At 42.4% G+C, this 571239-nt stretch overlaps 27 protein-coding genes, 4 long non-coding RNA genes and 1 pseudogene across 52 annotated transcripts in view; 15 read left to right on the top strand and 17 right to left on the bottom strand.

Annotated features, from left to right (window-relative positions):
• Positions 1 to 42663, bottom strand: part of ext1b (exostosin glycosyltransferase 1b) — an 87263-nt gene extending 44600 nt beyond the window's left edge. Inside the window, exon 1 of the mRNA XM_088404428.1 lies at positions 40891 to 42663. Within this exon, the coding sequence (XP_088260554.1) occupies positions 40891 to 41831 (941 nt within the window). The 5' untranslated portion in view covers positions 41832 to 42663. The remainder of the gene's footprint in view (positions 1 to 40890) is intronic.
• Positions 42664 to 66235: 23572 nt separating this feature from the next.
• On the top strand, positions 66236 to 67192 carry LOC148406114 (uncharacterized). Its single transcript, XR_015864021.1, has 2 exons — positions 66236 to 66716; positions 66855 to 67192. It is a non-coding gene; the product is annotated as an uncharacterized LOC148406114 (long non-coding RNA).
• A 7240-nt stretch (positions 67193 to 74432) lies between these two features.
• On the bottom strand, positions 74433 to 135365 carry samd12 (sterile alpha motif domain containing 12). 2 transcript variants are annotated; one of them, XM_088404183.1, is made up of 5 exons: positions 135205 to 135365; positions 122849 to 123057; positions 116452 to 116581; positions 111735 to 111875; positions 74433 to 76473 (listed from the first exon to the last, which is right to left on the bottom strand). In XM_088404183.1, exons 1-5 carry the CDS (start codon positions 135215 to 135217, stop codon positions 76442 to 76444), a joined length of 525 nt encoding a protein of 174 aa, XP_088260309.1. In that variant the 5' UTR covers positions 135218 to 135365; the 3' UTR covers positions 74433 to 76441. The 2 variants fall into 2 exon arrangements, with proteins under 2 accessions (XP_088260309.1, XP_088260308.1); XM_088404182.1 differs by lacking the exon at positions 135205 to 135365 and adding an exon at positions 134536 to 135171.
• Positions 135366 to 136056: 691 nt separating this feature from the next.
• LOC148406112 (zymogen granule membrane protein 16-like) lies at positions 136057 to 138472 on the bottom strand. Its single transcript, XM_088404941.1, has 5 exons — positions 138275 to 138472; positions 138131 to 138174; positions 137963 to 138024; positions 137172 to 137298; positions 136057 to 137084 (listed from the first exon to the last, which is right to left on the bottom strand). Exons 3-5 carry the CDS (start codon positions 138021 to 138023, stop codon positions 136772 to 136774), a joined length of 501 nt encoding a protein of 166 aa, XP_088261067.1. The 5' UTR covers position 138024; positions 138131 to 138174; positions 138275 to 138472; the 3' UTR covers positions 136057 to 136771.
• Positions 138473 to 140012: 1540 nt separating this feature from the next.
• Positions 140013 to 143033, bottom strand: LOC148406111 (zymogen granule membrane protein 16-like). Its single transcript, XM_088404940.1, has 4 exons — positions 141821 to 143033; positions 141690 to 141742; positions 141446 to 141578; positions 140013 to 140375 (listed from the first exon to the last, which is right to left on the bottom strand). Exons 2-4 carry the CDS (start codon positions 141739 to 141741, stop codon positions 140048 to 140050), a joined length of 513 nt encoding a protein of 170 aa, XP_088261066.1. The 5' UTR covers position 141742; positions 141821 to 143033; the 3' UTR covers positions 140013 to 140047.
• Positions 143034 to 143159: 126 nt separating this feature from the next.
• Positions 143160 to 145341, bottom strand: LOC148406110 (zymogen granule membrane protein 16-like). The gene is made up of 4 exons (XM_088404939.1): positions 145209 to 145341; positions 145081 to 145133; positions 144834 to 144960; positions 143160 to 143732 (listed from the first exon to the last, which is right to left on the bottom strand). The coding sequence occupies exons 2-4, from the start codon at positions 145130 to 145132 to the stop codon at positions 143387 to 143389; spliced, it is 525 nt and encodes a 174-aa protein (XP_088261065.1). The 5' UTR covers position 145133; positions 145209 to 145341; the 3' UTR covers positions 143160 to 143386.
• Positions 145342 to 146933: 1592 nt separating this feature from the next.
• abrab (actin binding Rho activating protein b) lies at positions 146934 to 149123 on the bottom strand. The gene is made up of 3 exons (XM_088405328.1): positions 148511 to 149123; positions 147724 to 147853; positions 146934 to 147417 (listed from the first exon to the last, which is right to left on the bottom strand). The coding sequence occupies exons 1-3, from the start codon at positions 149109 to 149111 to the stop codon at positions 146934 to 146936; spliced, it is 1215 nt and encodes a 404-aa protein (XP_088261454.1). The 5' UTR covers positions 149112 to 149123.
• A 5807-nt stretch (positions 149124 to 154930) lies between these two features.
• angpt1 (angiopoietin 1) lies at positions 154931 to 192932 on the bottom strand. Its single transcript, XM_088405683.1, has 9 exons — positions 192169 to 192932; positions 177905 to 178060; positions 177659 to 177780; positions 177036 to 177268; positions 171063 to 171178; positions 170109 to 170210; positions 167342 to 167508; positions 161566 to 161696; positions 154931 to 157028 (listed from the first exon to the last, which is right to left on the bottom strand). The coding sequence occupies exons 1-9, from the start codon at positions 192517 to 192519 to the stop codon at positions 156865 to 156867; spliced, it is 1542 nt and encodes a 513-aa protein (XP_088261809.1). The 5' UTR covers positions 192520 to 192932; the 3' UTR covers positions 154931 to 156864.
• Positions 192933 to 258218: 65286 nt separating this feature from the next.
• Positions 258219 to 295091, bottom strand: sdc2 (syndecan 2). The gene is made up of 5 exons (XM_088404967.1): positions 294724 to 295091; positions 266706 to 266820; positions 265847 to 266019; positions 263369 to 263498; positions 258219 to 259850 (listed from the first exon to the last, which is right to left on the bottom strand). Exons 1-5 carry the CDS (start codon positions 294781 to 294783, stop codon positions 259687 to 259689), a joined length of 642 nt encoding a protein of 213 aa, XP_088261093.1. The 5' UTR covers positions 294784 to 295091; the 3' UTR covers positions 258219 to 259686.
• Positions 295092 to 298659: 3568 nt separating this feature from the next.
• Positions 298660 to 301257, top strand: LOC148406106 (uncharacterized). 2 transcript variants are annotated; one of them, XR_015863990.1, is made up of 4 exons: positions 298660 to 298829; positions 299721 to 299905; positions 300015 to 300188; positions 301118 to 301257. It is a non-coding gene; the product is annotated as an uncharacterized LOC148406106 (long non-coding RNA). The 2 variants fall into 2 exon arrangements; XR_015863991.1 differs by having other exon boundaries at positions 299717 to 299905.
• On the bottom strand, positions 299225 to 307558 carry cfap69 (cilia and flagella associated protein 69). Its single transcript, XM_088404966.1, has 23 exons — positions 307002 to 307558; positions 306827 to 306886; positions 306657 to 306722; positions 306440 to 306549; positions 306285 to 306361; positions 305853 to 305960; positions 305618 to 305770; positions 305267 to 305444; positions 305078 to 305201; positions 304585 to 304633; positions 304387 to 304508; positions 304074 to 304305; positions 303434 to 303598; positions 302529 to 302644; positions 302337 to 302455; positions 301767 to 301848; positions 301453 to 301645; positions 301246 to 301383; positions 301065 to 301141; positions 299960 to 300157; positions 299790 to 299876; positions 299626 to 299709; positions 299225 to 299500 (listed from the first exon to the last, which is right to left on the bottom strand). The coding sequence occupies exons 1-23, from the start codon at positions 307080 to 307082 to the stop codon at positions 299342 to 299344; spliced, it is 2778 nt and encodes a 925-aa protein (XP_088261092.1). The 5' UTR covers positions 307083 to 307558; the 3' UTR covers positions 299225 to 299341.
• Positions 307559 to 307791: 233 nt separating this feature from the next.
• Positions 307792 to 314985, top strand: kdm1b (lysine demethylase 1B). Of its 2 annotated transcripts, XM_088405687.1 has the most exons (21): positions 307792 to 307974; positions 308248 to 308390; positions 308637 to 308758; positions 309247 to 309336; positions 309524 to 309635; positions 309713 to 309826; positions 309906 to 309944; positions 310666 to 310858; positions 310928 to 311112; positions 311309 to 311479; positions 311559 to 311633; positions 311777 to 311911; positions 312115 to 312286; positions 312357 to 312484; positions 312645 to 312776; positions 312861 to 312935; positions 313141 to 313257; positions 313327 to 313452; positions 313541 to 313663; positions 313975 to 314127; positions 314240 to 314985. In XM_088405687.1, exons 1-21 carry the CDS (start codon positions 307959 to 307961, stop codon positions 314321 to 314323), a joined length of 2505 nt encoding a protein of 834 aa, XP_088261813.1. In that variant the 5' UTR covers positions 307792 to 307958; the 3' UTR covers positions 314324 to 314985. The 2 variants fall into 2 exon arrangements, with proteins under 2 accessions (XP_088261813.1, XP_088261812.1); XM_088405686.1 differs by having other exon boundaries at positions 310666 to 311112.
• Positions 314986 to 315538: 553 nt separating this feature from the next.
• Positions 315539 to 320083, top strand: LOC148406103 (uncharacterized). 2 transcript variants are annotated; one of them, XM_088405025.1, is made up of 11 exons: positions 315539 to 315858; positions 316548 to 316667; positions 316732 to 316815; positions 316888 to 316995; positions 317595 to 317732; positions 318085 to 318234; positions 318363 to 318512; positions 318576 to 318710; positions 318909 to 319064; positions 319741 to 319863; positions 319935 to 320083. In XM_088405025.1, exons 1-11 carry the CDS (start codon positions 315825 to 315827, stop codon positions 319985 to 319987), a joined length of 1251 nt encoding a protein of 416 aa, XP_088261151.1. In that variant the 5' UTR covers positions 315539 to 315824; the 3' UTR covers positions 319988 to 320083. The 2 variants fall into 2 exon arrangements, with proteins under 2 accessions (XP_088261151.1, XP_088261150.1); XM_088405024.1 differs by having other exon boundaries at positions 316885 to 316995.
• A 594-nt stretch (positions 320084 to 320677) lies between these two features.
• On the top strand, positions 320678 to 326755 carry LOC148406102 (putative C-mannosyltransferase DPY19L4). Of its 3 annotated transcripts, none has more exons than XM_088405725.1 (19): positions 320678 to 321018; positions 321098 to 321220; positions 321516 to 321640; positions 322203 to 322293; positions 322382 to 322503; positions 323073 to 323167; positions 323237 to 323360; positions 323566 to 323700; positions 323760 to 323891; positions 324000 to 324101; positions 324190 to 324263; positions 324388 to 324546; positions 324606 to 324728; positions 324807 to 324927; positions 325081 to 325137; positions 325213 to 325295; positions 325365 to 325497; positions 325740 to 325898; positions 325965 to 326755. In XM_088405725.1, the coding sequence occupies exons 1-19, from the start codon at positions 320943 to 320945 to the stop codon at positions 326127 to 326129; spliced, it is 2199 nt and encodes a 732-aa protein (XP_088261851.1). In that variant the 5' UTR covers positions 320678 to 320942; the 3' UTR covers positions 326130 to 326755. The 3 variants fall into 3 exon arrangements, with proteins under 3 accessions (XP_088261851.1, XP_088261850.1, XP_088261849.1); XM_088405724.1 differs by having other exon boundaries at positions 323022 to 323167; XM_088405723.1 differs by having other exon boundaries at positions 323022 to 323167; positions 325740 to 326755.
• Positions 326756 to 327240: 485 nt separating this feature from the next.
• Positions 327241 to 335410, top strand: ints8 (integrator complex subunit 8). 2 transcript variants are annotated; one of them, XM_088405620.1, is made up of 28 exons: positions 327241 to 327362; positions 327769 to 327904; positions 327983 to 328157; positions 328308 to 328448; positions 328512 to 328583; positions 328671 to 328722; positions 328979 to 329161; positions 329232 to 329339; positions 329403 to 329555; positions 329624 to 329724; positions 329799 to 329940; positions 330255 to 330325; positions 330403 to 330578; positions 330644 to 330774; positions 330846 to 330956; positions 331308 to 331512; positions 331587 to 331708; positions 331867 to 332051; positions 332134 to 332167; positions 332230 to 332289; positions 332380 to 332441; positions 332937 to 333055; positions 333115 to 333218; positions 333286 to 333336; positions 333459 to 333532; positions 333602 to 333666; positions 333737 to 333780; positions 334016 to 335410. In XM_088405620.1, the coding sequence occupies exons 2-28, from the start codon at positions 327772 to 327774 to the stop codon at positions 334130 to 334132; spliced, it is 2991 nt and encodes a 996-aa protein (XP_088261746.1). In that variant the 5' UTR covers positions 327241 to 327362; positions 327769 to 327771; the 3' UTR covers positions 334133 to 335410. The 2 variants fall into 2 exon arrangements, with proteins under 2 accessions (XP_088261746.1, XP_088261744.1); XM_088405618.1 differs by having other exon boundaries at positions 327766 to 327904.
• Positions 335411 to 341613: 6203 nt separating this feature from the next.
• On the bottom strand, positions 341614 to 344777 carry gdf6b (growth differentiation factor 6b). The gene is made up of 2 exons (XM_088404204.1): positions 343950 to 344777; positions 341614 to 343059 (listed from the first exon to the last, which is right to left on the bottom strand). Exons 1-2 carry the CDS (start codon positions 344299 to 344301, stop codon positions 342203 to 342205), a joined length of 1209 nt encoding a protein of 402 aa, XP_088260330.1. The 5' UTR covers positions 344302 to 344777; the 3' UTR covers positions 341614 to 342202.
• Positions 344778 to 344924: 147 nt separating this feature from the next.
• Positions 344925 to 372569, bottom strand: LOC148406099 (fibrocystin-L-like). Its single transcript, XM_088404203.1, has 73 exons — positions 372511 to 372569; positions 371684 to 371761; positions 371440 to 371584; positions 371039 to 371147; positions 370900 to 370957; positions 370726 to 370819; positions 370258 to 370311; positions 370076 to 370149; positions 369886 to 369928; positions 369543 to 369613; positions 369361 to 369471; positions 368873 to 368974; positions 368164 to 368429; positions 367989 to 368080; positions 367557 to 367716; positions 367332 to 367467; positions 367046 to 367189; positions 366802 to 366956; positions 366617 to 366724; positions 366392 to 366532; positions 366201 to 366319; positions 365966 to 366129; positions 365697 to 365869; positions 365453 to 365585; positions 364907 to 365184; positions 364642 to 364747; positions 364364 to 364471; positions 364128 to 364292; positions 363919 to 364040; positions 363266 to 363395; positions 362785 to 362977; positions 362480 to 362622; positions 362303 to 362407; positions 361732 to 361920; positions 361250 to 361423; positions 360625 to 360818; positions 359540 to 360512; positions 359211 to 359459; positions 358989 to 359138; positions 358169 to 358343; positions 357795 to 357951; positions 357446 to 357602; positions 356979 to 357188; positions 356732 to 356861; positions 356391 to 356632; positions 356175 to 356311; positions 355024 to 356050; positions 354652 to 354843; positions 354146 to 354270; positions 353909 to 354062; positions 353515 to 353677; positions 353365 to 353453; positions 353077 to 353225; positions 352745 to 352993; positions 352547 to 352676; positions 352224 to 352394; positions 351965 to 352071; positions 351778 to 351898; positions 351601 to 351680; positions 351352 to 351442; positions 351133 to 351281; positions 350854 to 350976; positions 350664 to 350766; positions 350347 to 350457; positions 350108 to 350273; positions 349634 to 349866; positions 349356 to 349520; positions 347270 to 347427; positions 347063 to 347198; positions 346240 to 346581; positions 346006 to 346157; positions 345794 to 345940; positions 344925 to 345702 (listed from the first exon to the last, which is right to left on the bottom strand). Exons 1-73 carry the CDS (start codon positions 372557 to 372559, stop codon positions 345301 to 345303), a joined length of 12501 nt encoding a protein of 4166 aa, XP_088260329.1. The 5' UTR covers positions 372560 to 372569; the 3' UTR covers positions 344925 to 345300.
• Positions 361781 to 372877, top strand: LOC148406098 (uncharacterized). The gene is made up of 3 exons (XR_015863916.1): positions 361781 to 361941; positions 362772 to 362961; positions 372513 to 372877. It is a non-coding gene; the product is annotated as an uncharacterized LOC148406098 (long non-coding RNA).
• A 1123-nt stretch (positions 372878 to 374000) lies between these two features.
• Positions 374001 to 399273, bottom strand: pkhd1l1.1 (PKHD1 like 1, tandem duplicate 1). Its single transcript, XM_088405514.1, has 74 exons — positions 399237 to 399273; positions 399111 to 399168; positions 398607 to 398684; positions 398367 to 398511; positions 397978 to 398086; positions 397842 to 397899; positions 397669 to 397762; positions 397239 to 397292; positions 397063 to 397136; positions 396909 to 396951; positions 396759 to 396829; positions 396577 to 396687; positions 396020 to 396121; positions 395251 to 395516; positions 395076 to 395167; positions 394658 to 394817; positions 394430 to 394565; positions 394147 to 394290; positions 393903 to 394057; positions 393715 to 393825; positions 393488 to 393631; positions 393285 to 393406; positions 393047 to 393210; positions 392782 to 392954; positions 392531 to 392663; positions 392017 to 392294; positions 391752 to 391857; positions 391507 to 391614; positions 391271 to 391435; positions 391063 to 391184; positions 390781 to 390913; positions 390128 to 390320; positions 389836 to 389978; positions 389598 to 389702; positions 388908 to 389096; positions 388409 to 388582; positions 387795 to 387988; positions 386710 to 387682; positions 386386 to 386634; positions 386164 to 386313; positions 385326 to 385500; positions 384968 to 385124; positions 384629 to 384785; positions 384250 to 384459; positions 384004 to 384133; positions 383662 to 383903; positions 383446 to 383582; positions 382301 to 383330; positions 381951 to 382142; positions 381709 to 381860; positions 381476 to 381629; positions 381236 to 381398; positions 381081 to 381169; positions 380675 to 380838; positions 380342 to 380590; positions 380134 to 380263; positions 379813 to 379986; positions 379516 to 379619; positions 379312 to 379432; positions 379106 to 379227; positions 378853 to 378943; positions 378632 to 378780; positions 378378 to 378500; positions 378174 to 378285; positions 377580 to 377696; positions 377341 to 377506; positions 376881 to 377113; positions 376603 to 376767; positions 376178 to 376335; positions 375972 to 376107; positions 375308 to 375649; positions 375053 to 375204; positions 374841 to 374987; positions 374001 to 374750 (listed from the first exon to the last, which is right to left on the bottom strand). Exons 2-74 carry the CDS (start codon positions 399157 to 399159, stop codon positions 374355 to 374357), a joined length of 12609 nt encoding a protein of 4202 aa, XP_088261640.1. The 5' UTR covers positions 399160 to 399168; positions 399237 to 399273; the 3' UTR covers positions 374001 to 374354.
• Positions 395243 to 418761, top strand: nudcd1 (NudC domain containing 1). Of its 6 annotated transcripts, none has more exons than XM_088405524.1 (15): positions 395243 to 396726; positions 397516 to 397606; positions 399113 to 399203; positions 399314 to 399418; positions 403317 to 403471; positions 404695 to 404880; positions 404968 to 405151; positions 405451 to 405645; positions 408438 to 408645; positions 408702 to 408846; positions 409516 to 409641; positions 412765 to 412924; positions 413542 to 417404; positions 417817 to 418037; positions 418107 to 418760. In XM_088405524.1, the coding sequence occupies exons 4-13, from the start codon at positions 399397 to 399399 to the stop codon at positions 413829 to 413831; spliced, it is 1671 nt and encodes a 556-aa protein (XP_088261650.1). In that variant the 5' UTR covers positions 395243 to 396726; positions 397516 to 397606; positions 399113 to 399203; positions 399314 to 399396; the 3' UTR covers positions 413832 to 417404; positions 417817 to 418037; positions 418107 to 418760. The 6 variants fall into 6 exon arrangements, with proteins under 6 accessions (XP_088261650.1, XP_088261653.1, XP_088261654.1 ...); XM_088405527.1 differs by having other exon boundaries at positions 395244 to 396726; positions 399314 to 399379; XM_088405528.1 differs by lacking the exon at positions 399314 to 399418 and having other exon boundaries at positions 395244 to 396726.
• On the bottom strand, positions 400138 to 402212 carry eny2 (ENY2 transcription and export complex 2 subunit). The gene is made up of 5 exons (XM_088405532.1): positions 402028 to 402212; positions 401868 to 401938; positions 401530 to 401600; positions 401385 to 401459; positions 400138 to 400420 (listed from the first exon to the last, which is right to left on the bottom strand). Exons 2-5 carry the CDS (start codon positions 401933 to 401935, stop codon positions 400344 to 400346), a joined length of 291 nt encoding a protein of 96 aa, XP_088261658.1. The 5' UTR covers positions 401936 to 401938; positions 402028 to 402212; the 3' UTR covers positions 400138 to 400343.
• On the bottom strand, positions 415633 to 419422 carry LOC148406094 (thyrotropin-releasing hormone receptor-like). 2 transcript variants are annotated; one of them, XM_088405531.1, is made up of 3 exons: positions 418829 to 419422; positions 417825 to 418724; positions 415633 to 417341 (listed from the first exon to the last, which is right to left on the bottom strand). In XM_088405531.1, exons 2-3 carry the CDS (start codon positions 418584 to 418586, stop codon positions 416910 to 416912), a joined length of 1194 nt encoding a protein of 397 aa, XP_088261657.1. In that variant the 5' UTR covers positions 418587 to 418724; positions 418829 to 419422; the 3' UTR covers positions 415633 to 416909. The 2 variants fall into 2 exon arrangements, with proteins under 2 accessions (XP_088261657.1, XP_088261656.1); XM_088405530.1 differs by having other exon boundaries at positions 417825 to 419422.
• Positions 418895 to 424409, top strand: LOC148406093 (transmembrane protein 74-like; annotated as a pseudogene). Its single transcript, XR_015864057.1, has 2 exons — positions 418895 to 419633; positions 422082 to 424409. The product of XR_015864057.1 is annotated as a transmembrane protein 74-like (transcript).
• Positions 424410 to 430292: 5883 nt separating this feature from the next.
• Positions 430293 to 434968, top strand: eif3eb (eukaryotic translation initiation factor 3, subunit E, b). Its single transcript, XM_088405529.1, has 13 exons — positions 430293 to 430449; positions 431025 to 431142; positions 431225 to 431342; positions 431425 to 431467; positions 431553 to 431657; positions 432168 to 432293; positions 432372 to 432496; positions 433016 to 433142; positions 433237 to 433338; positions 433806 to 433915; positions 434177 to 434279; positions 434351 to 434485; positions 434751 to 434968. The coding sequence occupies exons 1-13, from the start codon at positions 430360 to 430362 to the stop codon at positions 434787 to 434789; spliced, it is 1341 nt and encodes a 446-aa protein (XP_088261655.1). The 5' UTR covers positions 430293 to 430359; the 3' UTR covers positions 434790 to 434968.
• Positions 434969 to 435923: 955 nt separating this feature from the next.
• Positions 435924 to 499547, top strand: pleca (plectin a). The gene is made up of 42 exons (XM_088405533.1): positions 435924 to 436080; positions 436755 to 436792; positions 437188 to 437664; positions 438007 to 438037; positions 438080 to 438381; positions 438709 to 438777; positions 439030 to 439098; positions 439189 to 439326; positions 441773 to 441992; positions 471874 to 471935; positions 473021 to 473035; positions 474030 to 474119; positions 475272 to 475349; positions 475430 to 475522; positions 477345 to 477511; positions 478762 to 478877; positions 478948 to 479054; positions 479797 to 479916; positions 480005 to 480100; positions 480776 to 480903; positions 481296 to 481389; positions 481787 to 481941; positions 482145 to 482511; positions 482584 to 482661; positions 482751 to 482912; positions 483138 to 483242; positions 483318 to 483413; positions 483877 to 484002; positions 484078 to 484230; positions 484426 to 484580; positions 484649 to 484775; positions 484869 to 485052; positions 485208 to 485228; positions 485674 to 485831; positions 485903 to 486081; positions 486151 to 486289; positions 486367 to 486723; positions 487316 to 487399; positions 487462 to 487566; positions 487649 to 487747; positions 488648 to 491995; positions 492070 to 499547. Exons 1-42 carry the CDS (start codon positions 435924 to 435926, stop codon positions 498253 to 498255), a joined length of 15051 nt encoding a protein of 5016 aa, XP_088261659.1. The 3' UTR covers positions 498256 to 499547.
• On the bottom strand, positions 459403 to 461744 carry LOC148406091 (uncharacterized). Its single transcript, XR_015864036.1, has 3 exons — positions 461693 to 461744; positions 460183 to 460221; positions 459403 to 460117 (listed from the first exon to the last, which is right to left on the bottom strand). It is a non-coding gene; the product is annotated as an uncharacterized LOC148406091 (long non-coding RNA).
• Positions 499548 to 508480: 8933 nt separating the features above from the next.
• Positions 508481 to 519276, top strand: eppk1 (epiplakin 1). The gene has a single exon (XM_088405515.1). The coding sequence runs from the start codon at positions 508496 to 508498 to the stop codon at positions 519074 to 519076; it is 10581 nt and encodes a 3526-aa protein (XP_088261641.1). The 5' UTR covers positions 508481 to 508495; the 3' UTR covers positions 519077 to 519276.
• A 215-nt stretch (positions 519277 to 519491) lies between these two features.
• Positions 519492 to 523596, bottom strand: fbxl6 (F-box and leucine-rich repeat protein 6). Of its 6 annotated transcripts, none has more exons than XM_088405521.1 (10): positions 523574 to 523596; positions 522462 to 522992; positions 522060 to 522218; positions 521926 to 521989; positions 521687 to 521818; positions 521188 to 521295; positions 521007 to 521120; positions 520633 to 520864; positions 519853 to 520096; positions 519492 to 519761 (listed from the first exon to the last, which is right to left on the bottom strand). In XM_088405521.1, the coding sequence occupies exons 2-10, from the start codon at positions 522980 to 522982 to the stop codon at positions 519632 to 519634; spliced, it is 1704 nt and encodes a 567-aa protein (XP_088261647.1). In that variant the 5' UTR covers positions 522983 to 522992; positions 523574 to 523596; the 3' UTR covers positions 519492 to 519631. The 6 variants fall into 6 exon arrangements, with proteins under 6 accessions (XP_088261647.1, XP_088261642.1, XP_088261643.1 ...); XM_088405516.1 differs by having other exon boundaries at positions 522462 to 522996; positions 523241 to 523574; XM_088405517.1 differs by having other exon boundaries at positions 523241 to 523574.
• Positions 523597 to 523882: 286 nt separating this feature from the next.
• Positions 523883 to 527599, top strand: LOC148406087 (uncharacterized). 2 transcript variants are annotated; one of them, XM_088404990.1, is made up of 3 exons: positions 523883 to 523924; positions 524218 to 524288; positions 524406 to 527599. In XM_088404990.1, the coding sequence occupies exons 2-3, from the start codon at positions 524228 to 524230 to the stop codon at positions 526862 to 526864; spliced, it is 2520 nt and encodes an 839-aa protein (XP_088261116.1). In that variant the 5' UTR covers positions 523883 to 523924; positions 524218 to 524227; the 3' UTR covers positions 526865 to 527599. The 2 variants fall into 2 exon arrangements, with proteins under 2 accessions (XP_088261116.1, XP_088261118.1); XM_088404992.1 differs by having other exon boundaries at positions 523887 to 523924; positions 524222 to 524288.
• Positions 527600 to 528208: 609 nt separating this feature from the next.
• Positions 528209 to 532419, top strand: LOC148406086 (solute carrier family 52, riboflavin transporter, member 2-like). Of its 2 annotated transcripts, XM_088405306.1 has the most exons (6): positions 528209 to 528476; positions 529742 to 529983; positions 530068 to 530326; positions 530847 to 531156; positions 531282 to 531405; positions 531960 to 532419. In XM_088405306.1, the coding sequence occupies exons 1-6, from the start codon at positions 528347 to 528349 to the stop codon at positions 532167 to 532169; spliced, it is 1275 nt and encodes a 424-aa protein (XP_088261432.1). In that variant the 5' UTR covers positions 528209 to 528346; the 3' UTR covers positions 532170 to 532419. The 2 variants fall into 2 exon arrangements, with proteins under 2 accessions (XP_088261432.1, XP_088261431.1); XM_088405305.1 differs by having other exon boundaries at positions 529742 to 530326.
• Positions 532417 to 537707, top strand: slc52a3-2a (solute carrier family 52 member 3-2a). Its single transcript, XM_088405307.1, has 4 exons — positions 532417 to 534290; positions 534838 to 536074; positions 536398 to 536521; positions 537244 to 537707. The coding sequence occupies exons 2-4, from the start codon at positions 535101 to 535103 to the stop codon at positions 537451 to 537453; spliced, it is 1308 nt and encodes a 435-aa protein (XP_088261433.1). The 5' UTR covers positions 532417 to 534290; positions 534838 to 535100; the 3' UTR covers positions 537454 to 537707.
• Positions 537708 to 541966: 4259 nt separating this feature from the next.
• On the bottom strand, positions 541967 to 568239 carry nfatc1 (nuclear factor of activated T cells 1). Its single transcript, XM_088405640.1, has 10 exons — positions 567841 to 568239; positions 564412 to 565426; positions 564189 to 564348; positions 558681 to 558883; positions 556487 to 556659; positions 555387 to 555527; positions 549080 to 549135; positions 547367 to 547499; positions 546611 to 546943; positions 541967 to 542770 (listed from the first exon to the last, which is right to left on the bottom strand). Exons 1-10 carry the CDS (start codon positions 567860 to 567862, stop codon positions 542715 to 542717), a joined length of 2292 nt encoding a protein of 763 aa, XP_088261766.1. The 5' UTR covers positions 567863 to 568239; the 3' UTR covers positions 541967 to 542714.
• Between the last annotated feature and the right edge of the window lie 3000 nt (positions 568240 to 571239).

Genomic DNA, 571239 nt, shown 5'->3' with positions numbered 1-571239 from the left:
AGGATTTTTGCTGCTAATCACGAAATTAAAATGTAACGATCACTGACTCGAATAATGTGTTTATTTACATCACACAGTTGTCTACTGTTTACAGTTGGGCTCAAGATTTTAATTATCAATTAATCCGTCAATTAGATCTGATTGAAAAACATTAAAAATTGCAATTGCTTTTCAAATTGACAAGGCGTTTTTTTCGTTATATGTGATTGAAAAATGTTGATTATCATCAAGTAAAAGCAGATGCTTGTATATGTTTGATTTTGAGTAAAAATCATCCTGCTTTCATAAAGGATTTGCTCTGATAACATTTGCAGTTGAGTGCCTGGACATTTGAGTATTTGGGCAATTTTAGGTCTCGAAACAACCAACTACCAAAAACAATTTGATTAATTGTTGCACACGGAGTCTACAGAGCAAATGTTCTCAAGCATTTTTTGCATCCTTGTCATTCCCCAAGGTAAGGAAGAAGAAAATATTGAATATGATCTTAAACCAAAAGCAGTCTCGCTTCAAATTCAAGGCAAGGGCCACGTGATTCGAGCGTATTGTCATGTGTGGTCGAGGACATTTACACAACAGAGCAAAAATCTGACAGCCATTGTCCCTGAGGGTATCCAATCCTGAGTCGATGACTGAATAATAGAGCCATAAAAAGCATGAAAGTGACTGCTTCAGTGCCAATGACAATGTATATAGTGCATCTATAGAAACGATCCAGGCGATCGTTTCCTTCTTTATACGCCGGCATTGTTCAAAACATAAGATGAAACATTCCGAAAAGGGATGAAAGGTGCAAAAACACGCATTAGGTTGCTTACGGTGAATTGATTTGAAAAGAAAACATCGAATAAAAGAAAGCTGATCAAGGTCTGTTTGTTTCCGTAAACTATTTTTGCATCTATTTTCTTCATCCGAGAAACGCTAGTTGTAAATGGATGAAAATACTGTATAATAGGTGATCAAGGCACAGTATTAACTACAAAACAGCTTAGAAATAAGGTCTTATTGTTCTTCAAGGGTTTAAAAAGAAAGCCGGGTCAAAAACTTCCTTTAGAATCAAACGCTCTTAGTATCTACCATGTATGTTTTTTTTGGGGGAATGCGCGATGAAACAAAAGTGGCCGGAGAAAACCGGCGTGGGCAAACTCTACACAGAAAAGGCCGGAGCCGGAATCGAACCTGTGACCTCTTCGCTGCGAGGCTAACGTAAGTGGCAGACAGTCATGTGCTGCCTAGCTCATATTCCACAAATGCAATACTTTTCAGAATTATTGGGGCCCATGGACAATATTATTATAAAGAGTATTTTTGACTTGGCTTATCCCACTTCAGAATGCGGAACGCCTTCGTTGTCACTATTCAGCAGGTGGACAACGAAATCAAGAATTTCAAGACCCTGCACCCGTGCGCGTGGCCATCTTGTTGGTCCATAAACAATCCAACACAATAAAATACCATAATTAAGACGGTGGGCCGAAAATGCGTACATACGGCCACTTGACCATTCCCATTAAGAAAAAGCCGAAACATACAGTAGCACTACCTTAAAACGGCACGAACAAATCCCCGAACATTTGCCAAATTGCATGTTCCGGTACGTCTAAATTGAATGAGATTTGTGGAGTAAACAAGCGATTTTCTCCAGGGGATCGTGAGCCTTCACGACCGGCCTGCAGTCAAATGAGAAAACGAAGTAGCGTGTCAGGAACGGTGCTGCGGCCTAAATGCTGATAAACACAAAAACAAAACAAAAACAAACACCAAAAAAAAAAAAAAACGCAACGGGAGAGCGGAGAGCCAATGGTGTAACGTTAAGATGGCAAGAGCAGGGGAGGTGTGTAAGCGCGTTGCCGTAAAAAGGCCTGCCGCGGTTTCTGCTACAACCTCCAACCACTTTGTCTGACTGATGAGTTCAAAAGGGACATAGTAATAGCCTGTCTCCCTTGTTTCTCTAACCATAAATCTCTCGGCATGAAAAATGGGGACGCAATCAGGTGGGAAGAGGGGTTTAAAAAAAAAAAAAATCTGATGCTGGTTTGATGCTACAACTCCTTGGGCGGCCATCTTAATTGTACCAGTTTTGTGCATTTGATTGCCGTACAAACAGTTGCCTTGGTAACCAAGTCTCCGGTCAATAATTAGCTCCGCGGGGTTCATTGGTGTACATCGTCTTTAAAGGACAGGCTACGACCTTATTCGGGTTTTTTTTTTTGACGGGGCGACTCACGGAGCTTATACATTCTACGCGCACTGCAGTCCAAAAGAAAAAGGACGCTGAAGTACTAAAGCGGTTAAACAGAGCACGTTATTGTACAGTGGCTTTTGACGGGCAGCTCAACTTGGAGAGTCTTCAAAGATTAAAGGATTTGCAATGAAAGGCAGAGCGTAAGAGGGAAAATGGAAAAAGAGCGGGAGGCTCCCTGGCCAGTGACAGATGTGTTTATGCATTCTGCCAGGATGTCAGGCAGCCTGTCTTTGACCCTTCAACTCTCTACGATGGGCGAAAAAAAAAAAAAATCTCCACAGCTGTAATAATACTGGCGTCCAGGAGCCGCGTCACGCCAATGACAGCGTGCCAGTTCACCCATTTCACTCATATGGTAAAATTAACATACCATAGCAGAAATGTGTTAATATCGTATACTTTTTGGGGGAAATATTTACAACAAAAGCCACCGTTCGAGTTTGTAATTTCATTTTCCCATCTGCCTTTTTTCTACAAGCGGATGTGCCAAATTATCATCGTACTAGCATAACATTATTGAGAACGGTGATAGAATTCAAAGAAATCTGACGGTCATGTACAAGAAAAAAATTGAACACTTTCTGCCTTTGGAACTAGATTTATAGTGGTATATTTTGGTGTATCCTACTCAACAACTGTTTTATTTCCAGCTTGCGTGCCGTTAAATCGAATCAATAATGACAATAGGCATCCATATAAAACTCAACAAAATAAGGGCGTGGAACATTTTGCAGCAAAATTACACAGAAAGATCCATTTAATTTGCTCTTAATTTGAAAACTAACCTGCTCCTGCGGATACCTGCTCCCCCTAATTATCAATGATGGAATTTGGCACAACTCAAGCTACGGAGGATGGTGAAATATTATCAAGACGGTCCCTCAAAACAGTCTGAAGTCAGCAGGGCCTAAGGGAGAGGGCGAACAATGCACTTCACCTTGATCCTCGGAGCGTTCTTAAAATCCAATGCGGACACAAAATGACCTCGCTATCAGCATTGTATACACACGCACGTTGACACGCATGCACACACTTGTGTGACTAAGATGCAGGGCCTCAGCAAAAGCACAAAGCTGCCAGTATGCTCGCCGCGCCGCATTCAACCATCGGGGCGGTCGGGGTCTGCCAAACAGCTTGCTGTGGCAAATGATGTTGGAGCCCGCTGAGGAAAAGGGGGTGGGAGGATGCTTGTTGGGGGAGAATAACAGTGTAAGAGGGAGATAAAGAATGTGAGGAAAGTTCATTATTCACTGTGGAGAAAGGGGAAGGGAGGGCAAGCGGAGAACGGGACTCTCTTGATAGACCGCTACGACGACCGGCCGAGGGTCGGATGATCGATGAAGGTAGCCGGGCTAGCTCCGAGCTAATGGGCCAATGACTCACCGCAAGACTGTAGGGTTGGCGAAATCCCGGCGCCATCTTACCTAAACTCAACTGAGTCGGCCTGCGCGTGGCGTATGCTGGATATTGTATCTTATTATGTGGAAGTTCTGCTTCCAAAAGGGGCGGACGCCGCAAGCTTGTCACAAAATAATGACTTTGCTGAACGCTGTGTTGATGCATACTGTGTGCTTTCTACGCCGTCACTCAGACTAAGTGGAGCGAAGCCGCAAACCCCAGCAGTAGCAAACAGGACCGGCTGACCACTACATACTGCAGCATTAAACCACTTAAACCGACTCTGGGGCTAAGGAATAAATGTGCTCCCTGCAGCAAAATTGAAAGCCCCCTTGGAGGCCAAGAGTGAAGCAATTTCAAGTGCTTCAAATAAGTGTTTGGAGCCACGAAATTCCTAACAATAATTGTCTCCATTAAAAAACGCAAATTCTACAATAAAAGAAGAAATTACTGATGGCCTCTACCTGCAATAATATGAAATTTGCAAGACATTTGTGAATACCTCTAGGCAAGATCTTGTACGGTTCAAGTCACACGTCTTTTACTGCGAAAGGGCAAAAAAAATATCAAAGCTCAGTTGAAAATTGCTTCCTTAAAAATGCAGAGAAAAAGCATGTACCCAGTGATCTAACTTTTGCAGTCTAAGCCATTTTGGTATCGCAAGTGCTTGAGAGGTAATGTATAAGAAAGGTACCTTGGAAATTGAACAATAATTTTTGAGATTGTAAAACAATTGTGAATAATAGACTGTTGAAGCGAAAAAGTATTTTTCACAAGCTTCGGGCCAACATTTTTTGCTGCCTTAACAATTGTGTCTGCATGTTTGTCCTAACTTAAATGTAGAAGCGTAAAGATGCAGATATATTTTATATCGACCAAGTTGGGTAAGTCGGCTTTATTAACCTCAAGCCTTTGTCGCAGTGCAAGGGAGAAAAACTCCCCCAAAATACCGAGGATATGAGACGTTGGGATTGTCTTTCAAATCAAAAGAGCGATAAAAATAATCTAATATTGAATTGTTTCAAAGTGCAACTGTACTGTCTTAACATGCGGCTTTTAGTGTTTTTGCACCACCTAGTGTCCGAATGGCCGATGTAAATTGTATGCTTAAAAACACGTACTGATTGAAAAGTTGTGAACTTCCCCGCCAAAAAATAATGGGGGCTGTATTCAGGAATATAATGTCACTAAAAATAATTTACAGTATAGTGGCTCGGTTTTCAGTGTTCACATTTTAATCAGTAGGGGGCGGTAAGGGCACAAATTGAGTTCCCTCTGTTCGTCAAGAAGAAGAACAAGACAAGACAAAGAACAGCAGGAAGTTATCGACCTCAAAGCAGCTAATCGGCAGCTCCGCTCACAAGACCATCCCCGCTGCGGGGCAGCGACACCGGCTTGATTACTTGATTATTCGACGGAATAATCAATAGAAACTAAATAGAAATAGGTACAAAAAAATCCCAACTTGAAATTACTAGCATGTCCTCCAACTTCAGGGGTCATGACATCCCTGCAGCAGCCAAAACAGCCCATGCGAGGACCACGTTTTCAGGAAACACAAGACAGACACTTGAGTGGCCTTGGAAGCTTTTGTTTATCTGAAAATAGTCTGCTGAGATCCAAGCAAACAATCTACCCCCCCCCCCCCCCCCCACAATGTTTTAAAACAATGTTTTAATATTTGCCGTGCTATTAAAAAAAAAAAACAATAGCTCAAACCAACGCGCGGCGTGAGGAATGACGGACTTGGAGGAGGGTGAACTTCAATTTCGGTTCTAATCAAGATGAAACAATTAGAGAAATATTTTTCATGTTGAATTGAGCTGCGCGTCAAAAGCTGGAATGAAAGAAAGAGGTGAAGGCTATTTATCGCGGTTAGCCTTTAGACGCCGCTTGCTTTCTTTCTTCTCTGCGCCTGAGCAGATAATCTTGCATTTTGGCAGCGGGAGAAAATACTTATTCGTGTGTCTCCTTTCAATGCCTTCCTTTTATTTATTGGCTTGTGTGTCTATTTGAGCATCGTTGCTATGCGGCGCGCGTACGCGTCGCCGGCGTGCCGGTTCTCACGCCCGAGCCTGCCATGCAACATATTTGCATGTCACAAACTCACGTGACAAAAAAAAGATTAAAAAAAAAAAAAAAAACACACTAAAATAGTCAATTTGCCTCAATTTTTTTCTCGCAGTTTGAGCCCTGCGGTTTATAGTCCAGTGTGACTTACCAGCAGTTTTTTGTTTTACGAGCCACCAGTTGTGTTCTGTTTCTGTTCAAGGTTTTAATTTATAGAACCAGGAAATAAGAGTGAAAAGTCGTAAATCAATGGCCGTGCTCAAAAAGTTTTGAAAACATGGTATGAAAAATATAAAAAATATTTAGAAATTGAAAAGGATCTTGTATAAAAGTAAGTCTATATACATTTATAGTTTGATAAATATTGATTTTGAGTTTGAACTGCTTTTTACTCGACATTTTTGCTGCTGCACCTTATACTGCGTACCAGTGTCCGAAATTTACGGTAAATTTACGGTACTATGCCTGAAATTGTCAGTTTTTCCTGTAAATTTGGAGAAAAAAAAAAGTGTAAAACTATGCCGTATCATTTTTTGTGTGCAATCAGCAGTGGGCGATGTGCTGTAGTCCGCCTTTCACCCAAAGTCGGCTGAGATCAACTCCGGCTGCGGAAAATGTTGATGGACGGTTGTTATGACGATGCGACCTTGCCCATTAAAAAGCCACGATTCAAACAACTTCAACAGTTGCAGTCAAACAAGCAAAACGACACCATCTTGCCTTTGCTTGTGCCCCGGCGAAAAAAAACATTAAAACCATAACTGTCACAGCAAAAGGTAAAAAGGAAGTCGTTCTTACCTAGATGGTGTAGATCACAGCAGGTGACGAGCAGAGGCATCGCAGCGAGCAAATGCATGGCGGGGAGAAAAAGAGAAAAAAAAAGTCTTGATGAGTATGCATGTTCAGTTTAATGTTCAGTCATCGGAATAACCAAATTCATCTACAACTAATCGCATAACAAATGAATTGATAAATATTTTGATAATTAACTCAGCAGACCTAAAACTCCTAAAAATTTCCGCTTCTCAACTGAATTTTTTCCACATTTTTTAGTCCTCGATGAATGCAGACTACGCATTGTGATGAACCAAATGAGACATTTGCAAACCTCTATTTTTACTTGCGGAATGATCAACAATTTTGACGATTTTTGACACAACTAGCATCCAAATTTATTTGTGTAATTCTGTATCATTACAGGTAATCAGTTATGCCTTTATGAGTTTTTTAGTACTAAAGTATATGATCAATTTTGTACATAATCAGCATTTTAGTACCTTAAGTAATGATTACTTTAATACTTAATAATCCAAAATAATTGATTATCGATTACTTCTCCACTAGGTAATGAAGTACTAATGGATAACTTTAGGTATTTAAGCACCAAAATACTCAATTACCTAAATACTGTACTAAAGGAATCAATTTCATTATCTAAAGCAGCGGTCCTCAACCCCCGGCCCGCGGACTGGTACTGGTCCGTGGATCAACTGGGCCACGTGGGCTGCACCCGAAATAATGTTTTGGAAATGATTTAGTTTTATAGTTCATACATTTGTGCTTGATCTTTGTTTATTTTTGGCGCCGCTTCTGGCCGCTTTTGATATTACCGACATAGTGAGTAGGATGATGTGGTGTCGGCAGATAAGAAAAGCTTCAGGTGAGAGCCGCACCGAACTAAAGGCGCCACGTTATTTCCCCTCAGTGTTAAAGCAATTTCCCAGTCAGTTGTATCCTGAGAGAGTGTTACATACACTACAGCAATCAAAACTAATTCGCCGTTTCCGCACTGAAGCCCATGTGAAAAACATCCACGCCCGGGTTCCCTTTACAATTTAAAGGATTAAAGTACCTTGTCAGATTTCTGAAAGCAATCGCTTTTATATTACTGCCCATAATCTGATTTCTTCTGGCTTGGCTATAGATCAAAATTACTTTTAATAATTAGTGTAAGGAGTACTAAAGTATCGTATTTTCTTGCACTATAAGCCGCACCTAAAAGCCTTAATTTTTTGAAAAAGCTGATGGTGCGCCTTATAACCGGGTGCGCCTTATGTATGGATCAATATTGAGATTGGGAATGAAGTAATAAAGTAAGCTTTACCTGTTTCTTTTGTGTGTTTACACTTGAACAAGGTTGCTCATATTGAGTTATGCTATCGAGAGTTAGAGTTATTGAGTTATTATTGTTATTACTTTGAGCATTACTATATTGTGATTGAAAAAGTTTTAAAACATGCCATTAATTGAGGGTGCGCCTTATAATCCGGTGCGCCTTATATATGGAAAAAGTTTTAAAATATGCCATTAATCGGGGGTGCGCCTTATAATCCGGTGCACCGTATAGCGCGGAAAATACGGTAATCGTTTTCTGTAAAACGAGAAGGAATCGATCCGTTGACAGTGTGACGACAGGTTTTTCTTCGAGAAAGTCTAAAATGTGCAGTGAGCGTCCCCTTTGTTTATGAGGATAATTACGGTCATATTTTATTGATTTAAGGATGTTATACGGAGCAGCTTAAACACTTAAAGCTCTTCGGGGACATTTTAGGGTTCTCTCACTCTGTTACTTTCCCCAAATTCCCTAGAAGAGCAATCGTCTGGCTGTAAATATTCCTAAATGTCTTTTTGAGGCACTGTGTTGGCTATGACAACTTTTTTTTTCCTTTTTTTTTTCTGCAGGCACCCTGAGACTACCAATTACACCAAGATGAGGACATTTAGCAGAAGCCTGAGGTCTGAAAGTCTCTTTTAAGTTAACCAGGCAACCGTTCAAACATTGGGCGAGTAAGGGGAGCCTGCGGCCTGGGGGAATGTTTCCTTGATTGAAACAAAAAGAAGGGGTAAAGAGTTGGAGCGGCCTACTGATGTATCGGACAATTTTATAGAGAAATCAATCAAATTCATGCAATTCATTGGTCATTTCAAAAATGATTACGCAAGCTATGATGTTAGAAAAATGGTTTAAAATCCCTATATATTATTGTGAGAATTATTGTTCATGGTACATGAAAAGAGGAGTAATGCAATCCGTAGAAATGACGGAAAACATATCACAGTCACTGGCATACAGTATATGAATGAATAAATCGATGACACATGGATGACCGAATGAAGGTCGGACGGAAGGGAGGGTGGTGAAATTATGAATGGTTGGATGAATACATGGAAGGCTGTTAAATTGCATGGAATGATGAAAGCATGCACAGAAGAAAGACAGGATAAGAGGATGCGGGTTGAATAGAAAGAAGGGAGGTGAGAAAGCAGAGAGTGTGTCAAGGAAGAAAGAAAATGAACGCTAAAGCAGAAAAATCTTGATATTGTGCGCGCTCAACAATTTACGATTCCACCTTTAACTGTTTTCACATGCTAAAATTCTCTCACTCTAAAATCCGTTTTTTTTTTTTTTTTGCGGCAATAAACAAATTTGAACACTCCCAACTATTTCGGGCATCTCTTGACAGCAACACAACTCAAACCGCACATTCCCGCAGTGACTGATTTACACAAAACAGAGGAACTCTTGAATTAGACGTCCCATAAATCTTTAGAGTTTGGAACATCTGCACCGAGCGTTGACGGATGAGCCCGAGTCAATCGTTCGCCTTGCAGGCAATGCTAAACGCCGCACCAAATGCAGCTCTGCCAGACAAGGAATTCATGCCTCCAAAAATCACCCGTTGTCGCCCATTAACATGTATTAGAAGGAACAAAGCCCGAGGGAGCCTTAATGGGATCCTTGATAGCCTTGCTCTTTAGAAATATGTGCTTGCCGTGTTTATTATTCCAGTGGTCCTCACCCTTTTTTCATTGACGTAACCTCAGCCGTGCCCTCTAACCGGTGCAGAGCAATTGAAAAAAAAAAAAAAAAAAACTAAACTGCATTTGTTCAGCAACTCCAGAAAAAAAGCTCACGTGACATCGTCTTTTTTATTCGTACCCCGTCGGCCAAAAAATTGTGCCGCTAATGATAACGCGCATCTGTAGAAACAAAAACAAAGATATACAAAGGCGTCATGGTAACACAACCTAGCAGAAAATGGATTCATGTTCCTCTTAATTTGCTCTTAATTTGAAAAGAAAATAACAATGGCGTTAAAAAGCGTTAGATTCGCTGATTCTGCAGGAAACCAGTTAAAAACCCCTTAATTCACACAAAAACAAAGACATACAAAGGCGTCACGGTAACACAACCTGGCAGTAAATGGATTCATGTTCCTCTTAATTTGCTCTTGATTTGAAAAGAAAATAACACCGGCGTTAAAAAGCGTTAGATTCGCTGACTCTGCAGGAAACCAGTTAAAAACCAGTTAATTCAATCTGTAGATTTTTCCTTTATTTATTTCTATTTTATTTTGGACATTTTATACCGATCGTGACTTATACAAAGAAGAATTTGACTTCATAATTTTTGGCAGCCCTCAACAGAACAAATACATCATTTGGATGACTAAAAGGCAAGGTGCCGCATTTTTTGAAAAGGTTACACGGTCATCAGCGCCAATGTTTCCAACCGTTTTTAGTGTGTTGAAGCACAGGTTGACGGTCATCAGGTGCAGACGCGGCCTCGGTCCACCCCCCTCAGGTGTTCTGACATTTACGGCGAATTTAAGCGCGGCAGTTCTCGGCTGCCGCCCGATACCTCGGCGGGCTCTGCGCCCGCAGCAGCACCTGCGGTTGTCTCCTCAAACCAACCCTGACATTTTGTCTTCACGGTGCGAAACCGGCGTGTTCTTTCCGTGCGCGCGCGCCTCGGCGTGTCTGTTGAAGAAGCGGCGCGCCGCCGCTTCCTTCCACCCACGACTTTCTTTAGATCACGTAACGCGTGGAAGCGGCGCGCACACACAGGTGTCGAACCGCGGAGGAACGTCTGTGTGGGCTGAAGGGGAGCGAACGAGGCGAGATGGAAGCGGGATCCTCCTCGGCGTACCAGCCGGCGCTCAAGGAACGAAGCCGCCGATGCTGTGCTGAAGAACGCCCACGGATGATTCAAAGTTCAAATTACTGTTTGACCAACAGAGAAACTCTTTGTGCGCACGTGACGAAGCATCTCGGCGCCAGATGCTCGCAAAAACGCCTCGGTGGCGTTCCGGGCATCGAACGTGCATTTGGGGTTTTTGGGAAAATATTTCATCTTGTTATTTACTTGTAATAAGACCTTAGCGGAGATCTCTAGAAGGTCCCCAATTAAAGGTGTCCACCACTGATTTTTAAAGTGCAGATTAAGCCCAGTCTTAACGGATGGGATGAAATCACAGCACGGCTGTTGCTTTCATGCTGAATCCTTATCTTGTTAAGCAGCGTGTAAACCACTTAATCACTTCCAGATATGTACAGTAGTTGTACACATTAACCTTGTTGGCTGAAGCCATTATTGTTGAGCTAAAGTAACGATAACACCGCAGGGTCATCTAATGTGGAATACTGGAAATCTTGTGGCTAGGTCATGACACTATTGGCTGTCCACAAGCTTCAAAAATATTTCCATAATTAAGAAGTCATTCGCATTTCTCTGCTTAGTATCCAGCCCTTAATTTATCCAACAAAAATAATCTGTAATGTAAATGTGCATCTCTTTGAGTTTGAAATGTAACCAGAAAAAGTACGTATTACAATAAAACCCAACAAATCAGGATTAGAAAACAGCACAGTCAATAGCCAGCAAATTATGTGTTTCAAATTGGCGCAACAACTTTTCGTATGCATCACGGAAGCATACGAAACTCACTCGAAGCGCAACGATACCTTGACAAGTAGTTGTGCGGAAACACTGCCATCCAATGGTCACAGTTATCACTACACTGCTCAATTGCCTTATATTAGATAAGCATAAATCAAGGGTGTCAGCTACACTCCATAAAAGACGAGAATTGTATTAATTATTATTGTTATTACTATTCTAAAAGACGGGAATTCTCGTCCGTGGCACTGAAAGAGTTAGTATCCTAGGTCTAACTTATATTCAGCAACATCTGCGATGAATCAAAACGCACATGCGCTTTCACGCACTCACGGTGCCTTTCTGTTGGCTTGCGCCACGCTGTGCAAGCTGGACTTTTATCGCGTATTTTATATCTACAGAATGGCAACATCGGGTTAACTGCGAACTCTTCGTGGATGCCTTCATCCATCCTTCCGTGCTTCTTTACCACTTTGGAGAACAATAGTTCACGCAAACAGGAAGTGATGTTGGGTATTTCCTGTGGGTTATCCGATCAGACGCTTCCCTTGCACTTTCCTGCCAACATAAGCGTGTATTTTTCTCTTATTACGACTGCGTGGCTCGGGGAAGTACCGAGGGGCTTCCGTGTTTTATAAACGCTACATAGCAGCGGCATAGTGACATCATGGGGGATGAGAAGAATTCTCCAGTAAGCGGGCAAGGAATCAAAACTTCCCAAAGTCACGCTGAGTAAACACATGTCGGTCCCTCCTATATGACCCCAGGCTCTGTATTTTTTTTTTCGAGTAAAGATGAGTTCATATGACATTATGAATGCGCTGTTGTGTCCTGTGGGTTGTACAAAACATATAGAAGTGCAACTGTCTCTTCAATTTACAATGTCTTTGCACTGTGTGTGTGTGCAGGTGTGTGTGCTTGTGTTGTGTGTAAGCTTACGTACCAAAGGGCTGGGGGGCTGATATTAATGAAGCGTTTCTCTCAGCTGAGCTCCTTCAGTAAAACAAGCCCCTGACGTGATTACCGCTTCCCTTTTGAGACTGTGCGTGTATACGTATTGTCGTGAGTGCTTGCGCGCGGGTATTAAATCTCTTATTAGGGCGTGACTGACTTTTTGCCTGATATGATACTAGCTTATTCTTACTGTGTTGACGGATTAGCTAATGCGGACTTCTTTCCGGTGTTTTCTCGTTTCTTCGTCACAAAAAGCTTCCGCGGCTTTGTTTTAAACCCCGGCACAAGGCACTAGAAACAGCACACCGCAGGTGTCGCTTTCCAGTCCTTGAGGGCAGGTATCCTGCTTTTTTCTAACCCTCACCCTCAAACACACCCGATTCAAACGATTAGGATCACTTTCGAAATCCTGCCGAGATTGCTGATAAGCTAATCATCAGGTGTGCTGTGGAGAGAGAACCGGAAAACATGCAGGATACCGGCCCTCGAGGACTGGAGTTTGACACAGTGCCCGAAACTTTCTCAAACTTTCTGTACTTGATTTTGCCAGTAAAAAAAACAAAAAACAATGATCAGCAAAGACATATAAAGCGGAGTCAGCGCATTCCAGTCCTTGAGGGCAGGTATCCTGCTTTTTTTCTAACCCTCACCCTCAAACACACCCGATTCAAACGATTAGGATCACTTTCGAGATCCTGCCGAGATTGCTGATAAGCTAATCATCAGGTGTGCTGTGGAGAGAGAACATGCAGGATACCGGCCCTCGAGGACTGGAGTTTGACACAGTGCCCGATACTTTCTCAAACTTTCTGTACTTGATTTTGCCAGTAAAAAAAAACAAAAAACAATGATCAGCAAAGACATATAAAGCGGAGTCAGCGCATTCCAGTCCTTGAGGGCAGGTATCCTGCTTTTTTTCTAACCCTCACCCTCAAACACACCCGATTCAAACGATTAGGATCACTTTCGAGATCCTGCCGAGATTGCTGATAAGCTAATCATCAGGTGTGCTGTGGAGAGAGAACATGCAGGATACCGGCCCTCGAGGACTGGAGTTTGACACAGTGCCCGATACTTTCTCAAACTTTCTGTACTTGATTTTGCCAGTAAAACAAAACAAAAAACAATGATCAGCAAAGATATATAAAGCGGAGTCAGCACAGTCCAGCAGAAAGGAGGTTTTGCAATTCAGAACTTGACTCTGTTGATCCCTGGAAGGAGGAATCTGATCGAGTGCCAAACAAACACTTAGAGGATGAATTAGTGAAAGTAACAGGAAATAAGATCTCCATTGGCATCTGCAGCGCGTCTGTACGAACTGATTTAACCACAACATCGTCTTTCTGATTGGTATCTCTTGGTCCTTTTATTTTGACTCCCTAATGCTACTAATTTCTCCTCCTGTTTCGTTTACGGTTAAAAAAAAATCAGCCTGGCGCTTGTCCCCGAATGCACGGAGATGTTTTCTCTACGTGCGCGCTCACGCAACCTTTTAGAAACGGCAAAGTCGACATTCATACAAGGAGTACATTAGCGCTTCCTGTTTATGGCTCCGTGCAGCTGCCCGTCTAATAAGCATCATATCAGCGCTGTATTTTCTCGACAGGGCGCCGCAACACTTAAAGCTTCAAGCTGTTGTAGAAGCAAATGCTTTAGTGCGAGCACGAGCAATGGAACAAAGCTCAGTGCATCCATTTTACTTGACAAGTAAGACAAGGCGCAGTAAGGTTTATAAAACGCTCTTGCGCATTGCATAATATGTGTAAAGCAAGTAGGAGGCTGTTGCCGGTGCATGCGTGCGCCCACATTATCTCCTAAGCTTCTCGCAGTGCTGCTTAGCAAAGCACTCGTCGTTCATCTTCATTTCCCAAGGTGCCACTTTCCGCGCGCGTGTTGAGTTGCGAGACGGAGGACATGAGATTCCGACAAGGATCAATTTGTTTGGGACCGTCCACAAATGCAAAAAGAAAAAAAATAAATAATACGCGCGATGGCCGATTGTATTACTGCACCATCGTTTTCCATAGAGATGAAAAACGGCATTCAACAGCCGAGCGGTCTGATGCACTTAATTCAAAGAACCGTTACCCAGTAAATTAACTCCTTCTGACATCAAAAACGCCTTTGAGCCATCATATTAGCAAGCAACATAGCAACATCATGGACTCTATCGGTGTGATCAGATTCTGCCTGAGGGAAAACACACGAAAAACCCAAACGCCTGCCAATGGCAGTAAAATTACATGAACGGGAACAAAGTACCACATCAGTCGGTTCTCTTTCCGTTCTCTCGGCCGTAGATTGCAGATGCCTGGCAACATGCTAGCCACGTTTCATCCATTTTATACCGCTTTACTAAGAAATGCATTGTCTGAGGATTGACCATTTTTTAAATACCGTAATCGGAGCAAACATCAAATCTCTTTTACACTTCAGGACAAAGATCATTAAAGTCTGATATATATTTTTTGATTTTGTGTTGGCTTTCAAATGTGTATGTAAAAAAAGGGGAGAATGCAATTTGTTCTAAGAGAGACGGGTAAATTCTTCATCTCTTTTTGATTTTGAATCGATATATTACATGAGCAATAATATTTAAAATCAATACGTGTAGTGTTAAAGTAGCATTTTACCGTAAATAAATCATGCTAGCGATGACATTAACCTGTGTAGCAGCGCTAATACCACTTTTGCATTGCTAGTACTTTTTTTTTTTTTAAACTGGACTTTAAGTGACTTCTTATTTGCCACGTTTGAGAATCAAACTCACCCAAAATAATGAGCCAATCGTTTTCTAAACTGGATTTTAAATGGCCAAGTTTCCTGCAGTGCAAACGCCTTTTAGTTGGAAGCACTCTGCGATCCTTTTTATGAGCATTAAAAGGTAGCTTGCATTTAAGATACTGTATGTCTGCTAATAGGAGCTTATCAAGTCCATCTGATATAGAAAGTACTTAGGCTAGTGAGTCAGCAAGAAAATTAAAAGCTTACTTGTATGCTATTCATCACTACAAGGGATTGGAGCAAATGTGGAAAGTGTCCATTATACGGTTAATTTGGTTTATTGGTCACGTACTAGTGAAATGAGAACCACACATAAAATCCAACGCTCGCCATCCAGAAAAAAAAAAGGCGGCGGTCTGTTTAATCAATTATAAAAAAAGTCATTCCCATATGGTGCCAGGTTCTCTCCGCGTTCCTGCAATCCTCCTACAGCTATCCATGCATTACGTCAGCATGCGCATGAAAAACAGATCAAGCAACATGTTAAATCTTTTAAAATGCCCCACTCTTATTATTTTAAAGTCTAGGCTCTGAAATAACCTCTTTGGTGGAGGAGCAAACCAATTCATGAGATCATATCAGAGCATCTTCTATGAGGGCTGATGCTGTACAAATATTGTACGTATTATTATTTCAGGAGTGTACCTCAACAAAATTTCAGGAAAGGACACAGTCCAACTTTATCAACGTAAAAAATTCGCCTTTATGAAGAAAAAAAATCATTTTAAGCGTTACATTTGAAACGGGAACTGATGGTACCCAGCAGGGGGGCCACAACCTACTTTAAGGCAAAACAAAAAACGAGATGCACACTTCCCTTGTTCTCATTTTGACTTCACGACTTCCTCTATTATCTTCTCTACTGGCTCGGACAAGGTCTGATTATCACTGGGCGCCTAAGCATAATTCCTCCTTGAAATTCCAACCAAGGCTTTTTTTTTCTAAACCTTTGTTGATATTATTAGGAAAACTATTATTTTGGTTGACATCTCTTGGCATAGGGTAACGAAAACATCCTTGGATCATAATATCTATTTAACTTTGCAATGCATCGGTTAGTCAGAAGACTTCACATCGAAGAACGCAATCTGAGATTTTGTCGCCTTTTCTCCAGTGGTGGTCACCCGATATTTAAATAACATCGTCGCCTATTGATGTCTGGGGCGAGGCTGCCTTGACTCCAATTTAGACTGCGCAAGAATGCTGGAATGTTTCCTGACCAGACCTTTGACCTGTGCCACTGCAAAAAAAAAAAGGAAAAAAAAATAGCCTCGGATTTAAGTTGGGGGGAGGTGAGCCGGCTCACCAGACGCTCGCCTCGGCATGCACGTTTATGGACCGCAATATTCGACGGGTCCGACTCGGGCCGCAAACACGTGCGTGGCAGCATATGGACGGTGGTCACGGGTAAACACACAAGCGAAAGGTTGACCACACAGTCAAAACACACAGCGGCGGCCTCCAGCGTGTACATAAATACACATAGCCCTAGAAAAGGCTCTATTAGTATGCGGGATAAAAGCCTCTTAAAACAAACCCTATATCTTTTATATATGCAAGATGATATACTGTACTTTACTCATTTTAAAAGGCAATTAGAAGAACTATCATCGAGGACGACTCAGAAGCCCATAAGCGCGGCTTAATGTGAAGCCTAAAAGCTTGCTGATGGTCTCTGTGTTCTTTCTCCGCATTCGTGACCTACTGTATGTAATTACAAAGAATGGACGCGGGAAAAATGGGCATCATCAGGACTGTGCTAACCTAAGCCATGGGCACAAAGGGCCCAAAGCACCAATGCAGGGGGAATACAAAAGCTTTTTTTTTTTGGTAAAATAAATAAATAAACGAAAGTGAAGCAGGCAAACGCAAAATGACGAATCGGAGTGTGGGGTCACACTAAGCAGTTTGGAGAAAAAAAAAAAACTGCAAGCAATTTTACTGAGAAGACCTTTGTGGCTTGTCCACCGATACAAAATGTGTAGCGTAGGACGGAGATGTCCTCATTGGTTTATCGAACAATCATATTTCATAGAAGCGCATATGAATTGATAAAAAATTCTTTAACATCAAAAATAGGCTAATAACGGTAATGGAAAACTTGATGGCTAGGCTTGAGAAGGTCCAAGGGCTAACTCAGTAAAACCGTGGTTGGTCTTGAGCCGAACAAACCGTGACGTCATTTTCCCTCGGCAGCAAGTGGTAAAATGGCCATCACACAATATGGATGTATATAGAATGTCATGTTTCGACTAGTTGGGCCCTATAAAACATTGTAAACAAAATTTCTGACTTCCACTTGAATCTGTTAAACATTGATTTGTATTAAAGCAATACAGTCTTATCATTACAGCGTACAGTATGAAGTGAATAACTACACTGTATGTAGGGCTGCAAAATTAATCGAATTTTAATCGCAATTACGATATTGGCTGCCGCACTGAATTAAGCTGATCTTCTGCGATATTAACATTTAAAACGTAAGCACTTTTTTTTTTAAATTACAAGTCTGATCAGGCACTTTTCCATCCTACCACCAGGAAGCGTTGTTTCCCGACTGTCAATTGAGAATCATTTTGAAAAATTCGAGTGGCAAAAATTTGGAATAAATTCAGTTTGAAATGACGGAAAATGACATTTTGACTGCTAATGGATTAAAATTTGCTTAAAAGTAAATAAGCTTGGTTCTACATAGGCTTATTTTTTTCATTGGTTTGCACCCAGCAATGAAGTTAGCTGTGTTGACCTGTGATTATTATTATTATTATCAAAACTTGAAGCCTTGTTTATATACCGCTTGTTTAAGAAATAAATAGACATGTTGTCAATATTGACCAAAATAATCACGGTTATTATTTTGACCATAATCCTGCCGCCCTAACTGTATGTGTGTGAAAGGCAACAGTACACGAATGCAGATAAATATAGAGAAAGCGCGCTCCGGTGCTGAGACTTGAGGGTAATTTGAGAAGATGGCGGGGGTTACTTTCTTAAGTCCAGTTCTGCTACTTCCATTAGAGACCCACACGGCGTGCGTAAAACCCTGCGATACGGGTTTAAGTTCGATTGGGTATGGTTGTTTGCGAACCATCTGAAAAAAAAATTAAAAAACATAAAAAAAAGCAACACACCGGAAAATAAAAACATAAAAACAGGGCATTCCCTCTCCGCCCCGGATTCAAGTTCTTTCAACAGATGGAAACAGAGGAAGTGTAAAAGGAAAAAAAAAGTGCAAGCGGGGGGGAAATTATAGATCTCTCCGTCACTGTCTGCTTATGTCATGAAAACTGTCCGACCACAGAGTGTTACCCGAGACGGTTCAGCGCGCTCAGACACTGAGACATGGTATTAACAACATGTGAGAGGTCGCGCGCGGTTACGTCATCGCGTAAAAAGCCGGAAAATGGAAAAAGACTAAAAACGGAGTCGCCCGAGCTTCGACGTGCGCCGCTGCGGCGCGATGACTTAAAAGAAGGAAACGCGGGGAAGGAGACTTCCCCCGGGATGACGGCGTGGTCTTTGGGTGTCTCGACTGTGCGGCCACTCTCACCAAGGATCAAAGGCGGCCAAGTGGCGTGGCTCTCAGCAGCATTAAGTCAACTTAAGCCTTGACAGAGGCTATACGCATGCTCACGCAAAGAAAGCTGGCTGAGATTAGACTGACAATGGCCCACGGGATTTCAGACAAGGTCGGACCGCAGACGTAGGGAGAAAGCACGCACGGAATTAAAAAAAAAAAAAAGATACCTGACCGAGGCTCGGCCACGGTTGATTGAATTTATGGTGTTGAAAAAAAGTATTTTAAAAGTCAGCTACTTAGCTCAGTTGCTATTCAAGCATATGGCAAGTAGCTGCGGGCTTCAAATAATTTCATCGGTTTTCTTCAGCCCAGAGTGCAGCTATCACCTGTTTTCCTTGAAACTGCATTTCATCCACACAGGTTTATGCCTCGGGGGGGGCATATTGTTCTGCAGTGACCATCTCGTAGTGAACGGTGGTATTTAGTTATGCTCGGAAGTTGAGAATGATCACATCATTAATCATTCGTCACATCATTTATCATAGCTTTCATTCTAACCATAGCAAGATGAGTCTTTACAAACATCATTTTAAAAGTACAAAAAAGGAAAAATAATTACCGTATTTTCCACACTATAAGGCGCACCTAAAAGCCTTATTTTTTTTAAAAGCGCCTTATAGTAGGGTGCGCCTTATATATGGATCAATATTGAGATTCGTAAATGGGGAATAAACTGAATAAAGTAAGAATGGAGTAAGCTTTTTCTGTTTCATTTGTGTGTTTACAGTTGAACAAAGTTGATCATTTTGACTGAGTTATTATGCAATGGAGAGTTTAAAGTTATTATTTGACTTATTATTGTTATTACTTTGAGTATTACTACAATGTAATTGAAAAGGTTTTGAAATATGTCATTAATTGAGGGTGCGCCTTATAATCCGGTGCGCCTTATATGTGGAAAAAAGGTTTTAAAATATGTCATTAATTGAGGGTGCGCCTTATAGTGCGGAAAATGCGGTACTTCCAAAGCTGCAGTGAAAATCGAATCATTAGTTGGTGAGAGATTCCCACCACAGCTAACCAATCTACCACCGTAGCGCCTGTGGGGAAAGCTTTGCTTGGGCAAAAAAAATATCTTTTTCAGTGCCTGCCATTTAAGGTTTCGAATGAGAAGCGCGCTGGCAAACACGCCAGAACTCAGATGGAATTCAAAGTTAAATTATTAAAACCGGTGAGTCATCTGACCGTTGCCAATGAAGCCGGCACCTCAGTCGGCAGGACGACGCTAACTCGAAATGAACGGATCCTTCCACGCCACTCGTAGCAAGTTGACAAGCCCCGGGTCTGATTATGCCCAATTAGAAGAGCTGGGCTTTCACTAATTATAACTCTGAAAACATAATCCGCACTTGCGAAGGAAAAAAGGGAAAGAACACCAGCGTGATTTCTGAGCTAATCAACACCCAACCATGTGTCGTAGAGAACAATGACGTTCCATAAGGTACTCAAACAACTTTCCTTTTGCTGTCATGAAATCACAAGTCCATAATGTATAATTGCCAAACATTCTCTCTCTAAAACGCAGAGGGTATAAAAGCGGAATATGAAAAGAAGCGGGATTCTTTCTCCCTGCAAGGGCTGGCGCAGCGGTGAGCGCAAAATTATGAAATAACCTTCATTTGAGGGGAAAATCATGGATGATTTCTGTTCGAATCAGGAAATAATTGAACTTGATGGGGTCAAAATTGAGAACGTTTGCGCACTGACCATAAATGTGACTTACACGGTGGACTGCGCCTAGCGTTAACATTGTAGCAAATGTCAAGCGCATAACAAGTGTAAAAGGCTCTGCGGTCTATTTTTTGCTTCTTCTTCTTTCGCATTGTCCCACAAGGCTGTTAAAAAAAAATTTTTACAGTGCGCAGCGGATGTTCATCATTTTATTCTTTCCTGAAAAAAGTTCCTATCTTCCGCTTCTTTCTCAGCTACATATCTTCACATCCTGCTAAGCCACCTCCACTACCACCTGCCTTTGCCGCCTCCTTCTCCTGGCAAGCGCAATGCCTAATGAGGCTCTGTGGGAACGCTCTCCGACCCACCTCCCCCAAGACATACCTCGCCGTGTGCTCTGCTATTTCCAAGACCAATCGCTCGCCTCGCGTATCACGTGTGTCAACTGCCCGAGCGGCAAACGCCAAACCAAGCCGTTGGAATACGTCAATCTATTTGCGCAAACGTTCGGTTAGGGGGCACGGGGACAGTACGCAGTACACGTTTGCAAATTCAGTGCACATTCTATTGTCATGTGTACAATGATAACAAATTACAAGCAAGTACTACAAAATACTATGTAATATATGCCCCTGTGTATCATACACTCAACCTCAAATCACCCTTTAAAAGCATTTTTTTCATTCTTCGTTGCTGCTAAAAGCTAATGTTGTAGCGGCTAACCCCCGCAGTCGCAATATTATATATATATATATGATTTGGGTTAATTTGGGATTATTAGATATGAAAAAAAGTGTCATTTACATTTACTTACTGTCAGCGTGTTTATTTCAGGGCATTTAAGATGTACGGGAGATGCGGCATGTGGCCTAGCTCTTCCAGATGAGATGCAACAATTTGCCTCTTTTACTTCCATCTTTTATTCAATTAAATGAGTCATTAAGCAAGATTAGTCGTGGCAGGTGGAGTTAATAATATTTCTGCGGCTGCAACTATTCCTTAAGGCCATGGGCGTATCTACAGTAAATCCTCAGCAACTCAATACTTGAGTATTGCCTCACTCGATTTAAATGGAAATTGTCTCCTTACGGAGGCCCGGTAAAAGGATAAGATACTTACACCAGATACATCATAGTGAAATAAGGATGCTGTCTCTGTGTTTTTATCATTAGGAAAAGTCTGGCTGATTATTTTACCAGTCGCGGGTAGGGAATGCATTACAACGCCGGAGATTGGATCTGTTTTGCTTTGTACATCCTTTCGCTACCTCTTTGTTTTCTCCGCTATTTCTTCGCTTTCTCTTGCACGCTCGCTCGCTGGCGCTGAGTCATACATTTAGCACCAAGATTGTTTTGTTCAGATCTATTTCCGGCCGCTTGATAATGGAGAAAAATGACATTCCGAACATAAACGGAGCAAAGTGAGCAAAAAAGTGCTCCGAGATGCTAACGTTTTGTTTTTAATGGTAATATGCGCTTGCAAGGTTTCGAAAGCATCCGCGACATTCATTTTCGCACTCATTTTCGCAAACGCTCATTTTCGCGTCATACTCCCGTCCTCAGTTGTTTGCATCTCAATCAATAACTGAACTCGATTGAACAAAATAAGCTTTTTCAAACGTTTAAACAAATAAGGCAAGAGATTCAAGTTCTACTTCTCAATAAGTGCATATTTTAATCTGCGTCCTCTTGTTTTAGTCGGCGCTCACGTTTTCATTTTTATCGAAACTTTTAAGGCCACTCCACCTCAACTCTTGTCAATTGTTTTGGGAAATCTCAAAAAAACTGCTTTTTGAAAAGCATTTTATTCAAAACGCAAATTCATTCCTTATAGACGACTGCAAAAGCGCATCCCGTTTTCATTTTACCTTCTGCTGACATTTAAAACTTTTCTTGAAAGTCCCGCAACAGTTTGATGGAAACACTGAGCCAGAGGGGAAAAGGGCACAATGTCTATTTTTAGTAGATTGCTGGCAAAAAAAAAACAATAAAACACGGAAAAAGTTATCAAAAGTTGGATGTAACTTTTACTGGCGTTTTGCCCAATTTCTTCGAAGCAAAAAAGCAGTCAAACTAAACAGTCATGGAAATGTTTCCTCCCTTCTTTCTCGCTTATTGTAATCTCCAAATTTAAGACATGCGATGTTTTAAAATAAACGACCTGTTTTGGACTTCGATCCAAACCCCGCTACCTTCAAGGAACGCAAACATTCAGCACGGGCGATTCTCGTCTCTTCGCTTCTTATCCACATTCCATTTCGTCTTATGCCCGAGGGGTCAAGGTAAGTTCAGTTGATTCGGAGTGATCCTATTCAAGCTAATCCCATTTTGGTCCCTTATAGCGGTCCATCATCCCAACGTACTAGGATGAGAACTAAACTGGGTCGGGGGCGGCTTTCTTTAAAACGTTTTCTATAAAGGAAAAATAAAACCCAGATGTATTTTTCCCTCACGGACAAACGGTCGCGGCATTTTTCGAGCCGCACGGCAGGTCTCTGCAGATCAGCCAAAGAATGTGACTTCTCACACGGTGGCTGGGCTGAGCTTTGAGCTTTGATCCCCCGCTGAAGAGATTCGGATTTTCCGGAGCAGTGAGTGACGGGTCAACGAAAGGGGTTGGCACGGGGGAAAGCTGGGTGGTTACTAAGGCAAAAAAAAAGGGGGGGGGGGGGGGGGGGTTGGGGGGGGGGAAATTAGTTGGAGGCTTGCGGTGGGGAGGGGGTCCACCACACATTCTTATTTTTCAATTCCTTTCTCTCTTGGAAGCTGCCAACTTCACTCAATGAGACGGCGGGGATGTGGGGCAATAAGACTCGTCTGTAGTTTCGGGAGGTATTTCGCCGCCGGAGATGTGACGAGACGGATCCTGAACAACGGTGGTGACGCGCATGTCTAATTAAAATGAGAGAGCTGTGACTCGGTCTCGGGGTCGGAGCTCTTGATGCGGCGGGTCCGGCCTCTGCCGAGCGATTCCGCACTCCGGCTGCCTGCTCACGCCATCCCTCCACGCCCTTCATTTCCTTTCCCAGCGGACATCCTTTGAAATGGCCAACAATAAGGCCAAAGTCCACACCTCGCTTTTCCTCTCAAACTAATTTTTCCCTGGCGCTGGTTCATCAGGCTATACGCTCCCGGGGAGTTTGTGCTGATTAGGGACAAAAATGCCTAGCGTCTCCTAAGTAGGGTGGTTGAAACCATAAATCATGATTCTGTTATTATAAATAGCAAAAGCCAATGAAATATCGGACTTTAGTTTATCTTTAAAAAAAAAAAAAAACTACTGGGATCCATGTAGAAAGTTGCGAGGCAGATGCAAGCGCCGAAAACAATGTTGCAACAATGAAATGATTTGAATTTTCAATGTTTTACTTTTGACACAGCTGAATATCAAATTGTCTAAAAGCCCTAAAATTCATCATCACTATCAAAAACGCCCAACAGCTTTTCCTATTTCAATGTATGGACATAACTCCCAGATGTACTCTTTTTCTCCCACGTCATCTGTTTAAACACCTTCGTTATTGTTGCTTATCATCTTACTTGGGATATTCTCCCAAGCTTTCTTTACTCAAGTAACGACTGTGGTGAGATCAGAGCGTGGAAGCTTGCCCTTTGCTGTGTTTCTTTAATATGGCGGTTGAAAATGAGGGGGGAAAAACTTAGGCCTTGCCTACTTGTAGCCGAATTCTTGCAAACTGGCTGTTTTTTTTATTTATTTTTTTTATTTTTTCATAAATATCATTGCATCATCGTGCTACTCTTTTTCCCGCCAAAGACGCAGATACTGGTGACGTCAGAGACGGGGGTTCTTTCTGATTGGACAGAATTTGGCGACACGACTGCCGCCTAGGCAATTAGCATGCTTGTAAGTGGAAGAAACCGTACTGTGCCAGTTAAATGTAGACAAGGCGGTCAAGATATACGCTAACAGTTAGCGGCTAACTGATTATCAAACAGTTGTATATTTGCCAATAATTCATTACGTTTTGCAGTTTTATCGACTCCAATGTTTTGTTTTTCGTTTTGATCTAATGCCGTAGATTAAACGGGGGATTGCTGTTCTTCAGCAACATCCTGTTAAAGCAAGACTACTAACCCTCGCGGTCAATCCCCGGATTCTGTGGGAAAGCAAACAAATGTACAGTGCGTGCCCTCTTAACTAATCCCCTCAGGAAATGCGCAAAAACAAAAAGGGGCTGTGATGCATGAGTGACATTTTAAGATGATACAGCTGGGTTGTTCCTTCAACATTTTCAGCCAGTCTCTTTATTGAGGACCTTCTCGTTAAGCTTGATTGTCCATGAGAATCGCCGCATTAACGGTCTGTTTATGACACCATCCCCTTTCCAGATAAGGGAAATCCTTCCGCGTCAAAGTGACATGTAGGAGTTTTAAAAAAAATGCCCAGACTGAAAATCTAGCATAGAATGACTTCTGGAAACAAACAGCGGTCGGTGCTGACCACATTGGCTACAGCAGATGTTAGCCTGTGCTATGCTGCGGCTTTAAACAAACACAATCACACACGTGTACTGTACATATATAGTACATGCATATTAATATGCCCACTCAGACCCGCCTGTTTTTATGTTCTGCTCATGAGCGAAAAAGGTCTTGGTGGGTCCACAAATGCATCTTCGCTGTCCATGTAAAGCTCCTCCGGTTTCATACCAAGGGTCAAACGTTGTCCCTTTGTCTCTTGACTTGACTGTTTATGTTTGGGGTCTCAGTTCTAACCGCGGTTTGGTGTTTTTTACAGTGTGAGGCGGTTTTGTGAGTCCAACACTGACTTTGTCACACTGTGGCCCCAACTCGCTTTGTCACCCTGTTAATTTCTCCTTTCCACAATCTCCCCTTGTCTCCCTCTCTGTGTCTGCCTCCCCGACCCTGCTGTGTCTCATTTTGTGCTCTATTGTTGGAAGCGAGCGAGTTTACGGCGGAGCCGGTCAGCCCCAAAACACAAGAAGGGGTCGGCGCGGTCGCAGCCGTGCGTGACAGATACAATAACCCCTACAGCGGAAGCACCCATGTGCTAAATTGCTGCCACAAATGTTCTTCCATCAGGTCACCGCAAGACCATAAGAGCCATTCAGCTATTTCAAACCATGACGTACTTTCTTTTCCCGTTACATAATTGCACTTCGCCGATGTCCATCAAACTCTGTTAAAAGTGGGTGATTGATGAGGAGATGATACTGTGGACCTGGGGTGTCCGAATCCGGTCCTCGAGGGCCGGTAACCTGCGTGTTTTTTAGGTTTCCTTCCCAGACACGCCTGATTCAAACGACCGGGTCATCAGCAAGAACCTCATGATGATCCTGATCATTTGAATCAGGTGCGTCAGGGAAAGAAACCCGGAAAGGATGCAGGACAGCGGCCCTCGAGGAGCGACTTTGAAGTCAAATCGTAATAAACGCTACGAGCCCAAAGCTCGAAAAACAAAACTACGATTGTATGATTTAAACAAACTGCAGCATTTTTACCAAGTTACTGAGATTGCCATTGTTTACTTTTCACCAAACGTTGACTCACATGGCGTGCCAACTCACACTCCAAGAATACACTCATTATTGTTTGTGTGGGAACTTGAATGATGGATATTGCGCTTGTAAAGACATAAAACCAACTGCCAGCGGAAAGTTGCTCAAGTGTCAAGATATTTCCCGCGAATAGCTTGTATTTCGAGATAGCATGTTTGGGCAAATGATAAAACAGCCAGCGAGGATTTTGACATTTATCTGCAAGAACAAAATGAATGGCGTTATTCCGTTGAGTTAAAAGCTTTCGGTGAAAGTTCATAGACACGACGCGGAGACGATCGGCACCGCCTCACAGAGTTCCTAAAATTCATGACAAAAACCTACCTATTGTGATGTTGAACTGCATGAATTTCCACAGGCTAATAAACGTGGCTACGACTGAGAGGAGGAAGATGTAAACACATCTGCAAACTGTTGTGGGTGGCCGCCAGTATTCCGCAGGCCAAAACGGAGCAGCTGTGTAATATAAGACCTTTGCAGTCAAGGTTTCCCCTTTCTGTGCCATACTAGCTTTCTATGTATTTGTGTAAATACCCTTCCATGCAATAACAGACTGATAAAGAGTGACAGTGTGACACATATGGCCTTGATAAGGTCATGTGGGCTAACGTTAGAAGACAATTATTAACCGTGGCTTCCGCGTAAGTCAGACTCTGAGTGTCTTACACTTCAGGGTAAAAAACGAAGAATGCTTCAGTATGTCAATGATACATTTATTTGTTAGGTGGAGATGTATTAGTTGTAATACAACTCGGATTCTGTCCTGAACACATCGAAACATTGATACCGAAATCTTTCTTCTACAATGGAGCTTAACAAGGAATATCTAAGCAACTGCAAGCGAAAGTGGAAAATATGAGCTGTTTCCATTCACTAGGGAAAATGTTGGACAGGAATTTGTAATATGTCTGTGGGAGTATTTTTCCATTCGTGTGTGCGGTCAGAGGTCAGTGATGTTCGGCGGAAGTGCCAACAATTTGAATTCTCAGGCAGTCATGCATGGTCATTCTTTGGCAGTGTTGAGAGTAATGCATTACGAAATTAATGTAATCACTGTCATGCGTTACTTTTTGCTGTAACGCGGTAGTGTAATATACGACACACAAAAAAAAGTAAAATTTTACTTGTTACAAATGAGAGTAATGAAATGTATTTCAATGCATTTTTAGCCTGAAAGTGGTGGATTTTTCCCCCCCAAATTCGCCAACAACACCGCAGGAAAAACAGAGCGAGGTGGATTTGAACTCGGGCCCCTGAAAACTGCGAGGAGGACGTGCTAACCGCTGCTCCACCGAGCCGCCCACTTTTTTGGGGGGTTCTACATTCATATTGCTAATTTCGACGACACAACATGAATCAAAGCATGGAATTTCGGGCATGTATCAAATTCAAATCATAAATATGAAAAGGATTAAGATGGTATTTCTGTGACTGGAGAAGTTGTGATTTATTTAAAGTATAATGATATAAAATGGAATAAGCAAAGCACACGAAGCAACTTCTGTGATGCTCCAGCAGAGTCCATGGCGACAGTTCTCAGATCTCCTTGCATTAGCTTTTTTTTTTTTTTTTTTTTTTTTTAAGAAATATAGTCTGTGTGTTGCCTTTCCCAAAAGCCGTCCTCTAAAAAGATTATCAGCATCCAGAGAGTGACGCCGCCGGCTTTGAGACTCATTTGGCCTCACTACAAACTTCACATTAAATGCAATTTAATGAATAATGAATCTCCTCAGCTCCGCACATGAGTAAATTCATTCAGTCGTCAAATCAAAACAGACCCCTTAAGGTAGCTAGCTGAGGCTGGAAAAAGATTCAAATGAGATGTTCTCCATGTCACAGACAGAAAAAAAAAAAAATCTGATGCGTTCATGGTGAGGAGCAAAAATATTAGTTAAAGCTAGCACGCTGCCTATTTCACCCACCATAGAAGCACCGCTCTAGGGTTGCATGGCTAATGTCTGTGTGGAAAAGCTGCCTAATATGAGTAACCCCCCCCCCCCCCCCCCCCCCCGAAAAAAAATACATATATATAAATGAATAAGAACTCTGCATGCTAATACATTATTCATGTTCTGTTTCTTCTTCAAATGAGTAGCCACACTTACAGCCATGACCAGTTTTTTGACTAGTCGAGACTGCCGAGTATACCGGAAGGAAGACGTGTGTTGCGTGTTGATAGTGAGGAAGACTCCGAGTAGTAAGGTTGCCCGAAGCCTTAAAAAAGGAAAACACTGATAGGAGAACAAGGAAAAAAAAAATACAAAAAGTACTGAATGGGTCCTTCTTTGTTATAAAGGACAGACACTGGCCTCGCACCATGCAAACTCACACACACACACACTTGCACAGACGGCAGAGTAAACCTAACACACACGTGTCTAGATTTCTGTCTGTCCTACTGCCGGGTGCAGTGTAAACATTTGTCTGAAGAGTTTGCACGACAAACTAAATCTCTACAATTCACAACTAAAGCTAAAACACTAGCCAATCGCGCGCATAACTGAAAGTTAGGAGCAAAAGCTTTGCGTATTCCCCACAAAAATCTTCAATCCCAGGAGAATATAAGCGTGTTTCGAGACAGCGAACTATGTAGCTGCGAGCAAATACTCCCAAGTTACCAGATACCCTCGAAACCGCAGCGCGGCAAACAGAAGCGCTTCCTTTTACAGGTGCGCACATACACATCCGAAAAATCTCTGGAGAATTTGACCTCTTACCTCAATATAAAGGGAATGACGCTGAACAATGTAGTAAACCGTATAACCACCCAAAAAAAAAATCCCGTGACACACTGTAAGGGACATTCTTTAAACCATAATGTAGATGAAAAGCCATTGCACTCATCTATCTAACCATCGTAGTCGGTTGAAAACGTACTTTCCTTTTTAAAATGAAAATGATAATGTCAACAATAACAAGGCTGTCCTTCACGGTCACAGTTATGTCTTAATATGAGGAAAATCAGCGCATTTTGCATATAAGCAGTCGTTTCCACCAGGGCGCTCGTTTTTTGGGGATTTGCCTGTTTTTGCTACAACTGGATTTCAAGTTAGGAGGAACTGAAGGTGCTTTTACAGCCAAGAGTGATGGAAAAGTGAGGTCACTGGAGACTTGACGATTGCTGACTCGTTCAAATGCTGAACTCGTTGAAATACCCAATCAAGTAAGCTGATTTTTTTTTGAACTAAAATGAAATGGTCGCAAACAAAAACAAATAATGCAGCGAGTTTCCATAGTCAACGGCGACCCTAAAGAATAAACTGCAAATTTGAACAAAGAGGTTTACATTGATATTTAAAAAAGGCCGATACCAATATTGCCGATAATCGGTTTACTCCTAGTTGAGAAATTCTACGTATAATACGCAGGAAGATAAACTGTACCGCCGGAACGTTTCAACATCCCTCTTCAAAAGTAATAGCGTTCTGTGATGACGGGAATTTATCCCTGACAAGTTTGACGACGACCGGAGAATGGTGGGTGGCGCCGATAAGGAAAACGTTGATTCGGCGGAAGCCCGGCGGAAAATCCTCGGCCCGCGGATTCCCGTCAAAGGGGAAAAGCATTGCATTGGAATTTATTGCGGCTTTCCATATGAACACATCAAACATTGTTTGTAATCTCATTCACAATCCCACCTTTTCAGACGCTCGCTGTGGCGGCGGTTTGATGAAGGGGGGGCTTTTCTCGGCCTGATTTATTTGAACATCTCTGTGATCTGAACATGTGGGCCAATGATTTCACGTCACCGTCTGTGTGTTTAGACAATACGACGTGTCCTTATGATCGACGCAACAAAGGAAGTCACTTTTGGATCAACAAAGTGCATCTTTTCTCCCCCTTCTGGGTGCCACTCTACGCCGTGTCAAAGAGAAGATGCAGACTCTCTGATAACAAAGCGATCTTGTGTCACTATCTGGGGATATAAGCGCCCACATGAACATAAAAATAAACTAGAAGAATGGCGCTCTGCGGAGCAAAGGCCCCCGTCGAGATCAAATAACGGCAAACGCGCTGAGATTATTGAATGTCATTCCTGCAGGTGATAAAAATGCACAATACAAGGTAAATGCCGCAAAAAAATTCAATGTCAGCAACATCGTGGGAACATATACACCAATTATGGGGTAGTACGGGCCACGTTTAGCCCATATCGACCGAAAGCGCCCACTGTTTTGTTAGATTTGTACAACAAAAGATGCATGTTGTCTAAACTTTCGCAAAAAAATAGGATAACTTTCATATGTGAAAAGCTGTTGAGTAAAAATATGCTTAAAGACATTACAACAAAGCCTTTTTTCTTATTTAAATTGACACCAATATTGTCTTTTTCTGAAAAAAAAAAAGTTTCCAGGCGATCATCACATACATACACACACACATATATATATATATATTATATATATATATATATATATATATATATATATATATATATATATATATATATATACACACTTTTAAGAAAGCAGTAACCTTATGACCTTTTCTAGCAACATTTTCTGTGCTTTGACGACAGGAAAGTGTTCACACACACGCTAGCAGTTTTTTTGGGAATGGGGAGACCGACAGGAACAAGTAAATGGACGCATTAAAGATGGACTAACCAGTGGGAAAAAAAAAATGCCGACAAATATCAAACCGCAGTGGAAATGACTCATACGCTGAAAAATGTTTCCATCTGTGATGTCATGAAATCATGCAGACGCTCTGTTTAAAAGAAAAAAAAAATCTAGGTCCTGAGAAGCTTTTCATGAGACTTTTTTTTTTTACTTCTATGCAATATTAAGAACTTGTTTATGCGTGGGCTTTTAGACTGTGGGAGCGTGATGATGAAGTAAAAATGCGAGCTGAGAAAACAGACGAGCGGAATTAACTCATGATGAGTGTGGGTGTTAATTTATAATATCCAGCATCACCACCGGTGGCGACACCAAGCCGAAAATTTGCAGATATTCCTCCTGCGCCTTCTTAAAAGGACGCCCGTCCAACTCATGAATAAATATCATGAAAGTGAAGCGGCACGCAAGCTGCCAAGGCAACTGGGAAAACCCTGATAAAGCAAAATGATGACTTCCTTCCTCTTTAAGGTCAATCACGCACCCATGCTCTCTGTGATGCGTTCCTCCAGCCAAACTCATTCCCCCTCCCTTGTTTATTTTGACTCATCCGTTGATCGGCGAGGTGCGATGGAATCCGCCGAACGAGAGCCCCCGCCGGCCGTCGGAGCCAAAAAGAAAATGGCGGCCAAAGTCTCGGACGGGGAGGCCTAAAACACGAGCCGGCGACAAGAGGCCCATATGGCGAGGGCTGCGATGTCAACAAGGCACAAGTGTTTCCTCGGGAAGAGAGTAAACTTGAGCACAAAAGGCCCCCGTTGCAACGTTTACACCCGGGGAGCGGAAGTCAAACGGAGTCATAAAGCACCGAGGACCAGACGGGGAAAACGCAGCCCTTCCATCAGCCTAGCAGGCAGCCAGATCCGTCCCAACAAAACACTCTTTCTCCGCTTCAAGCCTCGGCCCCTTAAACAGTGAGCTGTGCACACATTCTTCAGTGACATAATGCTTTTTTAAGCTATTGCCCTCTTCAACTCCGAGCCTCCGCCGCCCCCTTCCCGTCGTCGTCACCTTGACTCAGATTACCCCCTTCTCCCAATTACTATTTGAATATGAATACCAGCAGAGGGGGAAACGCGTTTGTTTCCGCTCTCGAGGCGGCGAGAAGTGAGAGGGGGGAAGGTCAACGTGCGAACCGACGGCGAGGATCCGTCGCCATTGATGTGCCTGTCGGTAAATGTATGCCAAACGGCCTCCCCGGGGCCATAAAAGCTGCCATTTTGCGGGGTTGTAAAAAGCCACCCCGCCCCCATTTTTCCCCCAGTGGTGGTTACGACGCCCAGAGGGACAAAGTTGCTCAAAAGAGGGACAGGTCGGGTGTCTTATTTTGTAGGAGTTTTGAGATCTGGCGCCTGTGGCAAGCCATATTAAATGTAGGCCATCTTTTCTGCCCAATGCCCCCTTTGATGAGATAAATCTGGTCAAGTGGGCCACAGTGGCAGTCGCTCAAGAGGAGCGAGCAACCCCTGGGAGCAGTTGGAGAAATGGTGACCCCTCACTTCCTCTCACTCGGCTAACCTTCTCATGCAGTAAACGCAACAGGTCAGACGGATAAAATCAAATGTTTACGTGAGGTATGAGAATAATGGAATTCGTTCAAAAACAATATTTTACTGTCTGAGATCACAAAATTCGTCAGCTTCGGTTTAGGGTCAGGAGATTTTCTGTCCTAGTAGAGTAGAGCAGAAGGTGAACTACATCCTACACTGACCACCTGACTGACAGCAGAATCGATATGAATCAAACTGAGTGAGAATTAGAGCTGAATGATTTTGAATGACGATTTGTATGTGCTAGCCGGTCGCCAAAACGATTTTTTGCAAAATGACTCGAAAAGTTCCAAAACAATTGAATCACCTGTGGCACAGAAAATAGCTTAACATTGCATTTTATTCCCGAAAAAAGGTTGCATTCGTTTAAACGACTACCCAGCCTGCACGGGAACCGAAAATAACAAAAGACGCGTAGAAATTAAGAGACACAAAGCAGACTGCCTGAGAGAAAGTTATTTGAAGTCCTTAAAAACAAAGAAACATTTTATTTAACGTGCCACAAACTTGTTTGATTTTAACACGGGCTACTCGGGAAGAACGATAGCATTGATCCCGGTGACTGAGAGCATTTTGGATTGACAGTAAAGAGGATATGCGCACAAAGCTGTGTTGCCCCTTCTCAGCATGCCCTACTCTGCATTGGAAAACCAGAGACAATTTAATACGTTTCTAAAAGAAGAAAAAAAAAGACACACGGTATAAGTCAGAGCTCATTTTGCTCACTAACCACGCAGACGGGAGCCGTGTCTTTTAATCCTTTTCCGAGAGAGATTTTAATGGGGAGCCGATCACCTGTCTCTTCTGATCATCGCTTTTCGCTCACCCGTCTTCTTTTCTGCACCGTCCCAAAAAGGAAACCGCAAATCTTGTGCCGGTTTTCTAAAATGTATCAGCCTGATCTAAAGGACGATACAAAAAGTAGACATCTTCATCTGTCGCTTATGAGTTAATTCTTTTGACGAGTTTCCAGACGATCATCACACATATATATATATATATATATATATATATATATATATATATATATATATATATATATATATATATATATATTCCTCAAGTTCCTCAAACTAGTTGAAATGGACTTGGCATCCACCCGAAAATTATTTCCCACTCTTACCCCCCACAACATGGCCGCAAGCACCTTAAAGGCCAGAGGCGGCTTGGCTGCACTGGTAATCCCTCAATGAATGTGGGTCACCGAGTGGGGCTTTGCCTTCCTCGCTAAGCAAGGGGACAGACAGCGGGGTCGTGACCCCAGTCTTCCAGGGTGCACTCGCACACACATGCTCCTGTTCGCACGGCCATTTTAGCAGGACAAAGACCCAAACGGGGATGTGCACGTACGACAGATGGGGAACATGTCACAGACGACAAAAAAAAAAAAACAAAAAAAAAAACATTGATGCAAACATTGAAGACAAGTGAAAAATATAGCCGAATTTCTTCCAGGGTTAACAGATTAGTCAACCGTGCATAAAAACTGAAAAAAAAAAAAGACCGTAACAACTATTTTACCTAAACTTCAGCTATTAGATTTTGATGTTAGACTTGACAGACACGGAACTCAAGCGTTTCCAACACTTGCTAACGCCGTCCTTAAACCACATAGCATCTACTGTCTCGTATTATGTTAATTTATGCAATTCACATTCACTTTTAAATACTATATATTAACACCAAGGGCAAATATTGATTAATGCCACAGGCTCTTTTGATTTGATTGCATCATTTATTTCACTTTTAAATACTCAATATTAGCACCGACGGCAATGATTCCAGTGGAAAAACGAGTTCTGACAAATTGGCAGGTGGACCCAGGCGACATTCTTCAAATAACTCTGAAATTTTACTCCAAAATGGTAAACTAGCGCGCAGCTTATTTCATAGCCTTTGGCTCCCGTATTTCTTACGCAAACACACACACCCAAATATCAAAGGGTTCCAATTAGGCCGCGTGCGACATGCTCAAACTAATTATATGGTGCATCATTAACATTCCCCGTCACAAGGTGATGCGTTATCTAAGGGAGACCAGGCGATCATGAAATATTCATGATTTATTCATCTGACAGCGAGAAAGACAAACACGGGGAACCCAAACAGAGTGACGCCCGCTTTTGCCACGGAGAACAGGAGCAACACGATTGTGTGCTTCTGGCTCGTCGTTCCGCATCTCCAAGAAGGAGTCCTCTATCAGACGACGGCGTGCTGCAAAATTCCCGCTCAAAGCCGTGTTTTAGTGAGATAACGCCGAAGGGAAGTGTCGCTTCCTTCGCTTTCCTTCACTTGGCCCACCTGAATTCCCGCCTCTCCACTCGTTTCCTGTCGTGTCACCAAAATGTCACCTCGTTTGGAAACGCGTGCGAGTGCGGCGAGAAGCCACGGCGGGCCCAACCGAACGCGTTTTCGCCATTGTTTCGACAGACAGGAAAAAAAGCGCCGAGGTGAGAGCGATGGAGGTGAGGGCGAGTACAACAGAGAAACGAGCAACACTATTGTGTGCTTCTGGCTCGTCATTCCGCATCTCCAAGAAGGAGTCCTCTATCAGACGACGGCGTGCTGCAAAATTCCCGCTCAAAGCCGTGTTTTAGTGAGATAACGCCGAAGGGAAGTGTCGCTTCCTTCGCTTTCCTTCACTTGGCCCACCTGAATTCCCGCCTCTCCACTCGTTTCCTGTCGTGTCACCAAAATGTCACCTCGTTTGGAAACGCGTGCGAGTGTGGCGAGAAGCCACGGCGGGCCCAACCGAACGTGTTTTCGCCATTGTTTCGACAAAGACCGGAAAAAAAAAAGCGCCGAGGTGAGGGCGAGTACAACAGAGAAACGAGCATCGCAAAAGCACTTTAGAGAGGATTTCCCCCGAGCAAGAACAATTTTTGCTGATGAAACCGCTGTAATAAAACAAGCGGTGTTCAGTTTGTGCTCCTGTCATTGCCACCTAATGGGAAGAAATTCAAAGCGCTATTTTCTGGGCCAAGCTTTTTTATTGCCGCGCACGCGAGCCACTCCGACGACGCGCAGCCAAAAGTATCAGTCATATCTCACTCGCTTCTACAAATTTCCTCTCGACATTTCCATTCCTGAAATGCCTCCGTTTTATTCACTTCCCATGGCCTCCGTGCGACCTTGATGGCGGCAGCCGTTGTAGTAGCACAAAGATAACTCAATCTCGAAATGCTTGTAAAGCAATTAGAAATGCAATACTGGTTTTACTTTGCGTATGGGTTGAAGAGATTAGCGCTGTGAGTAATGATTATTTTAAAAATAGGTTCATTTCTAATAGGTGAATTCGATGTAAACGTGAAAAAAAGTTTTAACTCCCATCCCAGTCTTTTTTCCCCAAAAAAGTATAGTGTAGAAAATGCACTAATATTGATTATGTCTCTGATAACGTCACTAAATAGGCAAAAATGTTGCACATATTTTTCGTGAATACAAGCCGGTATTTGTAAATGTTTCATTTTGATGCAGGCTGCAGCACAATGATAATCAATCTCACTCAATAAGATAAGACATTTTGAAGGTCTCTGAGTGATTAAATGAAATCATTTTTGATTAATTAGATTATCGACTTGTTGATATTGAAATCAAGCCGAATACTGTCCAAAAGCACATTTTAACGATGACTTAATCTGTTGATTATTTTGTTGTTTGATCAACGAATCCAAAATTAAAACATGTTTAAATTTCCATCTCTTTATTATAGGACTTATTTTCTAAGTAACACTGCAAGTGCAAATCCTTTATATTTTTGTTCGTCGTCAAAACTGTAAAACGTTTTCCAGTTGCAAATGTTGATTTGATCCAACAGAACAATAATATTTGAAAAAAAAAAAAAGTGAAATTATTTTACTCATTTTAATTTGCTAAATGATTGATTAATTAACTACCATAAATAGTTATAGGTTAATTTAGTAATTAATTAGTTTAGTAATTAATTAATCGATTATAGTCAGTGCAGCTTTAAAAAAAACAACAAAAATTTCTCGAAAATGGCATATGTTCACCATGTACTGCATGAAATACTTTTTTTAGAGTAACAACAACACGTTTACTGACATTTTAACGCGCGACGGAATATGTTCCTAACCCTCATCACAATTCCCGCCTAAATGCAGCCTGCGCTTCCCTTGTGACCGTGATTCCATTACAGCAAGCGCTTGGGTCGTCTCATTCACAGACATTGAAACGGCGCCGTTTCTACATCCGCCGCCATTAATTAGCGCAACTTTTACAAATCTTTCCGTTTTCGGGCGGCGAGGCGCAACAGAGGTGAAGCATTCCCAAAACAGCTGCGTACAAGGGACTAGTCATTAATGTAGGCCAATATGTCCTATAAGAAATAAGCACACATGCCTTAGTATGAAGAATAATGAGCACGTGTAGACACATAATTACCGTCTAACCCTCTAGACATTTTAAAGGGAAAGGGCTGAATTTAATCACCGTTTCTGGAGGCAGATAATAATTGTAACGCTACGCTGATGCAGCAGATGCAAGTCGGAACAGACGCGCTGCGTAATCCGCGACTTGAAAGCGCTTCAAGTGAGAACATTTTTCGCATTCTTTCGCCACGTTAGTAGATTTCCCGCGCGGTGGCACTTGAAATGTTTTGATGGTAAGCCGCCCGTCGTTAATGAACTATTTCCTCACCGTCTGCATGGCTTTACAAGCACCTGTTGGATTGCTAGCTTGTTTGAAACCGATAGCGGGCTCGATCATCAGGAGGTGCGTTGAGATTATTTGTGACCAAAATTGCTTTTGCATCCATCCGGGGCGAATGCGGTGCGTCACACCGACGTTGGCCGGTTTCTTTTGCTTAGCGCCGTTCCTTCGCGCGGCAAAAAAAGTTCAAAGGTCAGCGGGTGTAGAGCCCGTCTGATCCCGCGTGCGCTGTTTCCGTGGATGGAAACCATCAAATTTAAAGCATGTGTTCCACCGCGTCTGTGTCAGCGATAGCCGCGCTCAAATATATAGACGCATATATATTCCGAGCTCGCAGAATCAACAACTAACAGCTGTTTGGACACGTGAGCGCATTCCTGAGTCGGCCTCCTCACCCGCGGCCTGTTGGATGCACTCAAAATCAATTTAACTAAGAGGGCTGCGTCAGGCTTTCTGCAACCAAACGACTTTACATTCAATCAAAATGGAAAGCATGAGTTGATTGCGTTCGAACGAAGGAAGGGAATACGCCCGATAAACCGAGACAAAAGTATCGGGTCGCCCGGCGACCGCATCTGAAATGCATCAAGCTTACACGTGGCCGTTGCTCTTCTCGGCGCATGGAATCGAGCAACTCAAAGATTCCTGAAAGGAGTGCGGAAAATCACACGACCGCAACAAAAGCAAAGAAAAGCGCGCGGTACAAACTGTAAACGCAAAGGTGGATTATTTCCGTTTAAGCAGAAGGCGGAATTTAAATACTGCAGGCTGACTCTCTAAATGAAACCCACTATGAGTTGGAACATGAAAACCTTGTCAAATTCAGATTCATTCAACCACCTAAACACTCATCCAACTTCATTCATACCCAATCAGGTGATATACAAGTAGAATGCCAAGCAACTTTTTTTGTTTGTGTTTTGAAAGACAGAGAAGCTGAGGATGTGATGATTTGAGAATCGCGTATGAAATGACAAGTGCTCGCTTGTATGGTTTGTTTTTGGAGCGCTTCCTGATGCATGTCAGATTGGGCTGTGAAGAATGGGACATTTTGGAGTTCACGTCAAGTTCAACAAGTCGCCTACGCCACATTTCTTCCAACGGAGCACTTCAGTTTGCATTGTATATGTTCGACGCTTAAATTTTCCAAGTATGCGCGGGCGACGAGTTTTGTTAGCTATGTAAAGTGGGGCTATTGCTAATTGCGATCAACCACTCGTAGATTGACACTCAGCCGACATGCAAAAAAACATGGTGGATTGTCATGCACCCGACAAGAAAAAAAGAAAAAAAAAACACAGGTGCAAGCAATGGGGATAAAATATGTGTGAATTGATTGAAGTGATGCCAGTCGCATAATTATTTCCACTTCAATTAAAATAATTTCTTAATTTGATCAATTAAAAATACTTTTAACTGTAGGCAACATCAAAATACAGGAAGAAGCAAAAATCATTACGCAATATAGTAACACACCAGTGAGAACGATTGACATCATTTAAATAAAAAGTTCACGCGTCTGTAATATTAATGAATGAAGAAAATGCTCAATAAAGTCTCAAAAGAAATAAGTATACATTATGGAAGAAGGGGAGCTCTGGCGTTAAACAGAGAAATGCATTCTGGGAGAATTTCAATTAAAATTCATGTGAGCGACATCATAGCGTTTTCATGATGCATCCAAATACAGTCCGTATTTTGAGATTTTATCCGTTACAAACAGAAATATTAAGCTTTCTTAAACAGTCAACTGTTATATAATTAGCTTTAATAACACAGTCGATTAAGAGAAAAAAAAAAAACAACAATTGCAGGGCATTATGTGACAGCAGGAAGTCCCCAAATTGAATTCTTAAATTTACAAAAAATAGATTTTAAATGATTACGTTTGCCAATGCAACATTGGTAGTTCAATATGTCAAGCGACTGTCAGCGTGTCACAGCATTGTGCTGATTGATGACATTATCATAAAGGATATATGTACTAAATAATATATAGATATAAATGTACTGTATGTCATGACAATTACATTTTTTATAGGCTGAAAGGACGTCAAAAGGGTTCTTGATATTGCATTCATTTTAAGCTTTTTTTTAAAAAACATAGTTGTACAAACAGACTTTTAGATTTTGTAATATGTATAGTTCATATTTGATTATTTTGTTTTAATTGGGTTAGTTATAATTAGTTTTGAGAGTGTTTTTTTTTCTGATTAGTCTATTATTTGAATCACTTTGGGGGGTTTTTATTTCAAAGAGAATGTGTTATTAATATCTAGTGTTCAACCTTTCTTCACGTATATGCCTGCACGGTATGGAAATAAATGCATTTAAAACAACTTCCAAAAGGTCATGCATCATATTAAATTGAAAGACGAAATTATATTTGCATGAATAACTATAAAGTTCCTTTCAATGACCTATCTTTCTTCAAGTATTCCTATTTGTTTCATTTAATGAACAACGGGGTTTTTTTTCTATTCTTAGCTGCTCTAATTATATTTTATTTAGTTTTAATTAACCGCAATGACGTGAGTATGCTTATGTGCATTTGCACATTATTAAATCCATTCGTATTATGCAAGACTGCTATAGTGTACTGTCTTTTCATTCTGACTGTATTTACAAAAGCAGATATTATGATAAACACCGACTTCACAGACACGTCGATTGCACGCTCAAGTTCAAACGCAATAATTTTGACGAATGCTCACCGCAAGTATCAAAATATTTCATTATCATGAAAAATAATTTCGCATTCCGCGCACAGCTCAATCGTATTCTTCAGACGGATAGTCGATCTGAATTTATGGCGGCGGAGCATCCAAGTGCCTCGGTGTAACGCGACTATATGGAAAAGGCAACAAGGCGCAACTAATTATCTTCAGCATATTTAATGGTGGGGTTGGCCAGGGGGGCGGCCGCCGCACAGCTCCGCCCCGTAGTTCTTCTTCTTGACCAATCAGCGAACACCGATGAGTCTCGCGCTAACCTAACCTTTACTGTGCCACGCTGGGCGGTAGGGTGGCCATTATTATGATTCTGACATGGGAAACTCGCCTCGGTGTCGGGAACGTGACTCAACGCTTTCTAGTCCGACATGCACGGACAGGATTTGCTCTTTCTGCTCACTTGCCATGCGAACGCAGAGATCCTACAAGACCGCCATAACCGTGGTGCCAGCATTGTGCCACTTTGTGTGTTTACACAGAGAGGAAAAAAAAAAAAAAAACAACTCCTGGTATGTCTTGATGCTGTTTTGGTGTGCCGCAAAGGTTTCTCACAACCACAATCATGTATTGAGTAACAACGTCAAAGCATTTGGGCTGTCCCTTTATGAAAAATGCGACTCTGGCTCACTTGCCTGGCCCCCCCCAGAAAGGAAATGTCAAGCTCATTACTTCACATTCATTCGAAAGTCGTCGGCCATATTTTTTTCGGACTGAAAATATGCGGAGTCTTTTTTTTCCGACGTTTTCTCAAATTTCCCCTTCACCTTGACGGGGCATGTGCGTGCACAGGTGCACACCTACGCCCACGAGGCATGACGTGGACGAGCGCTGTTATCACACGCCCGAGCCCCTCCGGGTTTTAAAGGGCGGACCGTCCCCGGTTTGACCGACGCGGATGAAACGGAGGTCTCACAGGCGAGGGGAGCTCGACACCAGCGCGCCTTTTGGATGAAAGCGCGCCGAGCAGCTGCGGGAAATCATTATCACCTAGACAAATATGAAACCTTCAAAATTAGGGGTAGTCGACTAACCCCCGGGGCTCGGATGGAAACGATGACACAATCTTGGTAAAAACTAAAGCATTGCGACTGATTTATTTGCACTAAATATCTTTCTGGCTGAGCCTAACGTGTGAACGCACACCGCAGACAACTTCAGCCTCAGAGGGATGCTGATTCTGAGCTGAGGGGAGAAAAGGGGCGTGAGAGCTAATTAAGTTGGAAGAGATGTTTTACTGTGTTTCATATTTAAGAGGAAATGAGGTGCTATTACCTGCAGTAGGTGAGAATTACAACTCCCCAATTTGTTTCTGTTTAGACTGGTTTGTAACGACCGGGCGTTAAGGAGGAAAAAAAAAATCAAATTGTACACGCGACACAAGCTATTGAGTGACATACCTGTCATACTCGGCGTTGTCCTTGTCACATCGTGCGTCCTTGTGCTTCTGCCAGTCTTTGCCGTGCTTGCAGGTGGTGAGCAGCACCACGTCCTCGGCGTTGTGGACGTGATATAAGGCATTCCTGGTGTCCGAACCGATACCGGTCAGGTAGCGCTTCCCCTTGAAGACCAGCATGTACTTTCGCGAAGGAGGGATGTTGTTATATTTCAGGAAGCCCCTCTCCCCGCCGGTCCTCGGGTGTTCCTTGGGGTAAAGGGGGATGGAGACGTCGAAGTCGGGTCTGAAGTTCTCCGTGCTGATGCTGGCCTTGGCGAGCATCGCCTGACCGATGTCGAAGCCCAGATCTTCCGTGTAGTCCGGCCAAGTCCCAGAGTATAAGTTAAATATGAGATGGTTCCTGCCATCGTTCCACAGAGGCAAGTTCTGGATCTTGGTCTTCAGATTGTGGACGTACTGCGGAGACAGCTGGTCCCGGTCCAGGGTGTCCAAGCTCAGCACGAACAAACACGCCTGACCTGGGTCCGAGGTGTAAAACCTGGACCCCTCGATAGTGGACAAAATGTTCTGATAGCTCTCTGAGATCTTCTCCCCCTTCTGCTGCGGGTAAACATAAACTTTGAATCCATTCTTTTTACACATGGAAAAGTCAAAGCATGACTCCATTCGGCACCGTTTGCCTTTGTAAACACTCGTGTTCACGTCCCGGTCATGCTTGGCAGATGTGTGCACGTTATACTCCTCGGTGTCAGTCTGATCCCAGGGCACGAATGGTTGTAAACGGTCGGAGAAGTGAGGCCAAGGGGTATTGAGTCGGTACCCGCGGCGTCTGCTCTCATGCCGTCGCCCGCTCGCCGTTTGCAGCGGAACGGCTCCGAGGTAGAGAAGCGCCAGGCAAGCACCGGCCGACAGCAGGATCAGGTAGCGTTTTTTGGCCTGCATGTGTCCGGAGAACAAACGCGACTCGCTTCGGAATAAGAACAGCAAAGTGGCCCCGAGTCAGGCTCTCAGCAACACCGCTTACACGGCTCCATCCTCCGGCTGCCTCCTCCAAGGATCCCCAACCCCCCTTCTGCGTATTCGGTTCCCAAATCCAGCGATTGATCCAGCGCATGTGGGCGATTTTAAAAGTGGCTTCCCTTTCTCTCGCGTCTGAAGAGTTCCGGCATGTCCGAGGGTCTTGGCCGCACCGAGAAAGACGAGTGCCGCCCGAACCCCGAGCTCTTGCGCGGCGCTTCTCCCCACTCTCATTCAGAGCTTTGCAAACGGAAAAGTGCCCGTGTGGGATGCCGCTCCCTCCGGGTAAACAGCAGCGGGGGTCCCACTGGGTCCCCTCGGTGGAAAGCTCGCCCGCTCAACTCGATCTAACACATTCAGCGAGAACGTAGGAGCGTAGTCCGCGCCGCAGCCGTGCTCCGTCCCGAACCGCTCGGCGTGATTCGACGCTGGCTTTCCCTTTCCCCCCCGATCACTCCATGCTTCTCCGTGAAGGTAAACGCGAGAAGCGGCGACGAGGAGCGGAGCGATCAGTTCAGCTGCACCGGCATAACCTGACGAATCCCGGCATTGCTCTTATCTCCAACTAGCTCCACAATCGGCCGAGATGCGCTGATAGAAAATGGAGCTCGGCGGCGGCGCTTTAAGTTCTCTCCTCGACCTAAAAAAAAAAAAAAAAAAAAAGGCTGACGTCGCACTACGCCGATGCTCGGAAACGTTCCAAAACAATAAAAGGTGGAATTCCTCAGTCCGAGTGACCCCTTCTCGACTGCTCAGTTGTTCCGTTTGTTCCTCGCTAACATTCCAATCGCGACACGACTGCAACTGTCTTGACGTCCCATCCGCGCTCAGCTCCGCGGATGATTGGTCCGCTGCAAAGCGGAAAAGGCGGGACTTCGAGCCATGCACCCATTCATAACCGGTGCGTTCCGCATGTGCAAATCATCTCATTGTAAAGCTTGGAGGTTGTTTGGAGAGGTGCCAGGGGGCATGACACCCTCCAATGAAACCACAAGTTGCAGTCAGATATGACTCAGTAATGTCTGCGCTCCTGACCGGATCAAACGGTTTTTTTTCATATTTGTTCATCACGCTTTGTCCTCATGCGCGGTAACGAGAAAGAAAACAAATAATACCATTATAGTATTCTATAATTATTATTGCGAATTATTGCGTCCTCCCTTTTTTCGATGCATTTTACTCTTTTAGCGACATACACTTCTAGTCAAAAGTTTGAGAACGCCGAATTCTATTTCAGGATGTTTGTTTATGTGCTTTTATTTTTTGAACTTTTGAGAAAAAATTTTAATATTCGGGGGGAAAACTAAAAATCGTAACACTGATGGCAGATAAACAAATAGAACGCGCTTATGAAATCCAATTTCTTGGGGTAATTTTGGGACATAAACTCGACTGCAAATGTCATGTAAATCGCGTCACAAATCTATCCAAGTGTGTTGCATTATCGGAGAAAGCAAAACATCTTCTAGACTGTTGACCATTAAAAAAAATCTTGAATTGCACAATAATGCTTAACTCATCAACATTATAAAGAAATATTGATGGACTTCAAACACAAAAAATGTTTTTTCAAATACAACGTTTGATCATTTAGATTATTTCTAAATAATCAGATTATTTCTGCATGAGGCTTGGGAAGAAAGCGGTTTCATGTTTGACAATAAATCCTCTAAAGGTGTTTCTTTTGAACGATATTATGCAACAACATGAGGTGGACTTTTCTGAAGAAAACTTCATTTTCATTGAAGAATCAAAAACTGAAGAGTACGCAGCTGCCTAAGGTAAAACTTTGGACTTTAATATTTCAAAGATTGAGCGTACATGCTTGTATACAGATTGATCTTTTATTTTTAGATGTTTTCTGCTTTCATTTCATCTACTGGTAAAAACAATTTGTACTCAGCGTTTTACAACTTTTGCTAAATCATGTGGACTTGTTACTATTTGCAACCTCACATGATGGCGCCACGAAAAACAATGAGCGGTAAAGTCAGCGGGGACAGCAGCAACGTGATGGAGTGTGAACCACCAAAGGATAATGACAATCCTGCAACCTGTACAAAGAAGCAAGATATTTTCATTCGTGACTATTTACATTTATTGTATGTGGTTGGATCCAAAACTAGTTTGTGGAGAATTAGTTGTGTCTCCTGTGTAAAACAATTCTTCTGGTGAAGCCTAAAATATCCCTCGAAAGGACGCATACCTGGTCTATTGTAATATTTTTTCATTTGCTAATTTAATCTTTTTTTCTTAGTTCACAATTAACGCATGCTCTTTTGCGGCGCCAAGTTTTTTTTTTTTCTTTTTTAGCATAAGCACGATGTAAGATTATATTTCTGGATACTTATATTTAGTTAATTTGCAGCCAAATAAATATAATCAAACATCATCTTTCGTGCCTTCCTCACTCACTCCAACACATGTAGTTTTGAGTCTAGTTTGCCAAAAAAAAAACTTTGCTATGGCTCTTTACATTAGCTGTGACTGCAATCACAGCTTGGTGTTTTGCATTTATGTGATAGGCTAAACATGAGCTTCAAAATGTGATTAATGCGGTTAACAAAATAACGCCTTGACCACGGTTGTATTTAATTGATCGCAAATAAGCTGTTTTTATGACATCCCTAATTTAAACTTGGGTAAGTATGTGAGTTTAAGCATTACTTCTGAATTGATCGGTCTCTCAAATAATTGTACGATTTGTACTCATTTACTGCAAGAAAATCATGTGGCTGTGGTTGTTTTGCGTACAGTACAATATGTACTACATGCACAATGTCTTAATTCCAACACCGGAGCTGTATGAACAAAGATAATAGCTATTAAATAAACAACACGTTTTATTATTGTGCTTGAAAATTGCAGCGGTGCACCGAAACACGTGAGACATGCCCGATTCATTGTTACCTTTGCCTCATTTTGCCACATCAGAGAGTCAAAAATATTATTCACGTGATGTTTCTCCCCTCCTGGGTGTGGCATACTTGTATTTCTCGTGCCCAAATAGGTCCTTTCCTGCTGATCCAGCTTACTCGCACATGACCAAAAACATGCACGGCAGGTACAGCGTGTTGAAAAATCCGAACTGTACTCGGGTGTGTTTTGAGGGTAATATAAAAGTAATGCAATAGCAACGTAATGCCTTACATTTCACATACAGCAGTATTGTCATCTAACTACCGTATTTTCCGCACTATAAGGCGCACCCTCAATTAATGACATATTTTAAAAAAATTTCAAATCGAAATATAGTAATACTCAAAGTACTGTATTTTCTGCGCATCTAAAAGCCTTAATTTATTGAAATAGCTGATGGTGCGCCTTACAATCGGGTGCGCCTTATATATGGATCAATTTTGAGATTGGGATTCGTAGATGGGGAAGGAACTGATAAAGTAAGCTTTAACTGTTTCTTTTGTGTGTTTACAGTTGAACAAGGTTGGTCATATTGACTGAATTTAGAGTTATTATTTGAGTTATTATAGTTATTACTTTGAGTATTACTATATTGTGATTGAAAAAGTTTAAAATATGTCATTAATTCAGGGGTCGCCTTATAATCCGCTGCGCCTTATGTATGGAAAAGGTTTCAAAATATGTCATTAGTTGAGGGTGCGCCTTGTAATCCGGTGCACCTTATAGTGCGGAAAATACGGTGATAACAATAATAACTCTCAATAGCATAATAACTCAATGTCAACATGAGCAACCTTGTTCAACTGTAAACACAGAAAAGAAACAGGTAAAGCTTACTTTATCTGTTCATTCCCCATCTACCAATCCCAATGTCAGTATTGATCCATATATAAGGCGCGCCTGATTAGAAGGCGCACCATCAGCTTTGTAAAAAAATGAAGGCTTTTAGGTGCGGAAAATACGCTACTTTGAAATAACAGTAATAAGAAATAAATAATACACTGCAGTTTTGAAGTAACTCGAATCAAAGGTAGAATATATTGAATAAATGCATTTCACTTTAAAAGTTGAATCCGTTCCACTACCAAAATTTCAAGGCAGAGGCGATCCTTCTGACAAAGAAATTAATAGCAGAGGAGTGCTTCTGGCAGAGTGTCATCATGCTTCATAAAGCCACATAATCCTCCTCGCCGCTATTTGGTGGCACAATGCTCAGACAGGGTGAAGAGGCCATCCCCGTTTTTTATCGGCCAATTAGCTCAGAAGAGGGTCACTAATTAGCGGGGCTGGCCGGGAGGCAAGCCAGGATCCCGTGACTGGCCGGAGCTCATCATCGGAATATGTTGGTGACGAAAAAAGCTTGGGGTGCTTTTCCAAAGGGCTGTTTTTTTTTCTTTTTTTTTTTTTTTTCAGTTCTTGGCTGGCCAGGCTTGCTCCACTCATCCACAAAGAAAGACTTTTAGTTGAATGGAAAATGTGAGGTCTGTGTGATTTAAGAAAAAAAAAATCTCTGACAGGTTTTCTGTAAGAGGTTTACCAAGTTTTATCGTTGTTTTTGAAAGTTGAAATTGACAATGTGAAATAGGCTGGCAAACTTACTCCAACTGAATCTTGACAGGCTTATGACATTGCTGAAACTTTCCTTCTATAACGCATTGAAAACTATATTTCCAAGTGCTTTTAGGAACAACAAAAACACTGTCTCGGAAAAAGATTGGATTGTCTTATTGTTTGTTTTTTCTTTAGGTTTTTTTTTTGTTTTTGTTCCAAAGCAGTAAGACACCACTGGTGTCCCAATACTTATGTCTGACTGATTTGCTGATTGCAAAAAAACAAAATAAATAGATTTGAAACACGGGATACAACATTAAAACACAATTAAATCATATTTAATAATTCAAATGTAAATTTCCGTGTAATTGCGTCATCACGATTATTACATAATTACATTTTTGCCCAACATTTCCCTCTTAGTTCGAAATATTTTCGATTGCAATTTTTTTTACCTCAAACGATATTAATATCTTCCTTCCTGTGTAGTTGTACCAGGCTGTTGAGACAGCATCCTACATAAACTTCCCCGCGATAATTAGAATTTGGTTTGGGATAATTAGAAGAATATATTCAGAGGAGCACAAACATAAATGAAGAGTTGATTATGCTCCATTAATTACAGGATGTAAAGCCAGTCTAAAAAAAAAAAAACAACAAAAAAATCTCAATTGCAGGCACTCATCCGCCATCTTGTTGGCTACGGAACTAAACGACTCTTCTTACAGAATATAAATAAAGTATTTAAAATGTTGAATCATGAAAAAAAAAAAAATGGAACCTCAACTCAACAACTTCCTTTATCTTCACTTCAAAATAAGACTCATTCCTTGCGCGAACAAGTATAAAAAGCCTTCGCAACCTTTTAGGAACATCGAATGTCTCGATGGGATTTTTCATGAGTTATGTGGAAGATTTGAAACTGGGATTCATGCCAGTGAGCCAGTTAAGCCTTCATCTGTTTTAGTGCTAATATTGCCATCCCAGAAAATTCCCCCTTTTTGGTCCCACATTGCTCTCATATCTCGAGTTGGAGATTTGAAGATGAGTCAACACAACCATCTGTGCTATCTTGTTAAGGGGACCCCTCCAATAGCCAATATGGGCGGGAAGAATATGGAAACAAACAAGAGGGTCCTTGTGTTGATGATTTTATTTTTTTTTAGGAAATATCTGACTGGGTTACGATAACACGCAAAATTTGGGTTGCCATAAAATGAGGGACATAAAAAATGACACATACTACATGAAGGCGCGTTGGTTAATTTCCTGATCCAAACTTATGTTCATGTTCAATGTAATGAGAGTGAATTTGGAAGTTTTATTTCCAGGCACTTGAAAAACATCATCTAAACTTTTTATATTCTCACATAATCGTGTTAAGTCAATCGTGTTATGTCATTGCTTCTTATTTCAACATCGTATTTCGCACTCATTTGTTTTCCGCTGATCAGTAACGAAACCATAGAATTAAAGGCCTTTATAAATCTATATAAATGAGAAAAATACACTGATCCAAATCAACCGAATTTAAGCTCAGTAGAAATTTATGTGTAGGCCAATTCATCTGTCAGGGGCGATTTTTTTTTTCTGTTAAATCAATGTTGGGCGTAAGTTATAATTACGCTAATTAAAAAGGTTGCTGTGGCCACGTAATAAATGGTTTGCGTCTTGAATCTTATTTCCTAGCAAGGCCAAGTGCTGGCATAGTCCCAATGACTCAAACAATAAAATGAATCAAAAGAAACGTGATCAGTGGCACCAAAATAACTTATCTACTGTTAAAAATAAGATGCGAATATCGTGGCTAACAAAAGCCTCTCCGGATGCATAGTGTTTGCGCATCACAGTGTTTGGCACATCCTCATTTCTTACTTTGATTTGCCATGGAGCTGCTTAACTTTGCATTATGAGTGATGTATTTACAACAATATTGGAAGGTCAAATTTGTCCGGTTCCCTCAAGCGCATCAACGAGTTGGGGATCATCTTTTGAGGGCGTTTAAAGTCGATGTTATTTCCTTATTTCCCCGACGTTGAAAATGGAAGCTAACATCCGGTTTGAAAAAGACAAAAACCCAGCTTGTTAGCGAAAAATGGACCCTTCCGCCTTCTAACGTGAGAGAGTCCGTCGGAATAATCCCCCTGCGCTAAATCCGCCTTTTCCTGCACCTTCTATTCAATGCCCTACGCTTTGAAAGTTTGCAGTGAGCTGTTCAGGCATTCCACAAATAGAAAAGGACTGTAGCATAATGCTGCAAAGATACCTTTAAAAAAACGGATAAGGAAGATTGGTGTACTTATTACCGGTAGTTGAGCCAAATACCATTTAAACCAAGCGATAAGACTCTAACTGCTATCTGAGTCTGATAACAGAATTTATTTAACCGACGACGTGGCCAGAATATAGCGGGACGAAAAATCCGGCCCGAATATAATACCGTTTTATAAAAGTGGATTCTCTCTGTGACGTCAAAAAGCCGTGATGAAATCTTGCATATTCAACTCGCGGTAAACACATTCCCGAGGCTGGGAGCTAATCTGATGGTCCAGCGGGTTTCAGGCAAAGGGGAAGACAAAACAGTCTTTGAGAGGGCGCAGAATGCTGCCGATTGGTTGCGGATAAACTCTCCTCATCATGATGTCACAAATCGGGCTGCATGCCAAAATGACAAAGGGCGCGAGGGAATGCTTGCAAGCGGGTTCATGAAATTTTACAATTGTTCCAATTCATCTGCTATTAATTTGAAAAGAAAACTGCACTGTCATGACATTAAAAAAGATTCCATTATATTTTCAGTGCCGCCGGTTTTCTCGCAAACTCCAAAAACATGCACGGCAGGTGCAAAATTGCCCTTGATCAAGTTTTAACACCTTGAACTTTTTTTACCCAATGTTTGAGACCATTCGAAGATGTTTTTAAACTTTTAACTGGTGCTGTATAACTGAGCTTGTTTTATTCTTCGCTCTGCGTACACATTCTGAACAGTTCCAACAATGTAGCGTGTAATCGGAGACCGCCGCGGTCGGCTCTCACAGTGCAACATTTATTAGATGGACTTTGAAAGTAGCAAGATGAATTTATATTGAAGATTTGGTATTTCGGGAGTTTTTCGGGTTCCGATTTTCTGAAAAAGAGGGCCAAAAACCCCCAAAACAAGCAAAAAACGATTCCATGCGTTGTCACCTGTGAGAGCTGACAAACGGGCGAGAAGTTTAGTGAAAAAGTGCAACGTGACAAATGTGGCCGTGACAAGTGAATGGCAGTCAGGATTTGGTATTTCAGGTGTTTTTCGGGTTCCGATTTTCTGAAAAAGAGGCCCAAAAACCCCCAAAACAAGCAAAAAACGATTCCATACGCAGTCACCTGTGAGAGCTGACAATCGGGCGAGAAGTTTAGTGAAAAAGTGCAACGTGACAAATGTGGCCGCGACAAGCGAACGGCAGTCAATCTGGACGATCCGCCAGTCTCACGGATGGCTTCGGGTTACAGAATGCTAAATGGTGCAGTCTCGGCTATCTACACATAGCGCTGCTCCGCTCTGCGAGTGGGATGCCGAGTGATCTCCGCATTCTTTATTTATTTGAAGTGACCTTTCGGCCCCTGAGCCGAGATTGCTACGGGCAAACGGAGCTGCGTTTAAATGTTTGGAGGAGTGGGAGGGAGGCTGTCGTTTGTTGCCAGGGCCCTGAATGAGCCGCTCCGAAACTCTGCAGTTTTAACCCCGAAATCCTTCTGGGAGGTGCCGGCTGGCAGCCGGCAGCAAATGAAGCGTTTTAGGTAAGATGTAGCGATAGGTTTTTATCCTCATTAAAAAGGAAAAACCCTACCACTATCTCATTAGTATTCAACCGCAAATCCACTCGAGGTGGATTTCGATTGGAGAAATTTCGCTGATATGAGGCCACCCAAGCCGAGCGGAGAATAATGGATCTTGTCATTTCGCCTTCGCGCGCGGTCTTCAAATGCAACGTTACATATGCAGGGGGATATGCTTGAGTGCGATCGTTTACTGGCTTACGTTTTTCTGGCTTACGTTTTTCTGGCTTTTGGTTTGGTTTGAACTCCAGATGTCCAAAATGAATATAAAATCACTTATTACAGCACTACCTTTAGAAAGAAGTGACTTACATAACATTTGATATGTTACATAACATGTAAAAACACAAATTCCAACAAAATACAGAAACAAAATTGATATATAATGGTTTAGTAAAATTGTATCTTATATGTATCTAATCCACATGTTCTCTATGAAAAAAATATCCAGTAATTGAATCCAGTATGTTAATTATTATATATATATATATATAGTAGATAGCAAAAATAAAGGCCAAATATGAAAAAAAATAAAATATATATATATATATATATATATATATATATATATATATATATATATATATATATATATATATATATATATATATATATATATATATATATATATATATATTTTTTTTTTTTTTTAACCTCTTTTTAAACATAGCAGGGGATTCACACCTTCTCAATTCTATCTCATAAATGCTCCATAAAATACAATTTTTTACTAAATTTATACTTACTTTATGTTTATTCTTGTCAGTGACACCTTTGCCGCTTACGCCGTAACAACCTTTCCTAATTTCAAACAGCTTTTGGACACTGTGCCAATGTTTTGTATATAAAATGTGCTGTTTTCAATTCAACAAATGAGTCAGATTGAAGAGTTTTTAGCTTGGGTTCGGTTCTGTATAATTAGAGCGGTTACTAATTTGTATAGCATTTTAACTTAGTTTTAAAATCGAGGGTGTGTATTTTAAAAGTATATATATGATTGTTGATGGGTGTTTATTTTTAATGCACAAAAAGCACAGGTTAAAAGGGGGCATACTTTCTTTTCTAGAAAATGGTCAATTTCCAAATTGAACCAAGTTAGAGGCATTGATGGGTTATGCTGAATTTGCTTTTTAACTTTGTTATTCTAATCTATTTTATGTTCCAATAAACACACACTTCAGCACACTTTCTGCTGAATGTGCCAATCACTTTGAATTGTCGTCCTCACTGGAGAGCTGCGCCGGGGTCATTAAATCTACCGAGCTGATCAAATCAGCGCCATTCAAAAGAGCTCATGCTGGTATCATGAATTCCGAAAGTGCTGATGATGTTGCCGTACCCGCTGCCTACATCTAGTGGGTTGGGATTTTGCATCCATTCAGAGATTCCTTAATTCCCCTTTGGACTATTCCGCGCAGTAATCCACTTAATTTACAATTACGTATGCGAGCCCCTCTCATACGGATTGACGAACGCACTCAAGTAATCCCGTTGATAGCAAGGGAACATGGAAATCGGGACCTATAGCCTATATGGTCTATTTTCCATCTACCGTTTACGGTACAAATTAACGACGGCGAATTTAGCGACACGAGCGTCAACACGTGCGCATATTTATCCATAAAGCACCAACACCCACGGCGACTGTCGCCCCTCATTTGGCATTCTGCGTGAACCTCGGCTGTCTCGCGCAATATGCAGGGGCCAAGCTCATCTGTGCATTGTGAATGATAATGTCTTTCCTCCCTTGCAGCGTCCACTCTCTTAGGTGACTTAAACTCTAACCCGTCTCCGCTCAATCGACCCGTTTTTCACACTGCGTTCACCGGCTATTTGGAGAGATTTATTTGCGGTGTCGTGAGATCGTCAAATATGACCAATTTTTTTCTCCTGTGTGATATGAAGAATACACAATGTTAGCGCGATCTACTGCAGAAGCATAAAAGGACAGCTGGCTAAAGGTAAAAAGATCCGACCATAGGCGGTACGTCCAACAAGGAAAAAAGGCTGCATGAGATTTCCGAACATCAGTGAAAAAGATGAACCGATCCTCATGTGAGAAATTTAGATCACACCAGAGCGCTATTATTGGATGCTGCGTACGTTTTACGAATTATGTGTGACATCATTTCTATAGTACGTAAGGGGTTGGCTACAATCATTAAAATGTGTACATATTTTCATCAAAATAACCCAATTAGTTTTGTTTTGGTGGAGCAGCAGTTTCATTCAAGGACCCGTGTTCAAATCCGCTTGGCTCCGCCCTTCCTGTGTGGAGTTTGCATGTTCTCCCCAAGCCCGCGTGGGTTCCCTCTGGAAGTTTGTCTTGCTGAAAATAAACCTGTTAAAGATTATGTCAATTATGTCTTGATTATCACGGGTGAGCCTCAATTCTAAAAAATAAAGTGAAGCTTTGTACATTTTTGGTACCATTGGTATTTTATAATAATAATACTAATAATAATATAAATGTGCTTCACCAAACTCCCACAATACGTCGTAATCAGTATAATCCATAGTAACACACATACGTAGCACATATTTTCATTAGTAGGATTCCCTTTTCAAAATCTCAACCTATTTTTTTTTTTATAGTTTTCATTTTTTTGGACCAAAAAGATGAACCGCAGTTTGGAGCGCACTGGAAAAAAAGATGGCCGATGACATCAAATGAGCATTTTTTCATTTAAGCTTCCACTCTCATCAAACAAAAACAAAGAGAATACGCGTATAAAATGTGAATTTCCCCTCTCTCTCCGTATGGGCTAGTATGGATTTTGCGACGTGTCCTCAGAGGCGACCTCCTTCTTCTGCCAACCTCCCAACAGCAAAAAAAGCGGATAGATGATTTGACAACTGAGAAGGATGGAGGGAAAGGTTTGGAATGACATGCGCGGACATGTTTTGAGTGCTGCCTTAACTTGACAGTGCGGGGTTAATTATGGATGGCCCTCTTAGTGTTGGCGAGGACTCAACACTAAGTCGAAGAGACGACTCAAGTCTCGGCTGCCTCCTGGCTATGCTTCTCTTATGTTTTATTACTGCGAAAGGTTACAACGGGTGGCGGGGTTCCACACTTAGGATTTCAGACAAGCTCACTGACATAAGAAGTTAATCACCTTCTCAGTTCATATCTCACGGCCGATCCCTTTGTCGAAACGTAATTGTCGCATAGTTTATTTTGAAAAACTTTTCAGAGGAACCCAAACTTTTTTTTTTTTTTTTTCAAGTAGCTTAACCCTATAAACGCCTCTGCAACCGCCTGTCGTTGGATGTTTGGAATTGTGTGAAAAAGCGAATGTCATTGAAACTGCACTAATGTTTACAGGCGATTAAATCCACAGATTATTTAGGGCAGTGGTGTGGAACTCCAGTCCTGGAGGGCCGGCATTCTGCATGTTTTCCGGTTTTCTTTCCCCAACACACCTGATTCAAATGATTAGCACATTAGCAAGCTCTGCGGGAGCTTCGAAATGATCCCAATCATTTGAATCAGGTGTTTTTGAGGGAAAAGGTTTGAAAACATGTAGGATACCGGCCCTCGAGGACTGGAGTTCGACACCTGTGATTTAGGGCGATGCTTCAAGTCACGTGTCTCGAGTCGGAGAGAAGTTCGAATTAATGAGTTCAATTTTTGCAACGTGTAGATGACATCATCACAGTCACACAGGTTTCGAATATATTTATACATACCGTATTTTTCGGACGATAAACCACCACTTTTTTCTCATGGTTTGAGCCCTGCGGCTTATAGTCCGGTGCGGTTTATCTGTGTTTGGGCTGAGTTGGAAATATTTTGTTTCTGCAATACGTGACTGTGACTTTGACTGGAGCGTTTGGAAATGTGAAGATTTATTGCATCTAAGTGTGTGTCCGAACAATCTGTTACATTATCATGTACGCCCCGCGAAGGCACGTCAGAGCTCCTATGTACTGCAATTATCTTGCCGTGGTCTCATTTTGCGGCTACGTGTTTTTTCAAGCGGTCTTTATGTATGAAAGCTACATACAATGGAAGGCCACCACAGCAATACCCACTTTGTTTTCCTTGACAATTTTGAGGCAAGTGCAGAGATTGCAGGTTGCAGAAAAGTACATTGTAGTTATTTTGCCAGATTGTAATTAGGTTGTCAACGGGAGTCACAAAGTGACATTTGAAAGTTAGCCGTTCCGCTTGTCATTTTCTCATTTGACTGTTTTCATAGGCACTTTTATGTAGGATAAATGACTTGTTTTGCTTCGTGGGTTAGAGAGTGTGCGATGACTGATGTAAATGAGGCTCCGGTTGTCACTACAGATTTTAAATGATGTAATCACCAATCGAATACAAGCAGAAAATAGTCACTTTGTCTTCAGAAAAGACTGCACGTGTCCAATGATTGACTGCTCACGTGTGCTCTTTCTTTTTGTCGATGCTCGAGCTCACTTGGAAATGAACTGATATCTTGTTTTTTCAGGACTGATACTGATTATGATCTTCTTTTTCAATAAAAAGTAAAATATTGGAGTAAAACAAACGAAAAGATCATTAAAATGACACATTCTAACTTTTAACTTTTTTACTATTGAATGTCTATTAAGATTTTAATGTTTTTTTTTGATTGATTTTCTTTTTCAATCTTTCAAAGTTCCCAGTGTCATCTGCATGTCTTCCTAGGTAACAATGAAAACCAGTAACTTCTCCCTAAACTATTCTAAAGTAAATACAATATCACAGCATTGCTATAATTTGTATCAAATATATTTAAAATGAGAACAAAAGATGCAGACTTTGCCCTGGATTAGCAGATTCTCCAATAAAGTTAACTGAAAACTTAAATTAAAATTTCCCCGAATTTAAGGCAGTATATATATATATATATATATATATATATATATATATATATATATATATATATATATATATATATATATCAAGCCTCACAACAATTAGTTTCTCATTCACATGCAAACTAAAGCACGCCCAAAATAAGAACATTATTGTTAATAAATAACTCTCTGATAGTGTTAATCAAAGGTAAACATTGCACGGTATCTTCTAAATATATCTTGTTCTCTTGGGTCTCATTAAAATGTAGAGGCGCAGTTATTGACGTGTCTGCTATTACACTGTAACTAACAGAAATGAGCTTTTTAATGACCGTACATTTTTGTATCTGTTTAAAAAATTGCACAGAGACTCAGCAAACAAGATACGTTGATGTATGCAGGGCTAGAAAATCAGGCACACGGATCAAACCTTCCATATCAATTTCCTGTGTCCAGCATGAGCTCTGTTGAGATGGATGATCCGCGATTTCCAATTTCCAGCTTTTCCATCCCTGCTACGAGAGCGTAAAGAGATTCTTTCCACTGGAGATCCTGTGGCCAAGGTCATCCAAATACCTTTGTGACATGGGGACACCTGGGTTTCGCTTGCAATTCTCTCTGAAAAAGGAAATGGAATAAAACCCTGAATGAGAAACAGGAGTGGACTCTGATACAAATTGTCGTCCCCACAACTAATGTTCCAAGGACCACAAATGTTTGCGGGAATAAAATTTCGGTTTACGAGATGAATCCGTTCCGCGGTTGGGATCGTAACGCGAATTGGCCTGTGGCGGGCAATCCAAACAATTAGCTAATGCGTGTATAAACCCAGGTAAAAACATCAAAATTGTATATACATAACAAAAATTGGTATCAAATTAATATACTAAATGCTACGTATATGTAATATACATTTATACAATTAAATAACATAATGAATAAAGAATATAAAAAGGATGTGTTTACCTTTGAGCGACGTGACGACCTTGTTATGGCCATATTCCCGAGTGAGGGTAGCCTAGGCTAGGCTAGCTTAGCCATCTTCGCAGTTCTTGATCAGCTTCCATATAAATCATCTTCTCTCTTTAACATCACTTGCAATCTTGGGACCAATGGCTGACCGATTCAAATTTGAATTAAGCACGACAATGCGCAATAAATATATTGAAAGCACTCTCAACGAGATCACGGCTTTAGGCAGCCATCTTTGTGACCCCGTGTGTCGACCAATAGCAGACCAGCATCTTCATGACCCTGTGACAGCATCTTAGGCGTCGTGACGCTGACCAATAGCAGATCAGCATTGTAGTGATGTATGTGGTGATGCGTTTATAGACGTATGAGTGCACACTGACCGCCATGTTGGATGTGTCGCGCTCACCGACTGCCATGCTAGATGTGTCGTAATGCGAAAGAAATGACGTAAGGAGGGGACAAAAAAAACGTGGCGGTCCGGTGAAAAAAACGTAAGGCAGGGACGTCGTAAACCGAGGGTCCACTGTAATAAATATCACCGCATCGACTCCAAAAGATGGCGGCACAGCGAGTATCTGCCATGTATGCCAGATGGCCAGTCCAGCCCCGGTTGAGGGTACTCCTCCCCTTTATCTCATAAATGTCCTCATTTGATTCTTTCCGGTTGATCTTATGTTTCTTTCATCGAAAAATAAACCCACAAGTCAAGTTGCTGCGGATAAAGAAGGAAATGAAAGGCTCTCCAGCTACTTTTAAGGGATGTGGAGAGAACATCTTTTTGCTCATGAATGTACATGAGAAGAAAGAAAATACAAAACCGACACAAAAGGCCAAGAGGGAGTATTAAAAAATGGCCGATGTTTAAAAGCCCATACAGGAGGTGCATACAGAAAATCCCCGTTGGAGGGTGGACAATTCTCCAAAAGGAAATTAATTCTTGAGATGAGGACAAAACCGTGACAGATGTTTAGAAAAATTCACCGATTGGGTCAAACATGGTGTGATTATGATTTTATGAGCAATATATGTGAGCGCGCAATTCCATTGCTGCTCCTTGATGATTTATTTTTGGGAAGTAGACAATAGATGACGAATAGACTCAACAGGACCGCATTGATGTCAAGCTCAAAATGCCACCCAGCGAGACATCTAAAGAGACACCAAAGTGATGACTTGACACACCAGCAAAGAAATCCGTCATTTGGGCCCTAACGCAGGCAAGATGAGACAGACCGTAAACGAGCTCCATCTTTGATGCTAAAAGCAAAACTCCCCACATGACAACATGGCGGATGCATCGTTTAACTTTTGGACAGTGACACAGGGTCTTGTGTTTCATTATTTATGTTCAAAAGTTTTAATGAGCATGTACTTGGAATTACTTTGCTCCACGTGTCTGGAGCAAGTAGACCATTTTGGGTCGATTCCATCATCCTGCTTTTGCTCACACTAAGTTAAAGTAGACTCCTGCATACTCCAGCTTGTGCAACAGAATGGGGAATTGGGGACAGCGTAACCTACATACAGTAAATAGAGCGGTCCCTTGTACCTGAAATTAATCAGCCTCAGCCTCAACAAAGTAGGAGTTTAATATATATATATATATATATATATATATATATATATATATATATATATATAGACGCCCTCACAGCCAATCGGTGTCCACTTCCGGGTGTGATCGACCTTTGTGATCGACCTTCGCTTTTCGATCACAATTTGTGATGTCATCGTAATTCGACGGCAAGCAGTTTTAAGGTCCGCTTGTGGAAGGGGAACCAGTTTGGCTGGTTCCTCTGCCACCCATGGAGGATTGCAAACCACATAATGACACTTGTTGATCACGTCATTGGCAGGGAAAACTTCACGTAGGGTCGTCGTGTTTATTTTCACCACTGGGGCGGGGCCGCAGAAAAATGTTCAAAAACAGGCAAATAGCGAGACGCTACATGCCGATTTAAAGTTGGCGCGTGTGCCCAGGAACTCCGAAAACCCCCTAAAATGTCTTTTTCCCGTCCCATCGGAGGGACTCCAGTTTGTTGATTTAAAGATGAATTTGCAATTGTTCCTTGGCGCAAATGTTGTCACAGTGCCAGAGTTCTTCACACTGAATATGTGGGTGGCTGTGTAAAAATTGAACGCCCTCATGAATCTACGATACGTACGAATGTCATCGCGTTTGAGCGCGCGTGATCAAGAGAGCAAATGTAACCTCGCGGCCCAGCTGTTTTGATTCCATATTCAGTAGAGTTTAATATTGAGGGACTCTGAGCTGTCAAAACATATCAGGGTGATAACACGCGTTGCAGTTATAATGCGCCGGGCTTCCCGCTGAGCTACATTTTTCCACGGTAGATATGGCGGCGGTAATGTTTTTGAGTCTGCGAGCATTGCTGAAGGATCTATAGGTCTCCGCCTATCTCACAGCTGAGCCGGTTGATTACTTGTTTCCCGAGCTCCTGTTTATCTTATTTAGCTGGCGTCTCGGCGCGGAAGTAATGCGGCATTATTTTAACTTTAAGGCTGCCGTAATGTACGATTGAAATGAAAATTTCTGCTTGTAGCTACTTAGCGATGGCTTTTTTTTATAATTACAAATCACATTAATGTCCCATGCAAATGGTAATAGGCATATAGGGTGCTTCCGTTGATTCGAGAATGTTTTTCTCCGTGGTGCTTTCAAGAATATCGTGTTCACCGGCGCCTACTTTGCAAAAATAATCCCAGATATTGTTTGTAACCCGGCAATAAAATACTGTAGCTCGTTTCCTTCCTACAGTGCTAATCTGTCAAAAAGTTTATACCTCACTTGCCTATATTCATCATCCATAATATTGCAGGGGTGTTAAACTCATTTTAGCTCAGGGGTCACATGGGGGAAAATCTATTTTCAAGTGAACTCGACTGGTAAAATTATGGATATAAATAACTGGACTCAATGATCTTTTATTTTTCCGTTTGATCTTAAAATACAAACCGTAATTCCCCAAATGTAAGAAATACCCGTGTATAGGACGCTTAATTTTGGGGGGTAAAATTCTGGTATTTTCTATATTTACCATAATTTTGGCCACAGTGTAAAAACAATAGCAAAACAGAATAAATATCTTTTGTAAACGTTTTATATTTTCTTGTTTTCAACAGTTTTAATCAGCCCCTGGTGTCAAAATGTTCATCATACTTCAGAATTATTTGACTTTTGTCACAACGGCCCTCTGACAGAAACTACAAAGAGGGCCATGATAAAAATGAGTTTGACATCTCTGATTCACCGTATCCCTGCGTGCATGTGTGTGTCACATGGTCGGCAAAAAGCTGACAAAAGACTCAATGCGAGTGCAAGAATAGCACAAAAAAAACAAAAACAAAAGACAATACTGAAACCATCAGGAACACTATGAAGATTACATCAGTCAGATGAGAAAACATGTCTGCACACGGTTGCTGCCAAAAACAGGAACCCCTTCCAAAATTGATGACAGGAAGGGAACAATACATATAAAGGCGGCCTCCGGTAAATACTGAAAACTATACTGTTATGTTTCTTATTGAAACAAACCAGGAACTTGTATAATAACATCTCAATTCTTTATTGTTATTCATAGACTGAAGTACACGCCCTTCCCATTTTGGCCGTGCCTTTCGGTTTATGTCATATACAACACTTAGTAACACATCTCACGCACTTCTCAATTTTTAAACCCCTTATGACTTTTCCTCTTGAAATTGTGTTTATTTCGTCAATACCCCACCAAACAGTGACTATTTTTCGCTGAGTCGACAATTTTTTCCTTTTTTTATATAATCTCATGAGCCCTTCATCACACGCAGAACTTAATAACTTTTGTATTTTTAATAACTTTTGTATTTTTTTTTCAATACACAAAAACTAAATACAAATCTAGCCAATTTTCTGTGAAGAACGTGAAATTACAGTCCACGTTTTCTATGTTTGTAATCCAGAGTGGCAAATCATCAATGTTGTTCGCTAATAATCAACAAAGACAACGCTGCGTAAAGAGAACTGGTACGGTGTTAGCTTTAGCCTAGCTAACAACCGTCTGTGTTAGCCTAGCTAACAACTGTCTGTGTTTTCCCTGCTTTTATTCATCGTCTTTATTCACTTTTTGCACTCCATTGATATAAAAGTCAAGCTGTTCCGCTCGGTCCAATTGTTGCCGCGTTTAAAGTCCGTTTTAGCTAATTTTTGTGACTTGTTTTTAATCGTGACGTTGTTGTTAGTATTATTCCTCCGTCCTGTAATGCCACAGGGAATTTTGCGTATACTTCAGCAAGATATTTTGAATTTGTACCTCTCATGTTTAATGTTCCATTTCGGTACAAAATGGTCTTAAAACTTGCAAATTAGCACCTCCGAGAATACATCTTCAAACTAAATATCGTTAAATATAAACGATGGATCCTTAGGACATGCTTATTGTTCTCTTAACTGTACCATCTCACGCGACAAAACATTTTTGACGTAGCAGCTCACATTTTCTAGAATCTTTGATTGTATTCACATTTATTCTAAAGCGTACACTCCCAAAATAATAAAATAATAGAGGCTATTCTTTCCTTTGTGCTTGACTGAAAACAATTGCAGTTGATTTGACCACACTCTCTTTTCATGAGTAAAACATTTGGAATATGTGATTGTCATGTGTATTTTGTTGCCCGGGCGCTAAATGTCTGCTCAGTTTCAGGTTTACCTGCAGAAAGACTACAATGATATTATTTAGAAGTGCATCCAGCATAAAAAACTCAAAGCTGCCTAAGAAATTTTGAAGCTGAGAGGATTATAGATAATACTATACATCGATGCAAAAAAGAAAACGAAAAAAAAACGCTTATATTTCACAGGAACTTCTCATTTGGCAACAGGTGTTGTGGTCTACTTTCTAGTTTCGTTTTTTTTTTCATTAAAGATGTCGATTTTTTTAAATCTTCTCCCCCCGAAAAATAATAAAGACAGATCACTTATTTCCCTGAAGCATTTTTCTTAAAATTTCATTGGATTATTCCCCATTTCTTGTCAAAAAATTAACCTCTCGTTTTACATTGTAAACTGATATTAGTACAGGCTGCCATTGTTTGACTCAAGGCCGAGTATCGATACTTAGCACCGATACTCGCACGGTCCTCTTTTTCGGTGCAATTAAAATCAACGTTTCAAAATAACCCCCTGCGCGCTTGAAACAAAATCCGAGTCACTCTGACCTCATGTTCTCTTGAATGCCTCGGAAATGTGCAAACATTGACGTGAGTTCTGGGAAGAATTGATTACATTTTCGCGGTCAAGGGTAAAGGTCGCTTGTGCGATGGAAGTTTCACTTGGCACGATTAGCTCTTCAGGTTTGTGAGTTAGAAAATCATGACAAATCTCTTGTTACGTGAAATGAAACATATTTGATCTGATATTAACAATCTTAAATTTTAAGGGGGGGATAATTTCGTGATCATTTTCCGTCCAATAATCTGCGGCCTCTCACAGTGTAGCCATATTTGTAAATGCGTAATATGCCTCTGTGCATTTGTGAATTCTGCGCCTTGCTTGGCACTTGGTCCCCAGCTGTCGCGGTGAAAAAAATGTGCCAAGTTTGACACCACTGAGTACACTGGAAGCAGGGGCTGCCAGATGGAACCGGCAGCTCCCCAACTCCAAGATGACAGAAATTCGCAAAGACGCTCACACACATGACCCACAAACTTCTTCATTGACACACACTTGGCAGGCTTGCTATAGCGGAGCTTAACGGGGAGTGTCAACAACATCACGCCGTTCCAGCGTAATCTTTCTCATCCCTCAGAGAGGACAGCGCGGAAAGACAAAGTCGGTCAATATACGATACCTGCCGCCTCAGTCGATAGGGCAAACGAGGCAAAGCGCGGAAGTCGTTCCCGGAAAACTTTTGGTTTGAACGTTTGTGTTACATTCGCGAAACCTGAAATCTTATGTCAACATTTGACGATTAGCATTTAAGGGCCACAAGTGTCATATTTACAATACAGATGTGCCCGTAAAACATTCCGTCTCAAACAGTAAGTACCGTAAAACAGTCCCTCCTCCCCCTCGGAGGTAGACCACAGGGGGAAAAACAGTAAAATAAAGATCTTTCTTTTACAGCCAATTTGATGCTTTTGGTAATTTGCTTTCAGATTTAGACTTAACTGTAATTTCTACAATAAAAAAGTAGTTAACAGTTGTTGAAAGTTGATTTATATTGCCTTTTTTTATTATTGCTAAATGCGGTTGATGCAATTTTAGGTATATAGTATATAGTTTTAGGTTAAAGATAGCTATATCTTTTATAGTCGGAGCGATAATTGGCAAGGGGGTGCGAAAGGTTTTCTGTTTCCAAAATATAATTGAGAAGTACTGCCTTGAAGTCACTTATAGACAAAACCTCAACAATATTCCATAAGTAAACTCAAATGGAGCCGCTTTGTAGCAAGAATTTGTCTTACTAGTACTACTACATCTCAATGAGCAGACTGGGAAAATTTCATGCTTGACTGTTCCCTTCTGGTGTAAATTTTAACACCTAAAACCATTATAGATTGTCTTTAGTACCAGACTATACTTTTAGAATACAGCCCTCATTTTTTGGGGGAATATTCAAGTAATAATAATATTGTCTTTGATGAAAACCGAGAAATAGTAAACACATGAAAGGAAGCCGTATGTCAAGATGGTCTTTGCATATGCAAAACGGATTATTTTCACCACCGGAAGTGATCCCAACATCCTGGCATCTGCATTTTATGAGGGAGTCTTTCTTCCTTGCCACAATTACAAAACTGCTTGCGTTTTCTTCTTGCGTTTTTTTAATTCTACGTCAGATTAGACTTGAACTAAGCCACCATGACCTGACCTTCTTGACCATGACCTTCTTCTGCACTGAGCAGAATAAGGCTCCGCAGTCCATATTCCTGGCATTCAATCCATCTTCTGGTGACTCCTATTAGCGAGCACTAACGATAAAAGAACCCTAACTTCCAATTTTGGTATTAGAGCTCATAATATCAAACACAGAATGGAACATAAAGGGAAGTGACTCTGTTAGTTTCGTAATGAGTCTTGCCTGACCGGTGTGGAGATTACAATCATTGCCAAGAGATGAAAATCATTAGCTACCACCTGACACAGCTACTGTGTCCTTACGCAAGACACCCACACCCTGAAACGCTAGCCGAGCACTTAAACAAGACTCTGCTCTGGTGGCTGCAACTCATAGTGTGCGTTAACTGTGATAGGTCGAGCGCAGAGGTCAAATTTTGTGTGTTCTAGACGGAAAAAAGTGGATTTTTTTTTTCTTTATCTAGAAGCGTTGCTTGGAACTGATGCCATTTTGTTGTTGCACGCAAAAGGATAAAATTCCAGTTTTTCTCCTGATAAACGCAATCTCACATCTGTGGTGCCTCCATGTTCAGGTGCAAACGTTCAAGTATGCATACATGATGGAAAGATAGATCCAAAAAAAACAACAAAAAAAAACAAGTCAAATCAAATACCCACGCAAAAGCATTTCGAAAAAATTATTCCCCATGATTGTACGCCCAGAGGTGTGGTACTCCAGTCCTCGAGGGCCGGTATCCTGCAGGTTTTGTGGTTTTCTCCCCTAAACACACCTGATTGAAATGATTAGGATCATTTTCAAGCTCCCCCAGAGCTAATCATTTTAATCAGGTGCGTTGCGGAGAGAAAACCGCAAAACCTGCAGGATACCGGCCCTCGAGGACTGGAGTTGGACACCTATGCTGTACGCCATACATGAAACAATAAATTCTGCGTTTTTCTGTTACCATATTTCCCTTTTGTAATTTCTCGAATATAGCTACAAGAAGAACAATTTAGTTGTGTCAAATGGAAAATACCAAAGAGCTTATTTTTCTGATGCTATTGACTACTAATGACTTTTTTGGTGGATTTCTCGGTACATTTGGATTCTTTTAACAAACGGTCATTGTAAGGTGTGAAAGCAACATACAGAGACAACACCCTGGCACCTCCTGTCCATGCTGCTCACCAGGCTGGCGACACGGCTGTAGCAAGCGTTGCACAGCTCAAAGAGGAGCGCTTTGGAAGTCGCAACCAAAATGAGATCGGTCACTCCAGCAGGAGCGACATTTTGCTTCAGCTCACGACGGACCGTGCGCCAAATGTAAGACATAGTCGAGGTGAAGTGAGTTCAGACAGAACTTCAATCACCATTTTTGTATGTACACCTTTGCTCAGAGTCAAGAGGAGTCAGCCAAATATTTCCCACCAGGTGTAAAGAGGAACGCGGCGGTATTTCCACATGCAGTTTATGACCATACGCCACAATGGAAGGAACTGTTTGGAAGTCACATAGACCGTACAAGTACAATGACTCTTTGTTTTTGTTCCCTTTGGTTTCAACACTTTGTCTTCTACTGAGTAGCAAACGAGAAAATGAAATGCTGCAGATGTACCGTATTATCCGCACTATAAGGCGCACCTAAAAGCCTCAATCTTTTTAAAAAGCCGATGGTGCGCCTTATAATCAGGTGCGCCTTATATATGGATCAATATTGAGCTTGGGATCTGTAGATGGGGAATGAACTGATAAGGTAAGCTTTACCTGTTTACAGTTGAACAAGGTTGCTCATATTGACATTGAGTTATTATGCTTTTGAGAGTTTACATTTATTATTTGAGTTATTACTTTGAGTATTACTATATTGTGATTGAAAACGTTTGAAAATATGTCATTAATTGAGGGTGCGCCTTATTATCCGGTGCGCCTTATATATGGAGAACGTTATAAAATATGTCATTAATTGAGGGTGCGCCTTATAATCCGGTGCGCCTTATAGTGTGGAAAATATGGTAAATGTAATATAAACATAGTTCGAGAAGGCACCATCATGCGATTCAAAAATTGTCGTCTTACCATCTAAGTAAATTGCTATTGAAATCAACTATAAGGTCAACTGAGATGGTTCATGTATTTGGTCATATATATATATATATATATATATATATATATATATATATATATGATTTGAGTGGTGCAATTACTAGATGTCACATCAGCAAGTCGGTCACGTGATTTGTTTGACAGTAACTATTTCATTACTGTCAAACAAACGTCATGAGTGAATTGCTGTTGTGACATCTAATTGCACATATCAAAGCGACTCTTCTTTGTCCGACTTCTTTTTTTCTTCCCCGTGCAATTAGGTTGGGTAATTTTGACATGTTCTCACATTTATCTGGGTGGTGTGTAAGATTTAGATTGTTTTTCATTAAAAACAAATAAATTAAAAGATTGTACATTTCAAAAACTTGCAAATTAACGTGTTTAATGACCAATAGTATGTTTTAAATAAAACCATAGGTCTAGTTATCATGAAATGATATTACATGGGGGGGTGGCACTTCTCCGGCGGCGGCCATGTTTTTTATAACTACGGACAATGGTAAATGCAGCACCTGCAGCGCCTCCTGCTGTCTGTAATGAAAAATGATCTGAATCTTACACACTGTCCCTTTAAGTTTCATATCTTTCAGCTGTATTATAGTTCATGCTTAGTTGTCAAGATGTTTTTTAGTTTTACATCATTTCATTCCTTACATTAGTCACAGGGAGAGAGTTGCATTAAGTACACTAGAGCCTCTAGAAAAATAACACCAGGAAATCTACTATTATAAATAAGTATAACTATAGGAAAAGAAACTTAGTGCCACGACTACTGCTCAGACACTGAAGAGTTATTTCAGCACTGATGATGGACACAAGAGTCAGGCACTGCAGGAACGGTGATTTTTCATTTAAAAATTGAAGACTACTTGAAAATTTCCTATTTTAGTCTACTTAGCATTTCGCGGGCCACATAAAAGTATGCGGCGGGGACAGATCTGATCCCCGGGCCTTGAGTTTGACACCCGAGGCTTATTTTGTCTTTAAAACCATTAATTGGTCCCTACGGACAAAATTTGGACATTAATATTAACCGTTTGCCCGGACGCTGGAAATACCCTCAACTCAAACGCAACCGACAGTTTCCAAATGAGAATCGACTCAACGTTTGAAAGGCGTCAAAAAAACGTGTCCTTTGAACCCTTGGGAAAGGACCAGTGCCACGTTTCACTGCCCTTCCTCCGCGAGCAACATAAAACAAGATTAATCAATTTCTCCCAAAGGCTGCGTGTTACATCATTTCCCCCGTTCCGTAGTTTTTCCCCCCAACATGGGATCAATCCAGATTAAAGCCATAAAAGCAGTCACTCAGAGCTGACAGATCAAGGCCCAGCAGAGTGAAATGTTTCTGCTATTTTGGCTCTTTCAGAACTGGCGGCATGCAGAGAAACTGCTCATTAGAAGGCAAGTGTGACAGAACCTCTCTCCCCCACAGCCCACCACTCCCCTAGAACTCAACCAAACAGAGGGGAAGCAGCGAGGAGGAGGAGAGAGGCAGATGGTGGCGAAAAAAAAGGAAAACAAGAAAATCCGAGGCGAGGAAAAAAAAAAAAAGCATGGGCAGAAGGAATGCTGGAGGTGGAGATGGAGAGCGAGCCATACAGCTGCGGAAGGAGAGGGAGGCCGACCCGGACCGAGAGAGGAAACGCGCCGGTGGACGTCATTAGCCTCGGACCAAAGGCTGTTTAACGAGCGCGCTCGCAGCGCCGCTCCGTTGTCAGGGGCGCCCGCGGGCTTTACGCCTTCAAGTTCCGCTCCGGTCCGTTCCGTCAGGCTTGAACGTTCGGGGGTTAGTTGTCTTCTCGACTGACCTACCTGTGGAGAAATCGGGGCAAACACGTGCACGGGCGTGCGACAACTATTTATTGTTTTAAAGAAAGTGACTGAAAATTTGAACTGACCTCGCTTTCTACTTTGGAACTACCAGGGTGGCAGGTTTGCTGGCGCCTATCCCAGTCGTCCTCGGGCAGTAGGCGGGGTAACGTCCGGATTTAGCCGCCAGCCAATCGCACAGAGGACACAGCTAAGGACAATTTCGAGTGTCCAATACAAAAGCAATACACGCATCTGTAAAATAACCCGTATGCCATGCAGGTGTACTGTCGGAGGAACGGGAAATAACCCGCGCGGGCTCGGGGAGAACATGCAAACCAAACAGGAAGGCCTGAGCGAGCTGGATTTGAACTCGGGACTCCAAACTGTGAGGCAAACCGGCAAAACACTCGAATTTTTAGAACAATAAAGAGCTGGAATTATCAGACATAATCGTGGTTAACTCGTTCAATGTCAGTGCCATATTTCACTTTTTTTTTTTAAGAGTCCAAACATTAAATCCCAGATACTTAACTATCAATAATAATAAGTATCAATTTAATACTTAAGTATGTAAGATTGAATGTCCCCCTTAACACTCAGCAAACGTGAAAATACGTCCCTGGCATTGAATGAATTGATAATACTCTGGATGTTCTAACGATACAATGATCTATATACACAAAGACATACTGTAAAGCAACACTACCGTCCCCATGGCAACCTGGAGCAGACAATACTTTCCTATTAACAGTTCAAGAGGCTGCCGGGAAAAGTCAGAAGGACGGCTGAGCGTTATCCTCCGCAGTGCTGACACTGGTTGCGGCAAAGCTGGCAAGATTAAACCTCCCTGAAAAGTATCTGTTGGAGATGAGCAGCTGGCAGAGGGAAGGGACCGGGAGTTCACAGGCGGCTGGATGTCAGCTCCATCTATACACAATCAACATGCGCTGAAGAAGCCCGATAAGGCGGCTTAAGTTCCTCGCTTGGAGGAGACGCTCTCCTGATGCCCGCTTACTTGTGTGCAAAGTTCTGACAAGATAGCTCTACTCGTATAATATATATATATATATATATATATTAGTATTTTATGCCCCTGGTCATAACATCAGATATTTATGCAAAAAGATGGTGAATGAAAGTTTTATTAAAAAAATAATAATAAAAAAAAAAAAAATATATATATATATATATATATATATATATATATATATATATATATATATATTAGTATTTTATGCCCCTGGTCATAACATCAGATATTTATGCAAAAAGATGGTGAATGAAAGTTTTATTAAAAAAAAAAAAAAAAAAAAAAAAATATATATATATATATATATATATATATATATATATATATAAAAAAAAATAATATATATATATATATATATATATATACACACACATATATTTTTACTGCAGAATGAAATAGCAGTTCAAACTTGAAATCGACACTTTGATAGCATTTTGTCTTCCATTGTTTCATTGATAAATTAATTTAGTGAACATTGCACACACACATAATATATACAATCATAATTTTATCAATACAATCCTATATACTGTGTACCGTATATGTCATACATGTCACAAACTTTTATACAAGATCTTAATCATTTTAGACATTTAAAAAAAATATTTTTAATATATTTTAACATTCTAATATTTTTATATTCTTTCAAATCATGAAGAAAAAGCTTGTTTATAATCCCCAAAATATGGTGTGTATATATATATATATATATATATATATATATATATATATATATATATCAGGGCACATTGCCGCCTCCAGACGCAGAAGCCGACACGCGTCAAGATAATGATACACGCAGCGACATGGACACGCACACCCCACCGGGAAACGAGCGGATGCCTGCCAAAATAAGCAGCATCCGCCGCCCCGGAAAAGGAGTCGTCTTTACAGACATATTGAAGGGATCAGTGAGAAGTAGGATAAAAGGGAGATGCAAAAGTAGAGGATGGAGATGAAAGACAAACAGCGGGACAAAAAGCAAAGAGATCACTAACCCAAAGATGAAAGTATGCTAAAATGGCAAAGGGTGAGGTGAGGCAAAAAAACAATTGCGGGGAATCAAACAAGAAAGGGTTGAGACCACGCCGGCGAGGTTGACAAATGCATAAACATCAACTTTCTTTTTCCCAGATTCTTAAGAACATAAAGGAACACGCACCATAACCTTCGTTCTGCTCGACACTCTTGGATGTTTAATTCATATAGACGTCTGCTTGCGTTTGACAGAAAGGCTTCAGAGCCAGGACGGATGCGTCGGATGGCGATGCGCAACTTGAAGTTGCTACGCCTGCTCGTCGCGGAAAAAGCAAAACGTACCGACAAGCAAAAGTATTTTTAGAGTCCTCCTCTTTCAATTTAAGCTAACAAATGGCATCTGGTTTAATGTAGCAAGAAGATTACAACAATTGAACTCATTCCATCCCGCAAGCATATTTTTCTACAATTTTCTGGGTTCAGGTGCTAAAATTATTTATATAAATATTTAATTTTATTTTTTTATAATTATTAAAAAAAATATATAAGTATTTTTTTATAAATTTTTATTTTTTTTATAATTATTTTTATATTTTTTTCAGGTTTTTTTCCCCAAGTGATCGGAAATGCCTGGTGCTAAATTCATGAACTTAAATATTCAATAACCTTATGTACCGTATAAGTCCACCTCGCTTATAAGTCAACCCCCCCTCCCCCGCCCCCCCTTTTTTTTTTACTTCAATTTCCGTGAATTTTACAAACAACACAAAACTAACGCCGCAACAATGAAATAATTTGGTTTCAATGCTTCAGTTTTTTACAAAGCTGATTTGTCGAAAAGCCCTAAAAGTCATCATCATGATAAAACTAGTATAGCATCCGTGTAGCAACAATTATGCTTTTGATGCATTATGAAAAGAACACATTGTGTAGTTTTTTTAGTGACTTAACAGTCATTTAAACTGCAACAACTTTAAAATATCTAACAGTAATGGTAAAATCTGTGCAAAAGACTGACCTGGAACAAAAAAATTTTGTTTTTTTGAAGACAACTTGTAAGTTCCGTATTTTAGCCTTTAACATGTCGTGGGCCGCATAAAGTAATGTCGCGGGCCAGATCTGGCCCCCTGGCCTTGAGTTTGACAGCATTTTTGTAGACCCGAAAGCAGGGGTGCCAAACTCATTTTTATGGCGGCCGCTTTGTCGTTATTGTTTCTGTCAGAGGGCCTGAAAAAAATTAGTGTGTTTGTCACACACTTACCTTGATTTGAAGTCAAAGGCTGGTGAAAACTGTTCATCTGGGAACCAAAAAATTGTTGGGTTTTTGAAAACAGCTCACAATTTCGGTATTTTAGCCAAGTCAAATCAGCATTTTGCGGGCCACGTAAAATGAGATGGGGTCCCCGATCTGGCCCCCGGGCCTCGGGTTTGACACCTGCGGTATAACCAAGGAGAATGAGACAAATATTGATTTGGCACTGGATATGGAATGAGTGACGGATCAAATAAAAAAAAAAAAAAAAAGAGCAAACGGGTGAATTGAGAGGAGGGAAATTTCCCACATGCATGCAAGGACAAAAAGGAAACATGGAAAGGAAAGTGTTGAAAGTATGTGTTGCACGTCTCCAGAGAGGAAAGCGGGCAGGGGGACTGAACGGTAGCGATTTTCTGTCATATCTCGCTTTCTCTTCATCCCTCACATTTCTCACACGCTGTGGGCTCCAAAACAGCCGCACCCCCGCATGTATTCAATCTCTTAATCGAATATTCCTTTCATTTCAGGATTAATCGCGCCATCTTTTCTGTTAGGTATCGTCTGAAAATGAATAGAAATGACATTAGCGTCAAGGCCCAATTTATTCGCTCTGTAAATTTAGACGTTTCAAAACTATAAACGTGAATCCGCCCTGAGTAAAAAAGCATAGTTTAATGAAATGGAAGTAAATACAAAGCAGCTCAGGAAATCAACTCCATTTGTTAACATATATTGTAATTCTCCAAATATAAGACACGCTTTTTTTTCTTCCAAAAATGAAGGCCAAGAGTGTGGGTGTGTCCTATAAATGGTAAAAATGAACTGAGCTTTCTTATTTCTTTTTTATTTGACACCGTTCGAGCCACATAAACTTTTGATTTTTATATCGGTTGCATTCTTACTAACAATTATTCCCGTAATGGGACGAACTAGAGAACAGACGTCAGTTGGCTGATGTCAGTGGCTAGCAGCTCACCTTAGCTGAGGTTGTTAGGGCATTATTTTCAGTAAAAGAAGCGAGCAGACCGAACCAACGTACGAGTCCATCCTTGTTTGCGCATGGGAATATTACTCAAACGGAGGGGATCGTGTAAAGGTTGATTTAATTAAGAGGTGTGAGCATCGCTTAGAGCACACAGAAAGGTATTCCTGCTGTAAAATACAATTTCAATAAAACTGTTTGAATTACTTGTGTCCGCTCGTACAGTAATACCAAAATGAATACATCGAAACAAACCATCGAAGCTCATTTACGAAATCATTGGAAAAAAAGTCATGCTTTCAATACGTTAGTTTTACTTCATTTTCATAAACAAATGTAGTTTAGTCTGTTACTTTCAAAACACTCTCGTTGTCATTTTTCTCCAGTGTTTAAATTTGACTTATAATAGTAATCTTTAATACCCTTGAATGTGTTAACAGATTGCAATCTTTTCCCCATTTTAAATCTTGAAATCATTGTCATTAAAATGATTGATTCAAACAAGCTATAAGCAGTTAATCATTTTTCGTCTGTACGCTACTCGCTAGCTAAACTGACATGAAGAACAAACCAACCTTCCAGTTAGTTCGACAAAGCCGCGCTATAATGCCCCGTGCTATTATTCATACATGATAATCACAGTTTTGAGTACTATAAAAAGCTTCAATCCAGTATCTTAATGACGCATCTATTACTGTTGTAGCCTTCCTATTGTATTGCTATAGCTGCTGGATCTCTACTTTGTTCAAATAATTATGATGATGTACATTTCAATTTAGCCGTACGATTGTGTTGTGGATAGCTGAATATATTCCATTGATGAAAAATAATTACCTATTTGGACAATTGTATGCTTCAAGTTCCAGTCTCTTTCTCCTCCCAATACTGTCGCTTGAATGCAATCCCTGCAACCTTTTTGAAAAACTATAAGACGGGTTGTGAGTCAGCCATGTTCTCAAGTCCAACGTCAACAACTCAATATTTGACGTTTTGCTGTGCCAATACTTCTGTAGATTAATAATTCCATGCTGTTTCTGCCTAAAGCATAAAAAATGCATCACTATGCTATGACACTAATATATATATATATATATATATATATATATATATATATATAAAAAGGTTTAAGGTACAATACAGATGAAACAATTTGTACAGTTTATAAAAATCTGGGCACCGCATGATCATAATGAAACGACCTTAGAAATATGCACATTCAACTGTTGAAATGCACCTGCATGTGCAACCATGTTGATCTACATTCCCGTGTCCGCGATGAATTTAATCTCATCTAAATTTCATTATAAGTCACAATTGGCGCGTTACGATGAGAAGCGGTATTTCCAGTTATTGAATGTCCAGTCATAATTATCCGGAAGCATCTGACAAATAGTTATTGAGGTAAAGGCTTTATCAGCATGTCAGATGGTTAACGCCAGCGTTAAAACATGCTATCAATGTATAAAATGTGGATTTGCTTGTCCACAAGTGTTTATGACCTTTTACCGCTTTGCTGTCCATGCGTACCGTCATTGTGCGTGTGTGTGTGTGTGTGTGTGTGTGTGTGTGTGTGTGTGTGTGTGTGCAGGAGTTCACGTTGCACAAGATTAGTTGTGAAACGTGGTACTATTAGCATCCATGCCAAAATCCTCACAGGTGTTAAAACACTGAGCAACATTGTGCCAGTTTTCAGCACGATGAACATATTATGCCATTAGCAAAGACTTTGCACTTTTTGTTTTTTAATAACCCGAATTATTTCGTTCCCCACTTTGAGAACCGCTGCCGTGATCTACTCAAGTCCAACCATTTACAGCAGTTGTGTACAAGTAGCATTAGCGTTATTATTTGTGACACAAATCCATACCATAACTTCGTCGCCTTAAATATGCTGCGGACCTGTCGATTAAAGCAAAGTAAATGCATTTTTTTCAATGATTAGTTGAATACAAGCAAGTTGTGCAAAGAATTGAGATGGCTAGGAGGTCATACGCTACCTAAAGTCATGTTTCTGGTTAAAATAATAATAATAGACAATATAAAAAACAATCATAAAATTCACAGCGTGTTTAAAAACTGCTTCTTTAATATTTATAATTTACTTTTTGCTCTCTGCTTTTTCAGTTGTGTTAGTGTGTGTTAGGAATGCATGTTGAATGAACACAGTGTTATGAAATATGCTAAAACAATAAAGTTGTCTTCAGTAATAAGTAATAAATAATGCATTATAGTTTTGAGGCTATTTCCCCAACACAGTTAACGGATGACTGAATTCCGCGACATTGGGATTCTGTTGACGGTGTTATAGGTGGGCTACATAATGCGCCTAGCATAAATTAGCTGCTAACCATAGCTAGCAGCACTCAAATGCTAGCATGATAGACAGGACTGGGACCTTTGGGCTAATAAATTTGCTGTTCCGTAATTGTTGCGCCTAGCATAAATTAGCTGCTAACTATAGCTAGCAGCACTCAAGTGCTAGCATGATAGACATGACTCTGCGACCTTTGCTCTAATAAAGTTGCTGTTCCGTAATTGTTGCGCCTAGCATAAATTAGCTGCTAACCATAGCTAGCAGCACTCAAATGCTAGCATGATGTACATAAATGACTCGCAAACTTTGCTCTGATAAAGTGTCGTTCCTCCTGGTCATATTTGAACGAATCGTTGCCTTTCGTCTAGCATACGCTAGTTGCTAGCTAACGAGAAGCCCCGAGGTGTTCCGTAGGGTGCGATGGAGGTAAATCCCTCTGCACACTTTGACGCTAACAGTCTGACGCAAAATTCGAAGATTCCACAGCCGCATCCCTAATTATCAGATATTCTAAAGTCAGACTCCAGCCATCGGTCCTTTGCGTGTATGAAACCGCTTTTTTTTACGTGAAAAGCAATTTCAAGTCGACATCATTCAGTGCAAAATCCCAAACGTAATACAACTCTGAAACCCGTCCTCACGAGACATCTCCGTCCGACCATGAAATAGTCTGCGAATATTTTCATTCACCCGAGGGAATTGAATCGATTCAAAGTGGACATCCCTCCCCTCATCCAGACTTCATCCGTTTCCATGCGAGATCTGCCGACTCCAACCTTGTCAAATACCCGCCGCAAACAACGCATTAGCCGCTCGCGTTTTAGCCAAAACAAAGCAATCCACCGCCGTGCCACGCGAGCACATCCGCACACACACCGTAGGCTTTTGTAATCCTCGAGGACCGTATGTCCCGGAGCCCTGATCGATACTGTTCAATTAGCTAGCAGGCCTTCGCCGTATTAGGCCGAGACCGCTATATCCCGACAACGAATGACCGGACACAGAGGAACCCGTCGGCAAATGGAATCCCGTTAAAGCGCGATCGCTCTCGTGGGCGCCGCTTTTCACGTTCTATCGACAGCTCGGATTGAAGAGAGGAAATGTTAACACAGCCGTCATCCTTTTTTTTTTTTTTTTTAATAGAAACATCATTCCAGTACATCAATATTTGCGATTGCTATTTAGAAGTTGTTACACTGTTTGCTACGTATAATGAATGTACACTCATGAGCAGAGAAGACACAGCCGTTTGGTTCGATGACGGACGTGCTTTTGGGGTAAGTAGAGACGATGCGATATTATATAACAGCGAGTGGCCATCATTCACGTAGACGTGAGAGATTCTCTTCATATGAATATGACAAAACAGACATTTGGATGACAGACGCAGCTGTCACAGCTCCTTTCCCGTCTTCGCTATTTTCAATATAGATCACCTAAAAATAGTTGGAGAAGAGAAGCTGACAAAACAATAAATAAAGCCGAGCCATACAGAGACGTGTCAGGAAAAAAGGGAGATCTGCGATGCCTTTTGTCTTTCTCGCACCTCGTTAACGGCGGAGAGGCGCGAGTCAGACAATTTTTTCGAATAGAGTTTGGATTTAGTTGCCAGAGACGTTTACCGGCTCGGACGGGGATTTGGGGCACATCTCGGAGGTTTCCATCTCATGGGTCATCTTTTTTTTTCCCATCAGGTTTCGTTCATGTTTTTACAATGACAAGTGGTCATTTATATTAAACTGTGGTAATTTGCTTCACTTTATTTACTTGTATGGCTGTTAGTGTTAGCCATGTCATTTATTACAATGTTTCCTAATATATATTTTGACACGTATTAACATACCGTATTTTCCGCAATATAAGGCGCACCGGATTATAAGGCGCACCTTCAATTAATGACATATTTTCAAACTTTTTCCATATATAGGGCGCACCGGATTATAAGGCGCACCCTCAATTAATGACATTTTAAAACGTTTTCAATCACAATATTGTGATATTCAAAGTAATAATAATAACTCTAAACTCTCAATAGCATTAGAACTCAATGTCATTATGAGCAACCTTGTTCAACTGTAAACACAGAAAAGAAACAGGTAAAGCTTACTTTATCACTTCATTCCCCATCTACGAATCCCAATCTCAATATTGATCCATATATAAGGCGCACCTGATTATAAGGCGCACCATCAGCTTTTTAAAAAAAAATAAGGCTTTAAGTGCGCCTTATAGTGCGGAAAATACAGTAGTTAGGTTGGAAGCAGTTTGGAACCAATAATTGCATGTTAACGTGTATGTTGTGGATTGATACTGTAGTTTTGAAACTTGGAAGCAAACCGGCTTCATGAAGATCTATTTTTACGTTTTTTTTCCCCATAAAATAACTACTGAAAAATGAACGTCGGGCAAGGCCAAACACTGCATTTACTGTATGTACAGATAGAGAGGGAGTTTTGAGAGACTTAAGACACACGGACAAGATTGTGTAAAGTGCATCTCCTTTTTGTGGTTATTAGGATATAATTGCAAGAAGAATGGAGGATTTATGAGCAGTAATTGTCTTGCCACTTCAGAAAAGCCCTAAGTTGGATTAAGACCAGCCTTCCCATGGGGGAACATAAACCTTCAAGTGCTACTGTGAAGTTTGATTGACAGTTTGAAGGAGTAGCTTAATAGTGTTACTGTTAGGGTAAAATAGCCTTTTGGAATGAGTTATAGCCAGTCACAATATAATAAGTGTCATATTATTGTGAGGGATGCAACACTGCAGAAAATGACTTTTCATTATTTTAGCCTTCATTGCTTGGCTGTGGACGGGGGGGGGGGGGGATTTCCGATGATTTAGCAGAACCATCAAGAGGTGTAATAAACCGATTGATGTCATAGGAATTTGTCATATTCCAGAACACTGGCACAAAATGTTTGGTTTCCCCTCAAAAAAAAAGATCAGGTTGGGACATGTGGGAGGATTTTCAGGAGTGGCCGTGAAGAATGTGTGAAATTGTTTCCAAGATTCCCTTGAATTGACACAAAGAGCTGTACAAAGTCCAGGAAGAGGTCCAGGGATCACGTACAGGTGGTCTGGTTTTAGGTTGCCGAGGCGATGGTCATTTGCGTACCTCTGCGCGTGCTCGATCAGATTATGGTGAAGGAGGGGCGCATTCCAAGGAGCCTGCGAATGAAAAGACAAAAAAAGTGTTATGGCACTAAAAACATGATGAAAACAAAAACCGAGAGGAAAAAAAAAAAGAGACGTGGTGACAAGCATCGAGGGAAAGCGCGAGCGAGGAGTGGAAGTGAAACTGAGAACGTGATGTAGATGAGAGAGGAAATTTGGAATTTGAGATCAAACGAGCAAAAAAGAAGGGGCTCCAGATAATAAGCACGGGCACGCCGAGGCATAAAAATGGATCACGGGGATGGAATTAGAAAACTAGAAGAGAAAGCAGAGAGATAAGAGAAATAGGATCAAAGAAAGGAAGAGCGAATAAAAAGCAAGGGGACATAATTATAAAATGGCACTCGGTAAATCAATGCGGCCAGCGTCTTTGTGCTTGGAGGCCCTGCAGTGAGAGCAGCAGTTTGTCCATGAAAACACAAAGACACAAGCGCTTGACAAGTCTTTCAAATGGAACCACTGGACGAGTGAATCAAACGGTTTGGAAGTAGGTGGCGTTATTTCAAACTCGGCGACGAGAAACGAATCTTCTTCGCGATGCTATCTCAAGGGCGTTCCTTAAAATCAGCAGAAAAGGAAAACTCGGTGGTGCCTGAGAGACAATATTAGCAATTATTAACTCGTTCCATTCCATCAATTCCATTGCAGGTTTTCCAGGAGATCGGATGTCCAATCCCAGGTACTGTGCTTATATTTTTAACATTTTTTTTTTTTCTATGTCAAAGGGAAATACCTGGCAACATACAAGGCAGCACGATGTAACATGCTAACATTCGTTAGCATTTATCCACAATCACAAATTGCTGGAACAAACTCATTTGGGACATATTAATATAAATGACAATATTCTTACAAAGAAAGTACAAGTAACTCGTGAGCCAGATTTCACAAAGAAACTGAACAGTGAATACGTTCAACTCAAGCCGCACCATCCTTCCTCACTACAAAATGTAATATCAAGAGCGGCCAGAGGCGGCGCCAAAAAACAATCAAACCAAACAAAGCACAAACGAATGAACTGTTAAAGGATAAACTAAATCACTTTCAAAACTTTATTGTTTCAGGTGCGGCCCGGTAGCAGTGGGCCGCGGACCGGTGGTTGGGGACTAAGTACTAATTTGACACGAGGTGCTAAAGTGAAGGAATTGATTACTTTATCGTTAGGCATCATTTAATCCAGGTACTCACAAACCAAAAGTAATCACTAAAGAACTAAAGTAATTGATTTTTTTTTTGTACCTGTCGGTTTAAACTAATCAGTTACTTTAGTACTTAATTATCTAATGTAAGTACCTGAAACCATCCTTTAGTTATTTGAGCTTAATTCCTTAAGTACCACCCATTTTCAGACCTTTCTTAAGTCGAACACTTAAAAAGTAAACAAACAAACAAATACATAAAAAGTACTCGTGAATGACTGTCGGGTCTCTTAATAAATTAAAACGAGTTGTACATAGGTTAAACTAGTTGAGGCTTGCTGTTAAACTGAAAAAATAATCCTAGACTTGCCTTGGAGAAATCTGTTTAGCTTAATGCTAACATTGCTAGCATTTCTCTTTTAGTAGCGCTAAATATTGAACACAACGCATGAAGACAATGCCTGGATTGATGGATGTTTATCAGGGTGGACTGTGCGACAGTTTCTTTACGTATTCTTTGTCTCCACTCTGACTCGCATTTGTGTTAAGTCTTTCCCGCACAAACTGACAGGCCACCATTTGGGCTGTCGGCATGTCAACCTTAATAATACAACTCCCGTTTGTTGCAATGGCACACAATGTCACAATGCCATCTGCAGTGGGATCGCTGCGGCATCACCACTTGGACAAACCACATTGTCACTGAAGACGCGGATTTCTTGGATCATAACCATTACAAAAAAGCACTTTTCTCCACAATCTGCACCAAACCACCAATCGAAACCTCTACGCTACAGCTAGCGTAAATGAACAACATCAGAAGCTTTCTCATCAACATTATTCATGTTAATTATTATAGCACAGATGATGAATATCCATAATTAGATGCAATTACATATTTTAATATGAATGTATATTAACACCAGAATCATTAAAAACAGCAAATTCATTTTTTAAAGGTTTCTGAAATGCAGCATGAACTTCTACAGATCTACAATCCAAAGTGTCCTCTCCACCTCCATCACAGTCTGGTACGGCAACTGCGTGATCAAGACCTCACAGCGTATCTGTGAAGAAGCCATCCTCTCGGTGCAGCGCATTTACCACACCGGGATTCTGCGGAGGACACACAACCTCATCGGGGACAAGACTCACCCACAACACAACCCATTTGAACTGCTGCCATCTGTTTACAGTTGACTGTTTACAGTTCTCAATGTCCACAGCTAAAATTGATCCCTAAATGTTTGTCCCTTACTTTGAGAAATCTTTGAGAAAAATTTTGAAGCCGTTAGTTTGAAGTGCTAAGTGCAAGCTTGATTTTTTTTAAACTCCGCCAAGAACGGCGGCTCCTCATCACGCGGCTACTCGATTTTGTTTTGCTAAATCATAATTTCATTTGCAACGAAAGCGCAATTGAAAACGGGGGAACATTGCCTCAAGCTTTTCTTGTCTACATCTTCATTTCAGGGGAGGTTTGCTTTGTCAGCTGCGGAGCGAAGAGGCCATACATTTACACTCTTCTCCAAACAGTAAGTAGTGTGATCTGAATCTCAATTTAGTAGTTTGTTTGCATTCTCACACACACACACCCACATGTGTACACACATTATTCTGCTCTGGCGGCGAACAAGAACAAGCAATATTTCTTATCAATGTCAGCTTTGCGACGTTTCTCTCGGTTTCCACCGCGCGCGCACACCTACACACTTCTGCAACCGTTCCTCATACACGCTCTGCATATAAATATCGAGGGAAGCCTGCAGTTAGTATATGCATGAATGCGGGGATATGTTATGAGAGATTATAGCTGTTGTAAAAGTTGACGTTTTCACAACAATCATGTTATATAGCGCAACGCAAAAAAGGGCATATTATTTTGCTAAACTGTCAAATACTCTGTTGCTGTTTATTACCGCTGGCGATATTTTACATAATAACGACGATCTGCCGGATAAACTGGAACAGACGAACGTATCAATAACGTCCTGACGGAATTCCGTGAATTTAAAACGCATGAAAATCTCAGCAGATGAAAGAACGCAATTTCATTTCAATATTGACTCGTTTTGACTCATTGTTGTTAAAAAGGCATGCCAGAGGAAGAAGTCTTGGTAACAGTTATTAGAACACAGGTGTGGAACTCCAGTCCTGGAGGGCCGGTATCCTACATGTTTTCAAACCTTTTCCCTCAAAAACACCCGATTCAAATGATTGGGATCATTTCGAAGGTCCCGCAGAGCTTGCTAATGAGCTAAATATTTGAATCAGGTGCGTTGGGGAAAGAAAACCGGAAAACATGCAGGATGCCGGCCCTCGAGGACTGGAGTTCGACAGCTATGTATTAGAACATCGGAGATCCGACTTGCATAGGATGTGTTGGCTTTGTTCACACCCACAATGGCGCAAACGCCTGTTTCTAACAAAGTGGGTCAGTGAAACTATCAAAATTTCCATCCCGGTCTCTAGACTTGCACTGGGCACAAATAAAGGGCTCTAAGTCTTATAATTCGAACCTACGGAAACTTTTAGCAACACACTCACAATCTCCTCGCCAGCTTAACCCAGAAAGTGCAAAAATAAGTCCAAATCTATGCAAAGCGAAAGCCTGATATATGCTGGGTCTGGCGTGCATTTTGAGATTTCCATTTCAGTCAAGTTCCTCGCTTACTTTTTTTCAGCGGCATAAGCACAAACGCGCATGCATACGCACGCACGCACACAAACGCGCGCGCACGCATGCACGACATTGTTGCTTCCATATTTTTCTGCTTTTAGTTGCACAGCAGGGGAACTGGCACACACACCTCAGTAGCATTCCTTAACCGTGCTGCACTATTATACACTATAGCTCTCTTGACAGTGCAATCGTGTCCTTCGGGGCTAACAGAGCAAAAACTGGAACATTAAAAACATGCCCGGTTTATTACAGAGCATGTGCGCTGGTATTTTTGCTGGTATATTCCCATTTGCTTCTACGTCTATGTGAATGAAGGAACGTGTGCATAAGATGACGTTTTGGATCGATTTGCATTTGCAAAATCGAGACGTGGCAGCTTGCTAATGCTAATAAACATTTATGATTGAATTGGACTGTCCCCCGCATACTTTCCAATTTGACACTAAAATGTGAATCATCATTCATCTACTCTTGGACTGAACACAATTTTTGACTACTTCGTCCGCCATGTTTGGTTTGATCTCACGCAAAAAGGAACCTTAATCCAGAAAAAAAACAAAACACTGCCAGGTTAAATAAATGCTGCTCACGCCATAAACTTTATGGAATAATAATGATCAAGTAGACAACTGGATCGTTGCCACCACCATGCTTCCGGAAGTAACTTCAAAATAAAATCGTACTAATGCAATTTATTTCATACTTTACTTTGATGTCCTACGTTTTATTCAGCTGGGGCATATGCTGCATATATATATATATATATATATATATATATATATATATATATATATATATATATATATATATATATATATATATATATGCAATTCCTTCATTCTGTACAAATGAACAGAATTAAAACAAGCCTGCTGATTAAAGCACTTCCAGATTCTCAAGTAACTTTGCAGAGCACATTAGATGGCGTTTAACTTGAAAAAAAAAAAAGTTAAAATTTCTTATTTGAGTTTGCGTGCAACATAATGACCGCTTGTTGTGTGCCGATACCGCCATCCCTCCTGGATTTCTTTAAAGGTGTGTTATTGTTTATCACAACAGAGTCAATATAGTCCCTAAAGAGGACTCGGGGATAAGCAATACACCGGGAAACCCAAACAGAGGCTTTTACCATTTCAAAGGCGAAGAGAGGAAAGAAGGATGGAAATGAAAAAAAAAAGCAGGAGAAAGAAAATATAGAGATGTGGGATGAGGAGGGCGCGTGTCCTAAAAGAGCGGGGACGACGGAGAGAGAAAATGCGGTCGGGGAAAGAGACTTTCACGACGACGTAACCGTATTCCCCAAGTAGCTTCTGTCTTGTTGGCTCTTTGCAGCTCCAGCTCTCAGGATTACCGCATTTACACTTCTGCTTAAAAATAGCTCCCGTGATAATTTATTTAGCTCCAGTATGCCATCCACGATTGTGTTCCCCGAGAGTACAGCTACACTACATATACATATAAATATATATTTCTACCCTTTCCCCCCAAATCAGGATTCTTCCGCTCTTGAAATGTTACTCACGTTGTGACATTACATTTCCATTCTCTTCCTGCTCAAATTCAAAACCGTAAACTGTTTAAATGCTTACCCGAACATCTCAGGAAATTCCTTTGAATTGTAATTTTTACACCTACTTGCAAGAACAACCAAAAATTCAGCACTAAATACTATAATATAATAATAAACAATCGTTGGCGTACGCATTCCGTCAGCTGTACCTTTCGGAGGACGGAAATACAAGCTAGCTGTTTTACATCTTGATCTTATCTGAAAACGTTAATGATCCCTCAAGCTAAGAAGTTCACTGGATCCTGGGCCGGTTCTCTGGAATGCCCGACCTTGAGAAGTTGGCACAGCCAGAAATCTTGAAATCTCCACTAAAACCACATTTTTAAACCCCTGCCATTGAGTTAAAAGCTCCGTTTGCCTGCAGCTTTCTTCTTTTCTTCCCTGTCTGTCCGCCTATGTTTGAATTCTGCCCACCTGTTTCGTATTTTTCCCGCAAGTGCAAGGACTTTGTTTCCAGATACCATAGAAAATGAATGGACTTAGAACAATTCCATGAGGAACTCCACTCTTCAAAAAAAAGGCTTTAAAAAAGGTAAATCTATGTAATATATATATATATATATATTATATATATATATATATATATATATATGTGGCTGAGCGATGAAGATTAGCATGATGGCGCCCATCGTAGCTGCCGTCGTCTGTTTGCCGAGTTAAACAGAGTAATAATTTGACTTTTGTGCTATCCATGTGACAATAATTCTCAACAATCTACAATTTCTTCCATTTGATGGAAGAATTAGATCATGTGACCAAACATAAGGTCTTGGTGAAGAGTGTAACCACACCTCTTCTGTTTCAAGGACATGCTTTGAAGCCAAAGTGAGATTCTCAGTTCAGGAAAGAAAAAAAAAAAAGCAATCTGTTACTTGTGATATCCATTTTGCCCTTGGGATACATCTATCGAGTGTCTTTTGAGCGTACTTGAAGGAAAAGATATTGAACAGGGCACGTTCAAAGTTGATCACGCTTAAACATAAGCTATGAGTGGCCTTCAAAGGCCCGAGACAAAAAGGCTCGAAGAAGGAGAAGCGCTTCAGTCGCTGAGGTTAAAAGGCGGCCGTCGGTCTTTGGAGCACGACCAATCAAATTTTCCGCACATATGTGATGACCGGGGCTTCGGCGGATGAAGGTGACGGGAGCGGAGGAGAAGGCTTCCGTACCAGGAAGCGACTGCGGCAAATTCCGACTGCTTTTCACTTGGCCGTTTGGCTTTTGTCGAACTTGCTCGGGGTTTCCGAGATACGGACGCTGCCGGCAACCGATGACCTTGCCTCCGTGCCTCGGAAACCCCACCAACTCTTATTCCCCTTTATTCCATAATGGAATTGTATTGTTCCCGCTCACATTTGCGCTCTCCTACGGACAGTGAGCATTTCTATGGCGAGGAGGCGGCACTGCGCTCTCTTTTTTTTTTTTTTTTCTCTCATTCACACTTCCAAATTATTCATTACACAGGAGAAGCCTATGCGATGGTAATTGATTTATGAGGCCCGCCTAAATTATCTATGATCAGTAGAAGGTAGTCTTCACACTCCAGCACAGTTCCTTCTAATAGCTTTTAGGATTAGCGTAGCAGGTAGAAACGTTGATTAAAATTCAACCTGGAAGCACACCAAATAAGCCTTCTTTTAATCATCTCTGCAGGTTTGAGATTTAAATCATTAGCAGTGCAAGAACGACAACAAAAAAACAACAACAAAAAACATCCTGGATCACAAATTTTTGTCAGGGATTTACTGTATTTTTGGGACTATAAGCCGTGACTTTTTCCTCATGTTTTGAGCCCTGCGGCTTATAGTGCAGTGCGGCTTATCTGTGGTTTTTTGTTGTTGTTGTTTTTGTTTTTTTATGCTAGCCATCAGCAAGCAAGTGTGTGTATATGTTTGAGGTTTCAATTTATGGAACAACTATGAAATAGAACTGAAAAGATGTAAATCAATGGCTGTGTATAATATATTAAAAAAAATCTATATACATCTAAATTTAATAAGAGAATGTGTACAATTTTGGGTAAATTTTATACACAGTACACAGTATATGTGATTTTATTTTTGTATTCAGGATTGTATATGAATTATGTAGAATATGTTCTCTGAAATAAACTATCAAACAAAGGGAGACAAAAATGAAGGAAGTTTTAAGGAATCATGAAAAAATTAAGGTATCATGAAAAAAAATATGAACTGACATTTCCAAGAAATACCTTCCCTCAGGTCTTGATTTTCATTTTTCAGTATGCATATGTTATTTTCTCAATATTTCATGCGGGAAAGAAATCCAAAACACGATAAAGCCTTTACAATTCTCAATGGAAAAACACGGTAAATTATGCAAATAAATGACGGTGAAGTGAAATCAAGGCTTCATCCTTACAAAAGATAAAAGGAAAAATATTTTTTTTGCTCTATTCAAAACTCTTAGAAAAAGTTTAATTTCTTTTGAGTGTCACTATTACTCGGGGAGTCTAAATTAATGTGCTTGTCTGGTAATTAAATAAGCGATGAAGCTGTTTGGGAGTGTGACATTGAGTATTTTCATGAGTGGGCAAGTGCATCTGCGCAAGACAAAATTAAGTGTTAGTTCTTTAGGTGTAATGACAAAGATTTCCTGTCTCACTCGCCAATCTAATGGCAAACCTGTAACTGTGCATTCAATTTGTTTGAAAGTAGAGACTTCCTGCCGTGAGCACGGAATAGCTCTATCTATCTATCTATCTATCTATCTATCTATCTATCTATCTATCCATCTATCTATCCATCCATCCATCCATCCATCGATAGTCATCTTCAGACTCGTCCAATTTGTTGATGATTTGCTCATCATCTTACTTGGGTTATTATCTAAATCTTTACCCAAATGATGACTGTTGTGAGATCACAGCATAATTCTATCCATCCATCCATCTATCCATCCATTCATCTATCCATCTGTCTATCCATCCATCTATCCATCCATCTTAGCCAGTCTTTACCATTGAGATACAATGAAGGGCACGCTAATCCCATTTTTTTGCAGAAAAAAAAAACTGATGCAGATGAATCAGACCATTATTTGAAGACCTATAACGAATAAAATTGCCTTCATTTCCCTTCCAATGCATTTCTATACAGGTGTCAATTATATGCAGATTTTCATTTTTCACAGGCCGACTTGGTACACTTTCTCCTATAATAGCAGGGGTCACAAAGTGTTTAAAAAATCCTTTTTGGTTCACAAAATGCCCTGTGGGGCTCATTGAATGAAGTTAAAACGACTAGAATTCTTGTCATTTTTGTTTGTCTTACCAGCAGATGGCTGTCTTATTTCTGTTTATTTTACAGTTATGCTTAATTTGTTTCACACTATGGACATCATAATTTCAACCAAAACTGTAACTTTTGGTTGTGTGTAAAGACCGAGAACGACCGGTCTGCGGAAGCACAGGATGCGGGGACATGCTGAATATCCAATCACAGAGCACATGCATTCCACGTTCAACTTGAGGCTTTCTAGCTGGCCTTACTGTCGCCACTTGATAATCTGATTGGCTATTGCAACTGTCTATTAACTCTATGCGCCCGTCCACTGACAGTTCTCACAGTCGCCTGAAACTATAAAGAAAAAACAACCAATTAGAATTAAAACAATCTTTTTTTACGCATTATAGAATAGAAATATAGTATACTGCAGTGAAAAAATGCAGATTCCGTCCACACACCTTCGCAGCGACTCACCGCCCAGTGATTGATAGTGTATGCCGTATGTGCTGCGTGCCCCCGCTGACTCGGTGGCGTTAAACGTGCATTAACCAGCTGGGGGTCTGAATATGCAACTGAGCTCCTGCTTTCCCACGGGGATCAAACCTGGCGCCGTTACGTGGCATCGCCCTTGAGCTGCGCACCTTAACCTTAGCACCCTTAAGTATGCATTGTACCAAGCCGGCTGCGTGTAAATGTATGTCGTTTTACTGTCAGGGTGTGTAGGTCCCTGTGAGCACAGAAGAGGGCACCTGGAGGGGTGGAGGAGCTACGCAATGAATATTAATCACTCTGCGAGCGCCGGTCCGGGGAGGGACTCGAGGGATTTCTGTGAAGTATTACCTTGGGGGATTTCTACCACGCACATTTATTAAGCGTCGGGCGTGAGGCTGAAACGGGGCCCTATGTCCCTGCATGCCCTCCGGGATGGACGCGGTCTGCTTTGTGTGCGCGTGTGTGTTGGGATTACACAATCGCTGGGCTGCAACGGCAAACTGCGCAGTATACCTTCACGCTGCATACTCGTCGGTGGTAAACATTCACACCGGCACCTAGCGGTAGTTTCATAATACATCTGGGTCAACAGACGTTGGGAAATCGGGGGGAGGCTAATGGAATCAATTAGTTCATCTGCTTCGCTGCTGAGAATCAGGAGCGTTGTTTCAAAACGGCATTAGATACAGTCAGAAATATACATTTAGAAATGATTCAGAGATCTTCGCCAAGTGTATTTATGAAAATATAAAAACCTACATCGTGAGCATCAAAAGTATTATCTAGAAAAATGGAAAATATTACACCAGGGGTGTCGTGTGTGTCGGGATGTTGGCGTGCACTTGTTCAGAATTTTTAATATGGGACGATAATGCCAAGAATAATCAATTCTGTTGTGTCTGGGGAGCTGGAGATAATTGTTACAATTAATGAACCGTATGTAGTATGACGTGAGTGTGAGTGCATTTAATATTCAGGAACATATACATACATGAAGGTAATTTATTCATTTATGTGCAATAGCTGGCACACTAAATACATCGACGTTCCCTGATGTAAAAATATACATTTGTTATCTCATTCCAGCACTTATAATCAGTACAGTATTTGCTCAAAGATTTGGAATGTCGGGGAGACTGCAGCTTGAGAAATAAATAAAAGGAAGTTCTCTTCCTGGCGATTTATTCTGAAAACCCTTCTGAAAAAAAGACATCTTTTTACTCAGGTTGTGTTCTTTTTTACAGTCTCTCTTATGGATAACTGTGAGAAATTCCCCTGAGTTGTTTTCATGAACGTTGTTACATTTAAAATATATTTTTTTATTCTGTGGTGGCATCGTGATAGTCTCTTTCTATTTTATTACGTGCTTAAGGTACAATATGTCTTTGTCCCCAAAAAAACGTCTTTATTCTGCCGCAGAGATTCCATGGCACCTATCTCCATATATCCATCAAGTTCAACTTTTTTCCATGTGGCACGTTTGTTAATAAAACACCTATGTCATATAATGCAATTTTGAACAAAGCCCAATGCTAGACCAAGACGAGTGGCTTAAGGAAGCGAAAGCGAAGACCAGGAACGTTTGCGCAAATGATGAGTAATTGTTCAAAAGCCTGCAAGCACGACCCACAAATAAACCTGTCACCTATTTTCACCGCCTACTTGACACTGAGTAATTACAGCAAAGAGAATATTCTTTCGTGTTCCTGGATGGCAAAGTTACCTCTTACGTTCATATCTGTCAAATTGTTCGTAGCGCTATAGGAAATAGAGAAGAATGCTTCCTGTGCGCGCGTGTTGTTGTGCAAACAAGTAAACACGTCTGAACCGCAGATCAGATCTAAAAAAAATCGCCTGTCTTTAGGGATAATCGAATAAAACCTTGTGACTATGAACCATACGATGATACGAGGTGTAAGTAGGAGAAAGAGGACATATTGTAGATAATGACTATGCTCTGGGGAGAAAACGACATCAGGACAAAGAAAGTGTACAGTGACGAGACAGATGGAAGGCACAGAGAAAAGCAAACCCACCGGAGAAGGACCAAAGTATTGAGAGACCGACCGTAGTGGGAGGAATTTAAAAACGAGACAATGGATGAATATTGAAGAAGAAAAAAAAAAGCTTAGACTTGTTATAATAGAGCAGACCGTTTTAGTAACAGTGAATAGAACATCAGAGAAAATCAAGGAACATCTTAAAAGCAGAAATTTCAGTACGCTTCAGGGTTTCGCCAGGTATGGAAGCGTGCAGCTACCGTGCAAACTTTTCACTGTTAAACTCATTCGAACGTACTTGCAAGTACATTCAAATGTATTTCAATACATTCAGATGTGTTTAAGCTTTGTGTGTATGTGACTCCAAAATGTTGACTCCATTTTGGCTGTGATTTAAAATCAACAAGTCATTTACAAATATTATTTGAAGTATGTTTTTTTTTTTTCATCCCCTTTTTATGGTATTTTCCCAGTTTTGCGACAAAAACAACTGTCATGACCCTAGGGGCTAGGCTGTATTTGTGTTGTTTCGTCTGCATCAGCCGTTTTTAGGTAATTACACTCATTTTCAGTTGCTGTCACACTTGCCTCCCTGCAACGCGTCACTACAATGCTGGTCTGCTATTGGTGGGCCTCACTCGTTTCAAAATGGCGGAATGGTAAAGCTTTGTTTGATTGTTAGTGGTTACAAAATCGTATTTATAGTGCATTTTACTGCTTAATTCAAATTTGAAAGGGTTAGCCATAGTTGCCAAGATTGCTAGTGAGGTTAAAAAGAGAAGAAGATGATTTATATGGAAACGATAATGGAGATAATCAAGAAATACGAAGCTAGCGTAGCCAGGGCGAATATGGGGCATAAGAAGCGCCACTCAAAGGTAAATAAATCCTTTCTATATTTTTTATTTATGATGTTTTTTGATTGTATACATGTATATTTTAAATACGTAGCACTTACTATACTATTTTAGTACCAATTTTTAATGTGTATGTACAATTTTGATGTTTTTACCCGGTGTTCTAAACGCATTAGCTATTCAAAATAGTTTCGCATTGGCCGCCGTACGGCGAATTCGCCTTACGAGCCCAACCGCGGAACGGATGAATCTCGTAACACGGGGGGCCACTGTATATTCCCGTCTGGGAAGAGCATTTAACGCGGCAAACTGTCTGAATGCCTCTTTAGCTAAATGACTTGTCTAGCTGAGTGAGCACATGGCACTTAAACAAAATTTACTTGACCTTTTTCCGCTCGCAGACATGAGTACAAACAATCGTGTGCTAAATTCAGCACCATTAAACCAAAGCGTTTCATTGTTCATTACCAGCGGAGGAGAAAATGAATTTGTCTTCATGGATCACTGCTCGCAAGGCGAGCAGGTTGTACACAAACCAATCCCGCCACTTACTCTGACAACCAAACAACTAGCAATCAAACCAAAGGCCATTATTCCTACACCCAACAACATGACCACCGCTGGCAAGTATATTGCGACTCTCGTTCGCCAGCTGGAGACAGTTGACGGACAAATAAGAATTACAGCGCTCGCCTCTTTATCTTCCTGTTTGACTTACTACTGCGCTCGTCTGATTGATGGCTGAATGCAGGCCGCGGCGTGTAGGAGATGAAGAGACAGGAGCCCACAAAAAGGGAACAAAACGAAAAGAAAAAAAAAACAACATAAAAAAGACAAGAGGAATTGAAAAGATAGTGAATAGACATTGTTAGTCTCGGAAGGGATGAGCTGCCATTTATTCGGGAGAATACCGCCGTCTGCTTCAATACAACACGCGTGTTCTTTGGAAGTTGTACAATCGTCAAAGTTTTGCATATTTGCGGTATTTGAATAATGACGGCTCACAACTCTGCGGATGACCCAGTTCCTCGGCAGCTTTATTCGCGGCCGTTAAAACCGCCGCCAAAATCAGCACTCTGAACCAACACTGATTTGTTCATGAGCGCGCCAAGGCTAATAAACAATATGAATCGAATTACTCAAGATTTGTCCGTGCAAAAACTGAGCGCTAACTCAGACCTGTGATAATTCACATTTTCGTTCCCAATATGTTTTGGAAAGAGGAAAGAACTGGTGGACTTCTTTGGAACCAATGTATGGGCATTGCTATATATATATATATATATATATATATATATATATATATATACATATACACACATATATATATATATACATATATATACACACATATATACACACATATATATACACACATATATACACACATATATATATATATATATATATATATATATATATATATATATATACATATACACACATATATATATACATATATATACATATATACACACACACATATATATACATATATACACACACATATATATACATATATACACACACATTATAGATATATATATATATATATATATATATATATATATATATACATACATATATATACACACATATATATATATACATTTTATATATATAATATAATATTACTGCATTGACTCATTTGATAGGACTCCCTCATTATTTGAAGACCAAGCTGTCAATCAATGTGCGTTTACTAGCTCTGATTGGCTGAGGTTAAAGGTTAACAAGGGTTAAGGCTTAATCCATCTCGCTATAGAATATAAAGAGCACTTTCTCGCGAGTCTACGTATGTGAGCTGCGAACTGTAACGGCGAAAAGATCCCAGCTGTGAAAAACACCTTCAAAAAAACTGCACAATTATGTCAGAGCACTTCACTTAATTTTTGCCGAGAAGGTAATTTGAATTTTTGATAGGTGAGCTTTCTTTGTGTCGGTAAGAAGTCTTAAATAGGCACACACAATCGCAAACCCTCCGAGCCGACTCTTAATTACAGAAGCAGCCACTTCAAGGCAATATGAAAGCAGACGTGATAAACTAAGGTGTTTACATCATCAAAAAGCAGCTGTGCTTGCAGGAAAATGGAAGAAATTAGCACCGTTCATCACACGCCAGAGCGTGAAGGGCTGACAACTCAAATTCAAGTTTTAACTATGTTGTCTCATGTAAAAAGAGTGGAAAAAAAATGCTGCATGAAAAAGCCACAGCCATTCTGTTCCGTCTCACTTTTGGATCTTCATCACCTAGAAGTTACAACAGGCAGCCGACCTAATGATGATGTCGCCAAGCGCCATGCTGCTATCTATCACTTGACTAAAACTTTATTTACACCTCTTGGCAAATGATGCGGAAGGTACCACATCTCCATTAGACGCTACGTTTTGAAACATGAAAGCTTGAAGCAATGTACCATATTTTCCGCACTATAAGGCGCACCTAAAAGCCTTAAATTTTTGATGGTGCGCCTTATAATCAGGTGCGCCTTATATATGGATCAATATTGAGATTTGGATTTGTAGATGGGGAATGAAGTGATAAAGTTAGCTTTACCTGGTTCTTTTGTGTGTTTACACTTGAACAAGGTTGCTCATATTGACATTGAGTTATTATGCTATGAGAGTTTAGCGTTATTATTGGAGTTATGATTGTTATTACTTTGAGTATTACTATATTGTGATTGAAAAGGTTTTAAAATATGTCATTAATTGAGGGTGCGCCTTATAATCCAGTGCGCCTTATATATGGAAACGTTTTAAAATATGTCATTAATTGAGGGTGCACCTTATAGTGTGGGAAATACGGTAGATGACATGGAAGTAAAAAGCAGAAAATCCTCTTCATTGCTGCTATGATGAACCCCGCCCCGCCTACCTCGCCCTCCAAATTCCAGGAATTTTGCAGAAAAACAGCATCGAAATATTTTAGTCATGGTAGAAGCCAAGAAGAAGGACTTTGTGGGACAGGGGTGTCTAAACTCTGTTCTTGAGGGCAAGTATCCTCCATGTTTTCCAGGTTTCTACATGTTTCCCCCAGACACCTGATTCAAATCATCAGGATAGTCATCAGGCTTCTGCTCAGCTTGCTGATGAGCTGAAGAAACAGGTTTAGAATTTAAATCCACTTGGTGAGTCAGGCAGCTTCAGCGACAAGAGAAAGACAATGAGTTTGAGTTTTCTCAAAGTAAGGCCAATTAATATGCACATTATGACAGATGGTTGTTTATGCTTAAAACCCCATGCAATTTACAATATGTCTAAGAACGGCACGGCGTAGAAGGTGTGATTTACACGTCTGCCTCACGATCAAAAGTATCGATATTTGAAAAGTGGCTCAGAGCTTTCTTGGTGGAATTTGATCCTGGTGCTTGTTGGCCTAATTGAAGATTGGCCATGGCTTCCCACCTTCTCGGCAGATTAATCTAGAGCAGATGTCCCCAACCGCAGGTTCATGTCCCGGTGGATCAACTAGTACAGGACCAAATGGGCCGCACCCGAAAAAATGATGTGAAATAATACTCCATTTATTTGTTCCTTGTTCGGCTTGATATTTGTTTTTTGGCGCCGCCTCTGGCCGCTGTTGATATTACATTTTGTAGTGAGGAAGGACGGTGTAGCTTCACTTGAGGGCAGTTTGCACATGTGGTTAATTTTTCTGTATACTTTTTGTAAGAACATTGCCATTTATGATAAGTGTTTGTTTATTGATCCAACAACTTGTGACTGAATAACATGCTAGCGAATGTTCCGCCCAACCGCGGAACGGATTAATCTCCTAACACCGTGTACCCCAAAATGATTCGCAGTTGATTCTAGAGAGTCGATAGCCATGCAAAACGACACATTTTGAAGTTTGTTATCCGCGCATGGATGCACGCGGGTGTTTCCAACCGTGCGCCTCTTTCCCAATTTTCCATCAGGCCGAGCGCCGTCATTGGTGTTGTATAGCGTGGAGCCGTTCCATCAGTCTCCGGGAATAGCGAGCACGGTGCGCGGCCACCGCTTCTCCTCCCAGGGGCCACTTCCCTTTAATCGAAACTCAACTGAAACACAAGCCTGCAAAGCACAGAGGCGTCCCTGCCTCACATTGCAGCCACCGACAGCTTGTGGCCTTCAGACCGAAAGCGCCCCCCCCCCCCCCCCGCTCCGACCGATATGAGATGACGACCTCGGGCTTGAGCGCGCGATGGAAGAGGCCAAAACACAATCCCGTATCACGAGTGCGAGAGAATGCAGATGGTGGTCAAGCAAGATCGATGAAATGAGAATGATGAAAATGAAAGACAAAGGATGCTTTGCCACAGGATAAGAGAGGTAAAAAAAAAGAAGAAAAAATGATGTTAAGGAGGGTAGAGGTAAATTGAAAGTCAAGCATGGACAGAAAATGAAGAGTTGGTGTGTGTCTGTGATTGCTCGTTTGAACTGGGTTAAGGCTGTAGGCTATGCGGTAATCACTCTTTAAGTCTGTTAACTGTGGAGGCATGACCAAGTGATTTCTTACACACTTCGGATAATGAAATCAAATTGAGCCCAGTACTAATAAATTATTGCTACAAACCTGCTGCTTTATAATGTGTGTGCATTACCAACTTCTGCTTGACAATAAGTTTTCAGTTCAGGTAAAAAAAATAAATAAATACTTCAGACAACACACAGGAGGACAATATTTTAGGGAAACACTGCAATACTACTACTACTACTACTATGACTACTACTACGACTACTACTACTACTAATAATAATAATAATGAATGCGCAGGAGTATAATAATATAGACACACTGTAAAAATGATGATATAATGATAATAATAATGAATACACAGGAGTATAATAATATAGACACACTGTAAAAAATAAAATAATAATAATAATAATAATAATAAAAATAGGAATGCACCCAACATTTCCCTGTGTTCCTTTTACACAACAGTTTTGGATATTATTGAAAGCAAATAAAAATGACATTTGGAAAGTCATTCACATAATGATAATAATAATTATTATTAATACACAGGAGTATAATAATATAGACACACAGTAAAAAAAAAAATATAATTAATAATAATAATAATAATAATAATAATAATAATAATAATAGGAATACACCCAAAATTTCGCTGTGTCCCTTTTACATAACAGCTCTGGATATTATTGAAAGCAAATAAAAGTGACATTTGGAAACAATCATTCTTTTATAAAGTAATTGTTATGGAAAGAGCTTCTCCGCCACCCGCAATCCAATTAAAATCAAATTCAATTAAAAACAAGGGTGCAATTCAAAGCACACAAAAGCAGCATTGAGTCAAAACAACTCATTATATCACACAACTAAGTCAAATAAAATACATAGCTGGTATATGGTAATTAGGAATTTAAAATTCAGTGCCATTTTGCTGACTGCAATGACTTATTATTCACGGTCGATCAAAAAAACGCAGAGGTCCAGTACACCAAAAAAGGTCGAGAACCGGCGCTTTAGATGACCTCAACGGCGTGCGCCACTTTATGATACCGCATATGGCAACGATATTTCCAACAAAAAGACTATTTTTCCTAGCTTTCATGAATTTGATTGAGTTGCTTTCTTACATATAGTGTGAAAATGTCAATTGTGTCAGTAACGGGGAGCCAATGCAAGAAAATATTGCCTTCCGTGATTAATTTTGATCCATAATGTCAAGAAAAGCAGATCAGTGTCAAAGCGCTGACATTTCGAAATACGGTATAACTGTTAAGTTTTGCGCATGTCAAAATGGCTACAATACACCCACCGCTGTGCAAAAAAAATGGGGATTTTTGATATTTTGTCATTTAGTTTAGTAGTTGAAAATCATAACTAGATTTCATTAATGTAAGCCCATTTTTTGTACGTCTATTCACCGGATAAAAATATGTACAGCGTATTTATTCTGACAATATGTTGTATTGGCATGATTCCGAAATGATCCTCACAAGCATCTGTCACGTTTAAAATTTTCATATCACGCTTGTTGTTGCTGTAGAAAATGCCTCAGAACAGATGACATTTCTTTTAAAAGTTGACATTTTTAGAAATTTATATTGCTATATTTCTCAAAAGTAGTATGCTGACCTACAAGTTGAATTGATTGAAATGAATGAAATCTATATTCTCCATAGAAATTCCTATATTTCATTGAAAGCCCTGAGCCAGGGGTGTCAAACTCTTTTATTTATTTATTTATTTTTTTATTGTGGGGCACATTGTTGTCATAGTTTCTGTCTGTGACAGACAGTGAAGTCAAAAAAATGATAAGTGCGTTCGTCACGTACTTAGCTAGTTTTGAAATCACAGGCTGATAAAAACTGTTCAAAAGAGAAATTCGAAATGAAAAAAAAAATAATCTTGTTTATTCCCTCCAAAGTTTAATAGTTATAATGTTATAACGATGAACGTTATAATGATGTGTTTATTTCTTGTCTGGATTAGCATGCTTTGCTATCCATCTATGCAACCTATGCAGTGTACAATTGCTAGTAAAATATCGTGACTCCAGTCCTGGAGGGCCGGCATCCTGCATGTTTTCCAGTTTTCTTTCCCCAACGCACCTGATTCAAATGATTAGCTCATTAGCAGGCTGTGCAAGAGCTTTAAAATGATCCCAATCATTTGAATCAGGTGTTTTTGAGGGAAAGGGTTTGAAAACATGTAGGATACCGGCCCTCGAGGACTGGATTTTGACACCCATGTCTAATCCATCTTCCGTCAAGCTAAAACCGACCCACTGACCTATCACTTATCAATTAACTTCCAAACCATTTCCCTTCTCCCGCCCCGTCATCGGAAATCGGACACGCCAAGGTCACATGGTACCGAGCGGCGGTAATACGCTGACAAGTTCCCTTCTAACCTTCCCGCCATTAACAAGGCGAGAGAAGGACACCGCTTAGCATGCAGTCAACACCTGTCTTGCCCGCGGTCCTGTTTTCCCGCCGCTTCATCGTCAGCGTCTCTTACTGAGATGGGCGCAGCGTTCAAGAGCGAGGCTCTTTGTATTCCGCTAATCCTCCCGTACGGTTGCGAAGGGTAATGGGGGTTAACAAGAGCTTCGCTTACACGCACGCTGACTGACTTCCTCGGAGGCCGGTGGGAGAAGTACATATTTTGCATGCTATATAGCAGTGGTCCCTAACCTTTGATCGCCACGGATTGGTCAACGCCTTACGTTTATATCGTGGACCTGGGGGCGGTTACTTTAAAAGCGACATCATCCTTGGCACTATGTATGTAATATATGAAATATCAACGGGCCTGGAGACGCTTTTGGTGCTTACGTCGCGTGCGAAATGGAATTTCCCTCGCAGATTTTGCGTTTTGTGTCACGTTCTGCCTGAGTTACGTTCTGCTACGGGTTTTGTTGTAGAGATTTGGGGTTGTTTCTTTAGCCGTTTAGTTTGTATCGTTTCTTCCCCGCGTCTGCCTCACCTTTCCGTCCATTAGTTTTATCTTGTCCACCTGTCGCCTGTGCGTTCCTGCCCTTCCGTGTCACCCAATCAGCTTCCCCTGCCTGTTGTCTCTCCCAGCTGTTTGGCGTTGTCTTGTTAGTAGCCTCGCGTATTTAAGTTGCAGCCTTTTTTATGTTAGTCGTCGGATTATTGTACCTCGTCAATTCGCGTTCCCTGTGCCTGTGTACTCGCCCTCCATTCTTCCCATTAAGTCTCGTAAGTTATATTCCAATCCTCATTTATTTTGCTACAAGTTTTTGTCTTCTGCTTTTCCTGCCTTGTTTTATTATTAAAAGAGCATTTTTGTTTGAGCAAACCCTCTCCGTCCTCCTGCGTTTTTGAGTCCCTTACCCTCCACCGCCTCACGTCGCCATGCCACCACGTGACATTTTGTTGCGTACTCTGAGAAGCTCAAAATTTGGCTACTTGAATGCTGCACCTTACTGATGTTTGTTGCGTCAAATTCAAATAAACAACTGCAACGGTTTTAATCTTATATATCGTACGTAAAAGCGGGTTTCCGATTCCTTTTCTCACACATTTACACTCGTGGGTCAACCATTTAAGAGATCAGATGAGCCTTTAAAAATATAATTGACCACTTGAATCATCTCCTAGAAGTCTTGTCCCAACCTCATGGGAGGATTTCAGCATAGATCATTTCAATAAGTCTGGGTTAATAAAATGTGTGGACTTTTACATAAATTCTGCGTTTGGGCTGGTCATAGCACACATCTCTAGAACTAGCAGGGGAACTCTGCTCAATATCTCTGTCACATACAATTGTAATTGTGTGGGGCAATGGTGGCAGGGCCACAGCATCTGTGTTTGGATATTGCTGGGCTAGATTTCCCCAGAGTGTGGAAGAGCATAAAAAAGTCTCTTCAAGTCCTTCTGCCTTCTCAAGATTCGTCCCGCTGACTTGTTCTCGTTGTCGCACCTTTTGGGGCTGTGGCAAGATGCCAAATCTCATTTCCCACTCTAATGCAACAGATGGATTATTTGAAAAGAAAGACAATGCGTGTAGTACTGGATATATAATATCCCTGGAGGAAGATTTGAAGAAGCTTAACTCATTCACGGCCAGCCCAGGAAACACGGATCTCCGACATCCATACTGGCTGCGAATGAGTTTAAGGGACAGTGTGTGAGATTTAGACTGTTTTTCATTCAAAAGAAATAGATTAGATGATTGTAAATTTCAAAAATGTGCAAATAACTGTGTTCCTAATGACCAACAGTATGTTTTAAATATAATCATAGGTCGAGTTGTCATTAAATTATATCACACTTCTCCGGAGGCGGCCATGATTGTTATAGCTACGGACAATGGTAAATGCAGCACCTGCAGCCCCTCCTGCTGTCCGTAATGAAAAAAAAATCTTACACACTGTCCCTTTAAGGCTAGGTGTTGAATTTGCTGTTTAATTGCCATCATTTTTTTGCAGTCATAGTTACGGTGTTATGTTTTTAATCACATTAATCGCATTTGTATCTCTCATTTTGCGCTTTCTGTAATATATCCGTGATTATCAGGTGTCGGAATGCGGGAGGACGCCGGATGCCCGGAGATAACCCACACAGGCATGGGGAGAGCATGCAAACTCCACATAGGAAGCCGTTGGTTCAGTCTGTCGGCTTCTTTTATTAAAAATAATGCTGTAATAACATCAGCTAACTGCTGTTAGCTGCAACAGGCACTTGATGGTGTTTGTATGACTGGGAATGAAAAGGGGCTAAGCATCTATTTAACGAAAGGCAGCTAATAAAGTCATATTGCCTTATTTCTAATTTCTCATGCTCTCCATCTATTTTCAGTTGCATGACACGCATTCGCACGTTCATTTGAACACATCCTTGTGAAGAGGGACCATCATTAGCTCCAACTCTTTAGCATATCGACACGGCGGTGCAAAAGCAGTCAATGCTAATATCCTATCCCACTCCAGTAATTATAAAAACATTAAGTCTGACACTGCAGATTTTAATTTTGAATAACAATAAACCTTTGTCCAAGTTTCACCTTCTAATAACCTGGCAAATTATGACTGAGAGAATCATAATCAGCTCCTCGGTTCAATTGCTTAATTACACCGGCTGCGCTTTTCCATCATCTGTTAGACGCCCCCTCCCCGATTGGATGACAACACACAAGAGGGAAAATTAAGTCAGCGACAAGATGGGATTCAGCTGGTCCGTTCCAAGCGGCGCCGATGTAAAACGCAGCCAATTGCGGCCGCTCCGTTAGATGCGAGTGCCATAAAACTTAAGTATTCCCATAAATGAATTCATCGTTGGCTGTGTCCGTGCAATTTGGGGAAAATGATACCTGTTATATTCCCTTTTGACAAAGCCGTGTCTCGCCACATTAATGCACTGTCAATCAAAATCCAAAACGGAACGACATTTGGACACACCAAGATTTTCTGTTCCCATTAATCAAAAATAGGTAATCAACTATCATAAGCTTGATTAGTTCCAATTGTGATATATTATTTAATAAATACATTTACTCTAATCACAATAAAAAGGGTAACAGGCTCGCAAATCTGTCCTAATGTTAGCTTTTAACAGAGTAGAAGCTATGTTGTTTAGCTAGCTTTTATTGCTGACCAAGAGGAAAGAAAATAAGAAGGGTCGATATGAAGTATGTATTATTTGAAATGTTCTGTTTATTAAAGGGATAGTGTGTGAGATTTGGACCGTTTTTCTTCACGGCCAGCAGGAGGTGCTGCAGGTGCTGAATTGAGCTATGACCCTTTAAAACAAAAGTTCCCACAGTTGCAAGAGACAGCAATGAAACAATGATACCAAATAAAATAAACTTAAAGTCCGATTTTTATTTGAAATTTTATTTGATGAGAGAAAAATGCCATTTTAGGGGGTGCATCAGACTTATCTACTATATTTAAAACTATTTCCAAGCAATCTTTCTTAGCTTTATATGTTTTTTCGTTTATATTTAGTCAAGTGTTTTATTATTTTGTACGTGGATTATTTCATATTGGATGGCTGGGATATAAAATGTCATCTAATTCTAGAATTACTCACAATATATCCAAATAATACATGCGCAGTAATGTAATAGTTTTTCCCTCTCCGGGCAGCCAAAAAGTTTAAATTGTATTTCCGTATGAAAAAGGTGATTAGTCAACCTCAGACTTTGTACACTAGCGATGTTGGTAAAGATGCTAATGCTAACAATGCTAACTATACATAAAACGGAGGGCCCTGGCATTTAATTTTGGAGTTCCTCTTCGAAACGTCTCGCTAAGAAAAATAGCCCATCATAAAAGACCCAACGATGCTCCCCACAATTTGGTTATAAAATTGCAAAAAAGCTAAAGCGACAACCAAGCATAAATAAAGTCATAAAAGATCAGAGACGCGCGCGAGCGGGTTAAACGTCAATCTGCGCTTTGCTCGTCAAAGTCAAAGGCACTCAAAAGGTGAACTTCATCCAACTCCTTGCGATAATTGGCCAATAAAATAAAACACTAACAAAAGCTTTTTCTGGCCCCGAGGGGGTAATTAAATACATGAAGGAGAGTTCCAATCTCTTCTGACTGATGATATGAAGGGTACATAATGAAGACTAATATGTCGTTTATAAATAGCTGGTGGGTGGATTGGATGTCATCCGACCTGAGTGTGCAGTGTAGCGTGGCGTCGACGTGCCAGGCTAGTAAATGTCTGCCGTAGCAGGATAGTTGCATCATTTGTTCATAGGATATTCTAGACCTTTTTTTTTTATTTCATAACTGACGTCTCTACGCCTGACATGCTATCAAAAAACTGGAAGATGACAGTAAGGTGTATAAAATACGGAAAGAAAACTAAGCACAAGAACGCGTGTGTGCCTTGATGTGGATTATACACGACTTTTGATTCCAAATGTCTTTTTGTTATTAGTCCGGACCAAAAGCGAGGCAAATGATAATATATGGAACTAACAGTCAAGCGCGGGGAATGAAAGAGGGCTTCAAATTAAAGTGATGCTTCTTCTGCGCGTAATTCTTTTCCAGCCCCATAATTACCGTTTGTGTACTTTCAGCGGTCACGAGAGCTTGACTTTCTTCGGTCAAGGTCGGAAACCCCAACGGTGAATCTCGTGTTAATATGCAAACTGGGAGCTGTATCAATTGCAAAAGGGCTCTTGTGTAAATGGCAATGAGAAAATGTGAGGCGGATGAAATATCCACAAATACGTTTGGCTAAATGTACATAGTGAGTGTTTAAATGAACATACTGATCTCGTGCGTTTGTGTGGGTTTCGTATGTAAGTATATGTTGTGTTTCTGAACAGTTATTTCCAATAAAAGAAGCGAGCAGACTGAACCAACGTGCGAGTCCATCCATATTCACGCACAGGTGTATTAGAGAATACGGAGGGTATTCCATTTGACTTGTTTATTAATGACGGTCTTTTGGCACTTGGTGAAACACGGATGCTGCTCAACTTCGGGTTGCTTATGGTACAATGAACTCGAACCGCGTGGCGAGGGAATGAAAAAAACAATTGATTTGGGCCCAATCAACACTGGCGAGGTGTTCACTGTCTGCTCACAATGTAGGAAATCTGAAACGCTTAACGCGCAGCAAATATATAACTGAACGGATATGAACACAAGAAAATATGAAGAGGTGTTTATGATGTTTCCAAAGTTTTGGTGCGTCTTATACACCGAAACACAGAAAGTACCAGAATTTGACCCCCAAATTAAGGGGGTGTCTTCTACACCGGTGCGTCTTATATTTGGGGAGTTACAACTGTCATTTGGTAAAATATTATAAAACAAAATGTTCTGAATATTTATTCCAACAGTATTTGTTCTCATATTTCCCTAAAAATGGGTGAAAATATCATTATTGAGATGTTTAAGAACATTCAAATCAGACCTTTACTGTAATGGTCGATTGCCTGAAAATAAAAACAAAACATGCTGTTAAATAACAAAACATGCCATTAAATAACTAATAAATAAGTTTAACCTTTGATTTTGTGAAATGTCTTGACTTTGTCTCCTTGTTTGCTCGTTGACAATATTGCAACAACTTTTTTAAAAAACAAATATGAGTTGTTCAACATTTTTTTTACTAATGTGGACGCCGATACAGTGCGACGATAAATACCCTAGCTAATTGTAATATCTGCACTCCAAACCATAATGCACCAAAAACACTTTACCAACTGGCAGTAAACAAATTACTTGAAGAAAAAAAAAAGTTTCAAGGTGACTTCAGAGAACAGATCGAAGATCCACCACTAGGGAGATCTCCATGGACTGTTGTCCGGTCTGTCAGGGACCGCAAAGGAAAAAAAAACAAACAAAAAAAACATAAACAAAAGCGTAGCTGCCAAGATGCCCAATTTTTGTTGGATTTTCATCCTTCATACCGACATTAAACTAAACTAAAACCCAATCGTAACTAATGAGACACGTTCCACCCCTGATGAATCCTTTCTCAGTCAGAACTTTCTCAACCAGGTCTTGGATATGATCCCGGTAGATTTTAATGTTGTCCTCTTAATAACGTGAGTGTCTCTCCATTAACGCCGATGTCCAAAAATCCATTTGGCATTCTTCCCTTCAGTGTGACAGATTTATGAAGAGTAATTCCGCAAGTGAAACTGCAGTAAAGCAATTTCCCCATGAGTGATGGCATACCTTCTACTGCTACAACGCAACGCACTTTCATTAATTCACACTGCCATTTAGGCATTGGCGTGCCAAAGAAGCGCGCGCACGTACAGTAGGTCCATTAGTTTTCTGGTTCATTATTTTCTGTTTTCTAATTTACAGGAGTGCGGTTGAAACCGAAGCGAACGCGATATAAAGGATTTATCCTGTGGTAACAAACGCTAGGCGTCCCTCATTAGCTGTGTCAGCAATAGGTGGCTGCTGGCATGGTTGCGGGGCCGGGCCGTCCGAGGGTCGGACTGGAGGATAATCAAAAGATATAATGACACAAGGAATGTCCCTGAAGCGCAGTCGCTGATGGGGGGGAAAAGGAGCGCTGCTCGCTATCACATGCAGAACAGGGAGGACATACGGATATAGACACGGGAAAACAGGAGAGGAAAATGCCCCTCGGGCAATTCGGCAACGAGAGCGGGAGTTGAGCGGCTGGAGAAGACGGCGAGGCTGGTCAATAAAGTGATAAAACACAAGGAAAAAGTGTGAAGGAAAACATCAAAGGAATATATCACGCTCATGTCTGCTGTGCGAATGCTTGCCGGGAGTTTGATCAGGAATCATGAATGGCTCACTCCAGAGAATTACAGTTCCTTCCTGACAAAATGGATGCCGATTTTTCAAAGTACTACCTTACATTCCGCACTTTAAGGCGCGCCGCATTATAAGGCGCACCTACAACGAATGGTCTACTTTTTTATTTCGTATATAAGGCGCGCAGGATTATAAGGCGCACCTCAATAAACGACCCCCCTTCAACGAATGGCCTATTTTTTCATTTCGTATATAAGGTGGACCAGATACATACCGTGCATGTGGAATTTGCTTTTTGTATTATGAAAGGCAGAGACAGAAAATGGACCAAAGCCAGCAACGACCAAGGGCTATCAGATCAAATCTGATTAGATACGTATTGTTATGTTGAGGGTACAACAGATGTGCAAACAAAGTTAATGTCTCGTCACCTCACTAGACCACTGAACAATAGATAACGGCCTCAATTTCCATTTGTCTCATTTGTCGATCTCATATTTGTTTGTTTCAAACCGCACCGTGGAGGTTATTCTCCACCGGGGACGAGCACATTCGGAATGAATGATAATCATGCTGGAAAGCAGCTTTGAATTATTTGGGTTTTGCTCGTCAGCATTCACTGATGATTGGCTTTGTAATGCAGAGAATCTTTTCCCGCTATTCTAATAGAAAAAGGAGAAATTGGCATTTAATTTTGGTAAGGGTAAAATGGTAACGGTAAAAGGTAAAGAACGGCAAAATCTTGCATGAAATCACCGTCATGCAAATCATCTCACAGAATAGAATAAGGTGGTAAAATTTGGAGTAGGATTGTTGTCAAAAAGACGTGTTTTAACAATCCATATGATGATCCTAATTTGGGTTGACCTTGACTCGTTTTCGTATGAGTACGACTGGAAATTGAGCTGATTTTACGAATTGAAACCTTGCAAGGTATTTTGAATATGTTGATTGAACCGCAACAATAAATAATATAAACATCTGTATTCGTAATTAATTCATTTTTACTTCGTAATAGGATTCCGTTTCAGCATTCTCAGCAAACTCAACACAATTCTGAGCGGCACTCATACCGATCGTTAAACACGCGTACGTGCTTTCGAAAGCGATCTTACTCCATAGTAAAATGTCACGACAAGCTTCTACGTACGTTCCCTTCTTAAACACTGTAAGTCCCAGTTTCAAGCCGAAGGCATTAAAAGTTCCCCATCAATCATGCCTGCCCTTAAAATGAAAGATGTTAAAATAATAATGGATGATCAGGTGCGCTGCTGTGCTTTTGCTAAGTATGCCGCCATAAATCATCAATAGACCAGCCGATCCCAAACAGGCATAAAATACATCATATCCTTTTTATGTACCCTGTCGTCACGCAACATGCCTTTCAAAGGAACTAACCTTGGCTTTTTTTTTTTTTTTTGCAGGGTACTCATTGTCCTTACAATCCTTTGTGTTCAATAGTACAACATGCTCCGAGGGGACTTAAATAAGAGTGAATACTGTTTTCTTTTAAGCCCTGCAATCCTGCTACAGTTCAAGTCAGACAGCCATGTGTCCTTGATTTAGCAGAGATTCCTTGACAAGTAGTTGATCTGGGAGAAAGCTGAACGCCCTCAAATTCTCGATCGCATACGGGAAAGCGTTTTCTTTCTATTTTAAAGTCTAAACGCATTAGAAATGTTGAGATGCTAACGGCGTTTCCCCAAATGAAGAGCAGATGAGATATTTGACTGCCTGTATGCAATATTGTGCTGCCTTCTTAGGCAAAACATTGACTGCAGTATCGATGATGTCAAAATATAGAAGCTGTAACAACAAAATTGTGCAGCAAAACTTTCTGTTTTTTACTTTTCAGCTCAGACTCGGTTGTTATCACGGGTGAAAGTTAGGTGGGGTAGTTCTATTTCACACTTGTTCCATAAATTGACACCTTGAACACACATTTGGTTTACCGGTGGATTGCCCCCTGGTGGCTACTAAAAAAAAATAAACACACTAGCAAGCCATATTGGATTATATGCCGCAGCTCAAATCATCAGAAAAATTTGACATATGCAAATGTTTAACAATTTGTGCAGGTTTGTGCGTTCTGATTCATTCTCATGTGCATCCTTCTGAAACTTTTTCCAATCTCCACAAAGTTTAGCCAGTGACCTTGTCCATGCCAGCTCTAAGAAAAGTCCTGTCACTACGATACGCCAGAATTATACAAAGTCACCGTTCTGTTGGATGCAACGGAAATGTTTTCGTAGCCTCGCATGGATACGTGCCTCTGCAAAGTCTCTGAGTTCCTCAGGCACTTACATCAGAATCATGACATGCTTTCTGCCCTGATTTGCTTTGTCAGCTGCGAGGCATGCGGACTCCAGTTAAGATGGGCAAACATCACAAATAAAACAATGCTAAAGCCATCTCCCCCCCGAGGGAGGTATCTTTTAGTACATTTACCAAAAATGTTGCCACTGTAGAACCTCTCAGGGCCATCAAATTCATTCCTGTACACTGGTTGACCTCTTTTATTCTCACACACGGGCCCAGGAGCAGACGGGACACAGAAGTGGAAAAGTACAACGTTTTTATACACAAAAACCCCACATAACCGCAATGTGGATTACTAGACTCCGAAACTTGACTCGGAACACACTCGGAAAGTACGTTGATACTACTTTTGAGAGAATGACTTCACGTTTTGACAACGTGTAGCTGAAAAACTAGAGCTTAAATAGTCAGACATCACTCATATATTACATCATAAACCAAACCACAGGACCATGGCAACTGAATGGCAACAGATACATCGAGAAACAAACCAGTCGCCACAGTAAACCGCCAGCGCCTTTATGTGATAAAGGGTATAACTTCATCAAAAACGACAGGAGGTGACAATTGAAAATGCATGACCAGAGGAATTGCCTAGCAACTGATATCACAATATATATGTTCATAAAACAATTTATCCCCACAGGAAATAAAGGATACAGAAATAACAGGTTTAATATGTTGCTTATAAAATCAGCGCCTGTAACTTTTAGCTGCGACTGCTCAGCTATGGAAAACGGACGAATGGATTCATGCTCGATAGGCACTGCCATCGATTCCAGAATTCATCAAAATACAATTTTTTTTTTTGGTTAACTCATTCATTGCCAGCCCAGTAAAAACAAATCTTATATATATATATATATATATATATATATATATATATATATATATTCCATGAAATAAATATGAAGCAGAAAATCAATAGCATGTTAGCAGTGCGTTGTTCTTCCTTTGAATCCACTTTTCGCGACTGTTCAATCACACCTCACAAGCACAGGGTTGCTATGGCAACCAACCAAGAACTCCTATGGCGCAATTTCCCTCTACTCAACATGACATGTAAAGACAGTAACCCTGAAACCATTGCACAGGCTGTTTTATAGGATGATGACCACTAGTACAGTAAGTGCGATTAGGCGTATCGATCCGGATTTTTACGCTCCTGAGCAAGTGCTCGGAAACTGAGGGCGTGCGTTCAGAAGTGGGCTCTTTCCCTTCTGTCTGGGCTCCTGGATGTCCGCTGATCATGGGGGAAGCGAGACTGAGTGGAACCAGCCCATGGTGCCAGGCGATTGGCAGAAGGCCCTTTTACTGCTATCTCATTTCACGATAACCGAATGAACATGGCTTCATTAACATGGAACTGGAGCCAGCAAGCTCTTCTGTAACCACTTAGAACATTTACAACTTACATTACAAACGGTATCGCCAGCTAATCGCAGGTCGCATGGTTTCGGAATGCGGGAGGAGGTCGGACCCTAACCTTAACCCTAACCCTTCATAGGTCATTACTTAAGTTACGTCCTTGTATTACTAAACCGGTGATTCTCTCCAGATATCATTTCATGAGATCATTTGCGTAAGATGAATCAACCGCATCAGGTCAACATGATGATTGTTAATAGCAATTAGTGACTGCTATGCTAAGTGCTGGCTTCTCTCTGCTGTACGGCATTCTCTTGAGAGAATCCGTGTCGGAAGTCAGGGTGAGGATGGATATATTCATGCATCCATATCTAAAATTATTTTGCATTTGCTTTGTCTAACCTTGACATTACTCATCTGCCTCACAGCTCTTTAGTTCCACAGAAAGAAAAAAAAACTGTAGTGTACTGTATGTATGTGTGTGTAGACGAGAGTCTATAATTGGAGGTCCTCAGTGGTCTGGGCTGAGAGATTTTGACATTGAGAGGTTGTACATTAAGTTTGTTTTTTTGTGACAAGGGTAATATTGTTTTATCAATAAGCCAAATATGCATTTTCTTTCATTTTTTACGTCTTTCTATCTGGTCTTGTTATTCGAAAAGGGAAAAAAAAAAAACATGTTTTGACAGAATGAAGGACATCTAGATGATCGTCATCTAGCGTTTTTCATTTCCTGGTTAAAAAAAAATGATTTGTGCTTTTATAAAAAGGAAGGCAATTTTTGCATCAAGAGCATTGTTAAAATCAGAGTTATCTCCGCCCGTTTCGTCGGATTGAAGGCAGAATAACGTTTAGCCGCTACACGGTTTACGCAAGAAATATATACCACGTTTATATCAATATGGGGAAAGGTATAAAAAAAAAAAAAGCACTTTGTCAAAGCTATTCACTCTCATCTTTTGGGTACCGAGCCATAGTTGAAGCCTCTGCGGAAGGAATCTTACAGGCAGGAAATGATGAAAAAGAATTAATTTGACCTTCCCTTGCGGCGAGAATAAGCAATGAAAAAAGAGGGAGGAGCCAGTGGAGAGCAGCGAGAGGACGGATGAAGTCAAGGGAACCATAAGGGCTTTCGTAGAAGCCGCGGTCCTGAAGGGAGAGTTGGGCTAATGAGAGCTCTGGGTTGGCCGCGCTCAGGCACAAGTCATCTGATTCACGGAAAAGCCCAAAGGAAGAACAGGAGTCACATTGAGCGCCTCCCATCTTTTCAATCCAGTCTTTGGAGGAAAAACAGACTGGATAGAGTATAATCCACTTCAGGGCAACACATACAATATGTTTATTTACAAAGAATATATCAATTGGAATTGCTGCTGGAAATAGATGTCTGAATGATTAGCGTATTTTTGGGACTATAACCGGCGACTTTTTCATCGTGATTTGAGCCCTGCGGCTTATAGTCCAGTCCAAAAATTGTATTTATAAATTCATGATCGTATATGTTATTTATTTGCAGTGTGTGTTCACTAAAATAATCTATCAATTAAACAACGGGAGACAGAATGCTATCAAAGTATTGATTTCCAGTTTGAACTGCTATTTAACTCTGCAGTATGCTCTTGGTAATATCCATCCATCCATTTTCTATAATGTTGGGACTAAATATGCAGGCATGTTCAGTCTGTTAAAGAGAGGATGTTGCAGTTGGTAGACAATGAAAAAAATATTTTCATTTAAAAGTTTCACATTATCAACATATGCCTGCGGCTTATAGTCCAGTGCGGCTTATTTCGTGGCAAAAGATGTTTTTTCGCTCAATTTTTGTGCCGCAGGTTATACACCGGTGCGACTTATAGTCCGGAAAATACGGTACGTGAGTATTATGACAAAGGTAGCAAATATATGACCAAAGCAAACAAACGTTTCCCCACCATTTAAAAAGTAAATCGTAAAAAAATACATCAAGAAAAGTTTCATATTACCACCGTATAACTGCAGTTTATAGTCCAGTGCGGCTTATCCGTGTCAAAGATGTTTTTTCACTCAATTTTTGTGCCGCGGCTTATACGCCGGTGCGCCTTATAGTCCGGAAAATACGATACATGGGCATTATGACAAAGGTAGCAAATATATGACCAAAGAAAACAAACTTTACCCCACCATTTAAAAAGTAAATCGTAAAAAAAATACTTCAAGAAAAATTTCATATTACCACCGTATACCTGCGGCTTATAGTCCAGTGCGTCTTATCTGTGGCAAAAGATGCTTTTTCGCTCAAGTTTTGTGCCTCAGCTTATACATCGGTGCGCCTTATAGTCCGCAAAATACGGTACATGAGTATCATGACAAAGGTAGCAAATATACGACCAAAACAATCTTTTCCCCAACATTTAAAAAGTAAATCGTACATATTGAAAGGAATTTACATGCGATTTGTTTCCCATTTGTCTGTGTCACTCTTAACGAGTCTTTGCTCGGGTAAATGAAGCATAAATACTCCCGCCATGTCTACATGCGCGGATTAGAGTGCCATACTCTGAAAAGCACTTTGGTGGGGTGCCGTCAGCTGTGTAATTCAAGTAGCTTCTGAGATAGATGACTTCACAAGCCGGTTAATAGCGCATTTATTAGCACCGGGTCGCAAACGGCAAAATGGTCCCGAGCATGAAATTGAACGCAGAAAAAGTTGAAAATTGGATTCCTTTTAACGAGTAAAATAGTGCAACACTTCACCGACTTCCCATTGCAGTTAATTAAGAGTGAGTGTGCGTAGCCGTTAAAGATCTTTGCACGCACTTTTTTTTTTTTTTTGAACGTGTGTAAAACCTTCTGTGACAAAACACAATAATCCATCATATGCCCGAGCTGTCGGATGTTTGATGTAAATCTATAACTCCATTCCGTTTTCCCCTGACATCTTGTCTCAGGTGAAGAAATATTGTTGTTTCTTTCAAAAGATACAGGTTTAATATTAACAGTACAGCTCGTGGGGCTATCTAAAAAAAATCAGACCTGAGAGGGCAAAAAAAAAAGATTGTCGAGACAGAAAGTGCGTCCTTTTTCTCATGAGACAAATGTTTATTGCTTCCTGTTACATATCGATCCCTGTTATTACAATGTCTTTTCATGCGTTTTTGCTTTTTTGAAATGTTTTTTGAAGTAAGTTTTCATTTCCTGAGAAGCAAATGAAACATCCATGGCATACACATATGACAAACGTCATATTTTGAAGTAACAAAAGCCCTCATATAAATTGTAATTGTCATTTTTCATATTTCACCATATTGAGTCTAGTCTTTTTAGTTTTGCATTTGTTTGGGTGCATTATCACTCAAATATCATCTGTATAATAATAATAATAATAATTTAGAACGTGTACCCCATCGCCATATCCCTTGCTGTTTTTTTCTACTTCACGTAAAACTTGGAAGCTGTTGATGTCCTGAGTTTGTTTGTGAAGTCTCAATTGATTGTGTCCTCACAGACTATCACGAGAAGCGTCCTGTCTTTGTTGTCTTTGAATAGCACTGACATGGGGACATGGGGAAATCTAATTATTTCCCTCCCGTGGCCCAGTAACCCTTAAAGGTTAATCACTGTCCGTCTAGCCAGCTCCGTCTGGGTACACTGCAGTAATTACGACGTTTTCGTGCTCCTATGTCATGATGGATAAGAGACGTGGTCTCTCCTCCTCATCGTTGCCGTAGAGATGTTGCTGCTTTATTTATGTTCCAAAACCACAAACGTAATCAGAAACACTGTGTTTAGACTAATGGGGCTTTATAGAATATATTAAAGTCAACAAAATTCGGAAATTGACTTCCCCTTTAAAGTTCAGGCAGCAATGCAATTTAGTTTTGGTAAGCCAATAATGCCGTGCCCTGTTTGCTTAGTAGAACGTATCTAATTTGGAAATAAAGCTTCATGAATACGCTTCAAAAAAAGGCCAGTCGTGTGACTAAAACAAGTAAAATACAGTGGGCCACCTGGTTACGAGATTAATCTGTTTCGCTGTTGGGCTCGTAAGGCGAATTCGCCGGGCAATCCAAACCAATGTTGAATAGCTAATCCGTTTAGAACCCCAGGTAAAAACGTCAAAATTGGACATATGTATTAAAACTTGGTATCAAAATAGTATTGTAAGTGCTATGTATATAATATACATGTATACAATCAGAAAACATCATCAATAGAAAATATAGAAAGGATTTATTTAACTTTGAGTGGCGCTAGTTATGCCCATATTCACCTAGGCTAGGCTAGCTTCGTATTTCTTGATTATCTCCAGCATCGTTTCCATATAAATCATCTTCTTACTTCTCTCTTTAACATCACTAGCAATTTTGGGACCCGTGGCTAACCCTTTCAACTTTGAATCAAGCAGTAAAATGCACTATAAATACACTTTTGGAACCACTCGCGAAAGAAGCTTTACCGTTCCGTCGTTTTGACAAACGAGTGAGGCCGACCAATAGCAGACCAGCATCCCCGTCATGTGACGGCAACAGAAATGAAATGCAATTACCTAAAAACGCCAGCAGATGGAGGCAAAACAACACAAATACAGCCAACCCTCTAGGGTCATGACAGTTGTTTTTGTCGCAAAGCGGGGCAAAGACCTTAAAGAGGAGAGAGTATTCCACATCGCAACATGAAAAAAAACGTAAGCCAGGGACGCTGTAACACGGGGTCCACTGTACCTGGCAAGTTTATGGTTAGAATACACAATTTTGGTTTTGCGTTTTACTATTAAAAGTTGTTAAAGCGGCAAAAACCTCCCACGTAGTTTTTTCCTATTTTCTGTGCGATTTTATTTTTTTAAATCTGGATTCCTTTTCTCACCATCTTTCTGCCTGACATGCATTTTCTTCCCACCTACCTTCCTGTTTCCCTCTCCGCTCGATCTTCTCACCCATCTGTCTTCTCACCTTTTTTTTTTATCTCCCTCCTTTTGATGCCTCATCACTACCCCCCCACCGCCATCTCATTTCCCTTCTCTGGAGTTCAAATCCCAAGTGGTTCCGACTCTTTTCGCCCGGAGCAAGAGCTCAAGGTGGGGGTGCCCTGGGCATCAGAATACACTGTTTTGCTCCAATCCAGTTCTTGTATTATTTAAAAAAAAAAAACGTCTTTCAAAACGCAGGGAATTATGTGCTCTCATTTCACCTGGGGATGAGCTTTACATACAGTATCTCTAAATCAAAACAAAGCTTATTGTAATCTGACGAGGTTGGAAAGTCGTCGTGTAACTTTGCACATGCACTTTTACTCTGTAGACACAACTCAGGCACCTGAACCTCTCAGTTGTTCTTTCAAACTCCAAAACTTTTCCTCGCATTTGTTTTTCACTTCTAGAGGCCAAGTTTATTTTTTTTTTGTTAAGTGTGCTCAAGGTGATGGCAGCAGGGGCGAATTTAGCAGCCGTGAGCAAAGCTAATAGAAGAGGGCAGCTTAGGAAATTGGAGAGGAGCGGGCACAGGAATCAGAATTACAAGCTGGCAGCAGGAAAGCGAGGATCAGGGATGGAAAACTACCTATTTATTGTGGCACACCTCAAAGAATGACACAAGCTGAAAAAATACATAGCGTGGAATAGGGATGCAAGGGATTCAAGCGCGGCAATAGACTGACAAAATCAAGAGACCCCTTGACACGGTTTCAGAACTTCTGTGCAGTCATAAATACCAATTATGCAAGCCTCTGATCATTTTCTACCAAAAACTATGGTGGAGGAGGTTTCATAATCATTTGGATTCGTCACCCCCTGTGGGCTTTATAACGTGCAGCTACTGCCATGACTACAGATGGCAAGTATAGAAATGAAGCTCTGTGAAAATGCGAAAGTGTAAATATGCACGATATAACTAAATATCAGCATAAAAGTTGACCTTGTGTGAGGAGTTGAAGGGTCCTAACTTCCTCCCGGACGCGGAGCTGCAGGACTTGCTGCAGGATGTTCTGCCTCTCACCTTCCTGCATGATACCCATTCGTTCCAGCTTTCGGTCCGTCAGTCTCATCAGAGCTCTTCCTAATGAAGAAATAATAAAGTTATGGTAAGACAAAAACTTGTCAGGAAGAAATTAACTATATGTGTGTGTAGCGGTATGCAGCTGACTACATTGTATAATCGAGCAAATAAATAAATATCGATAAAAAATACAGATAAAACAACAAACAGAAACAATGGTGCTAATAATACCGTGCAAAATATTAGTGCAAAATAATATTTATACGTGCAGCAAGAGGCAGATTAGTGCGTGAGAGATTTGTTGGCAGCAGTTCAAACAGATGGTTTTGTGGGTGTGTCTTGTCCTTGTCCGCATCGAGTAATATTTGAAGAAAGATCAAAGACTTGATCAAAATGGCTCCCTTTCTCATGAATCTTCTTGCAACTTGGAACAACCCGAGTATGTTTAACAGTCTTATATGACTACGCGGACTTATTTTTTTTTTTTTTTATATGCAACCAATCTGAGTTATTAGTTCTTAGTTTATTTTTTAGAAGATGGCAGAACCGGTTTTATGGGTAAGGTTGTTCAGTCACATGAAGAGATTTTGTGTATTCAAGATTAAAAATGACAAAGTTAGACCTTAAGATGCATTTTACAATATTTATTTACCGATAGCGAAGCAAGCTTTAACACAGAGTAGCATCCAAAACGTAACAATTCAATCCGCAGCGGTCTAAACTCTTTCGAGCGCCCTTCCAGTTGAAAATACCGTAGCATATGTCAACCTTTCGTTTCTCTGCGCCGCTCATCAAAAAAACATTTTGTACACGGTGTGAAAGCATCCGGTAACCGTGGTAGCCATCTTCACTGACCGAGCGGCACGGTACTGCACTAAGTGACGTGCGACTGGGAAAGAACAAAGACCTTTTGAAGCCCTGTAGTGTGATCCGGACCACCCTTCATTAAACTACCCATCTTACTACAGCAACTATTAATTATTCACGAAAGACACGTGACATCAAACGTCAGTGTGTTGCATAAGCAGACTTGTTTTGCGCTTAATACTCTCTGTATGTGTGTGAGGATTCGAATTGTTAAGGCGGTAATGACTTTCACACTGCACAGCGGTTGATTTTTTTTTTTCTTTTTAAACATGCATGACATGGATATTCTGTTTCCAATTATCAAAACAATAAGGTCAGGTTATAGCTGTTGGTGTATTTACTGTCAGTAACTAATTTATCCCAATGGCTTGATCTTATTAGAGACATAACACTTTTGTGGTGATTATAGCATAGACTAGAATATGTGTATTTAAGTAATTTATGCCTAGCTATTACTTTATAAAAAGAGTCCGGGTCTTGTAATTAGCACAGATTAGAAACTAATATGTAATTATGCTGTAATATGCTTTAATGCATTTTTAATTACATCTGGGTGTCTCTGTTAAGGATTGGCGGTAAAGGTCGAGGGAAATGAAGCAAAAGGATGGCTTGTGTTGATTTCTTTAGAAGGGATATCAAAATCTCGGAAGTTATTTCCATTACAAATGTGCATTATCGTCTGAAAAATGCAGTGTAAAGCGTACATCCAGAAAATTTATTTTAATCAGTCAAACAGCAGCAAATCTTAATTTGTTTGTATATGACCATGTGCCCGTAAACAACCAGCCATAGTTCAAATGTATGGTTTTTTTTTTTTAATTCAGTGTATAATTTATTTTCCCATTTTGCATGTTAACAGAATTTCAAACTACACGAAAACTAATGCTATTTAAAAGGATTGAATTAGGGCCCGTTTTCGGTGCTAAGTTCATTAATTGTTGTCGTGTAGGCAAACTGAATTACTTGGAACGTTTTACAGCATAACATTAGCTCTTAATTGCAAGTCGGAATGTGTGCGTGTTTGTGTGTGCGCATGCATGCACGCGTGTGCCACAATACATCGGATTTTTTTTCCCCTTAACATCATTACACCTGAATAACAAACCAAGGTTGTTATCTTAATAGAACGTTATGAAGCTGAGCTCCATTTGTCCAATCCGCCGGAATCTCCTGAGGAATTATGCGCAAATGAGACACCTTTTATCATCGTGTGACTTTCGTCCAAGGGATGAGCGCTAAACGCTGTAAGTCCGGCGAGCTCTTGTGTGGCCATTTGCGGGGACGGGTGATTGGCGGGAGAAATGCGGTCAAGTCGGGAGATTTCGGGGGAAAAATGGCTGATTGGGAGTCACGCAGGAAATGGGATTGAAAATCGCTTGTCTCACAGAAATGAGGAGACTTGGTAAGTGTGCTAACCGTCATTGGCTTACAGCTATAGAAATTTGCCAGTAAAAAAGTAAATCAATAAACTTCTGGTTGACGATTAAAAACAATTGACATCAATCCACCTCGCTCTGGCTTTACTGTTTGGAGTTTGCATGTTCTCCCCGAGCCTGCGTGGGTTGTGTGGGGACACTCCGGTTTTCTCCCACACATCAAAAATATGCTTGCTAGGTATATTGGACATAATAAATTGTATAATATATATATACAGTATATATATTATATATACACGTGTGTGTGTGTGTGTGTGTGTGTGTGAGTGTTAAAGGCTATACTACGCCCTGCCTGAGCAAAATAACACACTAAAGTTATGTAACGCAACTACAAGGGCAACCAAGTGTGAAGGAAAGCCTCCCTTGATTGTTGTTGCTGTGGCATCAGTAAGCTAAATAGTGCACAGGAAGTTGTTTTAAATGGGTTTCAAAATAAGAGCAGTGACAGAAAGTGCAGCTGTCTTAATCCTGCTGGCATAGGAGAGTTTGATAAATCTTCATTGTTAAATTTAAAAGGTCTCATCCCACGTTACCACTTGGTCTCTTGATCTTTTGCTCATTTAACGATTTTTCACACTTGATCAAATCAATTCGGTTTTTGCCCTCGTAAGCACATCCGATCGCAAATTTGATTTGCGACCAAATGCAAAATTATGATCATTGGGGGGGAAGGATAAGCTGTTTTTAACAGTAATAGGTAAACATTTTAAATCATATAAAAAAACAACTGGCCGGTCTGAGCCCATGAAACTCCGAGACAGAAAACGAGTCCAACTCCGGCCTTGGTGATCCTCACATAATATACTCACCACCCTTTTCATTAAATTAAAACAAAAGGTAGGTAAATAAATCGCACCCATAGCTGCGGACTGGAGGGAGGCCAACAGGCACGGGGTGATTCATCGTTTCAGTCCATTTACCTTTGAAAGCCAAATGCCACACGGCGCAAGCGCGTAATGGTGAAAACGCATTAAGGGCAAAAAGAATCATCATCATCCTGCCATTCTTCATGACCTCGGAGCCATTTTACGCCGTTATATCGCCACTGAATCGAAGAGGCAACAAACAAACATATTAGCATGATCAGTCGCGCTCCGAGAGGTGGAGCGCATGGCAATTAACGCTCGTCTGTTGCCCCGAGTGTTGCTCGCAGCGGGGGCGACCTTGAGGATCCTTATTATGAAAATGATTGACAGGCGAATGTCGTCGGGGTTAACACTGACTTTGGGAATAAGTCTGCAGGTGGAAAGAAACCACCGTATTACCCCAAAACAAGACACACCTGTGTATAAGACGCGCCCTTCAATTTGGGGTCAAATTATGGTATTTTCTGTTCCTGTGTATAAGACGCACCAACAACATATCCGTAAGTTCTATATTTGTTGGGCGGCAAGCTGAGGGTATTTCAGATTCCCCACATTGTGAGCGGTCTGTGAATGCAGCACTAGCGTAACATGACCCAAGTAGTCGTTATTCCGATTCCTCGCGATGAGGTTCGAGTTCATTTTACCATTAAAACCCAAAGTTGAGCAGCATCCGTTTATGATCGTGTATATGCCAAAAGACCGCCATTAATAAAGGAGTCCAATGGAATACCTTTTCCTGTTCCCTTAATTGAATCGGCTGGAAACGTTTACATGATCCTCTCCGTTTTAGTATTATTTATGCGCATTAACAAGGATGTCCTCGCGTCTTAAATTGCAAATAATGGCCTAAGAACCTCAGCTGATGACGTTCCCCTCTAGCTCCTCCCATTAGGGCAGGGGTGTCAAACTCATTTTTATCGTGGGCCACATTGTAGTTATAATTTCTGTCAGAGGACCGGAATACATCTGAAAATAGTCTATAAAAGCATCCTTAACAGTCATTGCTTAAATTTTAACGTACCCCTGAATTTCACTAAAATCCTGAAAATTTAGGACTTAAAAATAGAAAAAAAGTGTCTAATAAATGCCGTTTTTGCTTGTTTACATCCCAACCTAGTTTTGAAATCAGAGGCCGATAAAAACTGTTCAAAAGATAGATTTGGAACAGAAAAGTATTTTTTTAAGACAACCTGAAAGTTTAGCTAAAAACTTGAAATGAAATCAGCATTTGTCGGGCCACATAAATTGATGTGGCGGGCCGGTTCTGGCCCCCGGGCCTTGAGTTTGACACCTGTGCATTAGGGTAAATATCGTAAGGAAGAACGCGCCCAAAAATGATTAGACGTTAGACAGCAACACCGATATATTTGATAGTAATGAATCAATGATACATGGCCATTTTTGGGCAAAATAGCAATATGTGCTGCATGAAATCTGACCCTGTCACAACTCGTGTGTCTCGGGTACCTGTGATATCATGTTGTTTGAAGGAATCACTGTAGATCTGATGTTGATTGGGACAGTGTTTCTTCAGCCATTTGCAAACGTCCTGTTGGGTCCACAGGGCCACTGGTTTGGACAGTTTCACATATCCGGGCTATCGGAGAAAAAGCACGTCAAACTTCAACATTGTCGTCATTTTGGGACTCACACATTTGACAAACGCTAGATGTTGTATACCTTCGTATTTTACAGAAAAATCTGAACAGGAATCATTCACATCGACAATTAAGATCCAGCTGACAAATCTAAGGACTTGGGAATTGTGTAATGTCTACAGAACTTGGGAAATACACGGAACGCAATAAATCATGTTTGTTGTATAAAATGCGGTGGATTAATTATAATACTCAACAAAGCAGAGCACACGCATACAAGAATGCAGTCAAGGGGAGAGGGTGTGCTTTGCGCTAACTATGTGGGGTTCAGCTGGGGTTCAGTTAGTAGTTTAAGTGAGGAATGTGGTCTTAGACCTGCTCCATATTTGAAGTGCCCTGAGAGAACTTCTGATGTGATTTGACGCCCTAAATAGAATTGAAGTGTCATTCCGGTCAAGTTTACCATGTAACTCGAGCAGACTCATTTTATCCTGGTTGAGGAACAGCATAAACCAGTTGCTCTCATCCTTTTTTTTTTTTGTTTTGAATAATTTATCCCCAATGAAATATTTTTCAAGTGCACCCTAATTGGTGCATTGCATTTTTGGATGAAAAATATGGCTTAAAACATCATTAAAACAGCCACTCAGCTGTCTGATTTATCACATTTTGGAACTGCGTTTGTGATGGTATCTCCAAGCATTTTTAATAATTTACCGAAAAGTTGTTTCATGTTCCAGTGAATTTGCTCGAATTCAAATCGGTTTCTGTACTCATCCCCCTTTTGAAACCCTCCGCGGTAATCAACAATCTTGTTGGGATACATTATAGTTGTATTGTCCAACCCGCAAGAGGACATCGGGGGGTTGGACTCTCTCTCCGGCCTTCTTTTGTGGAGTTTGCATGTTCTCCCCGTGCCCGTGCGGCTTATCTCTGTTTCCGGTTTCCTCCCACATTACGAAACCATGCATGGTAGGTAACGCTCCAAATTGCCCCTTGGTTTTAGTGCCCTTAGCTTTGTCGGTATGAATTGATTAGAAATGTAATCACAAGAATCATACTGTATATGGTGTAGTGCATACTCCAGTCCTGGAGGGCCGGTGTCTTGCATGCTAACCTTTTCTTTCAAAAACACCCGATTCAAAGGATTAGGATCATTTTCAAGTTCCTGCAGAGCTTACTAATGAGCTATAATTTGAATCAGGTGGGCTGAGGAGAGAAAACCGTAAAACATGCAAGACACCGACCCTCGAGGACTGGACTGGACAAAATTGGCATAAAGGGACGTCTAAACTCCGTCCTGAAGGGCCGGTATGCCGCATGTTTTGCAAGTTTGGACGCCTTGATGGATAATAGAAATCAAATAACCGTCTGATGAGAAGCTAAAATTGAACGCTTTTATATTTTCAAAAAAGTATTCAAACAAATATCAAAATTAATTAGCAGTTCATTTGATCATTCATGATGAGCGTCCATTTTAAGATGTTTCGAGGATCTGAAGTTACCACATCCCAAAATTGCTCAGCTAGGTATGCTAAATAAAAACCAACACCTTTGATTCGCCCTTTCCATTTCATACAACAGAACTCGTCAAAACATCTCTTATACGTGAACGGGGGGCCGAAGAAAGCAAACATCGTCTTTCTGCGGCAAAGCGAAAGGACCGATGTGCTCTGCCGGCCTTTTTGATTTGAATTGAGCAAGTGCCACGATCACAAACAAGCAAGGGGCCGATTAAAATTTCACAACCGCTACCTCCCGTTTGCGCCTGCCCTCTGGCTCCGGCGTGGCGTTGGCATAGCATTGCTATTCCATCCCTCTCTTCTCCGCGGAGAGTGCGGACTTACAGGTGCTGCCAGCATTTCTTCTTCTTTTTCCTTCCGGGCCTCTCTCGGCCATATTCAGTCCCTGTCAGCTCCGTCCCACTTGCCCTCCCACATTTCCCCTCACATCTCTCTCAAAGAGCTCCCGCTTTCACCTTTCTTATTACAGTCCCTGAATGCAGAAAAGCTCCCTCCCTCCTCTATGTCACACCTTACAATTCGCTATTCGCCTCCAATGATAGAAAAAAGGAATTGGGGGAATGCTAAATTTGGGATTAACCGCCTGCTCAGAGACGTGATTTCCAGCAGTTAGAAACTATAGTGAGCAGATGGTATTGTGGGAAATTTACATTGATGTCTGCATTCGTCCTTCCAGCGTGGAACTAAACATGCAAGTAAAACGTGTTTATTTCTGAAAAAGCGTTTCTGACAAAGCAAGTAACGGTTGTTCACCGGTTGTTCACGGAATTGTGAATTCTCCTTCCCTGTTATCATGTTCGGTCAGCTACAGGCCCCAGTCTAGGTCGACGCCCGAGGACTGCCTGTGGCATGCGCGTCTAGGGTCAACTCATCTGTTTGGCATGCAAGAGGGCAGAAACCATCGTGTTCCTTTCCGCAAGATAGCTTTTTTAATGCAAACAAAGAAACAAACAAACAAATGTAAATCACCGAGGGAGCGAAAATAAAGCGCAAAATGGCAAGAGAACACTTACAATATCAGACCCTATATAAGGAGCTATGGTAAAGGAGTCTGAACCCCAAGCAGGAAGTTTAAGTGACAGCTGGCCAAACGAAGCGAGCAGCCAGGTAGGAGAGTCCATACTGCACTTAATGTGATTGGTTGGCAGCTAGCGTTGCTGCTGATTCTGCAGGGTGGTAAGGGTGCACAGGGTGGATTAAGGTGAGGGGGAGGGGGGGGGGGGGGGTAATGGAGGAAGAAACCACATTAACCATTAAACACAGCTCAACTCAATGTTAATTAACCCCGACGAGGAGCCTGAGGCAACAAAAGGGAGAGTGAGGCCGTATTCACAAAGAATGTAGAAAAAGTTCAAAAAAGTGGGGTTTGATTGATGGAAAAGAAAAAAAAAAACAAGAGGAAAAAAAGACACACTGTATGAATAGAGAGCGCCGAACGGAGGAAATAAAAGAAAACGCTGGTGCTTCACAAACGGATTTGACACAGGAGATTCATTTTCCATGAACCCATTTGCGAGTCAATGGCCATCTGTGTTTTACATTCTACTCTGATTAAGCCCAAAGCAGTGCTCCTGGGGCGGAGGGAAATAGGTGACTTAGTGCCATGCTGCCAGCGAGTGGAGCCGAAAGAACGGCAAGAAAGAGAGAAAGAGCGAGCGAGCAAAAGAGGGAGCAAGTGAAAAGAGGGAAATAGGTGAGTTCCTGCCATGCTGCCAGCGAGCGGAGCCAAAAGAATGGCAAGAAAGAGAGAGAGAGAGAGAGAGAAAGAGAGTGGCAGCGAGAGAAAGTGTGAAAGTCAGACAGAGAAAGACTGTATGGAATTACATTTGTGCAGCAATGGCGAGCGAGCAATGAAAGATTTTGCGCACAGAAAAAAAATGAGTGCGCAATGATAAGTTTGAGCGAGCAACGATGGGTTTGGAGCACAGAAAAACGTTTTGATCACTCCAAATCTCCAAATGCTCCCACAAAACTAGCCAATCAGAGAGAGTAAAAGTACAATGATTGACTGCACGGTCTCCAAAAAGATTGCTTGTTGTGTTCACCCGGAAAGAGCGAACGAGAGGGCGTCAACACGGACTTGAACACGGATTTTGAGTGACATTGCATCAGAGAGCAAATGTTGAAGATAGTGAGAAAGCAAGAGAGAGAGAAAGCAAGAGAGAGCAACCCAAAAAAAGAGAGCAAGAATGAGAGAGAAAAAGACTATGAGAGAGTGAGAGAGTGTTATGGCGTCAGAGAGAGAGAGAGAGAGCCCGAGAGAATGGAAGATAGATTTAAAGAGCAAGAGTGAGAGAGCATCGGAGCAAATGTGTGTGTGTGAGAGAGCGAGAGAGTGACAGTGAGCAAAAGTTAGAGTGAGGGAAGAAGATTCAGAGATTCAAAAAAGAAATGAAAGGGAGCGAGAGGGAGAAAAACAGAGCGAGCAAGTGAAAAAGAACAAGAGCGCGAAAACAAGAGCGATGGCGAGCGAAAGAGTGAAAAAGCGGAGAGTCATTGCGAGAGAACGAGAGAGATATTCAAATACCAAAACTGAGAGAGCAAGCATGTGAGATGGTGAGAAAGAGAGAGAGAGAGAGAGAGAGAGAGAGAGAGAGAGAGAGCAAGCAAAAGAGAGAGAGAGAACGTGAAAGGCAGAGGGAATGAGTGAGAGTAAGTCAGAGTGAGAGAGTGTTCTGGTGTCAGAGAGATTCAAAGAGCAAGAGTGAGAGAGCATCGGAGATGTGTGTGTGTGTGAGAGAGAGAGAGAGCGAGAGAGAGAGAGAGAGAGAGAGAGAGAGAGCGAGAGAGAGAGAGAGAGAGAAAAGGGGGTTTGACAGTGAACAAAAGTTATACAGTAGAGTGAGAAAAAGAGATTCAGAGAGTCAAAGACCAAATGAGAGGGGGTTGGAGGGGGGGGGGGGGGTAAACATGCTGGAAGAGCCGCTCTCAAGACTCCGGGCCAATTAGCTTTGAGTGACAGAGCCGGGGTGCGAGAAGAAGCATGTTCTTTATCCAAATCGAAATCATCTGGAAACATGCATGCGCATAGAGCATACATAGCAAATGGGTAGCAAACGTACACGCATGCGGCGCATTGTAACGCTGACTAATAAGAAACATAACCGCACACATAAAAGACAGATTCGACAAACGCGCTGCAACAAAATATCCCATGCTGTCTTGTCCTTGCTTTTAATTGATAACAAAAAGCCCTGTTTGGCTCAGCAGTGTTTTTCACGTTACCTTAGCAACGCAGCAAGGACACGCTCAAAAATTAAAGACGAGAAATTGCAATGCCGCGGGGGGGACGCAGACCCTGACATCAACCGGAGAGTAGAGAAATAAACAGTAACGACCGCAAACTATAACGTACACAATGGAGCGTGTAATTGCTCCAACACTGATATGCATTTCAAGATCCAATATGGACGTAGTCAGCTAAATTAATCAAGAGGCAATCACGTCCCTTTGTGGGCGCACGCGATTTGGAATTAACTGCACTTTGCGGCTGGATGTTTCAGATCGGCAATTGAATTGCAGAAATTCCACAGAACAACCGTTTGCAGTTCACTTTTAACATCGGTGTTATTTAAGGATAAAGGTGAATGACGTTTATGAAACTAGTAAATAATGACGATTAAAAAATAAACACATTTCATTCTGAATGATAGATAGATAGATAGATAGATAGATAGATAGATAGATAGATAGATAGATAGATAGATAGATAGATAGATAGATAGATAGATAGATAGATAGATAGATAGATAGATAGATAGATAGATAGATAGATAGATAGATAAGGCATTGCGATTTCGCCACTAAAATACAATTGCACTGTATACGGTTTTACAGTGCCCTCTAGTGGTCGCCACTGGGCAGTGCAGGTCTCCGGCTGGGATGGCATGGAAAATAACTGAGTGCGCCGTTGACTGGGCATGTGTCTGTTCCAGAAATATTGTCATCAGTCTGATCTCCTCCTCACGGTTAATTAGCATCCGTGCCAAGCTTGCTTTCACCTTTAATTCTTTCCCTTTCTGTCTCGCTCGATTTAGCTGAGCCGGAGCTGGCAGGAGATGAAATTCACTCGTTAATTAATCTATTTCCTGAAAGACTGTGGATGGAGGTGATATATATATATATATATATATATATATATATATATATATATTAGCTTGAATAAATTGGTTCATATTCATATTCTTTTTAGGATATTCTGAATTATGTATTCTAAACTCTGAGAGGCCTCAATTTGAGTTTGTCTTCCCTCGCTTTCAAAGGCTGACTCGGTGTTTACACAGAGGAATATGTTCAATTAAAACTGCTCCCAGTTGCTTTGATGGACAGCTGATTAACCGGGAAGGAAAGAGAATATGAGAGTGTTTGTGTATATCTGGAGTGATAACCCCCCCCCACCCGCTCTTCACCGTTGTCCCAATCACTTTCTATTTCTGAAAAGGAAAGTTTGAAAAAGAAGATCCTGACACTTTTAGAAGCAATTGGTCCTTGGAGAAATTATCACAGGCGCAGTGGACAAATTTAGATGCATGCCGAAACATCAGTCTGTGCTTCTTTTTTTTGTTTTTGTTCCTTGTTGTTTTCCATTTTTATACATCATTTATTTAACCAAACAGTCTCAATCAGTTCTTAGAGGTAAAATTCAAGAGGATCTGCGTTTAAACCCCAATTATACACACACACACATATATAGATACACATATATACACATATATATTTCTTTTTTATTTTTTCTTTTCTCACCCGTGTGAGCTCAGACTCGGACACTGAGCGATGAGGTGGCAAACGGCGCTGAAAAATGGTGGGGCTAATGTCACGGTAGCTCGGGCTGTCGTCGTCCAGCAGCACGGGTGGGCCGTCGACGCACTCCTCCTCTTCATCCAGCTGCGATTCAACGTCTTCTGGGTACATCTGGTGGTCGATGCCATTCTGGTTCAGGTTGCAGTGAACAGCTGTGCAGGTCAGAAAACAAACATGGGTTGGAGGGAAACAGAAGGGTACGTCTAAAGTCCATTTACATCATATATTTAGCCATGAAATTGAATTCCTCATAGTTTCCTTAGAGTTTTCAACTTAAGTTATTTTTTTATATATAATTTGTAATATTAAGATCACAATTATTCAGTTGCCATCTCAATCTTGTTTAATATGAGCAACTTGAATGGATGTCCGAGTGTTAAAACCATATTACGTGTCGTTCCAAACTCCACCACTAGATGACGACAAAGAACATCAAATAGCGGCAGTGCACAGTACAGTACAGGGATCATTATTGATAAGGTGACACTCAGATATAATTTGAAATCCTCCGCTAAAAAAATAACTATATCAATTTAAGTAAAATGATTCAATTGTAACACATAATAAACGTTAAAAGCCACGGAATTTTTGTTTGATCAGGGTTTTCGATATGTCATTTTAGATTTATGATGGTGCTTATAATGGAAATTGTGATTACAACAAGGGATACGTTTTAAGTATTACTCCAGAGTCTACAAAATACAATAGATTTATCGTTCAAGCATTAAAACTTTAAGGACAATATTTTTTGATAAATCTCTATAAAACTTTACAAAACTCATGCACATATTATTGTTATAATATTGTGTACAATACATCTATAAAAATATTTTGGTCACAACAGATAGTAAAGCAAATATAGTAGAGCGGTAAGCTATGTTGTTTTCCTAAAAAAAGGCATGCAAGTGTTGAATTCCAGAGCCACACCTTTTTTTTTTTTTTTTTTTTTAATTAACTTTAGACTTCAACATAGTCATTCTAAAACCAATAGAAATTTGAACATCTTGACAGCATCCGCGTCTAAAATTAAATTTCCCTTCCGCGTTGTCTGACAATTTCCATCGTCTTTTTTTTTTTTTAAACCCTTGACAATCATTTTGTAGCTATGAGTTGGATATACTACTGTTGACTGAACTTGAAGCACCTCCAACCGGGCCAAAACTGTTTAGTCGGAGAGGAATTAGCATGAAATGTTTTTCAGAGCTTTTGTTTACATTCTCAGGCGGGCTCGCCATTTTTCCCCAGGACAAAACCTGTCATGGGTAGTGCCCGAACATTTATTAGGATTACAATAAAACCAACTCTGACACATATTAGATCTTATAATCTCTCAAGTAGAAGCATGCAAGTTACATTCTGCTGTGTATGTTTTGTGTCACACACCACAAGCAAAAACAGGAAATAGATTAGCATATTTCCCACGACTAGCTGCGACTTTGACATTTGCAGACATTTGAGTCAAATGACTTGACAAGTCAGACGAACCAATTTTAGCGCGCGCAGACGCGATCTTGCGACTGATAGGCGCGCTCTGAATAATATTACAAAAGTACGATAACCTTTTAATTGCAGCCTAGCATAGAAGAACAATGAGCGTGTCACTTCGGATCAATGAAGCAGATCAGTTTCATTGACGTATCCATCGGTCAAGTCGGACAGTTTCCGCTGTGTCAGACATCTTTTCAATCGTGTTTCCCGCTGGCGAAGCGAAGCGTGAATCTCTGGCATCACTCTTCTTTTTCCAGTTCATCGCATTTAGGAACTTTTGCTTCTTTGCAGTTAGCATGGCTAAATACACCTATTTTATTTTCGACAAGATGTATTATCATGCATTCGCATTTCACGTTCGGTATTTTAATCAATTAAATTATAATCACTTTCGGTACCGGTCCGTGGATCAACTGGTACCGGGCCGCGTGGGCCGCACCCGAAATAATGTTTTGGAACTGATTTAGTTTAAAAATGCATTCATTTGTGCTTTGTTTGGCTTGATCTTTGTTTTTTGGCGCCGCTCCTGGCCGCTGTTGGTATTACACAGTGAGAAGGACGATGTGCTTTTGAGGAGCAGTCAATCGGTGGTGACGCGCACCCGGTCCGCGATATAAATCCCAAGCGTTGACCGGGCCGTGGTGATAAAAAGGTCGGGGACTGCTGACCAACAGTACGTACATATTTTTAGATTTTACATCAGGAAAATATAAAACCAAAACAATATTAGCACTTAGCTGACTTGGAACTGGAGCTCAACAATTCAGATCGATTCCATAAAAAAACAACCCATTGTCAATACATATTTCCGCACTATAAGGCACACTGGATTATAAGGCGCACACAATAGAAGCTGCAGTAGTGGCCGGGGTTGCTTTATGCATCCACTAGATGGAGCTGCGCTCAAGGGAATGGCAACCGTCAGTCAGTCTTTACGATACCAAATTTTAACGGATCGAATGTTAATTACTTCGGAGCACATTTGTAATATTAAAAGGCAAATCTTCCAGCACAGGACCTGAGGCGCGAGGCAGAATATCCACAAGCGTCTGAATGAAATGTTGTGACGCAAAATGGATGACAAGATGACGGCAGGAATTAAGAGCAGCAAGAAAGACGGCATGAAAACGGAAGACTGTTGCTCAAGTCTATAAGGAGACAAGTGGGCAGAGGGAAGGGCCAATGAGATGTTCTTTTTCTTTTCTTTGAATCAGCAACGGTTACTATAAATAGCGCCGTTGCATTCATCATTCTACCCGCCCTGACATGCGCGGTACGAACATGGAGGCAGAGGACGGGCGCTGGTTCATATTCTCTCCGAGATTTTACAAGTGGAGGTGAAGTTGATTCATGTTAGATAAACATAAGCCTCAAGCGCTATAATTGAGCTTTTAACATTCGGCGCGCCGAGCGACGAGTTACGTTTATTTTAATTGTCTCGTGAGGATAAGACGGATGAATGAATTTTAAGTGAATTTGCGGCGACGAGGCAGCTGACTCATCACCGCAAATTCACAGCAGGAATTTTATTCATTTCCACGGCTTCAAATATTAGAATGACGCGGTTGGGTGACTTTTCCCGACGGTGCTTGCAATTAACAGGAAGCCCATCTGATTTTTTTTTTTTTTTTGGAAAGCTCAGTTTTTAGAAAAAAACAAACACAACGTGAATTTTCGTGAAACGCAAATGCTCAATTGATGACAAATCACAGCTCAGCTTGCACATAATAGGTGAGCCATGATCATTAACCGCACCACGAGCCCCAAGTAAATTTTGCCAAGTGGCAAAATGGCCGCCGCCTGTTGCATAAAAACGTCTGGATTTTGCTGCTTAAAGGGACAGTGTGTAAGATTTTGATTTTTATTCAAAAAGGAATCAATTAATTGATTGTAAATGTAAAACAAAAACGGCAAATAAATGACCAGCAGTATGTTATAAATATAATCATAGGTCGAGTTATCATGAAATTATATTACATGTGGGGTGGCACTTCTCCGGAGGCGGCCATGTTTGTTATAGCTACGGTAAATGCAGCACCTCCTGCTGGCTGTAATGAAAAACTGTCTAAATCTTACACACTATCCCTTTAATTCACATTTCACAAACGTAATATTAATCAGATTGCTACAAGTGTAAGAGCACAGAACGTATTATTGTTATGAAAAAAAAAAACCTCCCCTTTAACTCCCCTTTATGCGCCTTTAAGTCACATAATTAACCCACATTGACCCTGAAGGCTCCTCCCCCTTGGCATGACAAATGAAATAGTATCTATCTATTAAGTCTTCATTTTACAGGTGCTTAAATATCCGCCGGCGACAAGCAGGTGATTTTTGGTAGGTACTCGACATATGCAGACGCGCGTCAATGATATCTCCGAACGCAGACGCGTCGGCATTCATCGGGGGCTGAAATGATTTGAAAATGACCGCATTCATGAGGAATGCTCAGAGGGGTCAAAAATGGATGTTTCCGTGCGCACGCATAAGTTAATAATAGTCATGCATACGAGCGAGCTCAGAGTCTCCCTGAGCGAGCAAGCGAGCGTGACAAATATGCGCGGAGTGTCAAGCAAGTCCACCCACGGCTCTTCCACAAAGAAACAACAGTGAGGAGGTGACGCCAACGTGAGAAACCAGACTACTGAGTCCGCTCAGCTGTCTGCCCTCAGGACTTGGAGCATGAATCTCCATCGGCGGGGGGCAGGAGACGCACTAAAGTGCTAATTAGAATAGCTTTCAAGAGGAGGAAGAGATGAAGCCAAAGAATGATTGCCTTCAGTACCAGAGTGACTTTTTGTTTTTTCATCAAATGATTCGAACGCGTTTGTTCAAATGGGTAAAATATGTGTGATGTGTAAACGAAATGAGTCTCCAAAAATGAAAACGCCTTATATATGGATCGATATTGAGATTGGGAATGACGTGATGAAGTAAGCTTTACCTGTTTCTTTTTTGTGTTTACAGTTGAACAAGGTTGCTCATATTGAGTTATTATGCTATTGAGAGTTTAGAGTTATTGTTATTACTTTGAGTATTACTATATTGTGATTGAAAACGTTTTAAAATGTCATTAATTGAGGGTGCGCCTTAAAATCCCGTGCGCCTTATATATGGAAAAAGTTTGAAAATATGTCGTTAATTGAGGGTGCGCCTTATAACCCGGTGCGCCTTATATATGGAAAAAAGTTTGAAAATATGTCATTAATTGCCTTATAATCCTGTCCGCCTTATAGTGCGGAAAATACGGTAGTATTTCTGTGACAGTTTATCTTTTAACAGCAAGGTATAACATGTAGTGCAACATTTATATCAGGGAACTTTTCCTCCTGTGCAATCACAGTATAGTAATACTCAAAGTAATAACAATAATAACTCATGTAATAACTAAATTCTCAAAAGCATAATAAATCAATGTCAATATGAGCAACCTTGTTCAACTGTAAACACACAAAAGAAACAGATAAAGCTTACTTTATCGGTTCATTCCCCATCTACGAATCTCAATATTGATCCATACATAAGGCGCACCTGATTATAAGGCGCACCATCAGCTTTTTGAAAAAAAAAAATAGGGCTTTTAGGTGCGCCTTATAGTGCGGAAATTACGGTAAGTACATATGTACATGCATGTACAAAATGATGACTAAGTACAGTGAAAATATGATAAAGTAAGTCAGTGAGCCACAACCATTGAAAATAGGCAGTGAAATGGCCTACTTCATGCACACAGGCAGATGGGCTAAATATAAACTCCAGTTAACTTTGCCTCACTTTGAAGCGTGTATTCCGGGCATAAATGTTCCCTGCTTCAAAGTCAAGCAGCAGAAAAGCCGCATAAATAGACTCTCTCCATTTAGAACCGCGGAGATGTTTATTTCAATATTTGATAAGAGGAACGAAGCTCACTCGATCGGTGACCAAAATAAAAAGTGCAAAGTTCCAGAAGTATTCCAACAGTCTTAAGAGCTGGATTCATAATAAGCAGAAACAAACATGCACTGAAGTACCGCAAGTGCATCGGACATGCTAGCGCCTAAACTTCGGGGTGACGTTAGCAATCTCAGTTCAAAAAAATGACAGCTGCGCTTATTAATTTAGCTGTGGGCTTCCATGTTACTCTTAGACCCCCCAAAGTTCCTATTTTATGCTAGTTTATGCTAGTAGTATGCTACTAAAGTAAATATTCACCATTTGTGAGAAGATTCTCATGAATTTAAATCATTATTAATTACTGTATTTTCCGCACTATAAGGCGCACCTAAAAGCCTTATTTTTTTCCAAAAAAAAAAGCTGACGGTGCGCCTTATAATCAGGTGCGCCTTATATATGGAACAATATTGAGATTGGTAGAGGGGGAATAAGTAAGCTTTGCCTGTTTCTTTTGTGTGTTTACAGTTGAACAAATTTGGTCATATTGACATTGAGTTATTATGCTATTGAGAGTTTAGAGTTATAATTTGACTTATTATTGTTTTTAATTTAAGTATTACTATATTGTGATTGAAAAAGTTTGAAAATATGTCATTGATTGAGGGTGCGCCTTATAATCCGGTGCGCCTTATAGTGCAGAAAATACGGTACTTATTATAAATGAAGCCCAGCATTATGTTTGGAATAGACTAAGCCTAAAATTATGCTCAACTTTAGATGCCGGAATCTGTTCTTTCCTTCACCTGACATTGACTCGGCCATTTGTGCCCGTCGAGATATTACTAACAGTTCAGCAGTTTTCAAATCTGCTCATTTTAGTATTTCTCCACATCACTGGCTTCCAAACGATGTGAAGTAGTCAGAAAAAGCCGTGCGTCATTTGTCACCGAAATGATGAGTGTATAAATGGCTAAAAGTATCCGGCTTATCTCTCCTCTCCAGAGTCAAATTTGCATTGGCTTGGAACTTCAAAAAGGCTGACATCTGTGCTGGGAGATTTGTCAAGTCTTTTATGACGCAAGATGTCATGTTGTCTGGTTAATTTTGTAGTTTGAACTTGATTTCACAATAGGATATACAGTACCCCCCCCCCCCCCCCCCCCCCCACCCGAGTTACGAGATGAACCTGTTCCGCGGTTGGACTCGTAAGACAAATTTGCCGTATGCCGGGAAGCCAAACACTTATTTTTGCACTACAAATACGCTTTTGTAACCACTCGCGATAGAAAAAAGCTTTACCATTCCGCCATTTTGAAACGAGTGAGGCCGACCGATAGCAGACCAGCATCCCCGTCACGTGACGGCCACAAAACATAATAGCAATTACCTAAAAACACGTGCAGATGGAGACAAAACAATACAAACACAGCCAACCCCACAGGGTCATGACAGTTGTTTTTGAGGGTTTGTTTTTGAGTTGTTAAGAGGGGACGAAAAAAACTCAGTTTTCCTCACCGGAACATGAAAAAAAACGTAAGCCAACGACGCTGCAACACGGGGGTCCACTGTAGTGGAAAAATCCGGGAGACCGGCACAATTTCTGGGCAAAGGCACAATCACCGTACATCAGTTATTACCGACGGTGGCTTTAGTTTGCCATTTTACTCTCCAAGGTCCGCTACCTTCCGAATTGAAGCGTAAATAAAGCCCGCGAAGAGCAAGTCGAAAGCGCGCACCAATATCGATAGCCAGTAGGCATCAGATCATACGCCGCACATTGCCTTTTTATACTGAATTTTAATGAGTTGTTCAACACACCGGGCAGGAATTTAATCAGGAAGCAGTAGTCGCACTTCAATATCTGTTAAGGTTATAAATAGTCCGTTTGGCATGCGACACAACAGCCCGCTGTGGGAATGTCAATTTTTCCGACCGTCTTATCAGCCCAACGTTTAGAGGGAAGTAAACACATCAAACCAGGAACAAAAGACAAAAACCTGAATTGCATGGCCTCATCTGGGCATGGCTATTTCAGAGTGCATTTGTTGGATTCTTTCCATTACTGTTGTCAAGATTTACTGCCAACAAGTCAGTGAAAAATCTTTCCACAACTTGTCTTTTGGTAATTATAACACAATTGGTTGGTGACACAATAGGGTTCCAGTTCTAGTTTGGAGTCTGATTTTTTTTTTTTTTTTTTGTTCCTTAGGAAGCAGATTTGGATAAAGACCCTCCTTCCCCCAACAACACTTTGAAACTGTAGTTTATGCTTTTATGACATTCGGGTTGGAATATTGTATTGATGAGAGAAAAAATAAATAAATAATAAATCGCATGCTCAAGGATTTGTGAAGCTAACCAAAACCAAAAAAATCAAGTTGAGCAGTGGTTAGTCGTAACCTGAGCACATTTGAGCAAGTAGAAAATGTGTTTTTTAAATGTATTAAGTGTACATGTAAAATAGTATAATTAGGCAAAATAGTTTTTTTTACTGCTCCAAATATTTTCACTTAAAGGTACAGTGTTGTAAGATATAGAAGCTGGTTTCGGAATAAATGTGAAAATATTCAATCTACTTACTTGAGCATTGAAAATTATGAGTGTTTTTATTGGTTTTGTATTCATTTTAATTGTATTTTTATGAATTCAGTTTACTTCAAAGTAGTCTAATATGCTAGTCTTGTTTTGGTTAAAGGGAACGTGTGTAAGATTTAGAGCGTTTTTCATGTCGGGCAGCAGGGGGTGCTGCAGGTGCTGCATTCACCATTGTCCATAGCTATAACAAACATGGCCGCCTCCGGAGAAGTGCCACCCCCCATGTAATATAATTTCATGATAACTCAACCTATGATTATATTTAAAACCTCCTGTTGCTCATTAAGAACACATCCATTTGCACGTTTTTGAAATGTAATATCATTTAGTTTACTCCTTTTTAGTGAATAACAGTCTAAATTTTACACACTGTGCCTTTAAGCATGAATGTTTTTCTATTTCTTCTGCATGCAATGGCTGTCCTTCAGAATTTCAAGCAGCGGTACTTTAGAGCAGTGGCCCCCAACCCCCGGTCCGCGGACCGGTACTGGTCCATGGATCAACTAGCTATAACAAACATGGCCGCCTCCGGAGAGGCGCCACCCCTCATGTAATATAATTATGATAACCTATGATTATATTTAAAACCTCCTTTTGCTCATTAATAACACATCCATTTGCACGTTTTTTGAAATGTATTATCATTTAGTTTACTCCTTTTTAGTGAACAACAGTCTAAATTTTTACACACTGTGCCTTTAAGCGTGAATGTTTTTTCTGTTTCTTCTGCATGCAATGGCTGTCCTTCAGAATTTCAAGCAGCGGTACTTCAGAGGGCCACGCACCACGACACACACGACATCGGCTCCATCCTCAGTGGTTCTAATCCAATTTCGGTTTTTCGATAAGGCTTAGCAGATGCTCCTTACTCTTATTATGAGTGAGCAGATGTAATCCCATACCACAGACCGCAATAAACATTTTGATTCGGCTAATTCCATTGCTCGGTTAAATCTGGGAATGGATTTGGAATGATTTTTTTCTGAATGGATGAACAGGCGGGACATTAAGGAGGCTTGATGCACAGAGGCAAGAGGCAAATGAGCAAACTCAGCCGCAGGCATAAACAACTGCTTTGGCCAGACTCGGGGTGCATTTTCAGGCTCTTTTTGCTGCTTGAATCACTAACGTTATTCATCTAGTTCACTTCACTTTCAGCCTTTTGACCAAATATTGCACGTGAGCTATATAGGTTTTAAATACTATATATATATATAAATAGAAATTATTCTATTGATTGTTTTAGTATTTGTCATGATTGAAATTACAGTAGTTCAATAATATTTAGTAGTACTTGTAATATAATTAACAGAATGACAAAAAAACTGCATTAAAAAAAAAACTTTCATTAAGGGGCAGTTGGTGATTTTGCAGATGCATTAGAGTGCCGCCTACTGCAAAGAAGGACCTCTTCAATGTCACACTGTATTTTTCTTAAAGGGACAGTGTGTAAGATTTTGACCTTACTGCTCCATTTGAAATATAATTACACTTAAAGGTGCAGTGTGTAAGCTTTAGAGCATTTTTCATTACGGCCAGCAGGAGGTACTGCAAGTGCTGCATTTCACATTGTCCGTAGCTATAACAAACATGGCCGCCTCCGGAGAAGTGCCCCCCCCCCCATGTAAAATAATTTAATAATAACTCGGTCTATGATTATATTTAAAACTTACTGTTGGTTGTTAAGAAGATATTTCTTTACAATCATTTAATTCATTCCTTTTTAATGAAAAAAGCTCTAAATCTTACACACTGTCCCTTTAAGTATCGTTTGGTGGTATCGGCAGCCTCCAAAAGTGCCCGATACCTAAAAATAAAACCAGTATCCGTTTAACATTGAAACAAGCGCATTCATAAATGAAACTAAATTATAAAAAATACAAAAAAAAACAACAACAACAATAGCTTTATGTATGATGTGATTTACAAGGTTTTATGGGCATTTTTGCGAGGACGGAAATTTACCAGATTGTCTAATAAACAAAGAGCAATCAAATTCATTTTCAAACGCATGTTGGTGGGTCCTTTTCGCTTTATTTAATCATGAATCAAATTGCTTTCAGCTTGAGAAATTTCACTTGCAGAGTCAAATCAAAGCACGTATCTCCCTTTTGTGTTCCCTTTTTTGGAATCGAATGATAAGTGCAAGCTTTGAAGCCGACTGAGAATTTTAGCGAGGCATTCAAAAGCGCCCTTAACGTTTCCAAAGCTAAACCTGTCTTTTCATTTGTTATAAATGATGAAATAGTTGACCTATTTTTCCGGTCTGAGGGGTTGGTAAAGCACTAAAACACACCCGTCATGCTGCAGCGCCGTGTTATTTTCCTCCAGCATGTTAAATGGGAACTGATGTGTTCAGCATTGAAGTGTTGGAGTCAGCTTTGCCAGAGAAACCCACAGGGACGAATTTAGTTGTAACATTAAGGGAGGCGGAAAAAAGTCTTAATTAAAGACCTTCTACCAATTCTATAAATAGAAACCCTCTTTTAGCTAACATTGCCAATTTAAAATTCAAATGCTTGCTGATATCCTCAGACAACCAAGTTAGATTGCAAATTCTTAAACGGAACTTTATGGAGCATTCATTTCCATCTGTGGTTTGAAGGATCACTAATCATTGATGTCACTGGCCTGCTGGTGCCTATCCCTAACCCTGAAATGGTTGCAATTGTAAGGTACATCACACACTCACATCCAAGGACAATTTAGAGTGTTCAATACACCTACCGTGCATGTTTTTGGAATGTGGGAGTGCCCGGAGAGAACCCACACAGGCATGGGGAGCCCATGCAAACTCCACAGAGGTCTCTGAACTGTCAAGGGGACATCCTAACTGCGCTGCCACTCTGCAGCTCTCGTGCAAGCAATCATCGATTAAATAGATACATTAAAATAGATTAAATTGACTTTAACTGGCTTACTAATATATATATATATATATATATATATATATATATATATATATATATATATATATATATATATATATATATGACAATATTCTAATAATTAAATTGATGAACAATGATGAAGCATTTTGCCAATTTTCTGATATGTTAGACCAAGCAATCAACCAAGTCCCAAACAAATGTTTTTGCATTGTCAGTTTGAAATAATGTCCAATTTTCTTTTGAAGAATTGGTAGTTAAACTGTTAATATAAGAGCTATATTAATCTCCCCAGACATGCACATTTCTTAAAGATGGCTTCTTTTTTATTAAGACTAACCAATGACTGCAAAGTTACACAGTAGTTGCACGTGAAAGCACCATTTTTAAATGACAATCGGCAAATGATTTATTTGTAGAAGCCAGAGCGGCTGGATTAAAGGGACACAACTATAAAACAGTACTTCTAGTCATGTTTGTTTATACACACAACATATTTCAATCTTGTCTACCTATTGACTGACACTGACGCATAGCATGTTGGACAGAAGCAAAAAAGCCTTGCGGCTTATACTGCACGTCATCATGTCTTCAAGGAGGAACGAGACTGTCAAGTTCCAGCACAAACAGGGACATTGTCCTTAACCAGTTGGCGGCTAGCAGAAAGGTATGCTGGGGTGGCTGAGTCTCATTCCAGTCATACAAGAAGAGGCGTAACGCCAGGAGGAAAAAAAATATCAATACAGTGGGGGAAAGAGTTTACGCTGAGATTAGTTCTAGACATACCTCTCATGGGATTCTGGATCCACAAGATACCTCCGATTAGGTGAGGAGACCTGCCGAGCATTGCAAAGCGCTAAGAGTCCAGAAGATTCCAGAACATGTCTCACATCGAGTTCCCTCAGAGATGCAGCATCGTTTGCAATTTGCTCTCGATTACAGGGCTACGATCCACATGTTGGACCACCTGCTGCAGGATGAGCTCGACCAGTTTGGGGGGAAAACGATCACGCGGCGGAGTTGCATCACAACAAGGCAAAGCCCGCCCGGTGCGTTTCCAAAGAAAATCAAAGTGGATTCGCGGGGATCATCCAAAAGAGATAATTACGCCAACTAATCCCCCTCTAATTGGCTGCAGGCGTGTATTATTGTGTCATTCGGCAAAACGATCACGCGCGCGATCGACCACAATAGAGAAGGCGCGTGCACACCAACAGCGCTCCTGCAAGTGATGAGAGCTGTCATGTAGAGAAGATTAGCAGCACAGTGATGCGGAAAGAGGAAAAATGCGTCCGAAGCGTCACCCTATCACGAGCTTTCACGGTTGACCCGTTCCAAGTCTGGGCACGCAGCTAAGGCTTCCTTGTCAAGCATCGCGCTGATTTCAAACTATTTCCTCCTCTATTTATATTTCCACGCGCGGGACAAAAACATCCGAATGTCACGTCATCTTACCTTCGACGGCCATGACGTCACTCCACAGTTGAGGGCATCACTCGCAAAAGAGCCGAAGGAAATGTGAAAATCAACGCTTTCTCATTCTACCTTGTTCTCTTCTCCCGTGTTATCGTTTCATTGCTGCGGGCGAGCTGGCGTGCACAGCTGCTGCCGCGCCGCAAAGCATCATGGGAAGTGTAGTCCTGAAACCACTCGCTCAAGCCTTGTACTGTGTAGAAGCTGCTTTCGGAATAAATGTGAAAATATGAAGTCTACTTGAGCGGTGAAAATTAGATGAGTGTTTTAATTGTTTGTTTATTTATTTTAATTGTATTTTTATGGATCCAGTTTACTTCAAAGTAGTTAAATAGGCTAGGCTTTTTTTGGTTAAAGGGAACGTGTGTAAGATTTGGAGCGTTTTTCATTTCGGACTGAGGGGGTGCTGCAGGTGCTGCATTTACCATTGCCCGTAGCCATAACAAACATGGCCGCCTCCGGAGAAGTGCCACTCCCCATGTAATAGAATTTCATGATCATTAGAACAATGATTATGTTTAAAACGTACTGTTGGTCGTGAAGAACACGTTCATTTGCAAGTTTTTGAAATGTACAATCTTTTAATGTATTCCTTTTGAATGAAATTGGGTGCTGGCTGCTCTAAAAACCACATCATCCTTCTCACTATGTATGTAATATCAACAGCGGCCAGAGGCGGCGCCAAAACAACAAAGATCAAGCACAAACGTATGAACTGTTAAATTAAATCATCTCCAAAACATTATTTCGGGTCTAGCCCACGCGGCCCGGAACCAGTTGATCCGCGGACCGGTACCGGGGGTTGGGGACAACTGCACAAAAATATTAGCACCATTGTTTCTGTTGTTGTTTTATTGCTATTTATTGCTCGAACATGGAATGTTTTCTGCTACTCGGGCAGAGAACGGAACAAGAATTTCATTGTGCGGTATAATACTATACATATGACAATAAAACTCTTGAACTCTTAAACATGGTTTGCAGGTGGGGAAAAAGACCATTAATGCGTAAAACAAATGTTGGGAAAAAAGACAAAAAAAATGGTATTCTCTGGACAATGTTTTGAAGAAACTTTGGCATGCACTAACATGAAGAGTTACCAGTTTGATACACAAGACAGAAATAACATTTTTATTCTCAAATTACCTTTAATATTATTCTGCTATTAGGACTAGTAATCAATTGTAGTTCTTGATGAGAAATGACCGATCATGTTGATATTTTCTTATGATCATTACAGATAAATATCAATCCATGTAGTCCCGGGGCTCGAATTGGAGCCCAGGGAGGCCATTTTGAAAAAATGAAAAATGAACGAAAAGAGTGCCAAGGCATTATAAGTAGACATAAACATACATATCTGTACTATATTGGAAAGGTTGCAAAATAATAAATCACCATGCACAATTTTTACATAGAATTTCAACTCCAAACAAATCCATCCAATAAAGAATAAACATCCATAATTTTCTACATTGTAATGAATATCTTTGTCCTATGTAAGTGTACTGAGTGCGCCGACTTTGACTTTAGAAAGACATCATAAAAGTTATAAATAAGGTTCAGGTTTACCCCAATGCGCTCCAAAGAACGTGATCGTGTTCCCGCTTCTGATTTGGCCACTAATGAGGATCAGCTCAGTTTCTCTGTCAGGGGCGTACATATTGAAGGAATTGCCCACGGGCTGGCCAGCTTGCAGCGTTCGCCCCTTATTGGTGACAAACACCACCGAGTGCAGGATGCTGGTGTATTTTCCCGAAATCTGGATAATGACTTCATCCTTGAACAACTGGAACTCCTTCGCTTCTCCCGATATGCTGCCGACTAATGGTGACCAAATGGGACCGTAGCGGAATTGGAATCTGATGAAGCCAAAAAAAAAAAAACAAGTATTATGCTTTTTCCAGTAACAATGAGGCGATTGTGCAAATTGCATTTTAAATATTTACCCAGTGATGATGCTATTGTATCGTTCCCATACCCGGACGGCTGTGATGGAACCAACGCCGCTAAGGGTGAATGCTTCACCCCCACCTTGGCCTACTGGTTGGGAAAAGGAGTACGGCTCTGCCATAACTGGAAAAAAAAAAAAAAACAGCAATGGCATATTTTGTGATACAATTTGTATGTTGTTTTTGTTATTAATAAATTGTCTAAAATGGTGGCCAGGCAGCGTAGCTGTTATAAGAAATTAAGCAACTTTTGTACAATATTTGCAGGAGTATTGATCGTTTGTGGTCTATGACCACAAATCTATGAACATGAATTGGTTGTGGTTACAATGTCCTTTTCTCAGCAGGAACGAAAGTATCAAACAGCAGATTTAACTACTAACAGTACAGATTTTTCTTCAGGAATATAACCTAAAAAGTTGGATGAAAAAAAAAATCAAGGCAACAGACTTCAGAATTTGAAATTGGGCAATTCAAAAAACTTGCATGTTTTGCTACTGTGAAATTATGCTCTTTTTTTTCCTAGTTTTCAACAATAAAATTGAAGTTTACCAGACTAATTGTACTGTCCCCCAACTTAAATCTAGAAATAAAAACAACTCGGCATCTTGTGATTTGCTGTGCAACCAAACATTAGCAGTTACTATATTTAAACTTGCTTAAATTAAATCATAATAATAATACATATATATTTATATATTTTATTTTGAAAAATGATTTCTTTGTAAACGTGTCAGACGGTTTACTTCTCAAATACGTCTAAATTAATGCGAAGTTAGGTAACTTACCACTGTGAATTACACAGAAAGCGTAGAGTGGGAGCAGGCAGGAAATTACAATTTTTGGCATTCTGGAAAATACAAAAGAAGAAAAAAAACAATCCCATTATTTTTTTTATTTTTTTTTCATTTGAGATCATGTGCATTGTGAGGTATTTAAGCAGCCTTAGTTATTACCTGCTAAGGTTCTAAAACAACACAGCAAATGATACAGCATCAACCTAGACAGGAATAAGAATACAAGTAGCTTACAACATGTCATAAATAAATCTTTTGTTGTCTAGTTTTAATGATCTGCCAGAAATAAAAAAATCTACTCACAGATTTTCTGTCCGGGAGCTCAAAGATGCGCGTGCAGTTCCGAACTCTTCGGTTTCAAGTAAAAGAGCTTTATGAACAGGTTTTAAGCGAGCCCGAGCCAGTGAGAGCCGATGAGAGATAAGAAAAGTATATCCTGGTTGAAGCGATAGCGAGGAAACAATTAAAATGAAACAGGTGGCTGCCTTACTGGTCCTCAAATGTTGATGGAGAACAGATCTAAAAATGATAATTATGGGTGTGAACAAGTGTCACGTTGTCATTGTTTTCTCTGCAAGTCGTCCAACAGCCCCGAAACAAGTTTTGGCGCAAGTGCAATGTTGTGTAAGTACAGTCAAAAAATGCGAGCAGGAAAACACGGAGTGTATTTGAGAGGAAAGCGGAAAAACAAATATTCAAAAAAAGATCGATTTATTTCCTCAAGGTTTGAATGTTTCTTTTTTCATACATGAAACAGATGTGGCGAATAAATATATGACAGCATTTAGGTTGGCGGTGCCAGGAAGGTATCAGAGATTAAATGTCAACACTTGAATGACTAAATATAATAATACACTATTCTCACAAGTTAAGGATATTTGTGTAGCTCAGGATGAACTTAAAATGCAAAAGAATCTTGACATATTTTGAGCTACTCAAAATTGCAGGAAGTTGCATCTGAAATATCGACAAACTCAGAAAAAGAGTCACACGATTGAGTCAGGAATTTATGACTGTCTCACATTTCGATTTGAAGTTTGGGGACGAGGATTCGATTCAGAATGACTTTTTGATTCCAAACCATTTTGGATTTAAAATGACAATTATTTCTGCTTGAATTTATAGATGTGCAAAGAATTGTCACTAATTGTTTCTAACCTGCTTTGAAAGATAGTGACAAATAGAGACGTTAAACTAAAAAATCAAATGTTAAAAATGTTTGTTTGGATAGATAGATAGATAGATAGATAGATAGATAGATAGATAGATAGATAGATAGATAGATAGATAAAAAGTTAGCTAGCTAGCTAGCTAGCATAGATAGATAGATAGATAGATAGATAGATAGATAGATAGATAGATAGATAGATAGATAGATAGATAGATAGATAGATAGATAGATAGATAGATAAACAAGCTAAATATACATATATTTTTTTGTTTTTATAAGTCTAAAATTGTTAGGTCTAAAATTGCATTGCTAAATTGCATTGTTAAAGAGGACTAATTACTTTAGGTAATTAAGTGGTAAATTAAATGTGTCTCTTTTGTTACTTTAATACTTGCTCTCAATTTAATTGATTGCATTTGTTCTTATTTAGTTAAATAATTATGTTGGTACTTAATTCTTTTAGTACCAACATTTTTAGACCCTTCTTCAACCAAATACTATTTTTAAAAATGGGATTTCGTGCACAGACACTTGAAAACAACTTAATGGCTCTTAAAGGTATAGTGTGTAAGATTTCGACCGTTTCTCATTACGAACAGCAGGGGGTGCTGCAGGTTCTGCGTTTACCATTGTCCGTAGCTATAACAAACATGGCCGCCTCCAGAGGAGTGCCGATATCATTTAATGATAACTAGACCAACGAGTATTTCTAAAACATACTGTTGTATTTTACGAACGCATTCATTTGCAAGTTTTTGAAATCTACAATCATTTCATTGATTCCTCTTGAATGAAAAAACGCTCTAAATCTCACACACTGTCCCTTTAAGGCAGCATATAACAGGTGTAAAATGATAAAGCATCAGAGGGCACGGAGAACATTTTATTGATTCCAGTTTAGGCAATTACAAGTATTTTCTTTTTATTCCATCATCTTCAGAAAGAACAGCCCAGTGCGCCCCAATGGACGTAATGGCACCGTGGAAGCGGCCGCTGATGATGCGCAGTTCAGCCTTCTCGTCGTTGGGGTACATGTTGAAGGAGTGGCCCACAGGCTTGCCCGCGTACAGGCAGCGGCCCAGGTTGGTAGTGAACACCAGGGACTGAACGTAGTGCGCGTACTTTCCCGTTAGGGCCACGATAGCCTCGTTGTCAAACAGTTTCAACTCCTGGACTTGGCCGAATTGCAATCCTTTCGTAGTGCTCCAGGTTTGGCCGAAGCGAAGTTGGATTCTGACGAAGAGAAAACAAAATAAATCTTGATAAGTAGGAATACATTGAGGTAAGCAATGAAAACGTTAGCATGATCATAGTGTGGTGTCTAGTTTTTTTTTGTACCCTTGGCGTTTACAATCTTTAAGAATGTATGAATAAATGTAACAATCATCACGTTAAAAGTTGGGCGTGGTCATCTCGTTAAGTCATAGACCAGCGGTTCTCAAACTTTTTGGAGTCTGGGAAGCCTTTTAGAAAACACATTTTCCATGGACCCTCATTGTAAACATTTGAGGAAACAAAACAAAAACAAACATATAAAACATATATATATATATATATATATATATATATATTAGAGTTAGAGTACTTAGTACATTAATTTCCATATACTTAAGAATTAAATTGATACTTTCGTCTCTGAAATTGTATATCTAGACTTAAAAAAAAAAACACGAAAACAAAACAACGTGAAAATACGTCCCTGGCGTTGAATGAGTTAAACTGGTTGAATGGATTGCTTTATTGAAGCGTAAGGAATAATTTCACAATTTGATATAAGAAATGAAATTAACATTTGTTTTTTAATTAATGACCCAAATGAATTGTTTCATGGACCCACTTTGAGTACCACAGTCAAAGACAACGAAATTGTCTTTTACAAAACCACCAGTTGAAGTACAAGTTTGAAAAAAAAAAGCAATACAACAATAATAAAATTTGCAAACTTTCCAAAATAGCACTAGTGTTCAAATTCCCAATCTTACAATAGTTAGGATGTTTAGTTGTCAGCATTTAAAGCAAATTATCAGTAAAGTTTGAATCCGAATCTAGCAGTTTACTCCGATCCGAAATTTTACACCGACAAGCGAATATTACCCAACTTTTATATATCAGTTCAAAATATGATGTACTCATATAAAACAGCCTTACTAAGAGCACTTATTATCTATTAACGCTAATTTAACAAAAAGCTAAAACGACTATGAAGCTGCGATTAAAACAGACTGAATTCAAATAGAAATTTTGGGGACGATATTTAATATTCATACGCTGATTATGATGCGCCTTGTGAATTCGTTACTCACCCATAGATGAAGTTGTTATAAGCCTCCCATACCCGGACAGCCGTAATCCTGCCGCTACCGGTGATAGCATATGAAATCCCAAATCCTGAGCCCACATGACGTGAGAATGAATAAGATTGAGTGTCGGCCTGTTCTGTAAAACAATGCAAACAAAAATCCTTTATTGAAGAACATTATATTGATTCATAACCAATCCAGGTACGATAATCGTATCATTTCATTCAGTTTGAACGTGCGGAATTACCATCAGCCAAAGTTGTCATTGAGAGGAGTGCGATCAATACCAGCGAAATCATTCTGTGAAAAAAAAAAAACAAATGGGAAAAATAATTCATACATCATTACTGTTCTCGGAAAAACAGACGTCAGCCTTACTTGGTTTTTTTTGGTGATTCTCTCAGTTAAAAAAAGAAAAAAAAGTCACAAAAAAGGATGCGTTAAAGTCAATACATTTTTGCTGGAATGCAGAAAAAAACAATTTTTTTGATCAAGTTTACAGATTAAACTCTCGTTCCCGATAAGGAACTTTCCCGTGTTAGTCCATCAGATTAAAGAATGTTTTGCTTGTTTATTAATAGAAGCAATCTTTTGTACAGCCACTTCCTTCAAGTTGTGTAGGAACGCAAAGTGGAGGAGGTACTTAAGGCGTCAAAAAAACCTTCCAGGTATGTTTTAACTCTTCATTAGCTCTTCTGAATGTAAAACCTGTCCTGCCTGAATTTTGAGAGGGTTTTATAAGACTTTTAAAGATTACAGCACAACTTCAACACGCTTTGGGCTTGATTTGACTCGTATTATTGTTGTTATTGTGAAAGGGAAACCCAAGAGGACTCACAAGAACCTATTTGAATTTTCTAGTGCTCTCGTGAGGCCATTTTGGACATTTAGGCCGGTCCATGCTTTTTCAGACCTCTTTTTGTGGGTTTTTGACGGTCAAAACCTGATTTTAGAGTATGGGTATGAATTGGGTTATGGTTATGGTTGGGGTTAGGAGTTAAAAATGCATTTTGCCAATATATGTCCTCACAAGTATAGCTGTACAAACATGTGTGTGTCTGCATGTGTGTGTGTGACATGTTCTGACGAAACCAGGCATACATCAAGCGTATTAGTTTTGAGTGATTGACAAAAATGTAGGACAGAAATGTATTTCTGTCAAATATTTGGATTTGGGTCTGATGAGTACACGTTTTTTACTTTAACTATACATGCTGTCCCTCACCTTGTGGCAGATCATTATGTCATCCGAACATCGGTGAACGATCCACATGAGTCTATTTCTAATTTTGATTTTATGCTTTCATTCACTCAAGCAAGTTGTGGCATGATGCATTCAATGTTTTGTTCTGGGATGCCTTCAGAATAATCACGCAGCAATGAATAAACATGTAAGTCCGTTGAATTTTATTTCAATAAGCAAAAAGGGGCGTGGCGGGATATGACGCCGTGTCCATAACAACGACGGATAAAAATTGCAATTCTGACATTTTTCATGTGCCGTTTTTTAACATGTTTTTCTCAAAACTAGCAATTTCAGCGTGGAAACATTCAATTTGCTGTAACCTTTTTCCATTTTACAGCGGGAAAATATGAATTATATATTTTTAAAGCTTAGGGGATTAATCATGTCCTTGATTTCCTGAGACATAAACCAGTTTCAGCGAAAAACCAATTTGTGTGTGTGAAGCGAAAGCGAAGTGAACATGACATCGTGTTAAGTTTTCAGAATTTTATTGAAAAACGTGAAATGGTGTTTCACTGGGAGCGTGCAATCAACAACAACAAAACGATTACAAAAATCACATTCGAAGCTTCGTCAAAAGTTCGTCTCACAAAATGATCAAAAAAATCACATTCACAATTATTTCACATTTTCTCTCCGGATAAAGATTTTAACTATGATTCATAACAGTTTGGCGCCTGGCTAGCATTGTATTATTATTATGCGCCAAATGTAGATGATTGTGAATTATTGACCATTGCGTAAGAATTCGAAAAAACAGCCCAATGTGCTCCAATGGAGGTGATTGGACCTTGGACTCGGCCACTAACTAACTGTAGCTCAGCTTTTTCGTTTTGGGGGTACATGTTGAAGGAATGCCCCGTAGGCTGGCCCACAAATAGAGAACGCCCCAGGTTGGTAGTAAACACTAACGATTGAATGTTATGAGTGTACTTTCCCGAGATTTGTACGACGGCTTCCTCGTCAAACAGCAGCATCTCTTGGGGTTGGCCGTACGCGTAACCCGTGACCTCGGTCCACGCGTGGCCAAAACGGAACTGCAGCCTGAAAAAGAAACACCAAAAGTTCAAAAACAGGAATACAAAATTACATTCATCCAAAAGGTTGCATGAAAATGTATTACGAAAATGTTATATACAAGTTGTACCAACGAAAAAATTGGGTGATTTAGAATAAACGACCTGTAAATCCGAGAAATCGGGTTCAGTCTTACGAAAGTGGCAGTTAAGCAGTTAATTGCGTTGCCATCATTGATTTCAACCTTTATGTATTATCGTCATCTGGAGGGCTAAGAATCTTATACAGGCAGAATATAATATTACGTAAATAACGTACGAAGTATTATAAATTGCTACTTTTTTCACATGCTTTGAGCCCTGTAGTCCATTGTGGCTTATTTGCGTTTTTTTACTACCGCGACTGGGGCAATCTTCCTTTAAACCAGTGCTCAATTAGCCCCCCCTAGGAAGGGAAAACTTTTCCCGACCCCCCCCACTGTAAAATGTATAAGCATACCTACCTCTGTACCCTTTTAACAATAACAAAAAAAACGCAAAATAAATCAACTTTCAACAACTGTTCATTATTTTTTACAGCGTTTATGTGGGTTACAGCTTGGTCTAAAACGGAAGTTCATCAAAGTGCCTGAAACTAAAAAAAAAAAAAAAAATACACCTCACTTGACAAAAACAAAGCCTTTTCTTTTATGTCATCTCACCCCACTTTTTGAAAAGCACGGCCTTGCTCAACGGTTTTGACTTTGAACTGCCACCAGAGGGGGCTCTCTTCTAGTGAACTCCACCAGGCATATTACTGTTGTGTTGGTGCAGCATAACAAGTCGAGTGTGTCGGTGTTATGTTGGAAATATGTTGGTGCTGCTCTTATTTATAAACATGGAGCCATTTTCAGTCTGTGTTGAAGGCATGATATTGCTATAAACAGGAAGTTTGGAATTTTCAGTGTACCATATTTGATGTTATGATGCAATATAGCCGATAAATGTCAAAAATATTCTTTTGTTAAATTTTCGGTAGTGCGGGTATAATCAGGTGCGGTTTATCGTCTGAAAAATGCAGCGAATGATTAATTTATTGCTCTCTTTTGAATTATTATATGTTAAGTTATAATATAAATGAGTTATTCACCCGTAAACGTAGCTGTTATAGGCCTCCCATGCTCGGATCCCCGTTATCCGTCCCTCGCCAGTGATGGCAAATGAGCTGCCATGCCCAGACCCAACTTGTTTGGAGTACGAATATTGGGCATCGGAATCTGCAAAAAATACACATCCAGACACACACAATCTGTATTAAAGAACATTAGGCAGATGCACAGTCACTTTTGGTAAAGTCACAAAAATATCAGTTCATCCGTTGATCATAAGATGTTTACCGTCAGCCAAAATTGTCAGAGGCATCAGCGCAATCAAGATCAACGAATGCATTCTATGAAAACAAAGAATAGTGGGAAAAGGTTTAATCGATCGTTATTAATGTCAGATGAACAGAAGGCCGCCTTACCTGATGATTGTTTTTCATCAACTTTTCACCTTAAATCTGTATTCCCGTTAAGGAAGTTAAGTCTGTCAGGCAAAACTGAAAACTACACATCCATTCTGGGTTCCTCTAGGTTTTATAGGTATGGCATTTCCTTCAAATCAGATGGCAAAAGGAGGCGGAGCTTGGACATTTAAAAAAAGGAAAAACATTTCAGGTATGTCACCCTGCCTGCATTTTCTCAGTGGGTACAATGAAGGAAATGTGCGTTTTAAACAAATTACAGTAACCCGTACGGCCAGTCGCAATTTGAATATCCAGTCCTGTACTTTTGTCAACACGTATTACATTATCGTTAATGATTTGTTATGAGCGGTTGGTAGAACATCAAAACAAACTCTTGAATTTATTAATCTCTGTGAAGACAGATAGACGGACAATCGCTCATTTTAAGATCCATGGAAATATGCAAAACCTGCTGAAAACACTTTGCTATGTTTTCATTTCCCTGCAATTTTTTTTTTTACATTTGATCTTATCATAACATTTGCAATTAGGAGCGGCTCATAACATGACAAGTAGACAATGTATCTATAAGCCTAAAAGAAAACATACATGTTGTCTTAACCCTCGTGCATACATGGTACCAATGGGACCTTTTTGATGATTTCTTTGTGAAATGAAAGGAGAAAGCATTGAAAAAAAAAGACATAGGGAGCTGAAATTTCACGCTAATTAGAGAATCATGTTAAAGTTCCAAATACAACCATGCTGCAAATTCTAAACTCTTGCAGCTTGGCGTACTAAATAATTACCTCCATTTATTCGATGGATGTTAAACCCATGTGTTATATTGTATTTCCTGCGATTTTTGAACCAAGCTCTTTAGCGGTGATTGCGATAGGCCAACAGATAGAAATGACTTGTTTGTAACACTTTAAGACAGAAGGTGGCGCCAAAGATCACTTCACGGTTATTTTTTTCGTCCACGCACCAACTCCTACATTGAAAACACCAACTTGTTTAAAGAAAACAATAATTCATTAAAACGTTAGTTATCCCGCCCTCAAAAGCAGGTACCACGTTGGTACAAAAAACGCGAGAGTAGTCTTTTTAAAATGAATGCACGAGGGTTAAACCGGATGTGTACATCCAGTATGATAATCAGAATGTTCACCTTTTTGATTTAAGTCTTAAGGTTGTCCTGCCATAGAGCCTCTAGTTGTGACCTAAAATATAATAACGACATTATTGGACACAAATGTACAAGGTTGCGTTTGTCGTTTCAGTGAAGTCATTCAACAGGGAGATGAGTTTTCAATAATCTAGTTAGCCTATCAACTACCTGTCTGCCCGCATAGTCTGAATTTCTTCTTCTCATGCGACTTTCTTATCTTTAGCCATTTTTCAATTTGTGTTCTTGCCCGTTCGTACGTCACTGGAATGTCGTGGCCGAAGTGCTGTTCCAATTTAAAGAGTTCTTACCAGCTAGCCTAAACCAAGCAACAGTTGGATACTTGTGAAGGCTTGGAAAATGGTAAAACTGTATCCCAAGCTACATTTAGTTAGATAACATCAAAAACCTACGGTAGTCACCAAATTTTGGTTTCTCCAAAAATAACCTTCTAGCCAAGCTCAATAGCTAAAAATCAATGTGTCAACACCATGACAACCGTGCCAAAAAGAGATATCACCATGATAGTGCGAGCTCAACAGCTTTTGTTATTGTGATGCAATCTCAAAGCATTATCACACCAGCAGAGTGATGATCACTCCGTCGTCCTGTCCTTGCCACAACATTTCCCCTTCAAAGTGGACCTTGCCATGTTTCCGGGCCCTCATTAGAATCCCCACCACCTTGTCGGAGATACGAACGTATCTGTCAAACAGTTGCCCAAACGTAACGCGTGTCTTTCCGTCTCCATCCGGATCGGCCATAGTCCTGATCACGTAACACATATCGGAAATCTCTCCGTGGATGTGTTTCTCGGCGCGTTTGGCTCTCTCCGCGGTTTTTGTCCCTTCCTTGGGGCGTCCGTATCCATCTTGGCCTTTTTGGAGGCGGAGGGACATGGAGTATTCGTAGTCAAAGTATTCGCTGAAGGGGTTGAGTTTCTGGTTTTCGGTGTGTTCCGAGGCCCAGTTTTGCCAGCGTTTCTTGAGACTGCCAACAGGGCTGTATTTTTTGGAGAGAGCGTTGATCTTCCTAGCGTCCGCGGCTTCCTTTCCAGACCTGAAAAGGATGTAAGATGACATGATTACGTGGTTCATGTAATACCAAAGGAATATTAACAAAACCACAAAACCGGATTCTTATTTCTGCTATCGTTTTCATATTTGGGCTTCGTGTTCAATGTTAAAGCAGACATACCAGATGGATCATCAAGAAAGGAAACCAAATTTGTGGTTCGTGGCCTCGGGAGTATCTATCTAGTTTCTTTTGATCCTCTTGCATTACTGAAGCCGTTCCAGTGTAAATGCATCACGCAAGACATGTAAGCCCAAGAGTGGTAAAGGTCTGCAAAGCTTTTTTACTTACGTTAGGATTTGCGGTCTTTTGATTTGCACCGATGACTCTCCATCGCAAACGTTTGCTGAGGTACTCAGGGATGCTTCATTGTCTATGTTTTGTGTTTTACTTTCTAATGGGGAAAGTCCACTCTTCTCTTCTGGATCAGAAGCAAAAATCTGTTCTTCCTCTTTTAGGACGTCTTTGTGTCCAGCCTTGTTTTCCAAATGCATCTCTGTTTGGGTCTTTGATAAGACCACGTTGGAACAATTTTTGTGGTGAGGAGGTGTGTCCTTGCTGAGTTTCTGTAAGCTACTGACAGACGTGTCATTGTCTCTGTTTAGTGATTTTGTTTCTAAAGAAGAAAGTCCACTCTCCTCTGGTTCAACACTAAGAATCCGTTCCTCTTTCGGACTACTTTCTTTTCCAGAATAATTTTCCACCTGCATCCCAGTTTTGGTCAGTGATAAGATCACATCGGAAGATTTTCTATGAGAAGATAAGTCTACTGCATCTGTCAACCTGTTTGCGTCCTCGCGGACTTTCCTTGACCCACTGAGGGCTGCTTCATCGTCTCTGTTTAGTAATTTCCTTTCTAATGGAGAAAGTCCACTATCCTTTGGATCGGCGCTAAGAACCTGTTCCTTGTCCTGCTTTATCCCGGTTTGGAGCACTTTGGAACACTTCCTGTTGCGACCTGGAAAAATTTCTTCGTCTAGCAACTTGTTGGCATCTTCACCGATATTTGCGAGACTACTTAGGGATGCTTCATCGTAAATGTTTCTTGTTTCCTTTTCTAAAAGAGAAAGTCCACCACCCTCCACTAGATCAGCACCTAGAAGCTGTTCCTCTTTCGGAACACTTTCTTTTCCAGGTTCATTTTCTGACTGCCTTCCCGTTTGCGTCAGAAATAAGATCCCATTGGAACATTTTCTTTGGTGAACAGGAGAGCCTTCCATCTCTGGTAACCTATCCGCATCCTTGGTCGATCCGCCTTTCTCAATACTCTTTGTCAGTAACTTAACTCCCGCGCTTCTGTCTTGCGGCTCACTAGTAACAGTCTTCTGCACCAGCTTCATTCTAATCGAGGATGAAATCATAGGTCCCTCGGAGTTGTTTTCATTTTCAATCTTGGTTGTACCTTGAGAAACATTTGGAGAGTCAGAAGCAACCACAAGATGTAGAGCAGTCTCTGTCTTCTGGCTTGGGATGGATTTCTTTGGGACACACGTTTTTGAGGGGTTCTCCGGGGTGTCTCCTTCGCATGGAGACCATCCAGAAGGTTCCGCGGCCTGCTTCCGCTCATTCTCTGATATCCATTGCTGCCAGCTTTTTGCCAGGCCACACACCTTGCTGATGGCCCGGAGCTTCTTGATATTCTTGTTGGTGGACGCTTTCCGTACAGAGCATCGCTCCATTTCTTGCTCCGACGTGATGAAAAATGGCACCAACGGTTAGCTTAACTTAGCTGTCGGGTTATAAAATTATTTTCGGCTTTCGTAAACGCTCTGCTGCCGGCCCTTCCGCTTACTGCCCCAGCTCTGAAAACAGTCAAGCTATCCAAGGGTTCTGTTTCAGGCACCTTTGCCTGACACCACTCACCCCTACCCAGAGTCAGATTTCATCACAGACTGTAGTGCCTCTTACTCGTAGTCAACAATGAAATGGGTTCCTGGACGCAGAGTAAAAGGAGACCAGACTTGGGGCTATGAAACCTGCATAGCATTAACATCCTAGTATTATTTGTACTTTTATTCAACACACAAAATGAGTTTCAAAGTCTTTATTCATTCCAAATATATTGCGTTGCTTACTTGGCCTTGTCTGTTTCATATTTGCACCGTTTTAATAGGGGAAAAGAGGAAGTCATTGACATGTCTGTTTTGTTCATGGCGGTTGATGTATTTTCGATCACATGGGTAAAATTGAGAGGCACAGATAGGAAAGACATGAGTCATGAGTCAACTCTTGCTAAGAAAAAGATAGTATGCCAAGCAGATGAGGACCCCCCGCTGACGAAACAGTTTCCTCTTGCAATGCAGCTTTGATCACAGTTTAGCCAAGAGAGCGGAAAAGAAACACGATGCACAAAAACAAAAAACAGGCACAGGAAACTAATTATTCGATTTTAGGGTATGTGCCCATTTCATGAAAATATGTAGGTGGATTTCTAATTCTTGTTCGTCAAGGAGACGGCGTGTTATAAATAGATATTGGCACAGGCGAATGCACTGTTGCAGCTGTTGGCGGTCTGTCATGCAGAGGATGAGTGACTCACCAGGCAGTAATGAAAAGTTGCATTGTATGTACTATTCCGTGCATTTATATGTATGCCTTGAAAATTCCACAATACATACATATATATATATATATATATATATATATATATATATATATATATATATATATATATATATATATATATATATATATATATATATATATATATATATATATATATATATATATATATATATATATATATATATATATATATATATATATATATACATATATATATATATATATATATATATATATAAAGTTTTTATGTCTTTTTTACATTTCATATTCGTATTAAACATCATTTTTGTCCATTTGTTGAAACTGGCTAATTATTTAAACCCATCTCACATGATTTCAGACACTTTTGCAGAGCATGTATATTGTGAGTTTAACATTTTTCCAGCAGAGGGCACTATAGTGTCATTATGAGATCAGTTTTGTTTCTCTCGCTCTCACCGTGCACTGAAAAGTAGTTCGAGAGATGGATTTTGGGTGAAATTTTACCATGAACCTAAATGCGCTACAAGTTTTGAATGTGAACTTAATTTGACATTATGTTATGGTTCCTTAGCGGAAGATCCACCGGAAATTTCACCTGAAAACCAAATTTGCTGTTTATCATACTCCATTCCAATTCAACTTCAGTTCTAAAACATACAGCACCTATGTATATAAAAAATACTTTTTTTTCTTCTTCTTCTGTTTGGGTATACAAGCAAGCAGTATAGTGCTGCTAGGGGGATTTAGGTCAAATGGACTGGGTGGTCTGAGGAAGTTCAATTGTGGACAAAATGCACCTGTCTTCCTTAGGGCATGTCAACATCTGTACTCCTGTCACTGCTTTGTTTAGTTTGTGTTGCTAGTTTCCAGATTGTTTTGTTTGGCAAGCGCTGTTGCTGAAGCATGTATTAATTGTCCTGGAGTGAATCGGTTAGCATCCCTTGTGTGTGCACCTCTGACACCTTGTTCATCACAATTACTTTCATTTTGCCAAAGGAAGCACTGTCGATGAAAGGACATAAGTATTTCTTTACATTTTTCCTTGCTGTAGAAAGTATTTAATGCAGTGGCACTTGCGTAATATTAAGGCTACGATTGTCATTTATCCCCCAAAAAAACAACATAGTTGATAAGAATTCTTATCACTGGCACACAAGTATTTTATGACGAGTGATTTATGACAAAAATTCTCGTCCGTGACCGAAATAAACACTAAATGCCCTGATGGCACTTTTGATTGAGGTGGAGAAGCAGCAGAAGCAGCTCAGGTTTAGCCTACAACATCAATGCAAAGCATTTAGCTGTAACTGCAGCCACAGCTATCGATAGCAACAAAGAGGCTAACTTACAGAGTCATAAAAAAGCTCTTTGCCAGACGTAAGCAAGTCCATGAAGAGCGGGATGGACAATATTTTTTTTTTTATGTTATTTTCCGATTATTTGGCAATCAAAATAGGAAAACTGTACCATTCCTGCTTATGGCCAAAAGTTGAGATTTCAACCATTACTTGGGACTAGTCTCAAAAACAGCAGAAGGTAAATGGGTACAAATGCATCTTTTAAAATCTGTCTAAGAAAATAACTTCTTTGTTGACGCTTATTATTTTGATCCACCATAATAATACAATGTTTTGAAATCAATAAAAACATACTCTGGTTTGGTCTTTTAAGTCTTAAAATGAGGTAAATAAAAAAATTACAGTATTTTCCGCACTATAAGGCGCACCGGATTATAAGGCGCACCCTCAATTAATGACATATTCTAAAACTTTTTTTCCATATATAAAGCGCACCCTCAATTAATGACACGTTTTAAAACTTTTTCAATCACAAAATAGTAATACTCAAAGTAAAAACAATAATAACTCAAATAATAACTCAATGTCAATATAACCAAACTTGTTCAACTCTAAACACACAAAAGAAACAGTTAAAAATTACTTTATCACTTCATACCCCATCTACGAATCACAATCTCAAAACTGATCCATATATAAGGCGCACCTGATTATAAGGCGCACCATCAGCTTTTTTAAAAATAAGGCTTTTAGGTGCGCCATATAGTGCGGAAAATACGGCATTGAAATAAAAATGAATTCATCTCTCATTTATTTGATCTCTTGACAGCGCTAAACAAAACAAACGTTCTAATTCGACACAGCACGGCTTCACGTCACCTTGTAATTTCCCCAAAGCCGACCTCAGCCAGCAAAAGTAAACCTCCGTATTATGCACTTAAGAAGAAGTGATATGTTATTGTTTAGCCCTCGGAAAGGAGGATTAGGATGTGGGACGAATGAAATCAAGTCCAAAATATGGATCAGAGAGGAGCAACCGAGAGGCTGCGAAGGTCAAAGTCATCAGTTAAGATTCCAACAAGGGGACAGAGAGCATTACCCCAAACCAGATGGACTCATTAGACACGGGGAGAAAGTTAAAAGTTTCTCGTTTAGATTTATATGACAGCCTCGGCGGCTGTGTTTTACACTATGGAGAGGGTGGAAGCCGAAGAGGAAGGGATTTGATCAAACAAAAGCTTTTTAGAGTGGCAAGTGTTTACAGTTGTAGAAGCTATGAATAGTGCTGTTTAATGTTGGAAATCCTTCGCCGTGTCACTGATAACTGCTTAATGGCTTCAGCACACATGGACTCGTGTTCACGTCAGAAAACCAACGACAGAGGGTCCCTTGGAGTAATATTTGTTTTGCGCTGAGGCGCTGTCGCTAATGATCACGAATGGCAAAATGGAGGCCGGGCCGATGGGAATTCCGTTAACTCCTAAGCGTTATGTCATATATCAAAGTATTCGACAAATTTTGGCCCGGTTGACTCAAGTCGTTAGTTCCAAGTATATCTAACATTTAAACCGCGTACCATGGCACGAGTCCACAGCTTTTCCTGGCGAGGATGCTTATTTATAGGCAGACAAAGGTCTTCGTCGGTTCAACGTTTATTGCCGATCGGTTTGCGGACAATCCAAAGAAGTCAGTGTTTTGTCGGAAAACAATAACGAATCAAGCTTCGTAAGGAAAATACAGATGCATGTAAGAGTTTAAGAACATTCATGTTTTACCAAGAGGTTCATGGCTAGCTACCCATCTGAGATGAGAATTTATCACTTGAGCTTCACTGCGAGTGTGAATAATGCGTCAGAGGTCCCCAACCGCCGGTCCTCGGCCCGGTACCGATCCGTAGATCAACCGGCGCTGGGCCGCACGGGCTGCAACTGAAATAATGATGTTTTGGAACTGATTTAGTCCATCCTTTAACAGTTCATTAATTTGCGCTTCGTTTGGCTTGATCTTTGCTTTTTGGTGCCACCTCTGGCCGCAGTTGATATTACATTTTGTAGTGAGGAAGACGGTGCGGCTTGCCATTGTCAAAGACGTTGTGTCTCCCTGTGAAATGTGAGTGTCTGTAAGTTGTGCTTTCTTTGCGTGCCGTTCATGATAATATAACCAAAATTAGGTTGTTCATTGCGACTGCGGATAACATGCTAGCTAGCATAAAGTATGCATGTGATCTCACCATTGGGTGGAATTTCCCAAAGTGTCCACAATAAAGGAAATAAATAAATGAAGCTTTCTTAACTTTGGTTAAGTTCCAATACTGAACACCTGCATTACGCTCAGGCTATTTTTTTCCCCAATAAGTACAATTGCGTCAGAGTTTCTTCACGTAAGAGGAAATGATCCATTTACAGAAATGCGGCGAGGCTGCAAATGGCTTGGGCGCACATATGGAGAGGAAAGTTAGAAGCAGCATCTCATGACACCAACAAAGGCCAAATGCTTGTTTGCTAACTTGTATAGAGGCTCTTCACACTTCACCGCCTCGGCCACTATTGAACACATTCCGCCAAAGGTGTCGGGTCAGCACTGGTGCTGACGGGAACGTAGTAGTAAGCGGGCTGCGGTAATTTGTTTAACCTTTGATTAGGCCCTGGAATCTCAACTATGAAGAGGCACTACAGGTCGTGACTGCATTTTTTGCCACTTTGCCAATCTGTCATTGGCACCATCATGCACTTGAAACATTTGAAATTCCACTATGGGTGGAACGAGGAAGCTAGCTTTGCGCATGCTGGTTTGACTGGGTAAAAAAAAAACAACAAAACACAAAAATAAAAAAAAACAGGCTTTTCTTATCAGGATAGTAAATTCCTAAGTTCTTATATATATAATAGTTTTTGCATATTTTAGCATATCTTGTGGTTTAATGGTTTAATCGTATGTACCGTATTTTCCACACTATAAGGTGCACCGGATTATGAGGCGCACCCTGAATTAATGACATATTTCAAAACCTTGTCAATCACAGTATAGTAATAATCAAAGTAGTAACAATAATAACTCAAATTATAATTCTAAACTCTCTAGCATAATACCTCAATGTCAATAAGAGCAACCTTGTTCAAGTGTAAACACACAAAAGAAACAGGTAAAGCTTACTTTATCACTTCATTCCCCATCTACAAATCCCAATCTCAATATTGATCCATATATAAGGCGCACCGTATTATAAGGCGCACTATCAGCTTTTTAAAAAAAAATAAGGCTTTTAGGTGCGCCTTATAGTGCGTAAAATACGGTATTTCATGTTTCACAAAATGCTGCATTAATGCCCACATCCTGTAAGCACCCAGGTCCAGAATCTAAAATCCCTGCCACAGTTTGGCTTCAGCCACAGATGCTTGTGCTCAAGCAGCAGTCCAATGAGCTCATTAAGATCACCTGTTCAGTAGAACCACCTGTGACGAATGCAAAACAGTGGCATGTTTTTTACCTTACAGGTTAGATTTTTCCTTCTCTGGTAAGCAGCGCTTCCATTTTCAATACCTAATACCATTTAAGGGTGATTTTTACAGCGTATGTGAGTGAAAGCACACAGACAGAAACTTTAAGAACATCATCAGTTGAAGTCGTACGAGAAATTCAAATCCAAGCAATGATTTTCTTGAGTGCATCACATTTTATTTGGTAGGAACACAACACTGACCGCATGTTACAAAAGATGTTTAAATAAATCAGAAAATCTACAGTTTAATGAGGTAAAAGCAGAGATATCAGTGACTTACTTCTCTTGCGTTATTTTCATTTCGTTAATCCGACGGGGGGAAAAAAACGGCTTTCCTCTGGAAAGCTGATTTATTTACAAACACATTCAATGATCCAAATTATGTTTGAACAAGTCAGTGGTAGTTTTACAAGTTCCAGATACACCAAATGAAATTTCCCTCTTTTTAAATGCTCCCTCCATCACAAATCCTCCCAACACATTCTGTTGTCGTAAGGTAAATGTTTTGAAATGAATAATTTGCTGGAACAATGAATTTACATGTCTCATATCTAACCCCAGCAGCATTAACAGAAAACAGAAACGGTGAATTCAGATGAAGTGTCATATTTGAGAAAGAAAAAAAAAAAAAGTTTGTTTTATCTCAGAGTTGATATTCAGATAATACAAGACAGATGTCATGACCATGTAAAATTTGCAAACATGGCAACTAGCTTAATATAAGCCTTTATAGTTTTTTTTTCAACAGTGAACAACATTCTTTATGTCCCAGTACCAATGGATATGCATCATCATAATATTTGAACGTTTTCTAACGGTTTTGTCAAAAACATCATTAGCAGAGGCAGTTAGTTCATTGTGACTGCATGTATCAAATAAACAGAACATTTCTTTTAGCGAATATTGGGTGTCCTCCGACTTCATTTGGGTTCATGTTTCAAAATCACTTGATTTTTCCTAATTCTCGGTCTCAAATTTGCATTTTTTTCCTCTGATTGGCTCGGACAAGAAATGCAAGATAGAAGTATATTAATGCCCTAATTAATTAATAAAATTCAACCTCAGCAATACTTTGTTTTAATTGTAGTGTATGTGACAGAGGAAATGGAAACAAATTTGGACAAATTTGAATGAAAACCGTCCAGGAATTGTTGACCACGCTGGCTTTGTTTTCGTGTTACACTTATAGTACTGTGTTATGTTTCAATTACAGTGTAACTGTAGAACTACAGACATGGTGTTAACTTTAAGTACAAAACAGAAAAAAAAAGTAGTATGAATGCAGTGTGTCATGAGTGCAGACAGAAGTGGACCAGCGCCTGACGAATGACACACCAGGAAAAAAAAAAGTAAAATGTTGCCCTCTAGTGGTGGCGGGAGGTTGAGCAAAAATACACAGACAAACTGACAGACCGATGATTACAATTTTGTCTGGCTTGAAAAAATGATGGACCAACGATGACGGAAAGGGGGCGGGGCTATGATGAATAACAAATGGCGACCCAGCAAAAAAATAAAAATAAAGTTACCCATCTCTGCTTCTCATCCCTAATGAACTGCTAAATTTATACTACAATGTACAGTAACGGACATTCATGTGATGGTGGATATTTGCATACATTTGCATACGAGATGAATACTTAAAAACACAATAACAACAAAAGCACTTTTCTGTGAGCAACAAATTAATACAAAAAGACAAATATTTGTGAGTTGTGTCCTCAGAGCATAAAAATATCAATTCTGTCCTGCAGTTTGTGAGTCCTCGTTGCTCTGCCGCCTAGCGCTCCATGTCCTCATTCTTACAAACGGAAAGAAAATGCACAGTTTTAATTTTTGTCTTTTGAAAACGTGCGCACATTCCCAGTATGGGATAAACACTTGACTCATCGTGTCCTTAAATAATTCCAAGTGTGTTTATCTAATCAGAGCATAAATCATGCCTCCCTTTTGTTTTCTTCCCCATGGCTAATCCTCAGTTCATCGCGCAGGAAAAGGTTACGAAGCACGGCCGCCGAAATGAGACGAGGACAAAACTGGAAGCGTCTCGCCGATGTGCCAGATCGCCAACATTTGGCGGTTTAACGGCTAGGAGAAGTCCAGAGGTCGGATCATCATGGCGGTGGCTCGGAGTGAGTAGCTGGGGCCCTTAAAGTAGTGCCACTTGATACCGTTTACCTTCCCCACGTGCTGTCCTTGCACAAAGTACATGCCGTTAAGGTTGGACGGCCCGCACGCATCGAACCACCAACCTAAAAAGAGAACACAAGAAAGTCCTTTGAATCTGGTTCTATTTTTTGCGTGCTACTTAATGATCATAATAGTTGTTAATGTTAGAAAGCCCACATTGTTTGTATGTTTGTACTTTCGTTCGATGTGCTGTTTGTGTGCGATGTTGTAGATTCCCATGCTGTGAGCACTTCGTGAACGCACCACTAGTTTAACGTGAATGACCCACCGTAGTTTTTTTGTTTCCTCGTCCGCGACATCGTTCAGTCCGTGACGTAGTTTGATAAAGTTGCTTATAACGCTCATTCCAGCACATTTGTGATTGTGTGTATGTGACGAAAGATCACAGTTAATAAATGTGCTAAATGGAGCAACGATACATGTTCTTTAACTGGAGCATACACATCCATATTTGCCACTCGAAAGGGAACTAGCTGGAGACATCATAGTCAAACCTGAACCCCACGATTTATGATCCTCTCCGTTTTAGTTAAGTATGAACCTAGATAAATTGATATTACAGGAACTCCCATGATGCCTTTCATTAGGAATCCACATATGTTGTAGATTACATGGACATCTCCTGGATTTTGTCATGCATTTCAAAATGTAGATAGATGGCAAAAAAATGTGTTTTGTCTTATAGATTTGTGTCAAACTGTGACCTATGCTTTGTAGAAAATAAATCAGCGATGAGAACAGGAAAAAAAAAATCACAAACAACCTGATCCAAATTTGCTGTGTGTATACTGGACAAGTATCAGTGATGTCATTATCCGGTGGGTAACGATCCAGATTTGTATGATTTTTGGCGATGAATTAGAATAAACAGAAAATCCCATTTAACATCTCATCTGGAAGGCTTGGAGCCAGAAGGTCAACGGTTCAAGTCTTGCTTGAATAGCAACAAGCTGTTAATGAGATGCTAGTGTTTTTCCTGGCAACTGTTAAGGTGCCCTTGAACCAGGCACTCCAAAACGTTTTGAGTGGTTCAAATTTGAGATGCATTTAGCGATTATTTTAACTAGCCGTAATGTTGAACATTTTGAACACCATTGCTCAATTTCTTCCACGTCATTCTGGCAGTATTGTAGCCAAGGGACAGCGCATTTTGAATGTTGATACGTTGCCAACATTTGGGTGAAATTTCAGCTCCCTTTCAGTGCTTTCCTTTTGAAGTGACCCGCCTTTGATAGAAAGGTCTGGGAAGTGGACAAAATCCTGCACAAGGTTTTTTTAAATTTCAGCTTTGTTGGAAGTGACACTTGCTAGAAAGCTAGCTTAGCGCCTAGCATTGCCAAACAGCCGTAAAAGAAATGACTTTCGGGTGGATGTGACTTTATTTTTAAACCTGTTCAGAGATATTTAATGTGACCTGTCTACAATTGCATGCTGCTGATTGGATAAGTCACTGTTTTTATTAGGTTGTAATTTCAAACAGAAAACAACAAATCGTTCCGCTCTATTTAGCGCAACGATAATCAGTCTGCTTTCATATAAGACTTAATGCTAGGCTTTGAGCATTTAGACAATTACAGGTCATCAAGCGACTATGAAAATAATTGTCGATGAACTCTTCTCATCTTTTACTTCCCTGAGCAGACTACGTTTCATAATCGAGTAAATAATAAGGAAGGCAATAAAACGTCATAAAGCGGCCGCTGTGCCCAGTAAAGGGTTAAGCCGATTGTGCCCTGTAGGTTCAAGAATCAAGTTTTATTCTCATATGCATAGTAATACCACACAATGAATCCTTATTCTGTTCACTTCCCAGAGCAGACTACATTCCATAATCGAGCAAATAATAAGGTAGGCAATAAAACAAAAAAACAAATTTTAAAAAAGTGACGTACTCTGACCATTGGATGGCAGTGTTACATACCACGCATATATTTATTCTCTGTCAGTAGTATGTACACGTCTTCACAATACACTGTAATATATATATTGTAATTTCACTTTTTTAATCAATAATGCTGTTGTTGGTGATTCTCGGCCCAGTATTTTCCAAATATTGATAACGCACACAGCAAGGACAATATCTGTTGAATGCGTTCCTGCCATTGAGGTCATGATCAGAGCAGTACCTAGCTACCTCGCTCTATTTAAAGCACCAGTATACGAGCGCCAGGAATCACTGGCAAGTGATGGCGTGGGAAAATCTTATCCCACTCTCAAGGTGACCCAATTCATCATCTTTTGCTTTTAATAGCGTTTCAATTACATGAATCCGATATCCTAAGAGATGATTTTGAAATATCTGTTTATAAATCAGCAACTCATCGTTGACGTCTATCCGTGTCTCGCGAACGCTCTCTTGCTGATAGAGTCCGATATAGAACATATGCGAGGCATGGCATGTGTCACACGCTCCCATCTGTGTCAGACCCCAACGCCACTTTGGCCTGTGACATTTCGCAAGGCTTGTCAGCCATCACTGGGCATTCGCCGCCCTTGCAACATTCAAAACGTAGCTGACAACTGTAGAATTTCCTAGCGCTGGCTTGGGGAGGAAAGTCATACGAACAAAGTTCTCTTGCCAATAACCATGTCATGTTTCGTGAGAAATTAATGAAAATGTCCGGCAAAGAGTCAATAAAATTTTATGTGAGATGATGAGCTCATTGCTCAGAGGAGTTCGTAGCAATGTGTTCAAGCTAAAACATTACTTTGAGGATGTTTGCAAAAAGTCTGATAGGTGAGCCATGTTTCTTGCGAACGTTTAAGTAGTGTGGGATCAGTTGTGCTGAGTAGACAAAGATTTGGCGGGAAAAAATGCTTGCTTGGCTTGTGACTGAAAAGTGTCTTTCCTAAGTCATAAATTGTTCTTTTATGCTTGCTACATTTTAAGTGTTGAATTTCAACCCTGAGATCAACATTTTAGAAATCAACCAATCGTGGCTCAGCTTGGGAATATCACATGACCAAAACCTGAAAACAGTTAAATTGGTATTACCTGAAAATTGAGCACATAATGCTGTCTACATTAAAAAAAAAAAGTCAAAATGTGTTTTTAATTGCATTAATTGCGCACAAAAATGTATTTAGTTAGTGAACTTTTTAATGCTAAAATAAGGTTTACGGTTAGAAAAAGTGAAGCATCATCCATATATATATATATATATATATATATATATATATATATATATATATATATTAGTGTACTTGGTAGTTCTTGTAAGTACACAGCTGCCTATGTTTTTATTGTAACGTACTCACAGTGACATGCGGCAATGTCGACAGGAAAGCTTTTTGAAATGCTTGATTAGTTGTCAGAAAAGAGCAGCGAAAGTATTAAGGTTTCACTTTGGAGGCATTGGCGCCATTCGAAATCACGCTGACATTTGGTGTGGTGCATGAGCATTTTTATGTTGCGCTCGTTTTCCAACCACAATGCAAGCGGGAGGGGGGGTGCAGGATGTGGTTTAATAGGTGCGGAAAGGTATCGCAGTATATACTGCAACATTAGCCTATTGTATGGGTTACGCTCACACATGAACAAATGGAGTATGGACATTGCGGCCGCCTTATGAAGCCAAACACATGACTCACAGCTTTGATTTTCGTTGTTGTTTTTTTGGTGGCCAGATATTTAAGACGTAAAGTTGTCCATCAACGCCAGTCAAAAGGTTGGAAACACCATCATTTCACGTGTTTTGATTTTTCTCTCACCTTGAGCCGGTTGCCTGCCCGCCATTTGTAGGTTACAACCATTCACGCAGCCAATCACAACTAATGACAAATTATAATGTCGACTATACCTACCATGAATCTATTTGAAATGTAGAGGATGCCAAAGTGCCTGTATAGAACCCACCCAGGCATGGGGAGAACATGCCAACTCCACAAAGGGAGGCCGGAGTGAGCTGGGATCGAACTCGGTACTCTGCACTGTGAGGCAGACGTGCTAACTACTCTTACAACCCTGCACAATGCAGGAAAGCTGCTAAATACATAATAGTTTGTATATGTATACAGTTTCTCCCAATCATTTTTTTTTCATAATATGCTCAGAATGTAAGTATATTCATTTATTAGTTGTTCATAATTACTGCCCTCATTGCTCTATGTTTTTGTTTTATTGCCTACCTTATTATTTGCTCGATTATGGAATGTAGTCTGCTCGGGGAAGTGAACAGATAAAGAATTTAATTGTGAATATGCATATGACAATAAAACTCTTGAATCTTGAATAGTCCGCTGCGCCGCCTCTCAAAATAATTCCATCAATATTATTCAAAATATTGAAGTATTAATCTACAATTCAGGGAATTCCAAAATAATAAAATAGGACTGAATTGCAAGGTGTTTCCAATCTTTTGATTGGTACTGTATGTGTTGTGTACAGTTATGACACATATTATCGTAAAGTGCCTTACAAATTGTTATTATTAATCACACTTTCTTTTGAATAGTTGTGAACTTATTTTAGGACGTGGACACGGATACTGTCATAGTTGTGGTTGTGATGTATTAGGGCCTCCAACTAAACAGATTAACGCAACAAGCGTGTCCCATTTTACATAAAGTTCAAACGTCGGCATGCGGAAGCGCACTCACCGCCAGTGAACATGAGGGCGCACTTGCACATGCAGTTGTCATTGTCCATGTCCTTGGTGCTGAAGTCTGCTCCGTGGATCACCAGACTGCTCTGTCTGCCTGCCGTCCCACTGTGGCTTTTCAGGAACAGCCTGAAAGACATCAGGAGGGAGGTAGAACACCAAGACACATCAGGGTGAGGAAGAGGGAAGAGGAGTGTGAGTGACGGAAGGCAATAAAGACACAACATGCTGCTGGAGATGTCTCCCGAGAGGCATTTTTTTTATTGGGTATGAGCTTATATAGAACACCTGTAACAACATGAGTGAGATTGACTGGATATAAAATGACAACTTAGAAGGGCAACGGAAGCAGATGTTGAAATTAAGAAAATGACTTTTTGTTGCATTCATCAGAGCTTGCGCTATTGACTTGATGCATGGCAGTTCGCAATGTCTTTTTCTGGTGGAAAATGAGTACAAGCTTCTGGGTTGTTTTGCCATCTGAAGGAAAAGTACACTCATTCTTAAAAACGGTTTTAACGTCGGTGTTTGTAGGGTAATAAGTCATTTATGGTGATTGGACGTCATTTTAGAGGAGTGACCGGAAGTTAGTACGCAGCCTTCAGTGAAATGTGGAAATGATGCGTGCAGGGAGTCCATTGTTGATACAAGAATATTCACGACCCAAAAAAACATGGCTGAGAATCCAATGAAAGTCAGAATCCATGAAAAGACATGACCATACCCTACCCTTAAACCTAACCCAAGTTTGCATCAAAAACTCATTTTCAGACCTTTCCTAAAGCTGTGCCTTATCAGGTGCCCCCTAAAACCCAGGGCACCCTTTTTTATGGAAAAAAAAAAACAACAGTAGTCAATTATACAGCACCTAATAATCCAGTGGGCCTTATAGTCTGAAAAATACGGTCCCAAGCGTGGCCAAACAAGACATGCTGAATCAAACCAGAATCACAGAGTTAAAACTGCCCGGACAGAGATGTCAAGTGTGGAAAGCCACTGCCAAATGGGAGTATACCCTAAGAATGCATTTTCATGACATCAGTTGCCACCTCAATAGAAGATGTAGCGTACCTTTCGAACGATCGATAATTTAAAAATGAAAATTTCCGTTCAATCTTTTGACCGACTCGATGGCCATCGTGCAAATAAAAGTCATTTGGAGTAAGCTCAGTAAACTCCCTTCGGCAAAGAAAGTCATTTAGCTTTAAAAGACTGCTTTATTTATACAGCTGTGTGAAAGATTGATCTGGAGAAGGAAGAGTTGTAAAAACATTGGAAAGGGAGAACTGTTAGCCATCGCAACAATTCTTTAAACGTTCCAATGGAAGGATGCAGACTTTTTATAAATAGGGGGACCCTGTAGTTTGATACCAAATCATTCCGAATGGAGCATTGTTTTGTTCCTGACCAGATTTCCAAAAATAGCTTACGAATTGTATGCAAGCATCCAAACAATGCAGTCACAGGAGGTGTTTTCGGCGTTTTAAATTCTGGGAGACGGCATACCAATTCGCTTGCGAATAGAACGGCCAGTAAGACCTAATTCCAAGTAACAAAACATGTTGTGTCAAGGATAACGTCTGCTACTACTCTGATAAAAACCAGACTTACGCGTTTAACTCTTTACTTTCTATTTTACAAAGCCGTCGCCATCTCTGTTGAACTCCCAAATTGCCAAGACACATCATCAACAGGGATTTTCAGCATGACACTTTGACAGGCAGCTTTAAATAGTACGCGTCTGTGTTTACTGGGCGTTCGCCATATTTACCAGACCAACAACTACCAACTTAACAGACATCTGCTATCTGCTGCTTCCAGTCAGCGTTTGCGCCGCACACAATTTGTAAGAAGAATCATGTCAAAGGGAGCCAAGTCATAAGCTCAAGTGAGAAAGATAAGGAACAATATAGGAGACTGGAAAAAAAAAATGGAGTCTTAGTACAAGTAAGTGTATCCAAGGCTGCGTATTCCTGTTGAGATCAAAGCAATAAAAAGGAAACAAAGAGAACAAGATAGACCGTGTGTTTACAATCTCTTAGTCCTGGTTCACATCGTCTTCGTTCTTGTGCCAAATTTTCCCGTGAATAATTCATTCATCTGCAAATTTGATCGGATCAAGCTTGAATGGATGCTTCACCAGAGGAAGGCATTTCATCGGTATTTACCGTAAAGCTGTCAATCCGTTGCGGATAGACAGTGTCGGGACTAATGCATTACAAAAGTAATACAATTATTGTAATGTGTAATGCATTCGCACAAAAAATATATTTTTTTTTTACAAAAGTAATGAAGTTACTGTAATGCATTAATTTTTATTCCAACATAGTGTAATGCATTCCACACCAAAAATAGTAGCATTTTTTCGTTATAAATCAGAGTAATGCAATGCATTCATTACAGTACATTTTCACCCTGAAAGTGCTAGTTTTTTTCTCGAATTCGCCAAAAACCGTGAGATCGGAGTAGAAAAGTCCAGGAAAAAATGTTTGCGTTCTGTTTTTATTCCTACGATAGCAAAGATGAGTGCAGAAGACCACACGTTGAATATGGACAATACGTACACAAGATGGACATACGCCCTTTATTTTCAGCTCGTCAGAGATAAAAAAAGTAAAATAAAAGTTAAGTCCACTTTGTGCGAATACCCCAGCACAATTACCGCGGTCACTGTGATCATTAAAAAAATGAATAAATAAATAAACTTCTTTGGGTTGTGGCCTTCTGACCAGGTTTTTGGGTGTAATCTATATATGTATTTACCAAGTGTCAACAAAGAATTTTCGCCGGCAGATTAAGCGCTATCAAAGCTGTACACCCCAGTCAACAAAAGAAAACAACATGGTCAGCCGAGGCATCGGATGTCTGCGAATTGTTTGCCTGACACCATTTCCAAGTGAAACTAGGTCATTGTGATTGACATCACGCCGCATTATAAAGCCAGAATCATCAAACTCAGCTGAATGGCTTACTACAAATAAATAAAGAAACATAACAGCGGCGAATAAAAAAACTTCGGTTTGTATTCGTTTAATCTTCACCAGAGATGAGGTGTAGCCATTTTCTCGCATGTTCCTTAAAATCATCAAAACCTCTCCCGACTTTTTCTCTGTAAAGTCGTGACGGTGATAAGTCTAAAGCAATTCTTTGACTTGTTTCTCCATATACTCGAGAGAAACGTGTTAGATTACACCAGAGCAGAACACGATTGACATGGGGCCCCAGATCTACAAACATGTGGTCCATTACTATGACCAGAGGTTATTGCTGTCACGCAGCAACCTTAAGAAGATGAGTCCAAGCGATACTCTGCACAAAGTTCATATCAAACTTGGTTGAAACAAACGATTTCTTTCACCTGTAAGCTCAGTATTTTCTTTTTTTTTTTAATCAAGTAATTTCCAGGAACCCCAGTCAAAGATTCATTTCCTTTTCAGGGACCGAGTTTGGACACCCCTGATTTAGACAATGTTCAGCATTTTAACGTGACTTCCACCGAGGAATACCACTGGAACTATATATTCCGTAGACACAATACTCGTAAAAAAAATCGTGCCAGAGAAGAAAATAGTTATCGCCAAATGTCTACATAGTACCGTATTTTCCGCACTATAAGGCACACCGCATTATGAGCAGCAACCTTAACTAATGACATATTTTAAAACTTTTTCCTTATATAAGGCATACCGGATTATAAGGCGCATGCTCAATTAATGTCAATTAATTCAATCACAATATTGTAACACTCAAAGTAATATCAATAATAACAAAACCCACAATAGCATAACTCAATGTCAATATGACCAAATTTGTTCAACTTTAAACACACGAACGAAACAGGTAAAGCTTACTTTATCAGTTGATTCCCCATCTACGAATCCCAATCTCAAAATGATCAATATATAAGGCGCACCTGATTATAAGGCGCACCATCAGCTTTTTTTTTTCTAAAAAAAAATAAAAATAAGACTTTTAGGTGCGCCTTATAGTGCGGAAAATACGGTAATCAGTGTAATTTCTAGTAACACACATATATAACACATATCAATATATTTCCGCAGTACTAGATGGTTAATTCACGAGAAATTTTATAACTCAACCTATTTCGTCGACAGTGGGTCTAGCACTGGCTTCTTGTGCATGGAAAAGTTGCTAAATGCCACTAAAATGTGTTGTCATGAACCGCTGGGAAGCCATTTCTCTGCCTTTTGTTACCAGCAGCATAGCCATTGGTATCAAACAGTACCAAAAATAATCTTCAACTAAATATAAAGCAGACTGGATTACTCACGACTATCCCCTTCTGTTAATAGCAATAAGCACATAAGTGAGTTATGACATACAAACATACAGAGGTTCCAGAACGAATAATGTGGCAGCTCCTTCTGGTTTCTGTTGGCCGGTGTTTTAGAAAAGCAATGAGCAAATCCCCTTGCAAAGATTTTTCTTCGGAACAAACATATTTGTAGAAATTGGCGAATGGACTCCAAACTATGAGGCTACATCCCGAAGAACCATTTTTTTTTTGCTTTACTCCGCAAAAGAAGTACGTAGATAAATACATTGACGCAAACCTACGCGGATCTCTAAATTCTTGGTGATCCCTTTCAGTGCTTTATTATTTATTATTCATAGTAAGGCCCTGTTGCCGTCATATAAGGCACCACTGGCTAAACGTCAACGGTACCTCGTAAGCACCAGTGATCATGCATTTGGGATTTTGTAACCCTTCAAGATGGCGACCAAAGTCTGCCAGAAACATGATCCACGCAGCTTCGTTGTTGGCAACAATTTTTACTCATTTGCATTCAAATTAATGTTACTCAAACACCGATATGTGGACAAAAATGGTATGGTTTTGAGCGGTTACAAGTCGACCCCGTAATATGGAGGTCGAAAATGAGGAAAAAAACTTGTACACAGAGAAATTTCTCCAATTGGGAGACACAGAGATATTTCTCTCTGAAAACTCAAAGACTTGAGGTTAGGGTATTTATATGTCACAGAATCCCTATCATTTTCCAATTTTCACAACTTAAGAGACTTGTTGTCTAACGCAACACGCATTACCGTGAAAACCTGAGAAGTGAAGATGTCAGAACTCTTCGTTGTGGCCAGCGATTTCTTGGAACGTTTGGGTTTCTTACCGCAATTTTCCATTTTTGAGAATCCCAAGCATCTGCCGCAGTTTGCGGTCTGTTATCACTAACCCCCCTGAGAGTAAACAGAAATACTCTACCCCCACGCCATCAAATATGTCTGTCAAAGGACATTTACACAGACAACAGTGATACATTTGAGTTGGATTCAATCCTTAGTCGAAAAGGTCTCTCCACAGGATTGCGTAACGGGATCAAAACCGTTGAATAGACTGGAAATGTTCCCGCCCTTAGAAATGTTCAAGTCTTATGATCGCTTCATCCGTCAATCAGTTTTCCCAGTTTTTGTTTTCGTTCATGTCGCACTCTGTAAGATAAGCGAAGAACAAAGCGACTATTGAAGGAGATTGCGCGGTTGCGATGGATACTTTGTTTTACAATGAGGCTTTATTTTTGCTGGAGAGTGAAACAGTTTGCTTTTTAAAACACAAAATATGAGAATCCACTTTAGTTCCTATTCATCCAAATTTGCGATGTCCGTCGCCAGGTTCTTACAGCGTAAAAATCTGGATTGAATATGATGAAATATTTTGTTATTTTAAGAACAAACGTTGGATTCGAGAGCGGTGCGAAATCTGCACCAAACGTTTTCCTCCATAGTAATATGATCAATACCTGTAGTTCTGTTTCTCACTGCCAATTTGAAAGCGGTCGTATAGCGAGAAGGCCTGGTGTCCGTCCCAGTCTGTCAGTTCAACACGGAGAATGTACTGCCTTTGGCTGGTCAACTGGTAAACATATTCGTTCCCCAGCCAGTGCTCTGCAGACGTACTTCCAAAACCCTGAAATCAAAGCAGACAAAACATAAGCTTTGTTGCTTCTGGAAAACATATTTGGTAACCGTGCGGTGAAATACGACAACTGCTATTCAAAATGTGATACGATGACATCAAGTCTGGATTGTGGGATTAAAAAAGTAAAAACATGTATTTTTAGCATATTTCTGAGCATATATTAGTAATTTGGATAACTAAATATAATAATGTAATAATGTGTTATAATGGGGCAGCCAAAGTCAGGGATAGACTTTTGTAAAATTGTCCCAAAATGACGTAAAAAAAAATAAATATAGCATTCTTGTTGGGACACCTTTTGACTGTCTAGGACCAAACAGTGCTCATAGTATTTAAGAACCAATTTATACATTTTCAAACTTCATCTTGCTTGAGCGTACCCACCTACTCAATTTGACTCTGAATTCATTTACATACACGTTTTCCATGTCTTTCTCATTGACTCGCTTTCGATAAATTTCATACTGCCTGATTGAGATGCTCTTGCGCGAATCAACTGCAAAGTTTTTCCAATTGTAAAAGGAAGAGTGGTCGATGAAGACGCCGGTTGTGGCGGAGGCGGGGTCTGTGTTTGTGCTTAGCGTGTGTGCTGATGAGGAATGGGAAGGAGGGAAAGTAAATATGAAGCATTCTTGGGGGCTTAGGCATGTCCTGCGGAGCGGGTGGACGAGCGAGTGAGCAGGCCCCTTTTTCATAGTCTTCTTTCTAGACAACACTTTTCACCCCTTCGTGAATATCGGCGTGAACCGGAGTCCATGTCAATTCCAGTCTGGCGAGAATCCAGCGTGACCCGCCATTTGAAAATGTAAAGAGATAATAATTCAAAGTTAAATCAGTGCAGTACTGGAAAAAAAAAAGGTTTTTTTTTAGCAATTAGCGTACCGTATTTGCATGAACTTATTTTCAAGTACATGTTCAAAATGACTTGGAAGTAGATCTAAATCTATTTGACTGGCCAAAATGTTTTATTCCATTATGGCAGCTACGAAAAAAGCTTTGAAATAATAATAAAAAAAAACACTTTTAAACAAGCAAGCAAACAAAAAACCTAAGTATTATTTGAACAGAAAAAAAAATACTAGCTCCATAACAGGCCTAAACTAACAAAACTACTACCCCTGGCCACACCAAATGGACTGAAAAAATAACAGATCCTTCAAGTGCATTAAACCCATGCACGAGCCCATGAAGACCGAGAATGTGAAAACTAATAACACTATAAAACACCATCAGTCACCTCCAAACCGCTGAAGGAGAGCGTGATAAAACGTTGCTGTTGGGTTTCACAATGTACTGTGAATGTCAACCAAAGGTTCATGGTACCCCTCATGTAACGTAATGCACTCTTTGTGCACCTGTTCAGTGCTCTAAGCTTTCCATTTCAAGGCTCTCCATGTCAGGTCTCATAGGACATGAACTTGTCGGTTACACATGGTGTTTTTACTCCCAAATCTTCCATTAAGTAAACTAATGGTTCAATTATGTTCAGTCTCGGAGGTTCGACTTTTATCTTGCCAATTGAACGGAAACTATAACGTCAAGTCCAGTCTAATAGTACTGTAATTTGCTTACCCTAGATGCATAATAAAATGCTTTTTACATCATGCATTTGCATCATTAGAATTACAACAGCTGATGCCAGGTTTTTATCGCTAAAAATATATATGGTGACCCCACAAAAGCAGGCTGTTTTCACAAATACTCGACTTGACCATACCCCATTTTAGCTAAGAGATTATTTAGCGTCTTGAAAATGTCAAAATGCTCCAAAATGGCTTACAGACCCTGAGTGAGCGTCACTGGCTGGAACTTTTCAACCCCAGATGTTAATAGCATTATCTAACTAAATGTTTCATTTTTTTTCTTGCTTTTTTAGCATCCGTCTGCGTAATACGAACTGGCTTGCTATTGCTCTCGCTTGTACCATCTCAAAATGTCATTGAGGTCCTTTTCATACTGACAAGTAAATTATACAACAGTCCAAAGGACCGAAAGGGAAATTAAACCAGAGACAGAAAGCAGATTATACGGGCAAGTGTAAACACATAGTCCGTCCGATAATAAACCGACAGCTATCGGAGGGTATATAGCGGTGACTTATACGGTAAAGTCACCGCTTCGACTGCCAGTAATAATAAATGCAATTTTGCGTTTCACCAAAGCGTAGACTGGAATTGTTAACGCCGCCGTTCGCAATATGCATCAATACCACCAAGAGCAGAGCAAAAGAGGAGGGGGAAAAAAAAACTGTTGTTGTCATATTTACACACAATAATTTCCTGTTTGAGAAGGATAACATCTTGGCGGATCTGAGACACCCTAGACAATGTTTCTAATACGGAAAAGGGGCTAAGGTTTAGGAGGAATAACATCTGGCTGAAGTGTTCCAAACGGATCAGCGGACCCTTTTCAACAAGTCCCGGCGCCAAAAAGCTCATATTTGTCAAAAGCCGATTGCTAAAGTATCGTGGCGAGGGGATGTTGTGCTAAAACACGGTTTTACAATGTTTATTTTCCGTGTAAAAGGACCACCAATATCATCTCTTGTGTATTACTCGTAGATGATGCAGGTGTTCGTCTTGTCTCACCATTTTGTATTCCTTCCACGTCCTCTGGAAATCCACACTACCGTCTTCCCTGCGCTGGATGATGGTCCATCCGCCGCCAGCTGTTTCCATGTTGCAATACACCTATAAATCATAAAAAGAATAAGCTGATAGCACCCGACGGGCTGCCATTTTTGGAATTTATGAGATGTAATCCTATACGACTGGATCGCGTAATGAATCGAATATTTGATGCGGTTCTCAGAGGCGTTGAGGAACAATGACGGGTTAGTTATTTGGGGTCATGTTTGGGAACTTAGCGTATGTTACGTCCCACTCAAAACTAATCAGCGTCTCCTTATCCTTTGCGGACTCCCTCGAGGTGTTCCTCATCAGAGGGTCCAGATCAAAGAGGAGCTTCGGGATGGACACATACCAGGAGACACCTGGGTGTAATATGGCCCTTAACCTTGGACCTCGGTGTGCGTAAGCTGATAATGCAGGTCTGTGGCTCTATCTGCGGGGTTGCTCATTGTTTTGAGTTTGAGACACCGGTGTGGCGTAGGGAAGGTCTCCGGCTTCGGCCGGCCCGCGCAGCTGAACATACATGAACGCTGGCTGAGTCTAATTAAGGAAGTACCCCTGACATGATCGTTTCCAGGACACGGTCTCCCATCCATCTCGCCACTGCGCACGCAAACAGCCGCCGGCCACCTTGACAGATACAACACTCGCACATACTTCAAACCCCTTCATCAAATTATCACCTCCATCAATCAGTTGGTGGCCGAGGTTAAGAACATATCATCGGACACTGTCACGTTCGGCGCCGTATCGTCACGCCTGACCCCGTGCCAAATTCCTGCATTTTCAAAGCTGCCGAGAGAATTCGCAGCTTGGTGGCTGGGCTGGGCTGGGTGTCTTTAGCTCATTTGCAGAGCGGCTTACTTTAAACCGACAACGGAAGTGTCGGAGCGTGTCATCGTGGTTCCTCACCCGTTTGTTTTCCTGCAAGTTGATCTGGATGTTGTAGACGCCGTTCTTATGAAAGCCGGCCTGGTATAGGTCGGCACAATCTCGAAATTTCTTTTCTTCATCCATCACTTTTGGAGCTGTGGGTGCAAAAACACAACATATCAGCACAGCAGAATAAACTGAGCTGCGGATTTAAATTGAAGGTAGTGAAGGTTCTTGGAATGAGTAGCAACACAAGGATGAAAAGAAAAAAAAAAGAAAAATATAACTGTGCATATATGTATAAAAAATGTCTGTTTATTCCCCTGGGGGAAATTTTGACCCAACTCAGGCGTGAGGTGTGATATCAAAGGAAAAGCATACAAAAAAAAAACACACGAGGAGGCTAAAATATTGCATGGATTGTCAAAACCTGATGACTTTCAATATGCCAATCAATCAATCAAATTTTATTTGTATAGCCCTGAATCACCAAAGTCTCAAAAGGCTTCACAGGTGAAAAAAGGTCATGTCGAGACTTCTTTTGAAAAAAGAACATACAGAGACATCTTTTGTAGGTACGCAACAGCACCCCCTGTCAAAGCTCCCAGAAGAAAGAAGGAAAAACTCAAAAACGCCAATTTGGGGAAAATCAGAAACCTTCAGAAGGTACCACAGGTGGGAGGAGCCCCCTTCCAGCCTCACAGGATGAAGTGGATGCTGCGCGTACCAAACTCAAACAAATACAGATCCACAATACAGATTACAGAAAACACATTGTGCCATATAGTGCAAACGCTTGCAAACGGGAGGTGGAGAGGTACACCAGCGGTAGTTGCAATCGTTTGCTTTATAACATTACTGACTTTTGTTGCCAGCGTGATTTACGACAATATTGTTGGAAGCGCACGGTGGAATTGAAACAAAAAGTAAATCACGCAATACGAAGGTTACTTTTGTCGTTTGCGTCCAGCCAATTTTTCCATATAAAACACGACCATTTTCTTTAGATGGGAGATTAACGAGCGTTTAAATTCAAAATATATTTTTCCCGGTGCCACTCTTTATTTTATTGCTCCCCATTATTCCTATATAAATTTTAGCCGCAATAACCTTTACCTGTGTTTTTCACGATTGTAGAATCAAAAGGAAGAAGACAGACAGCAAACTCTCGCTGCGAGTATCTTGTAACTTTAAGATAAAATCTGAGGTTAACTACCTTATTAGCAAAAGAACCCAAGTTCACCGTTCAGATTCCCCAGTCTGGCCGTCGGGGCTTCAAACTTTGACAGACCAGCTGCATCCATTTCCATCTGCAGATAATTATGGCCGCACTATTTTGAAACCAAGCATGAGGCTATGGACAAAATACTACAAGCTATAAATTTCAAGTTCCTGTTATAACAAGTGGTTTATATTTACTTTCCAAGCCTTGTTATAGTGATGGAAATTCCTTCAGATTTTCTTTTTTTTAACATCCTCTTTCTTCTCTGCCTTTCTCCCCCCTCTTAATGGGTTCACATCAGTTTTCACCCCATTGTTTTTATTGGGACAATTGAAGAGTCAAAGAAGATGTCATTGGAAAGCCAAATGAGTCAGCCGTGCTTTTTCTGCTGCTTTGATCCGCCTGTGCGCAACGGACCCCTCCTTTGGAAGTAGGTTGTTTATTTGGGTCCTCTGCAGTATTTGGCCATTTTGACAAAGTATTGAGTGTCAGTGACAAGAGTCTCCCGCTGTGACGGGTCGACTTTGCGAGCCCTTGCGCCCCGGTCTCTAATACAACAAAGGATAGCCCCGCCAGGCGGTAATTTACCCCAAGTGGGCTGACAGCGGGGTACTTTTAAGGAGCCTGAGAGGTCAGTGTCGGTCGAGGATTTTTTGAGCCTGAAATTAGTGTCGACAATTATTCCACAATAGCTACTGAGATTTCCCAAAGTGGACGAAAACCGCCCTGGGACTGGAAGTGCCGCGAAAAGACTGGTTCCCTCGTACCGCTTGCTGCCCAGATTTCCAAATATTATTTATGTCCCAATATTTGTTTGCAGTAAAATATTTAGTGGTTCAGCGGGGACTCGTATTCAGCAGGGGGTTCATGTGAAAAGTCCAATAGGCCTTGGGTGTTTGCATAAATCAGTACTTGTGCCAAATGAGCCCAAATCCTGGAGCTGAAGAGAGTGAAAATTGGAGCTAAATGGACTGCTATAGACATCACTGCTCCCATGTGACTGCAATCAGTCTTTAAGTACGGCTGAGTCTGATTCATGACTTGAGCCAATGAGGTTCTTTCACATATTTGTTTGAAGGTTGTACAGCACGACAAATTTCGCCAGTAATATTTTACGATATTCTGTGAACTCCCGCATGTACGCACACACAGAAATATTGGAAAAGACCAAAGTACTTTATTGGCATTTCATGTTAAAATTACAATCATCTAACGTGTACAAGTCGTTTTATTCCCTCCTAATTTTAAACTATCATATTATGTGACTTCAAAACAGACCAAATTTTTCCACATATCTGTGTTTGAATAGCTCTTCGGTCAAGCGCCGCATTGTTGCCGATTTGTTGTTCAGAACGAGGCTGCGTCGATCATTTTTCCGGCGGACTTTGACAAATTATGAAAAGGAGAAGACGGCTGGACTTGTCTCCTTCCGCCCACGCTCTGACCCCGCAAAAGTTGCCACTTGGGTAAAGAACGCCCCAAGTAAGATGATCAGCAAATCATCTGGACGGGTCTGACGTTGACTGACTACCCGTGGAGGAGTGATGAGGCTGTTTTGCGAAAAGCAAATGCAAAGGGAAAAAAGTGCACCTCTTCCATTCAGATTGGTTTACTTTTGACCTAAAATGGGGACTGACTATAAGTGGTTAAATGGCCGTCATGCGAAATTAGGTTAGTATTAATTAGTTAAAAAAATGACTTGTTCATTTTATAAGAATAATAGAAGGCAAAAATATACATAATCACAATAGTGAATCACATATGCTGGGCTATTAAGGATACATATATATGAGTACGCTCTTATAGTTTAATTTCATACTTAGAGGTTTACTGTAACATTGTAAAATGAAGTTGCTTTTTTTTTCCATTGGGGTTAGACGCAATAAAAATGATGAATAACACTAATTCCACGAGATAACAGAAAACTGTAAAACAAATTCTTATTTTGCAGCCAGAAACTTTAGAAGAGTGTTCCAAAGCTGTAGTCAATTACTTTTAATGGCGCTCTGCGGCTCATTGCACCCTAATGAGCTTTGGGTAATGAATACGATTTAAACAAATTGCTTCATCTAGCCACATCAAAAATATCTGTTTTCACTGCAATATTGGAAAACGCACATGGAAAAGTTGCACCCGCACTGAAAAAAATCAGTGTTGTGAAAAATGAAATGACTTGCAGACATGCGTCAGCATATTATTAGGAAAATAGCCCCAAATTGCTTTCGATTTCGAGAGCATTTTCATGTCAATAAACAGCGATTAATAGCGACCGCTGCCCACAATTTCTAAATTGTGATTACAAGCATAATCCCCTTGACTTGTCTACACTTGTCCTGACCACAAAAACAGAAACATTCGCAAATGGGCTCAAGCTCTGCTAGCAAGTGGCTAGTTTATGCTAAACGCTTTGCTAAATGCTGCCAACAGGTGCCGTACAATAATATATCAGCCTAATCAAGTTGTTGTTTTTTTAGCACCCCGAATTGACGATTGAACCTGATTTCAGAACGGCGTTTTGTTTATTTAAGAAGTCAGGGCTCACTCCAGGAGCAATAGCTGTCAAAAAGAAAGATGAGTTAGTCAAGTCCGTCGTTTTTGTGGTTCTCCTTGGAACGTTTAAAAAGTAAAAGCTTACAGAGGCATTTGTGTCCATAGATTTTTATTTTATATTATATTATATATATATATATATATATATATATATATATATATATATATATATATATATATATATAATATAATATAATATAATATAAAATAAAATGTGTGTGCGTGTGTGTTTCCGTGTATTTTTATGTATACATGTATATTTATATATAAATTATTACATTATACAGTTATATTTGTTTAAAAACACGTATAAACAAATGATATTGTCAAATTACCAAAAAGAGGAAGATTAATTTTCTCGGCGCTAAATGTTTAGTGTTTTTCTTTGTTGTCTTGCTTGTTTCTTTTGTTTTACTCAGATTTTGTACTACGATCTTATCTAGATTGTATCCAATTGAAAAATTGCAAATAAGCAGAATATTTTGCATTACCATATAAATCTCAGTTAATGTTTTCAATTGGAAGTGAGCGATAGGGGTAGGACATAAGTTGCGGCTTCCTCCTATTCGTTTTCAAACAGACCAACGTCCATTTTTTTTTCCATACATACACATAAACAACGCTCCTGATATGTGATCTAGATATATATTTTGATTGTAAAAACATAGGCAGCGGGTCAAATGATCAGTGAGTTCCATCCACCCAGCCCTCAACCCATCCCTCAGGAACTATAACAGTTTGACTTATTCAGGCTGAGGTTAGGAAAGGAGCGACCTTTGACCTGCACACCCGCCTCAGTGTACAGAGGAGGAGGAAAGGACCCACCACACAGCAACAATCTAGTTATGACTGCCACTAATCACCAGAGATGCGAGCTTGATATTTCATCTAAGATTGCGCAAGTCCGCAAGGTCAAAATATTTTCCCTCAATTATATTATTTATTCATAGTGAATTTCATTCAAATTGACAGTTCCAGTAAACCAATTTGCATATGTTGTATCTGGACTCACATTAAAAGATTGCGATAATACATATTCAGCAAGAAAGCCAAGCTGGTCTCCAAGGACTCCGATAATTAAATGTTACATAAATAAATCCAGACTAAACAGATGGCTTCCACGCAGGTCGGTACCCTGTGACCTTATATTGCACGGCCCATTAAAATTACAAAAGCAAGCCACATTTATTAATCATGTTCGGCAGCCGTCTCATTGTTGAAAAATTTCTAGTAGTGTTGTTGGATTTCCAAAGCATGTCTATGGGAAGGCCGCGAATGCGGTCAAAAGTCTTTTCGCGCAACACGTGCAACGATGATTCTTGTAAAACCCCTCAGTGAGAATTCCGCGTTTGATGAAAGAAGAAACGCCTTTGATCCAAATAAAAATTGCTCTTAGGTCATGTTGGGCTTAACGGAAAATTTGTGAGTTTATATTATCACGATGAGTCATACTCAAAGGAATAAAATGATCATTCATCTTTAGAAATGGCATTCTGTTTGACGTTTTATTCAATAAGCGTCCACAGCTGTTTTATAAATAAAGCTTGAAATCCAATTGTTGCAAATCGAGTATCATGATGGTTTATGAAAGTCTTTTTAACAGAAGCAGCCAGGTTCAAACAAGAAACACATTGCGAGCTTCGCGCCGCCTTTATTGCTTCGGATTTTTACAGGCGCCGTTGGCGCATTTTTACAGGCGCCCGGTGTTGCATACAATAGGATCGGATTCACAGGATGGTGTCCTCGTAATTTCAGGATGATTGGAAAACCGGGGACGTTAAAGTTGGAGCATCAGCTCAGAGAAATAATGGGACATTTTTTGGTCTGATGAGACCCATTTGGAAAGGGTGACAAACATGGACTATGTTATATTATATTTATGTATATTTCCATATAACTGCGACCTGCGTGTGATTTGTGTGTGTGTGAAGGCAAAACGGCCCATAAATGTCCTCATGCCGACGTGCTTCGCTTTATTGTTTTTGGAAGAACCACCTGGCGATTGTTCAAATGGGCATCATACCGAAGCAGAAATATTTTCATTCTCTTACATTGAAGGATGAAATCTTTGTCTTGTCCGCGACTGTTTTTTTAGTTTTACCCACCAGCTTCCGCGTTTTCGAGCGCAAAATTGTGACATTTGTCACTTGTCGGTCACCTGTGGGTTTGAAGTATAGCTCATCCTGTAATTCTAAAACACCTTAGCCAATAATGTCGGGTAAACCCTCCAATTAACCTACCTCCATCCTTGGAGCAAAGATTTAGCAGGTTATGGACGGTGTCCATCATCTCCTGCTGCTGTCTTTGCAGCGCGGTGCTGTTTCCCGTGGCCCGGCTCAGCTGGGCTTCAAGTTCCTTGATAACCCCACTCTGTCTCCCAACAAGACTTTGGAGACTTCCTTTCTCCTGTTTAAGAGTCTCCAGTTCTTCATGATGCCTCATCTCCATTTCTAACATTTTTTGCTCCAGGAGGCTGCAGAAAAAGATAAAATGCAATCGAAACCACACAAAATAAACAAAATTCAAGCAAGATCTCATTAGTGATGAGAATTTAGGTTGTAAATATACAGTTAATTGTTGGATTTCTACTAATACGTATTCATTTGTAGACAGATGTAAAATATCTAGCTTTGGGGATAAAGACCAACGGAAAAGATGACATCCATTCATAAAGCCCAATACATTATAAGACCCACTGTCACTTATTGAAAAAAATCAAATAAATCAAAAATCAATTACAATGATTAAGATGATAAACAGAATGTATTGTTCCTGTCGGGCTTAGTCCGTCATTTTACAAATGTTTTCGTCATTTGTCAATCCATCAGCAAGTGGATTACGATCATTTTAACTTGATGTTCACCTGTTCTTATCATGGAGCTTGTTGATCTCATTGGTCTGAACCATTAACTGCTTCTCCAACTTGTTGGTGGAAAGAGAATTTTCCAGCAGCTGGATCTCAAGCCTCGATGTTTGATTTAAAACCTGTGACACACACACAAATGCCATTCTCCTTCAGCAAATCAGAAAGGCTTTTTTTTTTTTTTTACCTACCCCTGCTCTAACCTAGTCCATATAGGATGCATCATATTCATAAACAAAATATTACCTGTGTCTCAACATCTGTCAGCTTCCGTGTCTGCTCTGCAGTTTGAGAGAGGAGGTTGGTACCCATTTCCAACATGGCTGCTGTGTGGTTGTGTACCGCGCTCTGTTGGAGTTGAGCCATCTCTGTTTTCATGCTTTCTTTGATGTAATTCTCAATCTGGATTCAAAAGGAGAAAGAATTCATTAAAATCCAATCAAAGTGCTTTGGAGTCGTAAAAATTTAGATCTGGTAGAAACGCTAAAGACTGGTAGCGTTTTAGGCATTGTCAACACAATTTTTCATCCATTCAACAGTACGTCACTCAAAGGATTTTACACAAGCCCTAGTTGCTCCTGATGCTGCATCATCAGTAGCTAAATGACTATTTTGTGTAAAGCGCTTTGACTACTAATGGTAAAAAAAACACAATATAAGTGAAAGTCCATTTACCAAAAGATTTCACTTCAAACGAAGACTTTCAAGATTTTTCTTTTTTGCATACCTTGAACACTCTCCAATATGCTAACCTTGCAACTGTATTACCTAACAGTCTACTGTGGCCTTAGCTGAAAAATAGACAATGAAACGAACTTGGAATTGTAATACTTTTAAGTTTAGATTACATTGCATTGTAGTGGATCATTTACATTGTTTAAAAAAAAGATTTCTGTCCATTTTGAAATGTAAAACTGCTGACCTCTGTGGATTATGTAGGTTGTTTTTAAATCTCCTTTCAAAACTAAAGTGTAAGCTCTACGCTGGAGGTTTGTGGATCCTCTGAGGACCACATGAGATATTAAGACAATCCAAGTAACCTTGAAAGAAGAGGTAGTGAAAGCACAGATGGCTGACTGAAAGTTGAGCAGTTATGATGCGTCTTTTGGGATATGTGACAGGCTGCTGACTTAATGTAGCGATGATTGTAATAAATGCAAATTTCTTAGGAGAAACAAGATTACACAAACACACCCATTCAACAAAATATTGCCGACGCCGGGTGCAATCTTTGTATCTCCAAAAAGATCGGTCTTAAGGAGACTCCAAAATCCTCATTGTGAGAGATTTCAACCACTTAAATTGGACAATTCAGAAACCATAAAATGGACCGTTGTTCCTTAAATGGTTTTCAGCGTCAACTACTGTTTGCACCATACTTGGCACCAAATAAAATGATAGAAAATCATGTTTCGGCATAGTGAAAGAGCTATGTGGCTCAAAACATCTGCGAAGGAAGAGTTTTTATTGAGCTATAGAAATGCATTCCTTGTGTAACCCGATGTCGGACTACGTACCGCCTTTTCTTCCCAGATGTGACATTTATTACATTAACCTTTTAAACAATCAAAGTGGATTTCAGATGGTATTCGTCGACAATGTATGTCGGAAAGCAACGTGGCCGCAGACGTAACTTTCCTGCAAAGCCACAGTTCACTGAAACGACTACAAGCAAATCGTATATTCCGTGCTAGTGGTGGTGGCGGCGTGGAATGTTAAGACATTAAACCAGTAACATGAGCGGGAGATACCTACCGACTGCAGAAATTGTCACAACATATCACGAGTGATGCAGCATTGTGGTTATGGTAGTTCTTCGGTGTGGTAAAATTGATTATACCGGACTTTTTAAGACGGGTTCCAAGATCCCTAAGTACAACCTATTAAAGCCAACGTGTGTTTTATTGCATCTTACGTAGACCCACTTTAAAGCTTTAAGTAGAACATATGTCTGCATTCCCTTCTGTGGTTGAAGTTTGCAAGAGAGGAATTCAAATAAAACACCATTTGCTTGAGAATAGAAATACGTTTGGTGTTTCAATAACAAAGTAGACTTTAGAAGAGACATTCCAGAAGGTGCAATAACAGAAGGCTCTGTATTTGGTATCTGCTATTCCAAAAATCACTGTGAAAGACATGCTTGAGTGTTTTCGATCTTCGGCTCAATATGATTGGATCATATGAGTTACATGTGGCCCCGATGTATGAGACTTCACTAGCGATGCAGCAGATTGTGCCATTGCATTAACAGTACAGTGGACCCCCGTGTTATAGCGTCCCGGCCTTACGTTTTTTTCATGCTGCGATGTGGAATACTGAGTTTCTTCGTCCCCTCTTTATGATATTTTCCCAGGGGGCCCAGTGTATACATGTTCAATGTCAATACAGATTAATCCACACACACTGTATTTTACTCAGACGTTTTACAAGAAATAATTGGCAGCTAACTCCAGAAACACAACTGCTTTGGGTTATCCTTGACATAAATAACATTGCGTGTCACATAAAAGCATATGTCAAGATCTACATCGCTCAGATTTTAAGAGCAAAGAGGCTGTCCATCACATAAAGGGACAAGTGTTTAAGTTACTGAATGAACTCTAATGTGTGCACTGTTTCAAGGGGAACATCACAGGCAAAAAGGACGTGTGAACTTCCCCATACATGTGCTGTACATTATCACGGCAGAACTGCTAAATTGCTTTCACTTGGAAGTCAAGAAAAGGATCATCTCTCAAGATGCTACTCCCTGCTATCATCATTACAAATTGCTGTGAATGTTTACCACTTCTCTGGCGTTCCCCTTTTAGAGCAACGTCCCTTGCAAAAGGGGATCTTAATCTCTTTCTAAACAGCAGCGGTGGTGGTGCCGAGAGACAACGTTGAGTGTTAGAAAATGGCAGACCTGGATTGTATAAAACACACTTACCGCTCGGGATCTGTTACATCTCTGCCTGAGGATGCGCATGTGTTTAGAATGATGATAGTGTTACTGTGTGGTATCTCTTCGGCAAGAAACTATTCCAGATCTTTCAAATGGACATGGGAGGACACTCCATGGCCTCAAATCAGCACCGCTTTCCATATCACAAAACGATGGTCAGAAGAAGATTATTTCACATAAGGAGAGGCTCCAGGACAGAACCCTGGGGCACACCAAAAGTGATCGGGGAGGGTTGTGATGCGAAGGATTTAAGTTGAATGAACGGAGGACGGCCAGCGAGATATGGGGGAAACCATCGGATGGGTGATACCCAAAGAAGAAATCAAGGAGAATATGTTGGGAGAAGGCCACACTGAAATCAAGGAAAACAATGATAGAAACTAAACCAGAGTCAGGAAGAGACCATTATTGAGCCCGTCTCATTGCTACAGCTGGACTGAAATCGTTCATAAAAGTTATCGTAAAGAATTCGCCGGAAGTGCTCATCGAAGGGAGACATTTGGTGACGGATTGCCCATCTCTGGAAATTTGCTTTGTGTGCATCTCCAAACGTAAACAAACAAGGACACCTGGTTACCAATCTGCATTGGTACCCTCAGTATCACAAATACATTTTTATGAGACTTTATACAATGGTATGTTAACCGTTAGTCCGCCATTGCATTCAGCAAACCTCTTGTGATTTAGTTCTTCTCACCTCTTTATCTAACCGAGTCTACTGCTTCTGTCTATTAAGATTACAGGTTTGCAAGCTCAAATTCCTCGCCCTACCAATTAGTAAATTCCTCTCTTGTTGACATTCCTGCTTCGTCTTTTCCCAATTCTGGAAATTCCCCACCTTACTTCATGGGCAAGATTAAGTAAAAGCGGATACATTACTCGTGTCACCTCCCACACCTCGTTGCCTTTCAATTTTCCGACGTTTGTTGGTCGTTTAAAAATGATGTCGATGATAACGAGTTCGCACAAAGCATCTTTTGTCGATGTCCTGCAGATTTACCCTCGTAGATGACGTGAAAAACGTAAGCGTGCCCCTCGAATAGCTCCCTAAAAATCCAAGGCGAATTTGACACCCCCTCATTTTAAACTAAACAGCGACATAATTTAAGACTCCACCGGACGGTCACTCTTCCCGTCATGTGTTAGAACAATATTGTCACATTATGTACATGCCTTTGGAAGCCGCCTTACATGCTGTTTGTTTTTCAAGCCGTTTTTAAGCCTCTTTATTTTAAACTCTGTCAAGATTAGGTGAGTAACAACTCAGTCTTAACTTGCAGTTGACCTGTGTGACCTTTTGCCCCAGTGGCCAGACGTTGAGTCGACCGCGTTTTTGTTGCTTTCTAGACTGTCGAAAAGAGTAGTTATAAAAATGAGGGAGACGGTGACCTATGCGTTTATGTGCACAAATGTCGGGCAATAACTTGATGGATTAAACCATGAATATGGCATCATGGGTAGTAGCAGGAGCATGCAAATAACCGGGTGGTCTAGAGCATATCTTACATCTTCAGAAGCAGCATCAAAACAAACAGTTAGAATACAAGAGATGTTATAACCGCATAACTCAAAACCAGACCAATTTTGTCCACCTGTCTATAACATTAATTCCAAAGTGAAATACGTCATTTTATGTCATGTACAAGGTTCAAAAGGATGATATATACCCTCTAAGATGACCACTCGTGGAAAAGTAACGAGGATGAACAATTGACAGCACGTACATGAGTTGTATTCATACAGTAAAATGGGAGGAACTTTTTGGTGTGTCAGGTAGTGATGAAGACTTGTAAACAAACTTGGAATCATTTTATTATTGCAACATTAGTTTCAGCATTTGCGCCTCGCAGTCTTGTCCCCAATCGCAGCAGTTACTCGATATAAGATTTAGAAATGTCGATGTTTTAATTGGACAGCCATGATCTAAGTCAGGAGTAGACCTATAATCGCGTTTTTGAAAAAAAAAACAAGTGCGGTCGTCTAGTACTCTGAGAAATACGTTACTTTTAAGTCATGTTTGTGAAAATATAATAACGGTTTTGACACTAATTTCTGTCCTGTCAGTCCGACAGGACAGGAATATTAAGTAGCTTTACGGTAAAGTAAACCTTCCGTTTTGTAACATGTTTGAAGTAAAACATAATTTCAAATAAACACTGAGAATTAGATTTATTCCACGCAAGTATATTTTCCCATATTATCCGGTTACAGTCCAGCTCACTATACTTTGTATGATCACAAGTGAAAGGACGAGCCCGAGACATGGGAACGCATTTAAAACCAAACAACAACAAACTTAGACCAGTTTCTTCATCTCAAAACGGTTCGAGTGAGTGGGGAAGCTTAAGAAAGATTTAGATGTGTGACGCCGTATGGGAATCTTTCCTGTGGGACACATTGGGTCAGGAATGCGCTTGATTATAACTTTCTTGTGTCATTTAGTGCAGACGATGAAAGTTGCCTTCAGACAAATACAGTACATATCCAGATGGTTCCCTATTTATGATTAAAAATAAATCACAATTTCTAATTTATAGTATAAAATTAGAAATTAGTACAAAATAGTATAGTAAGTGCTACGTATATATAATATACATGTATACAATCAGAAAATATCATAAATAAAAAATATAAAAGGATTTATTTACCTTTGAGTGGCGCTTGTTATTCCCATATTTCCTAGTAAGGGTAGCCTAGGCTAGGCTAGCTAAGCTTGATTATCTCCAGCATCGTTTCCATATAAATCATCTTCTTACTTCTCTTTCAACTTTGAATTAAGTAGTAAAATGCACGATAAATACCGTTTTGTAACCACTCACAATCGAACGACGCTTTACCGTTCCGCCATTTTAAAACGGGTGAGGCCGACAAATCGCAGACCAGCATTGTAGTGAGGAGACGCCGACCAATAGCAGACCAGCATTGTAGTCACGCGTTGCAGGGACGGCAACAAAAATGTAATTACCTAAAAACGCCTGCAGATGGAGACGAAACAACACAAATACAGCCAAGCCCCTAGGGTCATGACAGTTGTTTTTGTCACCAGGAAAATACCATAAAGAGGGGATGAAAAAACTCACATGAAAATAACGTAAGTCAGGGACATTGTAACACGGGGGTCCACTGTGTTAACTAGAACTTGGAAATTTCACACCTATGTTCACATAATAAAGCAACTCTTCAATTAGCAGGTTCACACACGTTAATTTTTTTACTTTACGATCTCCTTTCTCTCCAATATGTGATTTTTATTCTTACACTAGCACATCAACTTTCTATTCTCAAACTGCCAAGCCCACTGCCTCCTTTTTGAAGATTTAGCCATAAACTCAGCTTTTCCCAAGCAAATTGTCACAGCCACTTTCAACTTTGTTACCGCCATAACATAAAGAAGTGTCTTTTTTTTGATGCTCTACAGGCCATCACTTAAGCTCAAGATTAATCCGTCCAAACAGACTCACAAATGTCAAACATTCCTCCACTTCCACATCTGCTCAAACGGACAGTCGTGCGACACGGGGATCATCTGCGCACTCGTACGCGTGCGCGCACACATACGCGGTCAAATTTACACGAGGATTACGCTCTCCCTTCTGGCTGAGCTGCAGACACGTCATGTTAAATAAACATCAAGAAAGCATTTGCGTTGCAGGTGTGAACGACAAGACCAGAGGCAACGCTCACTTCATTTGATCACTGACAGATTTATGAGGAAATTCCTGTAAACTGTCTGGCGGGGAAAGAGAAACACCATTTAATCCGGTGGCTACTGTAAAAAAAAAAAAAAAAAAGGAGCCTTGTAGTGGTGTGATAATTGACATAGAGCACGTAATCAGTCTATTCGCTTTTTTTCCAAGTTACAGTATTGTTTTACAGTCTGAGGCTATCCTTAAATAATTCTCTTTTTGGAATGCGAAAAAAACGACATATGAAAACGAGATCATACAAATGGTGACAGGTGCGCTTAGTGACATATACGACTTATCGCCGGCATACAGCGTAGCGAAGAATACGAATGCATCCCTTCACTGCCATTGACGGCAATACGCGTTGGAGATCCGTTTTCAATTGGATGGCAGTGAACGAGTTTAGACAAAAAAATATATATACTGTATATAGTAATATACGTATGTGTGTGTGGCACCTCACACTTAAATGGACTCACGTTCTAATCCACCGGGCTCCGGCTTTCCTGTGTGTAGTTTGCATGTTCTCCCCAAGCCCGTGTGGGTTCTCTCCAGGCACTCCGGCTTCCTCCCATACCCCAAACGCATGCGTGGTAGGTGTATTGGACATACTAAACTGTCCTTAGGTGTGATTAGGTGCGTTGACATGCCTTTTGTCCTATAAATACGTTTAACAATACATCTCCTGACCGGCACAAAGCATTTTGGATGAAAAAACAAAAACTTACCTAAATAAATACATGCAAATCTGTAGTCAACTAAACAAAGATATACAACGTTTGTGTGCATTGTTTTGCAAAGGACTCACTAGAACAATGCACACAATAAGATGCTTCATTTTACAATTAATTAGCTCTCAATTAGAAAAGAAAAATGTATTATTCCTCTCACTGTAAACCAGTCGAAAAAAATAGATTTCCAAGTATAGTTTTTCAAAAGGAAATCCTTGTATTGTGTTGCTTTAAGAAAATAATGTGCAACCAAAACCAAGTGAGACACCCATTTGTCATTTCTAGTCCATCCAGCCCACACCGTGGGGGAGCCAGACAGTTTATCTTCCAGCCAATATCATGCACTCACTCCATATCTCTCTCTATGTCTCGCGTTGGATCTTTACGAGAGCCGTGTCATCAATTTTGCGCTGACTCCGCGAGCTTTTCTTTCAAAATTTAGCACCTCTGTCAGCCATCTGATTGTGATTCTTTTGCGCAAAAACAAGCCTTCGTCCAGCCGCATGAACTCCAAAACGAGGCAGAATGCTTGTGTCCAATGGAGGCTCTGGAAAGTGGTCTGGTGTTGAAAGACAAAAACATCCACTCGGAGCACATGTGCTGAAGAGAGTAACCGGAGGGAGGTTCGGGCTTTGGGGAGGCGCCAGGAATTTTGTGCGTATTTTACTGGAAATGACAATTGTTCGATACGACGGAATCAGACGAAAGTGAGCGGGAGTGTAAAAATAGTATAAACATGAATTCAAGAACAATGAATCAAAACACTCACTGGAGTCTAATAAATCACTTTCTTTGCCAGACTTTGCAATAAAAGGCAACATTTCTCAATATTATCTTTTGCTGGAAGTAAAAAATAAATAAACCAGGACGAATACCTCATTGTTGACTTCAAATAGTGGCGACATCAAATCGATTCGAAATTACAAACGACAAAAAAAGCTGTAAATTTGAAAAGTAAATAAACAGCAGCTGGTATTTGCGTATAGTGCTATCATCTCTTCTGTTTTTAATTCAAAAGAAAAATACGGCCAGTTCTTTGAGGGGAAAAGTTCCAAGTTGTGATTTGCGGCTGCCTTTGATAAAAACCACTTGACTTGATCTCTGAGTGTGCGCTTACAATAACTGTAATGTTTTGCTCTATCTAAGATACCTTATCTCATATTTGGCTCCTAATCACTCAGCGGTGGAGCGGTGGCAGATAGAACCACCAACCTTGAGCGTTTGGCCATTCTCCTGACTAGAACTTATCACTCAGGATGAAATGACTTCCACTCGCCTGCCCAGAATAATATTATGGTCCATCTTTGAAAGAGTCTTTTGTTCTCATTTCAAGCATTTGTTAAAAAATGTCAAATTCAAACAAAAATAAGCAAACCCATCGGTGGAGTGAAATAGTGTTTTCGATCAATTATTTTGCATTTTAAAGGCTTCCCTGCAGAAAAATATATTTGTCGATCATAAGGTGGTCATTATATTCATTTTTTGTTTGTCTTGAATTTTAATGTTGCATTTAGTAAACAATTTTCAGGCATTGCAGTCTGTCACTGAAAATACATATGCATCATAAAACTCTGTAAATTAATCGCGGTATATCGACACTTTGAAATGCCGCCATTTTTTCTGGGCCCAATCAAGTCTGAAATGGACTAACGCAAAATGGAAACTTGCGCTGTGGTCTGACGAGTCCCCATTTATTTTTATTTTTTCAAGCCATTGCTGTGCGATTTCAGTCAAAGATTAAAAGCATCCCAGTTATAATCAGAAAAATGTTCAATAGCCAGCATCTGTGTTAGCGTTGTGGTGTTTTTGTTCCCATGGCACACCTGTGAAGGAAACCTAAAAAAAAATGTGACTACTGTAGCACTATAAAGATCAAATCTATCTATCTATCCATTCATCCATCCATCTTCTAGAGCAGCTTATCCTCACATGGGTCACAGGCTTGCTGGGGCCTATCCCAGTAAACGTGAACACAAACCTTGACTAGATGAGCAAATTCTCATTTTAGTCATGTTTTCTGAAGATATGATAAATCCTGTTCACGTTGAGGGAAATGCACAGCCCTGTAGTTAAAACAAAATAAATCCCATAAAGCCTACCCCCAAGAGAGTGATTCTGTATATTGACACATAGAAAGCGAACGCCGTGCTTTCTTTACAGCTGCAAAATGTCAACCATGCTGTCAAGTCAGCGGCCAGACGGATGATTTACGAAGCTATACCTAGCTGTAGTGTGAAATTTCCAAACTCACTACCGTCTCTGCAAATATATCCACTAGCATAATCGTACAACCGCATGTCATACTGAATTACAAATGATAATCGTTTCAATACAAAACATTAAATAAATGCTAGTGAGTATGAATTTAAACCTTTGCATATGCTAACATTTACCAAAACCAAATGCAATAGAATGAGTTAAACACATACAAGGCAACACTATATGACATGCTGAAGTAAAAACTCATTTTAGCTAGCATGCTATCTACAGTTACAAGTTGGACCATTAAACAACTAAATTTGGGCATAAATGACAACATTCCGACAAAGAAAACACAACTCGCAGACGCTCGTGGGCCAGACCTCAAAAATTGAAGGAACAACGCATGCGCACCTACAGCAACCGATCCCAACTGAACCCCATCCTTCCCCACTACAAAATGCACTATCAAAAGCGGCCAGAGGTGGCGCCAAAAAACAAAGACACTAACTGTAACTGTTCAAATATAACCTAAATCAGTTCCAAAACCCTGCAGTCAGGCCACGGACCCCCGGGAGACCCCAATTTGAAAACCACTGTTCAAGAAGATGTTATTATAGTTTGCTCCGGCGATCTCCACGCTGTCCTTTCTTTGGGTTGTTTGTCAGGTCAGGAAGGAAGAGCTTTTTATTCCTCTGAGAATGTCCCCGTCTATCGGAATAATCCAATTGTTATTTTTGGCCCGCATCTTTACTGAAAATAAACTAGAGTAGGGGAAGTTGTCCCTAAACTGGAAAGGCTCCTTCTTGCTCCTGTAGCCATACTGTGTGGCCCTGTGATAGCATTACGTAAAAAAAAAACATGCTGTATTCGCCCTCTGTTGTATGAGCTCTCCATATAGAATACAAACAAGCTGCTATCCGTGTTTGAGTGTAAATTTTAAATCGCTGTTTATGCAGCGCATCACGCTCGTTGATGGGAATTTCACAGGGATAAAACGTTGCCCCATTCCCCTTTCCCCTCCCCTCTCTTTGTGCAACAGCTTAGTTTGGCACACACAGTCCTTCTCAAGGAATCCTGGTCCCAGCTACTTTGGACTGGGGAGATTTGTTACTTCACTCCCGAGTGCTGAGGCAAAGTTTGTTGAGCTAATTGAGCACCTTTGCCAAATTTGTATTATCGCTGAAAAATTACAGATGAGCGATTAACCGTATTTTTCAAAAGTATACTGAGGTCACTTTTGTTTTGGTTGTTTCTGAAGGGATTCAAAGTAATATTTTATCGTGTTATTCAGTCGAATGAGCAAATGCAATGTGTATGATTGCTTTATTTTTCATGTTGGGCCATATCTTTTGTGTCTTGATGATAGTACAAGCTTGGAATTGCCAAATTGGAGTGAACATTTTTGCAACTTTTTCTATCGATAAGTAATAAAAGAAACCCATATGTGGACTGAATAATGTTATAGATTGGTAGAAACGTTAAATCCACCAATGCGTGACGCATGTAAAGAACATACCTGTCAAATAATTATATTCATAAACCAATGAATTCCTTGGCATGACTGTATAGTTTTAGATCGTCTTTGATAATCACCAAATGCACATTTACAACTTGAAATGTTGTAAATGCCACCTGAAAAGCTGTTAGCGTCACAGTGAGACAATTAAAAGTTCCTATTGTAATGACCTCATTATGATTTATTATATGTATTATTGCTGAGTGCAGTCCCGGCACGTTCCTCCGTCCGAGAAACGGCGAGCGCGCTGGGGAAGTAATCGTCGAACAAAACACGCAGCACCTTTTGACTGGTCAGGAATGTTATCAGGGTCCATATACTCTCCCCTGCATTGAGGAAGGGAAGATTGAACTTAAAATGCTTCCTCAACAGCTGCTCGTTGCATCATACGCACACACACACACACACACACTCTCGCACTCCCTCCCCGTACCCCACACGGCGAGCCCAGAACCCTGGCACGAGGCAACCATCTGGAACAGTCTCCTTTGTCCGTCTCTTTCATCAGGGCCGCTTTGGAGCCACATCAGTGCCGTGCTCTCCAAGTCAAGCAGTGAAAATACCGCCGTGATTAAGACAGATAGACTGACGGGGCCCGTAATCTTCCGTCTGATGAAAAAAAAAAAAAATCTTAACTGCGTCCTGATGTAGCCCCCTATGAAGTGCGGTGAAGTCGAATTGTTAAAGGCTACACAAATAGGACAGCTACTGAATAGAAGTGATAGAAATGGCCTAGTTTATACATTATGTATATATTATATCTTTGACCTGCCCAGAGACGATTTTTGTTGTGATGTGGTGCTATATCCTGTAAAATCTCATAACTACCTTGCCCTCTCCGCCATTAACCACCCTTAAAAAGTTGGGTTTTTTTTTTGCTCTGTACTTATTTACATTGTGCTATCCCGATTTTTAGGTATTCTTTATAATTAGTGAATCTGTATCAACGATCCAAAACTTGCCAAGTATTTTACTTTCCCTTGAAATAATGTTCTTTCAATTAGTCGTAAATCAGTGATAAAAGTGAATGAACACAAATTATATATATATATATATATATATATATATATATATATATAATTGTGTGTGTGTGTGTGTAATTGCTAAATTGTCCATGATTAATCGTAATTAATCGCGTAATCAATAAGAATTTTCTACAAAGTTAGTTACTAATATTTGAGTAAAGTATTGATGTAAAATTAACATTTTTTTTAATAGAGACTCTTGTAGATTTCTGTGATCCTTTACTATAAGTCGTTTTCTTTAAAATACAACTCTTGAACAAATCTACCAAAGTGACTCCTCAAAAACATGCTTTCATTTTTTTTTATAGATTTTTATAAAATTATTATTAGTCTTTTTTCAATGAACCACGTTTTTTAATCTAATTATTTTTATTATGCTACGGTATCACACTTTAGGATTTTCCAAGCCTATTGCTGACATCTGCATTAATGCATTAATGCATTAATTTTTTTGGAGTATATGAAAAAAGTTTTATTCCAAAATAAATGATAGATGCCCACTCGTCACACCAATCTAGTCAGCGAAGAGTTATGGCTGTATTCGCAATGGTAGCAAACCTCCTCATATGCTTCCATTTTTAAATCTGAGTATTTATCCTCTAATGGGGTCTCATTAGTCAATCTGTCATTGGCCCAACGCCGCCTTTCTGTTTTTATAGTATCACCTATACTATCTCGGAATAATGGGGTCCACCGCACAAAGATAAAGCTGGTGTTATTTCACCCGTGGCCCTTCTTGACACACAGGCTGCGTTTGAATAAACACACAAGATTTGAAACTGACGAGTCAAACTGGTGAAAACCCAATCCCGTTCCAAATTCAACCAACATCTCACCATGACAACTATGAGCAACAATCGTGTGGTAACGCGGTAAAAATGACTATTTCTTCCAATATGAGGAGTAAAAAAATAAGCGCAAATGGAAAGCAGGAATTCTGCGGCGTAGCGCGGAAAGTTTTGCGACAACATTGTGGTCGCAAATAGAGCGAAGTTGATGAATTCCTTGCTTCCTTTGTCATCTATCAAATCCGTGTGGTCTTATCGGTGCGCGCGCTAGTCTCATGTTACATTACTATCTCTTGTTTTGCTGATAAAACAAACCATTAGCGTTAAGCATCACAATCAAAAATCAAAAGTTATGCTAGCAATAAATCACATCTGGAGTAAACTCATTTAAGAAAAGCTCGAATTTTCAGCTCCATTTGGCTCCAGGTCTACCTTTCACTTTCAAACTATACAGTAGAAGCAAATAAATAAACATTGCTGCAGCAAAATGAAAGCTGTGGAGAAAAATACCGCGGTATTAAAACGAAGGCGCAGCAAGAAGCTAAAATTAGCATGTGTGTTTATTTTAAGCTTGTTTTTATTTGTCTGTGCTTCTTCAAATACGACACTTGTGATGACTGACCAAGATTACATACTCTACATTATTTTCCTTTCTCATACCTATTTTTGCCAGTAGCGCTAAATCAAGAGTGAGCATAGGCAGTAAAATCACCTTAGTCGTGCTCTTTAGCGTAGCAAAAACAAGCGGGATATCGGAACATCAAAAATATTGTTAAAGAACTTCGGTATGGCGCACTAAAAAATCAACGCGTCGGATTCTTTTTAACGACCATCCGGGGAGGTTTTATAGTCACACATATTTGTCCTGAACAAATAGAGGAAGCGTTTTCATACTCTGTCTTCTTCAACTCTCTGTGTCTCTTGGGGCTCTCCCTTACTTCCTGCCATTAAAGAGACAACCCACAGGAGGACAGGGGGTGAATGACGTATAACGACTTCTGCTTTCTGGCTGACTCTGCAACTGACTGAGTGCATCATTCACTTGTTGACGGATCAAAAACAAAGATGTTTGGCGCGGAGAATTCCAAAGAGGTTCTAAGTGTGACGAGCGAGAACCGCGTTGCGTAACCGCAATTTGGTTTTCGCTGCTGCGTGGTAGAGACTTTGTGCATTTGATTTCCGAGTTCCTTACTGAGGGATTATACCAAAGCTTTTTCTTCAACTGGCCCTATTACCGGGGTTGTCCTGTTATACTTAAGCCGATTGCGCAATCACTTTCCCCGTTGACTTTTCACACTAAAAGTGACCCCCGGCACGAAGCGCTCTTGAAGCTATAGGAGAACAGCAAACGCCGTTGTGTGTAAACCGAAGAGGCTCATTCCACAAACCCAAACAAGAAATTGGGCAAAGCCACAAACAGACGCTCTGCAGAGAGACCACACACCCACGGGAACACAAACATCTCAACAAACACTCTCCAGCTCGCCCACTTCAAACGAAACCCATCAAGGCTTGTTAAAGATGCCATGCGGTTTTGTTTCGCAGCTCCGCTATTCTATTTTAGTCCTCCATGTGCAGACATTTTGTCAAGCCGTGACGCAACATTTCACCTCCTTACCTTCTGTAGCCACTGGGTATAATTCTCCATAATGTGTTCAAGCTGCTGGATCTTCTGTTTTGGAAAGTCCGGTTCAGGTGGCGGCGCGTCCCTCTGGAGGGAATTGGCGTTATATTGGGGGCTTCCGCCTTTCGCCTCCCTGCAGGAACCCTCCCCGGCTGCCCCCCCTTCAGGTAGGATGAAGGTGTAGGTGCACTGGCCGTGCTGGATCCTATGGAATCGTCTGCCGCCGCTTCCTCCATTGTTGCCGGTATCGGCCCCTCTCCTCTGCTCGCCGCCTCCGCAGCTCACGATCGCTACGATAGCTGCCAAAGACAGCAATTGAGACACAAAAGTGTAGCACAGCATCATATCAGCGGCGATCTTTTTTTTTGTTGGCTGGACGTGTCCTTCGGATGGGCATCAAGAGGCTGTGAAGAACATCGGTAGTCTCAAACAGTCCATCTTTACATTGGAGGGCCACCATTGAAAGCCACCCTTGTCCTTCAGACGCCGTTCTCACGTAGCTCCTTCACATTTCGGCGCAGGCCCGAAAGCTTTCGCGCACCTCGTGCAGGGTGACAACCCGCTTATGTTGATCTTCTTCCAAGTAAGTCAAAGTCAGCAGCAAACTGCATCGATCACTCTGCGCTTTTAAAATAGGTGGCGGGTAATCTGGGATGGTGCCGCTGGACCTCCCCTGGTCACCTTTCTCGCTTTCCTCCTGCTGCCGGGCTTAACTACTGCAGGGAGTGAGAGATACTCTCACTGAAGAACAGCTTCCAGCACGCTCTGAGCCTGCCCCTTGTAGAGCCTGCGGAGGAATGTGAGTGTGTGCATGTCCAAGTTTGTGCGTATTGTGTGTGTGTGTGTGTGTGTGTGTGTGTGTGTGTGCATGGCAATAACGGACCCCGGCGCAGAGGATGTGCTTAGACTGTGAGGGTCGGCTTACAAGCGCTCTGACTGGACGCTAATGTGACCGAGCTGCCTTTTTGACACCGTATTGACCAGAAACAATTCTAAGAGTGTTTGTTTCTATTTGATGACTCTGTTTCAGTCAAACTGCTGAGCAAGCACTGTTTGTGGATACATCGTGTTTGCATGCTGGTTTGGTGTCCCAGTTTGTGTGCTGGTCTTTTAAAGAAAAGGAATCCTCGTTGAAAATAATTCCAGTCCTACGGCCTTAAAAATATGCTCATTCGTTTCTTTTCGACTCGTCGACGTTTTACCGATTTTTGTACTCACAATCACTGCACTGGACGCGGACAAACCAGTTAAGTCATCCCTTTCCGAGTCTTCACCAAATGATCTACCTCGGCTGTCCCTCTGATGAACTCATTTCTAATCTTATCCATCCTGGTGACTCCGAAAGAAAACCTCGTCATCTTCATTTCCCACCACCTCCACCTCCGCTTCCCGTCATTTCGTAAGAGCCACTGTATCTTATCTGAGCATCATAGACGGCCCCGCCACTGTCTCGTAAACTTTCTCCATCTCATCAGAGACTTTTCTATCATATGACCTCCACCCGATCCGACCTGCTTGGATTCGTTTCCACACACCCTTACCGCACTAAGTGTCTGCCTTAAGTACTGTATGTATACACTCATATATTAGGTCTTACTTCTGCTTATCCTCAATCCTCTACTTACCCGTGCATGCCTCCTTCATTCTAAATGTTCCTCCACCTGCTCTCTGCTTTCACTGCAGACAGCATCAACTGAAAGCATTATTGATACATGGGGATCCAATTTCGTCTGTTTAGCTATCACTTCTTCAAAGAAGAAGGGGCTTAGAGTTGATCCCTCCACCTACCGTTATTTTGAAACCTTCATTCTCGTCCTGTACTTTTCCGACACACTTTCCTAACACGGTACGTACCTCCAAAATGTGATGCTTAATTGTACTTGCATGAAGCTCCGTAATCGAATTCCATCTTAGACCACAAACATTATCTTCATCAATGTTTCCCATTTTAAGTGCGCTTTGTAAAAATTAAAGATGTACACACACTCGCATCTTGTACATCTCTAAATGATCTTTGAGTGTGTCTTTGATAATACTCGCATGCATTGGTATCAGGAAGGCGTCAAAAAAGCTCTCTGTGGGAGCTGAGGGTTGATGTAAATGAATGCGTGAAGGCGACCCAAGATAACAAAACTCGCTGAATAAGTGTCAGACATGTGCAAACATCTCTTGGAGTGCTTGTCTTTGCTTGATGTACTCTGCTGGTGCTCAGAAAGCGAGGCCCCAATAACCGTGTCCAAGGGAAACTAAGTGAGTCTCATGGACATAATTGAAACCAACAGGCAACACTGAATCGACTCAGTAAAACTACACATCACCGTGATGAACATCGGAATTAATCCAAATTTGATTGGATGCATTTTTTTGTCTGTCACATCCATGAGAGATCAGCACAAGTAGGACCAAATTGACCATATATCATCTCCGCTCCCTAAAGAATTTTCTCGGAAAGCATGACTTAACTGTGAGGCGGACGTGCTAACCGCTCTTACACCCGGCTGCCCTGTGCAAATCAAATAACCAAAAAAAAAAGACATAAGTCTGCAGCCAACTTCAATAATATGCATATCATATTTCATCTCAAATTGAGGGAAGCTACATTTCTGTTTGTTTTAACCTTTCACCTGATTTCTGTGGTAGTATCTGTAAATTAAAGGCACCCAGGCAAAGATAAGTTCAAGCAATCAAATCATGCGGGAAAAATCCCCACAATTTTGCTGCTAAATGGGGTTTCTCACCTTGGTAGAAGATGAAATCTACGAGACTATTGACCTTTGTCAAAAACGTGAGCTAGCGACATCAGCAAGCTATTATATTTATTCGCCGAGCGAACGTATCCGACCTTGCTAGCAAATAACCAACGTTATAACAGTTATAGATCTGTGCTTTATTCGGCTTTAGCTTTGTTTTTGGCGCCACCTCTGGCTACTGTTTATTACATTTTGTAGTGAGGAAGGACCTCACCTACTGTTCTCCTTTCGGAATCAAAACCATTTTTTTAAACCGGGGACAGGGAAGCCCCGGCATTTCTGATCGGTCTCATTTGGTGTGGTCTTCACTTCAACTCCAGTTTTCAGACAAAAGTTTCTTAGGTTGATAATATCGGTCGGATTTCTGCTGCAACAACAGAAATCTTGAAGAATTGCTCCAAGGACCCGTTGTGACATGTGCCTCTTAGAGTCATGATGTCATAATGGTGAAACTAACAGGAGAGAGACATTGGTACAATATGGCTGTTAGTCCTCATTATTTCTCTCGTGTTACCAAATCCAAGCTCGCCACAGGCATGGTCTATTTCTGATGTCAAAGTAACCATGCCCAATCCTTGCTGCACCCTAATCCCTCCCTTGTGACGTCTCAGGCCAGACCGCAGACCGAGAGAAGAACTGGGCTATAATGGCGTTAAACTGTAAAATAGTTTATTTTCTTGTCGAAAGGTTAGTGTAGCTTTTTGAACAGAAACGTTTAAAGTGTCTCGTTTATTTCGATGTTTCGTGTGTTAGATCTTTAGTCTTTTTCTTACAAATATTTTAAGTAGTGTAGTATGTAAGTAGTCCTTTCACTCCCCTCAGGCTTCTGTGGTGTCTACCTGATGGCAGCATTTCGAACAGATCGTGTTGCGGGTGTGTCTTGTCCTTGATGAGGTTGCGTGTCCTCCGCAGAATCCTGGTGCGGAAGGATAAACGCAATCGGTTCCAAAGCATCATTATGGCGGCCCATGCGGCCTGGTACCACTTGATCCACAGACCCGTAGCAGTTGGGGACCCCTGGAGTGAGTTATGTCATTGAGATAGTTTTTGTCTGTGGTATATCTATCTTACCACGTGTCTTTTGTGTCACAATATTCATCTCACATGTTGTCGTTCATTTCAACAAGGACTTGCTTTTTTTTTCTCAGTTTTCTTCAACTCCCTTTTGGGTTACACCATGTTCTTTATTTTTCGCACGGATGAAAGGAAAAACGGCATCGTTTTGAGAAAGAAATCTCGTTATTTCGCTCAACTGTCAAAATGACTAAAAGGTCAGTAAAACAAGAAAGCTAGTACTAGACTTCAAATAGCATTGTAAAACCAAGATCAAATGTCAAATAGAACGTCCCTTAACAAAAAAAAAAATCCTTAATCCTTTCCTCTGAATTATTGGATTCATTCCGACGCACATTTATGAACTACGTGCCAAATTCACATGTGCTGTAGTTATATCGAGAGACAAAGAATAAAGAGCTAAAACTCTGCAACTGTAGATTTGTAGATTTTAAAAACCCATGCACTATTTTTACGCAGTACATGCCGCAGTTGAAGGGTAATAAATATAATAACCCCAATATCTATAGTCAAGTAAATGCCTCCTGTTGGTCCAACACTTGGTGTTTATTTTTTTTTTTATGTTTTGTCCTGTTCAACATGTTATATTCCCCATTAAAATCCGAAAGTTCAAGTTGACACGTTGTATATCGTTGCTAACTGCAGGCCCATCTGTTGTGGCTTTGTTCGATCCCAGCACCTTCCCAGAGGCTAATCACGTACGGCCGCGCATTTTGCAGTCCACTTTCAGCCATTTGTACTTTAAACGGCGGACCCCTTCCCAAAAACAACATTGTCACAATCGTATTTGGCCCATTAAGACGCCACTTGAGCCCCCTTTGCAATTTTCAATCGTAAAATCCAGTGTGTGAACACAAGAACAAACAAAATACGACCTTTGTTGCAGCAAAACTTGCATGCCGGAAAGGTCAGTTGGGGATTTGGCTTGAGTTACGCTTCTCGTCTCGCTGAATAAACACGCGGCGATGTCGATCGGCCGGACACAAAAAACACATTAGATGCGGAGCCTTAATCATACTCTTGAGTTTTCATATATATATATATATATATATATATATATATATATATATATATATATATATATATTATATATTTTAGTTAACTTAATTCCTCAAAGTAATTATTTACCTTGGAACTTTATTCATTCAGTACCAGCTGTTTTTCAGACATTTGTTTAAAAGTCTTTGGTTTTATAAAAAATGTAAAAATGTCTTTGGGATTTTGATTGTTAATAAGAAAGCACTGAAGCAAAAAGAAATGTACAATTGTTTGTAAATTTATTGTATTGAAGAACAAAAAAGAATCACTTTTTTTTTTTAAACGGTGCACGAGAGAGCATAAGAAAAAAATAAAAAATAAGCCATTTCATGCACTGCTCTGAACAAATAAATATACAGAACATGCCACAACTTCTCATGGGAATAATTATTTTTGGAGGATTATAAAAATGTGCTTTAGTAGATTTATAGCTCTACTAGTTTTATCCATTGTTTTATTTTAGTTTTACAATTCATCATCAAATTGTCTATCTTTTATTGATTCACAAGTTGATGGCTTGATGGATCCATAAATCTATGAACATATTGAATCTGAAAATACATAAATCCATTAAAACCACTGGCCTATTTTTTTTTTTTTTTTGCATGCACGGTGAACCCAGCGATTATTTTGGCTGTTTTCCTTTGTTTTCATATCCAGTCGTGCATGTACAGTAAATACATATTGTACTACGTGCACCTTTGTGGGTAGGTTTGTGACTCTTTTTATGACAGATTGTGTGTTATTTCTACAAACCTCGAGTCGTTTAAGTCGTGCGAAATTTTGAAACCGATACAGTGAATGTTGGTGACTTGCTAATAATGCCTGAAAATGGTGTTTTTATGCATTTCCTGCTGACGAATTAACAGCTAAAAAATACGGGCATGACATGCGTTTACCATCTGGGGTGGATGTCATCTGGTTGCGCAATCTCCAGGCTGTGATAGCGCTGCACCGCGCAGATTTTTGTCCTATTGCGAAACAAGCAAAATGATTTCCAAAATCTGACCACTGAACACTAAAAATAACATAATTTGGGTTTATAAGATCGGTGAAAAAAACGTATTGTTATGCACGCTGTTTGTATAACAATGTGGATCGGGTTTAGTCATGCTAATATCAACAAAAAAGCAAAGTGCAGTTTTGTTTTGTTTTTTGACGCAAAACTGTCTGATCATGATTGATGAATTGACTCCTTTTTTTAAACGAGTCTTCATTTTTTGTTGTTGTTGCTTCTTGCCCTCTTGACTCATAATTTGACCTTTTGGGTTTGGCGTCAGCAAAGGTGGGGCAGGTGCTATAAACTTGGCCGCACCACGCGTGTGTTTAACAGAAATCCGTCGCGTCAAATAACGCCAGTTCGCTTCAAATGGTTTACATCATGTCACCTTGTTTTATGGGTCAGGGGCCAGCACTAAACACAATCAAGGACTGGCCCCTTTGCTCTGCCTTTAGGACACGGCGGTCACGGCCCTCGGTTCTTGCCTGAACGCGCGTCTGCGAACGCGTCACGCTCCAAAGCTGCTGTTGCCAAGTCAAAATAAATGGAAACTAATTAGGCAAATGGGGAGCAAAAGCAGCGCCACATGGTACTCGACCTCTGCGACCCGTGGGTTTGACCGACTTGATGATTTCTCAGATTGTTTGTTGCTTTTAGCGTTACCGCAGTTGAGCCGGCCGCGACACTTTTCGCGCAAACGAGGAGACGGCCGGGCCGGGCCGTGGCAAACTCCCATCCTCGTCCGTGTCTCCGCTGTCTGAAGATTAAGATAGCGAAACAGGGAGTGTCAAACCATCTGTAATTCATCAGTACCGAATACTTGGATCCAGTCGATGCTTAAATAAATATGCGGCAAAGCAAGCCCATATTCATTTTGTTTTTGTCAGTAGCAGCCATTTTGACAGTATATATATATATTTACAGTATTTATTAATTTATCACAATTGTGACAGAATTATGAGATCCACTTGTTGCCATTCATACAACAGAAATTTTCACTGATCCACAAAATTAGTGTATTTTAGTTGGGCCTGTCAGTAAACGTTGCCGTTTTGTCATTGTCAGTGCCTTAGTCCATCATTTTAACTAGTACCGTCAGTATATTAGGGAAAATATATCAATTAATTAAGATGTATGATGATTTTATTTAATTGATTATTATGATCACGGCAGATTAAAAAAACCGATGAACAACAGAAAAAGTTTTTCCGGTCATTTGTTTTCTCTAGCAGATGCACTTGTAACTTTACCTTCTACGGTATTTGAGCATCGTCCCAAATGCTTTAAAAGTTTAAAAAGCTTACAGACTTACCGGCTTTGGTCATTGGGCGAGATTTGTCACGATACGTAGAGGTATTTCTATTTTTTATTTGTATTCAAGAATCAAACAAATATACAGTTGGCTTCTGAACCCAATCCAAAAATTTTAGAGCAGTGTATTCACTCCTGCGCAATAAATGTGGTGACGCGTCCGTCAGTCCTCGGTGAACAAGGAGTCCGTCAGAACTGACCCGATTTTTGACATCAGTGATTGACGAAACCCAGAATCCACCAGTGCTTAGTCGGTCTGTTTTTCAAGATTTCAAAACCATCCGTCCATAATCATCTGCTTTATCCGGGTTCGGGTGAAAATTTCCAGTCCAAACGGGCGTCCATCAGTACAGACGGAGAAGAAAATTTTAGTCCATAGTGTCGTGCTGTAGGTTCGACTTGTGCGTTTTCTTTATGCAAAAGTCAAGGCGCTTTTATTGTCTTAAGTCTGCTTTTCTATTGGCGACTATCATTGCCTCCCGCACAATAAACACAGGAAATGCGGTAAGGCCGTTTGCCAAATGCGACGGCACATGTTTTTAATACCGCTCGGTGGATTACATAAAAACACCAAAGATTCACGTTCCTCGGCCATCTAACGTTTGTCGTAAATTCTATTAATGGTGGCGGATTTTTGGGGATTTCTGCGGTCTATCTGAGATCGTAACATACATATGCATCCGCGCCGTTGTTGCAAACTGGTAATTAACACCAAATGTGTGCGGCGGAGAACCTTTTACATCATCTCTAACATCAATTGCTTGTCCGTCACCGTGTAGGATGCTGGAAACAAGCCAGTCTTTCACCATTACGCTCAAGCCCCGCTGACTTCATATATTTCTCTCTTTCATTCCTCCTCCCACTCGGATGATTGAGATGTTTTGGACTAAACACCTTCATATGCTGAGCCGCGGTTGCCAGAAAAGCGCCCCACACGTGAAGATCGGTCCAGCATTATGGCCTTTCGGGGGTTTATTAAATCCCACTAGGCTTGTCAAGGCTATTTATGAGGATTATACGGAACGGCGCTTTCAGGAAGATAGGTGCTAATCCTAAAACGCCCGCTGAGGAGAGGATTGATTTCGCTTTTTTTCCATCACTTAACCAGGAGTCTCTTCTGAGATGATGAGTCGATTTTCATGTGTTCAATGTGCTCTTTTTGATTTCTGTCGCGATGAAATGTATGGGGGATTACAAAACGTAATAACAAATGGCTTCTTCGCAGAGAAAACGTCAGCGCATTGAAATTAAAGGATATGATGATTGAATCATTTTTAGTTTTCAACTCCAGGGGATTCAAAGCAGTCCAATGGGAAGGCATGGCTTGGATTTAGTTTGTGTAATACCATAAAGATAATAACTCGAAAAATATGAATACATAAAGAAAGCTCGAAAGCCGAAGGATGGCTCGCTTTTTGGCATTCCCATTTCAGAGTGCAGCTTTTTTCAATCACTTTCAAAGTGGATTTCTGGGGAAACTGGCTGGCTATCGTTCATTTGGAAAATGATACTATTAAAAGGAATAAAGGGTGAAAAATAATGTGAAAAGCTAGTTTTTTTTCTCTACTTTTTTAGTTCACGCTAAAAATGTCAAAGCCTGAAATCCAAAATGGAAGTATGCCAAGAAATCTGAAGGTGAAACATTACAAGCATTGCTAATCATAACCCATGGTGAACGTCCAACTCGAAACCTAATTATGAAACGACGTTTTGGCACAGTTTGCCAATAATTAAATTGCCTGGCAGAAGTAAAAGTGGAGCAAAATGCGAGGAAGGCAGAAGTGCTCAATTCCAGATTTAATTTGGCTTAGAAGCAAGATAACATCAAACAAAAGTGTACAAAGAATCAAAATTCAAAACTAAAACAACCCAAACTCACTCAATGCAGTAACACTCAAAGACGGACATTAAACAATGACCCCACAACTAACTGAACGCAACTGGGAACTAAAATACACTCACACTAATTAGGAAACACAAAACAACTGGACTGGAAAATGCAAGCTGATTGGACGACACGCAGAGGGCATTTACACATGGACAGGTGGAAGCAAATCACGGACAGAAACCAAACAGAAACTTAGAGCACCAAAATAGAAATGAGAAAAACCCCAATTTTCACAAATAACCAAAAAAAAAAACATAACATCAATGGAACGGTGTAAAATAAGGCTCCGTTTCAAATTAAGTATGGTTGGCCTTGGAGATCAAGTGTTTTTGAAAAAGGGAGGAATCCTTTTATGCTCCTCGGTTGTCAAGGTCCTTTCATCTCCATCTACGCCGTCTTTTCTGTGATGCTCCTCAAACAATAATGCACAGGAATCTGCGGCTATTGGTGCGTGACTGCCAGCCGGCTTGGGTGTTTCAGATAAATCAATCTAAAGTTGGAGAAGAGGTTGAGGCTCTTTCATGGTTGAGCTCCCACCTTGAGGCTCGTGTCAAGGAGGTGTCAGGAGATTGTGTCCACACGCAAGCTCTCCCGTAACTGTATGGAGAAAGCGCCGGATTAATTGTGTCTCGTATCTGCCGAAAGGGTGTCAGGAAAGCAGTCTTTACAGGAGAGTATCGTGACTGTCTTTTCACTCGCTTGCACCCTCTATTTTTACCAGCCACTGACAGCTGGACAGTGTAGCAGCGCATGGAAGTTATTCTGACAAGTCAGGTGCCAACGCATTCTGATCACGGTGCAGCAAATTAAATTCATTATTAATAACACTGAATCTCGCAGAAAAACGGAGTGTATCCTTGCCGATGCTCAGAAAAGCGCAGAAAAAAACTAGTCGAGCAGTAAAAAAAAAAAAAACGTATCGACTAATCTAAGAATTTACATCAGCTGCCGACCCCCGATTTGGTGGTTAAATAGAACACGGCTGTCCGATTATAACACATGGTGTGTGTTATTAAAATGACACAATTACGATACTTTTAGACGCATTTCTTCATCGTATATTGAATAACAGACTGTTGTGGTTACCATAGTAATGCGGTTATGGGCAAGTGCAAGGCAACGTGCACGTACTCTGAGAAATACGGTGGAAAAAAAAAAAAAAAATATATATATATATATATATATATATATATATATATATATATTGCAAAGAGGCGTGCTGTGAAGGTTTCCTGCATGCCAAACAGATGGGTTGACTGTAAACGCACATGACACGGGCACTACTCGGACGTCGACCTAGAGTGGAGCCTGTAATTGACCAAACGTAATAACAAAGAAGCAGAGAATTTCCTGTTGATTACAAAAACAGACTAACATCTTCGGAAAGATGGATTATAACTCCCGGGCAGGATCGGGTTGCAACTCCTGCCCTCATTGGTCCATACCGCGCCAGGAGCCAGTCACGTGTCTTGTAGGAGTTCCTCTGAGTTTGAGATGATGATAATGTTTATTGTCATGATTTTTTTTCTCCCATGGTGGTGACTACGGCAGAAGTTATTTTGTTTAGCATAATGCTCCCCGCACCTAGCAGCCCACATGGCATCAAACTAAAATATACGCAAACGTTATTAGGCTCCGTCAATGTCAATCTGATCCCCGCAACAAAGTTGAGCTCGTTCTCCTGACACGGTGTGTGTCTGCGCATGTAAGCAAGCGTAAATGGGATTATTCCGAAGACCCACACGCTCCCTGGAGCGGCCATTTATAAATCTTACATCAATTTTAGTGGTTTCGTCCACAGGGCTGCTTCTTCTCATTCCGCCTCATTTTATTCCCTTCTCCCTTGACCGCACATACCCGAGGCATCAGGCTAAGACCTTCCGAGCGGATTTCGACCGCGTCCGTCTCAAGTGTCCCGTGCGGAACTTGAAAGATGGCATCTGCGTTGAAAAGATATCGCTGCCGTACTTGTTGAATAGACTCTTTGTATGAGCGACTCGCGGCCGCGTTCTGCGGAGTGTCACCAAAGTCCTGCGCAGTTTCTTATCGGAAAGCGGACAAGAAATGAGTTCCAGACTCGGGCCTTAATGTTTGGGAGCGGCGGAGGAACATGTGCTATCTTCCATCATGCTGGTGATTTGTCATGGCTTTTGAAGGTCAAGTTATGGTGTAAAATGTTGTCACTGTGACTCACACGGATCATTTTCACTACCTCGTTATTGGAAACATTGGCAGAAAATGGCAACTCGGGTTAAGCACCAGTTTGATCGGTGACCTTAATGGTGTATACGTGTGTTACAAATAGGAAGAAAAAAAAAAACAAATAGGAGTGGGGAACTTTGACGCTTCTCTTTTAAACACACCTGATTTCAATGATTAGGATTTTCGAGCTCCTGCAGCACTTGAAGTAATCATTTGAATCAGGTGTGTTTAACTCTTGCAAACTATACACATTTAATTTTTTTCCTAATTTTGTAAATGCTTTTAAAGTGTGTTTTTTTTTTCTTTCAACCACTCAAATTGTTCAGTGGCGTCAGTAAGATCCATATATATAGGTTACATTTATTAAAACCCACAAAAAAATGGAAAAAAAAATATTCTGTTTTTTTTGTGGTCTGTGACGTGATGATGTCACTTTAAGACATAGCCATTAACTGGTCTCTAGCGCTACCTACTGTCTAGATGTGAAACAAGTCAACAAAGAATTTTCTGTTTGCTGACATAGTTTGACTGCGGCTTAATGGAATGCTGCAAAAATCGCGGGAAAATCAATGTCATAAATCCTATTAAAATGCATCTCAAATATTGTGATTATAATGGTTTTATATGGTCCAAAATTTGGACATTGATGACTTTTGTGCAGCTGCAATCACATAGAAATGTCAAAATCGTTGCGTTTTAAACTTTACTCCTTTTAATCATCTGTTGGAAATTCCGGCTCCTTCCTGGACCTCCAGTGGTCCGCTGACCGCACTTTGAGAACCACTGGTTTACTTTTTTTTTCCCCCAACTCACCCACTATTTCTTTTGACACTCCATTTTGTTTTTTGTTTTTTTTTCTGTTTAATTGGTCAGTCTATGTCACACGTGTCAAACTCAAGGCCCGGGGGCCAAATCCGGCCCGCCACGTCATTTTATGTGGCCCGCGAAAGCAAATCATGTAAGTTTCCCTGACCCTTGCTAAACTCTAGCTTGTCGTGTATAATGAAAAAAAAAGTTGAGATGATTCGGTTTGTTCTGTTACAGTAATATAAACAATAAATGAACAAACTAGAATGCTTTACTTCTGATTTCAAAACAACTAAGCCATCAATTTGTTGTGTACAGGAATAATACCATGAGATCATTTAAAATCCACTTGGTTTCCTCAAAATATCGGCCCGATGAAGGAAGTTCTCGCTACAAAACGGCCCGCGACAAAAATGACTTTGACACCGCTGGTCTATGTAGTCGGGTTTGAACTCAGCTTTTGCACCTCGTGTCACTCTTCCCAACGCTCAAATGAAACCAGTGTTTAATTAGCGCTTGCCGCATGCTCATTTTCTCTGCACGGCCTTAAAAACACAGCGAAAACTATCAAATATTTCCGACTATGACCGGAATGCAATAAAAGGAGCCATACATGGCCGCTGCCTCGCTCCTCTTTGACAGCTTATGGAGTGAGCTGTTGTTTTCTTGTTTTCCCCGCGGAGCTCAACGGCCATTATTGGCATCAAGTAGGTCAACAAAAGGGGCTGGATGTCTGCTTCCTGGCAGGCGGCTCTCGTCTGTACACCTTCCATGTGTCCGCCGCGGCCGAGTACGTTTGGAACGCGGCCATACTCCTCGTGGAAGCCGCCCGCGCAACCGAGAGCTCCGGAGAAGCAAACAGGAAGTGGCTTTTGTGGTGGCGAGGCAAAGCGCTTGCGGTCGTAAATCATTGCGATCTATCTTCCAGCTACTGGGCATCTTGTTGGCCAGAGAATTCGTTTGGAACCGGACAGCCGCTTGGTTGGTTAAGATCGCATATGTAAAACTTCTTTTGGTGCGCTCGGCGGAGAATTGTGGGAAAGAAACATGGTGAGAACGTTTTTCCAGCCAGGTTTTTTTGTCGTGGTTTGGGAAAGGCCTGTTACCATGACCAACCAATCAGAGGAGGGGGAATTGCTGACATCATCGCTGGCCATTTGAGGACTAACGTATAACCTGAAATAGTCCGTTAGTTTAAATCACATCAATCACCATTACAGATTATTAAGGCAATCAGATTGGATAAAAAAATAAATGACATATTCACTACTGGGAGCGGTGCAGCCAAGCGAAATTCTACTAAATGAATGGTGGGAATAAATTATGAAAAAAAATGATTAGTTTGTGACTGTTGGTCAGTACAGCGCTTTCTGCTTCACTTTAGAGTTTCCTGACTGCATTTTTATCCGTTCCAGCTGAACGAGACATAACAATAATTGAGACGTATTCATTATCGCTGAATTACAAAAGTAATGTAATTACTGCAATGCATTAGAGTATTTTTTCCAGTCCATATTTTTGGTGAGAGTAATATAAAAGTAATGCAATAGTAGTGTCACGCCATATATTTCACAGTAATTTTATAGTGTAACTAATTATTTTGAATGACAATAAGTAATAAATAATGAATTACAACGTTTAATGTATTGCAGTGAGCCTCACACATCGCTCATGAAGAAAACACACGAACACAAAACGAAACGAATCTAGACGTAATTTGATTGCGGTCAGATGGAATGTTTGGCACGTTCGCTTGTGTCATCAAGGAAGCTCTTAATGACATGAGACGTAATGTGTCATCCAACCCGCGGTTAATGATCTGACAAAGAACCTAGATGCCATGCCGCTGTGGGGCCAAGTAGTATTTTTCCATGTTACAATACTTGAAACGTCACAGCGTACAAATAAGAACTGCATTTCCGTGTGAATATGTGTTTGTTTTTGTTTTTTTTTAAATAGAAAACAGGAGGGATATAGTGTAAATTCAAAGTGGTTAAATGTTGGAGGGATCAAAGGAGGGAAATTCTGCTGAATGGTCCAGAAATGGTCTCCGGCACCTGGCTGATGGAGGCCTGTGTTTGCTGGAAGTTCACAGCTGTGAGTGTGAGGTCAACAAGATTAGATAGGAAAGTATTTATTACGTCTACGTTATTTGCTGACGAAACACAGATGCCCATTGTGATGGGCCCGCTGTGGATGACTGCATATTGGGGGGTAAGAAAAAAAATCCATATGCATTAATGGCATCTGTGTCTGAATTTAGGAAGAAGCAACTTCTAAAATGCTAGAGCAGTCATTTTAACTTTGGGAAATCTTACAGCAAATGTTATAGATGGACGTTAATTAAAGAAGGGTTTTTTTTCCATCAAGTTATATTTGTGTATTTTGACGTTCATTACCCCATTTTTAAAACGTGTTCCTGTTTTTTTTTTTTTTAACTTAATTGAGGACAGCGTGTCAAAGAAAAGATAAAAGTGAGGTGTTACGTGACTGCCACCTGCAGGTCATTGTGCAGCCATGCATCAAAATCACCTCACGATTAAACATTTTTTAATCATGGATCATATCATTCTAAATGGACGCTGAATAAAATCAAAAAACGTTTTTTCATTCGTAGTAAAAAAAAATGTCTCCCATAAGAATAAATAGTCCATAATCGAATTTATTAAAATATTGGTGTATGTTCAGTGGACACAAACATGAAAGTTATCAATAAACTATGTTTATAGCATGCAAAGGCAAAGTGGGAGGCCATATATGTTGCAACATTTGGCGGAGAGGACTTTTTTTTTTGCAAACTACGGAGTGTTCTGGAACATTGGGAGATTAGCATTTAGCTAACAGTTTTAGCTTCTGACAAAGTGACAGAAGAATGTTCAATATTTACAATGACATTTGTTTTTCATTTGCAGGGTCCCTCATTTGAAGAAAAAAAACGTGTTTTTTCAAATGGAACAAAAACAAACATATTACAAGAATTGTGCACTCATAAATATAATTTATTTTTATTACGGTTATTGCTGAATGACAACATTTTATAGTGAGTCCTACAAAATCCTGAAAGAATACTGTACGATTTCTGATATCTGATTTTTCTGTCGGTGTTATTGCCGGGCATCTGTCTGGTTTCATTTTCGGACTCAGTGCACTTTGACAATGACGACTTTGTTGTTTGTCGCTAGAGGGAGACAAAGTCAAAACTGACAACAGTCATTGCTGCATGGATCGCTGATACTGATTGTTCGGCAGAACATTAAATATTCGTTGAGACCTGCTGTAGAAATTGTGCAGAAAGTGCATGGTTAATATAACGTCCAATCAAAGTTTGCAAGCATAAAAAATGTCAAGAAATCACAGGAGTTTCAATCGTATAAAGAAAATCGAATTAGATGATTATTTAGTCATTCTTACAGGCCCGTCCCATTATCCCCACCCCTTAGCCGAAGGAGGAAAAATAGAAGGAAAAATATAGATTCAACATTGATCCCTCAAACGTTTGAATTCAACTAAAATATAATATAGATTGTCTTCTTCTTAACCCCAATTCAAAGTTGATTCAACGTCTTTTGCTATCTTCCCATATAGGCTATAAAACACGCTTCTTTGCGTCGTGCAATACGTAATAAAATGTGTATATTGCACACTATAGAAAATTGTCTGAGTTGCAATCGAGGACAGACTTTTTGGTTTTGTGATGGTTTTAAAACACGAGATGGCGCTAGTACGCAATTTATAATAACGGTAATACAGAGGATGTGCTTGAGTCATGTTTGTGTGCTTTTTGTGTAGTGTTTGTGAGTTTTTTGTATACAGTACGTGCTTCTTTGCGTATTATATATACTGTAATTGCCTTAAAGAGATCTAGAGTAACGTTCTGTAATTAAGATGATTTTTTTTGTTAACTAGCCTACAGTTATAATGGAATAAATGAGTGATTCACCAGGATGACAGTTCATTTGGAACGGTATGTTTTCAGCTAATCATAATGGAAAAATCCAATTTTCTCCCAGAGAATGTGACATTTAGGGGAATGGGGAATCTGGATGCCCAGAATATTAACTCAGAATTCCGTAAACGAGCGTCATCGAGTAAATCAAACACGTTCTTGACTGAAGTTGGGTTGAGAAAAGTGGTAGAAGTTCTGCATAAATATTAATTATGAACATTCCCGGCATTCGATCCCCCCCTCGCCCTGCCCTCATCTCCACCCCTTCCACTCTCCAGATTTTTGTTTTTGACAAGAGCGATCCTGTGATGCTCTGCCAGCGGTTCCTCCGGCTGCTCAAATATTTGAGCTCGGAAGGAGCCAAGTTGACTCAGCTTGGAACATGGCTTTCCCGGAGCTTTGATAAGGTGCCTGTTGAGCCCCGGCTTCCAGTCGGCCGGCACAGTGAGCCTCTTGTGCCTCTCTCCATCTTGCGTCCGCCGGGGATTGGGAGCAGACAGACAGGCAGGAGTAAGGGCCAGACGGCCACATGAGAGGGAGAAAGCATCTCCGCGTCAAGAATTTTCATATCCCGAGATGTTGACCGGCAAAGGTCAAATTAAAGTGGTTGAAGCCATGCAACTCGCGGTGGGTTTTTGCGAGGTAGCTGAGAAATAGACAAATACTTTGCTTCCGAAGCGTAGCCTCTCCGCGCTGCTTCGTTATCGCTAACAAGATGTTCGAACGCCGACGGGGGCCTGCGTTGGCTTGATGTGGAACTGGAAAAGCTCATGGAATTGGTCCACCTTCTGCAGACCTTTTCTGGCTACGTTGTATTGTTTGTCCCTCCATCCGTTTTCCGTAGCCGTTAATTCTCATCAGGGCCGCAGGCTTGCTGGTGCCTATCCCACAGCAGGGCCTACAGGGACAAACAGCCATTCCCACACCCAATCACACTTAAGGACGATACTGCATGCCCAGTATTGCATTACTTGTGCATTAAAAAAAAAAAAAAAAAGCCAAATTGGGCCAAAATTTGATTGACCCAACATTTTGGGTCATTTATTTAACCCATCTTTTCACTAACTCTCAGAAGTACACTAAACCAGTGGTCCCCAACCCCCGGTCCGCGGACCGGTACCGGTGCGTGGATCAACCGGTACCGGGCCGCGTGGGCTGCACCCCAAATAATGTTTTGGAGATGATTTAGTTTAACAGTTCAGACGTTTGTGCTTGATCCTAGGTTTTTTTGGCGCCGCCTCTGGCCGCTGTTGATATTACATCGTGAGAAGGATGATGGGTTATTTATTTAAGATTTTTGTGGGATTATTTGATTAAAAATCAGGTTAAATGAATAAAATAGGGTGTATATATAATTTTTCTTCATTTTTATATTGTGTTTTCATTCAACTCAAAACGATGGCCTGAGAGAATAATATGAAAAATCTCGGAGATAACATTTTGGGTTATTACTGACCTGAAAAGTCTTTTTTTTTTTTTCATTACAGTCAAGATCTCTTCACAAAAATAAACATATGTACACAGGGAGCTCAGATGAGACTTCATCTCCAAATTTCAGAACCCTGATGCACTAACCTTTTACATCTTCTGGCTCATTTAAAATTTCCACATGAATCATATAAAGCTCCTCAACGTTTGAGTGACATTTACGATTAATTATCCTTGTATTGCACCCCAAAAGCCACTAACTCACCTTTCAAATCAATACTTTAATATCTAATCTTCCTTGATGAAATCTATTTCTCTGACACCACATATGATGCTGCTCATTCACACATAGTTTTTTTTTTTTTCTCCACTTAGTCTGCAATTATAGGAAGCCTAATTAACATTTTAATTAAGGCGCATATAATTGTGATACAGACCCAGATATCAGCGTGGAGCTTAATTGAGAGGCGGCAATCATCTCTGACTATATCATATTACAGATACACTGGCTGATAGCCATTTATGAGTTTAATGAATGATCTGCCACAGTAAGTGACTTTGATGTCATGAGTGTGCTTTAAATAAACCAATCGAGGTAACTACTAAAGGGAATTATTTCATCTCATTTCTTATTTTCTTATTTCATTTGCATCTTCTGAAATTAAACCCCGCCTTTCTTATACATGTAAGAAAGCAGATGTCCGCTGTATTTGTTGTTGAATTAATGGCAAGGTTTTTTTTTTGGTTTTGTTTTTGCTGTTGCCATAGCGACAATGACAGCTTCTTCTTGCATGAACGTAGCCCAGAGTAGGAGGGAGGGGGGGGCAGTACTTTTTTTTTTCATCTCTATTCTTTGTTTTCACTCCCATTTGAAGACCTCAACAATTTAATAATGCTACGTTCATTTACGCTCCCGGAGGAGGAAATGGAGGTTTGCTTTCTTCAAGCAAGAATCCAGTGTAGGTCTTTTCATGAAATGCTTTAACCAATAAACAGAGCAATATATAAGTTAAAATACCCAAAGCACCCAGATTTTTTATTTTGTATTGAACGTCCGCTAAATTGGTGATTTTACACAAGGATAGACTATAATAGACCACCTTAAAACATGAACAAAACCCACAACCCAAAAACGCAACACCACCAACTTGATGTGACAATGGAAGTTTTTAAAATTGTGGTTGTATTTATTTATTTTTTAACTACCTAGTTAGAAGAACATCAAGCCTTCCACAATGACGAAATCTCCCTGAATGTTTAGGAATAATAGCAGCACCATTTCATGGTGGCTAGTAAAAAAAAAACTGCAGATACACAACACTGGACTGAGCCACAGGGTTCAAAGAATGAGAAAAAAGTAGCAGTTCATGGTCTGAAATTTACAGCATTGTATATTTTACTAAATCCAAATAATGGGTATTACTTCAAGAAATCAAAGTACTGAATTTTATAGAACTTTATAGAATTTTATAGACCATAAGGGCCATAATGGAAATTTTCATACAGAAGAAACAAACCAGAATAGCAGAGATGCCAAATTTTTATGTTTTTCATCAAATTTCATCACAGATCCGCTTCTTTTGTACATGAAAACCACATAAATCCAGCTCATGACCACTATTACTCCAGCGAGGGGTTTCACAAAAGCGAAATTTCACACAAGCACTCAAATTTTCCATGTTCCTCGAAGGGTGAAGACGATGTCAAAACGCTAAATGAAGTCATCCTATTCCAATACATTTCTGTAGGTTGCTTTCCCCTCCTAAGAGCTCAATCCCGATATGATATGTTCCACTTCAGCACCGTATTGTCTCGCTGGAGATGAGGATCCGAGGCAAGATGACCTGACAAACCTGTCCGTGTTTTGCGGAGATACACGGGGAGTCCCGGTCGCTCTGTCAGGGTGATCCGACATACAGCGTGTCAATTTGTTGAGTCTGATCATAGGTTAACGTCAGCGTTTGAAGAGAACACCAATTTGTGCCAGGAAAGAGCAGATTTGATTTCCAGTAACATAGACTTACTGCGTAATCGCTAGCATTCAAAGAGCCATCTGGATCGCTTCACGTGTTTATTTGCGCGTAAAGAAATATCCGGAAGACTCGACTAGTTGTTGACGCTGCCAAGTTGGCCATCACTCAGGAAGACAAATGAAATACAGTAAATTCATATGAATTTTACCAACGCGATTCACAATAACCGACAAAGTTTGGCGCGGCAAGGTCATTTGTATTCAGTTGAGATCTGATTCTGCGGATGAACTTTGTGTGGAACGTACAGACTGACATTCTGTTTGAACGGCGGCACTAGGAAATAAGAATGAGCCGGCCGGCTCCTTGGACGAGGCTGACGGGTGGGTCGGCTCCGTGATGGAACCCGCAGCCTGTGAAAGGCCGGACTTTAACTACACTTCACTCGGCGCAGCCGCTATGCATATTTCTTTCCACTGTGTTGGCAAGGTAACCTAATGACTGGAAGAAAGACATCCCACTTCCTGTCTACATAGCTGAGAGAGAAGACAAAAGAATCACAGAGAGAAAGAAGATCACCCTGAGCAAACTACTACCTCTGTACGCTTCACAAGCGTATGGAATCCACTTCAGCCTGAAGGGTTTTTTATTGAGCCTGCTCGCTTCAAAATTTTTACAGTTGATGAAGTTTCTAGCTCTCTCGTATCCCAAATCACAGTCTTTCCTGTTTTTTTTTGTCTGTGTTAAACGGGGAACCCTTACCCTGACACCCCCCCTTCTAGATGAACATTGTAAGTAAATAAAGAAATACCATGTGTTCCCACCCACACATATGACTCCGCACTGCTCTATCACTCGCAGCCACAAGCGTACCGCTTGTAATAATCCCAAAGAGTTGTTGCCAAAATGCCCTTATAAAATACCATGACTCCGTCGATGTAGAATGACGATTTGATTTGAAGCAGAAATGCCTTCGAGATCGAGTATTAACAGGCTGTTGGACTGCTTCAGACTCCAGCTTAAGACTGAGCATGGGAGTGTTGTACAAAAATATTGCGTAGGCGCTGCTGTAAAGTGACAGCATTTTAGTAGGCTTTTATTTTGAATTTGAATGCTTTTTCACTCCACGCACAGGCAAATCATTTGATGTTTTAGTGCTGTGTACAAAGGCACCCTCACAAGTTTTTTTTTTTTTTTGTCTTGGTCAAAATACCGCATGAATGTAAATTTATAGCAAACTGAAACCAGCCGATTCTAGTAAGTGTGCCTCCCCTCATCCCGCCCCACACAATGATGTCAGGAGTAAATCCTTGGTTGTCATGGTTGCAACTTGCAAAAATCCATGTACTCTGCTTGCTCTACAAACAGGTTCTACAGTGTAAAAAAAAAAAAGTGCCTGTGGATCCATCCATCAAATCTTTTTGTTCAGCTTATTCCATCGAGGGTTTCGCTAGACTTCATACAAGTGAAATTGATGAAATTTGGCACAGAGTAAAATATAGTAAATGCACCAAAATAACCAAGTCCAATTATACATCCAAGCAGAAAGCATCACGTTATTTTTAAATATAACAGGGAAAAACACGGCAATCAAAAATTCCATTTTCTATTAAAACATTTGTATAATAACACGGCCGTGTTTTAGGTGTTAGCTAAGTGAGTTTTTTTTACATATTCATCCCACCTTCGCAGATTGTGGTGATTTAACATCATGTGCCAAGTGTCTGACACCCGTTTCGTCATTTCAATGCTAACCGCAAAACTGAAGTTCACTCATAAAGCCGTATCCACGGCTTGCAGCCTTCAGGGTCAGAGAGGCAAGGGGAGCATATAGCACCCTGTCAGCAAAAGGCTGAGTGTGCGTCAACCTATGCTTACACACCTGTAATAACACGTCTTTTTATGGATGCTGCCACACACCTGCAAGTCGCAGAGTCAGCTTTTTATTTTTTTTGGACAAGGTGTTCATTGTGATCATATATATTGGAACCATTGGTTCACATCGCTTTAGTTCCATGTGATAGTTGTTCCTTAAATTGACTTCTTGAACAGATACAAACATTTGCTATTCCGGTAGATTGTGTCCTTGTGGCTGGCAAGAACAAACAAAAAAAAAATGCAGATAAGATCTATCTAGATCGAGTATTAACAGGCTGTTAGTATCTAGATCGAGTATTAACAGGCTGTTAGATCTACTATCTATCTATCTATCTATCTATCTATCTATCTATCTATCTATCTATCTATCTATCTATCTATCTATCTATCTATCTATCTATCTATCTATCTATCTATCTATCTATCTATCTATCTATCTATCTATCTCGAGCATTAACAGGCTGTTAGATCCATTTATCCATCCATCTATCTTTCTCTCTCTCTCTCTCGGTCGAGCATTAACAGGCTGTTAGATCTCTCTCTCTCTCTCTCTCTCGAGCATTAACAGGCTGTTAGATCCATCCATCTCTCTCTCTCTCTCTCTCTCTCTCTCTCTCTCTCTCTCTCTCTAGATCGAGTATTAACAGGCTGTTAGATCTATCTCTCTCTCTATCTATATATCTAGATCGAGTATTAACAGGCTGTTAGATCTACCTATCTATCTATCTATCTATCTATCTATCTATCTATCTATCTATCTATCTATCTATCTATCTATCTATCTATCTATCTATCTATCTATCTATCTATCTCTACATATTAAATGTATTTTGATTCATTACAGTATTTTAGTGTGATGTTAAATCGAATGGCTCAATCTACATTTACTAATACTGCAAAAAATGACTTTTTAATTCATTTTATGTGAATATCTGCTAAGGATAAAGAAGTTATATGATGCTGTTTAAATAAATGACTCCCTATCTCCCATGGAAGGTGTAGAATATTTCAGGAATGTCTTGGTTGAGCTTCCTGTGGATAATTTCTGGAAAGTTTCAGTGACTTTACTGGAAATTATATGTCCCTTTGCAACCATTGGTGAAACCGTTCTTGCGTAAAGGCAATGGAAAATAATCTTGAATTGATCAAAATAAAGGAAAAGAGGGATTATGAAAAACATATGGTACATATTACCACATCCACACTTTTTGAAATGCAGTTAACTGTATCCATTCAAAAATGTGAAGCAAAATCCTCTTGACATTTATTGTCATGATATATAAATGTTACATCTTGAAAAAGTCCAAATCTAATGAGGATTGTCATCTACAAAGTCACATTTGGCAAAAAAAAACAAACCTAGCACCGTTCTATTGGTTGGCCTCAATACGACGCTGGATGAAAATCAATATGATCAAATGAATGTGAGTGTGCTTGAGCTATAATTAGCTTATAAAACACGATGGCTTCTCTAGTGGTTTGTGTGGCTTACTGTGTTCATCCAAGAAACAATAAAATACCCTGGCTGGAAATTAATTGTTTAAACTAAGAGTTAAATATTTCTGCAGAAATTTCTCATGGGTTAGGGAAGTCATTTTGCTCTCGTTCTTATCTCTGCCTGCCAAAAGAACTGTTGGTGGTTTTCAACAGTTATAATTATAGGCACACATGTGGTAGCAGTTATGAGCTATACATACTTGGCACCAGCATCATCACTGCTGTAGACGCTTCAAATGCCCGACCGTTGTTTGCTGAGTGCAGAGAGAGACACTTTTTTAGGTTGTTTAATTTCTATGTTTTTATTTTACATTTCCAGTGATCGAGGTATCATTTAAAGTCCACAGGAGCAATCGTATTTATTTTGAGCATGTAAGTTTACTTAAGTATAGTTTGGGGTCGTGTGAAATGCTTCCTGTGTAATGTCATTGCTAAACTGCTAACGACGTGCTAACGTGAGACTCGACAGTCCAAAGCGGTGTGTTAAATGTGTGTTTTTTATGTAAATATGTACAATGGTAGCTATAGCTAATGTCAATTTTATTTTTGTTTGTTCTACGCCGTAAATTGTTGGTGGGAAGCGTGGATGAAACGAGTAAAGATAAAAAGTGAAACATCAATGCAAAAAAACGCTTGTGGGCAGGCTGGCATATGAGTAACTGATAAAAATGCATCACAAACAGTGACAAATACGGTAGACATCACGGGTTGTGATAACAAATTACATTACAGGCATGTTGGCGCGATAGCTGGCATCTCGTGTCTCATATTATATGCCAATGAAGTCGCCTTTTGTATTTTTAATGTCTCGTTACTAGAGACAATATTTTCCCGCCGAGGCGTTTTGTAAGTTCAGTTTTTCGTCATGTGGCGTACTGTACGTCAAAATGCGGAGGGTTACGATGAAAGTGAAATTGTTGAGCCGCGCTCGTCACCTGTTCTTGCCCGTTGTGCCGATTCGCACCCAACAGCCAATCAGTGACGAAATGCTCAAATCTCCTCGTAAATTTTTGTGAGTGAAATTGTTGAGCCGCGCTCGTCACCTGTTCTTGCCCATTGTGCCGATTCGCACCCAACAGCCAATCAGTGACGAAATGCTCAAATCTCCTCGTAAATTTTTGCTGAAGCGAATAGTTGCTCCGGGTCCACTATACGACTCGCAATAAAACACCGTTCGCTACCGTCTTTCAATTTTCTTACGATGAAAATTGTTGAAACAGAGAATAGCGCATTCCACCTCGCTCAAAGCGTCGTATCCCAAATGGAAGATTCGTAACTTCTATCGAGCAGCGTTCCACTGAGTGTAGTTGAATTTCTAATTTGAGCTCCCGGTACGTCGCGGACTAGTAGTGATGAATCAGCTCGCTTGTAGTATATAAAAAAAAAATATGATGAAGTGCAGAGAGCAGCAAAAAAAGCCTTGAATGCGGCGAAGGCCGGAGCAATCATTGTATGGCCACTTTTGTTTCTGTTTTTCCAACTGGGATGGAGCGGAATGGCTTGATGGGTGGGTTGGCGTTGGCTGGAGTGAGGAATGAGAAAATGATGGGAGGGCTCAAACCACAAATTGTCGCGGCTCTGTTATTACGGCTGGGTCGAGTGCTAGCAAATGGTTACATGGGCCGATGGCTTTACACAATGGGCTCTTTTCTATATAAAGGCTCGGCCTGCACGCGCAGTTTGCTATCTACCTTGCGCTCGGCGGGAACTAGGAATCTAAAATTGCTGCATCCGACGCAGTCACTTAAGTAAAAGAAAACAAGCAACATTAAATGGAGAAAATAGATGACCGCATTTTTAATTTGATTATGCTTGTTAATCCACACGCTGAGGTCATAAAATCATACATGTCAATCGTATGTTGGACCAGGTACATATCTTTATTTGCCCAATTTTGCCCCATTCTAACGTAACTCCATAATAAACCAGGATATTTAAATATATATATAAATATCTGTAACCATATTTAAACATGTTCAAAGATATCGCGCTTAACTTATTTCCCGATCAAAAACGTTTTTTTCCGCACACGTTCGTGCATTGTAAAATAATTGGCTGTAAGCAAATTTCTTTGAATGTACTTGAGAATATGTTTAAATGTATTTACTGTACATTTCACTGTGGTCAAATACGTTTAAACGTACATTTGCTCGTCAAAAATGTTTTGACGGAAATTTACACATCACGAATTTTACCTAAATTTATACATTCTCTCATAAATTTAGACACACACACATGCACACAGATAAGCCGCACTGGCCTATAAGCCGCAGAGCTCAAAACGCGAGAAAAAAGTCGCCGCTCATAGTCGGAAAAACACGGTGCTTGCATGCATTAAACAAAAGATCCACCACTTATTTACAGTGCTGCATTGCCCTAGCTACCCAAACCAGTCCTTTATATTCCAGAAGATCAATGCCCTTCATTTATATACAGTACAGTCAAACAAAACCACGATTGAGAATAGAAGCCTTAATCATCCCTTTTTATGTCATAAACATACCTCTTGATAAGTCAAATCCAGCCTTACAGCAGCCGCCGCCCACACATCTCTTTTTCACTGCCCACAACATTTACATGTTACCAAATGACACGGAGGACAACAGCCGCTAGATTTACAGCCGCTCCGTTGCCTTTGAGGCGGAGACACCTCAGGAGACATCCCGCCGCGCCGCTATTAAGATTAATAGTGTTAGTATTTACAAGGCATGCGTTTCCCCCGAGGGTCCCAAGCCAAACGCTGCCAAAGCGGCGGAACGCAGCAGGCTGACTGCTGAGGAAGGTCAGGGAGGAGTTTGATCAAGTGTGTGGGAGAAATGGGAGTGGGAAAACATTGTTCTTCAACACGCTTCTGCGTCTCCGCTTAATATTTGATGTTTCCTCCTAATTATTGCCGGCGACGGTAATGCACCGAGGGATCTTTGCTGACTTTTTACTGATAATAAGCAACCTTTCGGTGAAACTTTCCTCCGCCAATCCGCGCTTTGAGTTTTTCCCTGCGATTATAATGACGGCAAATCGACGCATAAATGTCGGAGCTAATCAGTTTCCCCGATGCCGCTTTTTAAAGTTCACTTTTCATTCGTTCCCACACGCGATTGCGCAATCCGCCGCCTACTCACCGCCGCCGCTTGCTCTGACCGAGCGCTCCTATCTTCACGGGACTCGTATGTTTAATTATGATGCATGAGATTGATGTGTCTGACCGTCAGGATCATTTCCCGACATTAATCTCGATTAAAATTCATTATACGCCTGTTATTCCTTCGCATTCAATATGATTTGGACTGATTAGAAGAAACATATATATATATATATATATATTAGTGGATATTTTGATTTGAATCCATTATGATGTCCTCATATTACAAACCATGAAAAATGTATAGAATACAAAGGGGAAAAAAACTGAAAAGCAATTTAAATGTACAATTAGTTCCTTATACTAAGAATTAGCATCCTATCCGATATGCTGTCAGCCTTTTGCTGGTTTCTATTTTTAGCCCTCTTTAAAACAAACGACATCCACGTGAGCCGTTGCGCATCATTTTCAGGTCTCGCGTTGTTTTTTTTTGATGTTTGGAGTCATTAGATCGTTTGGACATAGAGATAATATTGTGAAAACGATTGTTCATTGTCCAGATGTCAGGATAGTACACGGAAGTGTGAATCAAGGTTATTCCAGTTCACGAAAGCAAACTGGAAATTGAAAACAATCAGATAAAATGACATTCATACACCAAACGGACGAACATTACAGCTCACGTTATGAAACGAGCTGAAACTAATTATCGGAAATCTTTCCCTTTAATGATGTCTCTGTCAATATCACACATGACTTTCGGGATTAATTTGGAATGCATTTACTTGGGTATAGCTATATATGCGTGCGGTAGGAGAAATCTCAAACAGTTGTACGTTTTGATTCCAGAAAAATATGAAAAATGAGCACATTCTGTATACCAACCTGGCGATGCCTCAACAGCCAAGATGTCTGAACCCCCAGGAGACGATTGACTATACTTGGCATCCCACTCTTCTCAGAGATGTCCCACTGACAGCGTGTTTTCTCACCCGTGTCATCCTGACATTACCTAAAGGTCCCCTGCGCTTATGTTTTGCTCTTTGGTATACCATAGCGCCCGCTCCGCCTTCTTTCAAAATGCCTTCATCGATCGCAAAGCAATTATTTCATTGAAGAGCAGCTGGAGGCTACACGCTATCAATATTAAAGCCGATAGTTCATCCATGTAGAGGGCTTGTTTTATTTCCTGCCAAAAATCTTGCCACAATACGGACATTTTGCGTTTGTACTCTGGCGACGTTTACGCTCCTGACGATTCGCTCTCGGGCCCCAAAATCAGTGCGGGATTCCCAGCGGAGGACATAAGACTCCAAAACGATGCATATTGATTTCCTCGTCAATGTATGCGCGCTAAACATGAAATGGCAGCGATCTTCAATGTCGGGCTAAAGTTTCACAACCATGTGCGTGTCATTAGAATCGGTTGCAGCGTCCAGACATGGCGCAGGGTTTTGTGGACTTGGCAGCCAAGCCAAAGCAAACTAAGTCAATCTAATTTGGGGGCAATCCGATCCGGTAATGTCAGGTTGTGTCACTGTACGCTCTTTTAAAAGGGTGAATATCAACATCGACGCGCTGCAGGGACCTCATTCGAGCACATGTTTTTTTTCTGTCTCTCGACATTGGATTATTGCTCCTTTTTGGAGAACGTCATCACATTCAAGCGTAAGAATCCAGACCGTAGGGACGCTAGTGGAGAGGAAGCCAGATGATGTCATGTTATGGCAGACATGTTGGTTTTCTGGTGGGCTCGGCTGTCAGCAAGCCTGCCCTGTTCTCATGGGAATTCTTTCGCCGCTTATTGTCAGGTTTTACTTGATGTTCCGCGCATGGATGACTTGAGAGGAAATTCCGCCGAGAGATGGAAGAAACAGCACCATTAGTATATTTTATTTGAAAAAGGATTTCCATTGATCCTTACCACACCAAAAAAGTTAGTTCTAATGGATCTGTAGGTGGTTCAGGAAAAAAACAAGTCTAAGCAACGATTAAAGGTTTTGAATCCAAGAACTGCTGGATACTGTGATTCATTAAGAGTCAGAATTCCTTTGATATCCTCTAAAATGTGGACATGATTTCAGTGTACTGATAATTGAGGTCTGATTATGTTCCTCATTATGATGTCATGTTCTGTTGTGGGTTGGTGATGTTTTGTTTTTCAAGCTGTGGGTTTGTTAGTTCTTGTGTCTCGTTCCTATTGAGTCTTTCACGTGTTTATCCTCGTTAGGATGATTTGTTTCCACCTGTCTGTGTACAACCCCGTGTCATCCAATCCTCTGCCTTTTGTCTCTCTCCAGCTGTTTTGAGTTTCCTCGTTAAGTGAGGAGTTTATTTAAGTCCCCGCTTTGCATTCAGTTAGTTGTCGGGTCATTGTCATCATTATGATGGGACTAATTTTTGCAAGTACTTGTTTTATGTTACAGACTAGCTTCAATGAAAATAGCTTTCATGACATTGGTTTACGAGAATATTTATGGTGAAAATGTCATAAATCGCGCAACAATAATAAGCCTTTTGTTATTAATTTGCGCTGTCAAGTTGAGGAGATTCTAATTAATGGCAGAAGGTAATTACCCGTCACTCCCCATCGTGCGCAGCGCTCATTATCTCATAGTTGAGACGGCACGGGTTTTGTTGCACTAGCTACCTTCCTGATTGACTTCTGAATTAATCAAGACTCGCAAACATCTCAGCTCGCTAGTTCGATTGGGAAAAAGTCAAAGAGTGTTGTCGTCATTCTCCGCCAGCTGCGCGACAGCTGAACAGATGCACACAACAGCGAACCGCCGGGATGCGATCGTGTGTTTATAATCTATCACAGTATTTGACAAACCCTGGATTTTGCTAGGTAAATTAGTCTAATTGTCGGTAGGTGAAATTAGAATAGTTTGTTTTTTAACCAAATGTTACATCTCAAATATTTAAAAGCGGTGACAAAGGTATTTTTTTTTTCCAATTTCATGAAATAATTTTTCAAAGTAGTGTTTAGTATTCCGAAAAAACGATCAGAATGAGGTGTTGTCCGTACGGTATAAATATTGATCGATACTGCACATGCAGGTATGGCAATCGTATCGGAACACCACTATGAATTATATCAACGGAAATCAGTTTGAGTCAAAGCATCGCTGTGCCAAGAATGCTTCCTGCCACCGCCATCACCGGCGTCATTTCTCATCCCACCTTTTACAGCAGCTTTCGCTTTAGGCGTTCAAAACGTACAAAACACTCCACTGAACAAAGAAAATACATGGTAATTGCACAGGTAAACTTGCATGTCTTTGGTAAAGCGGCTGTAGGCAGAAGACGGATGAAATGACATCATGCGTCTTATCTCCCCTCTGAACCGAGGTAATGTCCCGTGAGGAAGCAGGTGCGTGAGGGGAGCCGGATCCGGAGTGAGACGGTTGGCTGAAGATTAATGGCTCCGGAATGAGTCTGCCTCCCGGTCTTTTTACACTGCAGTTTGTTGCGTGTGGTAAAAAAAAAAAAAGGTGATGATGATGATGCCTGGGTGCTTTAATGAGACTGGAATCACGTTGCTTAACCTTTACTGTTATTTTTGCATGCTAATTTACTTTGATCAGTGATGCTGGTGATCCCGTGGAAAAAAAGTGGCACTTTGATATTTGAATCAAGTGTGCATTACTGACCTTAGAAATGCCTCATTACTTGTTAAATTACATGCAGTGTAGTCAGGGAAGAAATGGCAATGAGGGAACAGCATGTGATTTTTTTTTCTTTTTCTTCTGAGCTTTAATAGCTCTGGGGGAAAAAAAGCTGTCTGAGTCTTTTTATCCGTCTTTTTTGAGCCTTTTTGGAAGACTGTTCATTCCAAGATCCCTGTCAATTTCTTTTGTGATTGTTTTTGGTTTGTTATGTTGGTGCTGGCACTAATATGTGACTTGTATACTATACAAATATGTTTAATAGTGAAATTGTGTTATAACTGTAACAGAGAACTACCTATGTGGCGTAAACCTTTGTAGGCTAAAAACTCAAAATTCTCGTAAACTATGTTTATTGGTAATTATGGTTTCGGAGTATGTATTATGGTGTTCTTTCAGCATTTTACTTCATTTTACTTGCCGTTGTTACCATTTTTAGCCAACAAATATGTTCAATATACCTGAAAATAATTAAATTGCAAATATGTTCGAATGGTTTTACCTGTCAAAAAAGTTGATTCTACATTGGCAGCAGCATGCATCCGTAGTATTAAAATGTCAAAATATTAACACTGTTTTCACACACCTATCAACCTCGGGGTGTGCTGAAAATGACAAAGGTTTTTCCACCTGTAAAAATTAAGCCGAAAGCGTACAACTCAAACCATTGTGTAACTATTTTGAGATGCTTGTTCTGCCTTTGTCGCTTATAACTCCAATTTTTCTCACTATCACTTGCGTTATTTTCGAACGATTGCTGCGACTTGATCGTGAATCCGTTTTTGCAGACAAAAACGTCACGTGAGAGTAACGCTACCACAGCGAGAAGTCAACAGTCGTGACAGCAAAGTACAACTTCATTAAAAAACAAAAAAATGTTTTCCTGTATCACGAACCTAGGAACTCATTCATAAAATCCAAACGTAATTTTTTGTTCCTTAGTCTTACACAGTCACATGGATGATAAATTTAGAAACAAAGCATTAAAAAAGTGTGGCAGTACAGCGCCTTATCATGATGTAACTGGTGTGAAATCAGCGGGAATGATTTACATTCCCCCGGCAAATCCTCCGCAGACCTCCAAGACATCCTTCTGTCAAAAGAACGTATATAGCAAATCATTTGGGATAAATCCCATAATCGTCCTGTCGCCTCTGGTGAGATATGATTGGCGCCAAATGCCGTGACCTAAGATCACCCCGTTACGCTGGAATCAGGCCCGGACTTTGGGATTTGAGGAAACCGCATGCCGTAAGTGATCGGGGCACCCGTTGTTCAGTCTTTCTCGAATTTCAGAATTAAACTCACGTTTGCCAAGCCCGATTGCCGCCGGAGCAAAAGAAGAAACCGCGCAAAAGTCTCACAAAAGCTTCTGTGTAAGTCTGCCCATGCGTAGACCGCCCAGCATCATTCTAACTTTTGTCAGACGCGGACTCCGCTTGGCCGGCCAAACATGTATGGAATATCATTATATGTAGCCAGTGCCATGTTTTTGCGGCCTCTCTCAATCATCAAGCCCTCGCTGGCTATTTCGGACGACGCCTTTGCCTGAATGTATCGAAAAAAAAACAACAGAGGAACACCGGCGCGTTGGACTCGTTCTTGTCAAGCGCGTTCAGATTTGGGTGCACATGCTTCCAATTAGGCCTCAAATAGGCAAGAGGAAACAGTTTCTTTCGGAATATTACAGAAGAATGACTATAATTACCTTGGAGACGAAGAGGGGGTTGGATGTATCATACTCAGCACCAAATGCTCTTAATTAGCCAAAGCAACGCAGGCAGTGTGAGATTGAATGCGCGGAAAATAAAAAGCGTCTGTAATGTTTGTTTCATAATGCCTGACTAATAAGTGATGCTGAACAAAGGTGAAAGCATACAGGCGGGAGCTGAATCATGAAAAAGGATTTTTTTCATATATTTAGTTTCATCATTTTTGAATGAAGCACCAGTGTGGAGATTGAGATCAGTGGCTTTCAAACTATCAGTAGTTAAAATGCAAAGGAGATATATTGAATGTCAGCAATGTACTATATTGTTCTATGCAAATCTCACCTAATTAGATTGCAAAAGATGTGACGCGCTGATTCTTATGTTATAATAACGCAAGTGGAAATTGATTTTGGTGCTTGCCCAAATAAAATCCAGATATCACAGATCACATATACAGTGGACCCCCGGGTTACAGCGTCTCTGGCTTACGTTTTTTTTCATGTTGCAATGTGGAATACTGAGATTTTTCATCCCCTCTTTACGGTATTTTCCCCACTTTGCGACAAAAACAACTGTCATGATCCTAGGCTGTATTTGTGTTGTTTTGTCTCCATCTGCAGTCGGTTTTAGGTAATTGCACTTACTTTCTGTCGCGGTCAATGCCTCCATGCATCGCCTCACTACAATGCTGGTCTGCTATTGGTCAGTGTCTCCTCACGGAGATGGTGGTCTGCTATTGGTCGGCCTTACTCGTTTCAAAATGGCGAAACGGTAAAGCTTTGTTCTATCGCTAGTGGTTACAAAAGCGTATTTGTAGTGCATTTTACTGCTTAATTTAAAGTTGAAAGGGTTAACCATGGCTCCCAAGATTGCTAGTGATGTTAAAAAGAGAAGAAGATGATTTATATGGAAACAATAATGGCGATAATCAAGAAATACGAAGCTAGCTTAGCCTAGGCTACTCTTACTAGGGAATATGGGCATAACAAGCGCCGCTCAAAGGTAGATAAATCCTTTCTATATGTATTTTTTTATGTTTTCTGATTATATACATGTATATTATCCATACGTAGCGCTTACGATATTATTTTGATACCAATTTTTAATACGTATGTACAGGCACTATCTAATACTAGGTTGTGTACTTCCCTATATGACTGACTGACGCCGGAATACCACCGCAATAGAGGACAAATGAGTACAGTTTGGGGCATTGGAGGCGGCTTATAATTGATTGATGATCAGTATAACCTGGCTGTAATTACCATTCAATGTGCCAGCGCTGGCAGACAGAACAATTAAACGCTCTTCCACTTGATGGCAGACGGCACAATTAACCTGTTGCCATTCATAAAACAGAATGAGCTTTGTGTTCAACTAAGCAGACCCAAATTCAAATATGGACATTAGTTGCGGTGAAGTCATTATTACAGCTTGTGTGATATTATTTTGGGGTGCCATGGAATTCATCCATCGATTTTCTGAAGCCGCTGATACTCACAAGGGTCGCAGGCTTGCTGGGTCCTATCCCAGTCGACTTGGGGCAGTAGGCGGGGGACACCTCCAACTTGTATTTCTCCGGACAAGTCGACTTTGCTCATAAGTCGACCCCCCTCCCCTTTTTTTACTTCAATTCGGGTGAATTTTCCGAAAAGGCAATTGTAAGTCTCCCCCTGAATTTAGTGGTTACATAGATCATGGCTGTCCAATTATAACACATGGTGTGCATAATTAAAATGAGAAAATTAGGGTGCTTTTAGATGCATTTCTTCATTGTATATTGAATAACGTACTATTGCTGTGATGGGGGGGGTTGGTGGGGCAGAAACGAGACAATTGCTAGTCAATACGCGCGTAGACGCAACAATAGTTGCAACAATAAAGTGATTTGACGTTTCAATGCTTTATTTTTTGAGAGGTCTTCGGAGATGATTTGCTGATCATCTTACTTGGGATGTTCTTTACCTGAGCGTGAAAGCTTGCCCTTTGATATTTGCCCCCCCACCAGCCAACATCCTAAGACAACTCAAGCCATCTTTTCCTTTTCATAATGTGTCAAAGTGCATTGAAAAATTTGTTCACGCAGCCTGGTTGACAACAAAGAGGTAATTAGGCAGAACTTGACTCAAATGCATTTTTGCGATGTTCTGTGCAAACGCTCTAAAATAGATGCACACTCTATCGAGTGCGAGGTACATAAAATTATTCAGATTTTATAATAGTAATAAAAAAAGTAGTGTTGTTCAAACACAGATATCTGGAAAAAATTGGTCTGTTTTGAGCTATGTGGTGATAAGTCTACAGTAGTTTTGACTATATGGATTCTGACTATATTATTATTGTGGAAAATTGGTTCTAAAACAGTATAAACTTAAAAAATTGAAGAAAGCATCGCCTTAAATTCTCTCAAGAAGCAATTTACATCACAGTATACAGTATGAGCGAGTTTCCCTCAATTCGTGTGCACTTTGTCCTACATATTTGTGTATTTCGGGGAAAAAACGGCAACTCTGCTTTCAATTGCTTCCAGATGCGGAATGCCAGAGATAATCTCTCTTTATGGATCTCTGTGAGAAAGGGCTTCCTTGCACAAGCTTAAGCGTTCAGGCGTTGGGCCTCAGACATCCCGCGCGTGCAAATTATGAAAAACAGAATTGCTGAGCACTTTTGAACAACTCGCGTGGACTCTCAGGTATTCCGACGCGTTTTCTGTGCTGCGAGTTTTAATGACCTTTGCTGTCATGCGTTTAAGTCGGGAAGGAATGCGAAAAAAGTACTTGAGGATTTTATTTTATACGTAAATGTGTACAGGAAACAAATTGGATTTTGCACAATTACAAAAAATACTTGAGCAAAATGTTTTTCTCCCTTTGACTAACGTCGGTCTTGAAACTAGGAGGCCTCCGTGGACACCGAGCTATGTTATTGAAAGATTCTCTCGCGGTCAGTGAGGCAACGTATCAAAACCAAAGCAGATCGCAGATCATAAAGCACAACAAGCTCACATCTCTGAAAACACACCGCCACTGTTTCAACAAAGAAGTGAGGGGAAGAAAAATAATACGTCGGATTCCAGATTCTCGTTGTCGCCTCGACAGAATGTGAGTCAGATATCGGAGCTTCTCTTGCATCACTTACAAAAACACATGCCGGAATAAAATACCAGATCTGAGCCAAGTCAAATATTTCACTTTTTTTTTCTAAGTGTTTTGTTTGCTGTAAGTTTAACAATACAGTTTTTGTTTTAATTCAGTGCTCTCTACTTCAGTCTTGTAACCATTTCCGACAGATTCTAAGTCATGTGTGTCATTTTTCCTGCGTCGCACCCGCTCCGCGAATCAGTCACAAGAAGGCGTCATGCAATGTTGACGAACAAAACGCCTCTCAACTCTGCATTTCCTTCACAGATAAACCTTTATCTATCTTTATATTACAATATGGTCAGTCAAACTTTACTGTCAAAAAAAGTTAGTTTGTCTTGTGTGTGTGATAGTAAGCGCCTACTTTGTAAGTCCCATTAACTGTACAGTGGACCCCCAGTTTATGACATCCCTGCCTTACGTTTGTTTCACCTTACAACGTGGACATCAACGTTATTTTTGGTCCCTTCTTTACGCCATTTTTTTTCAAAAACAATAACCTCTCGTCTCAAACATGGCGATCAGTGTGCGTGCGTGACTGCGCTAATACGTCACTACCTGCGTCACTGCTTACCTCACTACAATACTGGTGCGCTATTGGTCGATGTCACGACTCCCTAAGATACCAGTTTGCTTCTGGTTGGCGTCACAGTGTCAAACTGGCGGCATGTTAAAGAGTTGTGCTTACAATATCGTTTTTATTGTACATTTAAGTAATTCAAACTTGAATTGGTTAGCCAAGGGTCCCAAGATTGCGAGAGATGTTAAAGAGAAAAGTTAGAAGATGATTAGTATGGACACGAAGCTGGACATTATTAAAAAATACTAAGGCTAGGCTAGGCTAGGCCATTATAAGCTTGTCACGTCGCTCAAAGGTAAATAAATCCTTTAGGTATTATTTTTTTATTTATGATATTTAATTTTCTACATGTATATTGCATATAAGTATAAGTACTACCCTTTTGCGGTTTTTACCTGGGGTTTTATACGGAATAAAAATGGCTGCTCACCATAGGTTTCTATCGCCCACCATACCACGATTTCGCCACACGATCCCAACCCCAGAACGGATTAATTTCGTGTGGCGGGGGTCCACTTTTTTTTTTTTTACATTGTGGGCTCTGCACTCTTCTATCCGTTTTTTTTTTCTCCTCCTTTCATCCCCCATCCAGAGCCTTTTTCACCTCTCACAGAGATGTAAGGAGAGGTGCCCAAACCTCTGGCCTGGGAACAAGTAGTGGCCTTGTGTGTCTGTGTTTGCTCTCTGGGGTGTTTTCGCAGGCTTGCCCGGCAGATCACACCTCTGTGGGCAACCTTGCGTGTTTGGGAATACTTCGACTTGTCCTACTCCAAAGCGTGTGAATTTTGTTCAATGTTTGTGTGCATTCTTCACCGTATCGGCAAACTTGTTTACAGTACTCTGTTATATATATTCGATTGAAAGCAAGCTGCGAGGACTGCACGTACCTGCGGCCTTGTTTATCTGGTGACTAATGACCCGCCCGCATGTTTTCAGAGTAAACAAACATTTCAGGGAAATCGCCTGGCCTCAGAAAATCAAAACCAACAATAAACACACCCTCATAAAACGTCTCAAATAAGAGGTGATGGTTTTGAAAGTGGCTGCACAAGTTGACTGGCCAAACAGACTTTAGCAGTAAACATAATGACAAGTCAAATACGCAGTTTTGCACGCGATGTTGAATGACACGACCCCTCGGCCTCGCCATATATCGCGATGGGAAAATCGCTCAATCTTATAGACGAAGAGAGAATACGGATGAATAAATATGTTTTGGGGAAATAGAACAGCAAGTTTGGTTTAGCAGCCGGAGCAATTATTGATTTGCTTCTTTCGCCAAGCACGATCCATGCTGAAGGTCAATGCCGCCTATCGATCCGGCTTCAAAATTCTGCCACGGGGTATTGGACGATAATTAAGATAAAGATATTTCATACCCGGCTAATTTAAATGTAGCACTCAAAGTTATTGAATTTGACTTGTTGTTAGCAGTAATCGAACTCAGGCGCAAACAACTAGTTTTCTATGCGCCGGAAAGTCACCGGCCAAAAGAAGAATTTTACCCTCTGCGATGCTTAACAGGCTCAGGTTACCGGACATATTATAGTATAGTATTTTACGGACTATAAGGCGCGCGGGTAGATAAGCCGCAGCGGCAAAATATGAGCAACAAAAAAAAAAAAGATTTTTGTCACAGATAAGGCGCACTGGACTATAAGCTGCAGGTTTTGTCTCCCTTTCTTTGCTAGTTTATTTTACTGAACATAATAACAAATTCTACATAATGCGTATACAATCGTAAATACATAAATAAAATCACATATACTGTGTACTGTATATACATTTTACACATCACAAATTTACCCCAAATTTTATACATTCTCTTATTAAATATAAGCATATTTTTTTAAACAGTATATTGTTTTAACTCTTTTTGAGCACAACCATGATTCACATTTTTTCGGTTTTATTTGATAGTTGTTCCATAAATTGACACCTCGAACACATTTGCTTGTTGGTGGCTAGCAAAAAAACAAAACAAAACAAAAAACACACACAAAAAACACACATAAGCCGCACTGGACTATAAGCCGCAGGGCTCAAAATATGAAGAAAAAGTTGCAGTTTATCATCCGAAAAATACCTTGTATAGATAAATATCCACATACTTCGATGAAAAAAAAGCAAAGCTTTGATGGTTTCTGCAACTGCTACAAGAAATCAAGAGAAATGTATTTTGTGGAGTTACTTCTACATTTTCAGGAAAAAAGAAGAATCATTGTGTCAAACCAGTGCGATAAACCATATGAAACGGTATCCATGGATCGTGCATTTCGTGTTTATCATACCTGCCTCTATCCTTTCCAGACGACTGCCGAATATGAGTATTTCAGAACATTTATTACAAAATGACCTTAGAGATGGAATTTCCCAAAGACAATCTCTGAAGAGATGAATGCGACAAACATCAATATTGTGGGAAAAAAAAAAAACCTCTTTCTGCGATAGTTTAATCCTGCATGTTTAGCGAAACATATTTCTTAACCCCCCCAATACCAACACAGGACAGCAAGTCAGAAGCGCACAAAGATGCATTTGAAGATTGTGGGAAAAAAAAGTGGAGCACAGTTCACATTGCATGCGGATGCAGTTTTTGGAGCTTAGACCAACAACAGTCCCTCTCTGACTGCAGTATTGGCAAACATGTACTTATGCAACATAGAGTACAAAGCTGACTTTGTTTCCCAATGAAGCCAAAGAAAATTTTTAGCGATGCTGTTGAATCTAGCTTACAGGGAAAAACACCAACCACTGCAACCACTAATCACGTCAGTACATTTTTGTGTGTGTGTGATGGAGTATGTATATATATATATATATATATATATATATATATATATATATATATATATATATATACTCTGTCCTATTCTATGCGCCTTATAATGCGGTGCACCTTATATATGAAAAGAATTTTAAAATTGGTCATTTATTGAAGGTGCGGCTTACAATCCGGTGCGCCTTATAGTGCGAAAAATACGGAACCTTTGCAGATGTGGCCAAAACACGTAATCTTTGAAATATTCTAACAATTTTGACAATATCTGTAGCAATTGACCAGATCGACACATTATTGCAGGGGTGTCTAACTCATATTTATCGGGGGCCGCATTGTCGTTATAATTTTTGTATGATTGTGAAATCAAATCAGTTTTAGGTGTGTTTGTCACACTTCTAACTAGTTTTGAAATAAGAGCCTGGTAAAAACTGTTCAAAAGAGATATTGGGAACACAAAATGCTTGTTATTTTTACCCCCAAATTTTTAAATGTTGAGGACAACTTGCAAATTTAGTATTTTAACCAGAAACTTGAAGTTTGATCAGGATTTCGCGGGCCACATAAACTGATCTGGCGGCCCCGATCTGGCCCCCGGGCCTTGAGTTTGACACCCGTGCATTAGTGCGTGCTATAAACATTTCTCCATGCCCCTTTTTTCACCCCGTACCAATTATTTTTGCTCTTGAAGCCTTCCTCAACACAGCACAGGCTTTTTCCTGTACTCCGCTTTCCTTCCGAGTATGACCGATGTAGTTTTAGTTTTATGACATACCTGTGGCGAAACGACTGACTTGCAGAGCGGACAAGCAAAGCATTCTGCGGGCCGCCACTTCACTGAGTCCCTTTAAATATTCCTTCATCAACCTGCCGGAGTCCTTTCCTCCACATCAGACGCTCGTAGACGAACTGATTCAACAAACAAAAATACAGTCCGCGGTCAACATGGCCGATCGCGTAAACCCAAATATTTACTGCAAAAAATACAGTCGTTGTGTTCTTCGGGAAATGAGTTGAGCGAATCACTGATTGTTTAGTGGCTACGGGTCATCAATCAAAGCTTTGGATTTTTGTTTCGGGACTGAAACGGAGCTAGATTACAAATTACATTCACAGGATTACATCGTGAATTTCTGGACTCTCAAAGCATTTCTTTAATTGTCTTGTTTACGGTTCATGAGGTGATTCTTTGTTAAATAACCGAAGATAAACACGAGTTATTCCGCAGTGCGCTTCTTGGCGTCCCCTGTCGGATGGCTCAAATGAAATTATCCGGACAAATAATTTATGTTTGAAATTTGCCTTTGTGGGTCATGTGAACAAAACAAGTGAAATCTATGCTCGGTAAAAGGGGGAAATTTTTTATTGTTATGGTTATTTAGAATTGTAGTTCCTTGCCTATTTTGCAACTCTGAAGGTTTCTTATTTTCCCCAAATTGTGTTTTTGATTTTCCCCTTCCCCTTCTGGGAGCTCCATGGGGGTCCATTATAATTGCAAATGCAAGGAATTAGTCTAATAATGCACCGCGGACAAACAAATGTCTTCTTTGGAGGCCTTTTGTCATCAATTTTGCTTTTGTGTTCATATTTTTGTTTGGCTTTTGCCTTTAGCTTTGAGGTGAATGTCATAGACTATGTTTTATTCAAATCAAATATCAGCAGTTGTGCTGGGAGCCTGCAGCCAATATGAAAATTAGCATTTTCAATTTTTTTTTAACAGATTCCTGAGAGTGCTTTGGCCTATTTTCTATCAACTCCACCATGACAGTTGGCAAGAGCGCCAACATGTAATCTTCCAACATTTTGAATAAGTCCCTCACCCTTCGCTTTTCCTTCCCTTCCCACCTGCCAAAAAAAAAAATCACCTTGCATCTTTTTTTGTATTGACCTTGTGATGAACCACTCACTTAAAAAGAAAAAAAAATAGCTTAAGCTGAACTCACATGCAAACACCAAAAGCACGGACAAGCACACACCCCGTGAAGGTCAGAAGTTTTCACGTCCGTCACTTTGAGCGGGAACTTTTGGTGACCTCGTAATTTGTACGAGGAATTAAAGTTTGGGTAATAGAGTAGCTTCTTGGACTCGATGTACTTAGAAGTCGTCATTCAAATGAAGGAGGATCATATTTCGATGGAAATAGCGGTTGCTGGACTTGGGATGAGAGGGGTAATGCTTTATGGTGGTATTTGGCTCTTGCAGATAGTATCGTGGTGGAAAGTTCAGGGGAGTCAGGATAAAGCACGATATTAAAACTTCAAATTTTTCACATTGATGCTGCGGAATGGGGGGAGGCAAAAACGATCAGAAATGCGCAATACAAATAAAGGCACGAGTTATTTCATCTGCATTCAAAGCGTGTATAAAAGTCAATAAAATATTCTTATTCTTCTGACCATGGCTCCTTCTTTAATTTATTTGCTTCTCCAAAGTCCCCAGGCGTATTTTTATGCCGCCAATTCGGAAAACCTGAAGAATAACTAAGTGTCCAAAACGCAGGTGGTAGTTCACAATTATCAATTCAGATTTGCACTTAAAATAAACAAAAAGCTTGAATAAATGTCAACATTTGAATACGCTTCTGAGTAAACACCGAAAAGGACCGAAAGAAAAAATTGATGCTCGTTTTAACAAATCGTAAAGACTCCAAACGGTGAAATAAAACCTCACCAAATAATGAGAATAACTTCAATGGATGCGAGTTCTTTCAGTTGCTGATGAGCCCACACAGATGGGCCTGGACAGACGGAGGACTGATAAATGATTCATCTACATCGGTCACCGCAGAAAAGATGCGAGCGCGGCCAAGGAGGAGAGCCACTTGAAACTCTGTCGGAGTGAGGGGAGAAAGACAGGCAAATGTGCCATCATTCAATGTGTGCGCTGGACCTTGTGCACATTTTCATCTTGAAGTGATGGAGCATTGAAAAAGAAAGCTATTTAAGGCCACACACAAACCAGGCTCAAATGAAAACAGCTTGCGAGCAGGTGGGAGGGAGATTGAATGAGCTAGATGGAAGTAAACAGGGAAAAACAAGAGCTATTTTTAGGTGTTAATCATTTTATTTCTTATAAACTGCACTCCTAAAACGCTGTTGCAACCCATCGGTGAGCTCATGCTAGGTAGTCTTCAAATCAAGAGGAAATGTTTATTTACATTCCTAGATGACAAAAGCCCGCAGAACACCAAGCAACGCTGCTGAAGACTTACTAAAAACAGAGTCCCTTTGCCTGCCGTCTCACGGAGAGCCGCGGTTATATTAGTGGTCCCACTTGAAATTCCAATTTATGCCAAAAGAAATTTAGGTAAGAGATTTTTCCCTCCTCCAGCAACCTAACAGCGTCTGAGTTTCATGAGGGAGACGGGCACTCCTACAAGACACGTGATTGGCTCCCGGCGCGACCACGAAGGGGTCCTCATTGCTCCACGGTGGCAAACAAGTAATTTATTCGTCATAGATCTTCTGAACCCTATAGAATCTCTAAAGCAGTGGTCCCCGACCTTTTAATCACCACGGCTGCTCTAAAAACCACATCATCCTTCTCACTATCTATGTAATATCAACAGCGGCCAGAGGCGGCGCCAAAAAAACAAAGATCAAGCACAAATGTATGAACTGTTAAACTAAATCATCTCCAAAACATTATTATTGCAGCCCACGCGGCCAGGTACCAGTTCCACTGACCGGTGGCTCTAAAGGATTATTTCACCTTGGTAGATGACTAAAAAGTCATCATGCGGCAATACGACGAGAAAACAGTATTGAAATAGACGCAATAGGAACATTCCTTCGATTTAGGTCTCATATGAAGACAAAAGAATCTGCAGCTGCGGGTTTTCGCGTGTGTGCGCGCAGGCGTGTATTTTATAGGAAGGACAACGGCTCATGTGTGAGGCTCCAGCGGGGACTTTCATATAACAGATTAAAATCAAAACGGAATGACATAGAAAATGAAGCTGACAGAATCAATCTCTAGACAGCATTTGGAGTTTGATGGACTGTCAAGACAACATTTCGGAGATTGAGCTCCCGCCGCCTCACGGGGATTCGTTTGTTGAATTATCAGGATAAACACTTGCATACGCATTGCAAATGATATACCGTAGCACATGCTTCACAAATGACTGGAGGTATACGTAGTATTACTGTCTTTTTTGTCTATATTGTATCACGGGATTGTGTGTGTCACAATAAAGCTGTGAAATGAATGTGTAAGGACCCCGACCAAGCAAACTATCTCCCGGTATCTTTCTCCAAAATGACTTTTTTTTTTCTTTTTCTGCACAGCAGCTCCTTTATAACTGTAGCAGGAACCAAATTGGAAGCAACAGAAAGGTGCGTTTGAATGCTGTCAGGCCGTTTTATTGATGTCACACATCAGGAGTGAATGAAAGGTGACTCATGCATCTTAAAGATTGTTTTCTTTTTTTTTTTCCTTAGGTATCCTAGGCAGACGGTAATACTACCCAGTAATTGAAGAGTGGGCCCAAAATATACAAAAACATATTATCGACATTCCTGATCTCACTTAAATGCAAAAGGGGAATAGGAATTGTTGGTAAATCCATTGCCAAGATTTTTGTGAGTTCTAAAAACAGTTGGGTGAGGAAAATGGGATAGTTCCAACATTTTGGGTTATTTATTTGTCCCAAGTTTTTGGACTACACCTATAACCCCCCTCCAATCTTTGACCCAACATTTTGGGTTAGCTCCATTGAATAACCAAAATATTTCATGAGACAAAAAGCCCCAAAATTGTGTATAATACAAGCCACTTAAATATATATATTCGTTTGACCTGTAATGGGGTTAAAATAATCCAAAATAGTTCGTTCAAATAAACAACTGGAAACATTTAAGTCCAAATATTAGGTTCAATAATTAAAACAAACATATGTTTGTACAAAATAACCCAATTTGGGTGAACTAATGATGCAACTTTCTCTTGGTCAATCACAATCAAAGTATGTCATAAATGTTAATATTTAGGTAATAGCAAACACAGCTTAAATGCATATATGCGTGATTACTTACAGTAGACTGCTTGGATGAGATAAATTTCTCATGTATGTATTTTCCCCTCCTTCATTCATTTATTCCATCCATTGATGATCAATAGCATGCCTTAAAGGGAAAGTGTGTAAGATTTAAAGTGTTTTTCATTACGGCCAGCAGGGGGTGCTGCAGGTGTTGCATTTCCCATTGTCCGTAGCTATAACAAACATGGCCGCCTCCGGAGAAGTGCCAACCCCCACGTAATATAATTTAATGTTAACTGGACCTATGATTATATTTAAAACATAATCATTAAGAACACATTCATTTGCAAGTTTTCCAATCGTTTAATTCATTCCTTTTGAATGATAAACGCTCAATCTTACACACTGTCCCTTTAACGCATAAATTGTGGAATGCACTAGCAGTTTTTTTTTTTCCAAGCAAAAAATAAAAAAACGCTTGAAAGAAAAACGCTCAATCTTACACCCTTTAACTGCTGATAACTGATAAGATTTTAAGATAAGATATCCTCAATGTTAAGCCATACGGGCTGCTTCAGAGGAACCGAATCAAATGGGACTTTTTGATGCTGTCTACCATCACAATGTTATTAAAATAACAAAGACAGCCCAAAGATTGCTCTCGGGTTGACAAATATGTTCCTTCTATCATATCGTCTTATTACCATAGGTTTGTTTTTATAAAGCGCTTCATAAATCTGCCTTGGTGTTTGAAAAAGGAAAGGCGCTGGGGTGATTGGATCAACATTTTGTCTAGAAAAGGTCAACAGTAAGAGCGAACTTCATGGAACAGGCTTTACAAGAAAAAAAGTGAAGCAGAAAAAACAAAGAAAAGAACGCACATTTTGGAAAGAAGCAGTTGAAGAAGCTGAAAATTCAGTTGAGTTCTTCACTTAAAAATTGTCAAATTATATACTCATCACCTATTTTTTTGCTTGGCACAACACAATCAAAGCAAACCGTCTTCCCTTTGTCGAAAAAGTTCAAAGTTTTCAAGACGTTGCAAGGGCAAAGGCAAGGTATCGTTTCATTCCGCACAAGTCACCTGCTCTCTTCTCCGCATTCGCTCCACTGCACAAGTTAACAGAAAAAGTCACCCATCGATTGGCGCTTGTCATATCTGCATTCTCTGCCGACTGCGGCCCCGCGTCTTGCCGTTTTTCAAGGACGGATACATATTTAATGAGCAACAACTGAAGTTTGTCTGTGCTGATCGCAGAATGCTTTTGGAAACTACACTAATATATATGTATATATATGTATATATATATGTATACGTGTGTGTGCGTGTGTGTATAGAATTCACTCTCTCGTGGTCATTTAACACTTCCTGAAAGTTTCCGCTCAATATCTTTTTCCTCGGGTGCTGGTTGCTATGGATATTTGAAAGATGAACGTACCATACTTTAGACATGTTTTTCTTTTGCAGGTTTTGAGCTTACCGCCATGTATTATACATCATTTTAAATGCTATTACATTGCAATTCATTTTCAGGGACATCAACTTGCCTTTGATATATATATATATATATATTAGTGTCCTGTTGATTTTATTAGGGTTAAAATGACCATGTTAAACGCAGCCCCTTCAGTGCAAATGAGAAGCCATTTTGAATTAGTCTTTATAGGGACAGGCATCAGCTCAGGAGAACACAAATTGCTGCTCCAGGCCGCCGTGACATTTTCACAGACGTCTGCGAGAAGATTGTATTAACAGCGCACATTGAGCGGCTCCGTTTCAAGACCAGCCCACCAAGCCTGCTTGCCCGAGGCCGCGTGGCACCCGAGTAACGGAAGCCTTATTCCGCCACTGGGATCGTAGGAAAATACGACAGTCGTTGTAGAATACGGTTGAGTAATTGGTGCGTTTGAAAAAAAAAAAAAAAGGATTCTGGTGGGTCTTCAATGCTCTGGTAAATGGATCCAGAAATTGATTGACAGATGTGCAAAAATACATAAATAACAATAAAAATGATGATTAACAGACTCGGTGAAAAGGTTGAGTGTCTTTTGTTTGAAAAAGATGATTACACTTGAAAGATCTGGTTCAAAAATGTTTACGATTCATTGAAGCTATTTTTGTATTATAAACAAAAATAATGACCAGCACATTTTGGCTCACGTGTTTAAAATAGCAACAACTCAATCCAAAAGAATTTTAAAGAAAAAAAGAACTTTCAATAGCAATAGTTCTATTTTCCAACAGCTGACACTGACAAGCGTGTCAGCCATGATCTCATCGGGGTCAAAGTTCACCTTTGCCGGCAAATCAGCGCCTGGGTCATCATTAGTCAGAGCAAAGGAAGAGACTGATAAACATTTGGGAGTCATTAAGTCGGCCTTTAAACATTTTTTCCCCTGGTAAATCCAAAAAAAAAAACAGCCAATGACATCATCCCTCTTACGCCGATGAAAACGTTTTTCTTTCTTTTTTTTTTTCCGAGAAGGCGCCTCCAAACACTTTTTGTAGTCTGCGCTGCAATGATTTGTGAATGATCCTGGATTATTATTGCTAAAAATAGCTCGCGCTTCAAACACCTAGCTGTCTGAACAACATCCACTTTTAGCTTGTTTTTTTTTTTTTTCCTCCTCTTTCCCAAGGCACCACTTTGTCTTATGTTTAGAACTTTGCATAAAGTCACCCGGGGGTCACGACCCGGGCCGGAAACGGTCCTCGGTCCCCGCTGCTGTCTCCACTTCTTCCGTACTCGTGTTCATCTAGGCAGAAGATCACATTTCATATATCGAGGAAATATTGAGAGCAGTGACCAAAATCTCCAAAGCACCATAGCGGCACCGATATAATAGTCACTATATTACGTGCAAAAGATGAGACGATAAACAACGGGAGGAAAAAAAAAAAAAAAAAAAAACAAGGAAATGAGAAAAGCCACGTGGTGGAAAAAACGCGGGTATCCGAAAGCGGGGCTGTCACATCTCAGACTTGTTGGCAGAGCCGCTTGCTTGCTCAGCTGACCGCACGGCGAATTTATAGATCGGTTTAGCTTTTCCGCGTCTGTCTAAAAAAAAAAACGCTATCATAAAGGCGGAAAAAAAAAAAAGTACTTGTGACTGGAAAGTCATAAGCCGCTTCTTTTTACCAGTGTGGGTTTTTTTTTTTTTTTTAAAGCTAGCCCCTGGCTTCAAACTCTGTATAATTTTGCCTTCTACTGTAGATCTAGGCTGAAAAAAACTTCATATCATTGTTTGGAAAGTTTGGTGTTATCTTTTGGGTTGATACGGTAAACCCTGCAGAAGTCAGAACACAATCAGTTCCAGTTACGCGGCGAATGCACGTAAAAATATTCGGGTCTACCTTTTTGTAATCAGTCAAGTCCAGGTCAGTAATTCTCATATGGCTCTGAAAGATTATCCCCAACGGTTATCCTGTGGTGAGGAATGTACAGTGGTACTTTTCCTGATGAAATCAATTCGTTTTGGAATTAATTTGGTGAATCTTTCATAAGTAGAGCTGCTTTTTACATGTAAATAGCCTAATCCGTTCCAAGCCAATTTCAATGAATATTATTCAATTATAAACATGCATCAAAAACTCTCCAATAGTAAGCACAATCAGGCATATTACTGTTGTGTTGGTGAAATATTCCAACAATCTGAGTGTGTGGGTGTTATGTTGGAAATATGTTGGTTCTTTGTTGACCAAGTGTCACGTTTGGGGTCGTTGGCATTTTAAAAATCCGTATCTGTCCTTGCTCGGATTCGGATTCTTTTTCCCGCAGAAAATGATGAAAAACTCGGGTTGCAGATGATACTTAAAATTCTGCAGTGAACTACCCAATAAGAACAGTACATGGAATACCTGTAACTTTGTAAGTAAAACTAAATAAAGGCTGGGACGTTGTTCCCCCTGCATACTTACAAGGCGGCAAAAGCTGCAATTTCAGGTATATGGATTTTCAAACCATTAGTAGTCTGTGAATAATACTGGCTGTGTGCTGGAGCAATTTCTGACTGTGTCATTTGTCACACACCTGCCCTGAAGCCCACTCCACGCTTTACTGCACACTTCTTCCCTCTTGCCTCCTCACTCCATCTGCCCATGGGCACAACCAGAGGACAACTTCAGGAAGGGAAGCGGACTGATTTAAACAGCGGCCTGGCCTGCCCGCCCGCCCGCGCCGTTGCTGACATCCGCGGCCGGCGGCCAGGTTCTCACAGGAGGGAAAAAGAGAATTTCGAGAGCAAAATAATTCCATATGAGAACAAGGCGTTTAATATTATGCACCTACTGATGAAATCTGATCATTGCAGTGAAGACCACACACGATGTTGAGGGTTGTCACATATATATATATATATATATATATATATATATATACGTGTATACATTATATGTGTGCGTGTGTGTGTGTGTGTGTGCAGAGACAGATCATTTTAATGATTTCTGACAATAAATCAATCGTAATGTGTAATTTGAATGTAATACAGAATATTTATATAGTTTGGAAAATTCCCCCCCAAAATGACAATGGCCTGCAGGTTACTGTTGTGATCCTCAGGGGCGAACTGGAGCCCACTGGAACCATCCCGGTGATCCCCGATATATATGCATATGTATCTATGCATGCAAATATATATATTTTGCTGTAGCAGTCTGCTCATATCGGGCTCATGTGGGCCGGTGATCAGATGCAGCAGATGACGGTTGCGACATTTGCGGTTTTGAGGTCAGCAAAGTACGAATGTCCTTCATTTAGTGTATATTATTCATGTTTGTGAGCACAAATCAGTGTCATCATGATTAGCGTTCAGGCTTTCATACTGATATTTTTCAGTAACTGACCTGCATAAGCCCCTTGTTTTATTTCACTAAATTATGCCAAGTTGCCAGGTCCGTGCTTGGGTTATCCATGCCAAGTTTCCACGAAGCACTTTCCACCGTAAACGCCAGCTACTGTACCATATGTACTATATATTGTAAAAAGGAATTTTGTTTTGACACCGTATGCTAATGGAGATGAATAGGCATAATAAAAGTTGTTGATGTGGCTGTTCTTCATCTGGTCCCGTGGCGCAGCGCGAACCCAAACGCCTCTGTTCATGTTTGGCCGCTTATTAACTGTTTTACTTCTTCGACGGTGTCGCTCGCTGGCCTTTCACCAAACACCAAAATGCGCCGCCTAGCATTCATGTCGCCATCTGCGGGTGCGCTGCTAGGAACCTGTTTATACATGCATACTCTTTAAATACATCCTTACAATCAACTAAAAAAAGAGCCCAGACATTACATGCAAGGCAGTTGTACCACAAAAACTGAATAAGCGGCCAAGAATATTTCAGTCTTGGCAAACAGGACGTTATTTTACGCCTTGGGTTTGTTTGCAGGACACGTTTTTCTTCCGCCGCGTTGCTCCTTACCTTGCCTCTTTCGCCCCGCGTTCCATTTCTCTCGTTGCCACTCATCTCCCTGGCTCTGCGTGAAGTTCATATTTCATACGTCAGTGCGGGGACTGCCACCGGTTGTTAGGAGCGTCTGACAAAGCCCAACCGCAGCCTGCGGTGTCTGCAGCAGGGGAGAGTTTCAAGCTTGCAAAAAAATTCGAGCCTGCGTCAGCCGCACGTAGAAAATAATACTGGCCGTCTGAAAACCGGCGGAGAATAAATCGGCCGCGCGTTCCGAAAACACTTTAGCTAGGCCTCTTTCCACTGTCTGTATAGTGCAGCATTGTTTCACTTTTTTTTTTCTAGCTGTTCATTGTAAATGACCCTGATATGTAATCATGTGAGTCACATGGGCAGTTATCGTCGGTGTAGATAGCGGCAGAGGCATTGTGACGCCTTGAGGTCATTCCGGGTCTCGCCAAGTGGCAAAATGCGCTTGTGGATTTGGCTTTTCCTTATGACGAGTGGTTTTTTTTTCCACCGGGTTTAAAAGGCATCACTGCTCATATTTAAGTACTTAACTTGAATATTAAAGGGATAGTGTGTAAGTTTTAGACCGTTTTTCATTCCGGACAGCAGGGGGTGCTGCAGGTGCTGCATTTTACATTGTCCGTAGTTATAACAAACATGGCCGCCTCCGGAGAAGTGCCACCCCCTGTGTAATATAATTTAATGATACCTGGACCTATTATTATATATAAAACATACTGTTAGTCATTAAGAATACATTCATTTGCAAGTTTTTGAAATTTACAATCATTTAATTTATTCCTTTTGAATGAAAAACGCTCCAAATCTTACACACTGTCCCTTTAACATTTAAATTGTGGAATGTACTAGCAGTTTTTTTCTGAAGCATAAACAATACAAATCCATATTTCCAGTTAGGTTGGTGAGAGTAATATAAAAGTAGTGCAATGCATTACATATTAAATAGTGATATTGTAACCAATTTCTTTGAAATGACAGTAATAAGTAAGAAATAATGGACGAGCAGATTTTTTCTAAAGCATAAACAATGCAAATTCATATTTCCAGTTAGGTTGGTTAGAGTAATATAAAAGTAATGCAATAGTAGTGCAATGCATTACATATCAAATACAGTAATATTGTAATGTAACTAATTTCTTTGAAATGACACTAATAAATAATAAATAATGCATTACCGTTTTGAAGTAACTTGCCCAACACGAATGTTTCTATTTTTAACAGAAAAAAAGATTACAATCCAACAAATCGGCTCTCAATCATTATTGTACAATTCCGCCATGTGATATTATTCGTACGACATGTACAAGTATAAATACATTTAAATATGAAAAAAAAGTACACACCAGTAGCATATTTCATACATGCACATTGACTATTTCAATGTATGTTCCAAAAATGTATTTTATGTATCGCTTATATCCATCAAGCTTGTGTTTTCAGTCGATCCACGCACGCACCTCCGCAGAAAACGCACACGCGCTCTCGACATGTGATAATGACATGCAACGGGCGCGTGCCTGGCCAGATGGAAATCAATGTTCACACCTAGACATAGCTGTGGGGGAAGAGCAGTCCAAAGATGTCAAGCGTGCGTGCCACAGAACATAACAGATCTTACGAGCGAAAAGCCTACACAACTCTGATTCAATGAGAAAGAATACACCAAAGCATTTGTGCGAGAGGATGAAGCGCCAACTGCTTGGCGAATGGACCGAATCTCCTTTTAGCGATGGAACGCAAGAGCCTATTTACTTGACGCACAAACCTTTTGAACTTGACTTTATCTTCTGTTCCCCTCCTGTCAACAATGGAGTGAATGGAGTAATGCAGATCAGAGCTGTGCGGGTGAAAGATAAAAGGACCAAATGGAAGAAGAGGAGGGGAAGCGGAAGATCCATGAGCTAGTCAGAAGAGGTGCGGAGTATAGGACCTTGTCAAAACAGCTGTTAATAAGAGAGCGTTATACACCCGCACGTTGATGCTTATGGCCTATGGTGGACGCTAAGCGCTAATGGAGAAATTGCATGGCTGCTATTTAATGGGCCTTCTCAAAAAGCAGATGTTTAAACTTGTATGACAGCTGTGTTTTTTGTTGTTGTTGTTCATTGGAATATGCAGATCTAAAACCAGATAGGTAGGTGTCTACCTTGAGTGGAATGCTTGGAAACAGTGTTTTTTTTTCGTTCATTTTCCCACCCATTTACTCATACATTTGTTGACGATGTTCAAAGGAACAAAAAGAGTGCGATTGTTAAACAATACAGCCCAAGTTGGTTCTAAACGTTTTTTTTTTTTTTTTAAATACTATATCTCAGCAGGGAAATCTGGTGAGGAAATGATTGATACAATGACAGTATTGATGTTTTAACAGACAGCCCACTCTTTCAGTAAGTACTTGTTATGTGTTGTGATGTCAGTTGCTATGTAGTTGCTATGGTGATGTACGCTCGTCACCTTTGTCACGAGGATAATGTTTTTGTCACCTTTTGAATTTATCGTCTGGAGGGTACTGTACTTACGCTTGTGGTGGATTTGTTCCTTGATACATTAGTCGCCTTGCATTTGCATTTTTTAAATTTTAGTTTGCTTGTCTTATCGGATTATTGTCTTTATTTTTAAACTCTAGGTTGCCATCAACATGTTGTCAGAATGTTCATCCGTCGTGTCAGATCGTCTCTTCAGTTTCTTGTGAAGTTATTGAGTCAGCTTTTCGAGTCTAGTTTCCGAGTCTAGTTTCAAATTCCTGCTGTGGTTATGTTGGATTTTTGTGCCTGAAGACTTTGACTACTGTGAAATGCAAAGGGTGAATTTCAAGAACATGAATGTAAATCGAGCGTTCCCCCGGTTTTCGTGGTTAATGGGGACCGGAAAATCCCACGATAAATGAATTCCTTGAAGGAAAATCTTCACTCTGTTGTTTAGCTAGCAAATTAGCGCGCAAGATGAGACGAGAACCGGAAGTGACGAATGTGAATTAAAGAAATCTTTATAATGCGCAACTTCAAGAACAGCATCATTTCCCTTCATTTTTCACATCCCAAATGGTGGTGACGTTGTCTTCCCACAATGGAGAACAGTGACACCTCTGGCATGGAGGAGTACTACATCAAACGCATGCGCAGAAGCTTTGTAGTACATGGCGCCAAAAAAGTGTTGATGGTAATCTTTCAGAGCCAATCCGTCTAAGTAATTAGCCATTATTTAATATTATATTTTTAAATTACACTTGACTATTTGGGGAAAAAAATCCCCCAGTTTTCACTGAGTGAAGTCCCTGGAGTAGAAAGTGAAAGCCCCAAAGCTTTGTAGATATTGAGAGACAGAGCAAATGTTCTTCCTGCTTGTTCATTTCAGTGCCGCTTTCAAAACAATCGAGAAGAGAAAAACGGTAGAGCCGTCTGAGGCTTGAGAATTGAAATTCTAAAGAGAAGGCAAAACAGAGCAATACGCTTCCAATAATTCTCGCGCCTTGATTTGTGCACGCCCCCCCCCCACCGCATCTCATCCCGGCTAAAAAATCTTCACGTAAATCTTCCTCAAAACATTTATGATCAGTTAAGATCATCCCCATAGCAACCGATTCAAAATACCGCTAAAAATAACATACGATGGATGCACAATTTCCCTAACCTTTGAATGCAGGAAAATAATAAAATTATCCAGAGCCCGCGATTCGGGTTGTAAAACATTTATCAAAAAAATAAAGGGAGTGTATCAATCGTGAAACGATGGCGATGAGAGAGAAATGCATCATGTGGGTGTGGAGGTTAAGCAGGGCGAGGGTGTTCAGATAACGGCGGTGGGAGAAGAGTGCTTTATCGGAATTGTGAATGTCTGCCTTTGTTTTGGTACCAGTCAGTCTCAACGCTCGGACGCAGCGGAGGAGTCATTTCATCCGCCATGCTTTATCGCTTCGCCTTCACCTTTTTTTATCCTTGAGTTCACCGAGGCACTTAAAAGCGCTCCTTGACTCGAGTGATTAAAAGGAAACATACGCTAATATTTTAAGAATATGTATTCGCTATGCAAGGCCGCCATGTTTTTTTTAACCCAAGGTAAACCGCAGTTTAAATAAAACGTCCTTAACTACAATCAAATTCATTGACAGCCTTTATAAGGCTGATACGGAATCTATTTTTCGTATTTCTGTTAGAAGCGAATATTGTTACAAATATTGTGTGATTTTGTGTATTGAACTGAAATGAATAATTACAATGAAGAATTGCATAGTTTAAAGACGTTTGTCATTGATTTGATTAATTTTCCCGCTTTCAGTCTAGTATTAGGCATGTTGTGCTTGGATGTGTGTGTAAACGTTTACACAAATATAGCAAATTGAGGATAATGGGTTCGGCAGTCTGAATTTGAGGTAAAAGCATGATTATTTCAAATGATGTGAAAATGTTTCGGACCACGGCAATTACTCAAACGCTCAAAAAAAAAAAAACACTGACTTCGGGCAGGTCAACGCGTTCTTGGCACAACAGTTTCATTGGAAATGATTGCCATGATTCTTGTCCTTGCTACGGTCCTCACACAGTTCCGATAATCAACATTGACGAATTCGCCCTCAACCTGAATAATGAGAATAGCAGAAACAATCCAGTGTGGATCCAAAAAAAAAAAAAAAAACCCTTCAACCTCTTTGTACTGGTGACCTGTTTGGAGGAGTTTGTGACAAATGTCACGGTGAAAACACCTGTCAACCCAGCCGCTGTCCTATAATAAGTAACTTATCCTGGACGGTTTCCATGGCCACAGATGGCTTAGGACCAGACAGGGGCAATGCTAATAGTCAAAGGAAACAGGGCAGAGAGGAACTAACGAGCACTTTCTGTGACACAACTGTCGGCGATTAAAAACTTGATAGCTGGCAGGGAACACCTGGATTCAGGTCCCACATTCCAACACCGGAATAACAAATAGACACGCTCACTTTTTTCTCAAAAGAAAAAACTATTGTTGAGAATCATTGGACTCTAGCAAATATTACCAATAAAATGTTATATATTACTAAGAAAATAGATGATAATGTGGTAATCCCTGGTTTTTGCGGTTCACTGTGACCGTGATAAGTGAAAACCGTGAAGCGGGTGTGAGTTTCACGAGGGAGACGGGTACACCTCTCTTGGTCTCCTTTCGCGTATACCAAACAAGTTTCATGAGGGAGTTGCACATGCCTAAAAGACATGTATTTCGCTCCAATGAGGGCAGGAGTAAGGCGGGAGTAGATTACAACTCCTGCCCTAATTGGTCGATGGAGGGAGCCAATCACGTGTCTTGTAGGAGTCGGTGAATTTTACCCTTTTAGTCACCACCTTTTTTTTTAACACCGTATAAAACGTGATTATTTGGAGATATGGTTGGCGACTGCTTCGCTACGTCAGGGCCTGGACACAATCAGATCTGAAAAATGAATTCTTGAGTTGATAAACACATTTGGCAGAAGAAATCAGGTCAGTTCGTAGTCAATAAAGCCTGGATGAAAACGCAAACAAGTGCATGGCTTCAACCAAAGAAAAGAGGCCTTCTGATTTGAAGATAGGCTGACCTCTGCCTTGGGGCGGGGCGGGTGCCTCTCAGAATGTCCACTCAGTCTTCGGTGCCAACTGAAATGCCCCTGGTGGTTGCTGAGGTAAAAACCTGGAACGGGAGCAGTCCAAAGGATCGGCCCAAAAAATTCTAGTGCACTTTGCGCAGGAAGCGCTGAGTTTCCTTGATCCAGTGACCTCATTATCACAGTTGTTGCATTTATACACTGCGGCCTCAGCAGAGGATTAGCCCTCCTAATACAAAACACACACACACATAGTCGTTCCCTATAACAAGAGGAAAGGACGGATGAAGTGTTACCACCTGTTAAGCGTCAGTTCCAGCTTGGTCGGCCAACCCGTTTTTACCGCTAGCTTTCTCTTCGTTTTCACATGGAAAGAAATAAACTACGAACTGGCAACCGCGATACGTCCGACTCCTCACACCGTGCCCCGTGATCGTCAACCTACGGCCTCTTTAAAGCGCAGCTACTGTAAACCAAACGCATGCGAGTGACGCATAACACATGCTGACAATTAAATAGCATCCACAGCTGTCATCCTGCTTTCACCTTCTCAGCTGCTGTACCATGTGCCACCATTGCACTGGGAGAAGCCACGTGATCTCTCGTAGCTATGTTTTATTAGCGTGCAGGATTATGCATGAACAAGCACATCTGTGTGTGTGTGGGGTGGAGGGGGTGAGTATAGATGACTTACTATGGTACTGTGTGTATAGTTGACCTTGTTTAATAGTTGAATATATGAGTGAACAATGTGAAAAGAATTCATATATAGCGCATTCTTATCTCATTCATTTGATACTTTCTCGACGCTGAAATTGCATGTGTGCAACCCTAACCTAACCTTGAGCATCAGAAATGATTGGATAACCCCGACCTCAGCGCGATCGCAATTCAAACGTATGCTCTAAAAGCAAGTTTTGAGCCTCAAAAAGCAGTCTGAATCGCTGAGGACAAGTTTAAGTGCCCTCACTTCTCCAAAATGTCAAAATGTTGGGAGAAAAACTCAAAACGGTCCTCACAAGTAGAGCCATACAAGAAGACACACACACACACACACACACACACACACACACACACACACACGCTTAGGCTTGTTAATACAAATTCCTATGCGGTAATAATTTAAGCAATCCTTGTCCTTGCCGATTAAACAAGAAGCTAAATTTACTGTGTGAGTTTAATTTATTTAATTTTATGTTTGTTTAGATGTAAACTATATTGACTCCATTTTAATGTTAAATAATTTTGTCTTTGTTTATGTCAATCTGAATTAACATATTTTGGGGGGAAATCTGGGCAAGATGAAAATGAAAAACGTTTGATTCTTTTCCCCTTTTTGCAGTTCTTGAGTATTTCTTTTAGTACTAAATTATCTGTTAGTTTCACACAATTTAATCAGTAATTGTGAATCCATACGTCACTGTCTTGCATTTTGCAATGTAATAAATTTTCGTTTTTGGAAGTTATCTTTCACACACTTAATGCCAAAATGTCTGTTCTATTATGTTTCTCAAAAGATTTAGGGTTTTTTCAGACTTTGACAAACCCGGAAAAAGACTAAATACGTTTTCCCCAAATTCCCCATGGTCGCCTTCTCTGATGTCGTCTGTAATTCTGTTGAATTTCCCTCCTGCTTCTTCACCTTCCTATTTTTGTCCTTGCCCTCCTCTAATTCTCACTCTGCTCACTCTTCCTGCTCCCTCCATCATATTCCAAGCTGACCGGCTTACCCTGGGCTTGGAGTTTTCTTGAAAGTGACGGAAAAATGTGAATGTGTCGATCATTTAAAATACGTGTGTTCCGACACATAGTGTATTACAAAATCCCCAACTTGGTGCAATGCGGTGATTGTGCTTTAAGTTTATACGTTTTTGCGAGAGTTACCACATTTAGACTAAAAACTGTAAACGCGACAGCAGAGAACAAGAGATTTGCATAGAAGAGAAGATAGAACAGAAAAACTGAAAAACTGGAGTTAAAGATTTTGACTTAATGTCGCATTTGAAAGTAACGTTAATACGTAGCTTCTATAGCTTAATTACGCATGCTTGCGCGTGCACACGTGCACACGCTTGGAAAAGTGAAAAAGAAGAGCAAAGGGGCCGTTCCAGCAGAGGGGGAAGTGAGCAGGCTTAGCTATGTCACTCTACTCTTAAAGGCATGTGGAAATGAATATGGGCCTGCCACGTAATCAGCTTATCCCAGGACCTCGCTCGCTGCCCCACTTGCGCAACGCTCACACCATCCCGGAGACTTTCATTTAGTTTTTCATTTATCGGGCCGAGAGAGTGATACGCCGCGCTCCGACTAAGTGCGCACGTGGGCAGATGGGAGGCAGGCGAGGGGTTAGGAGAGGTTGCGCGCAAGATTGGTAAATTTCTGCCAGGATGAACGCTTGGATTTTTTGGGGAGGATTAGTGATTCACGTTGCACTCTTTACTTTGACTCCTCAAAAGGAGCACGAACGTGCTGTTGAGTAAATTGTCAAAACGCTGTTCGTTTGCGGTCGCGTCTTCCTCAGTCAAAAATACCTTTAAAGTATATTTAAAGAGGCTTTGAATAGAAATGAGATGGGGGGGGACAGAAGGATGGTAATGCATAGAGAGCATTTTAATTGTGTGCCTGTAAATGCACACTTACGCTCTAAAAACAGTTGGGTGAAGAATGAAGCATCTGGGGAGGTCACAAGATCTCCTACAATGAGATCTTGCATGATTCGAATTCGCGCCCAGGATGCCTTGGTTTTTGCACTCAGTAAAAACAATACATTGACTGAGCAACTAGTCATTACTTTAAACCAGCCATAGTTTTATATTACAAGTACAAGTCTTGTCTCGTTCTTGTGGACTCAGTTTTGAGGGATTTTTCCCATCCCACCCTTAATACATATGCAGTAATATCTATCTATCTATCTATCTATCTATCTATCTATCTATCTATCTATCTATCTATCTATCTATCTATCTATCTATCTATCTATCTATCTATCTATCTATCTATCTATCTATCTATCTATCTATCTATCTATCTATCTATCTATCTATCTATCTAGATCGAGTATTAACAGGCTGTCAGAGCTATCTATATATCTATCTATCTAGATCGAGTATTAACAGGCTGTTAGAGCTATCTATCTATATATCTATCTATCTAGATCGAGTATTAACAGGCTGTTGGATCTATCTATCTATCTATCTATCTATCTATCTATCTATCTATCTATCTATCTATCTATCTATCTACACTTTGTAATATTTCTTCTCTGAAATTGCTGCAGTTCAGTCAGATTTTTTGGGGGGATGCCGTGGCATGATCATCTCAATGGGGTTTAAGTCAGTACTTTAGCTAGCACACTCCGTAACCTGTTTTCTTCTTCTCAAACCATTCTGAAGTTGAATAATTTCTCTTTGGATCATTGTCCTCTTGCAGCATCCATTCTGGTTTTGGATTCAACTGACTAACGGATGACCTCAGATTTTCCAGCAAAATATCCAATAAAGTTTCGAATTCATATTTCCATGAGCGATAGAAAGTTGTCCAGGGCCTGAGGAAGCAAAACAGGCTAAAACCATGCTGCTCACTCACAGGATTAAACAGTCAGGCCAATTGTTTTGTCAATAGTAAACATTGTGTTTCAATTACAAAGGTAAAGAAAAAAAATCTGATGAAAGCTCGACAGTATTTCCATCCATCAAACCGCTCATCTTCACAGCTCAAGGTGTTTCTATTTCATACATAACTAAGACCATTTTTGGATCCACTCTTCCTTTGAGTGTGGATCTTCTGTTTTGGCTGACATGCATCTGTTTTGCAGAGTCTCCGTGTGAACGATTCTCATTCGTCATCAGTCGCCATCAATCATCATTTGTTTCATTTCGCCATATGCAGATATCCTCTGCCGCATGCCGATGTCGTTCCGCATTATAAATTGTTTTGTTTATTTGACCGTGTTGAAGTATGAAGATTCATTGGCACTCCTTTTTCCTCATGCAGGAGTCGTTTGTCATGGGCTTCGTCCGCGCTAAAAAAGCTAGCTAGCAGGGAGACGTCATAACTAAAATATGGACCGTTGATTGGCAGGGAACCTGCAGTGATAATCTTGCAAGGATGCCAGATGAAAGTGTTATCACAATGACAGCAAGCGGGTAGAAAGTTCCTTGCGTGAGAGTCCGGGGGCACTAATTAGCAGTCGAGGAGTTGTTTGTTCCAGACCACCTCTAGCTATATACCGTTGCGTCTATTTTTCATAGATGTTCTAATCACGTTTGCCGGTCCGAGCCGCACGTGACGAACCGCTCGAACGTTCGGAATCGCTTTGAAATTCAAACAATAACCGCGCCTTCAAGCGCTCACGAAATCCTGGCTTTTAACCTTGAAAATAAAGCATTATTTGCATCATAAAGCAAAGTGAGAAAATAATGAGGTTTGGACTAAAAGGTGCCAATAATTATTTAACATATTCTGTTTTGATTAAAATTGTGTTGTTTGACAGATAATTCCATGGATGTTTCCTCGTTATGCTGATGACTTGTAGAATACTGGGGGAGGTTTTTACAAGAGGCTAAAATGAAATAGCAAGGATTTTAACAAGTGGTATTTTTTTATTTTTTGGGTCTAAGTGCCTTCGGTAGAGACGTAATTCCCTCTGAGTGGGATTTAGTCAGATGGTGGAGAGAATGCGAGATGATGAGGTAGTGAGGATGGAGATTTGGTCGCTATGGAAAAAAAATAAAAGCTCACAAGGACATTGCACTCAGTTGCAAACTTTAGCTGTCAATGGAGGTGAAAATGCATCTTTAACATCAATGACAGTGAATGAGACCCAAGTCTCCTAGACACAAAAAAAAACAATAAACATTAAATATACTGCATGTGTTTAATGAATTCATAAGATATATATATATACACAGTATGTATGGACAGGCTTTGAGATACTGTGTGAACTTAAAGATATTCTTTTTTAAATTCCACCAACTTGTATGTATGTTTACTTTTTGTAAGTGTCATGGCCAAGTGTACTTTTGTATTCCAGCGGCAGCCATTAGAGTCTCAAGTCACAGGTCAAGTGGGCCAAGTCTGGCATGTATAATAAATCCAGCCCCTGTCAAGACACCTGCGGTGTTTGCACTAAAATTTGCTGTGATCGCTCAGTGATTTACACACTAATAATGGATGAGACACACGTTGAAGGACATATTCCATAAAATAAGAGCGCCAGAAGAATGGGATTGTATACAAATCATGTTGGTTTTGACCTCACACGCAATGTCAGCGCTGTACTCGTCGTCGGTATCAACGGGGATGCCTTTTATTTGCTATAAAAGATTGTAATATGAATGCCAGGCTTGCTAATTTCCTGTATCCACTATTAGTGCGGAAATTATGCAAATTTCCCCATAGCGAAACTAATAAAGATTATCTTATCTTAATCCAAAACAAATGGGATATTTGCCATTGTGGCAATCAATATTGGAAATCAAATTTCAGAGATCGCATGAACTACGAGACATACCGAAGTCAGTTAGAGAAGGGGTCTCCAACCGTCGGTCCGCGGGCCGGTTCCAGTCCGCGGATAAACTGTTCCCGGGCCGCACCCGAAATAATGTTTTGTTTGGCTTGATCTGTGTTTTTCGGTGCCACCTCTGTCCGCTGTTTATATTACAATTTTCTAGTGAGGAAGGACGGTAAGAGAGAAATCTAGGTAAGAGATTCACAACGCTCCGGTGCAGCGCTGCCCTTTCTTGTTCTTCCTTCACGTCTACCAGATTCAACTCATAGGAGGGAGTAGATTATAATTCCTGCGGTCATTGGTTGATGGTCGCGCCGTAAACCAATCACGTGTCTTGTAGGAGTGCCCATGTCCCTCATGAAACTCAGACCTGTTAGGTAGACGCGAAGGAAGAGTAGGAAAGTGAGACTACAGCCAAAGGGATGGGAACGGGAAGGGATAACAGTACAGTTACTGTATAAGTTTAATAATTTAAAATTTAAGGAAATGTTTGTACTGCATTAGTGTGTGTCTTAGATATGTCAAATATAAACACTTTTCACATTCACTAAATGTTGACACTTGTAGAGTTGAAGTTGTTTACGTGCATTTGGACATCACGGACTCTTTTCCAAATGGAGACAATAATTTGGATCTATGCTCTGAACCAAAATAAGGCAGTCAAACAGATAATGTGATGTATAGTGGCGTTTTCCATCTCAAATTCAGCCCCAAGATGGCTTGTGTGGTTGTGGTACGACTCACACAACAGTCCTTACAAAATGCTGCCGGATAAATTCTTAATACTGATTTTTTTTTTTTTTATCTTTTTCACCTCCCATATATAAAAGCCTCTTCCTTTTATAATCCCTTGAGGATTGAAATCCATGGCAGTAAAATTAATATTTCAAAGCATCCCAAGTTAAAATCTCTTCGGGGGGAGACGTTTCCCCCAACTTGAATATGGACACGGTGAATGGCTCGCTTGATGAATACATCATTCAAAATGGCTCTCTCGCTCACTGCTAAAAATATGACTCGGTTAATCATTTATGGATTAACAATCAAAGCTGTTTTCCAGGCATGAAGCTGCTCGTATTGTGTACAACCGGCTCCTTAAGGCATTGTTAAAGAGCTTGAATCGGCTTGTTAGGTTGTCTATGACGGGTCATCTATGAATCGGTTTTCTCAGGGTTATTTGGTTGGTTTCGATGACATTTTGATGAAATTATTTTGGTCACCCTGAAGTGTTTGCCGGCCAATCGCAGGGCACAGAGGGACAAACAACCATTTTCGCACCCAATCATAACCAAGGATAATTTAGTATGTCCAATCCCGGAGGAAGCCGGGGAGAACCCACACGGGCCCAGGAACAACATGCAAACTCCACACAGGAAGGCTAGAGCGCGCTGGAATTGAACTGAGCAGGTGAGAATCACCGCTTTAAGGAATAGCATGTATTTTTAATGAAGAAAAAATATTTTTAATCCATTAACTCCTGTGTCAGCTGCATAAAATCGTGACATCTCCTTACTGTATTAAGACATGTTTGAATAGGCAGCAGGAGGGACGCGACTGTGGCTCAGTGTTGATGTGTTCTTTCTACCCCTTAATCTCTCCAGCTGCACCACAAAAAAAAAAAAAAAAAAAACGGTCTGGTGGAGAAGGAGCCCGCAATCACACAGACTCAGCCGGCCAGTAGCCGCCTGACCATCGCCGGCCTCCCGTCCGCTCCATGACATCCAGAGTTGCATTCAGGCGTGTCAGCCTTGACCGCAGTCAACACAACAGCGCATGAGTCTATGCAGAAAGTATGAAAACAAAGTCGGATTGGCAAAAGGAAGAGCAAAAGCTTCCATCCGCTCATCCATTTTTTACACCGCTTATCCTCACAAAGGTCACGGGTGAGCTGGAACTTATCCCGGCTGATTTTGGCCAGGAGCTGGGCTAAACTCTGAACTGGTCCAATAGCGGGCCGCATAATCATTCGTACATTGTATAAAATCATGAGGGAGCATTTTCATACGACCGCGTTGCTTTATCCCCGCTCTCAATCCTCATCTTCACGTTACTACGGCTCCTTGACCTTCCACATCCGTTCCAGTTGAATTTCAACCCTTGATACTTCTCAAATTTCTCCTGTTCCTTCTTTCTGAGTTTGCCGTCATCTGCGATCGCCACATCTATCCCCACGACCCTCTTCTGCCCTTTGTCCACCACCGCTACGTCTGGTTGGTTAGCCAGGACCTGTTTGTCAGTCTGGAAGCTGAAGTCCCACAGCACCTTGGCCCTGTTCTTCTCAGCCGCTTTCTGTGGCATGGCCCATCGGGATTTAGGTACTTTTATTCCATACTGGTTGCAGATGTTCCTGTATGTTCCTGGCACACAGTTTAAACAATCATTTGAACTCCCAAAAGTCTGAAGGTGAATAATGTCCAGGTAGATATTGGATGTGAAAACAGCAAGCCTCAACGGATGGCTTTCGGGCAAAAGTCGGAGACTTTAGACAGCACCGACGTACGGATCGATTGGCAAGGCGGGATAACGGAGCGCGGCTGCAAAATAGCGCGCGCGCAAGGGATGAGGATGACCTGCGGGAATATGGGGAGGAAGCGCGTGGGAGTGTTGACTTGATGGGTAGGCGGTGGTCAAATCGCCCACGGAGACACTTTGTTGAGATAACAGAGCGCTATCGGTGCCGGGAGGGAATCACCGTATCTTTCGGAATGCTAAGGGTGGAACTCAACCTGCAGCTACTGAGAACGCACATGCAGAAGCGTCAATGACCTCATGTGCACGGATATTAAAAAAAAAAAAAAAAAATCAGCCCTGAACTTCAAAGTGCTGACGGGATGGACCACCTCGGTTAGTTAAACACACATGTCCCGATCAGAGGTGAGAGTGCAAGGAGATTTAGAAAGAACGAGAAGGTCCGACAAATTATATGAAAATATATGAGTGATAGTTGAAAGTACCGGAGGGAAGCAGAACGCTGGTATGGTGGTCCTTATTTCAAGAGGACACTGGTGCTGGTTCAATCCCAACTCACTTCAAAGGCTCTTCATTAAAGCTCTGCCTGGAGAGAAACCCCCCCCCCCCCCCCCCCCCAAGCCCACCCCCATTTTTCTTCACTGTCGAGCTGTCTCTCTCACTCGCCGGCCTCCACTCAGTCACCATTAAAAATCAGCATGTGAACAAAATAAGTGAGAGAAAGGCAATGGGAGGAAAAGAAGATGGCACACAAAAGGGGGCGGATCAAACGGCACTTATGACTGATAACCCCTTAATGGGATTTCATGTCTTTTGTGCTTGCTCATGCTTAATCAGTGCGTAAAAAACTTCGGCCCCTGAGCAATTTGGTACCTTGCCACAATGGCAGTCTAGTTTCAGAGTTGTTATAATCATTGCATATACTTGGTCCCATATTTGTGATGCAATCACTTGGTATGTTTGTAATGTGATCGGTATGTTGGTAGATTAGGACAAATGTTGCGAAGAAGAGGAACTGACGAGTCTCAATCAGCTGCAAGAAAGAGACAGGCCCGTGATCAACCGGGGTCTCGAGCATCCCGTTCCTGACGAAGGAGATAACAGACTCTAAACTGCATTCCTCATTATCACAAACCAATTGTTTACATTGTTGCCAAACGTCTCCCCCGATCCTTCAGGGCAGCAATGACTTTTGACCTCTTGAACAAATAAAAAGAGATGGTGCAGAGAGGTTTTTCACAGCCAAGTAAAATTGTATATTGTGCAGTCCTTCTTCGTTCTCCTCATGCATGAGAAAGAAAAAAATGCCTTTTCTTCTCCTTTGTGTCTAGTTTCTCACAAATCTGTTTTGAGTTATGCAGTTATAAGTCGACCACCCTAATATGGGGGTTGAAAATGAGAAAACTAAATTTTTGAAATCCTGACTGTCGGTTTAGCTGCGTAGATGCATACACGTCTCAGTGGTTGCACCTCTGACTTCAGACACGATGGGGGAGGATAGGGCTGAGGGCAAGATCAAATCCTGTTCAAGGATGTTCTCAGACCTGAAGTCTTTTATTCAATTTTGCAACTGCTGTAAAATATCTCAGATTGACACCTCCTATTTCATTTTTTTAAGCATAACTCTCCATTGACACGTGACCGCTTTAATGTTTCGACATTTCCCGTCGAGCCGAAGAGTCCATCTTGCATAGAAGCTTTATCTGCATTGAAAAGTAGATCGCAATGGGGAGGAACTTGCAATTGGGGTGGAATGTTCTGGGAGGCATTCCAGCTGTACGCAACGCAAATTGAATAGTTTCCTGACTGGCCAATGAGCAACATAAGACAACAGCTGGACGGAAAACTGGGTCATCTCATTCAGTAATTTTAAGAACGTGGCTGAAAAGGATTCTGAATGTTGTCATAGGGTGTGGTCATCTTTTGGGAAAATTCTCTATTTCTTATGCTTGACCCTGATACACGCTGAGTTGTAGTGCAACGATCATATTGTTTGAATTTTTTTTTTGTTGGCAGAACCCTAATGTACAAGGTTATGGTATAGGTTTCTGCATGATAAATAATGACACCGGTGTTACCGTATTGTATTCAACTGCTTTCAATTGTTAAAAGGTAAAAAGTGAAAATAATTGGCAAATATCCTCCATTGGGTGGATTGTATCAAAGGATTTGTCCATTTTCACCTTTAAATTTTATCATTACAGAGTGAGATGGCCGGATAATTTCTCTTTTAATAGTTTGTTGACATTGTTGACGTCTTGTGGCACATGCACGCCATGTCACAACTGGACTTGTTGTACCTTGAGGTACAACGCTGAAGCAATGCTAAGTTCTCAGCTTGAATCTCGCATGTCTGGAAGAAGGTTTGGAGAAAAAAAAAAAACATCTGAGTCAGGCTGCTTTGAGCACCTACGGAATTCTGAGGATAATTCGCCGGCGCGGTGCGAAAAAAAGGTGAAGTTGCGTCTGTTCTTTTGACTGCTCGGGTCAGCGAGGTTCGGCGTGTCCAGCCGAGTCGGACTCGGGCTTAAAGGCTCCAGCCATGGGCTTTTACCGAGCTTGACAGCCTGTTTATCTTGGATGCCATTTCTTTGACATTTCTGCATGGTTTAATGCTGACTACAAGTTTATAGCCGGAGGCTTTATTAAATTAACTGCAGCTACAAAGAACAAAGGCGGGCGGTACAAAAGTTGAAAATGGAAAATAAAGGTAGATGGACAAAATGTTCCGAAAAAAAAACCTTGCGAGAGAACAACCGTGTGACCTTGTAACCCTTTGTATTAATATTAGCAAACAACATTTGAATTCTGTTGCACTTTGACAGGGAAAACAAACATGTCCCCTGTGCTCTCAGTGCAGCAGCCAAGAAGGGAAATAAATGTGTGCACAGCCTCAGTAAAAACTGCTTTTCCTATCGGTTGGCTTCCCCAACACCCACTATCCACTATACGGCACTTTTTCCCGATGCGGATTGATTCTGGGTAAATATCGCATAGTCGTGACCCGGTTTCTTCGAAAACGACAAGAAAGGAGGCGTTCATTTAAAATAACACGCGACACAATGCATGCATGTGAGTGAAGTCATTCGGAAGATGCGCTGGTGCATGCTGGCTCACTTCTTTTTACTGTCATTAAAAAAACAGTACAAAATACAGGTCTTTTCCATTAGCCAGAAGGTCGCGGCCTATCAGCTTTTTATGAAGACTTGGCATGCTCTTCCTTGTACTGCTCTTTTGTTCATGTACATTATTGTGTATGCACGATTCCGTAAGAGCCAAGCTTTTTTTTTTTGTCATGGCTGTTTCCACCTTGGGATTTGTAACTGTCGTGGATTAAAATATCGCGTGAACTGGTGAAAAAGAGCGACAAAAACAATAAATATCTTGTTCTTTGATTTGACTCTTAGTGTGAAGCTTTTTGAGCTCTGTAGTCATTTGCTACAAAAGATGTGATCACAGAAACAGCTTGTTTAGTCTACTGCATAAATGTAAAGCACCCAGCTGTATGCGTTAATGTCTGAAAGAAAATGTGTTGTTATAGATCGATCTTTTGATCTGCTACAACAATAATACAATGTATCTAAAAATCAAATCTTTTTTTCTCAGAAGATTTTTCGGTGAGATTATCTTTGTAGATGTACTTTTTGGTCCATAAGCATCTTTCCCCATTTCTGTAAACTCACATGACTGAGGTCCAAAACAAAGTTCACAAGAGCAATTGATTATTAGGCCACAATGTTTATTCAGTAGTGTTGTTTCAACTTATAGGTACAATACTGTCAGCTTTTTTTGTACGACTAAAAAAAAAAAAAATTACCATTACAGTCATCCATGCACACTGAATGCCAGTCGAGCTGTTCCGACCCCTGCCTGAGCACGATCTTATCCGAATGGTAGGCACTTTGAAGGTTTAAAACATTTGTGAATATACATTATATATACTGTATTTATATATCTTTCCATATACTAATAAGCTATTGGAAGGTCAGGCCTCTCTAATCAAGAGAAAAAAAAGAAAGGAAAGTGAAAAACAAATCATAAAAGTGGCTGTGGAGGAGAGTAGGGATAGCGAGTCTTTGGATTTGCCAACATAGTTCGATACCGTCGTTCCCGCGTGACAAGGAAGGGACGGAGAATATTAACAGACACATAGGATGAGATAAGAGGGAAAAAAAAGGGATCCACAGCCATGTGTTGTGCTAAATTTGACATGTTGTGACCGTGTCGTATATCAAGGTCTGTACAGCGGAAAAAGGCAACATCAAACTCCAATCATTTTTACGCTTTATTTAGAGGAAAAGGATTACCGTATTTTCCGCACTATAAGGCGCACCTAAAAGCCAATAAAGCTGATGGTGCGCCTTATAATCAGGTGCGCCTTATATATGGAACAATATTGAGATTGGGATTCGCAGATGGGGAACGAAGTGATAAAGTAAGCTTTACCTGTTTATTTTGTGTGTTTACACTTGAACAAGGATCCTCATATTGAGTAATTATGCTATGGAGAGTTTAGAGTTATTATTTGAGTTATTATCGTTATTACTTTGAGTACTACTACAGTATATTGTGATTGAAAAACTTTTAAAATGTGTCATTATTTGTGGGTGCGCCTTGTAATCCGGTGCGCCTTATATAAGGAAAAAGTTTTAAAATATCATTATTTGAGGGTGCGCCTTATAATCCGGTGCGCCTTATAGTGCGGGAAATACGGTACTTGAGTTTTTGCGTGGAACCTTCCACCCGCGTCTTCACGAGTGAGTTGCAGACGCCGTTTGTTTGAGCGTTATGTGCTCTGCATGCGGCTGGGTGTTTGTGTCCGACGAGGCCTTTCACTGAGCCCAAAGCGTCAACACTGGTACAAAGCAGGAAGTGGGGCAGGCCATTGACAGCTTAACTGGCCTTGCTCCAGTCTGACTAAAAAAGAAGGTGGGCGGGATGGTAAACAGAGAGAAAAGGAGGCCGGGGAAGGGGGGAAGGATGCTCGTTTGGCCACGACCGAGTCGGTTAACATATTGGGGAAGGTGGCTGTGGGCCCGACTCCCAAGAAAATCAGACTTCAGCTTCCAAAACAATCATGTGCAATCCGAAGGGCAAAGCCTTTTTTTTTTTTTCTTTGAACTAATTCCCGGGCTTGAAAAAAAAAAAAAAAAATGCTCTCCCAAAACACAAAATGCTGAAAACCGATTGGACGAGACGTGACGCCGCGCTCGGCTCGGAGAGCAAAAATGAAACATCGCGACCTGAAGGGAGTAAATTTACATTGACTATTAACAGCGTTAATGTGAAGACAAAAGAGCTTCATCAAAACTACAAAGGCATATTTCAACATCAGAGAAAAGATAAATTAATGTCATACAACTTTAGAGATCAACATCAGACATGCTAAGACAAAATAAAAAAAAAAGAAACATGAAAGTAGGATTGATACAGAATAATTATATTCAATTATTTCCACTTTTTGATTTTTTTTCTTTACAATTAACATACTGCTAAAAGTAGTCAGCGACTAAGCACAAGCTCCTTTGACAGAAGACAAGATGATTTTCTCACCTTTAAAGATCGTTATTTTTTTTTTATAGCCTTTTCATACATACACTGACAGATGCCATAGAACGAGGAAAGCTTGTTTCAAAAAAAAAAGAAGGGAAAAAGATCTTTAATAACAATATGCTATGCAAAAGCTTTCCATTATGCTATTTTTCCATAAATCAACATTGTAACTTGTTTCTCGTGTTGGCTGTTGCCGGGGGCCGCGGCTCGCTCGGCCTCTTGTGTTTTGTTGATCCCATGACAAGTGGGCGGGATTTTTACGCGTAAAATTCCTTGGTTGGGGCCTTCTGATAGGCCGCGCCGGAAGGTTTCCTCTCACCCAGGTCGTAGCTGCCCTCGTCCTTCTTCCTCATGCGGTAAACCAGGAGTAGGATGAGGAAGATGGCAAAGAGGAATCCAATCACGCCGCCGGCAATAACAGCTGAGAAACACAGAAAGAAGCGGTGAAAAAGTTGCCTTCAACCACCACCCACTGCTTCCAAATATATATATATATATATATATATATATATATATATATATATATATATATATGATTTTTTTGCAACAAGTTCATGTTCCAATGAATTTGTTCTTCATTTGAAAAGAAAACTGAAAACGTTTTTGATTGTAAAGCTATTCACAAATCAATAAAAACGATGCTTAATTTCCCGGTATTATGGTCAATTTGAAATCATCCAAAAATTTCCGAAACGTTCCTCCTGCTAACTAACAAATTTTGTGATCTCCCCTCAGAAACAGCGATAATATTCTAGGCTCATTTTTACCCGGATTTTCCTTGTTTATCAAATATCACGCAAATATTTAAAATTGCAAACAACTGCCATTTTTAATGGATGTTGATCACACCTAAGACAAACAGAAGTCCTGTACTGAAAATTTACATGAACCATTTACATTTAAATGGGTCATTTTGACCCACAACAAAGCAGGGGGGGGTTCATGCATTTTAATGCGTTGACACAGAGGGGTTCATGCATTTTAATGCGACGACAGGAAGACATTTTTTTTTTTTCAAATTAGGAGAAACTTAATTGGAACATAAGTTACTTAATGCCATACCTTGTTATAGTGACTCCCTTGCAAAACATTCTTTAAATATGGATGCATGATCGTTAGCGATGAAATTTTCCATAAAAAAAACGGAGTTGCAGAATAAAATATGCCTTAAGGCAACAGCATAAATGTAATTTGAAGTTTAGATGTTTAAATGTAAGTTTAGTAAATCAGACACGGACTGCACAGCACTCTTTTTAAGTCTTTCTTTTTCCATCCAAAAATGCCGGTTAGGGGGCTCTTGGCTCGAAATGTATTTCACAGGGGGAGCCTCGTTGAAAAATTGTTGAGAACCACTGATCAAAACATCTACACTCTGGCTCAGTTTGTGTTTTTTGTGCGCTTGCCCTAGATTGGACAAAAAAAATACTTTGCGCTGTAATTGTGAGACTGGGAATGCGGTTCGTGTCAGTAAAAAGACACATTGTGAAACCGGCTTTTACCAACAACCTCCATTTGGGAATTCACCTCTTCCACTCTGACCACGACTCTCCCCACTAATGATCGCAAGCGACCACAGCTCGCCCATTTCATTCCCGTCTCCCGATAGTGCCCGTGTGAGATTCTTTGCTGCATCCTAATCAGTTGAGGATATCTCACGGGATCTCCGTTTACCCTCTGCTCTCCTTGGTTTCCACATGTTCTCCCGGTCTGTTTGGTTGCGAAAAACTTGTCAGGAGAGCAAAACAATGTAGCACATTTCTCCAGTTCTTTTCTTCTCATTTTCAACCTTGAGCTTGAATAGCAATAATTTGAATGTGAACGAATATGTCAATGCTTAAAATGGCTTAAAATTATTAAATATACCTCTTATTTTGATAAAGTATGCATCCGTTTTAGAGCGTTTGCACAGAACATCGTAAATATCCCAAGTAAGATGATCAGCAAATCGTGGGTATGAAGATGACTACCCGTGGAAGAGTAAAGAGGATTTCTGAACAATTGATGAGGAAATAGGAGAGGATGTGCGGGCGTTAAATGGGAGGAGCTATTTAGTGTGTTAGATAGTCATGATGACTTTTAGGGCTTTAAAAAATATGAAGCATTAAAATTTCATTTTGTTGTTGCAACATTAGTTCCAGCAGTATACCAATATACGATAAAGAAATACGAGTAAAAGTACCATAATTTCGTCATTTTAATAACACACCATGTGTTATAATTGGGCAGCCATAATCTTTTTAACCCACAGGTGTCAAACCCAAGGCCCGGGGACCAAATCCGGCCCGCAAAAGCAAATCATGTACATTTCCATGAGCCTTGCTAAACCCAGCTCCAAAATTTCAACTTGTCATGTTTAATGAATAATAACGTTGAGATCTTGCAATAATTTGGGTGTCTTATGCTATAGTAATGTCAATAATAAATCCACAAACTGTCATGCTTTAGTTCTGATTTCAAAATTAAGCAATTTGTTGTGTATACAGTGGTGTTAATACTAGGAGACGATTTAAAATTGACTTGGTTTGCTCATGATCGGCCCAAGGAGGGAAGATGTAGCTACAAAAAAATGTGAGTTTGACACACCTGGGTAGACTTCAAAAAACTGTAAAATTGGTAAAATTCACCAAATTGAAGTAAAAAAGAAAGAAAGGGGGGGTCAACTTATAAATCGACTACTCGGATGAATACGGTAGATCAAATTTAACTGGATTAATACTGTCAATCATCTTTACAGTAGTCCCGCAGGAAGAAAAAATATCATCTTCAACACTAGCAGCAGAAAGCCCAAAGTTTGACCGTGAATAGTTCCGTCTTTGAAGATGCCGTCTCAGTTTACAATTAGCATTCAAAAAAACCCCACGCAACGGATCAAACCGCCAAAGAAAGGAGACGCGAGGCAAGCTGTCGGCGGGCGAGCGAGCTGATGGGCGCGGGGTGGGAGGAACAACAAAGTGGACGCCAGCTGCCAATCAAACGTTTAACTCAGACAGGCAGGGAGGAGACAGATGGGATCAGAGGGACTACGCTATCCCTTTTCTCAAACAAGGCAGAAGGAGCTTGAAACACCCACACCGGTCGGTGTGAACTCTACAAGGTCCCAAGGAGGAAGACAGACAGAGTTTATTAAAAGCGTTTATTTTGAGAAGTGGATCAGGTGGGAGACGTAAAGGAAAAGACTACCGAGATTTCCGCCATTTAACAGGCTGCCGGCAATGCGTTGACAAGAAATGCTCAAATGAACTGCAAACCTGAATCCTTTGATCGTTTGTTTTACTAAACCGTCTTATTTTTTCGGGTCGATGATATATTAGAGCGCTCGAAATTATTCAATTGACGACTCAGCCGTCGTCGAATGAATTGACAACTTTTGTAACCGTCGAGTCGCGTAGGAGTCGGACTCCAGTCCTCGAGGGCCGGTATCCTGCTTGTTTTACGGTTTTCTCTGCCCGATACGCCGGATTCAAATAATTAGCTTATCATTAGCTCTGCGGGAACTGGAAAAGTATCCTCTCCGTCTGAATCTGGTGCGTTTGAAAGAGAAGCTTCAAAAACATGCAGGATACCGGCCCTCGAGGACTGGAATTCGACACCTGTGGTTCAGAGCAATCGTTTGACTTAGAACCATCCCGACATTCTTTCACACGCTCGACAGTGATTATTCTTTCGTTTTTTGGTGTCCATGTGAAATCAGATGATTTGGTTCCAAATCAAAATTATTTGCAAACATTTGCTTTTCCTTTGGAAAACTGTGACCCGACCAGTAACCGAATTGTTCCAAAAAGTGTGGTGAATACCAAATGGAATTTTTTAAAATTAAAAAACAATACCAAATAAACCCTAAGAACTGTTTGATAAAAACTAATCGGGGAAAATACAGCACGTGAAAAGTATTTTTTTTCCTCGCAGGTTTTAAAATTTGCGGTAGTAAATTCCACATACCTGCCAACACCTCTGTCCTTTGGAAGAGGTTCTCGGTGCGGACCTCGATGGGCTCCAGGGCGGAGCCTGGGGCGCTGGTCGTGCTGGTCATTTGGTTCCTCTGCATGTCCTCTGTAACAGGCGCCGGTGCCTAGATTTAGAAATGATATACAAGTGAATTGTTGGGATGTGTTTTATCATCATGAGATGATTATGCACACCCATCCTTTACATCATCCATATCATGAAGCTGAACGAGAAAAAAAACAAGCTGTTGTCAGAGCAAAAGATGCCAACATTGCAGAATGTAAATCGAAAAAACATATGTTTTAATCGAATAATTCCTACAATACTTTTCATGATGCCGATTACTTAAGTATCAATCAAAAAATTAGGAAATGCAAAATTCAAACCGCTATTGTAAATTATAAATGACCAAATTACATATTTCCGTTCAATTATGAATGACCAATGTTCAAAAAATTTAAATAAACATTTTTTTTAATAATTTAAATTGAAATGGTGCTTAGCAGCACACTAATTTCCTCCCCCAAATCTCTGCGCGAAAATGTTGGTGTATGAGGCAAATTTGCCTGCAGAAAAATCACATTTGACCCAGCGTGGTTTGTTAAAATGTTATCAGTTGGAACGGCAACTTTCAGGATTTCAGCATTTTCATCCGCCTATATGGAACATAAGAGTGCTGTTAGCTAGCTAGCAAGACCGAGCCACCGATAAACATTCTACGACTCGAAACTAAACTATTCTCTCAAGTTGAAAAATCATTAGCGTTGAATTAAATAACCCATTAGTTGAGAAGCAGGACAACAACAAAACGACATACTGCAGGCCGGCGAAGATTAGCGTAAACTACCGAAGTAGGCAAGTGAGAAAAGTTGCATCTGGAACGATTCCAGGTTGGAGTTAGGTTGATTTTGTTTCAGTGAGACAGCAGGTAGGCCTCGCTTTAGTCAAGCCTTGGCAGCTAAGCCCAAACAGATGTACGCTGGTCTGGAGTGTATTAAGAGCACGGCACACACGAGATGCGAGAGAAGCATTAGCCGACCCACATCGTTTATCGCTAATCTCGATCCTCAAAGTAACCAGCGAGTTTACCGTTTTTTTTTTCTTTCTTTTTTTTCAAACAAACATAACAGTAGAAGATTTATAAATACCGGTAATAGTTTGCAGTTTCCAATGAACAGTTCCGATTATATGTACTGTTGATGAGCAAAATACATCAGCGTTAATCAAACGAAATGCGTTTTTTGATGACTTTTTTTTTTTCAAAAATAGGCTCTGAACGCAAGCACCTTATTGTATGCACGACTTTGAACCGCACTGATTGACAGCAATGATTAATGAATTCCGAAAAGCAGCGATGCGTGGGTGGGTGAATGTTGTGATGTTGGAATGAGAAGTGCGCTGCTTGCTGAGGGGGATGAGCCAAATTGTGTTGTTTTGTATCGACGACGTCTGACGTTTAAAACGATTTCAATTATTTGGACTGAATCCTTCGTCGATAACTGCTGACCCTTTTCGTTCACATTTAGGTCATCAAATTATAAAAAATAAAGTACAGTGGACACCCGGTTTACGATGTCTCTGCCTTGTGTTTTTTTCACCTTACCGCGTGGACCGCGACGTTTTTTTATCCCCTCTTTACACCATTCTTTTCGGCTTATGACACATCCAACATGGCCGTCGGTGTGCGTGCGTTACCACCATGTTGGATGTGTCAACGCTCATACGTCTATACACGCGTCACCGCTTACGTCACTACGATGCTGGTCAGCTATTGGTCGGCGACACGGTCAAAATGGCCGCATGCTAAAAACTGGATCTCGTCTTGGGTGCTCAATAGCGCATTTATAGTGCATTTTACTGCTTAATTCAAACTTGAAAGGGTTAACCATAGGTCCCAAGATTGCTAACGATATTAAAGAGAAGTAAGAAGATGATTTATTTGGAAACGATGCTGGAGATTATCAAGAAATATGAAGAAGGCTACGCTAGCTTAGCCTAGGCTAGGCTCACTAGGGAAAATGGCTATAACAAGCTTGTCACGTCGCTCAAAGGTAAATAAATCCTTTCTATATGTTTTATTTATGATGTTAATTGTATACATGTATATTATATGTACGTAGCGCATACTATACTATTTTAATCCCAATTCTAAATACGTATATTCAATGTTGATGTTTTTACCTGGGGTTTTACACGCATTAGCTATTTAACATGCGTTTGGATTGCCCGCCATACGTCCAATTCGCCTTACGATCTAAACCGCGGAAAGCGTTAATCTCGTAAACTCTACTGCAACTTTCGTTTAACAGTCTCGTTGAAGCTAGTTCCTCGGTTTAAATAATGATTACCACCTTGTATCGTTGGCAGCACACCAACTGAACTATGTGTTATAACCGTTATCTCATACAATGATTTCCTTATTTCTAGCCTTGCACAATAAAAAGGAACGGCACTAACTTGTGTTCTACTGACCTCTGTTCTGAATGGCTTCTTGGGCGCGCGATCACTGGCCTTTTCCCTGACCGTCGCTGTCTCCACCTTGGGGGTGAAATCTTTGGTGGAATCTTTCGTGGGTTCTTCTGCTTTGGGCGCGATGTACACCATACTGACGGTCACTGTTTCTTCTGCCACCGCTTCACCTGCACCTGAGGGTGACAGAAACAAAAGATTCATTCTTAAGTTGTCCTTGATGTTTCTGCGGCTAGTCTAAAGCGAAACGTCACTTGTACTTTGATCAAAATCGTTTATTCAAAGTGGGACTACACTGCGGCGTCCACATGTATGCAAAGACCGTCTTGACGACCAGGTGGCTGAGCGAATGATGCTATTTGTGTGCTTAAAATGGATTTAGGGCTTTCTTGAAAGACACTATTAGAAAACGAAGCTTCCCAAAAGAAAGAAAACTATGAAAGGAAAGAAAGTTGAGAACACTAAAAATCACGAGAGCTGTATTATGCGAGAATATAACCTGGCAATGAGTTGGAATTAGGTGTTCCAATTATACCCAGTAGGGGGCAGTCAAGCACCCAGTCTACTCAATAAAATGAAAGAAAACAGGAAGTTTATTCATGGAATATCATCTGTAAGTGACTAATGAGCTATTTAATGTGTAATGTACATACAACACAATGCATATGTAAACTTAGTATTTTCTAAGTAGCATAAGCACATTTTTATTGAAGATAATATAAAATGATTAGTTATAACCACTCCCAATAACAAAGACTGAGTATTTATATTCATTCACTTTAATTCAATAAAAAATAAATATATGAATATATATACATACAGTTAGACAACACACTGCGCATTCCCATTGTATTTTTTTTACCTGAACCAGATCCCGAGTTAAAGTCGTCATCATCTTCGGGGTAGTAACCTCCTGAGCCCGCGTCATCCAGGTATAAGTCGTCAACCTGGGAGGAAGTCTTGGCTGCCTCTGCTATCTGTGAAAGAGAGGAACAAGAAGCCATTGAGAATTATAGCATTTAATGGTAAAATGAAAGTGAAGATATTGACTAAAATTCATTGTCAGGGTGAAAACAAAAATGCTTGATGATTTCAGCGCACCATTTGTTGATGACTGACATTGCAAGCTCGTGTTATCTCCCTACACTGTCTTGACAACTGGCCTGATTGGTTGGAATGTTTGTATTCCGGCTTAATGGGCAAATGGTAGTGAAAAGGCTCCAAATTAACATATCTTATTGTTTAAAAAGCTCCTCCTCCTCATTGCTTCAAACCGGGATTTAAGAAGAAACTGAAAAAGAAAAAAACACAGTATATAATTTGTCTCTTGTCCGTTATCTATAATGGTTTCTTTGAAATATCTTTTCAATGCATGTGTACTGTAGAGCATATGTGACCGGAATGTCTAAAATTACCCCCATAGCAGCATCCATTCATGTACCGATAGTCCAACGTGACAAAAAAATCGAAACGTGTCAAAAGGAAGACCACACATAACAACATATCATGCCTGTGTGTGTGTGTGTGTGTGTGTGTGTGTGTGTGTGTCCAAAGAAGTTGCGCTGCTAAAATTCAGGCAGCTTGAAAGACGTTGGATTAGAGGAAACAATCAATTGACAGCAAGACCAATGAGGGGTCTTCTTTTGTTTGGTGCAAAGAATAGACATGCCGCGAGAAAGCCAAGGAATTGGCTAATGAGAAATTAGGCCACAATGATGAATACCAGCTGTGTTTGGGCAGACTAAGTCGAGACGTTTATATATATATATATATATATATATATATATATATATATATATATATATATATATATATATATATATATATATATATATATATATATATATATATATTATCCGTGACAGGAAGATTAGTTTTCTTTTCAAATGAAGAACAAATTCATTGGAAAATGAAGCAACTTGTATATATATATTTTTTTTTCTTTTTTTTTTTTTTAATCCGTGACAGGAAGATTACAGTTTTCTTTTCAAATGAAGAACAAATTCATTGGAAAATGGAGCAACTTGCTGCAAAAAAATTGTAAAAAAATATATACATATATATATACATACATATAAAAACCACCCAATCTGGATTCTCGCCTTCCCAATTCACAAGCATCGACATGCGTGTATACACAGCAGCGCTTTGAAGTAACTGCGCATGTGTGTGATTGTCTAGCATCTTGAAAGAGAGGCGCCGGCTGGTGATCCACGCCGCTAACGGCTAATAGCGAAAGACATAAGTAAGGCGAGGACCGAAACGGAACAATGGCGTTCCTCCTCAGTCAAGTGACTTGCGAAAGAAAGACCTTTCATTGCTCGGCCGCCTGATCAAAGAGAGAATTTGTTCAAAGCAACTTTATCTTCACCTTCCTTGCCTTCTACTCCTCCGAATGCAACCCCCATCCCCGTTACTCATTCAGTGTTGTGTGCGCTCCGCGGGTCAAAATGCATGGCTAATAATAAGAGCACAATGGGGCAAAACGAGGCAGGGGCAGTTCGCATGCTGACAAAGGACGCTAATGAGAAAGGGGCCGCGCATGCACGTCGCTGAGTAGAAGTGTTCAAAACGTTATTTCATTCATTCATTGCTACATAGACAATTGAGCGTGTTAACGTGACACCGCATCGGCTTTGGGGTTCAGACCAGCGTGACTGATGCGTGCCGTGTTTGCTATAGAGAGTGTAAGAGGAACGATATGGCAAATAGAGCGTGCTGTGGTTTGATCGAGTCCTTTTATTTTTTTAAACGCTATTGCTAAGGAGACGCCAAAATATTTCAAAAATCAAATTACAGTATGTGTGGCGGACGGAGCTGTCGATGCTTCAAATGAGAACAGGAATTATTGTTTACAATGTAAACGCGATGGGAAGACGACGAATGATGCGCAAGTAATCGAGAATCAAATGTTTAATTACTTTTTTATTCACGAACGATCATTTAAAGACCTAAATTGTCCAAATGGTCAGAACCTCCGTTTTCTTTCGCCCGTCGTGAAACGGACTGAATATCGCAGTGCTGAATCAAAAGCAAACATTTACAAATAGTAGTTTGCATATTTCCACAGTTTTTGAAAAGCAAGGGAAGAATAATACATTGGTATTTTTTTTTAACAAAAACTTCAGATGCAAACAAGTAAGCAGAAGGAAAAGGGTCCACTAAAAATCACCGTGTTCTATTGTATTGTATTTATTGTAGCTATTTTTGCCTATTTTTTGACATGTTATGGACCAATAAGTAACCTGTTAGTGCTATAATCAAAGAGTCTTGGTTCAAACATTTTTTTTAATGTTGAATTTAAATTAAATAAGTAAGGGATTAACATTAGTTGCAGCCCCACACGATTTTGTGTTGCTACTTTGTTCATTTTTTTGTTACTTGTTCTTGCCTTGTTTTATTATTAAACCTGAATTTTTTGAGCTAGTTCCTCAGTTTCCTGCGTCTTTGGATCGCCCTCCTTCGCCTCCACTCGCCACGCAATAACCGCGACAGGTCGTGTGTAAATTACCGTAGGGATAATCGCTTATTTTGTTTACCTTAAAACGTAACCCAGGTCTCCAATTTGTTCCCGTTTTGCCGATAAAATCTGACACAAACGAAAGGAAGGGTTCTTCCTCGGTTATTATCAACTGCTGACACGCAGGATTATAATTAGCTTCTTTTACAGTGTACTGAAAGGCTGACAAACAAAAGGGCAAAAATGGAAAAAAAAATGGCAAAGCAAGGCCCACTTTTAAGCTCCAAGAGGTTTGAGTTCAAGGAACTTTGATTCTATTGGCTTGTGTATGAGATTTCCACAAGGATGTGAAGGTTCAAACCTGACACTCATTTTTGCTACCCCGTTGTGTTGGAAGCAATTATCACTGTTTGAACTGAATTGTAACTATCACACCCGTATGCTAGTGCGGACTTTTTTCAAGTTCACACAGACACCATATTATCATGTTTCCATTAGTTCTGGGTGAAAGGTACAGGCTTCGAAATTCCACCTTCTCTGTCATGGAATTAAAGTGCTAATTTTGCAGGATCGCCGTGTGAAAGAATCTTCTGACACAAAATGAAGACTAGGCGCCAAAAGGAACTCGAGTGTGAAGCAGGTTTTAAATGAGGGAGCCATAACCTTGCCCCTACAACATGTTTCTTCTTAAAAAAGAAAAAAAAAATACACTGGATTTAGAATAGATGCAGGCAATCTCACATTATGAACAAGCGAGCAAACAGGCAACTTTATCACAAACACCTGATTGAGGCACAGTCATCTCTGATAAACTTTGATCCTTTTATCAGACTGTTGACATTTGCAGGTAGCGACTCCTTCCCGCTCTTATCGCGTCTTTCAAATGGACGAGACAGCAGTCTGCCGACTACTAATGTAGTGCGTGCACCAAAAGTCTGCCAGCTGATGTATGAATCCGCAGCTCTATTTTTATAGTCGTTGAGGAAACATTTTACTCCTCACGTTTTTCAGTTTTCATACAAAAGATTGACGACCTTTTTGGTTGTAACTTCATCTCTGAAGATTGATGAAAAGTCCGTTTTAACATGACTTATGGTGTCCTTTCTAAAATTCACCTGAAGTCTGAGAGTTGGTGGGTTCTGCACATTGTGCAATGTACCATGGAGTCCTGATATTCCCAGAGGGTGGGGGGTGGAGTTGCGGACCGTGCCTGACTATGAATAGCATACCTCTACGTGTTTAAAATTACTTACCGTGTTTTTTTTGGGTTTTTTTTGCATTTTCAACCCCCATAATAGGGGAGCCGACTTCTAACCGCATAACTCAAAACAGAGCCAATTTTTCGACACCAGTGTTTGAATGACATTAATTTGAATGCGAAATAAGTAATATCATGTCATTTACGATGCTTAAAATCATTATATATACCTAGAATTCGATATAGTATGAGAGTTTGCACAGAACACTGTAAAAAATGCACTTTTGTCAAGCGTCACCTAATTTCCACTGTCATCAAAGAGACTATGTGGATCGTTTTGAATGCATTATGAAAAGGAGAAGACGGCTTGACTTGTTTCCTTTGTTCCTGTGTTTGAAAAAGCCGGTACGGATGTGGGCATGTGAGGGAAAAACAGAGAAAGGCAACCTTCCGCGATTTCACAACAGTCGGCATTTGGGTAAAGAACATCCCAAGTAAGATGATTAGCAAATCATTTCTGAAGACCTCAGTTTCAAACAAATTATCACGTAAAGCAGTCTCAAAGTGGGGTCCCTAAAATAATTCGATACTAATAGTTGCATTCATAATATATGTATATTGAAGTTCATTTCATTTTATTTTATATTTAATTATCAAAGTATTCCTGACACTTCAATAAAGCATGCAACTCAACCGGTTTAATACATTTTTAAAAATGTCAAATAAATATAAAATTTTGAAATTTGTCAAATTGTGTTTTGTCTAAAATTGTTTGCTAACGATGCCAGCAAAGCTGACGCGCTGTTTTATTTTATAATGCCGTTTTATTTTATAAACACAAAAGCCTTTACAAATACTGAGCACATAGATGCACACTACACAACATCTGCGTGTACGGCAACCATTTAATACTAATGATAAATTACAATTTGAGCCCAGATATTTATTCTAGGCATATTATTATACATGTTATATATTTTAATTAGATATATCTAATTATTTTAGGCATTTAATATACATTTTATTATATTTTAATTAATATATATATATATATATATATATATATATATATATATATATATATATATATATATATATATATATATTATTTTTTTATTTTATTTTTTTAATTTTAGGCAGATAATTATACATTTTTTACATATTAAATTTAAATTAGATAAGTATTCCCAATAACTACAAATAAAGAAACACTGTAATCCCCAGCACATTGTAGAGCGCAGCGAGCGCTTTCAGTCTGGCTTCAAGAGTCTCTCATGGAGCTTTAGGTGCACACCTTAAGCTATAAATGTCCAGCATTTAGAGAGCAGAGGGCTCAAAGGAAGGAGGAGGCAAACATGCTCTTGAGTAAGGCTCATTGTGCAGCCAAGCGTATACACAAAGGCGCACATTTTCAAAGCTTTAAGTCAAGGCTCTCTCGTCCACTGGAATGCACCCCTAACAAAAACATATGCTCTCAATGTTATTCGCAGAACAAACACGCGAAAAGCGCGAGCATTCGCGTGAAATTGTATTTGACGAACCCACGTGCGCTGTTTGTTTTGGCGTGGACGTCTGGCGCTTTTGATGATACGGCAATACGGAAAGTCATTTTAATGAAGTGAAAAAGTTCTTCAGCGGGAACTGCTCCACATCACCCTGCTTGTTTGACTTGGAAACCAGAGTAGAGCAGCAGACCGAGAATGGACCAAAAAAAAAAAGATGACAGATAAGAGGCATTCTTGAGGGATCAAGGAGAGCGAGGGGGGGTGGGCAAATGAGATGAGAAAGCAATGGGGGGGGCTGACAATACTATAGCCTGGAGGTAGTTATGTGAAAAGCTATACAGAATCACAATGTGCTTGAGGTTCCAGTGTCCTTCTCTCCCTACATTCTGTTGGAGGGAGATCCAGATGAAACACCTAAGCGAAGCAGAGTCATCATCTGGACTTTCGAATGTTGATGATCTTCTCACACCAACAGCACAAATACCAACTGAAATCCAATTCGGGTCAAAGGAAACGCTGATCCTCAAAAGAATGCACACAAACATCTGCATCTCTGCCAAAGCACCCATGGGACACATTTATGTGCCAACGCAGACGCTCGTCCACGCATGCTAACGTCTCGAAGGCCCGAGATGAATACACACACAAAAAAAGTCGAAAACAAGTGCAAGAGGGCTGGCAGACAGATCGCAAATCAGATCCTCCTTCAGCCATCTGCAGCACTCTGATTTTTCAAGTCTTTTTTTTTTTTTAAGTCTACCCTCTAGCGTCTCAGACGCCACCACGAGACAGAGAGAGATATGTCACTCACTTTATATATATATATATATATATATATATATATATATATATATATATATGGTTCCTCATTGGACCCAACCTTTTGAGTCAAACTCACACATAATAACCCATGCGTTTTTGACCTAAGAGGTTTTTTGAGTGCTTCTTAGATATTTTATTTTTAGTACAAAAGTACTAGCATTACTGGTTACCTGATATCACTATTGTTGAGAAATCAAGAGTTGAGTACTCGTACTTGAGGTGGTCTAAAAAAAAGGGGCATCGAGCGTCTCTACTTAGCAGTTGTGCGCTGTTTTCTAATGAAGCTGCACATGCTGACATTCTCATTGCTTTGCTTGGAATTTGCAGTTTGATGTCAAAAACAAAATTAAATGCACAGTACAGTACATCTAAACGAAGAGCATAAACAAGGAAAACATTGTTGGGTTTTTTTTAGATTTTTTCCAACTCTCTTTAAGGGCAAAAGATGGTTCCAAGTAATAAAGCTATTGTAAACCGGTGTGTTTGTGGGTGGGAGTCTGAGAAAGAATGCAATAATACTGACTCACAAAAGGGAAAGTGGTAGATAGGCCTGCTGTTTTTTAGTGTATTTTCCCTAGCAGGCTACCAAATGGACAATAATGATCATCCATTTTGGCAGGCGGCGACTGTGCTCTTCTATGCATCACAATTAAGTCAACAAAACTTAACTCTCAGGTCCAGTCTCCCCAACTACTCTCCTCATAACACGGAATTTTATTGCTGTGCAACAGAAAAAACACTTAATAATTAAAGAAAATGGGAGGCAAGAGAGTCGTCTTTCACCTGGAGGACAGTGTGAAAAAGCGTGAAATGGTTATTGCAGGAAGTCATCATTCTGCAAGACAATTGGCTTTGACGGTATATCACCAATAGTGACTGGCTACAGGTAATAACTTGTTCACCACAATACTTGATCTTGAGATTTTTTTTTGCTTCTCTCTGTGACTCACATCTGCGCATTGGAAAAATGTTCCACCACTTCTTTAAAGAAATAAGGCCTTCATTAGGGATACACAGAATTTTCATCCAGTTTCCAATTTTACAGGCGAAGCAAAAACGGCCAAGCAACAACACGAGAATGTTGTGAAGTCCGAGTTCCAACAACCCGAATAAAACCAACGCAATAGCGATAGGAAGCTTTTATTTTGAAATTAGCCTTCGTAGCCGTGTAGCTAGCTTGAGTCCTTCCAACTCGGTTTTAATTTAATCACATCCACGACATCAAAACACCACCAATAAAATGTAAGGTTTAAGAAACTTTGCAAATCATTTGTTCTATTTTATTTGTCCCAACTTCATCGGAATGGGAGTTGTACAGTGAGCACAAAAGGCGCAAACATCTGCTTTCAAATTTAAGGGAATTTGAGGGAAGGACATCTATTCTGAGACTTTACAACATCCCACAACACTTTGTGTACATATATGGCTTAAGTGTGTCTGCCATTGCGCTCTTTGAACCCACTCAAACTTTTATAGCCCTCCTGGGGAACATAATAAGGAACTAATTGATAGTCTTTGAGTCGCGGGCCCAGGAGAGTCGGAGTTCCTGTAGGAAGTCCGCACAAATCAAACTCTCTTTGAGCCCTTAAGGTCTGGAGCTCCTCCAGCACTCTTTGAGCGCATGCGTTTGAGTCCGAGAGAGATGCGAATACGCCACATCTGCCGCTGTTGACATTTTTGCTTTACGTCTCTTTAGCTGACTTCCTCTTTTTTTGCACAACCTTCTACTTTTGTCTACCTGACAAGACTACTATAAAAGAGTAATGTTGTATAAACACACAAAACTTTACACTCAACACTCCCGGCTTCTGCCGGATTGGATCACATCCTTTGTAGTTGTAAATCAGAAGCAGAAAACCGTGCTGGCGCGCTTAAGCGGACGAGCGATACGTACTGTACATGCGTTCTTGCACGTAAACAACGAATATACGAGTCACAACGTGTAGCGGGAGATTTGGCTGATGATGATTTTGTTGTTTGGGCTTCAAAAAAAAAGGAACAAGGCAGATAAAGTACTGTGCATTCCAATTTCGCTTTCTTTTTATTTATATTAACTTTGGAATTTATGTTGTTATTGATGTGATGTTACATTTTACGGGTACAATGATTGAACTAATCATTCAATTAAATGCTTATGATTTTTGATGATGAATGAAACATCTAGATAACTTTTTTTTTATTTTAAAAATGTCCAAATCGTTCAAATTCTCTGATCTTGATCGTCCTCCAAAAAAGCAAACGTAGGAATCAAAAATAAAACACTTTTAAAACACACAAATAAAACACATTTTTCCAACATGTTACAGAACAAAGCATGAATTGGGTCTTAAATTCTGTTTTCCACACAATAGGTTTGAAATGATGTCCCACAAATTCAATTCTTCAAATAACTGATAAATAATAAACCCTGCACTGGTTGACAGCCAATCACAGGGCACACAAAGATGAAAAATCATTCACACAGCCAATCACAATTTAGCGTGTCCAATACACCTGCCATGCATGTTTTTGGAGTGTGGGGGGAAGCCGGAGTGCCCGGATAGAACCCACGTGGGCACGGGGAGAGCATGCAAACTCCACACAGGAACTCGGGACTCTAAATTGTGAGGTGGACGTGCTAAACGCTCGGCCCAAAATCCTATCAGATAATATCAATCGATGTCCACGTATTAGCGCTCGATTTCATCAGTCAGTCCATTCCGGTCTCCGTTCCTGCTCTTCCATCCAGCACCAAGCTATATTTTACTGACAATTGTTTTTTGTTTTTGTTTGAAGGGCATCATTCATCAAGTCTCTTTTCTCTTCTAATAGCGCATATAAAAAAGGAAACCAAAGCCTAGAATGCAATATCGGTATTGCAAAAATTTATTTCAGGACACGCCGACTTATTTAAAAGTTTCCGTAGTCATGCATTGAATGTCAATAATCTTCAATGAAATGAAATAAAAGCCTTCTGCTTATTTAAAAAAAAAAAAAAATCATCAGGTGGTGGGAGCTTCGCACCATTCCACAAAGATCAAGTCCTCATATAAAGGGATTAGCAGCAACAGGAGAGGCTCACATTGGGAATCTCCGGGGGCGTCTGCTCCATAAAGTGCAGCTGAAATCCCCAAGGATGGCCCGCAACAAAATCAAAGTAACAAACACAACTTCAACCGACGCCGTGTCCATTTACCTGCGTCTTTCTTCAGCCGCCAATTGTAGTAAATGAATTTTTAAAAATCAATAAGGTAGAGCAACACGCCGCCATATGTATGTCTGAAATACAATAGATTTAATATGGTTTTTGAGACATTATTTTGCTGCATCCCTGCTTGTTATTAAAACGTCTTTCAAAAAAAATCTAGGTTTAAGGTTTTCTGCGTTTTCGTAAAAGTGGCATTCATTTTAGTCATCATGCATCAATGATTAATCCGAGACCTGAAAATGAAAAGGTGCAATCTCGTGGGCCAGGAAATTGACAATAACAAAAAAAAAAACTTTCTCGTTTCTTTCTCGCACTCTGCGTTATCGCCATTGTCGCGAGGACATTTTGAACATGTCCGATCCACTGTTTACCAAGATGCTTATTTGTTTGGAAAACTGTCTAAATTGTCAAAACAAAAATTCAGTTTCCATGTAAATCCTCCTTTATTGAACTTTAGATAGAGCTGGGGTAAAAAAAAAAAAAAAAAAGTCGACCAAGTCGGGTTTGTAAAAATATATCGACAAAAAATATTTGCCTCAAAGCTACGTCGGAACCATGTTTGCGCAACTGTTTTCAACATGCTTTTTTGCAGACACACACAGTGTTGCCCCCCCATTGTAAAAATACAATGGCTTGCAAAAGTTCCACTCCACTTACAAAGTCACAGTCTGCTTTCGCTAGGCCAAAGCTTCACAATCTAGTTCGAAACAATTAAAAGACAGTAAAGAATACCAGGTGTTCCCAGTTGTTTTTCTGTAAGCAGTCTCAATTTTTTTGGCATTCCCCATTTTAAAATCATACATCACTCGTCAAGCATAGCTTGGTGCTTTTGAGGCAATCCCAAATGATATGCCTCACTGCTTTTCCCTTTCTCTCAGATACAGACACAAAATACAGCCTCAATTATTTCCTCCCTTGCACTATTACTTCCTCACAGGAAGAAAGTCCATTTCGCGGTTTCCTCAAAACCGTGCTGAAAAAAAGAACAATAACTCCGACCTCTACCGCCGAACGTTTAAAGAGACGAATAACACGGAATAATTCCGCAAAGCTCGAATTCCCTTGCCGCGTAATTTGCGCGTTTTCCGAACGCGCCTTTTAAACGCCGGCCTTCTGCGGGACGTGACGGATGATTTCATCCCGCTTTAATCACAAAGCGTTTCAACAAAGTGATTAAAGGCTGTCAACCGCTTCTCTCAAGGCAATGATGGGATTTGGTGGAAGAAATGACAGGCACCTGATAACGTTTCTCACTCGGTGCTTGCCAGATCTCATGAATAAGAAAACAATGTGGAGCTCATGTGGCCTTATTTAGAGAATACCTCAGTGCTGTGGTATCCAACCTCATGGAGCATGACTGACTTTCTGCATTCTGCGCAAGAAGGAGCAAATTCCCACACCCCGCAAGCTCCGCTGCTCGCTTTGCAAAAAAAAAAACCTGCACCCTCTTCTTCTCCCTCCCGTGTACGCCTGCCTGCTTTTGCTCCCGAGATTGGGAATCGGGGAAATTCCTCGGCCCGGTTAAACGACTCCCGATACGCATAAAAAAAAAAAGGCTTCATTCTTTGTCGACAGTGAAACATTAGACACTGGGAAATGGCTTCACCTTCCAGTCATATGTAATACAGACGAGGGAAAGATTTGCAGCACCAAGCCATCTTTCTTCCTTCCAGATGGTGGTGGAAATATGAAGCTTTAAGGGTAAATAAAGTTTGACCTGAAAACGCAGGGAGACTTTGATGTGTTATACTATTGCGCAATGAATGGAAGTGCCAATGCAAAGATGTTTTTCAAATTTTGCAACTATGTTTGAATGGGAAATTTTAACCTTCGTGCATACGTGTTTTTCGAGGAGGAAGCGTTGAAAAAACAAGACTAGGGAGTTGAAATTTCAAGCTAATTTTATAATCATGTTAAAGTTCAAAATACAACCGTGCTGCAAATTCGAAAGGGTTTCAGCTTGGCGTACGAAATAATTACAACGCATATGTTCACGAGTACCAAATTGGACACGCCCACGCTCATTATAATCCACGTTTTTTCGACGGACGTTAAACCTTTGTGTTACATTCCAATTCCTGCGATTTTTGAACCAAACTATTTAGCGGTGATAGAATTTTCTCGAATGACTTGTGTGTTAACACTTTATGATAGTAGGTGGCGCCAAAGACCAATTAATTAATCATCTATTTTCACAAATTAACCGTTCCCAAGTATCTTATTCACTAACAATGTGAACCAAGTACCCCCGAAGATCAAGAACATCAACATCTAGACGTGTTTTCGACATGTTTTTCGGGGTGGCTAACTAAAATTAGCTAGCAGTCCTTTCTCAATCAAACGAGCCACTGCTGACATGTATTTTCGACAAGTTCCAGTTGGTTCTCTCTCACTGGCAAACATCTTTAATAGACCTGAACTGTCTTGTTTTGAAAATGTCTTCACTTTCTACATTTCTACCACCGACAATAAGATACTTGCGTCGCCTGCTACATCCGCATCATTTGCATGCTTGGCGTATTGAGCTTTGAATAATCCCAAACGATTATGCAAAACTCACATGGGAATGCTGATAAACACATTACAGGAACAGGTTTCTTTTGTTTCAGGGTCAGTCGCGTTCCCCTAAATAGATGTACCCATAGATGCGGATAACTATATTATATACCTTTTTTGCATCAACACACTTTTGTTCTCCTTAATGGGGACATATGTGAATTAGGCATATGGCTCAGAACTGTAAATCAGATGTGTGGTTAGCTGAAAACAACCAGGGCTGGTTTAAAAGATGAGAAAGACCTCCCCTTCACATATGGAGAGAGGATCTAACGCAGAGTGCGAGAAAGAAACGCTTCTCTCGTCATCTCATTTCAGGAGCGGATACATGGAAAATTTTCAATTATTTGTGGAAAGTGCTGGCCTGAGACTCACTTCCTTTCACATTTGAATAAGAAAATATCAGGTTACGACACTTGCCGAAAGAACATATTTTATGGATCCGGGATCCACGATCAAAAGTGCGACTGACGCTGTAAATAAATATTGAAAAATATTTACAAGAATGTTCCAACTGTAATTTAATTTTTCAAAATTTATCGGTATGCTAGGTTTAATTATCCTGAAGGTTGTGTAGAGTCAATTAATCAGATTTTTTTTTAAACATGCTTTAATTTCCATTATTTTTCAGCAGCTTTTATTTTTGAATTCACTGACTGGAAATAACGCGCAATCGGGTTGTTTTCCGGGTTTTCCGTTTACAGTAACCCATTGAGTTGTTAGGCTTCTTTTAACACAGTTTGGATTTTTTTTTTGACGCGGCTTAAATCCATAAATAAATCCTCAACATAAACCACTGGTTGGTTTTTTAAGTTTCTCCTTTTGTGGGTGACCCGCAAAACCCCAAAATTGGACTGTTATTTATTTGAAACGAGTTTTTGGTCAATTTTGCTGGTGGTTATTTTACCAATAGTTCTGTAGTATTTACAACATTAGAGGCTGGTAGCCGATTTGAACATAAAATTGTATTAAAGTGAGAATGATGGTTTATTATCGAACAGCGGAAAAGCTAATATTCTGGAACTGCTTTAAATGGCGACGATGGCTTCAAGATGACATCTATCATTCTGTTACGTAAACCTCTGCTGCGCAAACACACACCTTTGCTCAGACACACAAAAGTACATATGGAAACTGCTGTGACACAAGCTCCCAAATGATCGCGAGCGCATATGCGACAGATGACGTTGGTTTAACCTGTGCACTGACCTAATATACACGTTGCATTTGCACACACACACACCAATTTATTCAAAAGAGACAAGCATAAGAACGACCGCTCTAGCTAATATGGGCATGATGCTACACTTCCTATTTTTTATTAACAAAAGCGCACAGTGGAACGTGCTTTTTCTTTCATTAGGGTTTATGACTGAGAGTTCCCTATGCAAACAGTTTTAAATTTGTCAGATTTTTTAAAAAAATGTTGAATGCTGATAGTGAAAATACCAACGGATATTGTATGGATATTTGACCTGGCCCATAATCGGTCTATCTCTATTTATTACACATTTGTTTGGGATCTAAGTACAGTGGACCCCCGGTTTACGACATCTTTGGCTTGTGTTTTTTTTCATCTTACGATATCGACCGCGGTAGTAAGTAGCGCTCACTACACTATTTGGATACCAATGTTTAATATGTATATACAATTTTAATGTTTTTACCTGGGGATTTACACGCATTTGCTAGTGAACATTTTGGTTTGGATTTCCCGCCATACTTACTCGTAAAGCGGGGGCCCACTGTACATTGGTTTCGTGTTTAGGCCGGAGTGCCTTTAATCTTCAAAACAATTCTATGCCCGTGGTTTCCAAGTGTCATTAGGCACTAATCAGGTGTTCCAGAGCCAAGATCATTAACCTGTCATTCAATAAAAAGTCCAATTGAATCTGAATCTCAGTCCCATCAGAGGCAATCAAAAAAATTCTGATTAATTCATTGCGATTTAGAGCAATTACTCCATAAACCGTTGAGGGAACGACTGTTAGAATGTTTTATTCCGGCGGAGTAGTGTCGCCTGTCAGTCAGCGTGAGTGCCCGCCGCGAGCTACACCATTCAAGTGCTCGGCGGCAGAGAACGCTTTATTTCTCCCACACCTCACGCCGTCTGGTTTTCTCTGTCACTTTATCGCTGCAAGGGCATGCTTCCCATCAACTCTTGCTTTTTAAAAGCCAACGTGTTACTGGCGTTGCAGAAAACTAACAGGAAAGTTTTCTTTTAGCGCCTCAAAATCTTCGTTGCTTCATGCAAGTACATACTGAACAATTTCACATGGTCTTGCTTCTTTGCGTTTTGTTTTTTGGTTCCGCAAAGCTGTCCATGTTTTTTTTAAACAAAAGGAAAATAAAACCACATCCTTTCATGGCCACATCATTAACACCCGGCTGTAAATGTGCCCGAGGATTGAATGGGTCATGGTTCACGAGATGTCTTCCACACTACACAAAACACTGCAGGTATAATGGAGACAAATGGATACCTTCTTAATGTTCTTTACTTTTTTTGACTATTTATGTATTCGAAGCATTTTAACACCTCATTTACTCAGTCACGCCATGATTAATGGAGCACAGTTTTGATTTGTAGATAAGGGAACCAGATGACAAGGTTTGACCAGGTTTTAAGCCTTGTGACCAGTCGCCACGGTTTTCACAAGCTCCGTTGTTTTGTTGCACTTTTTAACAGGTCCCATCTCGGGTTCTAGAACTAGAAATACTTTCGGCTTCCCCGTGTCAGAGTCATGGGAAATATATTAAGCCTGAACAGGATCTGAGAGTTTCTGGCGGCACGTTTCCCATGTGGGACTGCGAGGTATGTTGTGCTAATTGATTTTATGCAGAAAAAAAATGCATTCAGATAGGGTTGAATCAAGTACAAATCCATCCAAATAAGAGCTCAAGGTTTTTTTTTCTTGCCCCGGACACCTGTTTATGAATGTTCACATAATTCAAACATACCACAGCAACAATTATTAGTTGGATGACGGTAAAACACACATAGGTTGGCTATTCATAAGCAAGTGGATATGTGATTTTTGGTATTTTGTGTTTATAGTTCTTTTCACCCAGAAAAGAATTGTTTTGATCTGAATTCAATTAAAATTTTCTAAAGGACATCCGACTACCAAAAATTGCACAAATATTTGCAATGTTATAGTTATGTGGGTAATCACAGAATTGTACTCACTCCGTGAGTACATTGCGGGGGGTGCGTGGCAACATTTTAAAATGTATTTGACTGATCAAAATCAAAACAGCTGCATGTTAGCTCAACTTCGGGGCAGGCGAATCACATTTTACGACACGGACACAATTGTGCATTCACTTGTTAAGCGTTGTTGAACTGTTAACCGAGATGCATTTAGCGTTAGCTAAATTGGACAATAAAACAACCACCGGCCGGCAGATTGATTCGCGATTAAACCGGTTCTAAATTGTTGGCGCTGAGAATGTTCCTAGCATTGGCAAAAGCCCCATTCCGACCCAAGTTGAAAGGCAAAGGTGGTAGAGTGAAAGAGAAGCAGATGGAACAATGGCATTGTAGCAAGGTGGGGGAGGAGAATGATTTTGCCGCTTTGTTGACTGATCTGATACAATCCTCGCTGCAGCAATTGAATTTCCATCCAAGCCTTTGCTTAAGAGGATTTGGACGGAGGGGGGGGGGGCTACGGTTAGGAGGGGGGCCAACCCATGATGGAATTGATGAAAAAGACACATATATAAACAAAAAAAAAAGAGGAAGAGAAGGATTTGGGGATTCAAAACAAAGAATGGCGAAGCAAAGTTGGAAAAGAAATGTTTGGGTCCTCCGCGTAATGCGCCGGCTAGTTTAAGAGTGGAAGGATTTGAGCGGAGTCACACGAATAAAAAAAAAAGAATGAGAAAGGGCAACTAGAGTCATTAAAGAAGCACAGGAAGTGCGACATGACGGGAGAGGTGCGACAGGTGCTGCTCTCTGATCCCATTATCCGAGGCTAATCCCACCCAGCGGTCGGCACGTTTAGAAGTTTGTTGGCAAATGTGCTGGCATGTGTGTGTTTACACACCGAATCAAGCGTCAGGGCAGTCAGTCAACCGCGACGGGATTTTGTCATAACTGGGCCGGCAAATGATTTTCTTTGAATTGTTTGAAGAACAAATTATTTCCATCTTTTTGATGAAAGCTAAATTGCGTTTTAAAAAGTCAGAACATTCATATCAGTGGTTTGTTTTTTGTCGATTGGTTGCCGTTTTGAGAGCTGTAATCAATGAATCGGCAACGAATCGATTAGCAAATTAATCCAAGAGAGATTTTGGGAATTGATTAATCGTTTTGAGACCCAGTTTAAAAAGGGCCAAATCCTCAGATTTCAGCTTCATAGCAGCAAACAGGCATTGTAGATCTGCAGCGGATTATTTTAATCAATTTAGTCAATTATTTGGTTCGTTCATCGGTGAATCGGAAGTGAGATTTGTTTTCAATCAGACAGGCTAGAAAATGCACATTTTTTGTCTACGATTCGGTGACTGTTTTGATTCATAACGTCAGAAAATTGGCAAAAATAATGTTTTCTAAAACTAAAACAAGTGTTTTTATTCTATAATTTTCCCGGTTAATACATTTTTTTTAATCTATTCTAACCAGTAATCCACAAAATAATCGACAAATTAATCAACTATTTAAAAACTCCAAAGTTTTATTGTCATATGCATAGTAATACCACACCATGAAATTCTTATTCTATTCACTTCCCCGGGCAGACTACGTTCCATAATCGAGCCAATAATAAGGTAGGCAATAAAACAAAAAAATATATAATAGAGCAATAAGGGCAGTAATAATAAATCAAAATGAGCAACATTTCCATACTCCATTAATGGTACAATCCAAAAATATCGGGAATGTTTTTTTTTTTTTAATATTCATCTTCTTGTGATGCACTTTTCTTGGGCGTAAAACAACTCTTGCTCTTTTCCAGATCCCGTTCACTCACCACAGAATTATCCCAGCTTCAGATCAGATAAAAACAGGCCAAGTAAAGTCAATGTTCTGTGTCATGTGCATGTTTACATGCACGTATGAAGATCAAAAGCCATGTAATATGTAGCATATGACTTACATATCACAGTCATACATGAGCTCATACGCAACGCTGTGAGGAGGCGTCATCGCGCCGCTCTAATCCAGTCTGGGCCGCAAATGCCTGATGAAAAATATGAAGGCTCTGGGGATGAAAAATATCTCTTCTAAAACACACTAATCCTCCTTTAATCAACTCCAAGACAAAGTGTTACATTTTCCTAGAGATGGCTGGTATCACTAAAAATTCCATTCCCCAGCAAAATATTGATATCATATTAAAATCCTTGGCATATAGTCGACTGTAAATTCCATGGAAAACCTGTAATTTGATGATTATAAAATAAAACGGGATTAAACACTGTCACAGTCTCATATAGTGACGGCAATAATTCTTTCCCACTAAAACAGTTTAAGGGCCAATCACGAAGTCGCGTCTTACACATAGCTTGAAACAAATTTTCCCATGTAAACAATCTGAATGCTCTTCACACAGACCTGAATGGAGCCAAAAAAAAAACATTTCTCACGGCAAAATTTTGTTCCCCAGAATGAACGAGGCATAACGTTGTCATTTTCCGAGGTTTTCACGTCTCGACTCGTTTAATTGCGGGCTGGGAGAATTTCCCATTAAGAAAAGCCAAACATTTCACACAAGTCTTTTGAAAACTTCTCACGTGGATTCGGGGCAGAGCTTAAAAAGAAAATTCCCCAAGCCAAACACGGTTTTAAACGCGTCGGCCAATCCTCTATTTTCTAGCTGGCCGCGTCGTCATTTCCAGTTCTTTCCCTGTGCTGTAACTCTGCAAGAATGTGTGGTTTCAAAAGATGGCCGCCTGGTTTTCTTAAAAGGTCCTGAAACAACACAATGTTCTCATAGATGGCTCCACCCAGGGCACAAGGTTTACTTTACCGCTTTTTTTTTTTTTTTTACTGACAGCTTATAGATGATGTGGCGTCAAGTAAGTGGAAAATAAAATCTGAGGAGAATTTAAATGACATCATTTACACAAGTCTAATGGGAAAGCTGGGGATAGAGCCACTATCAAAGCCCAGCAGGCAACAGATGTTTACAACAGCATTTGCACTTAACGTTGAGCAGAAGTTCGACTAAAAGCCTCGTGCGGTCACTAAATCGCACGTAGCTGAGTGCGACACCGCTGAATAGAGACGGAAACGTACGCAATCAGGTGCGCGCGGCACGCCGTAAACAGACGTTTCCAGATTGGTCTTCGCCAGATACTTTCAGGCGCTACGGTTTCAAGTCAAACAATTACAGAAAGCAGCTTGTAATTGTAGCGCGTCTGTATGACTTCATGGGATAGTTATGTCATGACAAACACATGGGATAAACAAACATGTCTGCCTCTGCCATTCTGACGGAAAAAAAATGTCCCTTTTGTTCCTTATGGAAGCCCACTCATGCCTATGGACAAATAAACCTTAAAGGGACAGCGTGTGAGATTTCCATTAAAGAGCTAAGACAGAGGAATAAATCAATGATATTTTTAAAGGCAGAATTTGCTGCTTAAAGGGACAGTGCGTAAGATTTAGAGCGTTTTTCATGAAAAAGGGGTCAATTAAATATATTTTTAAAGGAAAGAATTTGCTGCTTAAAGGGACAGTGCATAAGATTTAGAGCGTTTTTCATGAAAAAGGGGTCAATTAAATAAATTTTTAAAGGCAGAATTTGCTGCTTAAAGGGACAGTGCATAAGATTTAGAGCGTTTTTCATGAAAAAGGGGTCAATTAAATCATTGTGAATTTCAAAAACTTGCAAATGAATGTGTTCTTAAAAACCAACTGTATGTTTTAAAAATACTCATAGGTCTAGTTTTTGAGTAATTATATTACATGGCACTTCTCTGGAGGCGGCCATGTTTGTTATAGCTAAGGACAATGGTAAACGCAGCACCTGCGGCACCCCCTGCTGTCCGTAATAAAAAACGGCCTAAATCTTACACACGATCCCTTTATAGGTCTAGTTTTTGAGTAATTATATTACATGGCACTTCTCTGGAGGCGGCCATGTTTCTTATAGCTACGGACAATGGTAAACGCAGCACCTGCGGCACCCCCTGCTGTCCGTAATAAAAAAAAAAACGGCCTAAATCTTACACACGATCCCTTTATAGGTCTAGTTTTTGAGTAATTATATTACATGGCACTTCTCTGGAGGCGGCCATGTTTGTTATAGCTACGGACAATGGTAAACGCAGCACCTGCGGCACCCCCTGCTGTCCGTAATAAAAAAAAAAAAACGGCCTAAATCTTACACACTATCCCTTTAAGTTTTAAACAGTCATCGTCCCATTCATGACGATGAGCTTCTGTTTTTTATGCACCCAGTAATTCCCACCAGTAATTAAAAAATAAACAAAAAAAAACACCTTTGAGCGCAAGCCTCCAGCTCCTCCATCAACAAGCACCATTTCAAACAAAGTTAAATTAAGTCCAAGTAACGCTCAAATGAGGAGTAGTCATTTGGCGCTTCATGTTAACAGTCTTTTATAAATAATTCATTCATTTTGTCGACAAGGTTTTTCCAAACTTAAAAAAAAAAAAATCCACTTGCAAGCAGCAGGCTTCGGACAGTAAATAGAAAAATAAATAACTCCCTACTGACAAAAAAAAGAGAGTTTGGGGCATTTAAATAAAAAACTAATAATAAAAAATCCACTAGCTGTGTTAATAAATAAATAAATAAATAAATAAATAGAAAAATAAATAACTCCCTACTGACCAAAAAAAAGAGTTTGGGGCATTAAAAAAAACTAATAATAAAATATCCACTTGCTGTGTTAATAAATAAATAAATAAATAAATAACTCCCTACTGACAAAAAAAAGAGTTTGGGGCATTAAAAAAAACTAATAATAAAAATCCACTTGCTGTGTTAATAAATAAATAAATAAATAAATAAATAAATAAATAACTCCCTACTGACAAAAAAAAATGTTTGGGGCATTAAAAAAAACTAATAATAAAATATCCACTAGCTGTGTTAATTAATAAATAAATAAATAAATAAATAAATAAAATCACACTGTCTGCACCAAAATATGTTTTTAACTGCCTGGATTGGGCTTCCATATTTTCTTGACCTTTTAAAACAGCAGAGTACCCCTTGGCTAAGTTAGTCGGACATTAAGCGAATGAAATGAAATCATCACGTGACATCTACCACCCCGATCAAATTCAAATCCTTCAATCGCCGATCGATCCTCACCGTCGTCAAACACATACAATTTGCTCATTGAGTGTAAATGAGCTCTATTGTCCCCACGTCTGCACTTTGAAACGCATTATTTGCATTGAAAATTCCAACATGTTCCATGTGACGCGCTTTATCTGCTTTCTAAGCCGCTGATCTGAATAATACACCCAATCTCCCGCAATACCCCAGCGCTGCTGCGCCGGGTTATTACACTGAAAGGCTTTACAGACAAGCGCTTGAGAACACAGATGGCTGTTAACACACTGCATTAGGAAAGATTAACTTGCCTGGAAGGAATCGCTGCATTGTGACCCTATTAAAGTTCCGGGCGACCATCGACGGGGGGGATATTTAGGGTATGATCGGGCGATTGATTTTTCAATTCGACGGAAAAAAATTCAAATGAAGCGGGATCACAATTTGCCATTCCTCGCCATTGTCGGGACACCCCCGAGTGGCAAATAATTAGAAACTCAAAAGAGTATCTTAAGTCAAGAAATTTTCATTCTCGAAGCAAACAACAGGCGAAGAAAAACCGACGACTGAATCTCATGAGTTTGATGCAGAAAAGAGATGCGGAATTAAATCCAAATAATCCTGATTTGAACTGAAAATTTGGGTCATTTTTCGTTTATAGTTACCGTGCTCCTTTGGCTTGGAAAATGAAGAATTTTGGTTGGAAAATGAAGAATTTTGGTTGGAAAATGAAGATTTTTTGTCAATTGATTATGGACAACGGACTTGTGGGTTTGCTCCAAATATTTTTTTTTAATGCTTCACATAATCATTGTAAATAACCATTACGGCCATGGTTTCCTCTTAGAACTTGATGCATGTGAGGCATCTTCCGGTTTGTATCGCACACTTTTATTTTTCCTTCGCACTTCCGGTTTTATATATCTAAAATGTAGCTTGATTGTCTGTCGGCACGGAGCTTTGAGTTTTGAACGGTAGTTGTGTTTGAACGGTAGCCTGCAAGTTCTTCCGAAAAGGCAAAAGCTCTTAAGGCACAGGTGTGGAACTCCAGTCCTGGAGGGCCGGTATCCTACATGTTTTCAAATCTTTTCCCTCAAAAACACCTGATTCAAATGATTGGGATCATTTTAAAGCTCCTGCAGAGCCTGCTAATGAGCTAATCATTTGAATCAGGTGTGTTGGGGAAAGAAAACCGGAAAACGTGCAGGATGCCGGCCCTCCAGGACTGGAGTTCCACAACCAATGTCTTAAGGTGATGAAGGTGGAGGTGACGGTGATCCAGGTGCATGCAAAAAAGTGACAATGATGACAATGAATGCAATGTCGCTCATCAATAAAAGATCAAAATCACCGGTAAAGCGTCAACCTTGATCGGGGGGTCTGCTACAATCATTTTATTGGCCGGATTAAATCTCCCGATTAGGAAAAAAAAAATGTTCTCTGCTTGATGAAACGTCCTTCTTATGAAATCCTATGCGAGCTCACAGTTATTTCTAGAGTACCGATGTTCTCGTGCAAATCTTTCCAAATGAAATCCCCAATAAATATATTTTGCACATAAAAGCCTGAATTGACTCAACTTCCCTCGGTACAGGCGTCGCTTAATCAGTTTTGATGATAAAAGAAGCGCAAACATAGGAGCGAGCGCAGATGTAGCAAACGGCTCATTCGCCATGTTGCGCGGTGATCTCGGAATGGAAAAGTAGCGAGATGATGTCATCAAAAGACAGTCGTTTTTGGATCGTTGGATGGAACACTTTTGACGCTCCGATCGCTGACCGTTTGAAAAAACAAAGTTCCGCACGCAGCGGTTGATTTTCTTCAACATGGCAACAGCAGTCACATGGTAGGAAATATCTCATGAGACAAGCGTCAACTTTTTATGCGCTTAAATTTTGTGCGCTTTGACATCTCAGGGCAATGAGGTCATGGCCATGTGTTTCTTATTTTGATATAGTCGTGCCCTACTTTTAAATTCCAAGATCAGGTCAAGATCAGGATATAAAGAGACGAGATGTCCCAAGTTCACGTACTGTAACTCCAGGAGGTTCCTGCAAATAGTTTTCACACTTATGAGTACCATTGAAAAGAATGCATACTCTTTTTTTTTAAAGTTAACTTATTCAGTGCCATTACAGTTACTGCATTTCCCTTACATTTTTTTCCGCAAAATAAAAGGGACATTTTTTTGTTAGTGTATAAGACGCACTTTGGGAACAATGTCAAAATGATAGAAGAACAGAATAAATATAATATTTTATAAACTCTTCATATTTTCTAGTGTTTATATCCACCCGTTGTATATTTTTTGCGCATTAAGTGAAGCGTGTTTCAGAATTCCCACATTTTGAGTGGTCAGTGAACGCCTCGCCAATGTAACATTAGCTCGAAAGGATTGTTTTTCCTTTTCCTCGCGACGCGGTTTGAGCTCGTTTTAAGTTACCGTTTACAGGATGCGCCCATAATTTTGGCTATAATTTGGGAGGAAAAAAAGTGTCGCTTCTATTTTGGGAATTACGGTACTTATTTTATTCCATGTTGTGCGGCTGCCATCAATCCAAAGATAACTTAAGTAAAAGGATTTATTCGGACTAATATTATGTGTCTTTAAAGGACAAACCTAGATGCTAATGCTAACGTGAACGCAGAGTTGTGAACGCACCGATTGTACATCAAGTTATTGGTTTTCTTTTTCACCCTACCAAGTCAAACAATTTTCACACCTCACCCAGCAAAAAAAAGCAGTCGGGTCCTAACTCGGGAAGCCCTGAGCACCAAAGGCGAGACGGGCTTCACACTTAGCATCCCCTCACCCCACGCTAACTATTCTCCCTCCTCTGTCAAGAGGACCCAAACTGGGCCGGCTATAAAATCTGAATGCAAGGAGAATAAAAGCAGACGTCCTGACCCAGGGGATTTCCCCACATTTCTTTGTGTCACAACTCCTTCCACTAGCATGTAGCCGCAGAAATTCCCATTCGCTAAACGAAATCAATGGAGGAAAATTGGGATGAGGAATAAGAAGAGAATAAATATCCAAAAAGTTGATTTTTAATTGAACATTTCATTTGTTCTACTCTGCTACGTGCTTTCGGTTTCTGGTTGATCATTGCATTGTCTTTCCGCACCTTTCTATCACCTGCACCACTCAGTAAAAATAAGTGTTTAAAGAGGGCAGGTAAAAAAAATAATAATCTGGGATAATGTAGTTGTTCCACATTAACCAATCACAATTAAGCTCATGTTAACTTGCACACAACTGCCCTCATTTATGCGCCTCTGATTAACCCAAATTCAAGTCTTCTTGTAGGCTTTTCATGTCATTTTTCTAGTCGCATCTTAAGAACACGAGCCAAGTTCTGCAGGGAGCTTGCACATGATCTCATTCTTCAAATATACCAGACGGGAGAACGTAGAATATATCGAGGAACGCACCTTAGTCAAGGAGAGAAATAGGAACAGTTCCAAATCTCAACAAGCTTACTAAATAAAACAGCTAACATCGTTTGGGGTAATCAAATGTGTTTAAAATAGTGTCAGCTGATCATTTTTATTGCGCTTTAACTTTAAATTTGTGCGAACCTTTGTCCTTTACATCAAGAGCATTTCACATCAAACGTTTGAAAGAAGACGCCAGGGAGCTGAAATTTCACCTAGATGGTGACAAAGTGTCAAAATTCAAAATGGCACCACCGCTTGATTATCACACTAACAGGAGCGCGCCATCTCGTGGATAAATAGAACGATGTGGAAGAAAATCTCCGAAAATTGATCACCATTCTGCAGGGTTAAATGTTGAAGTTATTTGAGGGTGTGCACACTTGTGCAAATACATCTCAGTTGAGGAATTTCAAAAGTTTTGAAATCATTTCAATATGATCTTTCATAAAATCCTGCTCATTGTCAATATGGCTTGAAATACCATTTACAGCAAACCGCGTCACTGGAGGAACATAAAAAGAGGCCACACACAAAAGTACACATTGTCAACAGTCAAGACTATTTGTGAACTGTGAGTCATGTATGCGCAAGTCCTTACCAAAGCAAAAGCCTCTTTTCAACATGTCAACAAGGCGGAAGATGGGAGGGAAGAGTGTCGGAAAGCAACCCCCTGCCCAACATGCATACGTTCAGCAGATGTTCGTAAAGCCGATGCGCTCCCAAAACCGAAGGGGAGAAAAGAACGAGGTGGAAAAAAATGGTAGTATCGTAGCAAAAGTTTTCTTAAACAACGTTTTTTTTTCTTTAATTCAGATTGTGCATAGCAGCAAACTATTTTTCTTCTCAACAAATAGTTACAGTTTTTAACTGCTACAATAATTGTAAAAATCGTGATTATACATTTGCTATAGTAAATCAATGTAACTGCTCTCAATGAAGAAAAGCTTTGCTATATAATAGAGTATATAAGTAGTATAACAGTCAATGTCACTTTGCTTGTTATCTCCAAAATATCTCGCCAAATCATCACAACGTACACACACATAACAAGACACGTGTACAGGGTTTCAGCCATGTTGTTTTTAGGATGGGAACCTTTATGTAAATTAGGGACTTCTAAAATAAAAAAGAGAGGGTTCGGAAGGCGCTGTAGAATTGACCTTGTGCAGTCCTTCTCCGTTCTCCTCATGCATGAGAAAGCAAATCCTTCTTTGCGTATAGTCTCTCACAAATGTCCCAACAGGTGAACCTGACAAATATAAATTGTAGTTTGCTTCTATTTGAGTGACAAAGCAGGAGTTGGTGCTTTGACGTAAAAGTTAAGGGTGACTGAAACAGTTGTGGCTATTAGCTTCTCAGTATTCTAGCGGGCCGTTGCTCCCGCTTCTAGGGTCCATTAAAGATTGCGTAACACCTCCCGTGCTCGGGCCAAGTGAATGCACCCCCTGTAGGGTTGAACGCCAGTGAGAAGGTTTCTCCCTGCGGAGCGCCCACAGCCAAGGCATCCCATATGCGTCGGTGGCATATTTATCCGAAAAAAACGACAACAGCGCTACGAAACAATCGCCGGCGTGGAAAGGGGGAGGCGGCGTCCGCATCTTCAGTTTGATGACTTCTGAGTTAATGCAAAATAAAAGACCATCATTAAATATACAACAGCGAAGGCTGCAGTCGCAGTACAGCATCTGGCTTCTTTTTTTTTTTCTTGGTGACAGCATGTGCTTTCATTTCAAGCCTCCATCAGATCATTTATATAACAAACGTTTTCTAGCTGGTCATCTTGTGTTCTTGGGATAATACTCTTTTAAAATCACACCAGTTACAGTCAGGAAGGAGAAATGACATTTATTCACCAGAAAACAGGGAGAGGAAAAAAAAAGTGTGCGTAAACCCCTAATTTAGGCTATGAAAGATACTGCATGTGCTTTCCGACTGCGGAAAAGAGTCATCAACAAAAACACATTAAGAGCAGTCGAGAAAAACAAGCATTTAAATCTATATAGCTTTCCACTGAATCTAAGCAAAATTACATGTTATTTGTTCAAAGTGTCAGTAAATGATGTGCAAAGTTGTATTTTATAAATTGAGTGGAAGGTCAGCTTGCATGGCTCACTTCATTACCACCGAATCATCAGACACAAAACTATCATTCATTTCGGAAAATCAAACTTCAATACTTCTTCGGGGCTGATAAAATACCTGCATGCAAAAAAAAGACGCTTTTTATTCCTTTGAAATGTAGGTTCTGCGTGAACCCCGTTCACCCTTCCAAATTAGCGAGACGCTCCGCTTTTGCTTTGGATAATTTCAAGATTTAGTAGTTTATCACAGCGCTACGACCCTGTCTGCCCTTTGGAGAAAATTGCTGAGAAATTTACCTTGCCTCTGTCTTATTTCAAATCTGCTTGAAGCAGCACAATCACTCCATGTAATTTAAAGTCTCTTACCGGCACATTTTTTTTTCCATTCTCTCTTTCTTGAGATTATGTACAATATGATGAATAACAATTCATTCGCAGTATTTCACACAATATTGTTGATAGAACTCATCAGTATTAAGTCATTTATACAGCTGAATAAATGATCAAATTAGAATTGAAACCTCGGTTCAAGGCACAACATTTTTTTTCGACGATGGCAGCAACCGTCGTTAACGCTCGGCGTTTTTTTTTAATTGGCTGACCAGAAAGTGTGTTTATGCTAACAGTCACTTGAGGGCAACAGCGGGTCAAAGACGAGTAGCCTACAGTACGCACAGTCAATGCAACCGTGTAAAAACATACAACAAAGGCTCATTATGAGTCTGATGTGGCTAATTGGACCAGCGGTTCTGACACAGGACTAGGCAGAGGGCCAGGCGGGAAGTCACAACCCACGGGGAAACAACAGGAGGGGGGAAAGGCGGTAATGATAGGGGCCAACGCATGACGGTGCCAGAATCTGTCACTCCAAGCGCCAGGCTAATTTGCAAAGAGGTGCACACACGCACTTGGAAGAGAGATCAAAAGGGGTTCAAAACAATAGCATGGGGCTACAAAGCCTCACCTGGTAAAGTAGGAGAATGTGACGTTGAATCTTATCGCTAAAGGGATCATGTGTCATTTTTTGCGTGGGAGCTTCAGGGGCATTACGGTAAATGCAGCAATACACACTCCTACTTGGACTGTGGTCGTTATAACAGACATGGCGACCTTTGGAGGGGTGCCACCCCCCATGTAATATAATGTGATGATAACTAGACCTATGATTGTTTAAAACAGGGGTGTCAAACTCATTTTTATTGAGGGCCGCATTGCACTTACAGTTTCTGTCAGCGGGCCGGTATGACTTTGATCAAATAAATCTTAGCTGTGTTTGGCACACTGCTAACTAGTTTTGAAATCAGAGAGCGACGGAGGGCAAACAAATGCTTGTTTTTTTCCCGTAATAATTTTAAAAGCTCAAGTCAACTGACAAATGTGGTATTTTAACCAGAAACTTGAATTCGAATCAGCATTTCGCGGGCCGCATCAAATGATGTGGCGGGCCGGATCTGGCCCCCGGGCCTTGAGTTTGACACCTGCATGTTTTGGATATTTTTAATACATACTTTCACTTCAAAGATAATGAGATATATTGGGGTATTTCTTTTCACACTACCAGCACTGCCAGTTTTTTTTACTCCTTTTTTAACAGCATTGTGGTAATGCTGTTAAAAAAGGAGTCAAAATGCATTTGTCAAATATGTGGCGGGCTACCACAATGTGGATTGCGGGCTGCAAATGGCCCCAGGGCCGCGGTTTGGACACGCCGAGTTATTTTGAAGTATACAACCGCTTATAGCAAAATTTGAGGTATGGTCGTTTCCACATCTTGAAATCAAAGCCACTAAAACTTGTTCAAAGGGGCTTTTGGTGACAAAACAAAAAAAAAGGGTAAGAGCTGAATACAACTTGCAAATTTAGTATCATAATTAGCATTTCACGAGCCATATAAAATGATATGGCGGGCCGGATCTGGCCCCCCAGCCTTGAGTTTGATACTTAATATAGCTATCAACGACTATATCAATCAAATGTCAAAATCTCGCATCTTTTTCTGCAGAATGTGCGATCTAGTTCTTGCAAATAGATCTCGAGAATCGGTTGATTCGATTGTTTTCATCTGATTCCACTAAAATGCATAATCCAACTGTAAAATAGAGGCACAACGCTTGAAAATTGGATTTAATCATTTCCTCCCAGACTTCACATTCCCCATAGCACGTGAAGCCTTGATGTTTGCTTCTTTGAAATAAGGATTCAAGCAATTCACACTCGAGCTCTTTTGCAAGTTATTCCTCATTAGGAGAGCGAATGGAGGTCCATTTGTGAGGTTAAAAAAAAAAAAACTGGAGCGTGGGTCTTGAGTTGCCCTGGACTCAAGTTGCCTTCTCCCCAAAACACTTAACACGAGAGTTGCTCTTAACTTAACTTACCCTTTCCCCGGAGAGGTAGACTGCCAAGCCGAGGCTCAAAATGAAGCAAATGTTCCTCATTATTCCTTTTTTAAGGCGATCAAGCGAAAAGCCGTCTTCACCCCGTGCTCTCCACGTCTAGCTCCAAACTCCTGCCGCTTTTCCTGTGGGACTACGATCAGATACGTGTTGCGTCTTTTTTTTTCTTATTCCCCCCTAGTCCTTCTCAAAAACACTCGATTGATTGTTTCGTACACCTATTCTTGGGAAATTAGACAAATCATGCAAAAATAAAGCTGGGATTAATAACAAAGTCCTCCGCGCGGCGCCTGCTCGGTAAAATCCACACCACGCGAGGAGACACGTTGCTCTAGTTGCTCTCTCTCTCTCTTTCTCTCTCTCTCTCTTTCTCTCTCCCCCCTGTCTCTCGCTCTCTCTGTCCCGCGCCGCTTCAAAGCGCACTAAACTGAAATACTTGCTTGTGTTAAAGACTCAAGTGGCAAGGTTACGGCGCAATCTTTTTTTTTGTTTTGTTTGTTTTTTTAATTACACGTCGGTTTTCAAATGAATAGTTGTTGCCTGAATGATTGACGAGGGCACGTTTGATTGATTGCACAGTTGGAGAAAAGGCTGATGAAATGTTTGGAGTCTGGATATGAACAAATTCACTCATATGTATATTTTTGTCAATTATATATGTTGTTTATTTAGTGGGTCAGAGGTAAACAATTATTGTATGTGTAACGTTCAGTCGCATTGAGTTGAAACATTTGTGTGCAATGCTACCCCCTGCTGGTGAATGTAAACCCTACACCTAAAAGGAGGCATAATAAATAATGTCCCCTAGGAACAATAAACATTAAACATAACCGGCAAATACCTTTCTGTTGATAAAAATGAAGCACGATGTCATATAAAAATGAATAAAATTTACATTCACGGCCCAACAGAAATGCTTAAAACCAACTAGCCCAGCCAAATATTACAGTACCATTAACATGGTATTTTTGTTACATAACCTTTTGAGGCAATCATTGCAATCAGATTATTTCTAAAACTCCCACTGAGAATTACACCGAGTTTCTTGATTCTCTACAGGGTATTATGACATCTCAAGACTATCACGTCATTCTGGAACGAAATGTGCTGCACAGGGTCAGATAGTTTGGTCTCAGCTACATTTTATCCTACAACATCCTAAAGAGTCATAGCATAAGGTAAAAACACCCAAAAAAGAATAAGAGAAAAATATTGGCGTCCTCCTGTTATGTGATATTGCTATGAAGTTGCTATAGCCACGTATCGTTATTTTTATGTACCATATTTCTTCGAGTACGTCGAGTTTTTTTTTTTCATAATCATTTTCAACCCCTTTATTAGGGGGGTTGACTTATAATCGTATAACTCAAAACAAAACCATTTTTTCCCCATATCTGTTTGAATAACATTAATTTGAATGTGAAATAAGAAATATGCAATTCACAATTCTTAAAATAATGATATACTGTATATAAAATTCGATATAATGTGTATCCATTTTTGAGCGTTTGCACCGTTACGTTTATTTTTGTCAGATTCAGGCTTATTCAGTAAACACTGCACATTTGTTTTTCTTGGTGGTGATGAAATTAATTCAAAAAGTATCCATCTGACTTGGAGTAAAAAAAAAAAAACATTAAGAACAAAAAAAAAAACAAAGCGTGCCCATAAAAAGTGAAAATAAATGTACGTCTAGCCCTCCAGCATTCAAACATGCCCGAACTGCAAATATGAAAAAGTTATCAAAATTGAACAGTTGTTGTCCTCCTATTAAGGACTTGAGGACAAGTCAACAAAGAGAAAGTGACCATCAGAACATAGCGAGAGACATAGAAGGAACCAGGTTCAAGATTTGGCATGACCTCATTAAATTGAACTTCTTCACCCCCTGTGACCTTTGCGGGGAAAAAAGCAGTTAGCCAAACATGCTAACAGCCTACTGAAGAACATGCCAGTTACGATATTAATTTCAAAATAGAGCAAGCATCATTTTGGAAAGTAATTAAAAATCGCGGGACTCAACCCCCATCTCCAATGGAAAAGCTGCATTGTTGTAGCCATTTTCAAAAGGCTTAACACTACTCCTGGTGTCCCAGATTACGCAGCCAATTAGGATGAAGGCAAAGCTCCTTCTGCTATTAAACCCGCTCCAAAGAGTGGCGTGCGCATCTGCGTGCTTGCACGGGACCTTACATAAGTTGAACATTACCTGCCATTACTTATTAGTCGATGTACGTGCAAATTATATTTGTAGTTTTTAGAAGTCATTCTTTGATACACGGGGGCGGAGCTACACGGTGGACACGCCCACCGCTTTGGCTAAGATATAAACACATCAAAAAATGATATTAAGATATGAAACAAAAAAAGAAAGGTAGAAGGGTCATCAATAGATATGGAAGTTCAAAAGTTTAGTGTTCATAAAAAGGAGGAAGTATCACATACAGTCACTTAATGTAGCATCAGAAATAACACAACACTCAAAAAATCCGAAATTTCTGCAAGTCCCCCCTGATTGGAAAAAAAAACAAAACAATATGGCTATGCCCTTGTTATTAGGTGCAATGGCAGCAGGGATTGCACTCAAATTGAAATGGATCTATTTAATATTTCTCAATGTCAGCAAGGATACATGCTACATTAACCAAGGATGCTGGGATGAACATCTCTTTTAGCACATGCCATTAGTGGGATTGTCTGCTTAATCATCCCAATCGCTGTTGTTTTCCTCCTCTGTTTTGCCCAGCAATGTACTAGTATTGAACTGTTATGGAGACTTGCACAGAATTCCAATTCTCGGAAGGAAGGAAGGGGGGAAAAAAATTGAAAAACGGCCACCCCAATAAGAATGCACGAAAATAGTGGCAATAATACAAATCTTTTTTTAAATAAACAATATTTTAAGGGCAAATAAACCCCTGACATTTTCTTTGAAATAATATGCTGTCTGCAGCCCCACTAGTCTGAACACAGTTATGTGTTTATTGAATATGAATTAAAGGGACAGTGTGTAAGATTTAGACAGTTTTCATTACGGGCAGCAGGAGGTGCTGCAGGTGCTGCATTTACCATTGTCCGTAGCTATACAAACATGGCCGCCTCCGGAGAAATGCCCCCCATGTAAGATAATTTCTTGAAAACTACACCTATGATTATATTTAAAACAAACTGGAGATAATTAAAAACATTCATTTGCAAGCTTTTGAAATGTAAAATCATTTAATTTACTCTTTTATTTAATGAAAAAGGGTCTAAATCTTACACACTGTCCCTTTAAGCAGCAAATTCTGCCTTTTTTTTTAAAAAGTTGGGTAAAAACTAAAAGAAGACTCATGAGTTCTGTTCATTACATCGAGAAAATGGTCTTTTTTTCCATGTTTATGCAAACAGGGAATGATGTTTTCAAGTATTCAACCTTCGATGAACATTTTTAATTAAACTACCTCAATTTACTCAGCGACGCCGACATATTTATTTCTAATTCATCAACTCTGCCGCCGCACAACTGATTAAAGTTCCAGCTCGAAAGGAAAAGCTCACAGCTGTTTATAGTGTAATTTTCTCACTGTCTCCTCGACAGCTGGAAGTGGTGTTGAAGCGAATCCAAATCAGGTTTTCTATACCCATCGGGCTCGCGCTTCACGCCTCGCCTTTGATTTACCCCCGACGTGTGAACACGAACAAAGGCTTGGCCTCCGATGACTCACCATGCTAACAAGTGCGCGCCTGCTACAGAAATGCGACAAGTAACAAGAATCGCTGGCACGATTATAATGGCGGTTTTGGGTTCCACGTCTGAATTAAAAACTTTGATGTCTCCTGTTAGGGAGTGTCGCCAGCAGAGAGAAAACAAGATTGGTTTGGTTTGAAGTTGCAGAGCAAAAGTTGTTTTCTCTACTCTGTTTTATTGTTATTTCTACGTATTGTTTGGAAACTTTTGGTTGTCCACCATCCTTGAACCATTATCTTCTCTTTAAAGATGTATTAGAAGAGATGTTCGTCATGTACCGCCCAGCGAATATCCCGCAGGCCACATAGCAGAGGAAGCTGTAGCACTGACAAAGAGTGTAGCTAGAAGACCAACCCGGGTAAGTCGAGTTTTAAATTCGTCCAACTGAAAATACCCGCCTGCAAGCTCCGCCGTAACCGTACCGCCGTTTTCTTCATGGACATATCTTGCAATTGTAACGATGGGAAAACGAAGCCTCGTGAAGCACTTGTGATTTTTTTCAGTCCTCTAGATGGTATTCTTGCTTTAACAGGAAAGTGGAATGGAGACCAATGACATTTCCACTGGATCTTCAAACCGAAAATGCCATCTTGGGGAGAAAAAAAAATATGTCAAAAGTGGTTCATGAGGCTTCATTTAGCCATCACGGCAAGCAGATGCGCTACTTCCTCAATTTTCATGTTTCATGGAAGTTTTATCGCTCAAAAAGTAGGAATGAAGTTGAAGTGACTTGTGAAATATTAAAAAAAAAAAATCTTGAGGGAAATGCAACATCATGAGCAAGATAATACAATTAAACAATGATCAAAAATACACAAAAATGAAGTTTTATAAATGTATAAACAGAGTTTGATCTCGGCATATACATAATCAGTCTTTTTTAGCCACCGACTTAAAGTAGCGCGGCTCCGGCGGGGCCAGCATGGTTTTCTCGTGCGCTGCCGCCATCACGGGAGCTTGGATCACTTTCAGATTGGCGCCGTCACGCGTGTCCCTATCCGTGTCCACTATCAGCTTGGCGACATAAATCTGAAAAAAAAATGACCTTACATGTCACTTCTTATGTTCTGCTGCTAGCTTAATGCATTTTGGTGATACATATATATATATATATATATATATATATATATATATATATATATATATATACTTACATCTTCGTGCCGCTGCGCCTCGTCCTCTTGAGTTGTTCCAGGCCTGATGGACGCCATGTGCTTCTCCCTCTTTTCTTTGATTTCCTATAAGACAGAAGAATAGAACTTTCTCGAGGAGAACCTTGTTGAGCGGGACGAAGAAAACTTTTCGATCAAAATCAAACCTTGAGGACGTCATAGTTGGACGTCTTGGAGACAAAGTTGCTCCACGACTTGGCTGTGAGCTGATGTTGCTTCCAGTGAAACTTCATCTGCAAGGAAATGGAAGGTTCTAAGCAAGGTAAAGCAAATCACTTTTGTTTTAAAGATGTGATAAGACGCCAAAAGTTCCAACCTCTTCGTACATGAGTTCTTCATCTTTGGCGATCTCCTCTACAAATTCTTGCAAGATTTCTTCCTGCTCCGCGATCACCTCCTCAGCTGCGCGAATCGACATCTGCTCGGCTATGCGCAACGTCTCCTGGTCCGGCGTGACGGGCCGGATGTCCTCCAGGATCAGCTCGCGCTTGATTTCTTCCCACACCTCGCTCATCTGCGCCATGTCATCACATCCGCGTATTGCGGTAAGAAGGAACAGAATTAGTCGATCCACTTCTGCGGAAATGAGGAGCATTCCTAGTTAAAACAGTTCTGGCTGAAAGAGAGCAGAAGATCCCCGACCGCTTGGATGCAGGCGGATTTCTTTATCTAAGTTTGGAAGACATACTGTATGTACCCTGCTTGAGAAACAAATAAAAGCCAAGAGACAGAGATATGTTATTGGGAAAATGCTAGGAATAAAAGCAATGACTTTTTTTTGACTCAGGCTGTGTTCTTGGTCTCCAGTCTCTCTTATTGATAACCACACAAGATTGCTGCTTTACACCAAAACGGCCAACTTCCTGTTCAGTTTCAAGTATGGGAGCTTAGAAATTTTTGACCATCCTGTTTTGAGAAACAAGCCCACTGAAGTTTGTGTCAGTATCAATGAAACTGGTGTCCTGGGCCGAATTTTTTCATCATTTCTGATAGCTCTACTGAGTGAGGTTTAGGGTATTGCGTTTGTAACTGCTATCATTTTAAAAAATGTCACCAGGTCTTTGGTTGTGCCAAAGATGGTTGGTTTTCAAGCATGTTAAGGCCTCCAATAAAAGTGAATAATTTCTAAATGACTGAAACTGGTGTCCTGGTTTCACTTTTTTCATCATTTCAGATTGCTCATACTGAGTTTTAGGGTATTGAGTTTGGAACTGCTATGAATGCATTAATAAGTAATGCCAGGTAATATTCTTCTATAAATATATAAAAAAAAAAAATCATAATTCTCCAGGTCTTTGTTTTTGCCAAAGATTTAATTATTTTCAGGCATGTTGAGGCCCCAAAAAAAGTGAATCATTTCTGTGAAGATGTGGTTCCAAAAGGGAATACTGATCATTTTTTGTCAGATGTTTTGTTCTTACCTTGAAATCAAGGTACTTTTTGACGATACTCAAGGTCACTCTGTCTTTTACAGACAATCCCGGAAGCTCCTCGAAACCTGGACGGAATCAGGGATTATTTCAGTTATGTGAACAACAAAAATTGCGGGTGCACTGGAGCCTATCACAGCTTGATCGTTTGACCCGTTTGCATCCAGTTTACCGGTTTTGCAGAAGATCAGGTAAATCTTGGCGAGAAGATTCTCTTGCATCTCCAGTATGGCGGGGCTCGCCGCGTTCACGGTGGACATCAGCTCTTCGTCGTCCACCTTCCGATGAGCCAGGACGGGCTGCTTGGGATCTTTGTGTAGGTGAGCCATATTTGTCAAATTTCGGGTTCGTTCTTTGGGAACCGCTGACCAAAACGAACCTGTGATCCCGCCGAATAGGGTCCGGATGGCTCCAAGCTCTTCTTCCTCCTGACGCCACAGTTGCAGCAGGAGACTCGGAGCCGTCCGGCCAGCGCCGTCGCTCCAGCTAAGGATGTGAGGAATTGTGTTGAGATTGTCGCACAGCTCCAACAGGGCGGCCAGAATTATGCCGTGAACGCATTTTGGACTCGACTGAAAGAAAAATTTGACACGTCAAAAATGATCCGGGTGTTTTCAAACCCAAAAAGTTGATTAGCCCGTGCAATAAAGCCAAAAAATCTCCCTGGATCTTGTTAGGGTTTGGGTCACTTACATTGAGTAGGTCCAGTAAAACCAGAATCCCATCTTGGGTCAGGAAATAATCCTCTATCGTGTAGCAACCGACAATGCAGGTTCTATCAAATAAACAAAAATTAAATATTTACATTTAATTCATTCAGTCCACCTTCGCCCTTAAAGGGACAGTACACTTATTTAGCTAGTTTCAGCAGTAAATATAAAAAATTCCAAAATATATATATTTTTAAAAAAGTAAAGTAAAAAAAATATATTAAAATTAAAAAATATAAAATATATTTTTTTAAGTAAAAAAAAAAAAACGTTTTGGAGATTTAATTAATTAAAAACTACTATTACTATAACTACTATTTTCCACTTTCTGTCAACTGTAAACATCATGTGCTGTCTGCTCAGATAGCAACCAATCACGATTCACCTGTTTTCTGAGATCGGTCATGTGACGGTCGCCATTTTCCCTTAACCCAAACTCCCTCACCGCTAATGCTACCCTTACTAACCCGAATACCAATGGTACAAAGAACATTTATTCAAGTGTGAGCTCTAGTCACAGTTAGTGAAACCCGTTATCTTTAGCGTAACTCACCGCACGCACACCAAAGTTGAGAGGAGGAGCTTGTTATGTCCTAGCCCGCTATAGAACATGCCGGCGCCTCTCCTCAGAAAGTGGATGGTCATCTCCACGCCCTCAGCTCCGAATAACTCCTGCCGTATGAACGCCAGGTGTGTCAGAAATAACTTTTCAAATTTTTCCAAGCGTCCACTGGGCCCCGGTTACCTTTTTGTGCATATCACCCTCACAAAGAGCCGAGAGGATGATCTGTATGTCTGACTTCATCTCCACGGCGATGGCATCCTCGTCGCTGTAGCTTGCCTCCATCTGCATTAGAAGCCCTAAGGAGTGGATGCGTGGGATTAGAATAGCTCGGTTAAAAAAAAATGAGGTATTTTTCTTTTTTACCTCAGGTATTCATTTATTCAGCGAACACTGTGACAGGAAGAAGCTAATTGTGAATAGTATTCATGTCAACAAGCCACCAACTTCAAAATAAACCTTACCTGCCCAGATAACATTTGGTACACTTTTAATTTGAAGTACATCCCGCAGTTTATTGCAGCGTAACGGCTCACTTGACTCAACACTGATGCTAACAGCACAATATGGCTTAAAATCAAGTTCAGTTGCTAATTATGCGAATGAGGGTTGCTTAAAAAAAGAGTTAATTACACTGACGACAGGGGTTCTAATGTTAGCAGTTAGCAATGGCAAGCAACACAACATGCTAGCTGTGTTAGCCGCTAGCAGCACTCAACCGCCCAAGCCATCATTTTACTTTTCAAAAACAGATTGAGAGAAATGACTTAACTGACTGTTACTGTTTCTAACGATCACTTCTGAACAAATAAGACTCACTCGAATGTGCTGTTTTAGCTCGCAAAAAATGCTTCCGTGTTTTGGAGAGAACCTTCAGTAGGTAATTCGAACACCCAAATATTCGATAGCTGCAGTCCTACATTACACGATTCAATGGACCAAAGAAACACAGATTGTAAAAGCCATTGGCTAATTTCTAATCCACTAACTCTCACGTATCCTAACTCCACTAACTCCAAGTATTACCTCACCTACCGCTAACTCCTAACCCTTTCCCAAAGTCACTAACCCTAAGCACCGTCACCGACCTAGAAGCAGATGGATGGTCCCCTGGTCGCACAAGTCCTGGTTGATGGTGTTGTTTTCCAGCGAGGTGATAGATCTCATCAGTCTGATGCAGTAGCGCAGGTGAGCCTTTTTGCTACCTCGGCCTCCGGTGGCGTGGAAGCTGTGACCTTGTCCAAAGTAGCCATCTGGAATAAAAAAAGCAAGTCAGGACGATTCTCTATAATCGATCTGTGGCTGATCCCTGACCAAAGTCATGTGACTTACCATATTCTCCGCACTATAAAACGCACATTAAAGCCTTCAATGTTCTCAAAAGTTCACACCTTATAATCCGGTGCACCTTCTACAGCGCCCCTTAAAGAGGATTAAAAAATAAACTAACTACATGGCCATGTAAATTCTTAATTTCTGATTGAAAAGTTTGACTGACTGTTTTGTTGACATTCCCTTCAGCACAGCTCCATCTAGTGGATGCATAAGGCAACCAGAGCCACTGCTGTAGCTTCTATTCTATGTGCCTTGTAATGCGATGCACCTTATATATGAAAACCCTTTAAAAATAGGCCATTATAATGCATTATAATCCGGCGTGCCTTACAGTGCGGAAAATGTGTTAAGTCCACCACCTCTGCTTTACTAACCTTCAACTTTGCGTCTCACCTTGCTTGGCGCACCAGTCCAGCAGTTGAAGCAAAGCCACGTTTCCGTAGCAGGCCATGTAGTCATCCAGAAGCAACGGGGCCACGGTGGCGAGGACTGCCAGAGCCTGCAGTTGGAGCTCCTCCACCTGGACGGGCGACCATTCCCGAGACCCCGACTTCACCTCGGATTGGTCGCCGGGCGGCTTGGCCAGGGTGAGCAGAGCCAGTATCACTTGTTCCTCCCTGAAGATCTACACCCCAGATAGGACAAGCTGGATATCGTGTCAATTCTATCATTGTGTGCTGAGGTTTGCAGAAGCAGGCGCGGTCACCGGAATGGACGCGACATCTCTGGACATCACGACCAGCAGATTTAACAGTAGCTTCTTCATTTGCAGGTCCTCCATGTTGTACGTCAGCTTCGGTTTTGCCACTAAACTGTTGTCATTCTCCACTGGGATTGAAACACGGGAGAAAACATTGGTCAAATCCTAAACAATTTATAGGGAAAGGACAAGAATTTGTCTTACGCTCTGGAAACGTGCTGAGCACAACAAGCTGCTTGGCGAACAAGCTTTCCTAAAAACAAACAAAAATGATAAATATGGTTTGTGGTTCTCAAATGAGGTTGATAATGGAAAAATATACAAGTTTTTTCATTTAATCCATGTAGTCAATTACGTGAATTTTCTCAGAATGTGGTAAAAGATACGTTGGAATGTTGCCAATATGAGGGACTGCAAGTGTTTTTTTTAATTTTTTAATTGCTCTTAGTAGCGCATGCATATTTTTGGATGTTTTGGCTCAGATTGTGTTTTTTTCTTCCAGTCTCTCTTATTGATAATTGATTTTAAAAGGGTTTCTGCAGCAAAAGTCGATTAAATTGTAAGGGTGAATAGTATTAAGAGCAAATAAACTGGAGCCATCAGTTACAAACCCCTGACCTTGCTAAGCACGACCCGACTAAACATAACTCCACCAACCCTAACCAAGAAAACGACTGCCCGAGAAGATAACACTCACAATGAGCAGACCGCAGGAAGTCTCGGCAAAGAGGGTGGTGAGCACCAGCAGATCGTTGCGGAGCTGGAGGTCGACATGTCGGTAAGTGTTCAGGAGTGCGTAGGTAAAGGCTTCTTTCAGAGATCTACAGGATAGAAAGCAGGATATGAAACGTATAGAAATATCCTGGGGCATAAAATTGGAGCATACATGGCGCATTCCACGCTATTGAGCTGGGCGGCCACGGCAGGTTTATTGCTACTCTCCAGAAGGTTCCAGAGGATTTCCGAGGAGTGGAACAGGACCATTCCAGATGGGTCTGGATCGTTCATGTGCAGACAGATGCTCTCGGCCCCTTGCACACTCAGCATTAAACTGCAGTTCAAATCTAGGGATGGATGTGGGATAGGATTGCATTTACAGCGGTTATAAAAAGTCCACACACCCCTATTACAGCACCTAGTTTTGTCCTACTTCGCCCCCCCGCCCAAATGGATCTTTGACGGCTATATCCGTCAACGGCAGTCAATGACTTGATGGAAATTCCCCAACGGCAATTACCAGATATGCTGGAGAGCATCTGAAGAGTTTGCAGGAGCAGCAGCTTGATGGCGGGCTGATTCTCCAGCGCCGCTACCGACAGGAAGAGCGTCTTGGCCAAATCGCTACGCTCCAGAAGCTGAAGCCGATAGCCCGGCGCCGTCGGTTGAGGGCCTGCGATCGCAAAATTAGGTACACCACCCAATATCCACTACACAAATACTATTTGTTGATGTTTAAACTTGAGGGCCTGCACCTGTACTGTCGAGCGCCGGCTTGATGGGAGTCGAGCAGCTGAAGTAAGACTTGACCAACTCCACCACCTGACGCCTCACGTTGCTGTCCGACACCCTCATCAGGTAGCCTGCATGTGCAAACACACACACACAAAAAGCAAGCAAACATGAGAGCTGATTTTGAAATAACCACTTCATTAGGTACACTTAAGAATTGATTACAGGTGCAAAAAACAATATGTCCAGCAAATCATTTGTTGCAAAATGGAAGAAAAAAATCTATAGATAAGTGTTAGCAAAATATTTTATTCATTTAATAATAAAAATACTGTTAAATAACATATTTAGATTTTTAATAATCATCTTAAAATGAAAAATAATCATTGCGGTAATATAAATAATAAGGTTAGGATTTAATAATGGGATTTAATTTAATAATAATAAGAGTATACCCATGCGAGAGAGAAACTGCTTGACATCCTCAGCATAGTTGACCTCATCTGACATTTTCTCCTTCAGAAAAGGAAGCCTGAGAAGAAAGAAAAACAAGATGTTGTCATATTCAACTGTCAAAACTTCATTTAAAAACAATAGGAAGGCTTCCTACCTGCTAATTGTCAGAGCCTTGCACAGAATGCTGCAATATTCCGGATGCACGTTAGCCTTTTCGCCACAGACGTTGATGATCCTGGAGATGCTTGCCAGCTCCTTCAGCAGCTTAGCGGCGTCAAGGAAATCACTTTTCAAAAATATAGACGGTCATGTCTGGCTTTAGGTAAAAGCCCGGGGACATTCATACACTCGAGGCACACTCAGAAGGATACAAATCCATCTTGTTTCCTCTTGAACAGCTTCTTCAGCACAAAAATGTGCCTCTCCTTCATATGGGTCTAAAAGAAATACAGCAAAATGATTTTCAAACAAAAATGACAAATGACCAGACGGTGTAATAAACCCCTCCAGTCGATTTCTCTTGACGCCACTGCAAACTTACTGTCAGTGGGTCTTCAAGCAGAGAAATCACCTTGCTAAAGTCGAGATGTCTCGGACAGACCTGAGAAGAACATAAAAAGACAACATTTGAAATAAATTTGATATTTTGAAATTGGTTTTGAAATGTATAACATCATATGACACAAAGTGCAATTGTACGTTGCATACTATAGTACCTGCTGGACTTGGTCTAGTACTCTTGCCCGCACAACAGGTACCTCCACATTTCTTTGGTGCACAACCTTACATGAATCCATTTTTGATTAAAAGCACAAAAAATATCTTCTCATTCGCAGCGTTCGACTCCTACCATTGTTTATACAAGTCAACGATTCCGTCAAAACAATGCCGACATTTTGGCAAAACACGTTCAAATGTGCAAAAAGAGAACGAAACAATGGATTTATATATATCTATCTCAGCATTATACAAACATAACCTCGATGGAGAACTTAAATATATTCCTATTATCACGTAAAAATCACGTCGCTGTCAAAACGCCGCAAGAGGAAGATGGTGCATTCTCGAAACTGTAAAAATCGGAAACCGCTGTCACGATCAAAAATCAAGGGGAAAGGATAACCCATACGTAAAATATTGATGGATTTAATTACATTTATCACTGTTTTATACATGTTATTAATACATCAATTGTGTTTTACATTGAGTTTACGCGTAGTTAACTACTTTATAGCTTTATAGTGTTTAAAGCGAATATATTTTATTTTGCTACCGTTATGTTGCATATTGAAACTCGCCAAAGCATTCTATGGTTTCATGCTAATATTTTAGTGACGTTTCACGAGCTTTGTCTCTTCGACAAACGTGAAACTGACGTCTTTGCGGCATTGATTTTCAAATTTACAAATTTAAAAAGGCACCATGCTAGAAGTTTGACTTGTCGTTGCCATGGGGACAGACTATAGCTACGGCAAGCGAGAGGAATTAAAAGACATTTCGGTGGAATACGCCCATTTCCTTTCCGCCCCGGTAGTGGTTTTCCAGCAACAACAAACGACTTGTTTATTCACCCGCACATCAACAAAAGGGGGACGAGCGAAAACATTCAAAGGGTTACAAAAGGACTCTGAATGAACTAGACCTAAATCCTGAAGGACTACAATTCTAACAAGATGCTGTCGGACGCAGGTCAGTGACGCGTGGGAACAACCACTGCTGTTAGCCACATGCTAAACGTGGCATGCTAACACAATATGGCCGATTTAGCATCACAGATCTCGTTATTGTGTGTTTTCGTCGGTTATAAGATGACAAACTCCCTTGTATGTTTCACTCGCCCGGTTTTATGTTAACTCGACCCTCTGCGTTGATTGCTAGCACCGTGACAAAAGGCCGGAGTGGATCACTTCTTTGTCCCACGATGTTGACATGTCACTGACATCCGTGCCCGGTGTTCATCAGATTACCCAGGGAACGGCTCCAGTGCCCGGCGAGCCAAAAGGAGGAGCTCCGGGGAGTCTCCGGGCGACGGGCAGTCTCTGCGGTCCTCCGGGAGGCAGACCAACGTCCGGGTTAAGCGGGCCAACAACCCTCCACCTGGACAGGTACAGCCATACACACAAAGCCCTTTAAAATCCCTTAAAGGTGGGGGAGAAGCGGCAGTAAAACAGGCCAGAATTCAAATATCAAAGGACAATTGGATTTGCTACCTTTCCCTTCTTTTACTTGCATTGTGGTCTAAGCCATGCAAATGTGTTACTTAGGGATTTGTTAACTGATGTTTCATGGAGCTTCATTGTTGGATTTGGAACATTTCTAGAGATAGCAAAATGCAATTTGTGTTCTTTCAGAGCAAAAGGAAAGCAACGGACACAGAAGAGGAAGATGACCAGTCAGAGAAGAAATACAGGAAATGTGAGAAGGCCGGGTGCTCAGCCACGTATCCCGTTTGTTTTGCAAGCGCTTCTGAACGGTGGGGAAAAAAAATCACTTTTTATGTTGTCTATGAATATTATGCATTTTCATTCATAATTTAAAGGGGAAGTCAATATGAAAATCCACTCGTTTTCAACTATCTCGGGGCAGCCATTTCACCACCTAACATCAAATATGCTCACGGCTCAGGTAATGCCCATGATTGATAATTATCTGGACAGCTGTGACGTGATTTTCAATCTCCAGCAAGTGGCAAAATGGGTACCATCTGTATTTGAAAAAAAACAAAGTGCCCTGTGAACTCTAATGGTGGCACATAGAACATATGCGAAAGACCATTTTGGGGCTGACTTCTCCTTTAAGCAATCTTAAATCAAATTGTACACAAAAAATATTACAGCACCCTTGAAACTTGCACAGGTTCAAATCACACAGTAAAATGCGGATGTTATTGCAATGCAGTTTTTGATGAAACTGAAGATTCTCTTTTGTCAAAGCATAACTATGATTTTTTTTTTTTAACAGTTGTGCAAAAAATGGATACACATCCCGTTGGTACCATCTGTCATGTGGCGAGCACTTTTGCAACGAGTGTTTCGATCATTACTACCGAAGGTAAAAAAAAAAAAAACACACATAAAAAACATTCTTCACTCTTAGCCCAGAAAAAATTGATTTGACTTCTATATCTGTCAATCTAAAATGACTCTTTGATGTCTACTGCATATCCGTCAATGGCAGTAAACGTGTACATTTTATAGCCGTTATCGTTGAAACGTTTGTATTCCGTCTTTGTTCCAAGTCACAAGGATGGCTACGAGACGTTTGCGGCGTGGAAAAAAGCGTGGACGAGTAACGGCAAAAGCGAACCCAGCCTCAAAGCCTTCATGGCAGACCAGCAGCTTCCCTACTGGGTAACAAAAGTCCAGAGTCACCGTAGTCATCGCTAATGTCCCTGACGCCAGGACGTTCCGTCCTTTGTGGCATTTAGGTGCAGTGCACCAAAGGAGACTGCAGGAAGTGGCGTCAGCTGACCAAGGAGATCCAGCTAACCCCCTCGCTGGCAGCCACATACCGCTGCGGGATGAAGATCAACAATGTCAAGGTCAAAGCAGAAGCTAGCAGTCTTACGTAAGGGAGAACCAATCAGAAATGTGTTGTGACACGAGTCTGTTTGTGAACAGAGCGAAGGGCCGGACCAGTGCTCCCAGCCAGAAGACTTGGTAAATAACAATTCTTCTTTTTTTAGTTACCTGCTCAGTGTAACAATGCTAATCCTGTCAAAATGTATTTTTAGCATAGGCCAATAACATGTGGATTGCGGGCCACAACTGGCCCCCGGGTCTTAGTTTGGACACCTCCTAAGTGAAAAACAAATAGTTATTTTTCTACTATAATAATCTCTCCCCATTTTAGTTATAGCGGATTAGTGATAGGGACCAGGCGGGCGTGTAAATTGCGAAAATTCACATGTGTTTTGGTAGACAAAACAAAAGGTATAACCCAAAAAGTTCAAATCTGCTGAGGTTCACTGTAATTTAATGTTGTTTTACCATGTTACGATCCCAGATACCAATACCAAGTACCGATACCACTCGTTTTTTGATACATCTGCATATAACAGGAAACTTTGCCCAGCTTTGGAGGGCTCTACTTTTCACTATGGATAAGAACTCCATTCACAAGTCAACTCTGCTCACCGATACCAAGTACCGATACCACTAATATTTTGATCATGTAATCCACTATAGGATTTTCCTCAAAATGTAATGAAATTAATGGCATCTCTGTATTCTTTTCATTTGTAATACTTAGTTTGTAAAAGAAAAAAAAAGATACTCACTAAAATGGGGTCTCACACTTTAAGTCAAAAGTATTACCTGCAAACTTGCAAAAGGTCCCCACTTGTCCTCAAAGGCTGACAGCAGTGTGCGTTTGCTTCAGAGAGTGGCGGAGGTGACGGACAGCTGGTGGCACTCCATGCTGATTTTGCCGCCGTTGTTCAAAGACAGCCCGGCCACGCCCTTCCTGGCCGCCTACTACCCCGACTGCGTGGGCATGAGTCCGTCCGGCTCTCCGGGCGGCGCGTCGCTGAGCGAGCCCAGGGCCGACCACTGCCGAGCCGTCCAGCCCAAAAGTGCGCGCTGCCCATCATCCTCGGCGGCTTCCGGCAAGTCGGCGTCCGTGACCTTTGCCCTGTGCTCAGTCGCAGGCCTGTGTCCCTACTTCCAGCCCTTCTACCAGCCCAACGAGTGCGGCAAGGCTCTGTGCGTCAGGCCCGACATGATGGAACTGGATGAACTTTATGAATTCCCAGAATTCTCCCGCGATCCCACCATGTATTTGGCACTGCGAAATCTCATTCTGGCCTCCTGGCACAAAAACTGCAAGGTAGATGGAAACACGTCCGCATCGTTTTCAACCTGGATTTCGCGTCTTTTATATTTGAGCTGACTTCATTTTTCTTGGCAGCATAACAGCCAAATGCCGATTCACCATGTTTGTTTTGAAAGCTTTAGAACCTATAACTTATCTGTTATACGTACGACCCCCCCCCCCTTTTTTTTTTTGTATTCCCCTTGTAAAGGAGGTGCTGACCGTGGAGAAATGCGTCATGAACGTAGTGGTGCGCGGGCTTGTGCGCGTTCGCTGCGTGCAGGAGATGGAGCGCGTGCTCCACTTCATGACCAGGAAGGGCCTCATCAACACGGGAGTTCTGGCGGTCCAGCGCCCCCTGCTGCCTGAGAAGCATCGCGCGGTGAGGGTCGGCCCTGCCCAAGGAAATTCACGCCACAGTAAGATGTAACCGATTGATTCTTGGGATGTCGTTAATGCAGAAGAACGTCATCGTGATCGGCGCCGGGGCATCTGGGCTCGCCGCGGCACGCCAGCTGCATAATTTTGGCACTCAGGTTGGCCACCTCAGAAAAGAACCGCAACGATTTACATATGAAAACCAGCATTGACTTTTTTACAGTGACAATTGTGGTCCTTTATTTCTTAAGTTCTCCACAGATTCTGTCATCTCTTAAAGGTTTCTCCCGTCTGGTTCCAGGTGCTGGTGTTGGAGGCCCGCGAGAGAATCGGCGGTCGCGTGTGGGACGACACGGCGCTGGGCGTCGTCGTGGGTCGGGGCGCTCAGATCGTCAACGGCTGCGTCAACAACCCAATTGCTCTGATGTGCGAGCAGGTGAGAGACTGAAAGATCACTTTTCTTAACACGTGGGAACATTTGGAATGGTCTTTTGTTTATGTAAATAATACATCATGAATAAGTATTATAAATGGACTGTTTTGCCTTTTTTTTTTTTAAAAATCCTATAAGACTGGCCTATCGCATGTGTCCTTTTAAAAATGAAAATGTGGGCACTTTTGCCTGACCTGCGTCCACAGATGGGTGTCCGCATGCACAAACTGGGCGAGCGCTGCGACCTGTTTCAGGAGGGCGGGCAGGCCACCGACCCCGCCATCGACAAGCGCATGGACTTCCACTTCAACGCCATTCTGGACGTGGTGTCCGAGTGGAGGAAGGACAAATCGCAGAGCCAGGACACGCCGCTCGGAGGTGCCCGACCGGTTCCGGGAGACGGGAAAATATAACCCGAGAAACTGAAAATCTTGTTTTTGTGTAACAGAAAAAGTGCAGGAGCTCAAAAAGAGCTTTCTTCAGGAGTCCGGCATCCAGTTCAGCGAGTTGGAAGAAAAAGTGCTTCAGTTTCACCTCAGCAACCTGGAGTACGCCTGTGGCAGCTCTTTAAACCAGGTCAAACATTTGAACGCGTCCCCTAAAATGTGGAGCATCCTCAGGGTCTTACTTTGGGGCCCCTGCTGGTTTCCTTCTACCGGTTTCCCCTCTCCTCTTTGTATGCAGCCATCTTTTTCTTCCAGAGCAAAATTGAGTCTGGTCTTATTTGTGCCTGCAGGTTTCCGCGAGATCCTGGGACCACAACGAATTCTTTGCACAGTTCTCAGGAGACCACACCTTGCTCACCAAAGGCTATGGCACTTTGCTCCACAAACTAGCCGAGGGCCTGGACATCCGACAAAAGTGCCCGGTGAGAAAATCATGTCTATATTTTCGCGTTGCAATCATGTTGGAATTAGTGATTTAAAAAATAATAATAATACTCGTATTTCAGGTGAAAACCATCGACTACTCAGGTGATATTGTCAAAGTTACTTGCTCCAATGGCTCTCAGTGGACAGCGAAAAAGGTAAACGCAATTTAGCAGGCTTTCGTTTTGGGCCCAGTGTTTTTTAAGTCATTCGCTGCCATTGACCATATGCTCGTCAGTTACGTTGGGATAGGTGGCACATTTCGATCTTGTAAACAACTTTATTGATGCACAGTTACCAGTAGATGGCATCGATGCCCCGTTTCAAATATAAGATTGAACATAATGTTTTTGCTTCCTTAAGGTTCTTGTCACAGTGCCACTGACGCTGCTGCAGAATAATTTTATCCAGTTTGTCCCGCCGCTTCCCGAAAGGAAAATAAAGGCCATCCACAGTCTGGGAGCAGGCATCATAGAGAAGGCAATTTTTTACAAAACTTTTTTCAAACTGGCAGTACGGGAGCATTTTACATCTCAAACCTTTCAACAGATTGCCCTGAAGTTTCCGTACCGATTCTGGGACAACAAGATCCAGGGCGCCGACTACTTTGGTCACATCCCGCCGACCCCGGACAAGCGAGGCATGTTCACCGTCTTCTATGACATGGATCCGCAGGTTTGTTGGTTTTTTTTATTTCCTAATCAAACAAATCAAAGCCCACCCTTTCTGGATATGACTGGATCCACACGTGCGTTGCGTGCAGGGCCAGCAGGCCGTGCTCATGTCCGTCATCGCCGGGGACGCCGTGGCCGCCGTGCGGGACATGCAGGACAAAGATGTCGTCGGCGAGTGCATGAAGGTGCTGCGGGAACTCTTCAAGGAGCAGGTAACAATGTGGTCCTGTAAATCTATAAGGTGGAAATCAACACGGAAATAATGGACTTACCCCATTCACTGCCATCAACAGCTAGGGGCGTCAAAAGATCGCTTTTAATTCAGTACTACACTAATTTAGAATCTCCACAAGCCCAGCACAAAAACTAAAAAAAAAATCACTGAAATAGACTCCTGGTTTTAAATTTCTGGACCCCTAAAAAAAATGCATAAAAACATTTGGGAGTAAAGGCGTTAAATGGGGCTGCAGGTGAACTCCAGATACCAAAGCGTTCCCAAAATCCTGTTGATCATCTGCAACAGGAAGTTCCAGAGCCTCTGCATTTCATGGTCACACACTGGAGCAAAGACGCGTGGTCGCAGATGTCCTACAGCTTCGTGAAGATGGGCGGCAGCGGCGAGGCCTATGACGTTATCGCCGAGGACCTTCAGGGGAAATTGTTTTTCGCCGGCGAGGTACGCGGGGGGAAAAAAAGCGCAAATCTAATTTTTAGGAGCTGGTCAATAAAATGTTTGGATTTTTTTAAAAACATTGCTAATGTTTTTTCCTCACAATTTGTATTTCCAGGCCACCAATCGGCACTTCCCTCAAACGGTGACGGGCGCTTACCTGAGCGGGGTCCGAGAGGCCAGCAAGATGGCCGCCCTCTGAGATTTCGCCAGCGCGGACGCACGGGTTTAAACTCCACCAAACTGTGTCTCACATGCACACACTCACACCACACATGAACCACCAAGGGCTTCAAGCAATCTTTGGCGTGGACCTGCTCGGCTCGGCTGGAGTATCAAAAATCGTTCATCTCTGTCAACCGGTAAGGCTGAGCAGAGTTGCTACTTAAAAACTAAAAAAAAATTTTTTTTTAGTTTGTACCCAATGTTTTATACAGCTAGTGGTGTGTTGTGATACGTGGGTGTAAAAGGTTACATGTGTAGAAGAAGTCAGAATACGCCTGTTGTAGCACTTTTTGTTAATTCGGGATGCCCGTTTGAGCCGATGCAAGAATAAGTCATATTAGCCGATAGGTTAGGAAACAATTTGCTTAGTAATTTTTTACTTTCTCAGGGATGACATCAGGACAGGCAGTACAGTAGTTAACCTAATTTAAACACAAAAAATACACATCCTTAATATTGTCCGTTATGTATTTGGTCGAGAGCAAGCACAACGGTATCCTCACTGTCTCTGACGTTTGTCCAGTTTTCTTCTTATTTTTTCTAAGTGTGCGACATTTCTAGACAACTGTTTGTCAAACATTTTGATGCTTAGTATTTATCTGCTTTCCCGTCTGTGTAATAAACTATGATGCAAACCGCCATGGGCATCTTCCTTTTTGTGACTGTTTAAGGTTTAGATTGTTCAGATGCTAACAATAACTTACACTTTGTTCTTGGCCACAAATTTGATTGTATTAATGTGCAATAAATATATTATTTAAAAGGAGTTATCAAACTGCAACGTTACAGCGGCTTTCAATAATACACGTGTCACAATGAAAAATGTTGGTAATGGTGGGGATGCTTAGTATAAAATCTAAACTAAATTGAAATTAAAAAATACAAAGTAAAATGGAATATAAATGGCGTGATTAACCTGTATTATTTGTTGCCATTCAAGCATTTGATAGTGTTGTTCCAACTGAACTGGCCAGTTTACTCATGTAAATGAGATCAATTTTTATGACGTTTTATTGGACGAGATTTTTAGTATACAATTATAGAGCGCGACGTTTTATGCAGTTGGTAAACCAAGAGAACGGAAAAAAAAGATTTAAAATTTTAAAATCTAAATTTGAAGCTAAAATGAACGTCATATTAAAGCGACACTAACGCCAAAACAAACCGTGAGCCCGCGCAGTGACGTCATGAAAAAGCGCCACAAACGTCTCCTAACAGGCATCAGCTATCGAATCAGGTGTAGTCGGCGAGTAGGAAACAGCTCAACTGTGTCGCATCTCCAAATATTCCAACCTAACGGACTTATTCCACTGCTCCATTTTTTGCAATACAAAGAACAATTCACAAAAAATTATCCACCGGCTTTCCGACTAAACGCCGGAAGAGTGGTTTGCTAGCATTGCTATACGTGAATTAAGCTAGTAGTGTTTTGGGGGGCGCACTTTGAATGAGCATCTTTACTCCCAAGCAGCGACAAGATGGAGCGCCGCGGTACGCTACTTAAGTCTCCAGGTAGTCTTTCTTTTCCTTGAAAACATTTTTTTAATAGCATGCGTGTGTGTAAAGGTGTTATTACGTTATGCGACTGGGCAGTACGCGCTTGTAATGACTAAACGTAATAAATGCACGTTCGACGTCGTTACTCTCAAGCAACCTTGACGATTCGAATGAATTGTGCATCCTAAATGTGAACGAATCGTTCTCCAAATAAACGAATAAACTTTTGTGACTCTTCCAGTACATGTTTATATCAGTTGACAACCTAGTTTTGAGAGCATCCCGTTTGAATGCTATTGATCAATTGTCAGATGTTGTCCTGGTCTCAACCTTCAAAGTGTGGACAGTATGATGAGAAGGTTTGTACAATTTATATGAACCAGATTCTGTACTAGTTTTGGAATATGTCCATCAGATGGAGAACAGTAAGGGCTGCAAAAAAAGTCGTTTAAAGTTTGATTTAGTCTGATTTGTAAAGGTTACAGTCGCTGAGGTTCTTCATTATCGAGGGGATGATTGAAAAATTGTAAAGGACACAATGTATTCACAATTATGTGGATAAGTAACAAATGACTGACAATGTATTTTATAAGCGATTTCAGATCAACTGTGTATAATCTCTTACTATTTTTTTCAAACGACTTATTTTATCTTGAATGTTTCCCTCGGCCACAATGGACTTTGTGCTTAATATGGCGCCAAAGGCAAGGACAACTCCAGCTCTGATGACGACGTTCCCCTCTCGGACCTCGCGTTGAGGCAGTCTAAAAAGGAGAAGCAGTCCACCGAGGATGCGCACAGCTCCAATGCTGAGGACAAGAGCGGTGAGGACGCCGGGCCGTACGTTTTTGTGGGCGCAGCCTTGACGAGCGTTTGCTTCCTCGCCAGATGATGAGCCTCTGATTAAGATGAAGGCAAAGAAGAAGGAAAACAGATTATCCCCTTTTCATGGGAAAAAATCCAAGAATGCAGGTGAGACAAGTTGCCGATTGAGATTTTTTTTAATGTCCTTTGACATCTTCCTGCTTGTGATCCCAAAAGCAGGCGACAGCTCAGACAACGGTCCTCTCGTGAAAGCCAAAGCGCCAACCAAAGCTGGCAAGAAATTGAACACAGCATCTAAGAAAGCTTCTCAGTCAAAGAAGAAGAAAGGTAACCAACTACAGGAACTTAAAACACTTTTTCTGTTATGTTGCGGTGACTATTGCGGCACCAGACGTGATCTTGTGACGTCTGATAGCAATAATCCCCCAAATAATTGGTTGGCTGTGAATTTGGTTTGGAAAAAAATCGGTACATTCAGCCTGGGTGATACAGATTTTTTTTTTTTTTTTTTTAAGATGAATTCAAACAATTCAAGTCAACAAGCACATACCTCAGGTTTTGCATTTAATCAAATGGAATTGTTATTGTGTAGCTGGTATACAAAGAAAGTGGCAGCACCTTATCCAAATAGTTTTATTCTTACCCAAAGTGATACAAGTCGCAATGCTTATCTTTAACAAAGTTGAGAAAGAGTCCTTAAATGTCTTAAGTTTGCACTTTCATCAATCTCATACAATGTGCTCCATTGTTTTAGTTTGCAGTAGCAACAAGTGACCTTATTTCATGCAAGGAAGATGTTTTGGACTTTATACTTTGATTCTAAAAAAAAAACATGATATGAAACTGATATGAAAGAGACATCAGACACTTCATTTCAATATTCTGTCTCAGAAAACCTGTTGGCAAGTACTTCTCTCCTTGTTCAGATGTTCCAGATGAGGACGCGAGTTCGGACGACGAGCCTTTGAGCGTACTTGCCAAGAAGCTGAAGCCGCAGCAGAAGGAAATTCTGCCAGCAGGCTCCTCCGAGGCCACACCCAAAAGGAATGCTGCAAAGAAAAGAGGTGAGTGTTACGAGATGGAAATATCCTTTTTTTTTTTATTTCAATATGCTGGTTCTTTCAGTGTCTTTTGCTAACAGCACAATTAAAATGGATCTTTGATGTGTTTTGCCGTCAACCGCAGTGAAAAAATATACTTTTTAAGTCACTACTATTAACGGCTAAAGATGTCAATAAGTTGAGTGAATGAGTTACTAAGCACAAAAAAAATATTTAAACATCGTGCTGTATTTTGTCCAATCCTTTAAGAGAAAGCATTAAAAAAAAATACCGAAGGGAGCTGAAATTTCCCCCTCGGCTAAAATACCACCGGAATGCCGTGGAAGAAAATGAGCCCAATTTTTTTTTTCACCAGTTAAATATGCAGAGTCCTCTCACGAGAGCACGGACGATGACCCGGAGGCAGCCATGGCGAGGAAGAAGGCCATCACACATCGGCAGCAAACTCCAGCCGCCAAAAATGGGGACAAAACAAGAGCCAAGCGCACCAGCAGAGCACTGCAAGGTGAGGCTTAGGATGGCTATAGATGTCAAAAAAACAACTGAACTTGGCGGGCTGGCAGTGAAAGAGTTTATAAACACGAGAAATAAATGTTTAAAATCATCTTATAACTGCCGTATGTTTCTCTCCAGTTCAATACGCGGAGTCATCCCACGAGAGCTCGGACGACGTCCCGCCGGAAGCCACGACGAGGAAGAAGGCCGTCAGCCATCGGCAGCAAACTCCCGCCGCCAAAAACGACAAGAAAACCAGAGCAAAGCGCGCCAGCAGAGCGCAGCAAGGTAAGGACGAAAGAACGCCGCAGCGTTCTCCTACGGAGATTTCAAAAGAATCTTGGCCCTCAGACGACGGCTCCGACGATGACGATGACGTGCCACTGGTGAACCTCATCGCCAAGCAGACCAAACCAGCGGGGGAGAGGAAAAAGACGGCAAAAAAAAGCGGCGCTTCACAAGGCAGCGCGTCTAAAAAGAGGCGAGGTAAGCGAGGCCTTATTTGAAAGTATCGATTAATCACGATGATTGTCGATACCGAGCACAGAAACCATGAGAAAAAAATAATCTCAATAAAGTAATATCGGTCTAAATATAAGGAGTATCAAACATCTCAAATTGGTGGTCCTGCAGTGGAGAAACCTGTTAGAATTTGTGTGAAATGGGCTCACTTTGTCTCCTCAGAAGCGGGTCAGTCAGACGAGAGCTCGGGCGACGAGCCGCTCATCAATTTGGTGAAGAAAACCCAAACGGAGAAAAAATCCAAGCTGAAGAAACAGCCCCCGGCGCCCAAGAAGAGGACCCCCACTCCCAAAGCCGGCAAGAAGAAGCCATCTACAGGTAACGTGGAAAGAAAGACCTGGGTGATGTGCTCCGCTTGACGTTTGTGCGATTACTATCAGGAAAAACGTTTTTTTAAGACGCTACAGACTTATTACATTTACTAGTGGAGAGTGCCCCCTGGTGGCAAGTAAAATTGCAGTCCAAACTCAAAATGAATTCTCAGTGTCCTCTGTTTCCCTTTGTTTCGTGGGAGATTGCCCTCTTGTGGCTAGTAGGAAAAACTGCAGAGTACGAAGAATCGCAGGGTACAAAGCATGAGAAAAAATGTAACGGCTTCTACTCCAAAATTTAAATCAATAGTATGTTCTGTGCAGCACTTCTAGTCCAAACATGGCATTGTGATTATGATTGCGTTTATGGAATATTAATTAATGCAGCCATTCTGCCTCTTGCTGTTGACTGAAAATGACATCACAGTTGTTCAGCGATCAGATAACTGCCAATCATGGATCATCTTGCTAATGTCACATGACCTAACTCACGAAACAACTAACTTTGAACTCATTTTTTATATGTGGAATGAAATCACTTTTATTCGGAGCGCATACACATTTAGAATGTTTATAATATGTATTTGTAAAGCATGTATTCTGTTGCCTCGTTTTAATGAAGTTAAATGTCATTTTATTTTCCCCTTACAGTGTGATTTTTTTTTTTTTGTTTGTTTTCTCAGGCGCCAGCTCGGACGACGAGCCCCTGATGGAAGGCGTCAAACATCCTCAAGTGACCAAAACGCTGCGCATCAAGCTGGAAAGATGCGAGATTAAGGAAGCCGCCGCCACCGCAAGTCAAGCAGGTAAAGCGGCCACGTACCAAATCGTAGCACGTCCGCACCACTGTTGAAGTTCTTTTCACACCCACCCTCAGAATGGCGGCTGGCCAAGGAGCCCAGCGAGAAACTCGAAGAGAGTTCCGAATAATCGGCGCCAGAAGAAGAAACGATTCATATTCAAAACTGTTTGTTAACAAAAAAAAAATCTTTTCAGGAAGATAGTACTTACAGTGTTTCATGTTGACGTGGGGGAGGGAGGGAGGGGGGAGGGAGGGAGGGAGGTCGTTTTTATATCCGAATGCTTTCAAGGAGCCCATTTTGTTTGCTCCACTTTTTTTAGTTTGGGACCAAACGTGTTATTAGTTTGGGTCCAAATGTCAGTTTTGCTTTTTGTGCACACAAGCATGCCTCTATGGTGTAATGTTAGGATTTGTTACAATTTGTTGTTTATTTCTTCCATCGGTGAGTTTTATTGTTTACGACAAAAGAAAATATTGCACACTATCACTTATGTTTTCATGAAATGTACCTTCAGCATGTTTGAGTGATGAATAAATTTAAAAAAAATTGTGGGCCATGTTCTTATTTTTAGACTGGGCAAAACAGTCTGATTTTTTAAATTTTTTTATTAAAATGCTAAATTTGCAATGTGGCTGTTAATAAAGCGGCATGAGGGTATACTATGAAGGCAGAACTATAGTTTTCCCATTTCTATTGTGTGATGCCAGATGCCAAAATGTATTCGCTGATTGACAAACGCATGCGTACACTGACAGCCGGTTTCACGTGGGCTAAAGTCCCCCTGCGCGTGCGCACATCAGTCGCCGGTCGCCCACAACTTCCCTGTTGGTGCCAGTTTCCCCGCGTCATTTCCGGTGTTTGAATCCATCGCATAAGTTATGTCTTGACGTGTTGTTATTGTAAACAATCAGGAATATGGGTATTTAAAAGTTAAGACAGAATTTTCGAGGGATTGGCGTGTTTTTTGCTGTTCTATGCTGACCCGTGTCAACGAGCCACCTGCTAACCCGTGCGACTAGTTAGCATGTTTCCTTCGCAGAACGCCGGATAAGGGCCTTTAAAAATAAAATATTTTATTCGCCATGACCGAGTTGCGATGTCGGGCGTCCGACGTTTTGGAGGGGGGCAAAAAAGAAGAACAAGACCCTCGAAGTACCGGTAAGTTTGTCATGAAGCTAACCCGGCAGTTTGTTGTTTACTGTTGTTATGCTAGCAAGTTTTTCCTGCATTGTACAAGACGGTAAAGTGGAAGATGAAGATGCTGAAGAGAAAACGCAGAAACAGGAAAAAGAGTGTGAGCAGAAAGTGGACGATTCCAAAAAAGAGTCGACGATTCGAACCTCCAAACGTTCTTCTGCGTGTAAGTTCGTTTCAGTCATGCATTAAGCAAATTATGGAAAGGATGTTCGTCAGCGCTGCACTAATTTTTCCTTAAGTGTCATTCACCTTTCACAAAAGCAAAATAAAACACTCATTTATTTGTAAATGTAATTTATCAATCGACAGAACCTCCTCAATATTTTTTTTCTCCATTATGATAATCAAACATTTAATTAAACGCTCCATTCTAAAGGTGAATCTTTTTTTTCTCTAAATACACGTAAAGTTTCACTGGAATACACACTTATAAAACATTGTGCAATTTTTCTCTGCAGTGAGCTCTGTTCAGCGTGTGCTTCGAGTGTCATTCGGATGCTTGGCAGCGGTGGCATGCAGCACCTTGTACGCCACATACCTTTCGGCATTTCATGAGAGGAAGTTCTGGTTCTCGATGAGACAGGTGGGTCACTCACACAGGCTCCTCGGATGACGAAAAAACGCCTTCAGCATGCACACAATCATGTCACTATTTTTTGCAATTTTCCTTCCTACCAAGTCAAACTTATAGCGGTTTTATTTATTAAAAAAAAACTCTATTACATGCAAGTTTACCTTGATTTTTTTCCTCCTAAGTCATACAAGACAAATAAAATATCAATTGTAGGAATGCATTAATCTTAACAAAAGAATCAAACCAATAAAAATTGAATCTCAATTCAATCTTTGCTATGATTGTCATTTTTATAACGTAACCCCCACGATAAACAAGGTTACACTCTAAAAAACAAGCTAGCGTTAGCTTCCTAGCTTAGAACCAGTGATGAACGAACGAGGCATCATGAAGCACGAGTGATATTTTTTGACACCTCTAGATGGCAGCCTTGATCAAAGAATATAATAAATGAATATTCACTGCATGAGTTTATCTTTCCACAAAGAGCACCATCCAAATGAGTAAAACAATAAGTGGGAATTATTGGTAACTACATGGTAACATGCATGAGATGTTTTGCTTCTCCTAGGAAGTAGAGCGGGAGCTTACCTTCCAAGGCGGCAGCTCCATCTACTACTATTACTACAAACACATGGTGGCGGCATCATCTTTCGATAGAGGTGAGTTGTTTTTTTTGTTTTTCTTTTTCCTCGCTGGATGTGATTTGGAAAGCAAGCCGGTCTGAAAAAGTTGTGTTGTGTGAGATAGCGTTCTACGAGCTGACCAAGGATGACAAAACTCTGGCGGGACAAACCATTAACATCGTGGAGCGCCTGTCGCTGTATCCTGAAGTCATCACCAGCTACATTTATCGAGTGTCCGGCGGCCAGGTTAGCATAAACTCGTTCCATCCCAAAGACGTAGTTTTACGTTTGTTTGTTTTTTTTTTACATTCTTACTTATATTTTTTATTCAATAGTCTTTTTTTTCCAGGTGTTTTCTTTGAGAAGGGTCTTAAAATGTCTGGTATTAGATGCATTATGGACTAAAGTTAATAACTCATTCAATCCCATAGACGTGTTTTTACGTTTTTTTTTTTTTAATCAAATCTCGTGTACTTCTGTTTTTCATTTTTTTTCAAGTGTTTTGCTAAAGGAGGCTCTAAATCAATTATTTTGGGTAATAAAGTACAAGTAGTGGCTATTTATGTATTTTGATAATAAAGTAAAAATGACTTGAGGTCGAATGAGTTAAAGTGGACACCTTATGGAAATCTAAATGGCTGCGTGGACCTTTGACGTCAAAAGCCGTCAATGGTAGTGAATGGATAGATCTTCGACCACGGTAGTATCTTTGAGTTCAAAAGCCGTCGGTGGCGGCGAACGCCGTCAACGTCTGGTCCCCGCAGGATCTGGTGGAGCCCATCTACTTCTACATGGGTACGGTTTTGGGTCTTCAGGCGGTGTACGCCACGGCGCTGTTCGCCTGCAGCTGGCTGATGAGCGGCACCTGGGTGGCCGGCATGCTGGCGGTGGCCTGGTACGTCATCAGCAGGTCAGTCCTGGACGGACGTGCTCAAAAACCGCGAGTGTGTCTTCATGCGGGTCCCGTCGATCACCGCAGACCGGACGCCACCAAATTGGAGGAGGCGGTTCCTCTGCGGGAGAACTGGGCTCTGCCGTACTACGCCTGTCAGGTGGCGGCGCTCACCGGCTTTCTGTGTAATAACGTTGGCCTTGCGGCTGAGGTGAGACCACGCACTTCAGTCGGACAGTAAAAATGATTTTGCAGAGAGTTTTGATCTGATGGACATTTGATCATAACCCTGAAAGTTTGGAATTTTGAGACATTTTTTCTCACTTGAACTTGAAGCATGTGGTTGAAATCCAAATGTTTCACATTTTTGCACATTTTCATATCGCCCAATTGAAACGTCCAACCGTTGGGTCCAGATGTTGTGTTATCTGACAATGAGCGCCACCACCTTGACCTTCCTGCTAGTGTGGGAGCACAGCCACTACGTTCTCTTCGTCCAAGCTTTCTGCCTCTTCCTCCTGGACTCCTTGGACCTTATCCCACCTCGTAAGGTACGACACTTTGCCGCCCTGCTTTCTTTGACTTTTAAAAACAAAATTTCTTGGCGCAGATGTCGGACATCCACAAGGTGTACGTCAGCTCCTCGCTGCTGGTTTTCTTCTTTCATTTTCACAAAGCGGCGCTGCTGGGCTCGCCGCTGCTCAGTCTCCTGATTGGCTCGGCGACGGCGAGGTACCTCCAGGTAGTGTACCCGTCCCCCTTTATTTCTGCATGCTTTGCCTACTGTTGCGTTATTAATATTCTTTCCTTTGTTGGATGAATTTCACGATCTGATAAACGGCGTTTCCAGCAAAAGATGAAGAAGGGCCCTCTGCTGGCCAGAGTGATGAAGCTCTTCCTTCATTTCCACCTGGTCTTCTCCACGGGCATTACCGTTAACTATTTAATCAAGGTGCTTTCAATGAACAGAGTTTAGAAGCGCAGTCGGATTGTAATCAATGTTGTGCTTTTTTTTTTTTTTGTCTTTTTTTAATTTACAGAAAGTCGTGCCTGGAAGTGAAGGTGAATTTGTATTGAAGTTCCTGGAGGTGAAGTTTGGGCTCAATACGACAAAGTAAGCCGCAAAGGTTGTTTGGGATGTTGAGCATTCACTCAACAATCTGACCGTATTCATCTCAGGAGTACATTTTTTTTTTCCATTGTTTGTGAAATCGTGAGGTATTACATTTGTGTTCCAGCGACTTTGTGAGCAACTTCCTGCTGTGCCAGGAGAGCCTGCAGTCCCCCGCTCAGGATTTGTTCCTGCGCCTGACTCAGGCGTCCGTTCTGCCCTTCTACGTGCTGGTGCTGGCCGTGTGCCTGGCGTCGGCGCTGCAGGCCGTCTACACCCGACTCAGGTCTCACCCGTTTGGTCCCCTCTCCTCCCGTCCGGCCTCTGACTCGTTCGGTTCCTCAGCGGTCGGCCGACGCAGAAGAGCGAGCGGCGGCCGGAAGACGGCCACGTGGGCGAGCGTCCCGAGGTGGTCTACCACGTCTTTCACACCTTGATCTTCGGAGGCCTGACGCTGCTTTTCCAGGGGTACGACCAAAACGCTTCCTCGCCGGTTGTTGGACATGCATTGGTATTTCTGAGTAAGTTCTTTTCTTCTTGGTGAAGGATGAAGTACTTCTGGACGCCGTACATGTGTGCGTTTGCGGCGTTCGGCGTGTGCTCGCCGGATCTGTGGATGACTTTGTTTCGCTGGCTCAGGGTCAAATCCGTCCACCCCCTTGTACTGGTGAGACGCCTTTCGGACATTAACTCACACAGCAATAGGATTTCTTTGCTCCATTTTCTAAATTTATTTTTATTATATGATCTCTGGATTGTTGCACTCTAGAGGGATATTTTTCTGTTTTTCATCATTCATCCCAGTTGTTTTTTCTTGCAGTCGTTCATCCTGAGCATTGCCGTTCCGACCATCATCGGCTTCAGTTTGTGGCGAGAGGTGAGACCCGTTATTTCTCGTCAAGGAGACCAATAATGAATATAATAATCCCGTTTGATTCTCCATCCTTGGCAGTACTGCCCCCGTATCCTGGCCGAGCTTTCGGAGCTTCAGGAGTTCTACGACCCCGACACGGCCAGGATGATCGACTGGATCCGGTAAATCTTCCTCTGCGGGATTATTTCTGCACCGGGGCGCCATCCATGCTTCCCCTCCCCCCCCCGTAGGACTCACCTTCCTGCGGCTGCCGTGTTTGCGGGCAGCCCTCAGCTCCTGGGAGCCATCAAGGCGGGCTCCGGCGCCACCGTCACCAGTTTGCCGCTCCTCTTAGATTTCGACATGTTGAGGAGGAGTGAGGATGTGAGTTAATTATATTTGACGATCGCCAAATAACTATTTTTTTTTCAATATTATCCAGAGGAGCAAAAAAAATATCAGGTGACTCACGAGTCTTTGTTTTCCCATCAATTCCGAGCTGTGTTCATCTCCATATATCCATCTGAATGCTGTGCGTTATACTGCCCCCTGGTGGACAGCGTGTACACATTAAAAAAGTGACCAAAACGCTATCCCTTCTTTCCATTTCCTTCATGGCATTTTAGACGTACCAGGTATACTCCCTGCGTTCCGCCGAGGAAGTCTACAAGATCCTGACGTCCCGCAAGGCAAACTACGTGATCGTGGAGGAATCCCTTTGCAACGATTTCACCGCTAACTGGGGCTGCACCATCAAGGACCTTATGGACGTGGCCAACGGACACGTGAGTACCTCGCCCCCGCTCGGCTTCCGTCTCCCGAGACTATCCCCGCCCCCTCGCCCCCCGCAGGTGGTCCAGGACAAAGGCGAGACGTACGCCTTCTCCAGACATGGCCGCTTCTGCCACGAGATCAAGAGCAACCGCTCGCCGTACTCCAATTACTTCACCCGCGTCTTTTGGAACCGCTCCTATCACATCTACCGAGTCAACTCCGTCATCTCTTTCCAGTATTAACGGAAACGTTTATTTGATATTTTACTTTGTCCTCGTCGGTAGGAAAAAACTGTCTTTCTACCAAGGTTCAAACGTTCTTTAGAGGTGGATCTTTTCGTATTGAAAATTGTCATCATGAAATTTCTCACAGGAATTTTCCTCACTCTTCTCTGGTCATAATCATGCAAGTATACACACAACTGATTCAAAAACAGCAACTGGATGAATAATGGTCAGGAATTTAGTTTTTTTTTTTTTTTTTTTATCTCAGGGGTTGACACCCAGTAGTCTCTGAACTGTAAGAATGTGCGCCTACTGTTCCTGTCCACTAAAAGTCACTTCCTGGGATACCAGTATTGTCTCCGTATATATAAGGAGGCTTGCAAAGTTACATATTCCAGTAACCGTGTTCACATAAGGCGAATAGGACCATTTTTGCTGCATTTTAAAGCTTAAAGGGACAACTTGATGTGTTATTGTTGCATTTCAAGAAAGGGAATGTGAGTGTTGTGGGGCTGTTACCGATATTTTGCCTTCATGCGTCTGTTCTGATGCCTTATCTTGAATTGACATTTTTCATGTACTCTTTTTGTCCTTTCCACGTCTTCAAGCTTTTGTCCTAAATAAACTGACATTTTTCTATGACACACTGGATTTTTTTTTTTTTTTTTTTTGGGGGGGGGGGTTGTTATGACTACATGATACATACTGCATTCATTATGTGAGGGTAATTAACAGTTACACATGTACTTGTTACTCATTCACTGCCAGAGATAAGACGTCAGAGCCTTTTAACTGGCAGTGAATGGGTTAATAATACACGTAATACACACAATGCACAACAGTAGGGGACAAAATAAATCTAAACGCTGATCTCGCATCTCCATATTGCTTGTACAGCAAATTACTTTGAAATATGTAGTACAGTACTGCAAAGAGGAAATAGACATTAAAAGGGCTAAACAAATTTGCACATGACGTAATCAAAATGGCAACTAAATGCAAAAGTGTAAGAAGAGAATAAATGCTATCGTGTTTTCGTTGGTTCAGGCAGGTATAAATATGCGCAAAATGCGGCGCAGTGATGTTGCTCCCGAAAACAAACCGGAACCGGAAGTGAAGCGACGCAACAGTGACGTCCAAAATGAATTACGTGAGAAACAAGAGTTCCATGTAACTCTCACTAATATTTAGGTCCATTTTCACGTTATTTACACATTCCATGTTGTTGTAGTTCATTGTTAACGTACCAAGGTAAGATAATTCACTATCCGGTGTGCGTTCCTGGCTCAAAGTTGAGCAGATTGAGGGGAAATGAAGCGTAAATAAAACATAACAGTACGGTCGAAAGCGCTTAATTCAATTCAGGGACTGCGGCGTACAGACTTCCTTTTAATGTACATTGATGATTGATCCCGCCTGGTTGGGTTGTCGTGGATTTGATAACAAACACGCTCGCTAATTTTATGACTTTTAAATTTGTCTACGATTGTTTCTTGCACATATTTGTACAACACATGCGTTACTTGCTAATATTTTTACGTGCAAATGTGCTACTATAACATAATTACAGGATAAAACACTTTTTCTGGACACAATTTTATTAATTAATTCCTTTAAAAAAATCATTTATCAAAAGTTGATTTATGTTCACCAGCAGAGGATGAGTGCCGAGGCGGCGGACCGGGTGGCGGCCGTGACCAGTAGCCGGCCCAGCACGCCGCTCCAGACCTCCTGGTTCGAGTTCCTCTTGGACGCATCCCTGCTGGAGAAACACCTGCAGATGTCCAACCCTGGTGAGAGCTCAGCGTCGCAACAATCTCCAGATGACATGTATTCCAACATCACGATAACCGGGCCGTGTGTCTCCGCAGACCCGACGGGGGTGCAACTCGTCATCCAGTTCCTGGAGCAGGCGTCCAAGCCGTCAGTGAACGAACAGAATCAGGTGCAGCCTCCCGTTGACAACCGCAGGAACCGCACCTTGAAGCTGCTGGCGCTAAAAGTGGCGGCGTTCATGAAGTGGGATCTGGATGCACTGGAAAAAGGGTGCGCCTCCATTTTTTTTTCACAGTTTCTTACACTTTTTGCTTCCGTTCAGTTGACATTGTGCTGCTTTTTCTGCTATTCATGATTTGGCCACTTGGGGGCAATACACAAAGACGAAAACAAATCATATTATTTCTTTCTCCATGACAGCTTGACCATCCCTGTGTTGAACATGTTACTGAACGAGCTGCTGTGTGTGAGCAAAGTACCGGCGGGCGTGAAACACGTGGACCTGGATCTGTCCACGCTACCTCCCACCACCGCCATGGCCGTCCTCATCTACAACCGCTGGTATGACAACAAAAAAGTTACATTGAAAGAAAGCCGGAATGAAAAGCTTCCCCCTTTTTTCAGGGCCATCAGAACCATCGTGCTGAGCAGCTTTCCAGAGAAACAAAACAAACCGGGGCCACACCAAATGAACATGCAAGTTTTTGTTTTTTTTTCATGTTATGACTCATTTCAATTATAACTAGATTTAGACTGATTTTTGTTTTTTGCGCTAATCTGCAGGTTGAATGTTGTGCAGCAGGAAAAAGAGATGACGGACAACATCCTTAGTGTGGTGAGTAAAAGTATGGTTCTTATTCACTGCCAGATCAGGATAAACGCATCTCTGACAAACGTAGCCGTCAGTGGCAGTGAATGAGTAAAAATGGATCTTTGTTGGCTGTCGCCGTCAATGGCAGTGAATGAATTCAAATGATATTGTTATTTACAATGGCATGTATACAAGTACATGGGACAGAATGTCTGGACTTTTTTTTTTTTTTTTACACACCCCAATGACTTACGACAAAATTCCAATTTGGTGGGTACAGTTAAAGGAGCAGGCCAACGATTCCATCAGCGTCCTGGTGGGGGCGCTGCAGCTGAAGAAGGACTTCTACGTGCACACCATGAGGACTCTGGACCTGCTGGCCGCCGACACCGCCGCCGCCAACGGCGAGACGGAGTCGTCCACGGCGGGCCTCCGCATCAGCGCCAACGAGCTTCACTGCCAGGTGCGCCTCGACGCAGTTTTTTTTCCCTCGTATCGAGCGGATATTTAATTTAGGCTCGTCTTCTTTTTAGGTCCACTACGATTTGGGCGCCATTTTCTTCCAACAAGGCTGCACGGACCAGCCGGCCTTCGAGAAAGCCCGAGACCACTTCAGGCAGACCAAGGAGCTCCTGAAGAAGGTAGACCCCCGCTCGCGTGATCCGCGTCGATGTCTCGTAACCCGTCCTCGGTCTTTGTCCAAGCTGGACTCGGCGGTGCACGTCCACCTGGACGAGGAGCGCCTGGCCGGCTATTGGAACGCCTGCAAAGCTCTGACCGGCGACTGCGACTCGTGCGACTCTCAGAGCACGCACTACGACCAGATCAACGGGCTGTTCGCCGCCCGCAACTACCAGGTGGGCGCGCATAGAAAAAGTCTACACACCCATGTGCATATCTTAAATGACGCCTGTCCGTGTCGTAGGCCGTGGTGGAAGCCTTCGTCAAAGACAACGCCAGCCGCGCTTTACCCAAGCACTTCAGACGCTCCGTCCTTAGGGAGGTCTTATACAAGGCCCAGCAAGGGTGAGCGAACGCTTCCTGCGTTTTAGCGCGTCTGCATAATGGGCAGAAGTGAAGTTTGCGACGGCGTCGCGCAGGGAGACGGGCCTGGACGAGGTGTGCCACCAGCTGTGCGTGTGCAACGCCGTACGCGACGCCCTGGAGGGCGAAGTCCTCAGCGTGCGCTTCCAGCAGCTGCTCATGAAGCCCAGCAAACACCTGGTGGACTTTATTTTGGAGGTAATCGCCATTTTATTTGGCGCGACGCTAGGAAACGCTACCGTCGTCCCAATCGGTCTATCCCAAGCCCGGTCGGAGTGATTTTATTTTGCTGTTGTAACACCTGACTAAGCATGTGACCTGACTCCCTTTTCTTATTGGTCACAACAATATGGGAAGGTTTGCTCACATAGCAGCAGAATAAAGCAAAGTGGAACACACATGCTAACTGTAATAGCTAAGTGGCTTACTAGCACTCAAAAGGACCTGACGTAAAATGAAGTTGTTGGGGTGTACCTAATATTGTGACTTGAATCCATCCATCCATCTTGCAGGTGTGCACGCGCTCCCTGGAGAAAGAGCGTTTCTCAGATGCTTCCAAGAGTAACATGGCCACCTTCATGCGGTGAGTGGCCCAAACGCTCGCCGTTATTTTCCGTCTGACTTTGGTCCCGGCAAATTTTTGTGGCGCTCGTTTGGCAGCGCGCTCTGCGAAAGCCTGGACGATCTTTCCCTGGCCCTCGTGGTGTCCTCACACAAGCTCTTCAGCGAGCTCCTGAGGGAGGAGGACAGGAAGCTGCTGGTGGAGCAGATGAGGAAGCGCTCGGCCGCCGTCAACCTCAGCGCCAAGCCGCTGCCTTCCTTCTACGACATCCCGGGTGAGCGCTCAGGCGCCGCGCCTCGGCGGGAACGCCGCGCGGCTGACGGGCCGCTTCTTCCGCAGCGTCGGCCAGCGTGAGCGTCGGGCAGCTGGAGCAGCAGCTCATCCTCTCCTTGGACCCGCGCAAGATCAGGCAGATCCTCAACGAGCTCCACGACGTGGCCGACAGACCCTTCTGGAGAGTCAATAGCAAGGTTGGTGGTGCCTTCAGGGATACTGGGAAAAATGGCTTTCATAAACTTTTTTTTTTTTTTTTCTAATACAGTGGGAAGTTCCTTCAGACTACATCAACGTGATCCTGGCCATCAAAGACAACCTGACCAAAGACCTGGTATACATCCTCATGGCGAAAGGCCTCCACTGCATCGCCATCAGGGTATGGATGATGTCATCTCACCTTGACGTCATTATCCCCTCGCCACTGACATATCAGTTAGCTTAGCAAATTCCGATCGGTCTTGAAGTGTCCTCCATGTTGGTGGTTTTCAACCTTTTTTTGTTTGATGTGAAATATTCCTTCAGGTGGTTAAAGTACTAAAGTCGGTTGTTTCAGCGCTTTTTTTTTCTTTTTAGTACTTGACACCTAAAGTAATTGATTACCTTAAGTGACTGGCATGTAGGTAATTGATTACCTTAAGTAATCAAAGAAGACTTGACCGCAATTATTTTGACCACCCTGCACCGTTTAGCTCCACCCCTTTATGTGGGAATTTCCTTTTTTTTGCAGGACTTCCTGCACGCGCGTCAGCTGTTCTCGGCTTGCCTGGAGCTGGTGACGGAGTTCTCGCCGCGCCTGCGTCAGGTGATGCTCAACGAGCTGCTGCTGCTGGAGGTGCGAGCCCACGAGACGGCGGCGGCCGACGGCTGCAAAGAGAGGCCGCCCTCCGATCTCGTCAGCAGAGTGCGCGGATACCTGGAGATGAGGATACGCGGCGAGTCTTGCCTCCCGCGGGTCTCCGCCGGGTCGGGAAGACGAGCCTGCCGTCATTTTTTTTTTTCGGTGCAGATCTTCCTCTGCGGCAGGTGGTTGGCGAGGAGTGCGTGGCCTTCTTGTTGAACTGGAGGGAGAACGACTACTTGACGCTACAGGTGCCGCCCTCGGCGGTCGCCAACAACCCTTACGTCAAGGTGAACCTCTTTCCGATATCGCGGAGACGCATTTTTTTTAGGGTTTGGCTAAAAGAGGGTCACAATTGGCTTGTACTAATCAAGTAACCGATGACTTTAATAACTAGCGAGTTTGGCAAAACGGCCGATGAAATGGGCGTTTTTTTGTTTTGGCTCAGCTGGGGCAGCTGCTGGCGTCCACGTGCAAGGAGCTGCCGGGCCCCAAAGAGAGCCGGCGCACGGCCAAGGAGCTTTGGGACACGCTGGTGCAGATCTGCAGCGTCTCGCTGCAGCACAAGCGCGCCAACGACGGACGCGTGGCGCTCATCAAGCACCGCGAATCCTCAGTGGGCATCCTGCACAGGTGAGCGCGTCGAGACCGGGGGGCTCCGCCCGCAAAGACCAGCGCAAAACTCCTGTTTACTTTTTCTTTTTAATTCTTTTAGGAGTAAATTTGTGACCTTTGTCAAGAAGATCAGAGTGAGTACACCGTGAGAAAGAGACAAATGTTTCATGTTGTTGATGGCGCTTCTGGGCCGCAGGAGCCGCTGGTGCTGACCACGTTGATATCGCTCTTCGTCAGGCTGCACAGCATCGTCGGGGTACGCCGCCTCGCTCGCTCGCCCGCCCGCCCGCCCGCCCGCCCGCCCGCCTTTCGCGTTTTCAATTTGAGGCTTTGCCGTCCCCCGCAGGACGACATCGTCAACGAAGTGACGGCCGAGCACCTCTCCATCTGGCCCGCGTCCTTGCCCAAGTAACGCACTTGCCTCTCTCTCTTCTTTTCCGTGTCTGTGTGTGTTTTTCTATGTGTGTATGTTTCGCTTGCTGTTTATTTTTGTGTATATGTCATGCATGATTGTGTGTGTGTGTGTGTATGTCATTCTGTGCAATTGTCTCCCTTAGCTTTTATATTTTTGTCTGTATTTTGTGCATGTCCTGCTTAACATTTATGATTTTGCGTATATTTTCTTTATCTGTGCATGTGTTTGTCTGTTTCTTTGCATGTATTTGCATGTTTTTTTTTGGTTTGTGTATCTAGTGCATGTCTACGTGTGTGTGTGTGTCTCTACACTAGGTCTCTTCTGTGTGTGTTTGTATTTGTTGCTGTGCAATCATGCCTTGCTTAACATTCATATTTTTGTCTATTTTGTGCATGTCTGTCTGTTTTTGTGTGTCTTTCTTTCATTGCAATTATAATCGCTTATCATTTATATTTTGCGCATCTGTGTGTGTGTCCCGTGTTGTGTAGCATCCAGGCGGTGGACGTGGAGGCGGTGGCGGTGACGGTGAAGGAGCTGGTGACCTACGCGCTGACGCTCAACCCCAACAACCAATCGTGGCTGGTCACGCAGGCCGACATCTACTTCGGTAAGGCCGCGCCTTCCGCGGCGCCCTTCGACGCTCACTCTCATCTCGTGTCGCCGCAGCAACCAATCAGTACTCGGCCGCCCTCAACCTGTACCTCCAGGCCGGCGCCGTCTCGTCGGATTTCTTCACCAAAGCCGTGCCGCCTGACGTCTACACGGACCAGGTGGGGGCGCGCTTGGTTTTGATTGGACGCCTGTCTCTTTCTTCTTCATCTTAAATCTTCCACGCAGGTTCTTAAGAGGATGATCAAGTGCTGCTCCATGATGAACTGCCACACGCAGGTATCACACACATACATTTTTATATTACAGCGTTCCCTCGCGATCGATTGATTATGGATCTTTGACGTCCATGGCCGTCAATGGCAGCGAATGAATCTATTGTACTACTTGTGGCACATCAGGTGGCGGTGCTGTGCCAGTTCCTGAGGGAGGTGGACTACATGACGGCTTTCAAAGCGCTCCAAGAGCAGAACAGGTAGCTTTTTTTTTTTTCCTCGCACAATGTTGACCTCAAGGTACGCAACTTGACCTTGTTGGGACGCAGTCACGACGCCATGGACTCCTTCTACGACTACATCTGGGACGTCACCATCTTGGAATACCTCACCCGTATCCTTACTCGGATAACCCGCTTCAAAATCACGCTTTTTTTCATGTGCGCAACCTTGACTGTGATCAGACATCCACCATAAGCGCGGAGAAGCGGAAAAGAGACAAATAGCGGTAAGAAGCCTCAACTTACTGCGGGGATGAAAAGTCTACACACCCCAGTGTTCAAATGCCAGCTTTCTGTCATATTAAAAAAATGTGACCGCCGTATTTAACCGGATTATAAGGCGCACCTTTTAATCAAAACAAGAAGTAGTAGTTGGCTGGGTTTTTTTTCCCCCAAGGGGGGGATTGAAATCAAGCGCTGTATAAAAGTGCAGGCATCCCTCATGAAATGTTCTCTTTGTAGATAAAAGCCATCGGGCAGGCGGAGCTGAACACCAGCAACCCCGAGGAGGTTCTACAACTGGCGGCGCACAAACGCAAGAAGAAATTCCTGCAGGCCATGGCTAAGCTCTATTTCTGATTTTTTTTTTTCTAACATGACGCTACAAGTAAGGACCGACCAATGTTTTTTTTTTTTTTTTTTTTTTTTCCCAATTGGATTTTTCAAAACAATAACCCTTAAAATTGGATTAATTGTGCAGCCCTAATCCATAGGACGTTTTCTTTAACCAATCAGGTTTCACATCCGTTTTTTTCTGTACACCTGCGGTACAAAATAAGATTTTTACATTTTTTCCCAGTGTCATCCTTTAACCCCCCCCCCTTTTTGTTGCGTTCCGTTTGAGAAACGCGATATGTTTTTAGCATTTTGCGGCCGAGCAATCACTGTTGTGCCGAGCCCTAAAAAAAAAAAAATACTCCCGACGTATTGTTTCGAATTCCCCAAGTGGCACGGAGCGGCCGTGAACTCTTGCAGACGCAAAACAGATCACACATGCGGGCAATCATCTCCAACGCTATCCTTGACATTTTTTTTTTTTCAAATCTAATTTGCGGGATAAATTCAATATGTCGACCGCAGTGAGCGCTTTCATCCTCCTATTTAAAAACATGAAAACAACTATAAAAAAAGTGATTTATCCTTTTGCTTGTACTGTTGACTAGAAAATGTCTGCAGTTTATCAATATTAATAGCCTCCATTACGCTATTAAAAATATAGTATTTTTGGGGGCATTCTAGTCAAGAAATTTCAAGTTTAGGAGCTGTAAATAACAAGGTGTGATCCCGCCACTAGATAGCGCTCCAAGCTTGGATTAAAACTTCATTAGCTTTTGCAGCATAAGGATTTTTGTGTGATTGGGGGGAGGAGCAAAGAAAATCATAAATGCCATCTATCTCTCTCTCAAAAGTATTTTTATAAAATTGTTCATTTTCACATCATTCTCATTCTAAACATTACAGCACTGGTGTGGAAAACTCATTTTAGCTTGCAGGCCGCAGACCGCTTCGTACCATTGTATTTTTTTTCTGTTTCGGCCATTTTTTTGCGCGTGTATGTGCTTCAATTCTATGTACATTGTGCTGCTACTTTTTGTTTGCACACATTGGCCACCAGGGGGAGTATAATTGGGAATTACAGTCTCTGGGGATGGTCACAAGTTACTCTGTCATGCTATTAAAAAAAAAAAAAAGCAGGTTCTCCACAGAGGATAAAGACTATATGCCTGAAAGTATTGTATTACCTGCAGTACGTGTTGCGACTGATGCTATTTGTTAGCCTCTCTATGACGTTCTTATTGTTTGTTAGCGTTAAGCTAAACTGCCTTATTAAAGGCCTACGTGGTTCTTTTCTGCCCAGTTTCAAGCTTCTTATTTCAAGCTTGGCTTTTCAAGTGGACCGACGATGCGCTGTTGAGTTAATAAACAACAGAAAAGCCTGTTTGTTTATTTAAAAAATATGTTATAAGGCATTTGAAAATATGAGGACAGTATGTGTTTGCCGGGCTGGGGGTGGGGGGGGGGGGGGGGGGGGGGGGTGATGGGAAAAGTAGACAGATAAAAGAAGGCCATAAACGAGTGTCAAATGTAGTCCAGAGCTGCATGTGCGTGGAGATAAACACTGCGAATTAACCAGCAGATCTCCTTATGAAACTCAATCTCTTTCACATGCCGCCACATGCATGCATACACACACACACATTCACACACCCGTTTGTACAACTATACTTGTGAGGACATTTATTCACATCGTGCATTTGCGAGCTCCTAAGTCTAATCTTCACCACCAGAAATGATTGCCTAACCAAAATCCAATTCAAAGCAAGACCCTAAAAGAGGTCTGAATTTGTAGGGTCCATCAAAATGGTCCCCACAAAGCAGGAGATCCCCATAAACACAGTAAAACCTATGATTTACCCCCCCAATCTTAACCATTAGAAATGATTGCCTAACCCAATTAAAACCTTTACCCAAAAAACAAGTCTTGACCCCCAAAATGAGGTCTGAACTTACAGGAAGTCCCCATAAGGACCGAAAACCTGTTATTTGGACCTTAACCACCGGAAATGATTGCCTAACCCTAACCTTTCCCCTAAACTCAACCTTAACCCAATTCAAGCCAAGTCTTGACCCTCCAAAAGAGGTCTGAACTCGTGTAAAATGGCCTCACATTGTTGGTAGAAAACTCAAAGCGGTTCTCACAAGTGTAGCCGTACAGGAACATACACACACAGATTCCACAGAGAAGTATGCAACATGATCTACTACCAATCCTCCTCAAGTGGTTTTTTTTCGATACTACCGGCACTGACTGATAAGTGTGAATGTTTTCAGATAGAAAATGGCGGCATGGATCTATTGCGACCGATCGACTCGAGCGGGGGGGGGGTGCTCCTCAAGTAGCTGAAGAGATTAAAAGATCAAGCTGCTGTTTTCACTTTGTTCATGAAATCAGTTACACGCAGAAGGATTAGGGGCCTACAAGGGAGCCTTGGGGGCCTCCGCCGGTCCGCTAGCCGATCCGCGTTCAACTTTTGAACCCCATTGTTTTTGTCGTTAATGGCGTCTAGAACTCAATTGAATTCCTTTCATCGTTTCGAAAGTAGTTGCAAAAGTCTACACACCCTCTGTTCAGAAATAAGTCAAATTTTCTTTTTCATATATATATATATATATATATATATATATATATATATATATAATATATTGAAATCTTTTTCATGCGCATTTTGAGCGGTCGCAATGGAAAAATGTGTGCCAAGTACGGACCATTTGTTTTGGGGCTTCTTTTTAAGCTTTTAAGGCTGGAAACAGCAGCCTGCAAATGCTTTATCAGCTCACAAGTTATCAGCTTGCACAAAATAGTTCCCTACTACATCAATTTCCTGGTCAAAATATGCCACTGTGAAATCTGGACTCTGCCTTTGCCAGGAAGTAAGCGGCTAAGAATGTGCCCCCTGTTTGATTCCCATGACCGCGCGCTGGTCGTCTGCCCGCTGCTCCGCTGTGTCACCCTGCTAGAATTTGCTTCAATTGGGAAAGAATGACAATCATCTGTTGGAAGGTCAAACTGACGGTCAGCAATCTTAACTCCTTCGCTACCTTTCATGACGACTATAGACGTCAATGTTTTTTTTTCCTGAGAAGATACACTAATCCACCAGAGGGGGCGGTATTATACAAAACCTAACATTTTGACCTTTTGGAACCTTATTTTACGTTGCACTCCAAAAAAACTAGTATGATAATACTATAATATATATATATATAAAAGAAAATATTTGTCATACATTTATTTAAATCGTTTATTTTTAAACGTATGTATATTGCTCCTTATTCTTATTATAATAACATATATTAAATACAAATTAATACATATTAAATGTATAAATTTGTATGTATATGTGTATATATATATATATATATATATATATATATATATATATATATATATATATATAAAAATAATTTCTATGTACAACAAACAAATAAATCTCAAAAAACAAAAATCGAAAATGTCTGTTGGCCCATACCCTAAAAAAAACACTGAATCCAATGTAACGCATAATGTAAAAAAATACACAAATTAAAATGAAAAAAAACAGCAAAAAAAACTGCAATAAAAAAAAAACAAAAGGAATTAAAACCCAACAAAAAATTGAAAACGCCAACAGCTCTTCATCCAAGAATTTACTGCCGTCTCGTTTTCTCCTTTGCCTTGGCGCTTTTACACTAGCCGCCATAAAGCGACCTGATCGCACGAAGGAAAAGTCGAGAAGGACCAAAGCACGGAAAGTGCAGATTCAAACAACGTGTGCGGGAAATGTTTTCCTCACGCCGCATTAGGCACATGTGGAAAATATGAGCGAATAATGCAAAGTGTCAAAAAAAAAGTGAAGGCCTTGCTGGCGTTTGGCTTTTGGCCGCCGTACAGCCGCCGCGCCTTTGATTGACAGCTCGCTCCTGCCATAACGCAGCGGGAAAGTGTTTGCGCCGTATGTATTTTTCATTTGCGCACCTTGCCTTGTAACATTTGACTCAAAAGTCAGCGGGCAGCGTCGGTGGTCCCAAAACCGTTATATGAATATTGGCGCCCATTTTTGGATTTGGTTTTGATGGTTGCTTGGCTGCCTCCCTCACTCTCTCTCTCTCACACACACACACACACACACACACACTTATTTTTCCCCCTCCAGAATTTTCATCTTCGAATCTTTGTCAAGACAGTCAAGTAAATTAATTTCAAGAAAATAAAATGAAGACTGGTCATTTATTTTTTTAAATGAATACGCAGTAAATAGAAAAGGACTGGCTATTTCTTTAAAAAGACAAAAAATATATAAATATAGATATTAATGAAATTAGTATCATGGAAGTTTGATTAAATTTTGATAATCCCACAATAATCATTTAAAGTAGACTAAAAAAGAATGAAAAGAGGTCATTCAATTTAATAATTCAAATAAAAAATGTCCGTTGAAAATTTGATCAAATAAATGAATGAAAAGTAAAATACGAAAGACCTTTAGTTAAAAAAGAAAGTAAGTCAATTTAAATACATTTGATTTAATCAGAAAAAGTGTACAAATAACATAAACTAATACGTGTGTGTGTGTGTGTGTGTTACGCTCAGTGGCAGTGGCTTAACCTGTCGCAGATTCCCAACATTCCACGGCCGTGTGTGCGCGCCGATTAAGGTGATTGACGCTATTGGCCGCCATTAGGCCCCGCTGCCTCATTGACCTCTGACCCCTGGCAAGCGGGAAAGACTTAGCGTTCGCAAAGCAATCAACACCTAAAGGTCAAAGGGGCAACCGAGCTGAGCGAGGGGGGTTACTTTGCCTGTGAGGGATTGCTTGCTTGAATACCACCTTTGAGAACTACAAGGGTTCTGGCATAGAACCTTGAGGAACACCAAAAAGTGATTGCATTGATTTTTTTTTTTTTTTTTTAAAGCTTGGCCGCTTAAAACATAATTTGGAAAAAAAAATTCTCTCAGCTGACTTCCCCTTTAAGCAGAAGCGGAAGCTTTTCCACCCAGTCAATGGAAAACATTGTTGCGGCGCCCCCTCAGGAAGCGCCCCCAGGACAACCCCTCTATCATCACTTCTTCACTGCGCGCATTGGCGTCACCTCGCGTTTCCCGTCCGACCTCATGTGGGCGCCGCGGCAGGTTTTCAGTTTCCCTCCGACGGCAAAATACCTTCAAAGTCAATAAGGACGTTTTTTTTTTAACTTTTATTGAGTTCTCGGCAGACACTTTTAATTGGCCTGGGGGGGCGGAGCTCATCTGGTTTGTGTTTGCAAGTGCAGACGGATTGTAGAGCAACATTTGCAGCCAGCGCTGTCACCCTAAACCCACGGCGCTGGCGTCCAAAATGTCTCACTGTCATTTTTTGAGAGACACTTGTTCTGTTTTTACTTACGAAAAACTCACACAGAAGTATCTTGCACATTCGAACGGATGTCAAGTGCGCTCATAAGAGCCAGCTGTCAGCTACTATTGCAAACATGTGTCTTCGTCCTCCTCATCGTCTTCGTTGTCCCCATGTGACAGTAAAAGTAGAGGAACACCGAAGAAAAAGCTAGCTAAGGGTGAAACCCGCCATTTTTTCCGCCTCTTTTACCCGTTTTTTTTTTATTTCATACCGGTGCTTCTCAATTAAATTTTGTAAGTACTTTTTTACAGTGTTTATACAGGTTAGTCTAAAACTGAAAAAAAAAAGTTCATCCAAGAATGTAAAAGAAAATGACGCCAATCCTTATTTTATTGCAGTTATACTTAACATAGCAAAAAAAAAACTTTTCTCTGGGGTCACCACACTCAATTAGCTAGCAAAACCTCACTGGTCTTTTTAGACACTAAAATATCCTGCCGCTATGCACAGATTCATTTTAAGAAAAAAAAAAGGTCTAAAGAATGTAATATTAACTGATCCATATAAGAAAATGGGTATTTTCGACTTAAATGATAGAAGAGCCTTAGTTGCCGTTCCTACTGATCACTTTTGAACAAAGCACAATTACTCAAACAGCTAGCAAAATCCCTGATCTTTTTAGAGAGTAAAATAGTCTGCCGCTAAAGAAGGAAATATTGAACTGTATTTACTCGTACAATCTTAGCTATTTTCAGACCTTCCATTACCCTAATATTTGGGGTGATAAATGCGGTCGAAAAGTAACTGGGATGAATAGGTCCTCTAAAGACTTATAAATATGTCTTTGGATAGAATGAGTTGAGTAGGAATGTGTTTGTTTCAAACCTGCTGTTTCAGCTAGCAACAATTGCTGTTGTGGTTTTGCCGTTGCTTGGTACACACACAGACACTTTTTGTGTTTGCTTTCATTGTTAGCGTGCTAAACTCCTTAGACGTCCCTCAAGGCTCCATCCGCGAGCCCCTTGTTGTTGATCTCCATTCTCACCCTCCACGGAGTGTGTGTTTGTGTGTAACGCTTTATTATTCGCCGCCAAGTTTTGTAGTTTTCCCCCAGGCGAGTCTCGGATTTTTAATACGTGTGAAAAACAGGTGTACCTAATTTATGTCCGGCGAGACTTTTCAAGGGCTTTTTTATCAAGCTGCTGCATCATCTTCCCTCAAGTCCTCTTTTTCTTCTGGCGTCCCATTCCAGATTGACATTCCTTCTCCTGCCTCGTCTTTGTCCACATGTGCGAGACATTTAGGCCGCTTCCATGCTGATAAAAACAGCCCCATCCTTGCGCGTCTTTTGTACGTTGCTTCATCGCCGCAAATCTTCCCCAGGGCGGGAACGCCTCCGTGGGGGCCGCTATGGAGACGTTGCATTCCGCTCTTTTGTCTTTTTTTTTTTTTTATATCTCACCTTGTCATTGGGAATTCCATTCCAGCCTTTTTTGGGATTGTTTAGTACCCCCCCTCAATGAAACGCAGACAATAGGCCACTTGAACTTTGAACCCCGACTGGAGAATCCAGCCTTAATCTGATGTCGGGATCCTCCTCCGCCATTGTCCCACTGTAGACTAAAGGGGGGTCACCCGTTGCATCTGTACGCCAATTTATTTGTCCAGTATCAGCCGACACACACACACACACACAGGCCACCCAGGGAAGGTGGCGCTGGGCCCACTTGTTTGCTGTCCCTCTCTTGACCCCGCAGCCATTTTTGACACAAGACAGAAAGAGTTCCGTCTCCTGATTTTAGTTTTAGAAAGGAATTGACATCAGAAGCACAGTAGCGGTTTTTGCCCGCTAAAACATCATTTTGAATAAACCTACTTTGTGCAAAAGTGATCAGTAGGAACGGCAACTGTGTCGGTTGAGTCATTTATTAAACTTGTCCATTTAGACCAGTCTCGGGCACTGTACTGTCATGCTAAACCAGTGATAGGCAGTTCTGGTCCTGGAGAATCGGTATCTTGCATGTTTTTGATGTCTCCTTTCTATAACGTACCTGATTCAGATGATCAAGATCGTTGTCGAGCTTTTGTGGTGCTTGCTGATGAGTTGATTATTTGAATCAGCTGTGTTCAAGAGTTAGACATCAAAAACATTTCGGATACAGCTCTTGAGGAAGGGAGCTGCCTACCCCGAGACTAAACTCTTGGGATGTACCTCAGGGGTCAATCCCGGAACCCCTTGTTGTTTTCATGACAGTTAAAATGTCATCTCCCCCCCCAAAAAGAATTAAAATTGAATCTTAAATATAATTTCAAATACTTTAATTCTTTCTACTAGATACCTTGTGTTACATTACATATGAATATGATTTAGTTAAAAAAAATATACAATATTCAGTAAATAGAAAAAAGCATGAAAAAAAGCTCAAGCTTGAAATGATTTTTTTTAAGACAGATGGGCTATTACCTGACAAAAACATGCATTCACAATAATTTACTTAAATTATCATTTGCGCATCAAATATTTACACGTGTGAATTCTATAGATTGAAGACAGAATTCTGAAATTCAGGTGAGACTCCTTTTCTTTTTCCGTACCACGAGAACCTCAAAAATGACAGACTAATAAAAATATGTAATTTTTCTGTTTCAGCTTACCGAGCTCCAAGTCTGAAACTTAAGGTAACAGGACGAGCGAAAGTTCTTATCGAGCAGGTCGTCCTCACCAAGATTTCGTCGACTCTTTCAGGTTTCGAAGCCGGCGAGGTCCGAAGTCCTACCTGCAGCCGCAGGCCTCCACCACCATGTCCTCGTACTGCTTGTAGACCACGTTGTTGCCCGAGTCGATGTAGAGGATGCTGATGGGGCTGAGCTTGGCCGGAGCGCAGCAGCTTGGCGGCATGTGTCCCGGGTTCATGGAGTTCATCAGGGTCTGGATGATGGCGTGGTTGGTGGGTTCCAAGTGCGAGCGCAGCGGGAAGTCGCAGACGCCCTCGCAGTGAAACGCCTCGTAGTCCAGCGGGGCGATGATCCAGTCGTCCCAGCCCAGCTGCCGGAAGTTAACCCGCAGGGGTTTCTTACTGCACCTGGACCGGGATCTCCTGCCGTGCCGTTTCTTGGACGCCGCCGTCCGCCTGCTGCGCCCGGGTTTGAACCCCGGGGCGCGGCCCGCCGTTCGGTTCTCCCACCTCTCGGCGAAGAGCGTCTGCCTCCGCTTGGATCTGGTGAAAACCACCAGGATGGCTTTCTTCTGTCGGGGCCTGGCGTTCCGGCGAAGGCCCAGCAGTGTCAGATCCAGCTCCTTCCCGGAGTTGTCCGACTGGGCCGTCAGCTCCAGGCAGAAGCGCTTCCCGCCGCCCTCCTCTCGCCGCTTCCACTCCTTGAAGGGCTCCCGCACGTCCAGGACTTCCCATCTGGGCCCGGACCGTTCTTGAAGCTCCATGGTTTTGGAGTCCAGGGGACGCCGGTCCCGGCACGAGAGCAGGCGGAGCTCCACCGACTCGGACGAGCCGTCGGCGCCGGACGCTTTGGCGTAGAGCCTCAGCTCGGCTCCCAGAACCTCGGCCTTGTCCGACAGGGTGGACACGTCGAAGAGGTAGCGCTGCCTCCTGAGAGGAGAAAACGCCAAATCGTCTGAGGGGAAAAAGAAGCGCAATCAAGACCGCATCCGTGTGAGTTCCTCTTCTAGTTATACACTACCCCAAACAAATTACAATCGAGTGACAAAAATCCACATAAATTATCGCGTGTCTACTCACTAAAAAGAATCATAATTCAAAACAAAACACTTGAAAAAATATAATAAAATATTGTGAAAACCATTCGCAAAATCTGAAATATATCCGTACAAAGATTGCAAAGGATTAAATGAAAAAAGACGGCAAAAGAATAAAAAAATGTTAAGAAAACACATTTCACACATGCACTATTGTATTTTTTTAGATTACATATGAAAGATATTGGCCTTTCAATAAACCCTAAGAAAATAAAATAAGAATAAACAAAAATCGTCATTAACGGTCCACAGAAAAACACACGTTAAATACTGTGTAATTTGTGTGATTGCACCAAGTTCAAGGAAAAGTTTCAAGAAAGACTTAGTCATGATCTTAGTAAAAATACACTCAATACTGCAACAAAAAAATAAAAAACACCCACAAAGCAAAATTAACACACACATCACAGGAACAAAATTAAAAAACCGCGAAACAACAAAACAAATAAACCCTGTCAACCATAAAACAAAAATAAACAAATAGCAATAGCTCTGAATTTGAATGAGAATTCTGAGCTAAAGAATAGAACCCCTTCTCCACTGTCCACAAAAAAATAACCCGACATAAAAAAACTCATTAAAATCCACAAAAACAACAAACACAAAAATCTAAACCCTAAACACAAAAACAATTTGCCACAGAAGAAAAAAGCATGCACATCACCAAACCAACATGAAACAAAGGCCACATGAACGTGACACATTTTATTTTCTTGCACTTGAAAAACGATTTTGAAACGGGCCATACCTTGGCCGCGGTCGACAAAACTGGCGATGGTGTTGGCCGCCTTGGACGACCTGAAGAAGCTGGCGTTCAGTCCCAGCCTCTCGGCCGCCGAGAAGGTCTTGTAGATGGACATCATGTAGTCGTGGGGCTCCGCGGCCAGCGCCGCCTTGAGGGCCAGGGGCCGGCCGGGGGGCACCCGCCAGACCAGCACCAGAGCCCCGCACAGAGCGGCCACCAGAGAGACGTCCATGGGGGCCCTCGGGGGAGGGGGCACACACACACACACACACACAGGCGCGCAACTGGCCCTCCACGCAAAGTGCGCGCGGGCCACAAAGACAGGCAGAGTTAAGTGTTCACCCCCCCATCCCATAAAAGGCTTTGTGGGAGTCCCGTGCGCTCACTCCTCCCCCGACAACAACTAAAAAGATGACTCTTTTCTTTAGTCTTTTTTTTTCTCTCTCTCTTCTTTTTTTGGGCCCCCGCGGTGACTTTTGAAGCTCATTGTGTTGCTCTGGCCGGGGCCGCCGCGAGTTGCCATGGAACTTTCCCGCCCTCTAGTGAAAGGCAAAAAAATTCACATAAAAACGCCTTCAGCACCATGGACAGAGGCCTGAAAAAAACGTGTCTATTAACTCATTGAGTGCCATCATCTTTTACCCTGATATTTGAAGAAGAAGAAAAAAAAGTCCCTGCAATTGAATGTCTGGACTCCCTGAAGACGGAAAAACACGTTTGGCATTGAATGAGTTCATTAGGCTGAGTGGCGTTGAGAGAATTGAGACGCGCCCTTAGATGGCCACCATGAGCAATTTACAGCCTTAAACTAACTTGGTGAGCGAACAGGAAGTCCACATATAGAGAAGTATTCACATTCACACCTGGAGAGAGAGAATTTAGTCCCATCTGACTTTTGGCGAGAGAAGTGGGATGCACCGTGAGCGATTTAGAGGCTTAAACTGACTTGGTGAGTTTAAAGGCATAAAAAGACAAACAAACACTCAAAGTCTTTATTTTCAAACCTGTAGAGAATTTAGTCTTGAATTCCATCTGAATTTTGGCGAGAGAAGAGGGATACGCTTTTAACTGATCATTTAGAGTCTAATGTTCTAAATGTTAGGAATTACAAAAGAAATAATATGCAAGGTGGGAATTTTTGGAACCTGTTGACATCAGAACCATGCAAAGTGAATCCATTAAGTGAAAGTAGTTGCATGTAAAAATGAGGAATAACATATCAGCATTCAAAAAATTAAAAAATGATTAAATAAGCAAATTTTGAGCACGTAAACCCAATTAATTCATATTAATTATCTGCAAAGAAAATGGATGGATTAACTGTTTCTTTTTTTTTGTCTCAGGACAGCTTCCGCTAACAAATTGGCACGTCGTCGGTGCAGCAGGCGAAGGTGTAGATGACGCTCATCAGGCACAAACTGCCGGGCACGACCGTCTCAGCCGTACTGAACACGCCGTCGTCCTCGTCCTCGTCCTCGTCCTCGTCCTCGTCGTCTGGTGTGACGGAGGGCACCGGCGTGGACGCAGGAATTTCCTGCACGCTGAACTCCTGCGAGCGGGCGCTCCAGTCGTTCAAGGTGAACTCCATGGTGAGGTTTTCCCCGCTGTTGACCACCGACAGGTCGGTGAAGTTGGCCCAGCAGGAGCGGAACAAGATGGTGGCGTTGCCTTCAAGACCGTCCACGCCGGCGCCGCCGGAGTTCTTCAAGCTGGCCGTCACCGTCATAGTGGTCACGCCCACCGACACGCAGTCGCCCTGGAGGTGAAAAATATGCGCAACGGTGATTCATTCGTAAAATAAAAGTGGTATTTTTTTTTGTTTCCCCCATCTCAGCGCATCTGCTCACCAGCTCGTCCACGGCCATGAGGCTCGGCTGCCGGATCAGCGGCCCCACGTATTCACCCGCGACGGGCTCCTGAATCAGGAGCAGCTTATCCACGCTGGAAACGTAGCTCACCTCGGGCTCATCTCTCGTCACCTCTACCGAGGCCTCCTGCGCACCGAAGGCGAGGTATGAATCCTCCAGTTTTTTGCCACTTGAGGTCATTCCGGTCTTACTTCGTTCCATCGGGGGTCCGAGGACGGAGGCGGGGGGGGGATTACTCCCACCGAGGAGACATTGAAGCCGATTGACTGACTGAGGTTGCCCGAGACGACCGCCTGAGCCAAATTGTCGGTGATGTTCTGGAGTAGCTTGAAGTCCTCCTGGTCTGGGAGGGGGACAAAAGCAGGATAATTAAGATATGAAACCTGAATCCGAAAACCACTACACCACTAAGATCCAAATCTCACCATCGGTGGTGTTGGAGATCTCCTGGACCGGCGGCTTCTTGATCTCCACCTCCACGGTCACATCCGTGGACCTTTTCCTCCTCCTGGTGTCCTCCCGGATGATGTTAGTAATTCGGATCATGTTGGGCGGGACTTGGAAGAATAAGGCCAGGTTTTTGACCAGGTTCTCGCCGAAGAACTCGTCCACGGTCAAGGCAGGCATGTTGAAGGAGACGATGATCAGGGGCGACATCCGGATCTCCACCGGCTCTGATCCTCTTATCAGGACCTTCAACATCTTGGCCTTAACATCGAAGAAGTTGGCGCCTGTCACGGAACTGTTCAGATCCGGGACATAATCTCCTGCAGGGAAAACATGGACATGTGGACCTGTCGTTGAAATCTCCCTTTATTTTTTTTCCTACAAAATTTTGAATGCCGAAGTACTGAAACGCTCCAGCATGATATTCGTTATTTTTCTGTATTTCATACTTCAAAACTGCATATAAAAAAAATGAAAACTGAACGAAAACCATTTCACTTCCCTCGACATTATTTCTTATCTTTTTTTCATTATTCCAAAACTTACAGACATATATTCTTTATCCTCTGTAGAAAACCACCAATAATATAGCAGCAAAACTCTGTGGTAGTCTTCTCTCATCTTTAAAATTGTCATACTGTATGTGTACTATATTATACTGCCCTCTTGTGGCCAAGACACACCAGCAACAAAATGCCCATTGAATTACCATAATGCACTTTTTTTTAAAATTGAAGTACAGGAATTGGATTGGTACATCTACTGTGTGTGAATAATTTTGCTACTTTTGCTGCTCAGTACCATCTTGGATGGGTTCCTTGAGGATGAAGTCTGAGTTATCCCCGTTCCACTCTGCATTGGTGGGCGCCACCAACTGGTTGCCGACGTACACATCCAGCCGCTGCCGCTTGCTGTAGAAGACGGACACCAGCACGCTCTGCAAGCGACGAAAATTTTGATCGTATCGTATGCAGTCTCAAAACCCTCAAAAATCTGATGTACTCTGACCTCGTCCACTTTGGCGTTGAGCATCATGAGGCGTAGCTTTTGAGGACTGGTGCTCGTGAAGAACACGTCCACGGTGTGTCCTGTGGCCACGATGCTGTGGAAGAGGGACAGCCTCTTCCTGCATGTGTAACCTGAACACCAGCCGTGGTCCTGGGGGCCTTTCAATCAAGAGGAATGATAAATGAACAGCTGAACTTTAGTCCAAGTTTCCAATTTCTAAATAATTAAGTGTCTGTAGCCAACTGACAAAACTATATAATAATAACACGGTTCGGTTTTTGTGACTTCACTCGTAGATTTTTTTCTGACCTTATCTTCTCCCATTTTAGGTTTGAAATAACAATCTCTACTATATAGATTTTCATTCCACTCCATATTACACTCCTTTTGTACAAAAATATGGATTTTATGTTCATTAAAAATAAGGAACAAAAGGAAAAAAAACAGTTCAATCTCTAGTTCGCGGATTTCTGATGCTGCGGGTATTTTTGGCAATGTAAACCGCGATAAATGAGGGAACGCGGGAAATGGCGACAGCAGGCTTTGTATTCTGGCCATTAAAATATATATATAAAAAGAAAATAACCCCAGTAAATTAAATTTAAGTAAAAATGTGTTGGGAAAACCTCCGGGAAAAACTGAACTTTATTCGAATTTTACCATGCGTTAATAGGTTTGTGCTGAAGCCCAGGATGTTGAAATTGTTTTCGGAGGATGTGCGCATTTGTGCAACCACATATTTCTTTTTACATCATGTTAACAGTTTCTAAACATTAAATTTAATGACATTAGTTCGTATATTACTTCGGTGTTCGTAAATATGGAATGGAGTTGCGTGACATTCAGTCGTAGAGTGTAGCACGCAATGCATTCTGGGAGATTACCCTTTACCTGTCAGGTGTCAGTAACAGTGATTAATTGCTATCACGGCAGGAGAATGAACCTTTTGCTACAGTAATTTTATTACATCAGAACCACGGTAAATACACTAAATTATTTATTTTTTGTGTAGTGCTTATTGTTTCGCCAATATGTTTATCGTTTGACTTGTTGAGCTCCGGAGCTAATTTGATTGACAAGCGAGTCCCCTGCTCGTCCAGTCGAAGTTTACGTAGCTAATTGGGTGTCTTATACAAAATTTGTTGGAATTAATGTGTCATTTTTAATATGTTAAACATATATACAAGTGTAAGCAAGGATTTAGTAATTTGGAGGGCTCTTTTAGGGATGTAGCATCTTTCAAAAATTTGGCGGGTCAAACATCACGGGCGCCGCCATTTTACGACGTTGATGGTAAGTACAGTACACCCAGTTACGTTGAAAAAGTAACTAATTTTACTACATTTTGAAAGCAACTATTAAATTGTCGGTGTTTTTCCTCTAAAATTTAAAACGATGCAAGTAAAATTCTCATTTACACGCACATGAACAAGTTAAGTTGCTTGAATGTTTGCCGACAAATTCCTGGTTCGCACTTCAACTCGTTAGTGATTAATATTAAAAATGATTGGAAATCTTCACCTTCTTTGTGATCTAATAGCGTGTTAGCATGAGTTTAAATTGCTTTTGTGGGCCACTTTGAGCCAATTGCATTTTTCCAAAGCTGCTAGGGGACCTCTCCTGGCAGAAACATACACTGCAATTGATTTGGAAAAATAAACTTTTCCTTTGAAAAACCACATATGAAAGCAGAATTGGAATCCCATCAATAAATAAAGATGAATCCATTACTAATAAAAATGTTGATATGATCAGTGTGACAAGAGCAATGTCTGGCAGCCTTTGGCGACCTTGAAAGAACCCTGGAGGAGATCAAAATACCTGCTACCTCTGCGGCCACTCGCCAGCGTTTGCGCCTCAATTGGAAAAAGGGGCTTTACAGTCAAGTTTTGTGAGCTCTGTAACTGTAGTTGGTTTACTTGACAACGGGAAGTGACAAATACATCAATGAAAGTCTGAATTATTTCATTTTAGTTATAGGCAGGGCTCTTTTTTATTATCACAAAAGCTGGCATTCTAACAAGGATAGTAAATGTCTTCTGTTTTATATTTCTCAGGGTTCACATGAGCGTCGTGGTGCCCATACCGTTGATGAGGTCGACGTAGCCTTCGCTAAGCACCGCCACCGGGCTGAGACGCCGGGTCTCCGTGTCGGCGTCCAGACTTTCGATGACGAGCATCCTGTAGTTGAGCTCGGAACAATTGTACGCCTGCCAGGCGCTCACGTAAGTGCAGTTGGATCGGATCACTCCTGATGACAAGACGAAGCAAAAGTAAGTCACGAAATTTGAGTTTTTTCATTTGAAAAAGTTCGTCGACTGACATGTACGGCCTCCGTGGTGAGGACATCATTCACCGGTTTACCTTTATGGGGGGCGATCTGCTCCACGGGAATGCGGGAGCCGTTGGGGTGGGTCAGCATGGCCTTGGGGATACGGTAGTCTCCCAGGCCCCTCCTGGGGTCCCCGTCCCACTCAAACTCGGACTGCGGCACCACGCTTCCCGCCACCGATAGGAAAGAACCGTCCAGGTCGCGCAGCAATGTCTTCTTCTTGCCGTCGCAGTCCATGTCCACGCAGTCGGACGGGTTCACTTTGCTGACACACAGTGAGCACAATGTAACATTCCAAATCAAGAGCAAACATGATGACGAAACAAATATATCCCCCAAATGCTATAGGCACTGACTTTGTCTTTTTATAACATCCTAAAATTAAACCAAAAACATCATGAAATTGTCAAGATTTTTAGTTTTTAAAATCGCCCAATCACGTGTGATGTTTGGTCAATCAGGCGGAGCGTCGCTCGCTAAGACTTTTTATTAATTTTTTTTAATACCTGATGTCTGGCCGATGAATGAAGACTAGCGCGTCTTCGGTGCTGTTGACGATGGTCAGGTTCCAAACGTGCACAGGGTGCTGTAGGTCCTCGTTGAAAGGGTTGCTCAAGAACATTACGTTGGTCTCGCCCGAGCACACGTTGCGGAAGCCCACGAACGTCGAATCTGGATGAGCGAACGTAGCGTCAGATTTGTGAGGATGCGCGTTCGACTCTGGTCAATTGATTTTGCAACTTACCGACCACTTCCATCAGGCCACTAATGGCGTTATAGTTGAGGATGCTGGGCGACCCCGGAGCACCGTTGTGACTGGATTGGAAAGAGGGCCAACAGATACCCGATCGCCCACCTGGGCCCCCCCCCAAAAAAAAAAACACAATCCCTGATAATATGAACTTCACTTATTTGTTTTGCTTGTTTTGTTTTACTACTTTAATTACTGCTTGTTTTACTTGTGTTTTGATCATTTAATTTTTTAACTGAATCAAGTAATAAATGTAATTCAATCAGTGATTCCACAAATACAGTTTTTAAATTTAAGCTTTCGTTTGTTACCGTTGACGGGCCTAAGCGCTCGATGTGAATTGCTACTGATTGTAATTAAGTCAGTTGTGTGGGAGCAGTTGAAGTGGGGGCTTGCAGCAACCACCACTGTGTTCTGGGGGGACAAAAAGCAAGAACATATGAGAAAATCTGCAGAATGAATTTAAAAAAAAAAAAACGGCAGGCGGCTTTGATGTCTTACCTCCACTCGGACCTTCTTATTACCATACCTGTGGGACGCTGCGGACGGTCCAAAGATCATGGGCATGATGCCCATGCCGTTATCCACCAAGGTCACATTGGACACCGTGATGCTCATTTGAGTCTGGGAGGGATTAAGCAGCCATAAAACTTTAAGTCACCTCTACAACAAAATGATCAAAGTGCCGTTACCCCCCAAAAATTCCAAGCTGCTCAGTTAATACAAGAAACACAAAAATCATTTCACAATAAACAACAACAGGAAGTGACAAGTTTCTACCTGGAAATAGATTCCGTAGTCAAAATTCCTCCAGATGAAGAAGTCGCGGATTTGCGAACACCCGGGAATCCCGTCGCGGTTCATGAAGACGCCGTAGAGGCCGCCGTGAGCCTCGTTGTGAGCCCACGCCTCATTCCAGTTGTGCACGTCTGCACGAAATTGCGTCAGCTCTCGGAGGATGTTTATTTTTAAAAGGTTGCTTTTCAAAAAAAAGCTTACCAGGACATGGTTCGCCATCAATGTGGAAGGCCACCCATTCATAGCCCGCTGCAATGTTGTGCTGCATCACCACGTCCACTCCCTCATTCACCTGACACCAAGAACAAGCAAAAGAACACATCCAGACACTCTGCTTTTTTCACACTATGATGCTCTTAAAATTTGACTTGTGCCCGTAAAGGTTTCAAGAATCCCTCCGCTTTTATGGAAAAATTCATATCTTTAAATAATTTGACAGATTGGACAAACCTTGATGGAGGCACCGGGCCACAAAGTCTCGGTGACGAGATTCCTCCTCAGCGTGATCCTGTTGCCTGTAACGCTGATCCCTGATCCCACCACCATGACGGACCGTCAGACTTGCTTTTTAAAGTTAAAAAAAAAAAAAAAAGCAGTTCAAATGAATAAAACGAAGTGTGCGTTTACCATGGCCCACAGTGTGGTGGATGACATTGTCGTCAATAGCCATGTCATCTGTTTGGAACACGCCGATGGCTGCCGAAAAACCGTCGTGGAAGGAACATCCCTGAATAGTCGAGTCGTTGGCCTGAAAGACATCAGAGTTACACTGAGGAACTTTACTTAACAATTGAGCAGTAAAAATTGGACATACCCATCCCAGATCCATGAAAGTCACTGAATATTGACGTTTAGTATATTCAGTCGGCCAGCCACCTTGACCAGAATGGAAGAACTCTACGTTCCGGAGTTGAGCCTTGCCTATCGGAATAAATATACACCAAAAGTCTTGTGACACGTCTTTCACGCAACCATCAATGAACTCAAGTTTTTCATCTTTTCTGGAAAATGTTTCGCTTCCAACTCGTGAAATTATACCGTGGTACTATTTGTTTATTTGGCTTCCGTCTTACCTTTGATGCCATCTTCCGAGGAGAGGGTGCCAACCAGCAGTCGAGCGCCAAACGATTCAACTATCAAGTCTTCGTATTCTTCGCCGATGATTTTTATACTTCTGGTCAGCAGGCCAACATCTGCTGCCAGCTTGTAGGACTTTGACGTTCCCTCGATGGCGTGAGTCTCACCTGGAACAGGATGTGGAGGCAAAACCCAAATATGACCATAGACGTTGAGGGCTAATTGATGTAATTGACAGATGGACAACAAATCACAGCTGTTGTAACTTCTGTCCCCTTTAAAGGCAGATAGTCACTGTGGCTATTTAAGAGTTTCTGACCGACATGAGTGTGGCTAAGAGGCTGGTCCAAGGTGAGGACTTGACCATCAGTGGACACCTCGGCTATCACTCGCTTCTCCGTCCCCGAGACGCTGTAGCTCGTGGTGGTGATGACCACCTCGTCTCCAGCCTGTACGTACAGTACATAACTTGAAGACGAATCAACTGAAAAGGAAGTTATACAAACACAAGACGGACCTTCCAATCGACAGGCTCCACCAGGGTGAGTGTGCTGGACCCGGCGTTTGCCGTCATGGCAAGCTTTGTGTGATACACGCTGTGCGGTTCTCCGTAGAGCTCCAGGGTACCAAACACACCCAGTACCTTGGAACCCAGATTGACCCAATTTGGCAAAGGCCAGTCAGGGGTGCTTTGGTTCCCCCTCAGTATGATGTGCAGGTTCCCCATGAAGGGTTCATCGTCCGAGCCCGCCAACAGCCTCCCGCCCTGGAACACAAGCACATGTCTCTTCTATCAACACACAGCGCCCCCTTGAGGTCACACCAGCGATTCGAGCTTTGACCCCCTACTTGAATGAAGATGTAGACGGCGTTGATGACCACGGTGTGGTCTTCCGGCAGATTGGATGAGCCGTTGGACGGTTGTGGGACCTCCAGTACTCCCTGGATTATCAATTTGTTGAGGGGAGGCGTATTGCTGTCCAACACTACCCACATTCCTGTGGATGAACAACTGACTTTATGGGATTTGGATTGCCAACCTCAAAAGCCAACTAAATGTCTTGCTTGACCCAGAGTTGCCAGTCACTCCCATAATTTTTTGGATTTGCAAATATGTCAACACAAATTAAAGATCACCTGACGGGATGACCACATCGGCGCCCTCTGTTGGCGCAGTGAAGCCGTTTTCGGCTGAGCCCTCCCAAAATGATGTGTTGGACCAGAGACTGCAAAGCACACACATATTAATGTCATAACCATCACATAGCTTGAGAGCGTTAAATGTACATGAAGTCGTCGGGCCGATCAGTGGGCGGCGGGGAGATGGTGACGGGCCGTGGCGGGATGCAGTTCTCGAAGAAGCAACGGTAGACCCTAAAGTTCACCACTCTGTTCAATAAGGAACGATCCACGCTGTTGCGACGCTTGCGCTGACTCGTTTTTCCCGACACTGAAAGGATAAAGCCATTGATCATTTAACCAGGACGTACTCAATGAAATAATGATGGCAAATCTCTTTCTCTACGGAATCATTCATTGGGAGGCCAACAGGAACAATAGCCAATAAATGACTTAAAACCACTCTTCAGGTGTGGGTCTTCCAAATCGATTAAGATGTGGAAAAAATATATGTGTACGCCACTGTTTACATTTGAATGGATAACAATAAAAACTCCTTCACCCATATAAAAGAGGTCGTTGTCGTCGAGGTACCAGTCGCCGTTCGAGTTGGCACCGAAGCTGAGCGGCCACGATGAGGCGTTCCTCTCATCCAGGATTCGGATACTGTTTGGAATCTCGCTGAAGTTGTGGTGGATAATCACAAATTGATCTGACTGTCAGATAAAGGAGAGAACACTGATGAGTCAACGCAAAATGTTATCATGGACCCAGAGTTTTTGACAAGGTAAAAGCAAACCTCAAAGCCGTAGAAAGTCGCCCTGTAGCTGATGTTTGTGAGATGATCGGCTTTATCAAAGTGCATATGGTACGTGAGGCCTGAAGGCAGCATGGCCATCCCACCAATAGACATCCTAATGCTGCCTTTAAAAAATATATAAAACATCATCATACGACAATGCTTACTATAATATTAATTACATGATATTTAAAGAATGAAAACAAATGTTAAATGTTTACAGAAGTTCATTTCTCAAGTGAAGATCTATGAAGGTGTTAGCATTGACCTCAGCAGCATTCCACAGTATTTTCAGAAATTTGGCTAAAATGCTTATTATCTCAACTGTTCTGTTGTGTTTTTGTAAATGATGATTTTACTAATGTAACTTCAAACAACACATTCCAAGTATGGTGACTACTCATGCACTTTGATTACTCTTAACGGATTTTATTGTTATTGCAAAAATGATAAAAGTTCAACTATAAACATGTTGTCAAGTGTGGGAAGCGTGCGTTGGGTATTACCATGCAAGTTAGTGATTATGACATCATTGTAGTGTAGATAATATGGTATGGCATTGTGAAGCGTCAAGCGATGGAAATTGACCGTATCGTCACACACAGCTCCAGGGAACACCAAACTAAACTCGGCACTCTCCGAGCAATGTGCCGGATCAAGCAGGTCACTCATCGGAATGACTTTATGGTTGATATTCCCTGCAAAAACATGTCAAAGAACAGTCATAAATTAGACATAGTGTAAATATCTGCTTGGGCAGTTGTTCTTCTGTGCTTAAATTTAAATAAACAAAAGATGAGGAGTTCTCATTTGCTCAATTGGTGTTAATTTTCTTAAGGGGCCCTCAAAAGGGTCTCTACAGTAAAGGGTTCCTGTACCTGTGAGGGTGCCATCCATGTCTATGAGCTGCACTTCATGCTCCTGCCTGAAGGCGGCCTTGTTGGTGGAGTTCACAAACTGGAGCCCACTTAACCGGACAGCCCAGCCATTGCAGTAACCCCCACATGTCCCGTCAATTGTCACCCCGATAGCTGCACAGGAGTTACGGTCAAAGTTTAAGAATTTAGTGCCTGCAACAGTCATGCCATCAGTTGATGGCGTGATGACGCCTCGATGCGTGCAGTATTCTTCGCCTAATCCGAGCTCATCCACGTGGCCCACGATGGTGGAGTTGTACACCCCTGCCCCGCCATCTTCCCCGAAGCCAGTCACCTCCCACCAACGGATGGTTTTGCCTTCCACCCCGGCTTTCTCGTGGTTAACAGCAAGGAAACCCGCAAACTGCACAGCGCCCACATTGACCCACTCGGCTCCTTTCTCACAGTTCCAGGTGGTGAGGTTCCTGAAAATGGCCGGTTCAGGGGTTTCGGAATAACAATTTCCACTTTGAGTGGGATAATAGTCCTGGAAGATCCAAAGGCCGAACCAGCCTTGCGAGTGCACAGAGTTGTTGTGGAACTCCCCAAGGGGAACCCTCTTCTGGCAGATGTTTGGGTTGTAGGAAGGCCCATCAGGGTGCTCGTGCATGCGGTACCAGAAACCAAAGTGGGTGCCCCCTGCCGCAGCGTTGTGTCGGATAATGTTGTTGGGATTGGTGACCCAGTAGGCGGCGGGGGTGACGTCGTCATTCAGCAGGCTAGTGCTCTGCCTGACAAACACAGCAAGGTTGTACTGCAGGATGTTCTCTGTTTCGATGCCGTCTTCAATGAAGAAAGCGCCACCCATGATGTTGAAGATGACGTTGTGCTCCACCAGGAGACGGTGGGTGTTGTGTATGGTAATGGCCCTGTTGAACGCCTTGTGAATGGAACAACCGCGGACATATGATTTGTAGTCGAGATTTCCCATCAAATGCCAATGGATGGGGTAGCGACCCAGCCTGAAGGCCTGTCCTGCGTAGTAGATCTGCATCAGAGAACCAAAACTTATCAAAATTGAATGTTGAGAAAAACTGTTCTAATACTGTACAATACAAAAGGTTCTTTCTGGTCAATAGGAAGTTCACATGATGATGGAAAGCTTAATGTACCTCAACATATGTCAACCTGCCAACAGCAAGACCCTCATTTGGTCGGGGCGCGTGGAACATGATGCCAGCGCCAAACTGATCACTGCCCAACTCCTCCCCAAACTTTCCTTGGAAGCAGGTTTGTGTGCTGAACTCTCCTGCAAGAAGCAATCAGCATCATGATACATTTTCCTTATTTGACGAGACTCGTAATTTACCACCAGAGTAAAACTGTACCTGTGTTGAAACCATCTGGGCAGGCCTCGATCTTGTCCTGCCACTCTATGTTTTGAGATCCTCGCACCACCACATTCCTGGTCAGTAGACCCACTTCTGCCCTTGCCTCAAAGACGGTACCATCGGGCAGAGTGACGGATATCCCAAGGTGGGAGTACTCGAGGGGTTCGGTCAGAGTGATAGTCTTGCCATCATTTGACACATTCGCGATGATCTTCACTTCGTTCTCCCTCTGACTGTGCCTGGAAGAAACAAATCAAGTTGTTTTTTTGTTTTTTTTTTTTTCCAGGCAGTTTGACTATGTTTAAAAAAACAAAAAACTATTGAGTGCCGACGTGTACCTGTGGCCGGTAGAGGCAATGACAATCTCATCTCCCACTTCCCACGTCACTGCCATCATCAGGGTCAGCGTGGAGGAGTTTGCTTCTGCCGTCTGGGCTAGGTGAGTCCAGACGACTGGAACATATTTACCTTTAGGAACAGAAAAAATAGGATAGTTTCATATACAGTTGGACCGGAAACTCCCAAACAATTCTCAGGAACGCAAAAAAGGGATGGAAGAAGCTCTCTGTCTACTGTTTTTTCTACCATGCAGGTCGAGGATGCCCTCTCTGATGGCCAGCGTCTTGGCGCCGTACACGGGAAGTTCGATCGAGCGCGGGTGTCCGTGGAGTGTGATGATGGCTTTGTGCTGGAATGGTGCATCTTCCTGGCCTACTTGCAGCCGCCCGCCGTCGACGATGAGAATGTTTTCTGCCTGCAGCTCTATGTCGGCCTCATCAAACACCAACGTGCCCCCTGAACCAAACAAGCTGCTAATTAATCCTACCAAGGTATATTATAGCACATGATTGTTCAGATCCTTGACCTCTTTTCAAAACTACTGTAAATTTCGGGCTATAAACAGCTAGTTTTTTTTCTCATGCAGCATTGATGCTTTTGTTTGTTTTTGTTTTTTTCAAGTCACTGGGCAGCAATCTCCCAGTGAACAAAAGGATACAGAGGAAGACGTAAGTATTAATTTTGAGTTACGAGTATGAAGTTTGTTTTGTCACCTTGAATCAGAAGAATTTTGAGCACAGGAGTGCTGGTGTCCAAGAGGATGGTCTGTCCTTTTGTAACGATTGCAAATGTGCCTTTCTCTGGTGGAGACAGCCCACCCCATGTGTATTTGGATGACCATACATCAATGTAGAAGTAATCGGCATTGTCCTAAATCATAAGACATATAATTGAAAGAAGACATGAAAGGCATTTCTTTCAAATTAATGTTGATCTATAACTAGTTTTCGTTTCAATTATAACATATGCTGAGAGGGGTATCACACTCCTGCAAAATGTCAAAAACAAAAAGAGTCTTCCCAGTCTTGTTCCCAGTGGCTCAAAGAAAAATATGACAATTACCATATTAGCGATGCCCTGGCTTCTAATGCTGACTCGCACCCTGGTCTTCTGAGACTGAGGCTGGGCACCAGTGATACACACAATGTGCGTGTCGTTGGCTGACTGGACGACGCACATGGAGCTTGCGATAGTCACGTTGACCTCATTCGGGTCGGTGCTGTCACACAAGATAAGCATACGTATGTATTATGGGTAATTTTTTTAATAAAATCAAATCAAGGCAAAAAGGGCTACATCCAAAATTCTGCTTTTGGAAATTCATTATGTCATGTTGGAGTAAATGTAATGAGAGATGAAGACTTCATTGATCTGGGCTTTTCCTGATATTGTGTTATGTATATTACACTGATAAGGGACCATTCCCTTAGCTGCACCTGAAACCTGAGCCACTGATGATGAGCGTTGTTCCTCCGGCGGTGCCTCCCCGCCGCGGCGAAACCTCGTTGATCACAGGCGTGAGTTGTGTCTTGTATGTATAGCCGGCCGACATCGTGACAGTAATCAGCGAGTTCATTACAGTCACTGTGCAGTTCACTTCGGAGTCCGTGCCTGAGTGAAAACATGACAAAAATATGAAATGTTCCTCATCCTTAACATGTCATTGTCACTGCCAAGCCAAACTGCATTCCTGCAGTCAGGTCAGTTGTATAAGATGGAGAACCGGCAAGGGCACATTCTTAGCAAAGACTAAATACACATCAAAAGATGAACTGATAAAAACCGATAATGAAGTATGTGTTAGGAAAATCATCATTTGTAGCAATGGTGTAATTTAAAAAGCTTCAGCTGTCAAAAATCATGCATTTGGAATTGACCCACAGGTGTTAGATTTGGGATTGTCGCGGACTATTTCCCATTTAATGTCGCGGAACTTGATTTTAATGCGATATTTGTACCTTCAGAAATAAACTGCAGTAATTGGTTTAATCCGAATACACAAACAGTGTCTCCAGTCTTTCTGCTCAAGAACAATAGCAAAGGGTGGTGTGAAGCTGATGATGTCAGAACTTTGCTTGTGTGGGTTTACTCTGGTATGCACGTTAGATTAATGAAAGATGATATAAGAACCGGTTGACCGGTACAAGTTGTACCCCATTCTTGCTCTGAGTCAGCCCTGATAGGGTAGGCTTCGGCACATCCACGAATCGTGTAACTATTGACTTTGGCATGAAATGTTAAACGGGTGATTAGTACTGTTGATGGGCGGCGACAGGCAGTAGAGGTGCGTGGATGTAGACGTTTCTCGGTTGATATCACATTCATCATCGCAGATCAGCACCGTTGAGTTGAGTGGGTCAAAGCCAGAACCATGGATAGTCAGCTCGGCACCACCGCCAAAACTTCCTGGAGAGCACACAAAACAACCATGTGAGGAGTTCCTAGCATGCATTGGTTGTTGCTACATTGAATTCTTACCTTCGTTTGGCTGCACACTCTCGAGCGTCAGTTCGTAAACGAATGTGACGTTTGACCAAGCGTAACCTTTGATGTGGTGGAATAGCATAACCGGATACTCTCCCCCTGGGTTATCCCCAACGGTGCACTCCACTTGGTTGTTTGTGAGCGTGAGTATCTCGCACGTCACGTTGTTCACTGTGACGGTCACCTGCATGACGTCAGTGCCGAAGCCGAATCCATTCAGTTTGATCTCTGCACTGCTAGGACCTGTGATTACAAAGTATCGGGGTGAAATGTTTAGAAAGTTTTGACAGTTAGATCTTCATCAACATGGACCCAACGCTTACCAGTGGCAGGACTGATGGAGCTGAGGATGGGTGTTTGGCCTGCAGAGTATGTAAAGTTGAGGGGAGGATATTCTACGTCTTGGACCTGAATGTTGACTGACACCAGTCCTTCGTCATGGGGAGGCGTCTGGCACCTAAGGCTACTGGGCGTCACTTCTTTAATCTCGCACAGTTGACCATCGACCGTCACGCTGGTGTTCCCCGGGAGGAAGCCGTTCCCAATGACCTCAAGCCAGGTACCCCCCTCTAGACTGCCCTCACTGGGGCTCAGGGTGGCTTGAGCCGGACTAGTCAGGGTGACATATCCGCTCGCCAAGCCTTTACTTCTTACAATTACTTGAACAGCATGATCTCCAGCAGGGAGAGCTGTGATCATCACCGTAATGGCGTTGTCAACAACAGAAGTCACTTGCAGTTCGATAGCGCCGGCGAAAACCGCTACATCCTCGATGTCTGCGCCAAACCCTCCACCGGAGATGGTGACATTGGTTACTTGGCTGATGCTGTCAGGAGTAACAGAGGTGACAGTTGGAGTGATGGAAGACGAGTACAGGAAGGAGCAGTTTGCGGAACAGGAACTCTGGATGCCCCCCCAATAAAAGATGACATCACCGGCATGGGGCTGAGAGGGTGAGCTGTCACAGACCACCAGTGTGTAATTCATCGACACAACAAAGCATGGTTCTCCAGCAACCGTGAAAAGTCCCTCAAAGAAACCGGACCCGTGGATGTAGAGCCGGGTGTAGCCGGTGATGCTGCCTTCAGAGGGCCATACCGAGTCAATAACAGGCAGAACGACAAAGCGACGCTTCAGCTCCTGAGCCACAGCGATGAGGGCATTGCCAAAGTTGTTGACTCTATTATTAACGGATAAAGCAACCCCGATAGGTAGACTGTTGTTGGCGTTCAGCTGGCAGAAGATCTCTGAGTTGGTGCTATTGATCACTTGGCAGAGCCCATCGCCCACTGTAACCTGCACGACATAAGTTATAAATGCTTCATTGGGGCTGCAAATTATTGACCTTGGTCGTTCTCAAACTTAATTCAACAGTCAAAAAATTGTCAATATGTAAAATGCTTCATACCTCCAGAGCGCAGGTCACATTGCTGAGGCTTTTCCCCTGGATATGAATGACCTGGTGGTACGAGCCCTGGTTAGGCCAGATGGAGTGGACCGTGGGGGTGAAGCAGTCTGAAGTACTGAAGGAAAGGGCATCGGTTGATACGTTGCAGTCTGGTGTGGCGGTGCACTCGTGTGTGGACCAGCTATGAGGTGACTCTGCGGGCCAGCGACAAAGATGATTCAAGGTCTGATGTGAAAGCTGAAACATGACATTTCCAGTGAACCCCTGCAGGTTCTCTTTTTGTTCTCAAATTCATTTATTCAATTTGTTTTTACTGTGGAACTCATGCCCAAATTTTTTTTTATTAAAAAATCTCTATCTGTAACACCCTGGCCCAAGATGAGGTCAAAACCGAACCTTATAGTAAAGCTGTAGGGCCATTGAAGGAACAGCATCTTGAATTGATACATTTTTATAATGAAGACTCAAGTTGGTATTTTATGAGCATTCTAGAGTCTTGCCACGAGAGTATGTTAGAAATTGTATTAGTGTTTTTCTACTGCAATGCATGATACGTTAAGTATTTGGTTGGGATATCAATTACAGTGCTGTGTAAGCTTTAACATAAAATACAATGTCTTCATACGGCCTGTCACATGAAGGGCGTCCACGGGTCCGACTCGGACAGTGACCTCCTCCTTGCTTGGGACTCTGGACTCCACTCTCACAGCGCCCCGTAGTTCCAGGTGGTTGATCCCGTCTATGGGTCCACTACTATAGTAATACATACCTGGAATGGTGAAACTGTAGCTGAAGTAGCCTGCAGGGAGAGAGAGAATTGGTCTGGATCTTCTGTGTAAGATAGAATTTGCTTATATGATTATATTCAAGATATATTATTAGTCGTTAAGAACACATTTATTGGCAAGTTTTTGAAATTCTAATAATGTATTTTTTTGGAAAAATGGTCTAAATCTTATACAGCGTCACTTTAAGCAATTAAAAAAAAAGTGCTCTTTATCGGTATTAGGCAGTATTTGCCCTTATTGAAACTGACTGTGTTAACCCAGTTGGCATTAAATATTTTAGGGAAGTCTGTGTTATGTGGGACAAAACTGTACTCTGTACCATTTCCAGGCTTTGGCACTCCGCTGGAGAACAGCACATCATCATCGATTGCACCACCAAGGCTGGGAACATGGTGGACGCCGTAACGAAAAGTACTTTTGAACATTGGCACCGTCCATTTCCACAAAACTTTATCTCCAACCTCCACGTTGATGGAAGGGGGATCCCAAGCGTACCCCTGACCGTGAACTGAAGAAGAAAGTAAGACATGTAAGTAAGACATGCAGGTGATACACTTTTTTGTTTTATGATTAATCTGTCAATGTGATAGAACCTCAGCATGACAATTTAATTCTCCGGCTCGATTAGATGAGGTCATGATGAACCCCCGCAGTTCACTTGCATGTTATACCCTCTGCGTGTCTGTTTTTCTATAGTATGTCCAAAATGACATGCCCCCCATGTTATGCCTGTAGCTCTGTACAATTGAATATTTATGGAAGAAAAATAAGCTTGTTTATGACATAAGCAGTGATGGTTCTCTTCCTCAAAGCACTTTTATGAAAATGGATACAACTGTGGTTGAGATTTCACTTGACATGTGAACAGAGGGAAGGAAAGGCCAACCTACCGGGGTGCGTCCCCTGGTTGGTAATTATGTGGGTCTTTGCCTGTGACTGCAGAAGGCAGCGCAGCTCATTCTCCAAAGCCTCCTGAACTTCACATTCAGACTTTCCTGTCCCACACACACACACACACATGAACAGTGTGAAATTATCAAATTCAAGCAAAAGCTCGTATTGCTTACCAATATAGACTTTGTTGTCGGAGACGTTTTGGCTGAAACCGGATCCTGAAATGGTGAGCTGGGTCCCTCCCATCAGAGAGCCAGTCGTCGGGTAGATGCTGTGGACTTCCAGGACGTACTCTATGCTGCCGTTCACGCCATTACTGTGAAATTCAATGAAAAATGAGCCCAAAATCCAAATGAATGTTTGCCTGCCTTACACATTAAAATCGATCCTCGGATCGGCTATATGGTCTTAAAATGAAATTGGTTTGCATTACAACAATCCAATTTATGTTTTTATTTTATACAGTTTTTATGTGTACCTGATCTGGGGGTAACCCTTGTTCCCAACTTGGATGTGCACCTCATGCAGACCAGGCGGCAAAATGGGAAGCAGGCAGGTAACGTTTGTGGATGTCCACTGCTCAATCACGCACTCCATCTTGCCAACGTACACTGCGCTGTCATTGGCCGTCTCACCCAGATTCAACCCCAACACGGTAAGGATGCGACGTCCTGAGAAAATAACCACACGCCCATGTGAACTATTTTCCACCAACATGTTACTCTTGTCCCTCAACTAATTGTCATCTTTGCAATAGAAATCGCTAAGCCATTGTTGCCATTGTGTTAGGGTAATAATATGCTTTGAACGTGAGGCGCTTGGTGACGGAAAAATAGACACACATACAGAGCAATGTTACAGAAGAAGAAAAATTAACCGCGATGGGAAAAAAAATCAAGTGTGAGAGATTAGACACCAACTGTAAACAACACACACAATCTGTACACAGGTGTGCTCACCAAAGACAGTGGTCTTGGCAGGACTCAGGTTGGTGATTTGAGGTGGGGTGAGGTCATAGTTGAAAGTGACGTTTGCCACCATGCTCATGCTGCCCACACTCACTGAGACCGTCTGGGAGCTTGCATTACCCTGAGTCACACAAGTTCAACAATACATTTGAAGTTGAAATAACTAGTTTTGAGCAGAACACATTTAAAGTTTTGCCACAAATTATTTTATAGTCGTGCACATTAACGCTTATTTTCACTCGCTTGGATTACAACCTGAGCCTTTTGTCGAGACCTCAAGGAGGTTGTTTTTGTAGAAATCCCAACCTGGACATCTCTGTCGCAAATGTGTATTTTTGTCGGTATCTCAAAACTATGCTTCTCAACATAAGGCCCAGTTTTGTGAAAACCGTATAGCTTTTAAGTCAGTTAACCAGTGCATGGGGAGGAAAAAAGCTAATTAAAGGGAAAAAATACCTCAAATAAAAAAGAAAAACCTTTAGTCTTTCAACTCACCATAATGCAGGTCAGAGTCAAACTGACAGTGGTCACTTCCATTATTTGCAATAAGTGAACTGTACAAGGCAGAAACCCTTCTTGATAACCGTATCTAGCAGAAATTTTCAGAACATTTGTGGCTTTAATTTTTCACTATAAAAACTCACCGCCGGTGTTCTGCATTTGAGCTCTGTGGGACTGGCATGGACCAGCTCGCAGACTGCTCCACCGACAGTAACTGTGGCATCCTCGCTGAAGCCGAAGCCCGTCACGGTCAAAAGAGTTCCTCCTTGGAGACGTCCACAAAAACGACCAATGTGTGTACGACTTTTTGTCACTTCTGGCTATGTGAGTCAAATTAGGATTTGAGCTTTACCGGCAATGCTCCCAGACGTGGGCGAGAAAGAGGAAACAATGAGCTGGTAGGTGAAGTTGAGGATGCTACCGCCTGAAAAGCGAGGACGACCCAGGGAGGGGAAGTTGATCCACACGGGGAAGGTGCCCGCACTTGCACTTCCTAGTCGGCACACTAGTTGGGTGGCTGCGACAGAAACGCTCTTAGTTAGCCTTGGCTCATTGTGTTTACCTTGATCCAATGGCTTCTGAACTCACCTGAGATGTTTTCAACCACACACTGGGCTTCTCCCACCATGATGGAGGCACTTTCATTGCTGAAGCCGGTGCCGGTGATCGTCAAAAGGGTCCCCAGTCCAATGGATCCTAGCAAAGTTGGGCATGTGACAATTCATTTGTATTTAATCAGCAATAGGCACTGGAGATCGTAGCCGTAAACTTTACCACACTCAAGTTCTGAAATCTGAGTGGCTAACACTAAATTTCCTCGAGAGTATGACCACCAGGTTCTGTTGATGCAAGAATAAGCAATTAACCTTGAGATGGGCTGATTCCGCTCACTATTGGAGTCTTCGCCTCTGACCATTCAAAGGCACAGTCTCCGGAACAGTTTGAGGGAATGCCGTTGATGTAAACCTCCACCTGTGAGAATGTCAAAGAGTTCTCATGAAAAGCTTTAGTTTTGGAACTCTTCCTGGAAGGCATTATCTCTCATATTAGCAGTGACAGTACAATAGAACCTGCTGATTTTGATTATCCAACTGTATCGTGATATACTGATTTAAAGTGTTGGAATTTTACCTGCGGTTTGGTCTCTGCGACACGGAGGAAATCTCCCATTAAACTGGATATCATCTGTCCCCCTTTTATTTGCTCCTGAGCTGAGATGACCACATCCTTGCCCTCAAGCAAAGAACCATCAAGTTGCAGCAAAGGTTGATCTCCTGGCTGTGTCACCCACTTTACCATCCACATGGGCTTCTTGCACGTTCCAATGTATTTGACATCAACTACACCCATACCGTCGATTCCCTCCAGAGCGTACTTCAGGTCCTCTGCACTGATGTTCACAAACAAACCTGAGAACAAGCGCAGGTCAACCAACCTTATTGCATAAGTTTCTGTAAAGAAACAGGTCAAGCCTCACGTGACAACTTCCAAAGAAAATACACCAGACATTTAACTAAGGGGACTTCACACCTAATATTTAGAACTAAATATTTTGAATTGATGATAAAATGTCTTCATCAACAGAGTCCAGTTGCCTCCATTCTACTTTTGCAAAGGCATATCAATTGGTTAACTGGGGAAATATGATCTGGAAAGCCTCAGGTCTAGATAGGCTACCTTCAATACGCTGTCCATGCATCTCCACACTGAAAGTTCCGTTCACAGGTGGGTTGGCTCTGTGGGTATGATTGACGGTGATTTTTGCTCCCGCTTCCCGAAACTCTTTCATGTCCTCACTACTATTAAACAGCTTTAAATTGACAGATAGGAAATATTCAGCCAACGCTCAAATGCTCCAATGACATTTGGCAAAAAAACAGGCGTTTGTTGATTCATCTAATGAGATCACTTGATGAGTTACCTGCAAGAAGCCAATGTCAATGATGGGGAAACCAAAGGCACAGTCCAAAGGTGTGGCTGTGATTTCATAGCTGATCTGTGAAGCGTTTGACTTTGGATCTTTCATGACAGAGATCTTCTGGAAACTTATACCAGAGCTCTCAAATGGCGGTGGTCTTCTCTTCAGGTTAACAGCTATATAAAACAAAAGCAGAAAAAACACAAAAAAATGTATATAGTTTTTCTGCGAACAAAATACGGTCCTTATCACTGAAAACCTGAGCTGCATACATTGTTCACTCCAGACATTTTGTTCCTGGCCGATATGGACAGCATCCACGTAGAATTTTCCTCCAGAGTCATCTGGATACAGGTAAATTTCTTCAACAGTGAAGGCGCTTCCTGTGTAGGCTTCCTGGAGAGATGTGTACAGGTCCACACACTTGTATCTCCATCTGCGCAAAAGAATGCAAGTCAGCGTCAAGTCTGGACGAATTGAGATTTACTGGATTTTCTTTTTCCTGACGTGTGGCCTTTGGTGAAGGGTATGTTGAGCTGTGCAGTCTCTCTCACAGGATTGGAATTGTTCTTATAGCTAAACATGACCCCAACATCTTTTAGCATTCCCTTGTATGCAAAGCAGAGCTGGAAAGACAGGAAACAACGTGGCTTTAATCCAAATAAACACCATTATATGTGCAAAAGAATCAGGTTTACCATTGGATACTGATTCAGTAAATAGCTCCCGTAGATCCTGTTGGACTTTTTCCTGAACCAGCGACTGAAAAGAATGTTTGGATTTTCCAGCGACCACAAGCCACAGAAAGCTGTTCTCACAGGGGTCCCTCTGTAGCCAAACTGCTCAATGCAAGAATCAGTGAAGATTTATTTTCCCACTCAAAATCTGACTCAATTATTCCCTCATCACAATACTTTACTGACATAGTAGTAGTCTTCATAGTCCCTGAAGAACAACACATCTATTCCTTCCTCTTTGAGAATTTCAACAGGACACTCGCCCTTCATCAGATCTTCCAAAGCCACTTGGACCTGGTCATGGTTGAACAAAATACCCATTGAGTTTGCTCTTAGCATTAACATAATTTGGAGTTGATCCCGGAACTGACCTCATAGCCACTGGCATGGTAAGGGATAGGTTTTGTGGGGATCCCTCCCCAGAGCAAGGTGAAGGTTTCCATGTTGCTCTTGCCTTTGGACACCTCAAAAATGGTGATGTTTGTGTACAGGTCATAACTTTCATAGTAGAGAGATTTAAAGTCACCTAAGCGCCAAAAACAGAAGAAGGTTCGGCTGACGACAGAAATCAAGAACAACTCTCAAAGAAAGAGGATAGGCTTGCCAATGTTTCACCTCTGTCAGAAGTGAAGGTGACTGTGAAATGAACGCCATTGGTGTCCTCGTCTCTGATAACTAGAACCGAGTCGGGGATGATGGACCACAGACTGTTCAAGGCTGTCTCCACCACAGCTGCAGTGGCACTCACTTCAATCGGACCTAAAGGGATTTAGTTTCATTAATGCAATGTTGTATCATTCGATGGAATTTTTGATTTCTAATTAAAATTGAATATGATCATGAATGGTTTCTCCACAACAACCGTTTGACTGCTTCAATATTGGCATGGGGTCTCATTTACCAGTCATCGCGCCTTCGTAGCCCAGGCGGAAATAGACGCTTCCACACTGAAGGCCGACGCAACTGCTATTGATGCTCACTTTCTGCACTTCTTGCACACTACTAGCGTTGCTGGGCCACGACTCCAAGGTGAGCACCTGGAAAACATCGCCAGCAAGTCTTGGACTCTCAGAGATCAACTGTTTTTTTGTTTGTTTTTTAAAGAAGTGAGATAACTTCCACGTACCTGTTTCTCATCTAACATTTCGGATTCCACCACAATATGCTGGACCTCATTGACCGCATCGTTTGTCTGAGCTTCTGTAAATGGACTTTCAGGTCGAAACATGGCCAAGTTGATTTTGGCCGCTCCGTAATATTTTTGATGCAGGATTTCAATGTAGTAGCTGCAGGAACAATGAAATTAAACAGGAACGTTTCAGCCCTCTTGAAAATAGAGACTATATTGTAATATTCAGTGGAGGGCCATGCAGATAGCCACTGGGCCTTCAGTGGAAATTTATCCAACTGCTTTTCACCTCTTAATTATTGATTGGTAATTGCAAAAATTGCCAACCTGTTCAGAGTAAGATGGATTACATTTCAGCATGTAAGAATTTTAGTTGTAAATTCTGGTCTGTGATTCTGACAGCCCACCAGAATGAACCTTTACACTTACGCAAGTCCTTTTTCTAGGGTCTTGACTTCAGTCCTGTGTGATGAGTATGTGATGTGGTGTGAGACGTAGTACTGCTGAGAGGCCACTTTAACCTAAAGGGGCATTTGTGAAACATCTGTTTTCAGAAGGAAACATGAGATTTGAATAAGCCAGTACATGTTGTGAATTGTCATGCCTTGTCTTCCGGGCGGCTGGAGTTGCTAAAGTACATTTCGCAATGATAGCCGCAGTTGATGAAGATGGTGTAGTTGCCGCTGGCTGGTGGTACAAAGAAACCTGTGATTTTCGTGCAGAATCTGTCCGGTTCCGACTCAAAGTTGTGGGGCATGGAGTCGATCCACTGCTCCCAATAACCTTCTTTGCTCTCGTTGTAGCCGAGTATGTCGATCAGTTGTGAGGGTATTGTGTTGTTCCACCCCTGTATCTTCAAGCCTCTACCACCTGGTTAGGACACCATTAAGTGGGTAAGGAATTGATGCAGGTAAAATAAAAAAATATATTAAACATGTTGCTTGGTCATTGTATCACAATACACCCCTCTGAATCATCTTCTCAATTGAATTTTGGTCAGTGCTGAGTTCCAGTCCTGTGACTTTGCCAGCTTGGCATGAACAATGAATGTTAGTAGCATTCCTTCCATTGCTTTGGTTATCAAGACCAGATCTTGTTTCTGTTTGTTTGGACATCTTAGCAATCTTAGGCAGTGCTTGATATGTGACCTTCACCATCATCTACCTTATCTTGTTTTGGTATAAACACAAAAGCTCATTGTTGACAAGTGGTGGTGATATACACTGGCAGAAGTAGCATGTCTTCCTCATGTTTTAAGGTCTTGACGGAAAGGAAACAAGCTGCATGTGAACATAAGCACTGGAGCGTCTCACCTGGATAAACTGTCACATTGACATCGCTATCGTTCATCTGCCGCATCTGCGTCATGCATGTGATCTCGTCCTCGTGAAGACTTTTGATTTCACACGGTAGACCTGAGAACATTTGAAAGAACGGGCACATGGAACCAAGTCCTTTTAAAATGTTGACGCAGATGGCACTAATTCAAGATATGAGCTTTTCAAGTAGACAATATACTTTTTGTGACATATTTGGGGTGGTTTGCTGCGAGATATTTTTTATTACTTGATAGAGGCATGTGGCCATCAAATGGTCTATTTAATCTGCCAGAAGAATTGGCAATTACACAGCTCTTATCTTTTGTCAAGTACAGTAGGCGCTTCAAAAAATTATCACAGTTGTGTGTCAGCCCACATCCATTGTTTTGTCTTTTTTCGCCCTGTGACTAATACACAATGTCTGCTGTGTCATAGTCAAGGAAATAAACGTATATTTTGGGAAGTTGCATTTTACTGATTACCTCCCACAAGAACACGTGCCGGAAGATCAGTCTCGTCAAAAAAGTGCCCGTGGATGGTCAGGAGAGTTCCACCCATGACGCTGCCTTCTGAAGGCGTGACGCTCGTAACCTCTGAAATGCAGAACACAGTCCAATTTCCATCATTTAGAAATATCGTTTTAATTACTTTGAGTTTTACCTACCCGCAAATGTCTGAAACATTGAGAGCTTTTGAGCGGCTGAGACTCTGTAGAGGTTCTTCTCAGGTAAACTCCTGCATTTAAACATCACTGTGTTAGTACTTGGTTGTTTTTTTGTTTTTTTTTTATTCAATCAGGAGTTGTTTCTAAAAAATACAACTACTTGTACTGAAATTCTTGCACTGTCCATGATTTTATGACTTAATCTAACTTGTTAAAAATTAATTGATCAATGCATTCGTCTTTTAGTTCAACTTCATGCTTATATGACATGGTCATTTATTGTGTACATGCTTTATTGAGTTTCCAACTGATGGCTCATACCAAAAAAAAGGTTCCCACTTACCTGCCAAATTCTGCATCCAAAATGTAGCTCATGTTGTGATGTCCTATGAGAGAAATGGTTAAAATGTACAAATGAAATACTGTACGATTAATTGAAAAATAAAAATCCCTCTTTAACCCAACCCATATCTGAATTTCAAAATCTTATATATATATATATATATATATATATATATATACAAATAGCTTACCGATATAAGTTCCCGTTGTTTTGCAGCTCATATAACCCCAGTCATTGTGTGTTGATTCCAGTCTCAGATTATATCTTCAAACACATGTCATAATTAAAATACTCATGGAATGATGAATACATTGCACCCTGTGTAGTGACTGTTAAATACATTTAATCTACCTTTATTTGTGGAATACTCACAGTTCATCAGAATCTGGTTTAAGCAGCTCGCAAGGCATCCCCTTCATGTAGGCTCTGCGTGAACAAGCATTTGAATATTTTTGCTTTTATTTTACTTGCAGAATTGGCAAATCAGACACACTCTGCATTAAGTAGCACCAATGCTACAGTCAGTACTAACATAAAAATCAAAACTAAAAAAAAAAAAAAAATCTTTTCATTATAAGACGTGGCTAGCTTGGGTTAGATTTATGAATCAAAACAATACTTCTGGTTAGGTTAACTGCTGATGTTATGAACAACAATTAGCTCACAATGTCAATCGAAAAACCTTCAATCTTTGGCTGTTTAAATGTTGTTTTTTTTGTCTCATTAAGATAGCGGTTTTGATTGTCAGATGCTTGTAGCCTTGTGCGACTAAGTGGTTGCCGTTTTTCTTGCCACCAATGCATTCTATTCAGGCACTATGGATCATGCGACTGGTCATACCTAAGAAATCTGACGTTCCTATAATTAGAGCTCCGTGCGGTGTTGCTTCCGTAGACATCTGTAAAGATCCGTCCTCGCACTGTCACCACGGTCCCTGTGGGAGATGATTATCAGTTTTTTAGGAGTTAAGCGTGTTTGAGGGAGCAATTTCAAGTTTCCGAGTCGAGCTGTAACCTGGCAGACCGGTGACGGGATTGAGAGAATGGATAGTCGGGGTATAGTACCAGCTTGTCTGGAGGGGACAGAGAGATGTCACACAATTTAAATTTAAAAAGAAGATAGATGAGTATATTTTGACCTTAAGGACTCTTACGTAGAAGCTGCAGGAGTATGCGTAGATAGAGCCATAACATATGCCTCCATCAGGAATGGCAGTGCCATTGATGCTGACACGTACTGTGTACCGGTCACTGGGCATGCGTCTGTCAAAAAGATGATGTACTTGATAAAGAAACCCAACTACGGTCTTGCTACAAGTCATGTCTGCGCAGAATTACTTCTATCGGTATCCACAAATCCACAAAATCGTGTATACCCACGATTGCTTGCCAGGTAATTTTCCAAACAGTGTTTTTGGAGTGTAGGATTTAGCTGGAGTAATTGGAAGAAAAATTCCACTCACGCTTGAGGAGAACATACAGAAAGAATCAAATTTGAACGGCATGACTGCAAGCAGAAGTGATGTCTCCCATGCATTTTTGTTGCGGTCTTTACCTGGTATAGCATAGGATCTGGTTGCCATGCGTGGAGTCTCTCTCGACATCACACGGGACGGACAAAGTCCCAGACACCAGAGTCACGCGGTTCCCAAACGTGTCATCTTGTGGATTGAGCTGGAACTGTCCTTCTTGAGCGAAACCTTTTTGTGAACAATATAAAAAATATACGGCAGCCTTCGTAAACGTGTATTGAGTGTTTGTAAGGTCACATTGGCGGGGGGGGGGGGGGGGGGGGGTACCTTCTCCCCTCAGGGTGAGACGTGTCGCTCCCTCTGTGCTTCCGTGATGTGGTTCCACATAATAGAGGCGCTGAGCATCTGAGTAAAAGATCCCACTGAATTTAATGGAATCGAGCGTTTTTTGTTTTTTGTTTTTTTTTTTAAACTTTTGACTCAATATCACGCAAAATAAGATTGTAAAGTTCCAAGCAGGTCTGTAGTACTTGACTTTGGACTCTAACTTGACATGGTTTGTTGTCTCGTAATTGACTCTGACTTCTTGGCATTTGACTCGTATTCTTTCATTAGACAATTAAAATTAGACAATTAACATCCCTCTTTAATATAAACATGAAATCAAGTTTTTCCAACAAAATAGCCATTTACTGGGTGAACCTGTCTGCAAGCGCTCGTTTTTTCTTTCATGTCAGTCAACAGTGGGCTTAGAACATTTACCACCCGTCGTTTACCACCCATTGATGCTAGCTTGAATAATTTCACGATGGAACGATTTGACTCTGATTAGATGCACGCGCATCCTTTAAAAAAAAATGTTGTGATTTCCGAGGAACCTTCTGGAGATTGACTGAAAATAAAAACTTACAGATTTATGAAAACAGGGCTACTGTTGTGCCCATTGTTCTCCTGTTGCTTAGGACCTGCCTTCAAGTGTTACGCATCCAAGATTCAAGAGTTTAATTGTCAAATGCATAGTAACACTACACAATGAAATTCTTATTCTGTTCACTTCCCCCAGCAGATTGTATTGATGTTTATCTAGTTCCAAATGATATGTATTATTATTGACGGGGGGAAAAAAAATCAATGAATTTATCATTTTTACTCACAGCAGCAGCAGCAAAGTGCGAGGAGGAGAACCGCCAGTCGGCCCGTCATCCTTTTCCCCCTGCATTAGAAGAAAATCAAAGACTGTCAACGAATGTAATTAAAACGCAAAAAATGCCAAATTCTCACCTGCTTTGTCACAAAAATCTTGAGTGTGTCATGGGACCTTCAAGGGACTCAATGAGACATCTTGATTTTGGGTGTGCTGTGGCGACCGATGGCCTTTTATAGAGGTGGCCTCACCTGCAAAGTGGGCCGGTCCTGCAGGTGAGCGTCATGCCCAGATGCTCGCATTCTCGAAGAACTGGCACAGCGACAATGGAGCTACCAACTTGTGAGTGTTTTTCGTGTCTCACACTTTCCCTGAGTGTATTTATAAAACCAACTCGAGTTGTTTTGTCAACTAAAGACAGGACGTTCTTATACAACCAGATTAGATGGCCAAGTATGGCCAGCAATTAGATTGGCCAGACTCAATTGATAGTTTATAGTTCAATTGTATTCACACTACTTTGATTCATTATCAATCATTTCTCTCACTAATTGATTGTTGAATTTGATATGTAACACTAGTAAAATTGTTAAATTTTACATATTGTTGGCTACATAGTTTGTCATCGTATTTCAATGTTTTTGCGAAATAAAAAACAACGCAACTTTGAAAAGTGCATGTTTTAAAGGGCCTATGTGCATATAATTTACATTTGGCTCATTGGCGATTTAATTTTATATTAAACATGAGTTTATGGTACCGACATTTTTAACCAGGAAGTAAAACATTTTGTTTGTTGTCTGTTGAGACCGCGTTGCTTCCTGTGTGTCTGCCTCACCCCCTTCAATACGTTGTTCAATGCCACAAATCATGCATTGACCGTTCATTCTCATGAGGCTTGGGGCTGATGGACGCTATATGACCAACTAATACCAGGGCTAAAAGCAGGCGTTTTACTGACATTAGAATGCAAAACGGCGTTTTCATGTAATGGAGTTTTTTGTTGCCATTGCCGACCTTGGCCGTGGTCAGCAAAACTGTCCATGGTGTTGGCTGTGGATGGTCTTGTAGATGGACATCATGTAGTTTTGGGGATTTTTGGCAGCCTCCAACCTCACCGCAATGACTATAAATAATATTGTTTATCTAAATCACATCCATCTATCACATTCATCATTAGTGTAATTTAGAAAAAAAAATGTTTCCAGCAATATAAGTTTATAACTCACGTACACTTTGATAAAGAAAATTTCACTGTGCCACCTGTTGCTGTGGAGGTTCAAATAGACTTCACACCGCAAAAGCAAAGCCTGTTCTGTGGGATAATAAGAGCTCTCCCTCTAGGATCTCATCACGCTCCTCCAGGGCAGCCTGCCCCACTATCTAAGAAAGACTAGCCGATTTAAGGCTGATGTAATATGTGCGGATTCACAAGGCCTAGTGTCGTATTGTTGTTTTTATGAGGCAGGTATGAAATATCACGTCACTGAGGGCCCAGAGTTGAAATGCACAGCATTGTTTTTATTCAGCAGACATTTCTGAAGAATTTGAATGTGAATGCTGATATGTTGAGTTAAACGTTGGAATTCCAAAGTCAATGTGTTAACATTTCAACAATGTGAATGGCATTTATTAAGCGGAATTAGTTGCGTGTGAAAATAATGAGGGAGAGAAAATGAGGAATTATATGCTTTCAGCATTCACACAATTAATGTACAAGCAAGGAAGAAAAAAAGCACATTTTGGGTATACAAACCCAAACGATTCATATTCATTATTTGCAAAGAACATGGATGGATTAAATGGGCACTTTTTTTTTTTTTTTTGTCCCGGGTGGACATTGGGCATCTCCCACTAACAAATTGGCATGTCGTCGGTGCAGCAGGCGAAGGTGTAGATGACGCTCACCAGGCACAAACTGCCGGGCACCACGGTCTCAGCCGTACTGAACACGTCGTCGTCCTCGTCGTCCTCGTCGTCCTCGTCGTCTGGTGTGACGGAGGGCATCGGCGTGGGCGCAGGAATTTCCTGGACGCTGAACTCCTGCGAGCGGGCGCTCCAGTCGTTCAAGGTGAACTCCATGGTGAGGTTTTCCCCGCTGTTGACCACCGACAGGTCGGTGAAGTTGGCCCAGCAGGAGCGGAACAAGATGGTGGCGTTGCCTTCAAGGCCGTCCACGCCGGCGCCGCTGGAGTTCTTCAAGCTGGCCGTCATCGTCATAGTGGTCACGCCCACTGACACGCAGTCGCCCTGGAGGTGAAAAATATGCGCGACGGTGATTCGTAAAATAAAAGTGGTATTTTTTTTTTTTGCTTCCCCCATCTCAGCGCATCTGCTCACCAGCTCGTCCACGGCCATGAGGCTCGGCTGCCGGATCAGCGGCCCCACGTATTCACCCGCGACGGGCTCCTGAATCAGCAGCAGCTTATCTACGCTGGACACGTAGCTCACCTCGGGCTCATCTCTCGTCACCTCTACCGAGGCCTCCTGCGCACCGAAGGCGAGGTATGAATCCTCCAGTTTTTTGCCACTAGAGGTCATTCCGGTCTTACTTCATTCCATCGGGGGTCCGAGGACGGAGGCGGGGGGGGAATAACTCCCACCGAGGAGACATTGAAGCCGATGGACTGACTGAGGTTGCCTGAGACAACCGCCTGAGCCAAATTGTCGGTGATGTTCTGGAGTAGCTTGAAGTCCTCCTCGTCTGGTAGGGGGTCAAAAGCAGGACAGTTAAGGCTTCACATTTCAACAACAGGATAAGAAACCAGAATCCGAAAACCACTACACCACTTAGATCCAAATCTCACCATCGGTGGTGTTGGAGATCTCCTGGACCGGCGGCTTCTTGATCTCCACCTCCACGGTCACATCCGTGGACCGCTTCCTTCTCCTGGTGTCCTCCCGTATGATGTTAGTGATTCGGATCATGTTGGACGGGACTTGGAAGAATAAGGCCAGGTTTTTGACCAGGTTCTCGCCGAAGAACTCGTCCACAGTCAAGGCAGGCATGTTGAAGGAGACGACGATCAGGGGCGACATCCGGATCTCCACCGGCTCTGATCCTCTTAAGAGGACCTTCAACATCTTGGCCTTAACATCGAAGAAGTTGGCACCTATCATGGAACTGTTCAGCTCCGGGACATAATCTCCTGCAGGGAAAACATGGACACGTGGATCCAGGTGACAGAAAACAAGGCAAAGTCTGCTAACAAAACTTACAGGCAAATAGTCTTTATCCTCTGCAGAAAATCACTTAAGAATACAGCACCCTAATTGTGTGAGCCTTCTCTGTTCCATCTTTTAAACTGTCATACTTTACGTCCATTAGTGGGTTATACTGCCCTCTTGTGGCCAAGTTACACACCAGCAACAAAACGCTCATTGAATTATCATTATGCACGAAAGTTTGACTGAAGTACAGGAATTGGATCTGGACATCTACTGGGTGTGAGTAATTTTGCTGCTCAGTACCATCTTGGATGGGTTCCTTGAGGATGAAGTCTGAGTTATCCTCGTTCCACTCTGCATTGGTGGGCGCCACGAACTGGTTGCCGACATACACATCCAACCGTTGCCGCTTGTTGTAGAAGACCGACGCCAGCACGCTCTGCAAACAACAAAAAATTGGATCACATCGTGTGCTGGATCAAAACTCCAAAAATGTGACGGGCTCAGACCTCGTCCTCCTCGGCGTTGAGCATCATGAGGCGTATCTTCTGGGGAGTGGTACTTGTGAAGAAGACGTCCACGGCGTGTCCCGTGGCCACAATGCTGTGGAAGAGGGACACCCTCTTCTGACACGTGTAACCTGAACACCAGCCATGGTCCTGGGGGCCTGTCAATCAAGAGGAACAGTAAATGAACAGTTGAATTTATTTTCCATCTTAAACGAAGTCAATGGGCATTGACGATTTCTATTGTACTTGGGACACGTACCAATTGATAAGTAACCAAGTATCTGTTCATAAGTAACTGTGGCAATAAGGAAATAACTGCATCAAAGTATTGATGATATTTTGATAACACAAAAAGCTTGCATTTGAACAAGTGTGTGTCTATTTTTTTATTTTTAGGATTTATGTGAGCGTCGTGGTGCCAGTACCGTTGATGAGGTCGACGAAGCCTTCGCTAAGCACCGCCACCGGGCTGAGACGCCGGGTCTCCGTGTCGGCGTCCAGACTTTCGATGACGAGCATCCTGTAGTTGAGCTCGGAACAATTGTACGCCTGCCAGGCGCTCACGTAAGTGCAGTTGGATCGGATCACTCCTGATGACAAGACAAAGCAAAAGTAAGTCACGAAATTTGAGTTCATTCATTTGAAAATGTTCGTCGACTGATATTTTGGGCCTCCGTGGTGAGGACCTCGTTCACCGGTTTACCTTTATGGGGTGCGATCTCCTCCACGGGAATTCGAGAGCCGTTGGGGTGGGTCAGCATGGTCCTGGGGATACGGTAATCTCCCAGGCCCCTCCTGGGGTCCCCGTTCCACTCAAACTCGGACTGTGGCACCACGCTGCCCGCCACCGATAGGAAGGAACCGTCCAGGTCGCGCAGCAATGTCTTCTTCTTGCCGTCGCAGTCCATGTCCACGCAGTCGGCCGGGTTCACTTTGCTGACAAACGACAGGCGCAATGTAACATTCAAAATCAAGAGCAAACAGGATGATGAAACAAATATATCCCCTAAATGTTATCCACACTTTGTCTATTTATAACAAGCTAAAATAAAACCAAAAACATAATGAAAGTATTGAGGATTTTTTGCTTTTAAAATCGCCCAATCACGTGTGATGTCGGTCAATCAGGCGGAGCGTCACTCGCTAAAACTTTTATTTTATACCTGACGTCCGGCCTATGAATGAAGAGTAGCGCGTCTTCGGTGCTGTTGACGATGGTCAGGTTCCAGACGTGCACGGGGTGCTGCAGGTCCTCGTTTAAAGGGTTGCTCAAGAACATTACGTTGGTCTCGCCCGAGCACACGTTGCGGAAGCCCACCAACGTCGAATCTGGGCGAGCGAACGTAGGGACAGACTTGTGAGGATGCGCATCCAACGCCCTGCAAGCGTTTTTGCCACTCACCGACCACTTCCATTAAGCCGCCGATGGCGTTGTAGTTAAGGATGCCAGGTAAGGGCTTCACCGGACCGTTGTTGTGATCAGATTGGAAAGAGGGCCAAGAGAATCCCGATCTCCCACCTGGACCCAAACATAACCGAATCGGTAATGGTTTTTTAATAGGAAATAATATGAAATTCACTTATTTGTTTCACTTTAACAACATTCAAATGTGTTTCATTCACTTTTTTTTATTGTTATATTTAGTTTTTGAGTTAAATCATCTTTATTCATCCGAATTTTCAATTTACATATTTAATTTACATATTTGCCTGAAACTGGAAAGTTTATGATTTTAATAGTTCATAGACTTTATCGTACAAATTTAATGTAATTACTTCACAAAATGATTTTGCTAATTGAGTTTGCAATTCAGTTTAACTTCCTAAATTAGTGATGTATTTCATTTCATTGATATATTCATTACAATTTGCAAATTGAACTTAATTCACCATTATAACTTTCAAATGAGATTTGTGTTCATATTTTTTGTAATAAATTGAATCAGAAAAATGTACTTTACTCAGTGAAACCAAAAATTCCGGTTTCATTTGTTACCGTTGGTGGGCCTGGGCGCTCGATGGGACCAGCTACTGATGGTGTTAAAGTCATTGGCGTCAATTGTGTGGGAGCAGTTGAAGTGGGGGCTTGTGCCAACCACCACTGCATTCTGGGATGGAAAAAAAGCAAGAGTGTGTGAAAATCTGCCGAGCAAATATTTATTAAAAAAAAACAAAAAAACAAGCGGTGTTGATGTCTTACCTCCACTCTGAACTTCTTATCGGCATACTGGTGGGACAGAGCAGGTGGTTTAAAGATCATGGGCATGATCCCCATGCCGTTGTCCACCAAAGTCACATTGGACACCGTGATGCTCATCTGAGTCTGGGAGATTAAGGGATGAAGCAGAAACAAAACTTGAAGTCACTACTACTCCAAACTGGCCAGGATGGAGAGCCCGAATGAATTCAAACCAATCGATTCGCAACAAATAACAGGAAGTGACGAGTTCCCACCTGGGAGTAGATTCCAAAGTCATAATTCCTCCAGATGAAGAAGTCGCGGATTTGCGAACACCCGGGAATCCCGTCGCGGTTCATGAAGATGCCGTAGAGGCCGCCGTGGGCCTCGTTGTGAATCCACGCCTCCTTCCCGTTGTGGACGCCTGCGCGAGATGTGTCAGCTTTGGGAGGATGTTTGTTTTTACAATGTATCTTTTCAAAAAAAAAAACCTTACCAGGACACGGTTCGCCATCGATGTGGAAGGCCACCCGTTCGTAGCCCGCCGCAATGTTGTGCTGCATCACCACGTCCACTGCCTCGTTCACCTGACACCAAGAACAAGCAAAAACTAAGAAGACATTTTTTTAACATATACTCTACCACCACTAAACTCATTTTACACTTGGATGGCTCTTAAATGTGACTTGTACTCATAGAGTTAAAAAAAAAAAATCTAATTTTGAAGTGATTCGACATATTGGACCCACCTTGATGGAGGCACTCCAGTCATAGTTAAACTCCTCTTCTCTGTCTTGGTACGACCCAGGCCACAAAGTCATGGTGACCAGATTCCTCCTCAGCTTGATCCCGTTCCCTTTAACTCTGATCCCTAGACCACCACAACAGACATTCAGGCTCAGTTTCTTTTTTGGAATAAAGCAGCTCTCCTGAATAAAATGAAGCGTGCGTTTACCGTGGCCCACAGTGTGGTGGATGACGTTATCGTCGATTTCCAAGTCATCCGTTTGGAACACGCCGATGGCCGGCGAGAAACCGTCGTGGAAGGAGCAGCCCTTAATAATGGAGTCGTTGGCCTGGAAGACACCAGAGATCCCCAGAATACGCTCAGCAGCGGTCCTTAATAATACAACAATTGTACAGACAAATTTGGGCGTACCCATCCCAGGTCCGTGAAAGCCACTGAATATCGTGGGTCGTACTCATCAGTCCAGCCTTCCTGACCCGACTGGAAGAACTCGACATTCCGGAGTTTTGCTTTGCCTAAAAGAGTAGACCAATGGCGAAAGTCTTTTGGCATGTCCTCCACGTAACTCAGTTTTTTCTTAATATCTTTCGGAAAAAAACAAATATATATGCTTTCCAAACGTCCCATGGGAACAATTTGGACGAAGTCTAATGTGCAAAAGCACTAGTTGACTGCAATTACACATAGGCCTTTATTTTCCCCTCTTACTTCTGATGCCATCTCCTTCCGAGGGGAGGACGCCGACCAGTAGTCGAGGGCCAAACGATTCGGCCGTCATGTCGGCGTATTCGTCGCCGATGATCTTTATATTTCGGGTCAGCAGGCCGACGTCTGCTGCCAGCTTGTAGGACTTTGACGTTCCCTCGATGGTGTGAGTCTCACCTGGAACAGGACGTGGAGGAAAAACCCAAACAAGAGTATAGACTGTAATTGTTGTAATTGACAGATGGACAACAAATCACAGCTGTTCTTTCCCCTTTAAAGGCGGCCAATTATTGTTTTTTTAAAGGGTTTTTGCTTTCAACTGACCAACATGAGTGTGGCTCAGAGGCAGGTTCAAGGTGAGGACTTGGCCATCAGAGGACACATCGGCTATCACTCGTTTCTCCGTCTCCCACACGCTGTAGCTCGTGGTGGTGATGACCACCTCGTCTCCGGCCTGCGCAGACAGGCACCCATACGGAATAACTTGAAGACTAATCAACTGAAAATAAATTGGAAAAAACACAAGACAGACCTCCCAGTCAACAGGCTCCACCAGGGTGAGAGTGCTGGACCCGGCGTTTGCCGTGGCGGCAAGCTTGGTGTGATGCACGCTGTGCGGTTGTCCGTAGAGCTCCAGGGTGCCAAACACACCCAGTACCTTGGAACCCAGATTGACCCAATTTGACAAAGGCCAGTCAGGGGTGCTATGATTCCCCCTCAGTCTGATGTGTAGGTTCCCCATGAAGGGTTCATCCTCCCAACCTGCCAGCAGCCTGCCGCCCTGGGACACAAGCACATGTCGCTTCTATCAACGCACAGCTCCCCCAAGATGGCCGCACGAGAGATTGCAGCTTTGACCCCTCACTTGAATGAAGATGTAGACGGCGTTGATGACCACGGTGTGGTCTTCCGGCACGGCCCGAGCCGACCGACTAGATGTGCTGTTGGACGGTTGAGGGACCTCCAGGACTCCCATGATTATCAATTTGTTGAGGGGGGGTGTATCGCTATCCAGGACCACCCACGTTCCTGTGGGTGAATAAGTAACTTCTTAGAATTTGGATTGCCAACCATTGAATGTCCCATTTGGCTTGTCCCATAAAGGCAGTATCTCTCAATTATTTTTTGCAAAGCCCACCACACTTGGTGCGGTGATATTGATATTAATTATTAATCTATTAAACAATTGTTAATGTAAAAAATCAAGGGTTACCAATGTGAGTCCCTCCCATAATTTTTAAAATAATATTTCAACACAAATGAAACGTTACCTGATGGGATGACCACATCAGCGCCCTCTGTTGGCACACTGAAGCCATTCTCATCCGAGTCCTCCCAAAACGATGTGTTGGACCAAAGACTGCAAAGCACGCAGATATTAATATCCTGACCGCCACATAGCTCGAAATATTAAAAGTTATCGTACATGAAGTCGTCGGGCCGATCGGTGGGCGGCGGGGGGATGGTGACGGGCGGTGGCGGGATGCAGTTTTCAAAGAAGCAACGGTAGACACTGAAGCTCACACCTACGTCCAATAAGGAGCGATCCGCGCTTTGGCGACGCTTGCGCTGACTTGTTTTCCCTGACACTGAATGTTTGAATGCAACGATGATTAAACCGGGGTACACACGTCGATAATATTTATGGTGGAAAATCTTATTTCACCCATATAAAAGAGGTCGTTGTTTTCGAGGTACCAGTCGCCGTTGCGGTTGGTGTCAAAGCTGAGCGGCAACGATGAGGCGTTCCTCTCATCCAGGATGTGGACCCTGTTTGGATTCTGGCTGAAGTTGTGGTGAATGATCACAAATTGATCCGACTGTCAAAAGAGAGAACACTGGTGAGCCAACGCAAAACATTATCATGGTTCCGGAGACGTAAACGAGGAAAAAGCAAACCGCAAAGCCGTAGAAAGTCGCGCTGTAGCTGATGTTTGTTAGATGGTCGGCTTTATCAAAGTGCATTTGGTACGTGAGGCCTGAAGGCAGCATGGCCATCCAGCCAAAGCGGTGGGTCAATCTCTTCTTCAAATAGCTGATAACTGTGCTGCCTTTAAAAGATATAAAACATTATTATTACCTAACTTTCGGCTGGTGAGAAACAATATTGTCAAGCGTAGCTAGTCTGTGTGACGTAATACCAAATGAGTTGTTGATAATCAGATCCTTGGAGTTTAGAGAAGATGGTGAAGGATTATTCAGTGCCACGCGATGGAAATTGACTGTGTCGTCGCACACAGCGCCCGGGAACACCAAACTAAACTCGGTGCTCTGAGTGCAGTGTGCCGGATCAAGCAGGCCGCTCATTGGAACGACTTTATGGTTGATATTCCCTGTAAAACAATGTCATTGTCAAAGAGTAGTCTTAAAGGGGACCTGAATATGGGCTAAGGCAGCTGATTAGTTCTCATGCGCTCAATTGGTGTTAAAATCGTTTGGGGGTTTCTAAAGGTTCTCTTCAATAAAACGTTCCCGGGTATGACGAGAATACCTGTGAGGGACCCATCAGTGTCCTCCAGCTCCACCTCGTGCTCCCATCTGAAGGCGGCCTTGTGTATGGAGTTCACAAACTGGATCCCGCTTAACTTGACGGCCCAGCCACCGCAGCGATCCACACATGTCCCGTCAATTGACGTCACCCCGATAGCTGCGCAGGAGGCGCGGTCAAAGTTCAAGAATTTAGTGCCGGTGACGCTCATGCCATCAGCGAACGGCGTGATGACGCCTCGATGCGTGCAATAGTCTTCGCCTAATCCGAGCTCATCCACGTGGCCCACGATGGTGGAGTTGAACACGCCCGCCCCGCCGTCTTCCCCAAAGCCAGCCACTGCCCACCGACGGATGGATTTGCCTTCCACCCCGGCTTTCTCATGGTTAACAGCAAGGAAACCCGCAAACTGCACAGCGCCCACATTGACCCACTCGGCTCCTTTCTCACAGTTCCAGGTGGTGAGGGTCCGGAAAATGGCCGGTTCAGGGGTTCTGGAATCACAATTGCCCCCTTTCATGGGAAAATAGTCCTGGAAGATCCAGAGGCCGAACCAGCCTTGCGAGTGCACAGAGTTGTTGTGGAACTCCCCAAGGGGAACCCTCTTCTGGCAGATGTTTGGGTCGTAGGAAGGCCCATCAGGGTGATCGTGCATGCGGTACCAGAAACCAAAGTGGGTGCCCCCTGCCGCAGCGTTGTGTCGGATAATGTTGTTGGGATTGGTGACCCAGTAGGCGGCGGGGGTAACGTCGTCATTCAGCAGGCTAGTGCTCTGCCTGACAAACACAGCAAGGTTGTACTGCAGGATGTTCTCTGTTTCGATGCCGTCTTCAATGAAGAAAGCGCCACCCATGATGTTGAAGATGACGTTGTGCTCCACCAGGAGACGGTGGGTGTTGTGTATGGTCACGGCCCTGTTGAACGCTTTGTGGATGGAACAACCGCGAACGTATGATTTGTATTCCAGGTTTCCCATCAGATGCCAATGGATGGGGTAGCGACCCAGCCTGAAGGCCTGTCCTGCGTAGTAGATCTGCAACAAAGAGCCAAACCTTGTCAAAATTGAATGTTGAGAAACACTAGCCTAATATGAATTACAAAAGTTTATTTTCTGGTCAGTAGGAAGTTTACATGATGATCGAATGTACCTCAACGTAGGTCAGCCTGCCAACAGCAAGACCCTCATTTGGTCGGGGAGCGTGGAACATGATGCCGACGCCAAACTGATCATTGCCCACTTCCTCTCCAAACCTTCCTTGGAAACATGTTTGTGTGCTGAACTCTCCTGCAAGACGTAATCAACATTGTGATACATTTTCCTCATTTGACGTGACTCCTAATTTAACGCCAGAGCAGAACTGTACCTGTGTTGAAGCCGTCTGGGCAGGCCTCGGTCTTGTCCTGCCACTCTATGTTTTGAGATCCTCGCACCACCACATTCCTGGTCAGTAGACCCACTTCTGCCCTTGCCTCAAAGACGGTACCATCGGGCAGAGTGACGGATATCCCAAGGTGGGAGTACTCGAGGGGTTCGGTCAGAGTGATAGTCTTGCCATCATTTGACACATTCGCGATGATCTTCACTTCGTTCTCCCTCTGACTGTGCCTGGAAGAAACAAGTTAAGTTGTTTTTTAGTTTGTTTATTTTTGTTCTTTTCCAGGCAGTTTGACTATGTTTAAAAAAACTATTGAGTGCCGACATGTACCTGTGGCCGGTAGAAGCAATGACAATCTCATCTCCCACTTCCCACGTCACTGCCTTCATCAAGGTCAGTGTGGAAGAGTTTGCTTCTGCAGTCTGGGCTAGGTGAGTCCAGACTACCGGAACATATTTACCTTTAGGAACAGAAGAAATAGGACAGTTTCATATACAGTTTGACCAGAAACTACCAAAAAATTCTCAGGAACGCACAAAAGAGATGGAAGAAGCTTTCTGTCTACTGTTCTCCTACCATGCAGGTCGAGGATGCCCTCTCTGATGGCCAGCGTCTTGGCGCCATACACGGGAAGTTCGATCGAGCGCGGGTGTCCGTGCAGTGTAATGATGGCTTTGTGCTGGAACGGTGCATCTTCCTGGCCCACCTGCAGTCGCCCGCCATCGGTGATGAGTATGTTTTCTGCCTGCAGCTCTATGTCGGCCTCGTCGAACACCAGAGTGCCCCCTGAGACCAAACAAGTTGCTACTTAGTCCTAACAAGATCCATTCTAGTTTGTGACTGGCCAGATCTTCCTTGACCTAATTTCAAAACTAGTTATTTCATCAGTTTATCTGGTTATTCATTTGTAGAACCACTTATCCTAAGGCCAACCAAGAATTCCTTTCTTTAGCACCTTGAATCAGGAGAAGTTTGAGCACAGGAGTGCTGGTGTCCAAGAGGATGGTCTGTCCTTTGGTAACGATGGCAAATGTTCCTTTCTCCGGCGGAGACAGCCCACCCCATGTGTATTTGGATGACCATACATCAATATAGAAGTAATAGGCGTTGTCCTAAATCATAAGACACATAAACAGATGGAGAGAAAGGCATGGCTTTCAGATTAATGCTGATTTAGACCATGGTTTGATTTCAGTTTTAACATATACTGAGATGGACTACACTCCTGCAAAATGTCAAAAATGTGTCATCCCAGTATTGTTCCCAGTGGCTCCAATAAGAACATAACAAATACCGTTTTGGCGATGCCCTGGCCTTTGATGCCAACTAGCACCATGGTCTCCTGTGATTGAGGCTGAGCACCAGTGATGCACACGATGTGAGTGTTGTTGACCGAACGGACATCGCACACAGAGCCCGCGATGGTCACGTTGACCTTGTTCAGGTCGGTGCTGTCACACGAGATTAGTATAAGTATGTATCATGTGTCATCATGTCATGAAATGAATTAAAGGTAACAAAGAGCTATGTAAAAAGAATTCTGCTTTGAGGAATTGGATCGCATCTCATGGTGTATTTTTTAATTGAATTTCTGAGTGTGTCCTGCCATAGTCCTATGCATGTAACACAAGGGACCATTTCCTTGGCTGCACCTGAAACCTGAGCCGCTGATGGTGAGCGTGGTGCCTCCGGCGGTGCCACCCCGGCGCGGGGAAACCTCGGTGATCATGGGCGTGAGCTGTGTCTTGTATGTATAGCCGCCCGACATGTTGACAGCATCCAGCGTGTTAATAACTGCTACCGTGCAGTTCACTTCCGAGTCTGTGCCTGGGTGAAAAAGTATGAAAAGAATGTCTCCTAATCTATGACACCTCATTGTCACTGTCAATCCAGACTTCATTCTTGCAGTCTGGTTGATTGTATAGGATGGAGAACTGGCAAAGGCACATTCTTAGCAAACAATAGTGATTAAATACGCCTCAGTGGTTAAGCTGCTGACAAAAAAAACCAATGGAAAAAATTGTCTGAGGAAAATCAATACCTGTGGCATTGGTGTAACTTAAAAAGCTCCATTTGTCATAAATCCTGCTTTTATAATTAACCCACTGTTTTTAGATTCAGAATTGATAGGGGACAATTTCGAACTTGATATTGTGAAACAACCTGCTTTTAATGTGATTTTTATACCTACAGAAATAAATTGTAACAGTTGATTTAATCCAAACACACAGTGAGTAACTCCAGTCTGTCTGTTCAAGAACTATAGCAAAAAGTAGTATGAAGCTGATGGCATGAATTTCTGCTGCAGGTTCAAGTGTCATCAGTTTGTTCTCCCTTTGCTTGAGTGGGTTTACTCTGGCATGCATGTGAGATTCATCGGTTTTAGAGACAGAGACGTCAAAGACTTTTAGCTCTGACAGGAAAGGCTTCAACTCTCCCAGTACCTCATAGTGTACCAATTGCGTGAAGTGTTAAATAAGTGACTCATACTGTTGATGAGTGGAGATAGGCAGTAGAGGTGCGTTGACGTAGATGTTTCTTGGTTTATATCGCATTCCTCATCGCAGATCAGCACCGTGGAGGTCAGCGGGTCAAAACCGGAACCCTGGATAGTCAGCTCGGCGCCACCACCAAAACTTCCTGGAGAGCACACAAAACAACCATGTGAGGAGTTCCCAGCATGCACTGGTTGTTGCTACATTGAATTCTTACCCTCTTTGGGCTGCACGCTCTCGAGCGTCAGTTCATAAACGAACGTGACGTTTGACCAAGCGTAACCTTTGACGTGGTGGAATAACATAACCGGATACTCCCCCCCTGGGTTATCCCCAACAGTGCACTCCACTTGATTGTCCGAAAGTGTGAAGATGTCACAAGCCACGCTGTTCACTGTGACGGTCACCTGCATCATGTCAGTGCCAAAGCCAGATCCGTTCAGTATGATATTTGCACCGCTAAGACCTGCAATTACAAAGTATTAGAGGTGAAATCTCAGGAAAGTTTGGACAGCTGGATTTTCAGCACCACTACGCTTACCAATGGCAGGAGTGATGGAGCTGAGGATGGGGGTTTGGCCTGCAGAGTAGGTAAAGTTGAGAGGAGGATATTCTACATCTAGGACCTGAACGTTGACTGACACCAGTCCTTCGTCATGGGGAGGCGTCTGGCACCTAAGGCTACTGGGCGTCACATCTTTAATCTCGCACAGTTGACCATCGACCATCACGCTGGTGTTCCCCGGGAGGAAGCCGTTCCCAATGACCTCAAGCCAGGTACCCCCCTCTAGACTGCCCTCACTGGGGCTCAGGGTGGCTTGCGCCAGACTAGTCAGGGTGACATATCCGCTCGCCAAGCCTTTACTTCTTACAGTTACTTGAACAGCATGATCTCCAGCAGGGAGAGCTGTGATCATCACCGTAATGGCATTGTCAACAACAGAAGTGACTTGCAATTCAATACCTCCAGCGAAAACCACTACATCCTCGATGTCTGCGCCAAACCCTCCACCGGAGATGGTGACATTAGTTACTTGGCTGATGCTGTCAGGAGTAACAGAGGTGACAGTTGGAGTGATGGAAGACGAGTACAGGAAGGAGCAGTTTGCGGAACAGGAACTCTGGATGCCCCCCCAATAAAAGATGACATCACCGGCATGGGGCTGAGAGGGTGAGCTGTCACAGACCACCAGTGTGTAATTCATCGACACAACAGAACATGGTTCTCCTGCAACCGTGAAAAGTCCCTCGAAGAAACCGGACCCTTGGATGTAGAGCCGGGTGTAGCCGGTGGTGCTGCCTTCAGAGGGCCATACCGAGTCAATAACAGGCAGAACAACAAAGCGGCGCTTCAGCTCCTGAGCTACAGCGATGAGGGCATTGCCAAAGTTGTTGACTCTATTGTTAATGGGTAAAGCAACTCCGATTGGTAGACTGTTGTTGGCGTTCAGCTGGCAGAAGATCTCTGAGTTGGTGCTATTGATCACTTGGCAGAGCCCATCGCCCACTGTAACCTGCACGACATAAGTTATAAATGCTTCATTGGGGCTACAAACTATTGACCTTGGTCGTTCTCAAACTGAATTCAACAGTCAAAAAATTGTCAATATGTAAAATGCCTCAAACCTCCAGAGCGCAGGTCACATTGCTGAGGCTGTTCCCCTGAATATGAATGACTTGGTGGTACGAGCCCTGGTTGGGCCAGATGGAGTGGACCGTGGGGGTGAAGCAGTCAGAGGTACTGAAGGAAAGGGCATTGGTTGATACGTTGCAGTCTGGTGTGGCGGTGCACTCGTGTGTGGACCAGATATGAGGTGACTCTGCGGGCCAACGACAGAGAGGATTCAGAATTTGATGCAAAAGTTTGAACCTGCACATTTCCCAGATTCACTCTTTGTTCACAAATTCACCTAGTAAATTTATTATCACTGGAACTCCTCCAATAATATGAGGGGGGGGGGGGGATTGTTGAGCTTTTCTCTAATGCCCTATCCCTATCCTAGCCCTTTCTCTAATCCCCCTATCTGCCACAAGATGGGGTCAAAACCTAACCCTAAGAGGTAGCACGTGTCAATGAAAAGCATCTTGAATTGATACATGTTTATATGATATAGATGTCACATGAGTATTTTGAAATGATATGAAAGTGTTTTTCTTGCATAATGCATAATATGTTAAAGTATATTTGGTAGGGATAGCAATTACAATAAGATTGGGCACAAAATAAAATGTCTTCGTACGTCCTGTCACATGAAGGGCGTCCACGCCTGCGACTCGGACGCTGATATCCGTGTTTCTTCCGACCCGGGACTCCACTCTCACAGCACCCCGTAGTTCCAGGTTGTTGCTCCCGTCTATGGGCCCACTACTGTAGTAATACATACCGGGAATGGTGAAACGGTAGCTGAAGTAGCCTGCAGGGAGAGAGCAAATGGGTCAGTTCCTTCTGTGTAAAATACAATTGTTTTTTTTAGATCCAAAAGTATAAGGCTCTCTACACAGGAGATAAAATATGATGTACAAATGTGGATTGGTATAAAATTACTGCAGCAATCCGCGGTGTACTCCTACCTCATCTTGGATTTTTTGTGCAATTTTTTTTTAGACTATTTCGGAAGGGAAGGGATTGTTGCATCGAGGTTACGAGGTTCACAAAGGGTGGGCATACATCATAATGTTTGCATTATACAACTAAAATTCGACTCATTCAAAACGACTGATATAAACGACTTCCTTTACCATTTCCAGGCTTTGGCTCTCCACTGGAGAAAAGCACTTCGTCATCGATTGCACCACCGAGGCTGGGAACATGGTGGACGCCGTACCGAAAACTGCTTTTGAACATTGGCGCTGTCCATTTCCACAAAACTTCATCTCCAACCTCCACGTTGATGGAAGGGGGATCCCAAGCGTACCCCTGACCGTGAACTGAAGAACAAAGGCAAGACATGTAGTCAGTTTGAATATTTTTTTTCCCTCTCGCAGGCTATATAAACACAGGTAAACTTACTAAAACATGCAATATTGTCAGGCATGTATGTATCCTACCATCCTCTTTTATCTGAACATGTTTCTTTTGTTTGGGGTTGAGTGAATCTGCAAGAAGGTTTGGGGAACTATATAGGAGAATGATTGAATTTTTCACTTCAGCTCGGTTAGATGAGGTCAACATCAACCACTACAATTGACGTGCATGTGACACCTATGAGTACGGTATGTTTTTCCATATTGTGACAACAATTACATTTCTTCCCCATGTCATGCCTGTGGCTCTTTACAATCTCATTATTATGGAGGAAAAACAGGTTTGTTTATGACATAAGTAGTAGGTGATGGTTTTCTTGCTTAAAGCACTTTTATAAAAGTGAATCCTATTGTCGTTGAGATTCCACTTGACATGTGAACAAAGGGAAGGAAAGGCCAACCTACCAGGGTGGGCCCCCTGGTTGGTAACAATGTGGGTCTTTTGCTGAGACTGCAGAAGACAACGCAGCTCGTTCTCTGAAGCCTCCTGAACTTCGCATTCGGACTCTCCTGTCACATACACACACATAATGTGACTCAAGTACAGTATATACAGTATATACAGTATATACTTACTTACAATATAATGTAAACTTATTATTGATGAAAACATGAAGAATTTTAACAATTTTGCATCGCTTACCAATATAGACTTTGTTGTCGGAGACGTTTTGGCTGAACATGGATCCCGAAATAGTGAGCTGGGTTCCCCCCATCAGAGAGCCCATTGTTGGGGAGATGGCGTGGACTTCCAGGATGTACTCAATGCTGGCGTTTACGCCATTACTGTGAAATTCAATCAAAAACGATCCCAAAATCCAACTGAAGGTTTGTCTGGCTTGCACATTAAAATAGATCCCAGGACTTGGCTATATGGCCTTATGTATAACAAAAATCTAATTATTGTTTTTATATTGTGCAGTTTTTATGTGTACCTGGTCTGGGGGTAACCCTTGTTCCCAACTTGGATGTGCACCTCATGCAGACCAGGCGGCAAAACGGGAAGCAGGCAGGTAACGTTTATGGACGTCCACTGCTCAATCACGCACTCCATCTTGCCAACGTACACTGCGCTGTCATTGGCCGTCTCACCCAGATTCAACCCCAACACGGTAAGGATGCGACGTCCTGAGAAAAGAAGCACACGCACACGTGAGCTATTTTCCACCAACATGTCACATCTGTCACTCAGATAATTGTCATCTTTGCAATAGAAATCGCTAAGCCATTGCCGCCATTGTTTTGGGGTAATTATGTGTTTTGAACATGAGGTGCTTGGTGCCTGAAAAACACACAGCAGTGTTACATAAGGAAAAAAAAATACAGCGATGGAAGTGTGAGAGATTAGGCATTCTTCCGTTGAGATGAGTGACAGCAACCAATGTGCAAATTCGGGTAACTGTGATTCCTAGAAGCTCATTGTTTACCTGGTTTACATGCTTCGTAAGAGGCTCCTTTGTGATAATTAACAACAATAGGAGGACATGGAAACACATTGCGAGCAGACTAAATGGTTTGAAATTTGAATTGAGCCTCGCGCTACATCGATATAATAAATAAAATAAATAAGCAGACAAGGCGCCCTTACCGAAGACGGCGGTCTTGGCGGGACTCAGTTTAGTGATTTGCGGAGTCAAGGTGAGGTTATAGTTGAAGGTGTCGTTTGTGACCATATTCATGCTGCCCACACTCACTGAGACCGTCTGTGAGCCTGCACTCCCCTGAGTCACACAAGTTCAAAATTTACATTTGAGCCAATGAGAACTTTAGTTTGCTAACTCAGTATTTGTGATGCATCTCTTAAGTCAGGTTTTTGTCTCTGAAAATGGATCAGTTCAAATATAATTCTATTTTCACTTTGAAAACTCACCGCTGGTGTTCTGCATTTGATCTCTGTGGGACTGGCATGGACCAGCTCGCAGACTGCTCCGCCAACAGTAACATTGGCATCCTCGCTGAAGCCGAAGCCCGTCACGGTCAAAAGAGTTCCTCCTGGGAGACGTACACATAACGACGATTGTGTCTACGATTTTTTGTCACTTCTGGCTGTGTGAGTCATATTAGGATTTGAGCTTTACCGGCGATGCTCCCAGACGTGGGCGAGAAAGAGGAAACAATGAGCTGGTAGGTGAAGTTGAGGATACTACCGCCTGAAAAGCGAGGACGACCCAGGGAGGGGAAGTTGATCCACACGGGGAAGGTGCCCGCACTTGCATTTCCTAGTCGGCACACTAGTTGGGTGGCTGCGACAGGAACGCTCTTGGTTAGCCTTGGCTCATCGTGTTTACCTTGACACAATGGCTTTCGAACTCACCTGAGATGTTTTCAACCAAACACTGGGCTTCCCCCACCATGATGGAGGCACTTTCATTGCTGAAGCCGGTGCCGGTGATCGTCAAAAGGGTCCCCAGTCCAACGGATCCTAGCAAAGTTGAGCAAGGTACATTTCATTTGTATTTAATCAGCAATAGGCACTGATCGTAGCCGATCGATTTCGAAGTTCCGAAATCTGAGTGGCTGAGACCACCAGGTTTGTTGATGCAAGAATAAGAAAATAACCTTGAGATGGGCTGATTCCGCTCACTATTGGAGTCTTTTCCTCTGACCATTCAAAGCCACAGTATCCGGAACAGTTTGAGGGAATGCCGTTGATGTAAACCTCCACCTGTGAGAATGTCAAAGAGTTCTCATGAAAAGCTTTAGTTTTGGAACTCATTCTGGAAGGCATCATCTCTCATATTAGCAGTGACAGTACAATGGAACCTGCTGATTTTGATTATCCAACTGTATCGTGATATACTGATTTAAAGTGTTGGAATTTTACCTGCGGTTTGGTCTCTGCGACACGGAAGAAGTCTCCCATCAAACTCGATATCATCTGTCCGCCTTTTGTTTGCTCCCGGATCGAGATAACCACATCCTTGCCCTCGAGTGAAGACCCGTCAAGCTGTAGTGGAGGTTGATCTCCCGGCTGTGTTACCCACTCTACCACCCACTTGGGCCTCCTGCATGTCCCAGTGTATTTGACATCAACCACGCCCATACCGGCGATTCCCTCCAGAGCGTACTTCAGGTCTTCTGCGCTGATGTTCACCGGCAAACCTGAAAACAAGTACTGATCAATCAACCTCATTTCATATGCATCTCTAAAGAACCAGTAAACTCCTATATGAAAACTTGCAGAGAAAATACACAAGAACTTTATGTATAAAGGGGACTCCACACCTCAAATTTACAACAAAACTTTTGGAATTAATGAGAAAATGTCTTGTCCAAAAAATGAGTCCAGTTGCAGTCATCACACTGGATCTGAAAGACCTCAGGTTCAGATAGGCTACCTTCAATACGCTGACCATGCATCTCCACGCTGAAAGTGCCATTCACAGGCGGGTTGGCTCTGTGGGTATGATTGATGGTGATCTTTGCTGCCCCTTCCTGGAACTCGTTTATGTCCTCACTACTGTTTGACATCTTTTCACCAATAAAAAAGAAAAAGATTCAACCAAGGCTGAATTGATCTGATGACACTTCTCTAATAATGTTGGGTTTATTTCTGTGAGGTCTTTTAGGAGATCGGATGATGAATTACCTGCAGGAATCCAATGTTCATGATGGGGAAGCCAAAGGCACAATCCAATGGTGTGGCTTTGATTTCATAGGAGATCTGTGAATCATTTGACTTTGTCTCTTTCGTGACAGAGATCGCCTGGAAAAAACGACCAGAGCTCTCAAACGGCGGTGGTCTCCTGTTGAGCGGAACAGCTATAGAAAAAAAAAAAAATACATGAAAAAAAAGTCATTTTCAGGCATCAAAATCGTTCTCCAAGCAGTCAGCAAAAACCTGGGCAACTTACTTTGTTCATTCCAGATGGTGCGCTCTCTGCCGATGTGGACAGCATCCACGTAGAAATTTCCCCCGGAGTCATCTTGATACAGGTAGATTTCTTCAATAGTGAAGGCGCTTCCTGTGTAAGCCGCCTGGAGGGATGTGTGCAGATCCACACATTTGTAACTCCATCTGCACAAAAATTATGCAAGTCAGCATCTCAAATCTAGACTAATTGAGATGTACTGGATTTTCTTTTCACTGACGTGTGGCCTTTGGTAAAGGCGATGTTGAGCTGTGCAGTCCCTCTCACACGATTGGAATTAATGTCCGTATACTCAAACCTGACCCCAATATCATTTAGCATTCCTTTATGTGCAAAGCAGAGCTGGAAAGACAAAAAAACAATACGGTTTCAATCAAATAAACCTCTCCACCTTCTGTGTCACATCAAATGAAGCAGGTTTACCATTGGATACTGATCCAGGATAATGTCTCCGTAGGTTTCGCCGGACTCTTTAGTGTAACTTCTCTTGAAAAGAACATTTGCGTTTTCCAGCGACCACAAGCCACAGAAAGCTGTTCTCACGGGGGTCCCTTTCTCGTTGGCAAACTGCTCAATGCAAGAATCAGTCAAGATTGTTGACAAAATAAAAATTGGACTCAATTATTTCCTCATCTCATAACATTACTGACCATGTAGTGGTTATATTCATAGTCCTTGAAGAACATCACATCTCTTCCTTCCTCTTTGAGAATTTCAACAGGACACTCGCCCTTCATCAGATCTTCCAAAGCCGCCTGGACCTGGTCATGGTCACAGAAAATACCCATTAAGTTTGCTCTTAGCATTGATATAATTTGGAGTTGATGCCGGAACTGACCTCATAGCCACTGGCATGGTAAGGGATAGGTTTTGTGGGGATCCCTCCCCAGAGCAAGGTGAAGGTTTCCATGTTGCTCTTGCCTTTGGTCACCTCAGAAATGCTGATGTTGGTATCCACGTCATAACTCTCGTAATAGAGGGATTTAAAGTCACCTAAGCGCCAAAAACAGAAGAAGGTTCGGCTGACGACAGAAATCAAGAACAACTCTCAAAGAAAGAGGATAGGCTTGCCAATGTTTCACCTCTGTCAGAATTGAAGGTGACTGTGAAATGAACACCATCGGTGTCCTCGTCTCTCATAACTTGAACCGAGTCGGGGATTATGGACCACAGACTGTTCAGGGCTGTTTCCATCGCCGCTGCGGTGGCGCTCACCTCAATCGGACCTAACAAGCGATTTAGCTTAAATTGTGCAATGCAGCTTCATTCTTGGGAATTTTGATTTCCAAGTAAAATTGAATATGATGATTAATGGTTTCTCCACAACAACCATTTGACTGCTTCAATATTAACATGGGAACTCACCAGTCATCGCGCCTTCGTAGCCCAGGCGGAAATAGACGCTTCCGCACTGAAGGCCAATGCAACTGCTATTGACGCTCACTTTCTGCACTTCTTGCACACTACTAGCATTGCTGGGCCATGACTCCAAGGTGAGCACCTGGAAAACACCGCCAGCAAGTCTTGGACTCTCAGAGATCAACTGTTTTTTTTGTTTGTTTGTTTGTTAAAGAAATGAGAACTTCCACGTACCTGTTTCTCATCTAACATTTCGGATTCCACCACAATATGCTGGACCTCATTGACCGCATCGTTTGTCTGGGCTTCTGTAAATGGACTTTCAGGTCGAAACATGGCCAAGTTGATTTTGGCTGCTCCGCCATATTCTTGCTGCAGGATTTCAATGTAGTAGCTGCAGGAACAATGGAATATAATAGAAACGTTGAAAATAGAGACCGTATTGTAATATTCAATGGTGGGCCATGCAAATAGCCACTGGGCCTTCTGTGGACATTTATCTAACTGCTTTTCACCTCTTCATTTTTGGTTGGTTATTGCAAACCTGTTCAGAGTAAAGTGGATTATGTTTCAGCATGTAACAATTTTAGTTGTAAATTTTGGTCAGCGCTTCTGACAGCCCACCACTGTTAGAATGAACCTTTATACTTACGCAAGTCCTTTTTCTAGGGTCTTGACTTTGGCCCTTTGTGATGAGAGTGACGTATAGGTTGAGACGTAGTACGGCTGATAGGCCACTTTAACCTAAAGGGGCATTTGTGAAACATCTGTTTTCAGAAGGAAACATGAGATTTGAACAAAACCGTACGTGCTGTGAATTGGCATGCCTTGTCTTCCGGGCGGCTGGAGTTGCTAAGGTACAATTCGCAGCGATCGTCGCAGTTGAGGAAGATGGTGTAGTTGCCGCTGGCCGGTGGTACAAAGAAGCCTGTGGTTCTTGTGCAGAAAAAATCCAGTCCCACCTCAAAGTTGTGAGGCATGGAGTCGATCCACTGTTCCCAGTAGCCTTCTTTGCTCTCATTGTAGCTGAGTATGTCGGTGAGTTGTGAAGGTCTTGTATTGTTCCACCCCTGTATCTTCAACCCTCGGCCACCTGTGTTGGACGCCATTTAGTAAGCAAGGAAATGAAAAAGGTAAAATGGGGAAAAAAAATGTAAAACATGTTTTCGGGTGATTATTATATTTTTGTTTCTCTGTTTCTGTCCACCAAGATGTCTCAAAAGTCACAATATATTCCTCTTGCGCATCTATTAAATTGAGCTTTTATCAATGCTGAGTTCTAGTGCAGCCCAGCAGTTTCACGTTTCCGGCTTTACATGAACAATGAATGTTCGTAGCAAGTCTCTCGTTGCTTTAGTTGTCAAGACCAGATCTTGTTTTGGTTTGTTTGGACGTCTTGACAACCTTAGGCAGAACCTGATACGTGACCTTTATAACAAAATTTATCTTATCTTGTTTTGGTAAAAACAAAAAGTCCCGGCGTTGACAAGTGATGGTGAGATACAGTGACAAAAATAGCTCGTCTTCCACATGTTTGGAATCGTTGAAGTGGACAGAGACGAGCTGGTTGTGAACATAAGCGTTGGAGTGTCTCACCTGGGTAAACTGTCACATTGACATCGCTATCGTGCATCTGCCGCATCTGCGTCATGCATGTGATCTCGTCCTCGTGAAGACTTTTGATTTCACACGGTAGACCTGAGAACATTTGGAAGAATGGGGGGGACGGAACTTAGAGAAGTCCACTTAAAATGTTAGCGTGGATGGTGCTATTTCAGGATCCGAACTTTTAATGTAGATCGACATTTGTTTAGTGATTTAGTACCACTATGTTCAAAATGACTTGGGAAAATATGCCATCATGCTAACAATTTCCTTTTTGTGATGTATTTCACATTGGTCTTATGCCATGAGATATTTTTGCTACTTGGTAGAAGCATGTGGCCATGAAATGTTCTTCTAATCTGCCAGAAGGATCTGCAATTACTCAGTTCTTTTCCATTGTTGTCAAGTAGGTTCTTTGAAGGATTATCACAGTTGCGTGTGAGCCCACATACATTGTTTTCTCTTTTGTTGTCCCATGACTTACGCACAATGTCTTCTGTGGCACTGTCACGAAAATATGCTTAGAGAATTGGGGGGTGGGTGATTACCTCCCACAAGGACACGTGCCGGAAGATCAGTCTCGTCAAAAAAGTGCCCGTGGATGGTCAGCAGGGTTCCACCCATGACGCTGCCTTCGGAAGGCGTAATGCTCGTAACCTCTGAAATGCAGAACACAGTCCAATTTCCATCATGTTGAAGTATCCTTTTAACTATTTCCTGTTTTACCTACCTGCAAATGTCTGAAACATTGAGAGCTTTTGAGCGGCTGAGACTCTGTAGAGGTTCTTCGTGGATAAACTCCTGCATTTAAACATCACTATGTTAGTACGTTTTTTGATGATTTGTTTAAAAAAAAACAACAACAGTGATTGCCACTTACCTGCCATAATCTGCATCCAAAATATAGCTCATGTTGTGGTGTCCTGTGGGAGGTAGGTGGGGTAAATTGGTTAAAATTTTCTAACAAAAGACTTTTACTTAAAATAAATCCCTCTCTCTACCTAATATATATATTTCTATATTTAGTAGCTTACCGATATAAGTTCCTGTTGTTTTACAGCTCATATATCCCCATGAACTGCTCGCCGAATCCAGTCTCAGATTATATCTTCACACACACGTCGTCATTAAAATACTCATTATGATTACATTGCAACTTTTGCTGCGATTTTGAATTACATTTCATCTATTTGTTATTTGAAATACTCACAGTTCATCAGAATCCGGTTTGAGCAGCTCGCAAGGCATCCCTTTCATGTAGGCCCTTTGTGAACAAGCGTTTGTATATTTTTACTTTTATTTTACTCGCAGGCTTAGCCAATGTAGACACATTCTGCACTTAGGCAGAAGTACCGATTTTGCAGTTACAAAGATAACCAAAAAAAAAACCTGGTACGTTTCATGTCACAAACTAGCTATTCTTTGGTCGAATTTACACTATCAAAACAACACATTGTCAATTGCCTTAACTTTGCGAACGTTATCAGCGAATGATGACAACCGAAAAACCTTCAATTTTAGGCTACTTGGAGATGTTTTTTCAGAGGTTTTGAATGTCAGACGGGACGGCGCAGCCAGGTATGTATTTACCTTTTCTTTCTTGCCTCCAATGCTTACCGGTCACGCACTTTGGAACATACCTGAGAAATCTGACGTTCCTCCCATTGGAGCTCAGCGCAGTGTTGCTCCCGTAGACGTCTGTGAAGATCAGTCCTCGCATCGTCACCGCGGTCCCTGCGGAAGATGAGTGTCAGTTTTTGGAAATTCTGTGTTTGTGTTTGAGCAATTTGAAGTTTCAGAGTAGGGATGTCACCTGGGAGACCGCTGACGGGATTAAAAGAAATGATAGTTGGTGTTCGATACCATCTTGTCTGGAGGGGACAGAGAGATGTTGCAAAATGACTTTATGGGGAAGACAAAGGGGTTTATTTGACTTTTTGGACTCTTACGTAGAAGCTGCAGTGGTAGGAGTCAAGATTGCCATTACATATGCCTCCATTGGGAATGGCTGTGCCGTTGATGCTGACACGTACTGTGTACCGGTCGCTCGGCATGGGTCTGCAAGCGAGATGACACACTTGATAAACAGACGCAACTCTGGTCTGGCAATAATTCATGTCTGCCTCAAAGTCGGGTTCAACTCTCGACTGAATTTGGGTACACCTTGTAATGTTTGTCGGTAAATTTGCCAAACTTTGTTTTTGGAGTGTAGGGATTCGCTGGGATAATTGGAAGAGATATTCCGCTCACGCTTGGCGAGAACATGCAGAAAGATTAAGATTTTTGACTGTGAGGCAGACGTGCCGCCGCGGATCTTCATTTTTGTTGCGGTCTATACCTGGTATAGCACATAATCTGGTTGCCGTGCGTGGAGTCCCTCTCGACATCACACGGGACGGACAAGGTGTCAGACACCAGAGTCACGCGGTTTCCAAACGTGTCATCTTGTGGATTGAGCTGGAACTGTCCCTCCTGTGCGAAACCTTTTTTGGACAACATAAAAACGTTAGGCGGCTATGGAAACCCTCTATGAGGTATTTGCAAGGTCGGTCTTGAGGACTGGGTGTTGGAGGGGTACCTTCTCCCGTCAGCGTGAGACGCGTGGCTCCCTGCGTGCTTCCAATATGGGGGCTTACATAACGGAGACGCTGAGCATCTGAGTAAAACATCACTTCATTCAATGGAGTCCAGAAAATCAAAACCCTTTGATGATATTTCCTAAAATAACAGTTATTGTAAAGTTCCAAGCAAGGTCTGTAGTACTCATGTTTGGAGGCTGACTTGACACATTTTTGCGTTGTCTCAAACTGCTTGGCTTTGACTCGGACGTGTCTCGGACTTGGCCATTGGATTTACGAAATATATTTTTGACTCATCTCAATCCAACTATGCTTCTATTCTTATAATTCTATTCATGTTTTTGGCTTGGATGCGGATCTTTGACAATCTCTGCCGTTGTACTCATTGTTCTCTCGTAGCATAGGACTTGCCTCGAAGCGTTTCAAATAAATGTTTATCGCGTTCCGAACCGTGTTTGTTATTATTGGGAACGATCCTACAATTTGTTACCGTTTTTACTCACAGCTGCAGCAGCAAAGTGCAAGGAGCAGTGCTGCCGGTCGGCCCTTCATCCTTTCCTCCTGCATCACCAGAAAACCAAAAACTGTCAATAAATGTAAGTAAAATACAAATATCAGCAAATTCTCACCTGCTCCCTCTCACAAAAATCTCGAGTGTGTCTTTGGATCTTCAAGGAACAAAATGAGACACTTATGTGTTTTTTAGTGTGCCGTGGTGAGTGATGGCTTTTTATAAAGGTGGCCTCACCTGCAAAGTGGGCGGATCCAGCAGGTGAGCACCACGCCCAGATGCTCGCACTCCAACGAAAGGGTACATAGACAAAAGAGCTGTCAACTGGTGAGGGGGTTTCAGGTGTCACGTTTTCTCCAAAGCCATTTAAAAAAACAACTGGAGTTGTTTTGAAATATGGCAACAAAAGACGGAACATTCTTGTACAACCCGCATGAGATGGCAAAGTATGACTGTCTCATCTGATTGATTAGATTGGCCAGAGTCATGTGATAGTTGTGGCACCCCCCACCCCCAACAGTTAAAATGTATTTATAAAAATTAATTTTTTTAGTCATTATCTCACTACTTGATTGTTGAATTTGATATATAGCACTGATAAAATTGATTAAAATACAATAATTCCTTTCTATCCAAACATAGACATCTCACTGGCAATTATGCTTCATATATATATATATATATATATATATATATATATCTTTTATAATCTTTCAAATTTGCCTACTGAAGACTAAACGCTTGAGTTAGGGGGGTGTAGACTTTTCGACCCTATCGGCGGAACACTGGAATTTCTTTTATGTAACTTTCCAGTTGAAATATAGCTTATTACATCACCTCCTTTAAGATGCTGCCAAACAAAGCAGCGGTATTTTTCTCACGCTGTCAGTGTCTGTACCGTCAAATAGAGACGACGACAACAAATGTGATGTCTAGGAACAAGTCACGTTTTGTTTTTTGCATGTGTTCAAACTATATAATTAGTATAAGGTGTCAAAAAGAAAGACAGCAAGCACGGGTAACCAAAATAGGCAGAACTTTTATTTCCCAAAAATGCTTGCATAACAGACTTAAAAAAAAAAAAAAAAAAATCAATAAGAAACACATTACAAAAGAACATGATGAAAATGCACCTCAGTCTGGTTTTCTCCGATGGATCTATCAGGCTAGCTGAAGTGGATTTAAAAAAAAAAAAAACAAAAAAAAAGGTGGACCGCAGTGTTGTTCACAAGGCCGCATGCTGAGCTAGAAACGCTCGGATTCTCTGCAGGAGCTCCTTTTTCACACTGTCGGGAACCAGTGCTAAAGGATAAAGGGAGAATATCTTAGTCATAACAACACTTGAAAATACCAAAACGCTTGCTGAAATGTTTTTTTTTTTTTTTTTTACGAAACGGCTTTGTAGATTCTCAATCATCCGGGCAGTGGAAAAAAAGATGACTTCTTTGTTAAATTCATGTTTGCAATAAAAATGTTTAAAAATTACTTTGCAGGTAAACAAAACTGGTTTATGGTTTAAAATTAAATCCTAATCCCAAAGACGTATATTAACTTTTTCTTATGGGTTTAGACATTAAATCTCAGTTACTTATGTTTATATATTTTAGATTTGTTTTTTGGCTAAAGGAGGGTTTAAAAATGCCCGGTGAATTAAGAAGTTTTAAATTAATAAAAAGTTGAACACAATGTATAAAGTATTGATTACTTTAGTACTTAAAGTAATTGATTACTTAGGTAATTAAAATTTCATTCATTTCAAGCTAAAAATGTATTTAAATTGTACTCATTATTTTTCCTACAAATGTCAATGCACTAGTGAGTGTAATTAGTGCTACTTTTTATCATTGGCCAGTTGCAATAAGTAGGAGTGTGTTGTAGTTTATTTTACGTAATATTTATTAAACACAAAAAGTCAACCACAACTTTAAAAGACTAACCGCAGCTTCATTGCGATTCTCTTTTGAGTTTTCATTTACTTTGTATGCATCATACCGCCCTCTGGTGGACATTGTGTGCACACAAGACGCAGCGTAATGCCCTTCGAATTATTATGTACAAACTCGTTCTTTACATTCATTTTAATTATATTACTGTAAACGTTGACGTACAATGTAAGTTTCATTGGGGCTAGGACGTATTAATGGTATTGCATTATTCTGATTTATTATTTTGATTTGCGATATAAATGTTTCGATATGTGTGTGCTCACTTGGCTAAAAGTCCGCTTGATACTTCCGCCACTGATTTAATGATACATTAATAATACCTCTGCCTTTGGGGGTGATTTCGGTGACCAGGTCCTCCACTGTGACATGGTCCAGGCCCTTTTCTCTGATCACATCTGCACACATGAAAAATTAAATTAAACACTTATTAAGAAGCCAGGTAAACAAACAAGGCTAGATCAGTACCTTTGCAGTGCGCCTTAAGCTGATCTTTCCAACCGCACTCCACTAGCTTTGTCCTGAGCAACTCTTTCAATCTGCACCGGGGAGCGGAGGGCAAAAGTCGTGAACCATTATACAGACTATATAGAATTAAAGTTAAACTAAAAAGGTTACAAAAACAGCCACGGACAGGTTAAAGAAAACAACTCACAGAAGCTTAGTATTTGCACACCATTCAGCCGGAACCAACATAAGACAGAGATGTAAATTTTCACTTTTGGATTGAGCAGGGTTAACTAATATTGTGCGATAAAGACGGTACGAAATAAATTAAAATGATCATACGATTGGTGTTTACTTACCGCTCCCGTTCACCCATTTCAATCAGCTTTTGGTTAATGGCAGCCCTCATCTGGGAGTCTTTGCTCATGGTCTGACGGAGAATAAACGCTAATAAGTTCACACGGACGTATTTAAGAGGGGTAAAATATGTGTTAACAGTCAAAATGTACGTAGATCTACCTTATTCTTGGACGTGATCGGCTAGAGAGCACGTTGTCTCACGTGAACAATTTTCCGGCCAAAACACGCCTGAGACTACTTTAGTTCCGCCCCTCTGCTGTCTTTCGACAAACAAACAAGCAATACAACTATGTACATTCTGATTAATGATTACATTTATTTAAATTATCATCCGATCCGTGATTCCGTTTTGGTTGATTTCTGAATAAAATACCGACGTCTAACTTCTCTTTCGCCAGTCCGGTCTTAAAATGTTCCCGGTTGGAAACAAACTGACCGTGTCACAAGTCCATGACGACAACGTTTCCTCATCTTAAAAAAAAAAAATCGTAAATTTTGACCGATAAAATAAACACAATGACCACGTCGAATTACACTCTAAAGGTCAAAAGAGATCTGTTGGACCCAAACTTTGAGAGTTATCGGCTATCCCTGGACGTCATACCGACATACAACGTTGAGCTGGATGCTGGTAAGCTTCAAGTTAGCATGAAACCTTTACAAATTGCTCCAGCAGATTTGCACACCAAAAACAGTCAAAACTACTTCTTATGGTGGAATTAATGGTGAAAGCGTTTGTAAGCATCTGTTATTTGCAAATGCCCCTCGACAAGCTACAATCCGCCAAATGTGGATAGTTTTATGTCGATTAACCTTAAATTTCGATTTAATTGTCCACAAGCATATGCCGTTACAGTAAATTTGCTGCACTCTGCCACATTTACATAAAAAAAAACTTTATAAGTGAATGCAACCCGGTTGTGTATGATGCTGCAAGATTTAATATCGAACTGACCCTACCTTGACCTGTATCGCCAACATTCACATTTTAAGGTTGATTCGTCATAGAATTGCTATTCATAATAGTGCAACTTATTAGATTTTAAAGTTTGTGTGGCTTTCTTTGCATTATTACTCCGAGTGCTGTTTACAAGTTAAGACAATGATCAACTTTTTAAGTATGCTGGGATATGCCCCAGCTCACCTGCGACCCCGGTGAGGCTGAATGGATATTTGTGGCACTCGTAATGTGATGCTAAGCTAATTAAGCTTGCCCGAAGCCATCATTAAACCTCTAATCAGGCCTATTAGCTGACCGAAAAGTGGCTCATCATGTAAATTGCACTATTTGTCCCGCTTGTGAATAGAGCTGCCCTTTGTGATGTGGACACATTATCGTTTTTCTAGGGCTGGCCCATATGATACGATATGGCCTTCAAATAAAATCTGTCTTCCAGATTTAATTGAGTTTCCTTTTACTCATGCGTGTTTTTCTTGTTTGTATGCAGCCGTGGAGGAGGTGACGTTGAAGGATTGCCGCTACACGCTGGAGCACATGCGTGCCTTTGGCATGTACAATTACCTCCACTTGGACTCCTGGTACCAAGACAGCGTCCTGTTTGTGGACTGCAAAGGCCGAGTGCTCAGTCTCACTGTCACTCTGGTAGGCCTCCAATCATTCCTGTATGTTTTCTGGACACAATCCCATTTTTTTTTCTTGTTTTCAATTCATCACAACGAGGTTTAGATTCCTCTGAATCACCAGCAGGTGGTGACCAACAGCAGCGCCTCATTGCTGGATGCTTTCCATCTTTCATTGCGCCCACCAAAAGACACAGGGGTGGGCTAACTTTTGTGCATAAAAGCCATATTTCACATTCAAAGCAGACAGATGGGCATTATAATTCATAGATGAGGCAAGAAAAAAAGAGTAATAATGAAATATATGCTGCTGTAATTTTTAATTTATTCTACTAGAGCAAGGGTGTCAAGGAAAATCTATTAACAAGTGGGCCGGACCAATAAAATCATGGTATATATTTATATAACTTATCCGTCTATGTAGCGGTATTTTTTATTTTATTTTTTTTTATCCTTAAAGATGGTGCTCACAACGGTATGGTGGTTTCGTGCTTAGCACATCCGCTTCTCAATTCACACCGTGGAATGATGTTCACCCGCTGGCTTGTCATGTCCCAATCATCACTGGTGTGTGTTTGTGTTTTGTCATGTTCGCGCCACAGATGTGGATGTGCAAGGCCAGTTAGCCACATAAAAACTCCCGGAACCCGTCGCCACGGCAACGAGAAAGACACATGCGTCTATCACTAATGAGTTTTGCGGGCATGATTGTGTCATCACCCCATCCGTTTTTTTTTTAATGATCTCACACAAGTGTTACTTCATTGCAACCTTTGATCATATGAAGTTATGTAAATTGTACATTAATATTAATATTAAAAATTGCATATTACAAGGTACATAAATATTTGGAAAAAAATCCCCCACCAAATACAAAATAAAAATAATACTAATGAGATGATTTAAAAAAAATTAAACTTACACAAGTACTACCAAAATAGTAAAAACTTAGTAAAAAAAAAAAAAAAGTTGAATAAAGTACTTGAAGATTCAAAATATTAAAAGCATTCACAACTTAAAAAAATATAAACATGTTAGGTTAAAAAGTAAACGTAGTAACAAAAAATGTTTATATTAAAAGTGCTGTACACACAAGTATTACAAAATGCACAAGATGTTGAGAGGGCGTGGTCAAAAAAAAACATTAAAATGGTATTAAAAGATATTACACAGATATTAGGGGAAAAAGTGGAAAAATATTCAGAAAAAAATCAAACTCATTGAATTGTATTTTTCCTGATTCAGGACACTGCGTTGGGCAAGCCGAGAGAGGTCTTCCGCCTACCCACCTCATCGGACCAACGCGCAGATCGCGTGTGCCCCTCCCTCAGCCTCAGCTCGGCCACCTGGGCCGCCCTATCCGATGGCGCCGGGCGGCTCTACCTGCTTCGCACCAGCAAACGGGGAGACAGTACCCTTGGAAAATGGGAGGTTCGTAACAAACAACGTCTACACTCCTGGGATTTGACCTGCTAGATGTAAATAAGGGTGTCGTTTATGTGGCGTTTTTGTGTCCAGCCCCTGTTCACAGAGGACCTGGGAGAACCCTTCATCATCCTCCATAGCCTGGCCCACATCCAGGCAGGCGCCCACACACTGGAGGTCCTGCTGCTCCGCGTGGTCAAGGACCCTCAGGAAACGGCGGGAAGTGGTTACTCGGTGACACTCGAGTGGCTCACGGTCGCCAACACGGCGGCGCAAGGTGCATGCATGAAAAATATATCCTCCTGGATATATAAAATCACGCTTTCTTTTCCAAAAACTTGCGGGTTTTGTGCCTTGTCCCTACATAACATGCTTCAAAATTGGAGCATATAAAGCAGTCAAAATTTCAACCAGGATGTGGTTTTACCATTTTAATCGTAAAAAATACATCTATAACTGAAACGCAGAGGTAAAAATTGAATAATTAAAGAATAAAGATCTCTTTTAGCTCTATGTCCCATTTTCATTTTCATCTGGCCTCTGGGGACTCGCGATAACGGTTGTCTTTCGTCCCAGGCGTGGAGAAGAAATACGAAGTGAAGAAGAGGCGGCTCCTCCAGGGAAAATCGGTGCCTCATTACGCCGCCGTGACGCCGCAGGGCGCCGGCCTGATGGTGGCGTCGGAGAGGCCCTTTGCCTTCACGCACGTGGACGGCGAGCCCCTGGTGCAGCCGCCGCCGGATGAGGAAGCCATTAAGAGGGCGAAGGCAGGTAGGTGGACGACCGACCGGTGGACGACCGACCGGCTTTTATTTACTTAATTATTTTGTCTGAGTAATTTGCTGTGATGAAGGCATGCGGTTAGTCACAGCAAGCAATGCTCTGGACATGTTCTTCTCTTTGTGACGGTATAATAGTCTTATTCATGCCTGACAATCTGTCACTCATTACATTCATTCAGACCACCAGCTGCCTCTAATCGTTGCCAGCTTTGGGAATACAGTAGATGTCCATCAAGTTGCAATTAAAATGTTTCTCTCCAGAACCCCCAATTATTGCAAGAGTTACAGACCAACACCACTTGATATTAAACAAACAAACAAACTAAAAACGGTAACTCCATTGTTCTTCAGAAACCAGTGTTTTTGGGACCATAGTCTGTGGTATGGTTACATCTTATACTATTAGTATAAGCAATTATAACGACGTATACTGTAGGTTTACCTAAATAAGCTTAACTACATGTTTCGTTAATATATGTTTAGCTATTTAGCTAGCTGTTCCGCGTCGCCGCATGTGAAATGAAGCATATAATAACGTCCTTTGCAAACGTCCGCAGAAACGTGTGAGCACAGCACATTCATCATGATTTGATTCGCACACTCCTCACGCCTTTCCACGCTTACTGGAGAAGTTGCGGTTGAATGGACATTCATAAAAAAGAAATGTCTGTCACTTGACTTAGAGGAAGAGCGATGACAAGGGGACCTCATGTTTGGCCCTGAAAACCAACACTAGACTTGGGATTGTTTTTCATCACTGCTGCTATAGGTCGTAATTCCTCAAATATTTTTTTGTTCCTTCCAAAAGTATGGGTGCGTCCTAGAAACGAAAGCCGAAAGAGCACAAAACATTTTTGGATAGAAAAATAAATAAATGATGACAATAACCTCAGATGCTTCGTGGTCCAATTAATTTGCTCTAATTGAAAAACTAATTGTTTTTGCCAATGCATTTGAATAAACATGAAATTAGAATTGCTGGCATCCACAGAAATTCCATGAAAATCCTATTTAAGAACCGCTAGTTTAAAAAAAACATGTACAAAGTCATTTTTTCAGGTGAATCCCAATAACAGAACCACGGTGCTTTCTTTTGCGCGTCTGTAATCGCTAGCTCTCAAGTATGCAAGCAGCGTGGAGAGGCGTTACAATGGCGACGCAAGGCGACACTATATGTGCAGGCGGAATAATGCGGAATAATGGCAGCTTTTTTTGTTGGTTTGTTTTCACCGCTCCTTTCATCAGCAGCGCTTTCACCCCAGTCAAGAGAAGAGGCCTCTGCTTTGCTGATAAGCCATTCGAATGCAAATGAGGTGACTGGTCGTATTGGAACCACAGATTTAAAAAAAAAAAACATACATATTATACTGCTAAATAATGGACAAGTAATACATTTAATATATATTTTAAAAGATCTGTTGCAAAAGATATTAACTTGCTTGAATGCCACAATTAGTTCACATATATATATATATATATATATATATATATATATATATATATATATATATATATATATATATATGGATGATGAGGTAATTATTTTAACACAAGGACAGAGCAGCTATCTTAATTTTTTTTTCCCCTCCAAAACTTCACTGTGTCCTGCTTCAACTCCTCATTTCCCAAAGTGCAAACACAGGCCATTTCACAGTCTGGTCCTTGAGCCTCTTGGTCAAGTTGACCATGACGACGATGTGTTCCCGATACGGCAAGCAACGTTCTCATTCTCGAGCCGGCGGGGAAAGGCGTCCGTGCGAAAGAGCCATTCCCTTTCAAGGCAACCTTTTTCTCGCATGCCGGCCTCAGGTTAAAAGCTTTCCTCCCCGGTGTCAGTCAGGCGCCAAAGATCGAAGAAAGAAAATAAAGAGCATCGCTTACGCCCGCGGGGAAAGCTCGGCGGCGAGCGAACTTAACAGAACATTCCCAAAAAAGGCAATCACGTGACACGACGCAACGGGGCTTTGATGTCTGACTAATAGGATAATTAGCCTGAGCCCAATCTGACTCATTAAAATTGAGCTAGAGTGCCAGAATGGCCACATAAATGCCTGAAACTGATTACTGCCAAGATCATTACACAAATGGCAACGTTTCGTACAAGCGCGCCAATCACAGACATTAGCAGATTTTTAGGCGAGTATCACAATACCCAATTTGCATAGAATAGTGGGATCACCAAGTAACTCATGATTGATTGGATATGATTATAATTTCCTTGTAAAGCAGCAGTTCTCAAATGGAGAAATGAGATTATCAGCAAATCAAGTTTCATCAACGCACTTAAAAGGAAAAGTAGATTTTCTGGTATCATTGTTAGGTTTAGGCACCCTAAAACATTAGAAACTACAAACAGGAAGGAAGACAAGTAGCTTTTACTTGCAAGGAGAACAGACAAAGATGCGCACCTTTACAGATCTTCTACCACTCTGGTTACCCCCCCGTCCGCTCCTCATTTATTCATTTGCGTTGGCCTTAGTTACAAAGCCATTGCAAGCAACCTATGAAATCAGCTTGTGATCGTGGGGGATGTAGGTACGAGTCCATGTTGTGATCTTCTTCATGAGGATAATCTGTGACAGCTAATGGATGAATGGATATCAGAATACAGGGCTACGATTAACGGCCCAATTTTTTATATTGTGAGTAACATTATTCCAGTTACCCTATTATAACACACGGGTGGCTTAAAGAGGAATGGAAATCAGAGCAACTCGTTCGTTTTTTCTGACACGAATTTTTGATTGTAATTCCAAGCCTACTTTCATGGTCTCAATTCAGAACCAGTCTACTTCTGGCAGCAGACGTCAGAAGACATCACGGCCACCGTGCGCCTGCCCGAGGGCGTCACCAAGGACGCCGTCCAGTTCCGGCTGACGCCGGACACAATCAGAATCGGCGTGCGGGGATTCGCGCCTCTGCTGGAGGGCCAGCTGTACGCCTCCGTGGACCCCGAGGCCTGTGCCTGGATCCTCAAGGACGACAAAAGGTACGCGCTCTGGAAATTGAGCGTTTTTTTGCTGATTGTTATTTTGCTCTCTGCAGCCTGGAAGTGAGCCTGCAGAAGCGCACCGAAGGTCCCGTGTGGCCGGAGCTGGTGATGGGCGATTGTCGAGGGGAGCACGTGGTCAGCGACGAGCAGGCCGCCCTCATCCACGAGAGGCTCACCTACTTGACCTCAGGAGACGTGGTAAGGCCCCCCCCCCCAGATGGTGGCTGCTATCGCCAGCCTCCATTCCCTGTGTCAGACTGACATGATATCTTGTATGGGTACTCATTCGTCACTAATGAAATCAAGAAGGTCTTGATGCACGTTTTGCTTAGTAAATTTCATTAAACGTTTCCACAATTTTTCAAAGTCCTCCCTCTAAAAGCACAAGGCGGTTTTCCCAGCGTGGCAATTTCTTTTACTCGATAATTTATTGATGGCGCATCTATTTTTTTTTCCCCATAGGATCATGCGTTCTCTGGCCGACGCTGCCGCGCTGAAACTTCAATTAATTTTGAGTTTCTTTAACAACACACAACGTGTTTGGGGTCGATCCCGCAGTCCAAACAGTTTTGCTCTGTGAGGCATATCAGGGTCCTCATCAACCACTTGTAACAGCCTCGTTTTTTTTCCTCGATAGATTTTTTTTTTTTTTCTCCTGGTTCCTCTCTCCCTTCGTTGCTGATTAAATTGATCCATCCAACTTTTAAATGAGCCTTCATCGTCCAGACGCCCCCCACCCCCAGTTGTTCCTCGCACATCCTTTCATCCCTTGTTAGCATCATCTGTTCCCACTCGACGCAACTCAAGACCCGCTTGAATGCAAATGAACACCGAACAAGAATAACCCGCCGCCTGTGCGCTCGCCAGCATGCCGATCCCGACCTGGCCCAGCCGGCCTGCAACTCGCAGGAACTGGAGGACTGCGATGTCTTCCCCGAGGACACCTCCAGCCTCGTGCACTTCGATGGCGAGTCGCTCAAGGCCACTCAGGTGGTGAGTACGAACGCCGGTAAACACTTCAACGCCAGCGCCTTTGCCGCCTTGGAGCCCCTTGATATTTGCTACAATAATTTCTGAACACAGATTACCGTATTTCCCAAAATATAGAACACCTTTAAATAAGTGTTGTTTCATTCAACAATAAATCCTGAGCAAAACGTTCAAGACAGCAAAAATGCATACACATTTTTAAATCAATGTAAACATATTGTTCATAGCTTGCGAGAGTTTTAAAGGTAAGGTTAATATTGCAAAAAAAAAAAAAAAAAAAAAAAAAGAGCTGCGCATTTTATAAACCACCCATCCAGCCTTTTTGAACGCCACTTTTCGTTTTTTCACGTCTCGCGGGCGGTTCCGGTCTACATTAACCGCGAAAAACGAGGAATTACTGTATATTAAAGGGCATTACTTTTGAATTGGTGTTATTTGTGTCAGGGCTCACTCAGCATAAAATCATATTGATTTCAACATATGGGTTTTAAAATGGATGCCACATTGCTGACTTTTGCATCATTTTGCGCAGATTTGATTTTAAATAAAACCGATAGCTTATCAGACTGTACTAGTATTAAAAGTGATCAGAATGAAAACAAATCGCAACAGTGTATAATTATGATAATAAACCATGTCAAACAGCTACTGGAAGAAGGCAAGCGCTAAACCAATATCGTGCGTCAAATATGAAATAGCAACTCATGTTTATTTTCCTGTGGAGCCGAGTGCTGCGCTGAAATTAATTTGCGGGGTTGTGGAGAGTCGGCCCCGTAATTGGAAAGGCTACCTTTTAAATCTCCTCAGGAGTCGGGCCGGCGTTGTCTGATGTTGATTTAGCTTTTTGAGGAACATCTCTTCATGACGTACTTCCAAGGAGACGTTTATTCTTATAATGATGCTTTCCTGCTTTTGTCCTGGACTGATGTACCGTAGTAACATCTGAGCACTCAAGATGGATTTTTCAGTGATTTATGCTTACATTAGCGTCACGTCGAGGTATACGTTGCGGTTTACTGCCGTTGGTGTTTTACTGCTTTTAGCTTGAAATGGACTTGTTGTTTTCGAGCCTCCCATCCATCCAGGTGGGAAAACGCTGCCGGTGACCTTGACGGCCAAGGTGACGAGCGCATCACATGGATGTTATATTTATCAGCATTTGGAGAAAACACGTGACGTGCAAGTTGTGCGGCGCTTTCTGTCAATGATGGAAAAAAATGAAAGCGAAAAAAAGAGTCTGAATGATGCGTGTTCCACAAGGCTTAATGTCCAGGGCTAATGGCGCTCTCTCTGTTTTCTTGTTGCTCCATCACAAAGCTCCCACGGGAGTCCACTTCACGGCCTAATGAATGAGAGGCTCATCATTAGCTTGAATGTAAGCGATGCTGTGTTTTTCCGGAAAATGAAAAGCCCTTTAATGTTTCTCCGCCGCTCACAAATAACTTTTTTTTTTTTTTTTTTTTTTCTCAAGGCGACCACTGCCTGTGTGAGCATGTGACTCAGTGCATGTGTGTGCTTATCACAACTTCATTCAGGAAGGCTTATCTTCCTATTTTTCCTGCAGCCCTCTTTGTGTTAGCTTTAATGTCTTTTCCTTTTCTTTCTGCTTTTAAGTTGTAGCGTATTCTATTCATGCAGCACTTTTTCTTCAGGATGAACGTCTTGAGCGCATCCTACTATCTGCTTGAAAACAGAGCGAGGCAAACAGAAGGTTTTTTTTTTTTGTTTAGTTAAATTGATAGGAGATAGTTTGATTGCACCCTCTCCCAGCAGGAAATTTGGTGGGGGAGAAGCGGCAGTAAAACAGGCCATAATCCAGATGTAAGGGGTGCAAAGTACTAGTCTTGGTTACTTGGAGGGGGGCAAGCAACAGGCTTCAAAGTTACCATTTACCGACGGGAAAGGGTTCCGCCTTACCCCTTTAGGGGGCAGTAGCGTTCATGACGAATGCTTGTCAACAGCCAAAAAAAAATGAAGGCCAAGGGTAAGCACCAGGACAACAGATGTTTCTTGGACACCCAGCAGATTCAAATATTTCTTTTTCAGCCCTTTTCTCATCCTTTGCGAGCATTTTGTTTGTGGAAGCCTTTCTTCTTCATGATCCTCGTGAAAAAAAGAGAATATGGCAACGATTGTTGAACGAGCTTGAACTTGCATTTTTGCTGTCTTTCAAAATCTCCAGCTTACAGAAATGCATTTTGTCACGTCGGCCTTTGAAAGCTTCGTCCTTGTATGTTTTTGTGTGGTGTAAACAGCTTCTTGCGAGCCCATAATGTGAACTGAGATGACAACAAAAGCGCTTCAAAATTCACGAAAATAACTACCACGTGTGAATAATAACGTAACAGGCTGCATTACAGTTGACAAGTTCATTTCCTGGCTTCCAAGGTCGCAGTGGAGATGGGACGATGGTGCGTAAAAGGGGTGAGCGGAAACAATGGAACTGCAGCTCCATCTAGTGGATGCATAAAGCCACCCCAGCCACTACTGTAGCTTCTATTCTGTGCGCCCTATGCATGAAAACAACTTTAAAATGGGCCATTCGTTGAAGGCGCGCCTTATAATCTTGCTCCTTATAGTGCGAAAAATACGGGAGGTAAAAATAAGAATTTGGGATTTAACGAGCTCAAATTTGACATTTATCAGACTAGGCTTCTGTGCGCCTGTGTTCACTTTATTTCTTCTCTTGGTTTGGGTTTTTTAGGTTGTTGGGTCAAGTCCCCCCAAGCTTATTGCACACCACTTTGCCTGCATTTGTCACCGCCGGCCTATCAAGTGGAAGCCAAATGAGATTTGGAGCGGAGGCGTGATAGCTTGCTGAAAGGCTTGTCGTCGGCATCCAATTCACAAGGCCGGCCCATAAGCTGATTTCTGTTTTCACCCAAGTCCGACTTTATTACTTTAACCCTTTTTTGTTTTTGTCTTTTTGCCTCTTTGCTTATCAGAACAGTAAATGTCAGTCATCCCTGGCCTCGATGAAAAAAATTATGAATCTGCAACAAAATAGCTAAAATGACCGCGTAGCGTTATAGCCAATCGCATCCACTTTTCTCCTCCGATCTAATTTTAACATCGAGACATCAAAACTCTCCCGCTAACCGATTTCTCCATTTTTTTTCGGCGCAGGTGAACCTGGGCGGCCATCAGTACCTGTTCACCGTGACGGTGGACCCGGCCCAGATGCCGTGCATGTGCCTGCGCCACGACGTGGACGCCCTGGTGTGGCAGCCGCGCCCCGACCGGCCCGCCGACATGTGGGAGCACGTCGCCACCTTCAACGCGCTGGGTAAGGAAGACACACGCCTCGTTAGGAGCGTCTGCTGAAGGACCCCCTATCATGTACGGCTGTTCCTAATATTTTGACCATTTTGTGCAATCATTCAATGTAACCAAATTGTTACGAAACAAATACTTCTCACGATTGGCTATAATTAAATTACGCTTGTAATGAAGTATACGATCGTCGTCAATGATGCGGCTCGGGCCGTAAATCTACTTATGATATCATTACACGTTCACGTCGATGCAATTTATTTTCGTAATCTTGCGGAGCCGCTTTCAATCTGCTGGAATTAAGCTCCGAGCGTACCTACTCGTTTGCCGCCCACGCCGCGCTTTTCATTTCCATTTGACGCCCGCCGCATCTTTATCACTCTGACCAATTTGCCGAGCTCAAATGCGGAAAGTAGTTGGAGTGCGCACCTGCGATCTCGCTTTTGCTAATTGAGTCACATACACAATTTATATTTAATGTAAATATGCCAAAACATGAATAAGAAAATGAGCACGCTATAGTACTTCATAAAATGAACAAATAAAATAAGAATGATAATAAATTCATTAAATCCATAAACAGTTAGCTTGCATGCTAGCCTGATTGTAAGTTTCTCTCCTCTTCGGCAGGCTACGTGCAGGCGTCCAAGCGGGACAAGAAGTTCTCCACGTGCGCCCCCAACTTCTCGTACGCCTCCATTTGCGAGTGCCTCCGCCGCGCCTTCATCTACCGCCAGCCGTCGCCGGTGGACGGCGTGCTTTACAACAGGAAGCAGGGCAGGCAGGTAGGGCAGGTTGCCAAGCAACAAGTGGCCAGCCTGGAATCGGACAAAACCGTTCTGGGCTTCAGGGCCACGGACGAGAGGCTCTTCGCCCTCACCTCCGACAACCTCTTTGTGCTAAAGGTTAATAATAATTAAGATGGATCAAGGAGAACGTTCCGGAATATAAACTCGCATCGCCCTGGGCTCAAGGTGTCCAAAGGTAAATGTCGGCCAACTTTTGTCCTCAGGGCCAAGTTTGATAATAAAATGAAAAGATGGGCCAGCTCATCCATAGATGATGTAACAAAAAAAAAAAAAAGGACGTTCGCAGTATTACCGCTCGTACGTTGCTTGAATGTCTTACCAAATAAAGCTCCTCATTCTAAAGGAAAATTATTGAAGTTATGAGATGACATCACTATTTCATTTCATCTTTGACGTCTGTAACCGTCAATGGCATTGAATGGATTGATTTAAATCAGCACGGCGCTTTGGTGTACATACTGTACGGCGAGTCTCTAGTGGCGCCACTTGGACATGGCCTTTTATTATTCACCTCACACTCGCCAATATTCCCCCACGTTCATCCTTTCCTGACGTTCTTTCTCGCCAATTAGATGGCTTAATGTCGCCCTTCGGTGGAAAATCCGCAGCGCTGCTCCTTTTATGTAAGCGCTCAAGGGATATGATGCGCAATTTTCTCATGCATGATACCCTATCGATACACAAATTGAAATCAGTAATGTGCCGTGTTAGAAATTCTCCTAAATTTTTTAACATAGCGCCGATATTTTAGCTCTTGTTTTTTTATCTTATAAAAAAAAAAACACAAACACACACACAAATATGACTTGGAAATAGCTATATTGATATGTAACTCAAAATCATTACTGCGGCCTGCTGGTAAGTATCATAAAATATCGTATATGATTTTTATTGAAAAAAAGAATGAAAAATGACTACTGAAAATATATGCATTTTTCCAGGAAGGAAATACTATTGCCTTAAAAAATTGGACTTTATTCTCGTAAGAACACCTTTGTAATTTTGTAACTCCATTCAGGAAATAACCCCCCCCCCACCCCCCTCTCAATCGCAGGTTATTTTATGCTTTTATTTTCTATCTAATGGATGGATGTTCTGTCTCTCTTTATTGTGCTGTAATACCACTGTTTGCCACTAGATGACAGCACACTGAAGCGAACTTAAAAAAAGAATGAAAAAAAAATCTACTTATTGAATGCTTATTGAATGTAAAATCTTGTTTCCTGTTTTTTTTCACACTTGCAGAAAGTGACATTTGTAGGCTCATTTTATAATGTTCGTTTTTGCCCATATTTATAGATATATATTATGAATTGTGTTTGCAGCCATGTTAGGATATTTTGCTGTCCTTTTTGGGTTGTTCTGGTTCATCCACTAGATCCCGCGGAAAATTATCTACCTTCACTGCTGGGGTTTTTTTTCCTCATTGTTGTCTTCTTTTTATTTATTTTTTTCTTGTTTTTGTGCGAAAGCTAGCGTAATGTCATTAGCGGCGTGCAATTGAATCTCGTCTCCCTGCCTGTTTTTATCAGCGGGCTTAAAGTAGACGCCTAAAGAGGCCTTCAGATTCAGCAGGTCGCCTCTCGCTCATTTCCCCCCGCATAGTTGAAAAGTTGCCGCGGCGACGCGCTCGCTAATCAAGTTCCGTGCACGTCGTCCACGTCAGGCGTCTGACAGAAGGTCACATCATTTCTCGCCTCAGAAAAAAAAGTTTTTTTTTCCTACCCAGTACGCAAAACCCTAATGTGTCGCGTCTGACAAAAAAAATAAATATTCAAGGAAGACGAATTGTGACATGCATTCTTAAACGACATTCAATATCAAGGCGAAGCCTTTAATAACCTTTCATCTTCCAAACTTTTTATGATGCGAATGATGACAGGCGCGTTTGACGACAACCTCAATCCACTTTCACAAACATATTTATTAGCGACGCAACACAGCTCCACTTTTCAACAATGCAGCGTCTTAAATATGACTCACAACTAAACAACATCCACTTATGCGCGATGGCTAATAATCAATAGAAAAATACACTTTTGTTTTTAAATGTCACTTTAAAATCTTGCACAAATGAGCACACCGAATTCACACACACACACACACACACACACAGGCTAGCTAACAATTGTTTATCAAGAGCAGCGCCGCGTCTTCCTTCTCCGCCGTCACGTCCCGACGGCCAATTACGTTCCCCGCTTTTGCAAATATGGACAAAGCAGCAGCCGGACAAAAGAAGTTGTCAAAAATAAGTTGTTTGTCAAAACAAAATGGCGTCTTTTGACACGCATGACCGCTTCAATTAGCGTCCTCTTCATTAGCGTCTCGTCAGTCGGGGACGTTGTTGCTAGGAGACCGCCTTCGGTCTGCCTCAAAGCCCGTGATGGGAAAAAAAAAAGAGGTCCGCGTAAAAAGGTGCTTCCCGGAGCTAGCAAAGTTTTAGCGTCCTCTTAGCCAATCGGACGCCTGAAGAAAGTCAGTCAAGGAAAAGGCACAATAACAACAATTGCACATAAAGGAATTGCACCTCGTTTCTGTACAGTGACAATCATGTACATCCTTCGTTTGTCTTTTTTTTTTTTTTTTTTTTCAAACGTTTCGGGGTGGGGGGGGTCATTTTATGACATCACAACTGCACAACGACAAATCATGGCTAGCCTTGCTAACATCACATGATCAAATTCAGGGGGACTTGACGGTACTCCAGGGGGTACTCGAGATTTTAAATCGAACATACAGAAATCCTTAAAAAAAAAACATTTTTGAATCAATTCAATGTTTCAGAAAAAACTCATTTCATTTTCAGTAGGTAGCCAGATTCTCCGCCATATTTGATTGGTTCAACCCAACTTTAAGTTGAATATTTTTCTATGGACAAATATTTGTTCATAATAATTACTTTTTGCGATTAGGTCTGACGCTTTGTTTTTGTTTTTTGAGTCAAATATGTATTAATTATATTTCTTTTTTACGTCTTTTTTTATGAATATTTATTCATAGTTATTTCTTTTTGATAACACATCTCTTTTATGATCCAAAAAGTTGAATAAATCAGACACTGATAGGATGTTTTACGTCTGTTTTTTTTTTATCTAGCGACCTTAAGTAACACGCTAACACATTTTTTTTTTAAGTGTAAAACATGTTTTGGTTCAGTGAGGTGAAGAACTTCCTCTGATCTCCATCTTGTCAAGCCGCCATCTTGAAGTCCACTTTCACGTAAGAAGGCGAGGAGGACGCGGCGAAGTCGGCCTTGTGCTCCGCCAGTAACCCGTCGGTGACGGTCACCTCCTCCACGTCTGTGGCGAAGCGGTCGGCGCTCTCGGCCACCGACGAGTCCTTGACGGCGCTGTAGCTCAGCGCCGCGCCATAAGCGCCGGCCGGCTTGGCCGAAGCTCCGCAGCGGCAGATCTTGAGGAAGGCGGCGCGGAATTTCTGCGACATGGCGTTGTAGATGAGCGGGTTGACGGCGCTGTTCAGGTACACGCACACCCGACAGAAGAGCAGGAACCAGCCGTTCAGGTACGGGCGATCCAGGAAGGAGTTGACCACGACCAGCGTGCGGTAGGGCATCCACAGCGCGGCGAACAGGATCACCACCACCGCTAGCATCTTGGTCACCTGCCACGAAGATCGCAAACATCCGCCAAAAGGCTTCATTTCAACAGCTGGCTCCCTCTAGTGGTATGCGAAATAATCACTTTATTGCAGTGTTGAAACTGCCTAGAGAACTGGAGTTCAGTTGTATTTAACTTTAAAGCACATTTTGTTTTTCGGAGCTGTTTACTCAGGTTCAATTTTTTAACTTGTGTGCATAGCATTTTTATGAATAAACATTGAAGAATCCTTTTATATTCATTTGAATCCATAACTAGCATAACGTGGCGCCAAAATTGCCCAGTTGCTTTTATCCGAGTGTTTCTCAATTTTTTCCCCAATAGTTTCCTCTATGAAATAATTTTTCGGCCCAGTAAAATTGCTTCATTTTCCAATTCATTTGCTCTTAATTTGAAAAGCAAACTGAGCTATTCCTGCAGCAAATCAATTGAGAACTAGCGACGTATCTAAATGGGCGTGTCCCTGATTTTTTTGTCAGGTTCCCACCTGTCTCCGCGAGGCCGCCGTGGAACTGGAGTGCCGGGAGTTCCTGCAGCTCTTCTTGCCCTTGTCGTCTCGATCGTGCAGCTGCTGCTGCTCCTTGGGGTCGGAGGGCAACGGGTTGAGGAAGAGGATGCGCCCGATCAGGCCGTACAGCACCGCGCTCAGCACCAGCGGCACCACGAAGAACACCCCGAAATCGAAAAAGTACACGGGCAGGTAGAGCTTCCTGGACACCCGGTATCCGCACGCCGTCACCTTGGCGTTATCGTAAACCAGCACCTGCAGGTCCGCCAGGTAGAACCACATGACGCAGTACGCCGACGTCAGGGTCCAAACCAGGATGATGATCTTCTTGGCGCGGGATAGGGTGCACAAGAACTGCGCCTTGATGGGATGGCAGATGGCGATGTACCTCTCCACGGTGAATGCGGCGATGGAGCAGGACGAGGCGTTGATGCCCAGGTACTGCAGGTACGTGATGCACAGACACCCCGAGTGCCCCAAAACCCAAGAGCCGAAGGCGCCGTCCAGCGCCGTGGGCAAACCGGCCGCCGTCAGCACCATCAGGTCGGCGGCGGCCAGGCTCACCAGGTAGCAGTTGGTGGGCGTGCGCATGTGCTTGGTTGTCAGCACCACCAGAACCACCATCACGTTGCCCACCACGCCCGCCAAGCAGATGAGCAGCAGCAGCGCCGTGCTGATCACCTTGTACGCCGCGCTCGAGTCCGTCCACACGCCCAGAGTCTGGTTGGTGGAGTTCTCCATTTGGCCCTGGGTCGATCTTCTTCTTCTCTGCGAGGGAGCTGATCAGTGAGCTGCGCGTGCAGCCTGCATCCTTGGCGAGCGCGCGCCCGCGAGGAACGTGCGCGTAAAAGTCCTCCACCGCCTCCTCGCGTAAAAGTTCTGTTGAATAATAATGTCAATGTTTCGCGCACTTGTCGCTGCAATGAATGAGTCTTTTTATCGATTATTGAGATGCCCTACTGTAGAGTGGTCACTGAACGCACCTCCATTCAATCGCGCTAGTGCTGCGAACGTAAACACTTTAAATTGCTTTTTCATTTGTTTTTCGCGGCAATCACGAACTGGGTGATTGACGAGCACGTGACCCAAGCAATTAGCTTGCTGAGTGCTCATAAAAAAATGCAATAGAGCTGGCGAGGACTAAAGGCTCAAAACCGGGATTGTGCCGGAAAACGACTTGCGTATAAGTCTTACGTCCTCGCCTAAATCGGAGCCCTTTACGTGAAAAGTCCACCAAAATCAAGTCTAAATGCAAAATTCCAGCCTCCTCAACAAATTGATTTCCCCTTCGAGCTGTGCGTAAAAACTAAATCACTTTCCATCAGTTGTGCGTAAAAGGCTCTCTCCCTGGTTCCGTTGCTCGCTTTTTGCACAAAATCTCATTAGTTACGCAGCCGTGACGCCATACACAACGCGTCTTTGTCCCTTCCTGTTGACCATATTTGGTTTGCTGCCTCTTTCTTGCAATTGTCCATTTCGTGTGACGATGTGCAACCGTCGAGTTTTCCTTTGCAGCTTTCCCCCTAAAGAACAATAACTGCCGCGTTTGAGTTGGCGGCTGGCAGCGAGCGAGGCACAACAGTTGTTGTCATGTTATTATTTTTTAATAAGATGTCTGTGCTGAGGCCAGCGAGTGTGGAGGCGGTCGACGCTCCTCCACACACCAACTGTGCATTAGAAAGCAAGAAAAAGAGCAAACGTTCTCGCTTTTGTGTTTCTCAGGTGGACTCGCTCAGTTAAAGACCTCAAAGTCATATCTTCTCTGCAAAAGGTCACATAAGTTGACAGGTGAGCATCCAATTAAGGGGCTTGGTTCCAAAAAAAAATGCTAAATGTGGTTTCTTTTCATCATGTTGGAAGTATTGCGCGTCCCCAAAATGTTCGCAAGGGTTTTACTGACATCTGCTGGTCAAAGAGGAACAGTACATCAGTCATTTTTTTTCCTCACAATGCGTGCCATTATAAACTTTGACATGTTGCCACCATCTGGGTGAAATTTCAGCTCCCTAGTACTTTTTTCATATATTTTGTTTCAAATGTTTATGTAACACCAGCAAAAAAAAAGTTATATACTAATACTTAGGCTGCTGTGTTTTTGATAGTTCTTTGTGCGTGTGTGTGTGTGTCTGTTTGTGCGTGTGAGCAGCAACACAATGATTTGATACCATCTTGAACTTTTCATTTGAAACCACTGATATTTTCTACATTTAACCTTGTGCACGACTGCTCAGATGTAAAGAAATTGTTTGTCGGTAGGAAACACACAAACACACAGCTGTCAATCAAGTGCTCTCACACACACACACACACAGTGTGAAGGTCGTGGCGGGATGAATGTGCGAGCGGTCCGACCCTGACCCGGCTCACATTGGTCTTCATCCGTACTTTACTTTCCAGCAAGTTTCCGAGCCGACTGGCCCCGCCCCTTTTGATCAAGATGATGAGCGCAGATTATGTGATGCCATAAATGAGATGAGTCTCATGCATATTTACGATTCCTTCTATTATTCTGTTGTCTTATAAATTAACAGAGCGGCGTGCTTACTCATAAGCCTCAAAAGGAGTCTCATGCGTCTTTCACCATTTTTTTTGTGCGAGTGCCATGTTGGATCGATGCCCTCAGGCTTGAGTGTGCGTGTAGGCAGTCGTGCTTATGTATGAGAGGCAGCCTTATTTCATCTTTTAGTTGAGCAGTCTATTTGTTAGGTACGCACACACTCGGGTGGCAACAAATGAAAAATTCTGCTGGTTTTCAATAAACAAATTGAAATTTGAGTAGAATGTATGAGAGCAATTTGAGTAGTCAATGCAAGTTTCAGTAGGTTGCGTGAGATCCTTTTAGAAGTGGGTGTGAAAGCATTTTAATAGATTGAGAGAGATTCATTATGTATGTCAAATAAAATATCGGTTTACATGAGAGTGCGAGAGTGTCAGCTACATTCATTAGTGCTTGTGACTGCATTTCAATAGTGTATATTTGTGAAAACAAATTGGAGTCTGAGAGCGTTTAAGCTGTGTGCGAGTGAAAAAAAATCAATGTGTGAGAGCGTCTCAGCAACATTTCATTCGTGCTTGTGACTGCATTTCAATTGTGTATATTAGTGAAAAAAGAGAGCATTTTTTATTAGTGGTTATGAGAGTGTGTCAATGGTGTTGCTAATAGTGAAAATCTTTGTATATGTGAGAGCGTTTCAGAAACATTTATTTGTGCTAATGAGCATTTGAATTGTGGGTTTAATAGTGAACAAAGACGAGTTTACGTGAGCGTGAGTCATAAAAAAATCGACAATGTGTGTGTGAGAGCATTTCAGCAACATTTTTGGTATGCATGAGAGTGTGTCAGTAGTATGTATTGTAGCGGGAAAAAAGCTAGGTAAATGGGAGAGCGTTTTCATGTTTCCATCTGCGTGAGATTGATTCTGTTTTGTACGTTTTATTAGATTAGATCAGACTTTACGCAGTGAGTGTTTCAACTTTTAAATTATGAAAATAATAATTATTTAAATGACCCTTTTTTTATCCTGTCTGAATGTAAATGAAATGCAAATGTGCGACTAATATAGCCGCATATTCTCCAGTCACATCCAAACAATGAGGCATGAACTGCGCATGTAAACAACAAACAAACTGCGACTTTTTTGGCCACCTGGGGGAACATTCGTTTTGCATTTATTAATACTAAAGCAGAACAACAATTGAATCCTTGCTTAAACCTTGTACACTGTTTTGATAAGTCCTTTTGATCTTTACATCAAAGGGAAAGCATTGAAAGAAGACACGAGGGAGCTGAAATTTCACCCGGATGGTGACAACATGTCAAAGTTCAAAAGGGCACCACCACTTAGTAGTTATCACACTACCAGGGGTGTGCCATTTGTGGCTGAAATACTGCAAGAAGAATGACATTAGGGAGCTGAAATTTCACCCAGATGGTGACAACATGTCAAAGTTCTAAATGGCACCACCAATTAGTAGTTATCACACTACCAGGTGTGTGCCATTTGCGGCTGAAATACTGCAAGAAAAAAGACGTTAGGGAGCTGAAATTTCACCCGGATGGTGACAACATGTCAAAGTTCAAAATGGCACCACCACTTAGTTTTCACACTAGCAGGAGTGTGCCATCCATTGACTAAAATACGAAGAAAGAGAAAACGACCCAAAAACGGTCAAAATACTGCATGAGGCTTAAAAAAAACTTCCCACCCTTCATTCATGTCATTTTTTTTTTTCTAGGTGCTGCTCCAAGATGGAAGAAAGGCGTGTGAGTTTGTGGTGTTTTCACACTTGCAGCAAGATGCCAGTCAAAGCGGCAGGAGTGCCCTGGGTTCACCAAGTAAGAAATGCGGCGTGTCCAATGGAGAGAAAGTACCGGGGAGGCAGAAGGAGCGCTTGACTGTTTTATAATTGTGACCTTTGGCAAAGTCTAACCTACATCTGCAACGCGCGCACCCGCGCGCATGCTCCACAAGGAGCTCAGCAAGTGCAAAATCCTCCTTTTTTTTTTTCCCCGCCACATTTTCATAAACCTTCCGAGCTTAGTTTCATTTTTCCACATCGGCAACCGCTGACGTTTCCAATAAGATGCAAACAAACAAATGGAGGGACATGAGATTTTCTGCGGGTGTCAGCGATTCTTGTGTAATGCTTTTTAATGCCGTGACAGGGACGGTGCGTTTTCAAATTGAGAGCAAATCAATTGGAACGTGGCTAAAATGTGTTCTGGTGACTCATTTGCAGTTGCTTGTGGTGCAATTTTCGGGCCCATCGTGTTTCAGTCAATTTGCTCTTAATTTGAAAAGAAGCGTCCATTAACGATTTAGTCACAATTTTGCTTCACGTTTCATTCAGTCGTCTTTTACCTCGCAGAGAAAAGTGTCCATTGCGTGGGCGTTTTGCAAGGAGTCACTCCAGCAAAATGTTGCAAAAAAAAAAAAGTTGCCTCTTTTTCCAATCAATTTGGAAAATCAATTTTTGAAAATGAAAGCGTTCATTGCTTGGACATTTTGCAAAGTAATCAATAACAAAATGTAGTCAAAAGTTGGTTTGTGCGGCAATCGAATTATTCTTAATTTGAAAAGAAGTGCCAATTGCTTGGACGTTTTGCAAAAGTATCACTACCTCTATTTAGCAATACGTGGCTTCATGTTCCAATCGATTTGATCTTAATTCGAAAGGAAACGTGACCACTCCATGGACGTTTTGCAAAGGAGTCACTCCAAACAAAATTTAGCAAAAACCTTGCTTCACGTTCCTATTCATTTGCTTTTAATTTGACAAGAAAAGTGCTTGTATTACAATAGACCCCCCTGGGTTAGGGTGTCCTTGGCTGAAGAAGAAAAAAATCTTGGGGGGGAGGGGGGATGCATCAACAGAAAAAGGTTGAGAAGCACTTGTTATATTTTTCAAAATTCTTAGCCCGCTGCAGAGAGCGCGAACGGATCGCCGATCAGGAAAGTTGTCTTAACCCCTCCCCCCTCCTAAAACGCCGGCCGAACGTTTAATAACAAGGCGCGGACGGCAGTAAACGCGCGCCTGTGTTTTCCGCCGCGGGAGGGGTCTGCCACCAGCGCCCCAGCTAATTGCCAAGGCAGAGGAGGATTTTCTTGCAAATGACGCGTAACCCCCCCCCCCCCCCCCCCTCTCCCCCCGCCGGCTGAGATGAGCGCCACTCGTCAAAGTTTGCGCGCGCGTCCGCTCCTTCCTCCATGGGGGTGAGCGGCAGCCCGGGGACGCAGTCACGCGGCGGAGCGCCGGCTCCCTCGGCGGGAGAGGCTCGGAACCCCGCCGAGGACCGGACCCCTCTGACGGGCGAAAACCCGGAGGAGGAGGAGGAGGACGATCGGCGGAGCGGACCCGGCGAGGAAGACCGAGACGAGGACGAACTTTCTTACTCGGAGCTTTCCTCGGAGGGCTCGGCGGATTACGGCTTCGTCGCCGCCGTCTCCTGCCTGGTGACGGGCGTGTCCCTGGTGGCCGTGTCGTACGCCGTGCCCCGGGAGCTCCCCGAAGGGGGGGGGGGTGTCGGCGCGCCAGATGGAGCGGCTGCAGCGGGAGCGGGCGCGGCTGGCCGCGCACCTGGACCGCTGCGTCATGGCCGGCCTGTGCCTGCTCACGCTGGGCGGCGTGCTGCTCTCCAGCCTGCTCATGGCGTCCATGTGGAAGGGGGAGAGGATGCGCAGGAGGGCCCTGGCGCGCGCCGCCGGGAGCCCGCGCAATCTGTACGGCGCCGTCGGCCGGGGGGAAGACTCGGCCCGATTCTGACTCGGAACCCGCTTTCCTGGGATCACTTTCTTTGGGACCGGAGCCTTTCCCTCGCAACCTGATGATTTGACCCCGGAGCACGTCGCCGAGAACGCGCTTGACGAGGATTTCCTCACTCAGCCGGGTCCGCTTTCGCTCGGAGTCTCGCAAAACCGCGACTCGCCTCCGGTCGTTATTAACGTTGGAGAACGTGCGCTCTCGATCGGTTTTTCGTGTTTATCAATGCATGTGCGTCTTGCTTTTCCGTGGTTACGCCCTCTCCTTGACGTGAGTCAGCTCCAATAAAAATGTTGCACTTGTTATGGGCGCGTGTCTGTGTTTGCGCTCCCCTTCCAGAAGTGTTCCAATAAATTTGATCTTACTTTGAAAAGAAATATGTCCATTGCTTGGATGTTTTGCACCCAAGCAAAATTGGGGGTGGGAGGGATTGCTTCATGTTCCATTCAATTTGCTCTCACTTTGAAAAGGAGTGTCAACTGCATGGAAATTTTGTAAAGGAGACACAAGTCAAAAAAAAATCTGACACTCTAACACAAGCAAAAAAAAAAAAAAAAGTGTCCATTGCGTGGACTTTTTGCAAAGGAGTAACTCCAACAAAATTTAGCAAAAAATTAGCTTGCATTCCAATTAATTTGCCCTGAATTTGAAAAGAGAATCGTCAATTGTCTGGACACAAACTCCCTCAAAAAAATTGCTCCATGTTTCAATCAAATTGCTTTTGATTTGAAAAGAGAAGTGTCCATTGCATGGATATTTTGCAAAGGGAGTCTCTCCAACAAAATTATGCAAAACAGTTTGCTTTTATTCCACTTAATTTGCCTTCAATTTAAAAAGTGCCCAGTGCTTGGGCGTTTGCCAAAGGAAGGAAAGCTTCATGTTCCAATAAATGTGCTTTTAATTTGAAAAGTAGTGCCATGTCTTTGTTCATTTTGGAAAGCAGGCACTTTAACTTCTATGTCAGGAAAATATACAATAAGTTCATAAAAATAATCGTAACGATATCAGAATGATTCAACCCAGACTGCCTATACCACCTCGCATCACGTGTCAAGGACTTGAAAACTTTCTTTAAAAGCGAGCTGATTTCTTTTTTCGAACAGGGCTCGCTTAACATAATATATTCCTTGTAAACAAGCTAGTGTCAACTTTCCAAGCGCGTCTTTTCATTGTTTCGACGGCGCACGCTAAAGGCCCTTGGAGCTCCTGAAGCACCATCAAGTTCCAACACTTGATCATCTTAAGAGGCACTTTGAATCTCAGACGCGGCTGGAGAGGAGAATCGAAGGCTCCGACGCCGACGGTGATGATGACAAGTGGCGTGGGAGGCGGGCGACCTTGCGTCCGCGTTAGCATTGAAAAACAGGACTTTACGACTTAACAACCTTCGCTTAACATATGCGCGTCGAGGTAAAAAAAAAAAAGTGTAAAACAGAGGCGTCATCCATCCTCTGCCGCGCGCGCGGCCCCTCCCGCTTCCCGCGTTTCTCCGTAGCAACAGGCCGACCTCGTTGCTATGACAACATCTTGTCTGCTTTGCTTCCAGCGACAATGGCAAGAGAAATGGAGGGGGAGGCACGTGTACACTACAGTACAGTTCAATTTCCATGCTCGTGCAGAATATTCAAATTGTCCCCATTAATGCTTCTCAAATGGAAATTTGTGAAGGCGATAAGCGAGATTTTTTTTCGGGTAATCTAATTCAAATGTCCCGAGTCCACTTTACTATTGAAATTCAAATTAAGAGCAAATTAACTGGATCATGATGCAGCTTAAGTTTTGTATATTTTTGTAGCGATTTTCCAGCAGTACTTTTTTGCGCCAAGTATCCGCTAACCAACAAAACTATTTTTTGAAAGAAAGAAAAAAAAAGACTTGCAAATCTAATTTAAATGTCCTGAGTGTACTTTACTTTTCAACCATCAAAAATTTGATTGATGTTCCAATTAATTTGCTCTTCATTTGAAAATTATCCACTGCTTCAGCATTTAGCAAAGGAGTCCAGCACAACAACAAAAATTTGCAAAAGCGGTGATTCATGTTCCAGTCAATTTGCTTTTAATTTGAAAATCAAAGAATCCATTGCTTGAATGTTTTACAAAGGAAACAATTGCACAATTTAGCCAACGGTTTCATCATGTTCCAATCAATTAGTTTTTAATTTGAAAAGAAAACGTGACCATCGCTTTGGTGTTTGCCTAGGAGTCAATGCAACAAAATGAGCAAAAAAGTTGCTTCATTCAAAATAAAAACTGTCCATTACTTGGACATTCTGCACAGGAGTTCACTATTACACTCAAGTTGTCTCATGGTCCAATCAATTTGCTTTTAATTTAAAAAGACGCACCAATTCCTTGGGCATTTTGCAAAGGAGTCATTCTAGAAAATTTCACACACACATTCCCACTGCCTTGTGCTGTTTCACAGCTTCAAGGTTCCCTCACACCTTTTTTTTTTGGCTTTTGAGAAAAGTTAAGAATGCAATATGTGGGCTTTTTTATGACTAAAACACCTGAGAGCTGTTTTTCCTTGAACACACAAAGACTACCGTTTGCAATCAGTCAGCATTATTGTCAAGTCTACGGGTATCTCGTCTTAAAAGTCGAGGGAGGGCTGCCTACGTGCAGGATTCGCGCTTGAAATCCTTCCTTAGCGCGAGAAATAAATCCGATAATCGCCGAGGTGGGAAATTTCGTTCCCAACTCTCTTTCTCGCTCTCGCTTTCTTTCTCGCGCTCTGTCTTCCCTTCTTTAAAACATCCCCCAATTAGCCGAGCCCCGGGTTGCTACGCGACCACGTCCTAAGCGTTATTGACTAAGTCATTAACGGACATTCGAGAGGACAACCACCGCCGGCCTGATCGGAACTGATAATTGTTTTGCCGCTTTTATGAGAAGACCATCTTGACGTGCCGTACTTTTGCCAGTTTCACCCTTGTGCAATATTTTGTAGAATCCTTTGATATCCCGATCAAAGGCATTTTATAACAAATAAGACGCTAGGGAGCTGAAATTTCACCCAGATGGGGACAACATGTCAAAATTCAACATGGCCTGACCACTTAGTTATCGCACCACCAGGAGTGTGACATAATTGGTCAAATTTTGGAAAAATCCTTGATATTTACAGGGAAAGCATTGAAAGAAGGCACTAGGGAGCTGAAATTTCACCCAGTTGTTGAGAACAGCTCAAAGTTAAACATGGTATGAACACTTAGCTATCACATTAGCAGTAGTGTGCCATCCCTTGGCTAAAATACTGCAAGAATTATGTGAAAGAATCTGACTGAAAAAAGGTAAAAGAAAAAGGCACTAGGGAGCTGAAATTTCACCTGAATGGTGACAATATGTCAAATTTCAACATGGCACGACCACTTAGTTATCACACTACTAGGACGCGGCCATCTCTTGGCTAAAATACTTCCAGAGTGACGTGGAAGAAAATGGTCAAAATACTGCACAAGAGTTAAAATAGCATGCACTTTTTGAAGAAGCCGCTCAACAGTAAAATATGATCAATAATTGGGCGGAGCTTGAACGGGAGTCGCCATGATAAGTGGCCGACCCCCAAAGGCTCTCCCTTTTGCCCACGCCCAAGCTTTTGACCCCATGACTAATCCAATTCCATTTCCTGCTAGCACTGACGGATTACTCTGTGTGTGCGTGTGTGTGTGCGCGTGTGTGTGTGTGTGTGTGTGCAGATGTTTTTTTTTTTTTGTCACAGGTTTGATTTTGTGTCCGCGAGGCTCCCCTGGCAAAGCAAACACAGACAGCAATTAAAGCCCGGGCACGGCAGCGCCTTTCCTTCCTCTTACATCATTAACCCACGGCGCCGAAGAGCTGCACGGGTGATGCACACGCACCTCCTCGCTTTTTTTCCCGCTCCGCCTATTATGACATATGTGGAGGATACAGGGAGGATTAGACGGACCAAGGCAAAATCGTTCGGTTGTACTGAATGTTTGAATTGTACTGAACTGTAATTGGACTTCTAGCGTGGATTTCACGACCCATTTCGTTGTCGTATTTTCATTTGCCGTATTTTCCGCACTATAAGGCGCACCGGATTATAAGGCGCACCCTCAATTAACGACATATTTTACCATTTTTCCATATATAAGGCGCACCCTCAATTAACGACATATTTTACCATTTTTCCATATATAAGGCGCACCCTCATTTAATGGCATATTTTCAAACTTTTTCCATATATAAGGCGCACCAGATTATAAGGCGCACCCTCAATCAATGACATATTTTGAAAACGTTTTCCATATATAAGGCGCACCGGATTATAAGGCGCACCCTCAATCAATGACATATTTTCAAAACTTTTTCAATCACAATATAGTAATACTCAAATTAATAACAATAACTCAAATAATAACTCAATAGCATAATAACGCAATATGAGCAACCTTGTTCAACCGTAAACACAGAAAAGAAACAGGTAAAGCTTACTTTATCGGTTCATTCCCCATCTACGAATCTCAATATTGATCCATATATAAGGCGCACCTGATTATAAGGCGCACCGTCAGCTTTTTCAAAAAATGAAGGCTTTTAAGTGCGCCTTATAGTGCGCAAAATACGGTACTTTGATAGGCAGTTGGGTGAGGTGGTAGCTAGCTTGCTAGGTAGGTGTTTGGCTGGTTGATTGGTTTAGACGGTTAGTCGAACAGGTGAAAGTTTTTCTCATGGTTTTCGCTTCCACTCTGCTGAAATGAGTGAGCGACTCAGCACATGGACTTGCGCTGCATTTTTCTTTCGTAATCACCACTTTGAGCGCAACACAAATCGATGAAGCCGGAATCCTTTCCTGCTTCGCTGCCCGAGACGTTAACAAGCTGAAGCTAGTCGGACACTTTCGCTCCTCCGCGTCGCATTTGGTTACGTCGTCTCAATCGAGAGGACATTTTGATAACTCGTGACTCGTGCCAGGCGGGTCTTACTCGCGATCTGTCGACGGCAATCAGACAGCGTGCGCTCGGAAATCCAGGCGAGCGTAAACGTGGCCGTTGGAGCGCTAAATCTAATGAGGTCTCCGGAGGCATGGCCGCACCGTGCAAAGCTCCAATTACAGCGCGCGCGCTAAATGGTTTCCGTCTGGCTTTTATCGAGCCGAGGGACCATCGCGCTCTTTCGAATGCTCTTTATTTCATTCACCTAAAACGCTTTCCGCTCTGTAGTTAGCTTCTCAATTCAACATGCAGATTTGTTTTGTGCCTTGGAGCAAGGCGGCGCCTGTTATTTTTTCGTGGGGGTTCAGTAAATTCCCTAATGTCAAAATTCACCAGGATCACGCTAAATAGTGAATAGAAGTATGTTTTTATACGTAAACTACACAAAGTTAAATAGGGCCAGAGAAGAAGTAAAACGGTTGACAGGTTCTCGTTTTTTTTCCAAGTGAGAATCTGTGAATAAAATGAGAAATTTAGGAAGAATATCAGAATGGGGACAAATGGAGAGTGGAAATAATCCGAATTCTGCAGCGTGTTTTCAGCTCAAGTCAAAATCATCCGGCGAGCGCAGACCGGGAAGTCGTCGACACACGCCGACGATCCCTCATGCTGTTTGCTCTCCAGAAGCGCTGTCACCACATGGAAATTCACCGGTTTTGACACGGCCCGCCACCTGCAAGCTCGCAAGATGAAAATTATGCAAAAGAGGGTGCAGGATATCTTGTAACCTTCCCTCTGCTGCATGGAGGGCCTGGCATCAGGTTTTGGTTACACTTCAACTACTCAATCAAGGTTATTTTATGGTGCAGTTTGATTGTTTAAAAAAATGTGATGGCCACTTTCCGTTAAGGGGACAACCAACATGTTTTTTCATCAAAAACTATAGATATATATTTTTGGTCATGCTAAAAATTGACCTAGACTGAGAGGTTTTAAGTTTAGTTTAAACAATTAGAAAACAATGGGGGTAAATATTTGCCATGTCATCCTTCGCATTAAACATGCATTTTAAATGGTTATAAATTGTGTTCTAGATGAAGATCAAAGATTATAGTTAATAAATTAAAAGCGATATTCTTATTTTTAACTCCGCACACAGGCTTCAGTCGTCGAAGTAGTCGTAGCAGTAGTTAAAAAATATCTTGACAATGACAATAACTACATGTATTTTATGTTGTTTTAGTCTTATTACGATTTGTTTTATTATTGTGGACGGAAGCGTGCGTGACGTCACGCGTTAATGTTTTCTCCGCTCGCGTTGTCAATAAAGTTCCCCTTTTCAAAGCAGCCAAGATGGCGGACTACGATCTGACAACCAAGATAGCACATTTTCTCGACCGGCATTTGGTTTTCCCCCTTCTAGAATTCCTTTCCGTGAAAGAGGTACGTCGATATTTGTGTCGGCTAATGTTTTGAGTCATTGCAGTAGTTTTAATTGGTGTTTAGGACCTGCAAATGTATTTAAATCTGACTCGTATCGTAGCTGGGCTAGCGTTAGCTTGGCTAGCAGTCACGTTGCTTAGCCAGCTGATGCTAATAAGTACGTATATTAATTTTAGGCAATCATTCGTTAAATTGACACTTATGACTAGATATTCAGGCGTAATATCATATTTTGGCTTGTCCGATTTTTGATTCCTAGCGAGTTGGTGTGCTACTATTAGCCCCGTTAGCTAAGCCTGGAAGCCATGTACGGGAGCACCTAACATCAGTGTTTTCATCCAAATGAAGACCAGAAAATAAAAAATATATTTAAAAATCGAGCAGTAGGAAACTGATTAACATGAATGCACATGGTAAAATGAGTGGTAGAATTATGACATGACTCACACAAACCTCTTCCCCATCTTTACACAGACGAGAAAAAAATGCAAGAAATAAATGATGTGACCAGGCTTACTCTCCCAAATCATACATATTGTTTTTCAATAAACAGCACTTTCTTTGTTGCGCAACAGATCTACAATGAAAAGGAGCTTCTCCAAGGCAAGTTGGACCTTCTCAGCGACACCAACATGGTGGACTTCGCCATGGACGTGTACAAGAACCTTTATCCCGACAAGGAGATCCCACATTGTAAGTAGACCCAATCACTATTTCCCCAAATTCTAGATTTGCCTTCCTTGCGTGCCGCTGATGAAAACCGTCTCCGTTGTAGCCTTGAGAGAGAAGAGAGGCACCGTGGTGGCTCAGCTCAAGCAGCTCCAGTCTGAGACGGAACCCATCGTCAAGATGTTTGAGGATCCCGAAACCACCAGGCAGATGCAGTCCACAAGGTCCTTTTGAAAACCTCGTTGTACACCTTCAGATATTATAAGGATTCATAAGTGGAATTTGACTTATTTTTTTATTCGACAGGGACGGGAGGATGCTCTTTGATTACCTATCGGAGAAACACAATGTGAGTTTTGGAATTGATTGCCAATATTTTTCGAGGGTGTCGCTGAATCAGCATGTGAATTTTTTAAATTTTGTTATTCCCGTAGTTCCGCCAAGAGTACCTGGACACGCTGTACAGATACGCCAAGTTCCAGTACGAGTGCGGAAACTACTCCGGTGCAGCAGAGTACCTCTACTTCTTCCGTGTCCTGGTAAGAACTGAAAAAAAAAATATTTAAAAAGAGTAGGAATAATTTCAGAGAATTTCAATACTTGAATCCTGGTGTTCCATTCAGAAAATAGGAAATAATGTATTAACGTCCTTAAAGACGAATCTCACTTTTTTAGCAATGCAAGTTATTTTCATGACTCCTTTTTTTTGATGTACTTTGCTGCTTACTGTTGACAAAATAACATGTGGTCAAGTCTCCTAATGACCATCACAACTCAGCTTGTGAACAACAGGTGAGCCGTGATTGGTTGTTAGCAGAGGTGATGTCATTTTCAGTAAACGGAAAATAGAAACATGAATTTGATATGGAAAAATTCAAAAGATAAATATAGTAGCGAAGCATTGTGGAAGCTAGCTGAGCTAATGGCTAAAATACGATGGAAGCAGTTCCGATCATTCTAATAACGTTTACGCAGAAACACAAAGTCGGAAAAGCCTGCTAGAACAACCGAGCTTTATTTTAGGTTCACGTGTTTTCGATTGCTTTCAGGTTCCGTCCACAGACAGGAACGCTCTGAGTTCCCTGTGGGGCAAACTGGCCTCTGAGATCCTGATGCAGAACTGGGACGCCGCCATGGAGGACCTGACGCGACTGCGGGAGACCATCGACAACAACGTGAGGAAGACGCAAGCTTTTTTTTGAAAAATGTCCTGGGTTCCGAACTCCGTTTTGTCCCTCCCCCCCTGCGCGCAGTCGGTGAGTTCTCCTCTCCAGTCGCTCCAGCAGAGGACCTGGCTCATCCACTGGTCCCTTTTCGTGTTCTTCAACCACCCCAAAGGCCGCGACAACATCATCGAGCTCTTCCTATACCAGCCTCAGTCAGTCCCCGCTCATTATAAATATGAATGGAAAAAATATAAGTAGTCGTAACCTGGGATTGAAATACCTGGACTCTTAAAAACGTAAAATCTCCTCTTTGGCATTGAATGAGTTCATTTGAAAATTAAATCATTTTCCATGATTAATGAACCAAAAATTCTTGCCCTGGGGTGAAAATAACAGCACACGTGCTGAAAACTCGGGTAATGTGCAACCAATCTTAGCTTACGAAGGTCACATGACCAACAGGGGAGCCATGATTGGTTGTTCCCCAAGCCTTGTCACTTTCAGTCGACGGCAAGTAGAAAACTTTTTTTTGTAAATTGGACATGAAAATGAATATAGTTATCTAATTAGAGACAAAAAATGTAAATGGTAAAATAAATAGAGCAAGTTTTATTTATTTATTTATTTATTTTCCTCCCCGGTTGATTTGCCCAAGTTATTTTTTTGAAACGAAAAAAAGCTTGGAACCGCCTCCAACCGGGGTGCGTAAACGAGCAAACGTTGCCCCCCAGGTACTTGAACGCCATCCAGACCATGTGCCCGCACATCCTGCGCTACCTGACCACGGCCGTCATCACCAACAAGGACGTGCGCAAGCGGAGGCAAGTTCTCAAGGACTTGGTCAAGGTCATCCAGCAGGTAAAAAGCCGCCGTTAGCGCACCGCCGTTAGCGCACCGCCGTTAGCGCACCGCCGTTTGCGTCGGCGACTCATCGGCGGCGGCGCGCGGGCAGGAGTCGTACACGTACAAGGACCCCATCACGGAGTTTGTGGAGTGCCTCTACGTCAACTTCGACTTCGACAGCGCCCAGAAGAAGCTGAGGGAGTGCGAGTCGGTGAGTCGCATGAAAAATAAGAAAGAAAGAAATGCCAAATCCCTTTGGCGGCGGAACGGCCGGCGCCTTTTCATGCTCTAGTTTGGGAGCGCTTTGCGGAATTTCCCCGGTGGCTTCAATTGTCACGGCGCCCATGACCACCCGTGTGCCTTTCTGCAGTTTTATTTTTTTTTTTTAACCTTTTTTAACCTATTTCTATCTAGACAAAAAACAAGTACATGGATTTTAATGCCTTGACTTTTGAGTGAGGGGGAAAAAAACCCTTAAAGTACGTCTTTGGTATTGAATGAGTTCATTGTTTGTTTTTCCCAACGTTTGAATCTCGTTCCTTTGTACTTTGAGTTCATTTTAGTTCATCTTTATACTCATTGAAAATGAATGCATTTATGAATAAGGAAATTCTGCAAAAATCATCAAATGCATGGCATAATGGAAGATGTTTTTTTTTTTTTTTTGTCGTCCTCCAGGTCCTGGTCAACGACTTCTTCCTGGTGGCGTGTTTGGAGGACTTTATCGAGAACGCTCGCCTCTTCATCTTTGAGACCTTCTGCCGCATCCATCAGTGCATCAGCATCAAGTGCGTCACTCAAACTATGAATTTTTTTCTTTTTTTTTCAATGTAGTGTAACTGAAACTGAGAATTGACCTAATTGCGCATAGTTGCCACAAGATGGCAGCAAAGCCCTCATTTATTGTGGGTGTTGTGTTTCCAAAAATACCGAATAACGAAATCTTCAAAGTAGAGATTAAAAATGTACTTATTAAAAAAATAAAATGAATAAAGTTTATTTTTTTGTCAATAAAAGAGATGAATTCATTGTATTTAATTTTTGGACAGCATGTTGGCAGACAAGCTGAACATGACGCCCGAGGAGGCGGAGAGGTGGATCGTCAACCTGATCCGCAACGCCCGCCTGGATGCCAAAATCGACTCCAAGCTGGTCAGACACCCCCCCCCCCAAACAACAAAAAAAACAAATGGTTGAGTTGACCATTGACGTTTGTGCCGCAGGGTCACGTGGTGATGGGCAACAACGCCGTGTCGCCCTACCAGCAGGTCATCGAGAAGACCAAGAGCTTGTCCTTCCGTAGCCAGATGCTGGCCATGAACATCGAGAAGAAGGTGGCGCACAGCAACCGCAATGAGGTAACGCCGGCGAACGCAAGCTTCGTCAAGCGCCCGTCCGGTTTTGCGTCTCCTCTAGATGATGCTCTTGCTTTAAAAATAAACAATAGCAGTGGAAATGTCTTCAATTTCCCCTGCTTCCCTCAAGCAACAGTGCCATCTAGAGGAGTATTTTAAAAAGTCAAGCGCTTCACGGAGCTTCGTTTGTCCAAACTCACGAGTTGACAATTGTCCGTTTTGCGCCTCTGTTCGCGTGACTCCATTTTGTCTCGTCTTGTGTCCACAGACGCCAAACTGGGCCGCTCAGGACTCCGGATTCTACTAAAAAAAAAAAAAAAAAAAAAAAAAAAAGGGACGCCGCTCACATCATTCCATCTGGCTGCTTGAATCGGCGTCAAACAATCGGGTTCCCGCCTTTTCAGATGTCACCTATTATTATTGTTTTTTTTTTGGGGGGGGGGTCTGAAAGCAGTCAATACATCATTAAAACGTGGAAGTATTCTATCCTGTTCCTCTAGTTTTCTTTTATTTCTGTCTATTCTCAGTCTGCCCACTTGGTGTCGGGTTTTTTTGTTCTCGGGTCAAATATTCTGTAAACCGTTAACAGGACATTCACGCTGGAAAGCGAACCAGGAAATGATTTTTCCCCTGTTCCCAATCTGTCCACTTGATGTCACTGTTGTTTCAGTTTTCTTTCCACTGAGCACACATCAGTTTCCCATTGCATTTTTTGGTCCACTAGGTGTTGGTGTTTTCTTTTATTTCACTTTGCGGCCTTTCAATAGTCGGGAAGTTTCCCTTAAATCGGTAGTAGTAAATAAAGGGAATATTTCCGCTAGTTTTGACATTAAATTAATTGCTAAATTGCGTTATAGTGACTCCTTTTCCTTGTACGTATTTTAAGTTTTCTACATGTTATGCAATTTTTAGGAAGAGGTCTGGGGAAAGAAACGTTTTTTTCTGGCGATGTCGAATATAATACGCCGAGAGATGTTCTTTTTTTTTCCCGATCAGAGCAGCAGTTGTAAAATTTCCCGTGTTTATTTCTACTTTGCGGCCACACCCTAATGGTAATCAGCGCCCAGTGTTACACCTGCGCACGCAAACATTTGCCTTTGATAATGTCCAGTGAAACCAGTTATCAAGTGCTGACGTCAGCACTCCACGGGACTTTTGTTTTTGTTTTATCCTCCCAAACCGGTTGACTAAATTCCTGCGGTCAATTAACGCATCGTGTGCGGGGAAAAGTGCCTCAGGTGCATTTTTTTTTTTAACTCGTCTTGCGGAGCGAGGATTTCCTCCGAAGCTTCTCGGAGGAGGAGCCGACGGTTCGGTCCAGCCCGCCGCCGCCTCCTCCTCATTTCTCGTCCCGTCCGCCCGCAGCTGACGTGGGCCCGGCAGCTGGAATCCATCAGCGCTCGCCGCTGCTACTTCCTGACTCGTGGGCTCTCGCACAAGCATGGACGCGCTGACGGCCTGGGTGGCGAGCGACCCGGCCGTGGTCCGGGTCCTGTGGATCCTGGCGCTGGTGCTGGCCACGCTGCTGGTCTGGTTCCTCTCCTTCTGCTGCTACACGTGGAACTCCTCCTCGGCTTCCATGGAGCGCTACCTGCAAGGTAGGTGGACCCTCACCCATCCCTCCCTCTCCTTTCCGGCACCACGTGATCGGCGCTTCCGGTTTCCACTCTGACTCACCGCTACTCCCGCGGCGTGGCCAGCTTCCACTTTGCGGTTGGAAATGTGCTGATTGGTCGGCTTGGATGCGTACAATGGATCTTTCATAATCGTAATTACGTGAAAAAATATGCAGCCGGGTGGTTCTGGGACACGTTTGAAGCATACTTTTGTAGCTATTGTAGGCACACAACGATTTTACGCGATTCATCGAGGAATTTGAATTTTTAACGTCCTAGTTCCAATAAAAAAAAAAGAATACGTCGTTGTTTTTTCCAAATTGAAAGCAAAAAAAGACTAACGTCATTACCAAAGATTATTTTTGTTGTTCAAATTGGCAGCAAAAAGGGATTAACATAATTTCCCTAAACTTCGGTGATTGAAGATGAGCAAAAGCGTTTGTCGTTTTAGCCCTCAAAATAAAAGCAAAAGTTTTTACTTTGAAAATCAAGATAAGGGGTGGAGTTATATACAAATTATTGAACCATTAAAAAATAGGATTTTTTTAATGAGCGCAGAAAAACGCTAACCTCATTTATACCTTAATAATTGAAATATCGGCCCTTGCTTAGTAAAAGCACTAAATACGTTTTGTCTTATCTCCCCTTCCACACAGTGATGGTGAAACCGCCCGGATCCAAAGGTCCAAATCAGGTGAGAACAGTGTGACAGAGAATGCTGATGTAATTCTCGCATTGGACTTTAGAGGGCTCTGCTCTCTCGTACTCTTCTTTCTCGTGGATTGGTGACATAACAAGCGGTTAAATATTTACATTTCCTTCGTATGTAACAACGTTATGTGTACAACACAAAAGGACTTTCATATTCCTACAAACAATTCAAAAGATTATTGAAGTTGTAGAGTTAGTTTAATTAGATTGGATATTGCTGCCAACTTTCTAGAAATTGTGCACATTACAAAGGGGAAAGGGATACATTTTAAATATAATAATTTACTTTGTGTTGTTTTTTTACCAATGCTCATATTTTACAAAATGATGTGAGGAAAACTGCTGGCTAAGAAGTGGTGACTTTTTGTCCTGTTTCAGAGGAGAAAAAAGCCCAAAGAGAAGCAAGCTGAGAACCTCCAGGTGAAGGCAATTAAAGCGGTCAAGGAGGAGAAATCAAAAGAGAACAAGGCGCTCCCAAAAGCGATCAACAAGTTTCAAGAGGAGGAGGTCAAAAAGTCCAAGGAGAAGCTGGATCATGGGGAGCTCCAAAAGGTGAACAAGGCCAAGGAGAAGATGCTGAACATGGTCCAGGAGACCAAAGTCATAACAGAGAAGATAGTTAAGAAGGCAAAAGTGGTCCAAGAGAAGGCAGTGCTCCAGGAGGCCAAAGTGAAACCACTGCAGGAGGAGATGAAGAAAACAAAACCAACCCACAAGTCTATCCAGGACGTGAAGGAGATCCTGGAAAAGGACGGCAAGAAAGGGAAAAACCTAGTCCAGGAGTTGAAAGAGAATTTGAAGCCCATCAAGAAGTCCAATGAGATCCCGGAAGAAAAGCAAGGAAAAAAAGGGAAGGTGCTCCAGGAATCAAAAAAGGAGTTGAAAGAGAATTTGAAGCCTATCAAGAAGTCCAATGAGGTCCCGGAAGAAAAGCAAGGAAAAAAAGGGAAGGTGCTCCAGGAATCAAAAAAGGAGTTGAAAGAGAATTTGAAGCCCATCAAGAAGTCCAATGAGGTCCCGGAGGAAAAGGAAGGAAAAAAAGGGAAGGTGCTCCAGGAATCAAAAAAGGAGTTGAAGAACATTGAGTCAATCAAGAAGGAAAATCTGAAGGGGGTCCAGCAGGCAAAGGAGAAGCTCACAGAGGTCCAGGAGGAGCAAAAGAAGGCTAAACCAAATAAGAAGGCAAAGATGACCCAGCAGTTGGAGGTGGTCCAGGAGGCAAAGAAGAGTCTGACTGTGGTCCAGGAGGAGGCGAAGAAGGCAAAACCAGTCAAGAAGGCAAAGATGACGCAAGAGGTGGAGGTGGTCCAGGAGGCAAAGAAGAGTATGACTGTGGTCCAGGAGGGGGCAAAGAAGGAAAAACCAGTAAAGAAGGCAAAAATGACCCAAGGGGTGGAGGTGGTCCAGGAGGCAAAAAAGAGTCTGGCTGTGGTCCAGGAGGAGGTGAAGAAGGCAAAACCAGTCAAGAAGGCAAAGATGACCCAAGAGGTGGAGGTGGTCCAGGAAGCAAAGAAGAGTCTGAGTGTGGTCCAAGAGCAGGTGAAGAAAGCGAAGCCAGTCAAGAAGATGGAGGTGGTCCAACAGGGAAAGGAGATGCTGGCTGTGGCCCAGGCAGAGGTGAAGAAGGCAGAACCAGTCAAGAAGTCAAAGATCGCTCAAGATTCAAAGGAGGCACTGACTGTGACTGTGACTGTGAGTCAGGAGGACGTGAAGAAGGGAAAAGCAGTCAAGAAGATGGTCAAACAAGAAAAAGAGATGCTGGCTGTGGCCCAGGAGGAGATAAAGAAGGCAAAACCAGACAAGAAGGCAAAAATGATCCAGGAGGCAAAGGAGATGCTCACTGTGAGCCAGGAGGAACTAAAGAAGGCAAAACCAGGAAAGGCAAAGGTGACCCAGGAGGCGGAGGTGGTCCAGCAGGCAACACAGACACTGACTGCCCTCCAGAAGGAGGTAAAGAAGGCAAAACCAGTCAAGAAGGCCAAGATGACTCAGGAGGGAAAGGGGTCACTGACCGAGAGCCAGGAGAAGGCAAAACCAGTGAAGGCAAAGTTGTCCCAAGAGGTGGAGGTGGTCCAGCAGGCAATTGAGACACCGGAGAAGGTGAAAAAGGCAAAACCGGTGAAGGCCAAGGTGGGCCAAGAGGTGGAGGTGGTCTTGCAGGCGAAGGAGAAACCAAATGTCCTCCAGGAGGAGGTCAAGAAGGCAAAAGCAGTCAAGAAGCTGAAAATGACCCAGGAAATGAAGGAAGAAATGAAAGTGGTCCCGCAGGCAAAGAAGATACTGACTGATGTCCAGGAGGAGTCACAGAAGGCAAAAGCAGTCAAGAAGGCCAAGGTGCCCAAGGAGTTGAAGGAAACAATGGAGGCGATGGCGACGAAGGCCAAGCCAATCACCAAAGTTGAGTTGGCAGTGATCCAGGAAGTGATGAAGCTTCCACAGAAGGAACCTGAAGCACCTTCCCTGGAGCCTTCATCCCCATCTGGGAACAAGAGGCGGCGGCGAAGGCGAGCGCAGAAGGTAGGTTTGTTTACGCTCGCTGGCCGCATCGTTAGGTGCACCCGCGTCATCCCGCGGGTGGACATTTTGTTTCGTTTCTCGGTGAGTTTGGCAAAAAGCTGCCAACGCCAAACAAAAGACGACCCCAACACTGGGCTCCATTCAAGCCCATAGCACGGATAGCTCGCTCATTAGCAAACCTCGCGCAGCGGGGCAGCTTTTCTTTCGACTCGCTGCGCCTAGCGTTAGCATGTGTTCCCATGAAACAACGACAAAGAAAATCTAACTGGAACAAAACCAAACGACGTCGATGTCGAGGAAATTTCAACCCGAATAAACACGTCAAAACTATGAAAGGTTATAATAATTTAAAAGCCACCTGCAATTTGTGTACTCTTTTTAGTATATTTGTGTAATATTATGTAATATATTATTATCCCGACGTTGCGCTTTTTTGCACTGTGTTATATAGTTTTGTTTGTGTAATTAAAAAAAATAAAAAATTCAACCCGGAAGGAAGCTCACTAAAACCCCGCCCCAACAGTGTGTCTGCGGCGCATTTATGACGTCATTGTAATAAATCACTGACGTCTTTATGCAGGTGTTTATAGTGAGAGATTTGGAATTTTAGCATTGATTAAAGCTCCAAAAAAGATTTTTTTTTTTTTTACTTAAAAGAGGCTCGTTGATGATTTTTCTTTTTGAAGAAAATTTTAAAATAAAAAATGATGGTATATTTATAGATAATCGCCTGAAGTTTTTCGTTGGGGTGTCCCGGACGCCCCCCCCCCCCCCCCCCCCCCCTTACTTGACGCAAGGCGCATGCGCGCCTCTCCTCCCGCCGCTGCCGCAGAGAGGGCGATGAAGGCGCGTTGAAGTGTCGGCCGCATGCGACGCTTGTTAACGCACTGTTTGCGGGGCCCCCCCACCGGCTTCACGACCGGCACCCCCCCCGTCGCGGACATGTCAAGCGTGAGTATGACCGCGATGACGTCACCACGCTTGCGAGTCGCTCCGATTGTTTTTGCAGGTGCGGCCCGGCCGGCCGGAGGCCAATTAAGAAACGCTCTAGTCCCACGTGACGCACGCGTAGATAATGAAAAGTAATGATGGGGAAAGTGGTCACGTGACGACCGTAAATGTTGAATGAGTTTGCGTTCAAGTTATGCGCGTGATGACGTGTGCTGGACGCTCGCCGGCCATTTCATTAGGTACACATGCTCCTATAAAAGGAATTATTTTGTTTTTATCTTATTATGCTGGTTCTAGGCTCCTTACTCTTCTAGATGCAATCAAATTTAGCTAGTTTTGTCCCCTAGAGGCTAAAAATGTTCTTCATTTCAACTTGCCAAGTTGTCCCGAGCGATAGCTAGCTATTTCTGCAAGGTGACTTTCTATTCTCGAGCTAATCATTATAAATCTAGAATTATGGCTTCTACATCGATATTGAAGGCCTTAGAAATTCTTAACAATTCCAGCTCTATCTATTCTAGATCTATGCTTGATGTATATAGCTAGATCGATATTCTATCGTACATTCAATTCGAACCTAATTGTTTCTTGATTTATTATTCATATAACTTAAGACAATTTACATTTATCCTTGATCAGAAATTATGCTAGATCTGTCCTACTTAGCCAATCGAAATGCAGTCCTTTTAATCTAGTTACGTAATCTAGAGCTATCCTAATGCAAAAAAACAAAGCAATGTCTTCCTCGCTGCCATTGAGCTTGCAATGTTCATTTTTTTTGTTATTGTTCTCTAGATCTAGTAAAGCTAGGTCTAGCTTGTTAGCTTGCAGCTAATTGGATTCTAGAGCTACGCCTTCTAGAGGGAAAGTGAAATGTGACACTAGAGACAAAATCTGTCTATTTTACCACGGCTATGATTCAAATTTTTACTTATTTTCTAGAGGTGCTCAAAGTGTTAGCAACACAGTCGAAAGGGAAGTGAAATTTGACACTCTAGAAATTAAATCTACTTTACTAGGGCTAATGTTCTAGATCCGTGATTTATTCTGGATCACATCTATTCCAATTCTTTTGTGTCGTGATTAAAATCACGTATTTTCTGGAGGTGCTAAAATTGTTAGCGACGCGGCGCGGAGGGAAGTGAAATATGAGACTCTGGAAAAATGTTGCGTTCAGGAGCAGACGGCTGCCGTCCGGGGACTTTTTTTTTTTTTTTTAAACTCGTAACTGGCAGCCGTCCAATCAGAGCGCGCGTGCGACGGTGCAGCCAGCGCCCAGCGGAGATGCGGCGGGCTGGCCTCTGCGTCTGATGGTGACTCAGCACGCGCGGTCGAGTCCTTCACGCGCTCTAGAAAAACTCTCGGCTCCTCCGATGTCTTTTTCGGGGTAACGTAAACGTAAATAAACGTAAATAATAAAGTTCAGGATGTTGTGGTGGGCTTTGGAGCAGGGCTGTGCGGACTAAACGTAGTAATTTGGCGTTCATGTGGCCAGGCCTTGGAAGAGGTGCAGGAGCAGCCCAAAAGGAGGCCGCTGGTGCGGGCGGTGTCGGAGGAGAGCGCGGGCGGCGCCGACACCCACCCCGCGGGGGGGTCCCCGTCCCCCGGCGACACCCTCCCCTGGAACCTGCCCAAGCACCAGCGCATCAAGCGCTCCAAGTCGGCCTCGGGCGACGTGCTGGACCCGGCCGAGCGCGCCGTCATCCGCATCGCAGGTAACCCCGCCGCTTCAAAATATTAGGGACACCCGCCTGCTCTTGTATTCTTGAGTTCTTCCGCGTACCTAATCAAGTGGCCGGCGGGTGCATGCGCGGATGGATGTTTTATATGAATGAAATGCCCCCCCCCTCCCCCCCAATATCGATTAATCAGGGTGGGGCACTGCAGCAGTATGATGTCACACACAAGCTGGTCAAGGGCATTATCCTGTAATTATTTGTTTTTATTTCTCCTTAAAAATGCATTTTCATAACTGGACTTATTTCAAGTAATTGGTACTTGAATTGGTAATTGATCAGTTTTAGGATCACCAACTAGAATTGATAAATGAGGAGAGTAGATATACTCTGTATATATAAGTCTTTCTATGGACATTTGGATTTTGAGGGGTATTTAAGCTATATGTGCTATTGGTATCGCACCGGTATCGACCTGAGGGAAAAAAAATGCTATCAAACGTCTCTGGGTATGAAAGCACATGTCATTTTTTTTTCATAACAATACTGTACTTGGTATCAGCATCTGTATCCTTCTGGTATCGGGCTATGGACATTTGCATTTTGCGGGGGTATTAAAGCTATATGTGCCATTGGTATCACACCGGTATCGATCTGAGGTGAAAAAATCGCTATCAAATGTCTCTAGGTATGAAAGCGCATGTCATTTTTTATCCATAACAATACTGCTGTGCTCTGTATCAGCATCTGTATCCTACTGGTATCGGGCTATGGACATTTGCATTTTGCGGGGGGTATTAAAGCTATATGTGCCATTGGTATCACACCGGTATCGATCTGAGGAGAAAAAATTGCTATCAAATGTCTCTGGGTATGAAAGCGCATGTCATTTTTTTCCATACCAATACTGCTGTGCTTGGTATCAGCATCCGTATCCTACCGGTATCGGGCTGAGGAAATAAGTGGTTGATCTAGTGCAAGATGCGGTTGGTAATGTGTGCGGCCTGAACATGTGACATAATGGCGTCCACGCACACACGAGGATGGAGCTAAGACTTGATGTCAGCACTCAGGCCAACAGGAACGTTTCTTATCAGGGTTTTAAGAGGAACCAAGAAAGTACACACGCACACATTTAGTAATAATAACACACTACCTCACCTGTGTGTGTGTGTGTGTGTTATCATTAGGGGGTACTTGTGCCTTAGTTTTTCAAGCTAGGATATGGAAGTTGGCCCACGGGATTGCGTTACGGTTTTAAACATTGGTTTTGTCAAATTAAGGTATCAAACTATAATTTGTGTTACAAATTAGGGTTTGAAGTTAGAAAACTAAGCCAAACTAGGATAACAAAATAGTGTTTAAGGATGGGCTTGGGGTTTCGAGTTAGGATTTCTGGTCAAGATTGAAAGAAAAAGGTTAAGGTTCCAAATTAGGGCTTCAAATTATGGTTAGAGTTGTGTTTAAAATCAGGTTAAGGCTTTTTAAATTGGCTTTTCAAACTATTGGGTTTTAGGATGGGGTTTGGGTTGCAAGTTAGGGTTTCAAGCTTAAGATTTCAGGTCAAGGCAAAAATAGGGTTTCAAATTAGGCCTTCAGAGTTTTGAAATAAGGATTCAAACCAAGGTAAAGATTTTATCCTGGCATAGTTTTTCAAACGAGGTTGTCGTCGGGATAGGGTCGGGGTTTCAAGTTAGGATTTCAAGCCTGGGTAAGGTTTTCCGGTCAAGATCGGAAGAAAAGGTTTAGGGTTTCAATTTCGGACTTCGAACTATGATTAGAGTTCAAAATAGGATTTATAGCCTGTGGATTTCAAATGAGGTTAGGGATTCAAGCCTGTGGTATGGTATCAAGTAAACGCATGGATTTAAAGGTTAGGATTTCAAGTCAAGGTTTTAGAGGTTTAGTTGGATTTCAGGCCTAGGTTAGGGTCGGTCTCTAAAACCAGGTAGCCAAACAGCCAACAGAAAAAAAATCTTACGACACAAGCGTCTCGATTGGCCCCCTCAAAGCCAGTGTGTTTGTTTTGCGTCCTATTGAGTGTGTCTATCTTGGAGTCCAGCACAAAAACCTCAGGTGACCTCTGATATCGTGACACGTGTCACGGGAGCCGACCCCCGAAAGCAGGCCGTCTGCCCCTTTAAGAGGAGGGCCGAGCATGTCATGACATGATATGTGTGTGTGTGTGTGTGTGTGTGTCGAGGTGTGTTTCTGGGGGGGGGGACTCAGTCCAGGCCGAGTCGGGTCCACGCAGGGGCGGGGGAGGCGTCGTCCCACTTCTTCCACTCGCTTTGGACACAAGATGAGCGCCATTGCGAGCGAGGCGGTGGCCAGCGTCAGGGACGGCATGCGTCCCCTGGAAGCGGGCCAGGTCCGGACCGCCGTGCTCACCCCGGGCCAGCGCCTGCCCGAGGAGCAGGACTACATGCTGGCCTACGAGAACGTCAGGGAGAAGTATAAAGGTAACGCCCGAGGGAGGCAAACAGGAAGCGCAAGGTAGCCGCTTTTATTCGGAGCAGATGAGTTGCCCGCGTCAAGCCCATGTGTCAAACGAGTGGAGCATATTTTGACCGGAGAAACAGGAAGTGGAACTGTTTCACTGTAACGTATACTGTGCACGTCGGGACATGTGAGCCCATGTGTCAAAGGAGAGGAACTCCAGCAGTTACCCCCTCGCTTTGCTTGGGAAAGGGGAATACTTTCAGAGTAAAATGCATATCATCAAATGTCAATAGGTCAGGTGAGCCCATGTGTCAAGCCCGTGGGGGCGCAACATTTGGTTCGTTCCAATTGGGAGCCACGGGAATCGGTACCGCCGCAATTTGCTTGGGAAAAAGGAAATGCGACGCTTTGACAATAGAATGCAATTCGGCGCCGTGCAAAATCAGGGTCAGAACACGGGGGCCCGCGCGGCAAGTGAGGGGGACATTTGATTGACGGTCGTCTTTTACATGCGCAATCGATCCGCTCCCGATTCCCTCGGGAAACAACCAATGGGAGAAGCTGCAAGCCCATGTGTCAAGCCCACGCTACAGGCAAGCGGACCGCTAATGGCTCTCGCATTGATTGGCTTGGGAAATTGCTCAAGGGGTGGAAGAGCAACTTGCGTCTTTTTATTTGGACTTGACCAGCTGACTGTCAGAAAATGTGAGCCCGTGTGTCAAGTCAATCGGCTTCATGTTGCCTTGCGGGGAAAACAGGAAGTAGAAGACTTTGACTGGTCGTCTTAGCGCAAATCCATATCCAGTTAACAGGAAGTGGAATACTTTCCGGTGTTTGTTTTTTTCTTATTTTTTCAAAGGATTGGTGATATGATGTACACATCACCAGCCTGATGTCTGCAGTTTCCAAATCACCAGAGCTGCATTGTTGTTGGATGCGCAGATTATGACTCAATGTTCGTGTTGATCACTTGGTCGCTAAAACAAACAAAAACAAAGACTCCTCAACAGCCAGCTCCCGTCTGGGGAGGGTTTGCCAGCTGCTGTGTTCTTTCCCATGCCCCCCCCCCCTCCACCCCCCTCCCCCGTCGCTACTAGTTGCTACTTTTAGGTTTGTTTCTTTCGAGGCTGCTACTTTTTTTTCCTTTTATCTATAAAACGCAAAGCTAAAAGCGCCTCCGTGTTTGCGCTCCATTTAGACACGCCATGCTAAATACATCCCAGCGTGCAATGTGCCACGCCCCCTTTTTGGACTCCCAAAATACACGCATGGAAATACACAGCCGTGTGTGCGCGCGCGCGCGCGTGTGTTTGTGTGCAAATGTCAGGAAAGCTAACGTCTAAACGGCAATGTGATGACTTTGTTTTGGGAGTGTGCGTTGAGTCCCCCCCCACACACACACACACACACACACACACACACACCATTAATGTCGTGCTTCCCTCAGATCACTTTCATGCTACTCAAAAATAGTCACATAAACACACACTAACACACACACACACATTCACAGTTCTCATGGTTGTGGAGTACCGTCAAAAAAAACATCAAATAAAGTCATTGGTCTACATTCAAAATCTCTGATAAAATTGATTAAAAAAAAAATTAAACCTTTTAGTATCGATATTGTATCGGAATTAAAAAAAAAAAAGACATAGGCATGCTAACAAAATTAGCATCCGTGTTGATAAAATCAAGACAAAAGGTTTTTTTTGTTTTTTTTTTTAAATTTTGCATGGAATTGGAAAAAAATCATTTACATTTGTCTGCTAGCTTAGTGCTAACGCACAATGCAAAAACACATAGATGAGAGACATAGGTTCTTTATCCTCTGCGAAAAATGCTGCAGATTATTTGTGCGAATTTTTTTTTTTGAGGCGGTGAAATGACTCCAATTGACAGAGGTCCTGCTCGTAAATCGTACCCACAGATGTTTACACCAATGCTCCATTTTAGATCCGAGCATAACCTTCTCGACCTCATGCGAGCCTTGACGCCAGCGCGTAAAAAAAAAAAAAAAAAAAAAATTGGGGCTGTCCGGCCGCAGATCAAACATGACTTAGTCTCCGTGTGAAACATGCAAGAAATCATCTACAGAGGAACCCCCCCCCCCAAAAAAAAACAAAACAATCCATGGACAAAAGTATAGGGACAAGGTTAGAGTCGCAAGACTTTTGTCCACCATGGATGGACTTGGACCCGAACCAGAGTAGGAAGTGAAATGGATCTGAGGCCGGGCGATGGGCTTTGGTTTCTTTCTCGTCCAATCCCAGAGCAACAGCTGACGTTAATTATGCAACACCCCCCCCCCCCCCCCTCCCCAACCGCACCCTAGCCTAAAAACAGAATTCTGAGTGGAAGCTGCCAAAAGGTCAAATGGTGTCTTTTGAACAAAGTCCGCTTCTTATCATGACAAAGGAAAACCAAATCTGACGAGTTTTGGGGGGGTGGGCAATCTGTGGTCCGTGGGCTACTTGTGGTCCACTTCATTCTTTGAGCCGGCCCGCCAAATATTCGCCGGTAAGAATCCGGTCATATTCGTTGCATTGTTTAGCAACTATTTATGTATTCATTTAAATAAATAGTCTTGAATCGCGTATTACTTAATTCATGTTTAAACTTTTTTTCAATAAGTCAAAGTAGTGCTTAGTTAAAATGCTCGTTTGTTTTCTTTTATTTAGGTTTTTAATGGTAAATATTATAAATGTATAAATGCATTAATTTATTATTTTATTTTACGTTTTTTTTGTCTGTATGTAAAAGCTTAGTAACTTAAAATAGTTCTGTTTATTTTTTGGAATTTATTATTTTATTTAAATGTAAATGTTTTTAATGCTATTTATTTATTTATTATATAATTATCAGTAGTATTTTTAATTATTATTTATCATTTATTTTAAAGTGGTATTTGAAATATTCTAAAATAATTATTAGTATATTTAATTATTATAATATATTTTAATGCATTTTTAAATTAAATTGGTATATATTCATTATCATATTAACTTGTGTTTTCAATTATTATGTATTATTTATTTTATTTTTTTCTCAATTCGATTCAATAACTGTCATTGTTTTTAACAGCAGCAATTACGAATTAAAGTGAATTATTTTCTGCATTTAAAAAAACAAATTTTCATGTTAAGTCAAGTACTTAACGTAATTAAGCTGGCAGCGAGCCGCATGCTGCTTCACGGCGACCCGATGATGTCACCGGCACGAGTTCTGCTCATCCCTCCGACAATGGCCCAAACGCCGGGCGGGCTCAAGCACGCCACAGCGAGCCCGACGCACGTGCGGAATGCCGTCGGAGCGCCCGCCCGTGTTGGGCCTCAGCCGCTGGCCGCCTCACATAAAAAAAAAAAAAAAAAAGCAGCTTTGTCAGCAATGAATCATTTATTTCATCCAAAATCAAGCTTCCCAAATCTCATAAAAACATCAAAACTCACACACAAATAAAGTGTCGTTAATGTTTCCCGACGTCAGCTTGAGGTCATTCGAGTTCAAGTGGCTTCTTTGTGGGCTTCGGGAATTTATATTGCTCAATTGCTGCCACACTTTACTGCTTACTTTGCTTTGAGTATCAGTGACTGGCATCAGGGGCTTCGATGCTTACTCGATACCTTCCGGTCTGGCATGTTTGTGTCTGTTGGATGGAAAAGAATGCTCGTCAACTCGTCTACCTTCCTTTTCCCCCCTTCTTTGCCCCTAGTATCGGCGACTGGTATCGACAGCCCAGATTAGAACTCGATACCTTCAAATATGTAACCTGTGTAATTTTTAGTATTTTTACGATTAGAGTTTTATCAGAGAACACTATTTCATGCCAAAAGTTGCCAAACAGGAAGTTGTAAAGCGCGCACACGCAATTAAAGCGCAGTTAAAATTGACGACGCCAACTAAAGATCATTCGAGTTCAGGCGGCTTCTTCACGAACTTTGGTGTCCAAAAATGGGCCATGCTTGCTTTAGAGGGAACAAGCTCTCAGTGTTGCCGTTGAATTCTGCAGCTCCGTGTTAGAAAAGAAGAAAAAAAAAATCCTCCAGGTGACTCAATTCAGGTTCTGATTTATCGCTCAGTCATATTTCTCTCCAATTGGCTAACTTGTGAAAAATGTTGGGCATCTACGGCGTAAAAGGGAAAACCGATGCGAGGCTTTCCATCGCAACGCCGCGCTGAACATTTGATGAAATTAAAAGAATTGTTGCGACAAAGTGGAGGCCAATCATGTGACTCTCAAAGCTGTTTGATTAATCCCATCAAATGTTCTTCCACTTTCTTTGGAAAAATGCTGACTCGTCGCTCAGTTGAAAGGTCACACACTCATGATCAGCCATTTTATTGCATTTCGATTTTTTTTTTTTTAAGGACAAATACTGTGTTATATTGATTTAAAATCATATCATTTTTCAAAGTACATTTTCTATATCAAAAGTATTAGTGGTATCACTACTTGATATTTTGCAAACAGCAAAAATCATGGGGGGGTTTCCACACGTTTTAGTGTAATTGAGTACAACTCCGGGTCATTTTGACCCAGAGCCAATTTTGCTGTTTTTACAAAACAAACATAAAACATTGGCTAAAATGAAATCCTGGACTTGTTTTAGATACATTTCGGACATATTTGGGTGCCTAAATAACCCCGGGTCAAAGTGACCCAGGGATATTATCGCTCTTCCTCGCAAGCAAACATAACAGGAGGGTTAATAGTCGTTTTTTTTTTTTCATGCGAGGAATGCTGCATACGGCGTCCATTGCAAACAATGCTGAGTCACTGTCTGGTGTGGGGGGGGGTCCACTATTGTCATGTCACCTCCCTGTGAAGGCGGAGGAAGAGGAGGATGCAGCATCAGGGTGTGGCCAGAGGAGGTGTGCTCGGATTTTTTTTTTTCCGCCAATGAAAGGGATCGTGCGCGAGGCAGGAGGGGACAAAAAACACAGAGCGAGCGAGAGGGCGAGCGAGAGGGGAGGGGAGGCGGGCCACCGACCGGCCGGCCATCGGCACTTTTCACGCTCTTCCACCCTCGGCTCGGCCAGCATGGATCCGCTCAGGTCCATCCAGCACGAGATCAGCTCTCTCAAAGGTACCGTTGGCTCCTTTGCCCCCAACTCGAGGGACGGGGACCCTTCCGTAGCTTTTCTGCTCTTTTGTGTCCGGCTCGGGGGGCCGCGGGGTGATTCGGGGGGGGGCGGCGCCGCACGTATGCGGCAAATTGGAGCGGCAATGCAGCGTCGCCGTGGCAACGGGGCGCTCGCTAGTTGTTTTGGAGCGCGTGTTGTTGAAGTTAAACAAAGAGGGCGTGAGCGTCCCCGGGATGCGTGACATCATGGCCAAAGGGGGTCCAATCAGGAGCCGCCGCTCACCTTGCCTTGTCTTTCAATTGTTGTGTCTCGGCATAGTGGAGAGACAAAAATGTTAATAAATATATATTTTTTTTGGACCAATTTTGGTCATTTTCTTCCTCATCATTCTGGCAATATTTTAGCGAATGGATGGCGCACTTCTGTAACTGTCATAACTAAGAGGTTTAACTGTGACATAGTGTCACCATTCGGGTGAAATTTCAGCTCCCTGGTATCTTTTTTTTCAATGCTTGTTTTTGACGTATTGGACAAAATCCTTTTTTTTTTTTTTTTTTTTTGGAATGGTCTTTGAGGAGAGATGCGAAAGTGTTCGACCCACTCGGCAAGGTCAAGGCGGGGGGGTGTCCCGTACGGAATTCACAGAAGAAAAAAAAAAAAAAAAACTTCCTCGCTTCATTGGGCTCCTTCTAAAAGAATCTCCCAAGTTCATTAGTAAGCACCAGAAGAACCTTCACAGCTTCTTTTGAATGCAACTCGCTTGCTAACTCAAACACGCTAAAAGGTCCAAGCAGATTTGGCTCGGTTCCTGACCCAAATATTTGGGATTTATCCCGTCTTGATCTGGGAAGGACTTTTAATACCCTCATAAAATCTGTATTTCTTTTTCCCAATGGCTTTGCCAAACTTTAAAATTTACAGAGCTGGTTATTTTCGCTAGGTTTTTTTTTTTTGGTATACTTTTTCATAATAATCATTTCGACCCAAATTCCAATCAAATTTAGCAACATGAAATTTTGGCAAAATGTCTTATGGAAGCCATGTTTGAAAAAGACGCATCCGCCATCCATCTCGAGGGGCGGCCATTTTGCCACTTCTCCTCGACTAACAATGACATCACGCTTTGCCCGGGCCTCCAACAACGGCCAATCAGGGCTAGGCTAGCGAACGTCACACGACCGCACTCAATCAACCGCTGAGCCGTGATTGGTCATTTATGATGTCATTTTCAGCTGACGGCAAGTTGATAAAAAATCAAGTGGATTTTGCTGCTTAATTCATAATCCCCAAAATCAGTAATTAGTGTTTACATAAATGTAAATCGAGTTTTTTCGTTTTTAACAAGGCGCCACAAGGTTAACGCTTGACACGCAACGCAAGCAGGTTGCGCATGTTTGTAGTGTACACAAATTCTTGGTGAAAGTGCTAATAAAGCTCACGGGAGAGAGGCTGGACATTTCTAAGTAACAGCTGACAGGAAGTGATGTCATATAACATGGCCCACCCCCCTCCAATGTTTGAAATGCACATGAAGCTAACCGACGCCATCTTTGTGCGCTTCTTAGCCACGTTAGCGTGTTTACTTAAACCCATTGGGGCGATTTTGACACAACTGGGGCTTTTTGATGTTTTTGATGTGTGAAATCAAAGGAAAAGCAGACACAAAAAATAGTAGGAGGCTAAAATGTTGCATAGATTGTCAAAACATGATGACTTTTGATATGCCACGCCGCCATTCCTTCTAAATGCTTGCGAATGGGAGGTACGCCCTTTTGGTGTCAAATTTAGCCCATGTCGGGCTCATTTACTGCCATTCAAAATTGGAAATATTGTCAATTTTGGAAATACTGAAAACCCAATGTTTTAGCATGAATCATTTCAACGGCAATTCGTGAGCGGGGCGCAATAGAAATTTTTGTTTTGAGACCCCAAAACCACCAGGTGGCGCTAGCGGCCAACTTATGGCAATTGCGGTTATGACTTCGATGATTGGCTTAGCCTGGACTCCCATAATTCAAAAATCTTTACCACAATACTCTAATTAGGACATAATAAATATTCTTATTTCAATATCATAAATATATAAATATACAGCCCAGTTACCTTTGCTGTTATTGCATTTTTGTAAATTTTATACATAAAGGGAATGTAGCCCCCCCCCCCCCCAAAAAAAAAAAAAAAAAACACCCAGGGGTTAAAATCATCTCTCACGAAATGACATTTGACGAGTCATAAAACATTTTTAGATATTATATACATATTATCATGATGTATTTCTTGTTCGTGAATCTTTAGCTTTGATTGATCACATTAGCAAGAGCTGGAATTAGCTAGCGGCAAGCGGAAGGCGCAGTTACCATGTAGTGTGTGTGTAATTGTTTAAATGCTACATGAAAACATGGTGTCGTAAATACCTGGCCCGCGGTGGCAATTTTGCTTATGTCCACATCGACACCTCTCGCGCGTCACCCTGCAACCCTCGCTCGCTTACCGCGCTAATTTGAGTTGCGGGCGCTAATGGCTGACATTCCTAACCTGCTTCTGTTAGCCGTGGGAAATAGTTGAAAAATCTCAAATATGTCGAGTCATTAGACACTTTTTGTTTGTTTTGTTTTTTTTTTTTTGGGGTTGAGTGGCCGATGCCGATTATTAGTCGCCAAAGAGGGCGAAAACCAATTTTCGCAGCCGATATTTTTATTCAGGAAATTATCGGTCAAAATTAAACAAGAAAAACACATCTTAAGTTTGTTGGAATGTATTTTGTCATGTTTTTTTTTTCAAGAACTTTTTAAATTTGTAAAAAAAAAAAAACATATCTTTTTATTATTTTTATTATTTCAAAGTAATAAATGATGCCGAGCAATTCCAGATGAACTCAAATTTTAAATGTAAATGAGAACAAGCTCGAGTGCTTTCCCTCGCTTGTCCATTGGGTGGCGCTCTTGCTTGGAGCCTATGGTGAAGCCACGTTGCAAGGTGTTCCTCGTAATATTTTTCTCCTGTGATTTTTAAGCGCACTTTTCTGATGACACATTTTTGCCTCTAGGGAGTGCTAAAAGGACAGTCTGAAACGAGCCCATAGTTATGTATGGACACGTTGACAAGGTGACCCCGAGTCTTGACTCCCATTTGTGACTACATTTTTTTTTTGTAGTCCAAAGAGGACTAAATAAAACAAAATATACCGTTACATAGTTCATAGTTCTCAGTTTTGTGGTTGTAGCTAGCAATCAAAGGAGAAGTCAACCCCAAAATTTCCTTTCCTAAAGTATGTTCTATGCAGCTTCATTAGTCCAAAAATAAATTCTCATTCATTTTATTGATGGAATTTGAATGAAAATATTATATATATATTTTATATAATAGTTTTGTTGCTATTAGGAACAATGTTAGCTCCTCTGTGTCAACACTATTGACTCATATTTTGGTGGAGGGTCACGTCGCCATGGTTACCAACATTTGAGATGATTCTTGCCAACAAGCGCCTTGATCACAGCACACAAACTGGAGGCGCAGTCACCTTTCGGACAAATTCTTTAAGCAGTCAGAGGGCAAATTCTTGCTAGCAAGCGTTAGCGCCTCGCAACCCTGTTTTGGATTTGAACTTCAATGGCGCACTTGAGAAAAATTTAGGGCTTTTAGATGCGCTTTATAGTGCCGAAAATACGGTATTAGCATATTGGCTAGTCAATCAATCGATAATATACATATAACCAGTTAACAAAAGCATGTGGAGTGCCACAGGGCTCACTTCTCGACCCCTGGAATTTTTCAGTTGTTGGTTAATGTTGTTGTTTTTTTTTTCTCCCCATAATGCAACCCTTTTTTCAGCGAAGTAAGCCTTAAGCAAAGTACTTTGGCCCCCAAAAATTTGTCACTTATGACAATGTGCAACTGTATAAAATTTGACAAAATAAAGGCATTAAACGGAGTCACTACAATGCAGTTCATCAAGAATTTGCTTCATATTCCAATTCTTTTGCCCTTAATTTGAAAACAGTGATGCTCCTATCACACTATTAAAAAGACATTAAAGTAGATAAGATGACCTTGTTAAAATCTCACGTACCACTTGGAATGCCTTCATGTACCTCCAGGGGTTCTCATAACCCCATTTGAGAAGCACCACCTTAATCTGAGGACACCAAGCTACATACACACGGTTCACTCATACCCTGGCAACAACCAATCACCAGACACCATATTCCGGGTGTTCCCCTTCTTTTGTGAGAGAAAGATGATCCTTGCTGGATCGCCGCCAAAAAAATTCCCTCCCAGATGGAGCGTGGACCCGAGAGTTCCCACGTGGACCGTTCCCTCATGCTGAACCGCGGGGTTCACGTTTTAACGACTTGGAAAACAACGGCGCGTCTTAAATCACTCACCGTGAAACTTCACCAGGAATGCCACTTGGTCTGAATGTGACCGTTGTTTCGTAAACGCAAGCGTAAATTCCCTAAAAGTTTTAAATAACAAGCTCTCCCAAGAGGGATCTAGTCGATATAGTCAAGTCCCGGTCTGGATTCAGTTCCCGACTCCACCTATTGAGGACCGCTGGGTTATTTGAAGTTTTTGATGGGGCTCGCATAGCCTGAATCTTTGATGTCTGATTCAGGCGATGAAGAGCACACGGAGGTCTGCACTCGCCATCCAAAAAGCACAATTCAAGCCAGACCTTCACCTCATAAAGCATCCCTCTCATCTCCTTGTATTTACGATCAAAATTGCTTAGATCTGTCCACCGGGTGGATGATTTAAGATTGTCCATGCTCAGAAACTTGCCAAAATGGCTATGAAAAGAAAAAAAATGGCCAAAGTTGCAGGGGCGTTGCTGATCATTTCCATGGACTTTTTTTGAAAATTCAGCCCCCGGAAAAATGTCAACTTGGCGGCATGAAATTGGGTAGGTTTATCTATCGTGAGTAGACCTCCAAAAAAGTCTCAAGAAGCCATGTCAGAAAACACACAGGAAGCGCGTCACTTTGGTTTTAAGCGGCCATTTTTTGACTGCTTGCATGAAACAGGAAACTCTTGGCAACTAAACTTTTTTTCGTCCTCAAAGTCAGTTTAGTTCAGCAGCAGTAAAATTTGCTAGGTTTATCTATCATGAGTAGACCTACATAAAGATCTCAAGAAGCCCCGCCCCAAAAGGCACCCTTATAAGGAAATCGGCATGCAGCGATGGCGTGGCGTTGTGGCGTCTGCGTGGATGAAAATTAGAGGATGGCGCACTTCCACCAGCCTGTTTAAAAGCAAATTACGGGGGAGGAGTCCCCAAAAAAAAAATTGTCAATATGTTCCAAACCTCTCGTGTATATTTTTGGCCCCGCCAACGACCGCGGGAGCTTCTTGCAGCCATGTTTTTTTTTTTCCAAGTCATCCTCCCGAGGAGCTTGACTTAGAAAGAACACAAGCGCAATTGTCTTTGTGAATGGGGAAGAAATGAGCGGGATATTTGCAAAAGAAACACCGCATGCTAAAAACTTTCACGGCTGATGGATCGCTTGGCAACATTTATGGCGCAACGAATCCCCGTATACGCTTTTGTATATTTTAGCTTTTCTTAGCTTTACTTTTTGCTGCTTTTTAATTTTTTTTTTTGCCAATTTTTTTCCTCTTAGCTTAACTGTCATTTTTCGTTGCTAACTTTAGCATTAGCCTGCAGTACTAGCAGAGCTGCTCATTTTGAATGAATTTTAGCTTCACTTAGTTCTTTACTGTGCTAATTTTAGCATTAGCATTTATGTATTTATTACAGTGTTTGTTATATAATTATATTTAAAATATTTTTCATAGAAATGTATGATTTAAAGCCGTTGTTTTAAAATGGAAAGCGCCACTCGGTCTTTCGAACGGAAAGCATAAACAATTCTGACCGGCGTTATGCCAAAACGACGGGCGATATAATTCAACGCGCACTTAGGAAAGCCGGAACGCTTTCGGCCGTTATAGCTCCCAGATGTGTCGACCGGCTACCGTAGCCCTTCTCGGTCCCGGACCCCCCCCGGGGTCCCGCCTTTATGATTTTGACACGCGGCTCAGCCCGGCGAAGCGCTGGCTGGCGCGTCCGTTTGCCTTTTTTTCGCCTAATAGGATTTGCTCACCGCCGAAGTGATGAGCTTGTCGTTTTCAATCAGGCTGGATGGAAAACAGGCTCGCTCATCAACGTTTGGATCTACGGATGGAAATCGGTCCCAAGATGATTCTCGGCATCGTCTAACCGAAGAGCATTAGGGCCACTGAAAAAAATGCAAAAAAAAAAAATCGAACATTTCTGAATGAAATTTGAAATTTAAAGTAAAACATTATTATTATTATTATTTTTAACAGTAAATGTGAATATTGGTATTATTTTATTGAAAATATTGTTGGGAAAACTATATTCTTACATTTATTTATTTCAACCTTTTTAATGTCAATACAGTAATATTAATATATTACTGAATAACCGATCATATCAGAGATGATCATATCAATAAGCGATCATCTGACTTTCTGAAATTATTTGAAAATATTTTCAAGTGAAAAATCGGAGAGGTTAGAATTTGGAGAGTAGTCAGAATTCTGAGTCAATTTTTCAAAATATTATATTTGTGTTAAAACATTTTTCAAATAAAAAGAAAGATGAAATCATCAAAAATAATAGTCAGAATTTTCACTTTAATCCCAGAATAATGAGTTTAGATTTTTGAGTTTATTATTATTATTTTTCAGAATTCTTACTTAAAATTGTTATCTTTTTATATTTAAATATTTTAAATTCAAAAAAATATATTAGAATTGTGACCTTCTACCGAGAATTGGAAGTGCTGTCAGAATTCAGACAATAGTCAAATATTTGATTTATTCTCGTACTTCTCAATGTAAACTCAGAAATCTCATGATCAAAAACATAACATAGAATATAATTCAATTTTTGTTTCATACACTGTTTGAAAAAAATGTAACTTAAATTTGAAAAGTGAAAAAAAATCACTTTCAAGTCATCATTTCTCTTTTATTCCCAGAATTAGGACTTTAAAGTGCGAATCCAAGTGAGAATTGTGCTTCCTTTCTTCTTCTTCACTGGCTCATGCGTAGCTTTGTTTTCGTATTTTTGAATATCTTCTCAAGAGAAGGAGAGGGTGCATAGTTGGGACTTTTTTGCTCTGATGCCCTCTGCTGCTCACAACTCACAGTGGAGTTTTATTCGCTTATTGATATAAATAGTTGTTGTTTTTTTTAAGTGCGTCCAATGCGCACACAAGCAAGCCGGAGTTGGTAAATGTTGGCGTGGCGCAGGCAGCTCATGTTTTCCAGCCAGAGCGCCTCTCACATGTGGCGGGCGGGCGGGCGGGCGGGCAGGCGGGCGGGCGGCCCCCCTCCGCCCGTCTCCCGGGCCGGCCCGACCGCCGGCTCGCCGTCTCTTTCCCCGGCGTCCAAAGGCGACGAGGGAGCCGTGAGATGGAGCCCGCGCGGTGCCGAGACTTCATGGAGCTTTTGATTCAGAACGGTCAAGGTAGGCAGCGGCGCCGCTTGCGTCTTTCTGCCGAAAGGCGTCAGCAGGGAAATGCGGCGGGCCGCTCCCTCTGTGTTGGCTAGCGAGTCGCTTTCATCATATCCGCCGTTAGATTCGGAGAAGGTTGTTGACGTTTGGCGGGAAAATAAGCGGGCTTCGCAATGAGTTGATTCGGTGGCATTTAGGTGAAATACTACATTTGGCCTCAGGTGGTGGTAGTGAGTCATTGAGACTGTGTTTCTTCTTCTGTTAGCATATCAGGGTTGCTTGTCTTGGCTTCCATTATTTATTTATTTTTTGACATTAATGTCTAGCTTAGTTAATCAGAACCCGGGTCAAAATGACCCAAGAATATGTTTGCTGTTTGTGAGGGGGAAAAAGCAATCATAAGATTTTTTAGTTGGCAAGATTAAACGCAAAAAAAAATCGGAACCTTTTCATGTCCCCGGGTCAAATTGACCCAGGATTTTCTTACTATTCTAAAGGAACAAACATAACACAAATACACATTGTACCTTTGTTACTTTGTGAATAGGTTAACAATCAAAAAACACTTTGCACACACCTCCGGGTCATATTGACCCTGAGACATTTTTGCTGTTCTTGAAAAATGAACATGGTTAACTGGTTAATACAAAATTCTGGAAGTTTGGCTGACTAAATACACCGGTAAAAAGAAAACATTGGAATCGGAGCAGACGCATTTCGGACATGTTTGGGTGTCAAATACACACCGGGTCAAAGTGACCCAGGGACATTATTGCTGTTCCTAGCAAATATAACAGGACTATTAACACATTAAAACATTCACAGGGACCATAAATCATTATCCACATTGTCAAGCTAAGAGAGACACAAAAATATTCAACATTTGAAGTACGTTTTTCCACACTTTTCAATATGACACTCCTCCGGGTCATATTGACCCAGAGACATGTTTGTTGTTTTTGAGATTTTAACATAAATCATTGGCTAAAACAAAATACCGGATTCAGATTTATACACATTTCTGACAAGTTTTGCTGACTAAATACACCCCGGGTCAAACTGACCCGGGGACAATATTGCTGTTCCTTGCAAACAAACACGACAGAAGGATTACGGAACCGATATCCCCTTACGCTGATTTAATAAACGCTTGACTGAAACATTACTGTAACACTTTTAGAAGAAAAATGAGGCGCGTCATGTGGACCAGGCGCAGGATTTTTTTTTTTTTTTACGACCTCCACAGAGGCCTCTTTGTCAGGCTACTTTTCCTCCCTTTGTCCAATTTTTCTTTTTTTTTTTTTTTTCTCTTTTCCTCTCGCAACACATGGAAGCCATCCAGGGGAAAGCAGCACGCATGAGATGCTCTTTCCACTCGGCCCGTCTGCTTTTCGCTTCCCCCGGCTGACGAGCCTCCGCTTTTTTTTTCGGCCCGTTATTTTCCCTAGCACGCCCCCCCCCCCCCCTCCCTTTTCTCCCTCCCTCCCTCCCTTCGGCCGCCTCCGCCTCCCATTGGGTTCTGATTAGAAGACACAATGTGGAGAGGTCAGATCTGAGCAGGAGGATTTTGTTGGAAAGGCGCGATGGACTTGTGCTGCTGCGTTTGTCCCGGATCCCCACGTGGTACGTTTTCATCTCTTATTTTTGTTGTTTTTTTGTTTTTTGTTTTTTTGACGTTGAGGCGGCTTTTTGGGGGCGCCGATTTTGGCTTGATCAGTTGTGGCATTACCGCGTCATCGGGGTATGTCGACACGCGGGGTGTCTACGGACGGGGATGCTGCGCGTCGTCGCACGTGTGGGAGCGGCCGGCGACTCCTCCCTTTTTGAGCGCTGAGGGGAGGGGGCGGAGGGAATTCCGCACATCTGTTCCGCTCAGAGCTGGACAGAAGTTTTCCGCGTTTGCCATTCGACGTCGTTCGGAATTCAGTCTAATAACATTCTAATAACCTTTTGACATGTCTGATTTAGACAGTACCAACAAATCACCAAATGGGATTCAGTTCGGTCTTTTGTACACATATTAATGCTCAGTTTTGATTGCCCCCTTATTCATTGGTGTCAAACTCAAGGCCCTGGGGCCAGATCTGGCCCAGCGCATGGTTTTATGTGGCCCGCAAAAGGAAATCATGTCACCTTCTGAAAATGCAAAATGTTCAATTGAAATGTGTACTGAATGAAAATGTCAAGATTGTGTAATAGTTTTGTGACACTTTTAAAGCTACTTGAACATAATTAAAAAAAAAAAAACATGCCTTAGAGAAGCCAAGAGTACCATCTAGGGCAGTTAAAAAAAAGAAAGTATTTCCAAGTATTCATATATATATATATATATATATATATATATATATATATATATATATATATATATATATATATATAATATTACTTTACAGGTTGATTTAAAAAAATAGTAATAAGAAGTGGGTTTTTTTTTGCCTTTGTCTTTTTTTTATTAAATTCTTTTTTATATTTTTTTAAAATTATGTAATATTATGAAAATAATCTAAAATGCATTATTTTTTTTAACCCTAAATAATTAATAAAATAAATGCTGTGAATGAAATCTGAAAATCCTCAAGTTTGCGGACAGTTCTCAAACTTTTGTGAAATTGTTCATTTTATCCCACCCAAACACGTATTTTCATATTTTTGTAATGTCAGCCAAATTTGATTGAAAAAAATCATTTGTAGCAAAAGTGACTTATTGTTTGACACTACTAGAGTTATTTACATTTAACACCCCTTGCAACCATTGGTTACTTTCACCTGTCAATCATCAGAGCTTTATTTTTTTAATCACTAAGCGTGACTTTAATCACCAAAATATTGTACTGAGCACTAAAACTGCCGCCAACTATTTTGAAAACACAAAAATTTCGCGCTAATGCTAAAGCGCCTGTAGCTATTTTGACACTTAGCGCTAATGCTAAAGCGCTAAGTTGTCGCCACAACTATTTCGGTGCGTTGTTATCGCCCGCTTGTCATTGTGACAATGTCCTCTCGGCGTCAAGTTTCTCTGAGAAGAAAGCGGCACCCGTCCCGGCCGAAACGCCATCATCATCTTCCCCCCGCCACGTTTGAATCTTGGATCGATCCAGGCGGCCGGCGCCAACGCCCTTTTTTTTCCGCCTGCAGTGATTAGCTTGTGACACTGCAGACAAAACGTCTCTTTCAAGCTGACTTCTTGCCAAACGGCCGCGTGCGATGCTAGCTCACCATCCGGGAAATCCGCCCCGCCGTCTCCCACGTCCGGGGCTGAAAAAAAAAAAAACCTGGAATCATCCCGGCTTCTCTTGTTATCATTTCCCGGGGAATTTAGGGAGTTTGCTGTCGAAGTGATAGCACGAGTTTGCAATTAGCGCCGACGGGTGTTGCGTAATGAGTGGGAAAGCGCGGGTGGAAAAAAAAATGGCTGCGGGTTGCTTGTAAACACCGGAGAAAAGGGAGGAAAGGGGATCGGCTTCAGTGGGAAAGGGAGTGCGGGAAACTTTCAGCTTGGCTGCTTGTCAGGCCTGAAATATGTGTGTGTGTGTGTGTGTGTTCATGTATTATTAACAGACTGCAGTGAGGGAGTCTGTCAAGGCCCAGCGAGTCTTGTTTATTTTGGTCACTTCTGTCTAGCTTGGGGGGATCGCGGAGAGGCTCGGGTGGGGAGGAGTGGGGGGAACGCCGGGCCGGGCTGACTTCATATATTTGGAAATACAAGCAAAGGAGATTTTTTTGTGAAATACACAAGTTGTTTTATCAATGTAAAAAATGTAGATTTTCACGGATTATAAATAGATTTATAGTAAGTAATGCTTTTGATGAGTTTTATAAACATAAGATGTAGTTTGTTAGTTTTTGCATTTTGAAAAGCATTTTTGTTATTTTGTCAGCTTCATCTATCTGCTGACAAAACATTTTTGTTGCTTTATTTCATCAGAGTGTTTCTTTAACCCTTGTTTTGTTTTTCCCGTTAGCTTTGAACAACTTTTGCTAACGTCGCCTCATTTTTCCTTTGTCAAGACTCGCGATGGAGTCTGGTTTCTTCATTAACAGTTAGGGGTTGTTGCTAAGTCGTTTGCTTGTCACTTGAATGTTTTGATAATCTATTATCCAATCGATTATTCCGTCAAGTAATCGTCTAATTGTCGGGAGGTGGCTTGTCCCCTTTTTTAAAACTGGCGGTGGATTTTTGTTTATTTGTAAATGTGGAGGAGCTCCTCCAGGTTCGGCTTCTCTGTTAGCTATCGCTCAGGAGTGAGTGCAAGTGGGAGGGGGAGGGAGGGAGGGAGGGAGGGAGGGAGGGAGCAAAGTGTGGGAGGCGTGCTCCCGCCGCGACTTCTCTCTCTTTGTAAAAACTAGCGGAGGAGTTGGCCGCGGCTCGCAAACGTCCCGGATGGCACCACACCCCTAAAGCCGCGCCCCCCCGTTTCTTACGCTCCTCCCCTCCTCACCTGTCACCCCCCCTCCCCCCTCCCGGCCGCTCGGGCGCCCTCCCACGTGCGGGCAAATCGGCGGCGATCGGCTCACTCGCAAGCCAGGCCCGATGCCGGCGACCCCCCCGGGAAATGTGTTCCCCTCGCTGGTGGCGGCGGGACACCTGGTCACCTTGCTGCTGGTTTGGCGCTGGCGCTTGCGCAACAAGCGAGGTAAGCGACTTGCCCGCTTCAAGGGCAAATCGGGGAGGGGGGCGGGGGGGGACCTTGCCGCTTTAAAGTCCAAGGACGGAAAGTTTAGCTACCGGCTGGCTCGCTCGCTCGCTTCGGTCCTCGCCGCCGTCCCCGCCGCTCTCTTATCCCGTCTGCCGTCACCACCCCCGCTCGGGCGCCCCCCTCCCTTCCCCGCTCCTCCCTCGGCTCAGTTTCCTGCGGAATGACGCGGCGGAGTTAACCCCGTCGTCGCCGCCGTCTGCTTTTGGTTTTGCTTTGTCGGTTTTCCTTCCTGACAGCTAGAAACCCCGAGGGTTGCTTTGGGCGCGTTGCCGCGGCAACAGGCGCCGACTTACACACGAGTTATGCTCTGTAAGGCTGCTCGTATCTTGAATTCTTTATTCTAGTTGAGGTTTATGGCAATTCGATGTTGAAAGTATCATATAATGTGCTTTTTTTTTTATCCAAAACACAATTTGTTCTTTGTAATATTACAAATAATAATACAAAAAATAGATACAGTAAGAATTTGCTTATTCTCAAAACCTGTTCCAATGGATTTTGGAGAAAGAAGTCGCAGTTTCATATTCTACTTTTTCTTTGTTAAAAAAAGTGCTTTTTCCTGTTTTTTTACACAATTTGTTTTTCAAACAACTTTATATTAGTCTTTCAGTGAAAAATATAATGGCTTGCACAAGACATTTTTTTCCTTAGTTACATGTTTTTTTTATACTTTATATTATATTTTTTTATATTGATTGTTGCGAATAACACAATTGCATTGCGACATATTGACAAAATATTTGAACAATGTCGTATTATCCGTTTGCAAGTGTGCTAAGAATCCCGTTATTGGGCCGCAAGCGCCCTCTAGTGGCACACACGTAATCACATAATTAAAAAAAAAAAAGTGCAACGTTAAAACATATTTTAACGAAGTTTGTCGACGATTTCAAAAACCGGTACAGCGCATTTGATCATGCTCAGTTCAGTTGTATTTCACTTTAACACGTGAATTTTACGCTCACAAAAACAATTATGCAAATGACAATAGTCGTTTATGGAAAACATCTTAAAAATGAATTTCAAGCCAACGACCAGCTTGACGGGTTCGAAAGCGACTGTGGTAATAAGTGCCGGTTAGGTGGTAGCGTGGAAGCCAGACGCACCCGAGCGGGCGTGTTGTCGCCATGAGACACAAGGCCTGAGGACGAGTCTATAGGAGGAAGTTTTGTTTTGCATGTTGGACAAACCTGTTTGAAATGCTGCCTCAAAGCAAAGTCGCAACCGCGTTGGTTGCCGTTACCTGCTGTGAGGGCGGCGGCCATCTTGACGGGATCGTGTGCCCTTTTCCTTCCCGTCGGAGCGATTCAGGTCATAAAAAGCTCGCTGAAAGGAAGACTGCGGGACACACCTTTGGCAAGCGTACTACAGCAACAGAACAATAACAAAAAAAGTACCTCCAACAGGGAAGGGGAAACAGATGTAAATAAATAATGAGCGGAACCTAAAAATATTTCAACATAGCTCATTAAAAAAGAAACAATTGTTTTAGATCGCATTAAATTCAGTATAATTTCAAAATATATCTATGCGAGCAGAAAAAGCAGAAAAATGTAGTTAAATAAATATGTAAAACAAAACAAACAAACAAAACAAACAAAGATGAAGGTATTACTGTTGTCCACGTAGGGTCGCCATTGTCTTCTTTTGCGTGTTTGTGCCTTTAAAAGGCGGAGTCTTGCCTGGTGAGTGACATGGGCGCCAGCGAATGAGAGCATAGAGTTGGCTGTCGCTTGTGGTCAGATTAGCAGCTAGCCGTTGACTTGCTAACTATTAGTTCTGACCCAAGTTTGTGTAGAATTTTTTATTTGGTGTTTTTTGTTGTTGTTGACATTTAGTTGAGTAAAACGCTAAAATGCACAGATGTGTTTATCTGTTTTTGACCATCTCGCGGAGTCTTTACAATATTTTAGTGATTAGTGATTGTAGGCTAGCTAGCTATTAACGAGATTTGATGCACGTTTTGTGCAGAGTATTTTGTGCATGTTTTGTTGAAATTAGTTTCACAAAATGTAACTAAGCTAAATCTGTCTTTGACCGCTCATGGAGTCTTTACAATATATTCCGGTTAGTGATTATAGACTTGCTAGCTATTAGCAATTTTTGATGTATGTTTTTTGCAGAAATATTATTTTTGTATTTAGTTCAATAACGCGCTTAAAAAGTGCACAGGCGACCGAGTCTTTCACCATATATTTGAACCGGCAACTGCAGGCTAGCTACCTAACGGTGTTTGTTACCTCATGTCGACGATCGCAAACATGCGGTTGTGTCATGAGTGCGCAACATGAAAAAAGTCCAAAAATAGTCATAAGAGAAGAAGAAAATCTGAAAGTCTCTTCATGTGAGAGCAGTACAGGATTTATTATCATCATCATCATCATGTCTCCCAAAGACATCCGCTTCCTGGAAGCGGTGCGGTCAAATCCAGACGGCCTTTGACTGCAAAATGACGTGCAAATATTAAACCGCCGTGTCAATACTCGGCCTGTTTGCGCCGGAGACGGCGTCACGTTACAGATGCCGGCGGCGGCCATGTTGATGTCACGTCTGAATTCGATAGCTTCAAAGCGTGTCCCGCGCAGCAACGTGACACCGCTCCGCGATAATTATTAATACGCGTATCATATGCTTCTTATCATCCCAGTGGAGCGAATTCAATCTCTGTAGTTAAAGTTGAAGGTGCCTTTGACCCAGTGGGAAGGTGCGTGGCGGCGTTTAAAAAAAGCCGGGCGGCGAACTCGATACCGCCGCTCGTCGTAGCCCGGAGACAAAGAAGTCATAACGACAGAAAACTTTTCAACAGAAGCCGTCAAGACTTTACAGCTTTCGTACGGTCGGGCCGCAGCGTTCAAGGTTGATTCCGTTGGGTGGCGAGCCACACCCAGAACTGCGGCGCAATTTCCATTCCGCGCTGCAGTGACTCACTCGGCTGCCTCCTTTCGCTAATAACAGACTTCTCCGGGGAAGAGCAGCACACTTTTACTGCACTCAAACAACAAGAGCGCTTGGCAGCAAGGTTCCTTGATCGGAAACTTTGGTTTGTGGGTTCCAAAATGAGGCCCCCGAAGCTGGTTTCGCTTAGCAATTTGAAACTTGGTAGGCATGACTATCATGGGCTGACCTACGAAAAAGTCTCAAGAAGCCAAGCTTGAAAAGACACAGAAAGTCTGCAATTTTGGTTTGAAGTGGCTTTTTTTTTCTGATTTGCCCCCTCCGGAAAATGAGTCAGCTTTTGGAAATTCAGCCCTCAAAGCCTGTTTCGCTTAGCAACATGAAGCTTGCTAGAGACTTCTGTCACGAGCGGAACCACAAAAATGTCACAAGAAGCTTTGACTGAAAAGACAGAGGAAGTCTGCCATTTCGGTGACTATTTTATTTGATGAGTCGACCCCAAATGACCCTCATTTTCCGATTTGAAAATTCAGCCCCCGAAACCTGTTTCACTTAGCAACACGAAACTTGGTAGGCACTTCTATCATGGGCAGACCCACAAAAAAGTCTCCGGAAGCCGTGTTTGAAAACCCAAAGGAAGTCTGCCATTTTGGATTGGTGACCATTTTTTTGCCGACTTAACCCAAATGACCCTCACTTTCCGATTTAAAAATTCAGCCCCCGAAACCTGTTTCATTTAGCGACACGAAATTTGGTAGGTGTGTCTATCATGGGCAGACCCACAAAAAAGTCTCCAAAAGCCATGCTTGAAAACACAGAGAAAGTCCGCAGTTTTGGCTTAAAGCGGCCATTTGTAGGTGCGTTTTGGTCCTTTAAAACGAGCCCATAAAACTCCATTTCCCAATGAATGCGGTTTTCCCGAACGACCTTCTGTACCATAAACACCCCGGACGTGCCCGTCGTGACACTTTGTGGTGGTCTTGGCCCACACATTTGGGTACATGCGTGCCCGCTGGGAGAGAATGACTGCAGACAAACGTTTCCATTCAAGAGTCCTCCCACATCTTACGCATGCGAGTTTCTCCTCCACACGCTGTGAAGGACTTGAATAGTTGAGCACTACCGCACACAAGACAACAATAGTTTAGCTTCAGTGTGTGTGTGTAGGTTATTTATGACGTACAGCTGTTGCAAACATGGCCGAGGTGAGGCTAAATGTGCACTGATACTCTACTGGTGCCTTACGGCTTCACACTGGCCTTGGTTGGTCCAAAGAATACTCACAAATATATATGTTTTTAAACAGATTCCAAATATTGGAAATTTGCCTGATACCATGTGAATTGGAAGGTGTTTCTAAACTTTTGGCTGGTCTGTGTATGAAAGTATAGTAACAGCAATTATTTCACTTTACATTGCAGAATTAATGCTATATTTGTTGAAAAATGGTGTATTTTTGTCGTTTTGTAAGGAGTTTAATAGGACTTTTATTACGAGTGATTTACGACTATGGGAAAAGTGTGTTATCGTGCCTCGTAGTGTGTGCGCTCATCCTGCGTGTGTGTGTTGCGTGCGTGTGTTTAATTGGAGCTCTGGGGTGGGTTATGCAAGTGGTGGGCGGTACACGTCACTCATACTACCCCCCCCCCCCCCCCCCTAAAAAAAAAAAAAACCCTGGGGCGCGCACACGCATCTGCGCGCAAATGTCATCTTTTTACGCACGGCCAGTGAAGGCAACAGCAGGAGTGGGTTGGACTTGGCTGCAATCCGAGTCGACACTTTGGTTCTCCTCCTCCTCCTCCTCCTCCTCCATGGAGCTCGAGTCGAGACAAAAGTTAGTCGCGGAAAAAAAATTAAAAATCCACGCGGGGTTTTTCGACAGCGGCATGGAGGCGAGCGTGGAAGGCGGCGGCGGCGGCGGTGGTGCGTTCGCGTTCCGCACGGAGAATTATATTCACGAGATGCGCTACGAGGTCATGTGCTCGCATCTCCAAAACCTCATGTGCTGCTTAGGTACGTACGCGCGCTCGCTCGCTCGCTGACGTCCCCGCAGGCGCTTTTGATCAGGAGGAGGAGGAGGAGGAGGAGGAGGAGGAGAACGACGCGCGCATGCGCACTGCGCGGTGTTTTTTGGTTTTGCTTCTGTCTGCATTTGGGGTGACCACAATAAATGCTCCAGATTCTGGCGTGAATGGGTCTGTGTGGGCGTGGTCAAAGATGATTGTTTTTGAGTGCAGGTGAGATCGATTAGTCATGTCTTACTTCAATAATAGATTACTAATTGGATTCATACAGCGAACGCATCAAAACTAGCAAAGTGGAAACTAATCGTTAACTCATTGAACCCTAGTCTGAAGTGATTTCTTTAGGTACTAAAGTACGAACAGAAATTGTTATTTTTTTTTAATTGTTATTTTATTTTAAATTTGGTTCTGAGAGTTTTTTTAAGGTTGGGTCTTTGGCGTGGGTCTTTGGAATTGGTTTCTTTGTAGGTCATCTTCCAAAGGGTGTTTGAGGGGGGTCTTGGAGTTTTTTTTTTTTTCTAAGGAGGGTCATTTTGCTCTTTGAGAGAGTTAATTAGGCTTAATTTCAGCATTTGTTTTCTGAAGTCAAATTACTTTTGATATTTCCTCTTTTTCGCCTGGCCAATATATCTTATTCGTGGATTATTGTTTTCCAATGTGATGTAATTGTGTTTATATTAGAAACATATGTGCATTTAGTGTTGTGCAGTACATTTTTTTTTTTAGCATCTGTTAACCGTTGCGACTACAAAGTGGCATACTTCCGTGTAAACAGAAGCATGTGTTTTCAGTGTTGCCATGCCTACAGCCAAACCGCAAGCCCCCCCCCACACACACCCACCTCCCACTTCCCTTAAGTAACCTTTAATGTCATTGCAGCCTTTTTCCACAAGAGGGAGACAAAAGCAGCACTGTAGAGTGTTTTGCTTAAGGAAGAAGTTAATATTGCACCAAATGTTTTTATGAGTAATGTTTACAAGGGTGCACATTCCACATCGTTGAACAGTAACAGAGCTCCGCGCCGACCCACAATGCCGCAGGGCCACCGCTTCACATTCTTGTTTCTGTGATGGACATGCATGCATTCACTTGCGCAATTTTTTTTTTTTTTAGAATAAAGTCTGCATAACTAAAAACATCCATGACACCCGGGCGGATGCATTCTATTAATTTGAGGAGATTTTTTGGAAAGAGTTCAACTCAAGTCATGAATTTTTGTTTTGGGTAGCGTTGTGTCTTTGAGCTTGTTTGTTTTGGTATCAAGGTTATCTTTGAGTTGCGGCTTTAGGGTTGGTCTTTATTATTTTAAGGGGGTTTTTGAGATTAAAGGTTGTATTTTGGGGGGCTCGGTGTGGTGTCTTAGATGTTGGTCTTTGATGTCTTTGTGCTTTGAGTGCTCTTTCAGGTTATTTTTTGGTGGGTGGTCTTGATGGAAGGTCTTGGTCTTTTAGGGTCTTTGACAATGCTTTTTGAGCTTTGTTTTCAAGGTGGTTTTGAGGGGACTTTTTATGCAAAGTATTTGAAGGTGGAGAAGGGACTCTTGAGTTTCTTTGTTTTTGAAGATGGGTCTTTGAAGGTGGGTATTTGAGGGTCTTTAGGATTTGTCTTTGAGATTGACGGTAGAGGTGAAGTGAGATTTTTTTTAGGATGGTCTGTCATGGTCTTTTAAGGTGGATCTTTGAAGATTTGTTTTTGAGGTTGTCTTCAAATTAAATTTTTATGAGGGTCTTTGAGGTTGATCTCATTCATTTTTTTCAAGAGAGTCTGAGGTATGTTAGTAAGGGCGGTTTTGAAGATGAACCTTGACAGAGCTTCTTGGTTGGTCTAGAAGGTCTTTGACGCTGGTTTTTGGTAGATTTTCAAGGTGGTTTTGTTGGGAATGAGTTTGTAAGATCCTAAACATTAGACTGAGGTTTTTCATTTTTGAAGCTGGATCTTAAAAGGTGGATCTTTGAGGGTCTTTTAGATTGGATTTTGTGACGATCCAAAACGTTTTTTTTTTTTACGGTGGTCTTTGACTCTGCTCATTCCTCTGGTATTTAGGTGGGTCTTTAGGGTGGGTCTTTTTTTTTGACAGTCGGGTGTGTCTCCTAGGTGGGTTTGGGGTCGAGTGGAGGAGATGGACCCGCCCCACCCCCCTCTCGCTTCTCCTGTCCCGACAAGCCTCCTCCCTGCGGAAGCATCCCAGGAATCCCTCCTTTCTGACACCCAAAGCCCTTGCGGGAAATTATTGGACGTGGTTAGGTCTGTTCTTTGTTTTTTTGTTTTTTTTTTTAGATAAACTCTCCAAATCAACATCGGTGATGGACAAATTGCTCACGGTCGAGAATAAAAGTCAAGGGTTGGCTTTTTGAATTCTTTTCGAGCACCTTACAACAGAAGCTTTTAGAAAAACACTGGCAGAGAGCCAAGAGAAACAGGAGAAAACCTTTCACATTTTGCTACTGGAACATTTGAGTCCCCCCCCCCCCCCCTTTTTTTTTTTTGGGTGAAGAATGAGCTTGTTCCTTGACTCATGGCCATCATGTGCTCGTCGCAGCTCAAGCGGTCGAAAAAGACGGGCAGCCCGCACAGCTCTTCACTGTTTCCACCGTGGACAAAGAACTGCTTATCTTTCAAGTCTTCTTCTCCTTGTGATCTGTAGCGTCACCCAAATTTTCATTGTCATTTGGTGTCATGAGACAAAAACAAGAATTTCGATCAAAGGCCAAATTTAATTTGGTTTTCTGGAGAATGATCTCAGGAAGTCATTCGGCGGATTCGCCCTTGACTCATGGGCCAGCCCTCCACAAAGATAAAACCTCCCTGGCAGTGACTCAACTTTCTGGGTCCAGACATCCGCAGAAATCTTTTGATCTGAGTACGTTTGGTTGCCGCCATATTTACTGTAAATTTCCCCCAGTGGAATGAAACCAGAACCTCCTTCATCTTTCGGGGGTTTGCCTGATTTCTCCTTTACCTGCTGGCCACCCTTGCATGAAAACCAAAACCTCCTTGGAAGTTTCTCAACTTTCTTTGTCCAGACGTCTGCAGAAATCTTTAGAAGATCTTTCGATCCGCGTGCGTTTGGTGGCTTCCATACTTACCGTGGAATGGAAGCAGAACCTTCTTTAACTTTCCAGTTTTTGCTGGATTTCCTCTTTACCACGTAGACTAACTAGCGCATACGAAAACCAAAACCTCCTTGGAAGTTTCTCAACTTTCCTTGTCCAGACCTCTGCAGAAATCTTTCGATCTGCGTTCGTTTGGTGGGTTCCATTCTTACTGTGAATCTTCTCACACTGGAACGGAAGCAGAACCTTCGTTAACTTTCCAGTTTTCACTAAATTTACCCAAATTTTCCAGCGTTGTCTGGAAAATCCTTGGAGATTTTCGCAGCGTATGTGGCGGACTGACCCTGAAGATAAAATCCACCTTGTTGTGGTGCCAATAGCGCACCTGTGCAGCTTTGAGCCGAAAGTCGTCCGGGGTGGTCGGCGAGGAGCGGGAGGAGGGGCTTTCCCGTGGTCCCGGGGGGCGTGGTGGCACCTTTACCGCGGCGTCGGGTCGGGGAAGGAGGGACTCTCATCCCTTCCCCTTTCTGGAGTGACTCGCTCGCCCCGCAGGCGGGCTGGCTTTTGTTGCGCGCGTGGCGGCGCAGGGGGAGAGGAAGCGGACGGGCAGTCGCTGGGGAAACGCTCAAAAGGTAGTTCGCTCTTCGCCATGGAGGCCACGTTGCGCGGGTACTCGTCGGACAGTTTGAGCAGCGACGGCGTGTTCATCGAGGACTCGCCTTACCAGGGCATGCTCAAGCCCATGGACCACAGGAAAGGTAGTTTTTTTTTTTTTTTTTTTTTGCTCAGTTTGTGGAAGCGAGGATGATGATGATGATGATGATGATGAAGGTGGTGGTGGGCTTTAAACAGGCCACGCCCCTTATGTTGTGTCTTTAATCGGGGGAGTGTTTAAGCTAAAGGGCCAATGTAACACTTGTGCTTTAAAGAGCAGCCTGTTTTTAGTTGTATTTTTTGATTGTGCCATTAGTCATGCTAAAAACAATTTATGAATTCATAAATTATAATACAATATATAGATTCAAATAAAAAGATGTATATTCTCATTTTTATTCATGCTAAAAAAAAATCCAGATATTTTATATATTACAACAAATTAAAGGAGTTCCTTCAGTGATTAGATTATAAAAAAATATCACTTATTGTTTAGACATTTATCATAATTATAATTATGACTCTAAATTAAGTCTCTTCACACTGGATTAAATGTCATTCGTTTTACTATATCATGCTATTATTTGATTTGGTATAGTTTCATTTTCCCCATTCATGCTAAAACACAATATATAAAATACTATTAATAATTGAATGTAAAAATATGAATTTAAAATAATAAAAACAATTTATAAAAGAAATATATAAGTTCAAATAAAAATATGTATCCTAATTTTTATTCATGCTCAAAAAAATCCATATATATCATATCTGTACATTATTGTCAACAAATTAAATGTTCCTTCAGTGATATATCTTAAAAAATATCATTTATTGTGCAGACATTTATCATAGTTATATGGCACTTAAATGTCATTGTTTTTGCCTTTGCACTGATTGGCTGTTAAAAATCCTCAACTTTTACTACACTAACAGAATGCTGAGGAATGTGTGCAGGACCAATCCTGCATGGCGGAACATGTTCCTGCGCACGTCATGATATGCAGCATGACAGCTGTTATTCAAGCCGTTATGCTAACCTCCTCTGATTCATTTTTGATTTAATAAACGTCCAATGTGACGCAGTTTCTGCAGTTTCTTTACTAGCCACCAGGGGGATATCTCGCAGTAAACAAAGAGGTATTTGACTCACTACCAGGGGCACTCTCCACTAGTAAATCTAAAGGGACATGTTACTGTTGTGTTGCTGCAGTATTCTAACAATCCAAGAGTGTCGGTGCTGCTCTTATTTCTAAACATGTTGAAGGTGTAATGTTGCTATAAGGAGGACGTTTTTAATCGGCATATCTGATGTTACAACCTGCTTATGTGTGGCATATCTGCAGTTTTATTTACTCGCCACCAGGGGGCTATGGAAGGATTGGTTTGAAGTTTGAGTTGCCATTTTACTCGCCACAAGGGGGCGCTCAACTAGTAAACATATTCAGCAGTGTTACTATTTTGTTGGTGCAGTGTTCTAACAATCCGAGCGTGTCGGTGCTTCTTTTATTTCTGAAAAATAAAATCGTGTTTGCCTTCAATACTGAATGTTTTGGGTTTTTTTTTGTTTCCCCCTCCCGTCAGATGAGCGAGACCGAGTTCAGAAGAAGACTTTCACCAAATGGGTCAACAAGCATCTGGTAAAGGTACGAGACGCTCTCGCATGCTTTTACTTGCCTCCAGATCTAAGCTTGATAGCCAGCTAGCAAAGCGAATCTGTGATCAATCTTTTATCCGGAGGACATTTCAAAACAACACCCGGCTTTGACGTCTCACCACTGGGTCACACCAAAGCATGATTTTTTTTTTTTTTATGTCCACTTTAGTCAAGATCAATGATTTCACTGTAAGTGCGAATCTTGTGACACACGAGTCACAAGAGCGACGAGACTGTGCAACAATCTGTGTTGGTGGTTTCCTGTAGCTACTGGGACACGAGCCAAACAACAAAATATAGCAAAATACTATGGGCTAGAATGGGCGTTGTCACGGTTCCGCAGATGCCGGTTGTTATGCTAAGGAAGCTAACGTGAGCCAAGCGGGCTGCCCGCTGTTCTCCATGTGCGTCCTGCGATAGCATCAAGCTAGCAATCATTAAAATGGAGCCCGCAGGGGTGGCCAGGACGTGTTGCTATTGTGCCTTTTTATGAGTCTGCGGCCATGGAAATGAGGCCGTACGGGAGCTTTTTTTAGCATCATTCTTGTTGTGTATCGGCTTAGCATAGGCCGCTTAGCGGTTTTAAGGGGCGCCGCAGTTTTAAAAAGACAAAAACCAAATGAGCACTTTGAGTGGGGAAAATACGGCCTAAAGAGCTTAAATTTCTAAAATATTATCACAAATTCAAGCTCGTGTGAGTATTAGCATACCGCTGCTTTAAAATGAAGATTTGCAGAGAATTTGTGAGAATTAGCATTGTTAGAATTGGTGAGATAAAAGGCCACCAAAGTAGCTAACTCGCATGCTAACGTGACGATACATCTCAAAATTATGAATTCAGTTGGGATAATTAAATACAAATAAACAAAAACTAACCAAATCAATTCTGTTGCATTACCTTTATGTGTAGTTGCGATGCTATGGGGATTTTTCAACTTTTTCAAGTTGAGGTTCAAATAAAAAATAATCTGTACACGAAGCAGCTGTATTCTTTTCATAATCATTTTATTTTCAATTTTTTTTTTTCCATCACCGTTTTCCACCACACCCGCCCCGTCCTCTTTATCCCATCAGCACTGGAAGCCCGAGGTAGGTTCTTCTTGTTTGGCCCTCGAATAATCGCTAAATGCTAACAGCTAAACGCATGGAGTTCAGTGCAGCGCTTGGACCGTTTCGTCTTCCCCGTTGGAAATGTTCCCATATGGCTGTCCCTAATATTGTGGCCCATCTTGCTGTGTTGGACTTGAACTGCCATGCAAAAGTCAGGACGCATACAAACACAATCCCGTCTCACACAAAAGGACAATTTAGAGCAGGGGTGTCCAAACTTTTTCTGTGAGGGCCTCCTAGATGTAAATAGAAAGGCTCAAGGGCCACAAAAAAATTGAAAATGGTATGATCTGTTTTTGTAGCCTGTGAAGTGATGATGAAACTTTAAGACATAGCCAATAAGTGGTCTCTACCACCACCTACTGGCTCGAGGTGAAACACAAGTCAAGAAAGAATTTTCTGTTTGCTGCCATTGTTTGACCGCCGCTCGACGGAATCGCAGGAAAATCAATGACATAAATACTATTAAAATCTCAAAAATTGTAATTATAATGGTTTTATAGGGTCCAAAATTTGGACAATGATTATTTTTGTACACAAAATCTCTCACGTCCACCTGCATTCATACAGAAATGTCAGAATGGTTGCATTTTGAACTTTTACATGTTTTAATCATCTGCTGGAAATTTCAGCTCCCTAGTGTTTTTTCCCCATTGATTCTTTTATGATATAATAAAAAATCAAGGGAATTTCCATCATTTGTAACACAATGCCACAATGGTGAAATGTACATGTTAAACAAGGTTAAAAAAAGTCACACAAGCAATTATATTTTGTCTACATAAATTAATGTGGCGGGCAGTACTGTGGATGGCGGGCTACAAATGCCCCCCCGGGCCGTAGTTTGGACACCTCTGATTCAGAGTGTACATTCAACCTAACACGCATGATTTTTTTTATCCGGAACACCTTAACTGCGATGCAGACGAGCTAAGCGCCACTCCATAATTTGCGATAATTTCTTTTTTTTTAGGCCCAGCGACATGTCAGCGACCTGTACGAGGACCTGCGCGATGGCCACAACCTCATCTCCCTGCTGGAGGTTCTCTCCGGAGAGACTCTGGTGAGTGACCTTTGACCTTTCAACCCGCCCTTACTTCCAGCCCCCCCCAAGCTTCGTGTGCAGTCTTTTATTATGGTTGTTGTTGTTGTTATGTGGCATGTGTTAATTGTTAATTCTACTAATTTTCATTCTTGGCCGCCATCTTGTTGACTTATTATTTATTTCTTTGTGTGGGCGGGCTCTAACGACCTTACACCACCCAAACCCGACCCACCTTTCCCCCGTCCTCCCTCCTTCCTTGTGATGCTTTTGCCGCGCTAGCCCAGGGAACGTGACCTAGTGAGGAACGTGCGCTTGGTGAGTGCTGCCCGCACGCTGGCCTGGCATGTATCGACGCACCCCCCCCCCCCCCATCGCCACCAAAGCCCCCCCTCCCCCCATACTGAAAATATCCACTCAAACGTCGCGACGTTGAACATTTCGATTATCGGATTTGAAAAAGTTGGGTTGTTTGAATCGATGACAGATTTTTTTAGATGATGCGAGTTGGGTTGTTTGAATCGATACCGGTTTTTTAAACGATACAAGTTGTTTGAATTGATACCATTTTTTTGACGATACCGGTTGATCTGTTCGAATCGATACTATTTTTTAGACGATACTAATTGTGTCGTTTGACTCGATATTTTTTTTTTTTAGATGATACCTGTTGTGTTTTTTTGAATCGATACCATTTTTTTAGACAATATCAGTGTGATTTCAATTACCAATACTAAAAGATCCCTTGAAATACACACATCATTGAGAAAAAAAACATCCCAATATACAGCAGAATTTTCTTTTAAATTTCATTAAAATGCCATGAAAAAAATGAAAAATATTTGTTTCAAATGTTTATCTTTAAATTTCAATAATTACTTGTCATCTTCTGACAGACTGAAACCAAAAAAGTTTCCACAAATATTTTTCTGCACATCCCATAATTCCATGCTGCAGCTGAGTTGTTTTGATTGACGGATGACGTACATGCCCCAACGCCCGTGCCGGTAATCAATCGCTGCCATCTGATTGGTCATTGAGTACGCATGTTCATTCTGACGTGTGGCCTGGCACCTTCATCCACATCCCGCGGAACCGGCGGCCATTTTTCTTTCTTTTTTTTTTGCCTCCCAGCCCTCAAATATTTGATGTCCTTTTGTTTTTTTTTTCCAGCCGAGGGAGAAGGGCCGCATGCGCTTCCACAAGCTCCAGAATGTTCAGATCGCGCTGGACTTCCTCAAGCACAGACAGGTGGGACGCAAATTCTCGTCCCCTCACCGTCAGTGGTCCCACGGGCGTCTTCGAAAACGACCTCCTTTTCACGCTCCCAGGTCAAGTTGGTCAACATCAGGAACGACGACATCGCCGACGGAAACCCCAAGCTGACCCTGGGCCTCATATGGACCATCATCCTGCACTTCCAGGTACCAGTTTTGGGTGCTTCTCCACCTTTATCTTTTTAAAATCGTGTACCTCTAGAGAAATCGTTTTTGGGGACAAGTACCGCTTTTAAACAAAAGGCGCCCCGACGTTTTGCAGCCACTTTAGCACAATTTAGAACTAAGTTGTTTCATGTTGCAGTTAATTTGCTCTCAATTCTAAAATGAGTATTAATAAGCAATAAAATGTACCTCCGTTGCTCGTAAATTAAAAAGTGTATGGTTATCAAGAAAAACTATAATGTAGCATACGTGGCTTAATGTTCCAATTAATTTGCTTTTAGTTTGAAAGGAAAAATGTGCAGTTCCTCTTCATCTCTTGTGTACCTCCAGTGCTCATACTTCAAAATATATCATTTTTATCAAGAAAAATGGCAAAGGAGTCACCATGATACATAACCGTTTCTTAATGTTCCAATTAATTTGCTCTTAATTCGAAAATAAAATGATTAATTTTCTGTATGTCGCTGCCGTCCTAGCTTTTTCACTTCCACAGCTCCAGAAGCTAGTGTGTGTCACATCATCTGTTTTGTTCCTGTCCTGCCTCCTTGAAAATGACATGAATAATGCCGATACACATTTACATAAAACTTAACAAAATGAAACATATCAAGTTTTGCAAAAGGGAAACTAAAAGTAACACAAGTTAGTAATAGGTTCCCTCATGTTCCAGTTCATTTGCTCTCAATTTGAAAAGAAATGTCCTGTTCCTTTTTCGCAGCAAAAAAAGCAAATTAGATTTGCTGTTACCTGCAGAAACCGTTAAAGTATCGCATTTTCACACGCTTGGGATGCAGCTGGGCCTTGACAGGATGCACCAATGGAGCGGCATCGATTGGAAACTTTGAGTCCACAGCATTGGGAGTACTTTTTTTTTCGGTGTCTCTTTTTTGAAGCTATAATGAGTGTAACGGTCTCTTTGAGATGCGGGTTTCATTTTCCGGAGTGACTCAGTGCTTCCTCGGGCCGGCGAAGACGTGGGCGAAATATGCTGGGAACCACCGCGTTCCTTACTCAGCTTGCATGATTTCAAAAAAAAAAAAATCACGCACAGGTTTTTAGAAGGAAGTGGGCGGCGGCCCTTTTTCCATTCAGGGTCTGAATCACTTTGCTTGGGTTTCCCCATTTTCTTCCTCTTTCTTTTTCATAACAAAAGAGCTAGTCAGAGAAAGTTGGCAGTGAGTGACTGAAAGACTGCCAATCAAACAGTAAATATTTTAATATTTACAAAAGTACAAAGAGCAGTTAAACCGGCACCAAAAAAGCAGATTTCCTACCATTGTACCTGGAGGTTATGTCGTAAACTCCGCCCTTGACCTTGCGAGGTTGCACTGTTACTTTTGTATTTTATTGAAAGACTGACAACCTGTAAATAGATTAATATTTTAAAATGATAATAAAAAGAGTAGTCAAACAGCTTAAAAAAGCAGAATTCCCGCTATTGTACTTTTTTTTTTGTAAACTCCGCCCTTGTGGCGCGTCAACTTAAGCAAACACACAATCGACTTTGCTGGATTTCACCGCTACATTTACATTTTAACATTTGCGTGATTCATTTGCCCTTGGAGGCATTAAGGGAAAAAAAAAACTCACCAGCATTCCTTTCCAGCAGCCCTCATTGACTTTAATTATAGTTTATTCATTGGAAAGTTGCATTTGTGACTCATTCCTGGTGAATTTTGTAAACTTCACGTGGAAGTCCGGAAAGAATCGCTTTCGTGGTTCGGTCGAGCGGGGAAAGTCGGACGCTCCTTTCGGGTGGCGCCGTTAGGCACCGTCAATCAAGCGCTTTTGCCCCGCCCCTTAGATCTCGGACATCCAGGTGAACGGCCAGTCGGACGACATGACGGCCAAGGAGCGCCTGCTGCTGTGGTCGCAGAGGATGGTGGAGGGCTACCAGGGGCTGCGCTGCGACAACTTCACCAACAACTGGAGGGACGGCAAGCTATTCAACGCCATCATACACAAACACAGGTCAGAGGCGCTACGTACCAAAACTCCTCAAGGGTTTTATTCGCCACGTCCCGTTTGGACTCCATTGCTTGGGTTTCCACCAGCCTTGAAATTGGCCTTTGCTTGTAACCAAGATGGCCGACTTCCTGTACATTTTAGTCCACGTGTTCTTGAGACTTTTTTGTGCATCTTATTATAATCGATGGTCCCACCGAGTTTTGTGTTGATCCCAATTATAATATTGGTTGGCAAGGGGTCATTTCAGTTTTGCAATTGACCATTTTAACCAAAATGGCCGACTTCCTGTATATTTTTTAGCGCATCCAGTCATTATGCACAATTCCACCAAAATTCTGAATTTTACTTCCCGGTGATCCAGGAGCTGGTCCAAATGAGTCTCTTGGACTTAGCCTTAGATTCTAACCAAAATGGCCGACTCCCTGCATTTTAGGCCGTGGGTTCTTCAGGCTTTTTTTTTTTTTTTTTATGCAACCAGTCATGCTAATCTACCGGTACTAGACCGAATGTAAGGTCCGCCTACTGAGTTTATTCGGGTGGAGTCTGGATTTGGCATGGTTCTGGTTGGTATTACATCACCTGCGGTACGCCCATCGGATCTGGAGACGATCCTCAGGAATCGAGTGTCGACGGGGATCCGCGGACTTTCCCCGGCGTCATGTTGAAACTGAGGAGAAAATTGCGCTCCAGGAGGCGCCCCGAAAGCAAAGATGAGCCACAAGAGGGCGCCGCCTCACAGGAGCAGGACCTGCGGTCGGACTATCTTCACGTGAGCAGGGACAGGCTGTCCTACAGGCGCGCCTGCTACCAGGAGCAGGACTGGACCCGGCACATGTACTCTGGGATTTTTTTTTTTTTTTTTCGTGCTTGTGGCTGCATGCTAGCTGACGTGGACGCTTATCGCGTCCAATTTGGGAATGCGAAGCTCGTGCGGTATTAGCGCTCGTGTCCTGGCTCGTATGGCGCTGGCCCGCAGCTACGGCAGGGCTGCGTCTCTTATAGCAGGGGTTCTCAAACTTCAGGGACCCCTTTTAGATAGCACATTTTCCAAGGACCTCCATTGCAAATATTTACGGAAGCAAAAACAAAACAAAAAAAAACGTATTCGCGTTAATACAAGCCATTTTTTTAGACCCAAACAAATATATACCTGGCATTGAATGATTCAACTCTTAAAAAACGTCAAAATACGTCTTTGGGATTGAATGAGTTCATATTATTTGAAGTCACCTTCCCGCCGCGCGCGTCCGCAGGCCCAACCTCATCGACATGGCCAAAGTGGGGCGCCAGACCAACCAGCAGAACCTGGAGCAGGCCTTCAGCGTGGCCGAGCGCGAGTTGGGCGTCACCAGACTGCTGGACCCCGAAGGCGAGCGGCGGCGCCGCTCAAACGCCCCCAATCAAATGCCGACGCTCGTAACGCTAACCCTCGCTCGCAGATGTGGACGTGCCGCATCCCGACGAGAAATCCATCATCACGTACGTGTCGTCGCTGTACGACGCCATGCCCAGGGTGCCCGACGTTCAGGACGGCGTCAAGGCTAACGTGAGTCCGGGAAAGTCGCTTTTACAAACAACTCTTTCATTTCATCTGCAAGGTTAGACCAAAGAAATTATTAATGACGCAGAAAAAAAAATATTACCAAATCCAGTTTACTCATGAGGCAATATAGGCAAAGCTACGCTTAGCCTGGCCTCTAGAGGGCGCATGCTTCCTGCCACGCCTCACATAAAGAGAAAATGAAGCTTCATGAAGCATCTGTGTTATTTTTTTGACTCCTGTAGATGGTTTTCTTTGAAATGACCTAAATAATTTTTTATTTGGATAAAAAGGTAAAAAAAGATGTTGCGATTTCAACTCCAAAATGTTCCTTTTTTATTTATTTATTTTTTTAGTTAGAACTAGTTTTTTTACTGGATCTAAAAAAAAATAAATTTTGTTCTGTTAAAAAGAAAAAAAGAATTTCAATTCATTTAAAAAATATATATATTTTAGCCCCAAAAAAATTGGCTAAAGAAATGTTTCAAAAACATATTCATTGTTTTGAATGGTGAAAAATTTATCGGAAAACTATATCGTGTTGGGAAAAAAATGAAGCTTCATGAAGCACCTGCGATTCTTATTGATTTTAACTCCTCTAGATGCTCTTGATTTAAAAATAAAAACAAATGCATTTTGAAGCAACCATGCCGTCCCGAGGAATTAAAAAGCACCGGTGCCTCACGAAGCTTCGTTTGTCCATCAGTGGTAAATGAGGGACTTTAAAACCGTGACTCGCTCGTTGCAGGAACTGGAGCTGCGCTGGCAGGAGTACTACGAGCTGGTCACCATGCTGCTGCAGTGGATGCGACATCACATCCTGGTCTTTGAAGAGCGCAAGTTCCCCACCAGCTACGAGGAGATCGAGGTAGTGGCGACCCGTGACCTTTGACCTCATTTAAAAAAAAAAAAAAACAAGTCCGAGGTCGTTTTATTGTTTTTCGGGGCGGGCGCAGGTTCTCTGGCGTCAGTTCCTCAAGTTCAAGGAGACGGAGCTCCCCGCCAAGGAGGCCGACAAGAACCGCTCCAAGCACATCTTCAAGACCTTTGAGGTCAGTCTCTTTACGGACTTTGGAATGATCGGAACCCGGAAATTAGATCTTTTTGAAGAGCTTTTGAAGTCTGGTTTTCTATATGTCCAAAATTGAAAATAATTCCAATTTTGAATGGCAGTAAATGAGCCCGACATGGGCTAAATTTGACACCTCTTGGGTGTAGCTGAATTATTTTAACAGGTTAGCATTTTGTGGGCCCAAAACATTGCCATGTAGTAAAACTTAACAAAAAATATTCACACATATATATATTCTTTATGCTCTGCACAATACGACTGAAATTGTGATAATTATTTGTGCATTATACTGCCCTCTGGTGGCCAAAATGAGCATAGCGGGAGTGGCGTGAATTTAACCCTTGTGTGGTATTTTGTCCCATCCTTTGATCTTCACATCAAAGGCATTACACATCAAATGGAAAGCATTGAAAGTAGACACTAGGGAGCTGAAATTTCACCCAGATGGAGACAAGATCTGAAAATGAGTTCTCCCACTCAGCAGGAGTGTGCCATGCCTTGGCTAAAATACTGACGTAGAAGAAAAAGACCCAAAAATGGTCAAAACACTACACAAGGGTGTTTTTTTTTTTTTTTTTAACGAAATGAAGGGCTTTGGCCATTCAAGCGCTTTGAGTTGAGATAAACCCTTTGCCCTCGTTTGTTTGCGTGTCAGGGCGCAGTGCAGTCGGGTCACCTCAAGGTGCCGCCGGGCTACCACCCTCTGGACGTGGAGAAGGAATGGGGTCGCCTGCACGTGGCCATCCTGGAGCGTGAGCGCCTCCTGAGGACGGAGTTCGAGAGGCGAGTGGCCCGCGCCTCATCACGAGCATTAACATTCATTAAAAAAAAAAAAAAAATCACGAGACGCGTGGCGCAGTGTGACCACCGGGGGTGATTCATTTCCACTTTGGCAAGAGAACCGAGAGGAACCACATGATCGCTGCGGGCTCGGCAATAATCTAAGAAAAACGCGGTCATGATGTCAAGCCGCGCATACAATCGCAAGTCGAGCAGGCGCTCGCCTCGGATGCTTTTTCTCGCTCGCGTTGCAAGGCGTCCGTCATGGCTTTCATGCATCAGGGATACGATTTCAAGTTTTTATTCCGCCGAAGGACAGAGTGAGCGGACGCTCGCCGGCGTCGAGGCGCGTCTTTGCGCCGCCTTTGAACTCTGACCTTCTTCTCGCTCGGCAGGCTGGAGCGGCTCCAGAGGATCGTCGGCAAGGTGCAGATGGAGTCGGGCGTGTGCGAGGAGCAGCTCAACCAGGTGGAGGCGCTCTTGCAAACGGTGAGACCATCAAAGGCGAGAAAAATCCTGAAGAAGAAGACAACATTTAAAAATATCCTTTTGTTTATAGATTTAAGACTGATAATGAAATCAAAAACAAGAAACAAGATTTTATTTTCACTAGTTTTAATGCTGTATTTTTTTTTAATTAATACATTTACAAAATAAATTAAAACGAGATTTTTTTTTTAATAGTTTTTATAAAATCGTTAAATTAAAGTAGAATGATTAACTCGTCCAAATTCAATGTTGTAATTCAATTAAACACTGACATCAATTTCGTGATCATAATAGAAAAGAAACAATGCACTGAACTAAATAAAACAAATGCCAATACTCATTGGAAATCAATTTTTTAAAAAATCCCGATTTTGCTGCTGTTGCTGTTGCGTGGCAGGACGTTCGGCTGCTGAACTCAGGCAAACCCGCCCAGCACTCAGCTGAGGTGGAGGCGGACCTGGAAAAAGCCGAGGGCATGATCCGCTTCCTCTTCAATGACGTGCAGACGCTTAAAGACGGGCGCCATCTTCAGGCCGAGCAGATGTACCGCAGGTAAAAAAAAAAAAAAAAAAGACTCATGCGCTGCTCGTGTGTGATGTGTTTTTACAAAACCGGGCTTATGCGGCATAAAATGAGAGTTGAGTTCTTGATTTAGTCTAATCCTACACTTAATTATCTTCAAGATGATAGCTTAAAAATCGACTGGGTTTCGGGGCAGCGTGGGGATTATTCACAAAATGTGATTTGTGTCCCAGAGTGTACCACCTCCACGAGCGTCTGGTGAACCTGCGCAGCGAGTACGCCCTGCGCCTCAAGTCGGGCCTGACCATGGCGCAGGCGCCCGCAGTGCAGGTGCCCATGACGCAGGTGCACAGCACCCAGGTGCACACCTCGCAGGTCCTCCAGCAGGCCCCGGTCCGCGTGCGCCCCGAGTTGGACGAGGTGACGCTACGCTACGTCCAGGACCTGCTGGGCTGGGTGGAAGAGAACCAGCGCCGCGTGGACCAGGGCGAGTGGGGCGCCGACCTGCCCGCCGTCGAGTCGCACCTGGGCAGTCACCGCGGCCTGCACCTCTCCGTGGAGGAGTTCCGCTCCAAGGTGGAGCGGGCCAAAGCCGACGAGGTGCCCGTCTTCCTCCTCACGCGTTATTCGTCACGCGTGGGCGGGATTGAACTTTGAACTTTTGCCTCCCAGAGTCAGATCTCGCCTGTGAGTAAGGCGGCCTACAGAGACTACCTGAGCCAACTGGACCAGCAGTACGGGAAGCTCCTGGTGAGTCAGCACCTCCAGACGCGAACCCATTTGATTTAAAAAAAGAGATCTTTGACGTCAAGAGGTGTTGCTTCCACTCCTCCGATCAGAACTCATCCAAGACGCGCCTGCGTCACCTGGAGCAGCTGCACGCTTTCGTCACGGCCGCCACCAAGGAGCTGATGTGGCTCAACGAGAAGGAAGAGGAGGAGGTCAACTACGACTGGAGCGAGCGCAACACCAACATGGCAGCCAAGAAGGACAACTACTCAGTAAGAGCGACAACATCAAGTTAACATGGTGGTATAATTAACACCGGATGAGTTGTGGTGGAAAAGATCACCATCAGTAAGCTTCAAAAAAAATCACACGGATGCTAATCTTGGACCGTGCATCATTATAAAAATAAACCTGAAGTTTAGTTCGAACCCTAACACCTGGCATTTTTGTTGACATTTTATATCCGTTCCCTGAAAGTATTCTTGTTGCATTCGCAGGGTCTGATGCGGGAGCTGGAGCTGCGGGAGAAGAAGATGGGCACCGTGCAGGTGACGGGAGACAAGCTCCTGAGAGACGGACACCCCGGCAGGAAGACCATCGAGGTAAGTCCTCAGTACTTCAGTAAGTCACTCCTGAAGTGACAACACGGTGATGTTGACATGCCGGTCTCCTCGCAGGCCTTCACCGCCGCCCTCCAGACTCAGTGGAGTTGGATGCTCCAGCTGTGCTGCTGCATCGAAAGCCACCTGAAAGAAAACACCGCCTACTTCCAGGTGGGTCACAAAACTTAATATAGTATCCTCGTCAATGGCGCTGTATGAGTTGACTGCTGAATCCTGCTGTGTCTTCACGGGTTCACGCTGTTGATACCTTCAGGTAACCTTGAATAAACCACACAAAAGAAGGAAGACAAAAGGGCTTTTACTTGCGAGGATAGCAGTTCACCAATCTCCTACCGTTTTGGTTACACCCCTGGTCTGCTCCTCATTTACTCATTTGGGTTGGCCCTAGTTAGAAAGCCATCGCTACCCTTAAAGGTTAGGGCCACATAAGGCAGAAATGTAAACAATCAACTTGTGATTGTGGGGGATGTAGGTGCGAGTTCATGCTGCTATCGTCTTTGCTTCACAAAGAATTCCAGCAGAAAATATCCATGTCTACCAACATACATGTTGTAAAAAAAAAAAAAAGTGGGCTAACCTACTAGCTAGCTACACTTACTTTCTATCTTGGCAGTTCTTCGCCGACGTAAAAGAGGCTGAGGACAAGCTGAAGAAAATGCAGGACACCATGAAGAGGAAATACACGTGCGACCGCTCGGTCACTGTCACCAGGCTGGAGGACCTCCTGCAGGACGCCGCCGTGCGTTCATATTTTGAATAAGCCACTCGCCCTTCTCAAACTAGAAGCATCTTGACTTTTTACGTCTGTGTCCAGGATGAGAAAGAACAGCTGGCCGAGTTCCAAACTCACCTGGAAGGTCTGAAGCGGCGAGCCAAGAACGTGGTGCAGCTGAAGCCGCGCAACCCGGCCACCGCCATCAAGAGCAAGCTTCCCATCCAGGCCGTCTGCGACTTCAAGCAGATGGAGGTATCCAAAATCTCGGGTGTCTTTTTTAATTTACCCCAATTAAGTACTGAGAGAAGACCAAGACTTTTGAGGGTGGAGATCGAGTTGTAGGGAGGTTTTCTTGGAACTAACGCTATACTCGAGCGCATGTCCCAGCCTGCAATGCCACCCGTCCGGCAGCAGATGGCGCTGACGACTCGCGCTGTCTCGTCTCAGATCACGGTCCACCGAGGAGACGAGTGCGCCCTGCTCAACAATTCGCAGCCGTACAAGTGGCGAGTGCTCAACCGCCACGGCAGCGAGGCAACGGTGCCATCCATCTGCTTCCTGGTGCCGCCTACCAACAAGGACGCCATCAACGCCGTCGCCGGGTGAGCACGTCGCCGCGGCAACCTTTCTACCCCAATGACCGCTGACCCGTGGTGTCCCTTGTTCTCAGGCTGGATGGGAACCTGCAGAAACTGCAGACAATGTGGCACAGCTTGTTCGTGGACATGAGGAGCCTTCTGTCTTGGCAGTACCTCATGAGAGACGTCCATATCATCAAGATGTGGAACATCTCCATGGTAACAGCAACTTTCCGAGCCCTCATTTTCGATTCATCAGAAAGTAGATCCCGCAGCTGCAAGAGGGAAACTCACGGTGCTTCTCTTTGCCAGTTCAAAACCCTAACGGTGGAGGAATACCGGCTGGCCCTGAGGAACCTGGAGCAGCACTACCAGGACTTCCTGAGGGACAGTCAGGACTCTCAGGCCTTCGGGGCCGAGGACCGCATGCAGGTGGAGTCCAGCTACAATAAAGCCAACCAGCACTACAACATGCTGGTGACCACCGCGGAACAAGGTGAGCGTTCCTTCGTAGTTCCTCACCATGGGGCTGCTTTTTGTTAGCAAAGCATCTGGACTTCACGTTTTTGTTATTTTGAGACCATAAAAGGCATCAATCAATCACACGGTTCACGATTGATGAATAAGTTGACTGTTGGCTTCAAATTACAGGCTACGCGCCATCCAAGACAGGTAAGGTGCCTGAGCTCATCCAAGTGTCACCCGTCACACCCGGCAGGTGTTAGCGTGTTGTCTTCTGCTGTCACCTCTTGTGTTGTTGTCTGACCCAGTATGTGTAGAAATCCAGTGAGCGTCGTAGCTTGTGATTGCCACGCACACCGTCGTGCTTCCCATTTCCAATCGTGCATTCACTAATCAACCTCACCCATCGTCATCATCATCATCTCCGCTCAGTTTTCTCCTAACCGCACTCGTCACGGCTTTGAATGTCAACCCTCTGAACGGAGGGGCGTCTAATCACGCATGAAGTCAGTTGAGGACTGACGGACTGAATCTCTCACATGATTTCGCCTGAATGAAGGGCATGTTTAATCCCGTTCAAACTGTTTATCTCCAGTCCAAAGTCAAAGTGGATTTGACGGACGGATGCTAAGCGCCGGTTTTCCCCGCCCACCAGGAGAGCAGGACGAGTCGGTGTGCAGGATTTACCTGAACAAACTCAAGGACCTCCGCCTGAGGCTGGAGGCCTGCGAGAACCGAACGGTGACGCGACTTCGCCTGTTTACCGACAAAGAACCGCTCAAATCCTGCGCCCTCAAGACCACCGAGCAGATGGTGAAAATCCCACGAGACGTGTTTGAGTCCTCGTCCCGGACCGCTTTGACAATTCTCATTCCTGCCGGCAGAAAGTCCAGTCTGAGCTGGAAGGCCTGAAGAAAGAACTGAACTCCATCAGCGAGAAAGCGGAGGAGGTTCTGGCCTCGCCTCAACCGTCCAGCTCCGCCCCCTTGCTGCGCTCCGAACTGGACGGCACGCAGAAGAAGATGGACCACGTCTACAGCCTCTCGTCCATCTATCTGGACAAGTAAGGCTTGAAAATGGGGGGGCGGGCATTTTCCACGGCTGGTCCCGGTGCTAACGTTCTTTTTCTTAGACTCAAGGCCATCGACGTGGTGATCAGGAACACCAACGATGCAGAGGAGACTCTGAAGAGCTACGAGACCCGTCTGCTGGATGTCCACAGAGTCCCCACTGAGGAGAAGGAGGCGGACAAGCACCAGAGCCAGATAAAGGTATCGGTTGGACTTTCGGCAACCGCGTTGTTAAAACTCCAAAGGTTTCACCTTCGAGCTTGGATTCCGTCCGACAGAAAATGAAAAGCGAATCCGAAGCGGACCAGGCCGTTTTCGACCGCGTGGCGGACGAGCTCAAGCGAGCGTCGGCCGTCCACGACAAGATGACGCGCGTCCACAGCGAGCGCGACGCCGAGCTGGATCACTACCGCCAGCTGGTGGCCGGCCTGCAGGAGCGCTGGCAGGCGGTGCTGGCTCAGCTGGAGATCCGAAAGCAGGAGCTGGAGCTGCTCCGGCGCCGCATGGCCGCTTACCGCGACAGCTACGAGTGGCTCATACGCTGGCTGGCGGAGGCCCGGCGGCGCCAGGAGGAAATCCAGGCGCTGCCCGTTGGCGACGGAGCGGCGCTGAAGGACCAGCTCGCCGAGGAGAAGGTATCGTTAGTCGTCAAAATCGTAGTATACGCCGCCTGTTGCCAGCAATCCGACGTTAGCGACGAGCAGCTGTAGATGCTAACAGCTTTGGCAGCTAGCCGCACTCATTTGCCCGATTTAGGCTTGGCAAGAGCCCTTGGGTTACTTCTCAGATTAGATTAATTGATACAGATAGTTTCTGTTCCTACTGATCACTTTTTTAACAAACCGGGCTCACTCAAATGTGCCGTTTTTGCTAGCAAATATCGCTACTCTGCCTTTTATGTCCCTAAACCGAATTGAGTGTTTTCTAAAACGTTAATATTTTGAGTGGGTGAAATTGTTTCATAGTTTAAGTCAAACAAAAAATGTTTATTGAAAAATGCAAAGTTATTATTCGGTGGCTGTGTTTTTCACTGCCCATTTTTAATGGATTGAATTTTCCATAGGATATCCAAATACGTATCAGAATTTTCCAGAATTTTTTTTTTTTTTCAGAATTTTTTTGTGTGGTCAATTCCATGTCTCAAACACGAGAAACGTTTGTCTCCCTCTGCTGGTTGTACTACATCGATAATTGCTGATTCATCATATTGTTCATTTCTTGATGTAGAAACTCCTGGACGAGATCGAAAAGAACAAGGACAAGATCGACAAGTGCCAGAAAAATGCCAAAGACTACATCGACTCCGTCAAGGTGTGTGTTTGGGTGCGCGTGTACGCGGTTTGTGTGCGAAAAGCTCACGTCTGTCCTCGTAGGATTACGAGCTGCAACTCCTGACCTACAAAGCCCTGCAGGACCCGCCTGCCTCGCCACTCAAGAAGCCCAAAATGGAGGGCGCCTCTGACGACATCATCCAAGAGGCAGGTTCCCCCCCTGCAAAATGTCGACCAATTGAATGCAACGTAGTCATTTGACGCCGTTCCCATTTTGCGCCCCTCGCAGTACGTCACGCTCCGAACCCGCTACAGCGAGCTTCTGACGCTGGTCAGCCAGTACATCAAGTTCATCACTGATGCACGTCGCCGCCTGGAGGACGATGAGGTAATTACACGGTCTATTTGGGTGATAAATCTTTTGAGTTATGCTTTTGGCGCAGTTATGAACCGTAACTAATCCGTTTTGCACAAAAAAAGTACATTTGACCAGAAATCAATTCCATTTTGGTGTTACGTCACACCTCTCGTTCCCTCAACTCGTCACGCAGACTCCTCACGCACAGCTTTTCCGTGTATTTTAGGTTTGATTCTTTTTTTATTCTTTATTCTTCTTTTTCAGCAGTTTCTGGCTTTTTGCTTTACTCGCCTGCTTCCAAGACCGCTTTCCGACTCCCCTAACGTTCCTATGACTTTTTCTCCATGCTCGTTTCCTTTTTGAATCGCCTGCCAGCGGTTAGTCACGATGAATGCTAATCTTAAGAGGCCAGTTAACCACAAAGATGAAGCAGGTATTTATCTTTTCAACGCCGGAGGGGAAGGTTCAGGATTAGAACGCTAAATTGAGCTGACGGGTTGTTTAAGATCGAGTGGTTCAAGCCCACTCGTTTAATTCTGCCGAGTCGATTTGAACGCTAAACCTTCCTTTCAGCTGTCAATCATGTCGCTGCAATCATTTGTCTAGTTCAATGTAAAACAAGGGCAATCCTTTCATTTTCTCCTGGTGGATTTCAATCATGTTTTGTAAAGTTTAGTATCATTTGCCTTTGCCTCTCAAAATTCATCAATGGATGTTAGTCCTACTTAACAACACATTTATTGATTTTATTTAAAAAAAAAAAAGTCTTCCATGAAATGAAATTGAACATTTCTACACATATTAGAAAACCAACAAATTTATCATTCAGAATACATAAATATGAAGCCCTTAAAGTGCATGGAAACAAGCGCATTTTTGTACGTTTTCAAGCAATCGTCTAATCCCTCCACCGATGTTTCACTGATGCAGAAAGCGTCCGAGAAGCTGAAAGAAGCGGAGCGCAAGAGGCTGGCTGAGATCCAGGCCGAGCTGGACAAACAGAGGCAGCTGGCAGAGGCTCACGCTCAGTCCGTGGCCAAGGCCGAACAAGAGGCCCAGGCTCTCAAACTGAAGATGAAAGAGGAGGCCGGGAAGCGGCAAGACGTCGCCGTGGACGCCGAGAAGCAGAAGCAGAACATCCAGCAGGAGCTGCAACAGCTCAAGAGTCTGTCCGAGCAGGAGATCAAGACGAAGAACGTTCAGTTGGAGGAGGCCCTGACAAGCCGGACCAGAATCGAGGAGGAGATCCGCATCATCCGACTCCAGCTGGAGACGACCGTCAAGCAGAAGGGCGCGGCCGACGGGGAGCTTCAGCAGCTTCGCGACCGAGCCGCCGACGCCGAGAAGCTGCGCAAAGCTGCTCAGGAGGAGGCCGAGAGGCTTCGCAAGCAGGTGGCCGAGGAGACTCAGAAAAAGAAGAACGCGGAAGACGAGCTGAAGCGCAAAGCCGAGGCGGAGAGAGAGGCCTCCAAACAGAAGCAGAAGGCCCTGGACGACCTGCAGAAGTTCAAGATGCAAGCGGAGGAGGCCGAGCGCCGCATGAAACAGGCGGAGGAGGAGAAACTCCGGCAGGTCAAGGTGGTCGAAGAGGTGGCGCAGAAGAGTGCCGCCGCCCAGCTGCAGAGCACCTCCAAATCCTTCAACGAAAGGGCCACCAAGCTTGAGGAGTCCCTTAAGAAAGAGCAGGGCACCGTGCTCCAGTTGCAGGAGGAAGCCGAGAAGCTCCGCAAACAGCAGGAGGAGGCCGACAGAGCTCGGGAACAGGCAGAGAAGGAGCTGGAGACGTGGAGGCAGAAGGCCAACGAGGCTCTCCGCTTGAGGTTGCAAGCTGAGGAGGAGGCTCAGAGGAAGAGCCAGGCCCAGGAGGAAGCGGAGAGGCAGAAACTGGAGGCCGAGCGCGACGCCAAGAAAAAAGCGAAGGCCGAGGAGGCTGCCCTCAAACAGAAGGAGAACGCCGAGAAAGAACTGGACAAACAAAGGACTTTTGCCGAGCAGATCGCTCGGCAGAAGCTAACGGCCGAGCAAGAATGCATCCGTTTAAAGGCCGACTTTGAACACGCCGAACAACAGAGGAGCCTCCTGGACAACGAGCTCCAGCGTCTCAAGAATGAAGTCAACGCCGCTGAAAACCAGAGAAAGAAGTTGGAGGAAGAGCTGGCCAAGGTCCGAAGCGAAATGGACGCCCTTCTGCAGATGAAGACGAAAGCCGAGAAAGAGACCATGTCCACCACGGAAAAGACCAAGCAGCTTCTCGAGTCGGAGGTCCTAAAAATGAAGCGGCTCGCCGACGAAGCGGCCAGGCTGCGGTCCGTGGCCGAGGAGGCCAAGAAGCAGAGGCAGCTCGCCGAGGAGGAGGCGGCCAGGCAGCGGGCCGAAGCCGAGAAAATCCTCAAGGAGAAACTGGCCGCCATCAACGAGGCCACGCGCCTGAAGACGGAAGCCGAGATCGCGCTGAAAGCCAAGGAGGCCGAGAACGAAAGGCTGAAGAGACAAGCCGAGGATGAAGCCTACCAGAGGAAACTGCTGGAGGATCAGGCAGCCCAGCACAAACAAGACATCGCTGAAAAAATGCAGCATCTGCAGAGCTCGTCCAACACCGAATTGGAACGACAGAAAACCATCATTGAGGAAACCCTCAGACAAAGGAAAGTGGTGGAGGAGGAGATCCACATCATCAGGATCAACTTTGAAAAGGCCGCAAAGGAGAAATCGGATTTAGAGAACGAATTAAAGAAGCTGAAAAAGATCGCGGACGACACGCAGAAGAGCAAGCTTAAAGCCGAGAAGGAGGCGGAGACGTTGAAGCGGCTCGCCGCCGACGAGGAGAAGAAGCGAAAGGATGCCGAGGAGACGGTTAAGAAGATCGCGGCGGCGGAGGAAGAGGCGGCGCGCCAATGCAAGGCCGCTCAGGAGGAGGTAGAGCGTCTGAAAAAGAAGGCGGCGGACGCTAACAAGCAGCGGGAGAAGGCGGAGAAGGACGCCGAGCAGCAGGTGATCCTGGCCAAGGAGGCCGCGCAGAAGTGCAGCGCCGCCGAACAAAAGGCTCAAGATGTCCTCAGCAAGAACAAAGAGGGCGACCTGGCGCAGGAGAAGCTCAAGGAGGAGTTTGAGAACGCCAGAAAACTGGCGCGAGAAGCCGAAAAGGCCAAAGAGAAAGCCGAGAAAGAGGCGGCGCTTCTCCGCCAGAAAGCCGAGGAGGCCGAGAAGCAGCGGAAAGCTGCCGAGGATGAAGCCGCCAAGCAGGCCAAAGCTCAGACGGATGCGGAGAAACTGAGGAAAGAGGCAGAAAAGGAGGCCGCCAAGCGAGCCGAGGCCGAGGCCGCCGCTCTGAAACAAAAGCAGCAGGCCGACGCCCAAATGAACAAGCACAAAAAGGAGGCCGAGCAGGCGCTGAAGCAGAAGTCCCAGGTAGAGAAGGAACTGTCAACCATCAAACTCCAGCTGGATGAAACCGACAAGCAGAAGGCCGTTCTGGACGAGGAGCTCCGGCGAGTGAAAGGCGAGGTCAATGACGCCGTCAAGCAGAAAGCGCAGGTGGAGGACGAACTTTCCAAAGTCAGGATTCAGATGGAGGAGCTCCTGAAGCTTAAAATCAAAATCGAGAGCGAAAACAAGCGTCTCATGCAAAAAGACAAAGACAACGCAAAGAAGCTGCTCGCGGACGAAGCCGAGAGGATGAAAGTCCTGGCCGAGGAAGCGGCCCGCCTCAGCGCGGAGGCCGAAGAAGCCGCCAAACTCAGGAAGACCGCCGAGTCTGACTTGGCCGAACAGAGGGCGCTCGCCGAGAAAATGCTCAAGGAGAAAATGCAGGCCATCCAGGAGGCCACCAAGTTGAAAGCAGAGGCCGAGGACCTCCAGAGGCAGAAGGAAAAGGCGCAGGAGGCGGCCAAGAAGCTCCTGGAGGACAAACAGCAGATCCAGCAGCGGCTGGACCAGGAGACCGAAGGCTTCCAGAAATCCCTGGAGGCCGAGCGAAAGAGGAAGCAGGAGGTCTCGGCCGAGGCGGAGAAGCTGAAACTGAAGGTGAAAGAACTCAGCGACGCTCAGGCTAAAGCGCAGGAGGAGGCCAAGAAGCTCAAGAAGCAGGCGGATGAGGCCAAAGCTCGTCTGGAGGATTCGCAGCAGAAAGCCACAGAGACTGTTGTGCAAAAACTGGAGACTCAGCGCCTGCAGAGCACTCGAGAGGCCGACGACCTCAAGAAAGCCATCGCCGACCTGGAAAAAGAGAGGGAGAAACTGAAAAAAGAGGCTGAGGAGCTTCACAAAAAATCCAAAGAGGTAATGTAACAAATACAATCAACGTATTGTAGACTGTAGACTGTGTTTTTACTGGTTCCTTTCTTGCGTTCTAGATGGCCCTTGCCCAACAAGAAGAAATTGAGCAACAGAAGGCCATTCTTCAAAAGACGTTCCTCACTGAGAAGGAGCTGCTGTTGAAAAGAGAGACGGAGGTGGAAGACGAGAAAAAGAAGCTTGAAAAACAGTTCAAGGACGAAGTGAGCCGGGCCAAGGCTCTCAAAGAAGAGCAGGAACGTCAGCAAAAGCTGATGGAGGATGAGAGGAACAAGTTACAGGCTGTCATGGATGACGCCTTGAAGAAGCAGAAAGAAGCTGAGGCAGAGATGAAGAAGAAGCAAAAGGAAATGGAGGTGCTTGAAAAGAATAGGAACGAGCAAGAAAAAGTGTTGGGAGAAGAGAACAAAAAGCTGAGGGAAAAACTCAACAATCTGGAGATAGCGTCCAAAGAAAGTGCATCTAAAAGAAAAGAAATTGAGGTCCAGACGGAGAAGGACGTCGAGGAACAGCTGGTCTCTGCCACGGTGTCAGTCACGACAAAGAAAGTCTTCAACGGCTCCGAAGTCGATGGGGAGAAGAAGGACTCACCTTGGGCTTTTGATGGCATAAGAGAGAAAGTTCCTGCCGAGAGACTTCATGACATGGGCGTCCTGACCAAAAAAGAATTGGACAAATTGAAGAAGGGCAAAGTTTCAGTGGCAGACCTCGCCAAGACAGAGAAGATCCATTCGTGCCTCAAAGGTCAGAGCTGCATCGGTGGCATCTTGACTCCGACGAAGGAGAAAGTCAGCATCTATCAGGCCATGAAAGACAACAAGATCACACCCAACGCCGCCGCCATGCTGCTGGAAGCTCAGGCGGCTTCCGGCTACCTCGTGGATCCTGTTAAGAACAAACTCCTCTCTGTGGACGAGGCTGTGAAAGAGCGGTTGATCGGCCCCGAGCTCCATGACAAAATGCTATCCGCTGAGCGAGCCGCCACCGGCTTTAAAGACCCGTACACGGGAGACAAAATCTCCCTTTACGAGGCCATGAGCAAAGGTCTGATCGAGAAGGAGCAGGCCACCAGGTTCCTGGATGTGCAGCTTGCAACCGGCGGCATCATCGACCCCATCAACAGCCACCGAGTCCCGCTGCAGACGGCCTACAAGCAGGGGCAGTTTGACGCCGAAATGAATAAGCAAATGCCGGACCACAAGTTGTTTGCGGAACCAAGCACGCAAGAGGCTCTCACCTACAAGCAGCTGCTCGATAAATGCACCAAAGACGCGGGGTCGGGCTCGATGATCCTACCGGTGACGGAAAAAGCCGCCCAGAGCGAGAGGACCTACACAGACGCCGAGATGAAAGAAGTGTTCAGCAAGTCCAGCGTGGACGTGCCTTTCGGCAGGTTCAAAGGAAAGACGGTCACCATTTGGGAAGTCATCAACTCCGAGTATTTCACTGAAGACCAGCGACGAGATCTAATCCGCCAGTACAAGACGGGCAAGATCACGGTGGAGAAGATCATCAAAATCGTCATCACCGTGGTGGAGGACAAGGAGAAGAGCAATGAAAATGCCTTGAATGGCCTCAGGGCTCTCGTGCCAGCCGGTGAACTTCTGGAGTCAAAGGTCATTAGCAAAGACGTATTCAACAAGCTAAGCAACGGCAAAATCACAATCAAAGAGATCTCCGAGATGGATCCCGTGAAGAAAGCGCTCCGAGGAACGCCGAGCATAGCCGGACTGTTCAATGAACCGACCAAGGAGAAAATGCCCTTCTATCAAGCTATGAAGAAAGAGCTACTCTCGCCCGAGACAGCCATTAATTATCTGGAGGCTCAAGCGGCTACCGGCTTCATAATCGATCCCGTCAAAAATGAGCGGGTGCCGGTCGATGAAGCTGTCAAGTCGGGCTTGGTGGGCCCAGAACTCCACGAGCGACTGCTATCCGCAGAGCGAGCAGTCAGTGGCTACAAAGATCCTTACTCTGGCAAGAAGGTGTCCCTGTTTGAAGCCATGAATAAAGGTCTCATCAAGAGGGACCATGGCATCCGCCTGTTGGAAGCACAACTCTCCACAGGCGGAATTATTGACCCGGTTAAAAGCTACCGGGTCCCGCACGAGATTGCCTGCAAACGAGGATACTTAGATGAGGAAACCGGCAAGACCTTGGGCAAGACCGACGACGAGACCAAGCTCTTCCACGATCCCAACACGCAGGAGTATGCCACCTATGCGCAGTTGATGAAGAAGTGCATCTCGGACAATGAAACCGGACTTCCCCTGCTCCCCCTCTCGAAGAAAGCTCCAAAGCCCAAAGAGGATCAGCAGATTACAGAGGCCAAAACCAAAGAGGTGTTGAACCAGAGCACCATGGAGCTGGACTATGGACCGTTCAAAGGCAGAAAGGTCACAATCTGGGAAATCATCACCTCCGAGTACATCACGGAGGAGAAAAGGATCGAACTGATTCGCCAGTACCGAATGGGCCACGTGACAATAGAAAAGTTGATCAAGGTTGTGATGACCATCGTGGAGGAAAAAGAGGCTCAGGAGAAAGAAAAATTCTGTTTTGAAGGTCTTAGGGAACCAGTTCCCGCTAGCGCGTTGATGGATGCCAACATCATTGACAAGGCGACTTTTGATCAGCTCCAACAGGGCACCAAGACTCCTCAGGAAGTGAGTAAGGACCAGAAAGTCAGGAGGTATCTGCAAGGCATAGACCGCATAGACGGCATCACAATGGAAGGAACAAATGAAAAGCTGAGCATATATCAAGCTATGAAAAATAACATCCTGCAGCCGACCACTGCCCTCGCACTGCTCGAGGCCCAAGCCGGAACCGGTTCCGTAACGGACCCTGTCAAAAATATGAAATATTCTGTGGATGACGCCGTCAAGGCCGGAACTGTTGGCCCGGAGCTTCATGAGAAACTTCTCTCTGCCGAAAAAGCGGTGACGGGTTACAAAGATCCATACACGGGCAATAAGATTTCGCTGTTCCAAGCTTTGAAGAAAGAGCTGGTGCTGCGCGAGCACGCCATTCCTCTCCTGGAGGCCCAGCTGAGCACCGGGGGCGTAATCGATCCGGTCGGGAGCCATCGCGTTCCCGCCGACGTCGCTGTCCAGCGTGGCTTTCTAAGTAAACAAATGGCCAAATCTTTAAACGAGCCCTCGGGTGACGTCCGGTGCTTCACCGACCCCAATACCAAGGAAAGCGTGACATACAAACAGCTTCTGGAGAAATGCGTCAAAGATCCCAACTCCGGTCTGTGCTACCTGCCGCTGTCAAAAGCCGAAGTTGCTCCTCCTGCCGAGAAGTCCTACGAGTACACCGAGGAGCAGGCCCGAGCGGAGCTGTCCAACACCCCGATCGAGATCCCGCACAAGAGCTTTGAGGGCAAGAGCATGACCGTCTGGGAAATCGTCAACTCGAATATGCTTCCCGAGGAGGAGAGACGGCGCCTCATGGAGCAGTATCGCTCGGGGAAAATCACCAAGGACAGGATGCTCGTCATTATCATTGAAATCATTGAGCAGAGGGAGGCCGAGAAGGCCGAACAGGGCCTGTCGTGCGACATCATCAGAAGGAGGATCACGATCGAAGAGCTTTACAGTGCCCGGATTATTGACCTGCAGACTTACAATCTCTTGAAGCAAGAGAAAATGACCATCAGTGAGATCATGGCGATGCCATCAGTCAAACAGTACCTCTTCGGAACCGGCTGCATAGCCGGGATAATGTCGGACGTTCCCAGCAAGGTCGGCATCTATCAAGCCATGAAGAACGGGAAGATTAAGCCTGAAGTCGCCCTGACGCTCCTGGAGGCCCAAGCGGCGACCGGCTTCATTATCGATCCGGTGAAAGACGAACTTCTCACGGTGGACGAAGCGGTGCGCAAGGGGCTGGTGGGGCCCGAACTTCACGACAAACTTCTGTCTGCGGAGAGAGCCGTGACAGGCTACAAGGATCCCTATACCGGGAAAGTCATATCTCTCTTCCAGGCAATGAAGAAAGAGCTGGTTCCCGAGGACTACGCTTTGAGACTTCTGGAGGCCCAAAACGCCACCGGGGGGTTAATGGATCCCGAATACTACTTCCGCCTGCCCGCGGACGTTGCCATGCAGCGCGGGTACATTAACAAAGAGACACTGGACAGAATATCTGAACCCTCCGCCGATGTGCAAGGCTACACCGACCCCACGACGGACGAGAACACGTCCTATGCACAGCTACTGAAAAGATGTCGGCTGGACAAAGAGAGCGGACTCAAGCTGCTGTCCCTAGCAGATAGGAGACTTCTCTTCAAGGGTCTGAGGAAGCAAATCACGGTGGACGAGCTGCTTCGATCTCAGATTATTGACCAAAAGATGTACAACGAACTCACTCAGGGCACTATCAGCGTGGAGGAGGTCAGCAGGGACCTGAAGAAGTACCTTGAAGGCGTCAGCTGCATTGCCGGCGTCTTTGTAGAGTCCACCAAAGACCGCTTGTCCATCTACCAAGCCATGAAGAAGAACATGATCAGACCGGGAACTGCCTTTGAGCTTCTTGAAGCCCAGGCTGCGACGGGCTACGTGATCGACCCCATAAAAAATCTGAAACTGAATGTCAACGAAGCTGTTAAGATGGGCGTCGTGGGTCCGGAGTTCAAAGACAAACTGCTGTCAGCCGAGCGGGCCGTCACAGGCTACAGGGATCCCTATTCCGGCAAGGTCATCTCACTGTTCCAGGCCATGAAGAAGGACTTGATCTTGAAAGACCACGGCATCCGCCTGCTAGAGGCTCAGATTGCGACGGGCGGAATCATTGACCCGCAGGAGAGCCATCGCTTGCCGGTGGAAGCGGCATACGAACGTGGCCTCTTTGACGAGGAGATGAACCAAATCCTCACCGACCCGTCTGATGACACAAAGGGCTTCTTTGACCCCAACACGGAAGAAAACCTCACTTACCTCCAGCTCATGGAGCGATGCATGACCGACCCTCAAACCGGGCTCGCTCTCCTGTTGCTGAAGGAGAAGAAACGGGAAAGGAAGACGTCCTCCAAGTCATCCGTGCGCAAACGCAGAGTAGTTATCGTCGATCCCGAAACGGGCAAGGAGATGTCTGTGTACGAAGCCTACCAGAAAGGACTCATCGACCACCAGACCTATTTGGAGCTAGCGGAGCAAGAGTGCGAATGGGAAGAAATTACCAGCACCTCATCTGACGGAGTTGTAAAATCCAAGATCATCGACAGGAGGTCCGGGCGGCAGTACGACATCGACGATGCCATTTCCAGCGGCCTGATCGAGAAGTCGGCCCTGGAGCAGTACCGCTCTGGGAATCTATCGATCACGGAGTTTGCAGACATGCTATCCGGAAATTCCAGTGGCGCCAGATCACGGTCCTCCTCGTTTGGATCCACTTCCTCTTACTCCTCGAGTCCAATGCCCAGCATAAAAACACCGCCTGTAGTGTGGAATGACCCCACGGAGGAAAGCGGTCCCGTAGCTGGAATCTTGGACACGGAAACGCTTGAGAAGGTGTCCGTCACTGAGGCCATTCACAGAAACCTGGTGGACAACATAACCGGTCAGAGACTGCTGGAAGCTCAGGCTTGCACCGGCGGAATCATCGACCCAAACACCGGCGAAAAGTTCTCCGTCGCGGACGCGGTAAACAAAGGGCTCGTAGACAAAATCATGGTGGACCGCATCAGCCTCGCCCAGAAGGCTTGCAATGGATTCGAAGACCCTCGAACCAAAACCAAAATGTCAGCGGCCCAAGCCCTTAAGAAAGGCTGGTTGTACTACGAGGCCGGACAACGCTTCCTGGAAGTCCAATATCTTACCGGTGGTTTAATCGAACCGGACGTCACCAACAGAGTCTCGCTGGACGAAGCCTTAAAGAAGGGCACCCTGGATGCTCGAACTGCGCAGAAGCTCCGTGACGTCAACACGCATTCAAAGTACCTCACTTGCCCCAAAACCAAACTCAAGATCTCCTACAAGGACGCGTTGGACAGAAGCATGATTGAGGAGGGTACCGGCCTCAGACTTCTGGAGGCGTCCTCCCAGTCCAGCAAAGGCCTCTACAGCCCCTACAGCATCAGCGGTTCAGGTTCGGCTACCGGCTCGCGCTCGGGCTCCAGAACCGGTTCCAGATCCGGCTCCAGGAGAGGAAGCTTTGACGCAACCGGGTCCAGTTTCACCACCACCTTCTCCTCCTCCTCCTCCTCGTACAGCTCGCCGAGTTACAGCCGCCGATATTGAGGATCGACGATGAAGTCGCCCAGATCCCTAAATGTCGGTGGACTCTAGGCCACACATTCTGCTCTGCACGTGGTTCTCGCACGGTTTTAGATATTTAATCTTACGCAACTTAGACTTCGTTTATCTCATCTCCTTCATTGACCTGTGTACATTTCATTCTATTTTGGAGTATCTTTTAGTGTAACACTACAACAGAAAGAACATATTCTTTGATCTGCGTTTTGTCGAGCCTTCTGAATGTCCAACGTTTTAAAAAATGAATACATGGGAAGCTAAAGGCCACTGCAGAGCAGAATCGGGAATCTGGGCAAGAATGTCTCTCAACGCTAAGCTTCAAGACCTTTGTCCTCCATCTATTGTACCGCACACCCGCCGATCTCCGGCTGGACCCCTCTCGACGTCTCTCCCAAAACCTGGACTTACAGTGAGCACATTCCCACCGGAAGACCACCAACACACCGATCGGACTTTGTAGACTCTTAACACCAAAGGAACCCAAGAAGTCGCTGCTTCTCCAGACTCCCCGACCTGTACGTGAGGACACAATAGTTCAGCAACGTCTTGCCGGCTTTTCCTGACGTCTCGTGTTCTCCTTTTTAGATACCTTCCCCCTCGTACTCCGCGTCTTCCAGAGAACTTCACCTGGACTTTCACTGTAGCTGGAATTTATGCAAAAAGTCACTCGCGACTAACCCAGAGCTCACCCCATGTTAGAAACCCTTAAAGTGCCTGCAAAAAAAAACAACACAAACACGTCAAGGCGTTTGGGACGGCTGCTGCGAATGATCAAGACGGTGCCGAGGTTTGGACGCTTGCATGACCGAAGGAGCAGAACCCGATCAGGTTTATATCCACAATAAGCGCTCCCGAATGTTAATATCGACGTGACTGTATGTACTGTATACGCGCCACTGCTGGAAGCCATTAACAGATTCCATTTAGTTCCTCCGCTTATTTTTTTCCCCGCCGGCCTCAGCGTTTGTATTTTTTGATGTTAAAGCTCCTTTGTAAAACAAAGCCGAATTATCTAGCCTATATCCTTTTATTTTCCTACACACTATATTTCTGAGTTGCATGATTTACTAACATTTCGGAAAAAAAAAAATATTCAAATATGAATTGGGCTGTACCCTTGAAATCTTTTGTTGTGTTATTATGATGATGATGATGATGCACCAAAGGGGTTTGAAGGATATATTTTAACGCGTGGTGTATTTATAATTCAAAAAAGGACAAGGAAGTGAGTTGTGACGCGATGTAAACGCTATGTAAATAAACAAGGACATAAAACACTTTGCGACTGGGACCATTTTTTTTCGCGAGGGAAAACATTTTGACGGGCGTTTGACTGCACTCGATATCGTCCCCACCACAGGTGTCGTACTCCAGTCCTGAAGGGCCGGTATCCTGCAGCTTTTCCGGTTTTCTCCCCTAAACACACCCGAGCTCATCGGAGCTAATGAGCTAATCATTTTAATCAGGTGTGTTGACGAGAGAAAATCGTAAAACCTGCAGGATACCGCCCCTCCAGGACTGGAGTTGGACACCTATGCAACAGAGGCAAAATTGGTAACCTTGCTAAAACAAACACACAAAAAATCTGCTCGGTTTTGTTGCGTTTTTCGTACTGATCTCGGCACAGCGACCAAAAGGTTAGGGGTTCGAATCTGGGTCTGCATCAATCCCAATCTAAAAGAACTGGAACTGACTTGAAAGATTTTGAAAGGCAGATTTGCGAAATAAAGATCTAGAACTCAGAACCACTGCCCGGTCTGTTTTCCACGCAACCCTCCTCTGCGAAGCCTGACTCAAATGATGCTTTATCAGGATTCTGCAAAGCTTGCTGATGAGCCGCTCATTTGAATGGGTAACATGGAAAACAGGGAGAAAAAGGTCCTCCCGAGGACTGGACTTGGGCACCCATCTCCAGAACCACAACTTAGTTCTCTATATTGGTGAACGCTTACATCCGTAAGACTTGTCAATCATCAAGTCTTTTTATTTTAAGCGCCTGCGTAGAAAAACGAGCGCCAAAAACAACCGCCGACAATTTCAAACGACGCCCAACAAATCCTCGTCTCTCAGGCGCGTTGGGCCCTTTTCGCTCCAGATGTTTTGACAAGCGCCGATAAGCAAAGCGAATAACTCTGTCGGGCGGGCTGTTTTTCCTCCGAAAATGGGCGCGTCCGTGATTGGCCGTTGATTCGAGGGGGGGAATGCCATGACGGCGTGCGCTCGAAGCTCCTGGTGTTGCAACGGCGCACGGGGGCCAACGCCGACTGTTTTGATAAGTGAGTCAGTGGGTAAGCGTTTGCGCTTTCTTGCGGTTTTCGCGTGCAAACAGAAGCGGGATTAAAAAGGCTGGGTCGGGAAAACAAAGCGCAAAGATTTCAGGCTTGATGTCAAACAGACTTGTCAAGTGGGTGCGGCGCCGTCAGCCGTGGACAATGGCAACGCCGCGGCCAACATTCCTGGCCGGGGAAGGTTGCCAGTGGGGAGGAATCTTCAAATATGCTCACACTCCGAAGATAATGGCAGAAGTCTTTTTTTTTTTTAAGGAAAACTTGGAAAACTGAACACATTAATGATTCCTAATGAATTCAGCCATCTGGTCAAAATTCGCCGTCTGAATTCTGAATTTATTTTCAGAACTCTCACTTTAAGTGTCAGAATTTACTTTTCAAGTAAAGTAAACTTTTCAAGTGACTTTTCAAGTCAGAATTCTCACTTTAAAGTCAGAATTTACTCTTGAAATCTCAGACGGAATTCTGACTTTCTCAGAAGTCTGAATTGTCACTTTGAAGTCAGAATTTACTCTTGAAATCTCAGAACTCTTGATTTTCTCAGAAGTCTGAAGAAGTCAGATTTCTCACTTTAAAGTCAGAATTTACTCTTGAAATCTCAGTTGGAATTCTGACTCTCAGAAGTCTGAAGAAGTCAGAATTCTCACTTTAAAGTCAGAATTTACTCTTGAAATCTGTCGGAATTCTGACTTTCTCAGAAGTCTGAAGAAGTCAGAATTCTCACTTTAAACTCAGAATTTACTCTTGAAATCTCTGTCGGAATTCTGACTTTCTCAGAAGTCTGAAGAAGTCAGAATTCTCACTTTAAAGTCAGAATTTACTCTTGAAATCTGTCGGAATTCTGACTTTCTCAGAAGTCTGAAGAAGTCAGAATTCTCACTTTAAACTCAGAATTTACTCTTGAAATCTCTGTCGGAATTCTGACTTTCTCAGAAGTCTGAAGAAGTCAGAATTCTCACTTTAAACTCAGAATTTACACTTGAAATCTCAGACAGAATTCTGACTTTCTCAGAAGTTTTAAGAGGTCAGAATTGTCACTTTAAAGTCAGAATTTACTCTTGAAATCTCAGACGGAATTCTGACTTTCTCAGAAGTCAAAATTCTCACTTTAAAGTTAGAATTTACTCTTGAAATCTCAGTCGGAATTCTGACTTTCTCAGAAGTCAAGAAGTCAGAATTCTCACTTTAAAGTCAGAATTATAGTTTGATTGGATTTTGAGTGTAAATCAAATAGTGAAATTTTCACTTCAATTCGAATTCCAACATTTGAATTCCGCGTAAGAATTCTGACTTGAATGTGAGAATTCTGAGATAAATGCTGACTTCAAAGAAAGAATTCCGAGAAGTCAACTCTGACTTTAAAACGACAAAAGCGAGAATAATGCACGACCTTAAATTGAGAATTCTCAGAAAAAAGTGAAATCTGAGAGGACGTCATTCTCACACGTTTACACGACGCTTTTGCTTGATTAATCAACGTTAATTGTGGATTATTTTGGCATGGGATCAAAGATGCAAATTTGCGGCGATGGCTTCGATTCATTTCGCCAGCTTCATGTGGCGGAACACCCTAACGACTGCCGCCATATATTTGGAAAGCAATTAAAACACGCCCGCTTTATAGAAACTAAAAAGCCCGGAGGCCATAAAGAACAACAACAACAAAATTTGTAACTCTATCCTTTGTAGTTTCTAAAATGTTAATACTGTATTTTGCTGTAATCCTTTAATTTTTTTGTTGGTTTTGATATCAAACGTGTTGGCTGTTATTTGTGATTTCAATATAGCCCGTGCTTTGCTTGGACCTGTTCCCAGTAAAACCAGTGACCTTAAAAAAAACAAAAAGCAAAAAGCAGCTGTTGGTACCACTCCTTCTGCTTTGTAGCAACACGTCTCCCATCGTGAGCTAAATCCAAGCTGACGCATTTCACTCTCGCGTTTCACTCGGTTGTGAAAACCGTTTTTTTTTTTTTTTTTCGTCCCGGGTTAGCGACACAAGTTTCGGTCCTGAGTTTACGTGAATTAGATCAGCGGTTCCGACATGGGGGAGGGGGGGGGGGGGGGGGGGGATTTTTACAAGCCTCCTGCAGCTATAAGCAAATTTAACTGAATGCTTTTGAATTGTTTTTTTAATTTATTTTTTTTTGTATTGATACTGTTGATTTTACGCGTTATATTTGTAAAATCAACAGCATCAATACGAATTTTTACCGTAACTGTAGAAAATGTGTTGCTGTAATTTAACGGTACTTTTGTCGCGATGGGTTTTCCGGTATTTGACTGCAAAAACTTTATTTATTTTTTCAACGATAAATTTGTCTTGATACTGTTGATTTTACACAGTACATTTGTAAAGTCAACAGCATCAATACCATTTTTTTTTACCGTAAATGTAGAAAATGTGTTACCGTAAATTAACAAAACTTTTCTGGCAATCCGGTTTCTCGTATTTTACCTACCGTAAAAACTTTTGTTTTTTTAAACAGTAAAAATTCATATTGATGCTGTTGATTTTATACAGTACATCTGTAAAATTAACAGCATCAATACGAATTTTTACAGTAAATGTAGAAAATGTGTGACTGTAATTTAACGGTACTTTTTCTGGCGACCAATTTTCCAGTATTTTAGCATATATATATATATATATATATATATATATATATAAAACATTTATAAAATCAACAGCATCAATATTTTTGTTTTACCGTAAATGTAGAATATATGTTATGTATGTTTTTTTTTCACAGTGGTTTTAATAAACAGGAAATCTTAATCAGCAAAATTCCAACAAAGAACTCTCGAATTTGTTAAATTGCCAAAATAAAAAATCTTTATCTTGATACGCGCATTTTTCAGGTAGAACTTGTATGATTAGTAACTGTTAGTTAACTATAAAAAAAAAATCGTGAAGGTTATTTCCACGTTTTACTTATAACAATCCATCAAAATGGCCAAGTGGCGCAGTAATGTATAATGATTGCCACCTACAGGACTGGAGTGCAATAACACTTCCCCGAACAAATCTGGCGGATTTTTTGCTCGACTTTTTTCGCGTTTTAAAGCCTTCTCGTCTTTCTTGCTGAAATGTTTTGGCCATAGAAAGAAACCCTCACATTGTTCAAGCGAATATCAGATGGATGGACATACCAAGCGATACATGGGGAAAAAAAATTGCGCTTATCTGATCGGAATGCGACACCTGCGCTAATGTTCCCGCTCGCTGGTGACGCAACGGAATTTAAAGACGCGTTTACGTGATGATGAGCTAATAAAAAAATATAAGCGCCTTTCCATGGGAAGCCGTTAGCTTTCTAAGCGTCCATCACGGCGTGAGTCATGTCTGCTTTGCTGACGTTTTGACTGGTTTTAAATTGTGGAGTGTGTGTCGACATGCATGTGTGTGAGATGTCAGATAAGATGTCACATCTTCGCCGCTATGCAGTAAAACGATGTTGCGCAACTTTTGAGTCGGCGCGCTTTCGTATATTAGGGGGGAAATAGGCCAGGTCACAAGGTGTAATTGCGATCAAATAATGAGCGTTTTCACACAATGGTTAGGGTTTTCATTAAAGTTAGTTTTCATTTTGATTTGGCTTTTTTTTTTACTTTGTTTTAATGTAGTGAGTTTTTAATTTTATGTTTTTATGAGTTTTTAATTTTACGTTAGAGGAGGGTTTTTTTTTTCAAAATTACTCATTTATTTTAACTTTTTAGTTTTTGTACTTTTTTGGTGATTATCACACCAAAAAAGAAAATATTTGTTTGTTTGTTTTTTTATTTCTGACTTTTTTCATGTATATTATTGGTCAATGGATGTCTGTTTTTTTTTTTTAATTTACTTAGTTTTCATTTAATGAGACTTTCAAATGAAAAGGCAGAGGGTGTTTGCTAATTTTTATTTTTTCAGAATTATTCAATTTTAGCTTTTTAGTTTCAGTATTGAATTTATTATCTTTTTATCTTTTATCTATTTTTCCATTGGTGTTGGGTTATTGGTCGCTGGATGTGTGTTTGCTTTTTAATTTACTTTGTTTTAATTGAATGAGACTTTTAAATGTAATGTTATAGCGGTTAGTTATTTGTCATTTTTTACTCATTTTTAGCTTTTTAATCTTAATTGTGGAGTTCGACCATGTCCTTCTGGGTGTATGAGTGTGTGATTTACTCCTTAATTTTTTTCTTCCCCTAACCCAAAAGTTTTTAAAATCGCGGACTAACTCGAGCGCACCTGTCGCTCGCGCGATGACATTTTTCTTCCGTCTTATTGTTTCCAAACACAATAGAAGCGGAAGTGGAGAGGAATTTTTGGCATCCCGCAGCCCGGCTCTCCCGGTCGAGACAGCCCAGGGGTCCCGACCTAACCAAACCTAACCGGGGAGGAGGAGGCTACTCGAGATGGGGGGGTGGGACTTGGCCCTGAGGGACTCCCTTTAAATCCGGGCGCCCGGCAGGACTTCCGAGGAGATTTTGCGAGCTCCTCGGGAATGCCTCCGCTGACTCCTGCAGGTCATTGGACTTTGCGCACCACTGACAGCAACAAGTAAGCGATTTTTTTTTTATTTCCTCTTTAACGTCAACTGAATGAATGGGACGAGTCGTTAAAGTAGAATGCGATCATTGGGCGGAATTTGGCGTTTCAAAGAATGTTTTAGCGCCTTTGCTGGTGCAGATAGAGTAATGGTAATATCCTGCTCGGTGAGCCAACACCCTGTCAAGATAAAAAAAAAAAAAAAGAGAAAGCAAACATTCCTCACCCAGTCGCCTTTCGCCCGTACAAATGTCACGCTTCCCTCATGACGTCTCACAAGAGGAGACGCTGACTTGTTGACGCGAGGTAAGTTGCGCCTCACTAAAAAAAGATCCAAACCGGCAGGGATTTTTTTTTTTCCCGTTTAGAATTTTTTTTTTAGCTTGTAGGCTGTTGATTTTTGATTGATTGACAGGCATCCTCCCAGGCATTTTTTCCGCTCGGCTGCACGCCGCTCGTAATTCTCAAAGACAGGAAGGCAAGACGTCTATTGCCACATGAAAGGAAATCACAGGGGAAGATGGATTTAATGGTCATGTTGATTTTTTTTTTTAACACGGTGGTTTATATTGTTTGGCATTGAGAGAGAAGCTTTTGCTCGCATTCTCAATTGGGGGGGGCAAGAGGACGCTTCAGGGCGCTATGTGAGATTGGAACACTTTCTGAAGGCGTTTGAATCAATGTTTTAATGCCATGACAGGAACGTGACCTTTTTCTTTTCAAATTAAGAGCAAATGAATTGGAACATGTGGTGCGCTACCTGGTTTATCACGAGAAAAAAGAAATAATGCACAATTATACATTTTGCACTTTACATTTTATACAGATATTTGTAAAACTTTTTTTTTTTTTTGCCCAGTGCCCCCAACCAGCGCGACTGGGTACATTTTAATGCTCAATAATGCTGTGACAGGAACGGCGCATTTTTCTTTTCCAAGTAAGAGAAAATGAATTGGCGCATGGAGCAATTTAGCGTGTAACCTCGTTTATCGTGAGAAATTTTTTGAACACTGTATGATTTATTTTGTTAAATTTCATACAGGAGCGCTTTGCAATTACTTGCACAATTTTCTGGCTAAAAATAAAACAGATCTCGTGACACAATCTTTATTTTCTGTAGTCACTAAATATAATAGGCCACAACAAATGTAAATCCAAATTTGAATTCACACACGGATGGCACAGGACTACTTTTGCAGTGCTGTCTTTCGGCATATTTTATTCTTTAATTCCTGGCTCATCTTTGTATAACATTGCATCACTAATGACAATTCACAAGTGTACAAAACTTTGCAAAATAAAGGCTTACAGATATATAACTATAACTCAATTTAGCAAAAAGTTGTCTCATGTTCCCATTGATTTGCTCTTAATTTGAAAAGAAAACTGTCAAGGGATTAAAAAGAATAAAATTAGATTTGCTGCTACCTGCAGAAACTGCCATGTACTCCTAGTAGACAACAGTACAGTAGAATGTGGTTCTGTTTGGGCGTTTTGTATGAGGAAACTACTTGGTTTATTGCTTTACTCATTGCATAATATCACAGCTGCTTTTGCCAACATTCCCGTTGACATTACAAGTGGAAAGTTTATTCATCAGTTCTATGATGACATTGCACTCGGCAACTTTTGTTGATTTACTTTATAGGTCAGTGGTACACAGTTTTTCTTTTTTGAAGCCAAGTAACCCCTAATCAGCAAAAAACAATTTTACATGCAATACATTGACAGGGGTTATGTTTGAGAACTACTGTTAGAGACTGTTTACACAAATACTTGTTAATTGGCGTTGTTAATTCTTATTTCAAGTTTTATTAGTTGAATTTTATTGGTGCAATAGGACAGTGTCCCCTTTGTGTATAATTATTGCAGTTGTAAAAGATTTCTTAGCGTCGGTTGTGAAAGTGAAATCTCAAATGTGGACTTTAGTGTTTGATTGGAGCAAATTGACATCACCGCAACTAAGAAAACGTTGGTCGAAGTGTGTCAAGATGGCCACCCGCAAGCTGCTGTTGCGCAAACAAGCAGCGCTGCTCTTTTGTGTGCAGACAGGCGGCCGGTCGAGTCTGCGGGTTTTCATTGCGATGATGTCACCAAGCGGCACCCAGACCGGGGAAATTCACACCTTGGGACCCAGCGGGGAGATGAAAGAATTTCAGGCGCAGTTTTTTTTACTATTGACAACTCCCTGGCAAAAGAATAATTGTGTACTTGACAGGCGGCTTTATTTGTAATTGAAACACTGAAATTGTGTATGACACCAATTGGAACCCAGAGGTTTGCAGTTGTTTCGATTTGTGATGTTATCGGTGTGGCAGGGTTCACATCAGATCCTGGACCGGCTTCATGTGAAAATGATTAACCGGGACTGATGTTTGAATTACGATTTGAACACTTTATCTCCGCAGGGGAAGCAATTGAGCCATAAAGATTCATTGGAATTTGGAAGGTCACACCAGAGCCAAGGCTGCAAACACACTCAAAACGAAACTCAACTAATAGGGTATGTTTTTTATTTTATATATATATATATATATATATATATATATATATATATATATATATATATATATATACACACTTTCTGAGAATCTAGCAAAGGAATTGTTGATTGTGCATAGTAAAATGTCTTTTTTAATTCCAGGAATAACAGGAACAGTGTATAATTATTTTCAAATCAAGAGCAAATTGATTGGAACATCTCATTTGCAAGTTTCAAACCTTTATTTTGTTGAACTCTATATGCCACATACATCACTAATGACACCATTTTCCAGTAGACGAGACAGAAATAAAGGAAGGTTACGCGTAATTTTGTTTTTTCATCCCAAAATGCTTTCTGCTGGTTTGGCAGTACTTGACTGAAAAAAAAAATCACAGAGGGCACATCATTAGAGGAAAAAAAAAGATTGGGAACCACTGGTCTCTTTTATATTGCCCCCAAGTGGCGATGGCGCTCACTGCAGAAGGAGCAGCACAGTCTCCACTGACTTAATAGAAAAATGCATGAAAAATGGCGTGTTGCTCGCTGAATTGTACTGTAAATTTCAACGGCGTACTAAGGAAAAAGTTGTACAATTGCTGTTTTATTATTGCTGCAATGACAATAGAGTACTAGAAAAAATATTAGCACAGACATTTACCAAAAAGTGGGGAAAGAAATTTTTGGAATGTCACATTTGTTTAATACAGTACCACACAAGGGTACCAAGTATAAATACATGGAAATACACGGCGACAACCAAAGTAATAATCTAGCCGACATACCTACCAAATGTGTTATTTTCCAAATAAAGGGCAAATCCAACTTAGGATACGCAGTAGATATTTTATTCTACAGGGGGCGCTCAATGCGCATTAATTCTAAATTCATTCTATCTCCCTGAAACAGTTAAACAAGGCCAAGATGGAGCCTGTCAATCCAAATGAGAAGAAGCAAAATGGCCACACCGGAATCCATGGCCCGGTGGCAGGTGTCTATCTGGAGAAGTCCAAGCAGAAGATCAGTATATATGAAGCCATGAAGAAACGTCTGCTTAAACCCGGAACCGGGTTGGCCCTGCTGGAAGCGCAGGCCGCCACAGTAGGCATCGTAGATCCTGTGAAGAACCAAATACTTCCAGTCAAGGAGGCTGTCAAGGAGGAACTTGTTGGACCCGAGTTTAGGGAGAAGCTCCTCTTCGCCGAGAAGGCCCTCACTGGTTACGTGGACCCTTACACTAACCAAACCATCTCTGTGTTCCAAGCCATGCAAAAAGATTTAGTGCCCAGAGATCACGGCTTAAGACTACTTCAAGCACAAATGGCCACACGTGGCTTGTTTGATCCCATTGAGAAGACAAACGTTCCAGTTGAGGCAGCCATCCAGAAAGGCTACTACGAAAAAGGTCTGCTGGATGACCAGATGTCAGAGTTAAAGGTGTTCTACGACCCTAGCACACAACAGCACGTCAACTACCAAAAGCTGATGGAGAAATGCATCGTGGAACCCGAGACGGGCCTTCTACTTCTCCCCATCTTCATCACCTTCAAGGGCTTGCGACGAGGCATTTCGTCGGCGGAACTTTTCGAGTCCAAGATCATTGACAAAGAAATGTACGAAAACCTGCAAAAGGGGAAGACCACGACCCAGCAGGTGATGCTGAACGAGACGGTGAAGGAATACCTTCAGGGCAAAGGCAGCATTGCGGGCATTGTGATACTCTCATCCAGTCAGAGACTTAGTATTTATGAAGCCATGAAGCAAGCAATTCTGATGCCCGGGACGGCGCTAGTGCTGCTGGAAGCGCAGGCCGCAACTGGATTCATGATCGATCCTGTAGAAAACAAAAAATACACTGTGGACGAGGCCGTAAAAAACAAGCTGATTGGCCCGGAGTATTACGCCAAGCTACGCTCCGCGGAACGCGCCGTGACTGGATACAAAGATCCGTACACTGAGGAAACCATTTCCCTCTTTCAAGCACTTTCCAAAGATCTCATCATAAAGGAACACGGGATCCGCCTACTGGAGGCACAAATTGCCACGGGAGGAATCATCGATCCCATCCACAGCCACAGACTCCCCACAGAGGTGGCCTTCAAAAGGGGCTACTTCAACCGAGAAATGAATGCGATTCTTGAGGATTCGGGAGACGACACGAAAGGGTTCTTCGACCCAAACACGGAAGAAAATCTAACATATCTTCAGCTGATAGAAAGGTGCGTCATAGACCCTGCCACGGGACTCTGCCTCCTCCCTCTTCGAGACAAATCCGATGGAGTGATCAGTACCTTCATTGACTACCAAACTCAGATGACCTTTAAATCTAAAAAGGTGGAAGTAACATGTGGCAAATACGCAGGAATGACCGTTTCCCTGTGGGAGCTGCTGATGTCAGAATATTTGAACCAACAGCAGAGGAAAGACATCATACGGAAATACCGGGAGAGGATGCTCACTATCGACATGATTGTCACAACGGTTTTAGAAATCATTGAGACGTCTGTCAAAAACACCAAGGTCATCTTTGAAGGCATCAGAGAAACGGTCACTGCCAAACAGCTGGTTGAGGCTGACATCATCAGCGAGGAAGTCCTCGATGATCTGAAGAAAGGGAAAAAGTCTGTAAAGGAGGTGATTGAGGATCAAAACCTAAATGTGTACCTCCAGGGGAAAGACAGTATTGCCGGCGTTCTTCTGCCTGACTCCCAGATCCTGACTATCTACCAGGCGAGGCAGAAAGGAAAACTGATGCCGGGAACAGCTCTGATTTTACTCGAGGCACAGGCAGCGACGGGATTCATCATCGATCCTATTGGAAACAGAAAGTTTTCAGTGGACGATGCCGTCAAAGCCAAGATTATTGGACCGGATTTTTACCTCAAGCTCCGCTCCGCGGAAAAGGCAGTGACGGGTTATAAAGACCCATATTACGGGAACAAGATCTCCCTGTTCCAAGCCATGCAAAAGGAGCTCATCGTAAAAGATCACGGTATTCGACTCCTGGAAGCCCAAATTGCCACGGGCGGAATCATTGATCCGGTTAACAGCCACCGCATTCCTGTCCAAGTGGCCTACAAGCGTGGATACTTCAATGAGGAGATGAATGCCATCCTGAGTGATCCCAGTGATGACACCAAAGGGTTTTTTGACCCCAACACACACGAGAACCTCACCTACCTGCAGCTTATGGCCAGATGTGTTCGAGATCCCAGTACGGGACTCTGTCTCCTGCCGCTCAAGGGCAAAAGTCACAAAGTCAACATAGACGACACCATGAAGGAGCTGTTCAGAACAACGGTCGTTTCCGTGCGCTATGGCCGCTTCAAGGGCAAGCACGCCACTCTTTGGGACCTCGTCAATTCAGAGTATCTGTCTGAGGAAAAACGACAGGAGTTTTTCAAATTCTTTAAATCAAGGAGACTCACAATTGAGGAAATCATTGAGTCCATTTTAGTCATCATTGAGAGCAAGGAGATAAAACAGCAAGCGGAACTGAGCTTCCGAGGCCTCAGGGGTGAGGTCTCCGTCGTGGATCTTTTGGAACTTGAAATTTTAGACGAAAAAACCTACAGCGACTTGGTTGATGGAACATTAAAGAGCACTGATGTGCTGCGAATGGACAGCGTGCGGGCCTACCTACAAGGGAAGAGCTGCGTCGCCGGTGTGATATTGCAGCCCTCCAATGAGAAGCTGAGCATCTATGAAGCACAGAAAACTGGCTTCCTGACACCAGGCACAGCCCTTTGCCTCCTAGAAGCACAGGCGGCAACGGGGTTCATCGTCGATCCGCTGGCAAACAGAAAGCTCACCGTTGAACAAGCGCTGCGGGAAAACGTTATTGGACCTCAGATGTATGAAAAGCTTCTGTCTGCAGAGAGGGCTGTCACTGGTTACACGGATCCATACACGGGCCAAAAGCTCTCTCTTTTCCAAGCCTTGAAAAAGGATCTCATTGTGAAGAATCACGGCATTCGCTTACTCGAGGCCCAAATTGCGACCGGCGGCATCATTGACCCCTTGAAGTGTCTTCACTTACCTCTTGACGTCGCCTACAGGAAAGGATATTTCGATGAAGATCTGAATCAAATCCTTTCGGACCCAAGTGATGACACAAAAGGTTTTTTTGACCCAAACACAAAAGAGAATCTGACATACATGGAAATGTTGAGAAGGTGTGTAAAAGATCATGAAACAGGACTGTTCCTCTTCCCGATGTCTAGAACACCAAAAGTCTCAAAAACAAATGTAACCCTGTACACGAACAGTGAAATAAAGCGAGTGTTTGAGGAGACAGTGGTGAGCATATCGCTGGGACGTTACGCAGGAAAATCAGTTTCTCTCTGGGACTTAATCCACTCTCGCTACTTCACTGAAGACCAGCGAAACGAACTGATAGAAAAATTCAGATCGAGAAAGGTCAGCGCACAAACTATCATCACCTTAGTAATATCTACCATTGAAAAACTGGAGAAGAGTCAGGCACCCAAAACAATAATGGGCCTGAGGAAACTTGTCTCCGCCAAAGAACTACTGGACTCTGGCATTATTGACGAGGACACGTTCAATCAGGTGCAGGAAGGCAAAGTGACTTTGGAAGAAGTCACGAAATGTGGGCGTGTGCAAAGGTACCTCAATGGATCAAGAAGCATCGCTGGGATTAAAGTGTATCCATCGCAAACAGTTTTCAGCATATACAGTGCAAAAAGAGAAGGTCTGTTGACCGAAGGTATTGCAAATTTACTACTGGAAGCGCAGGCTTCTACGGGATGGCTCATTGATCCCATTACAAACAATTTCTACACCGTGGAGGAGGCCGCAAAAGAGGATGTCATTGGGCCAGATGTGTGTGAGCAGCTTCTGTTGGCCGAGCGAGCCATCGCCGGCTATATAGACCCCTACACTGATACAACAATATCACTATTTGAGGCTATGAATGAGCAGTTGGTTCCAAGAAAAGATGCCATTCGTCTTCTTCAAGCACAAATAGCAACGGGCGGAATCGTAGACCCAAACATGAGCCACAGGGTCCCTATTAACATTGCAGTCAAAAGGGGCCTTCTGGATGAACAACTCCAGATCCTTCTGCTCAACCCCCCCGAAGATTCAAAGGGATACTTTGACCCTAACACCAAGGAAAAACTGTCCTACCTCGAGCTGATGGAGAGATGTGAAATAGATCCCAAAACAGGGCTGCTTCTTATACCATTGCATAAGGAGGAATCTAATGTTTTTCACACAAAGGAACAAATAGAGCTCGAGTTTAAAAACAAAACAGTTGCCATGGATGTGGGGAAATTCAAAGGCAAGCACGTGACCTTGTGGGAATTGTTGCTATCCGAATACATATCACAGAGCAAGAGGGAACAGCTCATAAACCAATACAAGACCAGCACCATTACTATTGAAGATTTAATTGAAATACTCATAGTCATCATTACGGAGGTGTCTTCCAAAGAAAGAAAGTTTAAAGGACTGAGGAAACAGGTCTCCGCGAGTCAGCTCTTTGAGTCAAAGATCATCTCAAAGGAGCTTTTCACGCAGATCATACAAGGGGAAGTAAGCGTAGACAAAGTTAACAAAATGGAATCCGTCCAAAAGTATCTTGGAGACACAAACTGCATTGCCGGTGTCAGAATTGAGTCTACAAAGCAGGTTATGAGCATTTATGAAGCCAAGTGCAGAGGCCTACTGACTCCTGGAACATCTCTTGTACTCCTAGAAGCTCAGGCTGCCACTGGCTTTGTCATCGACCCAGTCAACAACAAGAAGCTTTCAGTGTCTGAAGCTGTGGCTCAAAAAGTAGTTGGTAGCGAAATAAAAAAGAAGTTGCTCTCAGCTGAACGAGCTGTAACAGGATACATTGACCCTTACACAGGTGAGACCATTTCCTTATTTCAGGCCCTAATAAAAGATCTTATCGTGAAGGATCATGGAATTCGTCTTCTTGAGGCTCAAATTGCCACAGGAGGCATCATTGACCCAGTGTACAGTCACAGAGTGCCTGTGGAAGTGGCTTACCAGAGAGGCTACTTTGATGAGAAAATGAACGAGATTCTGTCCGACCCAGATGACGACACCAAGGGCTTTTTTGACCCAAACACGCAGGAGAACCTCACTTATCTCCAACTTATAGAGAGGTGTGTTAAAGACCCAAACACGGGCCTGAACTTACTATCTATTGTGAAGAAAGGAGAATTCTACTTCTTTGTTGACGAGGCAACAAAACTTATACTGAAATCCACAACAACCACCAGAGCTGGCGGAAAGTATCAAGGAGCCACAGTGTCATTGTGGGATCTGCTGTACTCCAGATATATAAGGGAGGAGAAGCGGAGGGAGCTGGTGCAACAGTTCAAATCCGGTGCTATCACAATTGAACGCTTTTTGGAAATTATTCTGATGATCATTCAGCAGCAGACCACCACCACAACCTCATCGTCAATCATCACATGTCAAAAACCAGAAACAAACGTCGACAGCAGTACCACAAAGACCATCACCACAACGGTCACGGAGACCGAAACCTTCCATGGTATCAGGAAGGACGTCAGTGCTAAAGAGTTGCTCGAATCCAAAATCATCAATGAAGACCTCTACAAAGAACTCAATACGGGAACAATCACAGTAAAGGAAGTAAGTGAGATGGACTCTGTCCGTAGGTATCTAGAAGGAACCAACTGCATTGCAGGAGTCTACTTGCAGTCCACCAATGAGATCTTGAGCATCTACGAGGCCAAGTCCAGAGGTTTGTTAACTCCTGGAACATCTCTTGTGCTTCTTGAGGCCCAAGCTGCCACCGGCTTCGTCATCGACCCAGTCAACAACAAGAAACTTTCAGTAGAAGAGGCTGTGGCTCAGAGAGTGGTCGGCAGTGAATGGCAAAAGAAGCTCCTGTCAGCAGAACGAGCTGTAACAGGATACAAAGACCCTTACACGGAAACAACAATCTCCTTGTTCCAGGCCCTGAAGAAAGACCTGATCGTCAAAGATCACGGAATTCGTCTCCTGGAAGCTCAAATTGCCACAGGGGGCATCATTGACCCAGTGTACAGCCACAGAGTTCCTGTGCAGGTGGCTTACCAAAGAGGCTACTTTGATGAGGAAATGAATCAGATTCTGTCTGACCCTGATGATGACACCAAGGGCTTCTTTGATCCGAACACGCAAGAGAACCTCACTTATCTCCAGCTGGTCGAAAGGTGTATCACAGATCCCAACACTGGACTTAGTCTATTGGTTATTGTGAAGAAAGGAGAATTCTACTTCTTTGTTGACGAGGCAACAAAACTTATACTGAAATCCACAACAACCACCAGAGCCGGCGGAAAGTTTCTAGGAGCCACGGTGTCATTGTGGGATCTGCTGTACTCCAGATATATAAGGGAGGAGAAGAGGAGGGAGCTGGTGCAGCAGTTCAAATCTGGTGCTATCACAATTGAACGCTTTTTGGAAATTATCCTGATGATTATTCAGCAGCAGACCACCACCACAACCTCATCGTCAATCATCACATGTCAAAAACCAGAAACAAACGTCGACAGCAGTACCACAAAGACCATCACCACAATGGTCACGGAGACCGAAACCTTCCATGGTATCAGGAAGGACGTCAGTGCTAAAGAGTTGCTCGAATCCAAAATCATCAATGAAGACCTCTTCAAAGAACTCAATACGGGAACAATCACAGTAAAGGAAGTAAGTGAGATGGACTCTGTCCGTAGGTATCTAGAAGGAACCAACTGCATTGCAGGAGTCTACTTGCAGTCCACCAATGAGATCTTGAGCATCTACGAGGCCAAGTCTAGAAGTTTGTTGACTCCCGGAACATCTCTTGTGCTCCTAGAGGCCCAAGCTGCCACCGGCTTCGTCATCGACCCAGTCAACAACAAGAAACTTTCAGTAGAAGAGGCTGTGGCTCAGAGAGTGGTCGGCAGTGAATGGCAAAAGAAGCTCCTGTCAGCAGAACGAGCTGTAACAGGATACAAAGACCCTTACACAGAAACAACAATCTCCCTGTTCCAGGCCCTGAAGAAAGACCTGATCGTCAAAGATCATGGAATTCGTCTCCTGGAAGCTCAAATTGCCACAGGGGGCATCATTGACCCAGTGTACAGCCACAGAGTTCCTGTGCAGGTGGCTTACCAAAGAGGCTACTTTGATGAGGAAATGAATCAGATTCTGTCTGACCCTGATGATGACACCAAGGGCTTTTTTGATCCAAACACGCAGGAGAACCTCACTTATCTCCAGCTGGTCGAAAGGTGTATCACAGATCCCAACACTGGACTTAGTCTGTTGGTTATTGTGAAGAAAGGAGAATTCTACTTCTTTGTTGACGAGGCAACAAAACTTATACTGAAATCCACAACAACCACCAGAGCCAGCGGAAAGTATCAAGGAACCACAGTGTCATTGTGGGATCTGCTGTACTCCAGATATATAAGAGAGGAGAAGAGGAGGGAGCTGGTGCAACAGTTCAAATCTGGTGCTATTACAATTGAACGCTTTTTGGAAATTATCCTGATGATCATTCAGCAGCAAACCAACACAACAACCTCATCGTCAGTCATCACATGTCAAAAACCAGAAACAAACGTCGACAGCAGTACCACAAAGACCATCACCACAACGGTCACGGAGACCGAAACCTTCCATGGTATTAGGAAGGATGTCAGTGCGAAGGAGTTGCTCGAATCCAAAATCATCAATGAAGACCTCTACAAAGAACTCAATACGGGAACAATCACAGTGAAGGAAGTAAGTGAGATGGACTCTGTCCGTAGGTATCTAGAAGGAACCAACTGCATTGCAGGAGTCTACTTGCAGTCCACCAATGAGATCTTGAGCATCTACGAGGCCAAGTCTAGAAGTTTGTTGACTCCCGGAACATCTCTTGTGCTCCTAGAGGCCCAAGCTGCCACCGGCTTCGTCATCGACCCAGTCAACAACAAGAAACTTTCAGTAGAAGAGGCTGTGGCTCAGAGAGTGGTCGGCAGTGAATGGCAAAAGAAGCTCCTGTCAGCAGAACGAGCTGTAACAGGATACAAAGACCCTTACACAGAAACAACAATCTCCCTGTTCCAGGCCCTGAAGAAAGACCTGATCGTCAAAGATCATGGAATTCGTCTCCTGGAAGCTCAAATTGCCACAGGGGGCATCATTGACCCAGTGTACAGCCACAGAGTTCCTGTGCAGGTGGCTTACCAAAGAGGCTACTTTGATGAGGAAATGAATCAGATTCTGTCTGACCCTGATGATGACACCAAGGGCTTTTTTGATCCAAACACGCAGGAGAACCTCACTTATCTCCAGCTGGTCGAAAGGTGTATCACAGATCCCAACACTGGACTTAGTCTGTTGGTTATTGTGAAGAAAGGAGAATTCTACTTCTTTGTTGACGAGGCAACAAAACTTATACTGAAATCCACAACAACCACCAGAGCCAGCGGAAAGTATCAAGGAACCACAGTGTCATTGTGGGATCTGCTGTACTCCAGATATATAAGAGAGGAGAAGAGGAGGGAGCTGGTGCAACAGTTCAAATCTGGTGCTATTACAATTGAACGCTTTTTGGAAATTATCCTGATGATCATTCAGCAGCAAACCAACACAACAACCTCATCGTCAGTCATCACATGTCAAAAACCAGAAACAAACGTCGACAGCAGTACCACAAAGACCATCACCACAACGGTCACGGAGACCGAAACCTTCCATGGTATTAGGAAGGATGTCAGTGCGAAGGAGTTGCTCGAATCCAAAATCATCAATGAAGACCTCTACAAAGAACTCAATACGGGAACAATCACAGTGAAGGAAGTAAGTGAGATGGACTCTGTCCGTAGGTATCTAGAAGGAACCAACTGCATTGCAGGAGTCTACTTGCAGTCCACCAATGAGATCTTGAGCATCTACGAGGCCAAGTCTAGAAGTTTGTTGACTCCCGGAACATCTCTTGTGCTCCTAGAGGCCCAAGCTGCCACCGGCTTCGTCATCGACCCAGTCAACAACAAGAAACTTTCAGTAGAAGAGGCTGTGGCTCAGAGAGTGGTCGGCAGTGAATGGCAAAAGAAGCTCCTGTCAGCAGAACGAGCTGTAACAGGATACATTGACCCTTACACGGAAACAACAATCTCCCTGTTCCAGGCCCTGAAGAAAGACCTGATCGTCAAAGATCATGGAATTCGTCTCCTGGAAGCTCAAATTGCCACAGGGGGCATCATTGACCCAGTGTACAGCCACAGAGTTCCTGTGCAGGTGGCTTACCAAAGAGGCTACTTTGATGAGGAAATGAATCAGATTCTGTCTGACCCAGATGATGACACCAAGGGCTTCTTTGATCCGAACACGCAAGAGAACCTCACTTATCTCCAGCTGGTCGAAAGGTGTATCACAGATCCCAACACTGGACTTAGTCTGTTGGTTATTGTGAAGAAAGGAGAATTCTACTTCTTTGTTGACGAGACCACAAAACTTATACTGAAATCCACAACTACCACCAGAACCGGCGGAAAGTATCAAGGAACCACAGTGTCATTGTGGGATCTGCTGTACTCCAGATATATAAGAGAGGAGAAGAGGAGGGAGCTGGTGCAACAATTCAAATCTGGTGCTATTACAATTGAACGCTTTTTGGAAATTATCCTGATGATCATTCAGCAGCAAACCAACACAACAACCTCATCCTCAGTCATCACATGTCAAAAACCAGCAACAAACTTCGACAGCAGTACCACAAAGACCATCACCACAACGGTCACGGAGACCGAAACCTTCCACGGTATTAGGAAGGACGTCAGTGCTAAAGAGTTGCTTGAATCCAAAATCATCAATGAAGACCTCTACAAAGAACTCAATACAGGAACAATCACAGTAAAGGAAGTAAGTGAGATGGACTCTGTCCGTAGGTATTTAGAAGGAACCAACTGCATTGCAGGAGTCTACTTGCAGTCCACCAAGGAGATCCTGAGCATCTACGAGGCCAAGTCCAGAGGCTTGTTGACCCCTGGAACATCTCTTGTGCTCCTAGAGGCCCAAGCTGCCACCGGCTTCGTCATCGACCCAGTCAACAACAAGAAACTTTCAGTAGAAGAGGCTGTGGCTCAGAGAGTGGTTGGCAGTGACTGGCAAAGGAAGCTCCTGTCAGCAGAACGAGCTGTAACAGGATACAAAGACCCTTACACGGAAAAAACAATCTCCCTGTTCCAGGCCCTGAAGAAAGACCTGATCGTCAAAGATCATGGAATTCGTCTCCTGGAAGCTCAAATTGCCACAGGGGGCATCATTGACCCAGTATACAGCCACAGAGTTCCTGTGCAGGTGGCTTACCAAAGAGGCTACTTTGACGAGGAAATCAACCAAATTCTTTCCGACCCAAATGATGACACAAAAGGCTTCTTTGATCCGAACACAAATGAGAACCTCACCTATCTCCAGCTGCTTGAAAGGTGCATCATAGATCCCATCACTGGGCTAAGTTTACTCCCATTGAACAAAAAGTGAAGACTTTTTATATTTTTTCCACTAGTGAGCTGTTTTTTCACTCAAAATGTAATTTTAGTTTTTTATGCGTCATACTGGTTTGCCAGAAAATTGAGCTAGGTCTGTTCAAGTGAAACTATGCATTTTTAGTTTAAAATCAAGTTTATGGAGTCTAGTTTATCTGTGATAAAAAAGTGTCCTAATAAACATGATTGTGATCACTGATGCCTGTTCTATTTTAGCAAATATTTTGATTTGGCTTTTGAAGTGCTGATTTGCTCTGTAACCAAGTTTCCTGCTTAAATTTAAGCGCTTGATAGTACACGTCCAAGGTATCCAGTATACTCCAAAAATCCTGTTTTAAGTAATGCAAAGACTTAAAACCGCTAGCGTAATAATTTTTCGTCATGATTATTGACTTTAAAAAAACTCCGGATTGCCCCATCGTAAACGTTTATTTTCAACAATCACTTAAAAAAACAAGTCAATTTGAGCGATAACAAACAGTGAGTGGAGACGGGCCTCACTGTGATATTATGAAAACTATTGAGGTAATGGTCTCTCATGGTTTTAGCTCTACTCCAATTTGTCCAGCAATTGGCGAATGTCCTCTTGTCCGCGATAAAGCCTCTTCAGCCCTCTGGGAAGATTCCGACATGAGGACAGGTTGAGGTAGTCTAGTGCTGTGGTTTGGCCGATGAGAGGTCTGCAAAACCAGAAGAAAAATGAGGATACAAGAAAAGACGTTTGTTATAAATCAGTTTCATACGGTAAACCGAGAAGTGGTTTCCTGGTACCTCAGGGCAGCTGGGGTGATTCTGGTCCCACTCAGGTTGAGACTGCGCAGGGTGTTGGCGTTGTTAGCATGAGCCAGGTGGCACAAGGCCAGCTCCAGGTCTTCCTCAGAGAAAAGCTGATTGGCCACGTCCAGCTGCCGTAATGTGCGGTTCCACTTCTGCGTGATGTCCTGGAGGCCTTTCTTTACGGACGACGAAGCCGCATGGCTGCTGAAATACTGACCCAAGAAGAGGCACTCCAACTCTGTCAAAAACAAAGTAGGCACATTTCACACTTTTTAAGGGTACTTAAAAGGTCATGGTGCGAAAATACATTTTTCTTGAGACCTCCAGAATCCTTTTCCAAAGCATTATTTAATTTGTTAGTCGGGATTTAACGGTTGTTTGGCAATGTGCTAGCACCTTTTGTTAGCTGGCCCCTGTGTGTCCAAATGTCCCTTCCTGTATACCACACATGAAATGATGCAGTAGTTCGATTGCCTTTCTCGCTATAACAACGTCACTTTCGGTAGCCCTAGCGGTAGATAGCGCCTGCCATGCCTCAAATCTCCGGAACACATGAAATGCGTAATTTATGGATCACAAATTCCAAGAAATGACGTATTACAAAACAGATTATTAAAGACAAAATGCATTTTAACAGATACTGTGAAATCTATGCACCTGGACTTTTAAGGGTAATATTTTTTTTAGATCTCTGGATTGAAACCCAATTATTTTTAAAACCTAGCCCAGATTTGAAACCCCAAAAGCAAGCAAAAAAAAAAAAAACGCCTTTACCATGACAGGGTAACGCCACCAGACCGGCCGACGTGACGCGCGAGCAGCCTCGCAGGTCCAGCACTCGCAGCCGGGGGGAGCCGAAGAGTATGTCCAGTAAGTATTTGTCGGTCACGTACGAGTACGACGTGGTGGCGAGACACAGCTCCTCCAGTAGAGGGAAACCATCAGATAATTCAGCACCATTAGCGACGTTCTTGTGAAGTGGCCGGACGTTCAGCATTCGGAATGTCTGATGACAAGTACCATACATTTGTTTTTTTGTTCGGGATGGGTTCAAATCAGGATCGAGCAAGTCCCAAATTACTGAGGCAAAATCAAGTCATGTCAAACCCCCGACTCAAGCCTCACTTCTGATATTTACCGTCTTCTACCTTAAGTTCGGGGCAAGCCGTCTGCAGCGCTTGGATGCAAAGGTGCAGTTCGCCGTCTTTACTGTCCAGATTTGTGTTCACCTCCAGGAACTCCAGATGAGGACAGCATCCTCTCTGAAAAGAAAAATTCGAAAGGTAATCTAAGTTTTGCCGCATTGGTCAGACCCTTGAGCTTACTTACAGAGATGCCGGTAAGGACTCGGTTGTACTTCCGTTCGTAGCTGAACCAAATCTGCCGGATTTGAGCGCCGTGGCTTTCCAGGTAAGCTGCAAGACCTTCCACCTGAAACTACAGCAACACAAACAATTCGCTAATGTATTCCATTGAAGTTATTTAAAAGAAGTCTTTTCATCTTAAAGCAGTGTCTCCCAACCTTAGTTGAACCAGGGCACGTATTTTTACATCTCAAAAGTAAAGATGGAGATGCCGTTGCAAAAGTGTACACGCAAAGGCCACATTAACACCATTTGGCAAAACCTTGCTTCATTTTCCAATTAATCTGCTCTTAATTTGAAAGGAAACATATGCAGCGTCCCCATCCGGGCATTAAAAAGCATTAAATTTGATTTGTTGATGACCCCCGCAGAAACCCTATCAAAATCACAGCCAAAGTTGAGAAGCACAATTCTAAAATATGAACTATGAGAAAAGTACACAGTATTCACAAGTTTTGCCTCACCTCTGTGTACTGTAGATTTAAGCTTCGCAGCGAGGTGCAGTGCCGGCCCAGACTTTGGAAGGCCGCCTCCGTCAAGTTGGTACAGTAGGAAAGCGTAAGGGCGCTCAAGTGAGGGCAGGACTGTGAAACCGTCTGCAAGGGGATTTTCATTTTTAACAGCTACCGAAATCAATATCTTAAATTTTGACTGAAGCGCCAACTACGAAAAACAGATTTTGCGAATAAACCCGCTGACTTACATCTACTGCATAGTCCACATTCGTGTCCCAATGATGGAGGGAGAATTCCCGCAGCTGAGAAAATCTTAAAGAAATAAAGTCTATATTTATATTGTTTACACAGCTAATCTTAATGGTAACATGTAGTAGCATACCTGTTGTGCGCCAGCCAGTCTAACGTGTTTTTGATCCGAAGCTGCGTATTTGGCTGCTGACTTTTACCTGGCGCGATCCAGCAGTAGCCGACGGAGACTTTCCGCCACAGGACGGGAGTGGCGGCGGCGGAGTTCCACAGGCGGCACACTCTTCCCACCCTAGCACGGGAAATGTATCAGTTTTAGCTTTGCTAAAACCAACATAAAACGGAATTCAAGTTTTTGTTTATTGTTGTTTCTGTTTTCTTCCATCCATTTTTTGCAGGAGGTAAAATAAAATCCACTCACAATACAAAAGCTGTTTGTGTTTCAATAAACGTTTTTTTTTTTTTCAATGATCTCAGACGGTATTGCAAATCCCATTTGGAAGAAGACCAATACTACTTTTCAATAAAATAATACCTGCAGAGGAATGGGACAGCACCATCTTGCGTGACCACCATCTTAAAAATATTGACCAGAACTTCTTCGGGAAGACTTTGCCCCCATCTGTGGTCTTGATTCTTCGCCAAAAACACAGGATTTGCCGCTTCCTCTTTTACCTTGACGGGTGCTGCATGAATAATAGTTTTTGTCTTTTTCTTCTTCACTGCACCTCCTTTCTTCTTCACTGCACCTCCTTTCTTCTTCACTGCACCCCCTTCCGTCCTCTTCTTCATTCCTCCCTTTCTCGTTCGGGCCCAGGCGGAGTACGAGTCCTGCGAGCTGCTGCTGGATATGACAAGGAGCATGTCCTCGCCCTTGTGGACCGTGTAGCTGGGACGAGCTGTCTTCTTCCTCGTTCTCTTTATACTTTTTAACTTCTGGGCATTGTGCTCAGTGGTTTTCCTTTTCAGGGAGGAATTTGGGGTTTTTGGTGCATCGTCTCCTTGGGAGGATGCGGATGTCCCAGCATCTTCGCTGGTCCCTTCAGTGGACGCCATAATCAGGAATCTTTCTTGACAAAATGAAAATAATCAGAAAAATTATCAGTGGGAAATATTACTCTCATTACATTTGTGTCTGCGAAGTGCTGTGTGTGTTATGATTTTATTACATTTATTACAGTCTCAGCCAGCGTCATTTTCATGAATTAAGATTGAGACATCCTTCACGTTCACAGTGATGAAGACGCCATCTTCAATTTTACAAATGATCATTACAAATGTTTTAGAAATTTGGAGCTGTCCAAGTTATATTACCTGAATGTTGAGTGGGTATCTGTAGCCCTCTTTTTGCGGTATTATCACAATGCCAAAAACGAATGTTTACAACCGAAATGGGTAAATGTAATAACAAATGGCAAATGACTTCCGAAAGGAACATTTAGCAGCTAGCTGTTAGCTAAAAAAGTCAGCAAGCAACGCCGCGCGACATAAACGACGATAAAATTCACAATCCTAATCAGTGTGAAATGATGTTGAACTTGCACTGTTATATTTCGCCGAAAACGTTTTTCCGCATTTTACAATATTCGGAACAAAAAAACAATTCATTTGCAGAGCATACTGTTGTTGTTGTTATTCCAATCGCACCAGGTCGTTGTGAAGATACGCCCTGCTCCAATATGATTGGCTGCAGGACGCGCACTACTGGAATATGATTGGCTTCATTTTTCCGATTACACCCTATAGAAATGTTGCCACATCTAAAGTGGCCAAGCAGGTAAACACGCCTCGCTAGACCCAAGTCTGAATACATAAAAAAAAGTCTGAATACATATGTCAATTATGATGCTACCATGCAATGCGCTAAAAAGTGACCATGCGATTAGTTGGAAATCTCAAACAAAGACCCGCCTTTCCATCGCTCGTCCAATCACTGAGTTGTAAGTACTTCCGGGCTAGACAACTAGCACAGGGACTGCATGCAGTGCAGTTGAAAAGGTAAAACAAAAGTTAATATTTTAAGTTTTTAAAAAAAAATTGCTTATAATTTTCTTTTTGCAGGCTTCTTAGTGACAACGGCGCTCATGCTACCGCTCGGATTACTGCCGATGATCGGTCTTTGTGCCAACTGTGATGCTAACGTTAGCTTAGCACGTGATTTACAACTCATGTTGTTTTGAGAACATTTAATTCGCCGTTGTCTTAAGTCTAGTGACGTAAACATACTATAAACAAAGTAAAAATTAATAGTGAATTAATGAAACGTTTAATGCAATTATTTTTCTACCAAGACAGTTGGAAATGGATGACTGCGGGGAATTCTCTCTTTGTGGAAAAGAGGCTGTAATTGAAACCAATTTGAGTGAGTTCACATTTCAGCTTTCTTTACATCCATTCATTATTATAAAACGTCTTCGAAGTAATGCTTGTTTCAGTATGTTCCGTTGGTATGTAATTTGCTCATATTTCTCTTTCTCAGGGGATGATTATTTTTGGAAGCTTGTGTCTGACTTTGTCGGCCCTCAGACGGGAGAAGCCTTGGAACTGGACAGAGAACATTGCAAAAACAGACTGCTGATCCAAATTGGACTCATGAGGGAGGACAATAGCTTCCCGTGGAGCTCCATCATCGACTGGCTGAAGAGGATTTTCCCATGTTATCATTCGGCCGACTTTCGGTGCTTGATTGAAAGAGGCATCGCCACCACCTTGAGCTTGACGGGCGATGCCAGGAATACGTTTCTGGAATCGCTTGTCAACTTTAACTTTGTGGGGCCCATTTGCGACAGTATCGGTGTTGAACGAGAGCATCTTTTAAAGATGAAAGACTTTTCTGAGCGGGCCAAGTCCATTGAGGTCACCAACGGTTTGATCCTGGAGTTGTACAACTTTGTGACAAGGGAGAGAGTTTCCCCTATCAACATGGTTTCTTGGCTGAGGAACTTCAACCCGGAATACTGCAAGGATGGCAAAATTCAAAACGCTTACAAAGTGCTGAAGGACAAGCTGAAACAGTTGAAGATGTGTTACCGCAATTCTCAAACGAGAAGTAACAGGCGGAACTATGTCATGGAGAAATTGCTTCAAAGTCCGTTTGAGCTTGTGAGAACCAAGGAATACAAAGCTTTTGTCAAGAAGCGCCCACAGCCGTCTCCTTGTGAAAAACGGGAGATCAAGGAGGAACATAACGATGAAGAAATCTCTCCCTGCAACGAGCCAGACGAGAAACCTTCGGTTCAAGCCACGGGGAGACGGATACAAGTCCAAGGTACCTGCGGCCCCTCGGGGAAAAAAAAAGAAATGTTGCCATCTCTCTTGGACGTGGCCATGATGTCCGTCCAGAAGCTGTCGAGCATTCACCACGGACAAACCAAAAAATGCGGAAACATTTCCTGGGACCTCTTCAGAAATCAGTATGCACTCATGTGCAAGGAGCACCCCACCATGGAGGAGTTTGAGAAAACGCTCAACTCTGTCAGCGAGGAGGTCTCGCTGGCCCCCCCGGCGGTCTTCCTCCACCACAACGCCAGTTTCCTGGTGGACCTCCACGACATGGTGGAGCAGCATGTTATTGCCTTCGAGGGCGAGATCACCAAGTCGCGGGGTGGCAAGCTGGGACGTGACGGGAAGCCTATTTTTAAGAACGTGGTCAGCTTCAATGAGAGTGCCACCTCCCGTTTCATCCACATGGCCAGCAGCATGCTGACTCCTCGCAACGGGGCATTGCTCAGCTACAAAAAGCACTGGGAGGCCTTCTGCAAGGAGAAGGACAACCCCTCGCAGTTGACCACCAAGCCGCCCTTGCAGTTCAGCAGCTACTTCGAGGTGGCCGCGGGCCTCATCCACCACCACAACGAGGTGGCGCCCTTCTTCTCCGACATGTTGGCGCTTAGTAACGACAAGTGCCCCAACGTCCTCCTGGAGAGCGTGGTCTCGGACGCCAGCGATTCCATCATCCAGAGCATCGTGTGCGTTCTCGCGATTATCTTCTGCAAAGTGGTGGGCCCCTATTGGCAGCTTCTGAGGAGCGCGGGCGAGTATTCGCTCTTCAGCCAGTACCTACTTTGCCTCTACCAGAAGTTCCTGGAATGGTCCAAAGACCCTTCCAGTCTGATGGTGCCTGAGAAGGTCACCAACGTGTTCCTGCAGTTCGCCTTGCATGATAAGATTTACACCGGCATTTACCAGTACTGTGAAGATTTACATACCAATCGTGACCTCATCAGGGTCTGCCTGAAGAGGATGATCAAGGTTATAACCAACGTCACCGAGACGCACCTCATGGACTTCCTTCCAGGAGGATGTTTTTCTCAAGTGCCATCGCCCTCTTTGAACATGAAGCTGTTGCCCTGCAAGTTTTTTGTCCTGTTGGCCGACTATCCCTACAGCCAGACAATGGGGGAGAAAGACAAAATGGACACCGTGTACTCTGATAGCTCCGAGGGCTTGAGTTCCTCCGACTCTGAGGACACCTCCAGCGATCAGGCTCCTAACTCCAACAGCGAGACGCAGTGGGTCAAAGGTCGGTGTTCGCAGAAGATGGTTAAACGTCCTGTAAAGGCCGTGTATTCCGAGTGCACGGACTTGGATTATATCACGGCCACCGTGGAGAGGAACGGGGGGCCGTGCCGCACCCAGCAGGACGTGGACAAGCTGCTGCTGCGCTTCGAGGACAGCAGACAGGGCAAGCGAGAAGCCATCCGCTGCGAGATCGCCTATCAGAAAATGGTGCTGCACAACAATGACCCAATCCTCAACGCCGACTTCCGCAACTTCTCCGATATGATTACGAAGCTGAAGTTGGTGCTGCCTCGCCTCAAGCCGGGCTACTCCATCGTTTTGGCCCCCTGGAAGACTAAGGGGCTTAAGCGCGCACATTCGAGCGTGGACGACGCTTTGAGCGGCTTTCCCAACCCTGACAGAAACCAACAGGTGTAATTTTGTCTAAAGATCATGAGTCTTTATTTAGTTCGTTGGTGTCCAAGCTAACGCCCGGGGGCCATTTGTGGCCCGCCATCCACTATTCACGGGCCCGAAGCATATACTACAAATACATTATGAGATGGCCTTCGACGCTTTTTATAAAAGTAAAAAAAAGGCTCGGTGGTTGACAGAAGTGTGGAAAAATCCTTATTTGCCTTTACCTCAACATAGTTTTTTTTTTTAACGACTTTATATAGATAAAGATATTGATTTTTACTATGTTTAATAAGTTAAAGTAAAAAAAAATATGTAGAAATCATGTCTTTCTGTTTTTTTGAATGCAGCCCTAAGAAGAAAAAGTTTGGACATGCCTTAATTAGGTCATTCCACCAGTCTTTTTTACTCAAATGCAAAAATAACGATGTAAAATAGGAATCCTAACAAGGAGCGCTAGCAATGGAAATTGTTTCAAATGTTGTAGGTTTTTTTCCCCCAGGAATTTGCTCAATAATGTATTTTTTCCACTGCTAGCCTTTTCCAGGTTGTATTTGGACCGATTTTTAGTTTTCAAATGATGCAGCGTTCTTTTGTTTCATTCTTAAAAAAAGATGGGTTTTGATACATGCTGTTGGTCTAGCCTGAGTTGCAACTAAAATGATCATGTTTGCTACAGGAACATAATTAAAAGCATATAAATGTTTGCATGGCTGTTCATTGAGCTGCCAAAAAAATAAAACATTTTAAACCAGCACAAAACTTAGCATTTTTCCCCATAATGTCGAAGTGTATTGTCTTGCACATGTGGAAAAGTTGCACAGTTGGAAAAAAATGTCAGACATTATAAAACCATTTACGCTACTACATGCACATCAAAAAAGCATGGGAAAATGCTGTTTTTAGTATTGTTGAGCATGTTTGCATATGCATTTGAACAAATGTTTACGAACACAGTCACAAATGCATTTCACAAAAAGCAGAAATGTTCCAAAATGAGGTTTGTGCATGAAAACTCCTCAAAATGTATCGTCTCTACTTCCGCCCTGCTTAGTTGTTCGCCGTTTTGAAACGAGCGCGCCCTTAAAGCGAACGCACTCTTTTACAATTGTTACCAGGCCAACTGATGCTTTCAAGGGTTCCTAAAATATTCGATGCATCTTAAGTGACGGAATAACTTGAGGAATCAAAATGGTAACTTTTTATATCGGATATTTTATGGCGAGTAATGTCTTATATGAGGGGATTTCGTACTTTTTTTAATGTAAGATAACGCAGGCATAAGTTTGGGTACGACCGCGAAGGTTACGAAAACCAATGTGTCATTCTACGAAGAGTCATTGAAGGCATCTCGAAGGGGCGGGAACTCCTTGGCAAGTGTGCACCATTGCTTCTTGGGCTAGTACGCGGCGTGTAGGGCGACTATTTGCGGGTGAATTGTTTTCTAAACCCCGCTGCAGCTGAACCGCTAACCGGTTTGTTCACCGCGGTTCCTTCGCCGTCATGTCGGCCGGCTGGTGGAGCAGCGACACGGTGACCCACGGCCTCATGGCGCTGTTCGCTATGGGCTCGTGGATTTCCGTCAATAGTTTGTGGGTCGAGCTTCCGGTCGTCGTCAGCGTGCTGCCCGAAGGTCAGTGGCCGCCTCTTGACGTTCATTCTTCGGACACGTTGTTCATCAGTTGACCTTAAAGCATGCTAGCTATTTGCTAGCTTGCTCTTTGCCTCTACTCAAACATTCGGTTTTGCTTTTAAATCACACGGAAATACAATGACATTATCTAAACAATTACTATTGATATACAACGTTTACATTAAATAATATAATAGGAACAGACTTGCGAGGTTTTCAGTCCACTAACACCACTTTTAAATGAGTTATTTACGACAAATTAAGTAAATGTAAAAACTTAACAATGGCTTAATTCACGTACAGTGACGTCATAACTAACAATGGGGCTAATAAACAGCTGTTTACAAAGTTAAAAGAAAGTTAAAAGAAACACCTCTTAAATTATATCTAGCTAAAAGCTATATGAGCTATATGAGCAAGGCATTTGAAGAAATATAAATATGAAATGTATAGTTCATTTCTTTTGGTATTGTTCTTCTGTATGTATTCTTGTTATGTCAGAAATTATGTGATTTAATTCACAGTAATATTAAAAGGCACATCATGATATCCTGGAAGAATGTGTTGTTTTGCTTTCTTGAAGTTAATATAGAAAAAAGTGTAAATAATCCCCAACATAATGTGTTTTAATCTTTTCGAAACTGTGGATTATATCCATAATATAATCGGGCAATGAAAAGGTTAAGAAAACAGTTTACTATCATTTAATTATATTCGTATGACCTATCATACTCCTAGTATGTCTGACGTTCATATTTTCCTCAAGGGCTGTACATTATTTAGAAAAATTAAAAGGCTAGGGTCAGAGACCCCGTAACCCACATGTTAAAAGTCATTCCCTCTACTCTACATTCAGAACTAAATCAAGAGCAATCATTTGTAAGCTCATCATTTTTAAGCATTTACTTTGGAATCATTCCTATGATATTTTCACATTTTGCATTTTGACACGGAACCAAAAGTGGAGGACATTGTTTTGCTTGAAAAATCCATTATCTTCAGTCACAGCTGAGTCACGAGGAGAAATGTTTTTACTAGTTGAGTCGTATATTTGCTTATTCACAAAAGCCCAACAGCACGTTGACCAAACTTAATAGTAGCTAATTATGACGTTCTTCCATTTGATAAATTGTTTCAACAATAACTCCGAAACTACATTGAACTGTTTAGATTTTTTCCCAGGGAAAAACAAGCAATTTAAATGAGCAAATTTCTCATATCTACAGTGTGAGCACTGGAATTGCAGGTTTGCGTCTACGTTGCAGGTTGGAATTTGCCGGCCTACCTCTCGGTCCTGATCGCGTTGGGCAACATCGGGCCGGTGGCGGTGACGGTGACGCACCACTGCGCGCCGGGCCGCCTCAACGAGCGCCTGGTCATCCACTGCATCCAGGTCCTGGCGGTGGGGGCGTCGGCGCTGCTGGCCATCTTCTGGGCGCACGCCACGACGGTGGCGGGGCAGCTGCGCTCGCTGCCCTTCCTGCTCCTCACCTTCGTGCTGTCGCTGGTGTGCTGCACGTCCAACGTCACCTTCCTCCCCTTCATGTTCCGCTACCCGCCGCAGTACATCCGCACCTTCTTCGTCGGGCAGGGCCTGAGCGCGTTGTTCCCCTGCGTGGTGGCGCTGGGCCAAGGCGTGGGCCAGCTAGAGTGCCCCGTCGTCAATGGCACTGTGCGGCCGCACTACCTCAAGGAGAACTTCCCGGCGCAGAACTTCTTCTGGTTCCTGTTTGTCATGCTGTCCGTTTCCGCGCTGAGCTTCTTGGCTTTGACGCGTCGGCCCACGGCATCCAAAGAAGCCTCGCCGCCCTCCTCCGGCAACCAGCGAGGGTCTTACTCAAGCGTTGAAAGTATGGAAAAATAAGGAAATTGGTTTTGCAAATTTATCGCGCCGTAGATATTTTGAAGAGTTTATTATGATTGTATTTGTATATATACAAATCCTTGCTATGAAATAGCGAAATAATGTGAGTATTTAATACCCCCTCCCAAATAAATTAGCCTATTAACTCATGCAATCCCAAATGCATTTTTTAATTTATTGTAGTTATTATTTTTTTAGTTCAGACAGTCAATCCGAAAAATATGTCTTTGGGACTCATTGAGTTGATAGTTAATTTCCCAATTAAAATTGAATTTTTACTCCTACCCCCCCGAGAGCTAACCTATTCATTTGTGTCCACTTTAATGAACGTTTTTGTTTTTTATTTCCGATATTGTACACCAACTCTGCTGTCTTATTGAGACAGAATGGACACAATATTGTAATTGATTTATATACATAATGCATTTTGAGTTTTTTTTTAACAGACAAATCAGGTTTTCATTGTTTCTAATGAGCATGCGTTTTCTAACGATTCAAACGTGTAGGAACCCCGGACGCACTGGATAAGAGCGGCGACGAGACCGATCCGCTCAGCAACGGCAGCTCGCCGTCGTCCCGGGAGGGGGCGCGCCTCGAGGAGTCGCCGTCGCAGCCCGCTCAAAGATTTTGGACGCTGCACAACATGTACCTCCTGGCGCTGCTGGCCGTCTCCAACGCGCTCACCAACGGCGTCCTGCCGTCCGTCCAGAGTTTCACCTGTTTGCCGTACAGCGCCATGGCCTTCCATCTCTCGGTTGTCCTCGGCAACATCGCCAACCCCCTTGCCTGCTTCCTCGCCATGTTTGTCATCCTCAGGTGAGACGGGCCAGGAGATTCCTTCAAAAGAAAAGAAGAAATCACTGCCGTCGACGTCAAAAGTCCACAATTTGCCCACCGCAAAACGCGCGCCGAGCTTCACGTTTTTTTGTATCGCCATCCAGGTCCTCGACGCGTCTGGGTCTCTTGTCCTTGGCAGGCGGAGTCTTTGCGGCGTACCTCATGGCTCTGGCTTCCCGAAGTCCATGTCCACCTTTGCAGGGGACCACTGCTGGTGTCGTTTTAGTGGTGAGAGACCAGCTGTTTTCTTTGAAATTCTATATTTTTACCGGTACCAGTAATATCACAGACTTTTTAGCGCCCGTATTGGTGCCGTTTTGTTTTTAAATTGATGTATGGAATTTGATTTTAAAATATCTGATGAATCAAAAAATAAAGAATAATAATTAAAAAATCGTTCGTTGCAGTCTTTTACGGACTTTATTTTGTCATTAACACATTTAATCCCCAATTTTTTTTTAAATTTTTACAGACATGACATCCCAGGTACTTGTAAACATTTTTTTTTCTTCAGGAGGGTCTAAAAATGGCTAGACTTGTCTTATTTCTTCATCTTTCATCTACTGTGCACTTCATTTCACACAGTGCCCCCTTGTGTTTAGACTCAGACACTACTCAACTGAAATGCCTTATGATAAGCAATATTTAAATAATGTGTTTAAAGTGTTGTGCTGGCAGATATTATGCCTTAAGAAAAAAAAACAGTTTCAAAGCACAAAACAAATTTTGAAATTTTAGCGAAGGATGCGGATTCTGAGCAATGTGCCCTCATCTCCCGGCAGGTGGCTTCCTGGATCATGTTCACGGGCCTCTTCTCCTACCTGAAGGTGGTGATCGGCACGCTGCTGCACGAGGCGGGTCACGCCGGCCTGCTGTGGTGCGGCATTTCCATCCAAGCCGGCTCACTGCTGGGCGCGCTCACCATGTTCCCGTTAGTCAACATCTACAACGTCTTTCAGCGGGGGGAGGACTGCGTCAACACATGCAGTTAAATCCAGATAAGAACTTTTTTTTTTGTTTTTTTTTTCAAACCCATACACGCAGCCCCCACATCAGGTGGTTCTGAATCGTGAAGAGGTCCAAACTGGTTGATGACAGTGGGAGGATTGTGTTTCGGCGCGCTGGGCCCTAGGCTGTTACATGCCAGAAAAGCACGAGAATCGAACCTGTGCGCTTGCCTACAGTGGGACCATGTGACACTATTTCCTCAGGGATGCCCCCTCCTACATTGACCCCCCCCCCCCCCCCCCCCCCCCCCAAGTCTGTACAATGCTTCAATATTTCATAATCCTTCCTAACAAATTCCTGCCATCTTTGTTTACAAATATGACTGCTGCCATTTTGCGGCCTTAAGAAGGAAGTCCATCTTTTTAACATTATTTTTAATCTATTTAATTTTGCTGTGACGATTGCCTGGGTGTGGAATAGCAAGAATCAAATCATTTTTGCACTGGGATCAGCATCTATTGTTTGGATAATAGATGAATCTGTGAACTGGAACGTTTTGTCCCTTAACACATTAATTTTTGTTTTTAATTTTCACACCTTTAAATTGCATTATGCTTTTATTTTTGCTTGTATTATTTAAAAATTTTACATGTAATTTTTGATTCAGTTACTTATCCGTAACCCAGAAAACTGTCAAAAAATATTGAACACTGTTTTTCAAAGTTAAAGCTAACGTGCTGTTTTCATTGCACACAGATCGTTGCTTTTTTTTGTTGGAGGTCTGTCGAAATCGGAAATCTTTAAATGTTTAGACGCATACACTTCGAGCATTCGGAAACGTTTTATTAAAAAAGGTATCAAAATACATCGTCGATTAAAAAAAAAAAATCTATTATTTAGCACCATTAGAATCAAGTACTGTACCCAGAAGTGGATTCACACGTATGTTATGTGAATAGTTAGCTAGCTAAGCTAATCAGCATCAAGTGAAACATTTGTTAGTACGAAGCTCATCCCGACAGCGTTCCCAACGGCTGGCCCTCATCAAATTTTATTTATTTTTTGTTGGATTATAGCAAGATTTTTTTAGAAAAATGCAAAAGATAAGAATCTATTCAGAACTCTTTTGCCAACAGGCAAATCAGGATTTTAGTTGAGTGTCTGACCTCCTGTTGACTGATGTTTATGTTGTTGCCTTATTCATCAATAGACTCTTGTTTGCCTTGAAATACATGTAACATGTGCATCATCACATGGCTGTCGTGTGTGTTTATTACGCTTTTGTTTGCACACGCCAATGTCATGAGAACACAAAGTTTACACATCCTGTTCAAATGGCAGTTTTGTGTGATATAAAAAAGAGACAGCCATAAAATCATTTATCCTTTTCCAAAAAAATCATAAATTGACATGCCAAACTACCACACACCTTTCGACATTTATATATATCTGTATATGTATATGTACAATAATATGTTCTATACAGCCGAGCTAGTCGTATTAAGATTATATTTGTGGAATATGAATTAAGCAGCAAAACCATCTGTTTTTATCCATTTTCAATAGCGGCCATTTTGCCTTTTGCTGACGACTGAAATTGTTTTCTTAGCTGTTCGTCGCTGAAGTGTTGACCAATCACGGCTCAGCTTGGGAATGTCACACGATTAGCCGCGATATAAAAATATATATGTATTATATAAAAAATCTATGTATTAAATGGCAAGTGCCCCGCAGTCTTGTTTGAGAAAATTTATCACGCGTGAAAAAATGCACAAAATCAGATCTATCTTGCTTTTAACAAGATAACAATTCTGACTTTCAACTGTCACTCAGAGCGCTATTCTTCCCGATGATCCTGTCCCTAATCAAGAGTCCAGTGAGTCTAAGTCCACAACCGCAAATGAGGCAGAACACATCCGCTCAATGAGTCCAGTCAGAAGCAAGGCTCGCAGGCAAAAGCGGTGGCAAACGGCAACATGTGACACCCCCCCTCCAAGGTATCGCACGGACACGCTCTTTCAAACTTAGCGATCAGCAAAACCAGCACGTGTCACGGCTGGATGAGCGCAAACACATACAAGCACGCCCACTCTCCGCCGGGAGAGTTTTAATCCCGGACTTTTGGGCTTCGCTCAGTCGCTCCCGACACTCCATCCCGACAACTCGTGAGTACACCTTTTAGTTGAAAATAATCATTTATCGCCTGCTTATATAGTCTGATGTTAAATAAAAGGGATTTTGTCATTATTGCCATTTTTTTGATTGAGGAAAAACAGCAATTTCAACTTTTTCAACTCCCACTGATGCTTCGCTCGTTTAGTCAGGTATCGTTTCAAAACCGGGATTGAAGTACAATCGAGAATTTTTAGCTTAAGCGTCTGTGACCCGGTGGGGATGAATACCGCAGGGAGGCAAGAATGTCTCAAGTCCACCCCGGGCCAAGTCTGATCCTCTCAGTCCCGTAAGCTGAAATAATAATAACAAACAATGTTGCTTTCCCCAACAACAGCCTTGCGGTAACGTTAACTCACAATTGACTGCTGGGTCACGTGCGAAACGTGCCGATTTTTAATCATTTCCAAAGGAAACGGTGATATGCTCTGTGGCAGGACCACAAGAAGAAGTAAAGATTAACCCATCTGAGAATTGTTGGCATCGAGACACTTCCTGCTGCAGGTGACACATTAATTCAAATCTTTGTTTTATTTTTAGTGCTACTCAGGTCAGCTGCTCCAAGGAATTGATGACCTAGGACCATAGACTTGGGTTTTAGTTGTCCTGTGAGAATAGTGACTTCGAAGTCTGGATTGTCATTTAACTCCGAAATCTGACTTTATTCCACGACCTCTGACTTTAAGGTGGGAATTCTGACAAAGTGGGAATCCTGCCAGCCTCTTTTTTTCTTCACTGGCGCTAATCCTCTTCCAAGTTCTTTTCCGAGCATTCCTAAAAGTCCAAACCCTCTCACCTTCGCCATGTCGGCGCTCACCCACCTGCTGGCGTGCCTCTTCGGGATGGGCTCCTGGGTGTCCATCAACGGCCTGTGGGTAGAACTTCCCCTGATGGTCCCCCAGATCCCCGAAGGATGGTACCTCCCGTCCTACCTGTCCATCCTCATCCAGATGGCCAACGTCGGCCCGCTCTCGGTCACCCTGACGCACCGTTTCGGACCGGGGTTCCTCAGCGAGACGGCGGCGGTTTACGCCATCATCTCCCTGGGCACGGTGGCCAGTTTCCTGTTGGGTTTCTTCTGGAAGGAGACGGTGGTCGTTGCGGGCTCTCCCCGCAGCGTCGCCTTGCTGGTCCTCACTTTCTTCCTCGCCGTCGTGGACTGCACCTCCTCGGTGACCTTCCTCCCCTTCATGATGCGTCTCAAGCCTCAGTACCTCACCACCTACTACGTCGGCGAGGGCGTGAGCGGCCTGCTGCCGGCCCTGGCGGCGCTGGTCCAGGGCGTCGGCGTGGTTCGCTGCGTCAACGCCACCCGGAACCAAAACGCCAGCGACGCTCTCCCCGCCTTACGGGCTCAGCACCAGCCGGCCAACTTCTCCGCTGAGGTCTTCTTCTTCTTCCTGAGCGCCATGATGCTGGTTTGCCTGCTGGCGTTCGTTCTTCTCGACCATCATCCGGCCGTCGCCAGGGAGAAGACCAAAAGCCGCTACGCCGACGGGGTCAAGGGGAAAAACTGGGTGGAGAAGAAGCCCATGATGGAGCCGTACAGACCCTCAAGACCCAAGAGCGCTTTTGGCCTCGGGACTTACTCTGGGACGCAGGTCTTTTACATCTTCGCCGTCCTGGCGTGGACCAACGCTTTAACCAACGCCGTGCTGCCGTCGGTGCAGTCGTACTCGTGCCTGCCGTACGGAAACAACGTCTACCACCTGTCCGCCACCATGGCGGCCGTGTCCAACCCTTTGGCTTGCTTCGTCGCCATGTTTTTTCCCATAAGGTGCGTGGATAAATAGAATTAATGTTCTTGCCGAAATGATGATAGGAGGAGCCGTCTAGGGCAGGGGTTCCCAAAACCTTTTGTTACCACGGGCCGGTCTACGGTCTAAATTTTGGCGCTCTGAGACGAATCCAAGAGAATCCGTCCACTTTTCAAAATAAAAGCCTTTTCAAAATCAAATACCTTTCAGACTCGGATACCGCATAAAACCGAAATACTGCAGTTCATTATTTCGTTCATATATTTGGGGACCCTTGATCTAGGAAGTGTTTTATATTGTTTTAAAAAAAGCATAATATTAACGAATTGTGATTTATGAGCAGATCCTTGTTGCTGATGGGGGCGCTCACATTGGTGGGCAGCGTCGTGGGGGCGTTTATAATGAGCATGGCCGCTCTGAGTCCATGTCCGCTGCTTGTCAACCACGTCTGGGGCGGCGTCGTCATGGTGAGTTCCGCAAAGCTTTTCCCATTTTAGTGAGCCCTTGAATTCTGACATTTTTTTTTGTGAAGGCAGAATTCTGGAATGAGAGAGAATTCTGAGGGAAAAAAAAACTGGATTCAGATTTCACATTGTCGTGTTAAATGTTTTTTTGCGGTCAGACTTTTGGGGTTGCAGTTAGAATTTGGACTTTAGTCACAGAATTCTCACTTTAGAGTCAGAATCCAGAAAATCGAAAAGCTTGGCAGGATTCTCACTTTGTTCTAAGAGTCAGAGAATAAAGCCAGAATTCTAACTTTCATCACAACATTCAGATTTTGCATAAAAAACTAAGTGTGAGTCAGAATTCTAACTTTTTAGGGAAGATTTCTGACAAAATCTGAATTGTGACTGTCACATAAAAGCTTTTTGTGAAATTAAAGAGTTCTGGTAATAAAGTCAGAATTCACACTTTATATTGTATTTTGAAATGTTTTTTTGCGATTGAAGTTAGAATTTTGCCTTGAGTGAAAATTCGGCCACTAAAGTCAGTTTTCACTGACTTCAGTGTTTAGAGAATAAATCCAGAATTCTAATTTTAATAACACAATTCAGATTTTGAAAAACAAAAACGTCAGAATTCTAACGTCTAAATGAAGAATTCTGACCAAATCTGAATCCTGAACATCACACGAAACATTTTTTGTAAAGGCCTAATTTTTGATTGCATTTGATTGATTGACTTGTAGGTGGTGGCGTGGATGGTCTTCGTCCTGACTCTGTCGTACGTGAAGGTGATGATCGGCGTGATCCTGCGCGACGAGGGCCACGGCGCCCTGGTGTGGTGCGGGGCGGCGGTGCAGCTGGGCTCCCTGCTGGGCGCCGTGGTCATGTTCCCCATGGTCAGCGTCTACGACCTTTTCGCTTCGGGTGATCCGTGCCACACACCGTGTCCGTGAAGGCGCCGCCCAGAGGTAAAAGTCAAACCTTTTTGTCTTTTTTTTTTTAATAAACTGTGTTTACGCGGTAACAGGACATTGAGCCAACTTGAACAAGAAAAGTTCTTAGTGGATTATCGTTAGATTTAGACTGTATTCGAACGTATGTGCCTTGTATTTAGTTTTTCTCATTATTGACTTTTTTGATCATCTAGAATTGTTGATTTTTTTGGATTGTGTCGTGTGTAAATAGCTCGAGAAATTTGAATGCAGCTGCTCTCTTATATTATTTGCAATCCAGCTGATGTGTTTGAAAATAAACTTCATCTGACTGATTCCAAGTTACATTTTTTTAATGCATATGTTGAAGGTAATATTTCTTCAGTAACTATGCGTATTGTAAAGAGACGCAAAATCCCGGTTGTGATGTCACCGAAGACAAAAATTGACGTTTTATTTTTTGCTGAGGGGGGGGGGTCCAGTTTTGATATAAATATAATTCGGATAACCAATGAATTCAAAAAGAAAATATAATGAATAGAATAACTTATTTTTCGGTCATTTATAATCATGAAGATGTGCAATCCAGGCTAGAGATACATCTTTTATTTATTTATTTATTTTACCGTCAATGCTAATACCAATCATTAGCAGTCAAGTAGGTTAGTAATCAATACGACGTAGGTACAGTATTCCTTTTCAGTACAAACAGATCCCATAGCCGTAAATGAGAGGATGACGCCGACCCGCCGGCTAAGCTCGGAAACACGTGACGCGAACGGGCCGGCGGCGCGTGTACAGGTAAAGCGCGGGGTGCACCACGCTGGCGACGGACAGGAAGCCGACGCACGCGGGCACGGCCAAGCAGTGGAAAAAGTACCGGCTGCGATCCACGTGCATCAGGCAGGCCACCGGGACGTAAAAGAGCAAGGTCAGGATGCAGGTGGTCACCACGGTGAAAAAGGCTCGCCTTTTAGCCGGCCGCGGCGCCGCCCCTCCCGGCCCCGCCCTCCGCAGGGCGTCGGCCACGGCGCTGCTGCACCGGTACAGCAGCGCCATCATGAGGAGCATCAAGACCAAGGGCGCGTTTTTACAGATGGAGCGCAACCACTTGGTCGGCGCTTTCAGAGTCAGCGCGGACGTGACGGCGGCGGGCACGGCGAGGAGCCACACCGCCGCCGCGCCCAGCTCCCGGAAGCGCCAGCGCCCCAGGTCCGGGTAGGCGGCGGGGCGCACCACCGCCACGTAGCGCTCCACGCAGATCAGGCACAGGCTCACGGGGCCGCCGGTCTGCGCGTAGACCAGCAGGAAGTACTGCAGGTTCCTGGCGAGCCCCGGCCGGCTTTGCGTCAGCGCCATGTGGACGGCGGACATGGCGTACTGACAGCCGTGGAAGAGCGCCAGGTTGACGTTGAGGACGTCCCGGCGCCCGCGCCGAGACCTGCCGGCGTGCCGCAGGAGAAGCGTCGCCAGCGGCGGGCCCACCAGCACCGTCATCATGTTGTTCAGGTACGAGAACGCCGCGTGGACCGGCTCCTTGTTGCACGTGACGTTGCCGGATTGCATCGCTTGGGCCTGCGCGCGCGTTCAGCCACAAACTTTTTCCATGCGTCTTCATTTTCACATTCAAGTTTTAAAATGTGTTTTGATCTGATAACCCTTTCGCACGCGTTCGTCAAGTGCGGGAAATATCAGCTTGGCGGAATTTTCACTTTTACCTCAGAATTGTCATTTTAGGGTCAGAATTTTCGCCATATACTCAAAATTTGGCCACCGTTCTGATTTCATCTCACTCAGTGCCATGGAAGAGAATTCTCGTCTTTTAAAATAGTCATAAAAACAATAAATAATCAAATCCTGCTCAAATATGTTTGTTTTATGTATAATACAATATAACAGAGCACAGTAGTGCAAAATGTGACCATCGGATGGCAGTGTTTCCGCACTTAACACAACTCTTATCTTTCAAGTAAGGAATGGAAGTCAATCTTTCATATGATGCCGCCCATATTTGTGTAGACATTGCGCACAATATTCCATTGCGTGAGTGAAAATGGTAAAAATACTGCTTTCCTTTTCCAGTAATGCTAGAGTTAAAGTCATAATTCTCACAATACTTTCCGTTTTAAGTCCGAATTCTGACTTTATTCTCAGAAATCTAACTTTTCAAGTCTTTAAGTGACAATTCTGAGAATAAAGTCGGAATTGTGATTTTATTCTCAGAGTTCTTACTTTCAAGTCAGAAGTCTCCTTTTTGAAAACATTTAAATGAAGCACATTGCTGAAATATTTATTGAAAATACTCCGTTCTGTTTGCAATAAATCAACTAAATGAATTCAAGTAAATTCGTAACAAATATCAAAGTTGCTCCATTCCAGTTTTTTGTGTTTCTATTATTTCGACCGGCTAGTGTAATGTAAAATAGCTCAAAACAATAATAATAATAAGCCAGCAAAAACCAAAAAAGTGTAAATGGAGCTTTTGTGTATGATTTATTGCGCCGTGCGCTTACCAGGTGCTGATGCTTGTTATCCAGATGATAAAATGACGCCTCATTTCCCTAAAGGAGCCAAACAGGTGCACGCTAGAAAAAACATTCATCACTATTTTCATAACATCGTGTGTGTGAGTGCGCTTGCTTTTTGCCACATAGTGGGGACCAAATCCTGGGTTTTATTGACTTTGTATGGATCCTCACTCGTTTTTTTTGTGGAAAGAAAAAGCCTTACTATTGACTGTCGTTTTTTTTTTTTTAAAGCCTTACTATACATTGTCGTTTTTTTTTTTCCGAAAAAAAGCCATACTATAGACTGTCATTTTTTGGGAGGGAAAAAAGCCTTACTATAGACTGTCGTTTTTTTTTTTTTTAAAAGCCTTACTATACATTGTCGGGTTTTTTTCTCAAAAAAAAGCCATACTATAGACTGTTGTTTTTTTTTTTAAAAGCCTTACTATACATTGTCGTTTTTTTTTTTTTCTCGAAAAAAAAGCCATACTATAGACTGTTTTTTTTTTTTATAAAGCCTTACTATACATTGTCGGGTTTTTTTTTGGAAAAAAAAGCCATCCTGTCGTTTTTTTGTGGAAAAAAACCTTTACTATAGACTGTTGTTTTTATCGAAAAAAAGCCTTACAATAGACTGTCGTTTTTTTTTTTTAGAAAAACAAGCCTTACTTTAGACTGTTGTTTTTTGGTGAAAAAAAGCCTTACTATAGACTCGTTTTTTTCCCCAAAAAAAGCCTTACTATAGACTTGTTTTTTGGTGAAAAAAAGCCTTACTATCGACTGTCGTTTTTTTTTTTTTAAAAAGCCTTACTATACATTGTCGTTTTTTTTTTCTCGAAAAAAGCCATACTATAGACTGTTGTTTTTTTTTAAAAAGCCTTACTATACATTGTCGTTTTTTTTTTCTCGAAAAAAAGCCATACTATAGACTGTTGTTTTTTTTAAAAGCCTTACTATACATTGTCGTTTTTTTTCGGAAAAAAAAGCCATCCTATAGACTGTTGTTTTTTTTTAAAAAGCCTTATATACATTGTCGTTTTTTTTTTTCTCGAAAAAAAGCCATACTATAGACTGTCGTTTTGTTTTTTTTAAAAAGCCTTACTATACATTGTCGTTTTTTTTCTCTCGAAAAAAAGCCATACTATAGACTGTTGTTTTTTTTAAAAGCCTTACTATACATTGTCGTTTTTTTTTCGGAAAAAAAAGCCATCCTATAGACTGTTGTTTTTTTTTGAAAAAGCCTTACTATACATTGTCGTTTTTTTTTTTTCTCGAAAAAAAGCCATACTATAGACTGTCGTTTTTTTTTTAAAAAGCCTTACTATACATTGTCGTTTTTTTTTTCTCGAAAAAAAGACATACTATAGACTGTCGTTTTGTTTTTTTTAAAAAGCCTTACTATACATTGTCGTTTTTTTTCTCGAAAAAAAGCCATACTATAGACTGTCGTTTTGTTTTTTTTAAAAAGCCTTACTATACATTGTCGTTTTTTTTCTCTCGAAAAAAAGCCATACTATAGACTGTTGTTTTTTTTTTAAAGCCTTACTATACATTGTCGTTTTTTTTTTTCGGAAAAAAAAGCAATCCCGTCGTTTTTTTGTGGAAAAAAAAAAAACCCTTACTATAGACTGTTGTTTTTATTGAAAAAAAGCCTTTCAATAGACTGTCGTTTTTTTTTTTTAGAAAAACAAGCCTTACTTTAGACTGTTGTTTTTTGGTGAAAAAAAGCCTTACTATAGACTCGTTTTCCCCCCCAAAAAAAGCCTTACTATAGACTCGTTTTTTGGTGGAAAAAAAAGCCTTATTATCGACTGTCTTTTTTGTGAAAAAAGCCTTACCATCGACCGTCGTTTTTTCGTGGAAAAAAGCCTTAATAGATTTTCATTTTATCTACCACAGAGTGTCGCTGTTGTACCATTTCTCAATTTCTCCTTCGCCTCCTTTCACTGCGGCCGCTCTATTTACCTTTCGCTATCCAAACGTTGACGTTTCAATTTATTGTGCTGATTATAAATCGGAAAACCACATTACTTTCATATAAAAAACTTTATTGCGTTGAACAAATTGTTGCCATGTCCACATTAAAAAAAAAAAAAAAAATCTAACTAGGCACGTTTGTTTGTATAATTAGCATGATTTCCTGAAAATGAAACATAAACTAGGTTATATTAACAAGTGGCCCAAGACAAATTCTTTGGTAAACCTTTGCGATGCAATAAGACTCATAAATACAAGATGTTTGTATAAAAAAAAACAAAAAAAAATCTAATAGTAACAGGCTGCATGATAAACATGGATACACAGAGCACATGCAAGCGGAATAAATATTCATAACATCCACAAAAAGTCCTTATTTTTGCAGCTCTTCTTTTTTGAAACTTCTTTGGTCTTGGCAGCAAGCATTTGAGATGATTTGTTCTTATGGAATATTATTCATAACAGATTGTCCAACTGCGTACAAATACATTAAAAACTGTACAGGAAGTGCATGGAAGCAAAAAAAAAAAAAAATACCACAGCTTTGTTTTTGAAAATGCTTCAAAATATTACAAACCAATTTTTAGCAAAGTCATTCACTGCCATTGACGGCTATTGACGTCCAATTCTCCATGGCCTGGCAGTGAAAAAAAGGCACTTTTTGTTTCTAAACGTATACGGATTGTTTTACAAAGTGCAGCACAGGATTAAGACAAAATGAAGGAATTGGTCCTTTTTTCTTTTTTTTTTTTCTTTTTTTTTTTTAGCGTTGAAAGTGTCCTTTTTAACTCCTTGTCCTTACGCGTGGCTGTGGACGGAGATGCTGGACAGATCGTTCCTTATGATCTCGTTGACTGCAAGACAAAAAAATCAAACAAAACAATCAAATAAGCCAAGTGATTGAATGTATAGTTTACATTGTATGTAACATGCATACACAGATATAAATGCAGTATGTGTAAAAAAGTTTACACACCCCTCTTTAAATGCTAGATTTTTGTAAGAAACATGAAAAAAAAAAAGAAGTGAGTCCTTCAAAAAATAATGCATTGGATATGCATTTTCACAAATGGCAGGAACAGTTGCTTTCTTTTCAAACTGAGAGCAAATACATTGGAACATTGAGCCACCGCTGTGGCAAAAACAACAAAATAAAAGCCTACTAGAACATCTGAACTTCAATGGGAAATGGGAAGGATGGGAAAAGTTCACATTGTCAGGGGTGTGTAGATTTTTGCATCCAAGGCACATTGAGCGAGCTGCCGCATGAGCGCCCGCCGCTCCCCGTGTCCTACTTTGCAGCCAGCCGCCACATTTGAAGCGCGCGTTCTAATTGGACGGGGGGGGCGTCAATGTATCGACGGGCAGCGAGGCCGCGGGCGTCGGCCCGGCGACAGGCGGCCCAAACAACAGCTACTTCCCTGCTTAGGTTGCCATGGTGACGTTAGATGTATATATCATTTAAATATATATATGAAACGTAGGATATATTATTTTTATTATCTATTTATATATGCTTTAAAAAAGAATCCTTAGTATGTATAGTTGTTTTTGTCAGAAGAAAAATGTCTTCACATATGTATTATTCTTGATTTATTTATTATTTTTTAGATATGTATTATTAAAAGCCTTACTATGTTTTTTTTGTCAGAAAAAAACCCAACTGTTTGTTTTTTACTTCATTTATTTTATGATTATTATTATAAATTAATATATTCTTTTTTTTTTTTTAAAAAAACCTAAGTGTATACATGGTGAAAAAAAAAAATCACTTTTTTTCTTTTATTTTTTTAGATAATGCCTTTCTGTTTCCATTTTGTTGTTGTTTTTTTTGAATAGCGTTTGTAGCAGTGACGCGCTATCATGTTAGCTAGCTAGCTGAAGACCGGAGCATGCACCGAGCAGCATTTTCTGCCGGCGCTTCTGCCTTTTTTCATATGAAGTCATCCAGGAAGTGGCTTCCTGCGTGGCGGACGCAGGCCGCAGCTGGCGCCGCCCGATACCGGGGCCGGACGGCGAGGGAACTCCCAAACAATTAGCGGGACCTCGCCAAAAGGGGGCTGGCCTCCAGACCCGCCGGAGGGGATAAAACAAACGCGGCCTAACCCCGCCCACCTCCAAAATTTACCGCCGCGTAGCCATCCAGACCGCAAACCGCGAGATGTTCTTGGCCCGGCTCTTCGGGGCTCCTACTGGGTTACCGTTTTCGGGCGCCAGAAATGCGCCAAAAGCGGCACGAGGCGTCCGATCGGCCGGACGGTGTGGATTCGCTCTTGACGACAAAGAGGTTTTCTTTCTGACGCAATCGGCCGACGTGTCGAAACGGCCGCGGCGTGACGCCGACTAGCGCCGAGGAGGAACGACTTTGGTTTTTGAATAAAGTATCGGCGGCTGGTATCGCATGAACAAGTACTTTATATTTTCAAAGACATACGGGTTACTTATTCGTGTATGACACTGACATATGAGAAGAACGCAACTGAGATAGTTCCCGTTCCTACTGATCACTTTGGAAGTTAGCTCGCAAAATTGCTACAGCACTTTCTAATCAGTAAAATGGTCTGCTGCAAAAAAACAACAACTTTATTTACGTACAAATATAAAGTAAGCTAATATAATCCACGGTGCAGTGTTTTCTCAACGGAGATAAAACGACGGCGCATTTCTTTTTGTGCGAGTGGCAGCTGCTGCAGACAGTTTTGAAAGCAAGGGTGGGGGTGGGGGGGGGGGAGGGGGGAGCATCTGTTTTTAACATTTCTCCGCAAAACAGACATCTTTGTCCCGCCCGCCCGCCCGCGCTATTTTTACGGACAAGTAAATCACGCGCTAACGGCGCGGCCTCTAGGGGTCGCTGGCGGGCCAGACAATCAACACGCGTCCAGACGGCGTGAGGCGTGACTCACACTTTCCGTAAGAGGACACCTGCGATTGGATGGAAATCTCCAAAACGTCCCGCTGCGGCAAACTGGAAATTTCCGGATGATCGTTGAGCACAAACCGTCACAAACGGGCGGCGCCGAGATTTGCCGTCAATCGCGTTAGCGACGCCAATAATCAGTCGGGGTCTCAAGCAATTCTCAAGTGTGGCTCCCTCTAGTGGCGCCAAAAGAACCGTTTTTCTCAATTTTTTTTCAATAACGTACCTGAGAACTACTTTACACCCTGACCACACATACACAAGTTCACAAGCTTCAGGTTCCAATTCATTTTCATGTTCCAGTTCATTTGCTCTTAATCTGAAATGAAAACATGTTCCTGTCAACAACGTCCAAACCGGACATGGGATAAAATTTGCTTTACGGTACATTAAAAAGTAGCGAGTTATCATACTTTTAGGACGATAAAGCACTACTTTTTTCCCATGCTTTGAACCCCGCGGCTTATAGTCCAATGCGACTTATCTGCATTTTTGTTTTGTTTTTTACTAGCCGCCATTAGGCAAGTAAACAAAGGGCGACACTATGGAAGTAGTGATTTTGAGTTTGAACAGCTATTTGACTCAAAACACAAATGTAATTAGATTCTAGTCCGATGTGACACTCGCTAGCTTTTACAAGGCCCAAAAAGTAGACCTGTTTCCAAGCAGTAGAAAAAAAAAAAAAAAATCACAAAACAAAAAAACCAAGCGAAATAGCAGATTTTGTTTGGAAACGTCAGCCCGCGTCTGACTTTGAACTTTACGAGAAGAGAAAGGTGACACCTGAGCGCCGGCCCGGGCTTTAATGACGTGAGCGGCCACATGAAAAATGGCCGCCGGCGAAAACAGCCGCAACCCATCAGCCAAAGCCTCCATTATGGTCGCGGCGGCGGCGAGCGCCGTGACATCATGACGTCGTTAACGTGGCCGGCCAGACGTCAAAGCCCACAACGGGGACTTGTTTGCAAACTGGAACAAGCGGCACACTTTGCTACACATTCTTTCATGCAAAATGCAGGAAGTAGCCTATTAGCTAATATGCTAGCATAACTTTAATGTTTTTTCATGCTGTGACAGGAAAAATGCATTTTCCTTTCAAGTTAGACGCAAATTAATGTATTTTATTATTGTTATGTTTTACTCTGATATGTGTTTTCATTCATGACTCCATTTTCCATGCTTTGACAGAAAGACGACAGCTTTCTTTTCAAAATAAGAGCAAATGAATTGGAACAGGAAGCAACTTATTGCTAAGCTGTTTTGGTGACTTCTTTGCAAAACTTTGTATACCTTTATTTTATTCTAATATGAATTTTCATTGGTGACATCTTTTTTATTATTTTCAAATTAAAAGCAAATGAATTGCAACATGAAGCAACATATTGCTAAATTGTGTTACGTTCATGCCTTTGCAAAGTGCGCTTTTGTTCATGTTAAGTTTTACTCAAATATGCATCTGTGACACAATTTGCTATGACAGCAAGACGATGTTTTTTTTTTCAAATTAAGAGCAAAGGAATCGGAACAGGAAGTGAATTCTCTTGCAGTGACTCTTTTGCAAAAAATTTTTATATGGATACGCATTTTCATTCGCGGCACCGTTTTCCACGCTGTGACAGGAAGAATATCACTTTCTTTTCAAACGAAAAGCAAATGAGTTGGAACACGAAGCGACTTCTCGTTACGGTTTTTCCATATTTGGGATTTTTGGGCGGCGCCGTCAAGGTTGTTCGGGGGTACAAAAAAAAAAAAAAAAAAAAACTGGCAAGGAACTCACCGTCGTCGAGGTACATCTGGTCCAGTTCCTGCGGTTCCTGCTTGATGCTGACGCCCAACGGCGGGGAGGCGGCCTCGGGCGGCCCGCCGCTCTCGGGCGCCTTGGCGGGGGGGAAGGCCGCCTCGGGCGCGGGCGGCCGGGACGGCGGCCGGAAGCGGGCCGGGGTCTCGCGGATGATGGAGAAGTCGTGCGATTTCGGGGGATCGGGCTCGGCCGCCGGCCGTCGCTGGCCGTAGGCGGGCCGAGGCGGGAAGCGGGCCTTGGGGCGCGCGGAGAGGCCCGGCCCCGGGGGGGCGTCGTAGTCGTCCCGCGGCTCGCTTTTGATGACGGGCGCTGAGCGGGGGAAAAAGACGGACGGACGTGAGTCAGCGCCAGTGGGCTTGTGGCTAGGAGACCCAAACAAACACGTGATCAATGAGACCTCGTGTCCCGCGACTCACGGGAGCGGACGCTTGTTTTCTTTGGGTCCCGCAAAAGCCCCGCGCGCGAAACGCCGACTCTCGGGCGGGCGGGAGGCAAAATACGGACCGGGACGGGGAGGGGGACGGGCTCGCGCCGGGTCGCGGAAGAGGATCGAGGACAACGGGGGGGGCGGGATTCTCACTTTCAAGTCGGAATTTTGACTTACTAACTTACTTAATTCTGACTGACTTCTGAGAATAAAGTCAGAATTTTGACTCGGATGAGAGAATTCTGACTATTCTCAGAATTGTGAAAATTGTGGGAATTGTTGCTTTTCTCGACCGCGCGGTTTACCTGTGGAAGGCACGTAAGTGAAGCGCTGGTACTGACTCCGTTTCCGCTTGCCGTTGCAGACGTAAAAGTTGACGTGCGCCGGCGCGGACAGACACTGGTTGCGATAAGGCGGGATTTCCACCAGCAGCATGTTCTGAAAGACAAAGCGGTTAGCTGTTATCCCAAAGCCTTTATTTAGCAGCAGAGCGGTAGGAGAAACTTCGAACATCTCTTGTCCGTTATCCTCACGAGCAAAAACAATCTGAAGTCTATTGTCTTCCTTCCTTGTGTGTTGTTTATTGAATGAATTTAGAAGAATCTCTCGAGTCTCGGCGGCTAAAGGGATTTCGCCGACCGCCGTCAAATTCGGTTTCGTTGGGAAAAAATCCCAAGGAAGGGGAAGGGGAAGTCGGCCATTTTGACCGCTATTTCGGGCCGGGCCAAGACGGCTATTTTGGCGAGTGCCGGCCGGACTCGCTCTTTGTGTTTGTTTATTTAATTAGTCCTAAGCGGCGCCAATGAAGTCAGCTGACGCCGAGCGAGGCTTGCCCCGTGATTTTCTAAAAACAATAAACTTGATTAAACGGCCTGGAAACGCTTGGCCATCTGCGCCGATTGCGACACAGTGCGCACATTCATGACAAATTGCCTCATTTCCCAAAACGGCGCCGCGCCGTACGCCGACCTTCGATTTCCAAAGCGACGTTCGACGTGAGCGTCCAAGCGGGTTGGAAGGATTGACGCTGACAAATTGAGCTTTTGCCGCAATTACGACTCGTCCAGATGTGATGGATGTCATTCCGATAGTAATGGTAGCGAGTAAATCACAATAAATGCGGCGTGCGGGCGACGGAGGCGGTGAGGTATTGTGCGAGGCGGGCCAAGTGTTCCGAATGTGCGCGCGTGTGTGCGCGGAGGGCCGGGAGCAGGTGCGGCCTTTCGCACAAAAACAGCCCGCGATCCCCCCCGCCCCCCCTTACCCCCATGGCCGAAGACATGTATGGGGTCAGCATTGTCACCGGGATGAGTTGGACCGCTTCAATAAAAATGGATCAGGCGCAGGAAGCGGGCTCCGGTAAAATGGCTCATTTTCTAAATAGAGTCCTCGCTGCTACGTTTTGGACGACTAAAACCAAACAGGCCACACGCCTGACGAATTTGGATTGCGTGCGTGCCTACGGAAGTTGCCGATGGACTGTGTGAGTTTAGAAGCGCCAAAAAAAAACGGTTGGACCCGTGCAGCGCAAATGGTTCTGGAGCAGGAGACGGGCAAACTAAAATGATGGATTTTCTAAGTGGAATCTGCACTGGCGAGGTTTTGAATGACTAAACAAAACAGTCTGATGCTTTTGAATTGTTTGTGTACGTAATAAAGTAGCGGATGGACTGTATGAGGTTAAAACTGCCACCAAGCTTGGGTCCAACCAAGCAGCGCAAATGATTCTGGGGCAGGAGGGCAAAATAAAATGATGGATCTTCTCAATATATTCTACTAAAACTGAAAACCAAAGTGGCCACATTTGAATGAAATCTCACTTTCGAGGTCCATGCGGAACGAAGGAAACGGCCGATGACCTGTCTGAGGTCAGCACCGACACCGGCATAAGTGGGATCGGTTGCACGGAAGCGGATCGTGGGCGGGAAGCGGGCCCCGTAAAATCACTCATTTTCTAAATGGAGTCCGGGCAGGACGAGGCGTTTGAAAAGCAGACCGTCCACGTCGGTTCAACTTACATGCTTGGAGGCATCTCTGTCCACTTTGGCCTCCGTCTCCCATATGTGATGTCCGTCTGCGAAGCAGAAGGGAAAGAGAATACACATGAGAAAAACGTGGCGGCAAAAGTGGAATCATGGTCTGTTACATCACTGATGGAGAAAGCAGAAAGACGACGTCACGCCGCCTGACCCTCGTGAGCTCACGTCCCCTTGGAGGGAGCGAGAAATCCGACGCCAAAAAAAAAAAAAAAAAAAAAAAGCCCTGAGTCATTCCAAGGAGATGAGCGACATCTCGTGCGGGGCCTTGACCAGTCAACGCGAGCGGAATCCCGACGGCAGCCGGCGAGCTCGTTAGCCCGCTCGGTCTGGAAAGTCGCCTCCGACGCGCTGGGGGTGCTTTCAAATAACTTTTTGGAGTCAGTAAATTAGAGACGGTTCTTAGCGTTATAGATACGGCGCTAGATTGACCTATCATTTCTCATTTTGTGAATTTTTAGCTACGATTTGCTTTGGATTGCGTTTTGCTAATGCCTATTTTGGTCTTCGGATGTCTCAATAATTCTCTGGGGTCTTGTGAAAAACAAACGTAATGTTGTTTAGTTAAAGCACTTTTTGAACTCAAATTTACAAGTTTCACTCTTAGAATTCTGACTTCCAAGTCAGATTTCTGACATGAAAATGAGAATTCCGACTTCATTCTCAAAAATCTTGCAAGTCAAGATCCTGTCTGGAAAGAGACAACTCCGACGCGCGGAGGAGTCGGAGGGGGCGCCGTCCGCCATGGAGAAGCCTCGACTATGCCCGTGCCGCCGACGGAAAAGCCCAGCGCGTTCCCGGTAAGTTTCCAAGTGCAAAGTGGACTTCCAGCTGCCCGTGACCTCACTCGCCAAGCATCTCCTTGGACGAGGACCCCCTGGACGCCAAGGACCAAACAACGTCAACTCATCTTGTGCTCGTCAGACACTTTGTTCCATCCGTCTTTCCACTTTCTCACTTGTTTATTCCCTTTGAGGGTCACGGGGGACACTGACTACGCCCGGGACTGATCACCACGGATCGATCCGGAGTTGATTTTGGTCGGATCGCCGAGTGGGGACGGATTCGTGAGTTTTTCTTTGGACGGTGTTCTGGACTGGTAGTGAGTTTTGTTTGGTTTTATTGGAGAGCTTCACTACGGATTGAAAACCACAGATCCAACTTTGGGCTTAATCACCCCAAATTCAAACCTCAGAACCTTAATTTGACCTCAACCCTCCCAAAACCTAGACCACTCGAACCTAACCCACCTGTAGCCCCAAGTTCAACCTCCTCATAGCCTAACCCTGACTCGGTTTTATCATTTCTACGTTGCGAACCATCACGGGCACCCTGAATTTAGACCGCATGACACTAATCTGACCCAAACCCTCTCAAAACCTGTACCCCCTCCAACCTAATCTACTCTAATTGTCACAAGTTCTTTGGCGTCTGCCAGGTCTAAGAACTTCTTAAGAAAGTACTATGCCAATCCTAATTTGGAGCGCCACAAAACCGAAGACCAGAGACAAACCCACTTCCCGCATCTGTCTAAATTTCGCCCCAAACGTTCCGTGGAAATTTTTTAACGGGAAAAACGTTGGCGAAGCCCTGTTTGTAGGAGGTAACAAAAGATGGCGCCGTTGGAATGGAAGTCGTGTATATAAACGTGTCTTGGTTACAGACGGATTGATGGTGAGCAGGTACCAAATGTGACAGGAGGAAAGTACGTGAACTTCTTTTGTGTATTTGATTTGGACCTCACCCCGTTGCGGTTTTCAAACCCAGTGACATCAAAGAGCCTTCAAGTCTTCCTTTGTCCCCGGTTCAAAGTTGAGTCTTGTTGCCTTTCGGCGTTCCCGTTTTGGAACGCGTGGCTGAGGACGGGGTCCAGCGCGTCAAGTTTCCCATGTCTGCGGCAAGTAGTAAGAATTAACGGACGTATTTGATAACCGCAGACTGGATTTGATAACCGCGGAATGTTCCGGAGCAGGAGGGCAACATCTGCTAGATCTGCGCCGATCCACAAGCAGCCCCCCCCCCCCCCCCCCCCCCCTTTTCCTCAGAGCACAATATGGTTCTTAGCTCTACGGCCCACCGTGCTGGACAGCGTCCAATATTATCCCAAGTCCAACACCCACCCCCCTTTCTTCTTCCCTCCTGGCAAATAAACCCAGTGGCCTTCCCCTGACACGAGCCCTAAACTGGGACCCACAATACAGTGCAGTAAAGCGGTTTCATAAAAGGACTCCAACGGACTGACTGGGTCTGGGTGGAGGCACCAAAAGTGCCAAGAGCCAACAGGCTACGCTGAAATTGTACATTATTGGATGGCGCCTATTCCTGGTGATTAGCGGCGGCTAGCAGAGGTAGCAGAGGTGCGAAGCACTAGATGCTAGGCGCTAGCAGCACAAAAATGCCCCATATAGGCTGGCGAGATCCATCAAATGACGTTTTAAAGGCAGTTGAATACACATAAAGTCAACTGAGACGGTTCCCGTTCATACTGATCACTTTTGAACAAAGCGGGCCTCATCAAAAAGTTTGGTATTGAAATTTTGACGTCACTTTGTTTCAGAAACCAAACGGGGAAATATTTCTCTAGAATCCGGTTCCTGTTTCTGATCAAGATAATCCCTCGAATGTATCTCGAGTGAAAACTAACTATGCGGATTAGAGATGCTTAACAACGGTCTTAACTACGTTGACAGCGGCCGTTAAGTCCTAACCTGGAATTCACAATAGCGTACAGTAAAGTGTCAGCGTTGGCCTTATAAAAGGACTCAAACGGGCCCTTGTGCTGACTAATTGGGTCTGGGTGGAGGCACTTTGGTGCCTAGAGTCAAGCAGCAGGGTGGTAAGGTACAGTAAACACAAACACATGAGCTCAAAGAGAAGCCTTGTGTATGCTCCTTCCTTCTCCGCACCACAGAAAAGCGCACACAAGATCTCTCGGGAGATGAGGGCTACGTAATCCTTAACCCTGACAACGCCCAACTTCTTCATCCCTAAACCTGACCCCTGCAAGAAGTCCATGTAAAACACAAAGCGAAACGTAACGGCCCCGAACCGTAAATCTAATTTGCATGAAAAACGAGGCCTTGGTAGGTTTTTCGACGAAAGGGCGGGACCGCTTGGTGAAAACGCAACTTTAACGGGACGACGAGAAAAGAAAAACCAAGAAGAGGTGGCAAAAACAGTGAAGCGGTGTCTTCATTTTTCACGCTATTTTCTACAAAGTTCACCGCTTTGAGGCGTGAAATACAGAAGAAATTCGAATGTTGCACTGAGGACATTTGTTTTGAGTTTTTCTCAAAATGGAGGTTCCCGGAGCAATGGGGTTAAAAATTTCATAGAAAAAAAAAAGAGAATTAGATTTGGAGCTCGGTTTTACGAAAAGTTGTTTCTGTATTTACAATGAACCCAAAAAAAAACACAAAAAATGAAGATTGGAACTTTTCCCAAGTGGTCCCATTATATAGGCCCGGTACTCAGGCCCCAAGCGTTTCCGAGGCAACGCGACGCGGTTCGACACGAAGGTTTAGTCAACGGATCCGAGTCCAAAATCGCCGCCAAAAAAGCCCAACGACCCACCGCGCTGAAATCAAACACTAACGGCGCTAACAGAACGGCGGCGTCGGCTCACGGGCCGCCGACTTTCGATCGTCTCTGACGGGCCATATGGCCTGCTGCGATGATGTCACGGCGGCCAAAAATAATAGTGAGCCGGGCGGATTTTGCAGCCTCCAAAAAAAAAAAAGACATCGAGGAACGGTTACGTTTGCTACAGGCTAAAGGCTAACGTTTAGCATCGCTACGTCTCAGCTTTGGCTGCTAGCTTTGGATTTGATGATTTATGCAAGAAAATAAACAGAAGAAGCAATCTCCCTTTATTGACAAAAGATTGAAAAATTAGCCGGCGCTATCGTAATCCCATAATCCGCTGCGCCTCTGCTGTTTTTCTCCCGACTCCATTTAATTGTTTGCTCAGCACCCTAACAAATCCTTCAGCAGATCCAGACAACGCCCAGCAAATCCCGACGTGGACCGAAAGGAGTCATTTCCCTAACGGGCTCGCTTATCAGGTTTCGGCACGGGGAAAAGAGACGGAGGGCCGTTTTGGATTACCGTCTCAGGCCCGTCCGCAAAATCCAGGACACTTGATGCTATCTGCGTAACGAGGCGAGGGTTGTCCTTGTTTGCAGGTGCGGATCAGCAGGTGCAAGGACAACTGGATTATGAGCAATGAAGCAGTAACCGCCTTAGGGATTTAGCTTTAGCATTAGCGCTTCAGCTGGACAAAAACAATGCAGCATCTGCCACTACCACATATGGACTCATTCAATATATATATATATATATATATATATATATATATATATATATATATATATATATATATATATATATATATATATATATATATGGCATCAAGCAGTTAAATTTTGTTAAATTAATTAATCGCAAAATTTCTCCACGATTAATCATGATTAATTGCATTTTTCAACAATTATTTTCTCTGAATTGTAAAGGATATTTGGGTAAAATGTTTTATTTTTTCACGTTTAAAAAATGTTTCATTTATGAGCTGTCAAGTTTATAGTATATGTAATAAAAAATCACAACTTGTGCATGTTATTTATGATGTTATTGTTGTGTGCACCCCCACCGAGTTGTTAGAAATCTCATTGGCTTAATGAAGTGACCAATTTGAAACTGCTGGAAACATCCATAAGGTCCTTAAAGGGGAACGCAGGGCTTTCCTCTTGTGTGAGTCATCGGCATGCACGCACACACACACGCACACACACGCAGACACACGCACACACTTGGAAGGTTGTTTGTCATCTGTGTGGAAAGACAGTCGGAGATCGTTGGCCTCCGAAGCCGAAAAGCAAACAATTGATGGCTTTTGTGTGTTGGCAGCCCGCGGCGGCGGGGGCACCCCGTCCCGCCTACGTGTGCGAACAGACGCGGGGGAAACTCTGAGAGGCGCGCGCACGTGCTTTGCGGGAAGGTCCGCTGAGGAAAATCCTCCCTGGAAGCGCATGCAAATGATATAATCAGAGAGCGAAAAGCCGCGCCGTCACGTTGCGAGGACACGACTTGGACGCCCGCGTGGAAGGACGGGAAGGCGGAGGCGCCTTTCCGCGGCCGGACTGCCCCCGGAATGCCACCGCGGCGCCGAATCCGGGGAAACCCTCGGCCCGGAGGGTCCGAAAGGCTCGCTCGGACATCCCGTTTGGTGCGCCGAAGGTCAACCGTAAGAAGGCCCCGCGTTTCAGGGGTTGGCTTTGAAGAGGTTTTTTTTTTGTCTTGTTTTGTTTTGTTTCCAAAGTAAGGTTTCTGGACAAACGTAGGACTCCACATCAGGGTTAGGGTTTCAAGCAAGGCTTAGTGTTTTAATTCAACGTTTGAGATGCAAAGGGTGTCAAATTATAGTCCGAATACGGCTATAAAAGAGGGTTTCAAGCCGAAGCCGGGGTTTTCGATTGGGGTTTCGAGCCTTAGGTAGGGTTTCAAATCCGGGTCGGGGTTTCAAAAGAGGGTTTCGAGCCTTAGGTAGGGTTTCAAATCTGGGTTGGGGTTTCAAAAGAGGGTTTCAGGCTTCAGGTAGGGTTTCAAATTGTGGTTTAAAAGCTTGGTTAGGCGTCACGGTTTTGAAAATAGCTTTTCAAGACTAGGTTAGGGTTTGAAAAGAAGGGTTCAAGCCATTTTTAGGGTTTCATAATGCGTATTGTAGGTACACCTAATGAGGCGTATTTCAATTTTCCCCTTTGTCACCGAAATCCATCCCGTTATGGCGTTTTTGACACCAAGAGAGTCGGTGAGTCACAAATGCGGGGACGACCTCTCCTTTCCTTCCCTTCCTTCCTCCTGGCCTCCCTGCTGGAACAATGAAAAGGCTTCCCTTGTTTTCGCGAGCACACGTGAGGCCCGCCCGGCCCAAACGTCACGTTTTTCGCCCGCCGAGGCCAATCAAGAAAATTGCTGTTTGTAAACCGAGCGCCGCCTCCTTCCTCCCTCCCTCCCTCCCTCCCTCCCGCCTTCGCCAGCAAACCCAAATAGCTCCCGTTCCGTAACACGCACGCGCACACACCCTGCTGAAGAAGGCAATGGAAAGTTGTGCAAACGTAAATGCGCTGGGTTAAAAATACAACGCATTAATGTGCACCACATGTGGCACTCTGGCAAGGATGGAAGAGATTCTGATGGGAGGGGGAGGAGGAATAGTCCTGGGCTTTCTCCAGGGGAGACACACACACACGCAGACAGATGATCTCACACACACGCACGCACGCACGCTCACCTTGAGCCTTCTCCACAAACACCACCTTGGAGTCAGCCTGGAAGTTGTGGCCGTCCAGTTTCATGCTTTGGCCTCCGGGGGCAGCGCTGCTCTCCACGCTCTGCTTGTCAACCAGGGGCAGTTCTTGGGCCGACCTCTGGGCTGTATGTGAGAGAGCGGGAAGCTAATATGAGAGGGTGTCTCAAGAATTTGTGACCTAATGGGCTTTTTATTTTATTTTATTTTATTTATGCGTGTGAGAGTGTATTTGTGGTGTGTATAAAAGCGTTTTTGAACAGTGAGTGTTTCATGAGTTTATGTGAGAGTATTTTAATGCATGTCAGAGTATTTGTTTGTGTGAACTATATAGTAGTTCATGTGATCATGTATTGTAGTTGAGTGTAATAGCATTTCAGGAGGGGGTATCGGAAGTATGTGTGAGAGTTTTTCACTAGTGTGAGCACCTCACAATAGTTAGTTAGTTTGGGAATAGTGCTTCAGTCGATTGTGAGAACGCTACAGTCGTTTGTGTGAGAGCGTTTCAGTTGTGTGTAAAAGTTTCAAAAGAAAGAGAACGAGACTTCAGTGGGTTGTGACAGCTTTTCAATAGTTTGTGAGAGTGTTTTCTGGGTATGTGTGAGAGCTAAATTTGTCAGAGAGAGTATTTCAGCAGTATGTGTGATAGGATTTCGGTAGTCTCTCCCATACACTGCTCCCGTTCCCCACTGGGCCCCGAGCATCCAGACATGGCTTGCGTCTGTGTGTTCTGTAAAATTGATGGATGTTTGCTCCTAAATATTTACTCCAAGAATATTTTCCCTCAGCGTGACTTCACTCCTCTTTTTTACCTTCTTACTCCCCTACCCGCTTGCACTCTGATTATTTTTTTTTCTCTTCACTCGCAATCTTGCCGCCTGAATTTCTTCTTGCGGGTTTGAAGCTGGACTTCGGATTTCAAGACTTAATTAACTCATTCACTGTCAGCCTTGTTAAATTTGCACTTTGACGTCAAAATCCGTCAGTGGAGCTCGGTAAAAATATCTCTTTGACGTCAATAGTCGTCACTGGCACTGAAGGAGTTGAATAGTGGGAATTGGAAGTGGCCTATTTGAAGAACTCACAGCACTCGATGGGGTTGGAGGCCGCCTGCAGGGAGACGGTCCGGCTGCCGGCCTGTCCGATGTGGACCCGGAAAACCATCCGCACGCGCGTGTTCTTGCGCCCGATGTCCGTCTCACCCTTGCGCAGCTCGATGTCCGAGTTGCGCAGCTTCAGGATGCCCGCGCAGTCGATCCTGCGGCCGCAAACACAGAAGATTAGGGTTTCAAAATTTGGAGTCGAGTTTTACTTGTTTGTGAGAGCGTTTCACTAATGCGAGTGCTTGTGTGAAAGTCTTTTAGGCGAGTGTAAGAGTATTTCAGCAGTGTGCATCAATAGTAATGCGAGTGTCTTTTGGTGTGTCAGATTATTTCAATTACTTGTGAGAGCATTTCAATAGTATGTGTGAGAGTTGGCGTTGTCTCAGATTGTGTGCAAATGTGAGTGTTTTAGTTATGTATGACAGCATTTCAGTAGTATACATCAGTTTTTCAGTGATATGTGAGAGTACTTGTTGTGTTTGGGAGTGTTTTGAGGAATGTGTGTCCTTAGTTTTCATGAGTGTGTTTTGGTTATTGAAGTTACTTGTGAGAGCATTTCAGTAGTGTGCATCAATAGTAAGTAAGTGTTTAGTCTCAAATTGTGTGAGAGCGTTTCAGTAGTGTGTATAATCGTGTTCCTGCTGATTGTGAGAGCACTGCAGCAGTTTGTGTGAGTGTGTTTCAGTTGTGTGTAAAACTGTGTATTGTGAATGAAAGAGATTTTAGAATGTTGTGAGCGTTTCGATGAGATTGTGAGAGAGCGTTCCCAAGTGCGGGGCGTCGAAAAGTTTCAATTTATGTTAAGATGACAGAAGTAAGATTTTAAATTCAGGGTTAGGGTTACTTTGAGCACACATGGAATACATCTGATCGTAAAAACGAGTGGCGTGTTGGGACGCGGGGGCCCCCCAAATCCCGGCGGCACGCGCTGGGGCCACCGGAGGCGAAGGTGAAGTCGTCATGCGGCGGCAAAGTGCTGACGCCGCGCGGCTGCGCCGTCCAGACGCAAGCTAGCATTTGAAACGTGAGCCGCCGCCGGCTATAAAATGACAAGGCTGCGTGTCTGCTGTGTGTGTGCGTAAGCGTGTGCGTAAGCAACAGGCGGAAATGAAATGCGTGGAGACGCAGGGCCGCCGTGTGCTAAATTTTGCTACTGTGGACTTTTATTGCAGAAATGATTGAAATAAATACATCAACGTAGAGTAGTATAATATATAATGCAGTGTAATGTGGAACGATGTATTAAATCGTGCGATTGTTGGTATGCCGTGCAACAGAAAATTGATGAATCGGGGCGTCGGATTCGAAATCCCGTGATAGGGAGTGTATTTTCAATGAAAGAGGAAATTAATTGGAACTTATTGCTCAGTCGTGTCATGCAAAATGTTGTATACCTATGTTCTGTTCTCAAAAAGAACAGTTCATTTTTCTTTTCAAATTGAGAGCAAATGAATTAGAATGTCAAGCAAGTTATTACTAAATGGTTTTATCGTGATTCCTTGGCAAAATGTTGTATACTTTTATTCGGTTTGGTTTTATACAAATGCGCATTGTCTAGAGTGACGCAATTTCCCCGCAGATGAGCCAGAAACAAACAAGCAAAACAATAATGATGTTACACCTTCTATCATCAGGAATTGCTGAATATATAAAGAGTTACCGCTACACAACAGTGCTTCTTGGTATATCAGATAATCTCATTTTATACTTTCTAAAGGCCCAAAAAGAACTTTTTAAAATATATTGGAACAATAAACAATTTGTTAAACAATATTTGGGTCAAATTGACCCAAATACTGGATTGGTCCTTCTTTTAAAAGGAGAGCTTATTTTTCTTTTCAAAATAAGAGCAAATACATTGGAACATGAAGCAACTTGTTGTCCTCCATCTTTTGGGTATAGTTTCGAGCAAAACAACTCTGGGTCGGTATTTATGTTTTTTTTTCATACTGATAATTTCGCTTGTTTTGAACACAATTGTGTAGAGTGTTATGACACAAAAAAGCCCAAATTTGAAGACGTGACGGTATGTTATGAATTGTTATTATTACTAAGGAGTAGATCGATCACTATGCAATATTACGCCCGAGGAATAAAGCACGTCAATGTGGCGCATACTTGAGCGCGTGGCATAGCGTGAGTAGCTAGCATAGCGTGAGCGGTTAGCGGTACTAACATGGCTCGCATGTTGTTGTCGGGCAGGAGCGGGATCTCCAGCACTTTGGTGTTATTGCAGACGGCCTCGTGGCTGGGCGTGGAAACCGTCTTGCCCGTGATGCGGTGCACCTGGTAGAAGGCGTGCGGCCGCAGCAGACGCTCGTCCGCCGTGCCGATGAACAGCTGCAGCGTCAGCGGCTCCTTGGACACGTAACCGTGCAACTGAGCAAAAAAAAAAGACAAAGAAAAACTGTTTGGTTTTAAACTGATTCTTGTGTTCGTATCTAATTGTTGCGCAATGCAATAAAAAAATAATAGATCATTTTAAATGTTTTTTTTTTTGTATTTGTATCTTTTTACTCTTCACTTATTTTTGCTGCAAAGCTCTCAAAAGGATTACCTTGTCCTTTTTTTTTTCTCAACCAATCAACAAAGAGCAACACATCTAGCTCCGCCCCTTGGAGTAAGCGCCCACAGTACCAAAGAAACGGACCACTCCCACGACGTACTCAATACTTTCTGTGTTTTTGACCGCAAAAATAGCCGATTTTCTTTTGTGATTCATATTTACGCTACGCGGGAGCCGCTCTATTTTTTTCTTAATCCAGCGCGTTTGAAGAAGCGGAAGCAGCTTTTTGGGGGGGAAAAAATGCACACAGGTCAGCAGAGTAAAATAAGCGCCATGTCTAATTACAAGCCAGCTGCTACGGGGAAACGCTGGAATGGACTTTTCGCTTAGCAACATGTGATTAGCAGGAGGATCCCGCTCCAATCTCGTGCGCGCGCGCGCGCGCGCGTGTGTGTTTGTGTAAGGAAACGGGCCGCTGCCTAGCAATGCTGTTTATTTAAGCGCGGTGTCAAGTGAGGTCTCGGGCCCGCGCAGCGCTTCTACGTATTCAATTAGACTCTGCATTATTCTTATGATTAATATAACAATCAATAGAAGCAGAAGCCACACTACCCATTCCAATGAAAAGATATATTTTTTTGTTTTGATCATAATTTCATAAGTTTATAAATAGATGAAAAACACAGCTAAAATAAAAAAAATTGAAATTACTTGTTACTTTTTCTAACATTTAAAAAAAAATACATAAAATGAAAGAGATGTGTAATTTAATTCAGTTTTTTTTTTTTTATTTTAAATTAAGAAAAAAAAACGTGATTCAAACAGCCCAGCTCTATTGTGGCTTAATCATAAATCTGAAGCAGTTTATCGCTAATACAGCAAATATATAAGTAAATAAAAAAACGTGTAATCTAATTCGACAATTTACTTTTTTTTTATTTAAACGGAAAAAACACCCATAAAAAATGTATTTGTTTAAATTCCACTGCCACCCAATTTTTAAGGATTTACTTTTATGTTCTTCAATAAATAGATGAAAGAACTGCAAGATTTTATATGCAATTTAAATGTAATTTAATTCAAAGTTTGGATATTGAGTGTATCTAATTTAAATGAATGAGGGTACAAATTTTAAAATTGCATATTTCAAATATTGTGTACTCTTAATTTTGTTCACATTGTATTTCATTTATATTTCTTTGTAAAACGGGTCAAATGTCACCACATTTCATTCTGTACACAATTGTGTATACTAAAATGACAAAGTCTATCTGAATCTAAATTATATATTTTTTAAAATGTGTCATTTAATTCTGCAATTCACTTTTGCAATGCAAACCAATAAAACCTCATTTTAATTCGACTAATTCGGAAGATATTTTCCATTGAAAAAGAAGTACATAACATGTTGTAATGCACATTACTGCCACCCACAGGACTGGAGTGGAAGATCTACTACCAAGCTAGCACTTTGTTTCTTTTACGTACAACGTTAATGCAAAATTCACAAATTTCCGAAACTTTCCAGAATTCAAATTTGAGCAATGGTGGGGATTTGGGTTGTGGGAAGTTTTTTTTTTCTCAAAGCGCGCCGCAAAGCACAACGTACACACACGGAGAAAGATCCAGCTGACAACACTCGGGCGAGGCAATTAAAGGTTGGGGCCCCTCCCGACCGGCTCGTATTATCGGTCAGCGGAGGAATGCCGAGACTCCGGCAGCTCAAGGCACCGGCGGGGGAGTGAGTGAGGGAGGGAGGGAGGGGGGGGGGGGGGGGGGGGGGAGCGCCTTCCAACCACATCAAAACAATCCGAGCCGTCACGCTTCTCACGTCGCGTGATGTTGGTCGATAGCCCAATGAAATCGGGTGGACCGAGGCCAATATTCCAAAAGGAAATTCATCTGAAAAAATGTCTCATGACTCGGTCATGGCTACTGATGAAGTCTTCAAATGACAGAATTTGTTTTGTTTTTCTTCAAATCCGCTACGTTTCATTTTTCTGGGTTAGTTGAAATCTCATCCTTTTGAGTTTTTGAGAATACTTTAGGCTTTGAGAGGCTAAAGTATTTATTCACATATGGTACAGGACAATACAGTGAGAGTATATTTTTACCTTTATTTTTCGTTTCCACGTTCCCCACTTTCCACGGCAACTAAAATCTAAAAATTGTAGGATACCAAAAACGTCCTTTTTAACATTAACAAAAGAAAAATGCAGTATTAATCAACTTTCAACAACTGTTTTGTTTTTTTTTACTTTTTACGGCGTTTATAAATGTTACATTTTAGTCTAGAACGGAAAAAAGAGATAACTATTTGCGCCCCCCCCACTCACCGCTCAGACCCTACATATGATTATTATCTATAAAAGTTGTTTAAGTGTCCCTAAAACTGAACTTTTAAAATTGAAAAAAGGGGAAAAAAAGCAACATACTGCCAACTACTTTTTTACAGCGTTCATATCGGTTACAGCTTAGTCTAAAACTGAAAAAAGTGCATCAAAAAGCCTGCAATACAACTTTTTTTTAAAAATTGCAATTACACTTCAACAATTCCCGAAAGTTTGTAAGCTTTTTGAACGCGAAAGGGTTTGCACCTTCAATAAAACTTTTTTTGAAGACTGCCTCATACGTAAATAATCTTTTAACTCTTACGAAAACGTTAATTCAAAGCCTCTACTTTTTTCTATGACGATTGCAAAAACTACACGTGAGATCCACTGAAGACTTAACGTTCAAGTTTCCGAAAAACTATTCCAAATTATCGAGGGTGGCTGGAGAGCGCCGTTTTAAGGGTGGGAGGGGTACGCGGTGACGACGGGCAGCGATAGCTGATGGCATCAGAAAAGAAGAAGAGAAAAGAAAAAAAAAAACAGCCCACGTAGCCTGCTCAGATTCTGGAAAAGGGAACCACAGAAGAAAGTTCCAGAATAAACTAACGGAGATGGAAGGGGGGGGTTCAGAAGTGGCTTGTCTACTGTGTAACGAGAAGGGGGGGCCGCCTTGTTTGAGGCTCCCTCTGACACGGCCCGAGCCGCCTGCCAGAAACGTGTGTGGTTTCGCCGCGATGATGTCAGCCATCGCACACGGGAACTTTCCTAAACAAAGACACGTCTGTGCGGCGGCGGAAAAGGAGGGGAAGGTGGTGGTGGGGGGGGGGTCGGCTTTTGGCTTTTTTTCTTCTTTTTTTTAAAGAGAGAACACACTCTCTCTTTCACCGCCTCCCGTCTTGAAGTCGTTAGCACCTACGCTCGATTAAATAACTCACCGATCGATTTCGAGCATCGCTATGCAGTTAGCATGTTTGAGTTTGAAGTGAATTTAGCAAAAGGATTGTTATTGGGGTCAAATAATGCCGACAAACGTTTTTTATTTTGCAAACGATGAAATTGGCTTCAGTTTATGAGGAAAATACGTTTGAAGAGTTACGATTGTTTGCGAAAGTGAAGTTTGGCAAGTCTGACGATTACCAAAATAAGAACCTAAGATTGGTTGGCCATTTGTTTTTGTGTTTGTTGGCGAAATTTTGGACCAAGTTCCTTTGAAATTTCTTGAAAATGTGCCTGAGATTTGTCAAAATGTTTAATAAAAATTTCTCCAATATGAAGTTGATGATATTCTAGTACTCTATGCTGATGTTTGCAGAAATGTGAAAACATGAAGGTCAAGTATGTCGAGGATTTCAAAGCGTAAGTGATGTTTACAAACATATGCGCGTAGGATTTGCGGCGAATCACAAATTTCCGATATTTACAAAACCCTGACGGTCGAACTGATTTGGTCGACGTTCGAAAACTCTGAAATTTCCAAAACTGCGCATCAGGTTTGTCGATTTTTTTTTTTTTAAATTCCTTCGACATTTACAAAAAACGTACATCAACCTTCTTATGTGGAATTTTTATGTTATCTCTGTGATTTTTCGGGTTTTCGCCATCGCAGCTTGGCTTAAGAACGTCCTACAATCTTGGCAATTACGTATGCAGATTAGCCACCTTCTAGCGAGTATCCGAGGATCACCGCAATGCATTTCGGGAATTCCCGCTAGCTGGCTTCGCCGGCGGCGTTCGTGGCCAGTCCGAGGTCAGCGAAACATATGTCCGCAATCATTTTTTGATGTGACTAAGCTGTAGCTGGTCTCCAAGCTTAGTCTACATCACGCCGCGTGTGTGTTTGCGTGTGTGTGCAACAGCCACGTGGGACGCAATGGAAAAACCGGTGAGTCACCCTCGTCTGGACAGGAAGCCACTGGCCGGCCTAATAGCGTATCCCATTCAGAAATGTGACATCTTGAAATAGCTTGCCACCGCATTTTGACACACCGGCGACAAAGCGGGCGGGGGGAGCACGGCCGAGGTGAGAAGGGGCAAGGTCGGTCAGTTTGACGGACGTTCCCGTGTGTGTGGGTCGCGTCGCCGCGGCAACCGAGAACCGGGTTACGGCGGGGAACAGCCCCTCTTATCAAAGTGACCCACTTCCCAAAAATGTCAGGGAAGGGCCGGGCGGGGCACGGAGAAGGACTTGTCGCACTTAGGTCCGAAAACTTCAGAGTAGAAAAGAAAAATTAACAGGGACTTCAGAACGGACTTGAATCCCCGCAACTAAAACGGTCCTGCAACCCGACTGCTGTCTGGCAGTTGCGTAGCAACCGAAAAACGGTACCTAGAACAGGTCCCCGAAAAATATCACCTGACCGCTTCAAGACCCAGAAAGTCAGATCCAGTGACGGGAACGAAAATGAAAAGCAAGGAACCAAATAATTTGGAACCTTTCTGTCGTACTTAACCACACAACCGCCTTCTTTGTATCGAAATCTTATTCTGATACAGATCTGTATGCCTTCTGCCCAAAGCCCTCATCCTAACCAGGAACTTCAGCAGCTCCCATAATTTACTTCCCGGCTGACTTTCATCTTGTGTTTGCATCGAAATCAAGAAGGCATGCGCGGAGCAATTATCAAAGAACTGACATGGGGAAAAGTACCGTAAACATCTTTCAAATCTGCTTCCGACGATCACCAAAGTTTAAGGTTAAGCAACCTTTGGATTCCAGACTTGAAAGGTTTTCAAGGTCCACATCGGCATTTATGTCCAAAACTGTGTTACGTCACGCTCAGACTTAAGTTCCCGCAGTCCGAACACAGTGCCAGCAAAGCCCAAAAAACGCATCGCGGTTCCATACCTGAACGACGGGGTGTCCTCCACCCAGAGCTTTGACCGCGCCCCTGCTGCCTTCAGTCTCGTAGTGGGCCCGGTGGTGGGATTTGGGCTGCACCTCAATCTGCAAGCTGTAAGGTCCCGAGCTGGACGGAAGTTGCCAGTCGAGGGCCGGCAGAGACGGGCTGAAAAAGAGAAGAAGGGCGTCCTCATCTTCAGCGACCTGCGCGTCGGAGGTGTTTCTGTACCTGACGAACTGCTTGGGCTTGGACCAGGAGTACTGGTGCTGAGGCACGTCGAGGAAACCTCCGCAGTACGCTTCCTTTTTCAGAGGCGGGCGGTTGGAGGGGTGTTCGTCTCGGCAGAGGTCGGCGGGCGTCAGGTCGTCGCCGCCGGGCTCCAGCTTGAGGCTGACGCCGGGGCAGTGCTCCAGGCTGGTCCTCCGGGCTTTCATGGGTATGCCCTCCCCGAGGTCAGCCATGCCGTCCGTGCTCAGGGCGTTGATGGCCGCCAAGATGGCCGAGTTGGTGTACTGGTTCGTGTTGGGGAGCCAGGACTCTTCGGTGACGCTGAGGCGGGGAGAGGTTTGGGGTGACGGCCCCGGGGAGTGATTGGGCGTGTGCTGGTAGTGCTTGGGCGCCGCCCCGCCGGCGTTGAAGCTATACTTCCTCTTGGCGCCGCAGGGAGAGTTTGGCCTGGAGTTGCCCCGGCCGACAAAGGGGTCGTCAGTTACGGCGGTGCGGGGCGATGCGGAAGGGGAGTGTCGCGGGGAGCCGCCGGGCAGGGCCAGGGCGGAACCCTTGGGGGACACCGAGGGCGATTGCCAGGGGGAGTTTTGCGGCGATTGTTCATAGTTGTAGGAGAAGCCCGACTCGTAGGACGACGCCTCCGACTGGCAGCTGCGGGACGAGACGCTGCTGGCCGGACTCAGGCAGCTGGGGTCGCGGTAACCGTCGGCGCAGGGGAGCGTCAAGGTGACGACGGAGTTGACCCGTTTGGCCACGGGGAGGCTGTCCTGCTCCGCCTCGTCCTCGGGGAACTGACCGTAGGCGGTGATCTCGATGCGGGGGCTCTCCAGGGCGGGCGCCCCGTTGGGACGGATGGAGTAGTACCCGGCGGCGCTCAGGTCGTCCTGGCCGTCGAAGACGTGGGCCTCTGAGACCGCGATGACGGGGCTGGACTGGAGGTTCAAGTACTGCGGGGCGAGGCAAGGGTTGCCCAGCGGCAGGGAGAGGCTGACATTGGGCGTGTATCCGTACGCCTCTGGAAGACAAACACATGGACTTTGGATCATCATTCCGCCGGGAGACGCCGTTTTACAGGGCTGCGGCGGAGCCCTTTTATAGGATTTCTGCTAAGATACATAAAACCTGGATATGGGTCGAGTCCAGTCTGGATAATCTATGAGGGATGTTTTTTAAGGGGGAGGTTCCATATATATCAAATTGTGGTTGTTTATTGGCTATTTCATTGTTGACAGTGACTCAATTGGTCATTTTTCATTTTGACCTTAGTCCCAAGCAATGCAGGGCATACGTCTTTGTTCCTTCCGCAGTTAGCTCAGCAAACGTCCGAGCTTCAATGTATACACTCTAAAATCACTTGGGTCCAAAATAACCCAAATTGGGTCTAGGGAGAAGATCGGACCATTTTCGACTGAATTTGGGTTATTTTAGACCCAACTATTTCAAGGGGTGTTTTTTTAACCAACATTTTTTACACTCTAAAAACATTAGGATCAAAACCGACGCAAATTGGGTTAATTTTAGGTTTCAAACTTATTCATTTAACCCAAAAAGTTTGGTCAGGCCATTCTTGACCCAATTTGAGATTTTTGACCCAATTTGAGATTTTGGAGGTCAGTCCATTTTAGATCCAATTTGGGTTCGTTTTGACCCAACTGCTTTCGGGTGTTTTTTGTTTTTTTTAACCATCGTTTTTTTACACTCTAAAAACTGTTGGGTCAGTCCATTTTCGACCCAACAGGCACTGGTGCCTAAAGCTGATTCATCCATTGACAGCTCTGCGGTTTCATGTTGGTTCCACCCAAAACAAGCAAACATTTTTTTTATATTCCATCGGGATCGTTTGGAGATGAAACCGATCCGGGTTGACTTTGGGCAAGAGACCTACGCTACCCGGCGGGACAACGTCGGTACCGGTCCCGGGGTGTAACCGACATGAGTCGTCACTTGGCGAAAAACAAACGGTTGCGGATCTGAGACGAGCCGTAAAATCAATCATCCGCAAAGAAAGTGACTTGGTGAAAGGCGAGCGGGTAGGATGACAAATGGCCTCGTCGCTAGCAAAACAAACAGCAGCTTAGCATGTTTTTTGTTGACGTTTGCCTCCGCCGCGTGGGCTTTGGCTACGTCCTGGTCCGAAAACAATGACACATAACATTTCCAAACGCTTTGAGCTGTAAAAATGGAGACCAGGTGGGACGGGTGGGGGGCACATACGGATTAAAACGACTAAAAATAACTAATAAACTCATAATAACTAATAATAACTAATAAAAAACTCCGCCGGGCCCATTATGAGCGTTTCTTTTCCCGCCTCATTTTACAGCGCTGTTTAATGGCGGCATTACGAAGCGTGGAAAGGTTTTTGTCGGTGGTGGCGCGGGGTGTCGACGTGGTCCCGCCCGTGCCAAAAATCCTGGGAAGCAGACGTCACATAAGCCAGCTCCAGAGGCTCCCGTCTGCTGGAAATCCACATGACATCAGCGGCACCCCAGCAGGCGCAAACCACAATACGTTTTTTCTTTTCTTTTCTCGTCCGTGGCTCGACGACTAAATTTAGGACGAGATGCTCAGCCGGATTTAGAATATAATTGATAATAATGAGATCTAGAACCGCATACAGAAAAGTAGAAAGATGTAAAGTGCTTTTTGTTTTTATTAAACATGGTACTGAACTGTCAATCAAGCAAGTAATTAAAAAAAAAACGCTACGTCAAGACTTTCTGTGAACTCATTCAATGCCAGGGACGCATTTTCACGTTTTTTAAGAGTCCGGACATTATATCCCAGATACTTAATTAATACTTAAGTACATTAAGGACATTAATTTCCAGATACTTAAGTATTATACTTAAATATCTGGGATTGAAAGTCTGTGCTCTTAAAAAAAACATGAAAATACGTCCCTGGCATTGAATGGGTTAAAAGGTGATGAGGTAAATATGGATTTTCGATTCATATCTTTAAATTTGTTGACGTTACCCGACTAACTCCTGGTGTCCTCAGTAGAGGACATCCAGGCCTTGCTAATGATGTCTGGCTGGGATGCAATTCACTTTGCTGTCTTGATGAGACATTTGTGTCTGCAAGAGTGGACACAAATAAACAGGCAGGTTCTCAGGAGGATATATAAAAATAGTCATGGCTTGAGTTGTATTTTCTTGTTTCGTGATTCATGACTTGTGGCTTTTCAAACAATTTTCTGAACGCTGATGTCACATTTGTTCCTCATTTCCGAAATGGACATAAATGGAAGAGGGAAGCATCTGTATTTTTGCATGAAAGTGAATCATCATCGCATTGTGAGTCTCCAGCGGTGTTGGGAAGTGCGCCAAGTGCCACACGGACAAATCCAATGTGTAACTGCATTTACTATATATGTATGTATATATATATATATGTGTGTATAAAGCGAAAAAAGTGAAAACTCACCTTCCTCTGCGGATTTCATCATCTCCTTTTTGAAGTGAAAAGTGTGGTCAAACTGTTGCTTCTGATGCAAAGCGGCTCGCTTGGTGATCCATAAAAGCAGAAGGCTTGGAGTATTTCCCCGCAGCTCGGAAGCGTTTTGTTTGGTTCCGCTAAAGCGGGGGAATCCAAAAGGGCTCTGTTGTCGGAGGATGGGAGTGGTGGGGATCCTGGTTCCGTCGGGTCGCCCGTGAGCGTGACGCAGAGCTCGGCAACTGGAGCGCCTTTTAAAGCGGGGGATCACCTCGGAGGCTGGCGCCTCTGGAGGGCTTGGCCCCGCCCTCCTCCGCTCTGTGACGCAACGCTGAGCGCGTGCGCGACGCCATCCGGTGGAGATCCTGGTGCCGCGCGCACCGGCGAGGCTGGCAGGGAATCCTGGAGGAGGCAGTTGGAAAAACTGAATTAAAAAAAAAAAAACTGTGCAAAATAAATACTACATCCGCTGCAGTGGACATGTTTTTTATTTTTCGGTCTATATCATTTGATATCCTCATCTTCCTAATGGTGTCTTGTGTTTGGGCGGGATGCAATTAACTTTCATATATTTATACATATGTATAGGTGTAAATGTAAACATAAAATAAACTAAATATATAACTGAATAAAACAGATTCATACACTAATATGAACTCAGCAAAGTGGAGAAGGAAGTTGAGATTTCTTGCGGTGGACTTTCTTAGGGAGTCACATGATGTGAACCCAACATGCCTGAGCACAATTATTTTTATGAGCCATAAAAGATAATTCATAAAGCATAAAAGTAGCCTGTGATGTGAATGCGGAGGCACCTCCGAGGAGTTTAGCACAGTCAAATAATTGCCTCTTGCGCTTCCTGCCGTCGGGAGGCCATTTGAGCCTGCGGGCCCGCCAAACGCATCATTATGGACGCCGCCATTATAAAAATATCAAAGTCTTTGATATGGCGTACGCACCCCGTCATTTGACACGGCGAGCACACGCGTGCGAGCGGGATGGTCCGGGAGTTGCGCCCAGATGAGGACGCTCGCTGCGGTCGGCCCCTGGATCCATTTCCGCCGGTCGGGACCGGCTGCAAACTGGTTCTGCTTCTCTCGGGTGACGCCATCGACCGGCTCGTCCTAAAAGTCAGAGCGCGATTGAACTCCGCGCGGACACAAAAAAAAGAAAAACATACAAGATGTGGAAACTTACGAGCGCGATAGCACATCTTCGGGCAAACTTCAGGCATGACAGGAACAGGGTTCCTTTTCAAATTAAGAGCAAATCAATTGGAACATTAAGCCTTGCCATACAGTACGGCGACACGGTTTGGGCTCATTTGTCGACAAACGCTCAACCGTACTTACTTTTTTCTCAACGGTGCGCCACCTAGAGGCCCGGAGTGGAACAGCCTGGTTTTTCACATCCGAATTTGGGCAATTTTAGGACTACTGTGCCCTGGAGGAGGCCCAAGCGCCATCGTCTGAGTGACGTTGTCGTATTTTTCCTGATGAAGACACGCTACTTTAGCCGATTAGGCTAACAGCAAAACGCGTAACGAGCTCTGAAATCAATTTTCCTCGCCATTATTTAGCAATTTAGCGCATCTCCTCTTACATAAAACGCCGTCAGTTTATCAAAGGATGCTTGTCATTTCTTTGACCTCATGGAAAAATTTCATTTGAGGGGGCGTTTGCCTGATGGGGGTCCGCATGCGTGAGTGAAACATGTGCAGCAGTAAACACTGGCGCGAGCTTCATAAATAGAGCTGGCACTCACTCTTTGATGAGGGATGCGGGGGGGTTCATTAAGTCGGCATGGCAACTGCCACCACACATCCCGAACGTCTCCAGAGACAAGAACACAACATTAGAGGACACAAACACTGGCAAAAGAACAACAATAGTGGCAAAGGGTTTTTCGATTATCGACACGGAATTTCGGCCCAAGATGGCTGACTTTTCAAGATGGCCGTTTTTTGGGGGCATTTTTTTGTCTGCTGATCGGGCTTATTGAGAAGTTTTTTTGTCCGTCGACCACCAAATTTCGAGTCAATCTGTGAAAATGGTTGGTCTCATTTTCCTATTTTCAAGCTCTGAATTTTGCCCAGAATATGGCTGCTTCCAATCAAAACGGCCGATTTCGAGATTATTTCCGGGTATGGGTCCTTCAAACATTTTGTCTGTCTTATGATGATGGACATTTGTACCAAATTTCCAGCAGATTGGTAAAACTCATTCCAATGGCTAAGACGTTTCTAACGTCGACCCGAAAATGGCAAGTTCAAACCAATATGGCTGACGTTCAGTTCAATTCCAAGCTCGGGTCGCTTAACTTTACTTTTAACGCCTTTGACGATTATAAAGAAGTCCTCCCTGTTTTGCGTGAATCGTCAAAACCTGTGCCGTCGCTGAATTTCTTTTCTAACTTTGGAAGCTTGGAATCCGCCTCTGAAATGGCTTTTTGGAGCCAAAATGGCCGCGTTCCATTTGAATTTCAGAAGCGCCAATGTTCCTGGATCTCTCAAAAGATCTTTCCCCATCCAAGCGGGACCTTCTTCGCTCTCCACAACAGCATTTGGACACCCGTCCCTCCCCGCGGTCCAAACAGAAAGCGTTCCCCCCGTCGACCGCGGCGCGGTGGGTTGGTGTCCCCCCACAATAAAACGTTTAGCGGGTGTCCCTGCACAATAAAACTTTTGACAGTCTGGTTTGTGTCTGTGCAGCAGGACGGAACATTAGATGATGTTTTCATGTGTGAAGAAGAAGCAAAGTTCTGCTTTCCCTGCTGCTGACTCATCACCTGCTTGTCTTGGCAGCCATTAAAAAAAGACCTTCATGAATGTGTATTTTATGAATAATAACGGCGGCGCGTCCTCATAAGACCTTCAAGCGTTCACTTGTTAAGATTTCCATTGTCAAAAATCGGTAAGGCCGCCCAAAAAAATAAAAAAATAAATATTCGAACAGTTTTTGGGAACCTTGTTTGGAAAATAACGGGAAAAAAATTGCACGTTTGTTTGAAAGTTAACATTGCATCGACAAAGAGTGATAACCATTATAAAAAGTTTTGATTGGTCAATAATTTGCCTAAAAATGCAAAAAAAAAATGGACCAATAGTATAGATTTCAGGATAGTTTTTTTACATTACATTTTCAAAGAGCGCTGGCCATTATCAACACTTTAGGTCGATAATTTGCCTCAAAAAAAAACAAAAAATAAACTGACCAATCGCATCGATTTCAGGAGAGTCCAAAACAGCATGTTTCTTTCACCATTATATTAGCATTAGCGCTAGCCATTATTACGCCTTAGATTGGTCAATAATTTGCCAAAAAATAATAACACGACCAACAGCATAGATTACCGGTGACCCCGAAAACGGCACGTTCAGGCGACTGCGGA

Source organism: Hippichthys cyanospilos, chromosome 21 (assembly GCF_059441005.1).
Source record: "Hippichthys cyanospilos isolate Australia breed blue-spotted pipefish chromosome 21, RoL_Hcya_1.0, whole genome shotgun sequence".
NCBI lineage: Eukaryota > Metazoa > Chordata > Actinopteri > Syngnathiformes > Syngnathidae > Hippichthys > Hippichthys cyanospilos.
The sequence above is the reverse complement of the archived record's forward strand: the minus strand, read 5'-3'. Positions and strand labels throughout refer to the sequence as shown.

Coding starts and splice junctions, on each gene's coding strand:
- samd12 (XM_088404182.1), bottom strand. CDS start 134,596: ATGCTCGGCAGGTCTCCTCACCTAATCGGAGGTATCTTGTGGATCCAG. Junction 111,876..116,451: donor CAAACAACATGATATCACAG/GTACCCGAGACA, acceptor TTTCTTCATTAG/GAAGAGCTCTGATGAGACTG. Junction 76,474..111,734: donor CCTTCAACTCCTCACACAAG/GTCAACTTTTAT, acceptor TTTCATTCGCAG/GCTCCTTGGAATGCGCCCCT.
- LOC148406112 (XM_088404941.1), bottom strand. CDS start 138,023: ATGCCAAAAATTGTAATTTCCTGCCTGCTCCCACTCTACGCTTTCTGT. Junction 137,299..137,962: donor TTTCTGTGTAATTCACAGTG/GTAAGTTACCTA, acceptor TTTTTTTTCCAG/TTATGGCAGAGCCGTACTCC. Junction 137,085..137,171: donor TACAATAGCATCATCACTGG/GTAAATATTTAA, acceptor TGGCTTCATCAG/ATTCCAATTCCGCTACGGTC.
- LOC148406111 (XM_088404940.1), bottom strand. CDS start 141,741: ATGATTTCGCTGGTATTGATCGCACTCCTCTCAATGACAACTTTGGCT. Junction 141,579..141,689: donor AATGACAACTTTGGCTGATG/GTAATTCCGCAC, acceptor ATTGTTTTACAG/AACAGGCCGACACTCAATCT. Junction 140,376..141,445: donor TATAACAACTTCATCTATGG/GTGAGTAACGAA, acceptor TCTCTTCGTCAG/AATCCAACTTCGCTTCGGCC.
- LOC148406110 (XM_088404939.1), bottom strand. CDS start 145,132: ATGCATTCGTTGATCTTGATTGCGCTGATGCCTCTGACAATTTTGGCT. Junction 144,961..145,080: donor TCTGACAATTTTGGCTGACG/GTAAACATCTTA, acceptor TATTTTTTGCAG/ATTCCGATGCCCAATATTCG. Junction 143,733..144,833: donor TATAACAGCTACGTTTACGG/GTGAATAACTCA, acceptor TTTCTTTTTCAG/GCTGCAGTTCCGTTTTGGCC.
- abrab (XM_088405328.1), bottom strand. CDS start 149,111: ATGGAGCGATGCTCTGTACGGAAAGCGTCCACCAACAAGAATATCAAG. Junction 147,854..148,510: donor AGGTGCTGATCTAGTGGAGG/GTGGTGGACTTT, acceptor CTTCTGATCCAG/AAGAGAAGAGTGGACTTTCC. Junction 147,418..147,723: donor AAAAGACCGCAAATCCTAAC/GTAAGTAAAAAA, acceptor CATCCTTTTCAG/GTCTGGAAAGGAAGCCGCGG.
- angpt1 (XM_088405683.1), bottom strand. CDS start 192,519: ATGATGCTGTGCTACACTTTTGTGTCTCAATTGCTGTCTTTGGCAGCT. Junction 167,509..170,108: donor CGTGGAAGGAATACAAAATG/GTGAGACAAGAC, acceptor CTTTGATTTCAG/GGTTTTGGAAGTACGTCTGC. Junction 161,697..167,341: donor AGTGAGAAACAGAACTACAG/GTATTGATCATA, acceptor GATGTCTTTCAG/GCTGTTCCTGAAAAGCCACA.
- sdc2 (XM_088404967.1), bottom strand. CDS start 294,783: ATGAGGAACATTTGCTTCATTTTGAGCCTCGGCTTGGCAGTCTACCTC. Junction 266,821..294,723: donor TCTACCTCTCCGGGGAAAGG/GTAAGTTAAGTT, acceptor TCTCTTTCACAG/ATAGCAGAGGCAGCCAAGAC. Junction 259,851..263,368: donor AAGGACAGAGGTGTTGGCAG/GTATGTGGAATT, acceptor TGTGTTTCTCAG/CTGTTATTGCCGGCGGCGTG.
- cfap69 (XM_088404966.1), bottom strand. CDS start 307,082: ATGGATTCATGTAAGGTTGTGCACCAAAGAAATGTGGAGGTACCTGTT. Junction 306,362..306,439: donor AAGGCTCTGACAATTAGCAG/GTAGGAAGCCTT, acceptor CTTTCTTCTCAG/GCTTCCTTTTCTGAAGGAGA. Junction 305,202..305,266: donor AATAGCGTGGAATGCGCCAT/GTATGCTCCAAT, acceptor TCTATCCTGTAG/ATCTCTGAAAGAAGCCTTTA.
- kdm1b (XM_088405686.1), top strand. Junction 308,759..309,246: donor TTTGCAAGCGCTTCTGAACG/GTGGGGAAAAAA, acceptor TTTTTTTAACAG/TTGTGCAAAAAATGGATACA. Junction 311,480..311,558: donor TGCCTGAGAAGCATCGCGCG/GTGAGGGTCGGC, acceptor TCGTTAATGCAG/AAGAACGTCATCGTGATCGG.
- LOC148406103 (XM_088405024.1), top strand. CDS start 315,825: ATGGAGCGCCGCGGTACGCTACTTAAGTCTCCAG. Junction 315,859..316,547: donor TACGCTACTTAAGTCTCCAG/GTAGTCTTTCTT, acceptor ATGGCGCCAAAG/GCAAGGACAACTCCAGCTCT. Junction 316,816..316,884: donor GAAAAAATCCAAGAATGCAG/GTGAGACAAGTT, acceptor TGATCCCAAAAG/CAGGCGACAGCTCAGACAAC.
- LOC148406102 (XM_088405723.1), top strand. CDS start 320,943: ATGACCGAGTTGCGATGTCGGGCGTCCGACGTTTTGGAGGGGGGCAAA. Junction 323,361..323,565: donor ACGTTGGCCTTGCGGCTGAG/GTGAGACCACGC, acceptor CGTTGGGTCCAG/ATGTTGTGTTATCTGACAAT. Junction 324,547..324,605: donor GCCGTCTACACCCGACTCAG/GTCTCACCCGTT, acceptor TCGGTTCCTCAG/CGGTCGGCCGACGCAGAAGA.
- ints8 (XM_088405620.1), top strand. CDS start 327,772: ATGAGTGCCGAGGCGGCGGACCGGGTGGCGGCCGTGACCAGTAGCCGG. Junction 328,723..328,978: donor CGGACAACATCCTTAGTGTG/GTGAGTAAAAGT, acceptor TGGTGGGTACAG/TTAAAGGAGCAGGCCAACGA. Junction 333,533..333,601: donor GCGCTCCAAGAGCAGAACAG/GTAGCTTTTTTT, acceptor GTTGGGACGCAG/TCACGACGCCATGGACTCCT.
- gdf6b (XM_088404204.1), bottom strand. CDS start 344,301: ATGGGATGGGGGGGTGAACACTTAACTCTGCCTGTCTTTGTGGCCCGC. Junction 343,060..343,949: donor TTTTGTCGACCGCGGCCAAG/GTATGGCCCGTT, acceptor TTTTCCCCTCAG/ACGATTTGGCGTTTTCTCCT.
- LOC148406099 (XM_088404203.1), bottom strand. CDS start 372,559: ATGACGGGCCGACTGGCGGTTCTCCTCCTCGCACTTTGCTGCTGCTGC. Junction 357,603..357,794: donor GCCAGGGCATCGCTAATATG/GTAATTGTCATA, acceptor CTTATGATTTAG/GACAATGCCGATTACTTCTA. Junction 345,941..346,005: donor CGGACCCCCGATGGAACGAA/GTAAGACCGGAA, acceptor TTCGGTGCGCAG/GAGGCCTCGGTAGAGGTGAC.
- nudcd1 (XM_088405522.1), top strand. CDS start 399,038: ATGTTTATCGCGTTCCGAACCGTGTTTGTTATTATTGGGAACGATCCT. Junction 403,472..404,694: donor TCAGTCTCACTGTCACTCTG/GTAGGCCTCCAA, acceptor TTCCTGATTCAG/GACACTGCGTTGGGCAAGCC. Junction 408,646..408,701: donor ATCCTCAAGGACGACAAAAG/GTACGCGCTCTG, acceptor TGCTCTCTGCAG/CCTGGAAGTGAGCCTGCAGA.
- pkhd1l1.1 (XM_088405514.1), bottom strand. CDS start 399,159: ATGAAGGGCCGACCGGCAGCACTGCTCCTTGCACTTTGCTGCTGCAGC. Junction 397,293..397,668: donor AGGAACGTCAGATTTCTCAG/GTATGTTCCAAA, acceptor TTGTTCACAAAG/GGCCTACATGAAAGGGATGC. Junction 393,211..393,284: donor GCCTTTACCAAAGGCCACAC/GTCAGTGAAAAG, acceptor ATTTTTGTGCAG/ATGGAGTTACAAATGTGTGG.
- eny2 (XM_088405532.1), bottom strand. CDS start 401,935: ATGAGCAAAGACTCCCAGATGAGGGCTGCCATTAACCAAAAGCTGATT. Junction 401,601..401,867: donor GAAATGGGTGAACGGGAGCG/GTAAGTAAACAC, acceptor TCCCCGGTGCAG/ATTGAAAGAGTTGCTCAGGA. Junction 401,460..401,529: donor GCTTAAGGCGCACTGCAAAG/GTACTGATCTAG, acceptor TCATGTGTGCAG/ATGTGATCAGAGAAAAGGGC.
- LOC148406094 (XM_088405530.1), bottom strand. CDS start 418,586: ATGGAGAACTCCACCAACCAGACTCTGGGCGTGTGGACGGACTCGAGC. Junction 417,342..417,824: donor CGGCGGCCTCGCGGAGACAG/GTGGGAACCTGA, acceptor TCTTCGTGGCAG/GTGACCAAGATGCTAGCGGT.
- eif3eb (XM_088405529.1), top strand. CDS start 430,360: ATGGCGGACTACGATCTGACAACCAAGATAGCACATTTTCTCGACCGG. Junction 432,497..433,015: donor CTCTTCCTATACCAGCCTCA/GTCAGTCCCCGC, acceptor GTTGCCCCCCAG/GTACTTGAACGCCATCCAGA. Junction 433,916..434,176: donor CATCAGTGCATCAGCATCAA/GTGCGTCACTCA, acceptor ATTTTTGGACAG/CATGTTGGCAGACAAGCTGA.
- pleca (XM_088405533.1), top strand. CDS start 435,924: ATGGACGCGCTGACGGCCTGGGTGGCGAGCGACCCGGCCGTGGTCCGG. Junction 441,993..471,873: donor CGCCGTCATCCGCATCGCAG/GTAACCCCGCCG, acceptor CCCTCCCGTCAG/ATGAGCGAGACCGAGTTCAG. Junction 481,942..482,144: donor GCCGAGCAGATGTACCGCAG/GTAAAAAAAAAA, acceptor TTTGTGTCCCAG/AGTGTACCACCTCCACGAGC.
- eppk1 (XM_088405515.1), top strand. CDS start 508,496: ATGGAGCCTGTCAATCCAAATGAGAAGAAGCAAAATGGCCACACCGGA.
- fbxl6 (XM_088405516.1), bottom strand. CDS start 523,364: ATGTTCCTTTCGGAAGTCATTTGCCATTTGTTATTACATTTACCCATT. Junction 521,819..521,925: donor ATGTGGACTATGCAGTAGAT/GTAAGTCAGCGG, acceptor ATCCCCTTGCAG/ACGGTTTCACAGTCCTGCCC. Junction 521,296..521,686: donor TAAATCTACAGTACACAGAG/GTGAGGCAAAAC, acceptor GTGTTGCTGTAG/TTTCAGGTGGAAGGTCTTGC.
- LOC148406087 (XM_088404990.1), top strand. CDS start 524,228: ATGGATGACTGCGGGGAATTCTCTCTTTGTGGAAAAGAGGCTGTAATT. Junction 524,289..524,405: donor TGTAATTGAAACCAATTTGA/GTGAGTTCACAT, acceptor TCTCTTTCTCAG/GGGATGATTATTTTTGGAAG.
- LOC148406086 (XM_088405305.1), top strand. CDS start 528,347: ATGTCGGCCGGCTGGTGGAGCAGCGACACGGTGACCCACGGCCTCATG. Junction 530,327..530,846: donor GTCTTACTCAAGCGTTGAAA/GTATGGAAAAAT, acceptor TCAAACGTGTAG/GAACCCCGGACGCACTGGAT. Junction 531,157..531,281: donor GCCATGTTTGTCATCCTCAG/GTGAGACGGGCC, acceptor ATCGCCATCCAG/GTCCTCGACGCGTCTGGGTC.
- slc52a3-2a (XM_088405307.1), top strand. CDS start 535,101: ATGTCGGCGCTCACCCACCTGCTGGCGTGCCTCTTCGGGATGGGCTCC. Junction 536,075..536,397: donor GCCATGTTTTTTCCCATAAG/GTGCGTGGATAA, acceptor ATTTATGAGCAG/ATCCTTGTTGCTGATGGGGG. Junction 536,522..537,243: donor TCTGGGGCGGCGTCGTCATG/GTGAGTTCCGCA, acceptor ATTGACTTGTAG/GTGGTGGCGTGGATGGTCTT.
- nfatc1 (XM_088405640.1), bottom strand. CDS start 567,862: ATGATGAAATCCGCAGAGGAAG. Junction 556,660..558,680: donor GACAACAACATGCGAGCCAT/GTTAGTACCGCT, acceptor TTGCGGCCGCAG/GATCGACTGCGCGGGCATCC. Junction 549,136..555,386: donor GTTTGTGGAGAAGGCTCAAG/GTGAGCGTGCGT, acceptor TCTGCTTCGCAG/ACGGACATCACATATGGGAG.